Below are 571,969 nucleotides of genomic sequence, written 5' to 3' on the forward strand. Positions count from 1 at the left end.
AAAAAGTAGTGCCGGGCTGCAGGACTGAAATGGAGGAATTGAAAGACGAAAGCCAGGAAGCAGGAGAGTTTGAGAAAAGGAGAGAGGAAAGAAGAGACATGCAGCCAGACGAGGGCTTAGTGAGAGAGGCTGGGACAGAGAACAGGATGAGGAGGAAATAAGGCAAGGCAAGGCTAGGCCAAAGGACGTTTCTTTGATTTATATTTTCTACCACATTCATCTTGAGATGAGAGGAAAGCCATCAGACCATATGGATTAGGCCCAAACAAAAGCCCCGGCTACTTGAGACGCTTAGACTAAGCCTAAACCAGAAAGATCTCTCCATAAAGATGGTTTTTATACTGTACTTCCACAATCAGCTGGCAGTACAAAAGAACAAGCGGCAGACATACTTAGGCTGAGACATGGTGGTTTGGTGCAGAGACCATGCATATCATGGGAATATTTCAGCATTTCTGCTCTGGTTTTCAGTGTATTACACCAAAACACCCACCTGATGACATCATTTCAAGAGCAAAAGCAGCAATTTGCAGAATTCAGCTTCTTTGGGGAACTGAGCAATTGCTGAGCTGACAGCAAGTCCTGCTGGGTCCCTGTCACCTGCAGAGTGCCCGCATCCTCACTACGGTAGCGGGCATTGTGACAAAGGTTCTACGTCAGCTGGGTGTGGCAGCCGAGCGCCCGCTAGGGGAGGGGGAGCCTGTCAGCCCCGGGCCTGTCACTGCCTGCTGTCCCCCCTGTCACCAGCGAGGCCTCTGAAAAGTTTCCAAAACATGCCCAGACTTGGCTCCAAAGTGGCCAAAAGTCTCCAAGAGACAAGTCGGGAAGAAGGATATGGAAGAGAGGGAGAAAGCCAAGGGAGCAGGCCCAAGGGAGGCAAGAGAAAAAAGTAGTGCCGGGCTGCAGGACTGAAATGGAGGAATTGAAAGACGAAAGCCAGGAAGCAGGAGAGTTTGAGAAAAGGAGAGAGGAAAGAAGAGACATGCAGCCAGACGAGGGCTTAGTGAGAGAGGCTGGGACAGAGAACAGGATGAGAAGGAAATAAGGCAAGGCAAGGCTAGGCCAAAGGACGTTTCTTTGATTTATATTTTCTACCACATTCATCTTGAGATGAGAGGAAAGCCATCAGACGTTATGGATTAGGCCCAAACAAAAGCCCCGTCTACTTGAGAAGCTTAGACTAAGCCGAAACCAGAAAGATCTCTCCATAAAGATGGTTTTTATACTGTACTTCCACAATCAGCTGGAGTACAAAAGAACAAGCGGCAGACATACTTAGGCTGAGACATGGTGGTTTGGTGCAGAGACCATGCATATCATGGGAATATTTCAGCATTTCTGCTCTGGTTTTCAGTGTATTACACCAAAACACCCACCTGATGACATCATTTCAAGAGCAAAAGCAGCAATTTGCAGAATTCTGCTTCTTTGGGGAACTGAGCAATTGCTGAGCTGACAGCAAGTCCTGCTGGGTCCCTGTCACCTGCAGAGTGCCCGCATCCTCACCACGGTAGCGGGCATTGTGACAAAGGTTCTACGTAAGCTGGGTGTGGCAGCCGAGCGCCCGCTAGGGGAGGGGGAGCCTGTCAGCCCCGGGCCTGTCACTGCCTGCTGTCCCCCCTGTCACCAGCGAGGCCTCTGAAAAGTTTCCAAAACATGCCCAGACTTGGGTCCAAAGTGGCCAAAAGTCTCCAAGAGACAAGTCGGGAAGAAGGATATGGAAGAGAGGGAGAAAGCCAAGGGAGCAGGCCCAAGGGAGGCAAGAGAAAAAAGTAGTGCCGGGCTGCAGGACTGAAATGGAGGAATTGAAAGAGGAAAGCCAGGAAGCAGGAGAGTTTGAGAAAAGGAGAGAGGAAAGAAGAGACATGCAGCCAGACGAGGGCTTAGTGAGAGAGGCTGGGACAGAGAACAGGATGAGGAGGAAATAAGGCAAGGCAAGGCTAGGCCAAAGGACGTTTCTTTGATTTATATTTTCTACCACATTCATCTTGAGATGAGAGGAAAGCCATCAGACCATATGGATTAGGCCCAAACAAAAGCCCCGGCTACTTGAGACGCTTAGACTAAGCCTAAACCAGAAAGATCTCTCCATAAAGATGGTTTTTATACTGTACTTCCACAATCAGCTGGCAGTACAAAAGAACAAGCGGCAGACATACTTAGGCTGAGACATGGTGGTTTGGTGCAGAGACCATGCATATCATGGGAATATTTCAGCATTTCTGCTCTGGTTTTCAGTGTATTACACCAAAACACCCACCTGATGACATCATTTCAAGAGCAAAAGCAGCAATTTGCAGAATTCAGCTTCTTTGGGGAACTGAGCAATTGCTGAGCTGACAGCAAGTCCTGCTGGGTCCCTGTCACCTGCAGAGTGCCCGCATCCTCACTACGGTAGCGGGCATTGTGACAAAGGTTCTACGTCAGCTGGGTGTGGCAGCCGAGCGCCCGCTAGGGGAGGGGGAGCCTGTCAGCCCCGGGCCTGTCACTGCCTGCTGTCCCCCCTGTCACCAGCGAGGCCTCTGAAAAGTTTCCAAAACATGCCCAGACTTGGCTCCAAAGTGGCCAAAAGTCTCCAAGAGACAAGTCGGGAAGAAGGATATGGAAGAGAGGGAGAAAGCCAAGGGAGCAGGCCAAAGGGAGGGAAGAGAAAAAAGTAGTGCCGGGCTGCAGGACTGAAATGGAGGAATTGAAAGACGAAAGCCAGGAAGCAGGAGAGTTTGAGAAAAGGAGAGAGGAAAGAAGAGACATGCAGCCAGACGAGGGCTTAGTGAGAGAGGCTGGGACAGAGAACAGGATGAGAAGGAAATAAGGCAAGGCAAGGCTAGGCCAAAGGACGTTTCTTTGATTTATATTTTCTACCACATTCATCTTGAGATGAGAGGAAAGCCATCAGACCATATGGATTAGGCCCAAACAAAAGCCCCGGCTACTTGAGACGCTTAGACTAAGCCTAAACCAGAAAGATCTCTCCATAAAGATGGTTTTTATACTGTACTTCCACAATCAGCTGGCAGTAAAAAAGAACAAGCGGCAGACATACTTAGGCTGAGACATGGTGGTTTGGTGCAGAGACCATGCATATCATGGGAATATTTCAGCATTTCTGCTCTGGTTTTCAGTGTATTACACCAAAACACCCACCTGATGACATCATTTCAAGAGCAAAAGCAGCAATTTGCAGAATTCAGCTTCTTTGGGGAACTGAGCAATTGCTGAGCTGACAGCAAGTCCTGCTGGGTCCCTGTCACCTGCAGAGTGCCCGCATCCTCACCACGGTAGCGGGCATTGTGACAAAGGTTCTACGTAAGCTGGGTGTGGCAGCCGAGCGCCCGCTAGGGGAGGGGGAGCCTGTCAGCCCCGGGCCTGTCACTGCCTGCTGTCCCCCGTGTCACCAGCGAGGCCTCTGAAAAGTTTCCAAAACATGCCCAGACTTGGCTCCAAAGTGGCCAAAAGTCTCCAAGAGACAAGTCGGGAAGAAGGATATGGAAGAGAGGGAGAAAGCCAAGGGAGCAGGCCCAAGGGAGGCAAGAGAAAAAAGTAGTGCCGGGCTGCAGGACTGAAATGGAGGAATTGAAAGACGAAAGCCAGGAAGCAGGAGAGTTTGAGAAAAGGAGAGAGGAAAGAAGAGACATGCAGCCAGACGAGGGCTTAGTGAGAGAGGCTGGGACAGAGAACAGGATGAGGAGGAAATAAGGCAAGGCAAGGCTAGGCCAAAGGACGTTTCTTTGATTTATATTTTCTACCACATTCATCTTGAGATGAGAGGAAAGCCATCAGACCATATGGATTAGGCCCAAACAAAAGCCCCGGCTACTTGAGACGCTTAGACTAAGCCTAAACCAGAAAGATCTCTCCATAAAGATGGTTTTTATACTGTACTTCCACAATCAGCTGGCAGTACAAAAGAACAAGCGGCAGACATACTTAGGCTGAGACATGGTGGTTTGGTGCAGAGACCATGCATATCATGGGAATATTTCAGCATTTCTGCTCTGGTTTTCAGTGTATTACACCAAAACACCCACCTGATGACATCATTTCAAGAGCAAAAGCAGCAATTTGCAGAATTCAGCTTCTTTGGGGAACTGAGCAATTGCTGAGCTGACAGCAAGTCCTGCTGGGTCCCTGTCACCTGCAGAGTGCCCGCATCCTCACTACGGTAGCGGGCATTGTGACAAAGGTTCTACGTCAGCTGGGTGTGGCAGCCGAGCGCCCGCTAGGGGAGGGGGAGCCTGTCAGCCCCGGGCCTGTCACTGCCTGCTGTCCCCCCTGTCACCAGCGAGGCCTCTGAAAAGTTTCCAAAACATGCCCAGACTTGGGTCCAAAGTGGCCAAAAGTCTCCAAGAGACAAGTCGGGAAGAAGGATATGGAAGAGAGGGAGAAAGCCAAGGGAGCAGGCCAAAGGGAGGGAAGAGAAAAAAGTAGTGCCGGGCTGCAGGACTGAAATGGAGGAATTGAAAGACGAAAGCCAGGAAGCAGGAGAGTTTGAGAAAAGGAGAGAGGAAAGAAGAGACATGCAGCCAGACGAGGGCTTAGTGAGAGAGGCTGGGACAGAGAACAGGATGAGAAGGAAATAAGGCAAGGCAAGGCTAGGCCAAAGGACGTTTCTTTGATTTATATTTTCTACCACATTCATCTTGAGATGAGGAGGAAAGCCATCAGACCTTATGGATTAGGCCCAAACAAAAGCCCCGGCTACTTGAGACACTTAGACTAAGCCTAAACCAGAAAGATCTCTCCATAAAGATGGTTTTTATACTGTACTTCCACAATCAGCTGGTAGTACAAAAGAACAAGCGGCAGACATACTTAGGCTGAGACATGGTGGTTTGGTGCAGAGACCATGCATATCATGGGAATATTTCAGCATTTCTGCTCTGGTTTTCAGTGTATTACACCAAAACACCCACCTGATGACATCATTTCAAGAGCAAAAGCAGCAATTTGCAGAATTCAGCTTCTTTGGGGAACTGAGCAATTGCTGAGCTGACAGCAAGTCCTGCTGGGTCCCTGTCACCTGCAGAGTGCCCGCATCCTCACCACGGTAGCGGGCATTGTGACAAAGGTTCTACGTCAGCTGGGTGTGGCAGCCGAGCGCCCGCTAGGGGAGGGGGAGCCTGTCAGCCCCGGGCCTGTCACTGCCTGCTGTCCCCCCTGTCACCAGCGAGGCCTCTGAAAAGTTTCCAAAACATCCCCAGACTTGGGTGCAAAGTGGCCAAAAGTCTCCAAGAGACAAGTCGGGAAGAAGAATATGGAAGAGAGGGAGAAAGCCAAGGGAGCAGGCCAAAGGGAGGCAAGAGGAAAAAGTAGTGCCGGGCTGCAGGACTGAAATGGAGGAATTGAAAGACGAAAGCCAGGAAGCAGGAGAGTTTGAGAAAAGGAGAGAGGAAAGAAGAGACATGCAGCCAGACGAGGGCTTAGTGAGAGAGGCTGGGACAGAGAACAGGACGAGAAGGAAATAAGGCAAGGCAAGGCAAGGCTAGGCCAAAGGACGTTTCTTTGATTTATATTTTCTACCACATTCATCTTGAGATGAGGAGGAAAGCCATCAGACCTTATGGATTAGGCCCAAACAAAAGCCCCGGCTACTTGAGACACTTAGACTAAGCCTAAACCAGAAAGATCTCTCCATAAAGATGGTTTTTATACTGTACTTCCACAATCAGCTGGCAGTACAAAAGAACATGCGGCAGACATACTTAGGCTGAGACATGGTGGTTTGGTGCAGAGACCATGCATATCATGGGAATATTTCAGCATTTCTGCTCTGGTTTTCAGTGTATTACACCAAAACACCCACCTGATGACATCATTTCAAGAGCAAAAGCAGCAATTTGCAGAATTCAGCTTCTTTGGGGAACTGAGCAATTGCTGAGCTGACAGCAAGTCCTGCTGGGTCCCTGTCACCCGCAGAGTGCCCGCATCCTCACCACGGTAGCGGGCATTGTGACAAAGGTTCTACGTAAGCTGGGTGTGGCAGCCGAGCGCCCGCTAGGGGAGGGGGAGCCTGTCAGCCCCGGGCCTGTCACTGCCTGCTGTCCCCCCTGTCACCAGCGAGGCCTCTGAAAAGTTTCCAAAACATGCCCAGACTTGGCTCCAAAGTGGCCAAAAGTCTCCAAGAGACAAGTCGGGAAGAAGGATATGGAAGAGAGGGAGAAAGCCAAGGGAGCAGGCCCAAGGGAGGCAAGAGAAAAAAGTAGTGCCGGGCTGCAGGACTGAAATGGAGGAATTGAAAGACGAAAGCCAGGAAGCAGGAGAGTTTGAGAAAAGGAGAGAGGAAAGAAGAGACATGCAGCCAGACGAGGGCTTAGTGAGAGAGGCTGGGACAGAGAACAGGATGAGGAGGAAATAAGGCAAGGCAAGGCTAGGCCAAAGGACGTTTCTTTGATTTATATTTTCTACCACATTCATCTTGAGATGAGAGGAAAGCCATCAGACCATATGGATTAGGCCCAAACAAAAGCCCCGGCTACTTGAGACGCTTAGACTAAGCCTAAACCAGAAAGATCTCTCCATAAAGATGGTTTTTATACTGTACTTCCACAATCAGCTGGCAGTACAAAAGAACAAGCGGCAGACATACTTAGGCTGAGACATGGTGGTTTGGTGCAGAGACCATGCATATCATGGGAATATTTCAGCATTTCTGCTCTGGTTTTCAGTGTATTACACCAAAACACCCACCTGATGACATCATTTCAAGAGCAAAAGCAGCAATTTGCAGAATTCAGCTTCTTTGGGGAACTGAGCAATTGCTGAGCTGACAGCAAGTCCTGCTGGGTCCCTGTCACCTGCAGAGTGCCCGCATCCTCACTACGGTAGCGGGCATTGTGACAAAGGTTCTACGTCAGCTGGGTGTGGCAGCCGAGCGCCCGCTAGGGGAGGGGGAGCCTGTCAGCCCCGGGCCTGTCACTGCCTGCTGTCCCCCCTGTCACCAGCGAGGCCTCTGAAAAGTTTCCAAAACATGCCCAGACTTGGGTCCAAAGTGGCCAAAAGTCTCCAAGAGACAAGTCGGGAAGAAGGATATGGAAGAGAGGGAGAAAGCCAAGGGAGCAGGCCAAAGGGAGGGAAGAGAAAAAAGTAGTGCCGGGCTGCAGGACTGAAATGGAGGAATTGAAAGACGAAAGCCAGGAAGCAGGAGAGTTTGAGAAAAGGAGAGAGGAAAGAAGAGACATGCAGCCAGACGAGGGCTTAGTGAGAGAGGCTGGGACAGAGAACAGGATGAGAAGGAAATAAGGCAAGGCAAGGCTAGGCCAAAGGACGTTTCTTTGATTTATATTTTCTACCACATTCATCTTGAGATGAGGAGGAAAGCCATCAGACCTTATGGATTAGGCCCAAACAAAAGCCCCGGCTACTTGAGACACTTAGACTAAGCCTAAACCAGAAAGATCTCTCCATAAAGATGGTTTTTATACTGTACTTCCACAATCAGCTGGTAGTACAAAAGAACAAGCGGCAGACATACTTAGGCTGAGACATGGTGGTTTGGTGCAGAGACCATGCATATCATGGGAATATTTCAGCATTTCTGCTCTGGTTTTCAGTGTATTACACCAAAACACCCACCTGATGACATCATTTCAAGAGCAAAAGCAGCAATTTGCAGAATTCAGCTTCTTTGGGGAACTGAGCAATTGCTGAGCTGACAGCAAGTCCTGCTGGGTCCCTGTCACCTGCAGAGTGCCCGCATCCTCACCACGGTAGCGGGCATTGTGACAAAGGTTCTACGTCAGCTGGGTGTGGCAGCCGAGCGCCCGCTAGGGGAGGGGGAGCCTGTCAGCCCCGGGCCTGTCACTGCCTGCTGTCCCCCCTGTCACCAGCGAGGCCTCTGAAAAGTTTCCAAAACATCCCCAGACTTGGGTGCAAAGTGGCCAAAAGTCTCCAAGAGACAAGTCGGGAAGAAGAATATGGAAGAGAGGGAGAAAGCCAAGGGAGCAGGCCAAAGGGAGGCAAGAGGAAAAAGTAGTGCCGGGCTGCAGGACTGAAATGGAGGAATTGAAAGACGAAAGCCAGGAAGCAGGAGAGTTTGAGAAAAGGAGAGAGGAAAGAAGAGACATGCAGCCAGACGAGGGCTTAGTGAGAGAGGCTGGGACAGAGAACAGGACGAGAAGGAAATAAGGCAAGGCAAGGCAAGGCTAGGCCAAAGGACGTTTCTTTGATTTATATTTTCTACCACATTCATCTTGAGATGAGGAGGAAAGCCATCAGACCTTATGGATTAGGCCCAAACAAAAGCCCCGGCTACTTGAGACACTTAGACTAAGCCTAAACCAGAAAGATCTCTCCATAAAGATGGTTTTTATACTGTACTTCCACAATCAGCTGGCAGTACAAAAGAACATGCGGCAGACATACTTAGGCTGAGACATGGTGGTTTGGTGCAGAGACCATGCATATCATGGGAATATTTCAGCATTTCTGCTCTGGTTTTCAGTGTATTACACCAAAACACCCACCTGATGACATCATTTCAAGAGCAAAAGCAGCAATTTGCAGAATTCAGCTTCTTTGGGGAACTGAGCAATTGCTGAGCTGACAGCAAGTCCTGCTGGGTCCCTGTCACCCGCAGAGTGCCCGCATCCTCACCACGGTAGCGGGCATTGTGACAAAGGTTCTACGTAAGCTGGGTGTGGCAGCCGAGCGCCCGCTAGGGGAGGGGGAGCCTGTCAGCCCCGGGCCTGTCACTGCCTGCTGTCCCCCCTGTCACCAGCGAGGCCTCTGAAAAGTTTCCAAAACATGCCCAGACTTGGCTCCAAAGTGGCCAAAAGTCTCCAAGAGACAAGTCGGGAAGAAGGATATGGAAGAGAGGGAGAAAGCCAAGGGAGCAGGCCCAAGGGAGGCAAGAGAAAAAAGTAGTGCCGGGCTGCAGGACTGAAATGGAGGAATTGAAAGACGAAAGCCAGGAAGCAGGAGAGTTTGAGAAAAGGAGAGAGGAAAGAAGAGACATGCAGCCAGACGAGGGCTTAGTGAGAGAGGCTGGGACAGAGAACAGGATGAGAAGGAAATAAGGCAAGGCAAGGCTAGGCCAAAGGACGTTTCTTTGATTTATATTTTCTACCACATTCATCTTGAGATGAGAGGAAAGCCATCAGACGTTATGGATTAGGCCCAAACAAAAGCCCCGTCTACTTGAGAAGCTTAGACTAAGCCTAAACCAGAAAGATCTCTCCATAAAGATGGTTTTTATACTGTACTTCCACAATCAGCTGGCAGTACAAAAGAACAAGCGGCAGACATACTTAGGCTGAGACATGGTGGTTTGGTGCAGAGACCATGCATATCATGGGAATATTTCAGCATTTCTGCTCTGGTTTTCAGTGTATTACACCAAAACACCCACCTGATGACATCATTTCAAGAGCAAAAGCAGCAATTTGCAGAATTCAGCTTCTTTGGGGAACTGAGCAATTGCTGAGCTGACAGCAAGTCCTGCTGGGTCCCTGTCACCTGCAGAGTGCCCGCATCCTCACCACGGTAGCGGGCATTGTGACAAAGGTTCTACGTCAGCTGAGTGTGGCAGCCGAGCGCCCGCTAGGGGAGGGGGAGCCTGTCAGCCCCGGGCCTGTCACTGCCTGCTGTCCCCCCTGTCACCAGCGAGGCCTCTGAAAAGTTTCCAAAACATGCCCAGACTTGGGTCCAAAGTGGCCAAAAGTCTCCAAGAGACAAGTCGGGAAGAAGGATATGGAAGAGAGGGAGAAAGCCAAGGGAGCAGGCCCAAGGGAGGCAAGAGAAAAAAGTAGTGCCGGGCTGCAGGACTGAAATGGAGGAATTGAAAGACGAAAGCCAGGAAGCAGGAGAGTTTGAGAAAAGGAGAGAGGAAAGAAGAGACATGCAGCCAGACGAGGGGTTAGTGAGAGAGGCTGGGACAGAGAACAGGATGAGAAGGAAATAAGGCAAGGCAAGGCTAGGCCAAAGGACGTTTCTTTGATTTATATTTTCTACCACATTCATCTTGAGATGAGAGGAAAGCCATCAGACCATATGGATTAGGCCCAAACAAAAGCCCAGGCTACTTGAGACACTTAGACTAAGCCTAAACCAGAAAGATCTCTCCATAAAGATGGTTTTTATACTGTACTTCCACAATCAGCTGGCAGTACAAAAGAACAAGCGGCAGACATACTTAGGCTGAGACATGGTGGTTTGCTGCAGAGACCATGCATATCATGGGAATATTTCAGCATTTCTGCTCTGGTTTTCAGTGTATTACACCAAAACACCCACCTGATGATATCATTTCAAGAGCAAAAGCAGCAATTATCAGAGTTCAGCTTCTTTGGGGAACTGAGCAATTGCTGAGCTGACAGCAAGTCCTGCTGGGTCCCTGTCACCTGCAGAGTGCCCGCATCCTCACCACGGTAGCGGGCATTGTGACAAAGGTTCTACGTCAGCTGGGTGTGGCAGCCGAGCGCCCGCTAGGGGAGGGGGAGCCTGTCAGCCCCGGGCCTGTCACTGCCTGCTGTCCCCCCTGTCACCAGCGAAGCCTCTGAAAAGTTTCCAAAACATGCCCAGACTTGGGTGCAAAGTGGCCAAAAGTCTCCAAGAGACAAGTCGGGAAGAAGAATATGGAAGAGAGGGAGAAAGCCAAGGGAGCAGGCCAAAGGGAGGCAAGAGGAAAAAGTAGTGCCGGGCTGCAGGACTGAAATGGAGGAATTGAAAGACGAAAGCCAGGAAGCAGGAGAGTTTGAGAAAAGGAGAGAGGAAAGAAGAGACATGCAGCCAGACGAGGGCTTAGTGAGAGAGGCTGGGACAGAGAACAGGACGAGAAGGAAATAAGGCAAGGCAAGGCAAGGCTAGGCCAAAGGACGTTTCTTTGATTTATATTTTCTACCACATTCATCTTGAGATGAGAGGAAAGCCATCAGACCATATGGATTAGGCCCAAACAAAAGCCCCGGCTACTTGAGACGCTTAGACTAAGCCTAAACCAGAAAGATCTCTCCATAAAGATGGTTTTTATACTGTACTTCCACAATCAGCTGGCAGTACAAAAGAACAAGCGGCAGACATACTTAGGCTGAGACATGGTGGTTTGGTGCAGAGACCATGCATATCATGGGAATATTTCAGCATTTCTGCTCTGGTTTTCAGTGTATTACACCAAAACACCCACCTGATGACATCATTTCAAGAGCAAAAGCAGCAATTTGCAGAATTCAGCTTCTTTGGGGAACTGAGCAATTGCTGAGCTGACAGCAAGTCCTGCTGGGTCCCTGTCACCCGCAGAGTGCCCGCATCCTCACCACGGTAGCGGGCATTGTGACAAAGGTTCTACGTCAGCTGGGTGTGGCAGCCGAGCGCCCGCTAGGGGAGGGGGAGCCTGTCAGCCCCGGGCCTGTCACTGCCTGCTGTCCCCCCTGTCACCAGCGAGGCCTCTGAAAAGTTTCCAAAACATGCCCAGACTTGGCTCCAAAGTGGCCAAAAGTCTCCAAGAGACAAGTCGGGAAGAAGGATATGGAAGAGAGGGAGAAAGCCAAGGGAGCAGGCCCAAGGGAGGCAAGAGAAAAAAGTAGTGCCGGGCTGCAGGACTGAAATGGAGGAATTGAAAGACGAAAGCCAGGAAGCAGGAGAGTTTGAGAAAAGGAGAGAGGAAAGAAGAGACATGCAGCCAGACGAGGGCTTAGTGAGAGAGGCTGGGACAGAGAACAGGATGAGAAGGAAATAAGGCAAGGCAAGGCTAGGCCAAAGGACGTTTCTTTGATTTATATTTTCTACCACATTCATCTTGAGATGAGAGGAAAGCCATCAGACCATATGGATTAGGCCCAAACAAAAGCCCCGGCTACTTGAGACGCTTAGACTAAGCCTAAACCAGAAAGATCTCTCCATAAAGATGGTTTTTATACTGTACTTCCACAATCAGCTGGCAGTAAAAAAGAACAAGCGGCAGACATACTTAGGCTGAGACATGGTGGTTTGGTGCAGAGACCATGCATATCATGGGAATATTTCAGCATTTCTGCTCTGGTTTTCAGTGTATTACACCAAAACACCCACCTGATGACATCATTTCAAGAGCAAAAGCAGCAATTTGCAGAATTCAGCTTCTTTGGGGAACTGAGCAATTGCTGAGCTGACAGCAAGTCCTGCTGGGTCCCTGTCACCTGCAGAGTGCCCGCATCCTCACCACGGTAGCGGGCATTGTGACAAAGGTTCTACGTAAGCTGGGTGTGGCAGCCGAGCGCCCGCTAGGGGAGGGGGAGCCTGTCAGCCCCGGGCCTGTCACTGCCTGCTCTCCCCCGTGTCACCAGCGATGCCTCTGAAAAGTTTCCAAAACATGCCCAGACTTGGCTCCAAAGTGGCCAAAAGTCTCCAAGAGACAAGTCGGGAAGAAGGATATGGAAGAGAGGGAGAAAGCCAAGGGAGCAGGCCCAAGGGAGGCAAGAGAAAAAAGTAGTGCCGGGCTGCAGGACTGAAATGGAGGAATTGAAAGAGGAAAGCCAGGAAGCAGGAGAGTTTGAGAAAAGGAGAGAGGAAAGAAGAGACATGCAGCCAGACGAGGGCTTAGTGAGAGAGGCTGGGACAGAGAACAGGATGAGGAGGAAATAAGGCAAGGCAAGGCTAGGCCAAAGGACGTTTCTTTGATTTATATTTTCTACCACATTCATCTTGAGATGAGAGGAAAGCCATCAGACTATATGGATTAGGCCCAAACAAAAGCCCCGGCTACTTGAGACGCTTAGACTAAGCCTAAACCAGAAAGATCTCTCCATAAAGATGGTTTTTATACTGTACTTCCACAATCAGCTGGCAGTACAAAAGAACAAGCGGCAGACATACTTAGGCTGAGACATGGTGGTTTGGTGCAGAGACCATGCATATCATGGGAATATTTCAGCATTTCTGCTCTGGTTTTCAGTGTATTACACCAAAACACCCACCTGATGACATCATTTCAAGAGCAAAAGCAGCAATTTGCAGAATTCAGCTTCTTTGGGGAACTGAGCAATTGCTGAGCTGACAGCAAGTCCTGCTGGGTCCCTGTCACCTGCAGAGTGCCCGCATCCTCACTACGGTAGCGGGCATTGTGACAAAGGTTCTACGTCAGCTGGGTGTGGCAGCCGAGCGCCCGCTAGGGGAGGGGGAGCCTGTCAGCCCCGGGCCTGTCACTGCCTGCTGTCCCCCCTGTCACCAGCGAGGCCTCTGAAAAGTTTCCAAAACATGCCCAGACTTGGCTCCAAAGTGGCCAAAAGTCTCCAAGAGACAAGTCGGGAAGAAGGATATGGAAGAGAGGGAGAAAGCCAAGGGAGCAGGCCCAAGGGAGGCAAGAGAAAAAAGTAGTGCCGGGCTGCAGGACTGAAATGGAGGAATTGAAAGACGAAAGCCAGGAAGCAGGAGAGTTTGAGAAAAGGAGAGAGGAAAGAAGAGACATGCAGCCAGACGAGGGCTTAGTGAGAGAGGCTGGGACAGAGAACAGGATGAGAAGGAAATAAGGCAAGGCAAGGCTAGGCCAAAGGACGTTTCTTTGATTTATATTTTCTACCACATTCATCTTGAGATGAGAGGAAAGCCATCAGACCATATGGATTAGGCCCAAACAAAAGCCCCGGCTACTTGAGACGCTTAGACTAAGCCTAAACCAGAAAGATCTCTCCATAAAGATGGTTTTTATACTGTACTTCCACAATCAGCTGGCAGTACAAAAGAACAAGCGGCAGACATACTTAGGCTGAGACATGGTGGTTTGGTGCAGAGACCATGCATATCATGGGAATATTTCAGCATTTCTGCTCTGGTTTTCAGTGTATTACACCAAAACACCCACCTGATGACATCATTTCAAGAGCAAAAGCAGCAATTTGCAGAATTCAGCTTCTTTGGGGAACTGAGCAATTGCTGAGCTGACAGCAAGTCCTGCTGGGTCCTTGTCACCTGCAGAGTGCCCGCATCCTCACTACGGTAGCGGGCATTGTGACAAAGGTTCTACGTCAGCTGGGTGTGGCAGCCGAGCGCCCGCTAGGGGAGGGGGAGCCTGTCAGCCCCGGGCCTGTCACTGCCTGCTGTCCCCCCTGTCACCAGCGAGGCCTCTGAAAAGTTTCCAAAACATGCCCAGACTTGGGTCCAAAGTGGCCAAAAGTCTCCAAGAGACAAGTCGGGAAGAAGGATATGGAAGAGAGGGAGAAAGCCAAGGGAGCAGGCCCAAGGGAGGCAAGAGAAAAAAGTAGTGCCGGGCTGCAGGACTGAAATGGAGGAATTGAAAGACGAAAGCCAGGAAGCAGGAGAGTTTGAGAAAAGGAGAGAGGAAAGAAGAGACATGCAGCCAGACGAGGGCTTAGTGAGAGAGGCTGGGACAGAGAACAGGATGAGGAGGAAATAAGGCAAGGCAAGGCTAGGCCAAAGGACGTTTCTTTGATTTATATTTTCTACCACATTCATCTTGAGATGAGAGGAAAGCCATCAGACCATATGGATTAGGCCCAAACAAAAGCCCCGGCTACTTGAGACGCTTAGACTAAGCCTAAACCAGAAAGATCTCTCCATAAAGATGGTTTTTATACTGTACTTCCACAATCAGCTGGCAGTACAAAAGAACAAGCGGCAGACATACTTAGGCTGAGACATGGTGGTTTGGTGCAGAGACCATGCATATCATGGGAATATTTCAGCATTTCTGCTCTGGTTTTCAGTGTATTACACCAAAACACCCACCTGATGACATCATTTCAAGAGCAAAAGCAGCAATTTGCAGAATTCAGCTTCTTTGGGGAACTGAGCAATTGCTGAGCTGACAGCAAGTCCTGCTGGGTCCCTGTCACCTGCAGAGTGCCCGCATCCTCACTACGGTAGCGGGCATTGTGACAAAGGTTCTACGTCAGCTGGGTGTGGCAGCCGAGCGCCCGCTAGGGGAGGGGGAGCCTGTCAGCCCCGGGCCTGTCACTGCCTGCTGTCCCCCCTGTCACCAGCGAGGCCTCTGAAAAGTTTCCAAAACATGCCCAGACTTGGGTCCAAAGTGGCCAAAAGTCTCCAAGAGACAAGTCGGGAAGAAGGATATGGAAGAGAGGGAGAAAGCCAAGGGAGCAGGCCAAAGGGAGGGAAGAGAAAAAAGTAGTGCCGGGCTGCAGGACTGAAATGGAGGAATTGAAAGACGAAAGCCAGGAAGCAGGAGAGTTTGAGAAAAGGAGAGAGGAAAGAAGAGACATGCAGCCAGACGAGGGCTTAGTGAGAGAGGCTGGGACAGAGAACAGGATGAGAAGGAAATAAGGCAAGGCAAGGCTAGGCCAAAGGACGTTTCTTTGATTTATATTTTCTACCACATTCATCTTGAGATGAGGAGGAAAGCCATCAGACCTTATGGATTAGGCCCAAACAAAAGCCCCGGCTACTTGAGACACTTAGACTAAGCCTAAACCAGAAAGATCTCTCCATAAAGATGGTTTTTATACTGTACTTCCACAATCAGCTGGTAGTACAAAAGAACAAGCGGCAGACATACTTAGGCTGAGACATGGTGGTTTGGTGCAGAGACCATGCATATCATGGGAATATTTCAGCATTTCTGCTCTGGTTTTCAGTGTATTACACCAAAACACCCACCTGATGACATCATTTCAAGAGCAAAAGCAGCAATTTGCAGAATTCAGCTTCTTTGGGGAACTGAGCAATTGCTGAGCTGACAGCAAGTCCTGCTGGGTCCCTGTCACCCGCAGAGTGCCCGCATCCTCACCACGGTAGCGGGCATTGTGACAAAGGTTCTACGTAAGCTGGGTGTGGCAGCCGAGCGCCCGCTAGGGGAGGGGGAGCCTGTCAGCCCCGGGCCTGTCACTGCCTGCTGTCCCCCCTGTCACCAGCGAGGCCTCTGAAAAGTTTCCAAAACATGCCCAGACTTGGCTCCAAAGTGGCCAAAAGTCTCCAAGAGACAAGTCGGGAAGAAGGATATGGAAGAGAGGGAGAAAGCCAAGGGAGCAGGCCCAAGGGAGGCAAGAGAAAAAAGTAGTGCCAGGCTGCAGGACTGAAATGGAGGAATTGAAAGACGAAAGCCAGGAAGCAGGAGAGTTTGAGAAAAGGAGAGAGGAAAGAAGAGACATGCAGCCAGACGAGGGCTTAGTGAGAGAGGCTGGGACAGAGAACAGGATGAGAAGGAAATAAGGCAAGGCAAGGCTAGGCCAAAGGACGTTTCTTTGATTTATATTTTCTACCACATTCATCTTGAGATGAGAGGAAAGCCATCAGACGTTATGGATTAGGCCCAAACAAAAGCCCCGGCTACTTGAGAAGCTTAGACTAAGCCTAAACCAGAAAGATCTCTCCATAAAGATGGTTTTTATACTGTACTTCCACAATCAGCTGGCAGTACAAAAGAACAAGCGGCAGACATACTTAGGCTGAGACATGGTGGTTTGGTGCAGAGACCATGCATATCATGGGAATATTTCAGCATTTCTGCTCTGGTTTTCAGTGTATTACACCAAAACACCCACCTGATGACATCATTTCAAGAGCAAAAGCAGCAATTTGCAGAATTCAGCTTCTTTGGGGAACTGAGCAATTGCTGAGCTGACAGCAAGTCCTGCTGGGTCCCTGTCACCTGCAGAGTGCCCGCATCCTCACCACGGTAGCGGGCATTGTGACAAAGGTTCTACGTCAGCTGAGTGTGGCAGCCGAGCGCCCGCTAGGGGAGGGGGAGCCTGTCAGCCCCGGGCCTGTCACTGCCTGCTGTCCCCCCTGTCACCAGCAAGGCCTCTGAAAAGTTTCCAAAACATGCCCAGACTTGGGTCCAAAGTGGCCAAAAGTCTCCAAGAGACAAGTCGGGAAGAAGGATATGGAAGAGAGGGAGAAAGCCAAGGGAGCAGGCCCAAGGGAGGCAAGAGAAAAAAGTAGTGCCGGGCTGCAGGACTGAAATGGAGGAATTGAAAGACGAAAGCCAGGAAGCAGGAGAGTTTGAGAAAAGGAGAGAGGAAAGAAGAGACATGCAGCCAGACGAGGGGTTAGTGAGAGAGGCTGGGACAGAGAACAGGATGAGAAGGAAATAAGGCAAGGCAAGGCTAGGCCAAAGGACGTTTCTTTGATTTATATTTTCTACCACATTCATCTTGAGATGAGAGGAAAGCCATCAGACCATATGGATTAGGCCCAAACAAAAGCCCAGGCTACTTGAGACACTTAGACTAAGCCTAAACCAGAAAGATCTCTCCATAAAGATGGTTTTTATACTGTACTTCCACAATCAGCTGGCAGTACAAAAGAAAAAGCGGCAGACATACTTAGGCTGAGACATGGTGGTTTGGTGCAGAGACCATGCATATCATGGGAATATTTCAGCATTTCTGCTCTGGTTTTCAGTGTATTACACCAAAACACCCACCTGATGACATCATTTCAAGAGCAAAAGCAGCAATTTGCAGAATTCAGCTTCTTTGGGGAACTGAACAATTGCTGAGCTGACAGCAAGTCCTGCTGGGTCCCTGTCACCTGCAGAGTGCCCGCATCCTCACCACGGTAGCGGGCATTGTGACAAAGGTTCTACGTAAGCTGGGTGTGGCAGCCGAGCGCCCGCTAGGGGAGGGGGAGCCTGTCAGCCCCGGGCCTGTCACTGCCTGCTGTCCCCCGTGTCACCAGCGAGGCCTCTGAAAAGTTTCCAAAACATGCCCAGACTTGGCTCCAAAGTGGCCAAAAGTCTCCAAGAGACAAGTCGGGAAGAAGGATATGGAAGAGAGGGAGAAAGCCAAGGGAGCAGGCCCAAGGGAGGCAAGAGAAAAAAGTAGTGCCGGGCTGCAGGACTGAAATGGAGGAATTGAAAGACGAAAGCCAGGAAGCAGGAGAGTTTGAGAAAAGGAGAGAGGAAAGAAGAGACATGCAGCCAGACGAGGGCTTAGTGAGAGAGGCTGGGACAGAGAACAGGATGAGGAGGAAATAAGGCAAGGCAAGGCTAGGCCAAAGGACGTTTCTTTGATTTATATTTTCTACCACATTCATCTTGAGATGAGAGGAAAGCCATCAGACCATATGGATTAGGCCCAAACAAAAGCCCCGGCTACTTGAGACGCTTAGACTAAGCCTAAACCAGAAAGATCTCTCCATAAAGATGGTTTTTATACTGTACTTCCACAATCAGCTGGCAGTACAAAAGAACAAGCGGCAGACATACTTAGGCTGAGACATGGTGGTTTGGTGCAGAGACCATGCATATCATGGGAATATTTCAGCATTTCTGCTCTGGTTTTCAGTGTATTACACCAAAACACCCACCTGATGACATCATTTCAAGAGCAAAAGCAGCAATTTGCAGAATTCAGCTTCTTTGGAGAACTGAGCAATTGCTGAGCTGACAGCAAGTCCTGCTGGGTCCCTGTCACCTGCAGAGTGCCCGCATCCTCACCACGGTAGCGGGCATTGTGACAAAGGTTCTACGTCAGCTGGGTGTGGCAGCCGAGCGCCCGCTAGGGGAGGGGGAGCCTGTCAGCCCCGGGCCTGTCACTGCCTGCTGTCCCCCCTGTCACCAGCGAGGCCTCTGAAAAGTTTCCAAAACATCCCCAGACTTGGGTGCAAAGTGGCCAAAAGTCTCCAAGAGACAAGTCGGGAAGAAGAATATGGAAGAGAGGGAGAAAGCCAAGGGAGCAGGCCAAAGGGAGGCAAGAGGAAAAAGTAGTGCCGGGCTGCAGGACTGAAATGGAGGAATTGAAAGACGAAAGCCAGGAAGCAGGAGAGTTTGAGAAAAGGAAAGAGGAAAGAAGAGACATGCAGCCAGACGAGGGCTTAGAGAGAGAGGCTGGGACAGAGAACAGGACGAGAAGGAAATAAGGCAAGGCAAGGCAAGGCTAGGCCAAAGGACGTTTCTTTGATTTATATTTTCTACCACATTCATCTTGAGATGAGGAGGAAAGCCATCAGACCTTATGGATTAGGCCCAAACAAAAGCCCCGGCTACTTGAGACACTTAGACTAAGCCTAAACCAGAAAGATCTCTCCATAAAGATGGTTTTTATACTGTACTTCCACAATCAGCTGGTAGTACAAAAGAACAAGCGGCAGACATACTTAGGCTGAGACATTGTGGTTTGGTGCAGAGACCATGCATATCATGGGAATATTTCAGCATTTCTGCTCTGGTTTTCAGTGTATTACACCAAAACACCCACTTGATGACATCATTTCAAGAGCAAAAGCAGCAATTTGCAGAATTCAGCTTCTTTGGGGAACTGAGCAATTGCTGAGCTGACAGCAAGTCCTGCTGGGTCCCTGTCACCCGCAGAGTGCCCGCATCCTCACCACGGTAGCGGGCATTGTGACAAAGGTTCTACGTAAGCTGGGTGTGGCAGCCGAGCGCCCGCTAGGGGAGGGGGAGCCTGTCAGCCCCGGGCCTGTCACTGCCTGCTGTCCCCCCTGTCACCAGCGAGGCCTCTGAAAAGTTTCCAAAACATGCCCAGACTTGGCTCCAAAGTGGCCAAAAGTCTCCAAGAGACAAGTCGGGAAGAAGGATATGGAAGAGAGGGAGAAAGCCAAGGGAGCAGGCCCAAGGGAGGCAAGAGAAAAAAGTAGTGCCGGGCTGCAGGACTGAAATGGAGGAATTGAAAGACGAAAGCCAGGAAGCAGGAGAGTTTGAGAAAAGGAGAGAGGAAAGAAGAGACATGCAGCCAGACGAGGGCTTAGTGAGAGAGGCTGGGACAGAGAACAGGATGAGGAGGAAATAAGGCAAGGCAAGGCTAGGCCAAAGGACGTTTCTTTGATTTATATTTTCTACCACATTCATCTTGAGATGAGAGGAAAGCCATCAGACCATATGGATTAGGCCCAAACAAAAGCCCCGGCTACTTGAGACGCTTAGACTAAGCCTAAACCAGAAAGATCTCTCCATAAAGATGGTTTTTATACTGTACTTCCACAATCAGCTGGCAGTACAAAAGAACAAGCGGCAGACATACTTAGGCTGAGACATGGTGGTTTGGTGCAGAGACCATGCATATCATGGGAATATTTCAGCATTTCTGCTCTGGTTTTCAGTGTATTACACCAAAACACCCACCTGATGACATCATTTCAAGAGCAAAAGCAGCAATTTGCAGAATTCAGCTTCTTTGGGGAACTGAGCAATTGCTGAGCTGACAGCAAGTCCTGCTGGGTCCCTGTCACCTGCAGAGTGCCCGCATCCTCACCACGGTAGCGGGCATTGTGACAAAGGTTCTACGTCAGCTGGGTGTGGCAGCCGAGTGCCCGCTAGGGGAGGGGGAGCCTGTCAGCCCCGGGCCTGTCACTGCCTGCTGTCCCCCCTGTCACCAGCGAGGCCTCTGAAAAGTTTCCAAAACATGCCCAGACTTGGGTCCAAAGTGGCCAAAAGTCTCCAAGAGACAAGTCGGGAAGAAGGATATGGAAGAGAGGGAGAAAGCCAAGGGAGCAGGCCCAAGGGAGGCAAGAGAAAAAAGTAGTGCCGGGCTGCAGGACTGAAATGGAGGAATTGAAAGACGAAAGCCAGGAAGCAGGAGAGTTTGAGAAAAGGAGAGAGGAAAGAAGAGACATGCAGCCAGACGAGGGGTTAGTGAGAGAGGCTGGGACAGAGAACAGGATGAGAAGGAAATAAGGCAAGGCAAGGCTAGGCCAAAGGACGTTTCTTTGATTTATATTTTCTACCACATTCATCTTGAGATGAGAGGAAAGCCATCAGACCATATGGATTAGGCCCAAACAAAAGCCCAGGCTACTTGAGACACTTAGACTAAGCCTAAACCAGAAAGATCTCTCCATAAAGATGGTTTTTATACTGTACTTCCACAATCAGCTGGCAGTACAAAAGAACAAGCGGCAGACATACTTAGGCTGAGACATGGTGGTTTGGTGCAGAGACCATGCATATCATGGGAATATTTCAGCATTTCTGCTCTGGTTTTCAGTGTATTACACCAAAACACCCACCTGATGATATCATTTCAAGAGCAAAAGCAGCAATTATCAGAATTCAGCTTCTTTGGGGAACTTAGCAATTGCTGAGCTGACAGCAAGTCCTGCTGGGTCCCTGTCACCCGCAGAGTGCCCGCATCCTCACCACGGTAGTGGGCATTGTGACAAAGGTTCTACGTCAGCTGGGTGTGGCAGCCGAGCGCCCGCTAGGGGAGGGGGAGCCTGTCAGCCCCGGGCCTGTCACTGCCTGCTGTCCCCCCTGTCACCAGCGAAGCCTCTGAAAAGTTTCCAAAACATGCCCAGACTTGGGTGCAAAGTGGCCAAAAGTCTCCAAGAGACAAGTCGGGAAGAAGAATATGGAAGAGAGGGAGAAAGCCAAGGGAGCAGGCCAAAGGGAGGCAAGAGGAAAAAGTAGTGCCGGGCTGCAGGACTGAAATGGAGGAATTGAAAGACGAAAGACAGGAAGCAGAAGAGTTTGAGAAAAGGAGAGAGGAAAGAAGAGACATGCAGCCAGACGAGGGCTTAGTGAGAGAGGCTGGGACAGAGAACAGGACGAGAAGGAAATAAGGCAAGGCAAGGCAAGGCTAGGCCAAAGGACGTTTCTTTGATTTATATTTTCTACCACATTCATCTTGAGATGAGAGGAAAGCCATCAGACCATATGGATTAGGCCCAAACAAAAGCCCCGGCTACTTGAGACGCTTAGACTAAGCCAAAACCAGAAAGATCTCTCCATAAAGATGGTTTTTATACTGTACTTCCACAATCAGCTGGCAGTACAAAAGAACAAGCGGCAGACATACTTAGGCTGAGACATGGTGGTTTGATGCAGAGACCATGCATATCATGGGAATATTTCAGCATTTCTGCTCTGGTTTTCAGTGTATTACACCAAAACACCCACCTGATGACATCATTTCAAGAGCAAAAGCAGCAATTTGCAGAATTCAGCTTCTTTGGGGAACTGAGCAATTGCTGAGCTGACAGCAAGTCCTGCTGGGTCCCTGTCACCCGCAGAGTGCCCGCATCCTCACCACGGTAGCGGGCATTGTGACAAAGGTTCTACGTCAGCTGGGTGTGGCAGCCGAGCGCCCGCTAGGGGAGGGGGAGCCTGTCAGCCCCGGGCCTGTCACTGCCTGCTGTCCCCCGTGTCACCAGCGAGGCCTCTGAAAAGTTTCCAAAACATGCCCAGACTTGGCTCCAAAGTGGCCAAAAGTCTCCAAGAGACAAGTCGGGAAGAAGGATATGGAAGAGAGGGAGAAAGCCAAGGGAGCAGGCCCAAGGGAGGCAAGAGAAAAAAGTAGTGCCGGGCTGCAGGACTGAAATGGAGGAATTGAAAGAGGAAAGCCAGGAAGCAGGAGAGTTTGAGAAAAGGAGAGAGGAAAGAAGAGACATGCAGCCAGACGAGGGCTTAGTGAGAGAGGCTGGGACAGAGAACAGGATGAGAAGGAAATAAGGCAAGGCAAGGCTAGGCCAAAGGACGTTTCTTTGATTTATATTTTCTACCACATTCATCTTGAGATGAGAGGAAAGCCATCAGACCATATGGATTAGGCCCAAACAAAAGCCCCGGCTACTTGAGACGCTTAGACTAAGCCTAAACCAGAAAGATCTCTCCATAAAGATGGTTTTTATACTGTACTTCCACAATCAGCTGGCAGTAAAAAAGAACAAGCGGCAGACATACTTAGGCTGAGACATGGTGGTTTGGTGCAGAGACCATGCATATCATGGGAATATTTCAGCATTTCTGCTCTGGTTTTCAGTGTATTACACCAAAACACCCACCTGATGACATCATTTCAAGAGTAAAAGCAGCAATTTGCAGAATTCAGCTTCTTTGGGGAACTGAGCAATTGCTGATCTGACAGCAAGTCCTGCTGGGTCCCTGTCACCCGCAGAGTGCCCGCATCCTCACCACGGTAGCGGGCATTGTGACAAAGGTTCTACGTCAGCTGGGTGTGGCAGCCGAGCGCCCGCTAGGGGAGGGGGAGCCTGTCAGCCCCGGGCCTGTCACTGCCTGCTGTCCCCCCTGTCACCAGCGAGGCCTCTGAAAAGTTTCCAAAACATGCCCAGACTTGGGTCCAAAGTGGCCAAAAGTCTCCAAGAGACAAGTCGGGAAGAAGGATATGGAAGAGAGGGAGAAAGCCAAGGGAGCAGGCCCAAGGGAGGCAAGAGAAAAAAGTAGTGCCGGGCTGCAGGACTGAAATGGAGGAATTGAAAGACGAAAGCCAGGAAGCAGGAGAGTTTGAGAAAAGGAGAGAGGAAAGAAGAGACATGCAGCCAGACGAGGGCTTAGTGAGAGAGGCTGGGACAGAGAACAGGATGAGAAGGAAATAAGGCAAGGCAAGGCTAGGCCAAAGGACGTTTCTTTGATTTATATTTTCTACCACATTCATCTTGAGATGAGAGGAAAGCCATCAGACCATATGGATTAGGCCCAAACAAAAGCCCCGGCTACTTGAGACGCTTAGACTAAGCGTAAACCAGAAAGATCTCTTCATAAAGATGGTTTTTATACTGTACTTCCACAATCAGCTGGCAGTACAAAAGAACAAGCGGCAGACATACTTAGGCTGAGACATGGTGGTTTGGTGCAGAGACCATGCATATCATGGGAATATTTCAGCATTTCTGCTCTGGTTTTCAGTGTATTACACCAAAACACCCACCTGATGACATCATTTCAAGAGCAAAAGCAGCAATTTGCAGAATTCAGCTTCTTTGGGGAACTGAGCAATTGCTGAGCTGACAGCAAGTCCTGCTGGGTCCCTGTCACCCGCAGAGTGCCCGCATCCTCACCACGGTAGCGGGCATTGTGACAAAGGTTCTACGTCAGCTGGGTGTGGCAGCCGAGCGCCCGCTAGGGGAGGGGGAGCCTGTCAGCCCCGGGCCTGTCACTGCCTGCTGTCCCCCCTGTCACCAGCGAGGCCTCTGAAAAGTTTCCAAAACATGCCCAGACTTGGGTCCAAAGTGGCCAAAAGTCTCCAAGAGACAAGTCGGGAAGAAGGATATGGAAGAGAGGGAGAAAGCCAACGGAGCAGGCCCAAGGGAGGCAAGAGAAAAAAGTAGTGCCGGGCTGCAGGACTGAAATGGAGGAATTGAAAGACGAAAGCCAGGAAGCAGGAGAGTTTGAGAAAAGGAGAGAGGAAAGAAGAGACATGCAGCCAGACGAGGGGTTAGTGAGAGAGGCTGGGACAGAGAACAGGATGAGAAGGAAATAAGGCAAGGCAAGGCTAGTCCAAAGGACGTTTCTTTGATTTATATTTTCTACCACATTCATCTTGAGATGAGAGGAAAGCCGTCAGACCATATGGATTAGGCCCAAACAAAAGCCCCGGCTACTTGAGACACTTAGACTAAGCCTAAACCAGAAAGATATCTCCATAAAGATGGTTTTTATACTGTACTTCCACAATCAGCTGGCAGTACAAAAGAACAAGCGGCAGACATACTTAGGCTGAGACATGGTGGTTTGGTGCAGAGACCATGCATATCATGGGAATATTTCAGCATTTCTGCTCTGGTTTTCAGTGTATTACACCAAAACACCCACCTGATGACATCATTTCAAGAGCAAAAGCAGCAATTTGCAGAATTCAGCTTCTTTGGGGAACTGAGCAATTGCTGAGCTGACAGCAAGTCCTGCTGGGTCCCTGTCACCTGCAGAGTGCCCGCATCCTCAACACGGTAGCGGGCATTGTGACAAAGGTTCTACGTAAGCTGGGTGTGGCAGCCGAGCGCGCGCTAGGGGAGGGGGAGCCTGTCAGCCCCGGGCCTGTCACTGCCTGCTGTTCCCCGTGTCACCAGCGAGGCCTCTGAAAAGTTTCCAAAACATGCCCAGACTTGGCTCCAAAGTGGCCAAAAGTCTCCAAGAGACAAGTCGGGAAGAAGGATATGGAAGAGAGGGAGAAAGCCAAGGGAGCAGGCCCAAGGGAGGCAAGAGAAAAAAGTAGTGCCGGGCTGCAGGACTGAAATGGAGGAATTGAAAGACGAAAGCCAGGAAGCAGGAGAGTTTGAGAAAAGGAGAGAGGAAAGAAGAGACATGCAGCCAGACGAGGGCTTAGTGAGAGAGGCTGGGACAGAGAACAGGATGAGAAGGAAATAAGGCAAGGCAAGGCTAGGCCAAAGGACGTTTCTTTGATTTATATTTTCTACCACATTCATCTTGAGATGAGAGGAAAGCCATCAGACCATATGGATTAGGCCCAAACAAAAGCCCCGGCTACTTGAGACACTTAGACTAAGCCTAAACCAGAAAGATCTCTCCATAAAGATGGTTTTTATACTGTACTTCCACAATCAGCTGGCAGTACAAAAGAACAAGCGGCAGACATACTTAGGCTGAGACATGGTGGTTTGGTGCAGAGACCATGCATATCATGGGAATATTTCAGCATTTCTGCTCTGGTTTTCAGTGTATTACACCAAAACACCCACCTGATGACATCATTTCAAGAGCAAAAGCAGCAATTTGCAGAATTCAGCTTCTTTGGGGAACTGAGCAATTGCTGAGCTGACAGCAAGTCCTGCTGGGTCCCTGTCACCTGCAGAGTGCCCGCATCCTCACCACGGTAGCGGGCATTGTGACAAAGGTTCTACGTCAGCTGGGTGTGGCAGCCGACGCCCGCTAGGGGAGGGGGAGCCTGTCAGCCCCGGGCCTGTCACTGCCTGCTGTCCCCCCTGTCACCAGCGAGGCCTCTGAAAAGTTTCCAAAACATGCCCAGACTTGGGTCCAAAGTGGCCAAAAGTCTCCAAGAGACAAGTCGGGAAGAAGGATATGGAAGAGAGGGAGAAAGCCAAGGGAGCAGGCCCAAGGGAGGCAAGAGAAAAAAGTAGTGCCGGGCTGCAGGACTGAAATGGAGGAATTGAAAGACGAAAGCCAGGAAGCAGGAGAGTTTGAGAAAAGGAGAGAGGAAAGAAGAGACATGCAGCCAGACGAGGGCTTAGTGAGAGAGGCTGGGACAGAGAACAGGATGAGAAGGAAATAAGGCAAGGCAAGGCTAGGCCAAAGGACGTTTCTTTGATTTATATTTTCTACCACATTCATCTTGAGATGAGAGGAAAGCCATCAGACCATATGGATTAGGCCCAAACAAAAGCCCCAGCTACTTGAGACGCTTAGACTAAGCGTAAACCAGAAAGATCTCTTCATAAAGATGGTTTTTATACTGTACTTCCACAATCAGCTGGCAGTACAAAAGAACAAGCGGCAGACATACTTAGGCTGAGACATGGTGGTTTGGTGCAGAGACCATGCATATCATGGGAATATTTCAGCATTTCTGCTCTGGTTTTCAGTGTATTACACCAAAACACCCACCTGATGACATCATTTCAAGAGCAAAAGCAGCAATTTGCAGAATTCAGCTTCTTTGGGGAACTGAGCAATTGCTGAGCTGACAGCAAGTCCTGCTGGGTCCCTGTCACCCGCAGAGTGCCCGCATCCTCACCACGGTAGCGGGCATTGTGACAAAGGTTCTACGTCAGCTGGGTGTGGCAGCCGAGCGCCCGCTAGGGGAGGGGGAGCCTGTCAGCCCCGGGCCTGTCACTGCCTGCTGTCCCCCCTGTCACCAGCGAGGCCTCTGAAAAGTTTCCAAAACATGCCCAGACTTGGGTCCAAAGTGGCCAAAAGTCTCCAAGAGTCAAGTCGGGAAGAAGAATATGGAAGAGAGGGAGAAAGCCCAGGGAGCAGGCCAAAGGGAGGCAAGAGAAAAAAGTAGTGCCGGGCTGCAGGAAGGAAATGAAGGAATTGAAAGACGAAAGCCAGGAAGCAGGAGAGTTTGAGAAAAGGAGAGAGGAAAGAAGAGACATGCAGCCAGACGAGGGCTTAGTGAGAGAGGCTGGGACAGAGAACAGGACGAGAAGGAAATAAGGCAAGGCAAGGCAAGGCTAGGCCAAAGGACGTTTCTTTGATTTATATTTTCTACCACATTCATCTTGAGATGAGAGGAAAGCCATCAGACCATATGGATTAGGCCCAAACAAAAGCCCTGGCTACTTGAGACACTTAGACTAAGCCTAAACCAGAAAGATCTCTCCATAAAGATGGCTTTTATACTGTACTTCCACAATCAGCTGGCAGTACAAAAGAACAAGCGGCAGACATACTTAGGCTGAGACATGGTGGTTCGGTGCAGAGACCATGCATATCATGGGAATATTTCAGCATTTCTGCTCTGGTTTTCAGTGTATTACACTAAAACACCCACCTGATGACATCATTTCAAGAGCAAAAGCAGCAATTTGCAGAATTCAGCTTCTTTGGGGAACTGAGCAATTGCTGATCTGACAGCAAGTCCTGCTGGGTCCCTGTCACCCGCAGAGTGCCCGCATCCTCACCACGGTAGCGGGCATTGTGACAAAGGTTCTACGTCAGCTGGGTGTGGCAGCCGAGCGCCCGCTAGGGGAGGGGGAGCCTGTCAGCCCCGGGCCTGTCACTGCCTGCTGTCCCCCGTATCACCAGCGAGGCCTCTGAAAAGTTTCCAAAACATGCCCAGACTTGGCTCCAAAGTGGCCAAAAGTCTCCAAGAGACAAGTCGGGAAGAAGGATATGGAAGAGAGGGAGAAAGCCAAGGGAGCAGGCCAAAGGGAGGCAAGAGAAAAAAGTAGTGCCGGGCTGCAGGACTGAAATGGAGGAATTGAAAGACGAAAGCCAGGAAGCAGGAGAGTTTGAGAAAAGGAGAGAGGAAAGAAGAGACATGCAGCCAGACGAGGGCTTAGTGAGAGAGGCTGGGACAGAGAACAGGATGAGAAGGAAATAAGGCAAGGCAAGGCTAGGCCAAAGGACGTTTCTTTGATTTATATTTTCTACCACATTCATCTTGAGATGAGAGGAAAGCCATCAGACCATATGGATTAGGCCCAAACAAAAGCCCCGGCTACTTGAGACGCTTAGACTAAGCCTAAACCAGAAAGATCTCTCCATAAAGATGGTTTTTATACTGTACTTCCACAATCAGCTGGCAGTACAAAAGAACAAGCGGCAGACATACTTAGGCTGAGACATGGTGGTTTGGTGCAGAGACCATGCATATCATGGGAATATTTCAGCATTTCTGCTCTGGTTTTCAGTGTATTACACCAAAACACCCACCTGATGACATCATTTCAAGAGCAAAAGCAGCAATTTGCAGAATTCAGCTTCTTTGGGGAACTGAGCAATTGCTGAGCTGACAGCAAGTCCTGCTGGGTCCCTGTCACCTGCAGAGTGCCCGCATCCTCACCACGGTAGCGGGCATTGTGACAAAGGTTCTACGTCAGCTGGGTGTGGCAGCCGACGCCCGCTAGGGGAGGGGGAGCCTGTCAGCCCCGGGCCTGTCACTGCCTGCTGTCCCCCCTGTCACCAGCGAGGCCTCTGAAAAGTTTCCAAAACATGCCCAGACTTGGGTCCAAAGTGGCCAAAAGTCTCCAAGAGACAAGTCGGGAAGAAGGATATGGAAGAGAGGGAGAAAACCAAGGGAGCAGGCCAAAGGGAGGCAAGAGAAAAAAGTAGTGCCGGGCTGCAGGACTGAAATGGAGGAATTGAAAGACGAAAGCCAGGAAGCAGGAGAGTTTGAGAAAAGGAGAGAGGAAAGAAGAGACATGCAGCCAGACGAGGGCTTAGTGAGAGAGGCTGGGACAGAGAACAGGATGAGAAGGAAATAAGGCAAGGCAAGGCTAGGCCAAAGGACGTTTCTTTGATTTATATTTTCTACCACATTCATCTTGAGATGAGAGGAAAGCCATCAGACCTTATGGACTAGGCCCAAAAAAAAGCCCCGGCTACTTGAGACACTTAGACTAAGCCTAAACCAGAAAGATCTCTCCATAAAGATGGTTTTTATACTGTACTTCCACAATATTCTGTCAGTACAAAAGAACAAGCGGCAGACATACTTAGGCTGAGACATGGTGGTTTGGTGCAGAGACCATGCATATCATGGGAATATTTCAGCATTTCTGCTCTGGTTTTCAGTGTATTACACCAAAACACCCACCTGATGACATCATTTCAAGAGCAAAAGCAGCAATTTGCAGAATTCAGCTTCTTTGGGGAACTGAGCAATTGCTGATCTGACAGCAAGTCCTGCTGGGTCCCTGTCACCCGCAGAGTGCCCGCATCCTCACCACGGTAGCGGGCATTGTGACAAAGGTTCTACGTAAGCTGGGTGTGGCAGCCGAGCGCCCGCTAGGGGAGGGGGAGCCTGTCAGCCCCGGGCCTGTCACTGCCTGCTGTCCCCCGTGTCACCAGCGAGGCCTCTGAAAAGTTTCCAAAACATGCCCAGACTTGGCTCCAAAGTGGCCAAAAGTCTCCAAGAGACAAGTCGGGAAGAAGTATATGGAAGAGAGGGAGAAAGCCAAGGGAGCAGGCCAAAGAGAGGGAAGAGAAAAAAGTAGTGCCGGGCTGCAGGACTGAAATGGAGGAATTGAAAGACGAAAGCCAGGAAGCAGGAGAGTTTGAGAAAAGGAGAGAGGAAAGAAGAGACATGCAGCCAGACGAGGGCTTAGTGAGAGAGGCTGGGACAGAGAACAGGATGAGAAGGAAATAAGGCAAGGCAAGGCAAGGCTAGGCCAAAGGACATTTCTTTGATTTATATTTTCTACCACATTCATCTTGAGATGAGAGGAAAGCCATCAGACCATATGGATTAGGCCCAAACAAAAGCCCCGGCTACTTGAGACACTTAGACTAAGCCTAAACCAGAAAGATCTCTCCATAAAGATGGTTTTTATACTGTACTTCCACAATCAGCTGGCAGTACAAAAGAACAAGCGGCAGACATACTTAGGCTGAGACATGGTGGTTTGGTGCAGAGACCATGCATATCATGGGAATATTTCAGCATTTCTGCTCTGGTTTTCAGTGTATTACACCAAAACACCCACCTGATGACATCATTTCAAGAGCAAAAGCAGCAATTTGCAGAATTCAGCTTCTTTGGGGAACTGAGCAATTGCTGAGCTGACAGCAAGTCCTGCTGGGTCCCTGTAACCTGCAGAGTGCCCGCATCCTCACCACGGTAGCGGGCATTGTGACAAAGGTTCTACGTCAGCTGGGTGCGGCAGCCGAGCGCCCGCTAGGGGAGGGGGAGCCTGTCAGCCCCGGGCCTGTCACTGCCTGCTGTCCCCCGTATCACCAGCGAGGCCTCTGAAAAGTTTCCAAAACATCCCCAGACTTGGCTCCAAAGTGGCCAAAAGTCTCCAAGAGACAAGTCGGGAAGAAGGATATGGAAGAGAGGGAGAAAGCCAAGGGAGCAGGCCAAAGGGAGGCAAGAGAAAAAAGTAGTGCCGGGCTGCAGGACTGAAATGGAGGAATTGAAAGACGAAAGCCAGGAAGCAGGAGAGTTTGAGAAAAGGAGAGAGGAAAAAAGAGACATGCAGCCAGACGAGGGCTTAGTGAGAGAGACTGGGACAGAGAACAGGATGAGAAGGAAATAAGGCAAGGCAAGGCAAGGCTAGGCCAAAGGACGTTTCTTTGATTTATATTTTCTACCACATTCATCTTGAGATGAGGAGGAAAGCCATCAGACCTTATGGATTAGGCCCAAACAAAAGCCCCGGCTACTTGAGACACTTAGACTAAGCCTAAACCAGAAAGGTCTCTCCATAAAGATGGTTTTTATACTGTACTTCCACAATCAGCTGGCAGTACAAAAGAACAAGCGGCAGACATACTTAGGCTGAGACATGGTGGTTTGGTGCAGAGACCATGCATATCATGGGAATATTTCAGCATTTCTGCTCTGGTTTTCAGTGTATTACACCAAAACACCCACCTGATGACATCATTTCAAGAGCAAAAGCAGCAATTTGCAGAATTCAGCTTCTTTGGGGAACTGAGCAATTGCTGATCTGACAGCAAGTCCTGCTGGGTCCCTGTCACCCGCAGAGTGCCCGCATCCTCACCACGGTAGCGGGCATTGTGACAAAGGTTCTACATCAGCTGGGTGTGGCAGCCGAGCGCGCGCTAGGGGAGGGGGAGCCTGTCAGCCCCGGGCCTGTCACTGCCTGCTGTCCCCCCTGTCACCAGCGAGGCCTCTGAAAAGTTTCCAAAACATGCCCAGACTTGGGTCCAAAGTGGCCAAAAGTCTCCAAGAGACAAGTCGGGAAGAAGGATATGGAAGAGAGGGAGAAAGCCAAGGGAGCAGGCCCAAGGGAGGCAAGAGAAAAAAGTAGTGCCGGGCTGCAGGACTGAAATGGAGGAATTGAAAGACGAAAGCCAGGAAGCAGGAGAGTTTGAGAAAAGGAGAGAGGAAAGAAGAGACATGCAGCCAGACGAGGGCTTAGTGAGAGAGGCTGGGACAGAGAACAGGATGAGAAGGAAATAAGGCAAGGCAAGGCTAGGCCAAAGGACGTTTCTTTGATTTATATTTTCTACCACATTCATCTTGAGATGAGAGGAAAGCCATCAGACCATATGGATTAGGCCCAAACAAAAGCCCCGGCTACTTGAGACGCTTAGACTAAGCCTAAACCAGAAAGATCTCTCCATAAAGATGGTTTTTATACTGTACTTCCACAATCAGCTGGTAGTACAAAAGAACAAGCGGCAGACATACTTAGGCTGAGACATGGTGGTTTGGTGCAGAGACCATGCATATCATGGGAATATTTCAGCATTTCTGCTCTGCTTTTCAGTGTATTACACCAAAACACCCACCTGATGACATCATTTCAAGAGCAAAAGCAGCAATTTGCAGAATTCAGCTTCTTTGGGGAACTGAGCAATTGCTGAGCTGACAGCAAGTCCTGCTGGGTCCCTGTCACCTGCAGAGTGCCCGCATCCTCACCACGGTAGCGGGCATTGTGACAAAGGTTCTACGTCAGCTGAGTGTGGCAGCCGAGCACCCGCTAGGGGAGGGGGAGCCTGTCAGCCCCGGGCCTGTCACTGTCTGCTGTCCCCCCTGTCACCAGCGAGGCCTCTGAAAAGTTTCCAAAACATCCCCAGACTTGGGTGCAAAGTGGCCAAAAGTCTCCAAGAGACAAGTCGGGAAGAAGGATATGGAAGAGAGGGAGAAAGCCAAGGGAGCAGGCCCAAGGGAGGCAAGAGAAAAAAGTAGTGCCGGGCTGCAGGAATGAAATGGAGGAATTGAAAGACGAAAGCCAGGAAGCAGGAGAGTTTGAGAAAAGGAGAGAGGAAAGAAGAGACATGCAGCCAGACGAGGGGTTAGTGAGAGAGGCTGGGACAGAGAACAGGATGAGAAGGAAATAAGGCAAGGCAAGGCTAGGCCAAAGGACGTTTCTTTGATTTATATTTTCTACCACATTCATCTTGAGATGAGAGGAAAGCCATCAGACCATATGGATTAGGCCCAAACAAAAGCCCTGGCTACTTGAGACACTTAGACTAAGCCTAAACCAGAAAGATCTCTCCATAAAGATGGCTTTTATACTGTACTTCCACAATCAGCTGGCAGTACAAAAGAACAAGCGGCAGACATACTTAGGCTGAGACATGGTGGTTTGGTGCAGAGACCATGCATATCATGGGAATATTTCAGCATTTCTGCTCTGGTTTTCAGTGTATTACACCAAAACACCCACCTGATGACATCATTTCAAGAGCAAAAGCAGCAATTTGCAGAATTCTGCTTCTTTGGGGAACTGAGCAATTGCTGAGCTGACAGCAAGTCCTGCTGGGTCCCTGTCACCCGCAGAGTGCCCGCATCCTCACCACGGTAGCGGGCATTGTGACAAAGGTTCTACGTCAGCTGGGTGTGGCAGCCGAGCGCCCGCTAGGGGAGGGGGAGCCTGTCAGCCCCGGGCCTGTCACTGTCTGCTGTCCCCCCTGTCACCAGCGAGGCCTCTGAAAAGTTTCCAAAACATGCCCAGACTTGGGTCCAAAGTGGCCAAAAGTCTCCAAGAGACAAGTCGGGAAGAAGGATATGGAAGACAGGGAGAAAGCCAAGGGAGCAGGCCCAAGGGAGGCAAGAGGAAAAAGTAGTGCCGGGCTGCAGGACTGAAATGGAGGAATTGAAAGACGAAAGCCAGGAAGCAGGAGAGTTTGAGAAAAGGAGAGAGGAAAGAAGAGACATGCAGCCAGACGAGGGCTTAGTGAGAGAGGCTGGGACAGAGAACAGGATGAGGAGGAAATAAGGCAAGGCAAGGCTAGGCCAAAGGACGTTTCTTTGATTTATATTTTCTACCACATTCATCTTGAGATGAGAGGAAAGCCATCAGACCATATGGATTAGGCCCAAACAAAAGCCCCGGCTACTTGAGACGCTTAGACTAAGCCTAAACCAGAAAGATCTCTCCATAAAGATGGTTTTTATACTGTACTTCCACAATCAGCTGGCAGTACAAAAGAACAAGCGGCAGACATACTTAGGCTGAGACATGGTGGTTTGGTGCAGAGACCATGCATATCATGGGAATATTTCAGCATTTCTGCTCTGGTTTTCAGTGTATTACACCAAAACACCCACCTGATGACATCATTTCAAGAGCAAAAGCAGCAATTTGCAGAATTCAGCTTCTTTGGGGAACTGAGCAATTGCTGAGCTGACAGCAAGTCCTGCTGGGTCCCTGTCACCTGCAGAGTGCCCGCATCCTCACCACGGTAGCGGGCATTGTGACAAAGGTTCTACGTCAGCTGGGTGTGGCAGCCGACGCCCGCTAGGGGAGGGGGAGCCTGTCAGCCCCGGGCCTGTCACTGCCTGCTGTCCCCCCTGTCACCAGCGAGGCCTCTGAAAAGTTTCCAAAACATGCCCAGACTTGGGTCCAAAGTGGCCAAAAGTCTCCAAGAGACAAGTCGGGAAGAAGGATATGGAAGAGAGGGAGAAAGCCAAGGGAGCAGGCCAAAGGGAGGCAAGAGAAAAAAGTAGTGCCGGGCTGCAGGACTGAAATGGAGGAATTGAAAGACGAAAGCCAGGAAGCAGTAGAGTTTGAGAAAAGGAGAGAGGAAAGAAGAGACATGCAGCCAGACGAGGGCTTAGTGAGAGAGGCTGGGACAGAGAACAGGATGAGAAGGAAATAAGGCAAGGCAAGGCTAGGCCAAAGGACGTTTCTTTGATTTATATTTTCTACCACATTCATCTTGAGATGAGAGGAAAGCCATCAGACCTTATGGACTAGGCCCAAAAAAAAGCCCCGGCTACTTGAGACACTTAGACTAAGCCTAAACCAGAAAGATCTCTCCATAAAGATGGTTTTTATACTGTACTTCCACAATCAGCTGGCAGTACAAAAGAACAAGCGGCAGACATACTTAGGCTGAGACATGGTGGTTTGGTGCAGAGACCATGCATATCATGGGAATATTTCAGCATTTCTGCTCTGGTTTTCAGTGTATTACACCAAAACACCCACCTGATGACATCATTTCAAGAGCAAAAGCAGCAATTTGCAGAATTCAGCTTCTTTGGGGAACTGAGCAATTGCTGATCTGACAGCAAGTCCTGCTGGGTCCCTGTCACCCGCAGAGTGCCCGCATCCTCACCACGGTAGCGGGCATTGTGACAAAGGTTCTACGTAAGCTGGGTGTGGCAGCCGAGCGCCCGCTAGGGGAGGGGGAGCCTGTCAGCCCCGGGCCTGTCACTGCCTGCTGTCCCCCGTGTCACCAGCGAGGCCTCTGAAAAGTTTCCAAAACATGCCCAGACTTGGCTCCAAAGTGGCCAAAAGTCTCCAAGAGACAAGTCGGGAAGAAGGATATGGAAGAGAGGGAGAAAGCCAAGGGAGCAGGCCCAAGGGAGGGAAGAGAAAAAAGTAGTGCCGGGCTGCAGGACTGAAATGGAGGAATTGAAAGAGGAAAGCCAGGAAGCAGGAGAGTTTGAGAAAAGGAGAGAGGAAAGAAGAGACATGCAGCCAGACGAGGGCTTAGTGAGAGAGGCTGGGACAGAGAACAGGATGAGAAGGAAATAAGGCAAGGCAAGGCTAGGCCAAAGGACGTTTCTTTGATTTATATTTTCTACCACATTCATCTTGAGATGAGAGGAAAGCCATCAGACCATATGGATTAGGCCCAAACAAAAGCCCCGGCTACTTGAGACACTTAGACTAAGCCTAAACCAGAAAGATCTCTCCATAAAGATGGTTTTTATACTGTACTTCCACAATCAGCTGGCAGTACAAAAGAACAAGCGGCAGACATACTTAGGCTGAGACATGGTGGTTTGGTGCAGAGACCATGCATATCATGGGAATATTTCAGCATTTCTGCTCTGGTTTTCAGTGTATTACACCAAAACACCCACCTGATGACATCATTTCAAGAGCAAAAGCAGCAATTTGCAGAATTCAGCTTCTTTGGGGAACTGAGCAATTGCTGAGCTGACAGCAAGTCCTGCTGGGTCCCTGTCACCTGCAGAGTGCCCGCATCCTCACCACGGTAGCGGGCATTGTGACAAAGGTTCTACGTCAGCTGGGTGTGGCAGCCGAACGCCCGCTAGGGGAGGGGGAGCCTGTCAGCCCCGGGCCTGTCACTGCCTGCTGTCCCCCCTGTCACCAGCGAGGCCTCTGAAAAGTTTCCAAAACATGCCCAGACTTGGCTCCAAAGTGGCCAAAAGTCTCCAAGAGACAAGTCGGGAAGAAGAATATGGAAGAGAGGGAGAAAGCCAAGGGAGCAGGCCAAAGGGAGGCAAGAGGAAAAAGTAGTGCCGGGCTGCAGGAAGGAAATGGAGGAATTGAAAGACGAAAGCCAGGAAGCAGGAGAGTTTGAGAAAAGGAGAGAGGAAAGAAGAGACATGCAGCCAGACGAGGGCTTAGTGAGAGAGGCTGGGACAGAGAACAGGACGAGAAGGAAATAAGGCAAGGCAAGGCAAGGCTAGGCCAAAGGACGTTTCTTTGATTTATATTTTCTACCACATTCATCTCGAAATGAGGAGGAAAGCCATCAGACCTTATGGATTAGGCCCAAACAAAAGCCCCGGCTACTTGAGACACTTAGACTAAGCCTAAACCAGAAAGATCTCTCCATAAAGATGGTTTTTATACTGTACTTCCACAATCAGCTGGCAGTACAAAAGAACAAGCGGCAGACATACTTAGGCTGAGGCATGGTGGTTTGGTGCAGAGACCATGCATATCATGGGAATATTTCAGCATTTCTGCTCTGGTTTTCAGTGTATTACACCAAAACACCCACCTGATGACATCATTTCAAGAGCAAAAGCAGCAATTTGCAGAATTCTGCTTCTTTGGGGAACTGAGCAATTGCTGAGCTGACAGCAAGTCCTGCTGGGTCCCTGTCACCTGCAGAGTGCCCGCATCCTCACCACGGTAGCGGGCATTGTGACAAAGGTTCTACGTCAGCTGGGTGTGGCAGCCGAGCGCCCGCTAGGGGAGGGGGAGCCTGTCAGCCCCGGGCCTGTCACTGCCTGCTGTCCCCCCTGTCACCAGCGAGGCCTCTGAAAAGTTTCCAAAACATGCCCAGACTTGGCTCCAAAGTGGCCAAAAGTCTCCAAGAGACAAGTCGGGAAGAAGGATATGGAAGAGAGGGAGAAAGCCAAGGGAGCAGGCCCAAGGGAGGCAAGAGAAAAAAGTAGTGCCGGGCTGCAGGACTGAAATGGAGGAATTGAAAGAGGAAAGCCAGGAAGCAGGAGAGTTTGAGAAAAGGAGAGAGGAAAGAAGAGACATGCAGCCAGACGAGGGCTTAGTGAGAGAGGCTGGGACAGAGAACAGGATGAGAAGGAAATAAGGCAAGGCAAGGCTAGGCCAAAGGACGTTTCTTTGATTTATATTTTCTACCACATTCATCTTGAGATGAGAGGAAAGCCATCAGACCATATGGATTAGGCCCAAACAAAAGCCCCGGCTACTTGAGACACTTAGACTAAGCCTAAACCAGAAAGATCTCTCCATAAAGATGGTTTTTATACTGTACTTCCACAATCAGCTGGCAGTACAAAAGAACAAGCGGCAGACATACTTAGGCTGAGACATGGTGGTTTGGTGCAGAGACCATGCATATCATGGGAATATTTCAGCATTTCTGCTCTGGTTTTCAGTGTATTACACCAAAACACCCACCTGATGACATCATTTCAAGAGCAAAAGCAGCAATTTGCAGAATTCAGCTTCTTTGGGGAACTGAGCAATTGCTGAGCTGACAGCAAGTCCTGCTGGGTCCCTGTCACCTGCAGAGTGCCCGCATCCTCACCACGGTAGCGGGCATTGTGACAAAGGTTCTACGTCAGCTGGGTGTGGCAGCCGAGCGCCCGCTAGGGGAGGGGGAGCCTGTCAGCCCCGGGCCTGTCACTGCCTGCTGTCCCCCCTGTCACCAGCGAGGCCTCTGAAAAGTTTCCAAAACATGCCCAGACTTGGCTCCAAAGTGGCCAAAAGTCTCCAAGAGACAAGTCGGGAAGAAGAATATGGAAGAGAGGGAGAAAGCCAAGGGAGCAGGCCAAAGGGAGGCAAGAGGAAAAAGTAGTGCCGGGCTGCAGGAAGGAAATGGAGGAATTGAAAGACGAAAGCCAGGAAGCAGGAGAGTTTGAGAAAAGGAGAGAGGAAAGAAGAGACATGCAGCCAGACGAGGGCTTAGTGAGAGAGGCTGGGACAGAGAACAGGACGAGAAGGTAATAAGGCAAGGCAAGGCAAGGCTAGGCCAAAGGACGTTTCTTTGATTTATATTTTCTACCACATTCATCTTGAGATGAGGAGGAAAGCCATCAGACCTTATGGATTAGGCCCAAACAAAAGCCCCGGCTACTTGAGACACTTAGACTAAGCCTAAACCAGAAAGATCTCTCCATAAAGATGGTTTTTATACTGTACTTCCACAATCAGCTGGCAGTACAAAAGAACAAGCGGCAGACATACTTAGGCTGAGACATGGTGGTTTGGTGCAGAGACCATGCATATCATGGGAATATTTCAGCATTTCTGCTCTGGTTTTCAGTGTATTACACCAAAACACCCACCTGATGACATCATTTCAAGAGCAAAAGCAGCAATTTGCAGAATTCAGCTTCTTTGGGGAACTGAGCAATTGCTGAGCTGACAGCAAGTCCTGCTGGGTCCCTGTCACCTGCAGAGTGCCCGCATCCTCACCACGGTAGCGGGCATTGTGACAAAGGTTCTACGTCAGCTGGGTGTGGCAGCCGAGCGCCCGCTAGGGGAGGGGGAGCCTGTCAGCCCCGGGCCTGTCACTGCCTGCTGTCCCCCCTGTCACCAGCGAGGCCTCTGAAAAGTTTCCAAAACATGCCCAGACTTGGCTCCAAAGTGGCCAAAAGTCTCCAAGAGACAAGTCGGGAAGAAGAATATGGAAGAGAGGGAGAAAGCCAAGGGAGCAGGCCAAAGGGAGGCAAGAGGAAAAAGTAGTGCCGGGCTGCAGGAAGGAAATGGAGGAATTGAAAGACGAAAGCCAGGAAGCAGGAGAGTTTGAGAAAAGGAGAGAGGAAAGAAGAGACATGCAGCCAGACGAGGGCTTAGTGACAGAGGCTGGGACAGAGAACAGGACGAGAAGGAAATAATGCAAGGCCAGGCAGGCTAGGCCAAAGGACGTTTCTTTGATTTATATTTTCTACCACATTGATCTTGAGATGAGGAGGAAAGCCATCAGACCTTATGGATTAGGCCCAAACAAAAGCCCCGGCTACTTGAGACACTTAGACTAAGCCTAAACCAGAAAGATCTCTCCATAAAGATGGTTTTTATACTGTACTTCCACAATCAGCTGGCAGTACAAAAGAACAAGCGGCAGACATACTTAGGCTGAGACATGGTGGTTTGGTGCAGAGACCATGCATATCATGGGAATATTTCAGCATTTCTGCTCTGGTTTTCAGTGTATTACACCAAAACACCCACCTGATGACATCATTTCAAGAGCAAAAGCAGCAATTTGCAGAATTCAGCTTCTTTGGGGAACTGAGCAATTGCTGATCTGACAGCAAGTCCTGCTGGGTCCCTGTCACCCGCAGAGTGCCCGCATCCTCACCACGGTAGCGGGCATTGTGACAAAGGTTCTATGTAAGCTGGGTGTGGCAGCCGAGCGCCCGCTAGGGGAGGGGGAGCCTGTCAGCCCCGGGCCTGTCACTGCCTGCTGTCCCCCGTGTCACCAGCGAGGCCTCTGAAAAGTTTCCAAAACATGCCCAGACTTGGGTCCAAAGTGGCCAAAAGTCTCCAAGAGACAAGTCGGGAAGAAGGATATGGAAGAGAGGGAGAAAGCCAAGGGAGCAGGCCCAAGGGAGGCAAGAGAAAAAAGTAGTGCCGGGCTGCAGGACTGAAATGGAGGAATTGAAAGACGAAAGCCAGGAAGCAGGAGAGTTTGAGAAAAGGAGAGAGGAAAGAAGAGACATGCAGCCAGACGAGGGCTTAGTGAGAGAGGCTGGGACAGAGAACAGGATGAGAAGGAAATAAGGCAAGGCAAGGCTAGGCCAAAGGACGTTTCTTTGATTTATATTTTCTACCACATTCATCTTGAGATGAGAGGAAAGCCATCAGACCATATGGATTAGGCCCAAACAAAAGCCCCGGCTACTTGAGACGCTTAGACTAAGCCTAAACCAGAAAGATCTCTCCATAAAGATGGTTTTTATACTGTACTTCCACAATCAGCTGGCAGTACAAAAGAACAAGCGGCAGACATACTTAGGCTGAGGCATGGTGGTTTGGTGCAGAGGCCATGCATATCATGGGAATATTTCAGCATTTCTGCTCTGGTTTTCAGTGTATTACACCAAAACACCCACCTGATGACATCATTTCAAGAGCAAAAGCAGCAATTTGCAGAATTCAGCTTCTTTGGGGAACTGAGCAATTGCTGAGCTAACAGCAAGTCCTGCTGGGTCCCTGTCACCCGCAGAGTGCCCGCATCCTCACCACGGTAGCGGGCATTGTGACAAAGGTTCTACGTCAGCTGGGTGTGGCAGCCGAGCGCCCACTAGGGGAGGGGGAGCCTGTCAGCCCCGGGCCTGTCACTGCCTGCTGTCCCCCCTGTCACCAGCGAGGCCTCTGAAAAGTTTCCAAAACATGCCCAGACTTGGCTCCAAAGTGGCCAAAAGTCTCCAAGAGACAAGTCGGGAAGAAGAATATGGAAGAGAGGGAGAAAGCCAAGGGAGCAGGCCAAAGGGAGGCAAGAGGAAAAAGTAGTGCCGGGCTGCAGGAAGGAAATGGAGGAATTGAAAGACGAAAGCCAGGAAGCAGGAGAGTTTGAGAAAAGGAGAGAGGAAAGAAGAGACATGCAGCCAGACGAGGGCTTAGTGAGAGAGGCTGGGACAGAGAACAGGACGAGAAGGTAATAAGGCAAGGCAAGGCAAGGCTAGGCCAAAGGACGTTTCTTTGATTTATATTTTCTACCACATTCATCTTGAGATGAGGAGGAAAGCCATCAGACCTTATGGATTAGGCCCAAACAAAAGCCCCGGCTACTTGAGACGCTTAGACTAAGCCTAAACCAGAAAGATCTCTCCATAAAGATGGTTTTTATACTGTACTTCCACAATCAGCTGGCAGTACAAAAGAACAAGCGGCAGACATACTTAGGCTGAGACATGGTGGTTTGGTGCAGAGACCATGCATATCATGGGAATATTTCAGCATTTCTGCTCTGGTTTTCAGTGTATTACACCAAAACACCCACCTGATGACATCATTTCAAGAGCAAAAGCAGCAATTTGCAGAATTCAGCTTCTTTGGGGAACTGAGCAATTGCTGAGCTGACAGCAAGTCCTGCTGGGTCCCTGTCACCTGCAGAGTGCCCGCATCCTCACCACGGTAGCGGGCATTGTGACAAAGGTTCTACGTCAGCTGGGTGTGGCAGCCGAGCGCCCGCTAGGGGAGGGGGAGCCTGTCAGCCCCGGGCCTGTCACTGCCTGCTGTCCCCCCTGTCACCAGCGAGGCCTCTGAAAAGTTTCCAAAACATGCCCAGACTTGGCTCCAAAGTGGCCAAAAGTCTCCAAGAGACAAGTCGGGAAGAAGAATATGGAAGAGAGGGAGAAAGCCAAGGGAGCAGGCCAAAGGGAGGCAAGAGGAAAAAGTAGTGCCGGGCTGCAGGAAGGAAATGGAGGAATTGAAAGACGAAAGCCAGGAAGCAGGAGAGTTTGAGAAAAGGAGAGAGGAAAGAAGAGACATGCAGCCAGACGAGGGCTTAGTGAGAGAGGCTGGGACAGAGAACAGGACGAGAAGGAAATAAGGCAAGGCAAGGCAAGGCTAGGCCAAAGGACGTTTCTTTGATTTATATTTTCTACCACATTGATCTTGAGATGAGGAGGAAAGCCATCAGACCTTATGGATTAGGCCCAAACAAAAGCCCCGGCTACTTGAGACACTTAGACTAAGCCTAAACCAGAAAGATCTCTCCATAAAGATGGTTTTTATACTGTACTTCCACAATCAGCTGGCAGTACAAAAGAACAAGCGGCAGACATACTTAGGCTGAGACATGGTGGTTTGGTGCAGAGACCATGCATATCATGGGAATATTTCAGCATTTCTGCTCTGGTTTTCAGTGTATTACACCAAAACACCCACCTGATGACATCATTTCAAGAGCAAAAGCAGCAATTTGCAGAATTCAGCTTCTTTGGGGAACTGAGCAATTGCTGATCTGACAGCAAGTCCTGCTGGGTCCCTGTCACCCGCAGAGTGCCCGCATCCTCACCACGGTAGCGGGCATTGTGACAAAGGTTCTATGTAAGCTGGGTGTGGCAGCCGAGCGCCCGCTAGGGGAGGGGGAGCCTGTCAGCCCCGGGCCTGTCACTGCCTGCTGTCCCCCCTGTCACCAGCGAGGCCTCTGAAAAGTTTCCAAAACATGCCCAGACTTGGGTCCAAAGTGGCCAAAAGTCTCCAAGAGACAAGTCGGGAAGAAGGATATGGAAGAGAGGGAGAAAGCCAAGGGAGCAGGCCCAAGGGAGGCAAGAGAAAAAAGTAGTGCCGGGCTGCAGGACTGAAATGGAGGAATTGAAAGACGAAAGCCAGGAAGCAGGAGAGTTTGAGAAAAGGAGAGAGGAAAGAAGAGACATGCAGCCAGACGAGGGCTTAGTGAGAGAGGCTGGGACAGAGAACAGGATGAGAAGGAAATAAGGCAAGGCAAGGCTAGGCCAAAGGACGTTTCTTTGATTTATATTTTCTACCACATTCATCTTGAGATGAGAGGAAAGCCATCAGACCATATGGATTAGGCCCAAACAAAAGCCCCGGCTACTTGAGACGCTTAGACTAAGCCTAAACCAGAAAGATCTCTCCATAAAGATGGTTTTTATACTGTACTTCCACAATCAGCTGGCAGTACAAAAGAACAAGCGGCAGACATACTTAGGCTGAGGCATGGTGGTTTGGTGCAGAGACCATGCATATCATGGGAATATTTCAGCATTTCTGCTCTGGTTTTCAGTGTATTACACCAAAACACCCACCTGATGACATCATTTCAAGAGCAAAAGCAGCAATTTGCAGAATTCAGCTTCTTTGGGGAACTGAGCAATTGCTGAGCTAACAGCAAGTCCTGCTGGGTCCCTGTCACCTGCAGAGTGCCCGCATCCTCACCACGGTAGCGGGCATTGTGACAAAGGTTCTACGTCAGCTGGGTGTGGCAGCCGAGCGCCCGCTAGGGGAGGGGGAGCCTGTCAGCCCCGGGCCTGTCACTGCCTGCTGTCCCCCGTGTCACCAGCGAGGCCTCTGAAAAGTTTCCAAAACATGCCCAGACTTGGCTCCAAAGTGGCCAAAAGTCTCCAAGAGACAAGTCGGGAAGAAGGATATAGAAGAGAGGGAGAAAGCCAAGGGAGCAGGCCCAAAGGAGGGAAGAGAAAAAAGTAGTGCCGGGCTGCAGGACTGAAATGGAGGAATTGAAAGAGGAAAGCCAGGAAGCAGGAGAGTTTGAGAAAAGGAGAGAGGAAAGAAGAGACTTGCAGCCAGACGAGGGCTTAGTGAGAGAGGCTGGGACAGAGAACAGGACGAGAAGGTAATAAGGCAAGGCAAGGCAAGGCTAGGCCAAAGGACGTTTCTTTGATTTATATTTTCTACCACATTCATCTTGAGATGAGGAGGAAAGCCATCAGACCTTATGGATTAGGCCCAAACAAAAGCCCCGGCTACTTGAGACACTTAGACTAAGCCTAAACCAGAAAGATCTCTCCATAAAGATGGTTTTTATACTGTACTTCCACAATCAGCTGGCAGTACAAAAGAACAAGCGGCAGACATACTTAGGCTGAGACATGGTGGTTTGGTGCAGAGACCATGCATATCATGGGAATATTTCAGCATTTCTGCTCTGGTTTTCAGTGTATTACACCAAAACACCCACCTGATGACATCATTTCAAGAGCAAAAGCAGCAATTTGCAGAATTCAGCTTCTTTGGGGAACTGAGCAATTGCTGAGCTGACAGCAAGTCCTGCTGGGTCCCTGTCACCTGCAGAGTGCCCGCATCCTCACCACGGTAGCGGGCATTGTGACAAAGGTTCTACGTCAGCTGGGTGTGGCAGCCGAGCGCCCGCTAGGGGAGGGGGAGCCTGTCAGCCCCGGGCCTGTCACTGCCTGCTGTCCCCCCTGTCACCAGCGAGGCCTCTGAAAAGTTTCCAAAACATGCCCAGACTTGGCTCCAAAGTGGCCAAAAGTCTCCAAGAGACAAGTCGGGAAGAAGAATATGGAAGAGAGGGAGAAAGCCAAGGGAGCAGGCCAAAGGGAGGCAAGAGGAAAAAGTAGTGCCGGGCTGCAGGAAGGAAATGGAGGAATTGAAAGACGAAAGCCAGGAAGCAGGAGAGTTTGAGAAAAGGAGAGAGGAAAGAAGAGACATGCAGCCAGACGAGGGCTTAGTGACAGAGGCTGGGACAGAGAACAGGACGAGAAGGAAATAAGGCAAGGCAAGGCAGGCTAGGCCAAAGGACGTTTCTTTGATTTATATTTTCTACCACATTGATCTTGAGATGAGGAGGAAAGCCATCAGACCTTATGGATTAGGCCCAAACAAAAGCCCCGGCTACTTGAGACACTTAGACTAAGCCTAAACCAGAAAGATCTCTCCATAAAGATGGTTTTTATACTGTACTTCCACAATCAGCTGGCAGTACAAAAGAACAAGCGGCAGACATACTTAGGCTGAGACATGGTGGTTTGGTGCAGAGACCATGCATATCATGGGAATATTTCAGCATTTCTGCTCTGGTTTTCAGTGTATTACACCAAAACACCCACCTGATGACATCATTTCAAGAGCAAAAGCAGCAATTTGCAGAATTCAGCTTCTTTGGGGAACTGAGCAATTGCTGATCTGACAGCAAGTCCTGCTGGGTCCCTGTCACCCGCAGAGTGCCCGCATCCTCACCACGGTAGCGGGCATTGTGACAAAGGTTCTATGTAAGCTGGGTGTGGCAGCCGAGCGCCCGCTAGGGGAGGGGGAGCCTGTCAGCCCCGGGCCTGTCACTGCCTGCTGTCCCCCGTGTCACCAGCGAGGCCTCTGAAAAGTTTCCAAAACATGCCCAGACTTGGGTCCAAAGTGGCCAAAAGTCTCCAAGAGACAAGTCGGGAAGAAGGATATGGAAGAGAGGGAGAAAGCCAAGGGAGCAGGCCCAAGGGAGGCAAGAGAAAAAAGTAGTGCCGGGCTGCAGGACTGAAATGGAGGAATTGAAAGACGAAAGCCAGGAAGCAGGAGAGTTTGAGAAAAGGAGAGAGGAAAGAAGAGACATGCAGCCAGACGAGGGCTTAGTGAGAGAGGCTGGGACAGAGAACAGGATGAGAAGGAAATAAGGCAAGGCAAGGCTAGGCCAAAGGACGTTTCTTTGATTTATATTTTCTACCACATTCATCTTGAGATGAGAGGAAAGCCATCAGACCATATGGATTAGGCCCAAACAAAAGCCCCGGCTACTTGAGACGCTTAGACTAAGCCTAAACCAGAAAGATCTCTCCATAAAGATGGTTTTTATACTGTACTTCCACAATCAGCTGGCAGTACAAAAGAACAAGCGGCAGACATACTTAGGCTGAGGCATGGTGGTTTGGTGCAGAGGCCATGCATATCATGGGAATATTTCAGCATTTCTGCTCTGGTTTTCAGTGTATTACACCAAAACACCCACCTGATGACATCATTTCAAGAGCAAAAGCAGCAATTTGCAGAATTCAGCTTCTTTGGGGAACTGAGCAATTGCTGAGCTAACAGCAAGTCCTGCTGGGTCCCTGTCACCCGCAGAGTGCCCGCATCCTCACCACGGTAGCGGGCATTGTGACAAAGGTTCTACGTCAGCTGGGTGTGGCAGCCGAGCGCCCACTAGGGGAGGGGGAGCCTGTCAGCCCCGGGCCTGTCACTGCCTGCTGTCCCCCCTGTCACCAGCGAGGCCTCTGAAAAGTTTCCAAAACATGCCCAGACTTGGCTCCAAAGTGGCCAAAAGTCTCCAAGAGACAAGTCGGGAAGAAGAATATGGAAGAGAGGGAGAAAGCCAAGGGAGCAGGCCAAAGGGAGGCAAGAGGAAAAAGTAGTGCCGGGCTGCAGGAAGGAAATGGAGGAATTGAAAGACGAAAGCCAGGAAGCAGGAGAGTTTGAGAAAAGGAGAGAGGAAAGAAGAGACATGCAGCCAGACGAGGGCTTAGTGAGAGAGGCTGGGACAGAGAACAGGACGAGAAGGTAATAAGGCAAGGCAAGGCAAGGCTAGGCCAAAGGACGTTTCTTTGATTTATATTTTCTACCACATTCATCTTGAGATGAGGAGGAAAGCCATCAGACCTTATGGATTAGGCCCAAACAAAAGCCCCGGCTACTTGAGACGCTTAGACTAAGCCTAAACCAGAAAGATCTCTCCATAAAGATGGTTTTTATACTGTACTTCCACAATCAGCTGGCAGTACAAAAGAACAAGCGGCAGACATACTTAGGCTGAGACATGGTGGTTTGGTGCAGAGACCATGCATATCATGGGAATATTTCAGCATTTCTGCTCTGGTTTTCAGTGTATTACACCAAAACACCCACCTGATGACATCATTTCAAGAGCAAAAGCAGCAATTTGCAGAATTCAGCTTCTTTGGGGAACTGAGCAATTGCTGAGCTGACAGCAAGTCCTGCTGGGTCCCTGTCACCTGCAGAGTGCCCGCATCCTCACCACGGTAGCGGGCATTGTGACAAAGGTTCTACGTCAGCTGGGTGTGGCAGCCGAGCGCCCGCTAGGGGAGGGGGAGCCTGTCAGCCCCGGGCCTGTCACTGCCTGCTGTCCCCCCTGTCACCAGCGAGGCCTCTGAAAAGTTTCCAAAACATGCCCAGACTTGGCTCCAAAGTGGCCAAAAGTCTCCAAGAGACAAGTCGGGAAGAAGAATATGGAAGAGAGGGAGAAAGCCAAGGGAGCAGGCCAAAGGGAGGCAAGAGGAAAAAGTAGTGCCGGGCTGCAGGAAGGAAATGGAGGAATTGAAAGACGAAAGCCAGGAAGCAGGAGAGTTTGAGAAAAGGAGAGAGGAAAGAAGAGACATGCAGCCAGACGAGGGCTTAGTGAGAGAGGCTGGGACAGAGAACAGGACGAGAAGGAAATAAGGCAAGGCAAGGCAAGGCTAGGCCAAAGGACGTTTCTTTGATTTATATTTTCTACCACATTGATCTTGAGATGAGGAGGAAAGCCATCAGACCTTATGGATTAGGCCCAAACAAAAGCCCCGGCTACTTGAGACACTTAGACTAAGCCTAAACCAGAAAGATCTCTCCATAAAGATGGTTTTTATACTGTACTTCCACAATCAGCTGGCAGTACAAAAGAACAAGCGGCAGACATACTTAGGCTGAGACATGGTGGTTTGGTGCAGAGACCATGCATATCATGGGAATATTTCAGCATTTCTGCTCTGGTTTTCAGTGTATTACACCAAAACACCCACCTGATGACATCATTTCAAGAGCAAAAGCAGCAATTTGCAGAATTCAGCTTCTTTGGGGAACTGAGCAATTGCTGATCTGACAGCAAGTCCTGCTGGGTCCCTGTCACCCGCAGAGTGCCCGCATCCTCACCACGGTAGCGGGCATTGTGACAAAGGTTCTATGTAAGCTGGGTGTGGCAGCCGAGCGCCCGCTAGGGGAGGGGGAGCCTGTCAGCCCCGGGCCTGTCACTGCCTGCTGTCCCCCCTGTCACCAGCGAGGCCTCTGAAAAGTTTCCAAAACATGCCCAGACTTGGGTCCAAAGTGGCCAAAAGTCTCCAAGAGACAAGTCGGGAAGAAGGATATGGAAGAGAGGGAGAAAGCCAAGGGAGCAGGCCCAAGGGAGGCAAGAGAAAAAAGTAGTGCCGGGCTGCAGGACTGAAATGGAGGAATTGAAAGACGAAAGCCAGGAAGCAGGAGAGTTTGAGAAAAGGAGAGAGGAAAGAAGAGACATGCAGCCAGACGAGGGCTTAGTGAGAGAGGCTGGGACAGAGAACAGGATGAGAAGGAAATAAGGCAAGGCAAGGCTAGGCCAAAGGACGTTTCTTTGATTTATATTTTCTACCACATTCATCTTGAGATGAGAGGAAAGCCATCAGACCATATGGATTAGGCCCAAACAAAAGCCCCGGCTACTTGAGACGCTTAGACTAAGCCTAAACCAGAAAGATCTCTCCATAAAGATGGTTTTTATACTGTACTTCCACAATCAGCTGGCAGTACAAAAGAACAAGCGGCAGACATACTTAGGCTGAGGCATGGTGGTTTGGTGCAGAGACCATGCATATCATGGGAATATTTCAGCATTTCTGCTCTGGTTTTCAGTGTATTACACCAAAACACCCACCTGATGACATCATTTCAAGAGCAAAAGCAGCAATTTGCAGAATTCAGCTTCTTTGGGGAACTGAGCAATTGCTGAGCTAACAGCAAGTCCTGCTGGGTCCCTGTCACCTGCAGAGTGCCCGCATCCTCACCACGGTAGCGGGCATTGTGACAAAGGTTCTACGTCAGCTGGGTGTGGCAGCCGAGCGCCCGCTAGGGGAGGGGGAGCCTGTCAGCCCCGGGCCTGTCACTGCCTGCTGTCCCCCGTGTCACCAGCGAGGCCTCTGAAAAGTTTCCAAAACATGCCCAGACTTGGCTCCAAAGTGGCCAAAAGTCTCCAAGAGACAAGTCGGGAAGAAGGATATAGAAGAGAGGGAGAAAGCCAAGGGAGCAGGCCCAAAGGAGGGAAGAGAAAAAAGTAGTGCCGGGCTGCAGGACTGAAATGGAGGAATTGAAAGAGGAAAGCCAGGAAGCAGGAGAGTTTGAGAAAAGGAGAGAGGAAAGAAGAGACTTGCAGCCAGACGAGGGCTTAGTGAGAGAGGCTGGGACAGAGAACAGGACGAGAAGGTAATAAGGCAAGGCAAGGCAAGGCTAGGCCAAAGGACGTTTCTTTGATTTATATTTTCTACCACATTCATCTTGAGATGAGGAGGAAAGCCATCAGACCTTATGGATTAGGCCCAAACAAAAGCCCCGGCTACTTGAGACACTTAGACTAAGCCTAAACCAGAAAGATCTCTCCATAAAGATGGTTTTTATACTGTACTTCCACAATCAGCTGGCAGTACAAAAGAACAAGCGGCAGACATACTTAGGCTGAGACATGGTGGTTTGGTGCAGAGACCATGCATATCATGGGAATATTTCAGCATTTCTGCTCTGGTTTTCAGTGTATTACACCAAAACACCCACCTGATGACATCATTTCAAGAGCAAAAGCAGCAATTTGCAGAATTCAGCTTCTTTGGGGAACTGAGCAATTGCTGAGCTGACAGCAAGTCCTGCTGGGTCCCTGTCACCTGCAGAGTGCCCGCATCCTCACCACGGTAGCGGGCATTGTGACAAAGGTTCTACGTCAGCTGGGTGTGGCAGCCGAGCGCCCGCTAGGGGAGGGGGAGCCTGTCAGCCCCGGGCCTGTCACTGCCTGCTGTCCCCCCTGTCACCAGCGAGGCCTCTGAAAAGTTTCCAAAACATGCCCAGACTTGGCTCCAAAGTGGCCAAAAGTCTCCAAGAGACAAGTCGGGAAGAAGAATATGGAAGAGAGGGAGAAAGCCAAGGGAGCAGGCCAAAGGGAGGCAAGAGGAAAAAGTAGTGCCGGGCTGCAGGAAGGAAATGGAGGAATTGAAAGACGAAAGCCAGGAAGCAGGAGAGTTTGAGAAAAGGAGAGAGGAAAGAAGAGACATGCAGCCAGACGAGGGCTTAGTGAGAGAGGCTGGGACAGAGAACAGGACGAGAAGGAAATAAGGCAAGGCAAGGCAAGGCTAGGCCAAAGGACGTTTCTTTGATTTATATTTTCTACCACATTGATCTTGAGATGAGGAGGAAAGCCATCAGACCTTATGGATTAGGCCCAAACAAAAGCCCCGGCTACTTGAGACACTTAGACTAAGCCTAAACCAGAAAGATCTCTCCATAAAGATGGTTTTTATACTGTACTTCCACAATCAGCTGGCAGTACAAAAGAACAAGCGGCAGACATACTTAGGCTGAGACATGGTGGTTTGGTGCAGAGACCATGCATATCATGGGAATATTTCAGCATTTCTGCTCTGGTTTTCAGTGTATTACACCAAAACACCCACCTGATGACATCATTTCAAGAGCAAAAGCAGCAATTTGCAGAATTCAGCTTCTTTGGGGAACTGAGCAATTGCTGATCTGACAGCAAGTCCTGCTGGGTCCCTGTCACCCGCAGAGTGCCCGCATCCTCACCACGGTAGCGGGCATTGTGACAAAGGTTCTATGTAAGCTGGGTGTGGCAGCCGAGCGCCCGCTAGGGGAGGGGGAGCCTGTCAGCCCCGGGCCTGTCACTGCCTGCTGTCCCCCGTGTCACCAGCGAGGCCTCTGAAAAGTTTCCAAAACATGCCCAGACTTGGGTCCAAAGTGGCCAAAAGTCTCCAAGAGACAAGTCGGGAAGAAGGATATGGAAGAGAGGGAGAAAGCCAAGGGAGCAGGCCCAAGGGAGGCAAGAGAAAAAAGTAGTGCCGGGCTGCAGGACTGAAATGGAGGAATTGAAAGACGAAAGCCAGGAAGCAGGAGAGTTTGAGAAAAGGAGAGAGGAAAGAAGAGACATGCAGCCAGACGAGGGCTTAGTGAGAGAGGCTGGGACAGAGAACAGGATGAGAAGGAAATAAGGCAAGGCAAGGCTAGGCCAAAGGACGTTTCTTTGATTTATATTTTCTACCACATTCATCTTGAGATGAGAGGAAAGCCATCAGACCATATGGATTAGGCCCAAACAAAAGCCCCGGCTACTTGAGACGCTTAGACTAAGCCTAAACCAGAAAGATCTCTCCATAAAGATGGTTTTTATACTGTACTTCCACAATCAGCTGGCAGTACAAAAGAACAAGCGGCAGACATACTTAGGCTGAGGCATGGTGGTTTGGTGCAGAGACCATGCATATCATGGGAATATTTCAGCATTTCTGCTCTCGTTTTCAGTGTATTACACCAAAACACCCACCTGATGACATCATTTCAAGAGCAAAAGCAGCAATTTGCAGAATTCAGCTTCTTTGGGGAACTGAGCAATTGCTGAGCTAACAGCAAGTCCTGCTGGGTCCCTGTCACCTGCAGAGTGCCCGCATCCTCACCACGGTAGCGGGCATTGTGACAAAGGTTCTACGTCAGCTGGGTGTGGCAGCCGAGCGCCCGCTAGGGGAGGGGGAGCCTGTCAGCCCCGGGCCTGTCACTGCCTGCTGTCCCCCGTGTCACCAGCGAGGCCTCTGAAAAGTTTCCAAAACATGCCCAGACTTGGCTCCAAAGTGGCCAAAAGTCTCCAAGAGACAAGTCGGGAAGAAGGATATAGAAGAGAGGGAGAAAGCCAAGGGAGCAGGCCCAAAGGAGGGAAGAGAAAAAAGTAGTGCCGGGCTGCAGGACTGAAATGGAGGAATTGAAAGAGGAAAGCCAGGAAGCAGGAGAGTTTGAGAAAAGGAGAGAGGAAAGAAGAGACATGCAGCCAGACGAGGGGTTAGTGAGAGAGGCTGGGACAGAGAACAGGACGAGAAGGAAATAAGGCAAGGCAAGGCAAGGCTAGGCCAAAGGACGTTTCTTTGATTTATATTTTCTACCACATTCATCTTGAGATGAGGAGGAAAGCCATCAGACCTTATGGATTAGGCCCAAACAAAAGCCCCGGCTACTTGAGACACTTAGACTAAGCCTAAACCAGAAAGATCTCTCCATAAAGATGGTTTTTATACTGTACTTCCACAATCAGCTGGCAGTACAAAAGAACAAGCGGCAGACATACTTAGGCTGAGACATGGTGGTTTGGTGCAGAGACCATGCATATCATGGGAATATTTCAGCATTTCTGCTCTGGTTTTCAGTGTATTACACCAAAACACCCACCTGATGACATCATTTCAAGAGCAAAAGCAGCAATTTGCAGAATTCAGCTTCTTTGGGGAACTGAGCAATTGCTGAGCTGACAGCAAGTCCTGCTGGGTCCCTGTCACCTGCAGAGTGCCCGCATCCTCACCACGGTAGCGGGCATTGTGACAAAGGTTCTACGTCAGCTGGGTGTGGCAGCCGAGCGCCCGCTAGGGGAGGGGGAGCCTGTCAGCCCCGGGCCTGTCACTGCCTGCTGTCCCCCCTGTCACCAGCGAGGCCTCTGAAAAGTTTCCAAAACATGCCCAGACTTGGCTCCAAAGTGGCCAAAAGTCTCCAAGAGACAAGTCGGGAAGAAGAATATGGAAGAGAGGGAGAAAGCCAAGGGAGCAGGCCAAAGGGAGGCAAGAGGAAAAAGTAGTGCCGGGCTGCAGGAAGGAAATGGAGGAATTGAAAGACGAAAGCCAGGAAGCAGGAGAGTTTGAGAAAAGGAGAGAGGAAAGAAGAGACATGCAGCCAGACGAGGGCTTAGTGAGAGAGGCTGGGACAGAGAACAGGACGAGAAGGAAATAAGGCAAGGCAAGGCAAGGCTAGGCCAAAGGACGTTTCTTTGATTTATATTTTCTACCACATTGATCTTGAGATGAGGAGGAAAGCCATCAGACCTTATGGATTAGGCCCAAACAAAAGCCCCGGCTACTTGAGACACTTAGACTAAGCCTAAACCAGAAAGATCTCTCCATAAAGATGGTTTTTATACTGTACTTCCACAATCAGCTGGCAGTACAAAAGAACAAGCGGCAGACATACTTAGGCTGAGACATGGTGGTTTGGTGCAGAGACCATGCATATCATGGGAATATTTCAGCATTTCTGCTCTGGTTTTCAGTGTATTACACCAAAACACCCACCTGATGACATCATTTCAAGAGCAAAAGCAGCAATTTGCAGAATTCAGCTTCTTTGGGGAACTGAGCAATTGCTGATCTGACAGCAAGTCCTGCTGGGTCCCTGTCACCCGCAGAGTGCCCGCATCCTCACCACGGTAGCGGGCATTGTGACAAAGGTTCTACGTAAGCTGGGTGTGGCAGCCGAGCGCCCGCTAGGGGAGGGGGAGCCTGTCAGCCCCGGGCCTGTCACTGCCTGCTGTCCCCCGTGTCACCAGCGAGGCCTCTGAAAAGTTTCCAAAACATGCCCAGACTTGGGTCCAAAGTGGCCAAAAGTCTCCAAGAGACAAGTCGGGAAGAAGGATATGGAAGAGAGGGAGAAAGCCAAGGGAGCAGGCCCAAGGGAGGCAAGAGAAAAAAGTAGTGCCGGGCTGCAGGACTGAAATGGAGGAATTGAAAGACGAAAGCCAGGAAGCAGGAGAGTTTGAGAAAAGGAGAGAGGAAAGAAGAGACATGCAGCCAGACGAGGGCTTAGTGAGAGAGGCTGGGACAGAGAACAGGATGAGAAGGAAATAAGGCAAGGCAAGGCTAGGCCAAAGGACGTTTCTTTGATTTATATTTTCTACCACATTCATCTTGAGATGAGAGGAAAGCCATCAGACCATATGGATTAGGCCCAAACAAAAGCCCCGGCTACTTGAGACGCTTAGACTAAGCCTAAACCAGAAAGATCTCTCCATAAAGATGGTTTTTATACTGTACTTCCACAATCAGCTGGCAGTACAAAAGAACAAGCGGCAGACATACTTAGGCTGAGGCATGGTGGTTTGGTGCAGAGACCATGCATATCATGGGAATATTTCAGCATTTCTGCTCTGGTTTTCAGTGTATTACACCAAAACACCCACCTGATGACATCATTTCAAGAGCAAAAGCAGCAATTTGCAGAATTCAGCTTCTTTGGGGAACTGAGCAATTGCTGAGCTAACAGCAAGTCCTGCTGGGTCCCTGTCACCTGCAGAGTGCCCGCATCCTCACCACGGTAGCGGGCATTGTGACAAAGGTTCTACGTCAGCTGGGTGTGGCAGCCGAGCGCCCGCTAGGGGAGGGGGAGCCTGTCAGCCCCGGGCCTGTCACTGCCTGCTGTCCCCCGTGTCACCAGCGAGGCCTCTGAAAAGTTTCCAAAACATGCCCAGACTTGGCTCCAAAGTGGCCAAAAGTCTCCAAGAGACAAGTCGGGAAGAAGGATATAGAAGAGAGGGAGAAAGCCAAGGGAGCAGGCCCAAAGGAGGGAAGAGAAAAAAGTAGTGCCGGGCTGCAGGACTGAAATGGAGGAATTGAAAGACGAAAGCCAGGAAGCAGGAGAGTTTGAGAAAAGGAGAGAGGAAAGAAGAGACATGCAGCCAGACGAGGGGTTAGTGAGAGAGGCTGGGACAGAGAACAGGATGAGAAGGAAATAAGGCAAGGCAAGGCAAGGCTAGGCCAAAGGACGTTTCTTTGATTTATATTTTCTACCACATTCATCTTGAGATGAGGAGGAAAGCCATCAGACCTTATGGATTAGGCCCAAACAAAAGCCCCGGCTACTTGAGACACTTAGACTAAGCCTAAACCAGAAAGATCTCTCCATAAAGATGGTTTTTATACTGTACTTCCACAATGAACTGGCAGTACAAAAGAACAAGCGGCAGACATACTTAGGCTGAGACATGGTGGTTTGGTGCAGAGACCATGCATATCATGGGAATATTTCAGCATTTCTGCTCTGGTTTTCAGTGTATTACACCAAAACACCCACCTGATGACATCATTTCAAGAGCAAAAGCAGCAATTTGCAGAATTCAGCTTCTTTGGGGAACTGAGCAATTGCTGATCTGACAGCAAGTCCTGCTGGGTCCCTGTCACCTGCAGAGTGCCCGCATCCTCACCACGGTAGCGGGCATTGTGACAAAGGTTCTACGTCAGCTGGGTGTGGCAGCTGAGCGCCCGCTAGGGGAGGGGGAGCCTGTCAGCCCCGGGCCTGTCACTGCCTGCTGTCCCCCCTGTCACCAGCGAGGCCTCTGAAAAGTTTCCAAAACATGCCCAGACTTGGCTCCAAAGTGGCCAAAAGTCTCCAAGAGACAAGTCGGGAAGAAGAATATGGAAGAGAGGGAGAAAGCCAAGGGAGCAGGCCAAAGGGAGGCAAGAGGAAAAAGTAGTGCCGGGCTGCAGGAAGGAAATGGAGGAATTGAAAGACGAAAGCCAGGAAGCAGGAGAGTTTGAGAAAAGGAGAGAGGAAAGAAGAGACATGCAGCCAGACGAGGGCTTAGTGAGAGAGGCTGGGACAGAGAACAGGACGAGAAGGAAATAAGGCAAGGCAAGGCAAGGCTAGGCCAAAGGACGTTTCTTTGATTTATATTTTCTACCACATTCATCTTGAGATGAGGAGGAAAGCCATCAGACCTTATGGATTAGGCCCAAACAAAAGCCCCGGCTACTTGAGACACTTAGACTAAGCCTAAACCAGAAAGATCTCTCCATAAAGATGGTTTTTATACTGTACTTCCACAATCAGCTGGTAGTACAAAAGAACAAGCGGCAGACATACTTAGGCTGAGACATGGTGGTTTGGTGCAGAGACCATGCATATCATGGGAATATTTCAGCATTTCTGCTCTGGTTTTCAGTGTATTACACCAAAACACCCACCTGATGACATCATTTCAAGAGCAAAAGCAGCAATTTGCAGAATTCAGCTTCTTTGGGGAACTGAGCAATTGCTGATCTGACAGCAAGTCCTGCTGGGTCCCTGTCACCCGCAGAGTGCCCGCATCCTCACCACGGTAGCGGGCATTGTGACAAAGGTTCTACGTAAGCTGGGTGTGGCAGCCGAGCGCCCGCTAGGGGAGGGGGAGCCTGTCAGCCCCGGGCCTGTCACTGCCTGCTGTCCCCCGTGTCACCAGCGAGGCCTCTGAAAAGTTTCCAAAACATGCCCAGACTTGGCTCCAAAGTGGCCAAAAGTCTCCAAGAGACAAGTCGGGAAGAAGGATATGGAAGAGAGGGAGAAAGCCAAGGGAGCAGGCCCAAGGGAGGCAAGAGAAAAAAGTAGTGCCGGGCTGCAGGACTGAAATGGAGGAATTGAAAGACGAAAGCCAGGAAGCAGGAGAGTTTGAGAAAAGGAGAGAGGAAAGAAGAGACATGCAGCCAGACGAGGGCTTAGTGAGAGAGGCTGGGACAGAGAACAGGATGAGAAGGAAATAAGGCAAGGCAAGGCTAGGCCAAAGGACGTTTCTTTGATTTATATTTTCTACCACATTCATCTTGAGATGAGAGGAAAGCCATCAGACCATATGGATTAGGCCCAAACAAAAGCCCCGGCTACTTGAGACGCTTAGACTAAGCCTAAACCAGAAAGATCTCTCCATAAAGATGGTTTTTATACTGTACTTCCACAATCAGCTGGCAGTACAAAAGAACAAGCGGCAGACATACTTAGGCTGAGGCATGGTGGTTTGGTGCAGAGACCATGCATATCATGGGAATATTTCAGCATTTCTGCTCTGGTTTTCAGTGTATTACACCAAAACACCCACCTGATGACATCATTTCAAGAGCAAAAGCAGCAATTTGCAGAATTCAGCTTCTTTGGGGAACTGAGCAATTGCTGAGCTAACAGCAAGTCCTGCTGGGTCCCTGTCACCTGCAGAGTGCCCGCATCCTCACCACGGTAGCGGGCATTGTGACAAAGGTTCTACGTCAGCTGGGTGTGGCAGCCGAGCGCCCGCTAGGGGAGGGGGAGCCTGTCAGCCCCGGGCCTGTCACTGCCTGCTGTCCCCCGTGTCACCAGCGAGGCCTCTGAAAAGTTTCCAAAACATCCCCAGACTTGGCTCCAAAGTGGCCAAAAGTCTCCAAGAGACAAGTCGGGAAGAAGGATATAGAAGAGAGGGAGAAAGCCAAGGGAGCAGGCCCAAGGGAGGGAAGAGAAAAAAGTAGTGCCGGGCTGCAGGACTGAAATGGAGGAATTGAAAGAGGAAAGCCAGGAAGCAGGAGAGTTTGAGAAAAGGAGAGAGGAAAGAAGAGACATGCAGCCAGACGAGGGGTTAGTGAGAGAGGCTGGGACAGAGAACAGGATGAGAAGGAAATAAGGCAAGGCAAGGCTAGGCCAAAGGACGTTTCTTTGATTTATATTTTCTACCACATTCATCTTGAGATGAGAGGAAAGCCATCAGACCATATGGATTAGGCCCAAACAAAAGCCCCGGCTACTTGAGACGCTTAGACTAAGCCTAAACCAGAAAGATCTCTCCATAAAGATGGTTTTTATACTGTACTTCCACAATCAGCTGGCAGTACAAAAGAACAAGTGGCAGACATACTTAGGCTGAGACATGGTGGTTTGGTGCAGAGACCATGCATATCATGGGAATATTTCAGCATTTCTGCTCTGGTTTTCAGTGTATTACACCAAAACACCCACCTGATGACATCATTTCAAGAGCAAAAGCAGCAATTTGCAGAATTCAGCTTCTTTGGGGAACTGAGCAATTGCTGAGCTGACAGCAAGTCCTGCTGGGTCCCTGTCACCCGCAGAGTGCCCGCATCCTCACCACGGTAGCGGGCATTGTGACAAAGGTTCTACGTCAGCTGGGTGTGGCAGCCGAGCGCCCGCTAGGGGAGGGGGAGCCTGTCAGCCCCGGGCCTGTCACTGCCTGCTGTCCCCCCTGTCACCAGCGAGGCCTCTGAAAAGTTTCCAAAACATGCCCAGACTTGGCTCCAAAGTGGCCAAAAGTCTCCAAGAGACAAGTCGGGAAGAAGAATATGGAAGAGAGGGAGAAAGCCAAGGGAGCAGGCCAAAGGGAGGCAAGAGGAAAAAGTAGTGCCGGGCTGCAGGAAGGAAATGGAGGAATTGAAAGAGGAAAGCCAGGAAGCAGGAGAGTTTGAGAAAAGGAGAGAGGAAAGAAGAGACATGCAGCCAGACGAGGGCTTAGTGAGAGAGGCTGGGACAGAGAACAGGACGAGAAGGAAATAAGGCAAGGCAAGGCAAGGCTAGGCCAAAGGACGTTTCTTTGATTTATATTTTCTACCACATTCATCTTGAGATGAGGAGGAAAGCCATCAGACCTTATGGATTAGGCCCAAACAAAAGCCCCGGCTACTTGAGACACTTAGACTAAGCCTAAACCAGAAAGATCTCTCCATAAAGATGGTTTTTATATTGTACTTCCACAATCAGCTGGTAGTACAAAAGAACAAGCGGCAGACATACTTAGGCTGAGACATGGTGGTTTGGTGCAGAGACCATGCATATCATGGGAATATTTCAGCATTTCTGCTCTGGTTTTCAGTGTATTACACCAAAACACCCACCTGATGACATCATTTCAAGAGCAAAAGCAGCAATTTGCAGAATTCAGCTTCTTTGGGGAACTGAGCAATTGCTGAGCTGACAGCAAGTCCTGCTGGGTCCCTGTCACCTGCAGAGTGCCCGCATCCTCACCACGGTAGCGGACATTGTGACAAAGGTTCTACGTAAGCTGGGTGTGGCAGCCGAGCGCCCGCTAGGGGAGGGGGAGCCTGTCAGCCCCGGGCCTGTCACTGCCTGCTGTCCCCCCTGTCACCAGTGAGGCCTCTGAAAAGTTTCCAAAACATGCCCAGACTTGGGTCCAAAGTGGCCAAAAGTCTCCAAGAGACAAGTCGGGAAGAAGGATATGGAAGAGAGGGAGAAAGCCAAGGGAGCAGGCCCAAGGGAGGGAAGAGAAAAAAGTAGTGCCGGGCTGCAGGACTGAAATGGAGGAATTGAAAGACGAAAGCCAGGAAGCAGGAGAGTTTGAGAAAAGGAGAGAGGAAAGAAGAGACATGCAGCCAGACGAGGGGTTAGTGAGAGAGGCTGGGACAGAGAACAGGATGAGAAGGAAATAAGGCAAGGCAAGGCTAGGCCAAAGGACGTTTCTTTGATTTATATTTTCTACCACATTCATCTTGAGATGAGAGGAAAGCCATCAGACCGTATGGATTAGGCCCAAACAAAAGCCCCGGCTACTTGAGACACTTAGACTAAGCCTAAACCAGAAAGATCTCTCCATAAAGATGGTTTTTATACTGTACTTCCACAATCAGCTGGCAGTACAAAAGAACAAGCGGCAGACATACTTAGGCTGAGACATGGTGGTTTGGTGCAGAGACCATGCATATCATGGGAATATTTCAGCATTTCTGCTCTGGTTTTCAGTGTATTACACCAAAACACCCACCTGATGACATCATTTCAAGAGCAAAAGCAGCAATTTGCAGAATTCAGCTTCTTTGGGGAACTGAGCAATTGCTGAGCTGACAGCAAGTCCTGCTGGGTCCCTGTCACCTGCAGAGTGCCCGCATCCTCCCCACGGTAGCGGGCATTGTGACAAAGGTTCTACGTCAGCTGGGTGTGGCAGCCGAGCGCCCGCTAGGGGAGGGGGAGCCTGTCAGCCCCGGGCCTGTCACTGCCTGCTGTCCCCCGTGTCACCAGCGAGGCCTCTGAAAAGTTTCCAAAACATGCCCAGACTTGGCTCCAAAGTGGCCAAAAGTCTCCAAGAGACAAGTCGGGAAGAAGGATATGGAAGAGAGGGAGAAAGCCAAGGGAGCAGGCCCAAGGGAGGCAAGAGAAAAAAGTAGTGCCGGGCTGCAGGACTGAAATGGAGGAATTGAAAGACGAAAGCCAGGAAGCAGGAGAGTTTGAGAAAAGGAGAGAGGAAAGAAGAGACATGCAGCCAGACGAGGGCTTAGTGAGAGAGGCTGGGACAGAGAACAGGACGAGAAGGAAATAAGGCAAGGCAAGGCAAGGCTAGGCCAAAGGACGTTTCTTTGATTTATATTTTCTACCACATTCATCTTGAGATGAGGAGGAAAGCCATCAGACCTTATGGACTAGGCCCAAACAAAAGCCCCGGATACTTGAGACACTTAGACTAAGCCTAAACCACAAAGATCTTACCATAAAGATGGTTTTTATACTGTACATCCACAATCAGCTGGTAGTACAAAAGAACAAGCGGCAGACTTACTTAGGCTGAGACATGGTGGTTTGGTGCAGAGACCATGCATATCATGGGAATATTTCAGCATTTCTGCTCTGGTTTTCAGTGTATTACACCAAAACACCCACCTGATGACATCATTTCAAGAGCAAAAGCAGCAATTTGCAGAATTCAGCTTCTTTGGGGAACTGAGCAATTGCTGATCTGACAGCAAGTCCTGCTGGGTCCCTGTCACCCGCAGAGTGCCCGCATCCTCACCACGGTAGTGGGCATTGTGACAAAGGTTCTACGTAAGCTGGGTGTGGCAGCCGAGCGCCCGCTAGGGGAGGGGGAGCCTGTCAGCCCCGGGCCTGTCATTGCCTGCTATCCCCCGTGTCACCAGCGAGGCCTCTGAAAAGTTTCCAAAACATGCCCAGACTTGGCTCCAAAGTGGCCAAAAGTCTCCAAGAGACAAGTCGGGAAGAAGGATATGGAAGAGAGGGAGAAAGCCAAGGGAGCAGGCCAAAGAGAGGGAAGAGAAAAAAGTAGTGCCGGGCTGCAGGACTGAAATGGAGGAATTGAAAGACGAAAGCCAGGAAGCAGGAGAGTTTGAGAAAAGGAGAGAGGAAAGAAGAGACATGCAGCCAGACGAGGGCTTAGTGAGAGAGGCTGGGACAGAGAACAGGATGAGAAGGAAATAAGGCAAGCCAAGGCTAGGCCAAAGGACGTTTCTTTGATTTATATTTTCTACCACATTGATCTTGAGATGAGAGGAAAGCCATCAGACCATATGGATTAGGCCCAAACAAAAGCCCCGGCTACTTGAGACACTTAGACTAAGCCTAAACCAGAAAGATCTCTCCATAAAGATGGTTTTTATACTGTACTTCCACAATCAGCTGGCAGTACAAAAGAACAAGCGGCAGACATACTTAGGCTGAGACATGGTGGTTTGGTGCAGAGACCATGCATATCATGGGAATATTTCAGCATTTCTGCTCTGGTTTTCAGTGTATTACACCAAAACACCCACCTGATGACATCATTTCAAGAGCAAAAGCAGCAATTTGCAGAATTCAGCTTCTTTGGGGAACTGAGCAATTGCTGAGCTGACAGCAAGTCCTGCTGGGTCCCTGTCACCTGCAGAGTGCCCGCATCCTCACCACGGTAGCGGGCATTGTGACAAAGGTTCTACGTCAGCTGGGTGTGGCAGCCGAGCGCCCGCTAGGGGAGGGGGAGCCTGTCAGCCCCGGGCCTGTCACTGCCTGCTGTCCCCCCTGTCACCAGCGAGGCCTCTGAAAAGTTTCCAAAACATCCCCAGACTTGGGTGCAAAGTGGCCAAAAGTCTCCAAGAGACAAGTCGGGAAGAAGAATATGGAAGAGAGGGAGAAAGCCAAGGGAGCAGGCCAAAGGGAGGCAAGAGGAAAAAGTAGTGCCGGGCTGCAGGAAGGAAATGGAGGAATTGAAAGAGGAAAGCCAGGAAGCAGGAGAGTTTGAGAAAAGGAGAGAGGAAAGAAGAGACATGCAGCCAGACGAGGGCTTAGTGAGAGAGGCTGGGACAGAGAACAGGACGAGAAGGAAATAAGGCAAGGCAAGGCAAGGCTAGGCCAAAGGATGTTTCTTTGATTTATATTTTCTACCACATTGATCTTGAGATGAGGAGGAAAGCCATCAGACCTTATGGATTAGGCCCAAACAAAAGCCCCGGCTACTTGAGACACTTAGACTAAGCCTAAACCAGAAAGATCTCTCCATAAAGATGGTTTTTATACTGTACTTCCACAATCAGCTGGCAGTACAAAAGAACAAGCGGCAGACATACTTAGGCTGAGACATGGTGGTTTGGTGCAGAGACCATGCATATCATGGGAATATTTCAGCATTTCTGCTCTGGTTTTCAGTGTATTACACCAAAACACCCACCTGATGACATCATTTCAAGAGCAAAAGCAGCAATTTGCAGAATTCAGCTTCTTTGGGGAACTGAGCAATTGCTGAGCTGACAGCAAGTCCTGCTGGGTCCCTGTCACCCGCAGAGTGCCCGCATCCTCACCACGGTAGCGGGCATTGTGACAAAGGTTCTACGTAAGCTGGGTGTGGCAGCCGAGCGCCCGCTAGGGGAGGGGGAGCCTGTCAGCCCCGGGCCTGTCACTGCCTGCTGTCCCCCCGTGTCACCAGCGAGGCCTCTGAAAAGTTTCCAAAACATGCCCAGACTTGGGTCCAAAGTGGCCAAAAGTCTCCAAGAGACAAGTCGGGAAGAAGGATATGGAAGAGAGGGAGAAAGCCAAGGGAGCAGGCCCAAGGGAGGCAAGAGAAAAAAGTAGTGCCGGGCTGCAGGACTGAAATGGAGGAATTGAAAGACGAAAGCCAGGAAGCAGGAGAGTTTGAGAAAAGGAGAGAGGAAAGAAGAGACATGCAGCCAGACGAGGGCTTAGTGAGAGAGGCTGGGACAGAGAACAGGATGAGAAGGAAATAAGGCAAGGCAAGGCTAGGCCAAAGGACGTTTCTTTGATTTATATTTTCTACCACATTCATCTTGAGATGAGAGGAAAGCCATCAGACCATATGGATTAGGCCCAAACAAAAGCCCCGGCTACTTGAGACGCTTAGACTAAGCCTAAACCAGAAAGATCTCTCCATAAAGATGGTTTTTATACTGTACTTCCACAATCAGCTGGCAGTACAAAAGAACAAGCGGCAGACATACTTAGGCTGAGACATGGTGGTTTGGTGCAGAGACCATGCATATCATGGGAATATTTCAGCATTTCTGCTCTGGTTTTCAGTGTATTACACCAAAACACCCACCTGATGACATCATTTCAAGAGCAAAAGCAGCAATTTGCAGAATTCAGCTTCTTTGGGGAACTGAGCAATTGCTGATCTGACAGCAAGTCCTGCTGGGTCCCTGTCACCTGCAGAGTGCCCGCATCCTCACCACGGTAGCAGGCATTGTGACAAAGGTTCTACGTCAGCTGGGTGTGGCAGCCGAGCGCCCGCTAGGGGAGGGGGAGCCTGTCAGCCCCGGGCCTGTCACTGCCTGCTGTCCCCCCTGTCACCAGCGAGGCCTCTGAAAAGTTTCCAAAACATGCCCAGACTTGGCTCCAAAGTGGCCAAAAGTCTCCAAGAGACAAGTCGGGAAGAAGGATATGGAAGAGAGGGAGAAAGCCAAGGGAGCAGGCCCAAGGGAGGGAAGAGAAAAAAGTAGTGCCGGGCTGCAGGACTGAAATGGAGGAATAGAAAGACGAAAGCCAGGAAGCAGGAGAGTTTGAGAAAAGGAGAGAGGAAAGAAGAGACATGCAGCCAGACGAGGGCTTAGTGAGAGAGGCTGGGACAGAGAACAGGATGAGAAGGAAATAAGGCAAGGCAAGGCTAGGCCAAAGGACGTTTCTTTGATTTATATTTTCTACCACATTCATCTTGAGATGAGAGGAAAGCCATCAGACCATATGGATTAGGCCCAAACAAAAGCCCCGGCTACTTGAGACGCTTAGACTAAGCCTAAACCAGAAAGATCTCTCCATAAAGATGGTTTTTATACTGTACTTCCACAATCAGCTGGCAGTACAAAAGAACAAGCGGCAGACATACTTAGGCTGAGACATGGTGGTTTGGTGCAGAGACCATGCATATCATGGGAATATTTCAGCATTTCTGCTCTGGTTTTCAGTGTATTACACCAAAACACCCACCTGATGACATCATTTCAAGAGCAAAAGCAGCAATTTGCAGAATTCAGCTTCTTTGGGGAACTGAGCAATTGCTGATCTGACAGCAAGTCCTGCTGGGTCCCTGTCACCTGCAGAGTGCCCGCATCCTCACCACGGTAGCAGGCATTGTGACAAAGGTTCTACGTCAGCTGGGTGTGGCAGCCGAGCGCCCGCTAGGGGAGGGGGAGCCTGTCAGCCCCGGGCCTGTCACTGCCTGCTGTCCCCCCTGTCACCAGCGAGGCCTCTGAAAAGTTTCCAAAACATGCCCAGACTTGGGTCCAAAGTGGCCAAAAGTCTCCAAGAGACAAGTCGGGAAGAAGGATATGGAAGAGAGGGAGAAAGCCAAGGGAGCAGGCCCAAGGGAGGCAAGAGAAAAAAGTAGTGCCGGGCTGCAGGACTGAAATGGAGGAATTGAAAGACGAAAGCCAGGAAGCAGGAGAGTTTGAGAAAAGGAGAGAGGAAAGAAGAGACATGCAGCCAGACGAGGGCTTAGTGAGAGAGGCTGGGACAGAGAACAGGACGAGAAGGAAATAAGGCAAGGCAAGGCAAGGCTAGGCCAAAGGACGTTTCTTTGATTTATATTTTCTACCACATTCATCTTGAGATGAGAGGAAAGCCATCAGACCATATGGATTAGGCCCAAACAAAAGCCCCGGCTACTTGAGACACTTAGACTAAGCCTAAACCAGAAAGATCTCTCCATAAAGATGGTTTTTATACTGTACTTCCACAATCAGCTGGTAGTACAAAAGAACAAGCGGCAGACATACTTAGGCTGAGACATGGTGGTTTGGTGCAGAGACCATGCATATCATGGGAATATTTCAGCATTTCTGCTCTGGTTTTCAGTGTATTACACCAAAACACCCACCTGATGACATCATTTCAAGAGCAAAAGCAGCAATTTGCAGAATTCAGCTTCTTTGGGGAACTGAGCAATTGCTGATCTGACAGCAAGTCCTGCTGGGTCCCTGTCACCCGCAGAGTGCCCGCATCCTCACCACGGTAGCGGGCATTGTGACAAAGGTTCTACGTCAGCTGGGTGTGGCAGCCGAGCGCCCGCTAGGGGAGGGGGAGCCTGTCAGCCCCGGGCCTGTAACTGCCTGCTGTTCCCCGTGTCACCAGCGAGGCCTCTGAAAAGTTTCCAAAACATGCCCAGACTTGGCTCCAAAGTGGCCAAAAGTCTCCAAGAGACAAGTCGGGAAGAAGGATATGGAAGAGAGGGAGAAAGCCAAGGGAGCAGGCCCAAGGGAGGGAAGAGAAAAAAGTAGTGCCGGGCTGCAGGACTGAAATGGAGGAATTGAAAGACGAAAGCCAGGAAGCAGGAGAGTTTGAGAAAAGGAGAGAGGAAAGAAGAGACATGCAGCCAGACGAGGGCTTAGTGAGAGAGGCTGGGACAGAGAACAGGATGAGAAGGAAATAAGGCAAGGCAAGGCTAGGCCAAAGGACGTTTCTTTGATTTATATTTTCTACCACATTCATCTTGAGATGAGAGGAAAGCCATCAGACCATATGGATTAGGCCCAAACAAAAGCCTCGGCTACTTGAGACGCTTAGACTAAGCCTAAACCAGAAAGATCTCTCCATAAAGATGGTTTTTATACTGTACTTCCACAATCAGCTGGCAGTACAAAAGAACAAGCGGCAGACATACTTAGGCTGAGACATGGTGGTTTGGTGCAGAGACCATGCATATCATGGGAATATTTCAGCATTTCTGCTCTGGTTTTCAGTGTATTACACCAAAACACCCACCTGATGACATCATTTCAAGAGCAAAAGCAGCAATTTGCAGAATTCAGCTTCTTTGGGGAACTGAGCAATTGCTGAGCTGACAGCAAGTCCTGCTGGGTCCCTGTCACCTGCAGAGTGCCCGCATCCTCACCACGGTAGCAGGCATTGTGACAAAGGTTCTACGTCAGCTGGGTGTGGCAGCCGAGCGCCCGCTAGGGGAGGGGGAGCCTGTCAGCCCCGGGCCTGTCACTGCCTGCTGTCCCCCCTGTCACCAGCGAGGCCTCTGAAAAGTTTCCAAAACATGCCCAGACTTGGCTCCAAAGTGGCCAAAAGTCTCCAAGAGACAAGTCGGGAAGAAGGATATGGAAGAGAGGGAGAAAGCCAAGGGAGCAGGCCCAAGGGAGGGAAGAGAAAAAAGTAGTGCCGGGCTGCAGGACTGAAATGGAGGAATAGAAAGACGAAAGCCAGGAAGCAGGAGAGTTTGAGAAAAGGAGAGAGGAAAGAAGAGACATGCAGCCAGACGAGGGCTTAGTGAGGGAGGCTGGGACAGAGAACAGGATGAGAAGGAAATAACGCAAGGCAAGGCTAGGCCAAAGGACGTTTCTTTGATTTATATTTTCTACCACATTCATCTTGAGATGAGAGGAAAGCCATCAGACCATATGGATTAGGCCCAAACAAAAGCCCCGGCTACTTGAGACGCTTAGACTAAGCCTAAACCAGAAAGATCTCTCCATAAAGATGGTTTTTATACTGTACTTCCACAATCAGCTGGCAGTACAAAAGAACAAGCGGCAGACATACTTAGGCTGAGACATGATGGTTTGGTGCAGAGACCATGCATATCATGGGAATATTTCAGCATTTCTGCTCTGGTTTTCAGTGTATTACACCAAAACACCCACCTGATGACATCATTTCACGAGCAAAAGCAGCAATTTGCAGAATTCAGCTTCTTTGGGGAACTGAGCAATTGCTGAGCTGACAGCAAGTCCTGCTGGGTCCCTGTCACCTGCAGAGTGCCCGCATCCTCACCACGGTAGCGGGCATTGTGACAAAGGTTCTACGTCAGCTGGGTGTGGCAGCCGAGCGCCCGCTAGGGGAGGGGGAGCCTGTCAGCCCCGGGCCTGTCACTGCCTGCTGTCCCCCGTGTCACCAGCGAGGCCTCTGAAAAGTTTCCAAAACATGCCCAGACTTGGGTCCAAAGTGGCCAAAAGTCTCCAAGAGACAAGTCGGGAAGAAGGATATGGAAGAGAGGGAGAAAGCCAAGGGAGCAGGCCAAAGGGAGGCAAGAGAAAAAAGTAGTGCCGGGCTGCAGGACTGAAATGGAGGAATTGAAAGACGAAAGCCAGGAAGCAGGAGAGTTTGAGAAAAGGAGAGAGGAAAGAAGAGACATGCAGCCAGACGAGGGCTTAGTGAGAGAGGCTGGGACAGAGAACAGGATGAGAAGGAAATAAGGCAAGGCAAGGCTAGGCCAAAGGACGTTTCTTTGATTTATATTTTCTACCACATTCATCTTGAGATGAGAGGAAAGCCATCAGACCATATGGATTAGGCCCAAACAAAAGCCCCGGCTACTTGAGACGCTTAGACTAAGCCTAAACCAGAAAGATCTCTCCATAAAGATGGTTTTTATACTGTACTTCCACAATCAGCTGGCAGTACAAAAGAACAAGCGGCAGACATACTTAGGCTGAGACATGGTGGTTTGGTGCAGAGACCATGCATATCATGGGAATATTTCAGCATTTCTGCTCTGGTTTTCAGTGTATTACACCAAAACACCCACCTGATGACATCATTTCAAGAGCAAAAGCAGCAATTTGCAGAATTCAGCTTCTTTGGGGAACTGAGCAATTGCTGAGCTGACAGCAAGTCCTGCTGGGTCCCTGTCACCTGCAGAGTGCCCGCATCCTCACCACGGTAGCGGGCATTGTGACAAAGGTTCTACGTCAGCTGGGTGTGGCAGCCGAGCGCCCGCTAGGGGAGGGGGAGCCTGTCAGCCCCGGGCCTGTCACTGCCTGCTGTCCCCCCTGTCACCAGCCAGGCCTCTGAAAAGTTTCCAAAACATGCCCAGACTTGGGTCCAAAGTGGCCAAAAGTCTCCAAGAGACAAGTCGGGAAGAAGGATATGGAAGAGAGGGAGAAAGCCAAGGGAGCAGGCCAAAGGGAGGCAAGAGAAAAAAGTAGTGCCAGGCTGCAGGACTGAAATGGAGGAATTGAAAGACGAAAGCCAGGAAGCAGGAGAGTTTGAGAAAAGGAGAGAGGAAAGAAGAGACATGCAGCCAGACGAGGGCTTAGTGAGAGAGGCTGGGACAGAGAACAGGATGAGAAGGAAATAAGGCAAGGCAAGGCTAGGCCAAAGGACGTTTCTTTGATTTATATTTTCTACCACATTCATCTTGAGATGAGAGGAAAGCCATCAAACCATATGGATTAGGCCCAAACAAAAGCCCCGGCTACTTGAGACACTTAGACTAAGCCTAAACCAGAAAGATCTCTCCATAAAGATGGTTTTTATACTGTACTTCCACAATCAGCTGGTAGTACAAAAGAACAAGCGGCAGATATACTTAGGCTGAGACATGGTGGTTTGGTGCAGAGACCATGCATATCATGGGAATATTTCAGCATTTCTGCTCTGGTTTTCAGTGTATTACACCAAAACACCCACCTGATGACATCATTTCAAGAGCAAAAGCAGCAATTTGCAGAATTCAGCTTCTTTGAGGAACTGAGCAATTGCTGATCTGACAGCAAGTCCTGCTGGGTCCCTGTCACCCGCAGAGTGCCCGCATCCTCACCACGGTAGCGGGCATTGTGACAAAGGTTCTACGTCAGCTGGGTGTGGCAGCCGAGCGCCCGCTAGGGGAGGGGGAGCCTGTCAGCCCCGGGCCTGTCACTGCCTGCTGTCCCCCCTGTCACCAGCGAGGCCTCTGAAAAGTTTCCAAAACATGCCCAGACTTGGCTCCAAAGTGGCCAAAAGTCTCCAAGAGACAAGTCGGGAAGAAGGATATGGAAGAGAGGGAGAAAGCCAAGGGAGCAGGCCCAAGGGAGGGAAGAGAAAAAAGTAGTGCTGGGCTGCAGGACTGAAATGGAGGAATTGAAAGACGAAAGCCAGGAAGCAGGAGAGTTTGAGAAAAGGAGAGAGGAAAGAAGAGACATGCAGCCAGACGAGGGCTTAGTGAGAGAGGCTGGGACAGAGAACAGGATGAGAAGGAAATAAGGCAAGGCAAGGCTAGGCCAAAGGACGTTTCTTTGATTTATATTTTCTACCACATTCATCTTGAGATGAGAGGAAAGCCATCAGACCATATGGATTAGGCCCAAACAAAAGCCCCGGCTACTTGAGACGCTTAGACTAAGCCTAAACCAGAAAGATCTCTCCATAAAGATGGTTTTTATACTGTACTTCCACAATCAGCTGGCAGTACAAAAGAACAAGCGGCAGACATACTTAGGCTGAGACATGGTGGTTTGGTGCAGAGACCATGCATATCATGGGAATATTTCAGCATTTCTGCTCTGGTTTTCAGTGTATTACACCAAAACACCCACCTGATGACATCATTTCAAGAGCAAAAGCAGCAATTTGCAGAATTCAGCTTCTTTGGGGAACTGAGCAATTGCTGAGCTGACAGCAAGTCCTGCTGGGTCCCTGTCACCTGCAGAGTGCCCGCATCCTCACCACGGTAGCGGGCATTGTGACAAAGGTTCTACGTCAGCTGGGTGTGGCAGCCGAGCGCCCGCTAGGGGAGGGGGAGCCTGTCAGCCCCGGGCCTGTCACTGCCTGCTGTCCCCCCTGTCACCAGCCAGGCCTCTGAAAAGTTTCCAAAACATGCCCAGACTTGGGTCCAAAGTGGCCAAAAGTCTCCAAGAGACAAGTCGGGAAGAAGGATATGGAAGAGAGGGAGAAAGCCAAGGGAGCAGGCCAAAGGGAGGCAAGAGAAAAAAGTAGTGCCAGGCTGCAGGACTGAAATGGAGGAATTGAAAGACGAAAGCCAGGAAGCAGGAGAGTTTGAGAAAAGGAGAGAGGAAAGAAGAGACATGCAGCCAGACGAGGGCTTAGTGAGAGAGGCTGGGACAGAGAACAGGATGAGAAGGAAATAAGGCAAGGCAAGGCTAGGCCAAAGGACGTTTCTTTGATTTATATTTTCTACCACATTCATCTTGAGATGAGAGGAAAGCCATCAAACCATATGGATTAGGCCCAAACAAAAGCCCCGGCTACTTGAGACACTTAGACTAAGCCTAAACCAGAAAGATCTCTCCATAAAGATGGTTTTTATACTGTACTTCCACAATCAGCTGGTAGTACAAAAGAACAAGCGGCAGATATACTTAGGCTGAGACATGGTGGTTTGGTGCAGAGACCATGCATATCATGGGAATATTTCAGCATTTCTGCTCTGGTTTTCAGTGTATTACACCAAAACACCCACCTGATGACATCATTTCAAGAGCAAAAGCAGCAATTTGCAGAATTCAGCTTCTTTGGGGAACTGAGCAATTGCTGATCTGACAGCAAGTCCTGCTGGGTCCCTGTCACCCGCAGAGTGCCCGCATCCTCACCACGGTAGCGGGCATTGTGACAAAGGTTCTACGTCAGCTGGGTGTGGCAGCCGAGCGCCCGCTAGGGGAGGGGGAGCCTGTCAGAACCGGGCCTGTCACTGCCTGCTGTCCCCCCTGTCACCAGCGAGGCCTCTGAAAAGTTTCCAAAACATGCCCAGACTTGGCTCCAAAGTGGCCAAAAGTCTCCAAGAGACAAGTCGGGAAGAAGGATATGGAAGAGAGGGAGAAAGCCAAGGGAGCAGGCCCAAGGGAGGGAAGAGAAAAAAGTAGTGCTGGGCTGCAGGACTGAAATGGAGGAATTGAAAGACGAAAGCCAGGAAGCAGGAGAGTTTGAGAAAAGGAGAGAGGAAAGAAGAGACATGCAGCCAGACGAGGGCTTAGTGAGAGAGGCTGGGACAGAGAACAGGATGAGAAGGAAATAAGGCAAGGCAAGGCTAGGCCAAAGGACGTTTCTTTGATTTATATTTTCTACCACATTCATCTTGAGATGAGAGGAAAGCCATCAGACGTTATGGATTAGGCCCAAACAAAAGCCCCGGCTACTTGAGACGCTTAGACTAAGCCTAAACCAGAAAGATCTCTCCATAAAGATGGTTTTTATACTGTACTTCCACAATCAGCTGGCAGTACAAAAGAACAAGCGGCAGACATACTTAGGCTGAGACATGGTGGTTTGGTGCAGAGACCATGCATATCATGGGAATATTTCAGCATTTCTGCTCTGGTTTTCAGTGTATTACACCAAAACACCCACCTGATGACATCATTTCAAGAGCAAAAGCAGCAATTTGCAGAATTCAGCTTCTTTGGGGAACTGAGCAATTGCTGAGCTGACAGCAAGTCCTGCTGGGTCCCTGTCACCCGCAGAGTGCCCGCATCCTCACCACGGTAGCGGGCACTGTGACAAGGGTTCTACGTCAGCTGGGTGTGGCAGCCGAGCGCCCGCTAGGGGAGGGGGAGCCTGTCAGCCCCGGGCCTGTCACTGCCTGCTGTCCCCCGTGTCACCAGCGAGGCCTCTGAAAAGTTTCCAAAACATGCCCAGACTTGGCTCCAAAGTGGCCAAAAGTCTCCAAGAGACAAGTCGGGAAGAAGGATATGGAAGAGAGGGAGAAAGCCAAGGGAGCAGGCCCAAGGGAGGCAAGAGAAAAAAGTAGTGCCGGGCTGCAGGACTGAAATGGAGGAATTGAAAGACGAAAGCCAGGAAGCAGGAGAGTTTGAGAAAAGGAGAGAGGAAAGAAGAGACATGCAGCCAGACAAGGGCTTAGTGAGAGAGGCTGGGACAGAGAACAGGATGAGAAGGAAATAAGGCAAGGCAAGGCTAGGCCAAAGGACGTTTCTTTGATTTATATTTTCTACCACATTCATCTTGAGATGAGAGGAAAGCCATCAGACCATATGGATTAGGCCCAAACAAAAGCCCCGGCTACTTGAGACGCTTAGACTAAGCCTAAACCAGAAAGATCTCTCCATAAAGATGGTTTTTATACTGTACTTCCACAATCAGCTGGCAGTACAAAAGAACAAGCGGCAGACATACTTAGGCTGAGACATGGTGGTTTGGTGCAGAGACCATGCATATCATGGGAATATTTCAGCATTTCTGCTCTGGTTTTCAGTGTATTACAGCAAAACACCCACCTGATGACATCATTTCAAGAGCAAAAGCAGCAATTTGCAGAATTCAGCTTCTTTGGGGAACTGAGCAATTGCTGAGCTGACAGCAAGTCCTGCTGGGTCCCTGTCACCTGCAGAGTGCCCGCATCCTCACCACGGTAGCGGGCATTGTGACAAAGGTTCTACGTCAGCTGGGTGTGGCAGCCGAGCGCCCGCTAGGGGAGGGGGAGCCTGTCAGCCCCGGGCCTGTCACTGCCTGCTGTCCCCCGTGTCACCAGCGAGGCCTCTGAAAAGTTTCCGAAACATGCCCAGACTTGGCTCCAAAGTGGCCAAAAGTCTCCAAGAGACAAGTCGGGAAGAAGGATATGGAAGAGAGGGAGAAAGCCAAGGGAGCAGGCCAAAGGGAGGGAAGAGAAAAAAGTAGTGCCGGGCTGCAGGACTGAAATGGAGGAATTGAAAGACGAAAGCCAGGAAGCAGGAGAGTTTGAGAAAAGGAGAGAGGAAAGAAGAGACATGCAGCCAGACGAGGGGTTAGTAAGAGAGGCTGGGACAGAGAACAGGATGAGAAGGAAATAAGGCAAGGCAAGGCTAGGCCAAAGGACGTTTCTTTGATTTATATTTTCTACCACATTCATCTTGAGATGAATGGAAAGCCATCAGACCATATGGATTAGGCCCAAACAAAAGCCCCGGCTACTTGAGACGCTTAGACTAAGCCTAAACCAGAAAGATCTCTCCATAAAGATGGTTTTTATACTGTACTTCCACAATCAGCTGGCAGTACAAAAGAACAAGCGGCAGACATACTTAGGCTGAGACATGGTGGTTTGGTGCAGAGACCATGCATATCATGGGAATATTTCAGCATTTCTGCTCTGGTTTTCAGTGTATTACAGCAAAACACCCACCTGATGACATCATTTCAAGAGCAAAAGCAGCAATTTGCAGAATTCAGCTTCTTTGGGGAACTGAGCAATTGCTGAGCTGACAGCAAGTCCTGCTGGGTCCCTGTCACCTGCAGAGTGCCCGCATCCTCACCACGGTAGCGGGCATTGTGACAAAGGTTCTACGTCAGCTGGGTGTGGCAGCCGAGCGCCCGCTAGGGGAGGGGGAGCCTGTCAGCCCCGGGCCTGTCACTGCCTGCTGTCCCCCGTGTCACCAGCGAGGCCTCTGAAAAGTTTCCGAAACATGCCCAGACTTGGCTCCAAAGTGGCCAAAAGTCTCCAAGAGACAAGTCGGGAAGAAGGATATGGAAGAGAGGGAGAAAGCCAAGGGAGCAGGCCAAAGGGAGGCAAGAGAAAAAAGTAGTGCCAGGCTGCAGGACTGAAATGGAATAATTGAAAGACGAAAGCCAGGAAGCAGGAGAGTTTGAGAAAAGGAGAGAGGAAAGAAGAGACATGCAGCCAGACGAGGGCTTAGTGAGAGAGGCTGGGACAGAGAACAGGATGAGAAGGAAATAAGGCAAGGCAAGGCTAGGCCAAAGGACGTTTCTTTGATTTATATTTTCTACCACATTCATCTTGAGATGAGAGGAAAGCCATCAAACCATATGGATTAGGCCCAAACAAAAGCCCCGGCTACTTGAGACACTTAGACTAAGCCTAAACCAGAAAGATCTCTCCATAAAGATGGTTTTTATACTGTACTTCCACAATCAGCTGGTAGTACAAAAGAACAAGCGGCAGATATACTTAGGCTGAGACATGGTGGTTTGGTGCAGAGACCATGCATATCATGGGAATATTTCAGCATTTCTGCTCTGGTTTTCAGTGTATTACACCAAAACACCCACCTGATGACATCATTTCAAGAGCAAAAGCAGCAATTTGCAGAATTCAGCTTCTTTGGGGAACTGAGCAATTGCTGATCTGACAGCAAGTCCTGCTGGGTCCCTGTCACCCGCAGAGTGCCCGCATCCTCACCACGGTAGCGGGCATTGTGACAAAGGTTCTACGTCAGCTGGGTGTGGCAGCCGAGCGCCCGCTAGGGGAGGGGGAGCCTGTCAGAACCGGGCCTGTCACTGCCTGCTGTCCCCCCTGTCACCAGCGAGGCCTCTGAAAAGTTTCCAAAACATGCCCAGACTTGGCTCCAAAGTGGCCAAAAGTCTCCAAGAGACAAGTCGGGAAGAAGGATATGGAAGAGAGGGAGAAAGCCAAGGGAGCAGGCCCAAGGGAGGGAAGAGAAAAAAGTAGTGCTGGGCTGCAGGACTGAAATGGAGGAATTGAAAGACGAAAGCCAGGAAGCAGGAGAGTTTGAGAAAAGGAGAGAGGAAAGAAGAGACATGCAGCCAGACGAGGGCTTAGTGAGAGAGGCTGGGACAGAGAACAGGATGAGAAGGAAATAAGGCAAGGCAAGGCTAGGCCAAAGGACGTTTCTTTGATTTATATTTTCTACCACATTCATCTTGAGATGAGAGGAAAGCCATCAGACGTTATGGATTAGGCCCAAACAAAAGCCCCGGCTACTTGAGACGCTTAGACTAAGCCTAAACCAGAAAGATCTCTCCATAAAGATGGTTTTTATACTGTACTTCCACAATCAGCTGGCAGTACAAAAGAACAAGCGGCAGACATACTTAGGCTGAGACATGGTGGTTTGGTGCAGAGACCATGCATATCATGGGAATATTTCAGCATTTCTGCTCTGGTTTTCAGTGTATTACACCAAAACACCCACCTGATGACATCATTTCAAGAGCAAAAGCAGCAATTTTCAGAATTCAGCTTCTTTGGGGAACTGAGCAATTGCTGAGCTGACAGCAAGTCCTGCTGGGTCCCTGTCACCCGCAGAGTGCCCGCATCCTCACCACGGTAGCGGGCACTGTGACAAGGGTTCTACGTCAGCTGGGTGTGGCAGCCGAGCGCCCGCTAGGGGAGGGGGAGCCTGTCAGCCCCGGGCCTGTCACTGCCTGCTGTCCCCCGTGTCACCAGCGAGGCCTCTGAAAAGTTTCCAAAACATGCCCAGACTTGGCTCCAAAGTGGCCAAAAGTCTCCAAGAGACAAGTCGGGAAGAAGGATATGGAAGAGAGGGAGAAAGCCAAGGGAGCAGGCCCAAGGGAGGCAAGAGAAAAAAGTAGTGCCGGGCTGCAGGACTGAAATGGAGGAATTGAAAGACGAAAGCCAGGAAGCAGGAGAGTTTGAGAAAAGGAGAGAGGAAAGAAGAGACATGCAGCCAGACAAGGGCTTAGTGAGAGAGGCTGGGACAGAGAACAGGATGAGAAGGAAATAAGGCAAGGCAAGGCTAGGCCAAAGGACGTTTCTTTGATTTATATTTTCTACCACATTCATCTTGAGATGAGAGGAAAGCCATCAGACCATATGGATTAGGCCCAAACAAAAGCCCCGGCTACTTGAGACGCTTAGACTAAGCCTAAACCAGAAAGATCTCTCCATAAAGATGGTTTTTATACTGTACTTCCACAATCAGCTGGCAGTACAAAAGAACAAGCGGCAGACATACTTAGGCTGAGACATGGTGGTTTGGTGCAGAGACCATGCATATCATGGGAATATTTCAGCATTTCTGCTCTGGTTTTCAGTGTATTACAGCAAAACACCCACCTGATGACATCATTTCAAGAGCAAAAGCAGCAATTTGCAGAATTCAGCTTCTTTGGGGAACTGAGCAATTGCTGAGCTGACAGCAAGTCCTGCTGGGTCCCTGTCACCTGCAGAGTGCCCGCATCCTCACCACGGTAGCGGGCATTGTGACAAAGGTTCTACGTCAGCTGGGTGTGGCAGCCGAGCGCCCGCTAGGGGAGGGGGAGCCTGTCAGCCCCGGGCCTGTCACTGCCTGCTGTCCCCCGTGTCACCAGCGAGGCCTCTGAAAAGTTTCCGAAACATGCCCAGACTTGGCTCCAAAGTGGCCAAAAGTCTCCAAGAGACAAGTCGGGAAGAAGGATATGGAAGAGAGGGAGAAAGCCAAGGGAGCAGGCCAAAGGGAGGGAAGAGAAAAAAGTAGTGCCGGGCTGCAGGACTGAAATGGAGGAATTGAAAGACGAAAGCCAGGAAGCAGGAGAGTTTGAGAAAAGGAGAGAGGAAAGAAGAGACATGCAGCCAGACGAGGGGTTAGTAAGAGAGGCTGGGACAGAGAACAGGATGAGAAGGAAATAAGGCAAGGCAAGGCTAGGCCAAAGGACGTTTCTTTGATTTATATTTTCTACCACATTCATCTTGAGATGAATGGAAAGCCATCAGACCATATGGATTAGGCCCAAACAAAAGCCCCGGCTACTTGAGACGCTTAGACTAAGCCTAAACCAGAAAGATCTCTCCATAAAGATGGTTTTTATACTGTACTTCCACAATCAGCTGGCAGTACAAAAGAACAAGCGGCAGACATACTTAGGCTGAGACATGGTGGTTTGGTGCAGAGACCATGCATATCATCGGAATATTTCAGCATTTCTGCTCTGGTTTTCAGTGTATTACAGCAAAACACCCACCTGATGACATCATTTCAAGAGCAAAAGCAGCAATTTGCAGAATTCAGCTTCTTTGGGGAACTGAGCAATTGCTGAGCTGACAGCAAGTCCTGCTGGGTCCCTGTCACCTGCAGAGTGCCCGCATCCTCACCACGGTAGCGGGCATTGTGACAAAGGTTCTACGTCAGCTGGGTGTGGCAGCCGAGCGCCCGCTAGGGGAGGGGGAGCCTGTCAGCCCCGGGCCTGTCACTGCCTGCTGTCCCCCGTGTCACCAGCGAGGCCTCTGAAAAGTTTCCGAAACATGCCCAGACTTGGCTCCAAAGTGGCCAAAAGTCTCCAAGAGACAAGTCGGGAAGAAGGATATGGAAGAGAGGGAGAAAGCCAAGGGAGCAGGCCAAAGGGAGGGAAGAGAAAAAAGTAGTGCCGGGCTGCAGGACTGAAATGGAGGAATTGAAAGACGAAAGCCAGGAAGCAGGAGAGTTTGAGAAAAGGAGAGAGGAAAGAAGAGACATGCAGCCAGACGAGGGGTTAGTAAGAGAGGCTGGGACAGAGAACAGGATGAGAAGGAAATAAGGCAAGGCAAGGCTAGGCCAAAGGACGTTTCTTTGATTTATATTTTCTACCACATTCATCTTGAGATGAGAGGAAAGCCATCAGACCTTATGGACTAGGCCCAAACAAAAGCCCCGGCTACTTGAGACACTTAGACTAAGCCTAAACCAGAAAGATCTCTCCATAAAGATGGTTTTTATACTGTACTTCCACAATCAGCTGGCAGTACAAAAGAACAAGCGGCAGACATACTTAGGCTGAGACATGGTGGTTTGGTGCAGAGACCATGCATATCATGGGAATATTTCAGCATTTCTGCTCTGGTTTTCAGTGTATTACACCAAAACACCCACCTGATGACATCATTTCAAGAGCAAAGCAGCAATTTGCAAAATTCAACTTCTTTGGGGAACTGAGCAATTGCTGAGCTGACAGCAAGTCCTGCTGGGTCCCTGTCACCTGCAGAGTGCCCGCATCCTCACCACGGTAGCGGGCATTGTGACAAAGGTTCTACGTCAGCTGGGTGTGGCAGCCGAGCGCCCGCTAGGGGAGGGGGAGCCTGTCAGCCCCGGGCCTGTCACTGCCTGCTGTCCCCCGTGTCACCAGCGAGGCCTCTGAAAAGTTTCCAAAACATGCCCAGACTTGGGTCCAAAGTGGCCAAAAGTCTCCAAGAGACAAGTCGGGAAGAAGGATATGGAAGAGAGGGAGAAAGCCAAGGGAGCAGGCCAAAGGGAGGCAAGAGGAAAAAGTAGTGCCAGGCTGCAGGACTGATATGGAGGAAATGAAAGACGAAAGCCAGGAAGCAGGAGAGTTTGAGAAAAGGAGAGAGGAAAGAAGAGACATGCAGCCAGACGAGGGCTTAGTGAGAGAGGCTGGGACAGAGAACAGGATGAGAAGGAAATAAGGCAAGGCAAGGCAAGGCAAGGCTAGGCCAAACGAGGTTTCCTTGATTTATATTTTCTACCACATTCATCTTGAGATGAGGAGGAAAGCCATCAGACGTTATGGATTAGGCCCAAACAAAAGCCCCGGCTACTTGAGACACTTAGACTAAGTCTAAACCACAAAGATTTACCATAAAGATGGTTTTTATACTGTACTTTCACAATCAGCTGGCAGTACAAAAGAACAAGCGGCAGATGTACTTAGGCTGAGTCATGGTGGTTTGGTGCAGAGACCATGCATATCATGGGAATATTTCAGCATTTCTGCTCTGGTTTTCAGTGTATTACACCAAAACACCCACCTGATGACATCATTTCAAGAGCAAAGCAGCAATTTGCAAAATTCAACTTCTTTGGTGAACTGAGCAATTGCTGAGCTGACAGCAAGTCCTGCTGGGTCCCTGTCACCTGCAGAGTGCCCGCATCCTCACCACGGTAGCGGGCATTGTGACAAAGGTTCTATGTCAGCTGGGTGTGGCAGCCGAGCGCCCGCTAGGGGAGGGGGAGCCTGTCAGCCCCGGGCCTGTCACTGCCTGCTGTCCCCCCTGTCACCAGCGAGGCCTCTGAAAAGTTTCCAAACCATCCCCAGACTTGGCTCCAAAGTGGCCAAAAGTCTCCAAGAGACAAGTCGGGAAGAAGGATATGGAAGAGAGGGAGAAAGCCAAGGGAGCAGGCCCAAGGGAGGCAAGAGGAAAAACTACTGAGGGGCTGCAGGAATGAAATGGAGGAATTGAAAGAGGAAAGCCAGGAAGCAGGAGAGTTTGAGAAAAGGAGAGAGGAAAGAAGAGACATGCAGCCAGACGAGGGCTTAGTGAGAGAGGCTGGGACAGAGAACAGGACGAGAAGGAAATAAGGCAAGGCAAGGCAAGGCTAGGCCAAAGGACGTTTCTTTGATTTATATTTTCTACCACATTCATCTTGAGATGAGAAGGAAAGCCATCAGACCTTATGGATTAGGCCCAAACAAAAGCCCCGGCTACTTGAGACACTTAGACTAAGCCTAAACCAGAAAGATCTCTCCATAAAGATGGTTTTTATACTGTACTTCCACAATCAGCTGGCAGTACAAAAGAACAAGCGGCAGACATACTTAGGCTGAGACATGGTGGTTTGGTGCAGAGACCATGCATATCATGGGAATATTTGAGCATTTCTGCTCTGGTTTTCAGTGTATTACACCAAAACACCCACCTGATGACATCATTTCAAGAGCAAAAGCAGCAATTTGCAGAATTCAACTTCTTTGGGGAACTGAGGAATTGCTGAGCTGACAGCAAGTCCTGCTGGGTCCCTGTCACCTGCAGAGTGCCCGCATCCTCACCACGGTAGCGGGCATTGTGACAAAGGTTCTATGTCAGCTGGGTGTGGCAGCCGAGCGCCCGCTAGGGGAGGGGGAGCCTGTCAGCCCCGGGCCTGTCACTGCCTGCTGTCCCCCGTGTCACCAGCGAGGCCTCTGAAAAGTTTCCAAACCATCCCCAGACTTGGCTCCAAAGTGGCCAAAAGTCTCCAAGAGACAAGTCGGGAAGAAGGATATGGAAGAGAGGGAGAAAGCCAAGGGAGCAGGCCAAAGGGAGGCAAGAGAAAAAAGTAGTGCCGGGCTGCAGGACTGAAATGGAGGAATTGAAAGAGGAAAGCCAGGAAGCAGGAGAGTTTGAGAAAAGGAGAGAGGAAAGAAGAGACATGCAGCCAGACGAGGGCTTAGTGAGAGAGGCTGGGACAGAGAACAGGATGAGAAGGAAATAAGGCAAGGCAAGGCAAGGCTAGGCCAAAGGACGTTTCTTTGATTTATATTTTCTACCACATTCATCTTGAGATGAGAAGGAAAGCCATCAGACCTTATGGATTAGGCCCAAACAAAAGCCCCGGCTACTTGAGACACTTAGACTAAGCCTAAACCAGAAAGATCTCTCCATAAAGATTGTTTTTATACTGTACTTCCACAATCAGCTGGCAGTACAAAAGAACAAGCGGCAGACATACTTAGGCTGAGACATGGTGGTTTGGTGCAGAGACCATGCATATCATGGGAATATTTCAGCATTTCTGCTCTGGTTTTCAGTGTATTACACCAAAACACCCACCTGATGACATCATTTCAAGAGCAAAAGCAGCAATTTGCAGAATTCAGCTTCTTTGGGGAACTGAGCAATTGCTGAGCTGACAGCAAGTCCTGCTGGGTCCCTGTCACCTGCAGAGTGCCCGCATCCTCACCACGGTAGCGGGCATTGTGACAAAGGATCTACGTCAGCTGGGTGTGGCAGCCGAGCGCCCGCTAGGGGAGGGGGAGCCTGTCAGCCCCGGGCCTGTCACTGCCTGCTGTCCCCCCTGTCACCAGCGAGGCCTCTGAAAAGTTTCCAAACCATCCCCAGACTTGGCTCCAAAGTGGCCAAAAGTCTCCAAGAGACAAGTCGGGAAGAAGGATATGGAAGACAGGGAGAAAGCCAAGGGAGCAGGCCCAAGGGAGGCAAGAGGAAAAACTACTGAGGGGCTGCAGGAATGAAATGGAGGAATTGAAAGAGGAAAGCCAGGAAGCAGGAGAGTTTGAGAAAAGGAGAGAGGAAAGAAGAGACATGCAGCCAGACGAGGGCTTAGTGAGAGAGGCTGGGACAGAGAACAGGACGAGAAGGAAATAAGGCAAGGCAAGGCAAGGCTAGGCCAAAGGACGTTTCTTTGATTTATATTTTCTACCACATTCATCTTGAGATGAGAGGAAAGCCATCAGACCTTATGGATTAGGCCCAAACAAAAGCCCCGGCTACTTGAGACACTTAGACTAAGCCTAAACCAGAAAGATCTCTCCATAAAGATGTTTTTTATACTGTACTTCCACAATCAGCTGGCAGTACAAAAGAACAAGCGGCAGACATACTTAGGCTGAGACATGGTGGTTTGGTGCAGAGACCATGCATATCATGGGAATATTTGAGCATTTCTGCTCTGGTTTTCAGTGTATTACACCAAAACACCCACCTGATGACATCATTTCAAGAGCAAAAGCAGCAATTTGCAGAATTCAGCTTCTTTGGGGAACTGAGCAATTGCTGAGCTGACAGCAAGTCCTGCTGGGTCCCTGTCACCTCCAGAGTGCCCGCATCCTCACCACGGTAGCGGGCATTGTGACAAAGGTTCTACGTCAGCTGGGTGTGGCAGCCGAGCGCCCGCTAGGGGAGGGGGAGCCTGTCAGCCCCGGGCCTGTCACTGCCTGCTGTCCCTCCTGTCACCAGCGAGGCCTCTGAAAAGTTTCCAAAACATCCCCAGACTTGGCTCCAAAGTGGCCAAAAGTCTCCAAGAGACAAGTCGGGAAGAAGGATATGGAAGAGAGGGAGAAAGCCAAGGGAGCAGGCCAAAGGGAGGCAAGAGAAAAAAGTAGTGCCGGGCTGCAGGACTGAAATGGAGGAATTGAAAGAGGAAAGCCAGGAAGCAGGAGAGTTTGAGAAAAGGAGAGAGGAAAGAAGAGACATGCAGCCAGACGAGGGCTTAGTGAGAGAGGCTGGGACAGAGAACAAGATGAGAAGGAAATAAGGCAAGGCAAGGCAAGGCAAGGTTAGGCCAAACAAGGTTTCCTTGATTTATATTTTCTACCACATTCATCTTGAGATGAGGAGGAAAGCCATCAGACCTTATGGATTAGGCCCAAACAAAAGCCCCGGCTACTTGAGACACTTAGACTAAGTCTAAACCACAAAGATCTTACCATAAAGATGGTTTTTATACTGTACTTTCACAATCAGCTGGCAGTACAAAAGAACAAGCGGCAGATGTACTTAGGCTGAGTCATGGTGGTTTGGAGCAGAGACCATGCATATCATGGGAATATTTGAGCATTTCTGCTCTGGTTTTCAGTGTATTACACCAAAACACCCACCTGATGACATCATTTCAAGAGCAAAGCAGCAATTTGCAAAATTCAACTTCTTTGGGAAACTGAGGAATTGCTGAGCTGACAGCAAGTCCTCCTGGGTCCCTGTCACCTGCAGAGTGCCCGCATCCTCACCACAGTAGCGGGCATTGTGACAAAGGTTCTATGTCAGCTGGGTATGGCAGCCGAGCGCCCGCTAGGGGAGGGGGAACCTGTCAGCCCCGGGCCTGTCACTACCTGCTGTCCCCCGTGTCACCAGCGAGGCCTCTGAAAAGTTTCCAAAACATCCCCAGACTTGGCTCCAAAGTGGCCAAAAGTCTGCAAGAGACAAGTCGGGAAGAAGGATATGGAAGAGAGGGAGAAAGCCAAGGGAGCAGGCCAAAGGGAGGCAAGAGAAAAAAGTAGTGCCGGGCTGCAGGACTGAAATGGAGGAATTGAAAGAGGAAAGCCAGGAAGCAGGAGAGTTTGAGAAAAGGAGAGAGGAAAGAAGAGACATGCAGCCAGACGAGGGCTTAGTGAGAGAGGCTGGGACAGAGAACAGGATGAGAAGGAAATAAGGCAAGGCAAGGCAAGGCAAGGCTAGGCCAAAAAACGTTTCTTTGATTTATATTTTCTACCACATTCATCTTGAGATGAGAGGAAAGCCATCAGACCCAGTTCCTGGGATCAGCTGCCTGAAGCCAGCTCGACCGGAGTGCGAGCGAAATCTCGACGCTACAGAGGTGGGTGAGGGTAAAGAAAGGGGTTTCAGGTCGCGTTTTCGTTTTCGATTTCGCTATCCGGAAGCCCCCGGCAGCCGTTGCGGAGGCGGCTGACGTGGCGTGGGCGTTACCACGGTGACGCAGGAGATTTAAAAGCGGCTGTAACTCGAGACGAGCACTCAGTTCCTGGGATCAGCTGCCTGAAGCCAGCTCGACCGGAGTGCGAGCGAAATCTCGACGCTACAGAGGTGGGTGAGGGTAAAGAAAGGGGTTTCAGGTCGCGTTTTCGTTTTCGATTTCGCTACCCGGAAGCCCCCGGCAGCCGTTGCGGAGGCGGCTGACGTGGCGTGGGCGTTACCACGGTGACGGTGGTTACGCCCCCTCCACTTTGCCTTGAAAAAGCCTGTGGGAGGGCAGCGACGCGTCGCTGCCCACCAGGTGCTGGGAGGTGAGCCAGCCTGTGAGGCAGGAGGGTGCTACCCACGCTCTGCCGCAGCAACGACGGTGGTAGCTCGTGCAGTGGGGTGCAGAGGTTCTGTTCCCCCTTGCTGTTAGACCTCTCACCTGTTGCTGGTGACACAGACTGGGGCGTGGCAGTGCAGGTAGGCTGGACACAACCAGCTCTTTTAGGTGAGTTTGTTGGGGGTTTCATTTCGTTTGGGTGGTCTTTTTTATTTGTTTGTTTGTTTTTAAATAAAGGCAGTAATGGTTTCTAGAAAAAGGAAAGCTGTTGCTGCTGCTGATACAAAGAGTGTGTCTACACAGGAGGTGTCTACACAGACACTACCCTCCAAGAAGGATGCAGCCACCCAGGGTTCTGGCTGTGCAGAGTGTCTGTGCCTGGCATTGGTACCAGAGGATGGTGTGGGAGGCACCTGTGTACGATGCGAGCAGGTCAATGACTTACTGTGCCTAGTGGCAGAGCTCAAGGAAGAGGTGGAGAGACTAAGGAGCATTAGGGAAAGTGAAGTGGAAATTGACTGGTGGAGTCAAACCCTCTTGGCTCCTAAGGGTGTGCAACCAGAGATGGTGAAGCCCCATCCTTCCTGCCATAAGGCGGATGGAGCAGAACTAGCTGATGAGGGGGAATGGAAACGGGTCCCTGATCGGAGAGGCAAAAGAGCACTCTCTCGAACACCATCACCACCCTTGGTGCCCTTAACAAATAGATACGAGGCCCTGGACCCAGAAAGTCCATCAGAGAACAGCCAAGAAGATCTGCCTGGAGAGCCTCCTAGACAGACCTCATTTACAAAAAGAATTACAACCGCAACTATAAGGAAAAAACAAAGAAGGGTGGTTGTAGTCGGCGACTCCCTTCTGAGGGGAACAGAGGGCCCTATATGTCGCCCAGACCCACCCCACAGGGAGGTCTGCTGCCTTCCTGGGGCCAGGGTGAGGGATATCAATAGAAGACTGCCGGAGCTAATTCAGCCCACAGATTATTATCCCCTGTTAGTAGTCCAAGCTGGCAGTGAGGACATTAACAGAAGAAGTATCAGGGCAATTAAAAAAGACTTTAAAGCACTGGGTCAGTCAGTTCATGGGACAGGAGCACAGGTGATATTTGCCTCAGTTCCTGTGCTATCCGGAATGGATGAGGAGGCAAATAAAGAGAGAAACAGAAAAGCCCATCTCATTAACAGATGGCTAAAGGATTGGTGCCACCATAAAAATTTTGGTTTTTTTGACCATGGGGCAAACTCCATGGTACCTAGTCTCATGAAATCAGATGGGCTTCATCCCTCTGGGAAGAGCAAGAGGACTATAGCCCATAAGTTGGCAGCACTGATCAAGAGGGCTTTAAACTAGGTTTGAAGGGGGAAGGGATTGAAACTGGGCTCTCCAAAGATCAGCCTAAGGACAAAAAGCCTGAATTAAGAGTGAAATCAGCAACCCACTTGAAGTGCATGTACACTAATGCACGCAGTATGGGCAACAAACAAGAGGAGCTGGAAGCCATCGTGCAGCAGGAAAGCTATGACATAGTTGCCATCACAGAAACGTGGTGGGATGACTCGTATGACTGGAGTGCTGCTATGGGTGGCTACAGGCTCTTCAGAAAAGACAGGCAGGGCAGGAGAGGTGGAGGGGTGGCTTTATATGTTAGAGAGTCTCTTGACTCTGTTAAACTTGAGGTCAGTAGTGACAAGGTTGAGTGCCTGTGGACCAGAATCAGGGGCAAGTCCGACAAGGCTGATGTCCTTGTGGGTGTCTGTTATAGACCACCCGACCAGGATGATGAAGGAGATGAATTATTCTACAAGCAGCTGGCAGATGTCTCAAAATCGACAGCCCTTGTTCTTGTGGGGGACTTTAACCTGTCAGATATCTGCTGGGAGCTCAATACTGCACAGAAGAGGCAGTCTAGGAATTTCCTAGAGTGTATAGAGGACAATTTCCTTCATCAGCTGGTAAATGAGCCTACCCGGGGTAAGGCCTTGCTAGACCTACTGTTTACAAACAAAGAAGGGCTGGTGGGAGATGTAGTGGTTGGCGACCGTCTGGGGCATAGCAACCACGAAATAATAGAATTTTCAATAGTTAGAGATGCAAGGAGAGCCACCAATAAAACCTCTACACTGGACTTCCGGAGGGCAGATTTTTGCCTATTCAGAAGTCTAGTTCAGAGCATACCCTGGGAAACAATGCTTAAAAACAAGGGGGCCCAGGAGGGTTGGACATACTTCAAGCGGGAGGTTTTGAGGGCACAGGATCAGGCTATACCAGTGCGCCGAAAGGCTAGCCGACAGGGAAGACAACCGGCTTGGCTAAACAGGGAGATTTTGAAGGAAATCAGAAATAAAAAGAGAGTTTACAGACTGTGGAAAAAAGGGCTGGCTACCTATGAAGAATTTAGGAAAATAGCTAGATCGTGCAGGAAAAAAATCAGGGAAACAAAAGTGCAGTTTGAAGTTAATTTGGCCAATTCTGTTAGGGATAATAAAAAGTCCTTCTTTAAATATGTTAATAACAAAAGGAGGGGCAAGGAAAACCTCCATTCTCTACTGGACTTTGAGGGAAATATAGTTAACAAAGATGAGGAGAAAGCTGAGGTACTTAATACCTACTTTGCCTCAATATTTACCAGTCAAACAGATGGCCCTCAGGATAACTGGCCTCTGGAGATGGTTGACAGGAATAGGAAGCCAAATAGTCCCCTTGTATTCCAAGAGGAAATAGTTGGTGGCTTACTGAGCCATCTGGATCCTCATAAGTCTATGGGACCAGACGGGATCCATCCTAGGGTGATGAGGGAGCTAGCAGAAGAGCTCGCCAAGCCGCTCTCCATCATCTTCCAACAGTCTTGGCTCACTGGGGAGGTCCCAAATGATTGGAAACTGGCAAATGTTACCCCAATCCACAAAAAGGGCTGCAAAGCTGACCCTGGCAACTACAGGCCTGTCAGCCTGACCTCGGTGCCTGGCAGGGTGATGGAGCAGATCATCCTGAATGCAATCACACAGCACCTCCAGGATGGACCAGGGATCAGACCCAGCCAGCATGGGTTTAGGAGGGGCAGGTCCTGTCTGACCAACCTGATTTCCTTTTATGATCAGGTGACCCACCTAGTGGATGAGGGGAAAGCTGTAGATGTGATCTATCTAGACTTCAGCAAAGCCTTTGACACTGTCTCCCATAATATACTCCTTCAAAAGCTGATAGCCCATGGCTTGGACAAGTGCACTCTCTGCTGGGTTAAGAACTGGCTGGAGGGCCGGGCCCAGAGAGTGCTGGTAAATGGGGCTGCATCTAGCTGGCGGCCAGTCACTAGTGGTGTCCCCCAGGGGTCAGTGTTGGGTCCAGTCCTGTTTAACATCTTTATTGATGATTTAGATGAGGGGATTGAGACCACCATCAGCAAATTTGCTGATGACACCAAGTTGGGGGGCAGTGTTGACCTGCTGGAAGGCAGGAGGGCTCTGCAAAGAGATCTGGATAGACTGGAAAAATGGGCTGATTCCAATGGGATGAAGTTCAACAAGGCCAAGTGCCGGGTCCTGCACTTTGGCCACAACAACCCCCTTCAGCGCTACAGGCTGGGCACAGAGTGGCTGGAGAGCAGCCAGACAGAAAGGGACCTGGGGGTACTGATTGACAGCAAGCTCAACATGAGCCAACAGTGTGCCCAGGTGGCCAAGAAGGCCAATGGTATCCTGGCCTGTATCAAAAATAGTGTGGTCAGCAGGACAAGGGAAGTGATCCTTCCCCTGTACTCTGCATTGGTGAGGCCACACCTGGAGTATTGTGTTCAGTTCTGGGCCCCTCAGTTCAGGAAAGATATTGAGGTGCTGGAGCGGGTCCAGAGAAGAGCAACAAGACTGGTGAAGGGACTTGAGCACATGACCTATGGTGAGAGGCTGAGGGAGCTGGGGTTGTTCAGCCTGGAGAAGAGGAGGCTTAGAGGTGACCTCATTGCTCTCTATAACTACCTGAAGGGAAGTTATAGTCAGGTGGGAACTGGTCTCTTCTCCCAGGCAGTTAGCAATAGGACAAGGGGACATGGGCTTAAACTCTGCCAGGGGAAGTTTAGGCTGGATATTAGGAAGAAGTTCTTTACGGAAAGAGTGATCAGGCATTGGAATGGCCTGCCTAGGGAGGTGGTGGACTCACCGTCCCTGGAGGTTTTTAAACTGAGATTGGACATGGCTCTTAGTGCCATGATCTAGTAAATGGGCTGAAGTTGGACCAAGGGTTGGACTTGATGATCTCTGAGGTCTTTTCCAACCTAGCCAATTCTGTGATTCTGTGATTCTGTGATTAGGCCCAAACAAAAGACCCGGCTACTTGAGACACTTAGACTAAGCCTAAACCAGAAAGATCTCTCCATAAAGATGGTTTTTATACTGTACTTCCACAATCAGCTGGCAGTACAAAAGAACAAGCGGCAGACATACTTAGGCTGAGACATGGTGGTTTGGTGCAGAAACCATGCATATCATGGGAATATTTGAGCATTTCTGCTCTGGTTTTCAGTGTATTACACCAAAACACCCACCTGATGACATCATTTCAAGAGCAAAAGCAGCAATTTGCAGAATTCAACTTCTTTGGGGAACTGAGCAATTGCTGAGCTGACAGCAAGTCCTGCTGGGTCCCTGTCACCTGCAGAGTGCCCGCATCCTCACCACGGTAGCGGGCACTGTGACAAAGGATCTATGTCAGCTGGGTGTGGCAGCCGAGCGCCCGCTAGGGGAGGGGGAGCCTGTCAGCCCCGGGCCTGTCACTGCCTGCTGTCCCCCGTGTCACCAGCGAGGCCTCTGAAAAGTTTCCAAAACATGCCCAGACATGGGTCCAAAGTGGCCAAAAGTCTCCAAGAGACAAGTCGGGAAGAAGGATATGGAAGAGAGGGAGAAAGCCAAGGGAGCAGGCCAAAGGGAGGCAAGAGAAAAAAGTAGTGCCGGGCTGCAGGACTGAAATGGAGGAATTGAAAGAGGAAAGCCAGGAAGCAGGAGAGTTTGAGAGAAGGAGAGAGGAAAGAAGAGACATGCAGCCAGACGAGGGCTTAGTGAGAGAGGCTGGGACAGAGAACAGGATGAGAAGGAAATAAGGCAAGGCAAGGCTAGGCCAAAGGACGTTTCTTTGATTTATATTTCCTACCACATTCATCTTGAGATGAGAGGAAAGCCATCAGACCATATGGATTAGGCCCAAACAAAAGCCCCGGCTACTTGAGACACTTAGACTAAGCCTAAACCAGAAAGATCTCTCCATAAAGATGGTTTTTATACTGTACTTCCACAATCAGATGGCAGTACAAAAGAACAAGCGGCAGACATACTTAGGCTGAGACATGGTGGTTTGGTGCAGAGACCATGCTTATCATGGGAATATTTCAGCATTTCTGCTCTGGTTTTCAGTGTATTACACCAAAACACCCACCTGATGACATCATTTCAAGAGCAAAAGCAGCAATTTGCAGAATTCAGCTTCTTTGGGGAACTGAGCAATTGCTGAGCTGACAGCAAGTCCTGCTGGGTCCCTGTCACCTGAAGAGTGCCCGCATCCTCACCACGGTAGCGGGCATTGTGACAAAGGTTCTACGTCAGCTGGGTGTGGCAGCGGAGCGCCCGCTAGGGGAGGGGGAGCCTATCAGCCCCGGGCCTGTCACTGCCTGCTGTCCCCCCTGTCACCAGCGAGGCCTCTGAAAAGTTTCCAAAACATGCCCAGACTTGGGTCCAAAGTGGCCAAAAGTCTCCAAGAGACAAGTCGGGAAGAAGGATATGGAAGAGAGGGAGAAAGCCAAGGGAGCAGGCCAAAGGGAGGCAAGAGGAAAAAGTAGTGCCAGGCTGCAGGAATGAAATGGAGGAATTGAAAGATGAAAGCCAGGAAGCAGGAGAGTTTGAGAAAAGGAGAGAGGAAAGAAGAGACATGCAGCCAGACGAGGTCTTAGTGAGAGAGGCTGGGACAGAGAACAGGATGAGAAGGAAATAAGGCAAGGCAAGGCTAGGCCAAAGGACGTTTCTTTGATTTATATTTTCTACCACATTCATCTTGAGATGAGAGGAAAGCCATCAGACGTTATGGATTAGGCCCAAACAAAAGCCCCGGCTACTTGAGACGCTTAGACTAAGCCTAAACCAGAAAGATCTCTCCATAAAGATGGTTTTTATACTGTACTTCCACAATCAGCTGGCAGTACAAAAGAACAAGCGGCAGACATACTTAGGCTGAGACATGGTGGTTTGGTGCAGAGACCATGCATATCATGGGAATATTTCAGCATTTCTGCTCTGGTTTTCAGTGTATTACACCAAAACACCCACCTGATGACATCATTTCAAGAGCAAAAGCAGCAATTTGCAGAATTCAGCTTCTTTGGGGAACTGAGCAATTGCTGAGCTGACAGCAAGTCCTGCTGGGTCCCTGTCACCTGCAGAGTGCCCGCATCCTCACCACGGTAGCGGGCATTGTGACAAAGGTTCTATGTCAGCTGGGTGTGGCAGCCGAGCGCCCGCTAGGGGAGGGGGAGCCTGTCAGCCCCGGGCCTGTCACTGCCTGCTGTCCCCCGTGTCACCAGCGAGGCCTCTGAAAAGTTTCCAAAACATGCCCAGACTTGGCTCCAAAGTGGCCAAAAGTCTCCAAGAGACAAGTCGGGAAGAAGGATATGGAAGAGAGGGAGAAAGCCAAGGGAGCAGGCCAAAGGGAGGCAAGAGAAAAAAGTAGTGCCGGGCTGTAGGACTGAAATGGAGGAATTGAAAGAGGAAAGCCAGGAAGCAGGAGAGTTTGAGAAAAGGAGAGAGGAAAGAAGAGACATGCAGCCAGACGAGGGCTTAGTGAGAGAGGCTGGGACAGAGAACAGGATGAGAAGGAAATAAGGCAAGGCAAGCCAAGGCTAGGCCAAACGAGGTTTCCTTGATTTATATTTTCTACCACATTCATCTTGAGATGAGGAGGAAAGCCATCAGACCTTATGGATTAGGCCCAAACAAAAGCCCCGGCTACTTGAGACACTTAGACTAAGCCTAAACCAGAAAGATCTCTCCATAAAGATGGTTTATATACTGTACTTCCACAATCAGCTGGCAGTACAAAAGAACAAGCGGCAGACATACTTAGGCTGAGACATGGTGGTTTGGTGCAGAGACCATGCTTATCATGGGAATATTTCAGCATTTCTGCTCTGGTTTTCAGTGTATTACACCAAAACACCCACCTGATGACATCATTTCAAGAGCAAAAGCAGCAATTTGCAGAATTCAGCTTCTTTGGGGAACTGAGCAATTGCTGAGCTGACAGCAAGTCCTGCTGGGTCCCTGTCACCTGCAGAGTGCCCGCATCCTCACCACGGTAGCGGTTATTGTGACAAAGGTTCTATGTCAGCTGGGTGTGGCAGCGGAGCGCCCGCTAGGGGAGGGGGAGCCTGTCAGCCCCGGGCCTGTCACTGCCTGCTGTCGCCCGTGTCACCAGCGAGGCCTCTGAAAAGTTTCCAAAACATGCCCAGACTTGGGTCCAAAGTGGCCAAAAGTCTCCAAGAGACAAGTCGGGAAGAAGGATATGGAAGAGAGGGAGAAAGCCAAGGGAGCAGGCCCAAGGGAGGCAAGAGGAAAAACTAGTGAGGGGCTGCAGGAATGAAATGGAGGAATTGAAAGACGAAAGCCAGGAAGCAGGAGAGTTTGAGAAAAGGAGAGAGGAAAGAAGAGACATGCAGCCAGACGAGGGCTTAGTGAGAGAGGCTGGGACAGAGAACAGGATGAGAAGGAAATAAGGCAAGGCAAGGCAAGGCTAGGCCAAAGGACGTTTCCTTGATTTATATTTTCTACCACATTCATCTTGAGATGAGGAGGAAAGCCATCAGACCTTATGGATTAGGCCCAAACAAAAGCCCCGGCTACTTGAGACACTTAGACTAAGTCTAAACCACAAAGATCTTACCATAAAGATGGTTTTTATACTGTACTTTCACAATCAGCTGGCAGTACAAAAGAACAAGCGGCAGATGTACTTAGGCTGAGTCATGGTGGTTTGGAGCAGAGACCATGTATATCATGGGAATATTTCAGCATTTCTGCTCTGGTTTTCAGTGTATTACACCAAAACACCCACCTGATGACATCATTTCAAGAGCAAAGCAGCAATTTGCAAAATTCAACTTCTTTGGGAAACTGAGCAATTGCTGAGCTGACAGCAAGTCCTGCTGGGTCCCTGTCACCTGCAGAGTGCCCGCATCCTCACCACAGTAGCAGGCATTGTAACAAAGGTTCTATGTCAGCTGGGTATGGCAGCCGAGCGCCCGCTAGGGGAGGGGGAACCTGTCAGCCCCGGGCCTGTCACTGCCTGCTGTCCCCCGTGTCACCAGCGAGGCCTCTGAAAAGTTTCCAAAACATGCCCAGACTTGGGTCCAAAGTGGCCAAAAGTCTCCAAGAGACAAGTCGGGAAGAAGGATATGGAAGAGAGGGAGAAAGCCAAGGGAGCAGGCCAAAGGGAGGCAAGAGGAAAAACTACTGAGGGGCTGCAGGAATGAAATGGAGGAATTGAAAGAGGAAAGCCAGGAAGCAGGAGATTTTGAGAAAAGGAGAGAGGAAAGAAGAGACATGCAGCCAGACGAGGGCTTAGTGAGAGAGGCTGGGACAGAGAACAGGATGAGAAGGAAATAAGGCAAGGCAAGGCAAGGCTAGGCCAAAGGACGTTTCTTTGATTTATATTTTCTACCACATTCATCTTGAGATGAGAGGAAAGCCATCAGACGTTATGGATTAGGCCCAAACAAAAGCCCCGGCTACTTGAGACACTTAGACTAAGCCTAAACCAGAAAGATCTCTCCATAAAGATGGTTTTTATACTGTACTTCCACAATCAGCTGGCAGTACAAAAGAACAAGCGGCAGACATACTTAGGCTGAGACATGGTGGTTTGGTGCAGAGACCATGCATATCATGGGAATATTTCAGCATTTCTGCTCTGGTTTTCAGTGTATTACACCAAAACACCCACCTGATGACATCATTTCAAGAGCAAAAGCAGCAATTTGCAGAATTCAGCTTCTTTGGGGAACTGAGCAATTGCTGAGCTGACAGCAAGTCCTGCTGGGTCCCTGTCACCTGCAGAGTGCCCGCATCCTCACCACGGTAGCGGTTATTGTGACAAAGGTTCTATGTCAGCTGGGTGTGGCAGCCGAGCGCCCGCTAGGGGAGGGGGAGCCTGTCAGCCCCGGGCCTGTCACTGCCTGCTGTCCCCCCTGTCACCAGCGAGGCCTCTGAAAAGTTTCCAAAACATCCCCAGACTTGGCTCCAAAGTGGCCAAAAGTCTCCAAGAGTCAAGTCGGGAAGAAGGATATGGAAGAGAGGGAGAAAGCCAAGGGAGCAGGCCCAAGGGAGGCAAGAGGAAAAACTACTGAGGGGCTGCAGGAATGAAATGGAGGAATTGAAAGAGGAAAGCCAGGAAGCAGGAGAGTTTGAGAAAAGGAGAGAGGAAAGAAGAGACATGCAGCCAGACGAGGGGTTAGTGAGAGAGGCTGGGACAGAGAACAGGATGAGAAGGAAATAAGGCAAGGCAAGGCAAGGCTAGGCCAAAGGACGTTTCTTTGATTTATATTTTCTACCACATTCATCTTGACATGAGAGGAAAGCCATCAGACGTTATGGATTAGGCCCAAACAAAAGCCCCGGCTACTTGAGACACTTAGACTAAGCTTAAACCAGAAAGATCTCTCCATAAAGATGGTTTTTATACTGTACTTCCACAATCAGCTGGCAGTACAAAAGAACAAGCGGCAGACATACTTAGGCTGAGACATGGTGGTTTGGTGCAGAGACCATGCATATCATGGGAATATTTCAGCATTTCTGCTCTGGTTTTCAGTGTATTACACCAAAACACCCACCTGATGACATCATTTCAAGAGCAAAAGCAGCAATTTGCAGAATTCAGCTTCTTTGGGGAACTGAGCAATTGCTGAGCTGACAGCAAGTCCTGCTGGGTCCCTGTCACCTGCAGAGTGCCCGCATCCTCACCACGGTAGCGGGCATTGTGACAAAGGTTCTACGTCAGCTGGGTGTGGCAGCCGAGCGCCCGCTAGGGGAGGGGGAGCCTGTCAGCCCCGGGCCTGTCACTGCCTGCTGTCCCCCCTGTCACCAGCCAGGCCTCTGAAAAGTTTCCAAAACATGCCCAGACTTGGGTCCAAAGTGGCCAAAAGTCTCCAAGAGACAAGTCGGGAAGAAGGATATGGAAGGGAGGGAGAAAGCCAAGGGAGCAGGCCAAAGGGAGGCAAGAGAAAAAAGTAGTGCCAGGCTGCAGGACTGAAATGGAGGAATTGAAAGACGAAAGCCAGGAAGCAGGAGAGTTTGAGAAAAGGAGAGAGGAAAGAAGAGACATGCAGCCAGACGAGGGCTTAGTGAGAGAGGCTGGGACAGAGAACAGGATGAGAAGGATATAAGGCAAGGCAAGGCTAGGCCAAAGGACGTTTCTTTGATTTATATTTTCTACCACATTCATCTTGAGATGAGGAGGAAAGCCATCAGACCTTATGGATTAGGCCCAAACAAAAGCCCCGGCTACTTGAGACACTTAGACTAAGTCTAAACCACAAAGATCTTACCATAAAGATGGTTTTTATACTGTACTTTCACAATCAGCTGGCAGTACAAAAGAACAAGCGGCAGATGTACTTAGGCTGAGTCATGGTGGTTTGGAGCAGAGACCATGTATATCATGGGAATATTTCAGCATTTCTGCTCTGGTTTTCAGTGTATTACACCAAAACACCCACCTGATGACATCATTTCAAGAGCAAAGCAGCAATTTGCAAAATTCAACTTCTCTGGGAAACTGAGCAATTGCTGAGCTGACAGCAAGTCCTGCTGGGTCCCTGTCACCTGCAGAGTGCCCGCATCCTCACCACAGTAGCAGGCATTGTAACAAAGGTTCTATGTCAGCTGGGTATGGCAGCCGAGCGCCCGCTAGGGGAGGGGGAACCTGTCAGCCCCGGGCCTGTCACTGCCTGCTGTCCCCCGTGTCACCAGCGAGGCCTCTGAAAAGTTTCCAAAACATGCCCAGACTTGGGTCCAAAGTGGCCAAAAGTCTCCAAGAGACAAGTCGGGAAGAAGGATATGGAAGAGAGGGAGAAAGCCAAGGGAGCAGGCCAAAGGGAGGCAAGAGGAAAAACTACTGAGGGGCTGCAGGAATGAAATGGAGGAATTGAAAGAGGAAAGCCAGGAAGCAGGAGATTTTGAGAAAAGGAGAGAGGAAAGAAGAGACATGCAGCCAGACGAGGGCTTAGTGAGAGAGGCTGGGACAGAGAACAGGATGAGAAGGAAATAAGGCAAGGCAAGGCAAGGCTAGGCCAAAGGACGTTTCTTTGATTTATATTTTCTACCACATTCATCTTGAGATGAGAGGAAAGCCATCAGACGTTATGGATTAGGCCCAAACAAAAGCCCCGGCTACTTGAGACACTTAGACTAAGCCTAAACCAGAAAGATCTCTCCATAAAGATGGTTTTTATACTGTACTTCCACAATCAGCTGGCAGTACAAAAGAACAAGAGGCAGACATACTTAGGCTGAGACATGGTGGTTTGGTGCAGAGACCATGCTTATCATGGGAATATTTCAGCATTTCTGCTCTGGTTTTCAGTGTATTACACCAAAACACCCACCTGATGACATCATTTCAAGAGCAAAAGCAGCAGTTTGCAGAATTCAGCTTCTTTGGGGAACTGAGCAATTGCTGAGCTGACAGCAAGTCCTGCTGGGTCCCTGTCACCTGCAGAGTGCCCGCATCCTCAGCACGGTAGCGGTTATTGTGACAAAGGTTCTATGTCAGCTGGGTGTGGCAGCCGAGCGCCCGCTAGGGGAGGGGGAGCCTGTCAGCCCCGGGCCTGTCACTGCCTGCTGTCCCCCCCTGTCACCAGCGAGGCCTCTGAAAAGTTTCCAAAACATGCCCAGACTTGGGTCCAAAGTGGCCAAAAGTCTCCAAGAGTCAAGTCGGGAAGAAGGATATGGAAGAGAGGGAGAAAGCCAAGGGAGCAGGCCCAAGGGAGGCAAGAGGAAAAACTACTGAGGGGCTGCAGGAATGAAATGGAGGAATTGAAAGAGGAAAGCCAGGAAGCAGGAGAGTTTGAGAAAAGGAGAGAGGAAAGAAGAGACATGCAGCCAGACGAGGGGTTAGTGAGAGAGGCTGGGACAGAGAACAGGATGAGAAGGAAATAAGGCAAGGCAAGGCAAGGCTAGGCCAAAGGACGTTTCTTTGATTTATATTTTCTACCACATTCATCTTGACATGAGAGGAAAGCCATCAGACGTTATGGATTAGGCCCAAACAAAAGCCCCGGCTACTTGAGACACTTAGACTAAGCTTAAACCAGAAAGATCTCTCCATAAAGATGGTTTTTATACTGTACTTCCACAATCAGCTGGCAGTACAAAAGAACAAGCGGCAGACATACTTAGGCTGAGACATGGTGGTTTGGTGCAGAGACCATGCACATCATGGGAATATTTCAGCATTTCTGCTCTGGTTTTCAGTGTATTACACCAAAACACCCACCTGATGACATCATTTCAAGAGCAAAAGCAGCAATTTGCAGAATTCAGCTTCTTTGGGGAACTGAGCAATTGCTGAGCTGACAGCAAGTCCTGCTGGGTCCCTGTCACCTGCAGAGTGCCCGCATCCTCACCACGGTAGCGGGCATTGTGACAAAGGTTCTATGTCAGCTGGGTGTGGCAGCGGAGCGCCCGCTAGGGGAGGGGGAGCCTGTCAGCCCCGGGCCTGTCACTGCCTGCTGTCCCCCGTGTCACCAGCGAGGCCTCTGAAAAGTTTCCAAAACATGCCCAGACTTGGCTCCAAAGTGGCCAAAAGTCTCCAAGAGACAAGTCGGGAAGAAGGATATGGAAGAGAGGGAGAAAGCCAAGGGAGCAGGCCAAAGGGAGGCAAGAGGAAAAAGTAGTGCCGGGCTGCAGGAATGAAATGGAGTAATTGAAAGACGAAAGCCAGGAAGCAGGAGAGTTTGAGAAAAGGAGAGAGGAAAGAAGAGACATGCAGCCAGACGAGGGCTTAGTGAGAGAGGCTGGGACAGAGAACAGGATGAGAAGGAAATAAGGCAAGGCAAGCCAAGGCTAGGCCAAACGAGGTTTCCTTGATTTATATTTTCTACCACATTCATCTTGAGATGAGGAGGAAAGCCATCAGACCTTATGGATTAGGCCCAAACAAAAGCCCCGGCTACTTGAGACACTTAGACTAAGCCTAAACCAGAAAGATCTCTCCATAAAGATGGTTTTTATACTGTACTTCCACAATCAGCTGGCAGTACAAAAGAACAAGCGGCAGACATACTTAGGCTGAGACATGGTGGTTTGGTGCAGAGACCATGCTTATCATAGGAATATTTCAGCATTTCTGCTCTGGTTTTCAGTGTATTACACCAAAACACCCACCTGATGACATCATTTCAAGAGCAAAAGCAGCAATTTGCAGAATTCAGCTTCTTTGGGGAACTGAGCAATTGCTGAGCTGACAGCAAGTCCTGCTGGGTCCCTGTCACCTGCAGAGTGCCCGCATCCTCACCATGGTAGCGGTTATTGTGACAAAGGTTCTATGTCAGCTGGGTGTGGCAGCCGAGCGCCCGCTAGGGGAGGGGGAGCCTGTCAGCCCCGGGCCTGTCACTGCCTGCTGTCCCCCGTGTCACCAGCGAGGCCTCTGAAAAGTTTCCAAAACGTGCCCAGACTTGGCTCCAAAGTGGCCAAAAGTCTCCAAGAGTCAAGTCGGGAAGAAGGATATGGAAGAGAGGGAGAAAGCCAAGGGAGCAGGCCCAAGGGAGGCAAGAGGAAAAACTACTGAGGGGCTGCAGGAATGAAATGGAGGAATTGAAAGAGGAAAGCCAGGAAGCAGGAGAGTTTGAGAAAAGGAGAGAGGAAAGAAGAGACATGCAGCCAGACGAGGGCTTAGTGAGAGAGGCTGGGACAGAGAACAGGATGAGAAGGAAATAAGGCAAGGCAAGGCAAGGCTAGGCCAAAGGACGTTTCTTTGATTTATATTTTCTACCACATTCATCTTGACATGAGAGGAAAGCCATCAGACGTTATGGATTAGGCCCAAACAAAAGCCCCGGCTACTTGAGACACTTAGACTAAGCTTAAACCAGAAAGATCTCTCCATAAAGATGTTTTTTATACTGTACTTCCACAATCAGCTGGCAGTACAAAAGAACAAGCGGCAGACATACTTAGGCTGAGACATGGTGGTTTGGTGCAGAGACCATGCATATCATGGGAATATTTCAGCATTTCTGCTCTGGTTTTCAGTGTATTACACCAAAACACCCACCTGATGACATCATTTCAAGAGCAAAGCAGCAATTTGCAAAATTCAACTTCTTTGGGGAACTGAGCAATTGCTGAGCTGACAGCAAGTCCTGCTGGGTCCCTGTCACCTACAGAGTGCCCGCATTCTCACCACAGTAGCGGGCATTGTGACAAAGGTTCTATGTCAGCTGGGTGTGGCAGCCGAGCGCCCGCTAGGGGAGGGGGAGCCTGTCAGCCCCGGGCCTGTCACTGCCTGCTGTCCCCCCTGTCACCAGCGAGGCCTCTGAAAAGTTTCCAAAACATGCCCAGACTTGGCTCCAAAGTGGCCAAAAGTCTCCAAGAGACAAGTCGGGAAGAAGGTTATGGAAGAGAGGGAGAAAGCCAAGGGAGCAGGCCAAAGGGAGGCAAGAGGAAAAAGTAGTGCCGGGCTGCAGGACTGAAATGGAGGAATTGAAAGACGAAAGCCAGGAAGCAGGAGAGTTTGAGAAAAGGAGAGAGGAAAGAAGAGACATGCAGCCAGACGAGGGCTTAGTGAGAGAGGCTGGGACAGAGAACAGGATGAGAAGGAAATAAGGCAAGGCAAGGCAAGGCTAGGCCAAAGGACGTTTCTTTGATTTATATTTTCTACCACATTCATCTTGAGATGAGAGGAAAGCCATCAGACGTTATGGATTAGGCCCAAACAAAAGCCCCGGCTACTTGAGACACTTAGACTAAGCCTAAACCAGAAAGATCTCTCCATAAAGATGGTTTTTATACTGTACTTCCACAATCAGCTGGCAGTACAAAAGAACAAGAGGCAGACATACTTAGGCTGAGACATGGTGGTTTGGTGCAGAGACCATGCTTATCATGGGAATATTTCAGCATTTCTGCTCTGGTTTTCAGTGTATTACACCAAAACACCCACCTGATGACATTATTTCAAGAGCAAAAGCAGCAATTTGCAGAATTCAGCTTCTTTGGGGAACTGAGCAATTGCTGAGCTGACAGCAAGTCCTGCTGGGTCCCTGTCACCTGCAGAGTGCCCGCATCCTCACCACGGTAGCGGTTATTGTGACAAAGGTTCTATGTCAGCTGGGTGTGGCAGCGGAGCGCCCGCTAGGGGAGGGGGAGCCTGTCAGCCCCGGGCCTGTCACTGCCTGCTGTCCCCCCTGTCACCAGCGAGGCCTCTGAAAAGTTTCCAAAACATGCCCAGACTTGGCTCCAAAGTGGCCAAAAGTCTCCAAGAGTCAAGTCGGGAAGAAGGATATGGAAGAGAGGGAGAAAGCCAAGGGAGCAGGCCCAAGGGAGGCAAGAGGAAAAACTACTGAGGGGCTGCAGGAATGAAATGGAGGAATTGAAAGAGGAAAGCCAGGAAGCAGGAGAGTTTGAGAAAAGGAGAGAGGAAAGAAGAGACATGCAGCCAGACGAGGGCTTAGTGAGAGAGGCTGGGACAGAGAACAGGATGAGAAGGAAATAAGGCAAGGCAAGGCTAGGCCAAAGGACGTTTCTTTGATTTATATTTTCTACCACATTCATCTTGACATGAGAGGAAAGCCATCAGACGTTATGGATTAGGCCCAAACAAAAGCCCCGGCTACTTGAGACACTTAGACTAAGCTTAAACCAGAAAGATCTCTCCATAAAGATGGTTTTTATACTGTACTTCCACAATCAGCTGGCAGTACAAAAGAACAAGCGGCAGACATACTTAGGCTGAGACATGGTGGTTTGGTGCAGAGACCATGCATATCATGGGAATATTTCAGCATTTCTGCTCTGGTTTTCAGTGTATTACACCAAAACACCCACCTGATGACATCATTTCAAGAGCAAAGCAGCAATTTGCAAAATTCAACTTCTTTGGGGAACTGAGCAATTGCTGAGCTGACAGCAAGTCCTGCTGGGTCCCTGTCACCTACAGAGTGCCCGCATCCTCACCACAGTAGCGGGCATTGTGACAAAGGTTCTATGTCAGCTGGGTGTGGCAGCCGAGCGCCCGCTAGGGGAGGGGGAGCCTGTCAGCCCCGGGCCTGTCACTGCCTGCTGTCCCCCCTGTCACCAGCGAGGCCTCTGAAAAGTTTCCAAAACATGCCCAGACTTGGGTCCAAAGTGGCCAAAAGTCTCCAAGAGACAAGTCGGGAAGAAGGATATGGAAGAGAGGGAGAAAGCCAAGGGAGCAGGCCAAAGGGAGGCAAGAGGAAAAAGTAGTGCCGGGCTGCAGGACTGAAATGGAGGAATTGAAAGACGAAAGCCAGGAAGCAGGAGAGTTTGAGAAAAGGAGAGAGGAAAGAAGAGACATGCAGCCAGACGAGGGGTTAGTGAGAGAGGCTGGGACAGAGAACAGGATGAGAAGGAAATAAGGCAAGGCAAGGCAAGGCTAGGCCAAAGGACGTTTCTTTGATTTATATTTTCTACCACATTCATCTTGACATGAGAGGAAAGCCATCAGACGTTATGGATTAGGCCCAAACAAAAGCCCCGGCTACTTGAGACACTTAGACTAAGCCTAAACCAGAAAGATCTCTCCATAAAGATGGTTTTTATACTGTACTTCCACAATCAGCTGGCAGTACAAAAGAACAAGCGGCAGACATACTTAGGCTGAGACATGGTGGTTTGGTGCAGAGACCATGCTTATCATGGGAATATTTGAGCATTTCTGCTCTGGTTTTCAGTGTATTACACCAAAACACCCACCTGATGACATCATTTCAAGAGCAAAAGCAGCAATTTGCAGAATTCAGCTTCTTTGGGGAACTGAGCAATTGCTGAGCTGACAGCAAGTCCTGCTGGGTCCCTGTCACCTGCAGAGTGCCCGCATCCTCACCACGGTAGCGGGCATTGTGACAAAGGTTCTATGTCAGCTGGGTGTGGCAGCCGAGCGCCCGCCCTGGGAGGGGGAGCCTGTCAGCCCCGGGCCTGTCACTGCCTGCTGTCCCCCCTGTCACCAGCGAGGCCTCTGAAAAGTTTCCAAAACATGCCCAGACTTGGGTCCAAAGTGGCCAAAAGTCTCCAAGAGACAAGTCGGGAAGAAGGATATGGAAGAGAGGGAGAAAGCCAAGGGAGCAGGCCAAAGGGAGGCAAGAGAAAAAAGTAGTGCCGGGCTGCAGGACTGAAATGGAGGAATTGAAAGACGAAAGCCAGGAAGCAGGAGAGTTTGAGAAAAGGAGAGAGGAAAGAAGAGACATGCAGCCAGACGAGGGCTTAGTGAGAGAGGCTGGGACAGAGAACAGGATGAGAAGGAAATAAGGCAAGGCAAGGCAAGGCAAGGCTAGGCCAAACGAGGTTTCCCTGATTTATATTTTCTACCACATTCATCTTGAGATGAGGAGGAAAGCCATCAGACCTTATGGATTAGGCCCAAACAAAAGCCCCGGCTACTTGAGACACTTAGACTAAGCCTAAACCAGAAAGATCTTACCATAAAGATGGTTTTTATACTGTACTTCCACAATCAGCTGGCAGTACAAAAGAACAAGCGGCAGACATACTTAGGCTGAGACATGGTGGTTTGGTGCAGAGACCATGCACATCATGGGAATATTTCAGCATTTCTGCTCTGGTTTTCAGTGTATTACACCAAAACACCCACCTGATGACATCATTTCAAGAGCAAAAGCAGCAATTTGCAGAATTCAGCTTCTTTGGGGAACTGAGCAATTGCTGAGCTGACAGCAAGTCCTGCTGGGTCCCTGTCACCTGCAGAGTGCCCGCATCCTCCCCACGGTAGCGGGCATTGTGACAAAGGTTCTACGTCAGCTGGGTGTGGCAGCCGAGCGCCCGCTAGGGGAGGGGGAGCCTGTCAGCCCCGGGCCTGTCACTGCCTGCTGTCCCCCCTGTCACCAGCGAGGCCTCTGAAAAGTTTCCAAAACATGCCCAGACTTGGGTCCAAAGTGGCCAAAAGTCTCCAAGAGACAAGTCGGGAATAAGGATATGGAAGAGAGGGAGAAAGCCAAGGGAGCAGGCCAAAGGGAGGCAAGAGGAAAAAGTAGTGCCGGGCTGCAGGACTGAAATGGAGGAATTGAAAGAGGAAAGCCAGGAAGCAGGAGAGTTTGAGAAAAGGAGAGAGGAAAGAAGAGACATGCAGGCAGACGAGGGCTTAGTGAGAGAGGCTGGGACAGAGAACAGGATGAGAAGGAAATAAGGCAAGGCAAGGCAAGGCTAGGCCAAAGGACGTTTCTTTGATTTATATTTTCTACCACATTCATCTTGAGATGAGAGGAAAGCCATCAGACGTTATGGATTAGGCCCAAACAAAAGCCCCGGCTACTTGAGACACTTAGACTAAGCCTAAACCAGAAAGATCTCTCCATAAAGATGGTTTTTATACTGTACTTCCACAATCAGCTGGCAGTACAAAAGAACAAGCGGCAGACATACTTAGGCTGAGACATGGTGGTTTGGTGCAGAGACCATGCATATCATGGGAATATTTCAGCATTTCTGCTCTGGTTTTCAGTGTATTACACCAAAACACCCACCTGATGACATCATTTCAAGAGCAAAAGCAGCAATTTGCAGAATTCAGCTTCTTTGGGGAACTGAGCAATTGCTGAGCTGACAGCAAGTCCTGCTGGGTCCCTGTCACCTGCAGAGTGCCCGCATCCTCACCACGGTAGCGGGCATTGTGACAAAGGTTCTACGTCAGCTGGGTGTGGCAGCCGAGCGCCCGCTAGGGGAGGGGGAGCCTGTCAGCCCCGGGCCTGTCACTGCCTGCTGTCCCCCCTGTCACCAGCGAGGCCTCTGAAAAGTTTCCAAAACATGCCCAGACTTGGCTCCAAAGTGGCCAAAAGTCTCCAAGAGACAAGTCGGGAAGAAGGATATGGAAGAGAGGGAGAAAGCCAAGGGAGCAGGCCAAAGGGAGGCAAGAGAAAAAAGTAGTGCCGGGCTGCAGGACTGAAATGGAGGAATTGAAAGACGAAAGCCAGGAAGCAGGAGAGTTTGAGAAAAGGAGAGAGGAAAGAAGAGACATGCAGCCAGACGAGGGCTTAGTGAGAGAGGCTGGGACAGAGAACAGGATGAGAAGGAAATAAGGCAAGGCAAGGCAAGGCAAGGCTAGGCCAAACGAGGTTTCCCTGATTTATATTTTCTACCACATTCATCTTGAGATGAGGAGGAAAGCCATCAGACGCTATGGATTAGGCCCAAACAAAGGCCCCGGCTACTTGAGACACTTAGACTAAGCCTAAACCACAAAGATCTTACCATAAAGATGGTTTTTATACTGTACTTTCACAATCAGCTGGCAGTACAAAAGAACAAGCGGCAGATGTACTTAGGCTGAGTCATGGTGGTTTGGTGCAGAGACCATGCATATCATGGGAATATTTCAGCATTTTTGCTCTGGTTTTCAGTGTATTACACCAAAACACCCACCTGATGACATCATTTCAAGAGCAAAGCAGCAATTTGCAAAATTCAACTTCTTTGGGGAACTGAGCAATTGCTGAGCTGACAGCAAGTCCTGCTGGGTCCCTGTCACCTACAGAGCGCCCGCATCCTCACCACAGTAGCGAGCATTGTGACAAAGATTCTATGTCAGCTGGGTGTGGCAGCCGAGCGCTTGCTAGGGGATGGGGAGCCTGTCAGCCCCGGGCCTGTCACTGCCTGCTGTCCCCCGTGTCACCAGCGAGGCCTCTGAAAAGTTTCCAAAACATGCCCAGACTTGGGTCCGAAGTGGCCAAAAGTCTCCAAGAGACAAGTCGGGAAGAAGGATATGGAAGAGAGGGAGAAAGCCAAGGGAGCAGGCCAAAGGGAGGCAAGAGAAAAAAGTAGTGCCGGGCTGCAGGACTGAAATGGAGGAATTGAAAGACGAAAGCCAGGAAGCAGGAGAGTTTGAGAAAAGGAGAGAGGAAAGAAGAGACATGCAGGCAGACGAGGGCTTAGTGAGAGAGGCTGGGACAGAGAACAGGATGAGAAGGAAATAAGGCAAGGCAAGGCAAGGCTAGGCCAAAGGACGTTTCTTTGATTTATATTTTCTACCACATTAATCTTGAGATGAGAGGAAAGCCATCAGACGTTATGGATTAGGCCCAAACAAAAGCCCCGGCTACTTGAGACACTTAGACTAAGCCTAAACCAGAAAGATCTCTCCATAAAGATGGTTTTTATACTGTACTTCCACAATCAGCTGGCAGTACAAAAGAACAAGCGGCAGACATACTTAGGCTGAGACATGGTGGTTTGGTGCAGAGACCATGCATATCATGGGAATATTTCAGCATTTCTGCTCTGGTTTTCAGTGTATTACACCAAAACACCCACCTGATGACATCATTTCAAGAGCAAAAGCAGCAATTTGCAGAATTCAGCTTCTTTGGGGAACTGAGCAATTGCTGAGCTGACAGCAAGTCCTGCTGGGTCCCTGTCACCTGCAGAGTGCCCGCATCCTCACCACGGTAGCGGGCATTGTGACAAAGGTTCTATGTCAGCTGGGTGTGGCAGCCGAGCGCCCGCTAGGGGAGGGGGAGCCTGTCAGCCCCGGGCCTGTCACTGCCTGCTGTCCCCCCTGTCACCAGCGAGGCCTCTGAAAAGTTTCCAAAACATGCCCAGACTTGGCTCCAAAGTGGCCAAAAGTCTCCAAGAGACAAGTCGGGAAGAAGGATATGGAAGAGAGGGAGAAAGCCAAGGGAGCAGGCCCAAGGGAGGCAAGAGAAAAAAGTAGTGCCGGGCTGCAGGACTGAAATGGAGGAATTGAAAGACGAAAGCCAGGAAGCAGGAGAGTTTGAGAAAAGGAGAGAGGAAAGAAGAGACATGCAGCCAGACGAGGGCTTAGTGAGAGAGGCTGGGACAGAGAACAGGATGAGAAGGAAATAAGGCAAGGCAAGGCAAGGCAAGGCTAGGCCAAACGAGGTTTCCCTGATTTATATTTTCTACCACATTCATCTTGAGATGAGGAGGAAAGCCATCAGACGCTATGGATTAGGCCCAAACAAAGGCCCCGGCTACTTGAGACACTTAGACTAAGCCTAAACCACAAAGATCTTACCATAAAGATGGTTTTTATACTGTACTTTCACAATCAGCTGGCAGTACAAAAGAACAAGCGGCAGATGTACTTAGGCTGAGTCATGGTGGTTTGGTGCAGAGACCATGCATATCATGGGAATATTTCAGCATTTTTGCTCTGGTTTTCAGTGTATTACACCAAAACACCCACCTGATGACATCATTTCAAGAGCAAAGCAGCAATTTGCAAAATTCAACTTCTTTGGGGAACTGAGCAATTGCTGAGCTGACAGCAAGTCCTGCTGGGTCCCTGTCACCTACAGAGCGCCCGCATCCTCACCACAGTAGCGAGCATTGTGACAAAGATTCTATGTCAGCTGGGTGTGGCAGCCGAGCGCTTGCTAGGGGATGGGGAGCCTGTCAGCCCCGGGCCTGTCACTGCCTGCTGCCCCCCCTGTCACCAGCGAGGCCTCTGAAAAGTTTCCAAAACATGCCCAGACTTGGGTCCAAATTGGCCAAAAGTCTCCAAGAGACAAGTCGGGAAGAAGGATATGGAGGAGAGGGAGAAAGCCAAGGGAGCAGGCCAAAGTGAGGCAAGAGGAAAAAGTAGTGCCGAGCTGCAGGACTGAAATGGAGGAATTGAAAGACGAAAGCCAGGAAGCAGTAGAGTTTGAGAAAAGGAGAGAGGAAAGAAGAGACATGCAGCCAGACGAGGGCTTAGTGAGAGAGGCTGGGACAGAGAACAGGATGAGAAGGAAATAAGGCAAGGCAAGGCAAGGCTAGGCCAAAGGACATTTCTTTGATTTATATTTTCTACCACATTCATCTTGAGATGAGAGGAAAGCCATCAGACTATATGGATTAGGCCCAAACAAAAGCCCCGGCTACTTGAGACACTTAGACTAAGTCTAAACCACAAAGATCTTACCATAAAGATGGTTTTTATACTGTACTTTCACAATCAGCTGGCAGTACAAAAGAACAAGCTGCAGACATACTTAGGCTGAGACATGGTGGTTTGGTGCAGAGACCATGCATATCATGGGAATATTTCAGCATTTCTGCTCTGGTTTTCAGTGTATTACACCAAAACACCCACCTGATGACATCATTTCAAGAGCAAAGCAGCAATTTGCAAAATTCAACTTCTTTGGGGAACTGAGCAATTGCTGAGCTGACAACGAGTCCTGCTGGGTCCCTGTCACCTGCAGAGTGCCCGCATCCTCACCACAGTAGCGGGCTTTGTGACAAAGGTTCTATGTCAGCTGGGTGTGGCAGCCGAGCGCCCGCTAAAGGAGGGGGAGCCTGTCAGCCCTGGGCCTGTCACTGCCTGCTGTCACCCGTGTCACCAGCAAGGCCTCTGAAAAGTTTCCAAAACATGCCCAGACTTGGCTCCAAAGTGGCCAAAAGTCTCCAAGAGACAAGTCGGGAAGAAGGATATGGAAGAGAGGGAAAAAGCCAAGGGAGCAGGCCAAAGGGAGGCAAGAGAAAAAAGTAGTGCGGGGCTGTAGGACTGAAATGGAGGAATTGAAAGAGGAAAGCCAGGAAGCAGGAGAGTTTGAGAAAAGGAGAGAGGAAAGAAGAGACATGCAGCCAGACAAGGGGTTAGTGAGAGAGGCTGGGACAGAGAACAGGATGAGAAGGAAATAAGGCAAGGCAAGGCAAGGCAAGGCTAGGCCAAACGAGGTTTCCCTGATTTATATTTTCTACCTCATTCATCTTGAGATGAGGAGGAAAGCCATCAGACGTTATGGATTAGGCCCAAACAAAAGCCCCGGCTACTTGAGACACTTAGACTAAGCCTAAACCAGAAAGATCTCTCCATAAAGATGGTTTTTATACTGTACTTTCACAATCAGCTGGCAGTACAAAAGAACAAGCGGCAGATGTACTTAGGCTGAGTCATGGTGGTTTGGTGCAGAGACCATGCTTATCATGGGAATATTTCATCATTTCTGCTCTGGTTTTCAGTGTATTACACCAAAACACCCACCTGATGACATCATTTCAAGAGCAAAGCAGCAATTTGCAAAATTCAACTTCTTTGGGGAACTGAGCAATTGCTGAGCTGACAGCAAGTCCTGCTGGGTCCCTGTCACCTACAGAGTGCCCGCATCCTCACCACAGTAGCGGGCATTGTGACAAAGGTTCTATGTCAGCTGGGTGTGGCAGCCGAGCACCCGCTAGGGGAGGGGGAGCCTGTCAGCCCCGGGCCTGTCACTGCCTGCTGTCCCCCCTGTCACCAGCGAGGCCTCTGAAAAGTTTCCAAAACATGCCCAGACTTGGGTCCAAAGTGGCCAAAAGTCTCCAAGACACAAGTCGGGAAGAAGGATATGGAAGAGAGGGAGAAAGCCAAGGGAGCAGGCCAAAGGGAGGCAAGAGAAAAAAGTAGTGCCGGGCTGCAGGACTGAAATGGAGGAATTGAAAGACGAAAGCCAGGAAGCAGGAGAGTTTGAGAAAAGGAGAGAGGAAAGAAGAGACATGCAGGCAGACGAGGGCTTAGTGAGAGAGGCTGGGACAGAGAACAGGATGAGAAGGAAATAAGGCAAGGCAAGGCAAGGCTAGGCCAAAGGACGTTTCTTTGATTTATATTTTCTACCACATTCATCTTGAGATGAGAGGAAAGCCATCAGACCATATGGATTAGGCCCAAACAAAAGCCCCGGCTACTTGAGACACTTAGACTAAGCCTAAACCAGAAAGATCTCTCCATAAAGATGGTTTTTATACTGTACTTCCACAATCAGCTGGCAGTACAAAAGAACAAGCGGCAGACATACTTAGGCTGAGACATGGTGGTTTGGTGCAGAGACCATGCATATCATGGGAATATTTCAGCATTTCTGCTCTGGTTTTCAGTGTATTACACCAAAACACCCACCTGATGACATCATTTCAAGAGCAAAAGCAGCAATTTGCAGAATTCAGCTTCTTTGGGGAACTGAGCAATTGCTGAGCTGACAGCAAGTCCTGCTGGGTCCCTGTCACCTGCAGAGTGCCCGCATCCTCACCACGGTAGCGGTTATTGTGACAAAGGTTCTATGTCAGCTGGGTGTGGCAGCGGAGCGCCCGCTAGGGGAGGGGGAGCCTGTCAGCCCCGGGCCTGTCACTGCCTGCTGTCCCCCCTGTCACCAGCGAGGCCTCTGAAAAGTTTCCAAAACATGCCCAGACTTGGCTCCAAAGTGGCCAAAAGTCTCCAAGAGACAAGTCGGGAAGAAGGATATGGAAGAGAGGGAGAAAGCCAAGGGAGCAGGCCAAAGGGAGGCAAGAGAAAAAAGTAGTGCCGGGCTGCAGGACTGAAATGGAGGAATTGAAAGACGAAAGCCAGGAAGCAGGAGAGTTTGAGAAAAGGAGAGAGGAAAGAAGAGACATGCAGCCAGACGAGGGCTTAGTGAGAGAGGCTGGGACAGAGAACAGGATGAGAAGGAAATAAGGCAAGGCAAGGCAAGGCAAGGCTAGGCCAAACGAGGTTTCCCTGATTTATATTTTCTACCACATTCATCTTGAGATGAGGAGGAAAGCCATCAGACGCTATGGATTAGGCCCAAACAAAGGCCCCGGCTACTTGAGACACTTAGACTAAGCCTAAACCACAAAGATCTTACCATAAAGATGGTTTTTATACTGTACTTTCACAATCAGCTGGCAGTACAAAAGAACAAGCGGCAGATGTACTTAGGCTGAGTCATGGTGGTTTGGTGCAGAGACCATGCATATCATGGGAATATTTCAGCATTTTTGCTCTGGTTTTCAGTGTATTACACCAAAACACCCACCTGATGACATCATTTCAAGAGCAAAGCAGCAATTTGCAAAATTCAACTTCTTTGGGGAACTGAGCAATTGCTGAGCTGACAGCAAGTCCTGCTGGGTCCCTGTCACCTACAGAGCGCCCGCATCCTCACCACAGTAGCGAGCATTGTGACAAAGATTCTATGTCAGCTGGGTGTGGCAGCCGAGCGCTTGCTAGGGGATGGGGAGCCTGTCAGCCCCGGGCCTGTCACTGCCTGCTGCCCCCCCTGTCACCAGCGAGGCCTCTGAAAAGTTTCCAAAACATGCCCAGACTTGGGTCCAAATTGGCCAAAAGTCTCCAAGAGACAAGTCGGGAAGAAGGATATGGAGGAGAGGGAGAAAGCCAAGGGAGCAGGCCAAAGTGAGGCAAGAGGAAAAAGTAGTGCCGAGCTGCAGGACTGAAATGGAGGAATTGAAAGACGAAAGCCAGGAAGCAGTAGAGTTTGAGAAAAGGAGAGAGGAAAGAAGAGACATGCAGCCAGACGAGGGCTTAGTGAGAGAGGCTGGGACAGAGAACAGGATGAGAAGGAAATAAGGCAAGGCAAGGCAAGGCTAGGCCAAAGGACATTTCTTTGATTTATATTTTCTACCACATTCATCTTGAGATGAGAGGAAAGCCATCAGACTATATGGATTAGGCCCAAACAAAAGCCCCGGCTACTTGAGACACTTAGACTAAGTCTAAACCACAAAGATCTTACCATAAAGATGGTTTTTATACTGTACTTTCACAATCAGCTGGCAGTACAAAAGAACAAGCTGCAGACATACTTAGGCTGAGACATGGTGGTTTGGTGCAGAGACCATGCATATCATGGGAATATTTCAGCATTTCTGCTCTGGTTTTCAGTGTATTACACCAAAACACCCACCTGATGACATCATTTCAAGAGCAAAGCAGCAATTTGCAAAATTCAACTTCTTTGGGGAACTGAGCAATTGCTGAGCTGACAACGAGTCCTGCTGGGTCCCTGTCACCTGCAGAGTGCCCGCATCCTCACCACAGTAGCGGGCATTGTGACAAAGGTTCTATGTCAGCTGGGTGTGGCAGCCGAGCGCCCGCTAAAGGAGGGGGAGCCTGTCAGCCCCGGGCCTGTCACTGCCTGCTGTCACCCGTGTCACCAGCAAGGCCTCTGAAAAGTTTCCAAAACATGCCCAGACTTGGCTCCAAAGTGGCCAAAAGTCTCCAAGAGACAAGTCGGGAAGAAGGATATGGAAGAGAGGGAAAAAGCCAAGGGAGCAGGCCAAAGGGAGGCAAGAGAAAAAAGTAGTGCGGGGCTGCAGGACTGAAATGGAGGAATTGAAAGAGGAAAGCCAGGAAGCAGGAGAGTTTGAGAAAAGGAGAGAGGAAAGAAGAGACATGCAGCCAGACAAGGGGTTAGTGAGAGAGGCTGGGACAGAGAACAGGATGAGAAGGAAATAAGGCAAGGCAAGGCAAGGCAAGGCTAGGCCAAACGAGGTTTCCCTGATTTATATTTTCTACCACATTCATCTTGAGATGAGGAGGAAAGCCATCAGACGTTATGGATTAGGCCCAAACAAAAGCCCCGGCTACTTGAGACACTTAGACTAAGCCTAAACCACAAAGACCTTACCATAAAGATGGTTTTTATACTGTAGTTTCACAATCAGCTGGCAGTACAAAAGAACAAGCGGCAGATGTACTTAGGCTGAGTCATGGTGGTTTGGTGCAGAGACCATGCATATCATGGGAATATTTCAGCATTTCTGCTCTGGTTTTCAGTGTATTACACCAAAACACCCACCTGATGACATCATTTCAAGAGCAAAGCAGCAATCTGCAAAATTCAACTTCTTTGGGGAACTGAGCAATTGCTGAGCTGACAGCAAGTCCTGCTGGGTCCCTGTCACCTACAGAGTGCCCGCATCCTCACCACAGTAGCGGGCATTGTGACAAAGGTTCTATGTCAGCTGGGTGTGGCAGCCGAGCGCTTGCTAGGGGAGGGGGAGCCTGTCAGCCCCGGGCCTGTCACTGCCTGCTGTCCCCCCTGTCACCAGCGAGGCCTCTGAAAAGTTTCCAAAACATGCCCAGACTTGGGTCCAAAGTGGCCAAAAGTCTCCAAGAGACAAGTCGGGAAGAAGGATATGGAAGAGAGGGAGAAAGCCAAGGGAGCAGGCCAAAGGGAGGCAAGAGAAAAAAGTAGTGCCGGGCTGCTGGACTGAAATGGAGGAATTGAAAGACGAAAGCCAGGAAGCAGTAGAGTTTGAGAAAAGGAGAGAGGAAAGAAGAGACATGCAGCCAGACGAGGGCTTAGTGAGAGAGGCTGGGACAGAGAACAGGATGAGAAGGAAATAAGGCAAGGCAAGGCAAGGCTAGGCCAAAGGACGTTTCTTTGATTTATATTTTCTACCACATTCATCTTGAGATGAGAGGAAAGCCATCAGACCATATGGATTAGGCCCAAACAAAAGCCCCGGCTACTTGAGACACTTAGACTAAGTCTAAACCACAAAGATCTTACCATAAAGATGGTTTTTATACTGTACTTTCACAATCAGCTGGCAGTACAAAAGAACAAGCGGCAGACATACTTAGGCTGAGACATGGTGGTTTGGTGCAGAGACCATGCATATCATGGGAATATTTCAGCATTTCTGCTCTGGTTTTCAGTGTATTACACCAAAACACCCACCTGATGACATCATTTCAAGAGCAAAGCAGCAATTTGCAAAATTCAACTTCTTTGGGGAACTGAGCAATTGCTGAGCTGACAGCAAGTCCTGCTGGGTCCCTGTCACCTACAGAGTGCCCGCATCCTCACTACAGTAGCGGGCATTGTGACAAAGGTTCTATGTCAGCTGGGTGTGGCAGCCGAGCGCCCGCTAGGGGAGGGGGAGCCTGTCAGCCCCGGGCCTGTCACTGCCTGCTGCCCCCCCTGTCACCAGCGAGGCCTCTGAAAAGTTTCCAAAACATGCCCAGACTTGGCTCCAAAGTGGCCAAAAGTCTCCAAGAGACAAGTTGGGAAGAAGGATATGGAAGAGAGGGAGAAAGCCAAGGGAGCAGGCCTAAGGGAGGCAAGAGAAAAAAGTAGTGCGGGGCTGCAGGACTGAAATGGAGGAATTGAAAGACGAAAGCCAGGAAGCAGGAGAGTTTGAGAAAAGGAGAGAGGAAAGAAGAGACATGCAGCCAGACGAGGGGTTAGTGAGAGAGGCTGGGACAGAGAACAGGATGAGAAGGAAATAAGGCAAGGCAAGGCAAGGCAAGGCTAGGCCAAACGAGGTTTCCCTGATTTATATTTTCCACCACATTCATCTTGAGATGAGGAGGAAAGCCATCAGATCTTATGGATTAGGCCCAAACAAAAGCCCCGGCTACTTGAGACACTTAGACTAAGTCTAAACCACAAAGATCTTACCATAAAGATGGTTTTTATACTGTACTTTCACAATCAGCTGGCAGTACAAAAGAACAAGCGGCAGATGTACTTAGGCTGAGTCATGGTGGTTTGGTGCAGAGACCATGCATATCATGGGAATATTTCAGCATTTCTGCTCTGGTTTTCAGTGTATTACACCAAAACACCCACCTGATGACATCATTTCAAGAGCAAAGCAGCAATTTGCAAAATTCAACTTCTTTGGGGAACTGAGCAATTGCTGAGCTGACAGCAAGTCCTGCTGGGTCCCTGTCACCTCGAGAGTGCCCGCATCCTCACCACAGTAGCGGGCATTGTGACAAAGGTTCTATGTCAGCTGGGTGTGGCAGCCGAGCGCCCGCTAGGGGAGGGGGAGCCTGTCAGCCCCGGGCCTGTCACTGCCTGCTGTCCCCCCTGTCACCAGCGAGGCCTCTGAAAAGTTTCCAAAACATGCCCAGACTTGGGTCCAAAGTGGCCAAAAGTCTCCAAGAGACAAGTCGGGAAGAAGGATATGGAAGAGAGGGAGAAAGCCAAGGGAGCAGGCCAAAGGGAGGCAAGAGAAAAAAGTAGTGCCGGGCTGCAGGACTGAAATGGAGGAATTGAAAGACGAAAGCCAGGAAGCAGGAGAGTTTGAGAAAAGGAGAGAGGAAAGAAGAGACATGCAGCCAGACGAGGGCTTAGTGAGAGAGGCTGGGACAGAGAACAGGATGAGAAGGAAATAAGGCAAGGCAAGGCAAGGCTAGGCCAAAGGACGTTTCTTTGATTTATATTTTCTACCACATTCATCTTGAGATGAGAGGAAAGCCATCAGACCATTTGGATTAGGCCCAAACAAAAGCCCCGGCTACTTGAGACACTTAGACTAAGTCTAAACCACAAAGATCTTACCATAAAGATGGTTTTTATACTGTACTTTCACAATCAGCTGGCAGTACAAAAGAACAAGCGGCAGATGTACTTAGGCTGAGTCATGGTGGTTTGGTGCAGAGACCATGCATATCATGGGAATATTTCAGCATTTCTGCTCTGGTTTTCAGTGTATTACACCAAAACACCCACCTGATGACATCATTTCAAGAGCAAAGCAGCAATTTGCAAAATTCAACTTCTTTGGGGAACTGAGCAATTGCTGAGCTGACAGCAAGTCCTGCTGGGTCCCTGTCACCTACAGATTGCTTGCATCCTCACCACGGTAGCGGGCATTGTGACAAAGGTTCTATGTCAGCTGGGTGTGGCAGCCGAGCGCCCGCTAGGGGAGGGGGAGCCTGTCAGCCCCGGGCCTGTCACTGCCTGCTGTCCCCCCTGTCACCAGCGAGGCCTCTGAAAAGTTTCCAAAACATGCCCAGACTTGGGTCCAAAGTGGCCAAAAGTCTCCAAGAGACAAGTCGGGAAGAAGGATATGGAAGAGAGGGAGAAAGCCAAGGGAGCAGGCCAAAGGGAGGCAAGAGAAAAAAGTAGTGCCGGGCTGCAGGACTGAAATGGAGGAATTGAAAGACGAAAGCCAGGAAGCAGGAGAGTTTGAGAAAAGGAGAGAGGAAAGAAGAGACATGCAGCCAGACGAGGGCTTAGTGAGAGAGGCTGGGACAGAGAACAGGATGAGAAGGAAATAAGGCAAGGCAAGGCAAGGCTAGGCCAAAGGACGTTTCTTTGATTTATATTTTCCACCACATTCATCTTGAGATGAGAGGAAAGCCATCAGACCATATGGATTAGGCCCAAACAAAAGCCCCGGCTACTTGAGACACTTAGACTAAGCCTAAACCAGAAAGATCTCTCCATAAAGATGGTTTTTATACTGTACTTCCACAATCAGCTGGCAGTACAAAAGAACAAGCGGCAGACATACTTAGGCTGAGACATGGTGGTTTGGTGCAGAGACCATGCATATCATGGGAATATTTCAGCATTTCTGCTCTGGTTTTCAGTGTATTACACCAAAACACCCACCTGATGACATCATTTCAAGAGCAAAAGCAGCAATTTGCAGAATTCAGCTTCTTTGGGGAACTGAGCAATTGCTGAGCTGACAGCAAGTCCTGCTGGGTCCCTGTCACCTGCAGAGTGCCCGCATCCTCACCACGGTAGCGGGCATTATGACAAAGGTTCTACGTCAGCTGGGTGTGGCAGCCGAGCGCCCGCTAGGGGAGGGGGAGCCTGTCAGCCCCGGGCCTGTCACTGCCTGCTGTCCCCCGTGTCACCAGCGAGGCCTCTGAAAAGTTTCCAAAACATGCCCAGACTTGGCTCCAAAGTGGCCAAAAGTCTCCAAGAGACAAGTCGGGAAGAAGAATATGGAAGAGAGGGAGAAAGCCAAGGGAGCAGGCCAAAGGGAGGCAAGAGGAAAAAGTAGTGCCGGGCTGCAGGACTGAAATGGAGGAATTGAAAGACGAAAGCCAGGAAGCAGGAGAGTTTGAGAAAAGGAGAGAGGAAAGAAGAGACATGCAGCCAGACGAGGGCTTAGTGAGAGAGGCTGGGACAGAGAACAGGATGAGAAGGAAATAAGGCAAGGCAAGGCAAGGCTAGGCCAAACGAGGTTTCCCTGATTTATATTTTCTACCACAATCATCTTGAGATGAGGAGGAAAGCCATCAGACCTTATGGATTAGGCCCAAACAAAAGCCCCGGCTACTTGAGACACTTAGACTAAGTCTAAACCACAAAGATCTTACCATAAAGATGGTTTTTATACTGTACTTCCACAATCAGCTGGCAGTACAAAAGAACAAGCGGCAGATGTACTTAGGCTGAGTCATGGTGGTTTGGTGCAGAGACCATGCATATCATGGGAATATTTCAGCATTTCTGCTCTGGTTTTCAGTGTATTACACCAAAACACCCACCTGATGACATCATTTCAAGAGCAAAGCAGCAATTTGCAAAATTCAACTTCTTTGGGGAACTGAGCAATTGCTGAGCTGACAGCAAGTCCTGCTGGGTCCCTGTCACCTAGAGAGTGCCCGCATCCTCACCACAGTAGCGGGCATTGTGACAAAGGTTCTATGTCAGCTGGGTGTGGCAGCGGAGCGCCCGCTAGGGGAGGGGGAGCCTGTCAGCCCCAGGCCTGTCACTGCCTGCTGTCCCCCGTGTCACCAGCGAGGCCTCTGAAAAGTTTCCAAAACATGCCCAGACTTGGGTCCAAAGTGGCCAAAAGTCTCCAAGAGGCAAGTCGGGAAGAAGGATATGGAAGAGAGGGAGAAAGCCAAGGGAGCAGGTCAAAGGGAGGCAAGAGAAAAAAGTAGTGCCGGGCTGCAGGACTGAAATGGAGGAATTGAAAGACGAAAGCCAGGAAGCAGGAGAGTTTGAGAAAAGGAGAGAGGAAAGAAGAGACATGCAGCCAGACGTTGGCTTAGTGAGAGAGGCTGGGACAGAGAACAGGATGAGAAGGAAATAAGGCAAGGCAAGGCAAGGCTAGGCCAAAGGACGTTTCTTTGATTTATATTTTCTACCACATTCATCTTGAGATGAGAGGAAAGCCATCAGACGTTATGGATTAGGCCCCAACAAAAGCCCCGGCTACTTGAGACACTTAGACTAAGCCTAAACCAGAAAGATCTCTCCATAAAGATGGTTTTTATACTGTACTTCCACAATCAGCTGGCAGTACAAAAGAACAAGCGGCAGACATACTTAGGCTGAGACATGGTGGTTTGGTGCAGAGACCATGCTTATCATGGGAATATTTCAGCATTTCTGCTCTGGTTTTCAGTGCATTACACCAAAACACCCACCTGATGACATCATTTCAAGAGCAAAAGCAGCAATTTGCAGAATTCAGCTTCTTTGGGGAACTGAGCAATTGCTGAGCTGACAGCAAGTCCTGCTGGGTCCCTGTCACCTGCAGAGTGCCCGCATCCTCACCACGGTAGCGGGCATTGTGACAAAGGTTCTACGTCAGCTGGGTGTGGCAGCGGAGCGCCCGCTAGGGGAGGGGGAGCCTGTCAGCCCCGGGCCTGTCACTGCCTGCTGTCCCCCGTGTCACCAGCGAGGCCTCTGAAAAGTTTCCAAAACATGCCCAGACTTGGCTCCAAAGTGGCCAAAAGTCTCCAAGAGTCAAGTCGGGAAGAAGGATATGGAAGAGAGGGAGAAAGCCAAGGGAGCAGGCTAAAGGGAGGCAAGAGAAAAAAGTAGTGCCGGGCTGCAGGACTGAAATGGAGGAATTGAAAGACGAAAGCCAGGAAGCAGGAGAGTTTGAGAAAAGGAGAGAGGAAAGAAGAGACATGCAGCCAGACGAGGGGTTAGTGAGAGAGGCTGGGACAGAGAACAGGATGAGAAGGAAATAAGGCAAGGCAAGGCAAGGCAAGGCTAGGCCAAACGAGGTTTCCTTGATTTATATTTTCTACCACATTCATCTTGAGATGAGAAGGAAAGCCATCAGACCTTATGGATTAGGCCCAAACAAAAGCCCCGGCTACTTGAGACACTTAGACTAAGTCTAAACCACAAAGATCTTACCATAAAGATGGTTTTTATACTGTACTTCCACAATCAGCTGGCAGTACAAAAGAAAAAGCGGCAGATGTACTTAGGCTGAGTCATGGTGGTTTGGTGCAGAGACCAAGCATATCATGGGAATATTTCAGCATTTCTGCTCTGGTTTTCAGTGTATTACACCAAAACACCCACCTGATGACATCATTTCAAGAGCAAAGCAGCAATTTGCAAAATTCACCTTCTTTGGGGAACTGAGCAATTGCTGAGCTGACAGCAAGTCCTGCTGGGTCCCTGTCACCTGCAGAGTGCCCGCATCCTCACCACGGTAGCGGGCATTGTGACAAAGGTTCTATGTCAGCTGGGTGTGGCAGCCGAGCACCCGCTAGGGGAGGGGGAGCCTGTCAGCCCCGGGCCTGTCACTGCCTGCTGTCCCCCCTGTCACCAGAGAGGCCTCTGAAAAGTTTCCAAAACATGCCCAGACTTGGGTCCAAAGTGGCCAAAAGTCTCCAAGAGACAAGTTGGGAAGAAGGATATGGAAGAGAGGGAGAAAGCCAAGGGAGCAGGCCAAAGGGAGGCAAGAGAAAAAAGTAGTGCCGGGCTGCAGGACTGAAATGGAGGAATTGAAAGACGAAAGCCAGGAAGCAGGAGAGTTTGAGAAAAGGAGAGAGGAAAGAAGAGACATGCAGCCAGACGAGGGCTTAGTGAGAGAGGCTGGGACAGAGAACAGGATGAGAAGGAAATAAGGCAAGGCAAGGCAAGGCTAGGCCAAAGGACGTTTCTTTGATTTATATTTTCCACCACATTCATCTTGAGATGAGAGGAAAGCCATCAGACCATATGGATTAGGCCCAAACAAAAGCCCCGGCTACTTGAGACACTTAGACTAAGCCTAAACCAGAAAGATCTCTCCATAAAGATGGTTTTTATACTGTACTTCCACAATCAGCTGGCAGTACAAAAGAACAAGCGGCAGACATACTTAGGCTGAGGCATGGTGGTTTGGTGCAGAGACCATGCATATCATGGGAATATTTCAGCATTTCTGCTCTGGTTTTCAGTGTATTACACCAAAACACCCACCTGATGACATCATTTCAAGAGCAAAAGCAGCAATTTGCAGAATTCAGCTTCTTTGGGGAACTGAGCAATTGCTGAGCTGACAGCAAGTCCTGCTGGGTCCCTGTCACCTGCAGAGTGCCCGCATCCTCACCACGGTAGCGGGCATTATGACAAAGGTTCTACGTCAGCTGGGTGTGGCAGCCGAGCGCCCGCTAGGGGAGGGGGAGCCTGTCAGCCCCGGGCCTGTCACTGCCTGCTGTCCCCCGTGTCACCAGCGAGGCCTCTGAAAAGTTTCCAAAACATGCCCAGACTTGGCTCCAAAGTGGCCAAAAGTCTCCAAGAGACAAGTCGGGAAGAAGAATATGGAAGAGAGGGAGAAAGCCAAGGGAGCAGGCCAAAGGGAGGCAAGAGAAAAAAGTAGTGCCGGGCTGCAGGACTGCAACGGAGGAATTGAAAGACGAAAGCCAGGAAGCAGGAGAGTTTGAGAAAAGGAGAGAGGAAAGAAGAGACATGCAGCCAGACGAGGGGTTAGTGAGAGAGGCTGGGACAGAGAACAGGATGAGAAGGAAATAAGGCAAGGCAAGGCAAGGCAAGGCTAGGCCAAACGAGGTTTCCTTGATTTATATTTTCTACCACATTCATCTTGAGATGAGAAGGAAAGCCATCAGACCTTATGGATTAGGCCCAAACAAAAGCCCCGGCTACTTGAGACACTTAGACTAAGTCTAAACCACAAAGATCTTACCATAAAGATGGTTTTTATACTGTACTTCCACAATCAGCTGGCAGTACAAAAGAAAAAGCGGCAGATGTACTTAGGCTGAGTCATGGTGGTTTGGTGCAGAGACCAAGCATATCATGGGAATATTTCAGCATTTCTGCTCTGGTTTTCAGTGTATTACACCAAAACACCCACCTGATGACATCATTTCAAGAGCAAAGCAGCAATTTGCAAAATTCAACTTCTTTGGGGAACTGAGCAATTGCTGAGCGGACAGCAAGTCCTGCTGGGTCCCTGTCACCTGCAGAGTGCCCGCATCCTCACCACATTAGCGGGCATTGTGACAAAGGTTCTACGTCAGCTGGGTGTGGCAGCCGAGCGCCCGCTAGGGGAGGGGGAGCCTGTCAGCTCCGGGCCTGTCACTGCCTGCTGTCCCCCCTGTCACCAGCGAGGCCTCTGAAAAGTTTCCAAAACATCCCCAGACTTGGCTCCAAAGTGGTCAAAAGTCTCCAAGAGACAAGTCGGGAAGAAGGATATGGAAGAGAGGGAGAAAGCCAAGGGAGCAGGCCAAAGGGAGGCAAGAGAAAAAAGTAGTGCCGGGCTGCAGGACTGAAATGGAGGAATTGAAAGACGAAAGCCAGGAAGCAGGAGAGTTTGAGAAAAGGAGAGAGGAAAGAAGAGACATGCAGCCAGACGAGGGCTTAGTGAGAGAGGCTGGGACAGAGAACAGGATGAGAAGGAAATAAGGCAAGGCTAGGCCAAAAGAGGTTTCCTTGATTTATATTTTCTACCACATTCATCTTGAGATGAGCAGGAAAGCCATCAGACCTTATGGATTAGGCCCAAACAAAAGCCCCGGCTACTTGAGACACTTAGACTAAGCCTAAACCAGAAAGATCTCTCCATAAAGATGGTTTTTATACTGTACTTCCACAATCAGCTGGCAGTATAAAAGAACAAGCGGCAGACATACTTAGGCTGAGTCATGGTGGTTTGGTGCAGATACCATGCTTATCATGGGAATATTTCAGCATTTCTGCTCTGGTTTTCAGTGTATTACACCAAAACACCCACCTGATGACATCATTTCAAGAGCAAAAGCAGCAATTTGCAGAATTCAGCTTCTTTGGGGAACTGAGCAATTGCTGAGATGACAGCAAGTCCTGCTGGGTCCCTGTCACCTGCAGAGTGCCCGCATCCTCACCACGGTATCGGTTATTGTGACAAAGGTTCTATGTCAGCTGGGTGTGGCAGCGGAGCGCCCGCTAGGGGAGGGGGAGCCTATCAGCCCCGGGCCTGTCACTGCCTTCTGTCCCCCGTGTCACCAGCGAGGCCTCTGAAAAGTTTCCAAAACATGCCCAGACTTGGGTGCAAAGTGGCCAAAAGTCTCCAAGAGACAAGTCGGGAAGAAGGATATGGAAGAGAGGGAGAAAGCCAAGGGAGCAGGTCAAAGGGAGGCAAGAGGAAAAAGTAGTGCCGGGCTGCAGGACTGAAATGGAGGAATTGAAAGACGAAAGCCAGGAAGCAGGAGAGTTTGAGAAAAGGAGAGAGGAAAGAAGAGACATGCAGCCAGACGAGGGGTTAGTGAGAGAGGCTGGGACAGAGAACAAGATGAGAAGGAAATAAGGCAATGCAAGGCAATGCTAGGCCAAAGGACGTTTCTTTGATTTATATTTTCTACCACATTCATCTTGAGATGAGAGGAAAGCCATCAGACGTTATGGATTAGGCCCCAACAAAAGCCCCGGCTACTTGAGACACTTAGACTAAGCCTAAACCAGAAAGATCTCTCCATAAAGATGGTTTTTATACTGTACTTCCACAATCAGCTGGCAGTACAAAAGAACAAGCGGCAGACATACTTAGGCTGAGACATGGTGGTTTGGTGCAGAGACCATGCATATCATGGGAAGATTTCAGCATTTCTGCTCTGGTTTTCAGTGTATTACACCAAAACACCCACCTGATGACATCATTTCAAGAGCAAAGCAGCAATTTGCAAAATTCAGCTTCTTTGGGGAACTGAGCAATTGCTGATCTGACAGCAAGTCCTGCTGGGTCCCTGTCACCTGCAGAGTGCCCGCATCCTCACCACGGTAGCGGGCATTGTGACAAAGGTTCTACGTCAGCTGGGTGTGGCAGCCGAGCGCCCGCTAGGGGAGGGGGAGCCTGTCAGCCCCGGGCCTGTCACTGCCTGCTGTCCCCCCTGTCACCAGCGAGGCCTCTGAAAAGTTTCCAAAACATGCCCAGACTTGGCTCCAAAGTGGCCAAAAGTCTCCAAGAGACAAGTCGGGAAGAAGGATATGGAAGAGAGGGAGAAAGCCAAGGGAGCAGGCCCAAGGGAGGCAAGAGAAAAAAGTAGTACCGGGCTGCAGGACTGAAATGGAGGAATTGAAAGACGAAAGCCAGGAAGCAGGAGAGTTTGAGAAAAGGAGAGAGGAAAGAAGAGACATGCAGCCAGACGAGGGCTTAGTGAGAGAGGCTGGGACAGAGAACAGGATGAGAAGGAAATAAGGCAAGGCAAGGCTAGGCCAAAGGACGTTTCTTTGATTTATATTTTCTACCACATTCATCTTGAGATGAGAGGAAAGCCATCAGACCATATGGATTAGGCCCAAACAAAAGCCCCGGCTACTTGAGACACTTAGACTAAGCCTAAACCAGAAAGATCTCTCCATAAAGATGGTTTTTATACTGTACTTCCACAATCAGCTGGCAGTATAAAAGAACAAGCGGCAGACATACTTAGGCTGAGTCATGGTGGTTTGGTGCAGAGACCATGCTTATCATGGGAATATTTCAGCATTTCTGCTCTGGTTTTCAGTGTATTACACCAAAACACCCACCTGATGACATCATTTCAAGAGCAAAAGCAGCAATTTGCAGAATTCAGCTTCTTTGGGGAACTGAGCAATTGCTGAGCTGACAGCAAGTCCTGCTGGGTCCCTGTCACCTGCAGAGTGCCCGCATCCTCACCACGGTAGCGGTTATTGTGACAAAGGTTCTATGTCAGCTGGGTGTGGCAGCCGAGCGCCCGCTAGGGGAGGGGGAGCCTGTCAGCCCCGGGCCTGTCACTGCCTGCTGTCCCCCGTGTCACCAGCGAGGCCTCTGAAAAGTTTCCAAAACATCCCCAGACTTGGCTCCAAAGTGGCCAAAAGTCTCCAAGAGACAAGTCAGGAAAAGGATATGGAAGAGAGGGAGAAAGCCAAGGGAGCAGGCCAAAGGGAGGCAAGAGAAAAAAGTAGTGTCGGGCTGCAGGACTGAAATGGAGGAATTGAAAGACGAAAGCCAGGAAGCAGGAGAGTTTGAGAAAAGGAGAGAGGAAAGAAGAGACATGCAGCCAGACGAGGGCTTAGTGAGAGAGGCTGGGACAGAGAACAGGATGAGAAGGAAATAAGGCAAGGCAAGGCAAGGCAAGGCTAGGCCAAACGAGGTTTCCCTGATTTATATTTTCTACCACAATCATCTTGAGATGAGGAGGAAAGCCATCAGACCTTATGGATTAGGCCCAAACAAAAGCCCCGGCTACTTGAGACACTTAGACTAAGTCTAAACCACAAAGATCTTACCATAAAGATGGTTTTTATACTGTACTTTCACAATCAGCTGGCAGTACAAAAGAACAAGCGGCAGATGTACTTAGGCTGAGTCATGGTGGTTTGGTGCAGAGACCATGCATATCATGGGAATATTTCAGCATTTCTGCTCTGGTTTTCAGTGTATTACACCAAAACACCCACCTGATGACATCATTTCAAGAGCAAAAGCAGCAATTTGCAGAATTCAGCTTCTTTGGGGAACTGAGCAATTGCTGAGCTGACAGCAAGTCCTGCTGGGTCCCTGTCACCTGCAGAGTGCCCGCATCCTCACCACGGTAGCGGGCATTGTGACAAAGGTTCTATGTCAGCTGGGTGTGGCAGCTGAGCGCCCGCTAGGGGAGGGGGAGCCTGTCAGCCCCGGGCCTGTCACTGCCTGCTGTCCCCCGTGTCACCAGTGAGGCCTCTGAAAAACTTCCAAAACATGCCCAGACTTGGCTCCAAAGTGGCCAAAAGTCTCCAAGAGACAAGTCGGGAAAAGGATATGGAAGAGAGGGAGAAAGCCAAGGGAGCAGGCCAAAGGGAGGCAAGAGAAAAAAGTAGGGCCGGGCTGCAGGACTGAAATGGAGGAATTGAAAGACGAAAGCCAGGAAGCAGGAGAGTTTGAGAAAAGGAGAGAGGAAAGAAGAGACATGCAGCCAGACGAGGGCTTAGTGAGAGAGGCTGGGACAGAGAACAGGATGAGAAGGAAATAAGGCAAGGCAAGGCAAGGCTAGGCCAAAGGACGTTTCTTTGATTTATATTTTCTACCACATTCATCTTGAGATGAGAGGAAAGCCATCAGACCATATGGATTAGGCCCAAACAAAAGCCCCGGCTACTTGAGACACTTAGACTAAGTCTAAACCACAAAGATCTTACCCTAAAGATGGTTTTTATACTGTACTTTCACAATCAACTGGCAGTACAAAAGAACAAGCGGCAGACGTACTTAGGCTGAGTCATGGTGGATTGGTGCAGAGACCATGCATATCATGGGAATATTTCAGCATTTCTGCTCTGGTTTTCAGTGTATTACACCAAAACACCCACCTGATGACATCATTTCAAGAGCAAAGCAGCAATTTGCAGAATTCAGCTTCTTTGGGGAACTGAGCAATTGCTGAGCTGACAGCAAGTCCTGCTGGGTCCCTGTCACCTGCAGAGTGCCCGCATCCTCACCACGGTAGCGGGCATTGTGACAAAGGTTCTATGTCAGCTGGGTGTGGCAGCCGAGCGCCCGCTAGGGGAGGGGGAGCCTGTCAGCCCCGGGCCTGTCACTGCCTGCACTCCCCCTTGTCACCAGCGAGGCCTCTGAAAAGTTTCCAAAACATGCCCAGACTTGGCTCCAAAGTGGTCAAAAGTCTCCAAGAGACAAGTCGGGAAGAAGGATATGGAAGAGAGGGAGAAAGCCAAGGGAGCAGGCCAAAGGGAGGCAAGAGAAAAAAGTAGTGCCGGGCTGCAGGACTGAAATGGAGGAATTGAAAGAGGAAAGCCAGGAAGCAGGAGAGTTTGAGAAAAGGAGAGAGGAAAGAAGAGACATGCAGCCAGACGAGGGCTTAGTGAGAGAGGCTGGGACAGAGAACAGGATGAGAAGGAAATAAGGCAAGGCAAGGCAAGGCTAGGCCAAAGGACGTTTCTTTGATTTATATTTTCTACCACATTCATCTTGAGATGAGAGGAAAGCCATCAGACGTTATGGATTAGGCCCAAACAAAAGCCCCGGCTACTTGAGACACTTAGACTAAGTCTAAACCACAAAGATCTTACCCTAAAGATGGTTTTTATACTGTACTTTCACAATCAACTGGCAGTACAAAAGAACAAGCGGCAGACGTACTTAGGCTGAGTCATGGTGGATTGGTGCAGAGACCATGCATATCATGGGAATATTTCAGCATTTCTGCTCTGGTTTTCAGTGTATTACACCAAAACACCCACCTGATGACATCATTTCAAGAGCAAAGCAGCAATTTGCAAAATTCAACTTCTTTGAGGAACTGAGCAATTGCTGAGCGGACAGCAAGTCCTGCTGGGTCCCTGTCACCTGCAGAGTGCCCGCATCCTCACCACGGTAGCGGGCATTGTGACAAAGGTTCTATGTCAGCTGGGTGTGGCAGCCGAGCGCCCGCTAGAGGAGGGGGAGCCTGTCAGCCCCGGGCCTGTCACTGCCTGATGTCCCCCCTGTCACCAGCGAGGCCTCTGAAAAGTTGCCAAAACATGCCCAGACTTGGCTCCAAAGTGGCCAAAAGTCTCCAAGAGACAAGTCGGGAAGAAGGATATGGAAGAGAGGGAGAAAGCCAAGGGAGCAGGCCAAAGGGAGGCAAGAGAAAAAAGTAGTGCCGGGCTGCAGGACTGAAATGGAGGAATTGAAAGACGAAAGCCAGGAAGCAGGAGAGTTTGAGAAAAGGAGAGAGGAAAGAAGAGACATGCAGCCAGACGAGGGCTTAGTGAGAGAGGCTGGGACAGAGAACAGGATGAGAAGGAAATAAGGCAAGGCAAGGCAAGGCAAGGCTAGGCCAAACGAGGTTTCCCTGATTTATATTTTCTACCACAATCATCTTGAGATGAGGAGGAAAGCCATCAGACCTTATGGATTAGGCCCAAACAAAAGCCCCGGCTACTTGAGACACTTAGACTAAGTCTAAACCACAAAGATCTTACCATAAAGATGGTTTTTATACTGTACTTTCACAATCAGCTGGCAGTACAAAAGAACAAGCGGCAGATGTACTTAGGCTGAGTCATGGTGGTTTGGTGCAGAGACCATGCATATCATGGGAATATTTCAGCATTTCTGCTCTGGTTTTCAGTGTATTACACCAAAACACCCACCTGATGACATCATTTCAAGAGCAAAAGCAGCAATTTGCAGAATTCAGCTTCTTTGGGGAACTGAGCAATTGCTGAGCTGACAGCAAGTCCTGCTGGGTCCCTGTCACCTGCAGAGTGCCCGCATCCTCACCACGGTAGCGGGCATTGTGACAAAGGTTCTATGTCAGCTGGGTGTGGCAGCTGAGCGCCCGCTAGGGGAGGGGGAGCCTGTCAGCCCCGGGCCTGTCACTGCCTGCTGTCCCCCGTGTCACCAGTGAGGCCTCTGAAAAACTTCCAAAACATGCCCAGACTTGGCTCCAAAGTGGCCAAAAGTCTCCAAGAGACAAGTCGGGAAAAGGATATGGAAGAGAGGGAGAAAGCCAAGGGAGCAGGCCAAAGGGAGGCAAGAGAAAAAAGTAGTGCCGGGCTGCAGGACTGAAATGGAGGAATTGAAAGACGAAAGCCAGGAAGCAGGAGAGTTTGAGAAAAGGAGAGAGGAAAGAAGAGACATGCAGCCAGACGAGGGCTTAGTGAGAGAGGCTGGGACAGAGAACAGGATGAGAAGGAAATAAGGCAAGGCAAGGCAAGGCTAGGCCAAAGGACGTTTCTTTGATTTATATTTTCTACCACATTCATCTTGAGATGAGAGGAAAGCCATCAGACCATATGGATTAGGCCCAAACAAAAGCCCCGGCTACTTGAGACACTTAGACTAAGTCTAAACCACAAAGATCTTACCCTAAAGATGGTTTTTATACTGTACTTTCACAATCAACTGGCAGTACAAAAGAACAAGCGGCAGACGTACTTAGGCTGAGTCATGGTGGATTGGTGCAGAGACCATGCATATCATGGGAATATTTCAGCATTTCTGCTCTGGTTTTCAGTGTATTACACCAAAACACCCACCTGATGACATCATTTCAAGAGCAAAGCAGCAATTTGCAGAATTCAGCTTCTTTGGGGAACTGAGCAATTGCTGAGCTGACAGCAAGTCCTGCTGGGTCCCTGTCACCTGCAGAGTGCCCGCATCCTCACCACGGTAGCGGGCATTGTGACAAAGGTTCTATGTCAGCTGGGTGTGGCAGCCGAGCGCCCGCTAGGGGAGGGGGAGCCTGTCAGCCCCGGGCCTGTCACTGCCTGCACTCCCCCTTGTCACCAGCGAGGCCTCTGAAAAGTTTCCAAAACATGCCCAGACTTGGCTCCAAAGTGGTCAAAAGTCTCCAAGAGACAAGTCGGGAAGAAGGATATGGAAGAGAGGGAGAAAGCCAAGGGAGCAGGCCAAAGGGAGGCAAGAGAAAAAAGTAGTGCCGGGCTGCAGGACTGAAATGGAGGAATTGAAAGAGGAAAGCCAGGAAGCAGGAGAGTTTGAGAAAAGGAGAGAGGAAAGAAGAGACATGCAGCCAGACGAGGGCTTAGTGAGAGAGGCTGGGACAGAGAACAGGATGAGAAGGAAATAAGGCAAGGCAAGGCAAGGCTAGGCCAAAGGACGTTTCTTTGATTTATATTTTCTACCACATTCATCTTGAGATGAGAGGAAAGCCATCAGACGTTATGGATTAGGCCCAAACAAAAGCCCCGGCTACTTGAGACACTTAGACTAAGTCTAAACCACAAAGATCTTACCCTAAAGATGGTTTTTATACTGTACTTTCACAATCAACTGGCAGTACAAAAGAACAAGCGGCAGACGTACTTAGGCTGAGTCATGGTGGATTGGTGCAGAGACCATGCATATCATGGGAAGATTTCAGCATTTCTGCTCTGGTTTTCAGTGTATTACACCAAAACACCCACCTGATGACATCATTTCAAGAGCAAAGCAGCAATTTGCAAAATTCAACTTCTTTGAGGAACTGAGCAATTGCTGAGCGGACAGCAAGTCCTGCTGGGTCCCTGTCACCTGCAGAGTGCCCGCATCCTCACCACGGTAGCGGGCATTGTGACAAAGGTTCTATGTCAGCTGGGTGTGGCAGCCGAGCGCCCGCTAGGGGAGGGGGAGCCTGTCAGCCCCGGGCCTGTCACTGCCTGATGTCCCCCCTGTCACCAGCGAGGCCTATGAAAATTTGCCAAAACATGCCCAGACTTGGCTCCAAAGTGGCCAAAAGTCTCCAAGAGACAAGTCGGGAAGAAGGATATGGAAGAGAGGGAGAAAGCCAAGGGAGCAGGCCAAAGGGAGGCAAGAGAAAAAAGTAGTGCCGGGCTGCAGGACTGAAATGGAGGAATTGAAAGACGAAAGCCAGGAAGCAGGAGAGTTTGAGAAAAGGAGAGAGGAAAGAAGAGACATGCAGCCAGACGAGGGCTTAGTGAGAGAGGCTGGGACAGAGAACAGGATGAGAAGGAAATAAGGCAAGGCAAGGCAAGGCTAGGCCAAAGGACGTTTCTTTGATTTATATTTTCTACCACATTCATCTTGAGATGAGAGGAAAGCCATCAGACGTTATGGATTAGGCCCAAACAAAAGCCCCGGCTACTTGAGACACTTAGACTAAGCCTAAACCAGAAAGATCTCTCCATAAAGATGGTTTTTATACTGTACTTCCACAATCAGCTGGCAGTATAAAAGAACAAGCGGCAGACATACTTAGGCTGAGTCATGGTAGTTTGGTGCAGAGACCATGCTTATCATGGGAATATTTCAGCATTTCTGCTCTGGTTTTCAGTGTATTACACCAAAACACCCACCTGATGAAATCATTTCAAGAGCAAAAGCAGCAATTTGCAGAATTCAGCTTCTTTGGGGAACTGAGCAATTGCTGAGCTGACAGCAAGTCCTGCTGGGTCCCTGTCACCTGCAGAGTGCCCGCATCCTCACCACGGTAGCGGTTATTGTGACAAAGGTTCTATGTCAGCTGGGTGTGGCAGCTGAGCGCCCGCTAGGGGAGGGGGAGCCTGTCAGCCCCGGGCCTGTCACTGCCTGCTGTCCCCCGTGTCACCAGCGAGGCCTCTGAAAAGTTTCCAAAACATGCCCAGACTTGGGTCCAAAGTGGCCAAAAGTCTCCAAGAGACAAGTCGGGAAAAGGATATGGAAGAGAGGGAGAAAGCCAAGGGAGCAGGCCAAAGGGAGGCAAGAGAAAAAAGTAGTGCCGGGCTGCAGGACTGAAATGGAGGAATTGAAAGACGAAAGCCAGGAAGCAGGAGAGTTTGAGAAAAGGAGAGAGGAAAGAAGAGACATGCAGGCAGACGAGGGCTTAGTGAGAGAGGCTGGGACAGAGAACAGGATGAGAAGGAAATAAGGCAAGGCAAGGCAAGGCAAGGCTAGGCCAAAAGAGGTTTCCTTGATTTATATTTTCTACCACATTCATCTTGAGATGAGCAGGAAAGCCATCAGACCTTATGGATTAGGCCCAAACAAAAGCCCCGGCTACTTGAGACACTTAGACTAAGTCTAAACCACAAAGATCTTACCCTAAAGATGGTTTTTATACTGTACTTTCACAATCAACTGGCAGTACAAAAGAACAAGCGGCAGATGTACTTAGGCTGAGTCATGGTAAATTGGTGCAGAGACCATGCATATCATGGGAATATTTCAGCATTTCTGCTCTGGTTTTCAGTGTATTACACCTAAACACCCACCTGATGACATCATTTCAAGAGCAAAGCAGCAATTTGCAGAATTCAGCTTCTTTGGGGAACTGAGCAATTGCTGAGCTGACAGCAAGTCCTGCTGGGTCCCTGTCACCTGCAGAGTGCCCGCATCCTCACCACGGTAGCGGGCATTGTGACAAAGGTTCTATGTCAGCTGGGTGTGGCAGCCGAGCGCCCGCTAGGGGAGGGGGAGCCTGTCAGCCCCGGGCCTGTCACTGCCTGCACTCCCCCTTGTCACCAGCGAGGCCTCTGAAAAGTTTCCAAAACATCCCCAGACTTGGGTCCAAAGTGGCCAAAAGTCTCCAAGAGACAAGTCGGGAAGAAGGATATGGAAGAGAGGGAGAAAGCCAAGGGAGCAGGCCAAAGGGAGGCAAGAGGAAAAAGTAGTGCCGGGCTGCAGGACTGAAATGGAGGAATTGAAAGAGGAAAGCCAGGAAGCAGGAGAGTTTGAGAAAAGGAGAGAGGAAAGAAGAGACATGCAGCCAGACGAGGGCTTAGTGAGAGAGGCTGGGACAGAGAACAGGATGAGAAGGAAATAAGGCAAGGCAAGGCAAGGCTAGGCCAAAGGACGTTTCTTTGATTTATATTTTCTACCACATTCATCTTGAGATGAGAGGAAAGCCATCAGACGTTATGGATTAGGCCCAAACAAAAGCCCCGGCTACTTGAGACACTTAGACTAAGTCTAAACCACAAAGATCTTACCCTAAAGATGGTTTTTATACTGTACTTTCACAATCAACTGGCAGTACAAAAGAACAAGCGGCAGACATACTTAGGCTGAGTCATGGTGGTTTGGTGCAGAGACCATGCTTATCATGGGAATAGTTCAGCATTTCTGCTCTGGTTTTCAGTGTATTACACCAAAACACCCACCTGATGAAATCATTTCAAGAGCAAAAGCAGCAATTTGCAGAATTCAGCTTCTTTGGGGAACTGAGCAATTGCTGAGCTGACAGCAAGTCCTGCTGGGTCCCTGTCACCTGCAGAGTGCCCGCATCCTCACCACGGTAGCGGTTATTGTGACAAAGGTTCTATGTCAGCTGGGTGTGGCAGCTGAGCGCCCGCTAGGGGAGGGGGAGCCTGTCAGCCCCGGGCCTGTCACTGCCTGCTGTCCCCCGTGTCACCAGCGAGGCCTGTGAAAAGTTTCCAAAACATGCCCAGACTTGGGTCCAAAGTGGCCAAAAGTCTCCAAGAGACAAGTCGGGAAAAGGATATGGAAGAGAGGGAGAAAGCCAAGGGAGCAGGCCAAAGGGAGGCAAGAGAAAAAAGTAGTGCCGGGCTGCAGGACTGAAATGGAGGAATTGAAAGACGAAAGCCAGGAAGCAGGAGAGTTTGAGAAAAGGAGAGAGGAAAGAAGAGACATGCAGGCAGACGAGGGCTTAGTGAGAGAGGCTGGGACAGAGAACAGGATGAGAAGGAAATAAGGCAAGGCAAGGCAAGGCAAGGCTAGGCCAAAAGAGGTTTCCTTGATTTATATTTTCTACCACATTCATCTTGAGATGAGCAGGAAAGCCATCAGACCTTATGGATTAGGCCCAAACAAAAGCCCCGGCTACTTGAGACACTTAGACTAAGTCTAAACCACAAAGATCTTACCCTAAAGATGGTTTTTATACTGTACTTTCACAATCAACTGGCAGTACAAAAGAACAAGCGGCAGATGTACTTAGGCTGAGTTATGGTGGATTGGTGCAGAGACCATGCATATCATGGGAAGATTTCAGCATTTCTGCTCTGGTTTTCAGTGTATTACACCAAAACACCCACCTGATGACATCATTTCAAGAGCAAAGCAGCAATTTGCAGAATTCAGCTTCTTTGGGGAACTGAGCAATTGCTGAGCTGACAGCAAGTCCTGCTGGGTCCCTGTCACCTGCAGAGTGCCCGCATCCTCACCACGGTAGCGGGCATTGTGACAAAGGTTCTATGTCAGCTGGGTGTGGCAGCCGAGCGCCCGCTAGGGGAGGGGGAGCCTGTCAGCCCCGGGCCTGTCACTGCCTGCACTCCCCCTTGTCACCAGCGAGGCCTCTGAAAAGTTTCCAAAACATGCCCAGACTTGGCTCCAAAGTGGTCAAAAGTCTCCAAGAGACAAGTCGGGAAGAAGGATATGGAAGAGAGGGAGAAAGCCAAGGGAGCAGGCCCAAGGGAGGCAAGAGAAAAAAGTAGTGCCGGGCTGCAGGACTGAAATGGAGGAATTGAAAGACGAAAGCCAGGAAGCAGGAGAGTTTGAGAAAAGGAGAGAGGAAAGAAGAGACATGCAGCCAGACGAGGGCTTAGTGAGAGAGGCTGGGACAGAGAACAGGATGAGAAGGAAATAAGGCAAGGCAAGGCAAGGCTAGGCCAAAGGACGTTTCTTTGATTTATATTTTCTACCACATTCATCTTGAGATGAGAGGAAAGCCATCAGACCTTATGGATTAGGCCCAAACAAAAGCCCCGGCTACTTGAGACACTTAGACTAAGTCTAAACCACAAAGATCTTACCCTAAAGATGGTTTTTATACTGTACTTTCACAATCAACTGGCAGTACAAAAGAACAAGCGGCAGATGTACTTAGGCTGAGTCATGGTGGATTGGTGCAGAGACCATGCATATCATGGGAAGATTTCAGCATTTCTGCTCTGGTTTTCAGTGTATTACACCAAAACACCCACCTGATGACATCATTTCAAGAGCAAAGCAGCAATTTGCAGAATTCAGCTTCTTTGGGGAACTGAGCAATTGCTGAGCTGACAGCAAGTCCTGCTGGGTCCCTGTCACCTGCAGAGTGCCCGCATCCTCACCACGGTAGCGGGCATTGTGACAAAGGTTCTATGTCAGCTGGGTGTGGCAGCCTAGCGCCCGCTAGGGGAGGGGGAGCCTGTCAGCCCCGGGCCTGTCACTGCCTGCACTCCCCCTTGTCACCAGCGAGGCCTCTGAAAAGTTTCCAAAACATCCCCAGACTTGGCTCCAAAGTGGTCAAAAGTCTCCAAGAGACAAGTCGGGAAGAAGGATATGGAAGAGAGGGAGAAAGCCAAGGGAGCAGGCCAAAGGGAGGCAAGAGGAAAAAGTAGTGCCGGGCTGCAGGACTGAAATGGAGGAATTGAAAGAGGAAAGCCAGGAAGCAGGAGAGTTTGAGAAAAGGAGAGAGGAAAGAAGAGACATGCAGCCAGACGAGGGCTTAGTGAGAGAGGCTGGGACAGAGAACAGGATGAGAAGGAAATAAGGCAAGGCAAGGCAAGGCTAGGCCAAAGGACGTTTCTTTGATTTATATTTTCTACCACATTCATCTTGAGATGAGAGGAAAGCCATCAGACGTTATGGATTAGGCCCAAACAAAAGCCCCGGCTACTTGAGACACTTAGACTAAGTCTAAACCACAAAGATCTTACCCTGAAGATGGTTTTTATACTGTACTTTCACAATCAGCTGGAAGTACAAAAGAACAAGCGGCAGATGTACTTAGGCTGAGTCATGGTGGATTGGTGCAGAGACCATGCATATCATGGGAAGATTTCAGCATTTCTGCTCTGGTTTTCAGTGTATTACACCAAAACACCCACCTGATGACATCATTTCAAGAGCAAAGCAGCAATTTGCAGAATTCAGCTTCTTTGGGGAACTGAGCAATTGCTGAGCTGACAGCAAGTCCTGCTGGGTCCCTGTCACCTGCAGAGTGCCCGCATCCTCACCACGGTAGCGGGCATTGTGACAAAGGTTCTATGTCAGCTGGGTGTGGCAGCCTAGCGCCCGCTAGGGGAGGGGGAGCCTGTCAGCCCCGGGCCTGTCACTGCCTGCACTCCCCCTTGTCACCAGCGAGGCCTCTGAAAAGTTTCCAAAACATCCCCAGACTTGGCTCCAAAGTGGTCAAAAGTCTCCAAGAGACAAGTCGGGAAGAAGGATATGGAAGAGAGGGAGAAAGCCAAGGGAGCAGGCCAAAGGGAGGCAAGAGGAAAAAGTAGTGCCGGGCTGCAGGACTGAAATGGAGGAATTGAAAGAGGAAAGCCAGGAAGCAGGAGAGTTTGAGAAAAGGAGAGAGGAAAGAAGAGACATGCAGCCAGACGAGGGCTTAGTGAGAGAGGCTGGGACAGAGAACAGGATGAGAAGGAAATAAGGCAAGGCAAGGCAAGGCTAGGCCAAAGGACGTTTCTTTGATTTATATTTTCTACCACATTCATCTTGAGATGAGAGGAAAGCCATCAGACGTTATGGATTAGGCCCAAACAAAAGCCCCGGCTACTTGAGACACTTAGACTAAGTCTAAACCACAAAGATCTTACCCTAAAGATGGTTTTTATACTGTACTTTCACAATCAACTGGCAGTACAAAAGAACAAGCGGCAGATGTACTTAGGCTGAGTCATGGTGGATTGGTGCAGAGACCATGCATATCATGGGAAGATTTCAGCATTTCTGCTCTGGTTTTCAGTGTATTACACCAAAACACCCACCTGATGACATCATTTCAAGAGCAAAGCAGCAATTTGCAGAATTCAGCTTCTTTGGGGAACTGAGCAATTGCTGAGCTGACAGCAAGTCCTGCTGGGTCCCTGTCACCTGCAGAGTGCCCGCATCCTCACCACGGTAGCGGGCATTGTGACAAAGGTTCTATGTCAGCTGGGTGTGGCAGCCGAGCGCCCGCTAGGGGAGGGGGAGCCTGTCAGCCCCGGGCCTGTCACTGCCTGCACTCCCCCTTGTCACCAGCGAGGCCTCTGAAAAGTTTCCAAAACATCCCCAGACTTGGCTCCAAAGTGGTCAAAAGTCTCCAAGAGACAAGTCGGGAAGAAGGATATGGAAGAGAGGGAGAAAGCCAAGGGAGCAGGCCAAAGGGAGGCAAGAGGAAAAAGTAGTGCCGGGCTGCAGGACTGAAATGGAGGAATTGAAAGAGGAAAGCCAGGAAGCAGGAGAGTTTGAGAAAAGGAGAGAGGAAAGAAGAGACATGCAGCCAGACGAGGGCTTAGTGAGAGAGGCTGGGACAGAGAACAGGATGAGAAGGAAATAAGGCAAGGCAAGGCAAGGCTAGGCCAAAGGACGTTTCTTTGATTTATATTTTCTACCACATTCATCTTGAGATGAGAGGAAAGCCATCAGACGTTATGGATTAGGCCCAAACAAAAGCCCCGGCTACTTGAGACACTTAGACTAAGTCTAAACCACAAAGATCTTACCCTAAAGATGGTTTTTATACTGTACTTTCACAATCAACTGGCAGTACAAAAGAACAAGCGGCAGATGTACTTAGGCTGAGTCATGGTGGATTGGTGCAGAGACCATGCATATCATGGGAAGATTTCAGCATTTCTGCTCTGGTTTTCAGTGTATTACACCAAAACACCCACCTGATGACATCATTTCAAGAGCAAAGCAGCAATTTGCAGAATTCAGCTTCTTTGGGGAACTGAGCAATTGCTGAGCTGACAGCAAGTCCTGCTGGGTCCCTGTCACCTGCAGAGTGCCCGCATCCTCACCACGGTAGCGGGCATTGTGACAAAGGTTCTATGTCAGCTGGGTGTGGCAGCCGAGCGCCCGCTAGGGGAGGGGGAGCCTGTCAGCCCCGGGCCTGTCACTGCCTGCACTCCCCCTTGTCACCAGCGAGGCCTCTGAAAAGTTTCCAAAACATCCCCAGACTTGGCTCCAAAGTGGTCAAAAGTCTCCAAGAGACAAGTCGGGAAGAAGGATATGGAAGAGAGGGAGAAAGCCAAGGGAGCAGGCCAAAGGGAGGCAAGAGGAAAAAGTAGTGCCGGGCTGCAGGACTGAAATGGAGGAATTGAAAGAGGAAAGCCAGGAAGCAGGAGAGTTTGAGAAAAGGAGAGAGGAAAGAAGAGACATGCAGCCAGACGAGGGCTTAGTGAGAGAGGCTGGGACAGAGAACAGGATGAGAAGGAAATAAGGCAAGGCAAGGCAAGGCTAGGCCAAAGGACGTTTCTTTGATTTATATTTTCTACCACATTCATCTTGAGATGAGAGGAAAGCCATCAGACGTTATGGATTAGGCCCAAACAAAAGCCCCGGCTACTTGAGACACTTAGACTAAGTCTAAACCACAAAGATCTTACCCTGAAGATGGTTTTTATACTGTACTTTCACAATCAGCTGGAAGTACAAAAGAACAAGCGGCAGATGTACTTAGGCTGAGTCATGGTGGATTGGTGCAGAGACCATGCATATCATGGGAAGATTTCAGCATTTCTGCTCTGGTTTTCAGTGTATTACACCAAAACACCCACCTGATGACATCATTTCAAGAGCAAAGCAGCAATTTGCAGAATTCAGCTTCTTTGGGGAACTGAGCAATTGCTGAGCTGACAGCAAGTCCTGCTGGGTCCCTGTCACCTGCAGAGTGCCCGCATCCTCACCACGGTAGCGGGCATTGTGACAAAGGTTCTATGTCAGCTGGGTGTGGCAGCCTAGCGCCCGCTAGGGGAGGGGGAGCCTGTCAGCCCCGGGCCTGTCACTGCCTGCACTCCCCCTTGTCACCAGCGAGGCCTCTGAAAAGTTTCCAAAACATCCCCAGACTTGGCTCCAAAGTGGTCAAAAGTCTCCAAGAGACAAGTCGGGAAGAAGGATATGGAAGAGAGGGAGAAAGCCAAGGGAGCAGGCCAAAGGGAGGCAAGAGGAAAAAGTAGTGCCGGGCTGCAGGACTGAAATGGAGGAATTGAAAGAGGAAAGCCAGGAAGCAGGAGAGTTTGAGAAAAGGAGAGAGGAAAGAAGAGACATGCAGCCAGACGAGGGCTTAGTGAGAGAGGCTGGGACAGAGAACAGGATGAGAAGGAAATAAGGCAAGGCAAGGCAAGGCTAGGCCAAAGGACGTTTCTTTGATTTATATTTTCTACCACATTCATCTTGAGATGAGAGGAAAGCCATCAGACGTTATGGATTAGGCCCAAACAAAAGCCCCGGCTACTTGAGACACTTAGACTAAGTCTAAACCACAAAGATCTTACCCTAAAGATGGTTTTTATACTGTACTTTCACAATCAACTGGCAGTACAAAAGAACAAGCGGCAGATGTACTTAGGCTGAGTCATGGTGGATTGGTGCAGAGACCATGCATATCATGGGAAGATTTCAGCATTTCTGCTCTGGTTTTCAGTGTATTACACCAAAACACCCACCTGATGACATCATTTCAAGAGCAAAGCAGCAATTTGCAGAATTCAGCTTCTTTGGGGAACTGAGCAATTGCTGAGCTGACAGCAAGTCCTGCTGGGTCCCTGTCACCTGCAGAGTGCCCGCATCCTCACCACGGTAGCGGGCATTGTGACAAAGGTTCTATGTCAGCTGGGTGTGGCAGCCGAGCGCCCGCTAGGGGAGGGGGAGCCTGTCAGCCCCGGGCCTGTCACTGCCTGCACTCCCCCTTGTCACCAGCGAGGCCTCTGAAAAGTTTCCAAAACATCCCCAGACTTGGCTCCAAAGTGGTCAAAAGTCTCCAAGAGACAAGTCGGGAAGAAGGATATGGAAGAGAGGGAGAAAGCCAAGGGAGCAGGCCAAAGGGAGGCAAGAGGAAAAAGTAGTGCCGGGCTGCAGGACTGAAATGGAGGAATTGAAAGAGGAAAGCCAGGAAGCAGGAGAGTTTGAGAAAAGGAGAGAGGAAAGAAGAGACATGCAGCCAGACGAGGGCTTAGTGAGAGAGGCTGGGACAGAGAACAGGATGAGAAGGAAATAAGGCAAGGCAAGGCAAGGCTAGGCCAAAGGACGTTTCTTTGATTTATATTTTCTACCACATTCATCTTGAGATGAGAGGAAAGCCATCAGACGTTATGGATTAGGCCCAAACAAAAGCCCCGGCTACTTGAGACACTTAGACTAAGTCTAAACCACAAAGATCTTACCCTAAAGATGGTTTTTATACTGTACTTTCACAATCAACTGGCAGTACAAAAGAACAAGCGGCAGATGTACTTAGGCTGAGTCATGGTGGATTGGTGCAGAGACCATGCATATCATGGGAAGATTTCAGCATTTCTGCTCTGGTTTTCAGTGTATTACACCAAAACACCCACCTGATGACATCATTTCAAGAGCAAAGCAGCAATTTGCAGAATTCAGCTTCTTTGGGGAACTGAGCAATTGCTGAGCTGACAGCAAGTCCTGCTGGGTCCCTGTCACCTGCAGAGTGCCCGCATCCTCACCACGGTAGCGGGCATTGTGACAAAGGTTCTATGTCAGCTGGGTGTGGCAGCCGAGCGCCCGCTAGGGGAGGGGGAGCCTGTCAGCCCCGGGCCTGTCACTGCCTGCACTCCCCCTTGTCACCAGCGAGGCCTCTGAAAAGTTTCCAAAACATCCCCAGACTTGGCTCCAAAGTGGTCAAAAGTCTCCAAGAGACAAGTCGGGAAGAAGGATATGGAAGAGAGGGAGAAAGCCAAGGGAGCAGGCCAAAGGGAGGCAAGAGGAAAAAGTAGTGCCGGGCTGCAGGACTGAAATGGAGGAATTGAAAGAGGAAAGCCAGGAAGCAGGAGAGTTTGAGAAAAGGAGAGAGGAAAGAAGAGACATGCAGCCAGACGAGGGCTTAGTGAGAGAGGCTGGGACAGAGAACAGGATGAGAAGGAAATAAGGCAAGGCAAGGCAAGGCTAGGCCAAAGGACGTTTCTTTGATTTATATTTTCTACCACATTCATCTTGAGATGAGAGGAAAGCCATCAGACGTTATGGATTAGGCCCAAACAAAAGCCCCGGCTACTTGAGACACTTAGACTAAGTCTAAACCACAAAGATCTTACCCTAAAGATGGTTTTTATACTGTACTTTCACAATCAACTGGCAGTACAAAAGAACAAGCGGCAGATGTACTTAGGCTGAGTCATGGTGGATTGGTGCAGAGACCATGCATATCATGGGAAGATTTCAGCATTTCTGCTCTGGTTTTCAGTGTATTACACCAAAACACCCACCTGATGACATCATTTCAAGAGCAAAGCAGCAATTTGCAGAATTCAGCTTCTTTGGGGAACTGAGCAATTGCTGAGCTGACAGCAAGTCCTGCTGGGTCCCTGTCACCTGCAGAGTGCCCGCATCCTCACCACGGTAGCGGGCATTGTGACAAAGGTTCTATGTCAGCTGGGTGTGGCAGCCGAGCGCCCGCTAGGGGAGGGGGAGCCTGTCAGCCCCGGGCCTGTCACTGCCTGCACTCCCCCTTGTCACCAGCGAGGCCTCTGAAAAGTTTCCAAAACATCCCCAGACTTGGCTCCAAAGTGGTCAAAAGTCTCCAAGAGACAAGTCGGGAAGAAGGATATGGAAGAGAGGGAGAAAGCCAAGGGAGCAGGCCAAAGGGAGGCAAGAGGAAAAAGTAGTGCCGGGCTGCAGGACTGAAATGGAGGAATTGAAAGAGGAAAGCCAGGAAGCAGGAGAGTTTGAGAAAAGGAGAGAGGAAAGAAGAGACATGCAGCCAGACGAGGGCTTAGTGAGAGAGGCTGGGACAGAGAACAGGATGAGAAGGAAATAAGGCAAGGCAAGGCAAGGCTAGGCCAAAGGACGTTTCTTTGATTTATATTTTCTACCACATTCATCTTGAGATGAGAGGAAAGCCATCAGACGTTATGGATTAGGCCCAAACAAAAGCCCCGGCTACTTGAGACACTTAGACTAAGTCTAAACCACAAAGATCTTACCCTAAAGATGGTTTTTATACTGTACTTTCACAATCAACTGGCAGTACAAAAGAACAAGCGGCAGATGTACTTAGGCTGAGTCATGGTGGATTGGTGCAGAGACCATGCATATCATGGGAAGATTTCAGCATTTCTGCTCTGGTTTTCAGTGTATTACACCAAAACACCCACCTGATGACATCATTTCAAGAGCAAAGCAGCAATTTGCAGAATTCAGCTTCTTTGGGGAACTGAGCAATTGCTGAGCTGACAGCAAGTCCTGCTGGGTCCCTGTCACCTGCAGAGTGCCCGCATCCTCACCACGGTAGCGGGCATTGTGACAAAGGTTCTATGTCAGCTGGGTGTGGCAGCCTAGCGCCCGCTAGGGGAGGGGGAGCCTGTCAGCCCCGGGCCTGTCACTGCCTGCACTCCCCCTTGTCACCAGCGAGGCCTCTGAAAAGTTTCCAAAACATCCCCAGACTTGGCTCCAAAGTGGTCAAAAGTCTCCAAGAGACAAGTCGGGAAGAAGGATATGGAAGAGAGGGAGAAAGCCAAGGGAGCAGGCCAAAGGGAGGCAAGAGGAAAAAGTAGTGCCGGGCTGCAGGACTGAAATGGAGGAATTGAAAGAGGAAAGCCAGGAAGCAGGAGAGTTTGAGAAAAGGAGAGAGGAAAGAAGAGACATGCAGCCAGACGAGGGCTTAGTGAGAGAGGCTGGGACAGAGAACAGGATGAGAAGGAAATAAGGCAAGGCAAGGCAAGGCTAGGCCAAAGGACGTTTCTTTGATTTATATTTTCTACCACATTCATCTTGAGATGAGAGGAAAGCCATCAGACGTTATGGATTAGGCCCAAACAAAAGCCCCGGCTACTTGAGACACTTAGACTAAGTCTAAACCACAAAGATCTTACCCTGAAGATGGTTTTTATACTGTACTTTCACAATCAGCTGGAAGTACAAAAGAACAAGCGGCAGATGTACTTAGGCTGAGTCATGGTGGATTGGTGCAGAGACCATGCATATCATGGGAAGATTTCAGCATTTCTGCTCTGGTTTTCAGTGTATTACACCAAAACACCCACCTGATGACATCATTTCAAGAGCAAAGCAGCAATTTGCAGAATTCAGCTTCTTTGGGGAACTGAGCAATTGCTGAGCTGACAGCAAGTCCTGCTGGGTCCCTGTCACCTGCAGAGTGCCCGCATCCTCACCACGGTAGCGGGCATTGTGACAAAGGTTCTATGTCAGCTGGGTGTGGCAGCCTAGCGCCCGCTAGGGGAGGGGGAGCCTGTCAGCCCCGGGCCTGTCACTGCCTGCACTCCCCCTTGTCACCAGCGAGGCCTCTGAAAAGTTTCCAAAACATCCCCAGACTTGGCTCCAAAGTGGTCAAAAGTCTCCAAGAGACAAGTCGGGAAGAAGGATATGGAAGAGAGGGAGAAAGCCAAGGGAGCAGGCCAAAGGGAGGCAAGAGGAAAAAGTAGTGCCGGGCTGCAGGACTGAAATGGAGGAATTGAAAGAGGAAAGCCAGGAAGCAGGAGAGTTTGAGAAAAGGAGAGAGGAAAGAAGAGACATGCAGCCAGACGAGGGCTTAGTGAGAGAGGCTGGGACAGAGAACAGGATGAGAAGGAAATAAGGCAAGGCAAGGCAAGGCTAGGCCAAAGGACGTTTCTTTGATTTATATTTTCTACCACATTCATCTTGAGATGAGAGGAAAGCCATCAGACGTTATGGATTAGGCCCAAACAAAAGCCCCGGCTACTTGAGACACTTAGACTAAGTCTAAACCACAAAGATCTTACCCTAAAGATGGTTTTTATACTGTACTTTCACAATCAACTGGCAGTACAAAAGAACAAGCGGCAGATGTACTTAGGCTGAGTCATGGTGGATTGGTGCAGAGACCATGCATATCATGGGAAGATTTCAGCATTTCTGCTCTGGTTTTCAGTGTATTACACCAAAACACCCACCTGATGACATCATTTCAAGAGCAAAGCAGCAATTTGCAGAATTCAGCTTCTTTGGGGAACTGAGCAATTGCTGAGCTGACAGCAAGTCCTGCTGGGTCCCTGTCACCTGCAGAGTGCCCGCATCCTCACCACGGTAGCGGGCATTGTGACAAAGGTTCTATGTCAGCTGGGTGTGGCAGCCGAGCGCCCGCTAGGGGAGGGGGAGCCTGTCAGCCCCGGGCCTGTCACTGCCTGCACTCCCCCTTGTCACCAGCGAGGCCTCTGAAAAGTTTCCAAAACATCCCCAGACTTGGCTCCAAAGTGGTCAAAAGTCTCCAAGAGACAAGTCGGGAAGAAGGATATGGAAGAGAGGGAGAAAGCCAAGGGAGCAGGCCAAAGGGAGGCAAGAGGAAAAAGTAGTGCCGGGCTGCAGGACTGAAATGGAGGAATTGAAAGAGGAAAGCCAGGAAGCAGGAGAGTTTGAGAAAAGGAGAGAGGAAAGAAGAGACATGCAGCCAGACGAGGGCTTAGTGAGAGAGGCTGGGACAGAGAACAGGATGAGAAGGAAATAAGGCAAGGCAAGGCAAGGCTAGGCCAAAGGACGTTTCTTTGATTTATATTTTCTACCACATTCATCTTGAGATGAGAGGAAAGCCATCAGACGTTATGGATTAGGCCCAAACAAAAGCCCCGGCTACTTGAGACACTTAGACTAAGTCTAAACCACAAAGATCTTACCCTAAAGATGGTTTTTATACTGTACTTTCACAATCAACTGGCAGTACAAAAGAACAAGCGGCAGATGTACTTAGGCTGAGTCATGGTGGATTGGTGCAGAGACCATGCATATCATGGGAAGATTTCAGCATTTCTGCTCTGGTTTTCAGTGTATTACACCAAAACACCCACCTGATGACATCATTTCAAGAGCAAAGCAGCAATTTGCAGAATTCAGCTTCTTTGGGGAACTGAGCAATTGCTGAGCTGACAGCAAGTCCTGCTGGGTCCCTGTCACCTGCAGAGTGCCCGCATCCTCACCACGGTAGCGGGCATTGTGACAAAGGTTCTATGTCAGCTGGGTGTGGCAGCCGAGCGCCCGCTAGGGGAGGGGGAGCCTGTCAGCCCCGGGCCTGTCACTGCCTGCACTCCCCCTTGTCACCAGCGAGGCCTCTGAAAAGTTGCCAAAACATCCCCAGACTTGGCTCCAAAGTGGTCAAAAGTCTCCAAGAGACAAGTCGGGAAGAAGGATATGGAAGAGAGGGAGAAAGCCAAGGGAGCAGGCCAAAGGGAGGCAAGAGAAAAAAGTAGTGCCGGGCTGCAGGACTGAAATGGAGGAATTGAAAGACGAAAGCCAGGAAGCAGGAGAGTTTGAGAAAAGGAGAGAGGAAAGAAGAGACATGCAGCCAGACGAGGGCTTAGTGAGAGAGGCTGGGACAGAGAACAGGATGAGAAGGAAATAAGGCAAGGCAAGGCTAGGCCAAAGGACATTTCTTTGATTTATATTTTCTACCACATTCATCTTGAGATGAGAGGAAAGCCATCAGACCATATGGATTAGGCCCAAACAAAAGCCCCGGCTACTTGAGACACTTAGACTAAGCCTAAACCAGAAAGATCTCTCCATAAAGATGGTTTTTATACTGTACTTCCACAAGCAGCTGGCAGTACAAAAGAACAAGCGGCAGACATACTTAGGCTGAGACATGGTGGTTTGGTGCAGAGACCATGCATATCATGGGAATATTTCAGCATTTCTGCTCTGGTTTTCAGTGTATTACACCAAAACACCCACCTGATGACATCATTTCAAGAGCAAAAGCAGCAATTTGCAGAATTCAGCTTCTTTGGGGAACTGAGCAATTGCTGAGCTGACAGCAAGTCCTGCTGGGTCCCTGTCACCTGCAGAGTGCCCGCATCCTCACCACGGTAGCGGGCATTGTGACAAAGGTTCTACGTCAGCTGGGTGTGGCAGCCGAGCGCTCGCTAGGGGAGGGGGAGCCTGTCAGCCCCGGGCCTGTCACTGCCTGCTGTCCCCCGTGTCACCAGCGAGGCCTCTGAAAAGTTTCCAAAACATGCCCAGACTTGGGTCCAAAGTGGCCAAAAGTCTCCAAGAGACAAGTCGGGAAGAAGGATATGGAAGAGAGGGAGAAAGCCAAGGGAGCAGGCCAAAGGGAGGCAAGAGGAAAAAGTAGTGCCGGGCTGCAGGACTGAAATGGAGGAATTGAAAGACGAAAGCCAGGAAGCAGGAGAGTTTGAGAAAAGGAGAGAGGAAAGAAGAGACATGCAGCCAGACGAGGGCTTAGTGAGAGAGGCTGGGACAGAGAACAGGATGAGAAGGAAATAAGGCAAGGCAAGGCAAGGCTAGGCCAAAGGACGTTTCTTTGATTTATATTTTCTACCACATTCATCTTGAGATGAGAGGAAAGCCATCAGACCATATGGATTAGGCCCAAACAAAAGCCCCGGCTACTTGAGACACTTAGACTAAGCCTAAACCAGAAAGATCTCTCCATAAAGATGGTTTTTATACTGTACTTCCACAATCAGCTGGCAGTACAAAAGAACAAGCGGCAGACATACTTAGGCTGAGACATGGTGGTTTGGTGCAGAGACCATGCATATCATGGGAATATTTCAGCATTTCTGCTCTGGTTTTCAGTGTATTACACCAAAACACCCACCTGATGACATCATTTCAAGAGCAAAAGCAGCAATTTGCAGAATTCAGCTTCTTTGGGGAACTGAGCAATTGCTGAGCTGACAGCAAGTCCTGCTGGGTCCCTGTCACCTGCAGAGTGCCCGCATCCTCACCACAGTAGCGGGCATTGTGACAAAGGTTCTACGTCAGCTGGGTGTGGCAGCCGAGCGCCCGCTAGGGGAGGGGGAGCCTGTCAGCCCCGGGCCTGTCACTGCCTGCTGTCCCCCGTGTCACCAGCGAGGCCTCTGAAAAGTTTCCAAAACATCCCCAGACTTGGCTCCAAAGTGGCCAAAAGTCTCCAAGAGACAAGTCGGGAAGAAGGATATGGAAGAGAGGGAGAAAGCCAAGGGAGCAGGCCAAAGGGAGGCAAGAGAAAAAAGTAGGGCCGGGCTGCAGGACTGAAATGGAGGAATTGAAAGAGGAAAGCCAGGAAGCAGGAGAGTTTGAGAAAAGGAGAGAGGAAAGAAGAGACATGCAGCCAGACGAGGGCTTAGTGAGAGAGGCTGGGACAGAGAACAGGATGAGAAGGAAATAAGGCAAGGCAAGGCTAGGCCAAAGGACGTTTCTTTGATTTATATTTTCTACCACATTCATCTTGAGATGAGAGGAAAGCCATCAGACCATATGGATTAGGCCCAAACAAAAGCCCCGGCTACTTGAGACACTTAGACTAAGCCTAAACCAGAAAGATCTCTCCATAAAGATGGTTTTTATACTGTACTTCCACAATCAGCTGGCAGTACAAAAGAACAAGCGGCAGACATACTTAGGCTGAGACATGGTGGTTTGGTGCAGAGACCATGCATATCATGGGAATATTTCAGCATTTCTGCTCTGGTTTTCAGTGTATTACACCAAAACACCCACCTGATGACATCATTTCAAGAGCAAAAGCAGCAATTTGCAGAATTCAGCTTCTTTGGGGAACTGAGCAATTGCTGAGCTGACAGCAAGTCCTGCTGGGTCCCTGTCACCTGCAGAGTGCCCGCATCCTCCCCACGGTAGCGGGCATTGTGACAAAGGTTCTACGTCAGCTGGGTGTGGCAGCCGAGCGCCCGCTAGGGGAGGGGGAGCCTGTCAGCCCCGGGCCTGTCACTGCCTGCTGTCCCCCGTGTCACCAGCGAGGCCTCTGAAAAGTTTCCAAAACATGCCCAGACTTGGCTCCAAAGTGGTCAAAAGTCTCCAAGAGACAAGTCGGGAAGAAGGATATGGAAGAGAGGGAGAAAGCCAAGGGAGCAGGCCCAAGGGAGGCAAGAGAAAAAAGTAGTGCCGGGCTGCAGGACTGAAATGGAGGAATTGAAAGACGAAAGCCAGGAAGCAGGAGAGTTTGAGAAAAGGAGAGAGGAAAGAAGAGACATGCAGCCAGACGAGGGCTTAGTGAGAGAGGCTGGGACAGAGAACAGGATGAGAAGGAAATAAGGCAAGGCAAGGCTAGGCCAAAGGACGTTTCTTTGATTTATATTTTCTACCACATTCATCTTGAGATGAGAGGAAAGCCATCAGACCATATGGATTAGGCCCAAACAAAAGCCCCGGCTACTTGAGACACTTAGACTAAGCCTAAACCAGAAAGATCTCTCCATAAAGATGGTTTTTATACTGTACTTCCACAATCAGCTGGCAGTACAAAAGAACAAGCGGCAGACATACTTAGGCTGAGACATGGTGGTTTGGTGCAGAGACCATGCATATCATGGGAATATTTCAGCATTTCTGCTCTGGTTTTCAGTGTATTACACCAAAACACCCACCTGATGACATCATTTCAAGAGCAAAAGCAGCAATTTGCAGAATTCAGCTTCTTTGGGGAACTGAGCAATTGCTGAGCTGACAGCAAGTCCTGCTGGGTCCCTGTCACCTGCAGAGTGCCCGCATCCTCACCACGGTAGCGGGCATTGTGACAAAGGTTCTACGTCAGCTGGGTGTGGCAGCCGAGCGCCCGCTAGGGGAGGGGGAGCCTGTCAGCCCCGGGCCTGTCACTGCCTGCTGTCCCCCGTGTCACCAGCGAGGCCTCTGAAAAGTTTCCAAAACATGCCCAGACTTGGGTCCAAAGTGGCCAAAAGTCTCCAAGAGACAAGTCGGGAAGAAGGATATGGAAGAGAGGGAGAAAGCCAAGGGAGCAGGCCGAAGGGAGGCAAGAGAAAAAAGTAGTGCCGGGCTGCAGGACTGAAATGGAGGAATTGAAAGACGTAGGCCAGGAAGCAGGAGAGTTTGAGAAAAGGAGAGAGGAAAGAAGAGACATGCAGCCAGACGAGGGCTTAGTGAGAGAGGCTGGGACAGAGAACAGGATGAGAAGGAAATAAGGCAAGGCAAGGCTAGGCCAAAGGACGTTTCTTTGATTTATATTTTCTACCACATTCATCTTGAGATGAGAGGAAAGCCATCAGACCATATGGATTAGGCCCAAACAAAAGCCCCGGCTACTTGAGACACTTAGACTAAGCCTAAACCAGAAAGATCTCTCCATAAAGATGGTTTTTATACTGTACTTCCACAATCAGCTGGCAGTACAAAAGAACAAGTGGCAGACATACTTAGACTGAGTCATGGTGGTTTGGTGCAGAGACCATGCATATCATGGGAATATTTCAGCATTTCTGCTCTGGTTTTCAGTGTATTACACCAAAACACCCACCTGATGACATCATTTCAAGAGTAAAAGCAGCAATTTGCAGAATTCAGCTTCTTTGGGGAACTGAGCAATTGCTGAGCTGACAGCAAGTCCTGCTGGGTCCCTGTCACCTGCAGAGTGCCCGCATCCTCACCACGGTAGCGGGCATTGTGACAAAGGTTCTACGTCAGCTGGGTGTGGCAGCCGAGCGCCCGCTAGGGGAGGGGGAGCCTGTCAGCCCCGGGCCTGTCACTGCCTGCTGTCCCCCGTGTCACCAGCGAGGCCTCTGAAAAGTTTCCAAAACATGCCCAGACTTGGCTCCAAAGTGGCCAAAAGTCTCCAAGAGACAAGTCGGGAAGAAGGATATGGAAGAGAGGGAGAAAGCCAAGGGAGCAGGCCCAAGGGAGGCAAGAGAAAAAAGTAGTGCCGGGCTGCAGGACTGAAATGGAGGAATTGAAAGACGAAAGCCAGGAAGCAGGAGAGTTTGAGAAAAGGAGAGAGGAAAGAAGAGACATGCAGCCAGACGAGGGCTTAGTGAGAGAGGCTGGGACAGAGAACAGAATGAGAAGGAAATAAGGCAAGGCAAGGCTAGGCCAAAGGACGTTTCTTTGATTTATATTTTCTACCACATTCATCTTGAGATGAGAGGAAAGCCATCAGACCATATGGATTAGGCCCAAACAAAAGCCCCGGCTACTTGAGACACTAAGACTAAGCCTAAACCAGAAAGATCTCTCCATAAAGATGGTTTTTATACTGTACTTCCACAATCAGCTGGCAGTACAAAAGAACAAGCGGCAGACATACTTAGGCTGAGACATGGTGGTTTGGTGCAGAGACCATGCATATCATGGGAATATTTCAGCATTTCTGCTCTGGTTTTCAGTGTATTACACCAAAACACCCACCTGATGACATCATTTCAAGAGCAAAAGCAGCAATTTGCAGAATTCAGCTTCTTTGGGGAACTGAGCAATTGCTGAGCTGACAGCAAGTCCTGCTGGGTCCCTGTCACCTGCAGAGTGCCCGCATCCTCACCACGGTAGCGGGCATTGTGACAAAGGTTCTACGTCAGCTGGGTGTGGCAGCCGAGCGCCCGCTAGGGGAGGGGGAGCCTGTCAGCCCCGGGCCTGTCACTGCCTGCTGTCCCCCGTGTCACCAGCGAGGCCTCTGAAAAGTTTCCAAAACATGCCCAGACTTGGCTCCAAAGTGGCCAAAAGTCTCCAAGAGACAAGTCGGGAAGAAGGATATGGAAGAGAGGGAGAAAGCCAAGGGAGAAGGCCAAAGGGAGGCAAGAGAAAAAAGTAGGGCCGGGCTGCAGGACTGAAATGGAGGAATTGAAAGACGAAAGCCAGGAAGCAGGAGAGTTTGAGAAAAGGAGAGAGGAAAGAAGAGACATGCAGCCAGACGAGGGCTTAGTGAGAGAGGCTGGGACAGAGAACAGGATGAGAAGGAAATAAGGCAAGGCAAGGCTAGGCCAAAGGACGTTTCTTTGATTTATATTTTCTACCACATTCATCTTGAGATGAGAGGAAAGCCATCAGACCATATGGATTAGGCCCAAACAAAAGCCCCGGCTACTTGAGACACTTAGACTAAGCCTAAACCAGAAAGATCTCTCCATAAAGATGGTTTTTATACTGTACTTCCACAATCGGCTGGCAGTACAAAAGAACAAGCGGCAGACATACTTAGGCTGAGACATGGTGGTTTGGTGCAGAGACCATGCATATCATGGGAATATTTCAGCATTTCTGCTCTGGTTTTCAGTGTATTACACCAAAACACCCACCTGATGACATCATTTCAAGAGCAAAAGCAGCAATTTGCAGAATTCAGCTTCTTTGGGGAACTGAGCAATTGCTGAGCTGACAGCAAGTCCTGCTGGGTCCCTGTCACCTGCAGAGTGCCCGCATCCTCACCACGGTAGCGGGCATTGTGACAAAGGTTCTACGTCAGCTGGGTGTGGCAGCCGAGCGCCCGCTAGGGGAGGGGGAGCCTGTCAGCCCCGGGCCTGTCACTGCCTGCTGTCCCCCGTGTCACCAGTGAGGCCTCTGAAAAGTTTCCAAAACATGCCCAGACTTGGGTCCAAAGTGGCCAAAAGTCTCCAAGAGACAAGTCGGGAAGAAGGATATGGAAGAGAGGGAGAAAGCCAAGGGAGCAGGCCAAAGGGAGGCAAGAGAAAAAAGTAGTGCCGGGCTGCAGGACTGAAATGGAGGAATTGAAAGACGAAAGCCAGGAAGCAGGAGAGTTTGAGAAAAGGAGAGAGGAAAGAAGAGACATGCAGCCAGACGAGGGCTTAGTGAGAGAGGCTGGGACAGAGAACAGAATGAGAAGGAAATAAGGCAAGGCAAGGCAAGGTAAGGCTAGGCCAAAGGACGTTTCTTTGATTTATATTTTCTACCACATTCATCTTGAGATGAGAGGAAAGCCATCAGACCTTATGGATTAGGCCCAAACAAAAGCCCCAGCTACTTGAGACACTTAGACTAAGCCTAAACCAGAAAGATCTCTCCATAAAGATGGTTTTTATACTGTACTTCCACAAGCAGCTGGCAGTACAAAAGAACAAGCGGCAGACATACTTAGGCTGAGACATGGTGGTTTGGTGCAGAGACCATGCATATCATGGGAATATTTCAGCATTTCTGCTCTGGTTTTCAGTGTATTACACCAAAACACCCACCTGATGACATCATTTCAAGAGCAAAAGCAGCAATTTGCAGAATTCAGCTTCTTTGGGGAACTGAGCAATTGCTGAGCTGACAGCAAGTCCTGCTGGGTCCCTGTCACCTGCAGAGTGCCCGCATCCTCACCATGGTAGCGGGCATTGTGACAAAGGTTCTACGTCAGCTGGGTGTGGCAGCCGAGCGCCCGCTAGGGGAGGGGGAGCCTGTCAGCCCCGGGCCTGTCACTGCCTGCTGTCCCCCGTGTCACCAGCGAGGCCTCTGAAAAGTTTCCAAAACATGCCCAGACTTGGGTCCAAAGTGGCCAAAAGTCTCCAAGAGACAAGTCGGGAAGAAGGATATGGAAGAGAGGGAGAAAGCCAAGGGAGCAGGCCCAAGGGAGGCAAGAGAAAAAAGTAGTGCCGGGCTGCAGGACTGAAATGGAGGAATTGAAAGACGAAAGCCAGGAAGCAGGAGAGTTTGAGAAAAGGAGAGAGGAAAGAAGAGACATGCAGCCAGACGAGGGCTTAGTGAGAGAGGCTGGGACAGAGAACAGGATGAGAAGGAAATAAGGCAAGGCAAGGCTAGGCCAAAGGACGTTTCTTTGATTTATATTTTCTACCACATTCATCTTGAGATGAGAGGAAAGCCATCAGACCATATGGATTAGGCCCAAACAAAAGCCCCGGCTACTTGAGACACTTAGACTAAGCCTAAACCAGAAAGATCTCTCCATAAAGATGGTTTTTATACTGTACTTCCACAATCAGCTGGCAGTACAAAAGAACAAGCGGCAGACATACTTAGGCTGAGACATGGTGGTTTGGTGCAGAGACCATGCATATCATGGGAATATTTCAGCATTTCTGCTCTGGTTTTCAGTGTATTACACCAAAACACCCACCTGATGACATCATTTCAAGAGCAAAAGCAGCAATTTGCAGAATTCAGCTTCTTTGGGGAACTGAGCAATTGCTGAGCTGACAGCAAGTCCTGCTGGGTCCCTGTCACCTGCAGAGTGCCCGCATCCTCACCACGGTAGCGGGCATTGTGACAAAGGTTCTACGTCAGCTGGGTGTGGCAGCCGAGCGCCCGCTAGGGGAGGGGGAGCCTGTCAGCCCCGGGCCTGTCACTGCCTGCTGTCCCCCGTGTCACCAGCGAGGCCTCTGAAAAGTTTCCAAAACATGCCCAGACTTGGGTCCAAAGTGGCCAAAAGTCTCCAAGAGACAAGTCGGGAAGAAGGATATGGAAGAGAGGGAGAAAGCCAAGGGAGCAGGCCCAAGGGAGGCAAGAGAAAAAAGTAGTGCCGGGCTGCAGGACTGAAATGGAGGAATTGAAAGACGAAAGCCAGGAAGCAGGAGAGTTTGAGAAAAGGAGAGAGGAAAGAAGAGACATGCAGCCAGACGAGGGCTTAGTGAGAGAGGCTGGGACAGAGAACAGGATGAGAAGGAAATAAGGCAAGGCAAGGCTAGGCCAAAGGACGTTTCTTTGATTTATATTTTCTACCACATTCATCTTGAGATGAGAGGAAAGCCATCAGACCATATGGATTAGGCCCAAACAAAAGCCCCGGCTACTTGAGACACTTAGACTAAGCCTAAACCAGAAAGATCTCTCCATAAAGATGGTTTTTATACTGTACTTCCACAATCAGCTGGCAGTACAAAAGAACAAGCGGCAGACATACTTAGGCTGAGACATGGTGGTTTGGTGCAGAGACCATGCATATCATGGGAATATTTCAGCATTTCTGCTCTGGTTTTCAGTGTATTACACCAAAACACCCACCTGATGACATCATTTCAAGAGCAAAAGCAGCAATTTGCAAAATTCAGCTTCTTTGGGGAACTGAGCAATTGCTGAGCTGACAGCAAGTCCTGCTGGGTCCCTGTCACCTGCAGAGTGCCCGCATCCTCACCACGGTAGCGGGCATTGTGACAAAGGTTCTACGTCAGCTGGGTGTGGCAGCCGAGCGCCCGCTAGGGGAGGGGGAGCCTGTCAGCCCCGGGCCTGTCACTGCCTGCTGTCCCCCGTGTCACCAGCGAGGCCTCTGAAAAGTTTCCAAAACATCCCCAGACTTGGGTCCAAAGTGGCCAAAAGTCTCCAAGAGACAAGTCGGGAAGAAGGATATGGAAGAGAGGGAGAAAGCCAAGGGAGCAGGCCGAAGGGAGGCAAGAGAAAAAAGTAGTGCCGGGCTGCAGGACTGAAATGGAGGAATTGAAAGACGAAAGCCAGGAAGCAGGAGAGTTTGAGAAAAGGAGAGAGGAAAGAAGAGACATGCAGCCAGACGAGGGCTTAGTGAGAGAGGCTGGGACAGAGAACAGGATGAGAAGGAAATAAGGCAAGGCAAGGCTAGGCCAAAGGACGTTTCTTTGATTTATATTTTCTACCACATTCATCTTGAGATGAGAGGAAAGCCATCAGACCATATGGATTAGGCCCAAACAAACGCCCCGGCTACTTGAGACACTAAGACTAAGCCTAAACCAGAAAGATCTCTCCATAAAGATGGTTTTTATACTGTACTTCCACAATCAGCTGGCAGTACAAAAGAACAAGCGGCAGACATACTTAGGCTGAGACATGGTGGTTTGGTGCAGAGACCATGCATATCATGGGAATATTTCAGCATTTCTGCTCTGGTTTTCAGTGTATTACACCAAAACACCCACCTGATGACATCATTTCAAGAGCAAAAGCAGCAATTTGCAGAATTCAGCTTCTTTGGGGAACTGAGCAATTGCTGAGCTGACAGCAAGTCCTGCTGGGTCCCTGTCACCTGCAGAGTGCCCGCATCCTCACCACGGTAGCGGGCATTGTGACAAAGGTTCTACGTCAGCTGGGTGTGGCAGCCGAGCGCCCGCTAGGGGAGAGGGAGCCTGTCAGCCCCGGGCCTGTCACTGCCTGCTGTCCCCCGTGTCACCAGCGAGGCCTCTGAAAAGTTTCCAAAACATGCCCAGACTTGGCTCCAAAGTGGCCAAAAGTCTCCAAGAGACAAGTCGGGAAGAAGGATATGGAAGAGAGGGAGAAAGCCAAGGGAGCAGGCCAAAGGGAGGCAAGAGAAAAAAGTAGGGCCGGGCTGCAGGACTGAAATGGAGGAATTGAAAGACGAAAGCCAGGAAGCAGGAGAGTTTGAGAAAAGGAGAGAGGAAAGAAGAGACATGCAGCCAGACGAGGGCTTAGTGAGAGAGGCTGGGACAGAGAACAGGATGAGAAGGAAATAAGGCAAGGCAAGGCTAGGCCAAAGGACGTTTCTTTGATTTATATTTTCTACCACATTCATCTTGAGATGAGAGGAAAGCCATCAGACCATATGGATTAGGCCCAAACAAAAGCCCCGGCTACTTGAGACACTTAGACTAAGCCTAAACCAGAAAGATCTCTCCATAAAGATGGTTTTTATACTGTACTTCCACAATCAGCTGGCAGTACAAACGAACAAGCGGCAGACATACTTAGGCTGAGACATGGTGGTTTGGTGCAGAGACCATGCATATCATGGGAATATTTCAGCATTTCTGCTCTGGTTTTCAGTGTATTACAGCAAAACACCCACCTGATGACATCATTTCAAGAGCAAAAGCAGCAATTTGCAGAATTCAGCTTCTTTGGGGAACTGAGCAATTGCTGAGCTGACAGCAAGTCCTGCTGGGTCCCTGTCACCTGCAGAGTGCCCGCATCCTCACCACGGTAGCGGGCATTGTGACAAAGGTTCTACGTCAGCTGGGTGTGGCAGCCGAGCGCCCGCTAGGGGAGGGGGAGCCTGTCAGCCCCGGGCCTGTCACTGCCTGCTGTCCCCCGTGTCACCAGCGAGGCCTCTGAAAAGTTTCCAAAACATGCCCAGACTTGGCTCCAAAGTGGCCAAAAGTCTCCAAGAGACAAGTCGGGAAGAAGGATATGGAAGAGAGGGAGAAAGCCAAGGGAGCAGGCCAAAGGGAGGCAAGAGAAAAAAGTAGTGCCGGGCTGCAGGACTGAAATGGAGGAATTGAAAGACGAAAGCCAGGAAGCAGGAGAGTTTGAGAAAAGGAGAGAGGAAAGAAGAGACATGCAGCCAGACGAGGGCTTAGTGAGAGAGGCTGGGACAGAGAACAGGATGAGAAGGAAATAAGGCAAGGCAAGGCTAGGCCAAAGGACGTTTCTTTGATTTATATTTTCTACCACATTCATCTTGAGATGAGAGGAAAGCCATCAGACCATATGGATTAGGCCCAAACAAAAGCCCCGGCTACTTGAGACACTTAGACTAAGCCTAAACCAGAAAGATCTCTCCATAAAGATGGTTTTTATACTGTACTTCCACAATCAGCTGGCAGTACAAAAGAACAAGCGGCAGACATACTTAGGCTGAGACATGGTGGTTTGGTGCAGAGACCATGCATATCATGGGAATATTTCAGCATTTCTGCTCTGGTTTTCAGTGTATTACACCAAAACACCCACCTGATGACATCATTTGAAGAGCAAAAGCAGCAATTTGCAGAATTCAGCTTCTTTGGGGAACTGAGCAATTGCTGAGCTGACAGCAAGTCCTGCTGGGTCCCTGTCACCTGCAGAGTGCCCGCATCCTCACCACGGTAGCGGGCATTGTGACAAAGGTTCTATGTCAGCTGGGTGTGGCAGCCGAGCGCCCGCTAGGGGAGGGGGAGCCTGTCAGCCCCGGGCCTGTCACTGCCTGCTGTCCCCCGTGTCACCAGCGAGGCCTCTGAAAAGTTTCCAAAACATGCCCAGACTTGGGTCCAAAGTGGCCAAAAGTCTCCAAGAGACAAGTCGGGAAGAAGGATATGGAAGAGAGGGAGAAAGCCAAGGGAGCAGGCCAAAGGGAGGCAAGAGAAAAAAGTAGTGCCGGGCTGCAGGACTGAAATGGAGGAATTGAAAGACGAAAGCCAGGAAGCAGGAGAGTTTGAGAAAAGGAGAGAGGAAAGAAGAGACATGCAGCCAGACGAGGGCTTAGTGAGAGAGGCTGGGACAGAGAACAGAATGAGAAGGAAATAAGGCAAGGCAAGGCTAGGCCAAAGGACGTTTCTTTGATTTATATTTTCTACCACATTCATCTTGAGATGAGAGGAAAGCCATCAGACCATATGGATTAGGCCCAAACAAAAGCCCCGGCTACTTGAGACACTAAGACTAAGCCTAAACCAGAAAGATCTCTCCATAAAGATGGTTTTTATACTGTACTTCCACAATCAGCTGGCAGTACAAAAGAACAAGCGGCAGACATACTTAGGCTGAGACATGGTGGTTTGGTGCAGAGACCATGCATATCATGGGAATATTTCAGCATTTCTGCTCTGGTTTTCAGTGTATTACACCAAAACACCCACCTGATGACATCATTTCAAGAGCAAAAGCAGCAATTTGCAGAATTCAGCTTCTTTGGGGAACTGAGCAATTGCTGAGCTGACAGCAAGTCCTGCTGGGTCCCTGTCACCTGCAGAGTGCCCGCATCCTCACCACGGTAGCGGGCATTGTGACAAAGGTTCTACGTCAGCTGGGTGTGGCAGCCGAGCGCCCGCTAGGGGAGGGGGAGCCTGTCAGCCCCGGGCCTGTCACTGCCTGCTGTCCCCCGTGTCACCAGCGAGGCCTGTGAAAAGTTTCCAAAACATGCCCAGACTTGGGTCCAAAGTGGCCAAAAGTCTCCAAGAGACAAGTCGGGAAGAAGGATATGGAAGAGAGGGAGAAAGCCAAGGGAGCAGGCCAAAGGGAGGCAAGAGAAAAAAGTAGGGCCGGGCTGCAGGACTGAAATGGAGGAATTGAAAGACGAAAGCCAGGAAGCAGGAGAGTTTGAGAAAAGGAGAGAGGAAAGAAGAGACATGCAGCCAGACGAGGGCTTAGTGAGAGAGGCTGGGACAGAGAACAGGATGAGAAGGAAATAAGGCAAGGCAAGGCTAGGCCAAAGGACGTTTCTTTGATTTATATTTTCTACCACATTCATCTTGAGATGAGAGGAAAGCCATCAGACCATATGGATTAGGCCCAAACAAAAGCCCCGGCTACTTGAGACACTTAGACTAAGCCTAAACCAGAAAGATCTCTCCATAAAGATGGTTTTTATACTGTACTTCCACAATCAGCTGGCAGTACAAAAGAACAAGCGGCAGACATACTTAGGCTGAGACATGGTGGTTTGGTGCAGAGACCATGCATATCATGGGAATATTTCAGCATTTCTGCTCTGGTTTTCAGTGTATTACACCAAAACACCCACCTGATGACATCATTTCAAGAGCAAAAGCAGCAATTTGCAGAATTCAGCTTCTTTGGGGAACTGAGCAATTGCTGAGCTGACAGCAAGTCCTGCTGGGTCCCTGTCACCTGCAGAGTGCCCGCATCCTCACCACGGTAGCGGGCATTGTGACAAAGGTTCTACGTCAGCTGGGTGTGGCAGCCGAGCGCCCGCTAGGGGAGGGGGAGCCTGTCAGCCCCGGGCCTGTCACTGCCTGCTGTCCCCCGTGTCACCAGCGAGGCCTCTGAAAAGTTTCCAAAACATGCCCAGACTTGGGTCCAAAGTGGCCAAAAGTCTCCAAGAGACAAGTCGGGAAGAAGGATATGGAAGAGAGGGAGAAAGCCAAGGGAGCAGGCCAAAGGGAGGCAAGAGAAAAAAGTAGTGCCGGGCTGCAGGACTGAAATGGAGGAATTGAAAGACGAAAGCCAGGAAGCAGGAGAGTTTGAGAAAAGGAGAGAGGAAAGAAGAGACATGCAGCCAGACGAGGGCTTAGTGAGAGAGGCTGGGACAGAGAACAGGATGAGAAGGAAATAAGGCAAGGCAAGGCTAGGCCAAAGGACGTTTCTTTGATTTATATTTTCTACCACATTCATCTTGAGATGAGAGGAAAGCCATCAGACCATATGGATTAGGCCCAAACAAAAGCCCCGGCTACTTGAGACACTTAGACTAAGCCTAAACCAGAAAGATCTCTCCATAAAGATGGTTTTTATACTGTACTTCCACAATCAGCTGGCAGTACAAAAGAACAAGCGGCAGACATACTTAGGCTGAGACATGGTGGTTTGGTGCAGAGACCATGCATATCATGGGAATATTTCAGCATTTCTGCTCTGGTTTTCAGTGTATTACACCAAAACACCCACCTGATGACATCATTTCAAGAGCAAAAGCAGCAATTTGCAGAATTCAGCTTCTTTGGGGAACTGAGCAATTGCTGAGCTGACAGCAAGTCCTGCTGGGTCCCTGTCACCTGCAGAGTGCCCGCATCCTCACCACGGTAGCGGGCATTGTGACAAAGGTTCTACGTCAGCTGGGTGTGGCAGCCGAGCGCCCGCTAGGGGAGGGGGAGCCTGTCAGCCCCGGGCCTCTCACTGCCTGCTGTCCCCCGTGTCACCAGCGAGGCCTCTGAAAAGTTTCCAAAACATGCCCAGACTTGGCTCCAAAGTGGCCAAAAGTCTCCAAGAGACAAGTCGGGAAGAAGGATATGGAAGAGAGGGAGAAAGCCAAGGGAGCAGGCCAAAGGGAGGCAAGAGAAAAAAGTAGGGCCGGGCTGCAGGACTGAAATGGAGGAATTGAAAGACGAAAGCCAGGAAGCAGGAGAGTTTGAGAAAAGGAGAGAGGAAAGAAGAGACATGCAGCCAGACGAGGGCTTAGTGAGAGAGGCTGGGACAGAGAACAGGATGAGAAGGAAATAAGGCAAGGCAAGGCTAGGCCAAAGGACGTTTCTTTGATTTATATTTTCTACCACATTCATCTTGAGATGAGAGGAAAGCCATCAGACCATATGGATTAGGCCCAAACAAAAGCCCCGGCTACTTGAGACACTTAGACTAAGCCTAAACCAGAAAGATCTCTCCATAAAGATGGTTTTTATACTGTACTTCCACAATCAGCTGGCAGTACAAAAGAACAAGCGGCAGACATACTTAGGCTGAGACATGGTGGTTTGGTGCAGAGACCATGCATATCATGGGAATATTTCAGCATTTCTGCTCTGGTTTTCAGTGTATTACACCAAAACACCCACCTGATGACATCATTTGAAGAGCAAAAGCAGCAATTTGCAGAATTCAGCTTCTTTGGGGAACTGAGCAATTGCTGAGCTGACAGCAAGTCCTGCTGGGTCCCTGTCACCTGCAGAGTGCCCGCATCCTCACCACGGTAGCGGGCATTGTGACAAAGGTTCTACGTCAGCTGGGTGTGGCAGCCGAGCGCCCGCTAGGGGAGGGGGAGCCTGTCAGCCCCGGGCCTGTCACTGCCTGCTGTCCCCCGTGTCACCAGCGAGGCCTCTGAAAAGTTTCCAAAACATGCCCAGACTTGGCTCCAAAGTGGCCAAAAGTCTCCAAGAGACAAGTCGGGAAGAAGGATATGGAAGAGAGGGAGAAAGCCAAGGGAGCAGGCCAAAGGGAGGCAAGAGAAAAAAGTAGGGCCGGGCTGCAGGACTGAAATGGAGGAATTGAAAGACGAAAGCCAGGAAGCAGGAGAGTTTGAGAAAAGGAGAGAGGAAAGAAGAGACATGCAGCCAGACGAGGGCTTAGTGAGAGAGGCTGGGACAGAGAACAGGATGAGAAGGAAATAAGGCAAGGCAAGGCTAGGCCAAAGGACGTTTCTTTGATTTATATTTTCTACCACATTCATCTTGAGATGAGAGGAAAGCCATCAGACCATATGGATTAGGCCCAAACAAAAGCCCCGGCTACTTGAGACACTTAGACTAAGCCTAAACCAGAAAGATCTCTCCATAAAGATGGTTTTTATACTGTACTTCCACAATCAGCTGGCAGTACAAAAGAACAAGCGGCAGACATACTTAGGCTGAGACATGGTGGTTTGGTGCAGAGACCATGCATATCATGGGAATATTTCAGCATTTCTGCTCTGGTTTTCAGTGTATTACACCAAAACACCCACCTGATGACATCATTTGAAGAGCAAAAGCAGCAATTTGCAGAATTCAGCTTCTTTGGGGAACTGAGCAATTGCTGAGCTGACAGCAAGTCCTGCTGGGTCCCTGTCACCTGCAGAGTGCCCGCATCCTCACCACGGTAGCGGGCATTGTGACAAAGGTTCTACGTCAGCTGGGTGTGGCAGCCGAGCGCCCGCTAGGGGAGGGGGAGCCTGTCAGCCCCGGGCCTGTCACTGCCTGCTGTCCCCCGTGTCACCAGCGAGGCCTCTGAAAAGTTTCCAAAACATGCCCAGACTTGGCTCCAAAGTGGCCAAAAGTCTCCAAGAGACAAGTCGGGAAGAAGGATATGGAAGAGAGGGAGAAAGCCAAGGGAGCAGGCCAAAGGGAGGCAAGAGAAAAAAGTAGGGCCGGGCTGCAGGACTGAAATGGAGGAATTGAAAGACGAAAGCCAGGAAGCAGGAGAGTTTGAGAAAAGGAGAGAGGAAAGAAGAGACATGCAGCCAGACGAGGGCTTAGTGAGAGAGGCTGGGACAGAGAACAGGATGAGAAGGAAATAAGGCAAGGCAAGGCTAGGCCAAAGGACGTTTCTTTGATTTATATTTTCTACCACATTCATCTTGAGATGAGAGGAAAGCCATCAGACCATATGGATTAGGCCCAAACAAAAGCCCCGGCTACTTGAGACACTTAGACTAAGCCTAAACCAGAAAGATCTCTCCATAAAGATGGTTTTTATACTGTACTTCCACAATCAGCTGGCAGTACAAAAGAACAAGCGGCAGACATACTTAGGCTGAGTCATGGTGGTTTGGTGCAGAGACCATGCATATCATGGGAATATTTCAGCATTTCTGCTCTGGTTTTCAGTGTATTACACCAAAACACCCACCTGATGACATCATTTCAAGAGCAAAAGCAGCAATTTGCAGAATTCAGCTTCTTTGGGGAACTGAGCAATTGCTGAGCTGACAGCAAGTCCTGCTGGGTCCCTGTCACCTGCAGAGTGCCCGCATCCTCACCACGGTAGCGGGCATTGTGACAAAGGTTCTACGTCAGCTGGGTGTGGCAGCCGAGCGCCCGCTAGGGGAGGGGGAGCTTGTCAGCCCCGGGCCTGTCACTGCCTGCTGTCCCCCGTGTCACCAGCGAGGCCTCTGAAAAGTTTCCAAAACATGCCCAGACTTGGCTCCAAAGTGGCCAAAAGTCTCCAAGAGACAAGTCGGGAAGAAGGATATGGAAGAGAGGGAGAAAGCCAAGGGAGCAGGCCAAAGGGAGGCAAGAGAAAAAAGTAGGGCCGGGCTGCAGGACTGAAATGGAGGAATTGAAAGACGAAAGCCAGGAAGCAGGAGAGTTTGAGAAAAGGAGAGAGGAAAGAAGAGACATGCAGCCAGACGAGGGCTTAGTGAGAGAGGCTGGGACAGAGAACAGGATGAGAAGGAAATAAGGCAAGGCAAGGCTAGGCCAAAGGACGTTTCTTTGATTTATATTTTCTACCACATTCATCTTGAGATGAGAGGAAAGCCATCAGACCATATGGATTAGGCCCAAACAAAAGCCCCGGCTACTTGAGACACTTAGACTAAGCCTAAACCAGAAAGATCTCTCCATAAAGATCGTTTTTATACTGTACTTCCACAATCAGCTGGCAGTACAAAAGAACAAGCGGCAGACATACTTAGGCTGAGACATGGTGGTTTGGTGCAGAGACCATGCATATCATGGGAATATTTCAGCATTTCTGCTCTGGTTTTCAGTGTATTACACCAAAACACCCACCTGATGACATCATTTGAAGAGCAAAAGCAGCAATTTGCAGAATTCAGCTTCTTTGGGGAACTGAGCAATTGCTGAGCTGACAGCAAGTCCTGCTGGGTCCCTGTCACCTGCAGAGTGCCCGCATCCTCACCACGGTAGCGGGCATTGTGACAAAGGTTCTACGTCAGCTGGGTGTGGCAGCCGAGCGCCCGCTAGGGGAGGGGGAGCCTGTCAGCCCCGGGCCTGTCACTGCCTGCTGTCCCCCCTGTCACATGCGAGGCCTCTGAGAAGTTTCAAAACATGCCCAGACTTGGGTCCAAAGTGGCCAAAAGTCTCCAAGAGACAAGTCGGGAAGAAGGATATGGAAGAGAGGGAGAAAGCCAAGGGAGCAGGCCAAAGGGAGGCAAGAGAAAAAAGTAGTGCCGGGCTGCAGGACTGAAATGGAGGAATTGAAAGACGAAAGCCAGGAAGCAGGAGAGTTTGAGAAAAGGAGAGAGGAAAGAAGAGACATGCAGCCAGACGAGGGCTTAGTGAGAGAGGCTGGGACAGAGAACAGGATGAGAAGGAAATAAGGCAAGGCAAGGCAAGGCTAGGCCAAAGGACGTTTCTTTGATTTATATTTTCTACCACATTCATCTTGAGATGAGAGGAAAGCCATCAGACCATATGGATTAGGCCCAAACAAAAGCCCCGGCTACTTGAGACACTTAGACTAAGCCTAAACCAGAAAGATCTCTCCATAAAGATGGTTTTTATACTGTACTTCCACAAGCAGCTGGCAGTACAAAAGAACAAGCGGCAGACATACTTAGGCTGAGACATGGTGGTTTGGTGCAGAGACCATGCATATCATGGGAATATTTCAGCATTTCTGCTCTGGTTTTCAGTGTATTACACCAAAACACACACCTGATGACATCATTTCAAGAGCAAAAGCAGCAATTTGCAGAATTCAGCTTCTTTGGGGAACTGAGCAATTGCTGAGCTGACAGCAAGTCCTGCTGGGTCCCTGTCACCTGCAGAGTGCCCGCATCCTCACCACGGTAGCGGGCATTGTGACAAAGGTTCTACGTCAGCTGGGTGTGGCAGCCGAGCGCCCGCTAGGGGAGGGGGAGCCTGTCAGCCCCGGGCCTCTCACTGCCTGCTGTCCCCCCTGTCACATGCGAAGCCTCTGAGAAGTTTCAAAACATCCCCAGACTTGGGTCCAAAGTGGCCAAAAGTCTCCAAGAGACAAGTCGGGAAGAAGGATATGGAAGAGAGGGAGAAAGCCAAGGGAGCAGGCCAAAGGGAGGCAAGAGAAAAAAGTAGGGCCGGGCTGCAGGACTGAAATGGAGGAATTGAAAGAGGAAAGCCAGGAAGCAGGAGAGTTTGAGAAAAGGAGAGAGGAAAGAAGAGACATGCAGCCAGACGAGGGCTTAGTGAGAGAGGCTGGGACAGAGAACAGGATGAGAAGGAAATAAGGCAAGGCAAGGCTAGGCCAAAGGACGTTTCTTTGATTTATATTTTCTACCACATTCATCTTGAGATGAGAGGAAAGCCATCAGACCATATGGATTAGGCCCAAACAAAAGCCCCGGCTACTTGAGACACTTAGACTAAGCCTAAACCAGAAAGATCTCTCCATAAAGATGGTTTTTATACTGTACTTCCACAATCAGCTGGCAGTACAAAAGAACAAGCGGCAGACATACTTAGGCTGAGACATGGTGGTTTGGTGCAGAGACCATGCATATCATGGGAATATTTCAGCATTTCTGCTCTGGTTTTCAGTGTATTACACCAAAACACCCACCTGATGACATCATTTAAAGAGCAAAAGCAGCAATTTGCAGAATTCAGCTTCTTTGGGGAACTGAGCAATTGCTGAGCTGACAGCAAGTCCTGCTGGGTCCCTGTCACCTGCAGAGTGCCCGCATCCTCACCACGGTAGCGGTTATTGTGACAAAGGTTCTACGTCAGCTGGGTGTGGCAGCCGAGCGCCCGCTAGGGGAGGGGGAGCCTGTCAGCCCCGGGCCTCTCACTGCCTGCTGTCCCCCGTGTCACCAGCGAGGCCTCTGAAAAGTTTCCAAAACATGCCCAGACTTGGGTCCAAAGTGGCCAAAAGTCTCCAAGAGACAAGTCGGGAAGAAGGATATGGAAGAGAGGGAGAAAGCCAAGGGAGCAGGCCAAAGGGAGGCAAGAGAAAAAAGTAGTGCCGGGCTGCAGGACTGAAATGGAGGAATTGAAAGACGAAAGCCAGGAAGCAGGAGAGTTTGAGAAAAGGAGAGAGGAAAGAAGAGACATGCAGCCAGACGAGGGCTTAGTGAGAGAGGCTGGGACAGAGAACAGGATGAGAAGGAAATAAGGCAAGGCAAGGCTAGGCCAAAGGACGTTTCTTTGATTTATATTTTCTACCACATTCATCTTGAGATGAGAGGAAAGCCATCAGACCATATGGATTAGGCCCAAACAAAAGCCCCGGCTACTTGAGACACTAAGACTAAGCCTAAACCAGAAAGATCTCTCCATAAAGATGGTTTTTATACTGTACTTCCACAATCAGCTGGCAGTACAAAAGAACAAGCGGCAGACATACTTAGGCTGAGACATGGTGGTTTGGTGCAGAGACCATGCATATCATGGGAATATTTCAGCATTTCTGCTCTGGTTTTCAGTGTATTACACCAAAACACCCACCTGATGACATCATTTCAAGAGCAAAAGCAGCAATTTGCAGAATTCAGCTTCTTTGGGGAACTGAGCAATTGCTGAGCTGACAGCAAGTCCTGCTGGGTCCCTGTCACCTGCAGAGTGCCCGCATCCTCACCACGGTAGCGGGCATTGTGACAAAGGTTCTACGTCAGCTGGGTGTGGCAGCCGAGCGCCCGCTAGGGGAGGGGGAGCCTGTCAGCCCCGGGCCTGTCACTGCCTGCTGTCCCCCGTGTCACCAGCGAGGCCTCTGAAAAGTTTCCAAAACATGCCCAGACTTGGCTCCAAAGTGGCCAAAAGTCTCCAAGAGACAAGTCGGGAAGAAGGATATGGAAGAGAGGGAGAAAGCCAAGGGAGCAGGCCAAAGGGAGGCAAGAGAAAAAAGTAGGGCCGGGCTGCAGGACTGAAATGGAGGAATTGAAAGACGAAAGCCAGGAAGCAGGAGAGTTTGAGAAAAGGAGAGAGGAAAGAAGAGACATGCAGCCAGACGAGGGCTTAGTGAGAGAGGCTGGGACAGAGAACAGGATGAGAAGGAAATAAGGCAAGGCAAGGCTAGGCCAAAGGACGTTTCTTTGATTTATATTTTCTACCACATTCATCTTGAGATGAGAGGAAAGCCATCAGACCATATGGATTAGGCCCAAACAAAAGCCCCGGCTACTTGAGACACTTAGACTAAGCCTAAACCAGAAAGATCTCTCCATAAAGATGGTTTTTATACTGTACTTCCACAATCAGCTGGCAGTACAAAAGAACAAGCGGCAGACATACTTAGGCTGAGACATGGTGGTTTGGTGCAGAGACCATGCATATCATGGGAATATTTCAGCATTTCTGCTCTGGTTTTCAGTGTATTACACCAAAACACCCACCTGATGACATCATTTGAAGAGCAAAAGCAGCAATTTGCAGAATTCAGCTTCTTTGGGGAACTGAGCAATTGCTGAGCTGACAGCAAGTCCTGCTGGGTCCCTGTCACCTGCAGAGTGCCCGCATCCTCACCACGGTAGCGGGCATTGTGACAAAGGTTCTACGTCAGCTGGGTGTGGCAGCCGAGCGCCCGCTAGGGGAGGGGGAGCCTGTCAGCCCCGGGCCTGTCACTGCCTGCTGTCCCCCGTGTCACCAGCGAGGCCTCTGAAAAGTTTCCAAAACATGCCCAGACTTGGGTCCAAAGTGGCCAAAAGTCTCCAAGAGACAAGTCGGGAAGAAGGATATGGAAGAGAGGGAGAAAGCCAAGGGAGCAGGCCAAAGGGAGGCAAGAGAAAAAAGTAGTGCCGGGCTGCAGGACTGAAATGGAGGAATTGAAAGACGAAAGCCAGGAAGCAGGAGAGTTTGAGAAAAGGAGAGAGGAAAGAAGAGACATGCAGCCAGACGAGGGCTTAGTGAGAGAGGCTGGGACAGAGAACAGGATGAGAAGGAAATAAGGCAAGGCAAGGCTAGGCCAAAGGACGTTTCTTTGATTTATATTTTCTACCACATTCATCTTGAGATGAGAGGAAAGCCATCAGACGTTATGGATTAGGCCCAAACAAAAGCCCCGGCTACTTGAGACACTTAGACTAAGCCTAAACCAGAAAGATCTCTCCATAAAGATGGTTTTTATACTGTACTTCCACAATCAGCTGGCAGTACAAAAGAACAAGCGGCAGACATACTTAGGCTGAGACATGGTGGTTTGGTGCAGAGACCATGCATATCATGGGAATATTTCAGCATTTCTGCTCTGGTTTTCAGTGTATTACACCAAAACACCCACCTGATGACATCATTTCAAGAGCAAAAGCAGCAATTTGCAGAATTCAGCTTCTTTGGGGAACTGAGCAATTGCTGAGCTGACAGCAAGTCCTGCTGGGTCCCTGTCACCTGCAGAGTGCCCGCATCCTCACCACGGTAGCGGGCATTGTGACAAAGGTTCTATGTCAGCTGGGTGTGGCAGCCGAGCGCCCGCTAGGGGAGGGGGAGCCTGTCAGCCCCGGGCCTGTCACTGCCTGCTGTCCCCCGTGTCACCAGCGAGGCCTCTGAAAAGTTTCCAAAACATGCCCAGACTTGGCTCCAAAGTGGCCAAAAGTCTCCAAGAGACAAGTCGGGAAGAAGGATATGGAAGAGAGAGAGAAAGCCAAGGGAGCAGGCCAAAGGGAGGCAAGAGAAAAAAGTAGGGCCGGGCTGCAGGACTGAAATGGAGGAATTGAAAGACGAAAGCCAGGAAGCAGGAGAGTTTGAGAAAAGGAGAGAGGAAAGAAGAGACATGCAGCCAGACGAGGGCTTAGTGAGAGAGGCTGGGACAGAGAACAGGATGAGAAGGAAATAAGGCAAGGCAAGGCTAGGCCAAAGGACGTTTCTTTGATTTATATTTTCTACCACATTCATCTTGAGATGAGAGGAAAGCCATCAGACCATATGGATTAGGCCCAAACAAAAGCCCCGGCTACTTGAGACACTTAGACTAAGCCTAAACCAGAAAGATCTCTCCATAAAGATGGTTTTTATACTGTACTTCCACAATCAGCTGGCAGTACAAAAGAACAAGCGGCAGACATACTTAGGCTGAGACATGGTGGTTTGGTGCAGAGACCATGCATATCATGGGAATATTTCAGCATTTCTGCTCTGGTTTTCAGTGTATTACACCAAAACACCCACCTGATGACATCATTTAAAGAGCAAAAGCAGCAATTTGCAGAATTCAGCTTCTTTGGGGAACTGAGCAATTGCTGAGCTGACAGCAAGTCCTGCTGGGTCCCTGTCACCTGCAGAGTGCCCGCATCCTCACCACGGTAGCGGGCATTGTGACAAAGGTTCTACGTCAGCTGGGTGTGGCAGCCGAGCGCCCGCTAGGGGAGGGGGAGCCTGTCAGCCCCGGGCCTGTCACTGCCTGCTGTCCCCCGTGTCACCAGCGAGGCCTCTGAAAAGTTTCCAAAACATGCCCAGACTTGGCTCCAAAGTGGCCAAAAGTCTCCAAGAGACAAGTCGGGAAGAAGGATATGGAAGAGAGGGAGAAAGCCAAGGGAGCAGGCCAAAGGGAGGCAAGAGAAAAAAGTAGGGCCGGGCTGCAGGACTGAAATGGAGGAATTGAAAGACGAAAGCCAGGAAGCAGGAGAGTTTGAGAAAAGGAGAGAGGAAAGAAGAGACATGCAGCCAGACGAGGGCTTAGTGAGAGAGGCTGGGACAGAGAACAGGATGAGAAGGAAATAAGGCAAGGCAAGGCTAGGCCAAAGGACGTTTCTTTGATTTATATTTTCTACCACATTCATCTTGAGATGAGAGGAAAGCCATCAGACCATATGGATTAGGCCCAAACAAAAGCCCCGGCTACTTGAGACACTTAGACTAAGCCTAAACCAGAAAGATCTCTCCATAAAGATGGTTTTTATACTGTACTTCCACAATCAGCTGGCAGTACAAAAGAACAAGCGGCAGACATACTTAGGCTGAGACATGGTGGTTTGGTGCAGAGACCATGCATATCATGGGAATATTTCAGCATTTCTGCTCTGGTTTTCAGTGTATTACACCAAAACACCCACCTGATGACATCATTTCAAGAGCAAAAGCAGCAATTTGCAGAATTCAGCTTCTTTGGGGAACTGAGCAATTGCTGAGCTGACAGCAAGTCCTGCTGGGTCCCTGTCACCTGCAGAGTGCCCGCATCCTCACCACGGTAGCGGGCATTGTGACAAAGGTTCTACGTCAGCTGGGTGTGGCAGCCGAGCGCCCGCTAGGGGAGGGGGAGCCTGTCAGCCCCGGGCCTGTCACTGCCTGCTGTCCCCCGTGTCACCAGCGAGGCCTCTGAAAAGTTTCCAAAACATGCCCAGACTTGGCTCCAAAGTGGCCAAAAGTCTCCAAGAGACAAGTCGGGAAGAAGGATATGGAAGAGAGGGAGAAAGCCAAGGGAGCAGGCCAAAGGGAGGCAAGAGAAAAAAGTAGGGCCGGGCTGCAGGACTGAAATGGAGGAATTGAAAGACGAAAGCCAGGAAGCAGGAGAGTTTGAGAAAAGGAGAGAGGAAAGAAGAGACATGCAGCCAGACGAGGGCTTAGTGAGAGAGGCTGGGACAGAGAACAGGATGAGAAGGAAATAAGGCAAGGCAAGGCTAGGCCAAAGGACGTTTCTTTGATTTATATTTTCTACCACATTCATCTTGAGATGAGAGGAAAGCCATCAGACGTTATGGATTAGGCCCAAACAAAAGCCCCGGCTACTTGAGACACTTAGACTAAGCCTAAACCAGAAAGATCTCTCCATAAAGATGGTTTTTATACTGTACTTCCACAATCAGCTGGCAGTACAAAAGAACAAGCGGCAGACATACTTAGGCTGAGACATGGTGGTTTGGTGCAGAGACCATGCATATCATGGGAATATTTCAGCATTTCTGCTCTGGTTTTCAGTGTATTACACCAAAACACCCACCTGATGACATCATTTAAAGAGCAAAAGCAGCAATTTGCAGAATTCAGCTTCTTTGGGGAACTGAGCAATTGCTGAGCTGACAGCAAGTCCTGCTGGGTCCCTGTCACCTGCAGAGTGCCCGCATCCTCACCACGGTAGCGGGCATTGTGACAAAGGTTCTACGTCAGCTGGGTGTGGCAGCCGAGCGCCCGCTAGGGGAGGGGGAGCCTGTCAGCCCCGGGCCTGTCACTGCCTGCTGTCCCCCGTGTCACCAGCGAGGCCTCTGAAAAGTTTCCAAAACATGCCCAGACTTGGCTCCAAAGTGGCCAAAAGTCTCCAAGAGACAAGTCGGGAAGAAGGATATGGAAGAGAGGGAGAAAGCCAAGGGAGCAGGCCAAAGGGAGGCAAGAGAAAAAAGTAGGGCCGGGCTGCAGGACTGAAATGGAGGAATTGAAAGACGAAAGCCAGGAAGCAGGAGAGTTTGAGAAAAGGAGAGAGGAAAGAAGAGACATGCAGCCAGACGAGGGCTTAGTGAGAGAGGCTGGGACAGAGAACAGGATGAGAAGGAAATAAGGCAAGGCAAGGCTAGGCCAAAGGACGTTTCTTTGATTTATATTTTCTACCACATTCATCTTGAGATGAGAGGAAAGCCATCAGACCATATGGATTAGGCCCAAACAAAAGCCCCGGCTACTTGAGACACTTAGACTAAGCCTAAACCAGAAAGATCTCTCCATAAAGATGGTTTTTATACTGTACTTCCACAATCAGCTGGCAGTACAAAAGAACAAGCGGCAGACATACTTAGGCTGAGTCATGGTGGTTTGGTGCAGAGACCATGCATATCATGGGAATATTTCAGCATTTCTGCTCTGGTTTTCAGTGTATTACACCAAAACACCCACCTGATGACATCATTTCAAGAGCAAAAGCAGCAATTTGCAGAATTCAGCTTCTTTGGGGAACTGAGCAATTGCTGAGCTGACAGCAAGTCCTGCTGGGTCCCTGTCACCTGCAGAGTGCCCGCATCCTCACCACGGTAGCGGGCATTGTGACAAAGGTTCTACGTCAGCTGGGTGTGGCAGCCGAGCGCCCGCTAGGGGAGGGGGAGCCTGTCAGCCCCGGGCCTGTCACTGCCTGCTGCCCCCCGTGTCACCAGCGAGGCCTCTGAAAAGTTTCCAAAACATGCCCAGACTTGGCTCCAAAGTGGCCAAAAGTCTCCAAGAGACAAGTCGGGAAGAAGGATATGGAAGAGAGGGAGAAAGCCAAGGGAGCAGGCCAAAGGGAGGCAAGAGAAAAAAGTAGGGCCGGGCTGCAGGACTGAAATGGAGGAATTGAAAGACGAAAGCCAGGAAGCAGGAGAGTTTGAGAAAAGGAGAGAGGAAAGAAGAGACATGCAGCCAGACGAGGGCTTAGTGAGAGAGGCTGGGACAGAGAACAGGATGAGAAGGAAATAAGGCAAGGCAAGGCTAGGCCAAAGGACGTTTCTTTGATTTATATTTTCTACCACATTCATCTTGAGATGAGAGGAAAGCCATCAGACCATATGGATTAGGCCCAAACAAAAGCCCCGGCTACTTGAGACACTTAGACTAAGCCTAAACCAGAAAGATCTCTCCATAAAGATGGTTTTTATACTGTACTTCCACAATCAGCTGGCAGTACAAAAGAACAAGCGGCAGACATACTTAGGCTGAGACATGGTGGTTTGGTGCAGAGACCATGCATATCATGGGAATATTTCAGCATTTCTGCTCTGGTTTTCAGTGTATTACACCAAAACACCCACCTGATGACATCATTTGAAGAGCAAAAGCAGCAATTTGCAGAATTCAGCTTCTTTGGGGAACTGAGCAATTGCTGAGCTGACAGCAAGTCCTGCTGGGTCCCTGTCACCTGCAGAGTGCCCGCATCCTCACCACGGTAGCGGGCATTGTGACAAAGGTTCTACGTCAGCTGGGTGTGGCAGCCGAGCGCCCGCTAGGGGAGGGGGAGCCTGTCAGCCCCGGGCCTGTCACTGCCTGCTGTCCCCCCTGTCACATGCGAGGCCTCTGAGAAGTTTCAAAACATGCCCAGACTTGGGTCCAAAGTGGCCAAAAGTCTCCAAGAGACAAGTCGGGAAGAAGGATATGGAAGAGAGGGAGAAAGCCAAGGGAGCAGGCCAAAGGGAGGCAAGAGAAAAAAGTAGTGCCGGGCTGCAGGACTGAAATGGAGGAATTGAAAGACGAAAGCCAGGAAGCAGGAGAGTTTGAGAAAAGGAGAGAGGAAAGAAGAGACATGCAGCCAGACGAGGGCTTAGTGAGAGAGGCTGGGACAGAGAACAGGATGAGAAGGAAATAAGGCAAGGCAAGGCAAGGCTAGGCCAAAGGACGTTTCTTTGATTTATATTTTCTACCACATTCATCTTGAGATGAGAGGAAAGCCATCAGACCATATGGATTAGGCCCAAACAAAAGCCCCGGCTACTTGAGACACTTAGACTAAGCCTAAACCAGAAAGATCTCTCCATAAAGATGGTTTTTATACTGTACTTCCACAAGCAGCTGGCAGTACAAAAGAACAAGCGGCAGACATACTTAGGCTGAGACATGGTGGTTTGGTGCAGAGACCATGCATATCATGGGAATATTTCAGCATTTCTGCTCTGGTTTTCAGTGTATTACACCAAAACACACACCTGATGACATCATTTCAAGAGCAAAAGCAGCAATTTGCAGAATTCAGCTTCTTTGGGGAACTGAGCAATTGCTGAGCTGACAGCAAGTCCTGCTGGGTCCCTGTCACCTGCAGAGTGCCCGCATCCTCACCACGGTAGCGGGCATTGTGACAAAGGTTCTACGTCAGCTGGGTGTGGCAGCCGAGCGCCCGCTAGGGGAGGGGGAGCCTGTCAGCCCCGGGCCTCTCACTGCCTGCTGTCCCCCCTGTCACATGCGAAGCCTCTGAGAACTTTCAAAACATCCCCAGACTTGGGTCCAAAGTGGCCAAAAGTCTCCAAGAGACAAGTCGGGAAGAAGGATATGGAAGAGAGGGAGAAAGCCAAGGGAGCAGGCCAAAGGGAGGCAAGAGAAAAAAGTAGTGCCGGGCTGCAGGACTGAAATGGAGGAATTGAAAGAGGAAAGCCAGGAAGCAGGAGAGTTTGAGAAAAGGAGAGAGGAAAGAAGAGACATGCAGCCAGACGAGGGCTTAGTGAGAGAGGCTGGGACAGAGAACAGGATGAGAAGGAAATAAGGCAAGGCAAGGCTAGGCCAAAGGACGTTTCTTTGATTTATATTTTCTACCACATTCATCTTGAGATGAGAGGAAAGCCATCAGACCATATGGATTAGGCCCAAACAAAAGCCCCGGCTACTTGAGACACTTAGACTAAGCCTAAACCAGAAAGATCTCTCCATAAAGATGGTTTTTATACTGTACTTCCACAATCAGCTGGCAGTACAAAAGAACAAGCGGCAGACATACTTAGGCTGAGACATGGTGGTTTGGTGCAGAGACCATGCATATCATGGGAATATTTCAGCATTTCTGCTCTGGTTTTCAGTGTATTACACCAAAACACCCACCTGATGACATCATTTCAAGAGCAAAAGCAGCAATTTGCAGAATTCAGCTTCTTTGGGGAACTGAGCAATTGCTGAGCTGACAGCAAGTCCTGCTGGGTCCCTGTCACCTGCAGAGTGCCCGCATCCTCACCACGGTAGCGGGCATTGTGACAAAGGTTCTACGTCAGCTGGGTGTGGCAGCCGAGCGCCCGCTAGGGGAGGGGGAGCCTGTCAGCCCCGGGCCTCTCACTGCCTGCTGTCCCCCGTGTCACCAGCGAGGCCTCTGAAAAGTTTCCAAAACATGCCCAGACTTGGGTCCAAAGTGGCCAAAAGTCTCCAAGAGACAAGTCGGGAAGAAGGATATGGAAGAGAGGGAGAAAGCCAAGGGAGCAGGCCAAAGGGAGGCAAGAGAAAAAAGTAGTGCCGGGCTGCAGGACTGAAATGGAGGAATTGAAAGACGAAAGCCAGGAAGCAGGAGAGTTTGAGAAAAGGAGAGAGGAAAGAAGAGACATGCAGCCAGACGAGGGCTTAGTGAGAGAGGCTGGGACAGAGAACAGGATGAGAAGGAAATAAGGCAAGGCAAGGCTAGGCCAAAGGACGTTTCTTTGATTTATATTTTCTACCACATTCATCTTGAGATGAGAGGAAAGCCATCAGACCATATGGATTAGGCCCAAACAAAAGCCCCGGCTACTTGAGACACTTAGACTAAGCCTAAACCAGAAAGATCTCTCCATAAAGATGGTTTTTATACTGTACTTCCACAATCAGCTGGCAGTACAAAAGAACAAGCGGCAGACATACTTAGGCTGAGACATGGTGGTTTGGTGCAGAGACCATGCATATCATGGGAATATTTCAGCATTTCTGCTCTGGTTTTCAGTGTATTACACCAAAACACCCACCTGATGACATCATTTCAAGAGCAAAAGCAGCAATTTGCAGAATTCAGCTTCTTTGGGGAACTGAGCAATTGCTGAGCTGACAGCAAGTCCTGCTGGGTCCCTGTCACCTGCAGAGTGCCCGCATCCTCACCACGGTAGCGGGCATTGTGACAAAGGTTCTATGTCAGCTGGGTGTGGCAGCCGAGCGCCCGCTAGGGGAGGGGGAGCCTGTCAGCCCCGGGCCTGTCACTGCCTGCTGTCCCCCGTGTCACCAGCGAGGCCTCTGAAAAGTTTCCAAAACATGCCCAGACTTGGGTCCAAAGTGGCCAAAAGTCTCCAAGAGACAAGTCGGGAAGAAGGATATGGAAGAGAGGGAGAAAGCCAAGGGAGCAGGCCAAAGGGAGGCAAGAGAAAAAAGTAGTGCCGGGCTGCAGGACTGAAATGGAGGAATTGAAAGACGAAAGCCAGGAAGCAGGAGAGTTTGAGAAAAGGAGAGAGGAAAGAAGAGACATGCAGCCAGACGAGGGCTTAGTGAGAGAGGCTGGGACAGAGAACAGGATGAGAAGGAAATAAGGCAAGGCAAGGCTAGGCCAAAGGACGTTTCTTTGATTTATATTTTCTACCACATTCATCTTGAGATGAGAGGAAAGCCATCAGACCATATGGATTAGGCCCAAACAAAAGCCCCGGCTACTTGAGACACTAAGACTAAGCCTAAACCAGAAAGATCTCTCCATAAAGATGGTTTTTATACTGTACTTCCACAATCAGCTGGCAGTACAAAAGAACAAGCGGCAGACATACTTAGGCTGAGACATGGTGGTTTGGTGCAGAGACCATGCATATCATGGGAATATTTCAGCATTTCTGCTCTGGTTTTCAGTGTATTACACCAAAACACCCACCTGATGACATCATTTCAAGAGCAAAAGCAGCAATTTGCAGAATTCAGCTTCTTTGGGGAACTGAGCAATTGCTGAGCTGACAGCAAGTCCTGCTGGGTCCCTGTCACCTGCAGAGTGCCCGCATCCTCACCACGGTAGCGGGCATTGTGACAAAGGTTCTACGTCAGCTGGGTGTGGCAGCCGAGCGCCCGCTAGGGGAGGGGGAGCCTGTCAGCCCCGGGCCTGTCACTGCCTGCTGTCCCCCGTGTCACCAGCGAGGCCTCTGAAAAGTTTCCAAAACATGCCCAGACTTGGCTCCAAAGTGGCCAAAAGTCTCCAAGAGACAAGTCGGGAAGAAGGATATGGAAGAGAGGGAGAAAGCCAAGGGAGCAGGCCAAAGGGAGGCAAGAGAAAAAAGTAGGGCCGGGCTGCAGGACTGAAATGGAGGAATTGAAAGACGAAAGCCAGGAAGCAGGAGAGTTTGAGAAAAGGAGAGAGGAAAGAAGAGACATGCAGCCAGACGAGGGCTTAGTGAGAGAGGCTGGGACAGAGAACAGGATGAGAAGGAAATAAGGCAAGGCAAGGCTAGGCCAAAGGACGTTTCTTTGATTTATATTTTCTACCACATTCATCTTGAGATGAGAGGAAAGCCATCAGACCATATGGATTAGGCCCAAACAAAAGCCCCGGCTACTTGAGACACTTAGACTAAGCCTAAACCAGAAAGATCTCTCCATAAAGATGGTTTTTATACTGTACTTCCACAATCAGCTGGCAGTACAAAAGAACAAGCGGCAGACATACTTAGGCTGAGACATGGTGGTTTGGTGCAGAGACCATGCATATCATGGGACTATTTCAGCATTTCTGCTCTGGTTTTCAGTGTATTACACCAAAACACCCACCTGATGACATCATTTGAAGAGCAAAAGCAGCAATTTGCAGAATTCAGCTTCTTTGGGGAACTGAGCAATTGCTGAGCTGACAGCAAGTCCTGCTGGGTCCCTGTCACCTGCAGAGTGCCCGCATCCTCACCACGGTAGCGGGCATTGTGACAAAGGTTCTACGTCAGCTGGGTGTGGCAGCCGAGCGCCCGCTAGGGGAGGGGGAGCCTGTCAGCCCCGGGCCTGTCACTGCCTGCTGTCCCCCGTGTCACCAGCGAGGCCTCTGAAAAGTTTCCAAAACATGCCCAGACTTGGCTCCAAAGTGGCCAAAAGTCTCCAAGAGACAAGTCGGGAAGAAGGATATGGAAGAGAGGGAGAAAGCCAAGGGAGCAGGCCAAAGGGAGGCAAGAGAAAAAAGTAGGGCCGGGCTGCAGGACTGAAATGGAGGAATTGAAAGACGAAAGCCAGGAAGCAGGAGAGTTTGAGAAAAGGAGAGAGGAAAGAAGAGACATGCAGCCAGACGAGGGCTTAGTGAGAGAGGCTGGGACAGAGAACAGGATGAGAAGGAAATAAGGCAAGGCAAGGCTAGGCCAAAGGACGTTTCTTTGATTTATATTTTCTACCACATTCATCTTGAGATGAGAGGAAAGCCATCAGACCATATGGATTAGGCCCAAACAAAAGCCCCGGCTACTTGAGACACTTAGACTAAGCCTAAACCAGAAAGATCTCTCCATAAAGATGGTTTTTATACTGTACTTCCACAATCAGCTGGCAGTACAAAAGAACAAGCGGCAGACATACTTAGGCTGAGTCATGGTGGTTTGGTGCAGAGACCATGCATATCATGGGAATATTTCAGCATTTCTGCTCTGGTTTTCAGTGTATTGCACCAAAACACCCACCTGATGACATCATTTCAAGAGCAAAAGCAGCAATTTGCAGAATTCAGCTTCTTTGGGGAACTGAGCAATTGCTGAGCTGACAGCAAGTCCTGCTGGGTCCCTGTCACCTGCAGAGTGCCCGCATCCTCACCACGGTAGCGGGCATTGTGACAAAGGTTCTACGTCAGCTGGGTGTGGCAGCCGAGCGCCCGCTAGGGGAGGGGGAGCCTGTCAGCCCCGGGCCTGTCGCTGCCTGCTGTCCCCCCTGTCACCAGCGAGGCCTCTGAAAAGTTTCCAAAACATGCCCAGACTTGGGTCCAAAGTGGCCAAAAGTCTCCAAGAGACAAGTCGGGAAGAAGGATATGGAAGAGAGGGAGAAAGCCAAGGGAGCAGGCCAAAGGGAGGCAAGAGAAAAAAGTAGGGCCGGGCTGCAGGACTGAAATGGAGGAATTGAAAGACGAAAGCCAGGAAGCAGGAGAGTTTGAGAAAAGGAGAGAGGAAAGAAGAGACATGCAGCCAGACGAGGGCTTAGTGAGAGAGGCTGGGACAGAGAACAGGATGAGAAGGAAATAAGGCAAGGCAAGGCTAGGCCAAAGGACGTTTCTTTGATTTATATTTTCTACCACATTCATCTTGAGATGAGAGGAAAGCCATCAGACCATATGGATTAGGCCCAAACAAAAGCCCCGGCTACTTGAGACACTTAGACTAAGCCTAAACCAGAAAGATCTCTCCATAAAGATGGTTTTTATACTGTACTTCCACAATCAGCTGGCAGTACAAAAGAACAAGCGGCAGACATACTTAGGCTGAGACATGGTGGTTTGGTGCAGAGACCATGCATATCATGGGAATATTTCAGCATTTCTGCTCTGGTTTTCAGTGTATTACACCAAAACACCCACCTGATGACATCATTTGAAGAGCAAAAGCAGCAATTTGCAGAATTCAGCTTCTTTGGGGAACTGAGCAATTGCTGAGCTGACAGCAAGTCCTGCTGGGTCCCTGTCACCTGCAGAGTGCCCGCATCCTCACCACGGTAGCGGGCATTGTGACAAAGGTTCTACGTCAGCTGGGTGTGGCAGCCGAGCGCCCGCTAGGGGAGGGGGAGCCTGTCAGCCCCGGGCCTGTCGCTGCCTGCTGTCCCCCCTGTCACCAGCGAGGCCTCTGAAAAGTTTCCAAAACATGCCCAGACTTGGGTCCAAAGTGGCCAAAAGTCTCCAAGAGACAAGTCGGGAAGAAGGATATGGAAGAGAGGGAGAAAGCCAAGGGAGCAGGCCAAAGGGAGGCAAGAGAAAAAAGTAGTGCCGGGCTGCAGGACTGAAATGGAGGAATTGAAAGACGAAAGCCAGGAAGCAGGAGAGTTTGAGAAAAGGAGAGAGGAAAGAAGAGACATGCAGCCAGACGAGGGCTTAGTGAGAGAGGCTGGGACAGAGAACAGGATGAGAAGGAAATAAGGCAAGGCAAGGCTAGGCCAAAGGACGTTTCTTTGATTTATATTTTCTACCACATTCATCTTGAGATGAGAGGAAAGCCATCAGACGTTATGGATTAGGCCCAAACAAAAGCCCCGGCTACTTGAGACACTTAGACTAAGCCTAAACCAGAAAGATCTCTCCATAAAAATGGTTTTTATACTGTACTTCCACAAGCAGCTGGCAGTACAAAAGAACAAGCGGCAGACATACTTAGGCTGAGACATGGTGGTTTGGTGCAGAGACCATGCATATCATGGGAATATTTCAGCATTTCTGCTCTGGTTTTCAGTGTATTACACCAAAACACCCACCTGATGACATCATTTCAAGAGCAAAAGCAGCAATTTGCAGAATTCAGCTTCTTTGGGGAACTGAGCAATTGCTGAGCTGACAGCAAGTCCTGCTGGGTCCCTGTCACCTGCACAGTGCCCGCATCCTCACCACGGTAGCGGGCATTGTGACAAAGGTTCTACGTCAGCTGGGTGTGGCAGCCGAGCGCCCGCTAGGGGAGGGGGAGCCTGTCAGCCCCGGGCCTGTCGCTGCCTGCTGTCCCCCCTGTCACCAGCGAGGCCTCTGAAAAGTTTCCAAAACATGCCCAGACTTGGGTCCAAAGTGGCCAAAAGTCTCCAAGAGACAAGTCGGGAAGAAGGATATGGAAGAGAGGGAGAAAGCCAAGGGAGCAGGCCAAAGGGAGGCAAGAGAAAAAAGTAGGGCCGGGCTGCAGGACTGAAATGGAGGAATTGAAAGACGAAAGCCAGGAAGCAGGAGAGTTTGAGAAAAGGAGAGAGGAAAGAAGAGACATGCAGCCAGACGAGGGCTTAGTGAGAGAGGCTGGGACAGAGAACAGGATGAGAAGGAAATAAGGCAAGGCAAGGCTAGGCCAAAGGACGTTTCTTTGATTTATATTTTCTACCACATTCATCTTGAGATGAGAGGAAAGCCATCAGACCATATGGATTAGGCCCAAACAAAAGCCCCGGCTACTTGAGACACTTAGACTAAGCCTAAACCAGAAAGATCTCTCCATAAAGATGGTTTTTATACTGTACTTCCACAATCAGCTGGCAGTACAAAAGAACAAGCGGCAGACATACTTAGGCTGAGACATGGTGGTTTGGTGCAGAGACCATGCATATCATGGGAATATTTCAGCATTTCTGCTCTGGTTTTCAGTGTATTACACCAAAACACCCACCTGATGACATCATTTGAAGAGCAAAAGCAGCAATTTGCAGAATTCAGCTTCTTTGGGGAACTGAGCAATTGCTGAGCTGACAGCAAGTCCTGCTGGGTCCCTGTCACCTGCAGAGTGCCCGCATCCTCACCACGGTAGCGGGCATTGTGACAAAGGTTCTACGTCAGCTGGGTGTGGCAGCCGAGCGCCCGCTAGGGGAGGGGGAGCCTGTCAGCCCCGGGCCTGTCGCTGCCTGCTGTCCCCCCTGTCACCAGCGAGGCCTCTGAAAAGTTTCCAAAACATGCCCAGACTTGGGTCCAAAGTGGCCAAAAGTCTCCAAGAGACAAGTCGGGAAGAAGGATATGGAAGAGAGGGAGAAAGCCAAGGGAGCAGGCCAAAGGGAGGCAAGAGAAAAAAGTAGGGCCGGGCTGCAGGACTGAAATGGAGGAATTGAAAGACGAAAGCCAGGAAGCAGGAGAGTTTGAGAAAAGGAGAGAGGAAAGAAGAGACATGCAGCCAGACGAGGGCTTAGTGAGAGAGGCTGGGACAGAGAACAGGATGAGAAGGAAATAAGGCAAGGCAAGGCTAGGCCAAAGGACGTTTCTTTGATTTATATTTTCTACCACATTCATCTTGAGATGAGAGGAAAGCCATCAGACCATATGGATTAGGCCCAAACAAAAGCCCCGGCTACTTGAGACACTTAGACTAAGCCTAAACCAGAAAGATCTCTCCATAAAGATGGTTTTTATACTGTACTTCCACAAGCAGCTGGCAGTACAAAAGAACAAGCGGCAGACATACTTAGGCTGAGACATGGTGGTTTGGTGCAGAGACCATGCATATCATGGGAATATTTCAGCATTTCTGCTCTGGTTTTCAGTGTATTACACCAAAACACCCACCTGATGACATCATTTCAAGAGCAAAAGCAGCAATTTGCAGAATTCAGCTTCTTTGGGGAACTGAGCAATTGCTGAGCTGACAGCAAGTCCTGCTGGGTCCCTGTCACCTGCAGAGTGCCCGCATCCTCACCACGGTAGCGGGCATTGTGACAAAGGTTCTACGTCAGCTGGGTGTGGCAGCCGAGCGCCCGCTAGGGGAGGGGGAGCCTGTCAGCCCCGGGCCTGTCACTGCCTGCTGTCCCCCGTGTCACCAGCGAGGCCTCTGAAAAGTTTCCAAAACATGCCCAGACTTGGCTCCAAAGTGGCCAAAAGTCTCCAAGAGACAAGTCGGGAAGAAGGATATGGAAGAGAGGGAGAAAGCCAAGGGAGCAGGCCAAAGGGAGGCAAGAGAAAAAAGTAGGGCCGGGCTGCAGGACTGAAATGGAGGAATTGAAAGACGAAAGCCAGGAAGCAGGAGAGTTTGAGAAAAGGAGAGAGGAAAGAAGAGACATGCAGCCAGACGAGGGCTTAGTGAGAGAGGCTGGGACAGAGAACAGGATGAGAAGGAAATAAGGCAAGGCAAGGCTAGGCCAAAGGACGTTTCTTTGATTTATATTTTCTACCACATTCATCTTGAGATGAGAGGAAAGCCATCAGACCATATGGATTAGGCCCAAACAAAAGCCCCGGCTACTTGAGACACTTAGACTAAGCCTAAACCAGAAAGATCTCTCCATAAAGATGGTTTTTATACTGTACTTCCACAATCAGCTGGCAGTACAAAAGAACAAGCGGCAGACATACTTAGGCTGAGACATGGTGGTTTGGTGCAGAGACCATGCATATCATGGGAATATTTCAGCATTTCTGCTCTGGTTTTCAGTGTATTACACCAAAACACCCACCTGATGACATCATTTGAAGAGCAAAAGCAGCAATTTGCAGAATTCAGCTTCTTTGGGGAACTGAGCAATTGCTGAGCTGACAGCAAGTCCTGCTGGGTCCCTGTCACCTGCAGAGTGCCCGCATCCTCACCACGGTAGCGGGCATTGTGACAAAGGTTCTACGTCAGCTGGGTGTGGCAGCCGAGCGCCCGCTAGGGGAGGGGGAGCCTGTCAGCCCCGGGCCTGTCGCTGCCTGCTGTCCCCCCTGTCACCAGCGAGGCCTCTGAAAAGTTTCCAAAACATGCCCAGACTTGGGTCCAAAGTGGCCAAAAGTCTCCAAGAGACAAGTCGGGAAGAAGGATATGGAAGAGAGGGAGAAAGCCAAGGGAGCAGGCCAAAGGGAGGCAAGAGAAAAAAGTAGTGCCGGGCTGCAGGACTGAAATGGAGGAATTGAAAGACGAAAGCCAGGAAGCAGGAGAGTTTGAGAAAAGGAGAGAGGAAAGAAGAGACATGCAGCCAGACGAGGGCTTAGTGAGAGAGGCTGGGACAGAGAACAGGATGAGAAGGAAATAAGGCAAGGCAAGGCTAGGCCAAAGGACGTTTCTTTGATTTATATTTTCTACCACATTCATCTTGAGATGAGAGGAAAGCCATCAGACGTTATGGATTAGGCCCAAACAAAAGCCCCGGCTACTTGAGACACTTAGACTAAGCCTAAACCAGAAAGATCTCTCCATAAAGATGGTTTTTATACTGTACTTCCACAAGCAGCTGGCAGTACAAAAGAACAAGCGGCAGACATACTTAGGCTGAGACATGGTGGTTTGGTGCAGAGACCATGCATATCATGGGAATATTTCAGCATTTCTGCTCTGGTTTTCAGTGTATTACACCAAAACACCCACCTGATGACATCATTTCAAGAGCAAAAGCAGCAATTTGCAGAATTCAGCTTCTTTGGGGAACTGAGCAATTGCTGAGCTGACAGCAAGTCCTGCTGGGTCCCTGTCACCTGCAGAGTGCCCGCATCCTCACCACGGTAGCGGGCATTGTGACAAAGGTTCTACGTCAGCTGGGTGTGGCAGCCGAGCGCCCGCTAGGGGAGGGGGAGCCTGTCAGCCCCGGGCCTGTCACTGCCTGCTGTCCCCCGTGTCACCAGCGAGGCCTCTGAAAAGTTTCCAAAACATGCCCAGACTTGGCTCCAAAGTGGCCAAAAGTCTCCAAGAGACAAGTCGGGAAGAAGGATATGGAAGAGAGGGAGAAAGCCAAGGGAGCAGGCCAAAGGGAGGCAAGAGAAAAAAGTAGGGCCGGGCTGCAGGACTGAAATGGAGGAATTGAAAGACGAAAGCCAGGAAGCAGGAGAGTTTGAGAAAAGGAGAGAGGAAAGAAGAGACATGCAGCCAGACGAGGGCTTAGTGAGAGAGGCTGGGACAGAGAACAGGATGAGAAGGAAATAAGGCAAGGCAAGGCTAGGCCAAAGGACGTTTCTTTGATTTATATTTTCTACCACATTCATCTTGAGATGAGAGGAAAGCCATCAGACCATATGGATTAGGCCCAAACAAAAGCCCCGGCTACTTGAGACACTTAGACTAAGCCTAAACCAGAAAGATCTCTCCATAAAGATGGTTTTTATACTGTACTTCCACAATCAGCTGGCAGTACAAAAGAACAAGCGGCAGACATACTTAGGCTGAGACATGGTGGTTTGGTGCAGAGACCATGCATATCATGGGAATATTTCAGCATTTCTGCTCTGGTTTTCAGTGTATTACACCAAAACACCCACCTGATGACATCATTTCAAGAGCAAAAGCAGCAATTTGCAGAATTCAGCTTCTTTGGGGAACTGAGCAATTGCTGAGCTGACAGCAAGTCCTGCTGGGTCCCTGTCACCTGCAGAGTGCCCGCATCCTCACCACGGTAGCGGGCATTGTGACAAAGGTTCTACGTCAGCTGGGTGTGGCAGCCGAGCGCCCGCTAGGGGAGGGGGAGCCTGTCAGCCCCGGGCCTGTCGCTGCCTGCTGTCCCCCCTGTCACCAGCGAGGCCTCTGAAAAGTTTCCAAAACATGCCCAGACTTGGGTCCAAAGTGGCCAAAAGTCTCCAAGAGACAAGTCGGGAAGAAGGATATGGAAGAGAGGGAGAAAGCCAAGGGAGCAGGCCAAAGGGAGGCAAGAGAAAAAAGTAGGGCCGGGCTGCAGGACTGAAATGGAGGAATTGAAAGACGAAAGCCAGGAAGCAGGAGAGTTTGAGAAAAGGAGAGAGGAAAGAAGAGACATGCAGCCAGACGAGGGCTTAGTGAGAGAGGCTGGGACAGAGAACAGGATGAGAAGGAAATAAGGCAAGGCAAGGCTAGGCCAAAGGACGTTTCTTTGATTTATATTTTCTACCACATTCATCTTGAGATGAGAGGAAAGCCATCAGACGTTATGGATTAGGCCCAAACAAAAGCCCCGGCTACTTGAGACACTTAGACTAAGCCTAAACCAGAAAGATCTCTCCATAAAGATGGTTTTTATACTGTACTTCCACAAGCAGCTGGCAGTACAAAAGAACAAGCGGCAGACATACTTAGGCTGAGACATGGTGGTTTGGTGCAGAGACCATGCGTATCATGGGAATATATCAGCATTTCTGCTCTGGTTTTCAGTGTATTACACCAAAACACCCACCTGATGACATCATTTGAAGAGCAAAAGCAGCAATTTGCAGAATTCAGCTTCTTTGGGGAACTGAGCAATTGCTGAGCTGACAGCAAGTCCTGCTGGGTCCCTGTCACCTGCAGAGTGCCCGCATCCTCACCACGGTAGCGGGCATTGTGACAAAGGTTCTACGTCAGCTGGGTGTGGCAGCCGAGCGCCCGCTAGGGGAGGGGGAGCCTGTCAGCCCCGGGCCTCTCACTGCCTGCTGTCCCCCCTGTCACATGCGAAGCCTCTGAGAAGTTTCAAAACATCCCCAGACTTGGGTCCAAAGTGGCCAAAAGTCTCCAAGAGACAAGTCGGGAAGAAGGATATGGAAGAGAGGGAGAAAGCCAAGGGAGCAGGCCAAAGGGAGGCAAGAGAAAAAAGTAGTGCCGGGCTGCAGGACTGAAATGGAGGAATTGAAAGACGAAAGCCAGGAAGCAGGAGAGTTTGAGAAAAGGAGAGAGGAAAGAAGAGACATGCAGCCAGACGAGGGCTTAGTGAGAGAGGCTGGGACAGAGAACAGGATGAGAAGGAAATAAGGCAAGGCAAGGCTAGGCCAAAGGACGTTTCTTTGATTTATATTTTCTACCACATTCATCTTGAGATGAGAGGAAAGCCATCAGACGTTATGGATTAGGCCCAAACAAAAGCCCCGGCTACTTGAGACACTTAGACTAAGCCTAAACCAGAAAGATCTCTCCATAAAGATGGTTTTTATACTGTACTTCCACAAGCAGCTGGCAGTACAAAAGAACAAGCGGCAGACATACTTAGGCTGAGACATGGTGGTTTGGTGCAGAGACCATGCGTATCATGGGAATATATCAGCATTTCTGCTCTGGTTTTCAGTGTATTACACCAAAACACCCACCTGATGACATCATTTGAAGAGCAAAAGCAGCAATTTGCAGAATTCAGCTTCTTTGGGGAACTGAGCAATTGCTGAGCTGACAGCAAGTCCTGCTGGGTCCCTGTCACCTGCAGAGTGCCCGCATCCTCACCACGGTAGCGGGCATTGTGACAAAGGTTCTACGTCAGCTGGGTGTGGCAGCCGAGCGCCCGCTAGGGGAGGGGGAGCCTGTCAGCCCCGGGCCTCTCACTGCCTGCTGTCCCCCCTGTCACATGCGAAGCCTCTGAGAAGTTTCAAAACATCCCCAGACTTGGGTCCAAAGTGGCCAAAAGTCTCCAAGAGACAAGTCGGGAAGAAGGATATGGAAGAGAGGGAGAAAGCCAAGGGAGCAGGCCAAAGGGAGGCAAGAGAAAAAAGTAGTGCCGGGCTGCAGGACTGAAATGGAGGAATTGAAAGACGAAAGCCAGGAAGCAGGAGAGTTTGAGAAAAGGAGAGAGGAAAGAAGAGACATGCAGCCAGACGAGGGCTTAGTGAGAGAGGCTGGGACAGAGAACAGGATGAGAAGGAAATAAGGCAAGGCAAGGCTAGGCCAAAGGACGTTTCTTTGATTTATATTTTCTACCACATTCATCTTGAGATGAGAGGAAAGCCATCAGACCATATGGATTAGGCCCAAACAAAAGCCCCGGCTACTTGAGACACTTAGACTAAGCCTAAACCAGAAAGATCTCTCCATAAAGATGGTTTTTATACTGTACTTCCACAATCAGCTGGCAGTACAAAAGAACAAGCGGCAGACATACTTAGGCTGAGACATGGTGGTTTGGTGCAGAGACCATGCATATCATGGGAATATTTCAGCATTTCTGCTCTGGTTTTCAGTGTATTACACCAAAACACCCACCTGATGACATCATTTCAAGAGCAAAAGCAGCAATTTGCAGAATTCAGCTTCTTTGGGGAACTGAGCAATTGCTGAGCTGACAGCAAGTCCTGCTGGGTCCCTGTCACCCGCAGAGTGCCCGCATCCTCACCACGGTAGCGGGCATTGTGACAAAGGTTCTACGTCAGCTGGGTGTGGCAGCCGAGCGTTCGCTAGGGGAGGGGGAGCCTGTCAGCCCCGGGCCTGTCACTGCCTGCTGTCCCCCGTGTCACCAGCGAGGCCTCTGAAAAGTTTCCAAAACATGCCCAGACTTGGCTCCAAAGTGGCCAAAAGTCTCCAAGAGACAAGTCGGGAAGAAGGATATGGAAGAGAGGGAGAAAGCCAAGGGAGCAGGCCAAAGGGAGGCAAGAGAAAAAAGTAGTGCCGGGCTGCAGGACTGAAATGGAGGAATTGAAAGACGAAAGCCAGGAAGCAGGAGAGTTTGAGAAAAGGAGAGAGGAAAGAAGAGACATGCAGCCAGACGAGGGCTTAGTGAGAGAGGCTGGGACAGAGAACAGGATGAGAAGGAAATAAGGCAAGGCAAGGCTAGGCCAAAGGACGTTTCTTTGATTTATATTTTCTACCACATTCATCTTGAGATGAGAGGAAAGCCATCAGACGTTATGGATTAGGCCCAAACAAAAGCCCCGGCTACTTGAGACACTTAGACTAAGCCTAAACCAGAAAGATCTCTCCATAAAGATGGTTTTTATACTGTACTTCCACAAGCAGCTGGCAGTACAAAAGAACAAGCGGCAGACATACTTAGGCTGAGACATGGTGGTTTGGTGCAGAGACCATGCATATCATGGGAATATTTCAGCATTTCTGCTCTGGTTTTCAGTGTATTACACCAAAACACCCACCTGATGACATCATTTGAAGAGCAAAAGCAGCAATTTGCAGAATTCAGCTTCTTTGGGGAACTGAGCAATTGCTGAGCTGACAGCAAGTCCTGCTGGGTCCCTGTCACCTGCAGAGTGCCCGCATCCTCACCACGGTAGCGGGCATTGTGACAAAGGTTCTACGTCAGCTGGGTGTGGCAGCCGAGCGCCCGCTAGGGGAGGGGGAGCCTGTCAGCCCCGGGCCTGTCACTGCCTGCTGTCCCCCGTGTCACCAGCGAGGCCTCTGAAAAGTTTCCAAAACATGCCCAGACTTGGCTCCAAAGTGGCCAAAAGTCTCCAAGAGACAAGTCGGGAAGAAGGATATGGAAGAGAGGGAGAAAGCCAAGGGAGCAGGCCCAAGGGAGGCAAGAGAAAAAAGTAGGGCCGGGCTGCAGGACTGAAATGGAGGAATTGAAAGACGAAAGCCAGGAAGCAGGAGAGTTTGAGAAAAGGAGAGAGGAAAGAAGAGACATGCAGCCAGACGAGGGCTTAGTGAGAGAGGCTGGGACAGAGAACAGGATGAGAAGGAAATAAGGCAAGGCAAGGCTAGGCCAAAGGACGTTTCTTTGATTTATATTTTCTACCACATTCATCTTGAGATGAGAGGAAAGCCATCAGACCATATGGATTAGGCCCAAACAAAAGCCCCGGCTACTTGAGACACTTAGACTAAGCCTAAACCAGAAAGATCTCTCCATAAAGATGGTTTTTATACTGTACTTCCACAATCAGCTGGCAGTACAAAAGAACAAGCGGCAGACATACTTAGGCTGAGACATGGTGGTTTGGTGCAGAGACCATGCATATCATGGGAATATTTCAGCATTTCTGCTCTGGTTTTCAGTGTATTACACCAAAACACCCACCTGATGACATCATTTGAAGAGCAAAAGCAGCAATTTGCAGAATTCAGCTTCTTTGGGGAACTGAGCAATTGCTGAGCTGACAGCAAGTCCTGCTGGGTCCCTGTCACCTGCAGAGTGCCCGCATCCTCACCACGGTAGCGGGCATTGTGACAAAGGTTCTACGTCAGCTGGGTGTGGCAGCCGAGCGCCCGCTAGGGGAGGGGGAGCCTGTCAGCCCCGGGCCTGTCACTGCCTGCTGTCCCCCCTGTCACCAGCGAGGCCTCTGAAAAGTTTCCAAAACATGCCCAGACTTGGGTCCAAAGTGGCCAAAAGTCTCCAAGAGACAAGTCGGGAAGAAGGATATGGAAGAGAGGGAGAAAGCCAAGGGAGCAGGCCAAAGGGAGGCAAGAGAAAAAAGTAGTGCCGGGCTGCAGGACTGAAATGGAGGAATTGAAAGACGAAAGCCAGGAAGCAGGAGAGTTTGAGAAAAGGAGAGAGGAAAGAAGAGACATGCAGCCAGACGAGGGCTTAGTGAGAGAGGCTGGGACAGAGAACAGGATGAGAAGGAAATAAGGCAAGGCAAGGCTAGGCCAAAGGACGTTTCTTTGATTTATATTTTCTACCACATTCATCTTGAGATGAGAGGAAAGCCATCAGACGTTATGGATTAGGCCCAAACAAAAGCCCCGGCTACTTGAGACACTTAGACTAAGCCTAAACCAGAAAGATCTCTCCATAAAGATGGTTTTTATACTGTACTTCCACAAGCAGCTGGCAGTACAAAAGAACAAGCGGCAGACATACTTAGGCTGAGACATGGTGGTTTGGTGCAGAGACCATGCGTATCATGGGAATATTTCAGCATTTCTGCTCTGGTTTTCAGTGTATTACACCAAAACACCCACCTGATGACATCATTTGAAGAGCAAAAGCAGCAATTTGCAGAATTCAGCTTCTTTGGGGAACTGAGCAATTGCTGAGCTGACAGCAAGTCCTGCTGGGTCCCTGTCACCTGCAGAGTGCCCGCATCCTCACCACGGTAGCGGGCATTGTGACAAAGGTTCTACGTCAGCTGGGTGTGGCAGCCGAGCGCCCGCTAGGGGAGGGGGAGCCTGTCAGCCCCGGGCCTCTCACTGCCTGCTGTCCCCCCTGTCACATGCGAAGCCTCTGAGAAGTTTCAAAACATCCCCAGACTTGGGTCCAAAGTGGCCAAAAGTCTCCAAGAGACAAGTCGGGAAGAAGGATATGGAAGAGAGGGAGAAAGCCAAGGGAGCAGGCCAAAGGGAGGCAAGAGAAAAAAGTAGTGCCGGGCTGCAGGACTGAAATGGAGGAATTGAAAGACGAAAGCCAGGAAGCAGGAGAGTTTGAGAAAAGGAGAGAGGAAAGAAGAGACATGCAGCCAGACGAGGGCTTAGTGAGAGAGGCTGGGACAGAGAACAGGATGAGAAGGAAATAAGGCAAGGCAAGGCTAGGCCAAAGGACGTTTCTTTGATTTATATTTTCTACCACATTCATCTTGAGATGAGAGGAAAGCCATCAGACCATATGGATTAGGCCCAAACAAAAGCCCCGGCTACTTGAGACACTTAGACTAAGCCTAAACCAGAAAGATCTCTCCATAAAGATGGTTTTTATACTGTACTTCCACAATCAGCTGGCAGTACAAAAGAACAAGCGGCAGACATACTTAGGCTGAGACATGGTGGTTTGGTGCAGAGACCATGCATATCATGGGAATATTTCAGCATTTCTGCTCTGGTTTTCAGTGTATTACACCAAAACACCCACCTGATGACATCATTTCAAGAGCAAAAGCAGCAATTTGCAGAATTCAGCTTCTTTGGGGAACTGAGCAATTGCTGAGCTGACAGCAAGTCCTGCTGGGTCCCTGTCACCCGCAGAGTGCCCGCATCCTCACCACGGTAGCGGGCATTGTGACAAAGGTTCTACGTCAGCTGGGTGTGGCAGCCGAGCGCCCGCTAGGGGAGGGGGAGCCTGTCAGCCCCGGGCCTGTCACTGCCTGCTGTCCCCCGTGTCACCAGCGAGGCCTCTGAAAAGTTTCCAAAACATGCCCAGACTTGGGTCCAAAGTGGCCAAAAGTCTCCAAGAGACAAGTCGGGAAGAAGGATATGGAAGAGAGGGAGAAAGCCAAGGGAGCAGGCCAAAGGGAGGCAAGAGAAAAAAGTAGTGCCGGGCTGCAGGACTGAAATGGAGGAATTGAAAGACGAAAGCCAGGAAGCAGGAGAGTTTGAGAAAAGGAGAGAGGAAAGAAGAGACATGCAGCCAGACGAGGGCTTAGTGAGAGAGGCTGGGACAGAGAACAGGATGAGAAGGAAATAAGGCAAGGCAAGGCAAGGCCAGGCCAAAGGACGTTTCTTTGATTTATATTTTCTACCACATTCATCTTGAGATGAGAGGAAAGCCATCAGACCATATGGATTAGGCCCAAACAAAAGCCCCGGCTACTTGAGACACTTAGACTAAGCCTAAACCAGAAAGATCTCTCCATAAAGATGTTTTTTATACTGTACTTCCACAATCAGCTGGCAGTACAAAAGAACAAGCGGCAGACATATTTAGGCTGAGACATGGTGGTTTGGTGCAGAGACCATGCATATCATGGGAATATTTCAGCATTTCTGCTCTGGTTTTCAGTGTATTACACCAAAACACCCACCTGATGACATCATTTCAAGAGCAAAAGCAGCAATTTGCAGAATTCAGCTTCTTTGGGGAACTGAGCAATTGCTGAGCTGACAGCAAGTCCTGCTGGGTCCCTGTCACCTGCAGAGTGCCCGCATCCTCACCACGGTAGCGGGCATTGTGACAAAGGTTCTACATCAGCTGGGTGTGGCAGCCGAGCGCCCGCTAGGGGAGGGGGAGCCTGTCAGCCCCGGGCCTGTCACTGCCTGCTGTCCCCCGTGTCACCAGCGAGGCCTCTGAAAAGTTTCCAAAACATGCCCAGACTTGTGTCCAAAGTGGCCAAAAGTCTCCAAGAGACAAGTCGGGAAGAAGGATATGGAAGAGAGGGAGAAAGCCAAGGGAGCAGGCCCAAGGGAGGCAAGAGAAAAAAGTAGTGCCGGGCTGCAGGACTGAAATGGAGGAATTGAAAGACGAAAGCCAGGAAGCAGGAGAGTTTGAGAAAAGGAGAGAGGAAAGAAGAGACATGCAGCCAGACGAGGGCTTAGTGAGAGAGGCTGGGACAGAGAACAGGATGAGAAGGAAATAAGGCAAGGCAAGGCTAGGCCAAAGGACGTTTCTTTGATTTATATTTTCTACCACATTCATCTTGAGATGAGAGGAAAGCCATCAGACGTTATGGATTAGGCCCAAACAAAAGCCCCGGCTACTTGAGACACTTAGACTAAGCCTAAACCAGAAAGATCTCTCCATAAAGATGGTTTTTATACTGTACTTCCACAATCAGCTGGCAGTACAAAAGAACAAGCGGCAGACATACTTAGGCTGAGACATGGTGGTTTGGTGCAGAGACCATGCATATCATGGGAATATTTCAGCATTTCTGCTCTGGTTTTCAGTGTATTACACCAAAACACCCACCTGATGACATCATTTCAAGAGCAAAAGCAGCAATTTGCAGAATTCAGCTTCTTTGGGGAACTGAGCAATTGCTGAGCTGACAGCAAGTCCTGCTGGGTCCCTGTCACCTGCAGAGTGCCCGCATCCTCACCACGGTAGCGGGCATTGTGACAAAGGTTCTACGTCAGCTGGGTGTGGCAGCCGAGCGCCCGCTAGGGGAGGGGGAGCCTGTCAGCCCCGGGCCTGTCACTGCCTGCTGTCCCCCCTGTCACATGCGAGGCCTCTGAGAAGTTTCAAAACATCCCCAGACTTGGGTCCAAAGTGGCCAAAAGTCTCCAAGAGACAAGTCGGGAAGAAGGATATGGAAGAGAGGGAGAAAGCCAAGGGAGCAGGCCCAAGGGAGGCAAGAGAAAAAAGTAGTGCCGGGCTGCAGGACTGAAATGGAGGAATTGAAAGAGGAAAGCCAGGAAGCAGGAGAGTTTGAGAAAAGGAGAGAGGAAAGAAGAGACATGCAGCCAGACGAGGGCTTAGTGAGAGAGGCTGGGACAGAGAACACGATGAGAAGGAAATAAGGCAAGGCAAGGCAAGGCTAGGCCAAAGGACGTTTCTTTGATTTATATTTTCTACCACATTCATCTTGAGATGAGAGGAAAGCCATCAGACCATATGGATTAGGCCCAAACAAAAGCCCCGGCTACTTGAGACACTTAGACTAAGCCTAAACCAGAAAGATCTCTCCATAAAGATGGTTTTTATACTGTACTTCCACAAGCAGCTGGCAGTACAAAAGAACAAGCGGCAGACATACTTAGGCTGAGACATGGTGGTTTGGTGCAGAGACCATGCATATCATGGGAATATTTCAGCATTTCTGCTCTGGTTTTCAGTGTATTACACCAAAACACCCACCTGATGACATCATTTGAAGAGCAAAAGCAGCAATTTGCAGAATTCAGCTTCTTTGGGGAACTGAGCAATTGCTGAGCTGACAGCAAGTCCTGCTGGGTCCCTGTCACCTGCAGAGTGCCCGCATCCTCACCACGGTAGCGGGCATTGTGACAAAGGTTCTATGTCAGCTGGGTGTGGCAGCCGAGCGCCCGCTAGGGGAGGGGGAGCCTGTCAGCCCCGGGCCTGTCACTGCCTGCTGTCCCCCGTGTCACCAGCGAGGCCTCTGAAAAGTTTCCAAAACATGCCCAGACTTGGGTCCAAAGTGGCCAAAAGTCTCCAAGAGACAAGTCGGGAAGAAGGATATGGAAGAGAGGGAGAAAGCCAAGGGAGCAGGCCAAAGGGAGGCAAGAGGAAAAAGTAGTGCCGGGCTGCAGGACTGACATGGAGGAATTGAAAGACGAAAGCCAGGAAGCAGGAGAGTTTGAGAAAAGGAGAGAGGAAAGAGGAGACATGCTGCCAGACGAGGGGTTAGTGAGAGAGGCTGGGACAGAGAACAGGATGAGAAGGAAATAAGGCAAGGCAAGGCAAGGCAAGGCTAGGCCAAAGGACGTTTCTTTGATTTATATTTTCTACCACATTCATCTTGAGATGAGAGGAAAGCCATCAGACGTTATGGATTAGGCCCAAACAAAAGCCCCGGCTACTTGAGACACTTAGACTAAGCCTAAACCAGAAAGATCTCTCCATAAAGATGGTTTTTATACTGTACTTCCACAATATTCTGTCAGTACAAAAGAACAAGCGGCAGACATACTTAGGCTGAGACATGGTGGTTTGGTGCAGAGACCATGCATATCATGGGAATATTTCAGCATTTCTGCTCTGGTTTTCAGTGTATTACACCAAAACACCCACCTGATGACATCATTTCAAGAGCAAAAGCAGCAATTTGCAGAATTCAGCTTCTTTGGGGAACTGAGCAATTGCTGAGCTGACAGCAAGTCCTGCTGGGTCCCTGTCACCCGCAGAGTGCCCGCATCCTCACCACGGTAGCGGGCATTGTGACAAAGGTTCTACGTTAGCTGGGTGTGGCAGCCGAGCGCCCGCTAGGGGAGGGGGAGCCTGTCAGCCCCGGGCCTGTCACTGCCTGCTGTCCCCCGTGTCACCAGCGAGGCCTCTGAAAAGTTTCCAAAACATGCCCAGACTTGGGTCCAAAGTGGCCAAAAGTCTCCAAGAGACAAGTCGGGAAGAAGGATATGGAAGAGAGGGAGAAAGCCAAGGGAGCAGGCCAAAGGGAGGCAAGAGAAAAAAGTAGTGCCGGGCTGCAGGACTGAAATGGAGGAATTGAAAGAGGAAAGCCAGGAAGCAGGAGAGTTTGAGAAAAGGAGAGAGGAAAGAAGAGATATGCAGCCAGACGAGGGCTTAGTGAGAGAGGCTGGGACAGAGAACAGGATGAGAAGGAAATAAGGCAAGGCAAGGCAAGGCTAGGCCAAAGGACGTTTCTTTGATTTATATTTTCTACCACATTCATCTTGAGATGAGAGGAAAGCCATCAGACCATATGGATTAGGCCCAAACAAAAGCCCCGGCTACTTGAGACACTTAGACTAAGCCTAAACCAGAAAGATCTCTCCATAAAGATGGTTTTTATACTGTACTTCCACAATCAGCTGGCAGTACAAAAGAACAAGCGGCAGACATACTTAGGCTGAGACATGGTGGTTTGGTGCAGAGACCATGCATATCATGGGAATATTTCAGCATTTCTGCTCTGGTTTTCAGTGTATTACACCAAAACACCCACCTGATGACATCATTTCAAGAGCAAAAGCAGCAATTTGCAGAATTCAGCTTCTTTGGGGAACTGAGCAATTGCTGAGCTGACAGCAAGTCCTGCTGGGTCCCTGTCACCTGCAGAGTGCCTGCATCCTCACCACGGTAGCGGGCATTGTGACAAAGGTTCTATGTCAGCTGGGTGTGGCAGCCGAGCGCCCGCTAGGGGAGGGGGAGCCTGTCAGCCCCGGGCCTGTCACTGCCTGCTGTCCCCCGTGTCACCAGCGAGGCCTCTGAAAAGTTTCCAAAACATGCCCAGACTTGTGTCCAAAGTGGCCAAAAGTCTCCAAGAGACAAGTCGGGAAGAAGGATATGGAAGAGAGGGAGAAAGCCAAGGGAGCAGGCCAAAGGGAGGCAAGAGGAAAAAGTAGTGCCGGGCTGCAGGACTGACATGGAGGAATTGAAAGACGAAAGCCAGGAAGCAGGAGAGTTTGAGAAAAGGAGAGAGGAAAGAAGAGACATGCAGCCAGACGAGGGGTTAGTGAGAGAGGCTGGGACAGAGAACAGGATGAGAATGAAATAAGGCAAGGCAAGGCAAGGCAAGGCTAGGCCAAAGGACGTTTCTTTGATTTATATTTTCTACCACATTCATCTTGAGATGAGAGGAAAGCCATCAGACCATATGGATTAGGCCCAAACAAAAGCCCCGGCTACTTGAGACACTTAGACTAAGCCTAAACCAGAAAGATCTCTCCATAAAGATGGTTTTTATACTGTACTTCCACAATCAGCTGGCAGTACAAAAGAACAAGCGGCAGACATACTTAGGCTGAGGCATGGTGGTTTGGTGCAGAGACCATGCATATCATGGGAATATTTCAGCATTTCTGCTCTGGTTTTCAAGTGTATTACACCAAAACACCCACCTGATGACATCATTTGAAGAGCAAAAGCAGCAATTTGCAGAATTCAGCTTCTTTGGAGAACTGAGCAATTGCTGAGCTGACAGCAAGTCCTGCTGGGTCCCTGTCACCTGCAGAGTGCCCGCATCCTCACCACGGTAGCGGGCATTGTGACAAAGGTTCTACGTCAGCTGGGTGTGGCAGCCGAGCGCCCGCTAGGGGAGGGGGAGCCTGTCAGCCCCGGGCCTGTCACTGCCTGCTGTCCCCCATGTCACCAGCGAGGCCTCTGAAAAGTTTCCAAAACATGCCCAGACTTGGGTCCAAAGTGGCCAAAAGTCTCCAAGAGACAAGTCGGGAAGGAGGATATGGAAGAGAGGGAGAAAGCCAAGGGAGCAGGCCAAAGGGAGGCAAGAGAAAAAAGTAGTGCCGGGCTGCAGGACTGAAATGGAGGAATTGAAAGACGAAAGCCAGGAAGCAGGAGAGTTTGAGAAAAGGAGAGAGGAAAGAAGAGACATGCAGCCAGACGAGGGCTTAGTGAGAGAGGCTGGGACAGAGAACAGGATGAGAAGGAAATAAGGCAAGGCAAGGCTAGGCCAAAGGACGTTTCTTTGATTTATATTTTCTACCACATTCATCTTGAGATGAGAGGAAAGCCATCAGACCATATGGACTAGGCCCAAACAAAAGCCCCGGCTACTTGAGACACTTAGACTAAGCCTAAACCAGAAAGATCTCTCCATAAAGATGGTTTTTATACTGTACTTCCACAATCAGCTGGCAGTACAAAAGAACAAGCGGCAGACATACTTAGGCTGAGACATGGTGGTTTGGTGCAGAGACCATGCATATCATGGGAATATTTCAGCATTTCTGCTCTGGTTTTCAGTGTATTACACCAAAACACCCACCTGATGACATCATTTCAAGAGCAAAAGCAGCAATTTGCAGAATTCAGCTTCTTTGGGGAACTGAGCAATTGCTGAGCTGACAGCAAGTCCTGCTGGGTCCCTGTCACCTGCAGAGTGCCCGGATCCTCACCACGGTAGCGGGCATTGTGACAAAGGTTCTACGTCAGCTGGGTGTGGCAGCCGAGCGCCCGCTAGGGGAGGGGGAGCCTGTCAGCCCCGGGCCTGTCACTGCCTGCTGTCCCCCGTGTCACCAGCGAGGCCTCTGAAAAGTTTCCAAAACATGCCCAGACTTGTGTCCAAAGTGGCCAAAAGTCTCCAAGAGACAAGTCGGGAAGAAGGATATGGAAGAGAGGGAGAAAGCCAAGGGAGCAGGCCAAAGGGAGGCAAGAGAAAAAAGTAGTGCCGGGCTGCAGGACTGAAATGGAGGAATTGAAAGACGAAAGCCAGGAAGCAGGAGAGTTTGAGAAAAGGAGAGAGGAAAGAAGAGACATGCAGCCAGACGAGGGCTTAGTGAGAGAGGCTGGGACAGAGAACAGGATGAGAAGGAAATAAGGCAAGGCAAGGCTAGGCCAAAGGACGTTTCTTTGATTTATATTTTCTACCACATTCATCTTGAGATGAGAGGAAAGCCATCAGACGTTATGGATTAGGCCCAAACAAAAGCCCCGGCTACTTGAGACACTTAGACTAAGCCTAAACCAGAAAGATCTCTCCATAAAGATGGTTTTTATACTGTACTTCCACAATCAGCTGGCAGTACAAAAGAACAAGCGGCAGACATACTTAGGCTGAGGCATGGTGGTTTGGTGCAGAGACCATGCATATCATGGGAATATTTCAGCATTTCTGCTCTGGTTTTCAAGTGTATTACACCAAAACACCCACCTGATGACATCATTTCAAGAGCAAAAGCAGCAATTTGCAGAATTCAGCTTCTTTGGGGAACTGAGCAATTGCTGAGCTGACAGCAAGTCCTGCTGGGTCCCTGTCACCTGCAGAGTGCCCGCATCCTCACCACGGTAGCGGGCATTGTGACAAAGGTTCTACGTCAGCTGGGTGTGGCAGCCGAGCGCCCGCTAGGGGAGGGGGAGCCTGTCAGCCCCGGGCCTGTCACTGCCTGCTGTCCCCCATGTCACCAGCGAGGCCTCTGAAAAGTTTCCAAAACATGCCCAGACTTGGGTCCAAAGTGGCCAAAAGTCTCCAAGAGACAAGTCGGGAAGGAGGATATGGAAGAGAGGGAGAAAGCCAAGGGAGCAGGCCAAAGGGAGGCAAGAGAAAAAAGTAGTGCCGGGCTGCAGGACTGAAATGGAGGAATTGAAAGACGAAAGCCAGGAAGCAGGAGAGTTTGAGAAAAGGAGAGAGGAAAGAAGAGACATGCAGCCAGACGAGGGCTTAGTGAGAGAGGCTGGGACAGAGAACAGGATGAGAAGGAAATAAGGCAAGGCAAGGCTAGGCCAAAGGACGTTTCTTTGATTTATATTTTCTACCACATTCATCTTGAGATGAGAGGAAAGCCATCAGACCATATGGACTAGGCCCAAACAAAAGCCCCGGCTACTTGAGACACTTAGACTAAGCCTAAACCAGAAAGATCTCTCCATAAAGATGGTTTTTATACTGTACTTCCACAATCAGCTGGCAGTACAAAAGAACAAGCGGCAGACATACTTAGGCTGAGACATGGTGGTTTGGTGCAGAGACCATGCATATCATGGGAATATTTCAGCATTTCTGCTCTGGTTTTCAGTGTATTACACCAAAACACCCACCTGATGACATCATTTCAAGAGCAAAAGCAGCAATTTGCAGAATTCAGCTTCTTTGGGGAACTGAGCAATTGCTGAGCTGACAGCAAGTCCTGCTGGGTCCCTGTCACCTGCAGAGTGCCCGCATCCTCACCACGGTAGCGGGCATTGTGACAAAGGTTCTACGTCAGCTGGGTGTGGCAGCCGAGCGCCCGCTAGGGGAGGGGGAGCCTGTCAGCCCTGGGCCTGTCACTGCCTGCTGTCCCCCCTGTCACCAGCGAGGCCTCTGAAAAGTTTCCAAAACATGCCCAGACTTGTGTCCAAAGTGGCCAAAAGTCTCCAAGAGACAAGTCGGGAAGAAGGATATGGAAGAGAGGGAGAAAGCCAAGGGAGCAGGCCAAAGGGAGGCAAGAGAAAAAAGTAGTGCCGGGCTGCAGGACTGAAATGGAGGAATTGAAAGATGAAAGCCAGGAAGCAGGAGAGTTTGAGAAAAGGAGAGAGGAAAGAAGAGACATGCAGCCAGACGAGGGCTTAGTGAGAGAGGCTGGGACAGAGAACAGGATGAGAAGGAAATAAGGCAAGGCAAGGCTAGGCCAAAGGACGTTTCTTTGATTTATATTTTCTACCACATTCATCTTGAGATGAGAGGAAAGCCATCAGACGTTATGGATTAGGCCCAAACAAAAGCCCCGGCTACTTGAGACACTTAGACTAAGCCTAAACCAGAAAGATCTCTCCATAAAGATGGTTTTTATACTGTACTTCCACAATATTCTGTCAGTACAAAAGAACAAGCGGCAGACATACTTAGGCTGAGACATGGTGGTTTGGTGCAGAGACCATGCATATCATGGGAATATTTCAGCATTTCTGCTCTGGTTTTCAGTGTATTACACCAAAACACACACCTGATGACATCATTTCAAGAGCAAAAGCAGCAATTTGCAGAATTCAGCTTCTTTGGGGAACTGAGCAATTGCTGAGCTGACAGCAAGTCCTGCTGGGTCCCTGTCACCTGCAGAGTGCCCGCATCCTCACCACGGTAGCGGGCATTGTGACAAAGGTTCTATGTCAGCTGGGTGTGGCAGCCGAGCGCCCGCTAGGGGAGGGGGAGCCTGTCAGCCCCGGGCCTGTCACTGCCTGCTGTCCCCCGTGTCACCAGCGAGGCCTCTGAAAAGTTTCCAAAACATGCCCAGACTTGTGTCCAAAGTGGCCAAAAGTCTCCAAGAGACAATTCGGGAAGAAGGATATGGAAGAGAGGGAGAAAGCCAAGGGAGCAGGCCAAAGGGAGGCAAGAGGAAAAAGTAGTGCCGGGCTGCAGGACTGACATGGAGGAATTGAAAGACGAAAGCCAGGAAGCAGGAGAGTTTGAGAAAAGGAGAGAGGAAAGAAGAGACATGCAGCCAGACGAGGGGTTAGTGAGAGAGGCTGGGACAGAGAACAGGATGACAATGAAATAAGGCAAGGCAAGGCAAGGCAAGGCTAGGCCAAAGGACGTTTCTTTGATTTATATTTTCTACCACATTCATCTTGAGATGAGAGGAAAGCCATCAGACCATATGGATTAGGCCCAAACAAAAGCCCCGGCTACTTGAGACACTTAGACTAAGCCTAAACCAGAAAGATCTCTCCATAAAGATGGTTTTTATACTGTACTTCCACAATCAGCTGGCAGTACAAAAGAACAAGCGGCAGACATACTTAGGCTGAGGCATGGTGGTTTGGTGCAGATTCCATGCATATCATGGGAATATTTCAGCATTTCTGCTCTGGTTTTCAGTGTATTACACCAAAACACCCACCTGATGACATCATTTCAAGAGCAAAAGCAGCAATTTGCAGAATTCAGCTTCTTTGGGGAACTGAGCAATTGCTGAGCTGACAGCAAGTCCTGCTGGGTCCCTGTCACCTGCAGAGTGCCCGCATCCTCACCACGGTAGCGGGCATTGTGACAAAGGTTCTACGTCAGCTGGGTGTGGCAGCCGAGCGCCCGCTAGGGGAGGGGGAGCCTGTCAGCCCCGGGCCTGTCACTGCCTGCTGTCCCCCCTGTCACCAGCGAGGCCTCTGAAAAGTTTCCAAAACATGCCCAGACTTGGGTCCAAAGTGGCCAAAAGTCTCCAAGAGACAAGTCGGGAAGAAGGATATGGAAGAGAGGGAGAAAGCCAAGGGAGCAGGCCCAAGGGAGGCAAGAGAAAAAAGTAGTGCCGGGCTGCAGGACTGAAATGGAGGAATTGAAAGATGAAAGCCAGGAAGCAGGAGAGTTTGAGAAAAGGAGAGAGGAAAGAAGAGACATGCAGCCAGACGAGGGCTTAGTGAGAGAGGCTGGGACAGAGAACAGGATGAGAAGGAAATAAGGCAAGGCAAGGCTAGGCCAAAGGACGTTTCTTTGATTTATATTTTCTACCACATTCATCTTGAGATGAGAGGAAAGCCATCAGACCTTATGGACTAGGCCCAAACAAAAGCCCCGGCTACTTGAGACACTTAGACTAAGCCTAAACCAGAAAGATCTCTCCATAAAGATGGTTTTTATACTGTACTTCCACAATATTCTGTCAGTACAAAAGAACAAGCGGCAGACATACTTAGGCTGAGACATGGTGGTTTGGTGCAGAGACCATGCATATCATGGGAATATTTCAGCATTTCTGCTCTGGTTTTCAGTGTATTACACCAAAACACCCACCTGATGACATCATTTCAAGAGCAAAAGCAGCAATTTGCAGAATTCAGCTTCTTTGGGGAACAGAGCAATTGCTGAGCTGACAGCAAGTCCTGCTGGGTCCCTGTCACCCGCAGAGTGCCCGCATCCTCACCACGGTAGCGGGCATTGTGACAAAGGTTCTATGTCAGCTGGGTGTGGCAGCCGAGCGCCCGCTAGGGGAGGGGGACCCTGTCAGCCCCGGGCCTGTCACTGCCTGCTGTCCCCCGTGTCACCAGCGAGGCCTCTGAAAAGTTTCCAAAACATGCCCAGACTTGGGTCCAAAGTGGCCAAAAGTCTCCAAGAGACAAGTCGGGAAGAAGGATATGGAAGAGAGGGAGAAAGCCAAGGGAGCAGGCCAAAGAGAGGGAAGAGAAAAAAGTAGTGCCGGGCTGCAGGACTGAAATGGAGGAATTGAAAGAGGAAAGCCAGGAAGCAGGAGAGTTTGAGAAAAGGAGAGAGGAAAGAAGAGACATGCAGCCAGACGAGGGCTTAGTGAGAGAGGCTGGGACAGAGAACAGGATGAGAAGGAAATAAGGCAAGGCAAGGCTAGGCCAAAGGACGTTTCTTTGATTTATATTTTCTACCACATTCATCTTGAGATGAGAGGAAAGCCATCAGACCATATGGATTAGGCCCAAACAAAAGCCCCGGCTACTTGAGACACTTAGACTAAGCCTAAACCAGAAAGATCTCTCCATAAAGATGGTTTTTATACTGTACTTCCACAATCAGCTGGCAGTACAAAAGAACAAGCGGCAGACATACTTAGGCTGAGGCATGGTGGTTTGGTGCAGAGACCATGCATATCATGGGAATATTTCAGCATTTCTGCTCTGGTTTTCAGTGTATTACACCAAAACACCCACCTGATGACATCATTTCAAGAGCAAAAGCAGCAATTTGCAGAATTCAGCTTCTTTGGGGAACTGAGCAATTGCTGAGCTGACAGCAAGTCCTGCTGGGTCCCTGTCACCTGCAGAGTGCCCGCATCCTCACCACGGTAGCGGGCATTGTGACAAAGGTTCTACGTCAGCTGGGTGTGGCAGCCGAGCGCCCGCTAGGGGAGGGGGAGCCTGTCAGCCCCGGGCCTGTCACTGCCTGCTGTCCCCCGTGTCACCAGCGAGGCCTCTGAAAAGTTTCCAAAACATCCCCAGACTTGGGTCCAAAGTGGCCAAAAGTCTCCAAGAGACAAGTCGGGAAGGAGGATATGGAAGAGAGGGAGAAAGCCAAGGGAGCAGGCCCAAGGGAGGCAAGAGAAAAAAGTAGTGCCGGGCTGCAGGACTGAAATGGAGGAATTGAAAGATGAAAGCCAGGAAGCAGGAGAGTTTGAGAAAAGGAGAGAGGAAAGAAGAGACATGCAGCCAGACGAGGGCTTAGTGAGAGAGGCTGGGACAGAGAACAGGATGAGAAGGAAATAAGGCAAGGCAAGGCTAGGCCAAAGGACGTTTCTTTGATTTATATTTTCTACCACATTCATCTTGAGATGAGAGGAAAGCCATCAGACCTTATGGACTAGGCCCAAACAAAAGCCCCGGCTACTTGAGACACTTAGACTAAGCCTAAACCAGAAAGATCTCTCCATAAAGATGGTTTTTATACTGTACTTCCACAATATTCTGGCAGTACAAAAGAACAAGCGGCAGACATACTTAGGCTGAGTCATGGTGGTTTGGTGCAGAGACCATGCATATCATGGGAATATTTCAGCATTTCTGCTCTGGTTTTCAGTGTATTACACCAAAACACCCACCTGATGACATCATTTCAAGAGCAAAAGCAGCAATTTGCAGAATTCAGCTTCTTTGGGGAACTGAGCAATTGCTGAGCTGACAGCAAGTCCTGCTGGGTCCCTGTCACCCGCAGAGTGCCCGCATCCTCACCACGGTAGCGGGCATTGTGACAAAGGTTCTATGTCAGCTGGGTGTGGCAGCCGAGCGCCCGCTAGGGGAGGGGGAGCCTGTCAGCCCCGGGCCTGTCACTGCCTGCTGTCCCCCGTGTCACCAGCGAGGCCTCTGAAAAGTTTCCAAAACATGCCCAGACTTGGGTCCAAAGTGGCCAAAAGTCTCCAAGAGACAAGTCGGGAAGAAGGATATGGAAGAGAGGGAGAAAGCCAAGGGAGCAGGCCAAAGAGAGGGAAGAGAAAAAAGTAGTGCCGGGCTGCAGGACTGAAATGGAGGAATTGAAAGACGAAAGCCAGGAAGCAGGAGAGTTTGAGAAAAGGAGAGAGGAAAGAAGAGACATGCAGCCAGACGAGGGCTTAGTGAGAGAGGCTGGGACAGAGAACAGGATGAGAAGGAAATAAGGCAAGGCAAGGCTAGGCCAAAGGACGTTTCTTTGATTTATATTTTCTACCACATTCATCTTGAGATGAGAGGAAAGCCATCAGACCATATGGATTAGGCCCAAACAAAAGCCCCGGCTACTTGAGACACTTAGACTAAGCCTAAACCAGAAAGATCTCTCCATAAAGATGGTTTTTATACTGTACTTCCACAATCAGCTGGCAGTACAAAAGAACAAGCGGCAGACATACTTAGGCTGAGACATGGTGGTTTGGTGCAGAGACCATGCGTATCATGGGAATATTTCAGCATTTCTGCTCTGGTTTTCAGTGTATTACACCAAAACACCCACCTGATGACATCATTTGAAGAGCAAAAGCAGCAATTTGCAGAATTCAGCTTCTTTGGGGAACTGAGCAATTGCTGAGCTGACAGCAAGTCCTGCTGGGTCCCTGTCACCTGCAGAGTGCCCGCATCCTCACCACGGTAGCGGGCATTGTGACAAAGGTTCTACGTCAGCTGGGTGTGGCAGCCGAGCGCCCGCTAGGGGAGGGGGAGCCTGTCAGCCCCGGGCCTGTCACTGCCTGCTGTCCCCCGTGTCACCAGCGAGGCCTCTGAAAAGTTTCCAAAACATGCCCAGACTTGGGTCCAAAGTGGCCAAAAGTCTCCAAGAGACAAGTCGGGAAGGAGGATATGGAAGAGAGGGAGAAAGCCAAGGGAGCAGGCCCAAGGGAGGCAAGAGAAAAAAGTAGTGCCGGGCTGCAGGACTGAAATGGAGGAATTGAAAGACGAAAGCCAGGAAGCAGGAGAGTTTGAGAAAAGGAGAGAGGAAAGAAGAGACATGCAGCCAGACGAGGGCTTAGTGAGAGAGGCTGGGACAGAGAACAGGATGAGAAGGAAATAAGGCAAGGCAAGGCTAGGCCAAAGGACGTTTCTTTGATTTATATTTTCTACCACATTCATCTTGAGATGAGAGGAAAGCCATCAGACCATATGGATTAGGCCCAAACAAAAGCCCCGGCTACTTGAGACACTTAGACTAAGCCTAAACCAGAAAGATCTCTCCATAAAGATGGTTTTTATACTGTACTTCCACAATCAGCTGGCAGTACAAAAGAACAAGCGGCAGACATACTTAGGCTGAGGCATGGTGGTTTGGTGCAGAGACCATGCATATCATGAGAATATTTCAGCATTTCTGCTCTGGTTTTCAGTGTATTACACCAAAACACCCACCTGATGACATCATTTCAAGAGCAAAAGCAGCAATTTGCAGAATTCAGCTTCTTTGGGGAACTGAGCAATTGCTGAGCTGACAGCAAGTCCTGCTGGGTCCCTGTCACCTGCAGAGTGCCCGCATCCTCACCACGGTAGCGGGCATTGTGACAAAGGTTCTACGTCAGCTGGGTGTGGCAGCCGAGCGCCCGCTAGGGGAGGGGGAGCCTGTCAGCCCCGGGCCTGTCACTGCCTGCTGTCCCCCGTGTCACCAGCGAGGCCTCTGAAAAGTTTCCAAAACATCCCCAGACTTGGGTCCAAAGTGGCCAAAAGTCTCCAAGAGACAAGTCGGGAAGAAGGATATGGAAGAGAGGGAGAAAGCCAAGGGAGCAGGCCAAAGGGAGGCAAGAGAAAAAAGTAGGGCCGGGCTGCAGGACTGAAATGAAGGAATTGAAAGACGAAAGCCAGGAAGCAGGAGAGTTTGAGAAAAGGAGAGAGGAAAGAAGAGACATGCAGCCAGACGAGGGCTTAGTGAGAGAGGCTGGGACAGAGAACAGGATGAGAAGGAAATAAGGCAAGGCAAGGCTAGGCCAAAGGACGTTTCTTTGATTTATATTTTCTACCACATTCATCTTGAGATGAGAGGAAAGCCATCAGACCATATGGATTAGGCCCAAACAAAAGCCCCGGCTACTTGAGACACTTAGACTAAGCCTAAACCAGAAAGATCTCTCCATAAAGATGGTTTTTATACTGTACTTCCACAATCAGCTGGCAGTACAAAAGAACAAGCGGCAGACATACTTAGGCTGAGACATGGTGGTTTGGTGCAGAGACCATGCATATCATGGGAATATTTCAGCATTTCTGCTCTGGTTTTCAGTGTATTACACCAAAACACCCACCTGATGACATCATTTCAAGAGCAAAAGCAGCAATTTGCAGAATTCAGCTTCTTTGGGGAACTGAGCAATTGCTGAGCTGACAGCAAGTCCTGCTGGGTCCCTGTCACCTGCAGAGTGCCCGCATCCTCACCACGGTAGCGGGCATTGTGACAAAGGTTCTACGTCAGCTGGGTGTGGCAGCCGAGCGCCCGCTAGGGGAGGGGGAGCCTGTCAGCCCCGGGCCTGTCACTGCCTGCTGTCCCCCGTGTCACCAGCGAGGCCTCTGAAAAGTTTCCAAAACATGCCCAGACTTGGGTCCAAAGTGGCCAAAAGTCTCCAAGAGACAAGTCGGGAAGAAGGATATGGAAGAGAGGGAGAAAGCCAAGGGAGCAGGCCCAAGGGAGGCAAGAGAAAAAAGTAGTGCCGGGCTGCAGGACTGAAATGGAGGAATTGAAAGACGAAAGCCAGGAAGCAGGAGAGTTTGAGAAAAGGAGAGAGGAAAGAAGAGACATGCAGCCAGACGAGGGCTTAGTGAGAGAGGCTGGGACAGAGAACAGGATGAGAAGGAAATAAGGCAAGGCAAGGCTAGGCCAAAGGACGTTTCTTTGATTTATATTTTCTACCACATTCATCTTGAGATGAGAGGAAAGCCATCAGACCATATGGATTAGGCCCAAACAAAAGCCCCGGCTACTTGAGACACTTAGACTAAGCCTAAACCAGAAAGATCTCTCCATAAAGATGGTTTTTATACTGTACTTCCACAATCAGCTGGCAGTACAAAAGAACAAGCGGCAGACATACTTAGGCTGAGACATGGTGGTTTGGTGCAGAGACCATGCGTATCATGGGAATATTTCAGCATTTCTGCTCTGGTTTTCAGTGTATTACACCAAAACACCCACCTGATGACATCATTTCAAGAGCAAAAGCAGCAATTTCCAGAATTCAGCTTCTTTGGGGAACTGAGCAATTGCTGAGCTGACAGCAAGTCCTGCTGGGTCCCTGTCACCTGCAGAGTGCCCGCATCCTCACCACGGTAGCGGGCATTGTGACAAAGGTTCTACGTCAGCTGGGTGTGGCAGCCGAGCGCCCGCTAGGGGAGGGGGAGCCTGTCAGCCCCGGGCCTGTCACTGCCTGCTGTCCCCCGTGTCACCAGCGAGGCCTCTGAAAAGTTTCCAAAACATGCCCAGACTTGGGTCCAAAGTGGCCAAAAGTCTCCAAGAGACAAGTCGGGAAGAAGGATATGGAAGAGAGGGAGAAAGCCAAGGGAGCAGGCCCAAGGGAGGCAAGAGAAAAAAGTAGTGCCGGGCTGCAGGACTGAAATGGAGGAATTGAAAGACGAAAGCCAGGAAGCAGGAGAGTTTGAGAAAAGGAGAGAGGAAAGAAGAGACATGCAGCCAGACGAGGGCTTAGTGAGAGAGGCTGGGACAGAGAACAGGATGAGAAGGAAATAAGGCAAGGCAAGGCTAGGCCAAAGGACGTTTCTTTGATTTATATTTTCTACCACATTCATCTTGAGATGAGAGGAAAGCCATCAGACCATATGGATTAGGCCCAAACAAAAGCCCCGGCTACTTGAGACACTTAGACTAAGCCTAAACCAGAAAGATCTCTCCATAAAGATGGTTTTTATACTGTACTTCCACAATCAGCTGGCAGTACAAAAGAACAAGCGGCAGACATACTTACGCTGAGACATGGTGGTTTGGTGCAGAGACCATGCATATCATGGGAATATTTCAGCATTTCTGCTCTGGTTTTCAGTGTATTACACCAAAACACCCACCTGATGACATCATTTCAAGAGCAAAAGCAGCAATTTGCAGAATTCAGCTTCTTTGGGGAACTGAGCAATTGCTGAGCTGACAGCAAGTCCTGCTGGGTCCCTGTCACCTGCAGAGTGCCCGCATCCTCACCACGGTAGCGGGCATTGTGACAAAGGTTCTACGTCAGCTGGGTGTGGCAGCCGAGCGCCCGCTAGGGGAGGGGGAGCCTGTCAGCCCCGGGCCTGTCACTGCCTGCTGTCCCCCGTGTCACCAGCGAGGCCTCTGAAAAGTTTCCAAAACATGCCCAGACTTGGGTCCAAAGTGGCCAAAAGTCTCCAAGAGACAAGTCGGGAAGAAGGATATGGAAGAGAGGGAGAAAGCCAAGGGAGCAGGCCCAAGGGAGGCAAGAGAAAAAAGTAGTGCCGGGCTGCAGGACTGAAATGGAGGAATTGAAAGACGAAAGCCAGGAAGCAGGAGAGTTTGAGAAAAGGAGAGAGGAAAGAAGAGACATGCAGCCAGACGAGGGCTTAGTGAGAGAGGCTGGGACAGAGAACAGGATGAGAAGGAAATAAGGCAAGGCAAGGCTAGGCCAAAGGACGTTTCTTTGATTTATATTTTCTACCACATTCATCTTGAGATGAGAGGAAAGCCATCAGACCTTATGGACTAGGCCCAAACAAAAGCCCCGGCTACTTGAGACACTTAGACTAAGCCTAAACCAGAAAGATCTCTCCATAAAGATGGTTTTTATACTGTACTTCCACAATCAGCTGGCAGTACAAAAGAACAAGCGGCAGACATACTTAGGCTGAGACATGGTGGTTTGGTGCAGAGACCATGCATATCATGGGAATATTTCAGCATTTCTGCTCTGGTTTTCAGTGTATTACACCAAAACACCCACCTGATGACATCATTTCAAGAGCAAAAGCAGCAATTTGCAGAATTCAGCTTCTTTGGGGAACTGAGCAATTGCTGAGCTGACAGCAAGTCCTGCTGGGTCCCTGTCACCTGCAGAGTGCCCGCATCCTCACCACGGTAGCGGGCATTGTGACAAAGGTTCTACGTCAGCTGGGTGTGGCAGCCGAGCGCCCGCTAGGGGAGGGGGAGCCTGTCAGCCCCGGGCCTGGCACTGCCTGCTGTCCCCCCGTGTCACCAGCGAGGCCTCTGAAAAGTTTCCAAAACATCCCCAGACTTCGGTCCAAAGTGGCCAAAAGTCTCCAAGAGACAAGTCGGGAAGAAGGATATGGAAGAGAGGGAGAAAGCCAAGGGAGCAGGCCCAAGGGAGGCAAGAGAAAAAAGTAGTGCCGGGCTGCAGGACTGAAATGGAGGAATTGAAAGACGAAATCCAGGAAGCAGGAGAGTTTGAGAAAAGGAGAGAGGAAAGAAGAGACATGCAGCCAGACGAGGGCTTAGTGAGAGAGGCTGGGACAGAGAACAGGATGAGAAGGAAATAAGGCAAGGCAAGGCTAGGCCAAAGGACGTTTCTTTGATTTATATTTTCTACCACATTCATCTTGAGATGAGAGGAAAGCCATCAGACCATATGGATTAGGCCCATCAAAAGCCCCGGCTACTTGAGACACTTAGACTAAGCCTAAACCAGAAAGATCTCTCCATAAAGATGGTTTTTATACTGTACTTCCACAATCAGCTGGCAGTACAAAATAACAAGCGGCAGACATACTTAGGCTGAGACATGGTGGTTTGGTGCAGAGACCATGCATATCATGGGAATATTTCAGCATTTCTGCTCTGGTTTTCAGTGTATTACACCAAAACACACACCTGATGACATCATTTCAAGAGCAAAAGCAGCAATTTGCAGAATTCAGCTTCTTTGGGGAACTGAGCAATTGCTGAGCTGACAGCAAGTCCTGCCGGGTCCCTGTCACCTGCAGAGTGCCCGCATCCTCACCACGGTAGCGGGCATTGTGACAAAGGTTCTACGTCAGCTGGGTGTGGCAGCCGAGCGCCCGCTAGGGGAGGGGGAGCCTGTCAGCCCCGGGCCTGTCACTGCCTGCTGTCCCCCGTGTCACCAGCGAGGCCTCTGAAAAGTTTCCAAAACATGCCCAGACTTGTGTCCAAAGTGGCCAAAAGTCTCCAAGAGACAAGTCGGGAAGAAGGATATGGAAGAGAGGGAGAAAGCCAAGGGAGCAGGCCCAAGGGAGGCAAGAGAAAAAAGTAGTGCCGGGCTGCAGGATTGAAATGGAGGAATTGAAAGACGAAAGCCAGGAAGCAGGAGAGTTTGAGAAAAGGAGAGAGGAAAGAAGAGACATGCAGCCAGACGAGGGCTTAGTGAGAGAGGCTGGGACAGAGAACAGGATGAGAAGGAAATAAGGCAAGGCAAGGCTAGGCCAAAGGACGTTTCTTTGATTTATATTTTCTACCACATTCATCTTGAGATGAGAGGAAAGCCATCAGACCATATGGATTAGGCCCAAACAAAAGCCCCGGCTACTTGAGACACTTAGACTAAGCCTAAACCAGAAAGATCTCTCCATAAAGATGGTTTTTATACTGTACTTCCACAATCAGCTGGCAGTACAAAAGAACAAGCGGCAGACATACTTAGGCTGAGACATGGTGGTTTGGTGCAGAGACCATGCATATCATGGGAATATTTCAGCATTTCTGCTCTGGTTTTCAGTGTATTACACCAAAACACCCACCTGATGACATCATTTCAAGAGCAAAAGCAGCAATTTGCAGAATTCAGCTTCTTTGGGGAACTGAGCAATTGCTGAGCTGACAGCAAGTCCTGCTGGGTCCCTGTCACCTGCAGAGTGCCCGCATCCTCACCACGGTAGCGGGCATTGTGACAAAGGTTCTACGTCAGCTGGGTGTGGCAGCGGAGCGCCCGCTAGGGGAGGGGGAGCCTGTCAGCCCCGGGCCTGTCACTGCCTGCTGTCCCCCGTGTCACCAGCGAGGCCTCTGAAAAGTTTCCAAACATGCCCAGACTTGGGTCCAAAGTGGCCAAAAGTCTCCAAGAGACAAGTCGGGAAGAAGGATATGGAAGAGAGGGAGAAAGCCAAGGGAGCAGGCCCAAGGGAGGCAAGAGAAAAAAGTAGTGCCGGGCTGCAGGACTGAAATGGAGGAATTGAAAGACGAAAGCCAGGAAGCAGGAGAGTTTGAGAAAAGGAGAGAGGAAAGAAGAGACATGCAGCCAGACGAGGGCTTAGTGAGAGAGGCTGGGACAGAGAACAGGATGAGAAGGAAATAAGGCAAGGCAAGGCTAGGCCAAAGGACGTTTCTTTGATTTATATTTTCTACCACATTCATCTTGAGATGAGAGGAAAGCCATCAGACCATATGGATTAGGCCCAAACAAAAGCCCCGGCTACTTGAGACACTTAGACTAAGCCTAAACCAGAAAGATCTCTCCATAAAGATGGTTTTTATACTGTACTTCCACAAGCAGCTGGCAGTACAAAAGAACAAGCGGCAGACATACTTAGGCTGAGACATGGTGGTTTGGTGCAGAGACCATGCATATCATGGGAATATTTCAGCATTTCTGCTCTGGTTTTCAGTGTATTACACCAAAACACCCACCTGATGACATCATTTCAAGAGCAAAAGCAGCAATTTGCAGAATTCAGCTTCTTTGGGGAACTGAGCAATTGCTGAGCTGACAGCAAGTCCTGCTGGGTCCCTGTCACCTGCAGAGTGCCCGCATCCTCACCACGGTAGCGGGCATTGTGACAAAGGTTCTACGTCAGCTGGGTGTGGCAGCCGAGCGCCCGCTAGGGGAGGGGGAGCCTGTCAGCCCCGGGCCTGGCACTGCCTGCTGTCCCCCCTGTCACCAGCGAGGCCTCTGAAAAGTTTCCAAAACATCCCCAGACTTCGGTCCAAAGTGGCCAAAAGTCTCCAAGAGACAAGTCGGGAAGAAGGATATGGAAGAGAGGGAGAAAGCCAAGGGAGCAGGCCCAAGGGAGGCAAGAGAAAAAAGTAGTGCCGGGCTGCAGGACTGAAATGGAGGAATTGAAAGACGAAAGCCAGGAAGCAGGAGAGTTTGAGAAAAGGAGAGAGGAAAGAAGAGACATGCAGCCAGACGAGGGCTTAGTGAGAGAGGCTGGGACAGAGAACAGGATGAGAAGGAAATAAGGCAAGGCAAGGCTAGGCCAAAGGACGTTTCTTTGATTTATATTTTCTACCACATTCATCTTGAGATGAGAGGAAAGCCATCAGACCATATGGATTAGGCCCAAACAAAAGCCCCGGCTACTTGAGACACTTAGACTAAGCCTAAACCAGAAAGATCTCTCCATAAAGATGGTTTTTATACTGTACTTCCACAATCAGCTGGCAGTACAAAAGAACAAGCGGCAGACATACTTAGGCTGAGACATGGTGGTTTGGTGCAGAGACCATGCATATCATGGGAATATTTCAGCATTTCTGCTCTGGTTTTCAGTGTATTACACCAAAACACCCACCTGATGACATCATTTCAAGAGCAAAAGCAGCAATTTGCAGAATTCAGCTTCTTTGGGGAACTGAGCAATTGCTGAGCTGACAGCAAGTCCTGCTGGGTCCCTGTCACCTGCAGAGTGCCCGCATCCTCACCACGGTAGCGGGCATTGTGACAAAGGTTCTACGTCAGCTGGGTGTGGCAGCCGAGCGCCCGCTAGGGGAGGGGGAGCCTGTCAGCCCCGGGCCTGGCACTGCCTGCTGTCCCCCCTGTCACCAGCGAGGCCTCTGAAAAGTTTCCAAAACATCCCCAGACTTCGGTCCAAAGTGGCCAAAAGTCTCCAAGAGACAAGTCGGGAAGAAGGATATGGAAGAGAGGGAGAAAGCCAAGGGAGCAGGCCCAAGGGAGGCAAGAGAAAAAAGTAGTGCCGGGCTGCAGGACTGAAATGGAGGAATTGAAAGACGAAAGCCAGGAAGCAGGAGAGTTTGAGAAAAGGAGAGAGGAAAGAAGAGACATGCAGCCAGACGAGGGCTTAGTGAGAGAGGCTGGGACAGAGAACAGGATGAGAAGGAAATAAGGCAAGGCAAGGCTAGGCCAAAGGACGTTTCTTTGATTTATATTTTCTACCACATTCATCTTGAGATGAGAGGAAAGCCATCAGACCTTATGGACTAGGCCCAAACAAAAGCCCCGGCTACTTGAGACACTTAGACTAAGCCTAAACCAGAAAGATCTCTCCATAAAGATGGTTTTTATACTGTACTTCCACAATATTCTGTCAGTACAAAAGAACAAGCGGCAGACATACTTAGGCTGAGACATGGTGGTTTGGTGCAGAGACCATGCATATCATGGGAATATTTCAGCATTTCTGCTCTGGTTTTCAGTGTATTACACCAAAACACCCACCTGATGACATCATTTCAAGAGCAAAAGCAGCAATTTGCAGAATTCAGCTTCTTTGGGGAACTGTGCAATTGCTGAGCTGACAGCAAGTCCTGCTGGGTCCCTGTCACCTGCAGAGTGCCCGCATCCTCACCACGGTAGCGGGCATTGTGACAAAGGTTCTATGTCAGCTGGGTGTGGCAGCCGAGCGCCCGCTAGGGGAGGGGGAGCCTGTCAGCCCTGGGCCTGTCACTGCCTGCACTCCCCCTTGTCACCAGCGAGGCCTCTGAAAAGTTTCCAAAACATGCCCAGACTTGGCTCCAAAGTGGTCAAAAGTCTCCAAGAGACAAGTCGGGAAGAAGGATATGGAAGAGAGGGAGAAAGCCAAGGGAGCAGGCCAAAGGGAGGCAAGAGAAAAAAGTAGTGCCGGGCTGCAGGACTGAAATGGAGGAATTGAAAGATGAAAGCCAGGAAGCAGGAGAGTTTGAGAAAAGGAGAGAGGAAAGAAGAGACATGCAGCCAGACGAGGGCTTAGTGAGAGAGGCTGGGACAGAGAACAGGATGAGAAGGAAATAAGGCAAGGCAAGGCTAGGCCAAAGGACGTTTCTTTGATTTATATTTTCTACCACATTCATCTTGAGATGAGAGGAAAGCCATCAGACCTTATGGACTAGGCCCAAACAAAAGCCCCGGCTACTTGAGACACTTAGACTAAGCCTAAACCAGAAAGATCTCTCCATAAAGATGGTTTTTATACTGTACTTCCACAATCAGCTGGCAGTACAAAAGAACAAGCGGCAGACATACTTAGGCTGAGACATGGTGGTTTGGTGCAGAGACCATGCATATCATGGGAATATTTCAGCATTTCTGCTCTGGTTTTCAGTGTATTACACCAAAACACCCACCTGATGACATCATTTCAAGAGCAAAAGCAGCAATTTGCAGAATTCAGCTTCTTTGGGGAACTGAGCAATTGCTGAGCTGACAGCAAGTCCTGCTGGGTCCCTGTCACCCGCAGAGTGCCCGCATCCTCACCACGGTAGCGGGCATTGTGACAAAGGTTCTATGTCAGCTGGGTGTGGCAGCGGAGCGCCCGCTAGGGGAGGGGGAGCCTGTCAGCCCCGGGCCTGTCACTGCCTGCTGTCCCCCGTGTCACCAGCGAGGCCTCTGAAAAGTTTCCAAAACATGCCCAGACTTGGGTCCAAAGTGGCCAAAAGTCTCCAAGAGACAAGTCGGGAAGAAGGATATGGAAGAGAGGGAGAAAGCCAAGGGAGCAGGCCAAAGAGAGGGAAGAGAAAAAAGTAGTGCCGGGCTGCAGGACTGAAATGGAGGAATTGAAAGACGAAAGCCAGGAAGCAGGAGAGTTTGAGAAAAGGAGAGAGGAAAGAAGAGACATGCAGCCAGACGAGGGCTTAGTGAGAGAGGCTGGGACAGAGAACAGGATGAGAAGGAAATAAGGCAAGGCAAGGCTAGGCCAAAGGACGTTTCTTTGATTTATATTTTCTACCACATTCATCTTGAGATGAGAGGAAAGCCATCAGACCATATGGATTAGGCCCAAACAAAAGCCCCGGCTACTTGAGACACTTAGACTAAGCCTAAACCAGAAAGATCTCTCCATAAAGATGGTTTTTATACTGTACTTCCACAATCAGCTGGCAGTACAAAAGAACAAGCGGCAGACATACTTAGGCTGAGGCATGGTGGTTTGGTGCAGAGACCATGCATATCATGGGAATATTTCAGCATTTCTGCTCTGGTTTTCAGTGTATTACACCAAAACACCCACCTGATGACATCATTTCAAGAGCAAAAGCAGCAATTTGCAGAATTCAGCTTCTTTGGGGAACTGAGCAATTGCTGAGCTGACAGCAAGTCCTGCTGGGTCCCTGTCACCTGCAGAGTGCCCGCATCCTCACCACGGTAGCGGGCATTGTGACAAAGGTTCTACGTCAGCTGGGTGTGGCAGCCGAGCGCCCGCTAGGGGAGGGGGAGCCTGTCAGCCCCGGGCCTGTCACTGCCTGCTGTCCCCCCTGTCACCAGCGAGGCCTCTGAAAAGTTTCCAAAACATGCCCAGACTTGGGTCCAAAGTGGCCAAAAGTCTCCAAGAGACAAGTCGGGAAGAAGGATATGGAAGAGAGGGAGAAAGCCAAGGGAGCAGGCCCAAGGGAGGCAAGAGAAAAAAGTAGTGCCGGGCTGCAGGACTGAAATGGAGGAATTGAAAGATGAAAGCCAGGAAGCAGGAGAGTTTGAGAAAAGGAGAGAGGAAAGAAGAGACATGCAGCCAGACGAGGGCTTAGTGAGAGAGGCTGGGACAGAGAACAGGATGAGAAGGAAATAAGGCAAGGCAAGGCTAGGCCAAAGGACGTTTCTTTGATTTATATTTTCTACCACATTCATCTTGAGATGAGAGGAAAGCCATCAGACCATATGGATTAGGCCCAAACAAAAGCCCCGGCTACTTGAGACACTTAGACTAAGCCTAAACCAGAAAGATCTCTCCATAAAGATGGTTTTTATACTGTACTTCCACAATCAGCTGGCAGTACAAAAGAACAAGCGGCAGACATACTTAGGCTGAGACATGGTGGTTTGGTGCAGAGACCATGCGTATCATGGGAATATTTCAGCATTTCTGCTCTGGTTTTCAGTGTATTACACCAAAACACCCACCTGATGACATCATTTCAAGAGCAAAAGCAGCAATTTGCAGAATTCAGCTTCTTTGGGGAACTGAGCAATTGCTGAGCTGACAGCAAGTCCTGCTGGGTCCCTGTCACCTGCAGAGTGCCCGCATCCTCACCACGGTAGCGGGCATTGTGACAAAGGTTCTACGTCAGCTGGGTGTGGCAGCCGAGCGCCCGCTAGGGGAAAAGGAGCCTGTCAGCCCCGGGCCTGTCACTGCCTGCTGTCCCCCGTGTCACCAGCGAGGCCTCTGAAAAGTTTCCAAAACATGCCCAGACTTGGGTCCAAAGTGGCCAAAAGTCTCCAAGAGACAAGTCGGGAAGAAGGATATGGAAGAGAGGGAGAAAGCCAAGGGAGCAGGCCCAAGGGAGGCAAGAGAAAAAAGTAGTGCCGGGCTGCAGGACTGAAATGGAGGAATTGAAAGACGAAAGCCAGGAAGCAGGAGAGTTTGAGAAAAGGAGAGAGGAAAGAAGAGACATGCAGCCAGACGAGGGCTTAGTGAGAGAGGCTGGGACAGAGAACAGGATGAGAAGGAAATAAGGCAAGGCAAGGCTAGGCCAAAGGACGTTTCTTTGATTTATATTTTCTACCACATTCATCTTGAGATGAGAGGAAAGCCATCAGACCATATGGATTAGGCCCAAACAAAAGCCCCGGCTACTTGAGACACTTAGACTAAGCCTAAACCAGAAAGATCTCTCCATAAAGATGGTTTTTATACTGTACTTCCACAATCAGCTGGCAGTACAAAAGAACAAGCGGCAGACATACTTAGGCTGAGACATGGTGGTTTGGTGCAGAGACCATGCATATCATGGGAATATTTCAGCATTTCTGCTCTGGTTTTCAGTGTATTACACCAAAACACCCACCTGATGACATCATTTCAAGAGCAAAAGCAGCAATTTGCAGAATTCAGCTTCTTTGGGGAACTGAGCAATTGCTGAGCTGACAGCAAGTCCTGCTGGGTCCCTGTCACCTGCAGAGTGCCCGCATCCTCACCACGGTAGCGGGCATTGTGACAAAGGTTCTACGTCAGCTGGGTGTGGCAGCCGAGCGCCCGCTAGGGGAGGGGGAGCCTGTCAGCCCCGGGCCTGTCACTGCCTGCTGTCCCCCCTGTCACCAGCGAGGCCTCTGAAAAGTTTCCAAAACATGCCCAGACTTGGCTCCAAAGTGGCCAAAAGTCTCCAAGAGACAAGTCGGGAAGAAGGATATGGAAGAGAGGGAGAAAGCCAAGGGAGCAGGCCCAAGGGAGGCAAGAGAAAAAAGTAGTGCCGGGCTGCAGGACTGAAATGGAGGAATTGAAAGACGAAAGCCAGGAAGCAGGAGAGTTTGAGAAAAGGAGAGAGGAAAGAAGAGACATGCAGCCAGACGAGGGCTTAGTGAGAGAGGCTGGGACAGAGAACAGGATGAGAAGGAAATAAGGCAAGGCAAGGCTAGGCCAAAGGACGTTTCTTTGATTTATATTTTCTACCACATTCATCTTGAGATGAGAGGAAAGCCATCAGACCATATGGATTAGGCCCAAACAAAAGCCCCGGCTACTTGAGACACTTAGACTAAGCCTAAACCAGAAAGATCTCTCCATAAAGATGGTTTTTATACTGTACTTCCACAATCAGCTGGCAGTACAAAAGAACAAGCGGCAGACATACTTAGGCTGAGACATGGTGGTTTGGTGCAGAGACCATGCATATCATGGGAATATTTCAGCATTTCTGCTCTGGTTTTCAGTGTATTACACCAAAACACCCACCTGATGACATCATTTCAAGAGCAAAAGCAGCAATTTGCAGAATTCAGCTTCTTTGGGGAACTGAGCAATTGCTGAGCTGACAGCAAGTCCTGCTGGGTCCCTGTCACCTGCAGAGTGCCCGCATCCTCACCACGGTAGCGGGCATTGTGACAAAGGTTCTACGTCAGCTGGGTGTGGCAGCGGAGCGCCCGCTAGGGGAGGGGGAGCCTGTCAGCCCCGGGCCTGTCACTGCCTGCTGTCCCCCGTGTCACCAGCGAGGCCTCTGAAAAGTTTCCAAAACATCCCCAGACTTGGGTCCAAAGTGGCCAAAAGTCTCCAAGAGACAAGTCGGGAAGAAGGATATGGAAGAGAGGGAGAAAGCCAAGGGAGCAGGCCCAAGGGAGGCAAGAGAAAAAAGTAGTGCCGGGCTGCAGGACTGAAATGGAGGAATTGAAAGACGAAAGCCAGGAAGCAGGAGAGTTTGAGAAAAGGAGAGAGGAAAGAAGAGACATGCAGCCAGACGAGGGCTTAGTGAGAGAGGCTGGGACAGAGAACAGGATGAGAAGGAAATAAGGCAAGGCAAGGCTAGGCCAAAGGACGTTTCTTTGATTTATATTTTCTACCACATTCATCTTGAGATGAGAGGAAAGCCATCAGACCATATGGATTAGGCCCAAACAAAAGCCCCGGCTACTTGAGACACTTAGACTAAGCCTAAACCAGAAAGATCTCTCCATAAAGATGGTTTTTATACTGTACTTCCACAATCAGCTGGCAGTACAAAAGAACAAGCGGCAGACATACTTAGGCTGAGACATGGTGGTTTGGTGCAGAGACCATGCATATCATGGGAATATTTCAGCATTTCTGCTCTGGTTTTCAGTGTATTACACCAAAACACCCACCTGATGACATCATTTCAAGAGCAAAAGCAGCAATTTGCAGAATTCAGCTTCTTTGGGGAACTGAGCAATTGCTGAGCTGACAGCAAGTCCTGCTGGGTCCCTGTCACCTGCAGAGTGCCCGCATCCTCACCACGGTAGCGGGCATTGTGACAAAGGTTCTACGTCCGCTGGGTGTGGCAGCCGAGCGCCCGCTAGGGGAGGGGGAGCCTGTCAGCCCCGGGCCTGTCACTGCCTGCTGTCCCCCGTGTCACCAGCGAGGCCTCTGAAAAGTTTCCAAAACATGCCCAGACTTGGGTCCAAAGTGGCCAAAAGTCTCCAAGAGACAAGTCGGGAAGAAGGATATGGAAGAGAGGGAGAAAGCCAAGGGAGCAGGCCCAAGGGAGGCAAGAGAAAAAAGTAGTGCCGGGCTGCAGGACTGAAATGGAGGAATTGAAAGACGAAAGCCAGGAAGCAGGAGAGTTTGAGAAAAGGAGAGAGGAAAGAAGAGACATGCAGCCAGACGAGGGCTTAGTGAGAGAGGCTGGGACAGAGAACAGGATGAGAAGGAAATAAGGCAAGGCAAGGCTAGGCCAAAGGACGTTTCTTTGATTTATATTTTCTACCACATTCATCTTGAGATGAGAGGAAAGCCATCAGACCATATGGATTAGGCCCAAACAAAAGCCCCGGCTACTTGAGACACTTAGACTAAGCCTAAACCAGAAAGATCTCTCCATAAAGATGGTTTTTATACTGTACTTCCACAATCAGCTGGCAGTACAAAAGAACAAGCGGCAGACATACTTAGGCTGAGACATGGTGGTTTGGTGCAGAGACCATGCATATCATGGGAATATTTCAGCATTTCTGCTCTGGTTTTCAGTGTATTACACCAAAACACCCACCTGATGACATCATTTCAAGAGCAAAAGCAGCAATTTGCAGAATTCAGCTTCTTTGGGGAACTGAGCAATTGCTGAGCTGACAGCAAGTCCTGCTGGGTCCCTGTCACCTGCAGAGTGCCCGCATCCTCACCACGGTAGCGGGCATTGTGACAAAGGTTCTACGTCAGCTGGGTGTGGCAGCGGAGCGCCCGCTAGGGGAGGGGGAGCCTGTCAGCCCCGGGCCTGTCACTGCCTGCTGTCCCCCGTGTCACCAGCGAGGCCTCTGAAAAGTTTCCAAAACATGCCCAGACTTGGGTCCAAAGTGGCCAAAAGTCTCCAAGAGACAAGTCGGGAAGAAGGATATGGAAGAGAGGGAGAAAGCCAAGGGAGCAGGCCCAAGGGAGGCAAGAGAAAAAAGTAGTGCCGGGCTGCAGGACTGAAATGGAGGAATTGAAAGACGAAAGCCAGGAAGCAGGAGAGTTTGAGAAAAGGAGAGAGGAAAGAAGAGACATGCAGCCAGACGAGGGCTTAGTGAGAGAGGCTGGGACAGAGAACAGGATGAGAAGGAAATAAGGCAAGGCAAGGCTAGGCCAAAGGACGTTTCTTTGATTTATATTTTCTACCACATTCATCTTGAGATGAGAGGAAAGCCATCAGACCATATGGATTAGGCCCAAACAAAAGCCCCGGCTACTTGAGACACTTAGACTAAGCCTAAACCAGAAAGATCTCTCCATAAAGATGGTTTTTATACTGTACTTCCACAATCAGCTGGCAGTACAAAAGAACAAGCGGCAGACATACTTAGGCTGAGACATGGTGGTTTGGTGCAGAGACCATGCATATCATGGGAATATTTCAGCATTTCTGCTCTGGTTTTCAGTGTATTACACCAAAACACCCACCTGATGACATCATTTCAAGAGCAAAAGCAGCAATTTGCAGAATTCAGCTTCTTTGGGGAACTGAGCAATTGCTGAGCTGACAGCAAGTCCTGCTGGGTCCCTGTCACCTGCAGAGTGCCCGCATCCTCACCACGGTAGCGGGCATTGTGACAAAGGTTCTACGTCAGCTGGGTGTGGCAGCCGAGCGCCCGCTAGGGGAGGGGGAGCCTGTCAGCCCCGGGCCTGGCACTGCCTGCTGTCCCCCCGTGTCACCAGCGAGGCCTCTGAAAAGTTTCCAAAACATCCCCAGACTTCGGTCCAAAGTGGCCAAAAGTCTCCAAGAGACAAGTCGGGAAGAAGGATATGGAAGAGAGGGAGAAAGCCAAGGGAGCAGGCCCAAGGGAGGCAAGAGAAAAAAGTAGTGCCGGGCTGCAGGACTGAAATGGAGGAATTGAAAGACGAAAGCCAGGAAGCAGGAGAGTTTGAGAAAAGGAGAGAGGAAAGAAGAGACATGCAGCCAGACGAGGGCTTAGTGAGAGAGGCTGGGACAGAGAACAGGATGAGAAGGAAATAAGGCAAGGCAAGGCTAGGCCAAAGGACGTTTCTTTGATTTATATTTTCTACCACATTCATCTTGAGATGAGAGGAAAGCCATCAGACCATATGGATTAGGCCCAAACAAAAGCCCCGGCTACTTGAGACACTTAGACTAAGCCTAAACCAGAAAGATCTCTCCATAAAGATGGTTTTTATACTGTACTTCCACAATCAGCTGGCAGTACAAAATAACAAGCGGCAGACATACTTAGGCTGAGACATGGTGGTTTGGTGCAGAGACCATGCATATCATGGGAATATTTCAGCATTTCTGCTCTGGTTTTCAGTGTATTACACCAAAACACACACCTGATGACATCATTTCAAGAGCAAAAGCAGCAATTTGCAGAATTCAGCTTCTTTGGGGAACTGAGCAATTGCTGAGCTGACAGCAAGTCCTGCCGGGTCCCTGTCACCTGCAGAGTGCCCGCATCCTCACCACGGTAGCGGGCATTGTGACAAAGGTTCTACGTCAGCTGGGTGTGGCAGCCGAGCGCCCGCTAGGGGAGGGGGAGCCTGTCAGCCCCGGGCCTGTCACTGCCTGCTGTCCCCCGTGTCACCAGCGAGGCCTCTGAAAAGTTTCCAAAACATGCCCAGACTTGTGTCCAAAGTGGCCAAAAGTCTCCAAGAGACAAGTCGGGAAGAAGGATATGGAAGAGAGGGAGAAAGCCAAGGGAGCAGGCCCAAGGGAGGCAAGAGAAAAAAGTAGTGCCGGGCTGCAGGACTGAAATGGAGGAATTGAAAGACGAAAGCCAGGAAGCAGGAGAGTTTGAGAAAAGGAGAGAGGAAAGAAGAGACATGCAGCCAGACGAGGGCTTAGTGAGAGAGGCTGGGACAGAGAACAGGATGAGAAGGAAATAAGGCAAGGCAAGGCTAGGCCAAAGGACGTTTCTTTGATTTATATTTTCTACCACATTCATCTTGAGATGAGAGGAAAGCCATCAGACCATATGGATTAGGCCCAAACAAAAGCCCCGGCTACTTGAGACACTTAGACTAAGCCTAAACCAGAAAGATCTCTCCATAAAGATGGTTTTTATACTGTACTTCCACAATCAGCTGGCAGTACAAAAGAACAAGCGGCAGACATACTTAGGCTGAGACATGGTGGTTTGGTGCAGAGACCATGCATATCATGGGAATATTTCAGCATTTCTTCTCTGGTTTTCAGTGTATTACACCAAAACACCCACCTGATGACATCATTTCAAGAGCAAAAGCAGCAATTTGCAGAATTCAGCTTCTTTGGGGAACTGAGCAATTGCTGAGCTGACAGCAAGTCCTGCTGGGTCCCTGTCACCTGCAGAGTGCCCGCATCCTCACCACGGTAGCGGGCATTGTGACAAAGGTTCTACGTCAGCTGGGTGTGGCAGCCGAGCGCCCGCTAGGGGAGGGGGAGCCTGTCAGCCCCGGGCCTGGCACTGCCTGCTGTCCCCCCTGTCACCAGCGAGGCCTCTGAAAAGTTTCCAAAACATCCCCAGACTTCGGTCCAAAGTGGCCAAAAGTCTCCAAGAGACAAGTCGGGAAGAAGGATATGGAAGAGAGGGAGAAAGCCAAGGGAGCAGGCCCAAGGGAGGCAAGAGAAAAAAGTAGTGCCGGGCTGCAGGACTGAAATGGAGGAATTGAAAGACGAAAGCCAGGAAGCAGGAGAGTTTGAGAAAAGGAGAGAGGAAAGAAGAGACATGCAGCCAGACGAGGGCTTAGTGAGAGAGGCTGGGACAGAGAACAGGATGAGAAGGAAATAAGGCAAGGCAAGGCTAGGCCAAAGGACGTTTCTTTGATTTATATTTTCTACCACATTCATCTTGAGATGAGAGGAAAGCCATCAGACCATATGGATTAGGCCCAAACAAAAGCCCCGGCTACTTGAGACACTTAGACTAAGCCTAAACCAGAAAGATCTCTCCATAAAGATGGTTTTTATACTGTACTTCCACAATCAGCTGGCAGTACAAAATAACAAGCGGCAGACATACTTAGGCTGAGACATGGTGGTTTGGTGCAGAGACCATGCATATCATGGGAATATTTCAGCATTTCTGCTCTGGTTTTCAGTGTATTACACCAAAACACACACCTGATGACATCATTTCAAGAGCAAAAGCAGCAATTTGCAGAATTCAGCTTCTTTGGGGAACTGAGCAATTGCTGAGCTGACAGCAAGTCCTGCCGGGTCCCTGTCACCTGCAGAGTGCCCGCATCCTCACCACGGTAGCGGGCATTGTGACAAAGGTTCTACGTCAGCTGGGTGTGGCAGCCGAGCGCCCGCTAGGGGAGGGGGAGCCTGTCAGCCCCGGGCCTGTCACTGCCTGCTGTCCCCCGTGTCACCAGCGAGGCCTCTGAAAAGTTTCCAAAACATGCCCAGACTTGTGTCCAAAGTGGCCAAAAGTCTCCAAGAGACAAGTCGGGAAGAAGGATATGGAAGAGAGGGAGAAAGCCAAGGGAGCAGGCCCAAGGGAGGCAAGAGAAAAAAGTAGTGCCGGGCTGCAGGATTGAAATGGAGGAATTGAAAGACGAAAGCCAGGAAGCAGGAGAGTTTGAGAAAAGGAGAGAGGAAAGAAGAGACATGCAGCCAGACGAGGGCTTAGTGAGAGAGGCTGGGACAGAGAACAGGATGAGAAGGAAATAAGGCAAGGCAAGGCTAGGCCAAAGGACGTTTCTTTGATTTATATTTTCTACCACATTCATCTTGAGATGAGAGGAAAGCCATCAGACCATATGGATTAGGCCCAAACAAAAGCCCCGGCTACTTGAGACACTTAGACTAAGCCTAAACCAGAAAGATCTCTCCATAAAGATGGTTTTTATACTGTACTTCCACAATCAGCTGGCAGTACAAAAGAACAAGCGGCAGACATACTTAGGCTGAGACATGGTGGTTTGGTGCAGAGACCATGCATATCATGGGAATATTTCAGCATTTCTGCTCTGGTTTTCAGTGTATTACACCAAAACACCCACCTGATGACATCATTTCAAGAGCAAAAGCAGCAATTTGCAGAATTCAGCTTCTTTGGGGAACTGAGCAATTGCTGAGCTGACAGCAAGTCCTGCTGGGTCCCTGTCACCTGCAGAGTGCCCGCATCCTCACCACGGTAGCGGGCATTGTGACAAAGGTTCTACGTCAGCTGGGTGTGGCAGCCGAGCGCCCGCTAGGGGAGGGGGAGCCTGTCAGCCCCGGGCCTGTCACTGCCTGCTGTCCCCCGTGTCACCAGCGAGGCCTCTGAAAAGTTTCCAAAACATGCCCAGACTTGTGTCCAAAGTGGCCAAAAGTCTCCAAGAGACAAGTCGGGAAGAAGGATATGGAAGAGAGGGAGAAAGCCAAGGGAGCAGGCCCAAGGGAGGCAAGAGAAAAAAGTAGTGCCGGGCTGCAGGACTGAAATGGAGGAATTGAAAGACGAAAGCCAGGAAGCAGGAGAGTTTGAGAAAAGGAGAGAGGAAAGAAGAGACATGCAGCCAGACGAGGGCTTAGTGAGAGAGGCTGGGACAGAGAACAGGATGAGAAGGAAATAAGGCAAGGCAAGGCTAGGCCAAAGGACGTTTCTTTGATTTATATTTTCTACCACATTCATCTTGAGATGAGAGGAAAGCCATCAGACCATATGGATTAGGCCCAAACAAAAGCCCCGGCTACTTGAGACACTTAGACTAAGCCTAAACCAGAAAGATCTCTCCATAAAGATGGTTTTTATACTGTACTTCCACAATCAGCTGGCAGTACAAAAGAACAAGCGGCAGACATACTTAGGCTGAGACATGGTGGTTTGGTGCAGAGACCATGCATATCATGGGAATATTTCAGCATTTCTTCTCTGGTTTTCAGTGTATTACACCAAAACACCCACCTGATGACATCATTTCAAGAGCAAAAGCAGCAATTTGCAGAATTCAGCTTCTTTGGGGAACTGAGCAATTGCTGAGCTGACAGCAAGTCCTGCTGGGTCCCTGTCACCTGCAGAGTGCCCGCATCCTCACCACGGTAGCGGGCATTGTGACAAAGGTTCTACGTCAGCTGGGTGTGGCAGCCGAGCGCCCGCTAGGGGAGGGGGAGCCTGTCAGCCCCGGGCCTGGCACTGCCTGCTGTCCCCCCTGTCACCAGCGAGGCCTCTGAAAAGTTTCCAAAACATCCCCAGACTTCGGTCCAAAGTGGCCAAAAGTCTCCAAGAGACAAGTCGGGAAGAAGGATATGGAAGAGAGGGAGAAAGCCAAGGGAGCAGGCCCAAGGGAGGCAAGAGAAAAAAGTAGTGCCGGGCTGCAGGACTGAAATGGAGGAATTGAAAGACGAAAGCCAGGAAGCAGGAGAGTTTGAGAAAAGGAGAGAGGAAAGAAGAGACATGCAGCCAGACGAGGGCTTAGTGAGAGAGGCTGGGACAGAGAACAGGATGAGAAGGAAATAAGGCAAGGCAAGGCTAGGCCAAAGGACGTTTCTTTGATTTATATTTTCTACCACATTCATCTTGAGATGAGAGGAAAGCCATCAGACCTTATGGACTAGGCCCAAACAAAAGCCCCGGCTACTTGAGACACTTAGACTAAGCCTAAACCAGAAAGATCTCTCCATAAAGATGGTTTTTATACTGTACTTCCACAATATTCTGTCAGTACAAAAGAACAAGCGGCAGACATACTTAGGCTGAGACATGGTGGTTTGGTGCAGAGACCATGCATATCATGGGAATATTTCAGCATTTCTGCTCTGGTTTTCAGTGTATTACACCAAAACACCCACCTGATGACATCATTTCAAGAGCAAAAGCAGCAATTTGCAGAATTCAGCTTCTTTGGGGAACTGTGCAATTGCTGAGCTGACAGCAAGTCCTGCTGGGTCCCTGTCACCTGCAGAGTGCCCGCATCCTCACCACGGTAGCGGGCATTGTGACAAAGGTTCTATGTCAGCTGGGTGTGGCAGCCGAGCGCCCGCTAGGGGAGGGGGAGCCTGTCAGCCCTGGGCCTGTCACTGCCTGCACTCCCCCTTGTCACCAGCGAGGCCTCTGAAAAGTTTCCAAAACATGCCCAGACTTGGCTCCAAAGTGGTCAAAAGTCTCCAAGAGACAAGTCGGGAAGAAGGATATGGAAGAGAGGGAGAAAGCCAAGGGAGCAGGCCAAAGGGAGGCAAGAGAAAAAAGTAGTGCCGGGCTGCAGGACTGAAATGGAGGAATTGAAAGATGAAAGCCAGGAAGCAGGAGAGTTTGAGAAAAGGAGAGAGGAAAGAAGAGACATGCAGCCAGACGAGGGCTTAGTGAGAGAGGCTGGGACAGAGAACAGGATGAGAAGGAAATAAGGCAAGTAAAGGCTAGGCCAAAGGACGTTTCTTTGATTTATATTTTCTACCACATTCATCTTGAGATGAGAGGAAAGCCATCAGACCTTATGGACTAGGCCCAAACAAAAGCCCCGGCTACTTGAGACACTTAGACTAAGCCTAAACCAGAAAGATCTCTCCATAAAGATGGTTTTTATACTGTACTTCCACAATCAGCTGGCAGTACAAAAGAACAAGCGGCAGACATACTTAGGCTGAGACATGGTGGTTTGGTGCAGAGACCATGCATATCATGGGAATATTTCAGCATTTCTGCTCTGGTTTTCAGTGTATTACACCAAAACACCCACCTGATGACATCATTTCAAGAGCAAAAGCAGCAATTTGCAGAATTCAGCTTCTTTGGGGAACTGAGCAATTGCTGAGCTGACAGCAAGTCCTGCTGGGTCCCTGTCACCCGCAGAGTGCCCGCATCCTCACCACGGTAGCGGGCATTGTGACAAAGGTTCTATGTCAGCTGGGTGTGGCAGCGGAGCGCCCGCTAGGGGAGGGGGAGCCTGTCAGCCCCGGGCCTGTCACTGCCTGCTGTCCCCCGTGTCACCAGCGAGGCCTCTGAAAAGTTTCCAAAACATGCCCAGACTTGTGTCCAAAGTGGCCAAAAGTCTCCAAGAGACAAGTCGGGAAGAAGGATATGGAAGAGAGGGAGAAAGCCAAGGGAGCAGGCCCAAGGGAGGCAAGAGAAAAAAGTAGTGCCGGGCTGCAGGACTGAAATGGAGGAATTGAAAGACGAAAGCCAGGAAGCAGGAGAGTTTGAGAAAAGGAGAGAGGAAAGAAGAGACATGCAGCCAGACGAGGGCTTAGTGAGAGAGGCTGGGACAGAGAACAGGATGAGAAGGAAATAAGGCAAGGCAAGGCTAGGCCAAAGGACGTTTCTTTGATTTATATTTTCTACCACATTCATCTTGAGATGAGAGGAAAGCCATCAGACCATATGGATTAGGCCCAAACAAAAGCCCCGGCTACTTGAGACACTTAGACTAAGCCTAAACCAGAAAGATCTCTCCATAAAGATGGTTTTTATACTGTACTTCCACAATCAGCTGGCAGTACAAAAGAACAAGCGGCAGACATACTTAGGCTGAGGCATGGTGGTTTGGTGCAGAGACCATGCATATCATGGGAATATTTCAGCATTTCTGCTCTGGTTTTCAGTGTATTACACCAAAACACCCACCTGATGACATCATTTCAAGAGCAAAAGCAGCAATTTGCAGAATTCAGCTTCTTTGGGGAACTGAGCAATTGCTGAGCTGACAGCAAGTCCTGCTGGGTCCCTGTCACCTGCAGAGTGCCCGCATCCTCACCACGGTAGCGGGCATTGTGACAAAGGTTCTACGTCAGCTGGGTGTGGCAGCCGAGCGCCCGCTAGGGGAAAAGGAGCCTGTCAGCCCCGGGCCTGTCACTGCCTGCTGTCCCCCGTGTCACCAGCGAGGCCTCTGAAAAGTTTCCAAAACATGCCCAGACTTGTGTCCAAAGTGGCCAAAAGTCTCCAAGAGACAAGTCGGGAAGAAGGATATGGAAGAGAGGGAGAAAGCCAAGGGAGCAGGCCCAAGGGAGGCAAGAGAAAAAAGTAGTGCCGGGCTGCAGGACTGAAATGGAGGAATTGAAAGATGAAAGCCAGGAAGCAGGAGAGTTTGAGAAAAGGAGAGAGGAAAGAAGAGACATGCAGCCAGACGAGGGCTTAGTGAGAGAGGCTGGGACAGAGAACAGGATGAGAAGGAAATAAGGCAAGGCAAGGCTAGGCCAAAGGACGTTTCTTTGATTTATATTTTCTACCACATTCATCTTGAGATGAGAGGAAAGCCATCAGACCATATGGATTAGGCCCAAACAAAAGCCCCGGCTACTTGAGACACTTAGACTAAGCCTAAACCAGAAAGATCTCTCCATAAAGATGGTTTTTATACTGTACTTCCACAATCAGCTGGCAGTACAAAAGAACAAGCGGCAGACATACTTAGGCTGAGACATGGTGGTTTGGTGCAGAGACCATGCGTATCATGGGACTATTTCAGCATTTCTGCTCTGGTTTTCAGTGTATTACACCAAAACACCCACCTGATGACATCATTTCAAGAGCAAAAGCAGCAATTTGCAGAATTCAGCTTCTTTGGGGAACTGAGCAATTGCTGAGCTGACAGCAAGTCCTGCTGGGTCCCTGTCACCTGCAGAGTGCCCGCATCCTCACCACGGTAGCGGGCATTGTGACAAAGGTTCTACGTCAGCTGGGTGTGGCAGCCGAGCGCCCGCTAGGGGAAAAGGAGCCTGTCAGCCCCGGGCCTGTCACTGCCTGCTGTCCCCCGTGTCACCAGCGAGGCCTCTGAAAAGTTTCCAAAACATGCCCAGACTTGGGTCCAAAGTGGCCAAAAGTCTCCAAGAGACAAGTCGGGAAGAAGGATATGGAAGAGAGGGAGAAAGCCAAGGGAGCAGGCCCAAGGGAGGCAAGAGAAAAAAGTAGTGCCGGGCTGCAGGACTGAAATGGAGGAATTGAAAGACGAAAGCCAGGAAGCAGGAGAGTTTGAGAAAAGGAGAGAGGAAAGAAGAGACATGCAGCCAGACGAGGGCTTAGTGAGAGAGGCTGGGACAGAGAACAGGATGAGAAGGAAATAAGGCAAGGCAAGGCTAGGCCAAAGGACGTTTCTTTGATTTATATTTTCTACCACATTCATCTTGAGATGAGAGGAAAGCCATCAGACCTTATGGACTAGGCCCAAACAAAAGCCCCGGCTACTTGAGACACTTAGACTAAGCCTAAACCAGAAAGATCTCTCCATAAAGATGGTTTTTATACTGTACTTCCACAATCAGCTGGCAGTACAAAAGAACAAGCGGCAGACATACTTAGGCTGAGACATGGTGGTTTGGTGCAGAGACCATGCATATCATGGGAATATTTCAGCATTTCTGCTCTGGTTTTCAGTGTATTACACCAAAACACCCACCTGATGACATCATTTCAAGAGCAAAAGCAGCAATTTGCAGAATTCAGCTTCTTTGGGGAACTGAGCAATTGCTGAGCTGACAGCAAGTCCTGCTGGGTCCCTGTCACCTGCAGAGTGCCCGCATCCTCACCACGGTAGCGGGCATTGTGACAAAGGTTCTACGTCAGCTGGGTGTGGCAGCCGAGCGCCCGCTAGGGGAGGGGGAGCCTGTCAGCCCCGGGCCTGTCACTGCCTGCTGTCCCCCGTGTCACCAGCGAGGCCTCTGAAAAGTTTCCAAAACATCCCCAGACTTGGGTCCAAAGTGGCCAAAAGTCTCCAAGAGACAAGTCGGGAAGAAGGATATGGAAGAGAGGGAGAAAGCCAAGGGAGCAGGCCAAAGGGAGGCAAGAGAAAAAAGTAGTGCCGGGCTGCAGGACTGAAATAGAGGAATTGAAAGACGAAAGCCAGGAAGCAGGAGAGTTTGAGAAAAGGAGAGAGGAAAGAAGAGACATGCAGCCAGACGAGGGCTTAGTGAGAGAGGCTGGGACAGAGAACAGGATGAGAAGGAAATAAGGCAAGGCAAGGCTAGGCCAAAGGACGTTTCTTTGATTTATATTTTCTACCACATTCATCTTGAGATGAGAGGAAAGCCATCAGACCATATGGATTAGGCCCAAACAAAAGCCCCGGCTACTTGAGACACTTAGACTAAGCCTAAACCAGAAAGATCTCTCCATAAAGATGGTTTTTATACTGTACTTCCACAATCAGCTGGCAGTACAAAAGAACAAGCGGCAGACATACTTAGGCTGAGACATGGTGGTTTGGTGCAGAGACCATGCATATCATGGGAATATTTCAGCATTTCTGCTCTGGTTTTCAGTGTATTACACCAAAACACCCACCTGATGACATCATTTCAAGAGCAAAAGCAGCAATTTGCAGAATTCAGCTTCTTTGGGGAACTGAGCAATTGCTGAGCTGACAGCAAGTCCTGCTGGGTCCCTGTCACCTGCAGAGTGCCCGCATCCTCACCACGGTAGCGGGCATTGTGACAAAGGTTCTACGTCAGCTGGGTGTGGCAGCCGAGCGCCCGCTAGGGGAGGGGGAGCCTGTCAGCCCCGGGCCTGTCACTGCCTGCTGTCCCCCGTGTCACCAGCGAGGCCTCTGAAAAGTTTCCAAAACATCCCCAGACTTGGGTCCAAAGTGGCCAAAAGTCTCCAAGAGACAAGTCGGGAAGAAGGATATGGAAGAGAGGGAGAAAGCCAAGGGAGCAGGCCCAAGGGAGGCAAGAGAAAAAAGTAGTGCCGGGCTGCAGGACTGAAATGGAGGAATTGAAAGACGAAAGCCAGGAAGCAGGAGAGTTTGAGAAAAGGAGAGAGGAAAGAAGAGACATGCAGCCAGACGAGGGCTTAGTGAGAGAGGCTGGGACAGAGAACAGGATGAGAAGGAAATAAGGCAAGGCAAGGCTAGGCCAAAGGACGTTTCTTTGATTTATATTTTCTACCACATTCATCTTGAGATGAGAGGAAAGCCATCAGACCATATGGATTAGGCCCAAACAAAAGCCCCGGCTACTTGAGACACTTAGACTAAGCCTAAACCAGAAAGATCTCTCCATAAAGATGGTTTTTATACTGTACTTCCACAATCAGCTGGCAGTACAAAAGAACAAGCGGCAGACATACTTAGGCTGAGACATGGTGGTTTGGTGCAGAGACCATGCATATCATGGGAATATTTCAGCATTTCTGCTCTGGTTTTCAGTGTATTACACCAAAACACCCACCTGATGACATCATTTCAAGAGCAAAAGCAGCAATTTGCAGAATTCAGCTTCTTTGGGGAACTGAGCAATTGCTGAGCTGACAGCAAGTCCTGCTGGGTCCCTGTCACCTGCAGAGTGCCCGCATCCTCACCACGGTAGCGGGCATTGTGACAAAGGTTCTACGTCAGCTGGGTGTGGCAGCGGAACGCCCGCTAGGGGAGGGGGAGCCTGTCAGCCCCGGGCCTGTCACTGCCTGCTGTCCCCCGTGTCACCAGCGAGGCCTCTGAAAAGTTTCCAAAACATGCCCAGACTTGGCTCCAAAGTGGCCAAAAGTCTCCAAGAGACAAGTCGGGAAGAAGGATATGGAAGAGAGGGAGAAAGCCAAGGGAGCAGGCCCAAGGGAGGCAAGAGAAAAAAGTAGTGCCGGGCTGCAGGACTGAAATGGAGGAATTGAAAGACGAAAGCCAGGAAGCAGGAGAGTTTGAGAAAAGGAGAGAGGAAAGAAGAGACATGCAGCCAGACGAGGGCTTAGTGAGAGAGGCTGGGACAGAGAACAGGATGAGAAGGAAATAAGGCAAGGCAAGGCTAGGCCAAAGGACGTTTCTTTGATTTATATTTTCTACCACATTCATCTTGAGATGAGAGGAAAGCCATCAGACCATATGGATTAGGCCCAAACAAAAGCCCCGGCTACTTGAGACACTTAGACTAAGCCTAAACCAGAAAGATCTCTCCATAAAGATGGTTTTTATACTGTACTTCCACAATCAGCTGGCAGTACAAAAGAACAAGCGGCAGACATACTTAGGCTGAGACATGGTGGTTTGGTGCAGAGACCATGCATATCATGGGAATATTTCAGCATTTCTGCTCTGGTTTTCAGTGTATTACACCAAAACACCCACCTGATGACATCATTTCAAGAGCAAAAGCAGCAATTTGCAGAATTCAGCTTCTTTGGGGAACTGAGCAATTGCTGAGCTGACAGCAAGTCCTGCTGGGTCCCTGTCACCTGCAGAGTGCCCGCATCCTCACCACGGTAGCGGGCATTGTGACAAAGGTTCTACGTCAGCTGGGTGTGGCAGCCGAGCGCCCGCTAGGGGAGGGGGAGCCTGTCAGCCCCGGGCCTGTCACTGCCTGCTGTCCCCCGTGTCACCAGCGAGTCCTCTGAAAAGTTTCCAAAACATCCCCAGACTTGGGTCCAAAGTGGCCAAAAGTCTCCAAGAGACAAGTCGGGAAGAAGGATATGGAAGAGAGGGAGAAAGCCAAGGGAGCAGGCCAAAGGGAGGCAAGAGAAAAAAGTAGTGCCGGGCTGCAGGACTGAAATGGAGGAATTGAAAGACGAAAGCCAGGAAGCAGGAGAGTTTGAGAAAAGGAGAGAGGAAAGAAGAGACATGCAGCCAGACGAGGGCTTAGTGAGAGAGGCTGGGACAGAGAACAGGATGAGAAGGAAATAAGGCAAGGCAAGGCTAGGCCAAAGGACGTTTCTTTGATTTATATTTTCTACCACATTCATCTTGAGATGAGAGGAAAGCCATCAGACCATATGGATTAGGCCCAAACAAAAGCCCCGGCTACTTGAGACACTTAGACTAAGCCTAAACCAGAAAGATCTCTCCATAAAGATGGTTTTTATACTGTACTTCCACAATCAGCTGGCAGTACAAAAGAACAAGCGGCAGACATACTTAGGCTGAGACATGGTGGTTTGGTGCAGAGACCATGCATATCATGGGAATATTTCAGCATTTCTGCTCTGGTTTTCAGTGTATTACACCAAAACACCCACCTGATGACATCATTTCAAGAGCAAAAGCAGCAATTTGCAGAATTCAGCTTCTTTGGGGAACTGAGCAATTGCTGAGCTGACAGCAAGTCCTGCTGGGTCCCTGTCACCTGCAGAGTGCCCGCATCCTCACCACGGTAGCGGGCATTGTGACAAAGGTTCTACGTCAGCTGGGTGTGGCAGCCGAGCGCCCGCTAGGGGAGGGGGAGCCTGTCAGCCCCGGGCCTGTCACTGCCTGCTGTCCCCCGTGTCACCAGCGAGGCCTCTGAAAAGTTTCCAAAACATGCCCAGACTTGGGTCCAAAGTGGCCAAAAGTCTCCAAGAGACAAGTCGGGAAGAAGGATATGGAAGAGAGGGAGAAAGCCAAGGGAGCAGGCCCAAGGGAGGCAAGAGAAAAAAGTAGTGCCGGGCTGCAGGACTGAAATGGAGGAATTGAAAGACGAAAGCCAGGAAGCAGGAGAGTTTGAGAAAAGGAGAGAGGAAAGAAGAGACATGCAGCCAGACGAGGGCTTAGTGAGAGAGGCTGGGACAGAGAACAGGATGAGAAGGAAATAAGGCAAGGCAAGGCTAGGCCAAAGGACGTTTCTTTGATTTATATTTTCTACCACATTCATCTTGAGATGAGAGGAAAGCCATCAGACCATATGGATTAGGCCCAAACAAAAGCCCCGGCTACTTGAGACACTTAGACTAAGCCTAAACCAGAAAGATCTCTCCATAAAGATGGTTTTTATACTGTACTTCCACAATCAGCTGGCAGTACAAAAGAACAAGCGGCAGACATACTTAGGCTGAGACATGGTGGTTTGGTGCAGAGACCATGCATATCATGGGAATATTTCAGCATTTCTGCTCTGGTTTTCAGTGTATTACACCAAAACACCCACCTGATGACATCATTTCAAGAGCAAAAGCAGCAATTTGCAGAATTCAGCTTCTTTGGGGAACTGAGCAATTGCTGAGCTGACAGCAAGTCCTGCTGGGTCCCTGTCACCTGCAGAGTGCCCGCATCCTCACCACGGTAGCGGGCATTGTGACAAAGGTTCTACGTCAGCTGGGTGTGGCAGCCGAGCGCCCGCTAGGGGAGGGGGAGCCTGTCAGCCCCGGGCCTGTCACTGCCTGCTGTCCCCCGTGTTACCAGCGAGGCCTCTGAAAAGTTTCCAAAACATGCCCAGACTTGGGTCCAAAGTGGCCAAAAGTCTCCAAGAGACAAGTCGGGAAGAAGGATATGGAAGAGAGGGAGAAAGCCAAGGGAGCAGGCCCAAGGGAGGCAAGAGAAAAAAGTAGTGCCGGGCTGCAGGACTGAAATGGAGGAATTGAAAGACGAAAGCCAGGAAGCAGGAGAGTTTGAGAAAAGGAGAGAGGAAAGAAGAGACATGCAGCCAGACGAGGGCTTAGTGAGAGAGGCTGGGACAGAGAACAGGATGAGAAGGAAATAAGGCAAGGCAAGGCTAGGCCAAAGGACGTTTCTTTGATTTATATTTTCTACCACATTCATCTTGAGATGAGAGGAAAGCCATCAGACCATATGGATTAGGCCCAAACAAAAGCCCCGGCTACTTGAGACACTTAGACTAAGCCTAAACCAGAAAGATCTCTCCATAAAGATGGTTTTTATACTGTACTTCCACAATCAGCTGGCAGTACAAAAGAACAAGCGGCAGACATACTTAGGCTGAGACATGGTGGTTTGGTGCAGAGACCATGCATATCATGGGAATATTTCAGCATTTCTGCTCTGGTTTTCAGTGTATTACACCAAAACACCCACCTGATGACATCATTTCAAGAGCAAAAGCAGCAATTTGCAGAATTCAGCTTCTTTGGGGAACTGAGCAATTGCTGAGCTGACAGCAAGTCCTGCTGGGTCCCTGTCACCTGCAGAGTGCCCGCATCCTCACCACGGTAGCGGGCATTGTGACAAAGGTTCTACGTCAGCTGGGTGTGGCAGCCGAGCGCCCGCTAGGGGAGGGGGAGCCTGTCAGCCCCGGGCCTGTCACTGCCTGCTGTCCCCCGTGTCACCAGCGAGGCCTCTGAAAAGTTTCCAAAACATGCCCAGACTTGTGTCCAAAGTGGCCAAAAGTCTCCAAGAGACAAGTCGGGAAGAAGGATATGGAAGAGAGGGAGAAAGCCAAGGGAGCAGGCCCAAGGGAGGCAAGAGAAAAAAGTAGTGCCGGGCTGCAGGACTGAAATGGAGGAATTGAAAGACGAAAGCCAGGAAGCAGGAGAGTTTGAGAAAAGGAGAGAGGAAAGAAGAGACATGCAGCCAGACGAGGGCTTAGTGAGAGAGGCTGGGACAGAGAACAGGATGAGAAGGAAATAAGGCAAGGCAAGGCTAGGCCAAAGGACGTTTCTTTGATTTATATTTTCTACCACATTCATCTTGAGATGAGAGGAAAGCCATCAGACCATATGGATTAGGCCCAAACAAAAGCCCCGGCTACTTGAGACACTTAGACTAAGCCTAAACCAGAAAGATCTCTCCATAAAGATGGTTTTTATACTGTACTTCCACAATCAGCTGGCAGTACAAAAGAACAAGCGGCAGACATACTTAGGCTGAGACATGGTGGTTTGGTGCAGAGACCATGCATATCATGGGAATATTTCAGCATTTCTGCTCTGGTTTTCAGTGTATTACACCAAAACACCCACCTGATGACATCATTTCAAGAGCAAAAGCAGCAATTTGCAGAATTCAGCTTCTTTGGGGAACTGAGCAATTGCTGAGCTGACAGCAAGTCCTGCTGGGTCCCTGTCACCTGCAGAGTGCCCGCATCCTCACCACGGTAGCGGGCATTGTGACAAAGGTTCTACGTCAGCTGGGTGTGGCAGCCGAGCGCCCGCTAGGGGAGGGGGAGCCTGTCAGCCCCGGGCCTGTCACTGCCTGCTGTCCCCCCTGTCACCAGCGAGGCCTCTGAAAAGTTTCCAAAACATGCCCAGACTTGGGTCCAAAGTGGCCAAAAGTCTCCAAGAGACAAGTCGGGAAGAAGGATATGGAAGAGAGGGAGAAAGCCAAGGGAGCAGGCCCAAGGGAGGCAAGAGAAAAAAGTAGTGCCGGGCTGCAGGACTGAAATGGAGGAATTGAAAGACGAAAGCCAGGAAGCAGGAGAGTTTGAGAAAAGGAGAGAGGAAAGAAGAGACATGCAGCCAGACGAGGGCTTAGTGAGAGAGGCTGGGACAGAGAACAGGATGAGAAGGAAATAAGGCAAGGCAAGGCTAGGCCAAAGGACGTTTCTTTGATTTATATTTTCTACCACATTCATCTTGAGATGAGAGGAAAGCCATCAGACGTTATGGACTAGGCCCAAACAAAAGCCCCGGCTACTTGAGACACTTAGACTAAGCCTAAACCAGAAAGATCTCTCCATAAAGATGGTTTTTATACTGTACTTCCACAATCAGCTGGCAGTACAAAAGAACAAGCGGCAGACATACTTAGGCTGAGACATGGTGGTTTGGTGCAGAGACCATGCATATCATGGGAATATTTCAGCATTTCTGCTCTGGTTTTCAGTGTATTACACCAAAACACCCACCTGATGACATCATTTCAAGAGCAAAAGCAGCAATTTGCAGAATTCAGCTTCTTTGGGGAACTGAGCAATTGCTGAGCTGACAGCAAGTCCTGCTGGGTCCCTGTCACCTGCAGAGTGCCCGCATCCTCACCACGGTAGCGGGCATTGTGACAAAGGTTCTACGTCAGCTGGGTGTGGCAGCCGAGCGCCCGCTAGGGGAGGGGGAGCCTGTCAGCCCCGGGCCTGTCACTGCCTGCTGTCCCCCCTGTCACCAGCGAGGCCTCTGAAAAGTTTCCAAAACATGCCCAGACTTGGGTCCAAAGTGGCCAAAAGTCTCCAAGAGACAAGTCGGGAAGAAGGATATGGAAGAGAGGGAGAAAGCCAAGGGAGCAGGCCAAAGGGAGGCAAGAGAAAAAAGTAGTGCCGGGCTGCAGGACTGAAATGGAGGAATTGAAAGACGAAAGCCAGGAAGCAGGAGAGTTTGAGAAAAGGAGAGAGGAAAGAAGAGACATGCAGCCAGACGAGGGCTTAGTGAGAGAGGCTGGGACAGAGAACAGGATGAGAAGGAAATAAGGCAAGGCAAGGCTAGGCCAAAGGACGTTTCTTTGATTTATATTTTCTACCACATTCATCTTGAGATGAGGAGGAAAGCCATCAGACCTTATGGACTAGGCCCAAACAAAAGCCCCGGCTACTTGAGACACTTAGAATAAGCCTAAACCAGAAAGATCTCTCCATAAAGATGGTTTATATACTGTACTTCCACAATATTCTGTCAGTACAAAAGAACAAGCGGCAGACATACTTAGAATGAGACATGGTGGTTTGGTGCAGAGACCATGCATATCATGGGAATATTTCAGCATTTCTGCTCTGGTTTTCAATGTATTACACCAAAACACCCACCTGATGACATCATTTCAAGAGCAAAGCAGCAATTTGCAAAATTCAGCTTCTTTGGGGAACTGAGCAATTGCTGAGCTGACAGCAAGTCCTGCTGGGTCCCTGTCACCTGCAGAGTGCCCGCATCCTCACCACGGTAGCGGGCATTGTGACAAAGGTTCTACGTCCGCTGGGTGTGGCAGCCGAGCGCCCGCTAGGGGAGGGGGAGCCTGTCAGCCCCGGGCCTGTCACTGCCTGCTGTCCCCCCTGTCACCAGCGAGGCCTCTGAAAAGTTTCCAAAACATGCCCAGACTTGGGTCCAAAGTGGCCAAAAGTCTCCAAGAGACAAGTCGGGAAGAAGGATATGGAAGAGAGGGAGAAAGCCAAGGGAGCAGGCCCAAGGGAGGCAAGAGAAAAAAGTAGTGCCGGGCTGCAGGACTGAAATGGAGGAATTGAAAGACGAAAGCCAGGAAGCAGGAGAGTTTGAGAAAAGGAGAGAGGAAAGAAGAGACATGCAGCCAGACGAGGGCTTAGTGAGAGAGGCTGGGACAGAGAACAGGATGAGAAGGAAATAAGGCAAGGCAAGGCTAGGCCAAAGGACGTTTCTTTGATTTATATTTTCTACCACATTCATCTTGAGATGAGAGGAAAGCCATCAGACCATATGGATTAGGCCCAAACAAAAGCCCCGGCTACTTGAGACACTTAGACTAAGCCTAAACCAGAAAGATCTCTCCATAAAGATGGTTTTTATACTGTACTTCCACAATCAGCTGGCAGTACAAAAGAACAAGCGGCAGACATACTTAGGCTGAGACATGGTGGTTTGGTGCAGAGACCATGCATATCATGGGAATATTTCAGCATTTCTGCTCTGGTTTTCAGTGTATTACACCAAAACACCCACCTGATGACATCATTTCAAGAGCAAAAGCAGCAATTTGCAGAATTCAGCTTCTTTGGGGAACTGAGCAATTGCTGAGCTGACAGCAAGTCCTGCTGGGTCCCTGTCACCTGCAGAGTGCCCGCATCCTCACCACGGTAGCGGGCATTGTGACAAAGGTTCTACGTCAGCTGGGTGTGGCAGCCGAGCGCCCGCTAGGGGAGGGGGAGCCTGTCAGCCCCGGGCCTGTCACTGCCTGCTGTCCCCCGTGTCACCAGCGAGGCCTCTGAAAAGTTTCCAAAACATGCCCAGACTTGGGTCCAAAGTGGCCAAAAGTCTCCAAGAGACAAGTCGGGAAGAAGGATATGGAAGAGAGGGAGAAAGCCAAGGGAGCAGGCCCAAGGGAGGCAAGAGAAAAAAGTAGTGCCGGGCTGCAGGATTGAAATGGAGGAATTGAAAGACGAAAGCCAGGAAGCAGGAGAGTTTGAGAAAAGGAGAGAGGAAAGAAGAGACATGCAGCCAGACGAGGGCTTAGTGAGAGAGGCTGGGACAGAGAACAGGATGAGAAGGAAATAAGGCAAGGCAAGGCTAGGCCAAAGGACGTTTCTTTGATTTATATTTTCTACCACATTCATCTTGAGATGAGAGGAAAGCCATCAGACCATATGGATTAGGCCCAAACAAAAGCCCCGGCTACTTGAGACACTTAGACTAAGCCTAAACCAGAAAGATCTCTCCATAAAGATGGTTTTTATACTGTACTTCCACAATCAGCTGGCAGTACAAAAGAACAAGCGGCAGACATACTTAGGCTGAGACATGGTGGTTTGGTGCAGAGACCATGCATATCATGGGAATATTTCAGCATTTCTGCTCTGGTTTTCAGTGTATTACACCAAAACACCCACCTGATGACATCATTTCAAGAGCAAAAGCAGCAATTTGCAGAATTCAGCTTCTTTGGGGAACTGAGCAATTGCTGAGCTGACAGCAAGTCCTGCTGGGTCCCTGTCACCTGCAGAGTGCCCGCATCCTCACCACGGTAGCGGGCATTGTGACAAAGGTTCTACGTCAGCTGGGTGTGGCAGCCGAGCGCCCGCTAGGGGAGGGGGAGCCTGTCAGCCCCGGGCCTGTCACTGCCTGCTGTCCCCCGTGTCACCAGCGAGGCCTCTGAAAAGTTTCCAAAACATGCCCAGACTTGGGTCCAAAGTGGCCAAAAGTCTCCAAGAGACAAGTCGGGAAGAAGGATATGGAAGAGAGGGAGAAAGCCAAGGGAGCAGGCCCAAGGGAGGCAAGAGAAAAAAGTAGTGCCGGGCTGCAGGACTGAAATGGAGGAATTGAAAGACGAAAGCCAGGAAGCAGGAGAGTTTGAGAAAAGGAGAGAGGAAAGAAGAGACATGCAGCCAGACGAGGGCTTAGTGAGAGAGGCTGGGACAGAGAACAGGATGAGAAGGAAATAAGGCAAGGCAAGGCTAGGCCAAAGGACGTTTCTTTGATTTATATTTTCTACCACATTCATCTTGAGATGAGAGGAAAGCCATCAGACCATATGGATTAGGCCCAAACAAAAGCCCCGGCTACTTGAGACACTTAGACTAAGCCTAAACCAGAAAGATCTCTCCATAAAGATGGTTTTTATACTGTACTTCCACAATCAGCTGGCAGTACAAAAGAACAAGCGGCAGACATACTTAGGCTGAGACATGGTGGTTTGGTGCAGAGACCATGCATATCATGGGAATATTTCAGCATTTCTGCTCTGGTTTTCAGTGTATTACACCAAAACACCCACCTGATGACATCATTTCAAGAGCAAAAGCAGCAATTTGCAGAATTCAGCTTCTTTGGGGAACTGAGCAATTGCTGAGCTGACAGCAAGTCCTGCTGGGTCCCTGTCACCTGCAGAGTGCCCGCATCCTCACCACGGTAGCGGGCATTGTGACAAAGGTTCTACGTCAGCTGGGTGTGGCAGCCGAGCGCCCGCTAGGGGAGGGGGAGCCTGTCAGCCCCGGGCCTGTCACTGCCTGCTGTCCCCCCTGTCACCAGCGAGGCCTCTGAAAAGTTTCCAAAACATGCCCAGACTTGGGTCCAAAGTGGCCAAAAGTCTCCAAGAGACAAGTCGGGAAGAAGGATATGGAAGAGAGGGAGAAAGCCAAGGGAGCAGGCCCAAGGGAGGCAAGAGAAAAAAGTAGTGCCGGGCTGCAGGACTGAAATGGAGGAATTGAAAGACGAAAGCCAGGAAGCAGGAGAGTTTGAGAAAAGGAGAGAGGAAAGAAGAGACATGCAGCCAGACGAGGGCTTAGTGAGAGAGGCTGGGACAGAGAACAGGATGAGAAGGAAATAAGGCAAGGCAAGGCTAGGCCAAAGGACGTTTCTTTGATTTATATTTTCTACCACATTCATCTTGAGATGAGAGGAAAGCCATCAGACGTTATGGACTAGGCCCAAACAAAAGCCCCGGCTACTTGAGACACTTAGAATAAGCCTAAACCAGAAAGATCTCTCCATAAAGATGGTTTTTATACTGTACTTCCACAATCAGCTGGCAGTACAAAAGAACAAGCGGCAGACATACTTAGGCTGAGACATGGTGGTTTGGTGCAGAGACCATGCATATCATGGGAATATTTCAGCATTTCTGCTCTGGTTTTCAGTGTATTACACCAAAACACCCACCTGATGACATCATTTCAAGAGCAAAAGCAGCAATTTGCAGAATTCAGCTTCTTTGGGGAACTGAGCAATTGCTGAGCTGACAGCAAGTCCTGCTGGGTCCCTGTCACCTGCAGAGTGCCCGCATCCTCACCACGGTAGCGGGCATTGTGACAAAGGTTCTACGTCAGCTGGGTGTGGCAGCCGAGCGCCCGCTAGGGGAGGGGGAGCCTGTCAGCCCCGGGCCTGTCACTGCCTGCTGTCCCCCGTGTCACCAGCGAGGCCTCTGAAAAGTTTCCAAAACATGCCCAGACTTGGGTCCAAAGTGGCCAAAAGTCTCCAAGAGACAAGTCGGGAAGAAGGATATGGAAGAGAGGGAGAAAGCCAAGGGAGCAGGCCAAAGGGAGGCAAGAGAAAAAAGTAGTGCCGGGCTGCAGGACTGAAATGGAGGAATTGAAAGACGAAAGCCAGGAAGCAGGAGAGTTTGAGAAAAGGAGAGAGGAAAGAAGAGACATGCAGCCAGACGAGGGCTTAGTGAGAGAGGCTGGGACAGAGAACAGGATGAGAAGGAAATAAGGCAAGGCAAGGCTAGGCCAAAGGACGTTTCTTTGATTTATATTTTCTACCACATTCATCTTGAGATGAGGAGGAAAGCCATCAGACCTTATGGACTAGGCCCAAACAAAAGCCCCGGCTACTTGAGACACTTAGACTAAGCCTAAACCAGAAAGATCTCTCCATAAAGATGGTTTTTATACTGTACTTCCACAATATTCTGTCAGTACAAAAGAACAAGCGGCAGACATACTTAGAATGAGACATGGTGGTTTGGTGCAGAGACCATGCATATCATGGGAATATTTCAGCATTTCTGCTCTGGTTTTCAATGTATTACACCAAAACACCCACCTGATGACATCATTTCAAGAGCAAAGCAGCAATTTGCAAAATTCAGCTTCTCTGGGGAACTGAGCAATTGCTGAGCTGACAGCAAGTCCTGCTGGGTCCCTGTCACCTGCAGAGTGCCCGCATCCTCACCACGGTAGCGGGCATTGTGACAAAGGTTCTACGTCCGCTGGGTGTGGCAGCCGAGCGCCCGCTAGGGGAGGGGGAGCCTGTCAGCCCCGGGCCTGTCACTGCCTGCTGTCCCCCCTGTCACCAGCGAGGCCTCTGAAAAGTTTCCAAAACATGCCCAGACTTGGGTCCAAAGTGGCCAAAAGTCTCCAAGAGACAAGTCGGGAAGAAGGATATGGAAGAGAGGGAGAAAGCCAAGGGAGCAGGCCCAAGGGAGGCAAGAGAAAAAAGTAGTGCCGGGCTGCAGGACTGAAATGGAGGAATTGAAAGACGAAAGCCAGGAAGCAGGAGAGTTTGAGAAAAGGAGAGAGGAAAGAAGAGACATGCAGCCAGACGAGGGCTTAGTGAGAGAGGCTGGGACAGAGAACAGGATGAGAAGGAAATAAGGCAAGGCAAGGCTAGGCCAAAGGACGTTTCTTTGATTTATATTTTCTACCACATTCATCTTGAGATGAGAGGAAAGCCATCAGACCATATGGATTAGGCCCAAACAAAAGCCCCGGCTACTTGAGACACTTAGACTAAGCCTAAACCAGAAAGATCTCTCCATAAAGATGGTTTTTATACTGTACTTCCACAATCAGCTGGCAGTACAAAAGAACAAGCGGCAGACATACTTAGGCTGAGACATGGTGGTTTGGTGCAGAGACCATGCATATCATGGGAATATTTCAGCATTTCTGCTCTGGTTTTCAGTGTATTACACCAAAACACCCACCTGATGACATCATTTCAAGAGCAAAAGCAGCAATTTGCAGAATTCAGCTTCTTTGGGGAACTGAGCAATTGCTGAGCTGACAGCAAGTCCTGCTGGGTCCCTGTCACCTGCAGAGTGCCCGCATCCTCACCACGGTAGCGGGCATTGTGACAAAGGTTCTACGTCAGCTGGGTGTGGCAGCCGAGCGCCCGCTAGGGGAGGGGGAGCCTGTCAGCCCCGGGCCTGTCACTGCCTGCTGTCCCCCGTGTCACCAGCGAGGCCTCTGAAAAGTTTCCAAAACATGCCCAGACTTGGGTCCAAAGTGGCCAAAAGTCTCCAAGAGACAAGTCGGGAAGAAGGATATGGAAGAGAGGGAGAAAGCCAAGGGAGCAGGCCCAAGGGAGGCAAGAGAAAAAAGTAGTGCCGGGCTGCAGGACTGAAATGGAGGAATTGAAAGACGAAAGCCAGGAAGCAGGAGAGTTTGAGAAAAGGAGAGAGGAAAGAAGAGACATGCAGCCAGACGAGGGCTTAGTGAGAGAGGCTGGGACAGAGAACAGGATGAGAAGGAAATAAGGCAAGGCAAGGCTAGGCCAAAGGACGTTTCTTTGATTTATATTTTCTACCACATTCATCTTGAGATGAGAGGAAAGCCATCAGACCATATGGATTAGGCCCAAACAAAAGCCCCGGCTACTTGAGACACTTAGACTAAGCCTAAACCAGAAAGATCTCTCCATAAAGATGGTTTTTATACTGTACTTCCACAATCAGCTGGCAGTACAAAAGAACAAGCGGCAGACATACTTAGGCTGAGACATGGTGGTTTGGTGCAGAGACCATGCATATCATGGGAATATTTCAGCATTTCTGCTCTGGTTTTCAGTGTATTACACCAAAACACCCACCTGATGACATCATTTCAAGAGCAAAAGCAGCAATTTGCAGAATTCAGCTTCTTTGGGGAACTGAGCAATTGCTGAGCTGACAGCAAGTCCTGCTGGGTCCCTGTCACCTGCAGAGTGCCCGCATCCTCACCACGGTAGCGGGCATTGTGACAAAGGTTCTACGTCAGCTGGGTGTGGCAGCGGAGCGCCCGCTAGGGGAGGGCGAGCCTGTCAGCCCCGGGCCTGTCACTGCCTGCTGTCCCCCGTGTCACCAGCGAGGCCTCTGAAAAGTTTCCAAAACATGCCCAGACTTGGGTCCAAAGTGGCCAAAAGTCTCCAAGAGACAAGTCGGGAAGAAGGATATGGAAGAGAGGGAGAAAGCCAAGGGAGCAGGCCCAAGGGAGGCAAGAGAAAAAAGTAGTGCCGGGCTGCAGGACTGAAATGGAGGAATTGAAAGACGAAAGCCAGGAAGCAGGAGAGTTTGAGAAAAGGAGAGAGGAAAGAAGAGACATGCAGCCAGACGAGGGCTTAGTGAGAGAGGCTGGGACAGAGAACAGGATGAGAAGGAAATAAGGCAAGGCAAGGCTAGGCCAAAGGACGTTTCTTTGATTTATATTTTCTACCACATTCATCTTGAGATGAGAGGAAAGCCATCAGACCATATGGATTAGGCCCAAACAAAAGCCCCGGCTACTTGAGACACTTAGACTAAGCCTAAACCAGAAAGATCTCTCCATAAAGATGGTTTTTATACTGTACTTCCACAATCAGCTGGCAGTACAAAAGAACAAGCGGCAGACATACTTAGGCTGAGACATGGTGGTTTGGTGCAGAGACCATGCATATCATGGGAATATTTCAGCATTTCTGCTCTGGTTTTCAGTGTATTACACCAAAACACACACCTGATGACATCATTTCAAGAGCAAAAGCAGCAATTTGCAGAATTCAGCTTCTTTGGGGAACTGAGCAATTGCTGAGCTGACAGCAAGTCCTGCTGGGTCCCTGTCACCTGCAGAGTGCCCGCATCCTCACCACGGTAGCGGGCATTGTGACAAAGGTTCTACGTCAGCTGGGTGTGGCAGCCGAGTGCCCGCTAGGGGAGGGGGAGCCTGTCAGCCCCGGGCCTGTCACTGCCTGCTGTCCCCCGTGTCACCAGCGAGGCCTCTGAAAAGTTTCCAAAACATGCCCAGACTTGGGTCCAAAGTGGCCAAAAGTCTCCAAGAGACAAGTCGGGAAGAAGGATATGGAAGAGAGGGAGAAAGCCAAGGGAGCAGGCCCAAGGGAGGCAAGAGAAAAAAGTAGTGCCGGGCTGCAGGACTGAAATGGAGGAATTGAAAGATGAAAGCCAGGAAGCAGGAGAGTTTGAGAAAAGGAGAGAGGAAAGAAGAGACATGCAGCCAGACGAGGGCTTAGTGAGAGAGGCTGGGACAGAGAACAGGATGAGAAGGAAATAAGGCAAGGCAAGGCTAGGCCAAAGGACGTTTCTTTGATTTATATTTTCTACCACATTCATCTTGAGATGAGAGGAAAGCCATCAGACCATATGGATTAGGCCCAAACAAAAGCCCCGGCTACTTGAGACACTTAGACTAAGCCTAAACCAGAAAGATCTCTCCATAAAGATGGTTTTTATACTGTACTTCCACAATCAGCTGGCAGTACAAAAGAACAAGCGGCAGACATACTTAGGCTGAGACATGGTGGTTTGGTGCAGAGACCATGCGTATCATGGGAATATTTCAGCATTTCTGCTCTGGTTTTCAGTGTATTACACCAAAACACCCACCTGATGACATCATTTCAAGAGCAAAAGCAGCAATTTGCAGAATTCAGCTTCTTTGGGGAACTGAGCAATTGCTGAGCTGACAGCAAGTCCTGCTGGGTCCCTGTCACCTGCAGAGTGCCCGCATCCTCACCACGGTAGCGGGCATTGTGACAAAGGTTCTACGTCAGCTGGGTGTGGCAGCCGAGCGCCCGCTAGGGGAGGGGGAGCCTGTCAGCCCCGGGCCTGTCACTGCCTGCTGTCCCCCGTGTCACCAGCGAGGCCTCTGAAAAGTTTCCAAAACATGCCCAGACTTGGGTCCAAAGTGGCCAAAAGTCTCCAAGAGACAAGTCGGGAAGAAGGATATGGAAGAGAGGGAGAAAGCCAAGGGAGCAGGCCCAAGGGAGGCAAGAGAAAAAAGTAGTGCCGGGCTGCAGGACTGAAATGGAGGAATTGAAAGACGAAAGCCAGGAAGCAGGAGAGTTTGAGAAAAGGAGAGAGGAAAGAAGAGACATGCAGCCAGACGAGGGCTTAGTGAGAGAGGCTGGGACAGAGAACAGGATGAGAAGGAAATAAGGCAAGGCAAGGCTAGGCCAAAGGACGTTTCTTTGATTTATATTTTCTACCACATTCATCTTGAGATGAGAGGAAAGCCATCAGACCATATGGATTAGGCCCAAACAAAAGCCCCGGCTACTTGAGACACTTAGACTAAGCCTAAACCAGAAAGATCTCTCCATAAAGATGGTTTTTATACTGTACTTCCACAATCAGCTGGCAGTACAAAAGAACAAGCGGCAGACATACTTAGGCTGAGACATGGTGGTTTGGTGCAGAGACCATGCATATCATGGGAATATTTCAGCATTTCTGCTCTGGTTTTCAGTGTATTACACCAAAACACCCACCTGATGACATCATTTCAAGAGCAAAAGCAGCAATTTGCAGAATTCAGCTTCTTTGGGGAACTGAGCAATTGCTGAGCTGACAGCAAGTCCTGCTGGGTCCCTGTCACCTGCAGAGTGCCCGCATCCTCACCACGGTAGCGGGCATTGTGACAAAGGTTCTACGTCAGCTGGGTGTGGCAGCCGAGCGCCCGCTAGGGGAGGGGGAGCCTGTCAGCCCCGGGCCTGTCACTGCCTGCTGTCCCCCGTGTCACCAGCGAGTCCTCTGAAAAGTTTCCAAAACATCCCCAGACTTGGGTCCAAAGTGGCCAAAAGTCTCCAAGAGACAAGTCGGGAAGAAGGATATGGAAGAGAGGGAGAAAGCCAAGGGAGCAGGCCAAAGGGAGGCAAGAGAAAAAAGTAGTGCCGGGCTGCAGGACTGAAATAGAGGAATTGAAAGACGAAAGCCAGGAAGCAGGAGAGTTTGAGAAAAGGAGAGAGGAAAGAAGAGACATGCAGCCAGACGAGGGCTTAGTGAGAGAGGCTGGGACAGAGAACAGGATGAGAAGGAAATAAGGCAAGGCAAGGCTAGGCCAAAGGACGTTTCTTTGATTTATATTTTCTACCACATTCATCTTGAGATGAGAGGAAAGCCATCAGACGTTATGGACTAGGCCCAAACAAAAGCCCCGGCTACTTGAGACACTTAGACTAAGCCTAAACCAGAAAGATCTCTCCATAAAGATGGTTTTTATACTGTACTTCCACAATCAGCTGGCAGTACAAAAGAACAAGCGGCAGACATACTTAGGCTGAGACATGGTGGTTTGGTGCAGAGACCATGCATATCATGGGAATATTTCAGCATTTCTGCTCTGGTTTTCAGTGTATTACACCAAAACACCCACCTGATGACATCATTTCAAGAGCAAAAGCAGCAATTTGCAGAATTCAGCTTCTTTGGGGAACTGAGCAATTGCTGAGCTGACAGCAAGTCCTGCTGGGTCCCTGTCACCTGCAGAGTGCCCGCATCCTCACCACGGTAGCGGGCATTGTGACAAAGGTTCTACGTCAGCTGGGTGTGGCAGCCGAGCGCCCGCTAGGGGAGGGGGAGCCTGTCAGCCCCGGGCCTGTCACTGCCTGCTGTCCCCCGTGTCACCAGCGAGGCCTCTGAAAAGTTTCCAAAACATGCCCAGACTTGGGTCCAAAGTGGCCAAAAGTCTCCAAGAGACAAGTCGGGAAGAAGGATATGGAAGAGAGGGAGAAAGCCAAGGGAGCAGGCCCAAGGGAGGCAAGAGAAAAAAGTAGTGCCGGGCTGCAGGACTGAAATGGAGGAATTGAAAGACGAAAGCCAGGAAGCAGGAGAGTTTGAGAAAAGGAGAGAGGAAAGAAGAGACATGCAGCCAGACGAGGGCTTAGTGAGAGAGGCTGGGACAGAGAACAGGATGAGAAGGAAATAAGGCAAGGCAAGGCTAGGCCAAAGGACGTTTCTTTGATTTATATTTTCTACCACATTCATCTTGAGATGAGAGGAAAGCCATCAGACCATATGGATTAGGCCCAAACAAAAGCCCCGGCTACTTGAGACACTTAGACTAAGCCTAAACCAGAAAGATCTCTCCATAAAGATGGTTTTTATACTGTACTTCCACAATCAGCTGGCAGTACAAAAGAACAAGCGGCAGACATACTTAGGCTGAGACATGGTGGTTTGGTGCAGAGACCATGCATATCATGGGAATATTTCAGCATTTCTGCTCTGGTTTTCAGTGTATTACACCAAAACACCCACCTGATGACATCATTTCAAGAGCAAAAGCAGCAATTTGCAGAATTCAGCTTCTTTGGGGAACTGAGCAATTGCTGAGCTGACAGCAAGTCCTGCTGGGTCCCTGTCACCTGCAGAGTGCCCGCATCCTCACCACGGTAGCGGGCATTGTGACAAAGGTTCTACGTCAGCTGGGTGTGGCAGCCGAGCGCCCGCTAGGGGAGGGGGAGCCTGTCAGCCCCGGGCCTGTCACTGCCTGCTGTCCCCCGTGTCACCAGCGAGGCCTCTGAAAAGTTTCCAAAACATGCCCAGACTTGTGTCCAAAGTGGCCAAAAGTCTCCAAGAGACAAGTCGGGAAGAAGGATATGGAAGAGAGGGAGAAAGCCAAGGGAGCAGGCCCAAGGGAGGCAAGAGAAAAAAGTAGTGCCGGGCTGCAGGATTGAAATGGAGGAATTGAAAGACGAAAGCCAGGAAGCAGGAGAGTTTGAGAAAAATAGAGAGGGGAAAGAAGAGACATGCAGCCAGACGAGGGCTTAGTGAGAGAGGCTGGGACAGAGAACAGGATGAGAAGGAAATAAGGCAAGGCAAGGCTAGGCCAAAGGACGTTTCTTTGATTTATATTTTCTACCACATTCATCTTGAGATGAGAGGAAAGCCATCAGACCATATGGATTAGGCCCAAACAAAAGCCCCGGCTACTTGAGACACTTAGACTAAGCCTAAACCAGAAAGATCTCTCCATAAAGATGGTTTTTATACTGTACTTCCACAATCAGCTGGCAGTACAAAAGAACAAGCGGCAGACATACTTAGGCTGAGACATGGTGGTTTGGTGCAGAGACCATGCATATCATGGGAATATTTCAGCATTTCTGCTCTGGTTTTCAGTGTATTACACCAAAACACCCACCTGATGACATCATTTCAAGAGCAAAAGCAGCAATTTGCAGAATTCAGCTTCTTTGGGGAACTGAGCAATTGCTGAGCTGACAGCAAGTCCTGCTGGGTCCCTGTCACCTGCAGAGTGCCCGCATCCTCACCACGGTAGCGGGCATTGTGACAAAGGTTCTACGTCAGCTGGGTGTGGCAGCCGAGCGCCCGCTAGGGGAGGGGGAGCCTGTCAGCCCCGGGCCTGTCACTGCCTGCTGTCCCCCCTGTCACCAGCGAGGCCTCTGAAAAGTTTCCAAAACATGCCCAGACTTGTGTCCAAAGTGGCCAAAAGTCTCCAAGAGACAAGTCGGGAAGAAGGATATGGAAGAGAGGGAGAAAGCCAAGGGAGCAGGCCCAAGGGAGGCAAGAGAAAAAAGTAGTGCCGGGCTGCAGGACTGAAATGGAGGAATTGAAAGACGAAAGCCAGGAAGCAGGAGAGTTTGAGAAAAGGAGAGAGGAAAGAAGAGACATGCAGCCAGACGAGGGCTTAGTGAGAGAGGCTGGGACAGAGAACAGGATGAGAAGGAAATAAGGCAAGGCAAGGCTAGGCCAAAGGACGTTTCTTTGATTTATATTTTCTACCACATTCATCTTGAGATGAGAGGAAAGCCATCAGACCATATGGATTAGGCCCAAACAAAAGCCCCGGCTACTTGAGACACTTAGACTAAGCCTAAACCAGAAAGATCTCTCCATAAAGATGGTTTTTATACTGTACTTCCACAATCAGCTGGCAGTACAAAAGAACAAGCGGCAGACATACTTAGGCTGAGACATGGTGGTTTGGTGCAGAGACCATGCATATCATGGGAATATTTCAGCATTTCTGCTCTGGTTTTCAGTGTATTACACCAAAACACCCACCTGATGACATCATTTCAAGAGCAAAAGCAGCAATTTGCAGAATTCAGCTTCTTTGGGGAACTGAGCAATTGCTGAGCTGACAGCAAGTCCTGCTGGGTCCCTGTCACCTGCAGAGTGCCCGCATCCTCACCACGGTAGCGGGCATTGTGACAAAGGTTCTACGTCAGCTGGGTGTGGCAGCCGAGCGCCCGCTAGGGGAGGGGGAGCCTGTCAGCCCCGGGCCTGTCACTGCCTGCTGTCCCCCGTGTCACCAGCGAGGCCTCTGAAAAGTTTCCAAAACATGCCCAGACTTGGGTCCAAAGTGGCCAAAAGTCTCCAAGAGACAAGTCGGGAAGAAGGATATGGAAGAGAGGGAGAAAGCCAAGGGAGCAGGCCCAAGGGAGGCAAGAGAAAAAAGTAGTGCCGGGCTGCAGGACTGAAATGGAGGAATTGAAAGACGAAAGCCAGGAAGCAGGAGAGTTTGAGAAAAGGAGAGAGGAAAGAAGAGACATGCAGCCAGACGAGGGCTTAGTGAGAGAGGCTGGGACAGAGAACAGGATGAGAAGGAAATAAGGCAAGGCAAGGCTAGGCCAAAGGACGTTTCTTTGATTTATATTTTCTACCACATTCATCTTGAGATGAGAGGAAAGCCATCAGACCATATGGATTAGGCCCAAACAAAAGCCCCGGCTACTTGAGACACTTAGACTAAGCCTAAACCAGAAAGATCTCTCCATAAAGATGGTTTTTATACTGTACTTCCACAATCAGCTGGCAGTACAAAAGAACAAGCGGCAGACATACTTAGGCTGAGACATGGTGGTTTGGTGCAGAGACCATGCATATCATGGGAATATTTCAGCATTTCTGCTCTGGTTTTCAGTGTATTACACCAAAACACCCACCTGATGACATCATTTCAAGAGCAAAAGCAGCAATTTGCAGAATTCAGCTTCTTTGGGGAACTGAGCAATTGCTGAGCTGACAGCAAGTCCTGCTGGGTCCCTGTCACCTGCAGAGTGCCCGCATCCTCACCACGGTAGCGGGCATTGTGACAAAGGTTCTACGTCAGCTGGGTGTGGCAGCGGAGCGCCCGCTAGGGGAGGGGGAGCCTGTCAGCCCCGGGCCTGTCACTGCCTGCTGTCCCCCGTGTCACCAGCGAGGCCTCTGAAAAGTTTCCAAAACATGCCCAGACTTGTGTCCAAAGTGGCCAAAAGTCTCCAAGAGACAAGTCGGGAAGAAGGATATGGAAGAGAGGGAGAAAGCCAAGGGAGCAGGCCCAAGGGAGGCAAGAGAAAAAAGTAGTGCCGGGCTGCAGGACTGAAATGGAGGAATTGAAAGACGAAAGCCAGGAAGCAGGAGAGTTTGAGAAAAGGAGAGAGGAAAGAAGAGACATGCAGCCAGACGAGGGCTTAGTGAGAGAGGCTGGGACAGAGAACAGGATGAGAAGGAAATAAGGCAAGGCAAGGCTAGGCCAAAGGACGTTTCTTTGATTTATATTTTCTACCACATTCATCTTGAGATGAGAGGAAAGCCATCAGACGTTATGGACTAGGCCCAAACAAAAGCCCCGGCTACTTGAGACACTTAGACTAAGCCTAAACCAGAAAGATCTCTCCATAAAGATGGTTTTTATACTGTACTTCCACAATCAGCTGGCAGTACAAAAGAACAAGCGGCAGACATACTTAGGCTGAGACATGGTGGTTTGGTGCAGAGACCATGCATATCATGGGAATATTTCAGCATTTCTGCTCTGGTTTTCAGTGTATTACACCAAAACACCCACCTGATGACATCATTTCAAGAGCAAAAGCAGCAATTTGCAGAATTCAGCTTCTTTGGGGAACTGAGCAATTGCTGAGCTGACAGCAAGTCCTGCTGGGTCCCTGTCACCTGCAGAGTGCCCGCATCCTCACCACGGTAGCGGGCATTGTGACAAAGGTTCTACGTCAGCTGGGTGTGGCAGCGGAGCGCCCGCTAGGGGAGGGGGAGCCTGTCAGCCCCGGGCCTGTCACTGCCTGCTGTCCCCCGTGTCACCAGCGAGGCCTCTGAAAAGTTTCCAAAACATGCCCAGACTTGGGTCCAAAGTGGCCAAAAGTCTCCAAGAGACAAGTCGGGAAGAAGGATATGGAAGAGAGGGAGAAAGCCAAGGGAGCAGGCCCAAGGGAGGCAAGAGAAAAAAGTAGTGCCGGGCTGCAGGACTGAAATGGAGGAATTGAAAGACGAAAGCCAGGAAGCAGGAGAGTTTGAGAAAAGGAGAGAGGAAAGAAGAGACATGCAGCCAGACGAGGGCTTAGTGAGAGAGGCTGGGACAGAGAACAGGATGAGAAGGAAATAAGGCAAGGCAAGGCTAGGCCAAAGGACGTTTCTTTGATTTATATTTTCTACCACATTCATCTTGAGATGAGAGGAAAGCCATCAGACGTTATGGACTAGGCCCAAACAAAAGCCCCGGCTACTTGAGACACTTAGACTAAGCCTAAACCAGAAAGATCTCTCCATAAAGATGGTTTTTATACTGTACTTCCACAATCAGCTGGCAGTACAAAAGAACAAGCGGCAGACATACTTAGGCTGAGACATGGTGGTTTGGTGCAGAGACCATGCATATCATGGGAATATTTCAGCATTTCTGCTCTGGTTTTCAGTGTATTACACCAAAACACCCACCTGATGACATCATTTCAAGAGCAAAAGCAGCAATTTGCAGAATTCAGCTTCTTTGGGGAACTGAGCAATTGCTGAGCTGACAGCAAGTCCTGCTGGGTCCCTGTCACCTGCAGAGTGCCCGCATCCTCACCACGGTAGCGGGCATTGTGACAAAGGTTCTACGTCAGCTGGGTGTGGCAGCCGAGCGCCCGCTAGGGGAGGGGGAGCCTGTCAGCCCCGGGCCTGTCACTGCCTGCTGTCCCCCGTGTCACCAGCGAGGCCTCTGAAAAGTTTCCAAAACATGCCCAGACTTGTGTCCAAAGTGGCCAAAAGTCTCCAAGAGACAAGTCGGGAAGAAGGATATGGAAGAGAGGGAGAAAGCCAAGGGAGCAGGCCCAAGGGAGGCAAGAGAAAAAAGTAGTGCCGGGCTGCAGGACTGAAATGGAGGAATTGAAAGACGAAAGCCAGGAAGCAGGAGAGTTTGAGAAAAGGAGAGAGGAAAGAAGAGACATGCAGCCAGACGAGGGCTTAGTGAGAGAGGCTGGGACAGAGAACAGGATGAGAAGGAAATAAGGCAAGGCAAGGCTAGGCCAAAGGACGTTTCTTTGATTTATATTTTCTACCACATTCATCTTGAGATGAGAGGAAAGCCATCAGACCATATGGATTAGGCCCAAACAAAAGCCCCGGCTACTTGAGACACTTAGACTAAGCCTAAACCAGAAAGATCTCTCCATAAAGATGGTTTTTATACTGTACTTCCACAATCAGCTGGCAGTACAAAAGAACAAGCGGCAGACATACTTAGGCTGAGACATGGTGGTTTGGTGCAGAGACCATGCATATCATGGGAATATTTCAGCATTTCTGCTCTGGTTTTCAGTGTATTACACCAAAACACCCACCTGATGACATCATTTCAAGAGCAAAAGCAGCAATTTGCAGAATTCAGCTTCTTTGGGGAACTGAGCAATTGCTGAGCTGACAGCAAGTCCTGCTGGGTCCCTGTCACCTGCAGAGTGCCCGCATCCTCACCACGGTAGCGGGCATTGTGACAAAGGTTCTACGTCAGCTGGGTGTGGCAGCCGAGCGCCCGCTAGGGGAGGGGGAGCCTGTCAGCCCCGGGCCTGTCACTGCCTGCTGTCCCCCCTGTCACCAGCGAGGCCTCTGAAAAGTTTCCAAAACATGCCCAGACTTGTGTCCAAAGTGGCCAAAAGTCTCCAAGAGACAAGTCGGGAAGAAGGATATGGAAGAGAGGGAGAAAGCCAAGGGAGCAGGCCCAAGGGAGGCAAGAGAAAAAAGTAGTGCCGGGCTGCAGGATTGAAATGGAGGAATTGAAAGACGAAAGCCAGGAAGCAGGAGAGTTTGAGAAAAGGAGAGAGGAAAGAAGAGACATGCAGCCAGACGAGGGCTTAGTGAGAGAGGCTGGGACAGAGAACAGGATGAGAAGGAAATAAGGCAAGGCAAGGCTAGGCCAAAGGACGTTTCTTTGATTTATATTTTCTACCACATTCATCTTGAGATGAGAGGAAAGCCATCAGACGTTATGGACTAGGCCCAAACAAAAGCCCCGGCTACTTGAGACACTTAGACTAAGCCTAAACCAGAAAGATCTCTCCATAAAGATGGTTTTTATACTGTACTTCCACAATCAGCTGGCAGTACAAAAGAACAAGCGGCAGACATACTTAGGCTGAGACATGGTGGTTTGGTGCAGAGACCATGCATATCATGGGAATATTTCAGCATTTCTGCTCTGGTTTTCAGTGTATTACACCAAAACACCCACCTGATGACATCATTTCAAGAGCAAAAGCAGCAATTTGCAGAATTCAGCTTCTTTGGGGAACTGAGCAATTGCTGAGCTGACAGCAAGTCCTGCTGGGTCCCTGTCACCTGCAGAGTGCCCGCATCCTCACCACGGTAGCGGGCATTGTGACAAAGGTTCTACGTCAGCTGGGTGTGGCAGCCGAGCGCCCGCTAGGGGAGGGGGAGCCTGTCAGCCCCGGGCCTGTCACTGCCTGCTGTCCCCCGTGTTACCAGCGAGGCCTCTGAAAAGTTTCCAAAACATGCCCAGACTTGTGTCCAAAGTGGCCAAAAGTCTCCAAGAGACAAGTCGGGAAGAAGGATATGGAAGAGAGGGAGAAAGCCAAGGGAGCAGGCCCAAGGGAGGCAAGAGAAAAAAGTAGTGCCGGGCTGCAGGACTGAAATGGAGGAATTGAAAGACGAAAGCCAGGAAGCAGGAGAGTTTGAGAAAAGGAGAGAGGAAAGAAGAGACATGCAGCCAGACGAGGGCTTAGTGAGAGAGGCTGGGACAGAGAACAGGATGAGAAGGAAATAAGGCAAGGCAAGGCTAGGCCAAAGGACGTTTCTTTGATTTATATTTTCTACCACATTCATCTTGAGATGAGAGGAAAGCCATCAGACGTTATGGACTAGGCCCAAACAAAAGCCCCGGCTACTTGAGACACTTAGACTAAGCCTAAACCAGAAAGATCTCTCCATAAAGATGGTTTTTATACTGTACTTCCACAATCAGCTGGCAGTACAAAAGAACAAGCGGCAGACATACTTAGGCTGAGACATGGTGGTTTGGTGCAGAGACCATGCATATCATGGGAATATTTCAGCATTTCTGCTCTGGTTTTCAGTGTATTACACCAAAACACCCACCTGATGACATCATTTCAAGAGCAAAAGCAGCAATTTGCAGAATTCAGCTTCTTTGGGGAACTGAGCAATTGCTGAGCTGACAGCAAGTCCTGCTGGGTCCCTGTCACCTGCAGAGTGCCCGCATCCTCACCACGGTAGCGGGCATTGTGACAAAGGTTCTACGTCAGCTGGGTGTGGCAGCGGAGCGCCCGCTAGGGGAGGGGGAGCCTGTCAGCCCCGGGCCTGTCACTGCCTGCTGTCCCCCGTGTCACCAGCGAGGCCTCTGAAAAGTTTCCAAAACATGCCCAGACTTGGGTCCAAAGTGGCCAAAAGTCTCCAAGAGACAAGTCGGGAAGAAGGATATGGAAGAGAGGGAGAAAGCCAAGGGAGCAGGCCCAAGGGAGGCAAGAGAAAAAAGTAGTGCCGGGCTGCAGGACTGAAATGGAGGAATTGAAAGACGAAAGCCAGGAAGCAGGAGAGTTTGAGAAAAGGAGAGAGGAAAGAAGAGACATGCAGCCAGACGAGGGCTTAGTGAGAGAGGCTGGGACAGAGAACAGGATGAGAAGGAAATAAGGCAAGGCAAGGCTAGGCCAAAGGACGTTTCTTTGATTTATATTTTCTACCACATTCATCTTGAGATGAGAGGAAAGCCATCAGACCATATGGATTAGGCCCAAACAAAAGCCCCGGCTACTTGAGACACTTAGACTAAGCCTAAACCAGAAAGATCTCTCCATAAAGATGGTTTTTATACTGTACTTCCACAATCAGCTGGCAGTACAAAAGAACAAGCGGCAGACATACTTAGGCTGAGACATGGTGGTTTGGTGCAGAGACCATGCATATCATGGGAATATTTCAGCATTTCTGCTCTGGTTTTCAGTGTATTACACCAAAACACCCACCTGATGACATCATTTCAAGAGCAAAAGCAGCAATTTGCAGAATTCAGCTTCTTTGGGGAACTGAGCAATTGCTGAGCTGACAGCAAGTCCTGCTGGGTCCCTGTCACCTGCAGAGTGCCCGCATCCTCACCACGGTAGCGGGCATTGTGACAAAGGTTCTACGTCAGCTGGGTGTGGCAGCCGAGCGCCCGCTAGGGGAGGGGGAGCCTGTCAGCCCCGGGCCTGTCACTGCCTGCTGTCCCCCGTGTCACCAGCGAGGCCTCTGAAAAGTTTCCAAAACATGCCCAGACTTGTGTCCAAAGTGGCCAAAAGTCTCCAAGAGACAAGTCGGGAAGAAGGATATGGAAGAGAGGGAGAAAGCCAAGGGAGCAGGCCCAAGGGAGGCAAGAGAAAAAAGTAGTGCCGGGCTGCAGGACTGAAATGGAGGAATTGAAAGACGAAAGCCAGGAAGCAGGAGAGTTTGAGAAAAGGAGAGAGGAAAGAAGAGACATGCAGCCAGACGAGGGCTTAGTGAGAGAGGCTGGGACAGAGAACAGGATGAGAAGGAAATAAGGCAAGGCAAGGCTAGGCCAAAGGACGTTTCTTTGATTTATATTTTCTACCACATTCATCTTGAGATGAGAGGAAAGCCATCAGACCATATGGATTAGGCCCAAACAAAAGCCCCGGCTACTTGAGACACTAAGACTAAGCCTAAACCAGAAAGATCTCTCCATAAAGATGGTTTTTATACTGTACTTCCACAATCAGCTGGCAGTACAAAAGAACAAGCGGCAGACATACTTAGGCTGAGACATGGTGGTTTGGTGCAGAGACCATGCATATCATGGGAATATTTCAGCATTTCTGCTCTGGTTTTCAGTGTATTACACCAAAACACCCACCTGATGACATCATTTCAAGAGCAAAAGCAGCAATTTGCAGAATTCAGCTTCTTTGGGGAACTGAGCAATTGCTGAGCTGACAGCAAGTCCTGCTGGGTCCCTGTCACCTGCAGAGTGCCCGCATCCTCACCACGGTAGCGGGCATTGTGACAAAGGTTCTACGTCAGCTGGGTGTGGCAGCCGAGCGCCCGCTAGGGGAGGGGGAGCCTGTCAGCCCCGGGCCTGTCACTGCCTGCTGTCCCCCCTGTCACCAGCGAGGCCTCTGAAAAGTTTCCAAAACATGCCCAGACTTGTGTCCAAAGTGGCCAAAAGTCTCCAAGAGACAAGTCGGGAAGAAGGATATGGAAGAGAGGGAGAAAGCCAAGGGAGCAGGCCCAAGGGAGGCAAGAGAAAAAAGTAGTGCCGGGCTGCAGGACTGAAATGGAGGAATTGAAAGACGAAAGCCAGGAAGCAGGAGAGTTTGAGAAAAGGAGAGAGGAAAGAAGAGACATGCAGCCAGACGAGGGCTTAGTGAGAGAGGCTGGGACAGAGAACAGGATGAGAAGGAAATAAGGCAAGGCAAGGCTAGGCCAAAGGACGTTTCTTTGATTTATATTTTCTACCACATTCATCTTGAGATGAGAGGAAAGCCATCAGACGTTATGGACTAGGCCCAAACAAAAGCCCCGGCTACTTGAGACACTTAGACTAAGCCTAAACCAGAAAGATCTCTCCATAAAGATGGTTTTTATACTGTACTTCCACAATCAGCTGGCAGTACAAAAGAACAAGCGGCAGACATACTTAGGCTGAGACATGGTGGTTTGGTGCAGAGACCATGCATATCATGGGAATATTTCAGCATTTCTGCTCTGGTTTTCAGTGTATTACACCAAAACACCCACCTGATGACATCATTTCAAGAGCAAAAGCAGCAATTTGCAGAATTCAGCTTCTTTGGGGAACTGAGCAATTGCTGAGCTGACAGCAAGTCCTGCTGGGTCCCTGTCACCTGCAGAGTGCCCGCATCCTCACCACGGTAGCGGGCATTGTGACAAAGGTTCTACGTCAGCTGGGTGTGGCAGCGGAGCGCCCGCTAGGGGAGGGGGAGCCTGTCAGCCCCGGGCCTGTCACTGCCTGCTGTCCCCCGTGTCACCAGCGAGGCCTCTGAAAAGTTTCCAAAACATGCCCAGACTTGGGTCCAAAGTGGCCAAAAGTCTCCAAGAGACAAGTCGGGAAGAAGGATATGGAAGAGAGGGAGAAAGCCAAGGGAGCAGGCCCAAGGGAGGCAAGAGAAAAAAGTAGTGCCGGGCTGCAGGACTGAAATGGAGGAATTGAAAGACGAAAGCCAGGAAGCAGGAGAGTTTGAGAAAAGGAGAGAGGAAAGAAGAGACATGCAGCCAGACGAGGGCTTAGTGAGAGAGGCTGGGACAGAGAACAGGATGAGAAGGAAATAAGGCAAGGCAAGGCTAGGCCAAAGGACGTTTCTTTGATTTATATTTTCTACCACATTCATCTTGAGATGAGAGGAAAGCCATCAGACCATATGGATTAGGCCCAAACAAAAGCCCCGGCTACTTGAGACACTTAGACTAAGCCTAAACCAGAAAGATCTCTCCATAAAGATGGTTTTTATACTGTACTTCCACAATCAGCTGGCAGTACAAAAGAACAAGCGGCAGACATACTTAGGCTGAGACATGGTGGTTTGGTGCAGAGACCATGCATATCATGGGAATATTTCAGCATTTCTGCTCTGGTTTTCAGTGTATTACACCAAAACACCCACCTGATGACATCATTTCAAGAGCAAAAGCAGCAATTTGCAGAATTCAGCTTCTTTGGGGAACTGAGCAATTGCTGAGCTGACAGCAAGTCCTGCTGGGTCCCTGTCACCTGCAGAGTGCCCGCATCCTCACCACGGTAGCGGGCATTGTGACAAAAGTTCTACGTCAGCTGGGTGTGGCAGCCGAGCGCCCGCTAGGGGAGGGGGAGCCTGTCAGCCCCGGGCCTGTCACTGCCTGCTGTCCCCCCTGTCACCAGCGAGGCCTCTGAAAAGTTTCCAAAACATGCCCAGACTTGTGTCCAAAGTGGCCAAAAGTCTCCAAGAGACAAGTCGGGAAGAAGGATATGGAAGAGAGGGAGAAAGCCAAGGGAGCAGGCCCAAGGGAGGCAAGAGAAAAAAGTAGTGCCGGGCTGCAGGATTGAAATGGAGGAATTGAAAGACGAAAGCCAGGAAGCAGGAGAGTTTGAGAAAAGGAGAGAGGAAAGAAGAGACATGCAGCCAGACGAGGGCTTAGTGAGAGAGGCTGGGACAGAGAACAGGATGAGAAGGAAATAAGGCAAGGCAAGGCTAGGCCAAAGGACGTTTCTTTGATTTATATTTTCTACCACATTCATCTTGAGATGAGAGGAAAGCCATCAGACGTTATGGACTAGGCCCAAACAAAAGCCCCGGCTACTTGAGACACTTAGACTAAGCCTAAACCAGAAAGATCTCTCCATAAAGATGGTTTTTATACTGTACTTCCACAATATTCTGTCAGTACAAAAGAACAAGCGGCAGACATACTTAGGCTGAGACATGGTGGTTTGGTGCAGAGACCATGCATATCATGGGAATATTTCAGCATTTCTGCTCTGGTTTTCAATGTATTACACCAAAACACCCACCTGATGACATCATTTCAAGAGCAAAGCAGCAATTTGCAAAATTCAACTTCTTTGGGGAACTGAGCAATTGCTGAGCTGACAGCAAGTCCTGCTGGGTCCCTGTCACCTGCAGAGTGCCCGCATCCTCACCACGGTAGCGGGCATTGTGACAAAGGTTCTACGTCCGCTGGGTGTGGCAGCCGAGCGCCCGCTAGGGGAGGGGGAGCCTGTCAGCCCCGGGCCTGTCACTGCCTGCTGTCCCCCCTGTCACCAGCGAGGCCTCTGAAAAGTTTCCAAAACATGCCCAGACTTGGGTCCAAAGTGGCCAAAAGTCTCCAAGAGACAAGTCGGGAAGAAGGATATGGAAGAGAGGGAGAAAGCCAAGGGAGCAGGCCCAAGGGAGGCAAGAGAAAAAAGTAGTGCCGGGCTGCAGGACTGAAATGGAGGAATTGAAAGACGAAAGCCAGGAAGCAGGAGAGTTTGAGAAAAGGAGAGAGGAAAGAAGAGACATGCAGCCAGACGAGGGCTTAGTGAGAGAGGCTGGGACAGAGAACAGGATGAGAAGGAAATAAGGCAAGGCAAGGCTAGGCCAAAGGACGTTTCTTTGATTTATATTTTCTACCACATTCATCTTGAGATGAGAGGAAAGCCATCAGACGTTATGGACTAGGCCCAAACAAAAGCCCCGGCTACTTGAGACACTTAGACTAAGCCTAAACCAGAAAGATCTCTCCATAAAGATGGTTTTTATACTGTACTTCCACAATCAGCTGGCAGTACAAAAGAACAAGCGGCAGACATACTTAGGCTGAGACATGGTGGTTTGGTGCAGAGACCATGCATATCATGGGAATATTTCAGCATTTCTGCTCTGGTTTTCAGTGTATTACACCAAAACACCCACCTGATGACATCATTTCAAGAGCAAAAGCAGCAATTTGCAGAATTCAGCTTCTTTGGGGAACTGAGCAATTGCTGAGCTGACAGCAAGTCCTGCTGGGTCCCTGTCACCTGCAGAGTGCCCGCATCCTCACCACGGTAGCGGGCATTGTGACAAAGGTTCTACGTCAGCTGGGTGTGGCAGCCGAGCGCCCGCTAGGGGAGGGGGAGCCTGTCAGCCCCGGGCCTGTCACTGCCTGCTGTCCCCCGTGTCACCAGCGAGGCCTCTGAAAAGTTTCCAAAACATGCCCAGACTTGGGTCCAAAGTGGCCAAAAGTCTCCAAGAGACAAGTCGGGAAGAAGGATATGGAAGAGAGGGAGAAAGCCAAGGGAGCAGGCCAAAGGGAGGCAAGAGAAAAAAGTAGTGCCGGGCTGCAGGACTGAAATGGAGGAATTGAAAGACGAAAGCCAGGAAGCAGGAGAGTTTGAGAAAAGGAGAGAGGAAAGAAGAGACATGCAGCCAGACGAGGGCTTAGTGAGAGAGGCTGGGACAGAGAACAGGATGAGAAGGAAATAAGGCAAGGCAAGGCTAGGCCAAAGGACGTTTCTTTGATTTATATTTTCTACCACATTCATCTTGAGATGAGGAGGAAAGCCATCAGACCTTATGGACTAGGCCCAAACAAAAGCCCCGGCTACTTGAGACACTTAGAATAAGCCTAAACCAGAAAGATCTCTCCATAAAGATGGTTTATATACTGTACTTCCACAATATTCTGTCAGTACAAAAGAACAAGCGGCAGACATACTTAGAATGAGACATGGTGGTTTGGTGCAGAGACCATGCATATCATGGGAATATTTCAGCATTTCTGCTCTGGTTTTCAATGTATTACACCAAAACACCCACCTGATGACATCATTTCAAGAGCAAAGCAGCAATTTGCAAAATTCAACTTCTTTGGGGAACTGAGCAATTGCTGAGCTGACAGCAAGTCCTGCTGGGTCCCTGTCACCTGCAGAGTGCCCGCATCCTCACCACGGTAGCGGGCATTGTGACAAAGGTTCTACGTCCGCTTGGTGTGGCAGCCGAGCGCCCGCTAGGGGAGGGGGAGCCTGTCAGCCCCGGGCCTGTCACTGCCTGCTGTCCCCCCTGTCACCAGCGAGGCCTCTGAAAAGTTTCCAAAACATGCCCAGACTTGGGTCCAAAGTGGCCAAAAGTCTCCAAGAGACAAGTCGGGAAGAAGGATATGGAAGAGAGGGAGAAAGCCAAGGGAGCAGGCCCAAGGGAGGCAAGAGAAAAAAGTAGTGCCGGGCTGCAGGACTGAAATGGAGGAATTGAAAGACGAAAGCCAGGAAGCAGGAGAGTTTGAGAAAAGGAGAGAGGAAAGAAGAGACATGCAGCCAGACGAGGGCTTAGTGAGAGAGGCTGGGACAGAGAACAGGATGAGAAGGAAATAAGGCAAGGCAAGGCTAGGCCAAAGGACGTTTCTTTGATTTATATTTTCTACCACATTCATCTTGAGATGAGAGGAAAGCCATCAGACCATATGGATTAGGCCCAAACAAAAGCCCCGGCTACTTGAGACACTTAGACTAAGCCTAAACCAGAAAGATCTCTCCATAAAGATGGTTTTTATACTGTACTTCCACAATCAGCTGGCAGTACAAAAGAACAAGCGGCAGACATACTTAGGCTGAGACATGGTGGTTTGGTGCAGAGACCATGCATATCATGGGAATATTTCAGCATTTCTGCTCTGGTTTTCAGTGTATTACACCAAAACACCCACCTGATGACATCATTTCAAGAGCAAAAGCAGCAATTTGCAGAATTCAGCTTCTTTGGGGAACTGAGCAATTGCTGAGCTGACAGCAAGTCCTGCTGGGTCCCTGTCACCTGCAGAGTGCCCGCATCCTCACCACGGTAGCGGGCATTGTGACAAAGGTTCTATGTCAGCTGGGTGTGGCAGCGGAGCGCCCGCTAGGGGAGGGGGAGCCTGTCAGCCCCGGGCCTGTCACTGCCTGCTGTCCCCCGTGTCACCAGCGAGGCCTCTGAAAAGTTTCCAAAACATCCCCAGACTTGGGTCCAAAGTGGCCAAAAGTCTCCAAGAGACAAGTCGGGAAGAAGGATATGGAAGAGAGGGAGAAAGCCAAGGGAGCAGGCCAAAGGGAGGCAAGAGAAAAAAGTAGTGCCGGGCTGCAGGACTGAAATGGAGGAATTGAAAGACGAAAGCCAGGAAGCAGGAGAGTTTGAGAAAAGGAGAGAGGAAAGAAGAGACATGCAGCCAGACGAGGGCTTAGTGAGAGAGGCTGGGACAGAGAACAGGATGAGAAGGAAATAAGGCAAGGCAAGGCTAGGCCAAAGGACGTTTCTTTGATTTATATTTTCTACCACATTCATCTTGAGATGAGAGGAAAGCCATCAGACCATATGGATTAGGCCCAAACAAAAGCCCCGGCTACTTGAGACACTAAGACTAAGCCTAAACCAGAAAGATCTCTCCATAAAGATGGTTTTTATACTGTACTTCCACAATCAGCTGGCAGTACAAAAGAACAAGCGGCAGACATACTTAGGCTGAGACATGGTGGTTTGGTGCAGAGACCATGCATATCATGGGAATATTTCAGCATTTCTGCTCTGGTTTTCAGTGTATTACACCAAAACACCCACCTGATGACATCATTTCAAGAGCAAAAGCAGCAATTTGCAGAATTCAGCTTCTTTGGGGAACTGAGCAATTGCTGAGCTGACAGCAAGTCCTGCTGGGTCCCTGTCACCTGCAGAGTGCCCGCATCCTCACCACGGTAGCGGGCATTGTGACAAAAGTTCTACGTCAGCTGGGTGTGGCAGCCGAGCGCCCGCTAGGGGAGGGGGAGCCTGTCAGCCCCGGGCCTGTCACTGCCTGCTGTCCCCCCTGTCACCAGCGAGGCCTCTGAAAAGTTTCCAAAACATGCCCAGACTTGTGTCCAAAGTGGCCAAAAGTCTCCAAGAGACAAGTCGGGAAGAAGGATATGGAAGAGAGGGAGAAAGCCAAGGGAGCAGGCCCAAGGGAGGCAAGAGAAAAAAGTAGTGCCGGGCTGCAGGATTGAAATGGAGGAATTGAAAGACGAAAGCCAGGAAGCAGGAGAGTTTGAGAAAAGGAGAGAGGAAAGAAGAGACATGCAGCCAGACGAGGGCTTAGTGAGAGAGGCTGGGACAGAGAACAGGATGAGAAGGAAATAAGGCAAGGCAAGGCTAGGCCAAAGGACGTTTCTTTGATTTATATTTTCTACCACATTCATCTTGAGATGAGAGGAAAGCCATCAGACGTTATGGACTAGGCCCAAACAAAAGCCCCGGCTACTTGAGACACTTAGACTAAGCCTAAACCAGAAAGATCTCTCCATAAAGATGGTTTTTATACTGTACTTCCACAATCAGCTGGCAGTACAAAAGAACAAGCGGCAGACATACTTAGGCTGAGACATGGTGGTTTGGTGCAGAGACCATGCATATCATGGGAATATTTCAGCATTTCTGCTCTGGTTTTCAGTGTATTACACCAAAACACCCACCTGATGACATCATTTCAAGAGCAAAAGCAGCAATTTGCAGAATTCAGCTTCTTTGGGGAACTGAGCAATTGCTGAGCTGACAGCAAGTCCTGCTGGGTCCCTGTCACCTGCAGAGTGCCCGGATCCTCACCACGGTAGCGGGCATTGTGACAAAGGTTCTACGTCAGCTGGGTGTGGCAGCCGAGCGCCCGCTAGGGGAGGGGGAGCCTGTCAGCCCCGGGCCTGTCACTGCCTGCTGTCCCCCGTGTCACCAGCGAGGCCTCTGAAAAGTTTCCAAAACATGCCCAGACTTGGGTCCAAAGTGGCCAAAAGTCTCCAAGAGACAAGTCGGGAAGAAGGATATGGAAGAGAGGGAGAAAGCCAAGGGAGCAGGCCAAAGGGAGGCAAGAGAAAAAAGTAGTGCCGGGCTGCAGGACTGAAATGGAGGAATTGAAAGACGAAAGCCAGGAAGCAGGAGAGTTTGAGAAAAGGAGAGAGGAAAGAAGAGACATGCAGCCAGACGAGGGCTTAGTGAGAGAGGCTGGGACAGAGAACAGGATGAGAAGGAAATAAGGCAAGGCAAGGCTAGGCCAAAGGACGTTTCTTTGATTTATATTTTCTACCACATTCATCTTGAGATGAGGAGGAAAGCCATCAGACCTTATGGACTAGGCCCAAACAAAAGCCCCGGCTACTTGAGACACTTAGAATAAGCCTAAACCAGAAAGATCTCTCCATAAAGATGGTTTATATACTGTACTTCCACAATATTCTGTCAGTACAAAAGAACAAGCGGCAGACATACTTAGGCTGAGACATGGTGGTTTGGTGCAGAGACCATGCATATCATGGGAATATTTCAGCATTTCTGCTCTGGTTTTCAATGTATTACACCAAAACACCCACCTGATGACATCATTTCAAGAGCAAAGCAGCAATTTGCAAAATTCAACTTCTTTGGGGAACTGAGCAATTGCTGAGCTGACAGCAAGTCCTGCTGGGTCCCTGTCACCTGCAGAGTGCCCGCATCCTCACCACGGTAGCGGGCATTGTGACAAAGGTTCTACGTCCGCTGGGTGTGGCAGCCGAGCGCCCGCTAGGGGAGGGGGAGCCTGTCAGCCCCGGGCCTGTCACTGCCTGCTGTCCCCCCTGTCACCAGCGAGGCCTCTGAAAAGTTTCCAAAACATGCCCAGACTTGGGTCCAAAGTGGCCAAAAGTCTCCAAGAGACAAGTCGGGAAGAAGGATATGGAAGAGAGGGAGAAAGCCAAGGGAGCAGGCCCAAGGGAGGCAAGAGAAAAAAGTAGTGCCGGGCTGCAGGACTGAAATGGAGGAATTGAAAGACGAAAGCCAGGAAGCAGGAGAGTTTGAGAAAAGGAGAGAGGAAAGAAGAGACATGCAGCCAGACGAGGGCTTAGTGAGAGAGGCTGGGACAGAGAACAGGATGAGAAGGAAATAAGGCAAGGCAAGGCTAGGCCAAAGGACGTTTCTTTGATTTATATTTTCTACCACATTCATCTTGAGATGAGAGGAAAGCCATCAGACCATATGGATTAGGCCCAAACAAAAGCCCCGGCTACTTGAGACACTTAGACTAAGCCTAAACCAGAAAGATCTCTCCATAAAGATGGTTTTTATACTGTACTTCCACAATCAGCTGGCAGTACAAAAGAACAAGCGGCAGACATACTTAGGCTGAGACATGGTGGTTTGGTGCAGAGACCATGCATATCATGGGAATATTTCAGCATTTCTGCTCTGGTTTTCAGTGTATTACACCAAAACACCCACCTGATGACATCATTTCAAGAGCAAAAGCAGCAATTTGCAGAATTCAGCTTCTTTGGGGAACTGAGCAATTGCTGAGCTGACAGCAAGTCCTGCTGGGTCCCTGTCACCTGCAGAGTGCCCGCATCCTCACCACGGTAGCGGGCATTGTGACAAAGGTTCTATGTCAGCTGGGTGTGGCAGCCGAGCGCCCGCTAGGGGAGGGGGAGCCTGTCAGCCCCGGGCCTGTCACTGCCTGCTGTCCCCCGTGTCACCAGCGAGGCCTCTGAAAAGTTTCCAAAACATCCCCAGACTTGGGTCCAAAGTGGCCAAAAGTCTCCAAGAGACAAGTCGGGAAGAAGGATATGGAAGAGAGGGAGAAAGCCAAGGGAGCAGGCCAAAGGGAGGCAAGAGAAAAAAGTAGTGCCGGGCTGCAGGACTGAAATGGAGGAATTGAAAGACGAAAGCCAGGAAGCAGGAGAGTTTGAGAAAAGGAGAGAGGAAAGAAGAGACATGCAGCCAGACGAGGGCTTAGTGAGAGAGGCTGGGACAGAGAACAGGATGAGAAGGAAATAAGGCAAGGCAAGGCTAGGCCAAAGGACGTTTCTTTGATTTATATTTTCTACCACATTCATCTTGAGATGAGAGGAAAGCCATCAGACCATATGGATTAGGCCCAAACAAAAGCCCCGGCTACTTGAGACACTAAGACTAAGCCTAAACCAGAAAGATCTCTCCATAAAGATGGTTTTTATACTGTACTTCCACAATCAGCTGGCAGTACAAAAGAACAAGCGGCAGACATACTTAGGCTGAGACATGGTGGTTTGGTGCAGAGACCATGCATATCATGGGAATATTTCAGCATTTCTGCTCTGGTTTTCAGTGTATTACACCAAAACACCCACCTGATGACATCATTTCAAGAGCAAAAGCAGCAATTTGCAGAATTCAGCTTCTTTGGGGAACTGAGCAATTGCTGAGCTGACAGCAAGTCCTGCTGGGTCCCTGTCACCTGCAGAGTGCCCGCATCCTCACCACGGTAGCGGGCATTGTGACAAAGGTTCTACGTCAGCTGGGTGTGGCAGCCGAGCGCCCGCTAGGGGAGGGGGAGCCTGTCAGCCCCGGGCCTGTCACTGCCTGCTGTCCCCCGTGTCACCAGCGAGGCCTCTGAAAAGTTTCCAAAACATGCCCAGACTTGGGTCCAAAGTGGCCAAAAGTCTCCAAGAGACAAGTCGGGAAGAAGGATATGGAAGAGAGGGAGAAAGCCAAGGGAGCAGGCCAAAGGGAGGCAAGAGAAAAAAGTAGTGCCGGGCTGCAGGACTGAAATGGAGGAATTGAAAGACGAAAGCCAGGAAGCAGGAGAGTTTGAGAAAAGGAGAGAGGAAAGAAGAGACATGCAGCCAGACGAGGGCTTAGTGAGAGAGGCTGGGACAGAGAACAGGATGAGAAGGAAATAAGGCAAGGCAAGGCTAGGCCAAAGGACGTTTCTTTGATTTATATTTTCTACCACATTCATCTTGAGATGAGGAGGAAAGCCATCAGACCTTATGGACTAGGCCCAAACAAAAGCCCCGGCTACTTGAGACACTTAGAATAAGCCTAAACCAGAAAGATCTCTCCATAAAGATGGTTTATATACTGTACTTCCACAATATTCTGTCAGTACAAAAGAACAAGCGGCAGACATACTTAGAATGAGACATGGTGGTTTGGTGCAGAGACCATGCATATCATGGGAATATTTCAGCATTTCTGCTCTGGTTTTCAATGTATTACACCAAAACACCCACCTGATGACATCATTTCAAGAGCAAAGCAGCAATTTGCAAAATTCAACTTCTTTGGGGAACTGAGCAATTGCTGAGCTGACAGCAAGTCCTGCTGGGTCCCTGTCACCTGCAGAGTGCCCGCATCCTCACCACGGTAGCGGGCATTGTGACAAAGGTTCTACGTCCGCTGGGTGTGGCAGCCGAGCGCCCGCTAGGGGAGGGGGAGCCTGTCAGCCCCGGGCCTGTCACTGCCTGCTGTCCCCCCTGTCACCAGCGAGGCCTCTGAAAAGTTTCCAAAACATGCCCAGACTTGGGTCCAAAGTGGCCAAAAGTCTCCAAGAGACAAGTCGGGAAGAAGGATATGGAAGAGAGGGAGAAAGCCAAGGGAGCAGGCCCAAGGGAGGCAAGAGAAAAAAGTAGTGCCGGGCTGCAGGACTGAAATGGAGGAATTGAAAGACGAAAGCCAGGAAGCAGGAGAGTTTGAGAAAAGGAGAGAGGAAAGAAGAGACATGCAGCCAGACGAGGGCTTAGTGAGAGAGGCTGGGACAGAGAACAGGATGAGAAGGAAATAAGGCAAGGCAAGGCTAGGCCAAAGGACGTTTCTTTGATTTATATTTTCTACCACATTCATCTTGAGATGAGAGGAAAGCCATCAGACCATATGGATTAGGCCCAAACAAAAGCCCCGGCTACTTGAGACACTTAGACTAAGCCTAAACCAGAAAGATCTCTCCATAAAGATGGTTTTTATACTGTACTTCCACAATCAGCTGGCAGTACAAAAGAACAAGCGGCAGACATACTTAGGCTGAGACATGGTGGTTTGGTGCAGAGACCATGCATATCATGGGAATATTTCAGCATTTCTGCTCTGGTTTTCAGTGTATTACACCAAAACACCCACCTGATGACATCATTTCAAGAGCAAAAGCAGCAATTTGCAGAATTCAGCTTCTTTGGGGAACTGAGCAATTGCTGAGCTGACAGCAAGTCCTGCTGGGTCCCTGTCACCTGCAGAGTGCCCGCATCCTCACCACGGTAGCGGGCATTGTGACAAAGGTTCTATGTCAGCTGGGTGTGGCAGCCGAGCGCCCGCTAGGGGAGGGGGAGCCTGTCAGCCCCGGGCCTGTCACTGCCTGCTGTCCCCCGTGTCACCAGCGAGGCCTCTGAAAAGTTTCCAAAACATCCCCAGACTTGGGTCCAAAGTGGCCAAAAGTCTCCAAGAGACAAGTCGGGAAGAAGGATATGGAAGAGAGGGAGAAAGCCAAGGGAGCAGGCCAAAGGGAGGCAAGAGAAAAAAGTAGTGCCGGGCTGCAGGACTGAAATGGAGGAATTGAAAGACGAAAGCCAGGAAGCAGGAGAGTTTGAGAAAAGGAGAGAGGAAAGAAGAGACATGCAGCCAGACGAGGGCTTAGTGAGAGAGGCTGGGACAGAGAACAGGATGAGAAGGAAATAAGGCAAGGCAAGGCTAGGCCAAAGGACGTTTCTTTGATTTATATTTTCTACCACATTCATCTTGAGATGAGAGGAAAGCCATCAGACCATATGGATTAGGCCCAAACAAAAGCCCCGGCTACTTGAGACACTAAGACTAAGCCTAAACCAGAAAGATCTCTCCATAAAGATGGTTTTTATACTGTACTTCCACAATCAGCTGGCAGTACAAAAGAACAAGCGGCAGACATACTTAGGCTGAGACATGGTGGTTTGGTGCAGAGACCATGCATATCATGGGAATATTTCAGCATTTCTGCTCTGGTTTTCAGTGTATTACACCAAAACACCCACCTGATGACATCATTTCAAGAGCAAAAGCAGCAATTTGCAGAATTCAGCTTCTTTGGGGAACTGAGCAATTGCTGAGCTGACAGCAAGTCCTGCTGGGTCCCTGTCACCTGCAGAGTGCCCGCATCCTCACCACGGTAGCGGGCATTGTGACAAAGGTTCTACGTCAGCTGGGTGTGGCAGCCGAGCGCCCGCTAGGGGAGGGGGAGCCTGTCAGCCCCGGGCCTGTCACTGCCTGCTGTCCCCCGTGTCACCAGCGAGGCCTCTGAAAAGTTTCCAAAACATGCCCAGACTTGGGTCCAAAGTGGCCAAAAGTCTCCAAGAGACAAGTCGGGAAGAAGGATATGGAAGAGAGGGAGAAAGCCAAGGGAGCAGGCCAAAGGGAGGCAAGAGAAAAAAGTAGTGCCGGGCTGCAGGACTGAAATGGAGGAATTGAAAGACGAAAGCCAGGAAGCAGGAGAGTTTGAGAAAAGGAGAGAGGAAAGAAGAGACATGCAGCCAGACGAGGGCTTAGTGAGAGAGGCTGGGACAGAGAACAGGATGAGAAGGAAATAAGGCAAGGCAAGGCTAGGCCAAAGGACGTTTCTTTGATTTATATTTTCTACCACATTCATCTTGAGATGAGGAGGAAAGCCATCAGACCTTATGGACTAGGCCCAAACAAAAGCCCCGGCTACTTGAGACACTTAGAATAAGCCTAAACCAGAAAGATCTCTCCATAAAGATGGTTTATATACTGTACTTCCACAATATTCTGTCAGTACAAAAGAACAAGCGGCAGACATACTTAGAATGAGACATGGTGGTTTGGTGCAGAGACCATGCATATCATGGGAATATTTCAGCATTTCTGCTCTGGTTTTCAATGTATTACACCAAAACACCCACCTGATGACATCATTTCAAGAGCAAAGCAGCAATTTGCAAAATTCAACTTCTTTGGGGAACTGAGCAATTGCTGAGCTGACAGCAAGTCCTGCTGGGTCCCTGTCACCTGCAGAGTGCCCGCATCCTCACCACGGTAGCGGGCATTGTGACAAAGGTTCTACGTCCGCTGGGTGTGGCAGCCGAGCGCCCGCTAGGGGAGGGGGAGCCTGTCAGCCCCGGGCCTGTCACTGCCTGCTGTCCCCCGTGTCACCAGCGAGGCCTCTGAAAAGTTTCCAAAACATGCCCAGACTTGGGTCCAAAGTGGCCAAAAGTCTCCAAGAGACAAGTCGGGAAGAAGGATATGGAAGAGAGGGAGAAAGCCAAGGGAGCAGGCCCAAGGGAGGCAAGAGAAAAAAGTAGTGCCGGGCTGCAGGACTGAAATGGAGGAATTGAAAGACGAAAGCCAGGAAGCAGGAGAGTTTGAGAAAAGGAGAGAGGAAAGAAGAGACATGCAGCCAGACGAGGGCTTAGTGAGAGAGGCTGGGACAGAGAACAGGATGAGAAGGAAATAAGGCAAGGCAAGGCTAGGCCAAAGGACGTTTCTTTGATTTATATTTTCTACCACATTCATCTTGAGATGAGAGGAAAGCCATCAGACCATATGGATTAGGCCCAAACAAAAGCCCCGGCTACTTGAGACACTTAGACTAAGCCTAAACCAGAAAGATCTCTCCATAAAGATGGTTTTTATACTGTACTTCCACAATCAGCTGGCAGTACAAAAGAACAAGCGGCAGACATACTTAGGCTGAGACATGGTGGTTTGGTGCAGAGACCATGCATATCATGGGAATATTTCAGCATTTCTGCTCTGGTTTTCAGTGTATTACACCAAAACACCCACCTGATGACATCATTTCAAGAGCAAAAGCAGCAATTTGCAGAATTCAGCTTCTTTGGGGAACTGAGCAATTGCTGAGCTGACAGCAAGTCCTGCTGGGTCCCTGTCACCTGCAGAGTGCCCGCATCCTCACCACGGTAGCGGGCATTGTGACAAAGGTTCTACGTCCGCTGGGTGTGGCAGCCGAGCGCCCGCTAGGGGAGGGGGAGCCTGTCAGCCCCGGGCCTGTCACTGCCTGCTGTCCCCCGTGTCACCAGCGAGGCCTCTGAAAAGTTTCCAAAACATGCCCAGACTTGGGTCCAAAGTGGCCAAAAGTCTCCAAGAGACAAGTCGGGAAGAAGGATATGGAAGAGAGGGAGAAAGCCAAGGGAGCAGGCCCAAGGGAGGCAAGAGAAAAAAGTAGTGCCGGGCTGCAGGACTGAAATGGAGGAATTGAAAGACGAAAGCCAGGAAGCAGGAGAGTTTGAGAAAAGGAGAGAGGAAAGAAGAGACATGCAGCCAGACGAGGGCTTAGTGAGAGAGGCTGGGACAGAGAACAGGATGAGAAGGAAATAAGGCAAGGCAAGGCTAGGCCAAAGGACGTTTCTTTGATTTATATTTTCTACCACATTCATCTTGAGATGAGAGGAAAGCCATCAGACCATATGGATTAGGCCCAAACAAAAGCCCCGGCTACTTGAGACACTTAGACTAAGCCTAAACCAGAAAGATCTCTCCATAAAGATGGTTTTTATACTGTACTTCCACAATCAGCTGGCAGTACAAAAGAACAAGCGGCAGACATACTTAGGCTGAGACATGGTGGTTTGGTGCAGAGACCATGCATATCATGGGAATATTTCAGCATTTCTGCTCTGGTTTTCAGTGTATTACACCAAAACACCCACCTGATGACATCATTTCAAGAGCAAAAGCAGCAATTTGCAGAATTCAGCTTCTTTGGGGAACTGAGCAATTGCTGAGCTGACAGCAAGTCCTGCTGGGTCCCTGTCACCTGCAGAGTGCCCGCATCCTCACCACGGTAGCGGGCATTGTGACAAAGGTTCTACGTCAGCTGGGTGTGGCAGCAGAGCGCCCGCTAGGGGAGGGGGAGCCTGTCAGCCCCGGGCCTGTCACTGCCTGCTGTCCCCCGTGTCACCAGCGAGTCCTCTGAAAAGTTTCCAAAACATGCCCAGACTTGGGTCCAAAGTGGCCAAAAGTCTCCAAGAGACAAGTCGGGAAGAAGGATATGGAAGAGAGGGAGAAAGCCAAGGGAGCAGGCCCAAGGGAGGCAAGAGAAAAAAGTAGTGCCGGGCTGCAGGACTGAAATGGAGGAATTGAAAGACGAAAGCCAGGAAGCAGGAGAGTTTGAGAAAAGGAGAGAGGAAAGAAGAGACATGCAGCCAGACGAGGGCTTAGTGAGAGAGGCTGGGACAGAGAACAGGATGAGAAGGAAATAAGGCAAGGCAAGGCTAGGCCAAAGGACGTTTCTTTGATTTATATTTTCTACCACATTCATCTTGAGATGAGAGGAAAGCCATCAGACCATATGGATTAGGCCCAAACAAAAGCCCCGGCTACTTGAGACACTTAGACTAAGCCTAAACCAGAAAGATCTCTCCATAAAGATGGTTTTTATACTGTACTTCCACAATCAGCTGGCAGTACAAAAGAACAAGCGGCAGACATACTTAGGCTGAGACATGGTGGTTTGGTGCAGAGACCATGCATATCATGGGAATATTTCAGCATTTCTGCTCTGGTTTTCAGTGTATTACACCAAAACACCCACCTGATGACATCATTTCAAGAGCAAAAGCAGCAATTTGCAGAATTCAGCTTCTTTGGGGAACTGAGCAATTGCTGAGCTGACAGCAAGTCCTGCTGGGTCCCTGTCACCTGCAGAGTGCCCGCATCCTCACCACGGTAGCGGGCATTGTGACAAAGGTTCTACGTCAGCTGGGTGTGGCAGCCGAGCGCCCGCTAGGGGAGGGGGAGCCTGTCAGCCCCGGGCCTGTCACTGCCTGCTGTCCCCCGTGTCACCAGCGAGGCCTCTGAAAAGTTTCCAAAACATGCCCAGACTTGGGTCCAAAGTGGCCAAAAGTCTCCAAGAGACAAGTCGGGAAGAAGGATATGGAAGAGAGGGAGAAAGCCAAGGGAGCAGGCCCAAGGGAGGCAAGAGAAAAAAGTAGTGCCGGGCTGCAGGACTGAAATGGAGGAATTGAAAGACGAAAGCCAGGAAGCAGGAGAGTTTGAGAAAAGGAGAGAGGAAAGAAGAGACATGCAGCCAGACGAGGGCTTAGTGAGAGAGGCTGGGACAGAGAACAGGATGAGAAGGAAATAAGGCAAGGCAAGGCTAGGCCAAAGGACGTTTCTTTGATTTATATTTTCTACCACATTCATCTTGAGATGAGAGGAAAGCCATCAGACCATATGGATTAGGCCCAAACAAAAGCCCCGGCTACTTGAGACACTTAGACTAAGCCTAAACCAGAAAGATCTCTCCATAAAGATGGTTTTTATACTGTACTTCCACAATCAGCTGGCAGTACAAAAGAACAAGCGGCAGACATACTTAGGCTGAGACATGGTGGTTTGGTGCAGAGACCATGCATATCATGGGAATATTTCAGCATTTCTGCTCTGGTTTTCAGTGTATTACACCAAAACACCCACCTGATGACATCATTTCAAGAGCAAAAGCAGCAATTTGCAGAATTCAGCTTCTTTGGGGAACTGAGCAATTGCTGAGCTGACAGCAAGTCCTGCTGGGTCCCTGTCACCTGCAGAGTGCCCGCATCCTCACCACGGTAGCGGGCATTGTGACAAAGGTTCTACGTCAGCTGGGTGTGGCAGCCGAGCGCCCGCTAGGGGAGGGGGAGCCTGTCAGCCCCGGGCCTGTCACTGCCTGCTGTCCCCCGTGTCACCAGCGAGTCCTCTGAAAAGTTTCCAAAACATCCCCAGACTTGGGTCCAAAGTGGCCAAAAGTCTCCAAGAGACAAGTCGGGAAGAAGGATATGGAAGAGAGGGAGAAAGCCAAGGGAGCAGGCCCAAGGGAGGCAAGAGAAAAAAGTAGTGCCGGGCTGCAGGACTGAAATGGAGGAATTGAAAGACGAAAGCCAGGAAGCAGGAGAGTTTGAGAAAAGGAGAGAGGAAAGAAGAGACATGCAGCCAGACGAGGGCTTAGTGAGAGAGGCTGGGACAGAGAACAGGATGAGAAGGAAATAAGGCAAGGCAAGGCTAGGCCAAAGGACGTTTCTTTGATTTATATTTTCTACCACATTCATCTTGAGATGAGAGGAAAGCCATCAGACCATATGGATTAGGCCCAAACAAAAGCCCCGGCTACTTGAGACACTTAGACTAAGCCTAAACCAGAAAGATCTCTCCATAAAGATGGTTTTTATACTGTACTTCCACAATCAGCTGGCAGTACAAAAGAACAAGCGGCAGACATACTTAGGCTGAGACATGGTGGTTTGGTGCAGAGACCATGCATATCATGGGAATATTTCAGCATTTCTGCTCTGGTTTTCAGTGTATTACACCAAAACACCCACCTGATGACATCATTTCAAGAGCAAAAGCAGCAATTTGCAGAATTCAGCTTCTTTGGGGAACTGAGCAATTGCTGAGCTGACAGCAAGTCCTGCTGGGTCCCTGTCACCTGCAGAGTGCCCGCATCCTCACCACGGTAGCGGGCATTGTGACAAAGGTTCTACGTCCGCTGGGTGTGGCAGCCGAGCGCCCGCTAGGGGAGGGGGAGCCTGTCAGCCCCGGGCCTGTCACTGCCTGCTGTCCCCCGTGTCACCAGCGAGGCCTCTGAAAAGTTTCCAAAACATGCCCAGACTTGGGTCCAAAGTGGCCAAAAGTCTCCAAGAGACAAGTCGGGAAGAAGGATATGGAAGAGAGGGAGAAAGCCAAGGGAGCAGGCCCAAGGGAGGCAAGAGAAAAAAGTAGTGCCGGGCTGCAGGACTGAAATGGAGGAATTGAAAGACGAAAGCCAGGAAGCAGGAGAGTTTGAGAAAAGGAGAGAGGGAAGAAGAGACATGCAGCCAGACGAGGGCTTAGTGAGAGAGGCTGGGACAGAGAACAGGATGAGAAGGAAATAAGGCAAGGCAAGGCTAGGCCAAAGGACGTTTCTTTGATTTATATTTTCTACCACATTCATCTTGAGATGAGAGGAAAGCCATCAGACCATATGGATTAGGCCCAAACAAAAGCCCCGGCTACTTGAGACACTTAGACTAAGCCTAAACCAGAAAGATCTCTCCATAAAGATGGTTTTTATACTGTACTTCCACAATCAGCTGGCAGTACAAAAGAACAAGCGGCAGACATACTTAGGCTGAGACATGGTGGTTTGGTGCAGAGACCATGCATATCATGGGAATATTTCAGCATTTCTGCTCTGGTTTTCAGTGTATTACACCAAAACACCCACCTGATGACATCATTTCAAGAGCAAAAGCAGCAATTTGCAGAATTCAGCTTCTTTGGGGAACTGAGCAATTGCTGAGCTGACAGCAAGTCCTGCTGGGTCCCTGTCACCTGCAGAGTGCCCGCATCCTCACCACGGTAGCGGGCATTGTGACAAAGGTTCTACGTCCGCTGGGTGTGGCAGCCGAGCGCCCGCTAGGGGAGGGGGAGCCTGTCAGCCCCGGGCCTGTCACTGCCTGCTGTCCCCCGTGTCACCAGCGAGGCCTCTGAAAAGTTTCCAAAACATGCCCAGACTTGGGTCCAAAGTGGCCAAAAGTCTCCAAGAGACAAGTCGGGAAGAAGGATATGGAAGAGAGGGAGAAAGCCAAGGGAGCAGGCCCAAGGGAGGCAAGAGAAAAAAGTAGTGCCGGGCTGCAGGACTGAAATGGAGGAATTGAAAGACGAAAGCCAGGAAGCAGGAGAGTTTGAGAAAAGGAGAGAGGAAAGAAGAGACATGCAGCCAGACGAGGGCTTAGTGAGAGAGGCTGGGACAGAGAACAGGATGAGAAGGAAATAAGGCAAGGCAAGGCTAGGCCAAAGGACGTTTCTTTGATTTATATTTTCTACCACATTCATCTTGAGATGAGAGGAAAGCCATCAGACCATATGGATTAGGCCCAAACAAAAGCCCCGGCTACTTGAGACACTTAGACTAAGCCTAAACCAGAAAGATCTCTCCATAAAGATGGTTTTTATACTGTACTTCCACAATCAGCTGGCAGTACAAAAGAACAAGCGGCAGACATACTTAGGCTGAGACATGGTGGTTTGGTGCAGAGACCATGCGTATCATGGGAATATTTCAGCATTTCTGCTCTGGTTTTCAGTGTATTACACCAAAACACCCACCTGATGACATCATTTCAAGAGCAAAAGCAGCAATTTGCAGAATTCAGCTTCTTTGGGGAACTGAGCAATTGCTGAGCTGACAGCAAGTCCTGCTGGGTCCCTGTCACCTGCAGAGTGCCCGCATCCTCACCACGGTAGCGGGCATTGTGACAAAGGTTCTACGTCAGCTGGGTGTGGCAGCCGAGCGCCTGCTAGGGGAGGGGGAGCCTGTCAGCCCCGGGCCTGTCACTGCCTGCTGTCCCCCCTGTCACCAGCGAGGCCTCTGAAAAGTTTCCAAAACATGCCCAGACTTGGGTCCAAAGTGGCCAAAAGTCTCCAAGAGACAAGTCGGGAAGAAGGATATGGAAGAGAGGGAGAAAGCCAAGGGAGCAGGCCCAAGGGAGGCAAGAGAAAAAAGTAGTGCCGGGCTGCAGGACTGAAATGGAGGAATTGAAAGACGAAAGCCAGGAAGCAGGAGAGTTTGAGAAAAGGAGAGAGGAAAGAAGAGACATGCAGCCAGACGAGGGCTTAGTGAGAGAGGCTGGGACAGAGAACAGGATGAGAAGGAAATAAGGCAAGGCAAGGCTAGGCCAAAGGACGTTTCTTTGATTTATATTTTCTACCACATTCATCTTGAGATGAGAGGAAAGCCATCAGACCATATGGATTAGGCCCAAACAAAAGCCCCGGCTACTTGAGACACTTAGACTAAGCCTAAACCAGAAAGATCTCTCCATAAAGATGGTTTTTATACTGTACTTCCACAATCAGCTGGCAGTACAAAAGAACAAGCGGCAGACATACTTAGGCTGAGACATGGTGGTTTGGTGCAGAGACCATGCATATCATGGGAATATTTCAGCATTTCTGCTCTGGTTTTCAGTGTATTACACCAAAACACCCACCTGATGACATCATTTGAAGAGCAAAAGCAGCAATTTGCAGAATTCAGCTTCTTTGGGGAACTGAGCAATTGCTGAGCTGACAGCAAGTCCTGCTGGGTCCCTGTCACCTGCAGAGTGCCCGCATCCTCACCACGGTAGCGGGCATTGTGACAAAGGTTCTACGTCCGCTGGGTGTGGCAGCCGAGCGCCCGCTAGGGGAGGGGGAGCCTGTCAGCCCCGGGCCTGTCACTGCCTGCTGTCCCCCGTGTCACCAGCGAGGCCTCTGAAAAGTTTCCAAAACATGCCCAGACTTGGGTCCAAAGTGGCCAAAAGTCTCCAAGAGACAAGTCGGGAAGAAGGATATGGAAGAGAGGGAGAAAGCCAAGGGAGCAGGCCCAAGGGAGGCAAGAGAAAAAAGTAGTGCCGGGCTGCAGGACTGAAATGGAGGAATTGAAAGACGAAAGCCAGGAAGCAGGAGAGTTTGAGAAAAGGAGAGAGGAAAGAAGAGACATGCAGCCAGACGAGGGCTTAGTGAGAGAGGCTGGGACAGAGAACAGGATGAGAAGGAAATAAGGCAAGGCAAGGCTAGGCCAAAGGACGTTTCTTTGATTTATATTTTCTACCACATTCATCTTGAGATGAGAGGAAAGCCATCAGACCATATGGATTAGGCCCAAACAAAAGCCCCGGCTACTTGAGACACTTAGACTAAGCCTAAACCAGAAAGATCTCTCCATAAAGATGGTTTTTATACTGTACTTCCACAATCAGCTGGCAGTACAAAAGAACAAGCGGCAGACATACTTAGGCTGAGACATGGTGGTTTGGTGCAGAGACCATGCATATCATGGGAATATTTCAGCATTTCTGCTCTGGTTTTCAGTGTATTACACCAAAACACCCACCTGATGACATCATTTCAAGAGCAAAAGCAGCAATTTGCAGAATTCAGCTTCTTTGGGGAACTGAGCAATTGCTGAGCTGACAGCAAGTCCTGCTGGGTCCCTGTCACCTGCAGAGTGCCCGCATCCTCACCACGGTAGCGGGCATTGTGACAAAGGTTCTACGTCAGCTGGGTGTGGCAGCCGAGCGCCCGCTAGGGGAGGGGGAGCCTGTCAGCCCCGGGCCTGTCACTGCCTGCTGTCCCCCCTGTCACCAGCGAGGCCTCTGAAAAGTTTCCAAAACATGCCCAGACTTGGGTCCAAAGTGGCCAAAAGTCTCCAAGAGACAAGTCGGGAAGAAGGATATGGAAGAGAGGGAGAAAGCCAAGGGAGCAGGCCCAAGGGAGGCAAGAGAAAAAAGTAGTGCCGGGCTGCAGGACTGAAATGGAGGAATTGAAAGACGAAAGCCAGGAAGCAGGAGAGTTTGAGAAAAGGAGAGAGGAAAGAAGAGACATGCAGCCAGACGAGGGCTTAGTGAGAGAGGCTGGGACAGAGAACAGGATGAGAAGGAAATAAGGCAAGGCAAGGCTAGGCCAAAGGACGTTTCTTTGATTTATATTTTCTACCACATTCATCTTGAGATGAGAGGAAAGCCATCAGACCATATGGATTAGGCCCAAACAAAAGCCCCGGCTACTTGAGACACTTAGACAAGCCTAAACCAGAAAGATCTCTCCATAAAGATGGTTTTTATACTGTACTTCCACAATCAGCTGGCAGTACAAAAGAACAAGCGGCAGACATACTTAGGCTGAGACATGGTGGTTTGGTGCAGAGACCATGCGTATCATGGGAATATTTCAGCATTTCTGCTCTGGTTTTCAGTGTATTACACCAAAACACCCACCTGATGACATCATTTCAAGAGCAAAAGCAGCAATTTGCAGAATTCAGCTTCTTTGGGGAACTGAGCAATTGCTGAGCTGACAGCAAGTCCTGCTGGGTCCCTGTCACCTGCAGAGTGCCCGCATCCTCACCACGGTAGCGGGCATTGTGACAAAGGTTCTACGTCAGCTGGGTGTGGCAGCGGAGCGCCCGCTAGGGGAGGGGGAGCCTGTCAGCCCCGGGCCTGTCACTGCCTGCTGTCCCCCGTGTCACCAGCGAGGCCTCTGAAAAGTTTCCAAAACATGCCCAGACTTGGGTCCAAAGTGGCCAAAAGTCTCCAAGAGACAAGTCGGGAAGAAGGATATGGAAGAGAGGGAGAAAGCCAAGGGAGCAGGCCAAAGGGAGGCAAGAGAAAAAAGTAGTGCCGGGCTGCAGGACTGAAATGGAGGAATTGAAAGACGAAAGCCAGGAAGCAGGAGAGTTTGAGAAAAGGAGAGAGGAAAGAAGAGACATGCAGCCAGACGAGGGCTTAGTGAGAGAGGCTGGGACAGAGAACAGGATGAGAAGGAAATAAGGCAAGGCAAGGCTAGGCCAAAGGACGTTTCTTTGATTTATATTTTCTACCACATTCATCTTGAGATGAGAGGAAAGCCATCAGACCTTATGGATTAGGCCCAAACAAAAGCCCCGGCTACTTGAGACACTTAGACTAAGCCTAAACCAGAAAGATCTCTCCATAAAGATGGTTTTTATACTGTACTTCCACAATCAGCTGGCAGTACAAAAGAACAAGCGGCAGACATACTTAGGCTGAGACATGGTGGTTTGGTGCAGAGACCATGCATATCATGGGAATATTTCAGCATTTCTGCTCTGGTTTTCAGTGTATTACACCAAAACACCCACCTGATGACATCATTTCAAGAGCAAAAGCAGCAATTTGCAGAATTCAGCTTCTTTGGGGAACTGAGCAATTGCTGAGCTGACAGCAAGTCCTGCTGGGTCCCTGTCACCTGCAGAGTGCCCGCATCCTCACCACGGTAGCGGGCATTGTGACAAAGGTTCTACGTCAGCTGGGTGTGGCAGCGGAGCGCCCGCTAGGGGAGGGGGAGCCTGTCAGCCCCGGGCCTGTCACTGCCTGCTGTCCCCCGTGTCACCAGCGAGGCCTCTGAAAAGTTTCCAAAACATGCCCAGACTTGGGTCCAAAGTGGCCAAAAGTCTCCAAGAGACAAGTCGGGAAGAAGGATATGGAAGAGAGGGAGAAAGCCAAGGGAGCAGGCCCAAGGGAGGCAAGAGAAAAAAGTAGTGCCGGGCTGCAGGACTGAAATGGAGGAATTGAAAGACGAAAGCCAGGAAGCAGGAGAGTTTGAGAAAAGGAGAGAGGAAAGAAGAGACATGCAGCCAGACGAGGGCTTAGTGAGAGAGGCTGGGACAGAGAACAGGATGAGAAGGAAATAAGGCAAGGCAAGGCTAGGCCAAAGGACGTTTCTTTGATTTATATTTTCTACCACATTCATCTTGAGATGAGAGGAAAGCCATCAGACCATATGGATTAGGCCCAAACAAAAGCCCCGGCTACTTGAGACACTTAGACTAAGCCTAAACCAGAAAGATCTCTCCATAAAGATGGTTTTTATACTGTACTTCCACAATCAGCTGGCAGTACAAAAGAACAAGCGGCAGACATACTTAGGCTGAGACATGGTGGTTTGGTGCAGAGACCATGCATATCATGGGAATATTTCAGCATTTCTGCTCTGGTTTTCAGTGTATTACACCAAAACACCCACCTGATGACATCATTTCAAGAGCAAAAGCAGCAATTTGCAGAATTCAGCTTCTTTGGGGAACTGAGCAATTGCTGAGCTGACAGCAAGTCCTGCTGGGTCCCTGTCACCTGCAGAGTGCCCGCATCCTCACCACGGTAGCGGGCATTGTGACAAAGGTTCTACGTCAGCTGGGTGTGGCAGCGGAGCGCCCGCTAGGGGAGGGGGAGCCTGTCAGCCCCGGGCCTGTCACTGCCTGCTGTCCCCCGTGTCACCAGCGAGGCCTCTGAAAAGTTTCCAAAACATGCCCAGACTTGGGTCCAAAGTGGCCAAAAGTCTCCAAGAGACAAGTCGGGAAGAAGGATATGGAAGAGAGGGAGAAAGCCAAGGGAGCAGGCCCAAGGGAGGCAAGAGAAAAAAGTAGTGCCGGGCTGCAGGACTGAAATGGAGGAATTGAAAGACGAAAGCCAGGAAGCAGGAGAGTTTGAGAAAAGGAGAGAGGAAAGAAGAGACATGCAGCCAGACGAGGGCTTAGTGAGAGAGGCTGGGACAGAGAACAGGATGAGAAGGAAATAAGGCAAGGCAAGGCTAGGCCAAAGGACGTTTCTTTGATTTATATTTTCTACCACATTCATCTTGAGATGAGAGGAAAGCCATCAGACCATATGGATTAGGCCCAAACAAAAGCCCCGGCTACTTGAGACACTTAGACTAAGCCTAAACCAGAAAGATCTCTCCATAAAGATGGTTTTTATACTGTACTTCCACAATCAGCTGGCAGTACAAAAGAACAAGCGGCAGACATACTTAGGCTGAGACATGGTGGTTTGGTGCAGAGACCATGCATATCATGGGAATATTTCAGCATTTCTGCTCTGGTTTTCAGTGTATTACACCAAAACACCCACCTGATGACATCATTTCAAGAGCAAAAGCAGCAATTTGCAGAATTCAGCTTCTTTGGGGAACTGAGCAATTGCTGAGCTGACAGCAAGTCCTGCTGGGTCCCTGTCACCTGCAGAGTGCCCGCATCCTCACCACGGTAGCGGGCATTGTGACAAAGGTTCTACGTCAGCTGGGTGTGGCAGCCGAGCGCCCGCTAGGGGAGGGGGAGCCTGTCAGCCCCGGGCCTGTCACTGCCTGCTGTCCCCCGTGTCACCAGCGAGTCCTCTGAAAAGTTTCCAAAACATCCCCAGACTTGGGTCCAAAGTGGCCAAAAGTCTCCAAGAGACAAGTCGGGAAGAAGGATATGGAAGAGAGGGAGAAAGCCAAGGGAGCAGGCCCAAGGGAGGCAAGAGAAAAAAGTAGTGCCGGGCTGCAGGACTGAAATGGAGGAATTGAAAGACGAAAGCCAGGAAGCAGGAGAGTTTGAGAAAAGGAGAGAGGAAAGAAGAGACATGCAGCCAGACGAGGGCTTAGTGAGAGAGGCTGGGACAGAGAACAGGATGAGAAGGAAATAAGGCAAGGCAAGGCTAGGCCAAAGGACGTTTCTTTGATTTATATTTTCTACCACATTCATCTTGAGATGAGAGGAAAGCCATCAGACCATATGGATTAGGCCCAAACAAAAGCCCCGGCTACTTGAGACACTTAGACTAAGCCTAAACCAGAAAGATCTCTCCATAAAGATGGTTTTTATACTGTACTTCCACAATCAGCTGGCAGTACAAAAGAACAAGCGGCAGACATACTTAGGCTGAGACATGGTGGTTTGGTGCAGAGACCATGCATATCATGGGAATATTTCAGCATTTCTGCTCTGGTTTTCAGTGTATTACACCAAAACACCCACCTGATGACATCATTTCAAGAGCAAAAGCAGCAATTTGCAGAATTCAGCTTCTTTGGGGAACTGAGCAATTGCTGAGCTGACAGCAAGTCCTGCTGGGTCCCTGTCACCTGCAGAGTGCCCGCATCCTCACCACGGTAGCGGGCATTGTGACAAAGGTTCTACGTCCGCTGGGTGTGGCAGCCGAGCGCCCGCTAGGGGAGGGGGAGCCTGTCAGCCCCGGGCCTGTCACTGCCTGCTGTCCCCCGTGTCACCAGCGAGGCCTCTGAAAAGTTTCCAAAACATGCCCAGACTTGGGTCCAAAGTGGCCAAAAGTCTCCAAGAGACAAGTCGGGAAGAAGGATATGGAAGAGAGGGAGAAAGCCAAGGGAGCAGGCCCAAGGGAGGCAAGAGAAAAAAGTAGTGCCGGGCTGCAGGACTGAAATGGAGGAATTGAAAGACGAAAGCCAGGAAGCAGGAGAGTTTGAGAAAAGGAGAGAGGAAAGAAGAGACATGCAGCCAGACGAGGGCTTAGTGAGAGAGGCTGGGACAGAGAACAGGATGAGAAGGAAATAAGGCAAGGCAAGGCTAGGCCAAAGGACGTTTCTTTGATTTATATTTTCTACCACATTCATCTTGAGATGAGAGGAAAGCCATCAGACCATATGGATTAGGCCCAAACAAAAGCCCCGGCTACTTGAGACACTTAGACTAAGCCTAAACCAGAAAGATCTCTCCATAAAGATGGTTTTTATACTGTACTTCCACAATCAGCTGGCAGTACAAAAGAACAAGCGGCAGACATACTTAGGCTGAGACATGGTGGTTTGGTGCAGAGACCATGCGTATCATGGGAATATTTCAGCATTTCTGCTCTGGTTTTCAGTGTATTACACCAAAACACCCACCTGATGACATCATTTCAAGAGCAAAAGCAGCAATTTGCAGAATTCAGCTTCTTTGGGGAACTGAGCAATTGCTGAGCTGACAGCAAGTCCTGCTGGGTCCCTGTCACCTGCAGAGTGCCCGCATCCTCACCACGGTAGCGGGCATTGTGACAAAGGTTCTACGTCAGCTGGGTGTGGCAGCCGAGCGCCTGCTAGGGGAGGGGGAGCCTGTCAGCCCCGGGCCTGTCACTGCCTGCTGTCCCCCCTGTCAGCAGCGAGGCCTCTGAAAAGTTTCCAAAACATGCCCAGACTTGGGTCCAAAGTGGCCAAAAGTCTCCAAGAGACAAGTCGGGAAGAAGGATATGGAAGAGAGGGAGAAAGCCAAGGGAGCAGGCCCAAGGGAGGCAAGAGAAAAAAGTAGTGCCGGGCTGCAGGACTGAAATGGAGGAATTGAAAGACGAAAGCCAGGAAGCAGGAGAGTTTGAGAAAAGGAGAGAGGAAAGAAGAGACATGCAGCCAGACGAGGGCTTAGTGAGAGAGGCTGGGACAGAGAACAGGATGAGAAGGAAATAAGGCAAGGCAAGGCTAGGCCAAAGGACGTTTCTTTGATTTATATTTTCTACCACATTCATCTTGAGATGAGAGGAAAGCCATCAGACCATATGGATTAGGCCCAAACAAAAGCCCCGGCTACTTGAGACACTTAGACTAAGCCTAAACCAGAAAGATCTCTCCATAAAGATGGTTTTTATACTGTACTTCCACAATCAGCTGGCAGTACAAAAGAACAAGCGGCAGACATACTTAGGCTGAGACATGGTGGTTTGGTGCAGAGACCATGCATATCATGGGAATATTTCAGCATTTCTGCTCTGGTTTTCAGTGTATTACACCAAAACACCCACCTGATGACATCATTTCAAGAGCAAAAGCAGCAATTTGCAGAATTCAGCTTCTTTGGGGAACTGAGCAATTGCTGAGCTGACAGCAAGTCCTGCTGGGTCCCTGTCACCTGCAGAGTGCCCGCATCCTCACCACGGTAGCGGGCATTGTGACAAAGGTTCTACGTCAGCTGGGTGTGGCAGCGGAGCGCCCGCTAGGGGAGGGGGAGCCTGTCAGCCCCGGGCCTGTCACTGCCTGCTGTCCCCCGTGTCACCAGCGAGGCCTCTGAAAAGTTTCCAAAACATGCCCAGACTTGGGTCCAAAGTGGCCAAAAGTCTCCAAGAGACAAGTCGGGAAGAAGGATATGGAAGAGAGGGAGAAAGCCAAGGGAGCAGGCCCAAGGGAGGCAAGAGAAAAAAGTAGTGCCGGGCTGCAGGACTGAAATGGAGGAATTGAAAGACGAAAGCCAGGAAGCAGGAGAGTTTGAGAAAAGGAGAGAGGAAAGAAGAGACATGCAGCCAGACGAGGGCTTAGTGAGAGAGGCTGGGACAGAGAACAGGATGAGAAGGAAATAAGGCAAGGCAAGGCTAGGCCAAAGGACGTTTCTTTGATTTATATTTTCTACCACATTCATCTTGAGATGAGAGGAAAGCCATCAGACCATATGGATTAGGCCCAAACAAAAGCCCCGGCTACTTGAGACACTTAGACTAAGCCTAAACCAGAAAGATCTCTCCATAAAGATGGTTTTTATACTGTACTTCCACAATCAGCTGGCAGTACAAAAGAACAAGCGGCAGACATACTTAGGCTGAGACATGGTGGTTTGGTGCAGAGACCATGCATATCATGGGAATATTTCAGCATTTCTGCTCTGGTTTTCAGTGTATTACACCAAAACACCCACCTGATGACATCATTTCAAGAGCAAAAGCAGCAATTTGCAGAATTCAGCTTCTTTGGGGAACTGAGCAATTGCTGAGCTGACAGCAAGTCCTGCTGGGTCCCTGTCACCTGCAGAGTGCCCGCATCCTCACCACGGTAGCGGGCATTGTGACAAAGGTTCTACGTCAGCTGGGTGTGGCAGCCGAGCGCCCGCTAGGGGAGGGGGAGCCTGTCAGACCCGGGCCTGTCACTGCCTGCTGTCCCCCCTGTCACCAGCGAGGCCTCTGAAAAGTTTCCAAAACATGCCCAGACTTGGGTCCAAAGTGGCCAAAAGTCTCCAAGAGACAAGTCGGGAAGAAGGATATGGAAGAGAGGGAGAAAGCCAAGGGAGCAGGCCCAAGGGAGGCAAGAGAAAAAAGTAGTGCCGGGCTGCAGGACTGAAATGGAGGAATTGAAAGACGAAAGCCAGGAAGCAGGAGAGTTTGAGAAAAGGAGAGAGGAAAGAAGAGACATGCAGCCAGACGAGGGCTTAGTGAGAGAGGCTGGGACAGAGAACAGGATGAGAAGGAAATAAGGCAAGGCAAGGCTAGGCCAAAGGACGTTTCTTTGATTTATATTTTCTACCACATTCATCTTGAGATGAGAGGAAAGCCATCAGACGTTATGGACTAGGCCCAAACAAAAGCCCCGGCTACTTGAGACACTTAGACTAAGCCTAAACCAGAAAGATCTCTCCATAAAGATGGTTTTTATACTGTACTTCCACAATCAGCTGGCAGTACAAAAGAACAAGCGGCAGACATACTTAGGCTGAGACATGGTGGTTTGGTGCAGAGACCATGCATATCATGGGAATATTTCAGCATTTCTGCTCTGGTTTTCAGTGTATTACACCAAAACACCCACCTGATGACATCATTTCAAGAGCAAAAGCAGCAATTTGCAGAATTCAGCTTCTTTGGGGAACTGAGCAATTGCTGAGCTGACAGCAAGTCCTGCTGGGTCCCTGTCACCTGCAGAGTGCCCGCATCCTCACCACGGTAGCGGGCATTGTGACAAAGGTTCTACGTCAGCTGGGTGTGGCAGCCGAGCGCCCGCTAGGGGAGGGGGAGCCTGTCAGCCCCGGGCCTGTCACTGCCTGCTGTCCCCCGTGTCACCAGCGAGGCCTCTGAAAAGTTTCCAAAACATGCCCAGACTTGTGTCCAAAGTGGCCAAAAGTCTCCAAGAGACAAGTCGGGAAGAAGGATATGGAAGAGAGGGAGAAAGCCAAGGGAGCAGGCCCAAGGGAGGCAAGAGAAAAAAGTAGTGCCGGGCTGCAGGATTGAAATGGAGGAATTGAAAGACGAAAGCCAGGAAGCAGGAGAGTTTGAGAAAAGGAGAGAGGAAAGAAGAGACATGCAGCCAGACGAGGGCTTAGTGAGAGAGGCTGGGACAGAGAACAGGATGAGAAGGAAATAAGGCAAGGCAAGGCTAGGCCAAAGGACGTTTCTTTGATTTATATTTTCTACCACATTCATCTTGAGATGAGAGGAAAGCCATCAGACCATATGGATTAGGCCCAAACAAAAGCCCCGGCTACTTGAGACACTTAGACTAAGCCTAAACCAGAAAGATCTCTCCATAAAGATGGTTTTTATACTGTACTTCCACAATCAGCTGGCAGTACAAAAGAACAAGCGGCAGACATACTTAGGCTGAGACATGGTGGTTTGGTGCAGAGACCATGCATATCATGGGAATATTTCAGCATTTCTGCTCTGGTTTTCAGTGTATTACACCAAAACACCCACCTGATGACATCATTTCAAGAGCAAAAGCAGCAATTTGCAGAATTCAGCTTCTTTGGGGAACTGAGCAATTGCTGAGCTGACAGCAAGTCCTGCTGGGTCCCTGTCACCTGCAGAGTGCCCGCATCCTCACCACGGTAGCGGGCATTGTGACAAAGGTTCTACGTCAGCTGGGTGTGGCAGCCGAGCGCCCGCTAGGGGAGGGGGAGCCTGTCAGCCCCGGGCCTGTCACTGCCTGCTGTCCCCCCTGTCACCAGCGAGGCCTCTGAAAAGTTTCCAAAACATGCCCAGACTTGGGTCCAAAGTGGCCAAAAGTCTCCAAGAGACAAGTCGGGAAGAAGGATATGGAAGAGAGGGAGAAAGCCAAGGGAGCAGGCCAAAGGGAGGCAAGAGAAAAAAGTAGTGCCGGGCTGCAGGACTGAAATGGAGGAATTGAAAGAGGAAAGCCAGGAAGCAGGAGAGTTTGAGAAAAGGAGAGAGGAAAGAAGAGACATGCAGCCAGACGAGGGCTTAGTGAGAGAGGCTGGGACAGAGAACAGGATGAGAAGGAAATAAGGCAAGGCAAGGCTAGGCCAAAGGACGTTTCTTTGATTTATATTTTCTACCACATTCATCTTGAGATGAGAGGAAAGCCATCAGACCATATGGATTAGGCCCAAACAAAAGCCCCGGCTACTTGAGACACTTAGACTAAGCCTAAACCAGAAAGATCTCTCCATAAAGATGGTTTTTATACTGTACTTCCACAATCAGCTGGCAGTACAAAAGAACAAGCGGCAGACATACTTAGGCTGAGACATGGTGGTTTGGTGCAGAGACCATGCATATCATGGGAATATTTCAGCATTTCTGCTCTGGTTTTCAGTGTATTACACCAAAACACCCACCTGATGACATCATTTCAAGAGCAAAAGCAGCAATTTGCAGAATTCAGCTTCTTTGGGGAACTGAGCAATTGCTGAGCTGACAGCAAGTCCTGCTGGGTCCCTGTCACCTGCAGAGTGCCCGCATCCTCACCACGGTAGCGGGCATTGTGACAAAGGTTCTACGTCAGCTGGGTGTGGCAGCCGAGCGCCCGCTAGGGGAGGGGGAGCCTGTCAGACCCGGGCCTGTCACTGCCTGCTGTCCCCCGTGTCACCAGCGAGGCCTCTGAAAAGTTTCCAAAACATGCCCAGACTTGTGTCCAAAGTGGCCAAAAGTCTCCAAGAGACAAGTCGGGAAGAAGGATATGGAAGAGAGGGAGAAAGCCAAGGGAGCAGGCCCAAGGGAGGCAAGAGAAAAAAGTAGTGCCGGGCTGCAGGACTGAAATGGAGGAATTGAAAGACGAAAGCCAGGAAGCAGGAGAGTTTGAGAAAAGGAGAGAGGAAAGAAGAGACATGCAGCCAGACGAGGGCTTAGTGAGAGAGGCTGGGACAGAGAACAGGATGAGAAGGAAATAAGGCAAGGCAAGGCTAGGCCAAAGGACGTTTCTTTGATTTATATTTTCTACCACATTCATCTTGAGATGAGAGGAAAGCCATCAGACCTTATGGACTAGGCCCAAACAAAAGCCCCGGCTACTTGAGACACTTAGAATAAGCCTAAACCAGAAAGATCTCTCCATAAAGATGGTTTATATACTGTACTTCCACAATATTCTGTCAGTACAAAAGAACAAGCGGCAGACATACTTAGAATGAGACATGGTGGTTTGGTGCAGAGACCATGCATATCATGGGAATATTTCAGCATTTCTGCTCTGGTTTTCAATGTATTACACCAAAACACCCACCTGATGACATCATTTCAAGAGCAAAGCAGCAATTTGCAAAATTCAACTTCTTTGGGGAACTGAGCAATTGCTGAGCTGACAGCAAGTCCTGCTGGGTCCCTGTCACCTGCAGAGTGCCCGCATCCTCACCACGGTAGCGGGCATTGTGACAAAGGTTCTACGTCCGCTGGGTGTGGCAGCCGAGCGCCCGCTAGGGGAGGGGGAGCCTGTCAGCCGCGGGCCTGTCACTGCCTGCTGTCCCCCCTGTCACCAGCGAGGCCTCTGAAAAGTTTCCAAAACATGCCCAGACTTGGGTCCAAAGTGGCCAAAAGTCTCCAAGAGACAAGTCGGGAAGAAGGATATGGAAGAGAGGGAGAAAGCCAAGGGAGCAGGCCCAAGGGAGGCAAGAGAAAAAAGTAGTGCCGGGCTGCAGGACTGAAATGGAGGAATTGAAAGACGAAAGCCAGGAAGCAGGAGAGTTTGAGAAAAGGAGAGAGGAAAGAAGAGACATGCAGCCAGACGAGGGCTTAGTGAGAGAGGCTGGGACAGAGAACAGGATGAGAAGGAAATAAGGCAAGGCAAGGCTAGGCCAAAGGACGTTTCTTTGATTTATATTTTCTACCACATTCATCTTGAGATGAGAGGAAAGCCATCAGACCATATGGATTAGGCCCAAACAAAAGCCCCGGCTACTTGAGACACTTAGACTAAGCCTAAACCAGAAAGATCTCTCCATAAAGATGGTTTTTATACTGTACTTCCACAATCAGCTGGCAGTACAAAAGAACAAGCGGCAGACATACTTAGGCTGAGACATGGTGGTTTGGTGCAGAGACCATGCGTATCATGGGAATATTTCAGCATTTCTGCTCTGGTTTTCAGTGTATTACACCAAAACACCCACCTGATGACATCATTTCAAGAGCAAAAGCAGCAATTTGCAGAATTCAGCTTCTTTGGGGAACTGAGCAATTGCTGAGCTGACAGCAAGTCCTGCTGGGTCCCTGTCACCTGCAGAGTGCCCGCATCCTCACCACGGTAGCGGGCATTGTGACAAAGGTTCTACGTCAGCTGGGTGTGGCAGCCGAGCGCCCGCTAGGGGAGGGGGAGCCTGTCAGCCCCGGGCCTGTCACTGCCTGCTGTCCCCCGTGTCACCAGCGAGGCCTCTGAAAAGTTTCCAAAACATGCCCAGACTTGGGTCCAAAGTGGCCAAAAGTCTCCAAGAGACAAGTCGGGAAGAAGGATATGGAAGAGAGGGAGAAAGCCAAGGGAGCAGGCCCAAGGGAGGCAAGAGAAAAAAGTAGTGCCGGGCTGCAGGACTGAAATGGAGGAATTGAAAGACGAAAGCCAGGAAGCAGGAGAGTTTGAGAAAAGGAGAGAGGAAAGAAGAGACATGCAGCCAGACGAGGGCTTAGTGAGAGAGGCTGGGACAGAGAACAGGATGAGAAGGAAATAAGGCAAGGCAAGGCTAGGCCAAAGGACGTTTCTTTGATTTATATTTTCTACCACATTCATCTTGAGATGAGAGGAAAGCCATCAGACCATATGGATTAGGCCCAAACAAAAGCCCCGGCTACTTGAGACACTTAGACTAAGCCTAAACCAGAAAGATCTCTCCATAAAGATGGTTTTTATACTGTACTTCCACAATCAGCTGGCAGTACAAAAGAACAAGCGGCAGACATACTTAGGCTGAGACATGGTGGTTTGGTGCAGAGACCATGCATATCATGGGAATATTTCAGCATTTCTGCTCTGGTTTTCAGTGTATTACACCAAAACACCCACCTGATGACATCATTTCAAGAGCAAAAGCAGCAATTTGCAGAATTCAGCTTCTTTGGGGAACTGAGCAATTGCTGAGCTGACAGCAAGTCCTGCTGGGTCCCTGTCACCTGCAGAGTGCCCGCATCCTCACCACGGTAGCGGGCATTGTGACAAAGGTTCTACGTCAGCTGGGTGTGGCAGCGGAGCGCCCGCTAGGGGAGGGGGAGCCTGTCAGCCCCGGGCCTGTCACTGCCTGCTGTCCCCCGTGTCACCAGCGAGGCCTCTGAAAAGTTTCCAAAACATGCCCAGACTTGGGTCCAAAGTGGCCAAAAGTCTCCAAGAGACAAGTCGGGAAGAAGGATATGGAAGAGAGGGAGAAAGCCAAGGGAGCAGGCCCAAGGGAGGCAAGAGAAAAAAGTAGTGCCGGGCTGCAGGACTGAAATGGAGGAATTGAAAGACGAAAGCCAGGAAGCAGGAGAGTTTGAGAAAAGGAGAGAGGAAAGAAGAGACATGCAGCCAGACGAGGGCTTAGTGAGAGAGGCTGGGACAGAGAACAGGATGAGAAGGAAATAAGGCAAGGCAAGGCTAGGCCAAAGGACGTTTCTTTGATTTATATTTTCTACCACATTCATCTTGAGATGAGAGGAAAGCCATCAGACCATATGGATTAGGCCCAAACAAAAGCCCCGGCTACTTGAGACACTTAGACTAAGCCTAAACCAGAAAGATCTCTCCATAAAGATGGTTTTTATACTGTACTTCCACAATCAGCTGGCAGTACAAAAGAACAAGCGGCAGACATACTTAGGCTGAGACATGGTGGTTTGGTGCAGAGACCATGCGTATCATGGGAATATTTCAGCATTTCTGCTCTGGTTTTCAGTGTATTACACCAAAACACCCACCTGATGACATCATTTCAAGAGCAAAAGCAGCAATTTGCAGAATTCAGCTTCTTTGGGGAACTGAGCAATTGCTGAGCTGACAGCAAGTCCTGCTGGGTCCCTGTCACCTGCAGAGTGCCCGGATCCTCACCACGGTAGCGGGCATTGTGACAAAGGTTCTACGTCAGCTGGGTGTGGCAGCCGAGCGCCCGCTAGGGGAGGGGGAGCCTGTCAGCCCCGGGCCTGTCACTGCCTGCTGTCCCCCGTGTCACCAGCGAGGCCTCTGAAAAGTTTCCAAAACATGCCCAGACTTGTGTCCAAAGTGGCCAAAAGTCTCCAAGAGACAAGTCGGGAAGAAGGATATGGAAGAGAGGGAGAAAGCCAAGGGAGCAGGCCCAAGGGAGGCAAGAGAAAAAAGTAGTGCCGGGCTGCAGGACTGAAATGGAGGAATTGAAAGACGAAAGCCAGGAAGCAGGAGAGTTTGAGAAAAGGAGAGAGGAAAGAAGAGACATGCAGCCAGACGAGGGCTTAGTGAGAGAGGCTGGGACAGAGAACAGGATGAGAAGGAAATAAGGCAAGGCAAGGCTAGGCCAAAGGACGTTTCTTTGATTTATATTTTCTACCACATTCATCTTGAGATGAGAGGAAAGCCATCAGACCATATGGATTAGGCCCAAACAAAAGCCCCGGCTACTTGAGACACTTAGACTAAGCCTAAACCAGAAAGATCTCTCCATAAAGATGGTTTTTATACTGTACTTCCACAATCAGCTGGCAGTACAAAAGAACAAGCGGCAGACATACTTAGGCTGAGACATGGTGGTTTGGTGCAGAGACCATGCATATCATGGGAATATTTCAGCATTTCTGCTCTGGTTTTCAGTGTATTACACCAAAACACCCACCTGATGACATCATTTCAAGAGCAAAAGCAGCAATTTGCAGAATTCAGCTTCTTTTGGGAACTGAGCAATTGCTGAGCTGACAGCAAGTCCTGCTGGGTCCCTGTCACCTGCAGAGTGCCCGCATCCTCACCACGGTAGCGGGCATTGTGACAAAGGTTCTACGTCAGCTGGGTGTGGCAGCCGAGCGCCCGCTAGGGGAGGGGGAGCCTGTCAGCCCCGGGCCTGTCACTGCCTGCTGTCCCCCCTGTCACCAGCGAGGCCTCTGAAAAGTTTCCAAAACATGCCCAGACTTGGGTCCAAAGTGGCCAAAAGTCTCCAAGAGACAAGTCGGGAAGAAGGATATGGAAGAGAGGGAGAAAGCCAAGGGAGCAGGCCCAAGGGAGGCAAGAGAAAAAAGTAGTGCCGGGCTGCAGGACTGAAATGGAGGAATTGAAAGACGAAAGCCAGGAAGCAGGAGAGTTTGAGAAAAGGAGAGAGGAAAGAAGAGACATGCAGCCAGACGAGGGCTTAGTGAGAGAGGCTGGGACAGAGAACAGGATGAGAAGGAAATAAGGCAAGGCAAGGCTAGGCCAAAGGACGTTTCTTTGATTTATATTTTCTACCACATTCATCTTGAGATGAGAGGAAAGCCATCAGACGTTATGGACTAGGCCCAAACAAAAGCCCCGGCTACTTGAGACACTTAGGCTAAGCCTAAACCAGAAAGATCTCTCCATAAAGATGGTTTTTATACTGTACTTCCACAATCAGCTGGCAGTACAAAAGAACAAGCGGCAGACATACTTAGGCTGAGACATGGTGGTTTGGTGCAGAGACCATGCATATCATGGGAATATTTCAGCATTTCTGCTCTGGTTTTCAGTGTATTACACCAAAACACCCACCTGATGACATCATTTCAAGAGCAAAAGCAGCAATTTGCAGAATTCAGCTTCTTTGGGGAACTGAGCAATTGCTGAGCTGACAGCAAGTCCTGCTGGGTCCCTGTCACCTGCAGAGTGCCCGCATCCTCACCACGGTAGCGGGCATTGTGACAAAGGTTCTACGTCAGCTGGGTGTGGCAGCGGAGCACCCGCTAGGGGAGGGGGAGCCTGTCAGCCCCGGGCCTGTCACTGCCTGCTGTCCCCCGTGTCACCAGCGAGGCCTCTGAAAAGTTTCCAAAACATGCCCAGACTTGGGTCCAAAGTGGCCAAAAGTCTCCAAGAGACAAGTCGGGAAGAAGGATATGGAAGAGAGGGAGAAAGCCAAGGGAGCAGGCCAAAGGGAGGCAAGAGAAAAAAGTAGTGCCGGGCTGCAGGACTGAAATGGAGGAATTGAAAGACGAAAGCCAGGAAGCAGGAGAGTTTGAGAAAAGGAGAGAGGAAAGAAGAGACATGCAGCCAGACGAGGGCTTAGTGAGAGAGGCTGGGACAGAGAACAGGATGAGAAGGAAATAAGGCAAGGCAAGGCTAGGCCAAAGGACGTTTCTTTGATTTATATTTTCTACCACATTCATCTTGAGATGAGGAGGAAAGCCATCAGACCTTATGGACTAGGCCCAAACAAAAGCCCCGGCTACTTGAGACACTTAGAATAAGCCTAAACCAGAAAGATCTCTCCATAAAGATGGTTTATATACTGTACTTCCACAATATTCTGTCAGTACAAAAGAACAAGCGGCAGACATACTTAGGCTGAGACATGGTGGTTTGGTGCAGAGACCATGCATATCATGGGAATATTTCAGCATTTCTGCTCTGGTTTTCAGTGTATTACACCAAAACACCCACCTGATGACATCATTTCAAGAGCAAAGCAGCAATTTGCAAAATTCAACTTCTTTGGGGAACTGAGCAATTGCTGAGCTGACAGCAAGTCCTGCTGGGTCCCTGTCACCTGCAGAGTGCCCGCATCCTCACCACGGTAGCGGGCATTGTGACAAAGGTTCTACGTCCGCTGGGTGTGGCAGCCGAGCGCCCGCTAGGGGAGGGGGAGGCTGTCAGCCCCGGGCCTGTCACTGCCTGCTGTCCCCCCTGTCACCAGCGAGGCCTCTGAAAAGTTTCCAAAACATGCCCAGACTTGGGTCCAAAGTGGCCAAAAGTCTCCAAGAGACAAGTCGGGAAGAAGGATATGGAAGAGAGGGAGAAAGCCAAGGGAGCAGGCCCAAGGGAGGCAAGAGAAAAAAGTAGTGCCGGGCTGCAGGACTGAAATGGAGGAATTGAAAGACGAAAGCCAGGAAGCAGGAGAGTTTGAGAAAAGGAGAGAGGAAAGAAGAGACATGCAGCCAGACGAGGGCTTAGTGAGAGAGGCTGGGACAGAGAACAGGATGAGAAGGAAATAAGGCAAGGCAAGGCTAGGCCAAAGGACGTTTCTTTGATTTATATTTTCTACCACATTCATCTTGAGATGAGAGTTAAGCCATCAGACCATATGGATTAGGCCCAAACAAAAGCCCCGGCTACTTGAGACACTTAGACTAAGCCTAAACCAGAAAGATCTCTCCATAAAGATGGTTTTTATACTGTACTTCCACAATCAGCTGGCAGTACAAAAGAACAAGCGGCAGACATACTTAGGCTGAGACATGGTGGTTTGGTGCAGAGACCATGCGTATCATGGGAATATTTCAGCATTTCTGCTCTGGTTTTCAGTGTATTACACCAAAACACCCACCTGATGACATCATTTCAAGAGCAAAAGCAGCAATTTGCAGAATTCAGCTTCTTTGGGGAACTGAGCAATTGCTGAGCTGACAGCAAGTCCTGCTGGGTCCCTGTCACCTGCAGAGTGCCCGCATCCTCACCACGGTAGCGGGCATTGTGACAAAGGTTCTACGTCAGCTGGGTGTGGCAGCGGAGCGCCCGCTAGGGGAGGGGGAGCCTGTCAGCCCCGGGCCTGTCACTGCCTGCTGTCCCCCGTGTCACCAGCGAGGCCTCTGAAAAGTTTCCAAAACATGCCCAGACTTGGGTCCAAAGTGGCCAAAAGTCTCCAAGAGACAAGTCGGGAAGAAGGATATGGAAGAGAGGGAGAAAGCCAAGGGAGCAGGCCCAAGGGAGGCAAGAGAAAAAAGTAGTGCCGGGCTGCAGGACTGAAATGGAGGAATTGAAAGACGAAAGCCAGGAAGCAGGAGAGTTTGAGAAAAGGAGAGAGGAAAGAAGAGACATGCAGCCAGACGAGGGCTTAGTGAGAGAGGCTGGGACAGAGAACAGGATGAGAAGGAAATAAGGCAAGGCAAGGCTAGGCCAAAGGACGTTTCTTTGATTTATATTTTCTACCACATTCATCTTGAGATGAGGAGGAAAGCCATCAGACCTTATGGACTAGGCCCAAACAAAAGCCCCGGCTACTTGAGACACTTAGAATAAGCCTAAACCAGAAAGATCTCTCCATAAAGATGGTTTATATACTGTACTTCCACAATATTCTGTCAGTACAAAAGAACAAGCGGCAGACATACTTAGGCTGAGACATGGTGGTTTGGTGCAGAGACCATGCATATCATGGGAATATTTCAGCATTTCTGCTCTGGTTTTCAGTGTATTACACCAAAACACCCACCTGATGACATCATTTCAAGAGCAAAGCAGCAATTTGCAAAATTCAACTTCTTTGGGGAACTGAGCAATTGCTGAGCTGACAGCAAGTCCTGCTGGGTCCCTGTCACCTGCAGAGTGCCCGCATCCTCACCACGGTAGCGGGCATTGTGACAAAGGTTCTACGTCCGCTGGGTGTGGCAGCCGAGCGCCCGCTAGGGGAGGGGGAGCCTGTCAGCCCCGGGCCTGTCACTGCCTGCTGTCCCCCCTGTCACCAGCGAGGCCTCTGAAAAGTTTCCAAAACATGCCCAGACTTGGGTCCAAAGTGGCCAAAAGTCTCCAAGAGACAAGTCGGGAAGAAGGATATGGAAGAGAGGGAGAAAGCCAAGGGAGCAGGCCCAAGGGAGGCAAGAGAAAAAAGTAGTGCCGGGCTGCAGGACTGAAATGGAGGAATTGAAAGACGAAAGCCAGGAAGCAGGAGAGTTTGAGAAAAGGAGAGAGGAAAGAAGAGACATGCAGCCAGACGAGGGCTTAGTGAGAGAGGCTGGGACAGAGAACAGGATGAGAAGGAAATAAGGCAAGGCAAGGCTAGGCCAAAGGACGTTTCTTTGATTTATATTTTCTACCACATTCATCTTGAGATGAGAGGAAAGCCATCAGACCATATGGATTAGGCCCAAACAAAAGCCCCGGCTACTTGAGACACTTAGACTAAGCCTAAACCAGAAAGATCTCTCCATAAAGATGGTTTTTATACTGTACTTCCACAATCAGCTGGCAGTACAAAAGAACAAGCGGCAGACATACTTAGGCTGAGACATGGTGGTTTGGTGCAGAGACCATGCGTATCATGGGAATATTTCAGCATTTCTGCTCTGGTTTTCAGTGTATTACACCAAAACACCCACCTGATGACATCATTTCAAGAGCAAAAGCAGCAATTTGCAGAATTCAGCTTCTTTGGGGAACTGAGCAATTGCTGAGCTGACAGCAAGTCCTGCTGGGTCCCTGTCACCTGCAGAGTGCCCGCATCCTCACCACGGTAGCGGGCATTGTGACAAAGGTTCTACGTCAGCTGGGTGTGGCAGCGGAGCGCCCGCTAGGGGAGGGGGAGCCTGTCAGCCCCGGGCCTGTCACTGCCTGCTGTCCCCCGTGTCACCAGCGAGGCCTCTGAAAAGTTTCCAAAACATGCCCAGACTTGGGTCCAAAGTGGCCAAAAGTCTCCAAGAGACAAGTCGGGAAGAAGGATATGGAAGAGAGGGAGAAAGCCAAGGGAGCAGGCCCAAGGGAGGCAAGAGAAAAAAGTAGTGCCGGGCTGCAGGACTGAAATGGAGGAATTGAAAGACGAAAGCCAGGAAGCAGGAGAGTTTGAGAAAAGGAGAGAGGAAAGAAGAGACATGCAGCCAGACGAGGGCTTAGTGAGAGAGGCTGGGACAGAGAACAGGATGAGAAGGAAATAAGGCAAGGCAAGGCTAGGCCAAAGGACGTTTCTTTGATTTATATTTTCTACCACATTCATCTTGAGATGAGAGGAAAGCCATCAGACCATATGGATTAGGCCCAAACAAAAGCCCCGGCTACTTGAGACACTTAGACTAAGCCTAAACCAGAAAGATCTCTCCATAAAGATGGTTTTTATACTGTACTTCCACAATCAGCTGGCAGTACAAAAGAACAAGCGGCAGACATACTTAGGCTGAGACATGGTGGTTTGGTGCAGAGACCATGCATATCATGGGAATATTTCAGCATTTCTGCTCTGGTTTTCAGTGTATTACACCAAAACACACACCTGATGACATCATTTCAAGAGCAAAAGCAGCAATTTGCAGAATTCAGCTTCTTTGGGGAACTGAGCAATTGCTGAGCTGACAGCAAGTCCTGCTGGGTCCCTGTCACCTGCAGAGTGCCCGCATCCTCACCACGGTAGCGGGCATTGTGACAAAGGTTCTACGTCAGCTGGGTGTGGCAGCCGAGCGCCCGCTAGGGGAGGGGGAGCCTGTCAGCCCCGGGCCTGTCACTGCCTGCTGTCCCCCGTGTCACCAGCGAGGCCTCTGAAAAGTTTCCAAAACATGCCCAGACTTGGGTCCAAAGTGGCCAAAAGTCTCCAAGAGACAAGTCGGGAAGAAGGATATGGAAGAGAGGGAGAAAGCCAAGGGAGCAGGCCCAAGGGAGGCAAGAGAAAAAAGTAGTGCCGGGCTGCAGGACTGAAATGGAGGAATTGAAAGACGAAAGCCAGGAAGCAGGAGAGTTTGAGAAAAGGAGAGAGGAAAGAAGAGACATGCAGCCAGACGAGGGCTTAGTGAGAGAGGCTGGGACAGAGAACAGGATGAGAAGGAAATAAGGCAAGGCAAGGCTAGGCCAAAGGACGTTTCTTTGATTTATATTTTCTACCACATTCATCTTGAGATGAGAGGAAAGCCATCAGACCATATGGATTAGGCCCAAACAAAAGCCCCGGCTACTTGAGACACTTAGACTAAGCCTAAACCAGAAAGATCTCTCCATAAAGATGGTTTTTATACTGTACTTCCACAATCAGCTGGCAGTACAAAAGAACAAGCGGCAGACATACTTAGGCTGAGACATGGTGGTTTGGTGCAGAGACCATGCATATCATGGGAATATTTCAGCATTTCTGCTCTGGTTTTCAGTGTATTACACCAAAACACCCACCTGATGACATCATTTCAAGAGCAAAAGCAGCAATTTGCAGAATTCAGCTTCTTTGGGGAACTGAGCAATTGCTGAGCTGACAGCAAGTCCTGCTGGGTCCCTGTCACCTGCAGAGTGCCCGCATCCTCACCACGGTAGCGGGCATTGTGACAAAGGTTCTACGTCAGCTGGGTGTGGCAGCCGAGCGCCCGCTAGGGGAGGGGGAGCCTGTCAGCCCCGGGCCTGTCACTGCCTGCTGTCCCCCCTGTCACCAGCGAGGCCTCTGAAAAGTTTCCAAAACATGCCCAGACTTGGGTCCAAAGTGGCCAAAAGTCTCCAAGAGACAAGTCGGGAAGAAGGATATGGAAGAGAGGGAGAAAGCCAAGGGAGCAGGCCCAAGGGAGGCAAGAGAAAAAAGTAGTGCCGGGCTGCAGGACTGAAATGGAGGAATTGAAAGACGAAAGCCAGGAAGCAGGAGAGTTTGAGAAAAGGAGAGAGGAAAGAAGAGACATGCAGCCAGACGAGGGCTTAGTGAGAGAGGCTGGGACAGAGAACAGGATGAGAAGGAAATAAGGCAAGGCAAGGCTAGGCCAAAGGACGTTTCTTTGATTTATATTTTCTACCACATTCATCTTGAGATGAGAGGAAAGCCATCAGACCATATGGATTAGGCCCAAACAAAAGCCCCGGCTACTTGAGACACTTAGACTAAGCCTAAACCAGAAAGATCTCTCCATAAAGATGGTTTTTATACTGTACTTCCACAATCAGCTGGCAGTACAAAAGAACAAGCGGCAGACATACTTAGGCTGAGACATGGTGGTTTGGTGCAGAGACCATGCGTATCATGGGAATATTTCAGCATTTCTGCTCTGGTTTTCAGTGTATTACACCAAAACACCCACCTGATGACATCATTTCAAGAGCAAAAGCAGCAATTTGCAGAATTCAGCTTCTTTGGGGAACTGAGCAATTGCTGAGCTGACAGCAAGTCCTGCTGGGTCCCTGTCACCTGCAGAGTGCCCGCATCCTCACCACGGTAGCGGGCATTGTGACAAAGGTTCTACGTCAGCTGGGTGTGGCAGCCGAGCGCCCGCTAGGGGAGGGGGAGCCTGTCAGCCCCGGGCCTGTCACTGCCTGCTGTCCCCCCTGTCACCAGCGAGGCCTCTGAAAAGTTTCCAAAACATGCCCAGACTTGGGTCCAAAGTGGCCAAAAGTCTCCAAGAGACAAGTCGGGAAGAAGGATATGGAAGAGAGGGAGAAAGCCAAGGGAGCAGGCCAAAGGGAGGCAAGAGAAAAAAGTAGTGCCGGGCTGCAGGACTGAAATGGAGGAATTGAAAGACGAAAGCCAGGAAGCAGGAGAGTTTGAGAAAAGGAGAGAGGAAAGAAGAGACATGCAGCCAGACGAGGGCTTAGTGAGAGAGGCTGGGACAGAGAACAGGATGAGAAGGAAATAAGGCAAGGCAAGGCTAGGCCAAAGGACGTTTCTTTGATTTATATTTTCTACCACATTCATCTTGAGATGAGAGGAAAGCCATCAGACCATATGGATTAGGCCCAAACAAAAGCCCCGGCTACTTGAGACACTTAGACTAAGCCTAAACCAGAAAGATCTCTCCATAAAGATGGTTTTTATACTGTACTTCCACAATCAGCTGGCAGTACAAAAGAACAAGCGGCAGACATACTTAGGCTGAGACATGGTGGTTTGGTGCAGAGACCATGCATATCATGGGAATATTTCAGCATTTCTGCTCTGGTTTTCAGTGTATTACACCAAAACACCCACCTGATGACATCATTTCAAGAGCAAAAGCAGCAATTTGCAGAATTCAGCTTCTTTGGGGAACTGAGCAATTGCTGAGCTGACAGCAAGTCCTGCTGGGTCCCTGTCACCTGCAGAGTGCCCGCATCCTCACCACGGTAGCGGGCATTGTGACAAAGGTTCTACGTCAGCTGGGTGTGGCAGCCGAGCGCCCGCTAGGGGAGGGGGAGCCTGTCAGCCGCGGGCCTGTCACTGCCTGCTGTCCCCCCTGTCACCAGCGAGGCCTCTGAAAAGTTTCCAAAACATGCCCAGACTTGGGTCCAAAGTGGCCAAAAGTCTCCAAGAGACAAGTCGGGAAGAAGGATATGGAAGAGAGGGAGAAAGCCAAGGGAGCAGGCCCAAGGGAGGCAAGAGAAAAAAGTAGTGCCGGGCTGCAGGACTGAAATGGAGGAATTGAAAGACGAAAGCCAGGAAGCAGGAGAGTTTGAGAAAAGGAGAGAGGAAAGAAGAGACATGCAGCCAGACGAGGGCTTAGTGAGAGAGGCTGGGACAGAGAACAGGATGAGAAGGAAATAAGGCAAGGCAAGGCTAGGCCAAAGGACGTTTCTTTGATTTATATTTTGTACCACATTCATCTTGAGATGAGGAGGAAAGCCATCAGACCATATGGATTAGGCCCAAACAAAAGCCCCGGCTACTTGAGACACTTAGACTAAGCCTAAACCAGAAAGATCTCTCCATAAAGATGGTTTTTATACTGTACTTCCACAATCAGCTGGCAGTACAAAAGAACAAGCGGCAGACATACTTAGGCTGAGACATGGTGGTTTGGTGCAGAGACCATGCATATCATGGGAATATTTCAGCATTTCTGCTCTGGTTTTCAGTGTATTACACCAAAACACCCACCTGATGACATCATTTCAAGAGCAAAAGCAGCAATTTGCAGAATTCAGCTTCTTTGGGGAACTGAGCAATTGCTGAGCTGACAGCAAGTCCTGCTGGGTCCCTGTCACCTGCAGAGTGCCCGGATCCTCACCACGGTAGCGGGCATTGTGACAAAGGTTCTACGTCAGCTGGGTGTGGCAGCCGAGCGCCCGCCAGGGGAGGGGAACCTGTCAGCCCCGGGCCTGTCACTGCCTGCTGTCCCCCCTGTCACCAGCGAGGCCTCTGAAAAGTTTCCAAAACATGCCCAGACTTGGGTCCAAAGTGGCCAAAAGTCTCCAAGAGACAAGTCGGGAAGAAGGATATGGAAGAGAGGGAGAAAGCCAAGGGAGCAGGCCCAAGGGAGGCAAGAGAAAAAAGTAGTGCCGGGCTGCAGGACTGAAATGGAGGAATTGAAAGACGAAAGCCAGGAAGCAGGAGAGTTTGAGAAAAGGAGAGAGGAAAGAAGAGACATGCAGCCAGACGAGGGCTTAGTGAGAGAGGCTGGGACAGAGAACAGGATGAGAAGGAAATAAGGCAAGGCAAGGCTAGGCCAAAGGACGTTTCTTTGATTTATATTTTGTACCACATTCATCTTGAGATGAGGAGGAAAGCCATCAGACCATATGGATTAGGCCCAAACAAAAGCCCCGGCTACTTGAGACACTTAGACTAAGCCTAAACCAGAAAGATCTCTCCATAAAGATGGTTTTTATACTGTACTTCCACAATCAGCTGGCAGTACAAAAGAACAAGCGGCAGACATACTTAGGCTGAGACATGGTGGTTTGGTGCAGAGACCATGCATATCATGGGAATATTTCAGCATTTCTGCTCTGGTTTTCAGTGTATTACACCAAAACACCCACCTGATGACATCATTTCAAGAGCAAAAGCAGCAATTTGCAGAATTCAGCTTCTTTGGGGAACTGAGCAATTGCTGAGCTGACAGCAAGTCCTGCTGGGTCCCTGTCACCTGCAGAGTGCCCGGATCCTCACCACGGTAGCGGGCATTGTGACAAAGGTTCTACGTCAGCTGGGTGTGGCAGCCGAGCGCCCGCTAGGGGAGGGGGAGCCTGTCAGCCCCGGGCCTGTCACTGCCTGCTGTCCCCCGTGTCACCAGCGAGGCTTCTGAAAAGTTTCCAAAACATCCCCAGACTTGGGTCCAAAGTGGCCAAAAGTCTCCAAGAGACAAGTCGGGAAGAAGGATATGGAAGAGAGGGAGAAAGCCAAGGGAGCAGGCCCAAGGGAGGCAAGAGAAAAAAGTAGTGCCGGGCTGCAGGACTGAAATGGAGGAATTGAAAGACGAAAGCCAGGAAGCAGGAGAGTTTGAGAAAAGGAGAGAGGAAAGAAGAGACATGCAGCCAGACGAGGGCTTAGTGAGAGAGGCTGGGACAGAGAACAGGATGAGAAGGAAATAAGGCAAGGCAAGGCTAGGCCAAAGGACGTTTCTTTGATTTATATTTTCTACCACATTCATCTTGAGATGAGGAGGAAAGCCATCAGACCTTATGGACTAGGCCCAAACAAAAGCCCCGGCTACTTGAGACACTTAGAATAAGCCTAAACCAGAAAGATCTCTCCATAAAGATGGTTTATATACTGTACTTCCACAATATTCTGTCAGTACAAAAGAACAAGCGGCAGACATACTTAGGCTGAGACATGGTGGTTTGGTGCAGAGACCATGCATATCATGGGAATATTTCAGCATTTCTGCTCTGGTTTTCAATGTATTACACCAAAACACCCACCTGATGACATCATTTCAAGAGCAAAGCAGCAATTTGCAAAATTCAACTTCTTTGGGGAACTGAGCAATTGCTGAGCTGACAGCAAGTCCTGCTGGGTCCCTGTCACCTGCAGAGTGCCCGCATCCTCACCACGGTAGCGGGCATTGTGACAAAGGTTCTACGTCAGCTGGGTGTGGCAGCCGAGCGCCCGCTAGGGGAGGGGGAGCCTGTCAGCCCCGGGCCTGTCACTGCCTGCTGTCCCCCCTGTCACCAGCGAGGCCTCTGAAAAGTTTCCAAAACATGCCCAGACTTGGGTCCAAAGTGGCCAAAAGTCTCCAAGAGACAAGTCGGGAAGAAGGATATGGAAGAGAGGGAGAAAGCCAAGGGAGCAGGCCAAAGGGAGGCAAGAGAAAAAAGTAGTGCCGGGCTGCAGGACTGAAATGGAGGAATTGAAAGACGAAAGCCAGGAAGCAGGAGAGTTTGAGAAAAGGAGAGAGGAAAGAAGAGACATGCAGCCAGACGAGGGCTTAGTGAGAGAGGCTGGGACAGAGAACAGGATGAGAAGGAAATAAGGCAAGGCAAGGCTAGGCCAAAGGACGTTTCTTTGATTTATATTTTCTACCACATTCATCTTGCGATGAGAGGAAAGCCATCAGACCATATGGATTAGGCCCAAACAAAAGCCCCGGCTACTTGAGACACTTAGAATAAGCCTAAACCAGAAAGATCTCTCCATAAAGATGGTTTTTATACTGTACTTCCACAATATTCTGTCAGTACAAAAGAACAAGCGGCAGACATACTTAGGCTGAGACATGGTGGTTTGGTGCAGAGACCATGCATATCATGGGAATATTTCAGCATTTCTGCTCTGGTTTTCAGTGTATTACACCAAAACACCCACCTGATGACATCATTTCAAGAGCAAAAGCAGCAATTTGCAAAATTCAACTTCTTTGGGGAACTGAGCAATTGCTGAGCTGACAGCAAGTCCTGCTGGGTCCCTGTCACCTGCAGAGTGCCCGCATCCTCACCACGGTAGCGGGCATTGTGACAAAGGTTCTATGTCAGCTGGGTGTGGCAGCCGAGCGCCCGCTAGGGGAGGGGGAGCCTGTCAGCCCCGGGCCTGTCACTGCCTGCTGTCCCCCGTGTCACCAGCGAGGCCTCTGAAAAGTTTCCAAAACATGCCCAGACTTGGGTCCAAAGTGGCCAAAAGTCTCCAAGAGACAAGTCGGGAAGAAGGATATGGAAGAGAGGGAGAAAGCCAAGGGAGCAGGCCAAAGGGAGGCAAGAGGAAAAAGTAGTGCCGGGCTGCAGGACTGAAATGGAGGAATTGAAAGACGAAAGCCAGGAAGCAGGAGAGTTTGAGAAAAGGAGAGAGGAAAGAAGAGACATGCAGCCAGACGAGGGGTTAGTGAGAGAGGCTGGGACAGAGAACAGGATGAGAAGGAAATAAGGCAAGGCAAGGCAAGGCTAGGCCAAAGGATGTTTCTTTGATTTATATTTTCTACCACATTCATCTTGAGATGAGAGGAAAGCCATCACACGTTATGGATTAGGCCCAAACAAAAGCCCCGGCTACTTGAGACACTTAGAATAAGCCTAAACCAGAAAGATCTCTCCATAAAGATGGTTTTTATACTGTACTTCCACAATATTCTGTCAGTACAAAAGAACAAGCGGCAGACATACTTAGGCTGAGACATGGTGGTTTGGTGCAGAGACCATGCATATCATGGGAATATTTCAGCATTTCTGCTCTGGTTTTCAGTGTATTACACCAAAACACCCACCTGATGACATCATTTCAAGAGCAAAAGCAGCAATTTGCAGAATTCAGCTTCTTTGGGGAACTGAGCAATTGCTGAGCTGACAGCAAGTCCTGCTGGGTCCCTGTCACCTGCAGAGTGCCCGCATCCTCACCACGGTAGCGGGCATTGTGACAAAGGTTCTACGTCAGCTGGGTGTGGCAGCCGAGCGCCCGCTAGAGGAGGGGGAGCCTGTCAGCCCCGGGCCTGTCACTGCCTGCTGTCCCCCCTGTCACCAGCGAGGCCTCTGAAAAGTTTCCAAAACATCCCCAGACTTGGGTCCAAAGTGGCCAAAAGTCTCCAAGAGACAAGTCGGGAAGAAGGATATGGAAGAGAGGGAGAAAGCCAAGGGAGCAGGCCCAAGGGAGGCAAGAGAAAAAAGTAGTGCCGGGCTGCAGGACTGAAATGGAGGAATTGAAAGACGAAAGCCAGGAAGCAGGAGAGTTTGAGAAAAGGAGAGAGGAAAGAAGAGACATGCAGCCAGACGAGGGCTTAGTGAGAGAGGCTGGGACAGAGAACAGGATGAGAAGGAAATAAGGCAAGGCAAGGCAAGGCTAGGCCAAAGGACGTTTCTTTGATTTATATTTTCTACCACATTCATCTTGAGATGAGAGGAAAGCCATCAGACGTTATGGATTAGGCCCAAACAAAAGCCCCGGCTACTTGAGACACTTAGACTAAGCCTAAACCAGAAAGATCTCTCCATAAAGATGGTTTTTATACTGTACTTCCACAATCAGCTGGCAGTACAAAAGAACAAGCGGCAGACATACTTAGGCTGAGACATGGTGGTTTGGTGCAGAGACCATGCATATCATGGGAATATTTCAGCATTTCTGCTCTGGTTTTCAGTGTATTACACCAAAACACCCACCTGATGACATCATTTCAAGAGCAAAAGCAGCAATTTGCAGAATTCAGCTTCTTTGGGGAACTGAGCAATTGCTGAGCTGATAGCAAGTCCTGCTGGGTCCCTGTCACCTGCAGAGTGCCCGCATCCTCACCACGGTAGCGGGCATTGTGACAAAGGTTCTACGTCAGCTGGGTGTGGCAGCCGAGCGCCCGCCAGGGGAGGGGGAGCCTGTCAGCCCCGGGCCTGTCACTGCCTGCTGTCCCCCCTGTCACCAGCGAGGCCTCTGAAAAGTTTCCAAAACATGCCCAGACTTGGGTCCAAAGTGGCCAAAAGTCTCCAAGAGACAAGTCGGGAAGAAGGATATGGAAGAGAGGGAGAAAGCCAAGGGAGCAGGCCCAAGGGAGGCAAGAGAAAAAAGTAGTGCCGGGCTGCAGGACTGAAATGGAGGAATTGAAAGACGAAAGCCAGGAAGCAGGAGAGTTTGAGAAAAGGAGAGAGGAAAGAAGAGACATGCAGCCAGACGAGGGCTTAGTGAGAGAGGCTGGGACAGAGAACAGGATGAGAAGGAAATAAGGCAAGGCAAGGCTAGGCCAAAGGACGTTTCTTTGATTTATATTTTCTACCACATTCATCTTGAGATGAGAGGAAAGCCATCAGACCATATGGATTAGGCCCAAACAAAAGCCCCGGCTACTTGAGACACTTAGACTAAGCCTAAACCAGAAAGATCTCTCCATAAAGATGGTTTTTATACTGTACTTCCACAATCAGCTGGCAGTACAAAAGAACAAGCGGCAGACATACTTAGGCTGAGACATGGTGGTTTGGTGCAGAGACCATGCGTATCATGGGAATATTTCAGCATTTCTGCTCTGGTTTTCAGTGTATTACACCAAAACACCCACCTGATGACATCATTTCAAGAGCAAAAGCAGCAATTTGCAGAATTCAGCTTCTTTGGGGAACTGAGCAATTGCTGAGCTGACAGCAAGTCCTGCTGGGTCCCTGTCACCTGCAGAGTGCCCGCATCCTCACCACGGTAGCGGGCATTGTGACAAAGGTTCTACGTCAGCTGGGTGTGGCAGCCGAGCGCCCGCTAGGGGAGGGGGAGCCTGTCAGCCCCGGGCCTGTCACTGCCTGCTGTCCCCCCTGTCACCAGCGAGGCCTCTGAAAAGTTTCCAAAACATGCCCAGACTTGTGTCCAAAGTGGCCAAAAGTCTCCAAGAGACAAGTCGGGAAGAAGGATATGGAAGAGAGGGAGAAAGCCAAGGGAGCAGGCCCAAGGGAGGCAAGAGGAAAAAGTAGTGCCGGGCTGCAGGACTGAAATGGAGGAATTGAAAGACGAAAGCCAGGAAGCAGGAGAGTTTGAGAAAAGGAGAGAGGAAAGAAGAGACATGCAGCCAGACGAGGGCTTAGTGAGAGAGGCTGGGACAGAGAACAGGATGAGAAGGAAATAAGGCAAGGCAAGGCTAGGCCAAAGGACGTTTCTTTGATTTATATTTTCTACCACATTCATCTTGAGATGAGAGGAAAGCCATCAGACCATATGGATTAGGCCCAAACAAAAGCCCCGGCTACTTGAGACACTTAGACTAAGCCTAAACCAGAAAGATCTCTCCATAAAGATGGTTTTTATACTGTACTTCCACAATCAGCTGGCAGTACAAAAGAACAAGCGGCAGACATACTTAGGCTGAGACATGGTGGTTTGGTGCAGAGACCATGCGTATCATGGGAATATTTCAGCATTTCTGCTCTGGTTTTCAGTGTATTACACCAAAACACCCACCTGATGACATCATTTCAAGAGCAAAAGCAGCAATTTGCAGAATTCAGCTTCTTTGGGGAACTGAGCAATTGCTGAGCTGACAGCAAGTCCTGCTGGGTCCCTGTCACCTGCAGAGTGCCCGCATCCTCACCACGGTAGCGGGCATTGTGACAAAGGTTCTACGTCAGCTGGGTGTGGCAGCCGAGCGCCCGCTAGGGGAGGGGGAGCCTGTCAGCCCCGGGCCTGTCACTGCCTGCTGTCCCCCGTGTCACCAGCGAGGGCTCTGAAAAGTTTCCAAAACATGCCCAGACTTGGGTCCAAAGTGGCCAAAAGTCTCCAAGAGACAAGTCGGGAAGAAGGATATGGAAGAGAGGGAGAAAGCCAAGGGAGCAGGCCCAAGGGAGGCAAGAGAAAAAAGTAGTGCCGGGCTGCAGGACTGAAATGGAGGAATTGAAAGACGAAAGCCAGGAAGCAGGAGAGTTTGAGAAAAGGAGAGAGGAAAGAAGAGACATGCAGCCAGACGAGGGCTTAGTGAGAGAGGCTGGGACAGAGAACAGGATGAGAAGGAAATAAGGCAAGGCAAGGCTAGGCCAAAGGACGTTTCTTTGATTTATATTTTCTACCACATTCATCTTGAGATGAGAGGAAAGCCATCAGACCATATGGATTAGGCCCAAACAAAAGCCCCGGCTACTTGAGACACTTAGACTAAGCCTAAACCAGAAAGATCTCTCCATAAAGATGGTTTTTATACTGTACTTCCACAATCAGCTGGCAGTACAAAAGAACAAGCGGCAGACATACTTAGGCTGAGACATGGTGGTTTGGTGCAGAGACCATGCGTATCATGGGAATATTTCAGCATTTCTGCTCTGGTTTTCAGTGTATTACACCAAAACACCCACCTGATGACATCATTTCAAGAGCAAAAGCAGCAATTTGCAGAATTCAGCTTCTTTGGGGAACTGAGCAATTGCTGAGCTGACAGCAAGTCCTGCTGGGTCCCTGTCACCTGCAGAGTGCCCGCATCCTCACCACGGTAGCGGGCATTGTGACAAAGGTTCTACGTCAGCTGGGTGTGGCAGCCGAGCGCCCGCTAGGGGAGGGGGAGCCTGTCAGCCCCGGGCCTGTCACTGCCTGCTGTCCCCCCTGTCACCAGCGAGGCCTCTGAAAAGTTTCCAAAACATGCCCAGACTTGGGTCCAAAGTGGCCAAAAGTCTCCAAGAGACAAGTCGGGAAGAAGGATATGGAAGAGAGGGAGAAAGCCAAGGGAGCAGGCCCAAGGGAGGCAAGAGAAAAAAGTAGTGCCGGGCTGCAGGACTGAAATGGAGGAATTGAAAGACGAAAGCCAGGAAGCAGGAGAGTTTGAGAAAAGGAGAGAGGAAAGAAGAGACATGCAGCCAGACGAGGGCTTAGTGAGAGAGGCTGGGACAGAGAACAGGATGAGAAGGAAATAAGGCAAGGCAAGGCTAGGCCAAAGGACGTTTCTTTGATTTATATTTTCTACCACATTCATCTTGAGATGAGAGGAAAGCCATCAGACCATATGGATTAGGCCCAAACAAAAGCCCCGGCTACTTGAGACACTTAGACTAAGCCTAAACCAGAAAGATCTCTCCATAAAGATGGTTTTTATACTGTACTTCCACAATCAGCTGGCAGTACAAAAGAACAAGCGGCAGACATACTTAGGCTGAGACATGGTGGTTTGGTGCAGAGACCATGCGTATCATGGGAATATTTCAGCATTTCTGCTCTGGTTTTCAGTGTATTACACCAAAACACCCACCTGATGACATCATTTCAAGAGCAAAAGCAGCAATTTGCAGAATTCAGCTTCTTTGGGGAACTGAGCAATTGCTGAGCTGACAGCAAGTCCTGCTGGGTCCCTGTCACCTGCAGAGTGCCCGCATCCTCACCACGGTAGCGGGCATTGTGACAAAGGTTCTACGTCAGCTGGGTGTGGCAGCCGAGCGCCCGCTAGGGGAGGGGGAGCCTGTCAGCCCCGGGCCTGTCACTGCCTGCTGTCCCCCGTGTCACCAGCGAGGGCTCTGAAAAGTTTCCAAAACATGCCCAGACTTGGGTCCAAAGTGGCCAAAAGTCTCCAAGAGACAAGTCGGGAAGAAGGATATGGAAGAGAGGGAGAAAGCCAAGGGAGCAGGCCCAAGGGAGGCAAGAGAAAAAAGTAGTGCCGGGCTGCAGGACTGAAATGGAGGAATTGAAAGACGAAAGCCAGGAAGCAGGAGAGTTTGAGAAAAGGAGAGAGGAAAGAAGAGACATGCAGCCAGACGAGGGCTTAGTGAGAGAGGCTGGGACAGAGAACAGGATGAGAAGGAAATAAGGCAAGGCAAGGCTAGGCCAAAGGACGTTTCTTTGATTTATATTTTCTACCACATTCATCTTGAGATGAGAGGAAAGCCATCAGACCATATGGATTAGGCCCAAACAAAAGCCCCGGCTACTTGAGACACTTAGACTAAGCCTAAACCAGAAAGATCTCTCCATAAAGATGGTTTTTATACTGTACTTCCACAATCAGCTGGCAGTACAAAAGAACAAGCGGCAGACATACTTAGGCTGAGACATGGTGGTTTGGTGCAGAGACCATGCGTATCATGGGAATATTTCAGCATTTCTGCTCTGGTTTTCAGTGTATTACACCAAAACACCCACCTGATGACATCATTTCAAGAGCAAAAGCAGCAATTTGCAGAATTCAGCTTCTTTGGGGAACTGAGCAATTGCTGAGCTGACAGCAAGTCCTGCTGGGTCCCTGTCACCTGCAGAGTGCCCGCATCCTCCCCACGGTAGCGGGCATTGTGACAAAGGTTCTACGTCAGCTGGGTGTGGCAGCCGAGCGCCCGCTAGGGGAGGGGGAGCCTGTCAGCCCCGGGCCTGTCACTGCCTGCTGTCCCCCCTGTCACCAGCGAGGCCTCTGAAAAGTTTCCAAAACATGCCCAGACTTGGGTCCAAAGTGGCCAAAAGTCTCCAAGAGACAAGTCGGGAAGAAGGATATGGAAGAGAGGGAGAAAGCCAAGGGAGCAGGCCCAAGGGAGGCAAGAGAAAAAAGTAGTGCCGGGCTGCAGGACTGAAATGGAGGAATTGAAAGACGAAAGCCAGGAAGCAGGAGAGTTTGAGAAAAGGAGAGAGGAAAGAAGAGACATGCAGCCAGACGAGGGCTTAGTGAGAGAGGCTGGGACAGAGAACAGGATGAGAAGGAAATAAGGCAAGGCAAGGCTAGGCCAAAGGACGTTTCTTTGATTTATATTTTCTACCACATTCATCTTGAGATGAGAGGAAAGCCATCAGACCATATGGATTAGGCCCAAACAAAAGCCCCGGCTACTTGAGACACTTAGACTAAGCCTAAACCAGAAAGATCTCTCCATAAAGATGGTTTTTATACTGTACTTCCACAATCAGCTGGCAGTACAAAAGAACAAGCGGCAGACATACTTAGGCTGAGACATGGTGGTTTGGTGCAGAGACCATGCATATCATGGGAATATTTCAGCATTTCTGCTCTGGTTTTCAGTGTATTACACCAAAACACCCACCTGATGACATCATTTCAAGAGCAAAAGCAGCAATTTGCAGAATTCAGCTTCTTTGGGGAACTGAGCAATTGCTGAGCTGACAGCAAGTCCTGCTGGGTCCCTGTCACCTGCAGAGTGCCCGCATCCTCACCACGGTAGCGGGCATTGTGACAAAGGTTCTACGTCAGCTGGGTGTGGCAGCCGAGCGCCCGCTAGGGGAGGGGGAGCCTGTCAGCCCCGGGCCTGTCACTGCCTGCTGTCCCCCGTGTCACCAGCGAGGCCTCTGAAAAGTTTCCAAAACATGCCCAGACTTGGGTCCAAAGTGGCCAAAAGTCTCCAAGAGACAAGTCGGGAAGAAGGATATGGAAGAGAGGGAGAAAGCCAAGGGAGCAGGCCCAAGGGAGGCAAGAGAAAAAAGTAGTGCCGGGCTGCAGGACTGAAATGGAGGAATTGAAAGACGAAAGCCAGGAAGCAGGAGAGTTTGAGAAAAGGAGAGAGGAAAGAAGAGACATGCAGCCAGACGAGGGCTTAGTGAGAGAGGCTGGGACAGAGAACAGGATGAGAAGGAAATAAGGCAAGGCAAGGCTAGGCCAAAGGACGTTTCTTTGATTTATATTTTCTACCACATTCATCTTGAGATGAGAGGAAAGCCATCAGACCATATGGATTAGGCCCAAACAAAAGCCCCGGCTACTTGAGACACTTAGACTAAGCCTAAACCAGAAAGATCTCTCCATAAAGATGGTTTTTATACTGTACTTCCACAATCAGCTGGCAGTACAAAAGAACAAGCGGCAGACATACTTAGGCTGAGACATGGTGGTTTGGTGCAGAGACCATGCATATCATGGGAATATTTCAGCATTTCTGCTCTGGTTTTCAGTGTATTACACCAAAACACCCACCTGATGACATCATTTCAAGAGCAAAAGCAGCAATTTGCAGAATTCAGCTTCTTTGGGGAACTGAGCAATTGCTGAGCTGACAGCAAGTCCTGCTGGGTCCCTGTCACCTGCAGAGTGCCCGCATCCTCACCACGGTAGCGGGCATTGTGACAAAGGTTCTACGTCAGCTGGGTGTGGCAGCCGAGCGCCCGCTAGGGGAGGGGGAGCCTGTCAGCCGCGGGCCTGTCACTGCCTGCTGTCCCCCCTGTCACCAGCGAGGCCTCTGAAAAGTTTCCAAAACATGCCCAGACTTGGGTCCAAAGTGGCCAAAAGTCTCCAAGAGACAAGTCGGGAAGAAGGATATGGAAGAGAGGGAGAAAGCCAAGGGAGCAGGCCCAAGGGAGGCAAGAGAAAAAAGTAGTGCCGGGCTGCAGGACTGAAATGGAGGAATTGAAAGACGAAAGCCAGGAAGCAGGAGAGTTTGAGAAAAGGAGAGAGGAAAGAAGAGACATGCAGCCAGACGAGGGCTTAGTGAGAGAGGCTGGGACAGAGAACAGGATGAGAAGGAAATAAGGCAAGGCAAGGCTAGGCCAAAGGACGTTTCTTTGATTTATATTTTGTACCACATTCATCTTGAGATGAGGAGGAAAGCCATCAGACCATATGGATTAGGCCCAAACAAAAGCCCCGGCTACTTGAGACACTTAGACTAAGCCTAAACCAGAAAGATCTCTCCATAAAGATGGTTTTTATACTGTACTTCCACAATCAGCTGGCAGTACAAAAGAACAAGCGGCAGACATACTTAGGCTGAGACATGGTGGTTTGGTGCAGAGACCATGCATATCATGGGAATATTTCAGCATTTCTGCTCTGGTTTTCAGTGTATTACACCAAAACACCCACCTGATGACATCATTTCAAGAGCAAAAGCAGCAATTTGCAGAATTCAGCTTCTTTGGGGAACTGAGCAATTGCTGAGCTGACAGCAAGTCCTGCTGGGTCCCTGTCACCTGCAGAGTGCCCGCATCCTCACCACGGTAGCGGGCATTGTGACAAAGGTTCTACGTCAGCTGGGTGTGGCAGCCGAGCGCCCGCTAGGGGAGGGGGAGCCTGTCAGCCCCGGGCCTGTCACTGCCTGCTGTCCCCCGTGTCACCAGCGAGGCCTCTGAAAAGTTTCCAAAACATGCCCAGACTTGGCTCCAAAGTGGCCAAAAGTCTCCAAGAGACATGTCGGGAAGAAGGATATGGAAGAGAGGGAGAAAGCCAAGGGAGCAGGCCCAAGGGAGGCAAGAGAAAAAAGTAGTGCCGGGCTGCAGGACTGAAATGGAGGAATTGAAAGACGAAAGCCAGGAAGCAGGAGAGTTTGAGAAAAGGAGAGAGGAAAGAAGAGACATGCAGCCAGACGAGGGCTTAGTGAGAGAGGCTGGGACAGAGAACAGGATGAGAAGGAAATAAGGCAAGGCAAGGCTAGGCCAAAGGACGTTTCTTTGATTTATATTTTCTACCACATTCATCTTGAGATGAGAGGAAAGCCATCAGACCATATGGATTAGGCCCAAACAAAAGCCCCGGCTACTTGAGACACTTAGACTAAGCCTAAACCAGAAAGATCTCTCCATAAAGATGGTTTTTATACTGTACTTCCACAATCAGCTGGCAGTACAAAAGAACAAGCGGCAGACATACTTAGGCTGAGACATGGTGGTTTGGTGCAGAGACCATGCATATCATGGGAATATTTCAGCATTTCTGCTCTGGTTTTCAGTGTATTACACCAAAACACCCACCTGATGACATCATTTCAAGAGCAAAAGCAGCAATTTGCAGAATTCAGCTTCTTTGGGGAACTGAGCAATTGCTGAGCTGACAGCAAGTCCTGCTGGGTCCCTGTCACCTGCAGAGTGCCCGCATCCTCACCACGGTAGCGGGCATTGTGACAAAGGTTCTACGTCAGCTGGGTGTGGCAGCCGAGCGCCCGCTAGGGGAGGGGGAGCCTGTCAGCCGCGGGCCTGTCACTGCCTGCTGTCCCCCCTGTCACCAGCGAGGCCTCTGAAAAGTTTCCAAAACATGCCCAGACTTGGGTCCAAAGTGGCCAAAAGTCTCCAAGAGACAAGTCGGGAAGAAGGATATGGAAGAGAGGGAGAAAGCCAAGGGAGCAGGCCCAAGGGAGGCAAGAGAAAAAAGTAGTGCCGGGCTGCAGGACTGAAATGGAGGAATTGAAAGACGAAAGCCAGGAAGCAGGAGAGTTTGAGAAAAGGAGAGAGGAAAGAAGAGACATGCAGCCAGACGAGGGCTTAGTGAGAGAGGCTGGGACAGAGAACAGGATGAGAAGGAAATAAGGCAAGGCAAGGCTAGGCCAAAGGACGTTTCTTTGATTTATATTTTGTACCACATTCATCTTGAGATGAGGAGGAAAGCCATCAGACCATATGGATTAGGCCCAAACAAAAGCCCCGGCTACTTGAGACACTTAGACTAAGCCTAAACCAGAAAGATCTCTCCATAAAGATGGTTTTTATACTGTACTTCCACAATCAGCTGGCAGTACAAAAGAACAAGCGGCAGACATACTTAGGCTGAGACATGGTGGTTTGGTGCAGAGACCATGCATATCATGGGAATATTTCAGCATTTCTGCTCTGGTTTTCAGTGTATTACACCAAAACACCCACCTGATGACATCATTTCAAGAGCAAAAGCAGCAATTTGCAGAATTCAGCTTCTTTGGGGAACTGAGCAATTGCTGAGCTGACAGCAAGTCCTGCTGGGTCCCTGTCACCTGCAGAGTGCCCGCATCCTCACCACGGTAGCGGGCATTGTGACAAAGGTTCTACGTCAGCTGGGTGTGGCAGCCGAGCGCCCGCTAGGGGAGGGGGAGCCTGTCAGCCCCGGGCCTGTCACTGCCTGCTGTCCCCCGTGTCACCAGCGAGGCCTCTGAAAAGTTTCCAAAACATGCCCAGACTTGGGTCCAAAGTGGCCAAAAGTCTCCAAGAGACAAGTCAGGAAGAAGGATATGGAAGAGAGGGAGAAAGCCAAGGGAGCAGGCCCAAGGGAGGCAAGAGAAAAAAGTAGTGCCGGGCTGCAGGACTGAAATGGAGGAATTGAAAGACGAAAGCCAGGAAGCAGGAGAGTTTGAGAAAAGGAGAGAGGAAAGAAGAGACATGCAGCCAGACGAGGGCTTAGTGAGAGAGGCTGGGACAGAGAACAGGATGAGAAGGAAATAAGGCAAGGCAAGGCTAGGCCAAAGGACGTTTCTTTGATTTATATTTTCTACCACATTCATCTTGAGATGAGGAGGAAAGCCATCAGACCTTATGGACTAGGCCCAAACAAAAGCCCCGGCTACTTGAGACACTTAGACTAAGCCTAAACCAGAAAGATCTCTCCATAAAGATGGTTTATATACTGTACTTCCACAATCAGCTGGCAGTACAAAAGAACAAGCGGCAGACATACTTAGGCTGAGACATGGTGGTTTGGTGCAGAGACCATGCATATCATGGGAATATTTCAGCATTTCTGCTCTGGTTTTCAGTGTATTACACCAAAACACCCACCTGATGACATCATTTCAAGAGCAAAAGCAGCAATTTGCAGAATTCAGCTTCTTTGGGGAACTGAGCAATTGCTGAGCTGACAGCAAGTCCTGCTGGGTCCCTGTCACCTGCAGAGTGCCCGCATCCTCACCACGGTAGCGGGCATTGTGACAAAGGTTCTACGTCAGCTGGGTGTGGCAGCCGAGCGCCCGCTAGGGGAGGGGGAGCCTGTCAGCCGCGGGCCTGTCACTGCCTGCTGTCCCCCCTGTCACCAGCGAGGCCTCTGAAAAGTTTCCAAAACGTGCCCAGACTTGGGTCCAAAGTGGCCAAAAGTCTCCAAGAGACAAGTCGGGAAGAAGGATATGGAAGAGAGGGAGAAAGCCAAGGGAGCAGGCCCAAGGGAGGCAAGAGAAAAAAGTAGTGCCGGGCTGCAGGACTGAAATGGAGGAATTGAAAGACGAAAGCCAGGAAGCAGGAGAGTTTGAGAAAAGGAGAGAGGAAAGAAGAGACATGCAGCCAGACGAGGGCTTAGTGAGAGAGGCTGGGACAGAGAACAGGATGAGAAGGAAATAAGGCAAGGCAAGGCTAGGCCAAAGGACGTTTCTTTGATTTATATTTTGTACCACATTCATCTTGAGATGAGGAGGAAAGCCATCAGACCATATGGATTAGGCCCAAACAAAAGCCCCGGCTACTTGAGACACTTAGACTAAGCCTAAACCAGAAAGATCTCTCCATAAAGATGGTTTTTATACTGTACTTCCACAATCAGCTGGCAGTACAAAAGAACAAGCGGCAGACATACTTAGGCTGAGACATGGTGGTTTGGTGCAGAGACCATGCATATCATGGGAATATTTCAGCATTTCTGCTCTGGTTTTCAGTGTATTACACCAAAACACCCACCTGATGACATCATTTCAAGAGCAAAAGCAGCAATTTGCAGAATTCAGCTTCTTTGGGGAACTGAGCAATTGCTGAGCTGACAGCAAGTCCTGCTGGGTCCCTGTCACCTGCAGAGTGCCCGGATCCTCACCACGGTAGCGGGCATTGTGACAAAGGTTCTACGTCAGCTGGGTGTGGCAGCCGAGCGCCCGCTAGGGGAGGGGGAGCCTGTCAGCCCCGGGCCTGTCACTGCCTGCTGTCCCCCGTGTCACCAGCGAGGCTTCTGAAAAGTTTCCAAAACATGCCCAGACTTGGGTCCAAAGTGGCCAAAAGTCTCCAAGAGACAAGTCGGGAAGAAGGATATGGAAGAGAGGGAGAAAGCCAAGGGAGCAGGCCCAAGGGAGGCAAGAGAAAAAAGTAGTGCCGGGCTGCAGGACTGAAATGGAGGAATTGAAAGACGAAAGCCAGGAAGCAGGAGAGTTTGAGAAAAGGAGAGAGGAAAGAAGAGACATGCAGCCAGACGAGGGCTTAGTGAGAGAGGCTGGGACAGAGAACAGGATGAGAAGGAAATAAGGCAAGGCAAGGCTAGGCCAAAGGACGTTTCTTTGATTTATATTTTCTACCACATTCATCTTGAGATGAGGAGGAAAGCCATCAGACCTTATGGACTAGGCCCAAACAAAAGCCCCGGCTACTTGAGACACTTAGAATAAGCCTAAACCAGAAAGATCTCTCCATAAAGATGGTTTATATACTGTACTTCCACAATATTCTGTCAGTACAAAAGAACAAGCGGCAGACATACTTAGGCTGAGACATGGTGGTTTGGTGCAGAGACCATGCATATCATGGGAATATTTCAGCATTTCTGCTCTGGTTTTCAGTGTATTACACCAAAACACCCACCTGATGACATCATTTCAAGAGCAAAGCAGCAATTTGCAAAATTCAACTTCTTTGGGGAACTGAGCAATTGCTGAGCTGACAGCAAGTCCTGCTGGGTCCCTGTCACCTGCAGAGTGCCCGCATCCTCACCACGGTAGCGGGCATTGTGACAAAGGTTCTACGTCAGCTGGGTGTGGCAGCCGAGCGCCCGCTAGGGGAGGGGGAGCCTGTCAGCCCCGGGCCTGTCACTGCCTGCTGTCCCCCCTGTCACCAGCGAGGCCTCTGAAAAGTTTCCAAAACGTGCCCAGACTTGGGTCCAAAGTGGCCAAAAGTCTCCAAGAGACAAGTCGGGAAGAAGGATATGGAAGAGAGGGAGAAAGCCAAGGGAGCAGGCCAAAGGGAGGCAAGAGAAAAAAGTAGTGCCGGGCTGCAGGACTGAAATGGAGGAATTGAAAGACGAAAGCCAGGAAGCAGGAGAGTTTGAGAAAAGGAGAGAGGAAAGAAGAGACATGCAGCCAGACGAGGGCTTAGTGAGAGAGGCTGGGACAGAGAACAGGATGAGAAGGAAATAAGGCAAGGCAAGGCTAGGCCAAAGGACGTTTCTTTGATTTATATTTTCTACCACATTCATCTTGCGATGAGAGGAAAGCCATCAGACCATATGGATTAGGCCCAAACAAAAGCCCCGGCTACTTGAGACACTTAGACTAAGCCTAAACCAGAAAGATCTCTCCATAAAGATGGTTTTTATACTGTACTTCCACAATATTCTGTCAGTACAAAAGAACAAGCGGCAGACATACTTAGGCTGAGACATGGTGGTTTGGTGCAGAGACCATGCATATCATGGGAATATTTCAGCATTTCTGCTCTGGTTTTCAGTGTATTACACCAAAACACCCACCTGATGACATCATTTCAAGAGCAAAAGCAGCAATTTGCAAAATTCAACTTCTTTGGGGAACTGAGCAATTGCTGAGCTGACAGCAAGTCCTGCTGGGTCCCTGTCACCTGCAGAGTGCCCGCATCCTCACCACGGTAGCGGGCATTGTGACAAAGGTTCTATGTCAGCTGGGTGTGGCAGCCGAGCGCCCGCTAGGGGAGAAGGAGCCTGTCAGCCCCGGGCCTGTCACTGCCTGCTGTCCCCCCTGTCACCAGCGAGGCCTCTGAAAAGTTTCCAAAACATGCCCAGACTTGGGTCCAAAGTGGCCAAAAGTCTCCAAGAGACAAGTCGGGAAGAAGGATATGGAAGAGAGGGAGAAAGCCAAGGGAGCAGGCCAAAGGGAGGCAAGAGGAAAAAGTAGTGCCGGGCTGCAGGACTGAAATGGAGGAATTGAAAGACGAAAGCCAGGAAGCAGGAGAGTTTGAGAAAAGGAGAGAGGAAAGAAGAGACATGCAGCCAGACGAGGGGTTAGTGAGAGAGGCTGGGACAGAGAACAGGATGAGAAGGAAATAAGGCAAGGCAAGGCTAGGCCAAAGGATGTTTCTTTGATTTATATTTTCTACCACATTCATCTTGAGATGAGAGGAAAGCCATCACACGTTATGGATTAGGCCCAAACAAAAGCCCCGGCTACTTGAGACACTTAGACTAAGCCTAAACCAGAAAGATCTCTCCATAAAGATGGTTTTTATACTGTACTTCCACAATATTCTGTCAGTACAAAAGAACAAGCGGCAGACATACTTAGGCTGAGACATGGTGGTTTGGTGCAGAGACCATGCATATCATGGGAATATTTCAGCATTTCTGCTCTGGTTTTCAGTGTATTACACCAAAACACCCACCTGATGACATCATTTCAAGAGCAAATCAGCAATTTGCAGAATTCAACTTCTTTGGGGAACTGAGCAATTGCTGAGCTGACAGCAAGTCCTGCTGGGTCCCTGTCACCTGCAGAGTGCCCGCATCCTCACCACGGTAGCGGGCATTGTGACAAAGGTTCTACGTCAGCTGGGTGTGGCAGCCGAGCGCCCGCTAGAGGAGGGGGAGCCTGTCAGCCCCGGGCCTGTCACTGCCTGCTGTCCCCCCTGTCACCAGCGAGGCCTCTGAAAAGTTTCCAAAACATGCCCAGACTTGGGTCCAAAGTGGCCAAAAGTCTCCAAGAGACAAGTCGGGAAGAAGGATATGGAAGAGAGGGAGAAAGCCAAGGGAGCAGGCCAAAGGGAGGCAAGAGAAAAAAGTAGTGCCGGGCTGCAGGACTGAAATGGAGGAATTGAAAGACGAAAGCCAGGAAGCAGGAGAGTTTGAGAAAAGGAGAGAGGAAAGAAGAGACATGCAGCCAGACGAGGGCTTAGTGAGAGAGGCTGGGACAGAGAACAGGATGAGAAGGAAATAAGGCAAGGCAAGGCAAGGCTAGGCCAAAGGACGTTTCTTTGATTTATATTTTCTACCACATTCATCTTGAGATGAGAGGAAAGCCATCAGACCATATGGATTAGGCCCAAACAAAAGCCCCGGCTACTTGAGACACTTAGACTAAGCCTAAACCAGAAAGATCTCTCCATAAAGATGGTTTTTATACTGTACTTCCACAATCAGCTGGCAGTACAAAAGAACAAGCGGCAGACATACTTAGGCTGAGACATGGTGGTTTGGTGCAGAGACCATGCATATCATGGGAATATTTCAGCATTTCTGCTCTGGTTTTCAGTGTATTACACCAAAACACCCACCTGATGACATCATTTCAAGAGCAAAAGCAGCAATTTGCAGAATTCAGCTTCTTTGGGGAACTGAGCAATTGCTGAGCTGATAGCAAGTCCTGCTGGGTCCCTGTCAGCTGCAGAGTGCCCGCATCCTCCCCACGGTAGCGGGCATTGTGACAAAGGTTCTACGTCAGCTGGGTGTGGCAGCCGAGCGCCCGCTAGGGGAGGGGGAGCCTGTCAGCCCCGGGCCTGTCACTGCCTGCTGTCCCCCGTGTCACCAGCGAGGCCTCTGAAAAGTTTCCAAAACATGCCCAGACTTGGCTCCAAAGTGGCCAAAAGTCTCCAAGAGACAAGTCGGGAAGAAGGATATGGAAGAGAGGGAGAAAGCCAAGGGAGCAGGCCAAAGGGAGGCAAGAGAAAAGAGTAGTGCCGGGCTGCAGGACTGAAATGGAGGAATTGAAAGACGAAAGCCAGGAAGCAGGAGAGTTTGAGAAAAGGAGAGAGGAAAGAAGAGACATGCAGCCAGACGAGGGCTTAGTGAGAGAGGCTGGGACAGAGAACAGGATGAGAAGGAAATAAGGCAAGGCAAGGCTAGGCCAAAGGACGTTTCTTTGATTTATATTTTCTACCACATTCATCTTGAGATGAGAGGAAAGCCATCAGACGTTATGGATTAGGCCCAAACAAAAGCCCCGGCTACTTGAGACACTTAGACTAAGCCTAAACCACAAAGATCTCTCCATAAAGATGGTTTTTATACTGTACTTCCACAATCAGCTGGCAGTACAAAAGAACAAGCGGCAGACATACTTAGGCTGAGACATGGTGGTTTGGTGCAGAGACCATGCATATCATGGGAATATTTCAGCATTTCTGCTCTGGTTTTCACTGTATTACACCAAAACACCCACCTGATGACATCATTTCAAGAGCAAAAGCAGCAATTTGCAGAATTCAGCTTCTTTGGGGAACTGAGCAATTGCTGAGCTGACAGCAAGTCCTGCTGGGTCCCTGTCACCTGCAGAGTGCCCGCATCCTCACCACGGTAGCGGGCATTGTGACAAAGGTTCTACGTCAGCTGGGTGTGGCAGCCGAGCGCCCGCTAGGGGAGAAGGAGCCTGTCAGCCCCGGGCCTGTCACTGCCTGCTGTCCCCCCTGTCACCAGCGAGGCCTCTGAAAAGTTTCCAAAACATGCCCAGACTTGGGTCCAAAGTGGCCAAAAGTCTCCAAGAGACAAGTCGGGAAGAAGGATATGGAAGAGAGGGAGAAAGCCAAGGGAGCAGGCCAAAGGGAGGCAAGAGGAAAAAGTAGTGCCGGGCTGCAGGACTGAAATGGAGGAATTGAAAGACGAAAGCCAGGAAGCAGGAGAGTTTGAGAAAAGGAGAGAGGAAAGAAGAGACATGCAGCCAGACGAGGGGTTAGTGAGAGAGGCTGGGACAGAGAACAGGATGAGAAGGAAATAAGGCAAGGCAAGGCTAGGCCAAAGGATGTTTCTTTGATTTATATTTTCTACCACATTCATCTTGAGATGAGAGGAAAGCCATCACACGTTATGGATTAGGCCCAAACAAAAGCCCCGGCTACTTGAGACACTTAGACTAAGCCTAAACCAGAAAGATCTCTCCATAAAGATGGTTTTTATACTGTACTTCCACAATATTCTGTCAGTACAAAAGAACAAGCGGCAGACATACTTAGGCTGAGACATGGTGGTTTGGTGCAGAGACCATGCATATCATGGGAATATTTCAGCATTTCTGCTCTGGTTTTCAGTGTATTACACCAAAACACCCACCTGATGACATCATTTCAAGAGCAAATCAGCAATTTGCAGAATTCAACTTCTTTGGGGAACTGAGCAATTGCTGAGCTGACAGCAAGTCCTGCTGGGTCCCTGTCACCTGCAGAGTGCCCGCATCCTCACCACGGTAGCGGGCATTGTGACAAAGGTTCTACGTCAGCTGGGTGTGGCAGCCGAGCGCCCGCTAGAGGAGGGGGAGCCTGTCAGCCCCGGGCCTGTCACTGCCTGCTGTCCCCCCTGTCACCAGCGAGGCCTCTGAAAAGTTTCCAAAACATGCCCAGACTTGGGTCCAAAGTGGCCAAAAGTCTCCAAGAGACAAGTCGGGAAGAAGGATATGGAAGAGAGGGAGAAAGCCAAGGGAGCAGGCCAAAGGGAGGCAAGAGAAAAAAGTAGTGCCGGGCTGCAGGACTGAAATGGAGGAATTGAAAGACGAAAGCCAGGAAGCAGGAGAGTTTGAGAAAAGGAGAGAGGAAAGAAGAGACATGCAGCCAGACGAGGGCTTAGTGAGAGAGGCTGGGACAGAGAACAGGATGAGAAGGAAATAAGGCAAGGCAAGGCAAGGCTAGGCCAAAGGACGTTTCTTTGATTTATATTTTCTACCACATTCATCTTGAGATGAGAGGAAAGCCATCAGACCATATGGATTAGGCCCAAACAAAAGCCCCGGCTACTTGAGACACTTAGACTAAGCCTAAACCAGAAAGATCTCTCCATAAAGATGGTTTTTATACTGTACTTCCACAATCAGCTGGCAGTACAAAAGAACAAGCGGCAGACATACTTAGGCTGAGACATGGTGGTTTGGTGCAGAGACCATGCATATCATGGGAATATTTCAGCATTTCTGCTCTGGTTTTCAGTGTATTACACCAAAACACCCACCTGATGACATCATTTCAAGAGCAAAAGCAGCAATTTGCAGAATTCAGCTTCTTTGGGGAACTGAGCAATTGCTGAGCTGATAGCAAGTCCTGCTGGGTCCCTGTCAGCTGCAGAGTGCCCGCATCCTCCCCACGGTAGCGGGCATTGTGACAAAGGTTCTACGTCAGCTGGGTGTGGCAGCCGAGCGCCCGCTAGGGGAGGGGGAGCCTGTCAGCCCCGGGCCTGTCACTGCCTGCTGTCCCCCGTGTCACCAGCGAGGCCTCTGAAAAGTTTCCAAAACATGCCCAGACTTGGCTCCAAAGTGGCCAAAAGTCTCCAAGAGACAAGTCGGGAAGAAGGATATGGAAGAGAGGGAGAAAGCCAAGGGAGCAGGCCAAAGGGAGGCAAGAGAAAAGAGTAGTGCCGGGCTGCAGGACTGAAATGGAGGAATTGAAAGACGAAAGCCAGGAAGCAGGAGAGTTTGAGAAAAGGAGAGAGGAAAGAAGAGACATGCAGCCAGACGAGGGCTTAGTGAGAGAGGCTGGGACAGAGAACAGGATGAGAAGGAAATAAGGCAAGGCAAGGCTAGGCCAAAGGACGTTTCTTTGATTTATATTTTCTACCACATTCATCTTGAGATGAGAGGAAAGCCATCAGACGTTATGGATTAGGCCCAAACAAAAGCCCCGGCTACTTGAGACACTTAGACTAAGCCTAAACCACAAAGATCTCTCCATAAAGATGGTTTTTATACTGTACTTCCACAATCAGCTGGCAGTACAAAAGAACAAGCGGCAGACATACTTAGGCTGAGACATGGTGGTTTGGTGCAGAGACCATGCATATCATGGGAATATTTCAGCATTTCTGCTCTGGTTTTCACTGTATTACACCAAAACACCCACCTGATGACATCATTTCAAGAGCAAAAGCAGCAATTTGCAGAATTCAGCTTCTTTGGGGAACTGAGCAATTGCTGAGCTGACAGCAAGTCCTGCTGGGTCCCTGTCACCTGCAGAGTGCCCGCATCCTCACCACGGTAGCGGGCATTGTGACAAAGGTTCTACGTCAGCTGGGTGTGGCAGCCGAGCGCCCGCTAGGGGAGAAGGAGCCTGTCAGCCCCGGGCCTGTCACTGCCTGCTGTCCCCCCTGTCACCAGCGAGGCCTCTGAAAAGTTTCCAAAACATGCCCAGACTTGGGTCCAAAGTGGCCAAAAGTCTCCAAGAGACAAGTCGGGAAGAAGGATATGGAAGAGAGGGAGAAAGCCAAGGGAGCAGGCCAAAGGGAGGCAAGAGGAAAAAGTAGTGCCGGGCTGCAGGACTGAAATGGAGGAATTGAAAGACGAAAGCCAGGAAGCAGGAGAGTTTGAGAAAAGGAGAGAGGAAAGAAGAGACATGCAGCCAGACGAGGGGTTAGTGAGAGAGGCTGGGACAGAGAACAGGATGAGAAGGAAATAAGGCAAGGCAAGGCTAGGCCAAAGGATGTTTCTTTGATTTATATTTTCTACCACATTCATCTTGAGATGAGAGGAAAGCCATCACACGTTATGGATTAGGCCCAAACAAAAGCCCCGGCTACTTGAGACACTTAGAATAAGCCTAAACCAGAAAGATCTCTCCATAAAGATGGTTTTTATACTGTACTTCCACAATATTCTGTCAGTACAAAAGAACAAGCGGCAGACGTACTTAGGCTGAGACATGGTGGTTTGGTGCAGAGACCATGCATATCATGGGAATATTTCAGCATTTCTGCTCTGGTTTTCAGTGTATTACACCAAAACACCCACCTGATGACATCATTTCAAGAGCAAAAGCAGCAATTTGCAGAATTCAGCTTCTTTGGGGAACTGAGCAATTGCTGAGCTGATAGCAAGTCCTGCTGGGTCCCTGTCACCTGCAGAGTGCCCGCATCCTCACCACGGTAGCGGGCATTGTGACAAAGGTTCTACGTCAGCTGGGTGTGGCAGCCGAGCGCCCGCTAGGGGAGGGGGAGCCTGTCAGCCCCGGGCCTGTCACTGCCTGCTGTCCCCCGTGTCACCAGCGAGGCCTCTGAAAAGTTTCCAAAACATGCCCAGACTTGGGTCCAAAGTGGCCAAAAGTCTCCAAGAGACAAGTCGGGAAGAAGGATATGGAAGAGAGGGAGAAAGCCAAGGGAGCAGGCCAAAGGGAGGCAAGAGAAAAGAGTAGTGCCGGGCTGCAGGACTGAAATGGAGGAATTGAAAGACGAAAGCCAGGAAGCAGGAGAGTTTGAGAAAAGGAGAGAGGAAAGAAGAGACATGCAGCCAGACGAGGGCTTAGTGAGAGAGGCTGGGACAGAGAACAGGATGAGAAGGAAATAAGGCAAGGCAAGGCAAGGCTAGGCCAAAGGACGTTTCTTTGATTTATATTTTCTACCACATTCATCTTGAGATGAGAGGAAAGCCATCAGACCATATGGATTAGGCCCAAACAAAAGCCCCGGCTACTTGAGACACTTAGACTAAGCCTAAACCAGAAAGATCTCTCCATAAAGATGGTTTTTATACTGTACTTCCACAATCAGCTGGCAGTACAAAAGAACAAGCGGCAGACATACTTAGGCTGAGACATGGTGGTTTGGTGCAGAGACCATGCATATCATGGGAATATTTCAGCATTTCTGCTCTGGTTTTCAGTGTATTACACCAAAACACCCACCTGATGACATCATTTCAAGAGCAAAAGCAGCAATTTGCAGAATTCAGCTTCTTTGGGGAACTGAGCAATTGCTGAGCTGACAGCAAGTCCTGCTGGGTCCCTGTCACCTGCAGAGTGCCCGCATCCTCACCACGGTAGCGGGCATTGTGACAAAGGTTCTACGTCAGCTGGGTGTGGCAGCCGAGCGCCCGCTAGGGGAGAAGGAGCCTGTCAGCCCCGGGCCTGTCACTGCCTGCTGTCCCCCCTGTCACCAGCGAGGCCTCTGAAAAGTTTCCAAAACATGCCCAGACTTGGGTCCAAAGTGGCCAAAAGTCTCCAAGAGACAAGTCGGGAAGAAGGATATGGAAGAGAGGGAGAAAGCCAAGGGAGCAGGCCAAAGGGAGGCAAGAGGAAAAAGTAGTGCCGGGCTGCAGGACTGAAATGGAGGAATTGAAAGACGAAAGCCAGGAAGCAGGAGAGTTTGAGAAAAGGAGAGAGGAAAGAAGAGACATGCAGCCAGACGAGGGGTTAGTGAGAGAGGCTGGGACAGAGAACAGGATGAGAAGGAAATAAGGCAAGGCAAGGCTAGGCCAAAGGATGTTTCTTTGATTTATATTTTCTACCACATTCATCTTGAGATGAGAGGAAAGCCATCACACGTTATGGATTAGGCCCAAACAAAAGCCCCGGCTACTTGAGACACTTAGAATAAGCCTAAACCAGAAAGATCTCTCCATAAAGATGGTTTTTATACTGTACTTCCACAATATTCTGTCAGTACAAAAGAACAAGCGGCAGACATACTTAGGCTGAGACATGGTGGTTTGGTGCAGAGACCATGCATATCATGGGAATATTTCAGCATTTCTGCTCTGGTTTTCAGTGTATTACACCAAAACACCCACCTGATGACATCATTTCAAGAGCAAAAGCAGCAATTTGCAGAATTCAGCTTCTTTGGGGAACTGAGCAATTGCTGAGCTGATAGCAAGTCCTGCTGGGTCCCTGTCACCTGCAGAGTGCCCGCATCCTCACCACGGTAGCGGGCATTGTGACAAAGGTTCTACGTCAGCTGGGTGTGGCAGCCGAGCGCCCGCTAGGGGAGGGGGAGCCTGTCAGCCCCGGGCCTGTCACTGCCTGCTGTCCCCCGTGTCACCAGCGAGGCCTCTGAAAAGTTTCCAAAACATGCCCAGACTTGGGTCCAAAGTGGCCAAAAGTCTCCAAGAGACAAGTCGGGAAGAAGGATATGGAAGAGAGGGAGAAAGCCAAGGGAGCAGGCCAAAGGGAGGCAAGAGAAAAGAGTAGTGCCGGGCTGCAGGACTGAAATGGAGGAATTGAAAGACGAAAGCCAGGAAGCAGGAGAGTTTGAGAAAAGGAGAGAGGAAAGAAGAGACATGCAGCCAGACGAGGGCTTAGTGAGAGAGGCTGGGACAGAGAACAGGATGAGAAGGAAATAAGGCAAGGCAAGGCTAGGCCAAAGGACGTTTCTTTGATTTATATTTTCTACCACATTCATCTTGAGATGAGAGGAAAGCCATCAGACCATATGGATTAGGCCCAAACAAAAGCCCCGGCTACTTGAGACACTTAGACTAAGCCTAAACCAGAAAGATCTCTCCATAAAGATGGTTTTTATACTGTACTTCCACAATCAGCTGGCAGTACAAAAGAACAAGCGGCAGACATACTTAGACTAAGACATGGTGGTTTGGTGCAGAGACCATGCATATCATGGGAATATTTCAGCATTTCTGCTCTGGTTTTCAGTGTATTACACCAAAACACCCACCTGATGACATCATTTCAAGAGCAAAAGCAGCAATTTGCAGAATTCAGCTTCTTTGGGGAACTGAGCAATTGCTGAGCTGACAGCAAGTCCTGCTGGGTCCCTGTCACCTGCAGAGTGCCCGCATCCTCACCACAGTAGCGGGCATTGTGACAAAGGTTCTACGTCAGCTGGGTGTGGCAGCCGAGCGCCCGCTAGGGGAGGGGGAGCCTGTCAGCCCCGGGCCTGTCACTGCCTGCTGTCCCCCGTGTCACCAGCGAGGCCTCTGACAAGTTTCCAAAACATGCCCAGACTTGTGTCCAAAGTGGCCAAAAGTCTCCAAGAGACAAGTCGGGAAGAAGGATATGGAAGAGAGGGAGAAAGCCAAGGGAGCAGGCCCAAGGGAGGCAAGAGAAAAAAGTAGTGCCGGGCTGCAGGACTGAAATGGAGGAATTGAAAGACGAAAGCCAGGAAGCAGGAGAGTTTGAGAAAAGGAGAGAGGAAAGAAGAGACATGCAGCCAGACGAGGGGTTAGTGAGAGAGGCTGGGACAGAGAACAGGGTGAGAAGGAAATAAGGCAAGGCAAGGCTAGGCCAAAGGACGTTTCTTTGATTTATATTTTCTACCACATTCATCTTGAGATGAGAGGAAAGCCATCAGACCATATGGATTAGGCCCAAACAAAAGCCCCGGCTACTTGAGACACTTAGACTAAGCCTAAACCAGAAAGATCTCTCCATAAAGATGGTTTTTATACTGTACTTCCACAATCAGCTGGCAGTACAAAAGAACAAGCGGCAGACATACTTAGGCTGAGACATGGTGGTTTGGTGCAGAGACCATGCATATCATGGGAATATTTCAGCATTTCTGCTCTGGTTTTCAGTGTATTACACCAAAACACCCACCTGATGACATCATTTCAAGAGCAAAAGCAGCAATTTGCAGAATTCAGCTTCTTTGGGGAACTGAGCAATTGCTGAGCTGACAGCAAGTCCTGCTGGGTCCCTGTCACCTGCAGAGTGCCCGCATCCTCACCACGGTAGCGGGCATTGTGACAAAGGTTCTACGTCAGCTGGGTGTGGCAGCCGAGCGCCCGCTAGGGGAGGGGGAGCCTGTCAGCCCCGGGCCTGTCACTGCCTGCTGTCCCCCGTGTCACCAGCGAGGCCTCTGAAAAGTTTCCAAAACATGCCCAGACTTGTGTCCAAAGTGGCCAAAAGTCTCCAAGAGACAAGTCGGGAAGAAGGATATGGAAGAGAGGGAGAAAGCCAAGGGAGCAGGCCCAAGGGAGGCAAGAGAAAAAAGTAGTGCCGGGCTGCAGGACTGAAATGGAGGAATTGAAAGACGAAAGCCAGGAAGCAGGAGAGTTTGAGAAAAGGAGAGAGGAAAGAAGAGACATGCAGCCAGACGAGGGCTTAGTGAGAGAGGCTGGGACAGAGAACAGGATGAGAAGGAAATAAGGCAAGGCAAGGCTAGGCCAAAGGACGTTTCTTTGATTTATATTTTCTACCACATTCATCTTGAGATGAGAGGAAAGCCATCAGACCATATGGATTAGGCCCAAACAAAAGCCCCGGCTACTTGAGACACTTAGACTAAGCCTAAACCAGAAAGATCTCTCCATAAAGATGGTTTTTATACTGTACTTCCACAATCAGCTGGCAGTACAAAAGAACAAGCGGCAGACATACTTAGGCTGAGACATGGTGGTTTGGTGCAGAGACCATGCATATCATGGGAAGATTTCAGCATTTCTGCTCTGGTTTTCAGTGTATTACACCAAAACACCCACCTGATGACATCATTTCAAGAGCAAAAGCAGCAATTTGCAGAATTCAGCTTCTTTGGGGAACTGAGCAATTGCTGAGCTGACAGCAAGTCCTGCTGGGTCCCTGTCACCTGCAGAGTGCCCGCATCCTCACCACGGTAGCGGGCATTGTGACAAAGGTTCTACGTCAGCTGGGTGTGGCAGCCGAGCACCCGCTAGGGGAGGGGGAGCCTGTCAGCCCCGGGCCTGTCACTGCCTGCTGTCCCCCGTGTCACCAGCGAGGCCTCTGAAAAGTTTCCAAGACATGCCCAGACTTGGGTCCAAAGTGGCCAAAAGTCTCCAAGAGACAAGTCGGGAAGAAGGATATGGAAGAGAGGGAGAAAGCCAAGGGAGCAGGCCAAAGGGAGGCAAGAGAAAAGAGTAGTGCCGGGCTGCAGGACTGAAATGGAGGAATTGAAAGACGAAAGCCAGGAAGCAGGAGAGTTTGAGAAAAGGAGAGAGGAAAGAAGAGACATGCAGCCAGACGAGGGCTTAGTGAGAGAGGCTGGGACAGAGAACAGGATGAGAAGGAAATAAGGCAAGGCAAGGCTAGGCCAAAGGACGTTTCTTTGATTTATATTTTCTACCACATTCATCTTGAGATGAGAGGAAAGCCATCAGACCTTATGGACTAGGCCCAAACAAAAGCCCCGGCTACTTGAGACACTTAGACTAAGCCTAAACCAGAAAGATCTCTCCATAAAGATGGTTTTTATACTGTACTTCCACAATCAGCTGGCAGTACAAAAGAACAAGCGGCAGACATACTTAGGCTGAGACATGGTGGTTTGGTGCAGAGACCATGCATATCATGGGAATATTTCAGCATTTCTGCTCTGGTTTTCAGTGTATTACACCAAAACACCCACCTGATGACATCATTTCAAGAGCAAAAGCAGCAATTTGCAGAATTCAGCTTCTTTGGGGAACTGAGCAATTGCTGAGCTGACAGCAAGTCCTGCTGGGTCCCTGTCACCTGCAGAGTGCCCGCATCCTCACCACAGTAGCGGGCATTGTGACAAAGGTTCTACGTCAGCTGGGTGTGGCAGCCGAGCGCCCGCTAGGGGAGGGGGAGCCTGTCAGCCCCGGGCCTGTCACTGCCTGCTGTCCCCCGTGTCACCAGCGAGGCCTCTGAAAAGTTTCCAAAACATGCCCAGACTTGGGTCCAAAGTGGCCAAAAGTCTCCAAGAGACAAGTCGGGAAGAAGGATATGGAAGAGAGGGAGAAAGCCAAGGGAGCAGGCCCAAGGGAGGCAAGAGAAAAAAGTAGTGCCGGGCTGCAGGACTGAAATGGAGGAATTGAAAGACGAAAGCCAGGAAGCAGGAGAGTTTGAGAAAAGGAGAGAGGAAAGAAGAGACATGCAGCCAGACGAGGGCTTAGTGAGAGAGCCTGGGACAGAGAACAGGATGAGAAGGAAATAAGGCAAGGCAAGGCTAGGCCAAAGGACGTTTCTTTGATTTATATTTTCTACCACATTCATCTTGAGATGAGAGGAAAGCCATCAGACCATATGGATTAGGCCCAAACAAAAGCCCCGGCTACTTGAGACACTTAGACTAAGCCTAAACCAGAAAGATCTCTCCATAAAGATGGTTTTTATACTGTACTTCCACAATCAGCTGGCAGTACAAAAGAACAAGCGGCAGACATACTTAGGCTGAGACATGGTGGTTTGGTGCAGAGACCATGCATATCATGGGAAGATTTCAGCATTTCTGCTCTGGTTTTCAGTGTATTACACCAAAACACCCACCTGATGACATCATTTCAAGAGCAAAAGCAGCAATTTGCAGAATTCAGCTTCTTTGGGGAACTGAGCAATTGCTGAGCTGACAGCAAGTCCTGCTGGGTCCCTGTCACCTGCAGAGTGCCCGCATCCTCACCACGGTAGCGGGCATTGTGACAAAGGTTCTACATCAGCTGGGTGTGGCAGCCGAGCGCCCGCTAGGGGAGGGGGAGCCTGTCAGCCCCGGGCCTGTCACTGCCTGCTGTCCCCCGTGTCACCAGCGAGGCCTCTGAAAAGTTTCCAAAACATGCCCAGACTTCGGTCCAAAGTGGCCAAAAGTCTCCAAGAGACAAGTCGGGAAGAAGGATATGGAAGAGAGGGAGAAAGCCAAGGGAGCAGGCCCAAGGGAGGCAAGAGAAAAAAGTAGTGCCGGGCTGCAGGACTGAAATGGAGGAATTGAAAGACGAAAGCCAGGAAGCAGGAGAGTTTGAGAAAAGGAGAGAGGAAAGAAGAGACATGCAGCCAGACGAGGGCTTAGTGAGAGAGGCTGGGACAGAGAACAGGATGAGAAGGAAATAAGGCAAGGCAAGGCTAGGCCAAAGGACGTTTCTTTGATTTATATTTTCTACCACATTCATCTTGAGATGAGAGGAAAGCCATCAGACCTTATGGACTAGGCCCAAACAAAAGCCCCGGCTACTTGAGACACTTAGACTAAGCCTAAACCAGAAAGATCTCTCCATAAAGATGGTTTTTATACTGTACTTCCACAATCAGCTGGCAGTACAAAAGAACAAGCGGCAGACATACTTAGGCTGAGACATGGTGGTTTGGTGCAGAGACCATGCATATCATGGGAATATTTCAGCATTTCTGCTCTGGTTTTCAGTGTATTACACCAAAACACCCACCTGATGACATCATTTCAAGAGCAAAAGCAGCAATTTGCAGAATTCAGCTTCTTTGGGGAACTGAGCAATTGCTGAGCTGACAGCAAGTCCTGCTGGGTCCCTGTCACCTGCAGAGTGCCCGCATCCTCACCACAGTAGCGGGCATTGTGACAAAGGTTCTACGTCAGCGGGGTGTGGCAGCCGAGCGCCCGCTAGGGGAGGGGGAGCCTGTCAGCCCCGGGCCTGTCACTGCCTGCTGTCCCCCGTGTCACCAGCGAGGCCTCTGAAAAGTTTCCAAAACATGCCCAGACTTGGCTCCAAAGTGGCCAAAAGTCTCCAAGAGACAAGTCGGGAAGAAGGATATGGAAGAGAGGGAGAAAGCCAAGGGAGCAGGCCCAAGGGAGGCAAGAGAAAAAAGTAGTGCCGGGCTGCAGGACTGAAATGGAGGAATTGAAAGACGAAAGCCAGGAAGCAGGAGAGTTTGAGAAAAGGAGAGAGGAAAGAAGAGACATGCAGCCAGGCAAGGGGTTAGTGAGAGAGGCTGGGACAGAGAACAGGATGAGAAGGAAATAAGGCAAGGCAAGGCTAGGCCAAAGGACGTTTCTTTGATTTATATTTTCTACCACATTCATCTTGAGATGAGAGGAAAGCCATCAGACCATATGGATTAGGCCCAAACAAAAGCCCCGGCTACTTGAGACACTTAGACTAAGCCTAAACCAGAAAGATCTCTCCATAAAGATGGTTTTTATACTGTACTTCCACAATCAGCTGGCAGTACAAAAGAACAAGCGGCAGACATACTTAGGCTGAGACATGGTGGTTTGGTGCAGAGACCATGCATATCATGGGAATATTTCAGCATTTCTGCTCTGGTTTTCAGTGTATTACACCAAAACACCCACCTGATGACATCATTTCAAGAGCAAAAGCAGCAATTTGCAGAATTCAGCTTCTTTGGGGAACTGAGCAATTGCTGAGCTGACAGCAAGTCCTGCTGGGTCCCTGTCACCTGCAGAGTGCCCGCATCCTCACCACGGTAGCGGGCATTGTGACAAAGGTTCTACGTCAGCTGGGTGTGGCAGCCGAGCGCCCGCTAGGGGAGGGGGAGCCTGTCAGCCCCGGGCCTGTCACTGCCTGCTGTCCCCCGTGTCACCAGCGAGGCCTCTGAAAAGTTTCCAAAACATGCCCAGACTTGTGTCCAAAGTGGCCAAAAGTCTCCAAGAGACAAGTCGGGAAGAAGGATATGGAAGAGAGGGAGAAAGCCAAGGGAGCAGGCCCAAGGGAGGCAAGAGAAAAAAGTAGTGCCGGGCTGCAGGACTGAAATGGAGGAATTGAAAGACGAAAGCCAGGAAGCAGGAGAGTTTGAGAAAAGGAGAGAGGAAAGAAGAGACATGCAGCCAGACGAGGGCTTAGTGAGAGAGGCTGGGACAGAGAACAGGATGAGAAGGAAATAAGGCAAGGCAAGGCTAGGCCAAAGGACGTTTCTTTGATTTATATTTTCTACCACATTCATCTTGAGATGAGAGGAAAGCCATCAGACGTTATGGATTAGGCCCAAACAAAAGCCCCGGCTACTTGAGACACTTAGACTAAGCCTAAACCAGAAAGATCTCTCCATAAAGATGGTTTTTATACTGTACTTCCACAATCAGCTGGCAGTACAAAAGAACAAGCGGCAGACATACTTAGGCTGAGACATGGTGGTTTGGTGCAGAGACCATGCATATCATGGGAATATTTCAGCATTTCTGCTCTGGTTTTCAGTGTATTACACCAAAACACCCACCTGATGACATCATTTCAAGAGCAAAAGCAGCAATTTGCAGAATTCAGCTTCTTTGGGGAACTGAGCAATTGCTGAGCTGACAGCAAGTCCTGCTGGGTCCCTGTCACCTGCAGAGTGCCCGCATCCTCACCACGGTAGCAGGCATTGTGACAAAGGTTCTACGTCAGCTGGGTGTGGCAGCCGAGCGCCCGCTAGGGGAGGGGGAGCCTGTCAGCCCCGGGCCTGTCACTGCCTGCTGTCCCCCGTGTCACCAGCGAGGCCTCTGAAAAGTTTCCAAAACATGCCCAGACTTGTGTCCAAAGTGGCCAAAAGTCTCCAAGAGACAAGTCGGGAAGAAGGATATGGAAGAGAGGGAGAAAGCCAAGGGAGCAGGCCCAAGGGAGGCAAGAGAAAAAATTAGTGCCGGGCTGCAGGACTGAAATGGAGGAATTGAAAGACGAAAGCCAGGAAGCAGGAGAGTTTGAGAAAAGGAGAGAGGAAAGAAGAGACATGCAGCCAGACGAGGGCTTAGTGAGAGAGGCTGGGACAGAGAACAGGATGAGAAGGAAATAAGGCAAGGCAAGGCTAGGCCAAAGGACGTTTCTTTGATTTATATTTTCTACCACATTCATCTTGAGATGAGAGGAAAGCCATCAGACCATATGGATTAGGCCCAAACAAAAGCCCCGGCTACTTGAGACACTTAGACTAAGCCTAAACCAGAAAGATCTCTCCATAAAGATGGTTTTTATACTGTACTTCCACAATCAGCTGGCAGTACAAAAGAACAAGCGGCAGACATACTTAGGCTGAGACATGGTGGTTTGGTGCAGAGACCATGCATATCATGGGAATATTTCAGCATTTCTGCTCTGGTTTTCAGTGTATTACACCAAAACACCCACCTGATGACATCATTTCAAGAGCAAAAGCAGCAATTTGCAGAATTCAGCTTCTTTGGGGAACTGAGCAATTGCTGAGCTGACAGCAAGTCCTGCTGGGTCCCTGTCACCTGCAGAGTGCCCGCATCCTCACCACGGTAGAGGGCATTGTGACAAAGGTTCTACGTCAGCTGGGTGTGGCAGCCGAGCGCCCGCTAGGGGAGGGGGAGCCTGTCAGCCCCGGGCCTGTCACTGCCTGCTGTCCCCCGTGTCACCAGCGAGGCCTCTGAAAAGTTTCCAAAACATGCCCAGACTTGTGTCCAAAGTGGCCAAAAGTCTCCAAGAGACAAGTCGGGAAGAAGGATATGGAAGAGAGGGAGAAAGCCAAGGGAGCAGGCCCAAGGGAGGCAAGAGAAAAAAGTAGTGCCGGGCTGCAGGACTGAAATGGAGGAATTGAAAGACGAAAGCCAGGAAGCAGGAGAGTTTGAGAAAAGGAGAGAGGAAAGAAGAGACATGCAGCCAGACGAGGGCTTAGTGAGAGAGGCTGGGACAGAGAACAGGATGAGAAGGAAATAAGGCAAGGCAAGGCTAGGCCAAAGGACGTTTCTTTGATTTATTTTCTACCACATTCATCTTGAGATGAGAGGAAAGCCATCAGACCATATGGATTAGGCCCAAACAAAAGCCCCGGCTACTTGAGACACTTAGACTAAGCCTAAACCAGAAAGATCTCTCCATAAAGATGGTTTTTATACTGTACTTCCACAATCAGCTGGCAGTACAAAAGAACAAGCGGCAGACATACTTAGACTGAGACATGGTGGTTTGGTGCAGAGACCATGCATATCATGGGAATATTTCAGCATTTCTGCTCTGGTTTTCAGTGTATTACACCAAAACACCCACCTGATGACATCATTTCAAGAGCAAAAGCAGCAATTTGCAGAATTCAGCTTCTTTGGGGAACTGAGCAATTGCTGAGCTGACAGCAAGTCCTGCTGGGTCCCTGTCACCTGCAGAGTGCCCGCATCCTCACCACGGTAGCGGGCATTGTGACAAAGGTTCTACGTCAGCTGGGTGTGGCAGCCGAGCGCCCGCTAGGGGAGGGGGAGCCTGTCAGCCCCGGGCCTGTCACTGCCTGCTGTCCCCCGTGTCACCAGCGAGGCCTCTGAAAAGTTTCCAAAACATGCCCAGACTTGGGTCCAAAGTGGCCAAAAGTCTCCAAGAGACAAGTCGGGAAGAAGGATATGGAAGAGAGGGAGAAAGCCAAGGGAGCAGGCCCAAGGGAGGCAAGAGAAAAAAGTAGTGCCGGGCTGCAGGACTGAAATGGAGGAATTGAAAGACGAAAGCCAGGAAGCAGGAGAGTTTGAGAAAAGGAGAGAGGAAAGAAGAGACATGCAGCCAGACGAGGGCTTAGTGAGAGAGGCTGGGACAGAGAACAGGATGAGAAGGAAATAAGGCAAGGCAAGGCTAGGCCAAAGGACGTTTCTTTGATTTATATTTTCTACCACATTCATCTTGAGATGAGGAGGAAAGCCATCAGACCTTATGGACTAGGCCCAAACAAAAGCCCCGGCTACTTGAGACACTTAGACTAAGCCTAAACCAGAACGATCTCTCCATAAAGATGGTTTTTATACTGTACTTCCACAATCAGCTGGCAGTACAAAAGAACAAGCGGCAGACATACTTAGGCTGAGACATGGTGGTTTGGTGCAGAGACCATGCATATCATGGGAATATTTCAGCATTTCTGCTCTGGTTTTCAGTGTATTACACCAAAACACCCACCTGATGACATCATTTCAAGAGCAAAGCAGCAATTTGCAGAATTCAACTTCTTTGGGGAACTGAGCAATTGCTGAGCTGACAGCAAGTCCTGCTGGGTCCCTGTCACCTGCAGAGTGCCCGCATCCTCACCACGGTAGCGGGCATTGTGACAAAGGATCTATGTCAGCTGGGTGTGGCAGCCGAGCGCCCGCTAGGGGAGGGGGAGCCTGTCAGCCCCGGGCCTGTCACTGCCTGCTGTCCCCCGTGTCACCAGCGAGGCCTCTGAAAAGTTTCCAAAACATGCCCAGACTTGGGTCCAAAGTGGCCAAAAGTCTCCAAGAGACATGTCAGGAAGAAGGATATGGAAGAGAGGGAGAAAGCCAAGGGAGCAGGCCAAAGGGAGGCAAGAGGAAAAAGTAGTGCCGGGCTGCAGGACTGAAATGGAGGAATTGAAAGACGAAAGCCAGGAAGCAGGAGAGTTTGAGAAAAGGAGAGAGGAAAGAAGAGACATGCAGCCAGACGAGGGGTTAGTGAGAGAGGCTGGGACAGAGAACAGGATGAGAAGGAAATAAGGCAAGGCAAGGCAAGGCTAGGCCAAAGGATGTTTCTTTGATTTATATTTTCTACCACATTCATCTTGCAATGAGAGGAAAGCCATCAGACCATATGGATTAGGCCCAAACAAAAGCCCCGGCTACTTGAGACACTTAGACTAAGCCTAAACCAGAAAGATCTCTCCATAAAGATGGTTTTTATACTGTACTTCCACAATCAGCTGGCAGTACAAAAGAACAAGCGGCAGACATACTTAGGCTGAGACATGGTGGTTTGGTGCAGAGACCATGCATATCATGGGAATATTTCAGCATTTCTGCTCTGGTTTTCAGTGTATTACACCAAAACACCCACCTGATGACATCATTTCAAGAGCAAAAGCAGCAATTTGCAGAATTCAGCTTCTTTGGGGAACTGAGCAATTGCTGAGCTGACAGCAAGTCCTGCTGGGTCCCTGTCACCTGCAGAGTGCCCGCATCCTCACCACGGTAGCGGGCATTGTGACAAAGGTTCTACGTCAGCTGGGTGTGGCAGCCGAGCGCCCGCTAGGGGAGGGGGAGCCTGTCAGCCCCGGGCCTGTCACTGCCTGCTGTCCCCCCTGTCACCAGCGAGGCCTCTGAAAAGTTTCCAAAACATGCCCAGACTTGGGTCCAAAGTGGCCAAAAGTCTCCAAGAGACAAGTCGGGAAGAAGGATATGGAAGAGAGGGAGAAAGCCAAGGGAGCAGGCCCAAGGGAGGCAAGAGAAAAAAGTAGTGCCGGGCTGCAGGACTGAAATGGAGGAATTGAAAGACGAAAGCCAGGAAGCAGGAGAGTTTGAGAAAAGGAGAGAGGAAAGAAGAGACATGCAGCCAGACGAGGGGTTAGTGAGAGAGGCTGGGACAGAGAACAGGATGAGAAGGAAATAAGGCAAGGCAAGGCTAGGCCAAAGGACGTTTCTTTGATTTATATTTTCTACCACATTCATCTTGAGATGAGAGGAAAGCCATCAGACCATATGGATTAGGCCCAAACAAAAGCCCCGGCTACTTGAGACACTTAGACTAAGCCTAAACCAGAAAGATCTCTCCATAAAGATGGTTTTTATACTGTACTTCCACAATCAGCTGGCAGTACAAAAGAACAAGCGGCAGACATACTTAGACTGAGACATGGTGGTTTGGTGCAGAGTCCATGCATATCATGGGAATATTTCAGCATTTCTGCTCTGGTTTTCAGTGTATTACACCAAAACACCCACCTGATGACATCATTTCAAGAGCAAAAGCAGCAATTTGCAGAATTCAGCTTCTTTGGGGAACTGAGCAATTGCTGAGCTGACAGCAAGTCCTGCTGGGTCCCTGTCACCTGCAGAGTGCCCGCATCCTCACCACGGTAGCGGGCATTGTGACAAAGGTTCTACGTCAGCTGGGTGTGGCAGCCGAGCGCCCGCTAGGGGAGGGGGAGCCTGTCAGCCCCGGGCCTGTCACTGCCTGCTGTCCCCCCTGTCACCAGCGAGGCCTCTGAAAAATTTCCAAAACATCCCCAGACTTGTGTCCAAAGTGGCCAAAAGTCTCCAAGAGACAAGTCGGGAAGAAGGATATGGAAGAGAGGGAGAAAGCCAAGGGAGCAGGCCAAAGGGAGGCAAGAGAAAAAAGTAGTGCCAGGCTGCAGGACTGAAATGGAGGAATTGAAAGACGAAAGCCAGGAAGCAGGAGAGTTTGAGAAAAGGAGAGAGGAAAGAAGAGACATGCAGCCAGACGAGGGCTTAGTGAGAGAGGCTGGGACAGAGAACAGGATGAGAAGGAAATAAGGCAAGGCAAGGCTAGGCCAAAGGACGTTTCTTTGATTTATATTTTCTACCACATTCATCTTGAGATGAGGAGGAAAGCCATCAGACCTTATGGACTAGGCCCAAACAAAAGCCCCGGCTACTTGAGACACTTAGACTAAGCCTAAACCAGAAAGATCTCTCCATAAAGATGGTTTTTATACTGTACTTCCACAATCAGCTGGCAGTACAAAAGAACAAGCGGCAGACATACTTAGGCTGAGACATGGTGGTTTGGTGCAGAGACCATGCATATCATGGGAATATTTCAGCATTTCTGCTCTGGTTTTCAGTGTATTACACCAAAACACCCACCTGATGACATCATTTCAAGAGCAAAGCAGCAATTTGCAGAATTCAACTTCTTTGGGGAATTGAGCAATTGCTGAGCTGACAGCAAGTCCTGCTGGGTCCCTGTCACCTGCAGAGTGCCCGCATCCTCACCACGGTAGCGGGCATTGTGACAAAGGATCTATGTCAGCTGGGTGTGGCAGCCGAGCGCCCGCTAGGGGAGGGGGAGCCTGTCAGCCCCGGGCCTGTCACTGCCTGCTGTCCCCCGTGTCACCAGCGAGGCCTCTGAAAAGTTTCCAAAACATGCCCAGACTTGGCTCCAAAGTGGCCAAAAGTCTCCAAGAGACATGTCGGGAAGAAGGATATGGAAGAGAGGGAGAAAGCCAAGGGAGCAGGCCAAAGGGAGGCAAGAGGAAAAAGTAGTGCCGGGCTGCAGGACTGAAATGGAGGAATTGAAAGACGAAAGCCAGGAAGCAGGAGAGTTTGAGAAAAGGAGAGAGGAAAGAAGAGACATGCAGCCAGACGAGGGCTTAGTGAGAGAGGCTGGGACAGAGAACAGGATGAGAAGGAAATAAGGCAAGGCAAGGCTAGGCCAAAGGACGTTTCTTTGATTTATATTTTCTACCACATTCATCTTGAGATGAGAGGAAAGCCATCAGACCATATGGATTAGGCCCAAACAAAAGCCCCGGCTACTTGAGACACTTAGACTAAGCCTAAACCAGAAAGATCTCTCCATAAAGATGGTTTTTATACTGTACTTCCACAATCAGCTGGCAGTACAAAAGAACAAGCGGCAGACATACTTAGGCTGAGACATGGTGGTTTGGTGCAGAGACCATGCATATCATGGGAATATTTCAGCATTTCTGCTCTGGTTTTCAGTGTATTACACCAAAACACCCACCTGATGACATCATTTCAAGAGCAAAGCAGCAATTTGCAGAATTCAACTTCTTTGGGGAACTGAGCAATTGCTGAGCTGACAGCAAGTCCTGCTGGGTCCCTGTCACCTGCAGAGTGCCCGCATCCTCACCACGGTAGCGGGCATTGTGACAAAGGATCTATGTCAGCTGGGTGTGGCAGCCGAGCGCCCGCTAGGGGAGGGGGAGCCTGTCAGCCCCGGGCCTGTCACTGCCTGCTGTCCCCCGTGTCACCAGCGAGGCCTCTGAAAAGTTTCCAAAACATGCCCAGACTTGGCTCCAAAGTGGCCAAAAGTCTCCAAGAGACATGTCGGGAAGAAGGATATGGAAGAGAGGGAGAAAGCCAAGGGAGCAGGCCAAAGGGAGGCAAGAGGAAAAAGTAGTGCCGGGCTGCAGGACTGAAATGGAGGAATTGAAAGACGAAAGCCAGGAAGCAGGAGAGTTTGAGAAAAGGAGAGAGGAAAGAAGAGACATGCAGCCAGACGAGGGCTTAGTGAGAGAGGCTGGGACAGAGAACAGGATGAGAAGGAAATAAGGCAAGGCAAGGCTAGGCCAAAGGACGTTTCTTTGATTTATATTTTCTACCACATTCATCTTGAGATGAGAGGAAAGCCATCAGACCATATGGATTAGGCCCAAACAAAAGCCCCGGCTACTTGAGACACTTAGACTAAGCCTAAACCAGAAAGATCTCTCCATAAAGATGGTTTTTATACTGTACTTCCACAATCAGCTGGCAGTACAAAAGAACAAGCGGCAGACATACTTAGGCTGAGACATGGTGGTTTGGTGCAGAGACCATGCATATCATGGGAATATTTCAGCATTTCTGCTCTGGTTTTCAGTGTATTACACCAAAACACCCACCTGATGACATCATTTCAAGAGCAAAAGCAGCAATTTGCAGAATTCAGCTTCTTTGGGGAACTGAGCAATTGCTGAGCTGACAGCAAGTCCTGCTGGGTCCCTGTCACCTGCAGAGTGCCCGCATCCTCACCACGGTAGCGGGCATTGTGACAAAGGTTCTACGTCAGCTGGGTGTGGCAGCCGAGCGCCCGCTAGGGGAGGGGGAGCCTGTCAGCCCCGGGCCTGTCACTGCCTGCTGTCCCCCGTGTCACCAGCGAGGCCTCTGAAAAGTTTCCAAAACATGCCCAGACTTGGGTCCAAAGTGGCCAAAAGTCTCCAAGAGACAAGTCGGGAAGAAGGATATGGAAGAGAGGGAGAAAGCCAAGGGAGCAGGCCCAAGGGAGGCAAGAGAAAAAAGTAGTGCCGGGCTGCAGGACTGAAATGGAGGAATTGAAAGACGAAAGCCAGGAAGCAGGAGAGTTTGAGAAAAGGAGAGAGGAAAGAAGAGACATGCAGCCAGACGAGGGGTTAGTGAGAGAGGCTGGGACAGAGAACAGGATGAGAAGGAAATAAGGCAAGGCAAGGCTAGGCTAGGCCAAAGGACGTTTCTTTGATTTATATTTTCTACCACATTCATCTTGCGATGAGAGGAAAGCCATCAGACCATATGGATTAGGCCCAAACAAAAGCCCCGGCTACTTGAGACACTTAGACTAAGCCTAAACCAGAAAGATCTCTCCATAAAGATGGTTTTTATACTGTACTTCCACAATCAGCTGGCAGTACAAAAGAACAAGCGGCAGACATACTTAGGCTGAGACATGGTGGTTTGGTGCAGAGACCATGCTTATCATGGGAATATTTCAGCATTTCTGCTCTGGATTTCAGTGTATTACACCAAAACACCCACCTGATGACATCATTTCAAGAGCAAAAGCAGCAATTTGCAGAATTCAGCTTCTTTGGGGAACTGAGCAATTGCTGAGCTGACAGCAAGTCCTGCTGGGTCCCTGTCACCTGCAGAGTGCCCGCATCCTCACCACGGTAGCGGGCATTGTGACAAAGGTTCTACGTCAGCTGGGTGTGGCAGCCGAGCGCCCGCTAGGGGAGGGGGAGCCTGTCAGCCCCGGGCCTGTCACTGCCTGCTGTCCCCCGTGTCACCAGCGAGGCCTCTGAAAAGTTTCCAAAACATGCCCAGACTTGGCTCCAAAGTGGCCAAAAGTCTCCAAGAGACATGTCGGGAAGAAGGATATGGAAGAGAGGGAGAAAGCCAAGGGAGCAGGCCCAAGGGAGGCAAGAGGAAAAAGTAGTGCCGGGCTGCAGGACTGAAATGGAGGAATTGAAAGACGAAAGCCAGGAAGCAGGAGAGTTTGAGAAAAGGAGAGAGGAAAGAAGAGACATGCAGCCAGACGAGGGCTTAGTGAGAGAGGCTGGGACAGAGAACAGGATGAGAAGGAAATAAGGCAAGGCAAGGCTAGGCCAAAGGACGTTTCTTTGATTTATATTTTCTACCACATTCATCTTGAGATGAGAGGAAAGCCATCAGACCATATGGATTAGGCCCAAACAAAAGCCCCGGCTACTTGAGACACTTAGACTAAGCCTAAACCAGAAAGATCTCTCCATAAAGATGGTTTTTATACTGTACTTCCACAATCAGCTGGCAGTACAAAAGAACAAGCGGCAGACATACTTAGGCTGAGACATGGTGGTTTGGTGCAGAGACCATGCATATCATGGGAATATTTCAGCATTTCTGCTCTGGTTTTCAGTGTATTACACCAAAACACCCACCTGATGACATCATTTCAAGAGCAAAAGCAGCAATTTGCAGAATTCAGCTTCTTTGGGGAACTGAGCAATTGCTGAGCTGACAGCAAGTCCTGCTGGGTCCCTGTCACCTGCAGAGTGCCCGCATCCTCACCACGGTAGCGGGCATTGTGACAAAGGTTCTACGTCAGCTGGGTGTGGCAGCCGAGCGCCCGCTAGGGGAGGGGGAGCCTGTCAGCCCCGGGCCTGTCACTGCCTGCTGTCCCCCGTGTCACCAGCGAGGCCTCTGAAAAGTTTCCAAAACATGCCCAGACTTGGGTCCAAAGTGGCCAAAAGTCTCCAAGAGACAAGTCGGGAAGAAGGATATGGAAGAGAGGGAGAAAGCCAAGGGAGCAGGCCCAAGGGAGGCAAGAGAAAAAAGTAGTGCCGGGCTGCAGGACTGAAATGGAGGAATTGAAAGACGAAAGCCATGAAGCAGGAGAGTTTGAGAAAAGGAGAGAGGAAAGAAGAGACATGCAGCCAGACGAGGGCTTAGTGAGAGAGGCTGGGACAGAGAACAGGATGAGAAGGAAATAAGGCAAGGCAAGGCAAGGCTAGGCCAAAGGACGTTTCTTTGATTTATATTTTCTACCACATTCATCTTGAGATGAGAGGAAAGCCATCAGACGTTATGGATTAGGCCCAAACAAAAGCCCCGGCTACTTGAGACACTTAGACTAAGCCTAAACCAGAAAGATCTCTCCATAAAGATGGTTTTTATACTGTACTTCCACAATCAGCTGGCAGTACAAAAGAACAAGCGGCAGACATACTTAGGCTGAGACATGGTGGTTTGGTGCAGAGACCATGCATATCATGGGAATATTTCAGCATTTCTGCTCTGGTTTTCAGTGTATTACACCAAAACACCTACCTGATGACATCATTTCAAGAGCAAAAGCAGCAATTTGCAGAATTCAGCTTCTTTGGGGAACTGAGCAATTGCTGAGCTGACAGCAAGTCCTGCTGGGTCCCTGTCACCTGCAGAGTGCCCGCATCCTCACCACGGTAGCGGGCATTGTGACAAAGGTTCTACGTCAGCTGGGTGTGGCAGCCGAGCGCCCGCTAGGGGAGGGGGAGCCTGTCAGCCCCGGGCCTGTCACTGCCTGCTGTCCCCCGTGTCACCAGCGAGGCCTCTGAAAAGTTTCCAAAACATGCCCAGACTTGGGTCCAAAGTGGCCAAAAGTCTCCAAGAGACAAGTCGGGAAGAAGGATATGGAAGAGAGGGAGAAAGCCAAGGGAGCAGGCCAAAGGGAGGCAAGAGAAAAAAGTAGGGCCGGGCTGCAGGACTGAAATGGAGGAATTGAAAGACGAAAGCCAGGAAGCAGGAGAGTTTGAGAAAAGGAGAGAGGAAAGAAGAGACATGCAGCCAGACGAGGGCTTAGTGAGAGAGGCTGGGACAGAGAACAGGATGAGAAGGAAATAAGGCAAGGCAAGGCTAGGCCAAAGGACGTTTCTTTGATTTATATTTTCTACCACATTCATCTTGAGATGAGAGGAAAGCCATCAGACGTTATGGATTAGGCCCAAACAAAAGCCCCGGCTACTTGAGACACTTAGACTAAGCCTAAACCAGAAAGATCTCTCCATAAAGATGGTTTTTATACTGTACTTCCACAATCAGCTGGCAGTACAAAAGAACAAGCGGCAGACATACTTAGGCTGAGACATGGTGGTTTGGTGCAGAGACCATGCATATCATGGGAATATTTCAGCATTTCTGCTCTGGTTTTCAGTGTATTACACCAAAACACCCACCTGATGACATCATTTCAAGAGCAAAAGCAGCAATTTGCAGAATTCAGCTTCTTTGGGGAACTGAGCAATTGCTGAGCTGACAGCAAGTCCTGCTGGGTCCCTGTCACCTGCAGAGTGCCCGCATCCTCACCACGGTAGCAGGCATTGTGACAAAGGTTCTACGTCAGCTGGGTGTGGCAGCCGAGCGCCCGCTAGGGGAGGGGGAGCCTGTCAGCCCCGGGCCTGTCACTGCCTGCTGTCCCCCGTGTCACCAGCGAGGCCTCTGAAAAGTTTCCAAAACATGCCCAGACTTGTGTCCAAAGTGGCCAAAAGTCTCCAAGAGACAAGTCGGGAAGAAGGATATGGAAGAGAGGGAGAAAGCCAAGGGAGCAGGCCCAAGGGAGGCAAGAGAAAAAAGTAGTGCCGGGCTGCAGGACTGAAATGGAGGAATTGAAAGACGAAAGCCAGGAAGCAGGAGAGTTTGAGAAAAGGAGAGAGGAAAGAAGAGACATGCAGCCAGACGAGGGCTTAGTGAGAGAGGCTGGGACAGAGAACAGGATGAGAAGGAAATAAGGCAAGGCAAGGCTAGGCCAAAGGACGTTTCTTTGATTTATATTTTCTACCACATTCATCTTGAGATGAGAGGAAAGTCATCAGACCTTATGGACTAGGCCCAAACAAAAGCCCCGGCTACTTGAGACACTTAGACTAAGCCTAAACCAGAAAGATCTCTCCATAAAGATGGTTTTTATACTGTACTTCCACAATATTCTGTCAGTACAAAAGAACAAGCGGCAGACATACTTAGGCTGAGACATGGTGGTTTGGTGCAGAGACCATGCATATCATGGGAATATTTCAGCATTTCTGCTCTGGTTTTCAGTGTATTACACCAAAACACCCACCTGATGACATCATTTCAAGAGCAAAAGCAGCAATTTGCAGAATTCAGCTTCTTTGGGGAACTGAGCAATTGCTGAGCTGACAGCAAGTCCTGCTGGGTCCCTGTCACCTGCAGAGTGCCCGCATCCTCCCCACGGTAGCGGGCATTGTGACAAAGGTTCTACGTCAGCTGGGTGTGGCAGCCGAGCGCCCGCTAGGGGAGGGGGAGCCTGTCAGCCCCGGGCCTGTCACTGCCTGCTGTCCCCCGTGTCACCAGCGAGGCCTCTGAAAAGTTTCCAAAACATGCCCAGACTTGTGTCCAAAGTGGCCAAAAGTCTCCAAGAGACAAGTCGGGAAGAAGGATATGGAAGAGAGGGAGAAAGCCAAGGGAGCAGGCCCAAGGGAGGCAAGAGAAAAAAGTAGTGCCGGGCTGCAGGACTGAAATGGAGGAATTGAAAGACGAAAGCCAGGAAGCAGGAGAGTTTGAGAAAAGGAGAGAGGAAAGAAGAGACATGCAGCCAGACGAGGGCTTAGTGAGAGAGGCTGGGACAGAGAACAGGATGAGAAGGAAATAAGGCAAGGCAAGGCTAGGCCAAAGGACGTTTCTTTGATTTATATTTTCTACCACATTCATCTTGAGATGAGAGGAAAGCCATCAGACCATATGGATTAGGCCCAAACAAAAGCCCCGGCTACTTGAGACACTTAGACTAAGCCTAAACCAGAAAGATCTCTCCATAAAGATGGTTTTTATACTGTACTTCCACAATCAGCTGGCAGTACAAAAGAACAAGCGGCAGACATACTTAGGCTGAGACATGGTGGTTTGGTGCAGAGACCATGCATATCATGGGAATATTTCAGCATTTCTGCTCTGGTTTTCAGTGTATTACACCAAAACACCCACCTGATGACATCATTTCAAGAGCAAAAGCAGCAATTTGCAGAATTCAGCTTCTTTGGGGAACTGAGCAATTGCTGAGCTGACAGCAAGTCCTGCTGGGTCCCTGTCACCTGCAGAGTGCCCGCATCCTCACCACGGTAGCGGGCATTGTGACAAAGGTTCTACGTCAGCTGGGTGTGGCAGCCGAGCGCCCGCTAGGGGAGGGGGAGCCTGTCAGCCCCGGGCCTGTCACTGCCTGCTGTCCCCCGTGTCACCAGCGAGGCCTCTGAAAAGTTTCCAAAACATGCCCAGACTTGTGTCCAAAGTGGCCAAAAGTCTCCAAGAGACAAGTCGGGAAGAAGGATATGGAAGAGAGGGAGAAAGCCAAGGGAGCAGGCCCAAGGGAGGCAAGAGAAAAAAGTAGTGCCGGGCTGCAGGACTGAAATGGAGGAATTGAAAGACGAAAGCCAGGAAGCAGGAGAGTTTGAGAAAAGGAGAGAGGAAAGAAGAGACATGCAGCCAGACGAGGGCTTAGTGAGAGAGGCTGGGACAGAGAACAGGATGAGAAGGAAATAAGGCAAGGCAAGGCTAGGCCAAAGGACGTTTCTTTGATTTATATTTTCTACCACATTCATCTTGAGATGAGAGGAAAGCCATCAGACGTTATGGATTAGGCCCAAACAAAAGCCCCGGCTACTTGAGACACTTAGACTAAGCCTAAACCAGAAAGATCTCTCCATAAAGATGGTTTTTATACTGTACTTCCACAATCAGCTGGCAGTACAAAAGAACAAGCGGCAGACATACTTAGGCTGAGACATGGTGGTTTGGTGCAGAGACCATGCATATCATGGGAATATTTCAGCATTTCTGCTCTGGTTTTCAGTGTATTACACCAAAACACCCACCTGATGACATCATTTCAAGAGCAAAAGCAGCAATTTGCAGAATTCAGCTTCTTTGGGGAACTGAGCAATTGCTGAGCTGACAGCAAGTCCTGCTGGGTCCCTGTCACCTGCAGAGTGCCCGCATCCTCACCACGGTAGCAGGCATTGTGACAAAGGTTCTACGTCAGCTGGGTGTGGCAGCCGAGCGCCCGCTAGGGGAGGGGGAGCCTGTCAGCCCCGGGCCTGTCACTGCCTGCTGTCCCCCGTGTCACCAGCGAGGCCTCTGAAAAGTTTCCAAAACATGCCCAGACTTGTGTCCAAAGTGGCCAAAAGTCTCCAAGAGACAAGTCGGGAAGAAGGATATGGAAGAGAGGGAGAAAGCCAAGGGAGCAGGCCCAAGGGAGGCAAGAGAAAAAAGTAGTGCCGGGCTGCAGGACTGAAATGGAGGAATTGAAAGACGAAAGCCAGGAAGCAGGAGAGTTTGAGAAAAGGAGAGAGGAAAGAAGAGACATGCAGCCAGACGAGGGCTTAGTGAGAGAGGCTGGGACAGAGAACAGGATGAGAAGGAAATAAGGCAAGGCAAGGCTAGGCCAAAGGACGTTTCTTTGATTTATATTTTCTACCACGTTCATCTTGAGATGAGAGGAAAGTCATCAGACCTTATGGACTAGGCCCAAACAAAAGCCCCGGCTACTTGAGACACTTAGACTAAGCCTAAACCAGAAAGATCTCTCCATAAAGATGGTTTTTATACTGTACTTCCACAATATTCTGTCAGTACAAAAGAACAAGCGGCAGACATACTTAGGCTGAGACATGGTGGTTTGGTGCAGAGACCATGCATATCATGGGAATATTTCAGCATTTCTGCTCTGGTTTTCAGTGTATTACACCAAAACACCCACCTGATGACATCATTTCAAGAGCAAAAGCAGCAATTTGCAGAATTCAGCTTCTTTGGGGAACTGAGCAATTGCTGAGCTGACAGCAAGTCCTGCTGGGTCCCTGTCACCTGCAGAGTGCCCGCATCCTCACCACGGTAGCGGGCATTGTGACAAAGGTTCTACGTCAGCTGGGTGTGGCAGCCGAGCGCCCGCTAGGGGAGGGGGAGCCTGTCAGCCCCGGGCCTGTCACTGCCTGCTGTCCCCCGTGTCACCAGCGAGGCCTCTGAAAATTTTCCAAAACATGCCCAGACTTGGCTCCAAAGTGGCCAAAAGTCTCCAAGAGACAAGTCGGGAAGAAGGATATGGAAGAGAGGGAGAAAGCCAAGGGAGCAGGCCCAAGGGAGGCAAGAGAAAAAAGTAGTGCCGGGCTGCAGGACTGAAATGGAGGAATTGAAAGACGAAAGCCAGGAAGCAGGAGAGTTTGAGAAAAGGAGAGAGGAAAGAAGAGACATGCAGCCAGACGAGGGCTTAGTGAGAGAGGCTGGGACAGAGAACAGGATGAGAAGGAAATAAGGCAAGGCAAGGCTAGGCCAAAGGACGTTTCTTTGATTTATATTTTCTACCACATTCATCTTGAGATGAGAGGAAAGCCATCAGACGTTATGGATTAGGCCCAAACAAAAGCCCCGGCTACTTGAGACACTTAGACTAAGCCTAAACCAGAAAGATCTCTCCATAAAGATGGTTTTTATACTGTACTTCCACAATCAGCTGGCAGTACAAAAGAACAAGCGGCAGACATACTTAGGCTGAGACATGGTGGTTTGGTGCAGAGACCATGCATATCATGGGAAGATTTCAGCATTTCTGCTCTGGTTTTCAGTGTATTACACCAAAACACCCACCTGATGACATCATTTCAAGAGCAAAAGCAGCAATTTGCAGAATTCAGCTTCTTTGGGGAACTGAGCAATTGCTGAGCTGACAGCAAGTCCTGCTGGGTCCCTGTCACCTGCAGAGTGCCCGCATCCTCACCACGGTAGCGGGCATTGTGACAAAGGTTCTACGTCAGCTGGGTGTGGCAGCCGAGCGCCCGCTAGGGGAGGGGGAGCCTGTCAGCCCCGGGCCTGTCACTGCCTGCTGTCCCCCGTGTCACCAGCGAGGCCTCTGAAAATTTTCCAAAACATGCCCAGACTTGGCTCCAAAGTGGCCAAAAGTCTCCAAGAGACAAGTCGGGAAGAAGGATATGGAAGAGAGGGAGAAAGCCAAGGGAGCAGGCCCAAGGGAGGCAAGAGAAAAAAGTAGTGCCGGGCTGCAGGACTGAAATGGAGGAATTGAAAGACGAAAGCCAGGAAGCAGGAGAGTTTGAGAAAAGGAGAGAGGAAAGAAGAGACATGCAGCCAGACGAGGGCTTAGTGAGAGAGGCTGGGACAGAGAACAGGATGAGAAGGAAATAAGGCAAGGCAAGGCTAGGCCAAAGGACGTTTCTTTGATTTATATTTTCTACCACATTCATCTTGAGATGAGAGGAAAGCCATCAGACCATATGGATTAGGCCCAAACAAAAGCCCCGGCTACTTGAGACACTTAGACTAAGCCTAAACCAGAAAGATCTCTCCATAAAGATGGTTTTTATACTGTACTTCCACAATCAGCTGGCAGTACAAAAGAACAAGCGGCAGACATACTTAGGCTGAGACATGGTGGTTTGGTGCAGAGACCATGCATATCATGGGAAGATTTCAGCATTTCTGCTCTGGTTTTCAGTGTATTACACCAAAACACCCACCTGATGACATCATTTCAAGAGCAAAAGCAGCAATTTGCAGAATTCAGCTTCTTTGGGGAACTGAGCAATTGCTGAGCTGACAGCAAGTCCTGCTGGGTCCCTGTCACCCGCAGAGTGCCCGCATCCTCACCACGGTAGCGGGCATTGTGACAAAGGTTCTACGTCAGCTGGGTGTGGCAGCCGAGCGCCCGCTAGGGGAGGGGGAGCCTGTCAGCCCCGGGCCTGTCACTGCCTGCTGTCCCCCGTGTCACCAGCGAGGCCTCTGAAAAGTTTCCAAAACATGCCCAGACTTGGGTCCAAAGTGGCCAAAAGTCTCCAAGAGACAAGTCGGGAAGAAGGATATGGAAGAGAGGGAGAAAGCCAAGGGAGCAGGCCAAAGGGAGGCAAGAGAAAAAAGTAGTGCCGGGCTGCAGGACTGAAATGGAGGAATTGAAAGACGAAAGCCAGGAAGCAGGAGAGTTTGAGAAAAGGAGAGAGGAAAGAAGAGACATGCAGCCAGACGAGGGCTTAGTGAGAGAGGCTGGGACAGAGAACAGGATGAGAAGGAAATAAGGCAAGGCAAGGCTAGGCTAGGCCAAAGGACGTTTCTTTGATTTATATTTTCTACCACATTCATCTTGAGATGAGAGGAAAGCCATCAGACCATATGGATTAGGCCCAAACAAAAGCCCCGGCTACTTGAGACACTTAGACTAAGCCTAAACCAGAAAGATCTCTCCATAAAGATGGTTTTTATACTGTACTTCCACAATCAGCTGGCAGTACAAAAGAACAAGCGGCAGACATACTTAGGCTGAGACATGGTGGTTTGGTGCAGAGACCATGCTTATCATGGGAATATTTCAGCATTTCTGCTCTGGTTTTCAGTGTATTACACCAAAACACCCACCTGATGACATCATTTCAAGAGCAAAAGCAGCAATTGGCAGAATTCAGCTTCTTTGGGGAACTGAGCAATTGCTGAGCTGACAGCAAGTCCTGCTGGGTCCCTGTCACCTGCAGAGTGCCCGCATCCTCACCACGGTAGCGGGCATTGTGACAAAGGTTCTACGTCAGCTGGGTGTGGCAGCCGAGCGCCCGCTAGGGGAGGGGGAGCCTGTCAGCCCCGGGCCTGTCACTGCCTGCTGTCCCCCGTGTCACCAGCGAGGCCTCTGAAAATTTTCCAAAACATGCCCAGACTTGGCTCCAAAGTGGCCAAAAGTCTCCAAGAGACAAGTCGGGAAGAAGGATATGGAAGAGAGGGAGAAAGCCAAGGGAGCAGGCCCAAGGGAGGCAAGAGAAAAAAGTAGTGCCGGGCTGCAGGACTGAAATGGAGGAATTGAAAGACGAAAGCCAGGAAGCAGGAGAGTTTGAGAAAAGGAGAGAGGAAAGAAGAGACATGCAGCCAGACGAGGGCTTAGTGAGAGAGGCTGGGACAGAGAACAGGATGAGAAGGAAATAAGGCAAGGCAAGGCTAGGCCAAAGGACGTTTCTTTGATTTATATTTTCTACCACATTCATCTTGAGATGAGAGGAAAGCCATCAGACCATATGGATTAGGCCCAAACAAAAGCCCCGGCTACTTGAGACACTTAGACTAAGCCTAAACCAGAAAGATCTCTCCATAAAGATGGTTTTTATACTGTACTTCCACAATCAGCTGGCAGTACAAAAGAACAAGCGGCAGACATACTTAGGCTGAGACATGGTGGTTTGGTGCAGAGACCATGCATATCATGGGAAGATTTCAGCATTTCTGCTCTGGTTTTCAGTGTATTACACCAAAACACCCACCTGATGACATCATTTCAAGAGCAAAAGCAGCAATTTGCAGAATTCAGCTTCTTTGGGGAACTGAGCAATTGCTGAGCTGACAGCAAGTCCTGCTGGGTCCCTGTCACCCGCAGAGTGCCCGCATCCTCACCACGGTAGCGGGCATTGTGACAAAGGTTCTACGTCAGCTGGGTGTGGCAGCCGAGCGCCCGCTAGGGGAGGGGGAGCCTGTCAGCCCCGGGCCTGTCACTGCCTGCTGTCCCCCGTGTCACCAGCGAGGCCTCTGAAAAGTTTCCAAAACATGCCCAGACTTGGGTCCAAAGTGGCCAAAAGTCTCCAAGAGACAAGTCGGGAAGAAGGATATGGAAGAGAGGGAGAAAGCCAAGGGAGCAGGCCAAAGGGAGGCAAGAGGAAAAAGTAGTGCCGGGCTGCAGGACTGAAATGGAGGAATTGAAAGACGAAAGCCAGGAAGCAGGAGAGTTTGAGAAAAGGAGAGAGGAAAGAAGAGACATGCAGCCAGACGAGGGCTTAGTGAGAGAGGCTGGGACAGAGAACAGGATGAGAAGGAAATAAGGCAAGGCAAGGCTAGGCTAGGCCAAAGGACGTTTCTTTGATTTATATTTTCTACCACATTCATCTTGAGATGAGAGGAAAGCCATCAGACGTTATGGATTAGGCCCAAACAAAAGCCCCGGCTACTTGAGACACTTAGACTAAGCCTAAACCAGAAAGATCTCTCCATAAATATGGTTTTTATACTGTACTTCCACAATCAGCTGGCAGTACAAAAGAACAAGCGGCAGACATACTTAGGCTGAGACATGGTGGTTTGGTGCAGAGACCATGCATATCATGGGAATATTTCAGCATTTCTGCTCTGGTTTTCAGTGTATTACACCAAAACACCCACCTGATGACATCATTTCAAGAGCAAAAGCAGCAATTTGCAGAATTCAGCTTCTTTGGGGAACTGAGCAATTGCTGAGCTGACAGCAAGTCCTGCTGGGTCCCTGTCACCTGCAGAGTGCCCGCATCCTCACCACGGTAGCGGGCATTGTGACAAAGGTTCTACGTCAGCTGGGTGTGGCAGCCGAGCGCCCGCTAGAGGAGGGGGAGCCTGTCAGCCCCGGGCCTGTCACTGCCTGCTGTCCCCCCTGTCACCAGCGAGGCCTCTGAAAAGTTTCCAAAACATGCCCAGACTTGGGTCCAAAGTGGCCAAAAGTCTCCAAGAGACAAGTCGGGAAGAAGGATATGGAAGAGAGGGAGAAAGCCAAGGGAGCAGGCCAAAGGGAGGCAAGAGAAAAAAGTAGTGCCGGGCTGCAGGACTGAAATGGAGGAATTGAAAGACGAAAGCCAGGAAGCAGGAGAGTTTGAGAAAAGGAGAGAGGAAAGAAGAGACATGCAGCCAGACGAGGGCTTAGTGAGAGAGGCTGGGACAGAGAACAGGATGAGAAGGAAATAAGGCAAGGCAAGGCAAGGCTAGGCCAAAGGACGTTTCTTTGATTTATATTTTCTACCACATTCATCTTGAGATGAGAGGAAAGCCATCAGACGTTATGGATTAGGCCCAAACAAAAGCCCCGGCTACTTGAGACACTTAGACTAAGCCTAAACCAGAAAGATCTCTCCATAAAGATGGTTTTTATACTGTACTTCCACAATCAGCTGGCAGTACAAAAGAACAAGCGGCAGACATACTTAGGCTGAGACATGGTGGTTTGGTGCAGAGACCATGCATATCATGGGAATATTTCAGCATTTCTGCTCTGGTTTTCAGTGTATTACACCAAAACACCCACCTGATGACATCATTTCAAGAGCAAAAGCAGCAGTTTGCAGAATTCAGCTTCTTTGGGGAACTGAGCAATTGCTGAGCTGACAGCAAGTCCTGCTGGGTCCCTGTCACCTGCAGAGTGCCCGCATCCTCACCACGGTAGCGGGCATTGTGACAAAGGTTCTACGTCAGCTGGGTGTGGCAGCCGAGCGCCCGCTAGGGGAGGGGGAGCCTGTCAGCCCCGGGCCTGTCACTCCTGCTGTCCCCCCTGTCACCAGCGAGGCCTCTGAAAAGTTTCCAAAACATCCCCAGACTTGGGTCCAAAGTGGCCAAAAGTCTCCAAGAGACATGTCGGGAAGAAGGATATGGAAGAGAGGGAGAAAGCCAAGGGAGCAGGCCAAAGGGAGGCAAGAGAAAAAAGTAGTGCCGGGCTGCAGGACTGAAATGGAGGAATTGAAAGACGAAAGCCAGGAAGCAGGAGAGTTAGAGAAAAGGAGAGAGAAAAGAAGAGACATGCAGCCAGACGAGGGGTTAGTGAGAGAGGCTGGGACAGAGAACAGGATGAGAAGGAAATAAGGCAAGGCAAGGCAAGGCAAGGATAGGCCAAAGGACGTTTCTTTGATTTATATTTTCTACCACATTCATCTTGAGATGAGGAGGAAAGCCATCAGACCTTATGGATTAGGCCCCAACAAAAGCCCCGGCTACTTGAGACACTTAGACTAAGCCTAAACCAGAAAGATCTCTCCATAAAGATGGTTTTTATACTGTACTTCCACAATCAGCTGGCAGTACAAAAGAACAAGCGGCAGACATACTTAGGCTGAGACATGGTGGTTTGGTGCAGAGACCATGCATATCATGGGAATATTTCAGCATTTCTGCTCTGGTTTTCAGTGTATTACACCAAAACACCCACCTGATGACATCATTTCAAGAGCAAAAGCAGCAATTTGCAGAATTCAGCTTCTTTGGGGAACTGAGCAATTGCTGAGCTGACAGCAAGTCCTGCTGGGTCCCTGTCACCTGCAGAGTGCCCGCATCCTCACCACGGTAGCGGGCATTGTGACAAAGGTTCTACGTCAGCTGGGTGTGGCAGCCGAGCGCCCGCTAGGGGAGGGGGAGCCTGTCAGCCCCGGGCCTGTCACTGCCTGCTGTCCCCCGTGTCACCAGCGAGGCCTCTGAAAAGTTTCCAAAACATCCCCAGACTTGGGTCCAAAGTGGCCAAAAGTCTCCAAGAGACAAGTCGGGAAGAAGGATATGGAAGAGAGGGAGAAAGCCAAGGGAGCAGGCCAAAGGGAGGCAAGAGAAAAAAGTAGTGCCGGGCTGCAGGACTGAAATGGAGGAATTGAAAGACGAAAGCCATGAAGCAGGAGAGTTAGAGAAAAGGAGAGAGGAAAGAAGAGACATGCAGCCAGACGAGGGCTTAGTGAGAGAGGCTGGGACAGAGAACAGGATGAGAAGGAAATAAGGCAAAGCAAGGCTAGGCCAAAGGACGTTTCTTTGATTTATATTTTCTACCACAATCACCTGGAGATGAGAGGAAAGCCATCAGACCATATGGATTAGGCCCAAACAAAAGCCCCGGCTACTTGAGACACTTAAACTAAGCCTAAACCAGAAAGATCTCTCCATAAAGATGGTTTTTATACTGTACTTCCACAATATTCTTTCAGTACAAAAGAACAAGCGGCAGACATACTTAGGCTGAGACATGGTGGTTTGGTGCAGAGACCATGCATATCATGGGAATATTTCAGCATTTCTGCTCTGGTTTTCAGTGTATTACACCAAAACACCCACCTGATGACATCATTTCAAGAGCAAAAGCAGCAATTTGCAGCATTCAGCTTCTTTGGGGAACTGAGCAATTGCTGAGCTGACAGCAAGTCCTGCTGGGTCCCTGTCACCTGCAGAGTGCCCGCATCCTCACCACGGTAGCGGGCATTGTGACAAAGGTTCTACGTCAGCTGGGTGTGGCAGCCGAGCGCCCGCTAGGGGAGGGGGAGCCTGTCAGCCCCGGGCCTGTCACTGCCTGCTGTCCCCCGTGTCACCAGCGAGGCCTCTGAAAAGTTTCCAAAACATGCCCAGACTTGGGTCCAAAGTGGCCAAAAGTCTCCAAGAGACAAGTCGGGAAGAAGGATATGGAAGAGAGGGAGAAAGCCAAGGGAGCAGGCCAAAGGGAGGCAAGAGAAAAAAGTAGTGCCGGGCTGCAGGACTGAAATGGAGGAATTGAAAGATGAAAGCCAGGAAGCAGGAGAGTTTGAGAAAAGGAGAGAGGAAAGAAGAGACATGCAGCCAGACGAGGGCTTAGTGAGAGAGGCTGGGACAGAGAACAGGATGAGAAGGAAATAAGGCAAGGCAAGGCAAGGCAAGGATAGGCCAAAGGACGTTTCTTTGATTTATATTTTCTACCACATTCATCTTGAGATGAGGAGGAAAGCCATCAGACCTTATGGATTAGGCCCAAACAAAAGCCCCGGCTACTTGAGACACTTAGACTAAACCTAAACCAGAAAGATCTGTCCATAAAGATGGTTTTTATACTGTACTTCCACAATCAGCTGGCAGTACAAAAGAACAAGCGGCAGACATACTTAGGCTGAGACATGGTGGTTTGGTGCAGAGACCATGCATATCATGGGAATATTTCAGCATTTCTGCTCTGGTTTTCAGTGTATTACACCAAAACACCCACCTGATGACATCATTTCAAGAGCAAAAGCAGCAATTTGCAGAATTCAGCTTCTTTGGGGAACTGAGCAATTGCTGAGCTGACAGCAAGTCCTGCTGGGTCCCTGTCACCTGCAGAGTGCCCGCATCCTCACCACGGTAGCGGGCATTGTGACAAAGGTTCTACGTCAGCTGGGTGTGGCAGCCGAGCGCCCGCTAGGGGAGGGGGAGCCTGTCAGCCCCGGGCCTGTCACTGCCTGCTGTCCCCCCTGTCACCAGCGAGGCCTCTGAAAAGTTTCCAAAACATGCCCAGACTTGGGTCCAAAGTGGCCAAAAGTCTCCAAGAGACAAGTCGGGAAGAAGGATATGGAAGAGAGGGAGAAAGCCAAGGGAGCAGGCCCAAGGGAGGCAAGAGAAAAAAGTAGTGCCGGGCTGCAGGACTGAAATGGAGGAATTGAAAGACGAAAGCCAGGAAGCAGGAGAGTTTGAGAAAAGGAGAGAGGAAAGAAGAGACATGCAGCCAGACGAGGGGTTAGTGAGAGAGGCTGGGACAGAGAACAGGATGAGAAGGAAATAAGGCAAGGCAAGGCAAGGCTAGGCCAAAGGACGTTTCTTTGATTTATATTTTCTACCACAATCACCTGGAGATGAGAGGAAAGCCATCAGACCATATGGATTAGGCCCCAACAAAAGCCCCGGCTACTTGAGACACTTAGACTAAGCCTAAACCAGAAAGATCTCTCCATAAAGATGGTTTTTATACTGTACTTCCACAATCAGCTGGCAGTACAAAAGAACAAGCGGCAGACATACTTAGGCTGAGACATGGTGGTTTGGTGCAGAGACCATGCATATCATGGGGATATTTCAGCATTTCTGCTCTGGTTTTCAGTGTATTACACCAAAACACCCACCTGATGACATCATTTCAAGAGCAAAAGCAGCAATTTGCAGCATTCAGCTTCTTTGGGGAACTGAGCAATTGCTGAGCTGACAGCAAGTCCTGCTGGGTCCCTGTCACCTGCAGAGTGCCCGCATCCTCACCACGGTAGCGGGCATTGTGACAAAGGTTCTACGTCAGCTGGGTGTGGCAGCCGAGCGCCCGCTAGGGGAGGGGGAGCCTGTCAGCCCCGGGCCTGTCACTCCTGCTGTCCCCCGTGTCACCAGCGAGGCCTCTGAAAAGTTTCCAAAACATCCCCAGACTTGGGTCCAAAGTGGCCAAAAGTCTCCAAGAGACATGTCGGGAAGAAGGATATGGAAGAGAGGGAGAAAGCCAAGGGAGCAGGCCAAAGGGAGGCAAGAGGAAAAAGTAGTGCCGGGCTGCAGGACTGAAATGGAGGAATTGAAAGACGAAAGCCAGGAAGCAGGAGAGTTAGAGAAAAGGAGAGAGGAAAGAAGAGACATGCAGCCAGACGAGGGCTTAGTGAGAGAGGCTGGGACAGAGAACAGGATGAGAAGGACATAAGGCAAGGCAAGGCAAGGCAAGGATAGGCCAAAGGACGTTTCTTTGATTTATATTTTCTACCACATTCATCTTGAGATGAGGAGGAAAGCCATCAGACCTTATGGATTAGGCCCCAACAAAAGCCCCGGCTACTTGAGACACTTAGACTAAGCCTAAACCAGAAAGATCTCTCCATAAAGATGGTTTTTATACTGTACTTCCACAATCAGCTGGCAGTACAAAAGAACAAGCGGCAGACATACTTAGGCTGAGACATGGTGGTTTGGTGCAGAGACCATGCATATCATGGGAATATTTCAGCATTTCTGCTCTGGTTTTCAGTGTATTACACCAAAACACCCACCTGATGACATCATTTCAAGAGCAAAAGCAGCAATTTGCAGAATTCAGCTTCTTTGGGGAACTGAGCAATTGCTGAGCTGACAGCAAGTCCTGCTGGGTCCCTGTCACCTGCAGAGTGCCCGCATCCTCACCACGGTAGCGGGCATTGTGACAAAGGTTCTACGTCAGCTGGGTGTGGCAGCCGAGCGCCCGCTAGGGGATGGGGAGCCTGTCAGCCCCGGGCCTGTCACTGCCTGCTGTCCCCCGTGTCACCAGCGAGGCCTCTGAAAAGTTTCCAAAACATCCCCAGACTTGGGTCCAAAGTGGCCAAAAGTCTCCAAGAGACAAGTCGGGAAGAAGGATATGGAAGAGAGGGAGAAAGCCAAGGGAGCAGGCCAAAGGGAGGCAAGAGAAAAAAGTAGTGCCGGGCTGCAGGACTGAAATGGAGGAATTGAAAGACGAAAGCCATGAAGCAGGAGAGTTTGAGAAAAGGAGAGAGGAAAGAAGAGACATGCAGCCAGACGAGGGCTTAGTGAGAGAGGCTGGGACAGAGAACAGGATGAGAAGGAAATAAGGCAAGGCAAGGCTAGGCCAAAGGACGTTTCTTTGATTTATATTTTCTACCACAATCACCTGGAGATGAGAGGAAAGCCATCAGACCATATGGATTAGGCCCAAACAAAAGCCCCGGCTACTTGAGACACTTAAACTAAGCCTAAACCAGAAAGATCTCTCCATAAACATGGTTTTTATACTGTACTTCCACAATATTCTTTCAGTACAAAAGAACAAGCGGCAGACATACTTAGGCTGAGACATGGTGGTTTGGTGCAGAGACCATGCATATCATGGGAATATTTCAGCATTTCTGCTCTGGTTTTCAGTGTATTACACCAAAACACCCACCTGATGACATCATTTCAAGAGCAAAAGCAGCAATTTGCAGAATTCAGCTTCTTTGGGGAACTGAGCAATTGCTGAGCTGACAGCAAGTCCTGCTGGGTCCCTGTCACCTGCAGAGTGCCCGCATCCTCACCACGGTAGCGGGCATTGTGACAAAGGTTCTACGTCAGCTGGGTGTGGCAGCCGAGCGCCCGCTAGGGGAGGGGGAGCCTGTCAGCCCCGGGCCTGTCACTGCCTGCTGTCCCCCCTGTCACCAGCGAGGCCTCTGAAAAGTTTCCAAAACATGCCCAGACTTGGGTCCAAAGTGGCCAAAAGTCTCCAAGAGACAAGTCGGGAAGAAGGATATGGAAGAGAGGGAGAAAGCCAAGGGAGCAGGCCCAAGGGAGGCAAGAGAAAAAAGTAGTGCCGGGCTGCAGGACTGAAATGGAGGAATTGAAAGACGAAAGCCAGGAAGCAGGAGAGTTTGAGAAAAGGAGAGAGGAAAGAAGAGACATGCAGCCAGACGAGGGGTTAGTGAGAGAGGCTGGGACAGAGAACAGGATGAGAAGGAAATAAGGCAAGGCAAGGCAAGGCTAGGCCAAAGGACGTTTCTTTGATTTATATTTTCTACCACAATCACCTGGAGATGAGAGGAAAGCCATCAGACCATATGGATTAGGCCCCAACAAAAGCCCCGGCTACTTGAGACACTTAGACTAAGCCTAAACCAGAAAGATCTCTCCATAAAGATGGTTTTTATACTGTACTTCCACAATCAGCTGGCAGTACAAAAGAACAAGCGGCAGACATACTTAGGCTGAGACATGGTGGTTTGGTGCAGAGACCATGCATATCATGGGGATATTTCAGCATTTCTGCTCTGGTTTTCAGTGTATTACACCAAAACACCCACCTGATGACATCATTTCAAGAGCAAAAGCAGCAATTTGCAGCATTCAGCTTCTTTGGGGAACTGAGCAATTGCTGAGCTGACAGCAAGTCCTGCTGGGTCCCTGTCACCTGCAGAGTGCCCGCATCCTCACCACGGTAGCGGGCATTGTGACAAAGGTTCTACGTCAGCTGGGTGTGGCAGCCGAGCGCCCGCTAGGGGAGGGGGAGCCTGTCAGCCCCGGGCCTGTCACTCCTGCTGTCCCCCGTGTCACCAGCGAGGCCTCTGAAAAGTTTCCAAAACATCCCCAGACTTGGGTCCAAAGTGGCCAAAAGTCTCCAAGAGACATGTCGGGAAGAAGGATATGGAAGAGAGGGAGAAAGCCAAGGGAGCAGGCCAAAGGGAGGCAAGAGGAAAAAGTAGTGCCGGGCTGCAGGACTGAAATGGAGGAATTGAAAGACGAAAGCCAGGAAGCAGGAGAGTTAGAGAAAAGGAGAGAGGAAAGAAGAGACATGCAGCCAGACGAGGGCTTAGTGAGAGAGGCTGGGACAGAGAACAGGATGAGAAGGACATAAGGCAAGGCAAGGCAAGGCAAGGATAGGCCAAAGGACGTTTCTTTGATTTATATTTTCTACCACATTCATCTTGAGATGAGGAGGAAAGCCATCAGACCTTATGGATTAGGCCCCAACAAAAGCCCCGGCTACTTGAGACACTTAGACTAAGCCTAAACCAGAAAGATCTCTCCATAAAGATGGTTTTTATACTGTACTTCCACAATCAGCTGGCAGTACAAAAGAACAAGCGGCAGACATACTTAGGCTGAGACATGGTGGTTTGGTGCAGAGACCATGCATATCATGGGAATATTTCAGCATTTCTGCTCTGGTTTTCAGTGTATTACACCAAAACACCCACCTGATGACATCATTTCAAGAGCAAAAGCAGCAATTTGCAGAATTCAGCTTCTTTGGGGAACTGAGCAATTGCTGAGCTGACAGCAAGTCCTGCTGGGTCCCTGTCACCTGCAGAGTGCCCGCATCCTCACCACGGTAGCGGGCATTGTGACAAAGGTTCTACGTCAGCTGGGTGTGGCAGCCGAGCGCCCGCTAGGGGATGGGGAGCCTGTCAGCCCCGGGCCTGTCACTGCCTGCTGTCCCCCGTGTCACCAGCGAGGCCTCTGAAAAGTTTCCAAAACATCCCCAGACTTGGGTCCAAAGTGGCCAAAAGTCTCCAAGAGACAAGTCGGGAAGAAGGATATGGAAGAGAGGGAGAAAGCCAAGGGAGCAGGCCAAAGGGAGGCAAGAGAAAAAAGTAGTGCCGGGCTGCAGGACTGAAATGGAGGAATTGAAAGACGAAAGCCATGAAGCAGGAGAGTTAGAGAAAAGGAGAGAGGAAAGAAGAGACATGCAGCCAGACGAGGGCTTAGTGAGAGAGGCTGGGACAGAGAACAGGATGAGAAGGAAATAAGGCAAGGCAAGGCTAGGCCAAAGGACGTTTCTTTGATTTATATTTTCTACCACAATCACCTGGAGATGAGAGGAAAGCCATCAGACCATATGGATTAGGCCCAAACAAAAGCCCCGGCTACTTGAGACACTTAAACTAAGCCTAAACCAGAAAGATCTCTCCATAAAGATGGTTTTTATACTGTACTTCCACAATATTCTTTCAGTACAAAAGAACAAGCGGCAGACATACTTAGGCTGAGACATGGTGGTTTGGTGCAGAGACCATGCATATCATGGGAATATTTCAGCATTTCTGCTCTGGTTTTCAGTGTATTACACCAAAACACCCACCTGATGACATCATTTCAAGAGCAAAAGCAGCAATTTGCAGAATTCAGCTTCTTTGGGGAACTGAGCAATTGCTGAGCTGACAGCAAGTCCTGCTGGGTCCCTGTCACCTGCAGAGTGCCCGCATCCTCACCACGGTAGCGGGCATTGTGACAAAGGTTCTACGTCAGCTGGGTGTGGCAGCCGAGCGCCCGCTAGGGGAGGGGGAGCATGTCAGCCCCGGGCCTGTCACTCCTGCTGTCCCCCCTGTCACCAGCGAGGCCTCTGAAAATTTTCCAAAACATGCCCAGACTTGGGTCCAAAGTGGCCAAAAGTCTCCAAGAGACAAGTCGGGAAGAAGGATATGGAAGAGAGGGAGAAAGCCAAGGGAGCAGGCCCAAGGGAGGCAAGAGAAAAAAGTAGTGCCGGGCTGCAGGACTGAAATGGAGGAATTGAAAGACGAAAGCCATGAAGCAGGAGAGTTTGAGAAAAGGAGAGAGGAAAGAAGAGACATGCAGCCAGACGAGGGCTTAGTGAGAGAGGCTGGGACAGAGAACAGGATGAGAATGAAATAAGGCAAGGCAAGGCAAGGCTAGGCCAAAGGACGTTTCTTTGATTTATATTTTCTACCACATTCATCTTGAGATGAGAGGAAAGCCATCAGACCATATGGATTAGGCCCAAACAAAAGCCCCGGCTACTTGAGACACTTAGACTAAGCCTAAACCAGAAAGATCTCTCCATAAAGATGGTTTTTATACTGTACTTCCACAATCAGCTGGCAGTACAAAAGAACAAGCGGCAGACATACTTAGGCTGAGACATGGTGGTTTGGTGCAGAGACCATGCATATCATGGGAATATTTCAGCATTTCTGCTCTGGTTTTCAGTGTATTACACCAAAACACCCACCTGATGACATCATTTCAAGAGCAAAAGCAGCAATTTGCAGAATTCAGCTTCTTTGGGGAACTGAGCAATTGCTGAGCTGACAGCAAGTCCTGCTGGGTCCCTGTCACCTGCAGAGTGCCCGCATCCTCACCACGGTAGCGGGCATTGTGACAAAGGTTCTACGTCAGCTGGGTGTGGCAGCCGAGCGCCCGCTAGGGGAGGGGGAGCCTGTCAGCCCCGGGCCTGTCACTCCTGCTGTCCCCCCTGTCACCAGCGAGGCCTCTGAAAAGTTTCCAAAACATCCCCAGACTTGGGTCCAAAGTGGCCAAAAGTCTCCAAGAGACATGTCGGGAAGAAGGATATGGAAGAGAGGGAGAAAGCCAAGGGAGCAGGCCAAAGGGAGGCAAGAGGAAAAAGTAGTGCCGGGCTGCAGGACTGAAATGGAGGAATTGAAAGACGAAAGCCAGGAAGCAGGAGAGTTTGAGAAAAGGAGAGAGAAAAGAAGAGACATGCAGCCAGACGAGGGGTTAGTGAGAGAGGCTGGGACAGAGAACAGGATGAGAAGGAAATAAGGCAAGGCAAGGCAAGGCAAGGATAGGCCAAAGGACGTTTCTTTGATTTATATTTTCTACCACATTCATCTTGAGATGAGGAGGAAAGCCATCAGACCTTATGGATTAGGCCCAAACAAAAGCCCCGGCTACTTGAGACACTTAGACTAAACCTAAACCAGAAAGATCTGTCCATAAAGATGGTTTTTATACTGTACTTCCACAATCAGCTGGCAGTACAAAAGAACAAGCGGCAGACATACTTAGGCTGAGACATGGTGGTTTGGTGCAGAGACCATGCATATCATGGGAATATTTCAGCATTTCTGCTCTGGTTTTCAGTGTATTACACCAAAACACCCACCTGATGACATCATTTCAAGAGCAAAAGCAGCAATTTGCAGAATTCAGCTTCTTTGGGGAACTGAGCAATTGCTGAGCTGACAGCAAGTCCTGCTGGGTCCCTGTCACCTGCAGAGTGCCCGCATCCTCACCACGGTAGCGGGCATTGTGACAAAGGTTCTACGTCAGCTGGGTGTGGCAGCCGAGCGCCCGCTAGGGGAGGGGGAGCCTGTCAGCCCCAGGCCTGTCACTGCCTGCTGTCCCCCCTGTCACCAGCGAGGCCTCTGAAAAGTTTCCAAAACATGCCCAGACTTGGCTCCAAAGTGGCCAAAAGTCTCCAAGAGACAAGTCGGGAAGAAGGATATGGAAGAGAGGGAGAAAGCCAAGGGAGCAGGCCCAAGGGAGGCAAGAGAAAAAAGTAGTGCCGGGCTGCAGGACTGAAATGGAGGAATTGAAAGACGAAAGCCAGGAAGCAGGAGAGTTTGAGAAAAGGAGAGAGGAAAGAAGAGACATGCAGCCAGACGAGGGGTTAGTGAGAGAGGCTGGGACAGAGAACAGGATGAGAAGGAAATAAGGCAAGGCAAGGCAAGGCAAGGATAGGCCAAAGGACGTTTCTTTGATTTATATTTTCTACCACATTCATCTTGAGATGAGAGGAAAGCCATCAGACGTTATGGATTAGGCCCAAACAAAAGCCCCGGCTACTTGAGACACTTAGACTAAGCCTAAACCAGAAAGATCTCTCCATAAAGATGGTTTTTATACTGTACTTCCACAATCAGCTGGCAGTACAAAAGAACAAGCGGCAGACATACTTAGGCTGAGACATGGTGGTTTGGTGCAGAGACCATGCATATCATGGGAATATTTCAGCATTTCTGCTCTGGTTTTCAGTGTATTACACCAAAACACCTACCTGATGACATCATTTCAAGAGCAAAAGCAGCAATTTGCAGAATTCAGCTTCTTTGGGGAACTGAGCAATTGCTGAGCTGACAGCAAGTCCTGCTGGGTCCCTGTCACCTGCAGAGTGCCCGCATCCTCACCACGGTAGCGGGCATTGTGACAAAGGTTCTACGTCAGCTGGGTGTGGCAGCCGAGCGCTCGCTAGGGGAGGGGGAGCCTGTCAGCCCCGGGCCTGTCACTGCCTGCTGTCCCCCGTGTCACCAGCGAGGCCTCTGAAAATTTTCCAAAACATGCCCAGACTTGGCTCCAAAGTGGCCAAAAGTCTCCAAGAGACAAGTCGGGAAGAAGGATATGGAAGAGAGGGAGAAAGCCAAGGGAGCAGGCCCAAGGGAGGCAAGAGAAAAAAGTAGTGCCGGGCTGCAGGACTGAAATGGAGGAATTGAAAGACGAAAGCCAGGAAGCAGGAGAGTTTGAGAAAAGGAGAGAGGAAAGAAGAGACATGCAGCCAGACGAGGGCTTAGTGAGAGAGGCTGGGACAGAGAACAGGATGAGAAGGAAATAAGGCAAGGCAAGGCTAGGCCAAAGGACGTTTCTTTGATTTATATTTTCTACCACATTCATCTTGAGATGAGAGGAAAGCCATCACACGTTATGGATTAGGCCCAAACAAAAGCCCCGGCTACTTGAGACACTTAGACTAAGCCTAAACCAGAAAGATCTCTCCATAAAGATGGTTTTTATACTGTACTTCCACAATCAGCTGGCAGTACAAAAGAACAAGCGGCAGACATACTTAGGCTGAGACATGGTGGTTTGGTGCAGAGACCATGCATATCATGGGAATATTTCAGCATTTCTGCTCTGGTTTTCAGTGTATTACACCAAAACACCCACCTGATGACATCATTTCAATAGCAAAAGCAGCAATTTCTAGAATTCAGCTTCTTTGGGGAACTGAGCAATTGCTGAGCTGACAGCAAGTCCTGCTGGGTCCCTGTCACCTGCAGAGTGCCCGCATCCTCACCACGGTAGCGGGCATTGTGACAAAGGTTCTACGTCAGCTGGGTGTGGCAGCCGAGCGCCCGCTAGGGGAGGGGGAGCCTGTCAGCCCCGGGCCTGTCACTGCCTGCTGTCCCCCGTGTCACCAGCGAGGCCTCTGAAAAGTTTCCAAAACATGCCCAGACTTGGGTCCAAAGTGGCCAAAAGTCTCCAAGAGACAAGTCGGGAAGAAGGATATGGAAGAGAGGGAGAAAGCCAAGGGAGCAGGCCCAAGGGAGGCAAGAGAAAAAAGTAGTGCCGGGCTGCAGGACTGAAATGGAGGAATTGAAAGACGAAAGCCAGGAAGCAGGGGAGTTTGAGAAAAGGAGAGAGGAAAGAAGAGACATGCAGCCAGACGAGGGCTTAGTGAGAGAGGCTGGGACAGAGAACAGGATGAGAAGGAAATAAGGCAAGGCAAGGCTAGGCCAAAGGACGTTTCTTTGATTTATATTTTCTACCACATTCATCTTGAGATGAGAGGAAAGCCATCAGACCATATGGATTAGGCCCAAACAAAAGCCCCGGCTACTTGAGACACTTAGACTAAGCCTAAACCAGAAAGATCTCTCCATAAAGATGGTTTTTATACTGTACTTCCACAATCAGCTGGCAGTACAAAAGAACAAGCGGCAGACATACTTAGGCTGAGACATGGTGGTTTGGTGCAGAGACCATGCATATCATGGGAAGATTTCAGCATTTCTGCTCTGGTTTTCAGTGTATTACACCAAAACACCCACCTGATGACATCATTTCAAGAGCAAAAGCAGCAATTTGCAGAATTCAGCTTCTTTGGGGAACTGAGCAATTGCTGAGCTGACAGCAAGTCCTGCTGGGTCCCTGTCACCTGCAGAGTGCCCGCATCCTCACCACGGTAGCGGGCATTGTGACAAAGGTTCTACGTCAGCTGGGTGTGGCAGCCGAGCGCCCGCTAGGGGAGGGGGAGCCTGTCAGCCCCGGGCCTGTCACTGCCTGCTATCCCCCGTGTCACCAGCGAGGCCTCTGAAAAGTTTCCAAAACATGCCCAGACTTGGGTCCAAAGTGGCCAAAAGTCTCCAAGAGACAAGTCGGGAAGAAGGATATGGAAGAGAGGGAGAAAGCCAAGGGAGCAGGCCCAAGGGAGGCAAGAGAAAAAAGTAGTGCCGGGCTGCAGGACTGAAATGGAGGAATTGAAAGACGAAAGCCAGGAAGCAGGAGAGTTTGAGAAAAGGAGAGAGGAAAGAAGAGACATGCAGCCAGATGAGGGGTTAGTGAGAGAGGCTGGGACAGAGAACAGGATGAGAAGGAAATAAGGCAAGGCAAGGCTAGGCCAAAGGACGTTTCTTTGATTTATATTTTCTACCACAATCACCTGGAGATGAGAGGAAAGCCATCAGACCATATGGATTAGGCCCCAACAAAAGCCCCGGCTACTTGAGACACTTAGACTAAGCCTAAACCAGAAAGATCTCTCCATAAAGATGGTTTTTATACTGTACTTCCACAATCAGCTGGCAGTACAAAAGAACAAGCGGCAGACATACTTAGGCTGAGACATGGTGGTTTGGTGCAGAGACCATGCATATCATGGGAATATTTCAGCATTTCTGCTCTGGTTTTCAGTGTATTACACCAAAACACCCACCTGATGACATCATTTCAAGAGCAAAAGCAGCAATTTGCAGAATTCAGCTTCTTTGGGGAACTGAGCAATTGCTGAGCTGACAGCAAGTCCTGCTGGGTCCCTGTCACCTGCAGAGTGCCCGCATCCTCACCACGGTAGCGGGCATTGTGACAAAGGTTCTACGTCAGCTGGGTGTGGCAGCCGAGCGCCCGCTAGGAGAGGGGGAGCCTGTCAGCCCCGGGCCTGTCACTCCTGCTGTCCCCCCTGTCACCAGCGAGGCCTCTGAAAAGTTTCCAAAACATCCCCAGACTTGGGTCCAAAGTGGCCAAAAGTCTCCAAGAGACATGTCGGGAAGAAGGATATGGAAGAGAGGGAGAAAGCCAAGGGAGCAGGCCAAAGGGAGGCAAGAGGAAAAAGTAGTGCCGGGCTGCAGGACTGAAATGGAGGAATTGAAAGACGAAAGCCAGGAAGCAGGAGAGTTTGAGAAAAGGAGAGAGGAAAGAAGAGACATGCAGCCAGACGAGGGGTTAGTGAGAGAGGCTGGGACAGAGAACAGGATGAGAAGGAAATAAGGCAAGGCAAGGCAAGGCAAGGATAGGCCAAAGGACGTTTCTTTGATTTATATTTTCTACCACATTCATCTTGAGATGAGGAGGAAAGCCATCAGACCTTATGGATTAGGCCCAAACAAAAGCCCCGGCTACTTGAGACACTTAGACTAAACCTAAACCAGAAAGATCTGTCCATAAAGATGGTTTTTATACTGTACTTCCACAATCAGCTGGCAGTACAAAAGAACAAGCGGCAGACATACTTAGGCTGAGACATGGTGGTTTGGTGCAGAGACCATGCATATCATGGGAATATTTCAGCATTTCTGCTCTGGTTTTCAGTGTATTACACCAAAACACCCACCTGATGACATCATTTCAAGAGCAAAAGCAGCAATTTGCAGAATTCAGCTTCTTTGGGGAACTGAGCAATTGCTGAGCTGACAGCAAGTCCTGCTGGGTCCCTGTCACCTGCAGAGTGCCCGCATCCTCACCACGGTAGCGGGCATTGTTGCAAAGGTTCTACGTCAGCTGGGTGTGGCAGCCGAGCGCCCGCTAGGGGAGGGGGAGCCTGTCAGCCCCGGGCCTGTCACTGCCTGCTGTCCCCCCTGTCACCAGCGAGGCCTCTGAAAAGTTTCCAAAACATGCCCAGACTTGGGTCCAAAGTGGCCAAAAGTCTCCAAGAGACAAGTCGGGAAGAAGGATATGGAAGAGAGGGAGAAAGCCAAGGGAGCAGGCCCAAGGGAGGCAAGAGAAAAAAGTAGTGCCGGGCTGCAGGACTGAAATGGAGGAATTGAAAGACGAAAGCCAGGAAGCAGGAGAGTTTGAGAAAAGGAGAGAGGAAAGAAGAGACATGCAGCCAGACGAGGGCTTAGTGAGAGAGGCTGGGACAGAGAACAGGATGAGAATGAAATAAGGCAAGGCAAGGCAAGGCAAGGATAGGCCAAAGGACGTTTCTTTGATTTATATTTTCTACCACATTCATCTTGAGATGAGGAGGAAAGCCATCAGACCTTATGGATTAGGCCCAAACAAAAGCCCCGGCTACTTGAGACACTTAGACTAAACCTAAACCAGAAAGATCTGTCCATAAAGATGGTTTTTATACTGTACTTCCACAATCAGCTGGCAGTACAAAAGAACAAGCGGCAGACATACTTAGGCTGAGACATGGTGGTTTGGTGCAGAGACCATGCATATCATGGGAATATTTCAGCATTTCTGCTCTGGTTTTCAGTGTATTACACCAAAACACCCACCTGATGACATCATTTCAAGAGCAAAAGCAGCAATTTGCAGAATTCAGCTTCTTTGGGGAACTGAGCAATTGCTGAGCTGACAGCAAGTCCTGCTGGGTCCCTGTCACCTGCAGAGTGCCCGCATCCTCACCACGGTAGCGGGCATTGTGACAAAGGTTCTACGTCAGCTGGGTGTGGCAGCCGAGCACCCGCTAGGGGAGGGGGAGCCTGTCAGCCCCGGGCCTGTCACTGCCTGCTGTCCCCCGTGTCACCAGCGAGGCCTCTGAAAAGTTTCCAAAACATCCCCAGACTTGGGTCCAAAGTGGCCAAAAGTCTCCAAGAGACATGTCGGGAAGAAGGATATGGAAGAGAGGGAGAAAGCCAAGGGAGCAGGCCAAAGGGAGGCAAGAGGAAAAAGTAGTGCCGGGCTGCAGGACTGAAATGGAGGAATTGAAAGACGAAAGCCAGGAAGCAGGAGAGTTTGAGAAAAGGAGAGAGGAAAGAAGAGACATGCAGCCAGACGAGGGGTTAGTGAGAGAGGCTGGGACAGAGAACAGGATGAGAAGGAAATAAGGCAAGGCAAGGCAAGGCAAGGATAGGCCAAAGGACGTTTCTTTGATTTATATTTTCTACCACATTCATCTTGAGATGAGGAGGAAAGCCATCAGACCTTATGGATTAGGCCCAAACAAAAGCCCCGGCTACTTGAGACACTTAGACTAAACCTAAACCAGAAAGATCTGTCCATAAAGATGGTTTTTATACTGTACTTCCACAATCAGCTGGCAGTACAAAAGAACAAGCGGCAGACATACTTAGGCTGAGACATGGTGGTTTGGTGCAGAGACCATGCATATCATGGGAATATTTCAGCATTTCTGCTCTGGTTTTCAGTGTATTACACCAAAACACCCACCTGATGACATCATTTCAAGAGCAAAAGCAGCAATTTGCAGAATTCAGCTTCTTTGGGGAACTGAGCAATTGCTGAGCTGACAGCAAGTCCTGCTGGGTCCCTGTCACCTGCAGAGTGCCCGCATCCTCACCACGGTAGCGGGCATTGTGACAAAGGTTCTACGTCAGCTGGGTGTGGCAGCCGAGCGCCCGCTAGGGGAGGGGGAGCCTGTCAGCCCCGGGCCTGTCACTGCCTGCTGTCCCCCCTGTCACCAGCGAGGCCTCTGAAAAGTTTCCAAAACATGCCCAGACTTGGCTCCAAAGTGGCCAAAAGTCTCCAAGAGACAAGTCGGGAAGAAGGATATGGAAGAGAGGGAGAAAGCCAAGGGAGCAGGCCCAAGGGAGGCAAGAGAAAAAAGTAGTGCCGGGCTGCAGGACTGAAATGGAGGAATTGAAAGACGAAAGCCAGGAAGCAGGAGAGTTTGAGAAAAGGAGAGAGGAAAGAAGAGACATGCAGCCAGACGAGGGCTTAGTGAGAGAGGCTGGGACAGAGGACAGGACGAGAAGGAAATAAGGCAAGGCAAGGCTAGGCCAAAGGACGTTTCTTTGATTTATATTTTCTACCACATTCATCTTGAGATGAGGAGGAAAGCCATCAGACCTTATGGATTAGGCCCAACCAAAAGCCCCGGCTACTTGAGACACTTAGACTAAGCCTAAACCAGAAAGATCTCTCCATAAAGATGGTTTTTATACTGTACTTCCACAATCACCTGGCAGTACAAAAGAACAAGCGGCAGACATACTTAGGCTGAGACATGGTGTTTTGGTGCAGAGACCATGCATATCATGGGAATATTTCAGCATTTCTGCTCTGGTTTTCAGTGTATTACACCAAAACACCCACCTGATGACATCATTTCAAGAGCAAAAGCAGCAATTTGCAGAATTCAGCTTCTTTGGGGAACTGAGCAATTGCTGAGCTGACAGCAAGTCCTGCTGGGTCCCTGTCACCTGCAGAGTGCCCGCATCCTCACCACGGTAGCGGGCATTGTTGCAAAGGTTCTACGTCAGCTGGGTGTGGCAGCCGAGCGCCCGCTAGGGGAGGGGGAGCCTGTCAGCCCCGGGCCTGTCACTGCCTGCTGTCCCCCGTGTCACCAGCGAGGCCTCTGAAAAGTTTCCAAAACATGCCCAGACTTGGGTCCAAAGTGGCCAAAAGTCTCCAAGAGACAAGTCGGGAAGAAGGATATGGAAGAGAGGGAGAAAGCCAAGGGAGCAGGCCCAAGGGAGGCAAGAGAAAAAAGTAGTGCCGGGCTGCAGGACTGAAATGGAGGAATTGAAAGACGAAAGCCAGGAAGCAGGAGAGTTTGAGAAAAGGAGAGAGGAAAGAAGAGACATGCAGCCAGACGAGGGCTTAGTGAGAGAGGCTGGGACAGAGAACAGGATGAGAATGAAATAAGGCAAGGCAAGGCAAGGCTAGGCCAAAGGACGTTTCTTTGATTTATATTTTCTACCACATTCATCTTGAGATGAGAGGAAAGCCATCAGACCTTATGGATTAGGCCCCAACAAAAGCCCCGGCTACTTGAGACACTTAGACTAAGCCTAAACCAGAAAGATCTCTCCATAAAGATGGTTTTTATACTGTACTTCCACAATCAGCTGGCAGTACAAAAGAACAAGCGGCAGACATACTTAGGCTGAGACATGGTGGTTTGGTGCAGAGACCATGCATATCATGGGAATATTTCAGCATTTCTGCTCTGGTTTTCAGTGTATTACACCAAAACACCCACCTGATGACATCATTTCAAGAGCAAAAGCAGCAATTTGCAGATTTCAGCTTCTTTGGGGAACTGAGCAATTGCTGAGCTGACAGCAAGTCCTGCTGGGTCCCTGTCACCTGCAGAGTGCCCGCATCCTCACCACGGTAGCGGGCATTGTGACAAAGGTTCTACGTCAGCTGGGTGTGGCAGCCGAGCGCCCGCTAGGGGAGGGGGAGCCTGTCAGCCCCGGGCCTGTCACTGCCTGCTGTCCCCCGTGTCACCAGCGAGGCCTCTGAAAAGTTTCCAAAACATCCCCAGACTTGGGTCCAAAGTGGCCAAAAGTCTCCAAGAGACAAGTCGGGAAGAAGGATATGGAAGAGAGGGAGAAAGCCAAGGGAGCAGGCCAAAGGGAGGCAAGAGAAAAAAGTAGTGCCGGGCTGCAGGACTGAAATGGAGGAATTGAAAGACGAAAGCCATGAAGCAGGAGAGTTAGAGAAAAGGAGAGAGGAAAGAAGAGACATGCAGCCAGACGAGGGCTTAGTGAGAGAGGCTGGGACAGAGAACAGGATGAGAAGGAAATAAGGCAAGGCAAGGCTAGGCCAAAGGACGTTTCTTTGATTTATATTTTCTGCCACATTCATCTTCAGATGAGGAGGAAAGCCATCAGACGTTATGGATTAGGCCCAAACAAAAGCCCCGGCTACCTGAGACACTTAGACTAAGCCTAAACCAGAAAGATCTCTCCATAAAGATGGTTTTTATACTGTACTTTCACAATCACCTGGCAGTACAAAAGAACAAGCGGCAGACATACTTAGGCTGAGACATGGTGTTTTGGTGCAGAGACCATGCATATCATGGGAATATTTCAGCATTTCTGCTCTGGTTTTCAGTGTATTACACCAAAACACCCACCTGATGACATCATTTCAAGAGCAAAAGCAGCAATTTGCAGAATTCAGCTTCTTTGGGGAACTGAGCAATTGCTGAGCTGACAGCAAGTCCTGCTGGGTCCCTGTCACCTGCAGAGTGCCCGCATCCTCACCACGGTAACGGGCATTGTTGCAAAGGTTCTACGTCAGCTGGGTGTGGCAGCCGAGCGCCCGCTAGGGGAGGGGGAGCCTGTCAGCCCCGGGCCTGTCACTGCCTGCTGTCCCCCGTGTCACCAGCGAGGCCTCTGAAAAGTTTCCAAAACATGCCCAGACTTGGGTCCAAAGTGGCCAAAAGTCTCCAAGAGACAAGTCGGGAAGAAGGATATGGAAGAGAGGGAGAAAGCCAAGGGAGCAGGCCCAAGGGAGGCAAGAGAAAAAAGTAGTGCCGGGCTGCAGGACTGAAATGGAGGAATTGAAAGACGAAAGCCAGGAAGCAGGAGAGTTTGAGAAAAGGAGAGAGGAAAGAAGAGACATGCAGCCAGACGAGGGCTTAGTGAGAGAGGCTGGGACAGAGAACAGGATGAGAATGAAATAAGGCAAGGCAAGGCAAGGCTAGGCCAAAGGACGTTTCTTTGATTTATATTTTCTACCACATTCATCTTGAGATGAGAGGAAAGCCATCAGACCTTATGGATTAGGCCCCAACAAAAGCCCCGGCTACTTGAGACACTTAGACTAAGCCTAAACCAGAAAGATCTCTCCATAAAGATGGTTTTTATACTGTACTTCCACAATCAGCTGGCAGTACAAAAGAACAAGCGGCAGACATACTTAGGCTGAGACATGGTGGTTTGGTGCAGAGACCATGCATATCATGGGAATATTTCAGCATTTCTGCTCTGGTTTTCAGTGTATTACACCAAAACACCCACCTGATGACATCATTTCAAGAGCAAAAGCAGCAATTTGCAGATTTCAGCTTCTTTGGGGAACTGAGCAATTGCTGAGCTGACAGCAAGTCCTGCTGGGTCCCTGTCACCTGCAGAGTGCCCGCATCCTCACCACGGTAGCGGGCATTGTGACAAAGGTTCTACGTCAGCTGGGTGTGGCAGCCGAGCGCCCGCTAGGGGAGGGGGAGCCTGTCAGCCCCGGGCCTGTCACTGCCTGCTGTCCCCCGTGTCACCAGCGAGGCCTCTGAAAAGTTTCCAAAACATCCCCAGACTTGGGTCCAAAGTGGCCAAAAGTCTCCAAGAGACAAGTCGGGAAGAAGGATATGGAAGAGAGGGAGAAAGCCAAGGGAGCAGGCCAAAGGGAGGCAAGAGAAAAAAGTAGTGCCGGGCTGCAGGACTGAAATGGAGGAATTGAAAGACGAAAGCCATGAAGCAGGAGAGTTAGAGAAAAGGAGAGAGGAAAGAAGAGACATGCAGCCAGACGAGGGCTTAGTGAGAGAGGCTGGGACAGAGAACAGGATGAGAAGGAAATAAGGCAAGGCAAGGCTAGGCCAAAGGACGTTTCTTTGATTTATATTTTCTGCCACATTCATCTTCAGATGAGGAGGAAAGCCATCAGACGTTATGGATTAGGCCCAAACAAAAGCCCCGGCTACCTGAGACACTTAGACTAAGCCTAAACCAGAAAGATCTCTCCATAAAGATGGTTTTTATACTGTACTTTCACAATCACCTGGCAGTACAAAAGAACAAGCGGCAGACATACTTAGGCTGAGACATGGTGTTTTGGTGCAGAGACCATGCATATCATGGGAATATTTCAGCATTTCTGCTCTGGTTTTCAGTGTATTACACCAAAACACCCACCTGATGACATCATTTCAAGAGCAAAAGCAGCAATTTGCAGAATTCAGCTTCTTTGGGGAACTGAGCAATTGCTGAGCTGACAGCAAGTCCTGCTGGGTCCCTGTCACCTGCAGAGTGCCCGCATCCTCACCACGGTAACGGGCATTGTTGCAAAGGTTCTACGTCAGCTGGGTGTGGCAGCCGAGCGCCCGCTAGGGGAGGGGGAGCCTGTCAGCCCCGGGCCTGTCACTGCCTGCTGTCCCCCGTGTCACCAGCGAGGCCTCTGAAAAGTTTCCAAAACATGCCCAGACTTGGGTCCAAAGTGGCCAAAAGTCTCCAAGAGACAAGTCGGGAAGAAGGATATGGAAGAGAGGGAGAAAGCCAAGGGAGCAGGCCCAAGGGAGGCAAGAGAAAAAAGTAGTGCCGGGCTGCAGGACTGAAATGGAGGAATTGAAAGACGAAAGCCAGGAAGCAGGAGAGTTTGAGAAAAGGAGAGAGGAAAGAAGAGACATGCAGCCAGACGAGGGCTTAGTGAGAGAGGCTGGGACAGAGAACAGGATGAGAATGAAATAAGGCAAGGCAAGGCAAGGCTAGGCCAAAGGACGTTTCTTTGATTTATATTTTCTACCACATTCATCTTGAGATGAGAGGAAAGCCATCAGACCTTATGGATTAGGCCCCAACAAAAGCCCCGGCTACTTGAGACACTTAGACTAAGCCTAAACCAGAAAGATCTCTCCATAAAGATGGTTTTTATACTGTACTTCCACAATCAGCTGGCAGTACAAAAGAACAAGCGGCAGACATACTTAGGCTGAGACATGGTGGTTTGGTGCAGAGACCATGCATATCATGGGAATATTTCAGCATTTCTGCTCTGGTTTTCAGTGTATTACACCAAAACACCCACCTGATGACATCATTTCAAGAGCAAAAGCAGCAATTTGCAGATTTCAGCTTCTTTGGGGAACTGAGCAATTGCTGAGCTGACAGCAAGTCCTGCTGGGTCCCTGTCACCTGCAGAGTGCCCGCATCCTCACCACGGTAGCGGGCATTGTGACAAAGGTTCTACGTCAGCTGGGTGTGGCAGCCGAGCGCCCGCTAGGGGAGGGGGAGCCTGTCAGCCCCGGGCCTGTCACTGCCTGCTGTCCCCCGTGTCACCAGCGAGGCCTCTGAAAAGTTTCCAAAACATGCCCAGACTTGGGTCCAAAGTGGCCAAAAGTCTCCAAGAGACAAGTCGGGAAGAAGGATATGGAAGAGAGGGAGAAAGCCAAGGGAGCAGGCCAAAGGGAGGCAAGAGAAAAAAGTAGTGCCGGGCTGCAGGACTGAAATGGAGGAATTGAAAGACGAAAGCCATGAAGCAGGAGAGTTAGAGAAAAGGAGAGAGGAAAGAAGAGACATGCAGCCAGACGAGGGCTTAGTGAGAGAGGCTGGGACAGAGAACAGGATGAGAAGGAAATAAGGCAAGGCAAGGCTAGGCCAAAGGACGTTTCTTTGATTTATATTTTCTGCCACATTCATCTTCAGATGAGGAGGAAAGCCATCAGACGTTATGGATTAGGCCCAAACAAAAGCCCCGGCTACCTGAGACACTTAGACTAAGCCTAAACCAGAAAGATCTCTCCATAAAGATGGTTTTTATACTGTACTTTCACAATCAACTGGCATTACAAAAGAACAAGCGGCAGATGTACTTAGGCTGAGACATGGTGGTTTGGTGCAGAGACCATGCATATCATGGGAATATTTCAGCATTTCTGCTCTGGTTTTCAGTGTATTACACCAAAACACCCACCTGATGACATCATTTCAAGAGCAAAGCAGCAATTTGCAAAATTCAACTTCTTTGGGGAACTGAGCAATTGCTGAGCTGACAGCAAGTCCTGCTGGGTCCCTGTCACCTGCAGAGTGCCCGCATCCTCACCACGGTAGCGGGCATTGTGACAAAGGTTCTATGTCAGCTGGGTGTGGCAGCCGAGCGCCCGCTAGGGGAGGGGGAGCCTGTCAGCCCCGGGCCTGTCACTGCCTGCTGTCCCCCCTGTCACCAGCAAGGCCTCTGAAAAGTTTCCAAAACATGCTCAGACTTGGGTCCAAAGTGGCCAAAAGTCTCCAAGAGACAAGTCGGGAAGAAGGATATGGAAGAGAGGGAGAAAGCCAAGGGAGCAGGCCCAAGGGAGGCAAGAGAAAAAAGTAGTGCCGGGCTGCAGGACTGAAATGGAGGAATTGAAAGACGAAAGCCAGGAAGCAGGAGAGTTTGAGAAAAGGAGAGAGGAAAGAAGAGACATGCAGCCAGACGAGGGCTTAGTGAGAGAGGCTGGGACAGAGAACAGGATGAGAAGGAAATAAGGCAAGGCAAGGCAAGGCTAGGCCAAAGGATGTTTCTTTGATTTATATTTTCTACCACATTCATCTTGAGATGAGAGGAAAGCCATCAGACGTTATGGATTAGGCCCAAACAAAAGCCCCGGCTACTTGAGACACTTAGACTAAGCCTAAACCAGAAAGATCTCTCCATAAAGATGGTTTTTATACTGTACTTCCACAATCACCTGGGAGTACAAAAGAACAAGCGGCAGATGTACTTAGGCTGAGACATGGTGGTTTGGTGCAGAGACCATGCATATCATGGGAATATTTCAGCATTTCTGCTCTGGTTTTCAGTGTATTACACCAAAACACCCACCTGATGACATCATTTCAAGAGCAAAAGCAGCAATTTGCAGAATTCAGCTTCTTTGGGGAACTGAGCAATTGCTGAGCTGACAGCAAGTCCTGCTGGGTCCCTGTCACCTGCAGAGTGCCCGCATCCTCACCACGGTAGCGGGCATTGTGACAAAGGTTCTACGTCAGCTGGGTGTGGCAGCCGAGCGCCCGCTAGGGGAGGGGGAGCCTGTCAGCCCCGGGCCTGTCACTGCCTGCTGTCCCCCGTGTCACCAGCGAGGCCTCTGAAAAGTTTCCAAAACATGCCCAGACTTGTGTCCAAAGTGGACAAAAGTCTCCAAGAGACAAGTCGGGAAGAAGGATATGGAAGAGAGGGAGAAAGCCAAGGGAGCAGGCCAAAGGGAGGCAAGAGAAAAAAGTAGTGCCGGGCTGCAGGACTGAAATGGAGGAATTGAAAGACGAAAGCCAGGAAGTAGGAGAGTTAGAGAAAAGGAGAGAGCAAAGAAGAGACATGCAGCCAGACGAGGGCTTAGTGAGAGAGGCTGGGACAGAGAACAGGATGAGAAGGAAATAAGGCAAGGCAAGGCAAGGCAGGCCAAAGGATGTTTCTTTGATTTATATTTTCTACCACATTCATCTTGCGATGACAGGAAAGCCATCAGACGTTATGGATTAGGCCCAAACAAAAGCCCCGGCTACTTGAGACACTTAGACTAAGCCTAAACCAGAAAGACCTCTCCATAAAGATGGTTTTTATACTGTACTTTCACAATCAACTGGCATTACAAAAGAACAAGCGGCAGATGTACTTAGGCTGAGTCATGGTGGTTTGGTGCAGAGACCATGCATATCATGGGAATATTTCAGCATTTCTGCTCTGGTTTTCAGTGTATTACACCAAAACACCCACCTGATGACATCATTTCAAGAGCAAAGCAGCAATTTGCAAAATTCAACTTCTTTGGGGAACTGAGCAATTGCTGAGCTGACAGCAAGTCCTGCTGGGTCCCTGTCACCTGCAGAGTGCCCGCATCCTCACCACGGTAGCGGGCATTGTGACAAAGGTTCTATGTCAGCTGGGTGTGGCAGCCGAGCGCCCGCTAGGGGAGGGGGAGCCTGTCAGCCCCGGGCCTGTCACTGCCTGCTGTCCCCCGTGTCACCAGCGAGGCCTCTGAAAAGTTTCCAAAACATGCCCAGACTTGGGTCCAAAGTGGCCAAAAGTCTCCAAGAGACAAGTCGGGAAGAAGGATATGGAAGAGAGGGAGAAAGCCAAGGGAGCAGGCCCAAGGGAGGCAAGAGAAAAAAGTAGTGCCGGGCTGCAGGACTGAAATGGAGGAATTGAAAGACGAAAGCCAGGAAGCAGGAGAGTTTGAGAAAAGGAGAGAGGAAAGAAGAGACATGCAGCCAGACGAGGGCTTAGTGAGAGAGGCTGGGACAGAGAACAGGATGAGAAGGAAATAAGGCAAGGCAAGGCAAGGCTAGGCCAAAGGATGTTTCTTTGATTTATATTTTCTACCACATTCATCTTGAGATGAGAGGAAAGCCATCAGACGTTATGGATTAGGCCCAAACAAAAGCCCCGGCTACTTGAGACACTTAGACTAAGCCTAAACCAGAAAGATCTCTCCATAAAGATGGTTTTTATACTGTACTTCCACAATCACCTGGGAGTACAAAAGAACAAGCGGCAGATGTACTTAGGCTGAGACATGGTGGTTTGGTGCAGAGACCATGCATATCATGGGAATATTTCAGCATTTCTGCTCTGGTTTTCAGTGTATTACACCAAAACACCCACCTGATGACATCATTTCAAGAGCAAAAGCAGCAATTTGCAGAATTCAGCTTCTTTGGGGAACTGAGCAATTGCTGAGCTGACAGCAAGTCCTGCTGGGTCCCTGTCACCTGCAGAGTGCCCGCATCCTCACCACGGTAGCGGGCATTGTGACAAAGGTTCTACGTCAGCTGGGTGTGGCAGCCGAGCGCCCGCTAGGGGAGGGGGAGCCTGTCAGCCCCGGGCCTGTCACTGCCTGCTGTCCCCCGTGTCACCAGCGAGGCCTCTGAAAAGTTTCCAAAACATGCCCAGACTTGTGTCCAAAGTGGACAAAAGTCTCCAAGAGACAAGTCGGGAAGAAGGATATGGAAGAGAGGGAGAAAGCCAAGGGAGCAGGCCAAAGGGAGGCAAGAGAAAAAAGTAGTGCCGGGCTGCAGGACTGAAATGGAGGAATTGAAAGACGAAAGCCAGGAAGTAGGAGAGTTAGAGAAAAGGAGAGAGCAAAGAAGAGACATGAAGCCAGACGAGGGCTTAGTGAGAGAGGCTGGGACAGAGAACAGGATGAGAAGGAAATAAGGCAAGGCAAGGCAAGGCAGGCCAAAGGATGTTTCTTTGATTTATATTTTCTACCACATTCATCTTGCGATGACAGGAAAGCCATCAGACGTTATGGATTAGGCCCAAACAAAAGCCCCGGCTACTTGAGACACTTAGACTAAGCCTAAACCAGAAAGACCTCTCCATAAAGATGGTTTTTATACTGTACTTTCACAATCAACTGGCATTACAAAAGAACAAGCGGCAGATGTACTTAGGCTGAGTCATGGTGGTTTGGTGCAGAGACCATGCATATCATGGGAATATTTCAGCATTTCTGCTCTGGTTTTCAGTGTATTACAGCAAAACACCCACCTGATGACATCATTTCAAGAGCAAAGCAGCAATTTGCAAAATTCAACTTCTTTGGGGAACTGAGCAATTGCTGAGCTGACAGCAAGTCCTGCTGGGTCCCTGTCACCTGCAGAGTGCCCGCATCCTCACCACGGTAGCGGGCATTGTGACAAAGGTTCTATGTCAGCTGGGTGTGGCAGCCGAGCGCCCGCTAGGGGAGGGGGAGCCTGTCAGCCCCGGGCCTGTCACTGCCTGCTGTCCCCCGTGTCACCAGCGAGGCCTCTGAAAAGTTTCCAAAACATGCCCAGACTTGGGTCCAAAGTGGCCAAAAGTCTCCAAGAGACAAGTCGGGAAGAAGGATATGGAAGAGAGGGAGAAAGCCAAGGGAGCAGGCCCAAGGGAGGCAAGAGAAAAAAGTAGTGCCGGGCTGCAGGACTGAAATGGAGGAATTGAAAGACGAAAGCCAGGAAGCAGGAGAGTTTGAGAAAAGGAGAGAGGAAAGAAGAGACATGCAGCCAGACGAGGGCTTAGTGAGAGAGGCTGGGACAGAGAACAGGATGAGAAGGAAATAAGGCAAGGCAAGGCAAGGCTAGGCCAAAGGATGTTTCTTTGATTTATATTTTCTACCACATTCATCTTGAGATGAGAGGAAAGCCATCAGACCATATGGATTAGGCCCAAACAAAAGCCCCGGCTACTTGAGACACTTAGACTAAGCCTAAACCAGAAAGATCTCTCCATAAAGATGGTTTTTATACTGTACTTCCACAATCACCTGGCAGTACAAAAGAACAAGCGGCAGATGTACTTAGGCTGAGACATGGTGGTTTGGTGCAGAGACCATGCATATCATGGGAATATTTCAGCATTTCTGCTCTGGTTTTCAGTGTATTACACCAAAACACCCACCTGATGACATCATTTCAAGAGCAAAAGCAGCAATTTGCAGAATTCAGCTTCTTTGGGGAACTGAGCAATTGCTGAGCTGACAGCAAGTCCTGCTGGGTCCCTGTCACCTGCAGAGTGCCCGCATCCTCACCACGGTAGCGGGCATTGTGACAAAGGTTCTACGTCAGCTGGGTGTGGCAGCCGAGCGCCCGCTAGGGGAGGGGGAGCCTGTCAGCCCCGGGCCTGTCACTGCCTACTGTCCCCCGTGTCACCAGCGAGGCCTCTGAAAAGTTTCCAAAACATGCCCAGACTTGGGTCCAAAGTGGCCAAAAGTCTCCAAGAGACAAGTCAGGAAGAAGGATATGGAAGAGAGGGAGAAAGCCAAGGGAGCAGGCCAAAGGGAGGCAAGAGAAAAAAGTAGTGCCGGGCTGCAGGACTGAAATGGAGGAATTGAAAGACGAAAGCCAGGAAGCAGGAGAGTTTGAGAAAAGGAGAGAGGAAAGAAGAGACATGCAGCCAGACGAGGGGTTAGTGAGAGAGGCTGGGACAGAGAACAGGATGAGAAGGAAATAAGGCAAGGCAAGGCTAGGCCAAAGGACGTTTCTTTGATTTATATTTTCTACCACATTCATCTTCAGATGAGGAGGAAAGCCATCAGACGTTATGGATTAGGCCCAAACAAAAGCCCCGGCTACCTGAGACACTTAGACTAAGCCTAAACCAGAAAGATCTCTCCATAAAGATGATTTTTATACTGTACTTTCACAATCAACTGGCATTACAAAAGAACAAGCGGCAGATGTACTTAGGCTGAGTCATGGTGTTTTGGTGCAGAGACCATGCATATCATGGGAATATTTCAGCATTTCTGCTCTGGTTTTCAGTGTATTACACCAAAACACCCACCTGATGACATCATTTCAAGAGCAAAGCAGCAATTTGCAAAATTCAACTTCTTTGGGGAACTGAGCAATTGCTGAGCTGACAGCAAGTCCTGCTGGGTCCCTGTCACCTGCAGAGTGCCCGCATCCTCACCACGGTAGCGGGCATTGTGACAAAGGTTCTATGTCAGCTGGGTGTGGCAGCCGAGCGCCCGCTAGGGGAGGGGGAGCCTGTCAGCCCCGGGCCTGTCACTGCCTGCTGTCCCCCCTGTCACCAGCAAGGCCTCTGAAAAGTTTCCAAAACATGCTCAGACTTGGGTCCAAAGTGGCCAAAAGTCTCCAAGAGACAAGTCGGGAAGAAGGATATGGAAGAGAGGGAGAAAGCCAAGGGAGCAGGCCCAAGGGAGGCAAGAGAAAAAAGTAGTGCCGGGCTGCGGGACTGAAATGGAGGAATTGAAAGACGAAAGCCAGGAAGCAGGAGAGTTTGAGAAAAGGAGAGAGGAAAGAAGAGACATGCAGCCAGACGAGGGCTTAGTGAGAGAGCCTGGGACAGAGAACAGGATGAGAAGGAAATAAGGCAAGGCAAGGCAAGGCTAGGCCAAAGGATGTTTCTTTGATTTATATTTTCTACCACATTCATCTTGAGATGAGAGGAAAGCCATCAGACGTTATGGATTAGGCCCAAACAAAAGCCCCGGCTACTTGAGACACTTAGACTAAGCCTAAACCAGAAAGACCTCTCCATAAAGATGGTTTTTATACTGTACTTTCACAATCAACTGGCATTACAAAAGAACAAGCGGCAGATGTACTTAGGTTGAGTCATGGTGGTTTGGTGCAGAGACCATGCATATCATGGGAATATTTCAGCATTTCTGCTCTGGTTTTCAGTGTATTACACCAAAACACCCACCTGATGACATCATTTCAAGAGCAAAGCAGCAATTTGCAAAATTCAACTTCTTTGGGGAACTGAGCAATTGCTGAGCTGACAGCAAGTCCTGCTGGGTCCCTGTCACCTGCAGAGTGCCCGCATCCTCACCACGGTAGCGGGCATTGTGACAAAGGTTCTATGTCAGCTGGGTGTGGCAGCCGAGCGCCCGCTAGGGGAGGGGGAGCCTGTCAGCCCCGGGCCTGTCACTGCCTGCTGTCCCCCGTGTCACCAGCGAGGCCTCTGAAAAGTTTCCAAAACATGCCCAGACTTGGGTCCAAAGTGGCCAAAAGTCTCCAAGAGACAAGTCGGGAAGAAGGATATGGAAGAGAGGGAGAAAGCCAAGGGAGCAGGCCCAAGGGAGGCAAGAGAAAAAAGTAGTGCCGGGCTGCAGGACTGAAATGGAGGAATTGAAAGACGAAAGCCAGGAAGCAGGAGAGTTTGAGAAAAGGAGAGAGGAAAGAAGAGACATGCAGCCAGACGAGGGCTTAGTGAGAGAGGCTGGGACAGAGAACAGGATGAGAAGGAAATAAGGCAAGGCAAGGCAAGGCTAGGCCAAAGGATGTTTCTTTGATTTATATTTTCTACCACATTCATCTTGAGATGAGAGGAAAGCCATCAGACGTTATGGATTAGGCCCAAACAAAAGCCCCGGCTACTTGAGACACTTAGACTAAGCCTAAACCAGAAAGATCTCTCCATAAAGATGGTTTTTATACTGTACTTCCACAATCACCTGGCAGTACAAAAGAACAAGCGGCAGATGTACTTAGGCTGAGACATGGTGGTTTAGTGCAGAGACCATGCATATCATGGGAATAATTCAGCATTTCTGCTCTGGTTTTCAGTGTATTACACCAAAACACCCACCTGATGACATCATTTCAAGAGCAAAAGCAGCAATTTGCAGAATTCAGCTTCTTTGGGGAACTGAGCAATTGCTGAGCTGACAGCAAGTCCTGCTGGGTCCCTGTCACCTGCAGAGTGCCCGCATCCTCACCACGGTAGCGGGCATTGTGACAAAGGTTCTACGTCAGCTGGGTGTGGCAGCCGAGCGCCCGCTAGGGGAGGGGGAGCCTGTCAGCCCCGGGCCTGTCACTGCCTACTGTCCCCCGTGTCACCAGCGAGGCCTCTGAAAAGTTTCCAAAACATGCCCAGACTTGGGTCCAAAGTGGCCAAAAGTCTCCAAGAGACAAGTCAGGAAGAAGGATATGGAAGAGAGGGAGAAAGCCAAGGGAGCAGGCCAAAGGGAGGCAAGAGAAAAAAGTAGTGCCGGGCTGCAGGACTGAAATGGAGGAATTGAAAGACGAAAGCCAGGAAGCAGGAGAGTTTGAGAAAAGGAGAGAGGAAAGAAGAGACATGCAGCCAGACGAGGGCTTAGTGAGAGAGGCTGGGACAGAGAACAGGATGAGAAGGAAATAAGGCAAGGCAAGGCAAGGCTAGGCCAAAGGACGTTTCTTTGATTTATATTTTCTACCACATTCATCTTGAGATGAGAGGAAAGCCATCAGACCATATGGATTAGGCCCAAACAAAAGCCCCGGCTACTTGACACACTTAGACTAAGCCTAAACCAGAAAGATCTCTCCATAAAGATGGTTTTTATACTGTACTTTCACAATCAACTGGCATTACAAAAGAACAAGCGGCAGATGTACTTAGGCTGAGTCATGGTGGTTTGGTGCAGAGACCATGCATATCATGGGAATATTTCAGCATTTCTGCTCTGGTTTTCAGTGTATTACACCAAAACACCCACCTGATGACATCATTTCAAGAGCAAAGCAGCAATTTGCAAAATTCAACTTCTTTAGGGAACTGAGCAATTGCTGAGCTGACAGCAAGTCCTGCTGGGTCCCTGTCACCTGCAGAGTGCCCGCATCCTCACCACGGTAGCGGGCATTGTGACAAAGGTTCTATGTCAGCTGGGTGTGGCAGCCGAGCGCCCGCTAGGGGAGGGGGAGCCTGTCAGCCCCGGGCCTGTCACTGCCTGCTGTCCCCCCTGTCACCAGCGAGGCCTCTGAAAAGTTTCCAAAACATGCCCAGACTTGGGTCCAAAGTGGCCAAAAGTCTCCAAGAGACAAGTCGGGAAGAAGGATATGGAAGAGAGGGAGAAAGCCAAGGGAGCAGGCCCAAGGGAGGCAAGAGAAAAAAGTAGTGCCGGGCTGCAGGGCTGAAATGGAGGAATTGAAAGACGAAAGCCAGGAAGCAGGAGAGTTTGAGAAAAGGAGAGAGGAAAGAAGAGACATGCAGCCAGACGAGGGCTTAGTGAGAGAGGCTGGGACAGAGAACAGGATGAGAAGGAAATAAGGCAAGGCAAGGCAAGGCTAGGCCAAAGGATGTTTCTTTGATTTATATTTTCTACCACATTCATCTTGAGATGAGAGGAAAGCCATCAGACGTTATGGATTAGGCCCAAACAAAAGCCCCGGCTACTTGAGACACTTAGACTAAGCCTAAACCAGAAAGATCTCTCCATAAAGATGGTTTTTATACTGTACTTCCACAATCACCTGGGAGTACAAAAGAACAAGCGGCAGATGTACTTAGGCTGAGACATGGTGGTTTGGTGCAGAGACCATGCATATCATGGGAATATTTCAGCATTTCTGCTCTGGTTTTCAGTGTATTACACCAAAACACCCACCTGATGACATCATTTCAAGAGCAAAAGCAGCAATTTGCAGAATTCAGCTTCTTTGGGGAACTGAGCAATTGCTGAGCTGACAGCAAGTCCTGCTGGGTCCCTGTCACCTGCAGAGTGCCCGCATCCTCACCACGGTAGCGGGCATTGTGACAAAGGTTCTACGTCAGCTGGGTGTGGCAGCCGAGCGCCCGCTAGGGGAGGGGGAGCCTGTCAGCCCCGGGCCTGTCACTGCCTGCTGTCCCCCGTGTCACCAGCGAGGCCTCTGAAAAGTTTCCAAAACATGCCCAGACTTGTGTCCAAAGTGGAAAAAAGTCTCCAAGAGACAAGTCGGGAAGAAGGATATGGAAGAGAGGGAGAAAGCCAAGGGAGCAGGCCAAAGGGAGGCAAGAGAAAAAAGTAGTGCCGGGCTGCAGGACTGAAATGGAGGAATTGAAAGACGAAAGCCAGGAAGTAGGAGAGTTAGAGAAAAGGAGAGAGGAAAGAAGAGACATGCAGCCAGACGAGGGCTTAGTGAGAGAGGCTGGGACAGAGAACAGGATGAGAAGGAAATAAGGCAAGGCAAGGCAAGGCAGGCCAAAGGATGTTTCTTTGATTTATATTTTCTACCACATTCATCTTGCGATGACAGGAAAGCCATCAGACGTTATGGATTAGGCCCAAACAAAAGCCCCGGCTACTTGAGACACTTAGACTAAGCCTAAACCAGAAAGACCTCTCCATAAAGATGGTTTTTATACTGTACTTTCACAATCAACTGGCATTACAAAAGAACAAGCGGCAGATGTACTTAGGCTGAGTCATGGTGGTTTGGTGCAGAGACCATGCATATCATGGGAATATTTCAGCATTTCTGCTCTGGTTTTCAGTGTATTACACCAAAACACCCACCTGATGACATCATTTCAAGAGCAAAAGCAGCAATTTGCAGAATTCAACTTCTTTGGGGAACTGAGCAATTGCTGAGCTGACAGCAAGTCCTGCTGGGTCCCTGTCACCTGCAGAGTGCCCGCATCCTCACCACGGTAGCGGGCATTGTGACAAAGGTTCTATGTCAGCTGGGTGTGGCAGCCGAGCGCCCGCTAGGGGAGGGGGAGCCTGTCAGCCCCGGGCCTGTCACTGCCTGCTGTCCCCCGTGTCACCAGCGAGGCCTCTGAAAAGTTTCCAAAACATGCCCAGACTTGGGTCCAAAGTGGCCAAAAGTCTCCAAGAGACAAGTCAGGAAGAAGGATATGGAAGAGAGGGAGAAAGCCAAGGGAGCAGGCCAAAGGGAGGCAAGAGAAAAAAGTAGTGCCGGGCTGCAGGACTGAAATGGAGGAATTGAAAGACGAAAGCCAGGAAGCAGGAGAGTTTGAGAAAAGGAGAGAGGAAAGAAGAGACATGCAGCCAGACGAGGGCTTAGTGAGAGAGGCTGGGACAGAGAACAGGATGAGAAGGAAATAAGGCAAGGCAAGGCAAGGCTAGGCCAAAGGACGTTTCTTTGATTTATATTTTCTACCACATTCATCTTGAGATGAGAGGAAAGCCATCAGACCATATGGATTAGGCCCAAACAAAAGCCCCGGCTACTTGAGACACTTAGACTAAGCCTAAACCAGAAAGATCTCTCCATAAAGATGGTTTTTATACTGTACTTTCACAATCAACTGGCATTACAAAAGAACAAGCGGCAGATGTACTTAGGCTGAGTCATGGTGGTTTGGTGCAGAGACCATGCATATCATGGGAATATTTCAGCATTTCTGCTCTGGTTTTCAGTGTATTACACCAAAACACCCACCTGATGACATCATTTCAAGAGCAAAGCAGCAATTTGCAAAATTCAACTTCTTTAGGGAACTGAGCAATTGCTGAGCTGACAGCAAGTCCTGCTGGGTCCCTGTCACCTGCAGAGTGCCCGCATCCTCACCACGGTAGCGGGCATTGTGACAAAGGTTCTATGTCAGCTGGGTGTGGCAGCCGAGCGTCCGCTAGGGGAGGGGGAGCCTGTCAGCCCCGGGCCTGTCACTGCCTGCTGTCCCCCCTGTCACCAGCGAGGCCTCTGAAAAGTTTCCAAAACATGCCCAGACTTGGGTCCAAAGTGGCCAAAAGTCTCCAAGAGACAAGTCGGGAAGAAGGATATGGAAGAGAGGGAGAAAGCCAAGGGAGCAGGCCCAAGGGAGGCAAGAGAAAAAAGTAGTGCCGGGCTGCAGGACTGAAATGGAGGAATTGAAAGACGAAAGCCAGGAAGCAGGAGAGTTTGAGAAAAGGAGAGAGGAAAGAAGAGACATGCAGCCAGACGAGGGCTTAGTGAGAGAGGCTGGGACAGAGAACAGGATGAGAAGGAAATAAGGCAAGGCAAGGCAAGGCTAGGCCAAAGGATGTTTCTTTGATTTATATTTTCTACCACATTCATCTTGAGATGAGAGGAAAGCCATCAGACGTTATGGATTAGGCCCAAACAAAAGCCCCGGCTACTTGAGACACTTAGACTAAGCCTAAACCAGAAAGATCTCTCCATAAAGATGGTTTTTATACTGTACTTCCACAATCACCTGGCAGTACAAAAGAACAAGCGGCAGATGTACTTAGGCTGAGACATGGTGGTTTAGTGCAGAGACCATGCATATCATGGGAATATTTCAGCATTTCTGCTCTGGTTTTCAGTGTATTACACCAAAACACCCACCTGATGACATCATTTCAAGAGCAAAAGCAGCAATTTGCAGAATTCAGCTTCTTTGGGGAACTGAGCAATTGCTGAGCTGACAGCAAGTCCTGCTGGGTCCCTGTCACCTGCAGAGTGCCCGCATCCTCACCACGGTAGCGGGCATTGTGACAAAGGTTCTACGTCAGCTGGGTGTGGCAGCCGAGCGCCCGCTAGGGGAGGGGGAGCCTGTCAGCCCCGGGCCTGTCACTGCCTACTGTCCCCCGTGTCACCAGCGAGGCCTCTGAAAAGTTTCCAAAACATGCCCAGACTTGGGTCCAAAGTGGCCAAAAGTCTCCAAGAGACAAGTCAGGAAGAAGGATATGGAAGAGAGGGAGAAAGCCAAGGGAGCAGGCCAAAGGGAGGCAAGAGAAAAAAGTAGTGCCGGGCTGCAGGACTGAAATGGAGGAATTGAAAGACGAAAGCCAGGAAGCAGGAGAGTTTGAGAAAAGGAGAGAGGAAAGAAGAGACATGCAGCCAGACGAGGGCTTAGTGAGAGAGGCTGGGACAGAGAACAGGATGAGAAGGAAATAAGGCAAGGCAAGGCAAGGCTAGGCCAAAGGACGTTTCTTTGATTTATATTTTCTACCACATTCATCTTGAGATGAGAGGAAAGCCATCAGACCATATGGATTAGGCCCAAACAAAAGCCCCGGCTACTTGACACACTTAGACTAAGCCTAAACCAGAAAGATCTCTCCATAAAGATGGTTTTTATACTGTACTTTCACAATCAACTGGCATTACAAAAGAACAAGCGGCAGATGTACTTAGGCTGAGTCATGGTGGTTTGGTGCAGAGACCATGCATATCATGGGAATATTTCAGCATTTCTGCTCTGGTTTTCAGTGTATTACACCAAAACACCCACCTGATGACATCATTTCAAGAGCAAAGCAGCAATTTGCAAAATTCAACTTCTTTAGGGAACTGAGCAATTGCTGAGCTGACAGCAAGTCCTGCTGGGTCCCTGTCACCTGCAGAGTGCCCGCATCCTCACCACGGTAGCGGGCATTGTGACAAAGGTTCTATGTCAGCTGGGTGTGGCAGCCGAGCGCCCGCTAGGGGAGGGGGAGCCTGTCAGCCCCGGGCCTGTCACTGCCTGCTGTCCCCCGTGTCACCAGCGAGGCCTCTGAAAAGTTTCCAAAACATGCCCAGACTTGGGTCCAAAGTGGCCAAAAGTCTCCAAGAGACAAGTCGGGAAGAAGGATATGGAAGAGAGGGAGAAAGCCAAGGGAGCAGGCCCAAGGGAGGCAAGAGAAAAAAGTAGTGCCGGGCTGCAGGACTGAAATGGAGGAATTGAAAGACGAAAGCCAGGAAGCAGGAGAGTTTGAGAAAAGGAGAGAGGAAAGAAGAGACATGCAGCCAGACGAGGGCTTAGTGAGAGAGGCTGGGACAGAGAACAGGATGAGAAGGAAATAAGGCAAGGCAAGGCAAGGCTAGGCCAAAGGATGTTTCTTTGATTAATATTTTCTACCACATTCATCTTGAGATGAGAGGAAAGCCATCAGACGTTATGGATTAGGCCCAAACAAAAGCCCCGGCTACTTGAGACACTTAGACTAAGCCTAAACCAGAAAGATCTCTCCATAAAGATGGTTTTTATACTGTACTTCCACAATCACCTGGGAGTACAAAAGAACAAGCGGCAGATGTACTTAGGCTGAGACATGGTGGTTTGGTGCAGAGACCATGCATATCATGGGAATATTTCAGCATTTCTGCTCTGGTTTTCAGTGTATTACACCAAAACACCCACCTGATGACATCATTTCAAGAGCAAAAGCAGCAATTTGCAGAATTCAGCTTCTTTGGGGAACTGAGCAATTGCTGAGCTGACAGCAAGTCCTGCTGGGTCCCTGTCACCTGCAGAGTGCCCGCATCCTCACCACGGTAGCGGGCATTGTGACAAAGGTTCTACGTCAGCTGGGTGTGGCAGCCGAGCGCCCGCTAGGGGAGGGGGAGCCTGTCAGCCCCGGGCCTGTCACTGCCTGCTGTCCCCCGTGTCACCAGCGAGGCCTCTGAAAAGTTTCCAAAACATGCCCAGACTTGTGTCCAAAGTGGAAAAAAGTCTCCAAGAGACAAGTCGGGAAGAAGGATATGGAAGAGAGGGAGAAAGCCAAGGGAGCAGGCCAAAGGGAGGCAAGAGAAAAAAGTAGTGCCGGGCTGCAGGACTGAAATGGAGGAATTGAAAGACGAAAGCCAGGAAGTAGGAGAGTTAGAGAAAAGGAGAGAGGAAAGAAGAGACATGCAGCCAGACGAGGGCTTAGTGAGAGAGGCTGGGACAGAGAACAGGATGAGAAGGAAATAAGGCAAGGCAAGGCAAGGCAGGCCAAAGGATGTTTCTTTGATTTATATTTTCTACCACATTCATCTTGCGATGACAGGAAAGCCATCAGACGTTATGGATTAGGCCCAAACAAAAGCCCCGGCTACTTGAGACACTTAGACTAAGCCTAAACCAGAAAGACCTCTCCATAAAGATGGTTTTTATACTGTACTTTCACAATCAACTGGCATTACAAAAGAACAAGCGGCAGATGTACTTAGGCTGAGTCATGGTGGTTTGGTGCAGAGACCATGCATATCATGGGAATATTTCAGCATTTCTGCTCTGGTTTTCAGTGTATTACACCAAAACACCCACCTGATGACATCATTTCAAGAGCAAAAGCAGCAATTTGCAGAATTCAACTTCTTTGGGGAACTGAGCAATTGCTGAGCTGACAGCAAGTCCTGCTGGGTCCCTGTCACCTGCAGAGTGCCCGCATCCTCACCACGGTAGCGGGCATTGTGACAAAGGTTCTATGTCAGCTGGGTGTGGCAGCCGAGCGCCCGCTAGGGGAGGGGGAGCCTGTCAGCCCCGGGCCTGTCACTGCCTGCTGTCCCCCGTGTCACCAGCGAGGCCTCTGAAAAGTTTCCAAAACATGCCCAGACTTGGGTCCAAAGTGGCCAAAAGTCTCCAAGAGACAAGTCAGGAAGAAGGATATGGAAGAGAGGGAGAAAGCCAAGGGAGCAGGCCAAAGGGAGGCAAGAGAAAAAAGTAGTGCCGGGCTGCAGGACTGAAATGGAGGAATTGAAAGACGAAAGCCAGGAAGCAGGAGAGTTTGAGAAAAGGAGAGAGGAAAGAAGAGACATGCAGCCAGACGAGGGCTTAGTGAGAGAGGCTGGGACAGAGAACAGGATGAGAAGGAAATAAGGCAAGGCAAGGCAAGGCTAGGCCAAAGGACGTTTCTTTGATTTATATTTTCTACCACATTCATCTTGACGTGAGAGGAAAGCCATCAGACCATATGGATTAGGCCCAAACAAAAGCCCCGGCTACTTGAGACACTTAGACTAAGCCTAAACCAGAAAGATCTCTCCATAAAGATGTTTTTTATACTGTACTTCCACAATCAGCTGGCAGTACAAAAGAACAAGCGGCACACATACTTAGGCTGAGACATGGTGGTTTGGTGCAGAGACCATGCATATCATGGGAATATTTCAGCATTTCTGCTCTGGTTTTCAGTGTATTACACCAAAACACCCACCTGATGACATCATTTCAAGAGCAAAAGCAGCAATTTGCAGAATTCAGCTTCTTTGGGGAACTGAGCAATTGCTGAGCTGACAGCAAGTCCTGCTGGGTCCCTGTCACCTGCAGAGTGCCCGCATCCTCACCACGGTAGCGGGCATTGTGACAAAGGTTCTACGTCAGCTGGGTGTGGCAGCCGAGCGCCCGCTAGGGGAGGGGGAGCCTGTCAGCCCCGGGCCTGTCACTGCCTGCTGTCCCCCGTGTCACCAGCGAGGCCTCTGAAAAGTTTCCAAAACATGCCCAGACTTGGGTCCAAAGTGGCCAAAAGTCTCCAAGAGACAAGTCGGGAAGAAGGATATGGAAGAGAGGGAGAAAGCCAAGGGAGCAGGCCCAAGGGAGGCAAGAGAAAAAAGTAGTGCCGGGCTGCAGGACTGAAATGGAGGAATTGAAAGACGAAAGCCAGGAAGCAGGAGAGTTTGAGAAAAGGAGAGAGGAAAGAAGAGACATGCAGCCAGACGAGGGCTTAGTGAGAGAGGCTGGGACAGAGAACAGGATGAGAAGGAAATAAGGCAAGGCAAGGCAAGGCTAGGCCAAAGGATGTTTCTTTGATTTATATTTTCTACCACATTCATCTTGCGATGAGAGGAAAGCCATCAGACGTTATGGATTAGGCCCAAACAAAAGCCCCGGCTACTTGAGACACTTAGACTAAGCCTAAACCAGAAAGATCTCTCCATAAAGATGTTTTTTATACTGTACTTCCACAATCAGCTGGCAGTACAAAAGAACAAGCGGCACACATACTTAGGCTGAGACATGGTGGTTTGGTGCAGAGACCATGCATATCATGGGAATATTTCAGCATTTCTGCTCTGGTTTTCAGTGTATTACACCAAAACACCCACCTGATGACATCATTTCAAGAGCAAAAGCAGCAATTTGCAGAATTCAGCTTCTTTGGGGAACTGAGCAATTGCTGAGCTGACAGCAAGTCCTGCTGGGTCCCTGTCACCTGCAGAGTGCCCGCATCCTCACCACGGTAGCGGGCATTGTGACAAAGGTTCTACGTCAGCTGGGTGTGGCAGCCGAGCGCCCGCTAGGGGAGGGGGAGCCTGTCAGCCCCGGGCCTGTCACTGCCTGCTGTCCCCCGTGTCACCAGCGAGGCCTCTGAAAAGTTTCCAAAACATGCCCAGACTTGGGTCCAAAGTGGCCAAAAGTCTCCAAGAGACAAGTCGGGAAGAAGGATATGGAAGAGAGGGAGAAAGCCAAGGGAGCAGGCCCAAGGGAGGCAAGAGAAAAAAGTAGTGCCGGGCTGCAGGACTGAAATGGAGGAATTGAAAGACGAAAGCCAGGAAGCAGGAGAGTTTGAGAAAAGGAGAGAGGAAAGAAGAGACATGCAGCCAGACGAGGGCTTAGTGAGAGAGGCTGGGACAGAGAACAGGATGAGAAGGAAATAAGGCAAGGCAAGGCTAGGCTAGGCCAAAGGATGTTTCTTTGATTTATATTTTCTACCACATTCATCTTGCGATGAGAGGAAAGCCATCAGACGTTATGGATTAGGCCCAAACAAAAGCCCCGGCTACTTGAGACACTTAGACTAAGCCTAAACCAGAAAGATCTCTCCATAAATATGGTTTTTATACTGTACTTCCACAATCAGCTGGCAGTACAAAAGAACAAGCGGCAGACATACTTAGGCTGAGACATGGTGGTTTGGTGCAGAGACCATGCATATCATGGGAATATTTCAGCATTTCTGCTCTGGTTTTCAGTGTATTACACCAAAACACCCACCTGATGACATCATTTCAAGAGCAAAAGCAGCAATTTGCAGAATTCAGCTTCTTTGGGGAACTGAGCAATTGCTGAGCTGACAGCAAGTCCTGCTGGGTCCCTGTCACCTGCAGAGTGCCCGCATCCTCACCACGGTAGCGGGCATTGTGACAAAGGTTCTACGTCAGCTGGGTGTGGCAGCCGAGCGCCCGCTAGGGGAGGGGGAGCCTGTCAGCCCCGGGCCTGTCACTGCCTGCTGTCCCCCGTGTCACCAGCGAGGCCTCTGAAAAGTTTCCAAAACATGCCCAGACTTGTGTCCAAAGTGGACAAAAGTCTCCAAGAGACAAGTCGGGAAGAAGGATATGGAAGAGAGGGAGAAAGCCAAGGGAGCAGGCCAAAGGGAGGCAAGAGAAAAAAGTAGTGCCGGGCTGCAGGACTGAAATGGAGGAATTGAAAGACGAAAGCCAGGAAGTAGGAGAGTTAGAGAAAAGGAGAGAGCAAAGAAGAGACATGAAGCCAGACGAGGGCTTAGTGAGAGAGGCTGGGACAGAGAACAGGATGAGAAGGAAATAAGGCAAGGCAAGGCAAGGCAGGCCAAAGGATGTTTCTTTGATTTATATTTTCTACCACATTCATCTTGCGATGACAGGAAAGCCATCAGACGTTATGGATTAGGCCCAAACAAAAGCCCCGGCTACTTGAGACACTTAGACTAAGCCTAAACCAGAAAGATCTCTCCATAAAGATGGTTTTTATACTGTACTTCCACAATCACCTGGCAGTACAAAAGAACAAGCGGCAGATGTACTTAGGCTGAGACATGGTGGTTTGGTGCAGAGACCATGCATATCATGGGAATATTTCAGCATTTCTGCTCTGGTTTTCAGTGTATTACACCAAAACACCCACCTGATGACATCATTTCAAGAGCAAAAGCAGCAATTTGCAGAATTCAGCTTCTTTGGGGAACTGAGCAATTGCTGAGCTGACAGCAAGTCCTGCTGGGTCCCTGTCACCTGCAGAGTGCCCGCATCCTCACCACGGTAGCGGGCATTGTGACAAAGGTTCTACGTCAGCTGGGTGTGGCAGCCGAGCGCCCGCTAGGGGAGGGGGAGCCTGTCAGCCCCGGGCCTGTCACTGCCTACTGTCCCCCGTGTCACCAGCGAGGCCTCTGAAAAGTTTCCAAAACATGCCCAGACTTGGGTCCAAAGTGGCCAAAAGTCTCCAAGAGACAAGTCAGGAAGAAGGATATGGAAGAGAGGGAGAAAGCCAAGGGAGCAGGCCAAAGGGAGGCAAGAGAAAAAAGTAGTGCCGGGCTGCAGGACTGAAATGGAGGAATTGAAAGACGAAAGCCAGGAAGCAGGAGAGTTTGAGAAAAGGAGAGAGGAAAGAAGAGACATGCAGCCAGACGAGGGCTTAGTGAGAGAGGCTGGGACAGAGAACAGGATGAGAAGGAAATAAGGCAAGGCAAGCAAAGGCTAGGCCAAAGGACGTTTCTTTGATTTATATTTTCTACCACATTCATCTTGAGATGAGAGGAAAGCCATCAGACCATATGGATTAGGCCCAAACAAAAGCCCCGGCTACTTGAGACACTTAGACTAAGCCTAAACCAGAAAGATCTCTCCATAAAGATGGTTTTTATACTGTACTTTCACAATCAACTGGCATTACAAAAGAACAAGCGGCAGATGTACTTAGGCTGAGTCATGGTGGTTTGGTGCAGAGACCATGCATATCATGGGAATATTTCAGCATTTCTGCTCTGGTTTTCAGTGTATTACACCAAAACACCCACCTGATGACATCATTTCAAGAGCAAAGCAGCAATTTGCAAAATTCAACTTCTTTAGGGAACTGAGCAATTGCTGAGCTGACAGCAAGTCCTGCTGGGTCCCTGTCACCTGCAGAGTGCCCGCATCCTCACCACGGTAGCGGGCATTGTGACAAAGGTTCTACGTCAGCTGGGTGTGGCAGCCGAGCGCCCGCTAGGGGAGGGGGAGCCTGTCAGCCCCGGGCCTGTCACTGCCTGCTGTCCCCCGTGTCACCAGCGAGGCCTCTGAAAAGTTTCCAAAACATGCCCAGACTTGGGTCCAAAGTGGCCAAAAGTCTCCAAGAGACAAGTCGGGAAGAAGGATATGGAAGAGAGGGAGAAAGCCAAGGGAGCAGGCCCAAGGGAGGCAAGAGAAAAAAGTAGTGCCGGGCTGCAGGACTGAAATGGAGGAATTGAAAGACGAAAGCCAGGAAGCAGGAGAGTTTGAGAAAAGGAGAGAGGAAAGAAGAGACATGCAGCCAGACGAGGGCTTAGTGAGAGAGGCTGGGACAGAGAACAGGATGAGAAGGAAATAAGGCAAGGCAAGGCAAGGCAAGGCTAGGCCAAAGGATGTTACTTTGATTTATATTTTCTACCACATTCATCTTGAGATGAGAGGAAAGCCATCAGACGTTATGGATTAGGCCCAAACAAAAGCCCCGGCTACTTGAGACACTTAGACTAAGCCTAAACCAGAAAGATCTCTCCATAAAGATGGTTTTTATACTGTACTTCCACAATCACCTGGCAGTACAAAAGAACAAGCGGCAGATGTACTTAGGCTGAGACATGGTGGTTTAGTGCAGAGACCATGCATATCATGGGAATATTTCAGCATTTCTGCTCTGGTTTTCAGTGTATTACACCAAAACACCCACCTGATGACATCATTTCAAGAGCAAAAGCAGCAATTTGCAGAATTCAGCTTCTTTGGGGAACTGAGCAATTGCTGAGCTGACAGCAAGTCCTGCTGGGTCCCTGTCACCTGCAGAGTGCCCGCATCCTCACCACGGTAGCGGGCATTGTGACAAAGGTTCTACGTCAGCTGGGTGTGGCAGCCGAGCGCCCGCTAGGGGAGGGGGAGCCTGTCAGCCCCGGGCCTGTCACTGCCTACTGTCCCCCGTGTCACCAGCGAGGCCTCTGAAAAGTTTCCAAAACATGCCCAGACTTGGGTCCAAAGTGGCCAAAAGTCTCCAAGAGACAAGTCAGGAAGAAGGATATGGAAGAGAGGGAGAAAGCCAAGGGAGCAGGCCAAAGGGAGGCAAGAGAAAAAAGTAGTGCCGGGCTGCAGGACTGAAATGGAGGAATTGAAAGACGAAAGCCAGGAAGCAGGAGAGTTTGAGAAAAGGAGAGAGGAAAGAAGAGACATGCAGCCAGACGAGGGCTTAGTGAGAGAGGCTGGGACAGAGAACAGGATGAGAAGGAAATAAGGCAAGGCAAGGCAAGGCTAGGCCAAAGGACGTTTCTTTGATTTATATTTTCTACCACATTCATCTTGAGATGAGAGGAAAGCCATCAGACCATATGGATTAGGCCCAAACAAAAGCCCCGGCTACTTGACACACTTAGACTAAGCCTAAACCAGAAAGATCTCTCCATAAAGATGGTTTTTATACTGTACTTTCACAATCAACTGGCATTACAAAAGAACAAGCGGCAGATGTACTTAGGCTGAGTCATGGTGGTTTGGTGCAGAGACCATGCATATCATGGGAATATTTCAGCATTTCTGCTCTGGTTTTCAGTGTATTACACCAAAACACCCACCTGATGACATCATTTCAAGAGCAAAGCAGCAATTTGCAAAATTCAACTTCTTTAGGGAACTGAGCAATTGCTGAGCTGACAGCAAGTCCTGCTGGGTCCCTGTCACCTGCAGAGTGCCCGCATCCTCACCACGGTAGCGGGCATTGTGACAAAGGTTCTATGTCAGCTGGGTGTGGCAGCCGAGCGCCCGCTAGGGGAGGGGGAGCCTGTCAGCCCCGGGCCTGTCACTGCCAGCTGTCCCCCCTGTCACCAGCGAGGCCTCTGAAAAGTTTCCAAAACATGCCCAGACTTGGGTCCAAAGTGGCCAAAAGTCTCCAAGAGACAAGTCGGGAAGAAGGATATGGAAGAGAGGGAGAAAGCCAAGGGAGCAGGCCCAAGGGAGGCAAGAGAAAAAAGTAGTGCCGGGCTGCAGGACTGAAATGGAGGAATTGAAAGACGAAAGCCAGGAAGCAGGAGAGTTTGAGAAAAGGAGAGAGGAAAGAAGAGACATGCAGCCAGACGAGGGCTTAGTGAGAGAGGCTGGGACAGAGAACAGGATGAGAAGGAAATAAGGCAAGGCAAGGCAAGGCTAGGCCAAAGGATGTTTCTTTGATTTATATTTTCTACCACATTCATCTTGAGATGAGAGGAAAGCCATCAGACGTTATGGATTAGGCCCAAACAAAAGCCCCGGCTACTTGAGACACTTAGACTAAGCCTAAACCAGAAAGATCTCTCCATAAAGATGGTTTTTATACTGTACTTCCACAATCACCTGGGAGTACAAAAGAACAAGCGGCAGATGTACTTAGGCTGAGACATGGTGGTTTGGTGCAGAGACCATGCATATCATGGGAATATTTCAGCATTTCTGCTCTGGTTTTCAGTGTATTACACCAAAACACCCACCTGATGACATCATTTCAAGAGCAAAAGCAGCAATTTGCAGAATTCAGCTTCTTTGGGGAACTGAGCAATTGCTGAGCTGACAGCAAGTCCTGCTGGGTCCCTGTCACCTGCAGAGTGCCCGCATCCTCACCACGGTAGCGGGCATTGTGACAAAGGTTCTACGTCAGCTGGGTGTGGCAGCCGAGCGCCCGCTAGGGGAGGGGGAGCCTGTCAGCCCCGGGCCTGTCACTGCCTGCTGTCCCCCGTGTCACCAGCGAGGCCTCTGAAAAGTTTCCAAAACATGCCCAGACTTGTGTCCAAAGTGGACAAAAGTCTCCAAGAGACAAGTCGGGAAGAAGGATATGGAAGAGAGGGAGAAAGCCAAGGGAGCAGGCCAAAGGGAGGCAAGAGAAAAAAGTAGTGCCGGGCTGCAGGACTGAAATGGAGGAATTGAAAGACGAAAGCCAGGAAGCAGGAGAGTTTGAGAAAAGGAGAGAGGAAAGAAGAGACATGCAGCCAGACGAGGGCTTAGTGAGAGAGGCTGGGACAGAGAACAGGATGAGAAGGAAATAAGGCAAGGCAAGGCAAGGCTAGGCCAAAGGACGTTTCTTTGATTTATATTTTCTACCACATTCATCTTGAGATGAGAGGAAAGCCATCAGACCATATGGATTAGGCCCAAACAAAAGCCCCGGCTACTTGAGACACTTAGACTAAGCCTAAACCAGAAAGATCTCTCCATAAAGATGGTTTTTATACTGTACTTTCACAATCAACTGGCATTACAAAAGAACAAGCGGCAGATGTACTTAGGCTGAGTCATGGTGGTTTGGTGCAGAGACCATGCATATCATGGGAATATTTCAGCATTTCTGCTCTGGTTTTCAGTGTATTACACCAAAACACCCACCTGATGACATCATTTCAAGAGCAAAGCAGCAATTTGCAAAATTCAACTTCTTTAGGGAACTGAGCAATTGCTGAGCTGACAGCAAGTCCTGCTGGGTCCCTGTCACCTGCAGAGTGCCCGCATCCTCACCACGGTAGCGGGCATTGTGACAAAGGTTCTATGTCAGCTGGGTGTGGAAGCCGAGCGTCCGCTAGGGGAGGGGGAGCCTGTCAGCCCCGGGCCTGTCACTGCCTGCTGTCCCCCCTGTCACCAGCGAGGCCTCTGAAAAGTTTCCAAAACATGCCCAGACTTGGGTCCAACGTGGCCAAAAGTCTCCAAGAGACAAGTCGGGAAGAAGGATATGGAAGAGAGGGAGAAAGCCAAGGGAGCAGGCCCAAGGGAGGCAAGAGAAAAAAGTAGTGCCGGGCTGCAGGACTGAAATGGAGGAATTGAAAGACGAAAGCCAGGAAGCAGGAGAGTTTGAGAAAAGGAGAGAGGAAAGAAGAGACATGCAGCCAGACGAGGGCTTAGTGAGAGAGGCTGGGACAGAGAACAGGATGAGAAGGAAATAAGGCAAGGCAAGGCAAGGCTAGGCCAAAGGATGTTTCTTTGATTTATATTTTCTACCACATTCATCTTGAGATGAGAGGAAAGCCATCAGACGTTATGGATTAGGCCCAAACAAAAGCCCCGGCTACTTGAGACACTTAGACTAAGCCTAAACCAGAAAGATCTCTCCATAAAGATGGTTTTTATACTGTACTTCCACAATCACCTGGGAGTACAAAAGAACAAGCGGCAGATGTACTTAGGCTGAGACATGGTGGTTTGGTGCAGAGACCATGCATATCATGGGAATATTTCAGCATTTCTGCTCTGGTTTTCAGTGTATTACACCAAAACACCCACCTGATGACATCATTTCAAGAGCAAAAGCAGCAATTTGCAGAATTCAGCTTCTTTGGGGAACTGAGCAATTGCTGAGCTGACAGCAAGTCCTGCTGGATCCCTGTCACCTGCAGAGTGCCCGCATCCTCACCACGGTAGCGGGCATTGTGACAAAGGTTCTATGTCAGCTGGGTGTGGCAGCCGAGCGCCCGCTAGGGGAGGGGGAGCCTGTCAGCCCCGGGCCTGTCACTGCCTGCTGTCCCCCGTGTCACTAGCGAGGCCTCTGAAAAGTTTCCAAAACATGCCCAGACTTGGGTCCAAAGTGGCCAAAAGTCTCCAAGAGACAAGTCAGGAAGAAGGATATGGAAGAGAGGGAGAAAGCCAAGGGAGCAGGCCAAAGGGAGGCAAGAGAAAAAAGTAGTGCCGGGCTGCAGGACTGAAATGGAGGAATTGAAAGACGAAAGCCAGGAAGCAGGAGAGTTTGAGAAAAGGAGAGAGGAAAGAAGAGACATGCAGCCAGACGAGGGCTTAGTGAGAGAGGCTGGGACAGAGAACAGGATGAGAAGGAAATAAGGCAAGGCAAGGCAAGGCTAGGCCAAAGGACGTTTCTTTGATTTATATTTTCTACCACATTCATCTTGAGATGAGAGGAAAGCCATCAGACCATATGGATTAGGCCCAAACAAAAGCCCCGGCTACTTGAGACACTTAGACTAAGCCTAAACCAGAAAGATCTCTCCATAAAGATGGTTTTTATACTGTACTTTCACAATCAACTGGCATTACAAAAGAACAAGCGGCAGATGTACTTAGGCTGAGTCATGGTGGTTTGGTGCAGAGACCATGCATATCATGGGAATATTTCAGCATTTCTGCTCTGGTTTTCAGTGTATTACACCAAAACACCCACCTGATGACATCATTTCAAGAGCAAAGCAGCAATTTGCAAAATTCAACTTCTTTAGGGAACTGAGCAATTGCAGAGCTGACAGCAAGTCCTGCTGGGTCCCTGTCACCTGCAGAGTGCCCGCATCCTCACCACGGTAGCGGGCATTGTGACAAAGGTTCTATGTCAGCTGGGTGTGGCAGCCGAGCGTCCGCTAGGGGAGGGGGAGCCTGTCAGCCCCGGGCCTGTCACTGCCTGCTGTCCCCCCTGTCACCAGCGAGGCCTCTGAAAAGTTTCCAAAACATGCCCAGACTTGGGTCCAAAGTGGCCAAAAGTCTCCAAGAGACAAGTCGGGAAGAAGGATATGGAAGAGAGGGAGAAAGCCAAGGGAGCAGGCCCAAGGGAGGCAAGAGAAAAAAGTAGTGCCGGGCTGCAGGACTGAAATGGAGGAATTGAAAGACGAAAGCCAGGAAGCAGGAGAGTTTGAGAAAAGGAGAGAGGAAAGAAGAGACATGCAGCCAGACGAGGGCTTAGTGAGAGAGGCTGGGACAGAGAACAGGATGAGAAGGAAATAAGGCAAGGCAAGGCAAGGCAGGCCAAAGGATGTTTCTTTGATTTATATTTTCTACCACATTCATCTTGCGATGACAGGAAAGCCATCAGACGTTATGGATTAGGCCCAAACAAAAGCCCCGGCTACTTGAGACACTTAGACTAAGCCTAAACCAGAAAGACCTCTCCATAAAGATGGTTTTTATACTGTACTTTCACAATCAACTGGCATTACAAAAGAACAAGCGGCAGATGTACTTAGGCTGAGTCATGGTGGTTTGGTGCAGAGACCATGCATATCATGGGAATATTTCAGCATTTCTGCTCTGGTTTTCAGTGTATTACACCAAAACACCCACCTGATGACATCATTTCAAGAGCAAAAGCAGCAATTTGCAGAATTCAACTTCTTTGGGGAACTGAGCAATTGCTGAGCTGACAGCAAGTCCTGCTGGGTCCCTGTCACCTGCAGAGTGCCCGCATCCTCACCACGGTAGCGGGCATTGTGACAAAGGTTCTATGTCAGCTGGGTGTGGCAGCCGAGCGCCCGCTAGGGGAGGGGGAGCCTGTCAGCCCCGGGCCTGTCACTGCCTGCTGTCCCCCGTGTCACCAGCGAGGCCTCTGAAAAGTTTCCAAAACATGCCCAGACTTGGGTCCAAAGTGGCCAAAAGTCTCCAAGAGACAAGTCGGGAAGAAGGATATGGAAGAGAGGGAGAAAGCCAAGGGAGCAGGCCCAAGGGAGGCAAGAGAAAAAAGTAGTGCCGGGCTGCAGGACTGAAATGGAGGAATTGAAAGACGAAAGCCAGGAAGCAGGAGAGTTTGAGAAAAGGAGAGAGGAAAGAAGAGACATGCAGCCAGACGAGGGCTTAGTGAGAGAGGCTGGGACAGAGAACAGGATGAGAAGGAAATAAGGCAAGGCAAGGCAAGGCTAGGCCAAAGGATGTTTCTTTGATTTATATTTTCTACCACATTCATCTTGAGATGAGAGGAAAGCCATCAGACGTTATGGATTAGGCCCAAACAAAAGCCCCGGCTACTTGAGACACTTAGACTAAGCCTAAACCAGAAAGATCTCTCCATAAAGATGGTTTTTATACTGTACTTCCACAATCACCTGGCAGTACAAAAGAACAAGCGGCAGATGTACTTAGGCTGAGACATGGTGGTTTGGTGCAGAGACCATGCATATCATGGGAATATTTCAGCATTTCTGCTCTGGTTTTCAGTGTATTACACCAAAACACCCACCTGATGACATCATTTCAAGAGCAAAAGCAGCAATTTGCAGAATTCAGCTTCTTTGGAAAACTGAGCAATTGCTGAGCTGACAGCAAGTCCTGCTGGGTCCCTGTCACCTGCAGAGTGCCCGCATCCTCACCACGGTAGCGGGCATTGTGACAAAGGTTCTACGTCAGCTGGGTGTGGCAGCCGAGCGCCCGCTAGGGGAGGGGGAGCCTGTCAGCCCCGGGCCTGTCACTGCCTACTGTCCCCCGTGTCACCAGCGAGGCCTCTGAAAAGTTTCCAAAACATGCCCAGACTTGGGTCCAAAGTGGCCAAAAGTCTCCAAGAGACAAGTCAGGAAGAAGGATATGGAAGAGAGGGAGAAAGCCAAGGGAGCAGGCCAAAGGGAGGCAAGAGAAAAAAGTAGTGCCGGGCTGCAGGACTGAAATGGAGGAATTGAAAGACGAAAGCCAGGAAGCAGGAGAGTTTGAGAAAAGGAGAGAGGAAAGAAGAGACATGCAGCCAGACGAGGGCTTAGTGAGAGAGGCTGGGACAGAGAACAGGATGAGAAGGAAATAAGGCAAGGCAAGGCAAGGCTAGGCCAAAGGATGTTTCTTTGATTTATATTTTCTACCACATTCATCTTGAGATGAGAGGAAAGCCATCAGACCATATGGATTAGGCCCAAACAAAAGCCCCGGCTACTTGAGACACTTAGACTAAGCCTAAACCAGAAAGATCTCTCCATAAAGATGGTTTTTATACTGTACTTTCACAATCAACTGGCATTACAAAAGAACAAGCGGCAGATGTACTTAGGCTGAGTCATGGTGGTTTGGTGCAGAGACCATGCATATCATGGGAATATTTCAGCATTTCTGCTCTGGTTTTCAGTGTATTACACCAAAACACCCACCTGATGACATCATTTCAAGAGCAAAGCAGCAATTTGCAAAATTCAACTTCTTTAGGGAACTGAGCAATTGCTGAGCTGACAGCAAGTCCTGCTGGGTCCCTGTCACCTGCAGAGTGCCCGCATCCTCACCACGGTAGCGGGCATTGTGACAAAGGTTCTATGTCAGCTGGGTGTGGCAGCCGAGCGTCCGCTAGGGGAGGGGGAGCCTGTCAGCCCCGGGCCTGTCACTGCCTGCTGTCCCCCCTGTCACCAGCGAGGCCTCTGAAAAGTTTCCAAAACATGCCCAGACTTGGGTCCAAAGTGGCCAAAAGTCTCCAAGAGACAAGTCGGGAAGAAGGATATGGAAGAGAGGGAGAAAGCCAAGGGAGCAGGCCCAAGGGAGGCAAGAGAAAAAAGTAGTGCCGGGCTGCAGGACTGAAATGGAGGAATTGAAAGACGAAAGCCAGGAAGCAGGAGAGTTTGAGAAAAGGAGAGAGGAAAGAAGAGACATGCAGCCAGACGAGGGCTTAGTGAGAGAGGCTGGGACAGAGAACAGGATGAGAAGGAAATAAGGCAAGGCAAGGCAAGGCAAGGCTAGGCCAAACGAGGTTTCCTTGATTTATATTTTCTACCACATTCATCTTGACGTGAGAGGAAAGCCATCAGACCATATGGATTAGGCCCAAACAAAAGCCCCGGCTACTTGAGACACTTAGACTAAGCCTAAACCAGAAAGATCTCTCCATAAAGATGTTTTTTATACTGTACTTCCACAATCAGCTGGCAGTACAAAAGAACAAGCGGCACACATACTTAGGCTGAGACATGGTGGTTTGGTGCAGAGACCATGCATATCATGGGAATATTTCAGCATTTCTGCTCTGGTTTTCAGTGTATTACACCAAAACACCCACCTGATGACATCATTTCAAGAGCAAAAGCAGCAATTTGCAGAATTCAGCTTCTTTGGGGAACTGAGCAATTGCTGAGCTGACAGCAAGTCCTGCTGGGTCCCTGTCACCTGCAGAGTGCCCGCATCCTCACCACGGTAGCGGGCATTGTGACAAAGGTTCTACGTCAGCTGGGTGTGGCAGCGGAGCGCCCGCTAGGGGAGGGGGAGCCTGTCAGCCCCGGGCCTGTCACTGCCTGCTGTCCCCCGTGTCACCAGCGAGGCCTCTGAAAAGTTTCCAAAACATGCCCAGACTTGGGTCCAAAGTGGCCAAAAGTCTCCAAGAGACAAGTCGGGAAGAAGGATATGGAAGAGAGGGAGAAAGCCAAGGGAGCAGGCCCAAGGGAGGCAAGAGAAAAAAGTAGTGCCGGGCTGCAGGACTGAAATGGAGGAATTGAAAGACGAAAGCCAGGAAGCAGGAGAGTTAGAGAAAAGGAGAGAGGAAAGAAGAGACATGCAGCCAGACGAGGGCTTAGTGAGAGAGGCTGGGACAGAGAACAGGATGAGAAGGAAATAAGGCAAGGCAAGGCAAGGCTAGGCCAAAGGATGTTTCTTTGATTTATATTTTCTACCACATTCATCTTGCGATGAGAGGAAAGCCATCAGACGTTATGGATTAGGCCCAAACATAAGCCCCGGCTACTTGAGACACTTAGACTAAGCCTAAACCAGAAAGATCTCTCCATAAAGATGGTTTTTATACTGTACTTCCACAATCAGCTGGCAGTACAAAAGAACAAGCGGCAGACATACTTAGGCTGAGACATGGTGGTTTGGTGCAGAGACCATGCATATCATGGGAATATTTCAGCATTTCTGCTCTGGTTTTCAGTGTATTACACCAAAACACCCACCTGATGACATCATTTCAAGAGCAAAAGCAGCAATTTGCAGAATTCAGCTTCTTTGGGGAACTGAGCAATTGCTGAGCTGACAGCAAGTCCTGCTGGGTCCCTGTCACCTGCAGAGTGCCCGCATCCTCACCACGGTAGCGGGCATTGTGACAAATGTTCTACGTCAGCTGGGTGTGGCAGCCGAGCGCCCGCTAGGGGAGGGGGAGCCTGTCAGCCCCGGGCCTGTCACTGCCTGCTGTCCCCCCTGTCACCAGCGAGGCCTCTGAAAAGTTTCCAAAACATCCCCAGACTTGGGTCCAAAGTGGCCAAAAGTCTCCAAGAGACAAGTCGGGAAGAAAGATATGGAAGAGAGGGAGAAAGCCAAGGGAGCAGGCCAAAGGGAGGCAAGAAAAAAAAGTAGTGCCGGGCTGCAGGACTGAAATGGAGGAATTGAAAGACGAAAGCCAGGAAGCAGGAGAGTTTGAGAAAAGGAGAGAGGAAAGAAGAGACATGCAGCCAGACGAGGGCTTAGTGAGAGAGGCTGGGACAGAGAACAGGATGAGAAGGAAATAAGGCAAGGCAAGGCAAGGCAAGGCTAGGCCAAATGAGGTTTCCTTGATTTATATTTTCTACCACATTCATATCGAGATGAGGAGGAAAGCCATCAGACCTTATGGATTAGGCCCAAACAAAAACCCCGGATACTTGAGACACTTAGACTAAGCCTAAACCAGAAAGATCTCTCCATAAAGATGGTTTTTATACTCTACTTCCACAATCAGCTGGCAGTACAAAAGAACAAGCGGCAGACATACTTAGGCTGAGTCATGGTGGTTTGGTGCAGAGACCATGCATATCATGGGAATATTTCAGCATTTCTGCTCTGGTTTTCAGTGTATTACACCAAAACACCCACCTGATGACATCATTTCAAGAGCAAAAGCAGCAATTTGCAGAATTCAGCTTCTTTGGGGAACTGAGCAATTGCTGAGCTGACAGCAAGTCCTGCTGGGTCCCTGTCACCTGCAGAGTGCCCGCATCCTCCCCACGGTAGCGGGCATTGTGACAAAGGTTCTATGTCAGCTGGGTGTGGCAGCCGAGCGCCCGCTAGGGGAGGGGGAGCCTGTCAGCCCAGGGCCTGTCACTGCCTGCTGTCCCCCCTGTCACCAGCGAGGCCTCTGAAAAGTTTCCAAAACATGCCCAGACTTGGGTCCAATGTGGCCAAAAGTCTCCAAGAGACAAGTCGGGAAGAAGGATATGGAAGAGAGGGAGAAAGCCAAGGGAGCAGGCCCAAGGGAGGCAAGAGGAAAAAGTAGTGCGGGGCTGCAGGAATGAAATGGAGGAATTGAAAGACGAAAGCCAGGAAGCAGGAGAGTTTGAGAAAATGAGAGAGGAAAGAAGAGACATGCAGCCAGACGAGGGCTTAGTGAGAGAGGCTGGGACAGAGAACAGGATGAGAAGGAAATAAGGCAAGGCAAGGCTAGGCCAAAGGACGTTTCTTTGATTTATATTTTCTACCACATTCATCTTGAGATGAGAGGAAAGCCATGAGACCTTATGGACTAGGCCCAAACAAAAGCCCCGGCTACTTGAGACACTTAGACTAAGTCTAAACCACAAAGATCTTACCATAAAGATGGTTTTTATACTGTACTTTCACAATCAGCTGGCAGTACAAAAGAACAAGCGGCAGATGTACTTAGGCTGAGTCATGGTGGTTTGGTGCAGAGACCATGCATATCATGGGAATATTTCAGCATTTCTGCTCTGGTTTTCAGTGTATTACACCAAAACACCCACCTGATGACATCATTTCAAGAGCAAAGCAGCAATTTGCAGAATTCAGCTTCTTTGGGGAACTGAGCAATTGCTGAGCTGACAGCAAGTCCTGCTGGGTCCCTGTCACCTGCAGAGTGCCCGCATCCTCACCACGGTAGCGGGCATTGTGACAAAGGTTCTATGTCAGCTGGGTGTGGCATCCGAGCGCCCGCTAGGGGAGGGGGAGCCTGTCAGCCCTGGTCCTGTCACTGCCTGCTGTCCCCCCTGTCACCAGCGAGGCCTCTGAAAAGTTTCCAAAACATGCTCAGACTTGGGTACAAAGTGGCCAAAAGTCTCCAAGAGACAAGTCGGGAAAAGGTTATGGAAGAGAGGGAGAAAGCCAAGGGAGCAGGCCAAAGGGAGGCAAGAGAAAAAAGTAGTGCCGGGCTACAGGACTGAAATGGAGGAATTGAAAGAGGAAAGCCAGGAAGCAGGAGAGTTTGAGAAAAGGAGAGAGGAAAGAAGAGACATGCAGCCAGCCGAGGGCTTAGTGAGAGAGGCTGGGACAGAGAACAGGATGAGAAGGAAATAAGGCAAGGCAAGGCAAGGCTAGGCCAAAGGACGTTTCTTTGATTTATATTTTCTACCACATTCATCTTGAGATGAGAGGAAAGCCATCAGACCATATGGATTAGGCCCAAACAAAAGCCCCGGCTACTTGAGACACTTAGACTAAGCCTAAACCAGAAAGATCTCTCCATAAAGATGGTTTTTATACTGTACTTCCACAATCAGCTGGCAGTACAAAAGAACAAGCGGCAGACATACTTAGGCTGAGACATGGTGGTTTGGTGCAGAGACCATGCTTATCATGGGAATATTTCAGCATTTCTGCTCTGGTTTTCAGTGTATTACACCAAAACACCCACCTGATGACATCATTTCAAGAGCAAAAGCAGCAATTTGCAGAATTCAGCTTCTTTGGGGAACTGAGCAATTGCTGAGCTGACAGCAAGTCCTGCTGGGTCCCTGTCACCTGCAGAGTGCCCTCATCCTAACCACGGTAGCGGGCATTGTGACAAAGGTTCTACGTCAGCTGGGTGTGGCAGCGGAGCGCCCGCTAGGGGAGGGGGAGCCTGTCAGCCCCGGGCCTGTCACTGCCTGCTGTCCCCCGTGTCACCAGCGAGGCCTCTGAAAAGTTTCCAAAACATGCCCAGACTTGGGTCCAAAGTGGCCAAAAATCTCCAAGAGACAAGTCGGGAAGAAGGATATGGAAGAGAGGGAGAAAGCCAAGGGAGCAGGCCAAAGGGAGGCAAGAGGAAAAAGTAGTGCCGGGCTGCAGGAATGAAATGGAGGAATTGAAAGACGAAAGCCAGGAAGCAGGAGAGTTTGAGAAAAGGAGAGAGGAAAGAAGAGACATGCAGCCAGACGAGGGCTTAGTGAGAGATGCTGGGACAGAGAACAGGATGAGAAGGAAATAAGGCAAGGCAAGGCAAGGCAAGGCTAGGCCAAAGGACGTTTCTTTGATTTATATTTTCTACCACATTCATCTTGAGATGAGAGGAAAGCCATCAGACCATATGGATTAGGCCCAAACAAAAGCCCCGGCTACTTGAGACACTTAGACTAAGCCTAAACCAGAAATATCTCTCCATAAAGATGTTTTTTATACTGTACTTCTACAATCAGCTGGCAGTACAAAAGAACAAGCGGCAGACGTACTTAGGCTGAGTCATGGTGGTTTGGTGCAGAGAGCATGCATATCATGGGAATATTTCAGCATTTCTGCTCTGGTTTTCAGTGTATTACACCAAAACACCCACCTGATGACATCATTTCAAGAGCAAAAGCAGCAATTTGCAGAATTCAGCTTCTTTGGGGAACTGAGCAATTGCTGAGCTGACAGCAAGTCCTGCTGGATCCCTGTCACCTGCAGAGTGCCCGCATCCTCCCCACGGTAGCGGGCATTGTGACAAAGGTTCTATGTCAGCTGGGTGTGGCAGCTGAGCGCCCGCTGGGGAGGGGGAGCCTGTCAGCCCCGGGCCTGTCACTGCCTGCTGTCCCCCGTGTCACCAGTGAGGCCTCTGAAAAGTTTCCAAAACATGCTCAGACTTGGGTCCAAAGTGGCCAAAAGTCTCCAAGAGACAAGTCGGGAAGAAGATTGTGGAAGAGAGGGAGAAAGCCAAGGGAGCAGGCCAAAGGGAGGCAAGAGGAAAAAGTAGTGCCGGGCTGCAGGACTGAAATGGAGGAATTGAAAGAGGAAAGCCAGGAAGCAGGAGAGTTTGAGAAAAGGAGAGAGGAAAGAAGAGACATGCAGCCAGACGAGGGCTTAGTGAGAGATGCTGGGACAGAGAACAGGATGAGAAGGAAATAAGGCAAGGCAAGGCAAGGCTAGGCCAAAGGACGTTTCTTTGATTTATATTTTCTACCACATTCATCTTGAGATGAGAGGAAAGCCATCAGACGTTATGGATTAGGCCCAAACAAAAGCCCCGGCTACTTGAGACACTTAGACTAAGCCTAAACCAGAAATATCTCTCCATAAAGATGTTTTTTATACTGTACTTCTACAATCAGCTGGCAGTACAAAAGAACAAGCGGCAGACGTACTTAGGCTGAGTCATGGTGGTTTGGTGCAGAGACCATGCATATCATGGGAATATTTCAGCATTTCTGCTCTGGTTTTCAGTGTATTACACCAAAACACCCACCTGATGACATCATTTCAAGAGCAAAAGCAGCAATTTGCAGAATTCAGCTTCTTTGGGGAACTGAGCAATTGCTGAGCTGACAGCAAGTCCTGCTGGGTCCCTGTCACCTGCAGAGTGCCCGTATCCTCAACACGGTAGCGCGCATTGTGACAAAGGTTCTATGTCAGCTGGGTGTGGCAGCCGAGCGCCCGCTAGGGGAGGGGGAGCCTGTCAGCCCCGGGCCTGTCACTGCCTGCTGTCCCCCGTGTCACCAGCGAGGCCTCTGAAAAGTTACCAAAACATTCCCAGACTTGGATCCAAAGTGGCCAAAAGTCTCCAAGAGACAAGTCGGGAAGAAGGATATGGAAGAGAGGGAGAAAGCCAAGGGAGCAGGCCAAAGGGAGGCAAGAGAAAAAAGTAGTGCCGGGCTGCAGGACTGAAATGGAGGAATTGAAAGAGGAAAGCCAGGAAGCAGGAGAGTTTGAGAAAAGGAGAGAGGAAAGAAGAGACATGCAGCCAGACGAGGGCTTAGTGAGAGAGGCTGAGACAGAGAACAGGATGAGAAGGAAATAAGGCAAGGCAAGGCAAGGCTAGGCCAAAGGACGTTTCTTTGATTAATATTTTCTACCACATTCATCTTGAGATGAGAGGAAAGCCATCAGACCATATGGATTAGGCCCAAACAAAAGCCCCGGCTACTTGAGACACTTAGACTAAGCCTAAACCAGAAAGATCTCTCCATAAAGATGGTTTTTATACTGTACTTCCACAATCAGCTGGCAGTACAAAAGAACAAGCGGCAGACATACTTAGGCTGAGACATGGTGGTTTGGTGCAGAGACCATGCATATCATGGGAATATTTCAGCATTTCTGCTCTGGTTTTCAGTGTATTACACCAAAACACCCACCTGATGACATCATTTCAAGAGCAAAAGCAGCAATTTGCAGAATTCAGCTTCTTTGGGGAACTGAGCAATTGCTGAGCTGACAGCAAGTCCTGCTGGGTCCCTGTCACCTGCAGAGTGCCCGCATCCTCCCCACGGTAGCGGGCATTGTGACAAAGGTTCTACGTCAGCTGGGTGTGGCAGCCGAGCGCCCGTTAGGGGAGGGGGAGCCTGTCAGCCCCGGGCCTGTCACTGCCTGCTGTCCCCCGTGTCACCAGCGAGGCCTCTGAAAAGTTTCCAAAACATGCCCAGACTTGGGTCCAAAGTGGCCAAAAGTCTCCAAGAGACAAGTCGGGAAGAAGGATATGGAAGAGAGGGAGAAAGCCAAGGGAGCAGGCCCAAGGGAGGCAAGAGGAAAAACTAGTGAGGGGCTGCAGGAATGAAATGGAGGAATTGAAAGACGAAAGCCAGGAAGCAGGAGAGTTTGAGAAAAGGAGAGAGGAAAGAAGAGACATGCAGCCAGACGAGGGCTTAGTGAGAGAGGCTGGGACAGAGAACAGGATGAGAAGGAAATAAGGCAAGGCAAGGCAAGGCTAGGCCAAAGGACGTTTCTTTGATTTATATTTTCTACCACATTCATCTTGAGATGAGAGGAAAGCCATCAGACCATATGGATTAGGCCCAAACAAAAGCCCCGGCTACTTGAGACACTTAGACTAAGCCTAAACCAGAAAGATCTCTCCATAAAGATGGTTTTTATACTGTACTTTCACAATCAGCTGACAGTACAAAAGAACAAGCGGCATATGTACTTAGGCTGAGTCATGGTGGTTTGGTGCAGAGACCATGCTTATCATGGGAATATTTCAGCATTTCTGCTCTGGTTTTCAGTGTATTACACCAAAACACCCACCTGATGACATCATTTCAAGAGCAAAAGCAGCAATTTGCAGAATTCAGCTTCTTTGGGGAACTGAGCAATTGCTGAGCTGACAGCAAGTCCTGCTGGGTCCCTGTCACCTGCAGAGTGCCTGCATCCTCCCCACGGTAGCGGGCATTGTGACAAAGGTTCTATTTCAGCTGGGTGTGGCAGCGGAGTGCACGCTAGGGGAGGGGGAGCCTGTCAGCCCCGGGCCTGTCACTGCCTGCTGTCCCCCGTGTCACCAGCGAGGCCTCTGAAAAGTTTCCAAAACATGCCCAGACTTGGGTCCAAAGTGGCCAAAAGTCTCCAAGAGGCAAGTCGGGAAGAAGGATATGGAAGAGAGGGAGAAAGCCAAGGGAGCAGGCCAAAGGGAGGCAAGAGGAAAAAGTAGTGCCGGGCTGCAGGACTGAAATGGAGGAATTGAAAGACGAAAGCCAGGAAGCAGGAGAGTTTGAGAAAAGGAGAGAGGAAAGAAGAGACATGCAGCCAGACGAGGGCTTAGTGAGAGAGGCTGGGACAGAGAACAGAATGAGAAGGAAATAAGGCAAGGCAAGGCAAGGCTAGGCCAAACGAATTTCCCTGATTTATATTTCCTACCACATTCATCTTGAGATGAGGAGGAAAGCCATCAGACCTTATGGATTAGGCCCAAACAAAAGCCCCGGCTACTTGAGACACTTAGACTAAGTCTAAACCACAAAGATCTTACCATAAAGATGGTTTTTATACTGTACTTTCACAATCAGCTGGCAGTACAAAAGAACAAGCGGCAGATGTACTTAGGCTGAGTCATGGTGGTTTGGTGCAGAGACCATGCATATCATGGGAATATTTCAGCATTTCTGCTCTGGTTTTCAGTGTATTACACCAAAACACCCACCTGATGACATCATTTCAAGAGCAAAGCAGCAATTTGCAAAATTCAACTTCTTTGGGGAACTGAGCAATTGCTGAGCTGACAGCAAGTCCTGCTGGGTCCCTGTCACCTGCAGAGTGCCCGCATCCTCACCACAGTAGCGGGCATTGTGACAAAGGTTCTATGTCAGCTGGGTGTGGCAGCCGAGCGCCCGCTAGGGGAGGGGGAGCCTGTCAGACCCGGGCCTGTCACTGCCTGCTGTCCCCCGTGTCACCAGCGAGGCCTCTGAAAAGTTTCCAAAACATGCCCAGACTTGGGTCCAAAGTGGCCAAAAGTCTCCAAGAGACAAGTCGGGAAGAAGATTGTGGAAGAGAGGGAGAAAGCCAAGGGAGCAGGCCAAAGGGAGGCAAGAGAAAAAAGTAGTGCCGGGCTGCAGGACTGAAATGGAGGAATTGAAAGACGAAAGCCAGGAAGCAGGAGAGTTAGAGAAAAGGAGAGAGGAAAGAAGAGACATGCAGCCAGACGAGGGCTTAGTGAGAGAGGCTGGGACAGAGAACAGGATGAGAAGGAAATAAGGCAAGGCAAGGCAAGGCTAGGCCAAAGGACGTTTCTTTGATTTATATTTTCTACCACATTCATCTTGAGATGAGGAGGAAAGCCATCAGACCATATGGATTAGGCCCAAACAAAAGCCCCGGCTACTTGAGACACTTAGACTAAGCCTAAACCAGAAAGATCTCTCCATAAAGATGGTTTTTATACTGTACTTTCACAATCAGCTGACAGTACAAAAGAACAAGCGGCATATGTACTTAGGCTGAGTCATGGTGGTTTGGTGCAGAGACCATGCTTATCATGAGAATATTTCAGCATTTCTGCTCTGGTTTTCAGTGTATTACACCAAAACACCCACCTGATGACATCATTTCAAGAGCAAAAGCAGCAATTTGCAGAATTCAGCTTCTTTGGGTAACTGAGCAATTGCTGAGCTGACAGCAAGTCCTGCTGGGTCCCTGTCACCTGCAGAGTGCCCGCATCCTCCCCACGGTAGCGGGCATTGTGACAAAGGTTCTATTTCAGCTGGGTGTGGCAGCGAAGCGCACGCTAGGGGAGGGGGAGCCTGTCAGCCCCGGGCCTGTCACTGCCTGCTGTCCCCCGTGTCACCAGCGAGGCCTCTGAAAAGTTTCCAAAACATGCCCAGACTTGGGTCCAAAGTGGCCAAAAGTCTCCAAGAGGCAAGTCGGGAAGAAGGATATGGAAGAGAGGGAGAAAGCCAAGGGAGCAGGCCCAAGGGAGGCAAGAGAAAAAAGTAGTGCCGGGCTGCAGGACTGAAATGGAGGAATTGAAAGACGAAAGCCATGAAGCAGGAGAGTTTGAGAAAAGGAGAGAGGAAAGAAGAGACATGCAGCCAGACGAGGGCTTAGTGAGAGAGGCTGGGACAGAGAACAGGATGAGAAGGAAATAAGGCAAGGCAAGGCAAGGCTAGGCCAAAGGACGTTTCTTTGATTAATATTTTCTACCACATTCATCTTGAGATGAGAGGAAAGCCATCAGACCATATGGATTAGGCCCAAACAAAAGCCCCGGCTACTTGAGACACTTAGACTAAGCCTAAACCAGAAAGATCTCTCCATAAAGATGGTTTTTATACTGTACTTCCACAATCAGCTGGCAGTACAAAAGAACAAGCGGCAGACATACTTAGGCTGAGACATGGTGGTTTGGTGCAGAGACCATGCATATCATGGGAATATTTCAGCATTTCTGCTCTGGTTTTCAGTGTATTACACCAAAACACCCACCTGATGACATCATTTCAAGAGCAAAAGCAGCAATTTGCAGAATTCAGCTTCTTTGGGGAACTGAGCAATTGCTGAGCTGACAGCAAGTCCTGCTGGGTCCCTGTCACCTGCAGAGTGCCTGCATCCTCCCCACGGTAGCGGGCATTGTGACAAAGGTTCTATTTCAGCTGGGTGTGGCAGCGGAGTGCACGCTAGGGGAGGGGGAGCCTGTCAGCCCCGGGCCTGTCACTGCCTGCTGTCCCCCGTGTCACCAGCGAGGCCTCTGAAAAGTTTCCAAAACATGCCCAGACTTGGGTCCAAAGTGGCCAAAAGTCTCCAAGAGGCAAGTCGGGAAGAAGGATATGGAAGAGAGGGAGAAAGCCAAGGGAGCAGGCCAAAGGGAGGCAAGAGGAAAAAGTAGTGCCGGGCTGCAGGACTGAAATGGAGGAATTGAAAGACGAAAGCCAGGAAGCAGGAGAGTTTGAGAAAAGGAGAGAGGAAAGAAGAGACATGCAGCCAGACGAGGGCTTAGTGAGAGAGGCTGGGACAGAGAACAGGATGAGAAGGAAATAAGGCAAGGCAAGGCAAGGCTAGGCCAAACGAATTTCCCTGATTTATATTTCCTACCACATTCATCTTGAGATGAGGAGGAAAGCCATCAGACCTTATGGATTAGGCCCAAACAAAAGCCCCGGCTACTTGAGACACTTAGACTAAGTCTAAACCACAAAGATCTTACCATAAAGATGGTTTTTATAGTGTACTTTCACAATCAGCTGGCAGTACAAAAGAACAAGCGGCAGATGTACTTAGGCTGAGTCATGGTGGTTTGGTGCAGAGACCATGCATATCATGGGAATATTTCAGCATTTCTGCTCTGGTTTTCAGTGTATTACACCAAAACACCCACCTGATGACATCATTTCAAGAGCAAAGCAGCAATTTGCAAAATTCAACTTCTTTGGGGAACTGAGCAATTGCTGAGCTGACAGCAAGTCCTGCTGGGTCCCTGTCACCTGCAGAGTGCCCGCATCCTCACCACAGTAGCGGGCATTGTGACAAAGGTTCTATGTCAGCTGGGTGTGGCAGCCGAGCGCCCGCTAGGGAAGGGGGAGCCTGTCAGACCCGGGCCTGTCACTGCCTGCTGTCCCCCGTGTCACCAGCGAGGCCTCTGAAAAGTTTCCAAAACATGCCCAGACTTGGGTCCAAAGTGGCCAAAAGTCTCCAAGAGGCAAGTCGGGAAGAAGGATATGGAAGAGAGGGAGAAAGCCAAGGGAGCAGGCCCAAGGGAGGCAAGAGAAAAAAGTAGTGCCGGGCTGCAGGACTGAAATGGAGGAATTGAAAGACGAAAGCCAGGAAGCAGGAGAGTTTGAGAAAAGGAGAGAGGAAAGAAGAGACATGCAGCCAGACGAGGGCTTAGTGAGAGAGGCTGGGACAGAGAACAGGATGAGAAGGAAATAAGGCAAGGCAAGGCAAGGCTAGGCCAAAGGACGTTTCTTTGATTAATATTTTCTACCACATTCATCTTGAGATGAGAGGAAAGCCATCAGACCATATGGATTAGGCCCAAACAAAAGCCCCGGCTACTTGAGACACTTAGACTAAGCCTAAACCAGAAAGATCTCTCCATAAAGATGGTTTTTATACTGTACTTCCACAATCAGCTGGCAGTACAAAAGAACAAGCGGCAGACATACTTAGGCTGAGACATGGTGGTTTGGTGCAGAGACCATGCATATCATGGGAATATTTCAGCATTTCTGCTCTGGTTTTCAGTGTATTACACCAAAACACCCACCTGATGACATCATTTCAAGAGCAAAAGCAGCAATTTGCAGAATTCAGCTTCTTTGGGGAACTGAGCAATTGCTGAGCTGACAGCAAGTCCTGCTGGGTCCCTGTCACCTGCAGAGTGCCTGCATCCTCCCCACGGTAGCGGGCATTGTGACAAAGGTTCTATTTCAGCTGGGTGTGGCAGCGGAGCGCACGCTAGGGGAGGGGGAGCCTGTCAGCCCCGGGCCTGTCACTGCCTGCTGTCTCCCGTGTCACCAGCGAGGCCTCTGAAAAGTTTCCAAAACATGCCCAGACTTGGGTCCAAAGTGGCCAAAAGTCTCCAAGAGGCAAGTCGGGAAGAAGGATATGGAAGAGAGGGAGAAAGCCAAGGGAGCAGGCCCAAGGGAGGCAAGAGGAAAAAGTAGTGCCGGGCTGCAGGACTGAAATGGAGGAATTGAAAGACGAAAGCCAGGAAGCAGGAGAGTTTGAGAAAAGGAGAGAGGAAAGAAGAGACATGCAGCCAGACGAGGGCTTAGTGAGAGAGGCTGGGACAGAGAACAGGATGAGAAGGAAATAAGGCAAGGCAAGGCAAGGCAAGGCTAGGCCAAACGAATTTCCCTGATTTATATTTCCTACCACATTCATCTTGAGATGAGGAGGAAAGCCATCAGACCTTATGGATTAGGCCCAAACAAAAGCCCCGGCTACTTGAGACACTTAGACTAAGTCTAAACCACAAAGATCTTACCATAAAGGTGGTTTTTATACTGTACTTTCACAATCAGCTGGCAGTACAAAAGAACAAGCGGCAGATGTACTTAGGCTGAGTCATGGTGGTTTGGTGCAGAGACCATGCATATCATGGGAATATTTCAGCATTTCTGCTCTGGTTTTCAGTGTATTACACCAAAACACCCACCTGATGACATCATTTCAAGAGCAAAGCAGCAATTTGCAAAATTCAACTTCTTTGGGGAACTGAGCAATTGCTGAGCTGACAGCAAGTCCTGCTGGGTCCCTGTCACCTGCAGAGTGCCCGCATCCTCACCACAGTAGCGGGCATTGTGACAAAGGTTCTATGTCAGCTGGGTGTGGCAGCCGAGCGCCCGCTAGGGGAGGGGGAGCCTGTCAGACCCGGGCCTGTCACTGCCTGCTGTCCCCCGTGTCACCAGCGAGGCCTCTGAAAAGTTTCCAAAACATGCCCAGACTTGGGTCCAAAGTGGCCAAAAGTCTCCAAGAGACAAGTCGGGAAGAAGATTGTGGAAGAGAGGGAGAAAGCCAAGGGAGCAGGCCAAAGGGAGGCAAGAGAAAAAAGTAGTGCCGGGCTGCAGGACTGAAATGGAGGAATTGAAAGACGAAAGCCAGGAAGCAGGAGAGTTTGAGAAAAGGAGAGAGGAAAGAAGAGACATGCAGCCAGACGAGGGCTTAGTGAGAGAGGCTGGGACAGAGAACAGGATGAGAAGGAAATAAGGCAAGGCAAGGCAAGGCTAGGCCAAAGGACGTTTCTTTGATTTATATTTTCTACCACATTCATCTTTAGATGAGAGGAAAGCCATCAGACCATATGGATTAGGCCCAAACAAAAGCCCCGGCTACTTGAGACACTTAGACTAAGCCTAAACCAGAAAGATCTCTCCATAAAGATGGTTTTTATACTATACTTCCACAATCAGCTGGCAGTACAAAAGAACAAGCGGCAGACATACTTAGGCTGAGACATGGTGGTTTGGTGCAGAGACCATGCATATCATGGGAATATTTCAGCATTTCTGCTCTGGTTTTCAGTGTATTACACCAAAACACCCACCTGATGACATCATTTCAAGAGCAAAAGCAGCAATTTGCAGAATTCAGCTTCTTTGGGGAACTGAGCAATTGCTGAGCTGACAGCAAGTCCTGCTGGATCCCTGTCACCTGCAGAGTGCCCGCATCCTCACCACGGTAGCGGGCATTGTGACAAAGGTTCTACGTCAGCTGGGTGTGGCAGCCGAGCGCCCGCTGGGGAGGGGGAGCCTGTCAGCCCCGGGCCTGTCACTGCCTGCTGTCCCCCGTGTCACCAGTGAGGCCTCTGAAAAGTTTCCAAAACATGCTCAGACTTGACTCCAAAGTGGCCAAAAGTCTCCAAGAGACAAGTCGGGAAGAAGATTGTGGAAGAGAGGGAGAAAGCCAAGGGAGCAGGCCAAAGGGAGGCAAGAGAAAAAAGTAGGGCCGGGCTGCAGGAATGAAATGGAGGAATTGAAAGAGGAAAGCCAGGAAGCAGGAGAGTTTGAGAAAAGGAGAGAGGAAAGAAGAGACATGCAGCCAGACGAGGGCTTAGTGAGAGAGGCTGGGACAGAGAACAGGATGAGAAGGAAATAAGGCAAGGCAAGGCAAGGCTAGGCCAAAGGACGTTTCTTTGATTTATATTTTCTACCACATTCATCTTGAGATGAGAGGAAAGCCATCAGACCATATGGATTAGGCCCAAACAAAAGCCCCGGCTACTTGAGACACTTAGACTAAGCCTAAACCAGAAAGATCTCTCCATAAAGATGGTTTTTATACTGTACTTCCACAATCAGCTGGCAGTACAAAAGAACAAGCGGCAGACATACTTAGGCTGAGACATGGTGGTTTGGTGCAGAGACCATGCTTATCATGGGAATATTTCAGCATTTCTGCTCTGGTTTTCAGTGTATTACACCAAAACACCCACCTGATGACATCATTTCAAGAGCAAAAGCAGCAATTTGCAGAATTCAGCTTCTTTGGGGAACTGAGCAATTGCTGAGCTGACAGCAAGTCCTGCTGGGTCCCTGTCACCTGCAGAGTGCCCGCATCCTCCCCACGGTAGCGGGCATTGTGACAAAGGTTCTATTTCAGCTGGGTGTGGCAGCGGAGCGCACGCTAGGGGAGGGGGAGCCTGTCAGCCCCGGGCCTGTCACTGCCTGCTGTCCCCCGTGTCACCAGCGAGGCCTCTGAAAAGTTTCCAAAACATGCCCAGACTTGGGTCCAAAGTGGCCAAAAGTCTCCAAGAGGCAAGTCGGGAAGAAGGATATGGAAGAGAGGGAGAAAGCCAAGGGAGCAGGCCCAAGGGAGGCAAGAGGAAAAACTAGTGAGGGGCTGCAGGACTGAAATGGAGGAATTGAAAGAGGAAAGCCAGGAAGCAGGAGAGTTTGAGAAAAGGAGAGAGGAAAGAAGAGACATGCAGCCAGACGAGGGCTTAGTGAGAGAGGCTGGGACAGAGAACAGGATGAGAAGGAAATAAGGCAAGGCAAGGCAAGGCTAGGCCAAACGAGTTTTCCCTGACTTATATTTTCTACCACATTCATCTTGAGATGAGGAGGAAAGCCATCAGACCTTATGGATTAGGCCCAAACAAAAGCCCCGGCTACTTGAGACACTTAGACTAAGCCTAAACCAGAAAGATCTCTCCATAAAGATGGTTTTTATACTGTACTTTCACAATCAACTGGCATTACAAAAGAACAAGCGGCAGATGTACTTAGGCTGAGTCATGGTGGTTTGGTGCAGAGACCATGCATATCATGGGAATATTTCAGCATTTCTGCTCTGGTTTTCAGTGTATTACACCAAAACACCCACCTGATGACATCATTTCAAGAGCAAAGCAGCAATTTGCAAAATTCAACTTCTTTGGGGAACTGAGCAATTGCTGAGCTGACAGCAAGTCCTGCTGGGTCCCTGTCACCTGCAGAGTGCCCGCATCCTCACCACGGTAGCGGGCATTGTGACAAAGGTTCTACGTCAGCTGGGTGTGGCAGACGAGCGCCCGCTAGGGGAGGGGGAGCCTGTCAGCCCCGGGCCTGTCACTGCCTGCTGTCCCCCGTGTCACCAGCGAGGCCTCTGAAAAGTTTCCAAAACATGCCCAGACTTGGGTCCAAAGTGGCCAAAAGTCTCCAAGAGACAAGTCGGGAAGAAGGATATGGAAGAGAGGGAGAAAGCCAAGGGAGCAGGCCCAAGGGAGGCAAGAGAAAAAAGTAGTGCCGGGCTGCAGGACTGAAATGGAGGAATTGAAAGACGAAAGCCAGGAAGCAGGAGAGTTTGAGAAAAGGAGAGAGGAAAGAAGAGACATGCAGCCAGACGAGGGCTTAGTGAGAGAGGCTGGGACAGAGAACAGGATGAGAAGGAAATAAGGCAAGGCAAGGCAAGGCTAGGCCAAAGGATGTTTCTTTGATTTATATTTTCTACCACATTCATCTTGAGATGAGAGGAAAGCCATCAGACGTTATGGATTAGGCCCAAACAAAAGCCCCGGCTACTTGAGACACTTAGACTAAGCCTAAACCAGAAAGATCTCTCCATAAAGATGGTTTTTATACTGTACTTCCACAATCACCTGGCAGTACAAAAGAACAAGCGGCAGATGTACTTAGGCTGAGACATGGTGGTTTGGTGCAGAGACCATGCATATCATGGGAATATTTCAGCATTTCTGCTCTGGTTTTCAGTGTATTACACCAAAACACCCACCTGATGACATAATTTCAAGAGCAAAAGCAGCAATTTGCAGAATTCAGCTTCTTTGGGGAACTGAGCAATTGCTGAGCTGACAGCAAGTCCTGCTGGGTCCCTGTCACCTGCAGAGTGCCCGCATCCTCACCACGGTAGCGGGCATTGTGACAAAGGTTCTACGTCAGCTGGGTGTGGCAGCCGAGCGCCCGCTAGGGGAGGGGGAGCCTGTCAGCCCCGGGCCTGTCACTGCCTACTGTCCCCCGTGTCACCAGCGAGGCCTCTGAAAAGTTTCCAAAACATGCCCAGACTTGGGTCCAAAGTGGCCAAAAGTCTCCAAGAGACAAGTCAGGAAGAAGGATATGGAAGAGAGGGAGAAAGCCAAGGGAGCAGGCCAAAGGGAGGCAAGAGAAAAAAGTAGTGCCGGGCTGCAGGACTGAAATGGAGGAATTGAAAGACGAAAGCCAGGAAGCAGGAGAGTTTGAGAAAAGGAGAGAGGAAAGAAGAGACATGCAGCCAGACGAGGGCTTAGTGAGAGAGGCTGGGACAGAGAACAGGATGAGAAGGAAATAAGGCAAGGCAAGGCAAGGCAAGGCTAGGCCAAACGAGGTTTCCTTGATTTATATTTTCTACCACATTCATCTTGACATGAGAGGAAAGCCATCAGACCATATGGATTAGGCCCAAAAAAAAGCCCCGGCTACTTGAGACACTTAGACTAAGCCTAAACCAGAAAGATCTCTCCATAAAGATGGTTTTTATACTGTACTTCCACAATCAGCTGGCAGTACAAAAGAACAAGCGGCAGATGTACTTAGGCTGAGTCATGGTGGTTTGGTGCAGAGACCATGCATATCATGGGAATATTTCAGCATTTCTGCTCTGGTTTTCAGTGTATTACACCAAAACACCCACCTGATGACATCATTTCAAGAGCAAAAGCAGCAATTTGCAGAATTCAGCTTCTTTGGGGAACTGAGCAATTGCTGAGCTGACAGCAAGTCCTGCTGGGTCCCTGTCACCTGCAGAGTGCCCGCATCCTCACCACGGTAGCGGGCATTGTGACAAAGGTTCTACGTCAGCTGGGTGTGGCAGCCGAGCGCCCGCTAGGGGAGGGGGAGCCTGTCAGCCCCGGGCCTGTCACTGCCTGCTGTCCCCCCTGTCACCAGCGAGGCCTCTGAAAAGTTTCCAAAACATGCCCAGACTTGGGTCCAAAGTGGCCAAAAGTCTCCAAGAGACAAGTCGGGAAGAAGGATATGGAAGAGAGGGAGAAAGCCAAGGGAGCAGGCCCAAGGGAGGCAAGAGGAAAAACTAGTGAGGGGCTGCAGGAATGAAATGGAGGAATTGAAAGACGAAAGCCAGGAAGCAGGAGAGTTTGAGAAAAGGAGAGAGGAAAGAAGAGACATGCAGCCAGACGAGGGCTTAGTGAGAGAGGCTGGGACAGAGAACAGGATGAGAAGGAAATAAGGCAAGGCAAGGCAAGGCTAGGCCAAAGGACGTTTCTTTGATTTATATTTTCTACCACATTCATCTTGAGATGAGAGGAAAGCCATCAGACCATATGGATTAGGCCCGAACAAAAGCCCCGGCTACTTGAGACACTTAGACTAAGCCTAAACCAGAAAGATCTCTCCATAAAGATGGTTTTTATACTGTACTTTCACAATCAACTGGCATTACAAAAGAACAAGCGGCAGATGTACTTAGGCTGAGTCATGGTGGTTTGGTGCAGAGACCATGCATATCATGGGAATATTTCAGCATTTCTGCTCTGGTTTTCAGTGTATTACACCAAAACACCCACCTGATGACATCATTTCAAGAGCAAAGCAGCAATTTGCAAAATTCAACTTCTTTAGGGAACTGAGCAATTGCTGAGCTGACAGCAAGTCCTGCTGGGTCCCTGTCACCTGCAGAGTGCCCGCATCCTCACCACGGTAGCGGGCATTGTGACAAAGGTTCTACGTCAGCTGGGTGTGGCAGCCGAGCGTCCGCTAGGGGAGGGGGAGCCTGTCAGCCCCGGGCCTGTCACTGCCTGCTGTCCCCCCTGTCACCAGCGAGGCCTCTGAAAAGTTTCCAAAACATGCCCAGACTTGGGTCCAAAGTGGCCAAAAGTCTCCAAGAGACAAGTCGGGAAGAAGGATATGGAAGAGAGGGAGAAAGCCAAGGGAGCAGGCCCAAGGGAGGCAAGAGAAAAAAGTAGTGCCGGGCTGCAGGACTGAAATGGAGGAATTGAAAGACGAAAGCCAGGAAGCAGGAGAGTTAGAGAAAAGGAGAGAGGAAAGAAGAGACATGCAGCCAGACGAGGGCTTAGTGAGAGAGGCTGGGACAGAGAACAGGATGAGAAGGAAATAAGGCAAGGCAAGGCAAGGCAAGGCTAGGCCAAACGAGGTTTCCTTGATTTATATTTTCTACCACATTCATCTTGACGTGAGAGGAAAGCCATCAGACCATATGGATTAGGCCCAAACAAAAGCCCCGGCTACTTGAGACACTTAGACTAAGCCTAAACCAGAAAGATCTCTCCATAAAGATGTTTTTTATACTGTACTTCCACAATCAGCTGGCAGTACAAAAGAACAAGCGGCACACATACTTAGGCTGAGACATGGTGGTTTGGTGCAGAGACCATGCATATCATGGGAATATTTCAGCATTTCTGCTCTGGTTTTCAGTGTATTACACCAAAACACCCACCTGATGACATCATTTCAAGAGCAAAAGCAGCAATTTGCAGAATTCAGCTTCTTTGGGGAACTGAGCAATTGCTGAGCTGACAGCAAGTCCTGCTGGGTCCCTGTCACCTGCAGAGTGCCCGCATCCTCACCACGGTAGCGGGCATTGTGACAAAGGTTCTACGTCAGCTGGGTGTGGCAGCCGAGCGCCCGCTAGGGGAGGGGGAGCCTGTCAGCCCCGGGCCTGTCACTGCCTGCTGTCCCCCGTGTCACCAGCGAGGCCTCTGAAAAGTTTCCAAAACATGCCCAGACTTGGGTCCAAAGTGGCCAAAAGTCTCCAAGAGACAAGTCGGGAAGAAGGATATGGAAGAGAGGGAGAAAGCCAAGGGAGCAGGCCCAAGGGAGGCAAGAGAAAAAAGTAGTGCCGGGCTGCAGGACTGAAATGGAGGAATTGAAAGACGAAAGCCAGGAAGCAGGAGAGTTAGAGAAAAGGAGAGAGGAAAGAAGAGACATGCAGCCAGACGAGGGCTTAGTGAGAGAGGCTGGGACAGAGAACAAGATGAGAAGGAAATAAGGCAAGGCAAGGCTAGGCCAAAGGACGTTTCTTTGATTTATATTTTCTACCACATTCATCTTCAGATGAGAGGAAAGCCATCAGACCTTATGGATTAGGCCCAAACAAAAGCCCCGACTACTTGAGACACTTAGACTAAGCCTAAACCAGAAAGATCTCTCCATAAAGATGGTTTTTATACTGTACTTCCACAATCAGCTGGCAGTACAAAAGAACAAGCGGCAGACATACTTAGGCTGACACATGGTGGTTTGGTGCAGAGACCATGCATATCATGGGAATATTTCAGCATTTCTGCTCTGGTTTTCAGTGTATTACACCAAAACACCCACCTGATGACATCATTTCAAGAGCAAAGCAGCAATTTGCAAAATTCAACTTCTTTGGGGAACTGAGCAATTGCTGAGCTGACAGTAAGTCCTGCTGGGTCCCTGTCACCTGCAGAGTGCCCGCATCCTCACCACAGTAGCGGGCATTGTGACAAAGGTTCTACGTCAGCTGGGTGTGGCAGCCGAGCGCCCGCTAGGGGAGGGAGAGCCGGTCAGCCCCGGGCCTGTCACTGCCTGCTGTCCCCCCTGTCACCAGCGAGGCCTCTGAAAAGTTTCCAAAACATGCCCAGACTTGGGTCGAAAGTGGCCAAAAGTCTCCAAGAGACAAGTCGGGAAGAAGGATATGGAAGAGAGGGAGAAAGCCAAGGGAGCAGGCCAAAGGGAGGCAAGAGAAAAAAGTAGTGCCGGGCTGCAGGACTGAAATGGAGGAATTGAAAGACGAAAGCCAGGAAGCAGGAGAGTTTGAGAAAAGGAGAGAGGAAAGAAGAGACATGCAGCCAGACGAGGGCTTAGTGAGAGAGGCTGGGACAGAGAACAGGATGAGAAGGAAATAAGGCAAGGCAAGGCAAGGCAAGGCTAGGCCAAACGAGGTTTCCTTGATTTATATTTTCTACCACATTCATATCGAGATGAGGAGGAAAGCCATCAGACCTTATGGATTAGGCCCAAACAAAAACCCCGGCTACTTGAGACACTTAGACTAAGCCTAAACCAGAAAGATCTCTCCATAAAGATGGTTTTTATACTGTACTTCCACAATCAGCTGGCAGTACAAAAGAACAAGCGGCAGACATACTTAGGCTGAGACATGGTGGTTTGGTGCAGAGACCATGCATATCATGGGAATATTTCAGCATTTCTGCTCTGGTTTTCAGTGTATTACACCAAAACACCCACCTGATGACATCATTTCAAGAGCAAAAGCAGCAATTTGCAGAATTCAGCTTCTTTGGGGAACTGAGCAATTGCTGAGCTGACAGCAAGTCCTGCTGGGTCCCTGTCACCTGCAGAGTGCCCGCATCCTCACCACGGTAGCGGGCATTGTGACAAAGGTTCTACGTCAGCTGGGTGTGGTAGCCGAGCGCCCGCTAGGGGAGGGGGAGCCTGTCAGCCCTGGGCCTGTCACTGCCTGCTGTCCCCCCTGTCACCAGCGAGGCCTCTGAAAAGTTTCCAAAACATGCCCAGACTTGGGTCCAAAGTGGCCAAAAGTCTCCAAGAGACAAGTCGGGAAGAAGGATATGGAAGAGAGGGAGAAAGCCAAGGGAGCAGGCCCAAGGGAGGCAAGAGAAAAAAGTAGTGCCGGGCTGCAGGACTGAAATGGAGGAATTGAAAGACGAAAGCCAGGAAGCAGGAGAGTTAGAGAAAAGGAGAGACGAAAGAAGAGACATGCAGCCAGACGAGGGCTTAGTGAGAGAGGCTGGGACAGAGAACAGGATGAGAAGTAAATAAGGCAAGGCAAGGCAAGGCAAGGCTAGGCCAAAGGACGTTTCTTTGATTTATATTTTCTACCACATTCATCTTGAGATGAGAGGAAAGCCATGAGACCTTATGGACTAGGCCCAAACAAAAGCCCCGGCTACTTGAGACACTTAGACTAAGCCTAAACCACAAAGATCTCTCCATAAAGATGGTTTTTATACTGTACTTTCACAATCAGCTGGCAGTACAAAAGAACAAGCGGCAGATGTACTTAGGCTGAGTCATGGTGGTTTGGTGCAGAGACCATGCATATCATGGGAATATTTCAGCATTTCTGCTCTGGTTTTCAGTGTATTACACCAAAACACCCACCTGATGACATCATTTCAAGAGCAAAAGCAGCAATTTGCAGAATTCAGCTTCTTTGGGGAACTGAGCAATTGCTGAGCTGACAGCAAGTCCTGCTGGATCCCTGTCACCTGCAGAGTGCCCGCATCCTCCCCACGGTAGCGGACATTGTGACAAAGGTTCTATGTCAGCTGGGTGTGGCAGCCGAGCGCCCGCTGGGGATGGGGAGCCTGTCAGCTCCGGGCCTGTCACTGCCTGCTGTCCCCCGTGTCACCAGTGAGGCCTCTGAAAAGTTTCCAAAACATGCTCAGACTTGACACCAAAGTGGCCAAAAGTCTCCAAGAGACAAGTCGGGAAGAAGATTGTGGGAGAGAGGGAGAAAGCCAAGGGAGCAGGCCAAAGGGAGGCAAGAGGAAAAACTACTGAGGGGCTGCAGGACTGAAATGGAGGAATTGAAAGAGGAAAGCCAGGAAGCAGGAGAGTTTGAGAAAAGGAGAGAGGAAAGAAGAGACATGCAGCCAGACGAGGGCTTAGTGAGAGATGCTGGGACAGAGAACAGGAGGAGAAGGAAATAAGGCAAGGCAAGGCAAGGCAAGGCTAGGCCAAAGGACGTTTCTTTGATTTATATTTTCTACCACATTCATCTTGAGATGAGAGGAAAGCCATCAGACGTTATGGATTAGGCCCAAACAAAAGCCCCGGCTACTTGAGACACTTAGACTAAGCCTAAACCAGAAATATCTCTCCATAAAGATGTTTTTTATACTGTACTTCTACAATCAGCTGGCAGTACAAAAGAACAAGCGGCAGACGTACTTAGGCTGAGTCATGGCGGTTTGGTGCAGAGACCATGCATATCATGGGAATATTTCAGCATTTCTGCTCTGGTTTTCAGTGTATTACACCAAAACACCCACCTGATGACATCATTTCAAGAGCAAAAGCAGCAATTTGCAGAATTCAGCTTCTTTGGGGAACTGAGCAATTGCTGAGCTGACAGCAAGTCCTGCTGGATCCCTGTCACCTGCAGAGTGCCCGCATCCTCACCACGGTAGCGGGCATTGTGACAAAGGTTCTACGTCAGCTGGGTGTGGCAGCCGAGCGCCCGCTGGGGAGGGGGAGCCTGTCAGCCCCGGGCCTGTCACTGCCTGCTGTCCCCCGTGTCACCAGTGAGGCCTCTGAAAAGTTTCCAAAACATGCTCAGACTTGACTCCAAAGTGGCCAAAAGTCTCCAAGAGACAAGTCGGGAAGAAGATTGTGGAAGAGAGGGAGAAAGCCAAGGGAGCAGGCCAAAGGGAGGCAAGAGGAAAAAGTAGTGCCGGGCTGCAGGAATGAAATGGAGGAATTGAAAGACGAAAGCCAGGAAGCAGGAGAGTTTGAGAAAAGGAGAGAGGAAAGAAGAGACATGCAGCCAGACGAGGGCTTAGTGAGAGAGGCTGGGACAGAGAACAGGATGAGAAGGAAATAAGGCAAGGCAAGGCAAGGCTAGGCCAAAGGACGTTTCTTTGATTTATATTTTCTACCACATTCATCTTGAGATGAGAGGAAAGCCATCAGACCATATGGATTAGGCCCAAACAAAAGCCCCGGCTACTTGAGACACTTAGACTAAGCCTAAACCAGAAAGATCTCTCCATAAAGATGGTTTTTATACTGTACTTCCACAATCAGCTGGCAGTACAAAAGAACAAGCGGCAGACATACTTAGGCTGAGACATGGTGGTTTGGTGCAGAGACCATGCTTGTCATGGGAATATTTCAGCATTTCTGCTCTGGTTTTCAGTGTATTACACCAAAACACCCACCTGATGACATCATTTCAAGAGCAAAAGCAGCAATTTGCAGAATTCAGCTTCTTTGGGGAACTGAGCAATTGCTGAGCTGACAGCAAGTCCTGCTGGGTCCCTGTCACCTGCAGAGTGCCCGCATCCTCCCCACAGTAGCGGGCATTGTGACAAAGGTTCTATGTCAGCTGGGTGTGGCAGCGGAGCGCCCGCTAGGGGAGGGGGAGCCTGTCAGCCCCGGGCCTGTCACTGCCTGCTGTCCCCCCTGTCACCAGCGAGGCCTCTGAAAAGTTTCCAAAACATGCCCAGACTTGGGTCCAAAGTGGCCAAAAGTCTCCAAGAGGCAAGTCGGGAAGAAGGATATGGAAGAGAGGGAGAAACCAAGGGAGCAGGCCCAAGGGAGGCAAGAGGAAAAACTAGTGAGGGGCTGCAGGACTGAAATGGAGGAATTGAAAGACGAAAGCCAGGAAGCAGGAGAGTTTGAGAAAAGGAGAGAGGAAAGAAGAGACATGCAGCCAGACGAGGGCTTAGTGAGAGAGGCTGGGACAGAGAACAGGATGAGAAGGAAATAAGGCAAGGCAAGGCAAGGCAAGGCTAGGCCAAACGAGTTTTCCCTGATTTATATTTTCTACCACATTCATCTTGAGATGAGGAGGAAAGCCATCAGACCTTACGGATTAGGCCCAAACAAAAGCCCCGGCTACTTGAGACACTTAGACTAAGTCTAAACCACAAAGATCTTACCATAAAGATGGTTTTTTTACTGTACTTTCACAATCAGCTGGCAGTACAAAAGAACAAGCGGCAGACATACTTAGGCTGAGTCATGGTGGTTTGGTGCAGAGACCATGCATATCATGGGAATATTTCAGCATTTCTGCTCTGGTTTTCAGTGTATTACACCAAAACACCCACCTGATGACATCATTTCAAGAGCAAAGCAGCAATTTGCAAAATTCAACTTCTTTGGGGAACTGAGCAATTGCTGAGCTGACAGCAAGTCCTGCTGGGTCCCTGTCACCTGCAGAGTGCCCGCATCCTCACCACAGTAGCGGGCATTGTGACAAAGGTTCTATGTCAGCTGGGTGTGGCAGCCGAGCGCCCGCTAGGGGAGGGGGAGCCTGTCAGCCCCGGGCCTGTCACTGCCTGCTGTCCCCCGTGTCACCAGCGAGGCCTCTGAAAAGTTTCCAAAACATGCCCAGACTCGGGTCCAAAGTGGCCAAAAGTCTCCAAGAGACAAGTTGGGAAGAAGGATATGGAAGAGAGGGAGAAAGCCAAGGGAGCAGGCCAAAGGGAGGCAAGAGAAAAAAGTAGTGCGGGGCTGCAGGACTGAAATGGAGGAATTGAAAGACGAAAGCCAGGAAGCAGGAGAGTTTGAGAAAAGGAGAGAGGAAAGAAGAGACATGCAGCCAGACGAGGGCTTAGTGAGAGAGGCTGGGACAGAGAACAGGATGAGAAGGAAATAAGGCAAGGCAAGGCAAGGCTAGGCCAAAGGACGTTTCTTTGATTTATATTTTCTACCACATTCATCTTGAGATGAGAGGAAAGCCATCAGACGTTATGGATTAGGCCCAAACAAAAGCCCCGGCTACTTGAGACACTTAGACTAAGCCTAAACCAGAAAGATCTCTCCATAAAGATGGTTTTTATACTGTACTTCCACAATCAGCTGGCAGTACAAAAGAACAAGCGGCAGACATACTTAGACTGAGACATGGTGGTTTGGTGCAGAGACCATGCATATCATGGGAATATTTCAGCATTTCTGCTCTGGTTTTCAGTGTATTACACCAAAACACCCACCTGATGACATCATTTCAAGAGCAAAAGCAGCAATTTGCAGAATTCAGCTTCTTTGGGGAACTGAGCAATTGCTGAGCTGACAGCAAGTCCTGCTGGATCCCTGTCACCTGCAGAGTGCCCGCATCCTCACCACGGTAGCGGGCATTGTGACAAAGGTTCTACGTCAGCTGGGTGTGGCAGCCGAGCGCCCGCTGGGGAGGGGGAGCCTGTCAGCCCCGGGCCTGTCACTGCCTGCTGTCCCCCGTGTCACCAGTGAGGCTTCTGAAAAGTTTCCAAAACATGCTCAGACTTGACTCCAAAGTGGCCAAAAGTCTCCAAGAGACAAGTCGGGAAGAAGATTGTGGAAGAGAGGGAGAAAGCCAAGGGAGCAGGCCAAAGGGAGGCAAGAGGAAAAAGTAGTGCCGGGCTGCAGGAATGAAATGGAGGAATTGAAAGACGAAAGCCAGGAAGCAGGAGAGTTTGAGAAAAGGAGAGAGGAAAGAAGAGACATGCAGCCAGACGAGGGCTTAGTGAGAGAGGCTGGGACAGAGAACAGGATGAGAAGGAAATAAGGCAAGGCAAGGCAAGGCTAGGCCAAAGGACGTTTCTTTGATTTATATTTTCTACCACATTCATCTTGAGATGAGAGGAAAGCCATCAGACGTTATGGATTAGGCCCAAACAAAAGCCCCGGCTACTTGAGACACTTAGACTAAGCCTAAACCAGAAAGATCTCTCCATAAAGATGGTTTTTATACTCTACTTCCACAATCAGCTGGCAGTACAAAAGAACAAGCGGCAGACATACTTAGGCTGAGACATGGTGGTTTGGTGCAGAGACCATGCTTATCATGGGAATATTTCAGCATTTCTGCTCTGGTTTTCAGTGTATTACACCAAAACACCCACCTGATGACATCATTTCAAGAGCAAAAGCAGCAATTTGCAGAATTCAGCTTCTTTGGGGAACTGAGCAATTGCTGAGCTGACAGCAAGTCCTGCTGGGTCCCTGTCACCTGCAGAGTGCCTGCATCCTCACCACGGTAGCGGGCATTGTGACCAAGGTTCTATGTCAGCTGGGTGTGGCAGCGGAGCGCCCGCTAGGGGAGGGGGAGCCTGTCAGCCCCGGGCCTGTCACTGCCTGCTGTCCCCCCTGTCACCAGCGAGGCCTCTGAAAAGTTTCCAAAACATGCCCAGACTTGGGTCCAAAGTGGCCAAAAGTCTCCAAGAGGCAAGTCGGGAAGAAGGATATGGAAGAGAGGGAGAAACCAAGGGAGCAGGCCCAAGGGAGGCAAGAGGAAAAACTAGTGAGGGGCTGCAGGACTGAAATGGAGGAATTGAAAGACGAAAGCCAGGAAGCAGGAGAGTTTGAGAAAAGGAGAGAGGAAAGAAGAGACATGCAGCCAGACGAGGGCTTAGTGAGAGAGGCTGGGACAGACAACAGGATGAGAAGGAAATAAGGCAAGGCAAGGCAAGGCAAGGCTAGGCCAAACGAGTTTTCCCTGATTTATATTTTCTACCACATTCATCTTGAGATGAGGAGGAAAGCCATCAGACCTTACGGATTAGGCCCAAACAAAAGCCCCGGCTACTTGAGACACTTAGACTAAGTCTAAACCACAAAGATCTTACCATAAAGATGGTTTTTTTACTGTACTTTCACAATCAGCTGGCAGTACAAAAGAACAAGCGGCAGACATACTTAGGCTGAGTCATGGTGGTTTGGTGCAGAGACCATGCATATCATGGGAATATTTCAGCATTTCTGCTCTGGTTTTCAGTGTATTACACCAAAACACCCACCTGATGACATCATTTCAAGAGCAAAGCAGCAATTTGCAAAATTCAACTTCTTTGGGGAACTGAGCAATTGCTGAGCTGACAGCAAGTCCTGCTGGGTCCCTGTCACCTGCAGAGTGCCCGCATCCTCACCACAGTAGCGGGCATTGTGACAAAGGTTCTATGTCAGCTGGGTGTGGCAGCCGAGCGCCCGCTAGGGGAGGGGGAGCCTGTCAGCCCCGGGCCTGTCACTGCCTGCTGTCCCCCGTGTCACCAGCGAGGCCTCTGAAAAGTTTCCAAAACATGCCCAGACTTGGGTCCAAAGTGGCCAAAAGTCTCCAAGAGACAAGTCGGGAAGAAGGATATGGAAGAGAGGGAGAAAGCCAAGGGAGCAGGCCCAAGGGAGGCAAGAGAAAAAAGTAGTGCCGGGCTGCAGGACTGAAATGGAGGAATTGAAAGACGAAAGCCAGGAAGCAGGAGAGTTTGAGAAAAGGAGAGAGGAAAGAAGAGACATGCAGCCAGACGAGGGCTTAGTGAGAGAGGCTGGGACAGAGAACAGGATGAGAAGGAAATAAGGCAAGGCAAGGCAAGGCTAGGCCAAAGGACGTTTCTTTGATTTATATTTTCTACCACATTCATCTTGAGATGAGAGGAAAGCCATCAGACGTTATGGATTAGGCCCAAACAAAAGCCCCGGCTACTTGAGACACTTAGACTAAGCCTAAACCAGAAAGATCTCTCCATAAAGATGGTTTTTATACTGTACTTCCACAATCAGCTGGCAGTACAAAAGAACAAGCGGCAGACATACTTAGGCTGAGACATGGTGGTTTGGTGCAGAGACCATGCATATCATGGGAATATTTCAGCATTTCTGCTCTGGTTTTCAGTGTATTACACCAAAACACCCACCTGATGACATCATTTCAAGAGCAAAAGCAGCAATTTGCAGAATTCAGCTTCTTTGGGGAACTGAGCAATTGCTGAGCTGACAGCAAGTCCTGCTGGATCCCTGTCACCTGCAGAGTGCCCGCATCCTCACCACGGTAGCGGGCATTGTGACAAAGGTTCTACGTCAGCTGGGTGTGGCAGCCGAGCGCCCGCTGGGGAGGGGGAGCTTGTCAGCCCCGGGCCTGTCACTGCCTGCTGTCCCCCGTGTCACCAGTGAGGCTTCTGAAAAGTTTCCAAAACATGCTCAGACTTGACTCCAAAGTGGCCAAAAGTCTCCAAGAGACAAGTCGGGAAGAAGATTGTGGAAGAGAGGGAGAAAGCCAAGGGAGCAGGCCAAAGGGAGGCAAGAGGAAAAAGTAGTGCCGGGCTGCAGGAATGAAATGGAGGAATTGAAAGACGAAAGCCAGGAAGCAGGAGAGTTTGAGAAAAGGAGAGAGGAAAGAAGAGACATGCAGCCAGACGAGGGCTTAGTGAGAGAGGCTGGGACAGAGAACAGGATGAGAAGGAAATAAGGCAAGGCAAGGCAAGGCTAGGCCAAAGGACGTTTCTTTGATTTATATTTTCTACCACATTCATCTTGAGATGAGAGGAAAGCCATCAGACGTTATGGATTAGGCCCAAACAAAAGCCCCGGCTACTTGAGACACTTAGACTAAGCCTAAACCAGAAAGATCTCTCCATAAAGATGGTTTTTATACTCTACTTCCACAATCAGCTGGCAGTACAAAAGAACAAGCGGCAGACATACTTAGGCTGAGACATGGTGGTTTGGTGCAGAGACCATGCTTATCATGGGAATATTTCAGCATTTCTGCTCTGGTTTTCAGTGTATTACACCAAAACACCCACCTGATGACATCATTTCAAGAGCAAAAGCAGCAATTTGCAGAATTCAGCTTCTTTGGGGAACTGAGCAATTGCTGAGCTGACAGCAAGTCCTGCTGGGTCCCTGTCACCTGCAGAGTGCCTGCATCCTCACCACGGTAGCGGGCATTGTGACCAAGGTTCTATGTCAGCTGGGTGTGGCAGCCGAGCGCCCGCTAGGGGAGGGGGAGCCTGTCAGCCCCGGGCCTGTCACTGCCTGCTGTCCCCCCTGTCACCAGCGAGGCCTCTGAAAAGTTTCCAAAACATGCCCAGACTTGGGTCCAAAGTGGCCAAAAGTCTCCAAGAGACAAGTCGGGAAGAAGGATATGGAAGAGAGGGAGAAAGCCAAGGGAGCAGGCCAAAGGGAGGCAAGAGGAAAAAGTAGTGCCGGGCTGCAGAAATGAAATGGAGGAATTGAAAGACGAAAGCCAGGAAGCAGGAGAGTTTGAGAAAAGGAGAGAGGAAAGAAGAGACATGCAGCCAGACGAGGGCTTAGTGAGAGAGGCTGGGACAGAGAACAGGATGAGAAGGAAATAAGGCAAGGCAAGGCAAGGCTAGGCCAAAGGACGTTTCTTTGATTTATATTTTCTACCACATTCATCTTGAGATGAGAGGAAAGCCATCAGACGTTATGGATTAGGCCCAAACAAAAGCCCCGGCTACTTGAGACACTTAGACTAAGCCTAAACCAGAAAGATCTCTCCATAAAGATGGTTTTTATACTGTACTTCCACAATCAGCTGGCAGTACAAAAGAACAAGCGGCAGACATACTTAGGCTGAGACATGGTGGTTTGCTGCAGAGACCATGCTTATCATGGGAATATTTCAGCATTTCTGCTCTGGTTTTCAGTGTATTACACCAAAACACCCACCTGATGACATCATTTCAAGAGCAAAAGCAGCAATTTGCAGAATTCAGCTTCTTTGGGGAACTGAGAAATTGCTGAGCTGACACCAAGTCCTGCTGTGTCCCTGTCACCCGCAGAGTGCCCGCATCCTCACCACGGTAGCGGGCATTGTGACAAAGGTTCTATGTCAGCTGGGTGTGGCAGCCAAGCGCCCGCTAGGGGAGGGGGAGCCTGTCAGCCCCGGGCCTGTCACTGCCTGCTGTCCCCCCTGTCACCAGCGAGGCCTCTGAAAAGTTTCCAAAACATGCCCAGACTTGGGTCCAAAGTGGCCAAAAGTCTCCAAGAGGCAAGTCGGGAAGAAGGATATGGAAGAGAGGGAGAAAGCCAAGGGAGCAGGCCCAAGGGAGGCAAGAGGAAAAACTAGTGAGGGGCTGCAGGAATGAAATGGAGGAATTGAAAGACGAAAGCCAGGAAGCAGGAGAGTTTGAGAAAAGGAGAGAGGAAAGAAGAGACATGCAGCCAGACGAGGGCTTAGTGAGAGAGGCTGGGACAGAGAACAGGATGAGAAGGAAATAAGGCAAGGCAAGGCAAGGCAAGGCTAGGCCAAACGAGTTTTCCCTGATTTATATTTTCTACCACATTCATCTTGAGATGAGGAGGAAAGCCATCAGACCTTATGGATTAGGCCCAAACAAAAGCCCCAGCAACTTGAGACACTTAGACTAAGTCTAAACCACAAAGATCTTACCATAAAGATGTTTTTTATACTGTGCTTCCACAATCAGCTGGCAGTACAAAAGAACAAGCGGCAGACGTACTTAGGCTGAGTCATGGTGGTCTGGTGCAGAGACCATGCATATCATGGGAATATTTCAGCATTTCTGCTCTGGTTTTCAGTGTATTACACCAAAACACCCACCTGATGACATCAGTTCAGGAGCAAAGAAGCAATTTGCAAAATTCAACTTCTTTGGGGAACTGAGCAATTGCTGAGCTGACAGCAAGTCCTGCTGGGTCCCTGTCACCTGCAGAGTGCCCGCATCCTCACCACGGTAGCGGGCATTGTGACAAAAGTTCTATGTCAGCTGGGTGTGGCAGCCGAGCGCCTGCTAGGGGAGGGGGAGCCTGTCAGCCCCGGGCCTGTCACTGCCTGCTGTCCCCCCTGTCACCAGCGAGGCCTCTGAAAAGTTTCCAAAACATGCCCAGACTTGGCTCCAAAGTGGCCAAAAGTCTCCAAGAGACAAGTCGGGAAGAAAGATGTGGAAGAGAGGGAGAAAGCCAAGGGAGCAGGCCAAAGGGAGGCAAGAGAAAAAAGTAGTGCCGGGCTGCAGGAATGAAATGGAGGAATTGAAAGACGAAAGCCAGGAAGCAGGAGAGTTTGAGAAAAGGAGAGAGGAAAGAAGAGACATGCAGCCAGACGAGGGGTTAGTGAGAGAGGCTGGGACAGAGAACAGGATGAGAAGGAAATAAGGCAAGGCAAGGCAAGGCTAGGCCAAAGGATGTTTCTTTGATTTATATTTTCTACCACATTCATCTTGAGATGAGAGGAAAGCCATGAGACCATATGGATTAGGCCCAAATAAAAGCCCCGGCTACTTGAGACACTTAGACTAAGCCTAAACCAGAAAGATCTCTCCATAAAGATGGTTTTTATACTGTACTTCCACAATCAGCTGGCAGTACAAAAGAACAAGCGGCAGACATACTTAGGCTGAGACATGGTGGTTTGGTGCAGAGACCATGCTTGTCATGGGAATATTTCAGCATTTCTGCTCTGGTTTTCAGTGTATTACACCAAAACACCCACCTGATGACATCATTTCAAGAGCAAAAGCAGCAATTTGCAGAATTCAGCTTCTTTGGGGAACTGAGCAATTGCTGAGCTGACAGCAAGTCCTGCTGGGTCCCTGTCACCTGCAGAGTGCCCGCATCCTCACCACGGTAGCGGTTATTGTGACAAAGGTTCTATGTCAGCTGGGTGTGGCAGCCGAGCGCCCGCTAGGGGAGGGGGAGCCTGTCAGCCCCGGGCCTGTCACTGCCTGCTGTCCCCCGTGTCACCAGCGAGGCCTCTGAAAAGTTTCCAAAACATGCCCAGACTTGGGTCCAAAGTGGCCAAAAGTCTCCAAGAGACAAGTCGGGAAGAAGGATATGGAAGAGAGGGAGAAAGCCAAGGGAGCAGGCCCAAGGGAGGCAAGAGGAAAAACTAGTGAGGGGCTGCAGGAATGAAATGGAGGAATTGAAAGACGAAAGCCAGGAAGCAGGAGAGTTTGAGAAAAGGAGAGAGGAAAGAAGAGACATGCAGCCAGACGAGGGCTTAGTGAGAGAGGCTGGGACAGAGAACAGGATGAGAAGGAAATAAGGCAAGGCAAGGCAAGGCAAGGCTAGGCCAAACGAGTTTTCCCTGATTTATATTTTCTACCACATTCATCTTGAGATGAGGAGGAAAGCCATCAGACCTTATGGATTAGGCCCAAACAAAAGCCCCAGCAACTTGAGACACTTAGACTAAGTCTAAACCACAAAGATCTTACCATAAAGATGTTTTTTATACTGTGCTTCCACAATCAGCTGGCAGTACAAAAGAACAAGCGGCAGACGTACTTAGGCTGAGTCATGGTGGTCTGGTGCAGAGACCATGCATATCATGGGAATATTTCAGCATTTCTGCTCTGGTTTTCAGTGTATTACACCAAAACACCCACCTGATGACATCAGTTCAGGAGCAAAGCAGCAATTTGCAAAATTCAACTTCTTTGGGGAACTGAGCAATTGCTGAGCTGACAGCAAGTCCTGCTGGGTCCCTGTCACCTGCAGAGTGCCCGCATCCTCACCACGGTAGCGGGCATTGTGACAAAAGTTCTATGTCAGCTGGGTGTGGCAGCCGAGCGCCTGCTAGTGGAGGGGGAGCCTGTCAGCCCCGGGCCTGTCACTGCCTGCTGTCCCCCCTGTCACCAGCGAGGCCTCTGAAAAGTTTCCAAAACATGCCCAGACTTGGCTCCAAAGTGGCCAAAAGTCTCCAAGAGACAAGTCGGGAAGAAAGATGTGGAAGAGAGGAAGAAAGCCAAGGGAGCAGGCCCAAGGGAGGCAAGAGGAAAAAGTAGTGCCGGGCTGCAGGAATGAAATGGAGGAATTGAAAGACGAAAGCCAGGAAGCAGGAGAGTTTGAGAAAAGGAGAGAGGAAAGAAGAGACATGCAGCCAGACGAGGGGTTAGTGAGAGAGGCTGGGACAGAGAACAGGATGAGAAGGAAATAAGGCAAGGCAAGGCAAGGCTAGGCCAAAGGATGTTTCTTTGATTTATATTTTCTACCACATTAATCTTGAGATGAGAGGAAAGCCATGAGACCATATGGATTAGGCCCAAATAAAAGCCCCGGCTACTTGAGACACTTAGACTAAGCCTAAACCAGAAAGATCTCTCCATAAAGATGGTTTTTATACTGTACTTCCACAATCAGCTGGCAGTACAAAAGAACAAGCGGCAGACATACTTAGGCTGAGTCATGGTGGTTTGGTGCAGAGACCATGCTTGTCATGGGAATATTTCAGCATTTCTGCTCTGGTTTTCAGTGTATTACACCAAAACACCCACCTGATGACATCATTTCAAGAGCAAAAGCAGCAATTTGCAGAATTCAGCTTCTTTGGGGAACTGAGCAATTGCTGAGCTGACAGCAAGTCCTGCTGGGTCCCTGTCACCTGCAGAGTGCCCGCATCCTCCCCACAGTAGCGGGCATTGTGACAAAGGTTCTATGTCAGCTGGGTGTGGCAGCGGAGCGCCCGCTAGGGGAGGGGGAGCCTGTCAGCCCCGGGCCTGTCACTGCCTGCTGTCCCCCCTGTCACCAGCGAGGCCTCTGAAAAGTTTCCAAAACATGCCCAGACTTGGGTCCAAAGTGGCCAAAAGTCTCCAAGAGGCAAGTCGGGAAGAAGGATATGGAAGAGAGGGAGAAACCAAGGGAGCAGGCCAAAGGGAGGCAAGAGGAAAAACTAGTGCCGGGCTGCAGGACTGAAATGGAGGAATTGAAAGACGAAAGCCAGGAAGCAGGAGAGTTTGAGAAAAGGAGAGAGGAAAGAAGAGACATGCAGCCAGACGAGGGCTTAGTGAGAGAGGCTGGGACAGAGAACAGGATGAGAAGGAAATAAGGCAAGGCAAGGGAAGGCAAGGCTAGGCCAAACGAGGTTTCCTTGATTTATATTTTCTACCACATTCATCTTGAGATGAGAAGGAAAGCCATCAGACCTTATGGATTAGGCCCAAACAAAAGCCCCAGCTACTTGAGACACTTAGACTAAGTCTAAACCACAAAGATCTTACCGTAAAGATGGTTTTTATACTGTACTTTCACAATCAGCTGGCAGTACAAAAGAACAAGCGGCAGATGTACTTAGGCTGAGACATGGTGGTTTGGTGCAGAGACCATGCATATCATGGGAATATTTCAGCATTTCTGCTCTGGTTTTCAGTGTATTACACCAAAACACCCACCTGATGACATCATTTCAAGAGCAAAAGCAGCAATTTGCAGAATTCAGCTTCTTTGGGGAACTGAGCAATTGCTGAGCTGACAGCAAGTCCTGCTGGGTCCCTGTCACCTGCAGAGTGCCCGCATCCTCACCACGGTAGCGGGCATTGTGACAAAGGTTCTACGTCAGCTGGGTGTGGCAGCAGAGCGCCCGCTAGGGGAGGGTGAGCCTGTCAGCCCCGGGCCTGTCACTGCCTGCTGTCCCCCCTGTCACCAGCGAGGCCTCTGAAAAGTTTCCAAAACATGCCCAGACTTGGGTCCAAAGTGGCCAAAAGTCTCCAAGAGACAAGTCGGGAAGAAGGATATGGAAGAGAGGGAGAAAGCCAAGGGAGCAGGCCAAAGGGAGGCAAGAGAAAAAAGTAGTGCCGGGCTGCAGGACTGAAATGGAGGAATTGAAAGACGAAAGCCAGGAAGCAGGAGAGTTTGAGAAAAGGAGAGAGGAAAGAAGAGACATGCAGCCAGACGAGGGCTTAGTGAGAGAGGCTGGGACAGAGAACAGGATGAGAAGGAAATAAGGCAAGGCAAGGCTAGGCCAAAGGACGTTTCTTTGATTTATATTTTCTACCACATTCATCTTGAGATGAGAGGAAAGCCATCAGACCATATGGATTAGGCCCAAACAAAAGCCCCGGCTACTTGAGACACTTAGACTAAGCCTAAACCAGAAAGATCTCTCCATAAAGATGGTTTTTATACTGTACTTCCACAATCAGCTGGCAGTACAAAAGAACAAGCGGCAGACATACTTAGGCTGAGACATGGTGGTTTGGTGCAGAGACCATGCATATCATGGGAATATTTCAGCATTTCTGCTCTGGTTTTCAGTGTATTACACCAAAACACACACCTGATGACATCATTTCAAGAGCAAAAGCAGCAATTTGCAGAATTCAGCTTCTTTGGGGAACTGAGCAATTGCTGAGCTGACAGCAAGTCCTGCTGGGTCCCTGTCACCTGCAGAGTGCCCGCATCCTCACCACGGTAGCGGGCATTGTGACAAAGGTTCTACGTCAGCTGGGTGTGGCAGCCGAGCGCCCGCTAGGGGAGGGGGAGCCTGTCAGCCCCGGGCCTGTCACTGCCTGCTGTCCCCCGTGTCACCAGCGAGGCCTCTGAAAAGTTTCCAAAACATGCCCAGACTTGGGTCCAAAGTGGCCAAAAGTCTCCAAGAGACAAGTCGGGAAGAAGGATATGGAAGAGAGGGAGAAAGCCAAGGGAGCAGGCCAAAGGGAGGCAAGAGGAAAAAGTAGTGCCGGGCTGCAGGACTGAAATGGAGGAATTGAAAGACGAAAGCCAGGAAGCAGGAGAGTTTGAGAAAAGGAGAGAGGAAAGAAGAGACATGCAGCCAGACGAGGGCTTAGTGAGAGAGGCTGGGACAGAGAACAGGATGAGAAGGAAATAAGGCAAGGCAAGGCTAGGCCAAAGGACGTTTCTTTGATTTATATTTTCTACCACATTCATCTTGAGATGAGAGGAAAGCCATCAGACCATATGGATTAGGCCCAAACAAAAGCCCCGGCTACTTGAGACACTTAGACTAAGCCTAAACCACAAAGATCTTACCATAAAGATGGTTTTTATACTGTACTTTCACAATCAGCTGGCAGTACAAAAGAACAAGCGGCAGATGTACTTAGGCTGAGTCATGGTGGTTTGGTGCAGAGACCATGCATATCATGGGAATATTTCAGCATTTCTGCTCTGGTTTTCAGTGTATTACACCAAAACACCCACCTGATGACATCATTTCAAGAGCAAAAGCAGCAATTTGCAGAATTCAGCTTCTTTGGGGAACTGAGCAATTGCTGAGCTGACAGCAAGTCCTGCTGGGTCCCTGTCACCTGCAGAGTGCCCGCATCCTCACCACGGTAGCGGGCATTGTGACAAAGGTTCTACGTCAGCTGGGTGTGGCAGCCGAGCGCTCGCTAGGGGAGGGGAAGCATGTCAGCCCCGGGCCTGTCACTGCCTGCTGTCCCCCGTGTCACCAGCGAGGCCTCTGAAAAGTTTCCAAAACATGCCCAGACTTGGGTCCAAAGTGGCCAAAAGTCTCCAAGAGACAAGTCGGGAAGAAGGATATGGAAGAGAGGGAGAAAGCCAAGGGAGCAGGCCCAAGGGAGGCAAGAGAAAAAAGTAGTGCCGGGCTGCAGGACTGAAATGGAGGAATTGAAAGACGAAAGCCAGGAAGCAGGAGAGTTTGAGAAAAGGAGAGAGGAAAGAAGAGACATGCAGCCAGACGAGGGCTTAGTGAGAGAGGCTGGGACAGAGAACAGGATGAGAAGGAAATAAGGCAAGGCAAGGCAAGGCAAGGCTAGGCCAAACGAGGTTTCCTTGATTTATATTTTCTACCACATTCATCTTGAGATGAGGAGGAAAGCCATCAGACCTTATGGATTAGGCCCAAACAAAAGCCCCGGCTACTTGAGACACTTAGACTAAGTCTAAACCACAAAGATCTTAACATAAAGATGGTTTTTATACTGTACTTTCACAATCAGCTGGCAGTACAAAAGAACAAGTGGCAGATGTACTTAGGCTGAGACATGGTGGTTTGGTGCAGAGACCATGCATATCATGGGAATATTTCAGCATTTCTGCTCTGGTTTTCAGTGTAGTACACCAAAACACCCACCTGATGACATCATTTCAAGAGCAAAGCAGCAATTTGCAAAATTCAACTTCTTTGGGGAACTGAGCAATTGCTGAGCTGACAGCAAGTCCTGCTGGGTCCCTGTCACCTGCAGAGTGCCCGCATCCTCACCACAGTAGCGGGCATTGTGACAAAGGTTCTATGTCAGCTGGGTGTGGCAGCCGAGCGCCCGCTAGGGGAGGGGGAGCCTGTCAGCCCCGGGCCTGTCACTGCCTGCTGTCCCCCCTGTCACCAGCGAGGCCTCTGAAAAGTTTCCAAAACATGCCCAGACTTGGGTCCAATGTGGCCAAAAGTCCCCAAGAGACAAGTCGGGAAGAAGGATATGGAACAGAGGGAGAAAGCCAAGGGAGCAGGCCCAAGGGAGGCAAGAGGAAAAACTAGTGAGGGGCTGCAGGAATGAAATGGAGGAATTGAAAGACGAAAGCCAGGAAGCAGGAGAGTTTGAGAAAAGGAGAGAGGAAAGAAGAGACATGCAGCCAGACGAGGGCTTAGTGAGAGAGGCTGGGACAGAGAACAGGATGAGAAGGAAATAAGGCAAGGCAAGGCTAGGCCAAAGGACGTTTCTTTGATTTATATTTTCTACCACATTCATCTTGAGATGAGAGGAAAGCCATGAGACCTTATGGACTATGCCCAAACAAAAGCCCCGGCTACTTGAGACACTTAGACTAAGCCTAAACCACAAAGATCTCTCCATAAAGATGGTTTTTATACTGTACTTCCACAATCAGCTGGCAGTACAAAAGAACAAGCGGCAGACATACTTAGGCTGAGTCATGGTGGTTTGGTGCAGAGACCATGCATATCATGGGAATATTTCAGCATTTCTGCTCTGGTTTTCAGTGTATTACACCAAAACACCCACCTGATGACATCATTTCAAGAGCAAAGCAGCAATTTGCAAAATTCAACTTCTTTGGGGAACTGAGCAATTGCTGAGCTGACAGCAAGTCCTGCTGGGTCCCTGTCACCTGCAGAGTGCCCGCATCCTCACCACGGTAGCGGGCATTGTGACAAAGGTTCTATGTCAGCTGGGTGTGGCAGCCGAGCGCCCGCTAGGAGAGGGAGAGCCGGTCAGCCCCGGGCCTGTCACTGCCTGCTGTCCCCCCTGTCACCAGCGAGGCCTCTGAAAAGTTTCCAAAACATGCCCAGACTTGGGTCCAAAGTGGCCAAAAGTCTCCAAGAGACAAGTCGGGAAGAAGGATATGGAAGAGAGGGAGAAAGCCAAGGGAGCAGGCCCAAGGGAGGCAAGAGAAAAAAGTAGTGCCGGGCTGCAGGACTGAAATGGAGGAATTGAAAGACGAAAGCCAGGAAGCAGGAGAGTTTGAGAAAAGGAGAGAGGAAAGAAGAGACATGCAGCCAGACGAGGGGTTAGTGAGAGAGGCTGGGACAGAGAACAGGATGAGAAGGAAATAAGGCAAGGCAAGGCAAGGCAAGGCTAGGCCAAACGAGGTTTCCTTGATTTATATTTTCTACCACATTCATATCGAGATGAGGAGGAAAGCCATCAGACCTTATGGATTAGGCCCAAAAAAAAACCCCGGCTACTTGAGACACTTAGACTAAGCCTAAACCAGAAAGATCTCTCCATAAAGATGGTTTTTATACTGTACTTCCACAATCAGCTGGCAGTACAAAAGAACAAGCGGCAGACATACTTAGGCTGAGTCATGGTGGTTTGGTGCAGAGACCATGCATATCATGGGAATATTTCAGCATTTCTGCTCTGGTTTTCAGTGCATTACACCAAAACACCCACCTGATGACATCATTTCAAGAGCAAAAGCAGCAATTTGCAGAATTCAGCTTCTTTGGGGAACTGAGCAATTGCTGAGCTGACAGCAAGTCCTGCTGGGTCCCTGTCACCTGCAGAGTGCCCGCATCCTCACCACGGTAGCGGGCATTGTGACAAAGGTTCTACGTCAGCTGGGTGTGGCAGCCGAGCGCTCGCTAGGGGAGGGGAAGCCTGTCAGCCCCGGGCCTGTCACTGCCTGCTGTCCCCCGTGTCACCAGCGAGGCCTCTGAAAAGTTTCCAAAACATGCCCAGACTTGTGTCCAAAGTGGCCAAAAGTCTCCAAGAGACAAGTCGGGAAGAAGGATATGGAAGAGAGGGAGAAAGCCAAGGGAGCAGGCCCAAGGGAGGCAAGAGAAAAAAGTAGTGCCGGGCTGCAGGACTGAAATGGAGGAATTGAAAGACGAAAGCCAGGAAGCAGGAGAGTTTGAGAAAAGGAGAGAGGGAAGAAGAGACATGCAGCCAGAGGAGGGCTTAGTGAGAGAGGCTGGGACAGAGAACAGGATGAGAAGGAAATAAGGCAAGGCAAGGCAAGGCAAGGCTAGGCCAAACGAGGTTTCCTTGATTTATATTTTCTACCACATTCATCTTGAGATGAGGAGGAAAGCCATCAGACCTTATGGATTAGGCCCAAACAAAAACCCCGGCTACTTGAGACACTTAGACTAAGCCTAAACCAGAAAGATCTCTCCATAAAGATGATTTTTATACTGTACTTCCACAATCAGCTGGCAGTACAAAAGAACAAGCGGCAGACATACTTAGGCTGAATCATGGTGGTTTGGTGCAGAGACCATGCATATCATGGGAATATTTCATCATTTCTGCTCTGGTTTTCAGTGTATTACACCAAAACACCCACCTGATGACATCATTTCAAGAGCAAAGCAGCAATTTGCAGAATTCAACTTCTTTGGGGAACTGAGCAATTGCTGAGCTGACAGCAAGTCCTGCTGGGTCCCTGTCACCTGCAGAGTGCCCGCATCCTCACCACGGTAGCGGGCATTGTGACAAAGGTTCTATGTCAGCTGGGTGTGGCAGCGGAGCGCCCGCTAGGGGAGGGGGAGCCTGTTAGCCCCGGGCCTGTCACTGCCTGCTGTCCCCCGTGTCACCAGCGAGGCCTCTGAAAAGTTTCCAAAACATGCCCAGACTTGGGTCCAAAGTGGCCAAAAGTCTCCAAGAGACAAGTCGGGAAGAAGGATATGGAAGAGAGGGAGAAAGCCAAGGGAGCAGGCCAAAGGGAGGCAAGAGGAAAAAGTAGTGCCGGGCTGCAGGAATGAAATGGAGGAATTGAAAGACGAAAGCCAGGAAGCAGGAGAGTTTGAGAAAAGGAGAGAGGAAAGAAGAGACATGCAGCCAGACGAGGGCTTAGTGAGAGAGGCTGGGACAGAGAACAGGATGAGAAGGAAATAAGGCAAGGCAAGGCTAGGCCAAAGGACGTTTCTTTGATTTATATTTTCTACCACATTCATCTTGAGATGAGAGGAAAGCCATCAGACCATATGGATTAGGCCCAAACAAAAGCCCCGGCTACTTGAGACACTTAGACTAAGCCTAAACCACAAAGATCTTACCATAAAGATGGTTTTTATACTGTACTTTCACAATCAGCTGGCAGTACAAAAGAACAAGCGGCAGATGTACTTAGGCTGAGTCATGGTGGTTTGGTGCAGAGACCATGCATATCATGGGAATATTTCAGCATTTCTGCTCTGGTTTTCAGTGTATTACACCAAAACACCCACCTGATGACATCATTTCAAGAGCAAAAGCAGCAATTTGCAGAATTCAGCTTCTTTGGGGAACTGAGCAATTGCTGAGCTGACAGCAAGTCCTGCTGGGTCCCTGTCACCTGCAGAGTGCCCGCATCCTCACCACGGTAGCGGGCATTGTGACAAAGGTTCTACGTCAGCTGGGTGTGGCAGCCGAGCGCTCGCTAGGGGAGGGGAAGCATGTCAGCCCCGGGCCTGTCACTGCCTGCTGTCCCCCGTGTCACCAGCGAGGCCTCTGAAAAGTTTCCAAAACATGCCCAGACTTGGGTCCAAAGTGGCCAAAAGTCTCCAAGAGACAAGTCGGGAAGAAGGATATGGAAGAGAGGGAGAAAGCCAAGGGAGCAGGCCCAAGGGAGGCAAGAGAAAAAAGTAGTGCCGGGCTGCAGGACTGAAATGGAGGAATTGAAAGACGAAAGCCAGGAAGCAGGAGAGTTTGAGAAAAGGAGAGAGGAAAGAAGAGACATGCAGCCAGACGAGGGCTTAGTGAGAGAGGCTGGGACAGAGAACAGGATGAGAAGGAAATAAGGCAAGGCAAGGCAAGGCAAGGCTAGGCCAAACGAGGTTTCCTTGATTTATATTTTCTACCACATTCATCTTGAGATGAGGAGGAAAGCCATCAGACCTTATGGATTAGGCCCAAACAAAAGCCCCGGCTACTTGAGACACTTAGACTAAGTCTAAACCACAAAGATCTTAACATAAAGATGGTTTTTATACTGTACTTTCACAATCAGCTGGCAGTACAAAAGAACAAGTGGCAGATGTACTTAGGCTGAGACATGGTGGTTTGGTGCAGAGACCATGCATATCATGGGAATATTTCAGCATTTCTGCTCTGGTTTTCAGTGTAGTACACCAAAACACCCACCTGATGACATCATTTCAAGAGCAAAGCAGCAATTTGCAAAATTCAACTTCTTTGGGGAACTGAGCAATTGCTGAGCTGACAGCAAGTCCTGCTGGGTCCCTGTCACCTGCAGAGTGCCCGCATCCTCACCACGGTAGCGGGCATTGTGACAAAGGTTCTATGTCAGCTGGGTGTGGCAGCCGAGCGCCCGCTAGGGGAGGGGGAGCCTGTCAGCCCCGGGCCTGTCACTGCCTGCTGTCCCCCCTGTCACCAGCGAGGCCTCTGAAAAGTTTCCAAAACATGCCCAGACTTGGGTCCAATGTGGCCAAAAGTCCCCAAGAGACAAGTCGGGAAGAAGGATATGGAACAGAGGGAGAAAGCCAAGGGAGCAGGCCCAAGGGAGGCAAGAGGAAAAACTAGTGAGGGGCTGCAGGAATGAAATGGAGGAATTGAAAGACGAAAGCCAGGAAGCAGGAGAGTTTGAGAAAAGGAGAGAGGAAAGAAGAGACATGCAGCCAGACGAGGGCTTAGTGAGAGAGGCTGGGACAGAGAACAGGATGAGAAGGAAATAAGGCAAGGCAAGGCTAGGCCAAAGGACGTTTCTTTGATTTATATTTTCTACCACATTCATCTTGAGATGAGAGGAAAGCCATGAGACCTTATGGACTATGCCCAAACAAAAGCCCCGGCTACTTGAGACACTTAGACTAAGCCTAAACCACAAAGATCTCTCCATAAAGATGGTTTTTATACTGTACTTCCACAATCAGCTGGCAGTACAAAAGAACAAGCGGCAGACATACTTAGGCTGAGTCATGGTGGTTTGGTGCAGAGACCATGCATATCATGGGAATATTTCATCATTTCTGCTCTGGTTTTCAGTGTATTACACCAAAACACCCACCTGATGACATCATTTCAAGAGCAAAGCAGCAATTTGCAAAATTCAACTTCTTTGGGGAACTGAGCAATTGCTGAGCTGACAGCAAGTCCTGCTGGGTCCCTGTCACCTGCAGAGTGCCCGCATCCTCACCACGGTAGCGGGCATTGTGACAAAGGTTCTATGTCAGCTGGGTGTGGCAGCCGAGCGCCCGCTAGGAGAGGGAGAGCCGGTCAGCCCCGGGCCTGTCACTGCCTGCTGTCCCCCCTGTCACCAGCGAGGCCTCTGAAAAGTTTCCAAAACATGCCCAGACTTGGGTCCAAAGTGGCCAAAAGTCTCCAAGAGACAAGTCGGGAAGAAGGATATGGAAGAGAGGGAGAAAGCCAAGGGAGCAGGCCCAAGGGAGGCAAGAGAAAAAAGTAGTGCCGGGCTGCAGGACTGAAATGGAGGAATTGAAAGACGAAAGCCAGGAAGCAGGAGAGTTTGAGAAAAGGAGAGAGGAAAGAAGAGACATGCAGCCAGACGAGGGGTTAGTGAGAGAGGCTGGGACAGAGAACAGGATGAGAAGGAAATAAGGCAAGGCAAGGCAAGGCAAGGCTAGGCCAAACGAGGTTTCCTTGATTTATATTTTCTACCACATTCATATCGAGATGAGGAGGAAAGCCATCAGACCTTATGGATTAGGCCCAAAAAAAAACCCCGGCTACTTGAGACACTTAGACTAAGCCTAAACCAGAAAGATCTCTCCATAAAGATGGTTTTTATACTGTACTTCCACAATCAGCTGGCAGTACAAAAGAACAAGCGGCAGACATACTTAGGCTGAGTCATGGTGGTTTGGTGCAGAGACCATGCATATCATGGGAATATTTCAGCATTTCTGCTCTGGTTTTCAGTGCATTACACCAAAACACCCACCTGATGACATCATTTCAAGAGCAAAAGCAGCAATTTGCAGAATTCAGCTTCTTTGGGGAACTGAGCAATTGCTGAGCTGACAGCAAGTCCTGCTGGGTCCCTGTCACCTGCAGAGTGCCCGCATCCTCACCACGGTAGCGGGCATTGTGACAAAGGTTCTACGTCAGCTGGGTGTGGCAGCCGAGCGCTCGCTAGGGGAGGGGAAGCCTGTCAGCCCCGGGCCTGTCACTGCCTGCTGTCCCCCGTGTCACCAGCGAGGCCTCTGAAAAGTTTCCAAAACATGCCCAGACTTGTGTCCAAAGTGGCCAAAAGTCTCCAAGAGACAAGTCGGGAAGAAGGATATGGAAGAGAGGGAGAAAGCCAAGGGAGCAGGCCCAAGGGAGGCAAGAGAAAAAAGTAGTGCCGGGCTGCAGGACTGAAATGGAGGAATTGAAAGACGAAAGCCAGGAAGCAGGAGAGTTTGAGAAAAGGAGAGAGGGAAGAAGAGACATGCAGCCAGAGGAGGGCTTAGTGAGAGAGGCTGGGACAGAGAACAGGATGAGAAGGAAATAAGGCAAGGCAAGGCAAGGCAAGGCTAGGCCAAACGAGGTTTCCTTGATTTATATTTTCTACCACATTCATCTTGAGATGAGGAGGAAAGCCATCAGACCTTATGGATTAGGCCCAAACAAAAACCCCGGCTACTTGAGACACTTAGACTAAGCCTAAACCAGAAAGATCTCTCCATAAAGATGGTTTTTATACTGTACTTCCACAATCAGCTGGCAGTACAAAAGAACAAGCGGCAGACATACTTAGGCTGAATCATGGTGGTTTGGTGCAGAGACCATGCATATCATGGGAATATTTCATCATTTCTGCTCTGGTTTTCAGTGTATTACACCAAAACACCCACCTGATGACATCATTTCAAGAGCAAAGCAGCAATTTGCAGAATTCAACTTCTTTGGGGAACTGAGCAATTGCTGAGCTGACAGCAAGTCCTGTTGGGTCCCTGTCACCTGCAGAGTGCCCGCATCCTCACCACGGTAGCGGGCATTGTGACAAAGGTTCTATGTCAGCTGGGTGTGGCAGCGGAGCGCCCGCTAGGGGAGGGGGAGCCTGTCAGCCCCGGGCCTGTCACTGCCTGCTGTCCCCCCTGTCACCAGCGAGGCCTCTGAAAAGTTTCCAAAACATGCCCAGACTTGGGTCCAATGTGGCCAAAAGTCTCCAAGAGACAAGTCGGGAAGAAGGATATGGAACAGAGGGAGAAAGCCAAGGGAGCAGGCCCAAGGGAGGCAAGAGGAAAAGCTAGTGAGGGGCTGCAGGAATGAAATGGAGGAATTGAAAGACGAAAGCCAGGAAGCAGGAGAGTTTGAGAAAAGGGGAGAGGAAAGAAGAGACATGCAGCCAGACGAGGGCTTAGTGAGAGAGGCTGGGACAGAGAACAGGATGAGAAGGAAATAAGGCAAGGCAAGGCTAGGCCAAAGGACGTTTCTTTGATTTATATTTTCTACCACATTCATCTTGAGATGAGAGGAAAGCCATGAGACCTTATGGACTATGCCCAAACAAAAGCCCCGGCTACTTGAGACACTTAGACTAAGCCTAAACCACAAAGATCTCTCCATAAAGATGGTTTTTATACTGTACTTCCACAATCAGCTGGCAGTACAAAAGAACAAGCGGCAGACATACTTAGGCTGAGTCATGGTGGTTTGGTGCAGAGACCATGCATATCATGGGAATATTTCATCATTTCTGCTCTGGTTTTCAGTGCATTACACCAAAACACCCACCTGATGACATCATTTCAAGAGCAAAGCAGCAATTTGCAAAATTCAACTTCTTTGGGGAACTGAGCAATTGCTGAGCTGACAGCAAGTCCTGCTGGGTCCCTGTCACCTGCAGAGTGCCCGCATCCTCACCACGGTAGCGGGCATTGTGACAAAGGTTCTATGTCAGCTGGGTGTGGCAGCCGAGCGCCCGCTAGGGGAGGGAGAGCCGGTCAGCCCCGGGCCTGTCACTGCCTGCTGTCCCCCCTGTCACCAGCGAGGCCTCTGAAAAGTTTCCAAAACATGCCCAGAGTTGGGTCCAAAGTGGCCAAAAGTCTCCAAGAGACAAGTCGGGAAGAAGGATATGGAAGAGAGGGAGAAAGCCAAGGGAGCAGGCCCAAGGGAGGCAAGAGAAAAAAGTAGTGCCGGGCTGCAGGACTGAAATGGAGGAATTGAAAGACGAAAGCCAGGAAGCAGGAGAGTTTGAGAAAAGGAGAGAGGAAAGAAGAGACATGCAGCCAGACGAGGGGTTAGTGAGAGAGGCTGGGACAGAGAACAGGATGAGAAGGAAATAAGGCAAGGCAAGGCAACGCAAGGCTAGGCCAAAGGACGTTTCCTTGATTTATATTTTCTACCACATTCATATCGAGATGAGGAGGAAAGCCATCAGACCTTATGGATTAGGCCCAAAAAAAAACCCCGGCTACTTGAGACACTTAGACTAAGCCTAAACCAGAAAGATCTCTCCATAAAGATGGTTTTTATACTGTACTTCCACAATCAGCTGGCAGTACAAAAGAACAAGCGGCAGACATACTTAGGCTGAATCATGGTGGTTTGGTGCAGAGACCATGCATATCATGGGAATATTTCATCATTTCTGCTCTGGTTTTCAGTGTATTACACCAAAACACCCACCTGATGACATCATTTCAAGAGCAAAGCAGCAATTTGCAGAATTCAACTTCTTTGGGGAACTGAGCAATTGCTGAGCTGACAGCAAGTCCTGCTGGGTCCCTGTCACCTGCAGAGTGCCCGCATCCTCACCACGGTAGCGGGCATTGTGACAAAGGTTCTACGTCAGCTGGGTGTGGCAGCCGAGCGCTCGCTAGGGGAGGGGAAGCCTGTCAGCCCCGGGCCTGTCACTGCCTGCTGTCCCCCGTGTCACCAGCGAGGCCTCTGAAAAGTTTCCTAAAACATGCCCAGACTTGTGTCCAAAGTGGCCAAAAGTCTCCAAGAGACAAGTCGGGAAGAAGGATATGGAAGAGAGGGAGAAAGCCAAGGGAGCAGGCCCAAGGGAGGCAAGAGAAAAAAGTAGTGCCGGGCTGCAGGACTGAAATGGAGGAATTGAAAGACGAAAGCCAGGAAGCAGGAGAGTTTGAGAAAAGGAGAGAGGGAAGAAGAGACATGCAGCCAGAGGAGGGCTTAGTGAGAGAGGCTGGGACAGAGAACAGGATGAGAAGGAAATAAGGCAAGGCAAGGCAAGGCAAGGCTAGGCCAAAGGACGTTTCTTTGATTTATATTTTCTACCACATTCATCTTGAGATGAGAGGAAAGCCATGAGACCTTATGGACTAGGCCCAAACAAAAGCCCCGGCTACTTGAGACACTTAGACTAAGCCTAAACCACAAAGATCTCTCCATAAAGATGGTTTTTATACTGTACTTCCACAATCAGCTGGCAGTACAAAAGAACAAGCGGCAGACATACTTAGGCTGAGTCATGGTGGTTTGGTGCAGAGACCATGCATATCATGGGAATATTTCAGCATTTCTGCTCTGGTTTTCAGTGTATTACACCAAAACACCCACCTGATGACATCATTTCAAGAGCAAAAGCAGCAATTTGCAGAATTCAGCTTCTTTGGGGAACTGAGCAATTGCTGAGCTGACAGCAAGTCCTGCTGGGTCCCTGTCACCTGCAGAGTGCCCGCATCCTCACCACGGTAGCGGGCATTGTGACAAAGGTTCTATGTCAGCTGGGTGTGGCAGCGGAGCGCCCGCTAGGGGAGGGGGAGCCTGTCAGCCCCGGGCCTGTCACTGCCTGCTGTCCCCCCTGTCACCAGCGAGGCCTCTGAAAAGTTTCCAAAACATGCCCAGACTTGGGTCCAAAGTGGCCAAAAGTCTCCAAGAGACAAGTCGGGAAGAAGGATATGGAAGAGACGGAGAAAGCCAAGGGAGCAGGCCCAAGGGAGGCAAGAGAAAAAAGTAGTGCCGGGCTGCAGGAATGAAATGGAGGAATTGAAAGACGAAAGCCAGGAAGCAGGAGAGTTTGAGAAAAGGAGAGAGGGAAGAAGAGACATGCAGCCAGACGAGGGGTTAGTGAGAGAGGCTGGGACAGAGAACAGGATGAGAAGGAAATAAGGCAAGGCAAGGCAAGGCAATGCTAGGCCAAAGGACGTTTCTTTGATTTATATTTTCTACCACATTCATCTTGAGATGAGAGGAAAGCCATCAGACCATATGGATTAGGCCCAAACAAAAGCCCCGGCTACTTGAGACACTTAGTCTAAGCCTAAACCAGAAAGATCTCTCCATAAAGATGGTTTTTATACTGTACTTCCACAATCAGCTGGCAGTACAAAACAACAAGCGGCAGACATACTTAGGCTGAGACATGGTGGTTTGCTGCAGAGACCATGCATATCATGGGAATATTTCAGCATTTCTGCTCTGGTTTTCAGTGTATTACACCAAAACACCCACCTGATGACATCATTTCAAGAGCAAAAGCAGCAATTTGCAGAATTCAGCTTCTTTGGGGAACTGAGCAATTGCTGAGCTGACAGCAAGTCCTGCTGGGTCCCTGTCACCTGCAGAGTGCCCGCATCCTCACCACGGTAGCGGGCATTGTGACAAAGGTTCTATGTCAGCTGGGTGTGGCAGCCGAGCGCCCGCTAGGGGAGGGGGAGCCTGTCAGCCCCGGGCCTGTCACTGCCTGCTGTCCCCCCTGTCACCAGCGAGGCCTCTGAAAAGTTTCCAAAACATGCCCAGACTTGGGTCCAAAGTGGCCAAAAGTCTCCAAGAGACAAGTCGGGAAGAAGGATATGGAAGAGAGGGAGAAAGCCAAGGGAGCAGGCCAAAGGGAGGCAAGAGAAAACAGTAGTACCGGGCTGCAGGACTGAAATGGAGGAATTGAAAGATGAAAGCCAGGAAGCAGGAGAGTTTGAGAAAAGGAGAGAGGAAAGAAGAGACATGCAGCCAGACGAGGGCTTAGTGAGAGAGGCTGGGACAGAGAACAGGATGAGAAGGAAATAAGGCAAGGCAAGGCAGGCAAGGCTAGGCCAAAGGACGTTTCTTTGATTTATATTTTCTACCACATTCATCTTGAGATGAGAGGAAAGCCATCAGACCATATGGATTAGGCCCAAATAAAAGCCCCGGCTACTTGAGACACTTAGACTAAGCCTAAACCACAAAGATCTCTCCATAAAGATGGTTTTTATACTGTATTTTCACAATCAGCTGGCAGTACAAAAGAACAAGCGGCAGACATACTTAGGCTGAGACATGGTGGTTTGGTGCAGAGACCATGCATATCATGGGAATATTTCAGCATTTCTGCTCTGGTTTTCAGTGTATTACACCAAAACACCCACCTGATGACATCATTTCAAGAGCAAAGCAGCAATTTGCAGAATTCAGCTTCTTTGGGGAACTGAGCAATTGCTGAGCTGACAGCAAGTCCTGCTGGGTCCCTGTCACCTGCAGAGTGCCCGCATCCTCACCACGGTAGCGGGCATTGTGACAAAGGTTCTATGTCAGCTGAGTCTGGCAGCCGATCGCCCGCTAGGGGAGGGGGAGCCTGTCAGACCCGGGCCTGTCACTGCCTGCTGTCCCCCGTGTCACCAGCGAGGCCTCTGAAAAGTTTCCAAAACATGCCCAGACTTGGCTCCAAAGTGGCCAAAAGTCTCCAAGAGACAAGTCGGGAAGAAGGATATGGAAGAGAGGGAGAAAGCCAAGGGAGCAGGCCCAAGGGAGGCAAGAGAAAAAAGTAGTGCCGGGCTGCAGGACTGAAATGGAGGAATTGAAAGACGAAAGCCAGGAAGCAGGAGAGTTTGAGAAAAGGAGAGAGGAAAGAAGAGACATGCAGCCAGACGAGGGCTTAGTGAGAGAGGCTGGGACAGAGAACAGGATGAGAAGGAAATAAGGCAAGGCAAGGCAAGGCAAGGCTAGGCCAAAGGACGTTTCTTTGATTTATATTTTCTACCACATTCATCTTGAGATGAGAGGAAAGCCATCAGACCATATGGATTAGGCCCAAACAAAAGCCCCGGCTACTTGAGACACTTAGACTAAGGCTAAACCAGAAAGATCTCTCCATAAAGATGGTTTTTATACTGTACTTCCACAATCTTCTGTCAGTACAAAAGAACAAGCGGCAGACATACTTAGGATGAGACATGGTGGTTTGGTGCAGAGACCATGCATATCATGGGAATATTTCAGCATTTCTGCTCTGGTTTTCAGTGTATTACACCAAAACACCCACCTGATGACATCATTTCAAGAGCAAAAGCAGCAATTTGCAGAATTCAGCTTCTTTGGGGAACTGAGCAATTGCTGAGCTGACAGCAAGTCCTGCTGGGTCCCTGTCACCTGCTGAGTGCCCGCATCCTCACCACGGTAGCGGGCATTGTGACAAAGGTTCTATGTCAGCTGGGTGTGGCAGCCGAGCGCCCGCTAGGGGAGGGGGAGCCTGTCAGCCCCGGGCCTGTCACTGCCTGCTGTCCCCCCTGTCACCAGCGAGGCCTCTGAAAAGTTTCCAAAACATGCCCAGACTTGGGTCTAATGTGGCCAAAAGTCTCCAAGAGACAAGTCGGGAAGAAGGATATGGAAGAGAGGGAGAAAGCCAAGGGAGCAGGCCAAAGGGAGGCAAGAAGAAAAAGTAGTGCGGGGCTGCAGGACTGAAATGGAGGAATTGAAAGACGAAAGCCAGGAAGCAGGAGAGTTTGAGAAAAGGAGAGAGGAAAGAAGAGACATGCAGCCAGACGAGGGCTTAGTGAGAGAGGCTGGGACAGAGAACAGGATGAGAAGGAAATAAGGCAAGGCAAGGCTAGGCCAAAGGACGTTTCTTTGATTTATATTTTCTACCACATTCATCTGGAGATGAGAGGAAAGCCATCAGACCTTATGGACTAGGCCCAAACAAAAGCCCCGGCTACTTGAGACACTTAGACTAAGCGTAAACCACAAAGATCTCTCCATAAAGATGGTTTTTATACTGTACTTCCACAATCAGCTGGCAGTACAAAAGAACAAGCGGCAGACACACCTAGGCTGAGTCATGGTGGTTTGGTGCAGAGACCATGCATATCATGGGAATATTTCAGCATTTCTGCTCTGGTTTTCAGTCTATTACACAAAAACACCCACCTGATGACATCATTTCAAGAGCAAAAGCAGCAATTTGCAGAATTCAGCTTCTTTGGGGAACTGAGCAATTGCTGAGCTGACAGCAAGTCCTGCTGGGTCCCTGTCACCTGCAGAGTGCCCGCATCCTCACCACGGTAGCGGGCATTGTGACAAAGGTTCTATGTCAGCTGGGTGTGGCAGCCGAGCGCCCACTAGGGGAGGGGGAGCCTGTCAGCCCCGGGCCTGTCACTGCCTGCTGTCCCCCCTGTCACCAGCGAGGCCTCTGAAAATTTTCCAAAACATCCCCAGATTTGGCTCCAAAGTGGCCAAAAGTCTCCAAGAGACAAGTCGGGAAGAAGAATATGGAAGAGAGGGAGAAAGCCAAGGGAGCAGGCCAAAGGGAGGCAAGAGGAAAAAGTAGAGCCGGGCTGCAGGAATGAAATGGAGGAATTGAAAGACGAAAGCCAGGAAGCAGGAGAGTTTGAGAAAAGGAGAGAGGAAAGAAGAGACATGCAGCCAGACGAGGGCTTAGTGAGAGAGGATGGGACAGAGAACAGGATGAGAAGGAAATAAGGCAAGGCAAGGCAAGGCAAGGCTAGGCCAAACGAGGTTTCCTTGATTTATATTTTCTACCACATTCATCTTGAGATGAGGAGGAAAGCCATCTAATGTTATGGATTAGGCCCAAACAAAAGCCCCGGCTACTTGAGACACTTAGACTAAGCCTAAACCAGAAAGATCTCTCCATAAAGATGTTTTTTATACTATACTTCCACAATCAGCTGGCAGTACAAAAGAACAAGCGGCAGACATACTTAGGATGAGACATGGTGGTTTGGTGCAGAGACCATGCATATCATGAAAATATTTCAGCATTTCTGCTCTGGTTTTCAGTGTATTACACCAAAACACCCACCTGATGACATCATTTCAAGAGCAAAAGCAGCAATTTGCAGAATTCAGCTTCTTTGGGGAACTGAGCAATTGTTGAGCTGACAGCAAGTCCTGCTGGGTCCCTGTCACCTGCAGAGTGCCCGCATCCTCACCACGGTAGCGGGCATTGTGACAAAGGTTCTATGTCAGCTGGGTGTGGCAGCCAAGCGCCCACTAGGGGAGGGGGAGCCTGTCAGCCCCGGGCCTGTCACTGCCTGCTGTCCCCCGTGTCACCAGCGAGGCCTCTGAAAAGTTTCCAAAACATGCCCAGATTTGGCTCCAAAGTGGCCAAAAGTCTCCAAGAGACAAGTCGGGAAGAAGAATATGGAAGAGAGGGAGAAAGCCAAGGGAGCAGGCCAAAGGGAGGCAAGAGGAAAAAGTAGTGCCGGGCTGCAGGAATGAAATGGAGGAATTGAAAGACGAAAGCCAGGAAGCAGGAGAGTTTGAGAAAAGGAGAGAGGAAAGAAGAGACATGCAGCCAGACGAGGGCTTAGTGAGAGAGGCTGGGACAGAGAACAGGATGAGAAGGAAATAAGGCAAGGCAAGGCAAGGCAAGGCTAGGCCAAACGAGGTTTCCTTGATTTATATTTTCTACCACATTCATCTTGAGATGAGGAGAAAAGCCATCAGACCTTATGGATTAGGCCCAAACAAAAGCCCCGGCTACTTGAGACACTTAGACTAAGTCTAAACCACAAAGATCTCTCCATAAAGATGGTTTTTATACTGTACTTTCACAATCAGCTGGCAGTACAAAAGAACAAGCGGCAGATGGACCTAGGCTGAGTCATGGTGGTTTGGTGCAGAGACCATGCATACCATGGGAATATTTCAGCATTTCTGCTCTGGTTTTCAGTGTATTACACCAAAACACCCACCTGATGACATCATTTCAAGAGCAAAGCAGCAATTTGCAAAATTCAACTTCTTTGGGGAACTGAGCAATTGCTGAGCTGACAGCAAGTCCTGCTGGGTCCCTGTCACCTGCAGAGTGCCCGCATCCTCACCACGGTAGCGGGCATTGTGACAAAGGTTCTATGTCAGCTGGGTGTGGCAGCCGAGCGCCCGCTAGAGGAGGGGGAGCCTGTCAGCCCCGGGCCTGTCACTGCCTGCTGTCCCCCCTGTCACCAGCGAGGCCTCTGAAAAGTTTCCAAAACATGCCCAGACTTGGGTCCAATGTGGCCAAAAGTCTCCAAGAGACAAGTCGGGAAGAAGGATATGGAAGAGAGGGAGAAAGCCAAGGGAGCAGGCCCAAGGGAGGCAAGAGGAAAAACTAGTGCCGGGCTGCAGGACTGAAATGGAGGAATTGAAAGACGAAAGCCAGGAAGCAGGAGAGTTTGAGAAAAGGAGAGAGGAAAGAAGAGACATGCAGCCAGACGAGGGCTTAGTGAGAGAGGCTGGGACAGAGAACAGGATGAGAAGGAAATAAGGCAAGGCAAGGCTAGGCCAAAGGATGTTTCTTTCATTTATATTTTCTACCACATTCATCTTGAGATGAGAGGAAAGGCATCAGACGTTATGGATTAGGCCCAAACAAAAGCCCCGGCTACTTGAGACACTTAGACTAAGCCTAAACCACAAAGATCTCTCCATAAAGATGTTTTTTATACTGTACTTCCACAATCAGCTGGCAGTACAAAAGAAGAAGCGGCAGACATACTTAGGATGAGACATGGTGGTTTGGTGCAGAGACCATGCATATCATGGGAATATTTCAGCATTTCTGCTCTGGTTTTCAGTGTATTACACCAAAACACCCACCTGATGACATCATTTCAAGAGCAAAAGCAGCAATTTGCAGAATTCAGCTTCTTTTGGGAACTGAGCAATTGCTGAGCTGACAGCAAGTCCTGCTGGGTCCCTGTCACCTGCAGAGTGCCCGCATCCTCACCACGGTAGCGGGCATTGTGACAAAGGTTCTATGTCAGCTGGGTGTGGCAGCCGAGCGCCCGCTAGGGGAGGGGGAGCCTGTCAACCCCGGGCCTGTCACTGCCTGCTGTCCCCCCTGTCACCAGCGAGGCCTCTGAAAAGTTTCCAAAACATCCCCAGACTTGGCTCTAAAGTGGCCAAAAGTCTCCAAGAGTCAAGTCGGGAAGAAGAATATGGAAGAGAGGGAGAAAGCCAAGGGAGCAGGCCCAAGGGAGGCAAGAGGAAAAAGTAGTGCCGGGCTGCAGGACTGAAATGGAGGAATTGAAAGACGAAAGCCAGGAAGCAGGAGAGTTTGAGGAAAGGAGAGAGGAAAGAAGAGACATGCAGCCAGTCGAGGGCTTAGTGAGAGAGGCTGGGACAGAGAGCAGGATGAGAAGGAAATAAGGCAAGGCAAGGCAAGGCTGGGCTAGGCCAAACGGGGTTTCCTTGATTTATATTTTCTACCACATTCATCTTGAGATGAGGAGGAAAGCCATCAGACCTTATGGATTAGGCCCAAACAAAAGCCCCGGCTACTTGAGACACTTAGACTAAGCCTAAACCAGAAAGATCTCTCCATAAAGATGGTTTATATACTGTACTTCCACAATCAGCTGGCAGTACAAAAGAACAAGCGGCAGATGTACTTAGGCTGAGTCATGGTGATTTGGTGCAGAGACCATGCATATCATGGGAATATTTCAGCATTTCTGCTCTGGTTTTCAGTGTATTACACCAAAACACCCACCTGATGACATCATTTCAAGAGCAAAAGCAGCAATTTGCAGAATTCAGCTTCTTTGGGGAACTGAGCAATTGCTGAGCTGACAGCAAGTCCTGCTGGGTCCCTGTCACCTGCAGAGTGCCCGCATCCTCACCACGGTAGCGGGCATTGTGACAAAGGTTCTACGTCAGCTGGGTGTGGCAGTCGAGCGCTCGCTAGGGGAGGAGCAGCCTGTCAGCCCCGGGCCTGTCACTGCCTGCTGTCCCCCGTGTCACCAGCGAGGCCTCTGAAAATTTTCCAAAACATGCCCAGACTTGTGTCCAAAGTGGCCAAAAGTCTCCAAGAGACAAGTCGGGAAGAAGGATATGGAAGAGAGGGAGAAAGCCAAGGGAGCAGGCCCAAGGGAGGCAAGAGAAAAAAGTAGTGCCGGGCTGCAGGACTGAAATGGAGGAATTGAAAGAGGAAAGCCAGGAAGCAGGAGAGTTTGAGAAAAGGAGAGAGGAAAGAAGAGACATGCAGCCAGACGAGGGCTTAGTGAGAGAGGCTGGGACAGAGAACAGGATGAGAAGGAAATAAGGCAAGGCAAGGCAAGGCAAGGCTAGGCCAAACGAGGTTTCCTTGATTTATATTTTCTACCACATTCATCTTGAGATGAGGAGGAAAGCCATCAGACCTTATGGATTAGGCCCAAACAAAAGCCCCGGCTACTTGAGACACTTAGACTAAGTCTAAACCACAAAGATCTCTCCATAAAGATGGTTTTTATACTGTACTTTCACAATCAGCTGGCAGTACAGAAGAACAAGCGGCAGATGGACTTAGGCTGAGTCATGGTGGTTTGGTGCAGAGACCATGCATACCATGGGAATATTTCAGCATTTCTGCTCTGGTTTTCAGTGTATTACACCAAAACACCCACCTGATGACATCATTTCAAGAGCAAAGCAGCAATTTGCAAAATTCAACTTCTTTGGGGAACTGAGCAATTGCTGAGCTGACAGCAAGTCCTGCTGGGTCCCTGTCACCTGCAGAGTGCCCGCATCCTCACCACGGTAGCGGGCATTGTGACAAAGGTTCTATGTCAGCTGGGTGTGGCAGTCGAGCGCCCGCTAGGGGAGGGGGAGCCTGTCAGCCCCGGGCCTGTCACTGCCTGCTGTCCCCCCTGTCACCAGCGAGGCCTCTGAAAAGTTTCCAAAACATGCCCAGACTTGGCTCCAAAGTGGCCAAATGTCTCCAAGAGACAAGTCGGGAAGAAGGATATGGAAGAGAGGGAGAAAGCCAAGGGAGCAGGCCCAAGGGAGGCAAGAGAAAAAAGTAGTGCCGGGCTGCAGGACTGAAATGGAGGAATTGAAAGACGAAAGCCAGGAAGCAGGAGAGTTTGAGAAAAGGAGAGAGGAAAGAAGAGACATGCAGCCAGACGAGGGCTTAGTGAGAGAGGCTGGGACAGAGAACAGGATGAGAAGGAAATAAGGCAAGGCAAGGCTAGGCCAAAGGACGTTTCTTTGATTTATATCTTCTACCACATTCATCTTGAGATGAGAGGAAAGCCATCAGATGTTATGGATTAGGGCCAAACAAAAGCCCCGGCTACTTGAGACACTTAGACTAAGCCTAAACCACAAAGATCTCTCCATAAAGATGGTTTTTATACTGTACTTCCACAATCAGCTGGCAGTACAAAAGAACAAGCGGCAGACATACTTAGGCTGAGTCATGGTGGTTTGGTGCAGAGACCATGCATATCATAGGAATATTTCAGCATTTCTGCTCTGGTTTTCAGTGCATTACACCAAAACACCTACCTGATGACATCATTTCAAGAGCAAAAGCAGCAATTTGCAGAATTCGGCTTCTTTGGGGAACTGAGCAATTGCTGAGCTGACAGCAAGTCCTGCTGGGTCCCTGTCACCTGCAGAGTGCCCGCATCCTCACCACGGTAGCGGGCATTGTGACAAAGGTTCTACGTCAGCTGGGTGTGGCAGCCGAGCGCCCGCTAGGGGAGGGGGAGCCTGTCAGCCCCGGGCCTGTCACTGCCTGCTGTCCCCCGTGTCACCAGCGAGGCCTCTGAAATTTTCCAAAACATGCCCAGACTTGGGTCCAAAGTGGCCAAAAGTCTCCAAGAGACAAGTCGGGAAGAAGGATATGGAAGAGAGGGAGAAAGCCAAGGGAGCAGGCCCAAGGGAGGCAAGAGGAAAAACTAGTGCCGGGCTGCAGGACTGAAATGGAGGAATTGAAAGACGAAAGCCAGGAAGCAGGAGAGTTTGAGAAAAGGAGAGAGGAAAGAAGAGACATGCAGCCAGACGAGGATTTAGTGAGAGAGGCTGGGACAGAGAACAGGATGAGAAGGAAATAAGGCAAGGCAAGGCAAGGCAAGGCTAGGCCAAACGAGGTTTCCTTGATTTATATTTTCTACCACATTCATCTTGAGATGAGAGGAAAGCCATCAGACGTTATGGATTAGGCCCAAACAAAAGCCCCAGCTACTTGAGACACTTAGACTAAGCCTAAACCACAAAGATCTCTCCATAAAGATGTTTTTTATACTGTACTTCCACAATCAGCTGGCAGTACAAAAGAAGAAGCGGCAGACATACTTAGGCTGAGACATGGTGATTTGGTGCAGAGACCATGCTTATCATGGGAATAATTCAGCATTTCTGCTCTGGTTTTCAGTGTATTACACCAAAACACCCACCTGATGACATCATTTCAAGAGCAAAAGCAGCAATTTGCAGAATTCAGCTTCTTTTGGGAACTGAGCAATTGCTGAGCTGACAGCAAGTCCTGCTGGGTCCCTGTCACCTGCAGAGTGCCCGCATCCTCACCACGGTAGCGGGCATTGTGACAAAGGTTCTATGTCAGCTGGGTGTGGCAGCCGAGCGCCCGCTAGGGGAGGGGGAGCCTGTCAACCCCGGGCCTGTCACTGCCTGCTGTCCCCCCTGTCACCAGCGAGGCCTCTGAAAAGTTTCCAAAACATCCCCAGACTTGTGTCCAAAGTGGCCAAAAGTCTCCAAGAGTCAAGTCGGGAAGAAGAATATGGAAGAGAGGGAGAAAGCCAAGGGAGCAGGCCCAAGGGAGGCAAGAGGAAAAAGTAGTGCCGGGCTGCAGGACTGAAATGGAGGAATTGAAAGACGAAAGCCAGGAAGCAGGAGAGTTTGAGGAAAGGAGAGAGGAAAGAAGAGACATGCAGCCAGTCGAGGGCTTAGTGAGAGAGGCTGGGACAGAGAGCAGGATGAGAAGGAAATAAGGCAAGGCAAGGCAAGGCTGGGCTAGGCCAAACGGGGTTTCCTTGATTTATATTTTCTACCACATTCATCTTGAGATGAGGAGGAAAGCCATCAGACCTTATGGATTAGGCCCAAACAAAAGCCCCGGCTACTTGAGACACTTAGACTAAGCCTAAACCAGAAAGATCTCTCCATAAAGATGGTTTATATACTGTACTTCCACAATCAGCTGGCAGTACAAAAGAACAAGCGGCAGATGTACATAGGCAGAGTCATGGTGGTTTGGTGCAGAGACCATGCATATCATGGGAATATTTCAGCATTTCTGCTCTGGTTTTCAGTGTATTACACCAAAACACCCACCTGATGACATCATTTCAAGAGCAAAAGCAGCAATTTGCAGGATTCAGCTTCTTTGGGGAACTGAGCAATTGCTGAGCTGACAGCAAGTCCTGCTGGGTCCCTGTCACCTGCAGAGTGCCCGCATCCTCACCACGGTAGCGGGCATTGTGACAAAGGTTCTACGTCAGCTGGGTGTGGCAGTCGAGCGCTCGCTAGGGGAGGAGCAGCCTGTCAGCCCCGGGCCTGTCACTGCCTGCTGTCCCCCGTGTCACCAGCGAGGCCTCTGAAAATTTTCCAAAACATGCCCAGACTTGTGTCCAAAGTGGCCAAAAGTCTCCAAGAGACAAGTCGGGAAGAAGGATATGGAAGAGAGGGAGAAAGCCAAGGGAGCAGGCCCAAGGGAGGCAAGAGAAAAAAGTAGTGCCGGGCTGCAGGACTGAAATGGAGGAATTGAAAGAGGAAAGCCAGGAAGCAGGAGAGTTTGAGAAAAGGAGAGAGGAAAGAAGAGACATGCAGCCAGACGAGGGCTTAGTGAGAGAGGCTGGGACAGAGAACAGGATGAGAAGGAAATAAGGCAAGGCAAGGCAAGGCAAGGCTAGGCCAAACGAGGTTTCCTTGATTTATATTTTCTACCACATTCATCTTGAGATGAGGAGGAAAGCCATCAGACCTTATGGATTAGGCCCAAACAAAAGCCCCGGCTACTTGAGACACTTAGACTAAGTCTAAACCACAAAGATCTCTCCATAAAGATGGTTTTTATACTGTACTTTCACAATCAGCTGGCAGTACAGAAGAACAAGCGGCAGATGGACTTAGGCTGAGTCATGGTGGTTTGGTGCAGAGACCATGCATACCATGGGAATATTTCAGCATTTCTGCTCTGGTTTTCAGTGTATTACACCAAAACACCCACCTGATGACATCATTTCAAGAGCAAAGCAGCAATTTGCAAAATTCAACTTCTTTGGGGAACTGAGCAATTGCTGAGCTGACAGCAAGTCCTGCTGGGTCCCTGTCACATGCAGAGTGCCCGCATCCTCACCACGGTAGCGGGCATTGTGACAAAGGTTCTATGTCAGCTGGGTGTGGCAGTCGAGCGCCCGCTAGGGGAGGGGGAGCCTGTCAGCCCCGGGCCTGTCACTGCCTGCTGTCCCCCCTGTCACCAGCGAGGCCTCTGAAAAGTTTCCAAAACATGCCCAGACTTGGCTCCAAAGTGGCCAAAAGTCTCCAAGAGACAAGTCGGGAAGAAGGATATGGAAGAGAGGGAGAAAGCCAAGGGAGCAGGCCCAAGGGAGGCAAGAGAAAAAAGTAGTGCCGGGCTGCAGGACTGAAATGGAGGAATTGAAAGACGAAAGCCAGGAAGCAGGAGAGTTTGAGAAAAGGAGAGAGGAAAGAAGAGACATGCAGCCAGACGAGGGCTTAGTGAGAGAGGCTGGGACAGAGAACAGGATGAGAAGGAAATAAGGCAAGGCAAGGCTAGGCCAAAGGACGTTTCTTTGATTTATATCTTCTACCACATTCATCTTGAGATGAGAGGAAAGCCATCAGATGTTATGGATTAGGCCCAAACAAAAGCCCCGGCTACTTGAGACACTTAGACTAAGCCTAAACCACAAAGATCTCTCCATAAAGATGGTTTTTATACTGTACTTCCACAATCAGCTGGCAGTACAAAAGAACAAGCGGCAGACATACTTAGGCTGAGTCATGGTGGTTTGGTGCAGAGACCATGCATATCATAGGAATATTTCAGCATTTCTGCTCTGGTTTTCAGTGCATTACACCAAAACACCTACCTGATGACATCATTTCAAGAGCAAAAGCAGCAATTTGCAGAATTCGGCTTCTTTGGGGAACTGAGCAATTGCTGAGCTGACAGCAAGTCCTGCTGGGTCCCTGTCACCTGCAGAGTGCCCGCATCCTCACCACGGTAGCGGGCATTGTGACAAAGGTTCTATGTCAGCTGGGTGTGGCAGCCGAGCGCCCGCTAGGGGAGGGGGAGCCTGTCAACCCCGGGCCTGTCACTGCCTGCTGTCCCCCCTGTCACCAGCGAGGCCTCTGAAAAGTTTCCAAAACATCCCCAGACTTGTGTCCAAAGTGGCCAAAAGTCTCCAAGAGACAAGTCGGGAAGAAGGATATGGAAGAGAGGGAGAAAGCCAAGGGAGCAGGCCCAAGGGAGTCAAGAGGAAACACTAGTGAGGGGCTGCAGGACTGAAATGGAGGAATTGAAAGACGAAAGCCAGGAAGCACTAGAGTTTGAGAAAAGGAGAGGGGAAAGAAGAGACATGCAGCCAGACGAGGGGTTAGTGAGAGAGGCTGGGACAGAGAACAGGATGAAAAGGAAATAAGGCAAGGCAAGGCAAGGCAAGGCTAGGCCAAAGGACGTTTCTTTGATTTATATTTTCTGCCACATTCATCTTGAGATGAAAGGAAAGCCATCATACGTTATGGATTAGGCCCAAACAAAAGCCCCGGCTACTTGAGACACTTACACTAAGCCTAAACCACAAAGATCTCTCCATAAAGATGTTTTTTATACTGTACTTCCACAATCAGCTGGCAGTACAAAAGAACAAGCGGCAGACATACTTAGGCTGAGACATGGTGGTTTGGTGCAGAGACCATGCATATCATGGGAATATTTCAGCATTTCTGCTCTGGTTTTCAGTGTATTACACCAAAACACCCACCTGATGACATCATTTCAAGAGCAAAGCAGCAATTTGCAAAATTCAACTTCTTTGGGGAACTGAGCAATTGCTGAGCTGACAGCAAGTCCTGCTGGGTCCCTGTCACATGCAGAGTGCCCGCATCCTCACCACGGTAGCGGGCATTGTGACAAAGGTTCTATGTCAGCTGGGTGTGGCAGCCGAGCGCCCACTAGGGGAGGGGGAGCCTGTCAGCCCCGGGCCTGTCACTGCCTGCTGTCCCCCCTGTCACCAGCGAGGCCTCTGAAAAGTTTCCAAAACATGCCCAGACTTGGGTCCAAAGTGGCCAAAAGTCTCCAAGAGACAAGTCGGGAAGAAGGATATGGAAGAGAGGGAGAAAGCCAAGGGAGCAGGCCCAAGGGAGACAAGAGGAAAAAGTAGTGCCGGGCTGCAGGACTGAAATGGAGGAATTGAAAGACGAAAGCCAGGAAGCAGGAGAGTTTGAGAAAAGGAGAGAGGAAAGAAGAGACATGCAGCCAGACGAGGGCTTAGTGAGAGAGGCTGGGACAGAGAACAGGATGAGAAGGAAATAAGGCAAGGCAAGGCAAGGCTAGGCCAAAGGACGTTTCTTTGATTTATATTTTCTGCCACATTCATCTTGAGATGAGAGGAAAGCCATCATACGTTATGGATTAGGCCCAAACAAAAGCCCCGGCTACTTGAGACAGTTAGACTAAGCCTAAACCAGAAAGATCTCTCCATAAAGATGGTTTTTATACTGTACTTCCACAATCAGCTGGCAGTACAAAAGAACAAGCGGCAGACATACTTAGGCTGAGTCATGGTGGTTTGGTGCAGAGACCATGCATATCGTGGGCATATTTCCAAGACCTTATGGATTCTATGTCAGCTGGGTGTGGCAGTCGAGGTTCTATGTCAGCTGGGTGTGGCAGTCGAGCGCCCACTAGGGGAGGGGGAGCCTGTCAGCCCCGGGCCTGTCACTGCCTGCTGTCCCCCCTGTCACCAGCGAGGCCTCTGAAAAGTTTCCAAAACATCCCCAGATTTGGCTCCAAAGTGGCCAAAAGTCTCCAAGAGACAAGTCGGGAAGAAGAATATGGAAGAGAGGGAGAAAGCCAAGGGAGCAGGCCAAAGGGAGGCAAGAGGAAAAAGTAGTGCCGGGCTGCAGGAATGAAATGGAGGAATTGAAAGACGAAAGCCAGGAAGCAGGAGAGTTTGAGAAAAGGAGAGAGGAAAGAAGAGACATGCAGTCAGACGAGGGCTTAGTGAGAGAGGCTGGGACAGAGAACAGGATGAGAAGGAAATAAGGCAAGGCAAGGCTAGGCCAAAGGACGTTTCTTTGATTTATATCTTCTACCACATTCATCTTGAGATGAGAGGAAAGCCATCAGATGTTATGGATTAGGCCCAAACAAAAGCCCCGGCTACTTGAGACACTTAGACTAAGCCTAAACCACAAAGATCTCTCCATAAAGATGGTTTTTATACTGTACTTCCACAATCAGCTGGCAGTACAAAAGAACAAGCGGCAGACATACTTAGGCTGAGTCATGGTGGTTTGGTGCAGAGACCATGCATATCATAGGAATATTTCAGCATTTCTGCTCTGGTTTTCAGTGCATTACACCAAAACACCCACCTGATGACATCATTTCAAGAGCAAAAGCAGCAATTTGCAGAATTCAGCTTCTTTGGGGAACTGAGCAATTGCTGAGCTGACAGCAAGTCCTGCTGGGTCCCTGTCACCTGCAGAGTGCCCGCATCCTCACCACGGTAGCGGGCATTGTGACAAAGGTTCTACGTCAGCTGGGTGTGGCAGCCGAGCGCCCGCTAGGGGAGGGGGAGCCTGTCAGCCCCGGACCTGTCACTGCCTGCTGTCCCCCCTGTCACCAGCGAGGCCTCTGAAAAGTTTCCAAAACATGCCCAGACTTGGGTCCAACGTGCCCAAAAGTCTCCAAGAGACAAGTCGGGAAGAAGGATATGGAAGAGAGGGAGAAAGCCAAGGGAGCAGGCCCAAGGGAGGCAAGAGAAAAAAGTAGTGCCGGGCTGCAGGACTGAAATGGAGGAATTGAAAGACGAAAGCCAGGAAGCAGGAGAGTTTGAGAAAAGGAGAGAGGAAAGAAGAGACATGCAGCCAGACGAGGGCTTAGTGAGAGAGGCTGGGACAGAGAACAGGATGAGAAGGAAATAAGGCAAGGCAAGGCAAGGCAAGGCTAGGCCAAAGGACGTTTCTTTGATTTATATTTTCTACCACATTCATCTTGAGATGAGAGGAAAGCCATCAGACGTTATGGATTAGGCCCAAACAAAAGCCCCGGCTACTTGAGACACTTAGACTAAGCCTAAACCACAAAGATCTCTCCATAAAGATGTTTTTTATACTGTACTTCCACAATCAGCTGGCAGTACAAAAGAACAAGCGGCAGACATACTTAGGATGAGACATGGTGGTTTAGTGCAGAGACCATGCATATCATGAAAATATTTCAGCATTTCTGCTCTGGTTTTCAGTGTATTACAACAAAACACCCACCTGATGACATCATTTCAAGAGCAAAAGCAGCAATTTGCAGAATTCAGCTTCTTTGGGGAACTGAGAAATTGTTGAGCTGACAGCAAGTCCTGCTGGGTCCCTGTCACCTGCAGAGTGCCCGCATCCTCACCACGGTAGCGGGCATTGTGACAAAGGTTCTATGTCAGCTGGGTGTGGCAGTCGAGCGCCCACTAGGGGAGGGGGAGCCTGTCAGCCCCGGGCCTGTCACTGCCTGCTGTCCCCCCTGTCACCAGCGAGGCCTCTGAAAAGTTTCCAAAACATCCCCAGATTTGGCTCCAAAGTGGCCAAAAGTCTCCAAGAGACAAGTCGGGAAGAAGAATATGGAAGAGAGGGAGAAAGCCAAGGGAGCAGGCCAAAGGGAGGCAAGAGGAAAAAGTAGTGCCGGGCTGCAGGAATGAAATGGAGGAATTGAAAGACGAAAGCCAGGAAGCAGGAGAGTTTGAGAAAAGGAGAGAGGAAAGAAGAGACATGCAGTCAGACGAGGGCTTAGTGAGAGAGGCTGGGACAGAGAACAGGATGAGAAGGAAATAAGGCAAGGCAAGGCTAGGCCAAAGGACGTTTCTTTGATTTATATCTTCTACCACATTCATCTTGAGATGAGAGGAAAGCCATCAGATGTTATGGATTAGGCCCAAACAAAAGCCCCGGCTACTTGAGACACTTAGACTAAGCCTAAACCACAAAGATCTCTCCATAAAGATGGTTTTTATACTGTACTTCCACAATCAGCTGGCAGTACAAAAGAACAAGCGGCAGACATACTTAGGCTGAGTCATGGTGGTTTGGTGCAGAGACCATGCATATCATAGGAATATTTCAGCATTTCTGCTCTGGTTTTCAGTGCATTACACCAAAACACCCACCTGATGACATCATTTCAAGAGCAAAAGCAGCAATTTGCAGAATTCAGCTTCTTTGGGGAACTGAGCAATTGCTGAGCTGACAGCAAGTCCTGCTGGGTCCCTGTCACCTGCAGAGTGCCCGCATCCTCACCACGGTAGCGGGCATTGTGACAAAGGTTCTACGTCAGCTGGGTGTGGCAGCCGAGCGCCCGCTAGGGGAGGGGGAGCCTGTCAGCCCCGGGCCTGTCACTGCCTGCTGTCCCCCGTGTCACCAGCGAGGCCTCTGAAAAGTTTCCAAAACATGCCCAGACTTGGCTCCAAAGTGGCCAAAAGTCTCCAAGAGACAAGTCGGGAAGAAGGATATGGAAGAGAGGGAGAAAGCCAAGGGAGCAGGCCCAAGGGAAGCAAGAGAAAAAAGTAGTGCCGGGCTGCAGGACTGAAATGGAGGAATTGAAAGACGAAAGCCAGGAAGCAGGAGAGTTTGAGAAAAGGAGAGAGGAAAGAAGAGACATGCAGCCAGACGAGGGCTTAGTGAGAGAGGCTGGGACAGAGAACAGGATGAGAAGGAAATAAGGCAAGGCAAGGCAAGGCAAGGCTAGGCCAAAGGACGTTTCTTTGATTTATATTTTCTACCACATTCATCTTGAGATGAGAGGAAAGCCATCAGACCATATGGATTAGGCCCAAACAAAAGCCCCGGCTACTTGAGACACTTAGACTAAGCCTAAACCACAAAGATCTCTCCATAAAGATGTTTTTTATACTATACTTCCACAATCAGCTGGCAGTACAAAAGAACAAGCGGCAGACATACTTAGGATGAGACATGGTGGTTTAGTGCAGAGACCATGCATATCATGAAAATATTTCAGCATTTCTGCTCTGGTTTTCAGTGTATTACACCAAAACACCCACCTGATGACATCATTTCAAGAGCAAAGCAGCAATTTGCAAAATTCAACTTCTTTGGGGAACTGAGCAATTGCTGAGCTGACAGCAAGTCCTGCTGGGTCCCTGTCACCTGCAGAGTGCCCGCATCCTCACCACGGTAGCGGGCATTGTGACAAAGGTTCTATGTCAGCTGGGTGTGGCAGCCGAGCGCCCGCTAGGGGAGGGGGAGCCTGTCAGCCCCGGACCTGTCACTGCCTGCTGTCCCCCCTGTCACCAGCGAGGCCTCTGAAAAGTTTCCAAAACATGCCCAGACTTGGGTCGAAAGTGGCCAAAAGTCTCCAAGAGACAAGTCGGGAAGAAGGATATGGAAGAGAGGGAGAAAGCCAAGGGAGCAGGCCCAAGGGAGGCAAGAGAAAAAAGTAGTGCCGGGCTGCAGGACTGAAATGGAGGAATTGAAAGAGGAAAGCCAGGAAGCAGGAGAGTTTGAGAAAAGGAGAGAGGAAAGAAGAGACATGCAGCCAGACGAGGGCTTAGTGAGAGAGGCTGGGACAGAGAACAGGATGAGAAGGAAATAAGGCAAGGCAAGGCAAGGCAAGGCTAGGCCAAAGGACGTTTCTTTGATTTATATTTTCTACCACATTCATCTTGAGATGAGAGGAAAGCCATCAGACCATATGGATTAGGCCCAAACAAAAGCCCCGGCTACTTGAGACACTTAGACTAAGCCTAAACCACAAAGATCTCTCCATAAAGATGTTTTTTATACTATACTTCCACAATCAGCTGGCAGTACAAAAGAACAAGCGGCAGACATACTTAGGATGAGACATGGTGGTTTAGTGCAGAGACCATGCATATCATGAAAATATTTCAGCATTTCTGCTCTGGTTTTCAGTGTATTACAACAAAACACCCACCTGATGACATCATTTCAAGAGCAAAAGCAGCAATTTGCAGAATTCAGCTTCTTTGGGGAACTGAGAAATTGTTGAGCTGACAGCAAGTCCTGCTGGGTCCCTGTCACCTGCAGAGTGCCCGCATCCTCACCACGGTAGCGGGCATTGTGACAAAGGTTCTATGTCAGCTGGGTGTGGCAGTCGAGCGCCCACTAGGGGAGGGGGAGCCTGTCAGCCCCGGGCCTGTCACTGCCTGCTGTCCCCCCTGTCACCAGCGAGGCCTCTGAAAAGTTTCCAAAACATCCCCAGATTTGGCTCCAAAGTGGCCAAAAGTCTCCAAGAGACAAGTCGGGAAGAAGAATATGGAAGAGAGGGAGAAAGCCAAGGGAGCAGGCCAAAGGGAGGCAAGAGGAAAAAGTAGTGCCGGGCTGCAGGAATGAAATGGAGGAATTGAAAGACGAAAGCCAGGAAGCAGGAGAGTTTGAGAAAAGGAGAGAGGAAAGAAGAGACATGCAGTCAGACGAGGGCTTAGTGAGAGAGGCTGGGACAGAGAACAGGATGAGAAGGAAATAAGGCAAGGCAAGGCTAGGCCAAAGGACGTTTCTTTGATTTATATCTTCTACCACATTCATCTTGAGATGAGAGGAAAGCCATCAGATGTTATGGATTAGGCCCAAACAAAAGCCCCGGCTACTTGAGACACTTAGACTAAGCCTAAACCACAAAGATCTCTCCATAAAGATGGTTTTTATACTGTACTTCCACAATCAGCTGGCAGTACAAAAGAACAAGCGGCAGACATACTTAGGCTGAGTCATGGTGGTTTGGTGCAGAGACCATGCATATCATAGGAATATTTCAGCATTTCTGCTCTGGTTTTCAGTGCATTACACCAAAACACCCACCTGATGACATCATTTCAAGAGCAAAAGCAGCAATTTGCAGAATTCAGCTTCTTTGGGGAACTGAGCAATTGCTGAGCTGACAGCAAGTCCTGCTGGGTCCCTGTCACCTGCAGAGTGCCCGCATCCTCACCACGGTAGCGGGCATTGTGACAAAGGTTCTACGTCAGCTGGGTGTGGCAGCCGAGCGCCCGCTAGGGGAGGGGGAGCCTGTCAGCCCCGGGCCTGTCACTGCCTGCTGTCCCCCCTGTCACCAGCGAGGCCTCTGAAAAGTTTCCAAAACATGCCCAGACTTGGGTCGAAAGTGGCCAAAAGTCTCCAAGAGACAAGTCGGGAAGAAGGATATGGAAGAGAGGGAGAAAGCCAAGGGAGCAGGCCCAAGGGAGGCAAGAGAAAAAAGTAGTGCCGGGCTGCAGGACTGAAATGGAGGAATTGAAAGACGAAAGCCAGGAAGCAGGAGAGTTTGAGAAAAGGAGAGAGGAAAGAAGAGACATGCAGCCAGACGAGGGCTTAGTGAGAGAGGCTGGGACAGAGAACAGGATGAGAAGGAAATAAGGCAAGGCAAGGCAAGGCAAGGCTAGGCCAAACGAGGTTTCCTTGATTTGTATTTTCTACCACATTCATCTTGAGATGAGGAGGAAAGCCATCAGACCATATGGATTAGGCCCAAACAAAAGCCCCGGCTACTTGAGACACTTAGACTAAGCCTAAACCACAAAGATCTCTCCATAAAGATGTTTTTTATACTATACTTCCACAATCAGCTGGCAGTACAAAAGAACAAGCGGCAGACATACTTAGGATGAGACATGCTGGTTTAGTGCAGAGACCATGCATATCATGAAAATATTTCAGCATTTCTGCTCTGGTTTTCAGTGTATTACACCAAAACACCCACCTGATGACATCATTTCAAGAGCAAAAGCAGCAATTTGCAGAATTCAGCTTCTTTGGGGAACTGAGCAATTGCTGAGCTGACAGCAAGTCCTGCTGGGTCCCTGTCACCTGCAGAGTGCCCGCATCCTCACCACGGTAGCGGGCATTGTGACAAAGGTTCTATGTCAGCTGGGTGTGGCAGCCGAGCGCCCGCTAGGGGAGGGGGAGCCTGTCAGCCCCGGGCCTGTCACTGCCTGCTGTCCCCCCTGTCACCAGCGAGGCCTCTGAAAAGTTTCCAAAACATCCCCAGATTTGGCTCCAAAGTGGCCAAAAGTCTCCAAGAGACAAGTCGGGAAGAAGAATATGGAAGAGAGGGAGAAAGCCAAGGGAGCAGGCCAAAGGGAGGCAAGAGGAAAAAGTAGTGCCGGGCTGCAGGAATGAAATGGAGGAATTGAAAGACGAAAGCCAGGAAGCAGGAGAGTTTGAGAAAAGGAGAGAGGAAAGAAGAGACATGCAGCCAGACGAGGATTTAGTGAGAGAGGCTGGGACAGAGAACAGGATGAGAAGGAAATAAGGCAAGGCAAGGCAAGGCAAGGCTAGGCCAAACGAGGTTTCCTTGATTTATATTTTCTACCACATTCATCTTGAGATGAGAGGAAAGCCATCAGACGTTATGGATTAGGCCCAAACAAAAGCCCCAGCTACTTGAGACACTTAGACTAAGCCTAAACCACAAAGATCTCTCCATAAAGATGTTTTTTATACTGTACTTCCACAATCAGCTGGCAGTACAAAAGAAGAAGCGGCAGACATACTTAGGCTGAGACATGGTGGTTTGGTGCAGAGACCATGCTTATCATGGGAATATTTCAGCATTTCTGCTCTGGTTTTCAGTGTATTACACCAAAACACCCACCTGATGACATCATTTCAAGAGCAAAGCAGCAATTTGCAAAATTCAACTTCTTTGGGGAACTGAGCAATTGCTGAGCTGACAGCAAGTCCTGCTGGGTCCCTGTCACCTGCAGAGTGCCCGCATCCTCACCACGGTAGCGGGCATTGTGACAAAGGTTCTATGTCAGCTGGGTGTGGTAGCCGAGCGCCCGCTAGAGGAGGGGGAGCCTGTCAGCCCCGGGCCTGTCACTGCCTACTGTCCCCCCTGTCACCAGCGAGGCCTCTGAAAAGTTTCCAAAACATGCCCAGACTTGGGTCCAACGTGCCCAAAAGTCTCCAAGAGACAAGTCGGGAAGAAGGATATGGAAGAGAGGGAGAAAGCCAAGGGAGCAGGCCCAAGGGAGGCAAGAGGAAAAAGTAGTGCCGGGCTGCAGTACTGAAATGGAGGAATTGAAAGACGAAAGCCAGGAAGCAGGAGAGTTTGAGAAAAGGAGAGAGGAAAGAAGAGACATGCAGCCAGACGAGGATTTAGTGAGAGAGGCTGGGACAGAGAACAGGATGAGAAGGAAATAAGGCAAGGCAAGGCTAGGCCAAAGGACGTTTCTTTGATTTATATTTTCTACCACATTCATCTTGAGATGAGAGGAAAGCCATCAGACCATATGGATTAGGCCCAAACAAAAGCCCCGGCTACTTGAGACACTTAGACTAAGCCTAAACCACAAAGATCTCTCCATAAAGATGTTTTTTATACTGTACTTCCACAATCAGCTGGCAGTACAAAAGAACAAGCGGCAGACATACTTAGGATGAGACATGGTGGTTTGGTGCAGAGACCATGCATATCATGGGAATATTTCAGCATTTCTGCTCTGGTTTTCAGTGTATTACACCAAAACACCCACCTGATGACATCATTTCAAGAGCAAAAGCAGCAATTTGCAGAATTCAGCTTCTTTTGGGAACTGAGCAATTGCTGAGCTGACAGCAAGTCCTGCTGGGTCCCTGTCACCTGCAGAGTGCCCGCATCCTCAACACGGTAGCGGGCATTGTGACAAAGGTTCTATGTCAGCTGGGTGTGGCAGCCGAGCGCCCGCTAGGGGAGGGGGAGCCTGTCAACCCCGGGCCTGTCACTGCCTGCTGTCCCCCCTGTCACCAGCGAGGCCTCTGAAAAGTTTCCAAAACATCCCCAGACTTGGCTCTAAAGTGGCCAAAAGTCTCCAAGAGACAAGTCGGGAAGAAGGATATGGAAGAGAGGGAGAAAGCCAAGGGAGCAGGCCAAAGGGAGGCAAGAGGAAAAAGTAGTGCCGGGCTGCAGGACTGAAATGGAGGAATTGAAAGAGGAAAGCCAGGAAGCAGGAGAGTTTGAGAAAAGGAGAGAGGAAAGAAGAGACATGCAGCCAGTCGAGGGCTTAGTGAGAGAGGCTGGGACAGAGAGCAGGATGAGAAGGAAATAAGGCAAGGCAAGGCAAGGCTGGGCTAGGCCAAACGGGGTTTCCTTGATTTATATTTTCTACCACATTCATCTTGAGATGAGGAGGAAAGCCATGAGACCTTATGGATTAGGCCCAAACAAAAGCCCCGGCTACTTGAGACACTTAGACTAAGTCTAAACCACAAAGATCTCTCCATAAAGATGGTTTATATACTGTACTTCCACAATCAGCTGGCAGTACAAAAGAACAAGCGGCAGATGTACTTAGGCAGAGTCATGGTGGTTTGGTGCAGAGACCATGCATATCATGGGAATATTTCAGCACTTCTGCTTTGGTATTCAGTGTATTACACCAAAACACCCACCTGATGACATCATTTCAAGAGCAAAGCAGCAATTTGCAAAATTCAACTTCTTTGGGGCACTGAGCAATTGCTGAGCTGACAGCAAGTCCTGCTGGGTCCCTGTCACCTGCAGAGTGCCCGCATCCTCACCACGGTAGCGGGCATTGTGACAAAGGTTCTATGTCAGCTGGGTGTGGCAGCCGAGCGCCCGCTAGGGGAGGGGGAGCCTGTCAGCCTCGGGCATGTCACTGCCTGCTGTCCCCCCTGTCACCAGCGAGGCCTCTGAAAAGTTTCCAAAACATCCCCAGATTTGGCTCCAAAGTGGCCAAAAGTCTCCAAGAGACAAGTCGGGAAGAAGGATATGGAAGAGAGGGAGAAAGCCAAGGGAGCAGGCCCAAGGGAGGCAAGAGGAAAAAGTAGTGCCGGGCTACAGGAATGAAATGGAGGAATTGAAAGACGAAAGCCAGGAAGCAGGAGAGTTTGAGAAAAGGACAGAGGAAAGAAGATACATGCAGCCAGACGAGGGCTTAGTGAGAGAGGCTGGGACAGAGAACAGGATGAGAAGGAAATAAGGCAAGGCAAGGCAAGGCTAGGCCAAACGAGGTTTCCTTGATTTATATTTTCTACCACATTCATCTTGAGATGAGAGGAAAGCCATCAGACGTTATGGATTAGGCCCAAACAAAAGCCCCGGCTACTTGAGACACTTAGACTAAGCCTAAACCACAAAGATCTCTCCATAAAGATGGTTTTTATACTGTACTTCCACAATCAGCTGGCAGTACAAAAGAACAAGCGGCAGACATACTTAGGCTGAGTCATGGTGGTTTGGTGCAGAGACCATGCATATCATGGGACTATTTCAGCATTTCTGCTCTGGTTTTCAGTGTATTACACCAAAACACCCACCTGATGACATCATTTCAAGAGCAAAAGCAGCAATTTGCAGAATTCAGCTTCTTTGGGGAACTGAGCAATTGCTGAGCTGACAGCAAGTCCTGCTGGGTCCCTGTCACCTGCAGAGTGCCCGCATCCTCACCACGGTAGCGGGCATTGTGACAAAGGTTCTACGTCAGCTGGGTGTGGCAGCCGAGCGCTAGCTAGGGGAGGGGAAGCCTGTCAGATCCCTGGCCTTTCACTGCCTGCTGTCCCCCGTGTCACCAGCGAGGCCTCTGAAAAGTTTCCAAAACATGCCCAGACTTGGCTCCAAATTGGCCAAAATTCTCCAAGAGACAAGTCGGGAAGAAGGATATGGAAGAGAGGGAGAAAGCCAAGGGAGCAGGCCCAAGGGAGGCAAGAGAAAAAAGTAGTGCCGGGCTGCAGGACTGAAATGGAGGAATTGAAAGACGAAAGCCAGGAAGCAGGAGAGTTTGAGAAAAGGAGAGAGGAAAGAAGAGACATGCAGCCAGACGAGGGCTTAGTGAGAGAGGCTGGGACAGAGAACAGGATGAGAAGGAAATAAGGCAAGGCAAGGCAAGGCAATGCTAGGCCAAACGAGGTTTCCTTGATTTCTATTTTCTACCACATTCATCTTGAGATGAGAGGAAAGCCATCAGACGTTATGGATTAGGCCCAAACAAAAGCCCCAGCTACTTGAGACACTTAGACTAAGCCTAAACCACAAAGATCTCTCCATAAAGATGGTTTTTATACTGTACTTCCACAATCAGCTGGCAGTACAAAAGAACAAGCGGCAGACATACTTAGGCTGAGACATGGTGGTTTGGTGCAGAGACCATGCTTATCATGGGAATATTTCAGCATTTCTGCTCTGGTTTTCAGTGTATTACACCAAAACACCCACCTGATGACATCATTTCAAGAGCAAAAGCAACAATTTGCAGAATTCAGCTTCTTTGGGGAACTGAGCAATTGCTGAGCTGACAGCAAGTCCTGCTGGGTCCCTGTCACCTGCAGAGTGCCCGCATCCTCACCACGGTAGCGGGCATTGTGACAAAGGTTCTATGTCAGCTGGGTGTGGCAGCCGAGCGCCCGCTAGGGGAGGGGGAGCCTGTCAGCCCCGGGCCTGTCACTGCCTGCTGTCCCCCCTGTCACCAGCGAGGCCTCTGAAAAGTTTCCAAAACATCCCCAGACTTGGCTCCAAAGCGGCCAAAAGTCTCCAAGAGACAAGTCGGGAAGAAGAATATGGAAGAGAGGGAGAAAGCCAAGGGAGCAGGCCAAAGGGAGGCAAGAAGAAAAAGTAGTGCCGGGCTGCAGGACTGATATGGAGGAATTGAAAGACGAAAGCCAGGAAGCAGGAGAGTTTGAGAAAAGGAGAGAGGAAAGAAGAGACATGCAGCCGGACGAGGGGTTAGTGAGAGAGGCTGGGACAGAGAACAGGATGAGAAGGAAATAAGGCAAGGCAAGGCAAGGCAAGGATAGGCCAAACGAGGTTTCCTTGATTTATATTTTCTACCACATTCATCTTGAGATGAGGAGGAAAGCCATCAGACCTTATGGATTAGGCCCAAACAAAAGCCCCGGCTACTTGAGACACTTAGACTAAGCCTAAACCACAAAGATCTCTCCATAAAGATGGTTTTTATACTGTACTTTCACAATCAGCTGGCAGTACAAAAGAACAAGCGGCAGATGGACTTAGGATGAGTCATGGTGGTTTGGTGCAGAGACCATGCATATCATGGGAATATTTCAGCATTTCTGCTCTGGTTTTCAGTGTATTACACCAAAACACCCACCTGATGACATCATTTCAAGAGCAAAGCAGCAATTTGCAAAATTCAACTTCTTTGGGGAACTGAGCAATTGCTGAGCTGACAGCAAGTCCTGCTGGGTCCCTGTCACCTGCAGAGTGCCCGCATCCTCACCACAGTAGCGGGCATTGTGACAAAGGTTCTATGCCAGCTGGGTGTGGCAGCGGAGCGCTCGCTAGGGGAGGGGGAGCCTGTCAGCCCCGGGCCTGTCACTGCCTGCTGTCCCCCCTGTCACCAGCGAGGCCTCTGAAAAGTTTCCAAAACATCCCCAGACTTGGCTCCAAAGTGGCCAAAAGTCTCCAAGAGACAAGTCGGGAAGAAGGATATGGAAGAGAGGGAGAAAGCCAAGGGAGCAGGCCCAAGGGAGGCAAGAGGAAAAAGAAGTGCCGGGCTGCAGGACTGAAATGGAGGAATTGAAAGACGAAAGCCAGGAAGCAGGAGAGTTTGAGAAAAGGAGAGAGGAAAGAAGAGACATGCAGCCATATGAGGGCTTAGTGAGAGAGGCTGGGACAGAGAACAGGATGAGAAGGAAATAAGGCAAGGCAAGGCAAGGCTAGGCCAAAGGACGTTTCTTTGATTTATATTTTCTACCACATTCATCTTGAGAGGAGGAGGAAAGCCATCAGACCTTATGGATTAGGCCCAAACAAAAGCCCCGGCTACTTGAGACACTTAGACTAAGCCTAAACCACAAAGGTCTTTACCATAAAGATGGTTTTTATACTGTACTTCCACAATCAGCTGGCAGTACAAAAGAACAAGCGGCAGACATACTTAGGCTGAGACATGGTGGTTTGGTGCAGAGACCATGCATATCATGGGAATATTTCAGCATTTCTGCTCTGGTTTTCAGTGTATTACACCAAAACACCCACCTGATGACATCATTTCAAGAGCAAAAGCAGCAATTTGCAGAATTCAGCTTCTTTGGGGAACTGAGCAATTGCTGAGTTGACAGCAAGTCCTGCTGGGTCCCTGTCACCTGCAGAGTGCCCGCATCCTACCCACGGTAGCGGGCATTGTGACAAAGGTTCTATGTCAGCTGGGTGTGGCAGCCGAGGGCCCGCTAGGGGAGGGGGAGCCTGTCAGCCCCGGGCCTGTCACTGCCTGCTGTCCCCCCTGTCACCAGCGAGGCCTCTGAAAAGTTTACAAAACATCCCCAGATTTGGCTCCAAAGTAGCCAAAAGTCTCCAAGAGACAAGTCGGGAAGAAGGATATGGAAGAGAGGGAAAAAGCCAAGGGAGCAAGCCAAAGGGAGGGAAGAGGAAAAAGTAGTGCGGGGCTGCAGGACTGAAATGGAGGAATTGAAAGACAAAAGCCTTGAAGCAGGAGAGTTTGAGAAAAGGAGACAGGAAAGAAGAGACATGCAGCCAGACGAGGGCTTAGTGAGAGAGGCTGGGACAGAGAACAGGATGAGAAGGAAATAAGGCAAGGCAAGGCAAGGCTAGGCCAAAGGACGTTTCTTTGATTTATATTTTCTACCACATTCATCTTGAGATGAGGAGGAAAGCCATCAGACGTTATGGATTAGGCCCAAACAAAAGCCCCGGCTACTTGAGACACTTAGACTAAGCCTAAACCACAAAGATCTCTCCATAAAGATGGTTTTTATACTGTACTTTCACAATCAGCTGGCAGTACAAAAGAATAAGCGGAAGATGTACTTAGGCTGAGTCATGGTGGTTTCGTACAGAGACCATGCATATCATGGGACTATTTCAGCATTTCTGCTCTGGTTTTCAGTGTATTACACCAAAACACCCACCTGATGACATCATTTCAAGAGCAAAAGCAGCAATTTGCAGAATTCAGCTTCTTTGGGGAACTGAGCAATTGCTGAGCTGACAGCAAGTCCTGCTGGGTCCCTGTCACCTGCAGAGTGCCCACATCCTCCCCACGGTAGCGGGCATTGTGACAAAGGTTCTATGTCAGCTGGGTGTGGCAGCCGAGCGCCCGCTAGGGGAGGGGGAGCCTGTCAGCCCCGGGCCTGTCACTGCCTGCTGTCCCCCCTGTCACCAGCGAGGCCTCTGAAAAGTTTCCAAAACATCCCCAGACTTGGCTCCAAAGTAGCCAAAAGTCTCCAAGAGACAAGTCGGGAAGAAGGATATGGAAGAGAGGGAGAAAGCCAAGGGAGCAAGCCAAAGGGAGGCAAGAGGAAAAAGTAGTGCGGGGCTGCAGGACTGAAATGGAGGAATTGAAAGACGAAAGCCAGGAAGCAGGAGAGTTTGAGAAAAGGAGAGAGGAAAGAAGAGACATGCAGCCAGACGAGGGGTTAGTGAGAGAGGCTGGGACAGAGAACAGGATGAGAAGGAAATAAGGCAAGGCAAGGCAAGGCTAGGCCAAAGGATGTTTCTTTGATTTACATTTTCTACCACATTCATCTTGAGAGGAGGAGGAAAGCCATCAGACCTTATGGATTAGGCCCAAACAAAAGCCCCGGCTACTTGAGACACTTAGACTAAGCCTAAACCAGAAAGATCTCTCCATAAAGATGGTTTTTATACTGTACTTCCACAATCAGCTGGCAGTACAAAAGAATAAGCGGCAGATGTACTTAGGCAGAGTCATGGTGGTTTGGTGCAGAGACCATGCATATCATGGGACTATTTCAGCATTTCTGCTCTGGTTTTCAGTGTATTACACCAAAACACCCACCTGATGACATCATTTCAAGAGCAAAAGCAGCAATTTGCAGAATTCAGCTTCTTTGGGGAACTGAGCAATTGCTGAGCTGACAGCAAGTCCTGCTGGGTCCCTGTCACCTGCAGAGTGCCCGCATCCTCACCACGGTAGCGGGCATTGTGACAAAGGTTCTGTGTCAGCTGGGTGTGGCAGCCGAGCGCCCGCTAGGGGAGGGGGAGCCTGTCAGCCCCGGGCCTGTCACTGCCTGCTGTCCCCCCTGTCACCAGCGAGGCCTCTGAAAAGTTTCCAAAACATCCCCAGACTTGGCTCCAAAGTGGCCAAAAGTCTCCAAGAGACAAGTCGGGAAGAAGGATATGGAAGAGAGGGAGAAAGCCAAGGGAGCAAGCCAAAGGGAGGCAAGAGAAAAAAGTAGTGCGGGGCTGCAGGACTGAAATGGAGGAATTGAAAGACGAAAGCCAGGAAGCAGGAGAGTTTGAGAAAAGGAGAGAGGAAAGAAGAGACATGCAGCCAGACGAGGGGTTAGTGAGAGAGGCTGGGACAGAGAGCAGGATGAGAAGGAAATAAGGCAAGGCAAGGCAAGGCTAGGCCAAAGGATGTTTCTTTGATTTATATTTTCTACCACATTCATCTTGAGATGAGGAGGAAAGCCATCAGACCTTATGGATTAGGCCCAAACAAAAGCCCCGGCTACTTGAGACACTTAGACTAAGCCTAAACCAGAAAGATCTCTCCATAAAGATGGTTTTTATACTGTACTTCCACAATCTTCTGTCAGTACAGAAGAAGAAGCGGCAGATGTACTTAGGCTGAGTCATGGTGGTTTGGTGCAGAGACCATGCATATCATGGGACTATTTCAGCATTTCTGCTCTGGTTTTCAGTGTATTACACCAAAACACCCACCTGATGACATCATTTCAAAAGCAAAAGCAGCAATTTGCAGAATTCAACTTCTTTGGGGAACTGAGCAATTGCTGAGCTGACAGCAAGTCCTGCTGGGTCCCTGTCACCTGCAGAGTGCCCGCATCCTCACCACGGTAGCGGGCATTGTGACAAAGGTTCTATGTCAGCTGGGTGTGGCAGCCGAGCGCCCGCTAGGGGAGGGGGAGCCTGTCAGCCCCGGGCCTGTCACTGCCTGCTGTCCCCCCTGTCACCAGCGAGGCCTCTGAAAAGTTTCCAAAACATCCCCAGACTTGGCTCCAAAGTGGCCAAAAGTCTCCAAGAGACAAGTCGGGAAGAAGGATATGGAACAGAGGGAGAAAGCCAAGGGAGCAGGCCCAAGGGAGGCAAGAGGAAAAAGTAGTGCCGGGCTGCAGGACTGAAATGGAGGAATTGAAAGACGAAAGCCAGGAAGCAGGAGAGTTTGAGAAAAGGAGAGAGGAAAGAAGAGACATGCAGCCAGACGAGGGCTTAGTGAGAGAGGCTGGGACAGAGAACAGGATGAGAAGGAAATAAGGCAAGGCAAGGCAAGGCTAGGCCAAAGGACGTTTCTTTGATTTATATTTTCTACCACATTCATCTTGAGAGGAGGAGGAAAGCCATCAGACCTTATGGATTAGGCCCAAACAAAAGCCCCGGCTACTTGAGACACTTAGACTAAGCCTAAACCACAAAGGGCTTTACCATAAAGATGGTTTTTATACTGTACTTCCACAATCTTCTGTCAGTACAAAAGAACAAGCGGCAGACATACTTAGGCTGAGACATGGTGGTTTGGTGCAGAGACCATGCATATCATGGGAATATTTCAGCATTTCTGCTCTGGTTTTCAGTGTATTACACCAAAACACCCACCTGATGACATCATTTCAAGAGCAAAAGCAGCAATTTGCAGAATTCAGCTTCTTTGGGGAACTGAGCAATTGCTGAGCTGACAGCAAGTCCTGCTGGGTCCCTGTCACCTGCAGAGTGCCCGCATCCTCACCACGGTAGCGGGCATTGTGACAAAAGTTCTATGTCAGCTGGGTGTGGCAGCCGAGCGCCCGCTAGGGGAGGGGGAGCCTGTCAGCCCCGGGCCTGTCACTGCCTGCTGTCCCCCCTGTCACCAGCGAGGCCTCTGAAAAGTTTCCAAAACATCCCCAGACTTGGCTCCCAAGTGGCCAAAAGTCTCCAAGAGACAAGTCGGGAAGAAGGATATGGAACAGAGGGAGAAAGCCAAGGGAGCAGGCCCAAGGGAGGCAAGAGGAAAAAGTAGTGCCGGGCTGCAGGACTGAAATGGAGGAATTGAAAGACGAAAGCCAGGAAGCAGGAGAGTTTGAGAAAAGGAGAGAGGAAAGAAGAGACATGCAGCGAGACGAGGGGTTAGTGAGAGAGGCTGGGACAGAGAACAGGATGAGAAGGAAATAAGGCAAGGCAAGGCAAGGCTAGGCCAAAGGACGTTTCTTTGATTTATATTTTCTACCACATTCATCTTGAGAGGAGGAGGAAAGCCATCAGACCTTATGGATTAGGCCCAAACAAAAGCCCCGGCTACTTGAGACACTTAGACTAAGCCTAAACCACAAAGGGCTTTACCATAAAGATGGTTTTTATACTGTACTTCCACAATCTTCTGTCAGTACAAAAGAACAAGCGGCAGACATACTTAGGCTGAGACATGGTGGTTTGGTGCAGAGACCATGCATATCATGGGAATATTTCAGCATTTCTGCTCTGGTTTTCAGTGTATTACACCAAAACACCCACCTGATGACATCATTTCAAGAGCAAAAGCAGCAATTTGCAGAATTCAGCTTCTTTGGGGAACTGAGCAATTGCTGAGCTGACAGCAAGTCCTGCTGGGTCCCTGTCACCTGCAGAGTGCCCGCATCCTCACCACGGTAGCGGGCATTGTGACAAAAGTTCTATGTCAGCTGGGTGTGGCAGCCGAGCGCCCGCTAGGGGAGGGGGAGCCTGTCAGCCCCGGGCCTGTCACTGCCTGCTGTCCCCCCTGTCACCAGCGAGGCCTCTGAAAAGTTTCCAAAACATCCCCAGACTTGGCTCCCAAGTGGCCAAAAGTCTCCAAGAGACAAGTCGGGAAGAAGGATATGGAACAGAGGGAGAAAGCCAAGGGAGCAGGCCCAAGGGAGGCAAGAGGAAAAAGTAGTGCCGGGCTGCAGGACTGAAATGGAGGAATTGAAAGACGAAAGCCAGGAAGCAGGAGAGTTTGAGAAAAGGAGAGAGGAAAGAAGAGACATGCAGCGAGACGAGGGGTTAGTGAGAGAGGCTGGGACAGAGAACAGGATGAGAAGGAAATAAGGCAAGGCAAGGCAAGGCTAGGCCAAAGGACGTTTCTTTGATTTATATTTTCTACCACATTCATCTTGAGAGGAGGAGGAAAGCCATCAGACCTTATGGATTAGGCCCAAACAAAAGCCCCGGCTACTTGAGACACTTAGACTAAGCCTAAACCACAAAGGGCTTTACCATAAAGATGGTTTTTATACTGTACTTCCACAATCTTCTGTCAGTACAAAAGAACAAGCGGCAGACATACTTAGGCTGAGACATGGTGGTTTGGTGCAGAGACCATGCATATCATGGGAATATTTCAGCATTTCTGCTCTGGTTTTCAGTGTATTACACCAAAACACCCACCTGATGACATCATTTCAAGAGCAAAAGCAGCAATTTGCAGAATTCAGCTTCTTTGGGGAACTGAGCAATTGCTGAGCTGACAGCAAGTCCTGCTGGGTCCCTGTCACCTGCAGAGTGCCCGCATCCTCACCACGGTAGCGGGCATTGTGACAAAAGTTCTATGTCAGCTGGGTGTGGCAGCCGAGCGCCCGCTAGGGGAGGGGGAGCCTGTCAGCCCCGGGCCTGTCACTGCCTGCTGTCCCCCCTGTCACCAGCGAGGCCTCTGAAAAGTTTCCAAAACATCCCCAGACTTGGCTCCCAAGTGGCCAAAAGTCTCCAAGACACAAGTCGGGAAGAAGGATATGGAACAGAGGGAGAAAGCCAAGGGAGCAGGCCCAAGGGAGGAAAGAGGAAAAAGTAGTGCCGGGCTGCAGGACTGAAATGGAGGAATTGAAAGACGAAAGCCAGGAAGCAGGACAATTTGAGAAAAGGAGAGAGGAAAGAAGAGACATGCAACCAGACGAGGGCTTAGTGAGAGAGGCTGGGACAGAGAACAGGATGAGAAGGAAATAAGGCAAGGCAAGGCAAGGCTAGGCCAAAGGACGTTTCTTTGATTTATATTTTCTACCACATTCATCTTCAGAGGAGGAGGAAAGCCATCAGACGTTATGGATTAGGCCCAAACAAAAGCCCCGGCTACTTGAGACACTTAGACTAAGCCTAAACCACAAAGATCTCTCCATAAAGATGGTTTTTATACTGTACTTTCACAATCAGCTGGCAGTACAAAAGAATAAGCGGAAGATGTACTTAGGCTGAGTCATGGTGGTTTGGTGCAGAGACCATGCATATCATGGGACTATTTCAGCATTTCTGCTCTGGTTTTCAGTGTATTACACCAAAACACCCACCTGATGACATCATTTCAAGAGCAAAAGCAGCAATTTGCAGAATTCAGCTTCTTTGGGGAACTGAGCAATTGCTGAGCTGACAGCAAGTCCTGCTGGGTCCCTGTCACCTGCAGAGTGCCCGCATCCTCACCACGGTAGCGGGCATTGTGACAAAGGTTCTATGTCAGCTGGGTGTGGCAGCCGAGCGCCCGCTAGGGGAGGGGGAGCCTGTCAGCCCCGGGCCTGTCACTGCCTGCTGTCCCCCCTGTCACCAGCGAGGCCTCTGAAAAGTTTCCAAAACATCCCCAGACTTGGCTCCAAAGTGGCCAAAAGTCTCCAAGAGACAAGTCGGGAAGAAGGATATGGAACAGAGGGAGAAAGCCAAGGGAGCAGGCCCAAGGGAGGCAAGAGGAAAAAGTAGTGCCGGGCTGCAGGACTGAAATGGAGGAATTGAAAGACGAAAGCCAGGAAGCAGGAGAGTTTGAGAAAAGGAGAGAGGAAAGAAGAGACATGCAGCCAGACGAGGGGTTAGTGAGAGAGGCTGGGACAGAGAACAGGATGAGAAGGAAATAAGGCAAGGCAAGGCTAGGCTAGGCCAAAGGACGTTTCTTTGATTTATATTTTCTACCACATTCATCTTGAGATGAGAGGAAAGCCATCAGACGTTATGGATTAGGCCCAAACAAAAGCCCCGGCTACTTGAGACACTTAGACTAAGCCTAAACCACAAAGATCTCTCCATAAAGATGGTTTTTATACTGTACTTCCACAATCAGCTGGCAGTACAAAAGAACAAGCGGCAGACATACTTAGGCTGAGACATGGTGGTTTGGTGCAGAGACCATGCATATCATGGGAATATTTCAGCATTTCTGCTCTGGTTTTCAGTGTATTACACCAAAACACCCACCTGATGACAGCATTTCAAGAGCAAAAGCAGCAATGTGCAGAATTCAGCTTCTTTGGGGAACTGAGCAATTGCTGAGCTGACAGCAAGTCCTGCTGGGTCCCTGTCACCTGCAGAGTGCCCGCATCCTCACCACGGTAGCGGGCATTGTGACAAAGGTTCTACGTCAGCTGGGTGTGGCAGCCGAGCGCCCGCTAGGGGAGGGGGAGCCTGTCAGCCCCGGGCCTGTCACTGCCTGCTGTCCCCCCTGTCACCAGCGAGGCCTCTGAAGAGCTTCCAAAACATGCCCAGACTTGGCTCCAAAGTGGCCAAAAGTCTCCAAGAGACAAGTCGGGAAGAAGGATATGGAAGAGAGGGAGAAAGCCAAGGGAGCAGGCCCAAGGGAGGCAAGAGAAAAAAGTAGTGCCGGGCTGCAGGACTGAAATGGAGGAATTGAAAGACGAAAGCCAGGAAGCAGGAGAGTTTGAGAAAAGGAGAGAGGAAAGAAGAGACATGCAGCCAGACGAGGGTTTAGTGAGAGAGGCTGGGACAGAGAACAGGATGAGAAGGAAATAAGGCAAGGCAAGGCAAGGCAAGGCTAGGCCAAACGAGGTTTCCTTGATTTATATTTTCTACCACATTCATCTTGAGATGAGAGGAAAGCCATCAGACGTTATGGATTAGGCCCAAACAAAAGCCCCGGCTACTTGAGACACTTAGACTAAGCCTAAACCACAAAGATCTCTCCATAAAGATGGTTTTTATACTGTACTTCCACAATCAGCTGGCAGTACAAAAGAACAAGCGGCAGACATACTTAGGCTGAGACATGGTGGTTTGGTGCAGAGACCATGCATATCATGGGAATATTTCAGCATTTCTGCTCTGGTTTTCACTGTATTACACCAAAACACCCACCTGATGACATCATTTCAAGAGCAAAAGCAGCAATTTGCAGAATTCAGCTTCTTTGGGGAACTGAGCAATTGCTGAGCTGACAGCAAGTCCTGCTGGGTCCCTGTCACCTGCAGAGTGCCCGCATCCTCACCACGGTAGTGGGCATTGTGACAAAAGTTCTATGTCAGCTGGGTGTGGCAGCCGAGCGCCCGCTAGTGGAGGGGGAGCCTGTCAGCCCCGGGCCTGCCACTGCCTGCTGTCCCCCCTGTCACCAGCGAGGCCTCTGAAAAGTTTCCAAAACATGCCCAGACTTGGGTCCAAAGTGGCCAAAAGTCTCCAAGAGACAAGTCGGGAAGAAGAATATGGAAGAGAGGGAGAAAGCCAAGGGAGCAGGCCAAAGGGAGGCAAGAGGAAAAAGTAGTGCCGGGCTGCAGGACTGAAATGGAGGAATTGAAAGACGAAAGCCAGGAAGCAGGAGAGTTTGAGAAAAGGAGAGAGGAAAGAAGAGACATGCAGCCAGACGAGGGGTTAGTGAGAGAGGCTGGGACAGAGAACAGGATGAGAAGGAAATAAGGCAAGGCAAGGCAAGGCTAGGCCAAACGAGGTTTCCTTGATTTATATTTTCTACCACATTCATCTTGAGATGAGGAGGAAAGCCATCAGACCTTATGGATTAGGCCCAAACAAAAGCCCCGGCTACTTGAGACACTTAGACTAAGCCTAAACCAGAAAGATCTCTCCATAAAGATGGTTTTTATACTGTACTTCCACAATCAGCTGGCAGTACAAAAGAACAAGCGGCAGATGTACTTAGGCTGAGTCATGGTGGTTTGGTGCAGAGACCATGCATACCATGGGAATATTTCAGCATTTCTGCTCTGGTTTTCAGTGTATTACACCAAAACACCCACCTGATGACATCATTTCAAGAGCAAAGCAGCAATTTGCAAAATTCAACTTCTTTGGGGAACTGAGCAATTGCTGAGCTGACAGCAAGTCCTGCTGGGTCCCTGTCACCTGCAGAGTGCCCGCGTCCTCACCACAGTAGCGGGCATTGTGACAAAGGTTCTATGTCAGCTGGGTGTGGCAGCCGAGCGCCCGCTAGGGGAGGGGGAGCCTGTCAGCCCCGGGCCTGTCACTGCCTGCTGTCCCCCCTGTCACCAGCGAGGCCTCTGAAAAGTTTCCAAAACATGCCCAGACTTGGGTCCAAAGTGGCCAAAAGTCTCCAAGAGACAAGTCGGGAAGAAGAATATGGAAGAGAGGGAGAAAGCCAAGGGAGCAGGCCAAAGGGAGGCAAGAGGAAAAAGTAGTGCCGGGCTGCAGGACTGAAATGGAGGAATTGAAAGACGAAAGCCAGGAAGCAGGAGAGTTTGAGAAAAGGAGAGAGGAAAGAAGAGACATGCAGCCAGACGAGGGGTTAGTGAGAGAGGCTGGGACAGAGAACAGGATGAGAAGGAAATAAGGCAAGGCAAGGCAAGGCAAGGCTAGGCCAAACGAGGTTTCCTTGATTTATATTTTCTACCACATTCATCTTGAGATGAGGAGGAAAGCCATCAGACCTTATGGATTAGGCCCAAACAAAAGCCCCGGCTACTTGAGACACTTAGACTAAGCCTAAACCAGAAAGATCTCTCCATAAAGATGGTTTTTATACTGTACTTCCACAATCAGCTGGCAGTATAAAAGAACAAGCGGCAGATGTACTTAGGCTGAGTCATGGTGGTTTGGTGCAGAGACCATGCATACCATGGGAATATTTCAGCATTTCTGCTCTGGTTTTCAGTGTATTACACCAAAACACCCACCTGATGACATCATTTCAAGAGCAAAGCAGCAATTTGCAAAATTCAACTTCTTTGGGGAACTGAGCAATTGCTGAGCTGACAGCAAGTCCTGCTGGGTCCCTGTCACCTGCAGAGTGCCCGCATCCTCACCACAGTAGCGGGCACTGTGACAAAGGTTCTATGTCAGCTGGGTGTGGCAGCCGAGCGCCCGCTAGGGGAGGGGAAGCCTGCCAGCCCCGGGCCTGTCACTGCCTGCTGTCCCCCCTGTCACCAGCGAGGCCTCTGAAAAGTTTCCAAAACATGCCCAGACTTGGCTCCAAAGTGGCCAAAAGTCTCCAAGAGACAAGTCGGGAAGAAGGATATGGAAGAGAGGGAGAAAGCCAAGGGAGCAGGCCCAAGGGAGGCAAGAGAAAAAAGTAGTGCCGGGCTGCAGGACTGAAATGGAGGAATTGAAAGACGAAAGCCAGGAAGCAGGAGAGTTTGAGAAAAGGAGAGAGGAAAGAAGAGACATGCAGCCAGACGAGGGGTTAGTGAGAGAGGCTGGGACAGAGAACAGGATGAGAAGGAAATAAGGCAAGGCAAGGCAAGGCAAGGCTAGGCCAAACGAGGTTTCTTTGATTTATATTTTCTACCACATTCATCTTGAGATGAGAGGAAAGCCATCAGACATTATGGATTAGGCCCAAACAAAAGCCCCGGCTACTTGAGACACTTAGACTAAGCCTAAACCACAAAGATCTCTCCATAAAGATGGTTTTTATACTGTACTTCCACAATCAGCTGGCAGTACAAAAGAACAAGCGGCAGACATACTTAGGCTGAGACATGGTGGTTTGGTGCAGAGACCATGCATATCATGGGAATATTTCAGCATTTCTGCTCTGGTTTTCAGTGTATTACACCAAAACACCCACCTGATGACATCATTTTAAGAGTAAAAGTAGCAATTTGCAGAATTCAGCTTCTTTGGGGAACTGAGCAATTGCTGAGCTGACAGCAAGTCCTGCTGGGTCCCTGTCACCTGCAGAATGCCCGCATCCTCACCACGGTAGCGGGCATTGTGACAAAGGTTCTACGTCAGCTGGGTGTGGCAGCCGAGCGCCCGCTAGGGGAGGGGGAGCCTGTCAGCCCCGGGCCTGTCACTGCCTGCTGTCCCCCCTGTCACCAGCGAGGCCTCTGAAAAGTTTCCAAAACATCCCCAGACTTGGGTCCAAAGTGGCCAAAAGTCTCCAAGAGACAAGTCGGGAAGAAGGATATGGAAGAGAGGGAGAAAGCCAAGGGAGCAGACCAAAGGGAGGCAAGAGGAAAAAGTAGTGCCGGGCTACAGGAACGAAATGGAAGAATTGAAAGACGAAAGCCAGGAAGCAGGAGAGTTTGAGAAAAGGAGAGAGGAAAGAAGAGACATGCAGCCAGACGAGGGCTTAGTGAGAGAGGCTGGGACAGAGAACAGGATGAGAAGGAAATAAGGCAAGGCAAGGCAAGGCAAGGCTAGGCCAAACGAGGTTTCTTTGATTTATATTTTCTACCACATTCATCTTGAGATGAGGAGGAAAGCCATCAGACCTTATGGATTAGGCCCAAACAAAAGCCCCGGCTACTTGAGACACTTAGACTAAGCCTAAACCACAAAGATATCCCCATAAAGATGGTTTTTATACTGTACTTCCACAATCAGCTGGCAGTACAAAAGAACGAGCCGCAGACATACTTAGGCTGAGTCATGGTGGTTTGGTGCAGAGACCATGCATATCATGGGAATATTTCAGCATTTCTGCTCTGGTTTTCAGTGTATTACACCAAAACACCCACCTGATGACGTCATTTCAAGAGCAAAAGCAGCAATTTGCAAAATTCAACTTCTTTGGGGAACTGAGCAATTGCTGAGCTGACAGCAAGTCCTGCTGGGTCCCTGTCACCTGCAGAGTGCCCGCATCCTCACCACAGTAGCGGGCACTGTGACAAAGGTTCTATGTCAGCTGGGTGTAGCAGCCGAGCGCCCGCTAGGGGAGGGGAAGCCTGCCAGCCCCGGGCCTGTCACTGCCTGCTGTCCCCCCTGTCACCAGCGAGGCCTCTGAAAAGTTTCCAAAACATCCCCAGACTTGGGTCCAAAGTGGCCAAAAGTCTCCAAGAGACAAGTCGGGAAGAAGGATATGGAAGAGAGGGAGAAAGCCAAGGGAGCAGGCCCAAGGGAGGCAAGAGAAAAAAGTAGTGCCGGGCTGCAGGACTGAAATGGAGGAATTGAAAGACGAAAGCCAGGAAGCAGGAGAGTTTGAGAAAAGGAGAGAGGAAAGAAGAGACATGCAGCCAGACGAGGGCTTAGTGAGAGAGGCTGGGACAGAGAACAGGATGAGAAGGAAATAAGGCAAGGCAAGGCAAGGCAAGGCTAGGCCAAACGAGGTTTCCTTGATTTATATTTTCTACCACATTCATCTTGAGATGAGAGGAAAGCCATCAGACCTTATGGACTAGGCCCAAACAAAAGCCCCGGCTACTTGAGACACTTAGACTAAGCGTAAACCACAAAGATCTCTCCATAAAGATGGTTTTTATACTGTACTTCCACAATCAGCTGGCAGTACAAAAGAACAAGCGGCAGACATACTTAGGCTGAGTCATGGTGGTTTGGTGCAGAGACCATGCATATCATGGGAATATTTCAGCATTTCTGCTCTGGTTTTCAGTGTATTACACCAAAACACCCACCTGATGACGTCATTTCAAGAGCAAAAGCAGCAATTTGCAGAATTCAGCTTCTTTGGGGAACTGAGCAATTGCTGAGCTGACAGCAAGTCCTGCTGGGTCCCTGTCACCTGCAGAGTGCCCGCATCCTCACCACGGTAGCGGGGATTGTGACAAAGGTTCTACGTCAGCTGGGTGCGGCAGCCGAGCGCCCGCTAGGGGAGGGGGAGCCTGTCAGCCCCGGGCCTGTCACTGCCTGCTGTCCCCCGTGTCACCAGCGAGGCCTCTGAAAAGTTTCCAAAGCATGCCCAGACTTGGCTCCAAAGTGGCCAAAATTCTCCAAGAGACAAGTCGGGAAGAAGGATATGGAAGAGAGGGAGAAAGCCAAGGGAGCAGGCCCAAGGGAGGCAAGAGAAAAAAGTAGTGCCGGGCTGCAGGACTGAAATGGAGGAATTGAAAGACGAAAGCCAGGAAGCAGGAGAGTTTGAGAAAAGGAGAGAGGAAAGAAGAGACATGCAGCCAGACGAGGGCTTAGTGAGAGAGGCTGGGACAGAGAACAGGATGAGAAGGAAATAAGGCCAGGTAAGGCAAGGCAAGGCTAGGACAAACGAGGTTTCCTTGATTTATATTTCCTACCACATTCATCTTGAGATGAGAGGAAAGCCATCAGACGTTACGGATTACGCCCAAACAAAAGCCCCGGCTACTTGAGACACTTAGACTAAGCCTAAACCACAAAGATCTCTCCATAAAGCTCGTTTTTATACTGTACTTCCACAATCAGCTGGCAGTACAAAAGAACAAGCGGCAGACATACTTAGGCTGAGACATGGTGGTTTGCTGCAGAGACCATGCATATCATGGGAATATTTCAGCATTTCTGCTCTGGTTTTCAGTGTATTACACCAAAACACCCACCTGATGACATCATTTCAAGAGCAAAAGCAGCAATTTGCAGAATTCAGCTTCTTTGGGGAACTGAGCAATTGCTGAGCTGACAGCAAGTCCTGCTGGGTCCCTGTCACCTGCAGAGTGCCCGCATCCTCACCACGGTAGCGGGCATTGTGACAAAGGTTCTATGTCAGCTGGGTGTGGCAGCCGAGCGCCCGCTAGGGGAGGGGGAGCCTGTCAGCCCCGGGCCTGTCGCTGCCTGCTGTCCCCCCTGTCACCAGCGAGGCCTCTGAAAAGTTTCCAAAACATCCCCAGACTTGGCTCCAAAGTGGCCAAAAGTCTCCAAGAGACAAGTCGGGAAGAAGGATATGGAAGAGAGGGAGAAAGCCAAGGGAGCAGCCCAAAGGGAGGCAAGAGGAAAAAGTAGTGCGGGGCTGCAGGACTGAAATGGAGGAATTGAAAGACGAAAGCCAGGAAGCAGGAGAGTTTGAGAAAAGGAGAGAGGAAAGAAGAGACATGCAGCCAGACGAGGGCTTAGTGAGAGAGGCTGGGACAGAGAACAGGATGAGAAGGAAATAAGGCAAGGCAAGGCAAGGCTAGGCCAAAGGACGTTTCTTTGATTTATATTTTCTACCACATTCATCTTGAGATGAGAGGAAAGCCATCAGACATTATGGATTAGGCCCAAACAAAAGCCCCGGCTACTTGAGACACTTAGACTAAGCCTAAACCACAAAGATCTCTCCATAAAGATGGTTTTTATACTGTACTTCCACAATCTGCTGGCAGTACAAAAGAACAAGCGGCAGACATACTTAGGCTGAGACATGGTGGTTTGGTGCAGAGACCATGCATATCATGGGAATATTTCAGCATTTCTGCTCTGGTTTTCAGTGTATTACACCAAAACACCCACCTGATGACATCATTTCAAGAGCAAAGCAGCAATTTGCAAAATTCAACTTCTTTGGGGAACTGAGCAATTGCTGAGCTGACAGCAAGTCCTGCTGGGTCCCTGTCACCTGCAGAATGCCCGCATCCTCACCACGGTAGCGGGCATTGTGACAAAGGTTCTATGTCAGCTGGGTGTGGCAGCCGAGCGCCCGCTAGGGGAGGGGGAGCCTGTCAGCCCCGGGCCTGTCACTGCCTGCTGTCCCCCCTGTCACCAGCGAGGCCTCTGAAAAGTTTCCAAAACATCCCCAGACTTGGGTCCAAAGTGGCCAAAAGTCTCCAAGAGACAAGTCGGGAAGAAGGATATGGAAGAGAGGGAGAAAGCCAAGGGAGCAGACCAAAGGGAGGCAAGAGGAAAAAGTAGTGCCGGGCTACAGGAACGAAATGGAAGAATTGAAAGACGAAAGCCAGGAAGCAGGAGAGTTTGAGAAAAGGAGAGAGGAAAGAAGAGACATGCAGCCAGACGAGGGCTTAGTGAGAGAGGCTGGGACAGAGAACAGGATGAGAAGGAAATAAGGCAAGGCAAGGCAAGGCAAGGCTAGGCCAAACGAGGTTTCTTTGATTTATATTTTCTACCACATTCATCTTGAGATGAGGAGGAAAGCCATCAGACCTTATGGATTAGGCCCAAACAAAAGCCCCGGCTACTTGAGACACTTAGACTAAGCCTAAACCACAAAGATATCCCCATAAAGATGGTTTTTATACTGTACTTCCACAATCAGCTGGCAGTACAAAAGAACAAGCCGCAGACATACTTAGGCTGAGTCATGGTGGTTTGGTGCAGAGACCATGCATATCATGGGAATATTTCAGCATTTCTGCTCTGGTTTTCAGTGTATTACACCAAAACACCCACCTGATGACATCATTTCAAGAGCAAAAGCAGCAATTTGCAGAATTCAGCTTCTTTGGGGAACTGAGCAATTGCTGAGCTGACAGCAAGTCCTGCTGGGTCCCTGTCACCTGCAGAGTGCCCGCATCCTCACCACGGTAGCGGGCACTGTGACAAAGGTTCTATGTCAGCTGGGTGTGGCAGCCGAGCGCCCGCTAGGGGAGGAGGAGCCTGTCAGCCCCGGGCCTGTCACTGCCTGCTGTCCCCCCTGTCACCAGCGAGGCCTCTGAAAAGTTTCCAAAACATGCCCAGACTTGGGTCCAAAGTGGCCAAAAGTCTCCAAGAGACAAGTCGGGAAGAAGGATATGGAAGAGAGGGAGAAAGCCAAGGGAGCAGGCCCAAGGGAGGCAAGAGAAAAAAGTAGTGCCGGGCTGCAGGACTGAAATGGAGGAATTGAAAGACGAAAGCCAGGAAGCAGGAGAGTTTGAGAAAAGGAGAGAGGAAAGAAGAGACATGCAGCCAGACGAGGATTTAGTGAGAGAGGCTGGGACAGAGAACAGGATGAGAAGGAAATAAGGCAAGGCAAGGCAAGGCAAGGCAAGGGAAGGCTAGGCGAAACGAGGTTTCCTTGATTTATATTTTCTACCACATTCATCTTGAGATGAGAGGAAAGCCATCAGACGTTATGGATTAGGCCCAAACAAAAGCCCCGGCTACTTGAGACACTTAGACTAAGCCTAAACCACAAAGATCTCTCCATAAAGATGGTTTTTATACTGTACTTCCACAATCAGCTGGCAGTACAAAAGAACAAGCGGCAGACATACTTAGGCTGAGACATGGTGGTTTGCTGCAGAGACCATGCATATCATGGGAATATTTCAGCATTTCTGCTCTGGTTTTCAGTGTATTACACCAAAACACCCACCTGATGACATCATTTCAAGAGCAAAAGCAGCAATTTGCAGAATTCAGCTTCTTTGGGGAACTGAGCAATTGCTGAGCTGACAGCAAGTCCTGCTGGGTCCCTGTCACCTGCAGAGTGCCCGCATCCTCACCACGGTAGCGGGCATTGTGACAAAGGTTCTATGTCAGCTGGGTGTGGCAGCCGAGCGCCCGCTAGGGGAGGGGGAGCCTGTCAGCCCCGGGCCTGTCACTGCCTGCTGTCCCCCGTGTCACCAGCGAGGCCTCTGAAAAGTTTCCAAAACATGCCCAGACTTGGGTCCAAAGTGGCCAAAAGTCTCCAAGAGACAAGTCGGGAAGAAGGATATGGAAGAGAGGGAGAAAGCCAAGGGAGCAGGCCCAAGAGAGGCAAGAGAAAAAAGTAGTGCCGGGCTGCAGGACTGAAATGGAGGAATTGAAAGACGAAAGCCAGGAAGCAGGAGAGTTTGAGAAAAGGAGAGAGGAAAGAAGAGACATGCAGCCAGACGAGGATTTAGTGAGAGAGGCTGGGACAGAGAACAGGATGAGAAGGAAATAAGGCAAGGCAAGGCAAGGCAAGGCTAGGCCAAGCGAGGTTTCCTTGATTTATATTTTCTACCACATTCATCTTGAGATGAGAGGAAAGCCATCAGACGTTATGGATTAGGCCCAAACAAAAGCCCCGGCTACTTGAGACACTTAGACTAAGCCTAAACCACAAAGATCTCTCCATAAAGATGGTTTTTATACTGTACTTCCACAATCAGCTGGCAGTACAAAAGAACAAGCGGCAGATGTACTTAGGCTGAGTCATGGTGGTTTGGTGCAGAGACCATGCATATCATGGGAATATTTCAGCATTTCTGCTCTGGTTTTCAGTGTATTACACCAAAACACCCACCGGATGACATCATTTCAAGAGCAAAGCAGCAATTTGAAAAATTCAACTTCTTTGGAGAACTGAGCAATTGCTGAGCTGACAGCAAGTCCTGCTGGGTCCCTGTCACCTGCAGAATGCCCGCATCCTCACCACGGTAGCGGGCATTGTGACAAAGGTTCTATGTCAGCTGGGTGTGGCAGCCGAGCGCCCGCTAGGGGAGGGGGAGCCTGTCAGCCCCGCGCCTGTCACTGCCTGCTGTCCCCCCTGTCACCAGCGAGGCCTCTGAAAAGTTTCCAAAACATCCCCAGACTTGGGTGCAAAGTGGCCAAAAGTCTCCAAGAGACAAGTCGGGAAGAAGAATATGGAAGAGAGGGAGAAAGCCAAGGGAGCAGGACAAAGGGAGGCAAGAGGAAAAAGTAGTGCCGGGCTGCAGGAATGAAATGGAGGAATTGAAAGACGAAAGCCAGGAAGCAGGAGAGTTTGAGAAAAGGAGAGAGGAAAGAAGAGACATGCAGCCAGACGAGGGCTTAGTGAGAGAGGCTGGGACAGAGAACAGGATGAGAAGGAAATAAGGCAAGGCAAGGCAAGGCTAGGCCAAAGGACGTTTCTTTGATTTATATTTTCTACCACATTCATCTTGAGATGAGAGGAAAGCCATCAGACCTTATGGACTAGGCCCAAACAAAAGCCCCGGCTACTTGAGACACTTAGACTAAGCCTAAACCACAAAGATATCCCCATAAAGATGGTTTTTATACTGTACTTCCACAATCAGCTGGCAGTACAAAAGAACAAGCGGCAGACATACTTAGGCTGAGTCATGGTGGTTTGGTGCAGAGACCATGCATATCATGGGAATATTTCAGCATTTCTGCTCTGGTTTTCAGTGTATTACACCAAAACACCCACCTGATGACATCATTTCAAGAGCAAAAGCAGCAATTTGCAGAATTCAGCTTCTTTGGGGAACTGAGCAATTGCTGAGCTGACAGCAAGTCCTGCTGGGTCCCTGTCACCTGCAGAGTGCCCGCATCCTCACCACGGTAGCGGGCATTGTGACAAAGGTTCTACGTCAGCTGGGTGTGGCAGCCTAGCGCTCGCTAGGGGAGGGGAAGCCTGTCAGCCCCGGGCCTGTCACTGCCTGCTGTCCCCCCTGTCACCAGCGAGGCCTCTGAAAAGTTTCCAAAACATGCCCAGACTTGGGTCCAAAGTGGCCAAAAGTCTCCAAGAGACAAGTCGGGAAGAAGAATATGGAAGAGAGGGAGAAAGCCAAGGGAGCAGGCCAAAGGGAGGCAAGAGGAAAAAGTAGTGCCGGGCTGCAGGACTGAAATGGAGGAATTGAAAGACGAAAGCCAGGAAGCAGGAGAGTTTGAGAAAAGGAGAGAGGAAAGAAGAGACATGCAGCCAGACGAGGGCTTAGTGAGAGAGGCTGGGACAGAGAACAGGATGAGAAGGAAATAAGGCAAGGCAAGGCAAGGCTAGGCCAAAGGACGTTTCTTTGATTTATATTTTCTACCACATTCATCTTGAGATGAGGAGGAAAGCCATCAGACGTTATGGATTAGGCCCAAACAAAAGCCCCGGCTACTTGAGACACTTAGACTAAGTCTAAACCACAAAGATCTTACCATAAAGATGGTTTTTATACTGTACTTTCACAATCAGCTGGCAGTACAAAAGAACAAGCGGCAGATGTACTTAGGCTGAGTCATGGTGGTTTGGTGCAGAGACCATGCATACCATGGGAATATTTCAGCATTTCTGCTCTGGTTTTCAGTGTATTACACCAAAACACCCACCTGATGACATCATTTCAAGAGCAAAGCAGCAATTTGCAAAATTCAACTTCTTTGGGGAACTGAGCAATTGCTGAGCTAACAGCAAGTCCTGCTGGGTCCCTGTCACCTGCAGAGTGCCCGCATCCTCACCACAGTAGCGGGCATTGTGACAAAGGTTCTATGTCAGCTGGGTGTGGCAGCCGAGCGCCCGCTAGGGGAGGGGGAGCCTGTCAGCCCCGGGCCTGTCACTGCCTGCTGTCCCCCCTGTCACCAGCGAGGCCTCTGAAAAGTTTCCAAAACATGCCCAGACTTGGCTCCAAAGTGGCCAAAAGTCTCCAAGAGACAAGTCGGGAAGAAGGATATGGAAGAGAGGGAGAAAGCCAAGGGAGCAGGCCCAAGGGAGGCAAGAGAAAAAAGTAGTGCCGGGCTGCAGGACTGAAATGGAGGAATTGAAAGACGAAAGCCAGGAAGCAGGAGAGTTTGAGAAAAGGAGAGAGGAAAGAAGAGACATGCAGCCAGACGAGGGCTTAGTGAGAGAGGCTGGGACAGAGAACAGGATGAGAAGGAAATAAGGCAAGGCAAGGCTAGGCCAAAGGACGTTTCTTTGATTTATATTTTCTACCACATTCATCTTGAGATGAGAGGAAAGCCATCAGACCTTATGGAATAGGCCCAAACAAAAGCCCCGGCTACTTGAGACACTTAGACTAAGCCTAAACCAGAAAGATCTCTCCATAAAGATGGTTTTTATACTGTACTTCCACAATCAGCTGGCAGTACAAAAGAACAAGCGGCAGACATACTTAGGCTGAGTCATGGTGGTTTGCTGCAGAGACCATGCATATCATGGGAATATTTCAGCATTTCTGCTCTGGTTTTCAGTGTATTACACCAAAACACCCACCTGATGATATCATTTCAAGAGCAAAAACAGCAATTTGCAGAATTCAGCTTCTTTGGGGAACTGAGCAATTGCTGAGCTGACAGTAAGTCCTGCTGGGTCCCTGTCACCTGCAGAGTGCCCGCATCCTCCCCACGGTAGCGGGCATTGTGACAAAGGTTCTATGTCAGCTGGGTGTGGCAGCCGAGCGCCCGCTAGGGGAGGGTGAGCCTGTCAGCCCGGGGCCTGTCACTGCCTGCTGTCCCCCCTGTCACCAGCGAGGACTCTGAAAAGTTTCCAAAACATCCCCAGATTTGGCTCCAAAGTGGCCAAAAGTCTCCAAGAGACAAGTCGGGAAGAAGAATATGGAAGAGAGGGAGAAAACCAAGGGAGCAGGCCAAAGGGAGGCAAGAGGAAAAAGTAGTGCCGGGCTACAGGACTGAAATGGAGGAATTGAAAGACGAAAGCCAGGAAGCAGGAGAGTTTGAGAAAAGGAGAGAGGAAAGAAGAGACATGCAGCCAGACGAGGGCTTAGTGAGAGAGGCTGGGACAGAGAACAGGATGAGAAGGAAATAAGGCAAGGCAAGGCAAGGCTAGGCCAAAGGACGTTTCTTTGATTTATATTTTCTACCACATTCATCTTGAGATGAGGAGGAAAGCCATCAGACGTTATGGATTAGGCCCAAACAAAAGCCCCGGCTACTTGAGACACTTAGACTAAGCCTAAACCAGAAAGATCTCTCCATAAAGATGGTTTTTATACTGTACTTCCACAATCAGCTGGCAGTACAAAAGAACAAGCGGCAGACATACTTAGGCTGAGTCATGGTAGTTTGGTGCAGAGACCATGCATATCATGGGAATATTTCAGCATTTCTGCTCTGGTTTTCAGTGTATTACACCAAAACACCCACCTGATGACATCATTTCAAGAGCAAAAGCAGCAATTTGCAGAATTCAGCTTCTTTAGGGAACTGAGCAATTGCTGAGCTGACTGTAAGTCCTGCTGGGTCCCTGTCACCTGCAGAGTGCCCGCATCCTCACCACGGTAGCGGGCATTGTGACAAAGGTTCTATGTCAGCTGGGTGTGGCAGCCGAGCGCCCGCTAGGTGAGGGGGAGCCTGTCAGCCCCGGGCCTGTCACTGCCTGCTGTCCCCCCTGTCACCAGTGAGGCCTCTGAAAAGTTTCCAAAACATGCCCAGACTTGGGTCCAAAGTGGCCAAAAGTCTCCAAGAGACAAGTCGGGAAGAAGAATATGGAAGAGAGGGAGAAAGCCAAGGGAGCAGGCCAAAGGGAGGCAAGAAGAAAAAGTAGTGCCGGGCTGCAGGAATGAAATGGAGGAATTGAAAGACGAAAGCCAGGAAGCAGGAGAGTTTGAGAAAAGGAGAGAGGAAAGAAGAGACATGCAGCCAGACGAGGGCTTAGTGAGAGAGGCTGGGACAGAGAACAGGATGAGAAGGAAATAAGGCAAGGCAAGGCAAGGCTAGGCCAAAGGACGTTTCTTTGATTTATATTTTCTACCACATTCATCTTGAGATGAGGAGGAAAGCCATCAGACGTTATGGATTAGGCCCAAACAAAAGCCCCGGCTACTTGAGACACTTAGACTAAGCCTAAACCAGAAAGATCTCTCCATAAAGATGGTTTTTATACTGTACTTCCACAATCAGCTGGCAGTACAAAAGAACAAGCGGCAGACATACTTAGGCTGAGTCATGGTGGTTTGGTGCAGAGACCATGCATATCATGGGAATATTTCAGCATTTCTGCTCTGGTTTTCAGTGTATTACACCAAAACACCCACCTGATGACATCATTTCAAGAGCAAAAACAGCAATTTGCAGAATTCAGCTTCTTTGGGGAACTGAGCAATTGCTGAGCTGACAGTAAGTCCTGCTGGGTCCCTGTCACCTGCAGAGTGCCCGCATCCTCCCCACGGTAGCGGGCATTGTGACAAAGGTTCTATGTCAGCTGGGTGTGGCAGCCGAGTGCCCGCTAGGGGAGGGGGAGCCTGTCAGCCCCGGGCCTGTCACTGCCTGCTGTCCCCCCTGTCACCAGCGAGGACTCTGAAAAGTTTCCAAAACATCCCCAGATTTGGCTCCAAAGTGGCCAAAAGTCTCCAAGAGACAAGTCGGGAAGAAGAATATGGAAGAGAGGGAGAAAACCAAGGGAGCAGGCCAAAGGGAGGCAAGAGGAAAAAGTAGTGCCGGGCTACAGGACTGAAATGGAGGAATTGAAAGACGAAAGCCAGGAAGCAGGAGAGTTTGAGAAAAGGAGAGAGGAAAGAAGAGACATGCAGCCAGACGAGGGCTTAGTGAGAGAGGCTGGGACAGAGAACAGGATGAGAAGGAAATAAGGCAAGGCAAGGCAAGGCTAGGCGAAAGGACGTTTCTTTGATTTATATTTTCTACCACATTCATCTTGAGATGAGAGGAAAGCCATCAGACCTTATGGATTAGGCCCAAACAAAAGCCCCGGCTACTTGAGACACTTAGACTAAGCCTAAACCAGAAAGATCTCTCCATAAAGATGGTTTTTATACTGTACTTCCACAATCAGCTGGCAGTACAAAAGAACAAGCGGCAGACATACTTAGGCTGAGTCATGGTGGTTTGGTGCAGAGACCATGCATATCATGGGAATATTTCAGCATTTCTGCTCTGGTTTTCAGTGTATTACACCAAAACACCCACCTGATGACATCATTTCAAGAGCAAAAGCAGCAATTTGCAGAATTCAGCTTCTTTGGGGAACTGAGCAATTGCTGAGCTGACAGCAAGTCCTGCTGGGTCCCTGTCACCTGCAGAGTGCCCGCATCCTCACCACGGTAGCGGGCATTGTGACAAAGGTTCTATGTCAGCTGGGTGTGGCAGCCGAGCGCCCACTAGGGGAGGGGGAGCCTGTCAGCCCCGGGCCTGTCACTGCCTGCTGTCCCCCCTGTCACCAGTGAGGCCTCTGAAAAGTTTCCAAAACATGCCCAGACTTGGCTCCAAAGTGGCCAAAAGTCTCCAAGAGACAAGTCGGGAAGAAGAATATGGAAGACAGGGAGAAAGCCAAGGGAGCAGGCCAAAGGGAGGCAAGAGGAAAAAGTAGTGCCGGGCTGCAGGAATGAAATGGAGGAATTGAAAGACGAAAGCCAGGAAGCAGGAGAGTTTGAGAAAAGGAGAGAGGAAAGAAGAGACATGCAGCCAGACGAGGGCTTAGTGAGAGAGGCTGGGACAGAGAACAGGATGAGAAGGAAATAAGGCAAGGCAAGGCAAGGCTAGGCCAAAGGACGTTTCTTTGATTTATATTTTCTACCACATTCATCTTGAGATGAGGAGGAAAGCCATCAGACGTTATGGATTAGGCCCAAACAAAAGCCCCGGCTACTTGAGACACTTAGACTAAGCCTAAACCACAAAGATCTCTCCATAAAGATGGTTTTTATACTGTACTTCCACAATCAGCTGGCAGTACAAAAGAACAAGCGGCAGATGTACTTAGGCTGAGTCATGGTGGTTTGGTGCAGAGACCATGCATACCATGGGAATATTTCAGCATTTCTGCTCTGGTTTTCAGTGTATTACACCAAAACACCCACCTGATGACATCATTTCAAGAGCAAAGCAGCAATTTGCAAAATTCAACTTCTTTGGGGAACTGAGCAATTGCTGAGCTGACAGCAAGTCCTGCTGGGTCCCTGTCACCTGCAGAGTGCCCGCATCCTCACCACAGTAGCGGGCATTGTGACAAAGGTTCTATGTCAGCTGGGTGTGGCAGCCGAGCGCCCGCTAGGGGAGGGGGAGCCTGTCAGCCCCGGGCCTGTCACTGCCTGCTGTCCCCCCTGTCACCAGCGAGGCCTCTGAAAAGTTTCCAAAACATGCCCAGACTTGGGTCCAAAGTGGCCAAAAGTCTCCAAGAGACAAGTCGGGAAGAAGGATATGGAAGAGAGGGAGAAAGCCAAGGGAGCAGGCCCAAGGGAGGCAAGAGAAAAAAGTAGTGCCGGGCTGCAGGACTGAAATGGAGGAATTGAAAGACGAAAGCCAGGAAGCAGGAGAGTTTGAGAAAAGGAGAGAGGAAAGAAGAGACATGCAGCCAGACGAGGGGTTAGTGAGAGAGGCTGAGACAGAGAACAGGATGAGAAGGAAATAAGGCAAGGCAAGGCAAGGCTAGGCCAAAGGACGTTTCTTTGATTTATATTTTCTACCACATTCATCTTGAGATGAGAGGAAAGCCATCAGACCTTATGGATTAGGTCCAAACAAAAGCCCCGGCTACTTGAGACACTTAGACTAAGCCTAAACCACAAAGATCTCTCCATAAAGATGGTTTTTATACTGTACTTCCACAATCAGCTGGCAGTACAAAAGAACAAGCGGCAGACATACTTAGGCTGAGTCATGGTGGTTTGGTGCAGAGACCATGCATATCATGGGAATATTTCAGCATTTCTGCTCTGGTTTTCAGTGTATTACACCAAAACACCCACCTGATGACATCATTTCAAGAGCAAAAGCAGCAATTTGCAAAATTCAACTTCTTTGGGGAACTGAGCAATTGCTGAGCTGACAGCAAGTCCTGCTGGGTCCCTGTCACCTGCAGAGTGCCCGCATCCTCACCACGGTAGCGGGCATTGTGACAAAGGTTCTATGTCAGCTGGGTGTGGCAGCCGAGCGCCCACTAGGGGAGGGGGAGCCTGTCAGCCCCGGGCCTGTCACTGCCTGCTGTCCCCCCTGTCACCAGTGAGGCCTCTGAAAATTTTCCAAAACATGCCCAGACTTGGGTCCAAAGTGGCCAAAAGTCTCCAAGAGACAAGTCGGGAAGAAGGATATGGAAGAGAGGGAGAAAGCCAAGGGAGCAGGCCCAAGGGAGGCAAGAGAAAAAAGTAGTGCCGGGCTGCAGGACTGAAATGGAGGAATTGAAAGACGAAAGCCAGGAAGCAGGAGAGTTTGAGAAAAGGAGAGAGGAAAGAAGAGACATGCAGCCAGACGAGGGGTTAGTGAGAGAGGCTGAGACAGAGAACAGGATGAGAAGGAAATAAGGCAAGGCAAGGCAAGGCTAGGCCAAAGGACGTTTCTTTGATTTATATTTTCTACCACATTCATCTTGAGATGAGAGGAAAGCCATCAGACCTTATGGATTAGGCCCAAACAAAAGCCCCGGCTACTTGAGACACTTAGACTAAGCCTAAACCAGAAAGATCTCTCCATAAAGATGGTTTTTATACTGTACTTCCACAATCAGCTGGCAGTACAAAAGAACAAGCGGCAGACATACTTAGGCTGAGTCATGGTGGTTTGGTGCAGAGACCATGCATATCATGGGAATATTTCAGCATTTCTGCTCTGGTTTTCAGTGTATTACACCAAAACACCCACCTGATGACATCATTTCAAGAGCAAAAGCAGCAATTTGCAGAATTCAGCTTCTTTGGGGAACTGAGCAATTGCTGAGCTGACAGCAAGTCCTGCTGGGTCCCTGTCACCTGCAGAGTGCCCGCATCCTCACCACGGTAGCGGGCATTGTGACAAAGGTTCTATGTCAGCTGGGTGTGGCAGCCGAGCGCCCACTAGGGGAGGGGGAGCCTGTCAGCCCCGGGCCTGTCACTGCCTGCTGTCCCCCCTGTCACCAGTGAGGCCTCTGAAAAGTTCCCAAAACATGCCCAGACTTGGGTCCAAAGTGGCCAAAAGTCTCCAAGAGACAAGTCGGGAAGAGGAATATGGAAGAGAGGGAGAAAGCCAAGGGAGCAGGCCAAAGGGAGGCAAGAGGAAAAAGTAGTGCCGGGCTGCAGGAATGAAATGGAGGAATTGAAAGACGAAAGCCAGGAAGCAGGAGAGTTTGAGAAAAGGAGAGAGGAAAGAAGAGACATGCAGCCAGACGAGGGCTTAGTGAGAGAGGCTGGGACAGAGAACAGGATGAGAAGGAAATAAGGCAAGGCAAGGCATGGCTAGGCCAAAGGACGTTTCTTTGATTTATATTTTCTACCACATTCATCTTGAGATGAGAGGAAAGCCATCAGACCTTATGGACTAGGCCCAAACAAAAGCCCCGGCTACTTGAGACACTTAGACTAAGCCTAAACCACAAAGATCTCTCCATAAAGATGGTTTTTATACTGTACTTTCACAATCAGCTGGCAGTACAAAAGAACAAGCGGCAGATGTACTTAGGCTGAGTCATGGTGGTTTGGTGCAGAGACCATGCATACCATGGGAATATTTCAGCATTTCTGCTCTGGTTTTCAGTGTATTACACCAAAACACCCACCTGATGACATCATTTCAAGAGCAAAGCAGCAATTTGCAAAATTCAACTTCTTTGGGGAACTGAGCAATTGCTGAGCTGACAGCAAGTCCTGCTGGGTCCCTGTCACCTGCAGAGTGCCCGCATCCTCACCACAGTAGCGGGCATTGTGACAAAGGTTCTATGTCAGCTGGGTGTGGCAGCCGAGCACCCGCTAGGGGAGGGGGAGCCTGTCAGCCCCGGGCCTGTCACTGCCTGCTGTCCCCCCTGTCACCAGCGAGGCCTCTGAAAAGTTTCCAAAACATGCCCAGACTTGGGTCCAAAGTGGCCAAAAGTCTCCAAGAGACAAGTCGGGAAGAAGGATATGGAAGAGAGGGAGAAAGCCAAGGGAGCAGGCCCAAGGGAGGCAAGAGAAAAAAGTAGTGCCGGGCTGCAGGACTGAAATGGAGGAATTGAAAGACGAAAGCCAGGAAGCAGGAGAGTTTGAGAAAAGGAGAGAGGAAAGAAGAGACATGCAGCCAGACGAGGGCTTAGTGAGAGAGGCTGGGACAGAGAACAGGATGAGAAGGAAATAAGGCAAGGCAAGGCTAGGCCAAAGGACGTTTCTTTGATTTATATTTTCTACCACATTCATCTTGAGATGAGAGGAAAGCCATCAGACCTTATGGACTAGGCCCAAACAAAAGCCCCGGCTACTTGAGACACTTAGACTAAGCCTAAACCACAAAGATCTCTCCATAAAGATGGTTTTTATACTGTACTTCCACAATCAGCTGGCAGTACAAAAGAACAAGCGGCAGACATACTTAGGCTGAGTCATGGTGGTTTGGTGCAGAGACCATGCATATCATGGGAATATTTCAGCATTTCTGCTCTGGTTTTCAGTGTATTACACCAAAACACCCACCTGATGACATCATTTCAAGAGCAAAAGCAGCAATTTGCAGAATTCAGCTTCTTTGGGGAACTGAGCAATTGCTGAGCTGACTGTAAGTCCTGCTGGGTCCCTGTCACCTGCAGAGTGCCCGCATCCTCACCACGGTAGCGGGCATTGTGACAAAGGTTCTATGTCAGCTGGGTGTGGCAGCCGAGCGCCCGCTAAGGGAGGGGGAGCCTGTCAGCCCCGGGCCTGTCACTGCCTGCTGTCCCCCCTGTCACCAGTGAGGCCTCTGAAAAGTTTCCAAAACATGCCGAGACTTGGGTCCAAAGTGGCCAAAAGTCTCCAAGAGACAAGTCGGGAAGAAGAATATGGAACAGAGGGAGAAAGCCAAGGGAGCAGGCCAAAGGGAGGCAAGAGGAAAAAGTAGTGCCGGGCTGCAGGAATGAAATGGAGGAATTGAAAGACGAAAGCCAGGAAGCAGGAGAGTTTGAGAAAAGGAGAGAGGAAAGAAGAGACATGCAGCCAGACGAGGGCTTAGTGAGAGAGGCTGGGACAGAGAACAGGATGAGAAGGAAATAAGGCAAGGCAAGGGAAGGCTAGGCCAAAGGACGTTTCTTTGATTTATATTTTCTACCACATTCATCTTGAGATGAGGAGGAAAGCCATCAGACGTTATGGATTAGGCCCAAACAAAAGCCCCGGCTACTTGAGACACTTAGACTAAGCCTAAACCACAAAGATCTCTCCATAAAGATGGTTTTTATACTGTACTTCCACAATCAGCTGGCAGTACAAAAGAACAAGCGGCAGACATACTTAGGCTGAGTCATGGTGGTTTGGTGCAGAGACCATGCATATCATGGGAATATTTCAGCATTTCTGCTCTGGTTTTCAGTGTATTACACCAAAACACCCACCTGATGACATCATTTCAAGAGCAAAAGCAGCAATTTGCAGAATTCAGCTTCTTTGGGGAACTGAGCAATTGCTGAGCTGACAGCAAGTCCTGCTGGGTCCCTGTCACCTGCAGAGTGCCCGCATCCTCACCACGGTAGCGGGCATTGTGACAAAGGTTCTATGTCAGCTGGGTGTGGCAGCCGAGCGCCCACTAGGGGAGGGGGAGCCTGTCAGCCCCGGGCCTGTCACTGCCTGCTGTCCCCCCTGTCACCAGTGAGGCCTCTGAAAAGTTTCCAAAACATGCCCAGACTTGGGTCCAAAGTGGCCAAAAGTCTCCAAGAGACAAGTCGGGAAGAAGAATATGGAAGACAGGGAGAAAGCCAAGGGAGCAGGCCAAAGGGAGGCAAGAGGAAAAAGTAGTGCCGGGCTGCAGGAATGAAATGGAGGAATTGAAAGACGAAAGCCAGGAAGCAGGAGAGTTTGAGAAAAGGAGAGAGGAAAGAAGAGACATGCAGCCAGACGAGGGCTTAGTGAGAGAGGCTGGGACAGAGAACAGGATGAGAAGGAAATAAGGCAAGGCAAGGCATGGCTAGGCCAAAGGACGTTTCTTTGATTTATATTTTCTACCACATTCATCTTGAGATGAGAGGAAAGCCATCAGACCTTATGGACTAGGCCCAAACAAAAGCCCCGGCTACTTGAGACACTTAGACTAAGCCTAAACCACAAAGATCTCTCCATAAAGATGGTTTTTATACTGTACTTCCACAATCAGCTGGCAGTACAAAAGAACAAGCGGCAGACATACTTAGGCTGAGTCATGGTGGTTTGGTGCAGAGACCATGCATATCATGGGAATATTTCAGCATTTCTGCTCTGGTTTTCAGTGTATTACACCAAAACACCCACCTGATGACATCATTTCAAGAGCAAAGCAGCAATTTGCAAAATTCAACTTCTCTGAGGAACTGAGCAATTGCTGAGCTGACAGCAAGTCCTGCTGGGTCCCTGTCACCTGCAGAGTGCCCGCATCCTCACCACAGTAGCGGGCATTGTGACAAAGGTTCTATGTCAGCTGGGTGTGGCAGCCGACCGTCCGCTAGGGGAGGGGGAGCCTGTCAGCCCCGGGCCTGTCACTGCCTGCTGTCCCCCCTGTCACCAGCGAGGCCTCTGAAAAGTTTCCAAAACATCCCCAGACTTGGGTTCAAAGTGGCCAAAAGTCTCCAAGAGACAAGTCAGGAAGAAGGATATGGAACAGAGGGAGAAAGCCAAGGGAGCAGGCCAAAGGGAGGCAAGAGAAAAAAATAGTGTCGGGCTGCAGGACTGAAATGGAGGAATTGAAAGACGAAAGCCAGGAAGCAGGAGAGTTTGAGAAAAGGAGAGAGGAAAGAAGAGACATGCAGCCAGACGAGGGGTTAGTGAGAGAGGCTGGGACAGAGAACAGGATGAGAAGGAAATAAGGCAAGGCAAGGCAAGGCAAGGCTAGGCCAAACGAGGTTTCCTTGATTTATATTTTCTACCACATTCATCTTGAGATGAGGAGGAAAGCCATCAGACGTTATGGATTAGGCCCAAACAAAAGCCCCGGCTACTTGAGACACTTAGACTAAGCCTAAACCACAAAGATCTCTCCATAAAGATGGTTTTTATACTGTACTTTCACAATCAGCTGGCAGTACAAAAGAACAAGCGGCAGATGTACTTAGGCTGAGTCATGGTGGTTTGGTGCAGAGACCATGCATACCATGGGAATATTTCAGCATTTCTGCTCTGGTTTTCAGTGTATTACACCAAAACACCCACCTGATGACATCATTTCAAGAGCAAAGCAGCAATTTGCAAAATTCAACTTCTTTGGGGAACTGAGCAATTGCTGAGCTGACAGCAAGTCCTGCTGGGTCCCTGTCACCTGCAGAGTGCCCGCATCCTAACCACAGTAGCGGGCATTGTGACAAAGGTTCTATGTCAGCTGGGTGTGGCAGCCGAGCACCCGCTAGGGGAGGGGGAGCCTGTCAGCCCCGGGCCTGTCACTGCCTGCTGTCCCCCCTGTCACCAGCGAGGCCTCTGAAAAGTTTCCAAAACATGCCCAGACTTGGGTCCAAAGTGGCCAAAAGTCTCCAAGAGACAAGTCGGGAAGAAGGATATGGAAGAGAGGGAGAAAGCCAAGGGAGCAGGCCCAAGGGAGGCAAGAGAAAAAAGTAGTGCCGGGCTGCAGGACTGAAATGGAGGAATTGAAAGACGAAAGCCAGGAAGCAGGAGAGTTTGAGAAAAGGAGAGAGGAAAGAAGAGACATGCAGCCAGACGAGGGCTTAGTGAGAGAGGCTGGGACAGAGAACAGGATGAGAAGGAAATAAGGCAAGGCAAGGCTAGGCCAAAGGACGTTTCTTTGATTTATATTTTCTACCACATTCATCTTGAGATGAGAGGAAAGCCATCAGACCTTATGGATTAGGCCCAAACAAAAGCCCCGGCTACTTGAGACACTTAGACTAAGCCTAAACCAGAAAGATCTCTCCATAAAGATGGTTTTTATACTGTACTTCCACAATCAGCTGGCAGTACAAAAGAACAAGCGGCAGACATACTTAGGCTGAGTCATGGTGGTTTGGTGCAGAGACCATGCATATCATGGGAATATTTCAGCATTTCTGCTCTGGTTTTCAGTGTATTACACCAAAACACCCACCTGATGACATCATTTCAAGAGCAAAAACAGCAATTTGCAGAATTCAGCTTCTTTGGGGAACTGAGCAATTGCTGAGCTGACAGTAAGTCCTGCTGGGTCCCTGTCACCTGCAGAGTGCCCGCATCCTCCCCACGGTAGCGGGCATTGTGACAAAGGTTCTATGTCAGCTGGGTGTGGCAGCCGAGCGCCTGCTAGGGGAGGGGGAGCCTGTCAGCCCCGGGCCTGTCACTGCCTGCTGTCCCCCCTGTCACCAGCGAGGACTCTGAAAAGTTTCCAAAACATCCCCAGATTTGGCTCCAAGGTGGGCAAAAGTCTCCAAGAGACAAGTCGGGAAGAAGAATATGGAACAGAGGGAGAAAGCCAAGGGAGCAGGCCAAAGCGAGGCAAGAGGAAAAAGTAGTGCCGGGCTACAGGACTGAAATGGAGGAATTGAAAGACGAAAGCCAGGAAGCAGGAGAGTTTGAGAAAAGGAGAGAGGAAAGAAGAGACATGCAGCCAGACGAGGGCTTAGTGAGAGAGGCTGGGACAGAGAACAGGATGAGAAGGAAATAAGGCAAGGCAAGGCAAGGCTAGGCCAAAGGACGTTTCTTTGATTTATATTTTCTACCACATTCATCTTGAGATGAGAGGAAAGCCATCAGACCTTATGGATTAGGCCCAAACAAAAGCCCCGGCTACTTGAGACACTTAGACTAAGCCTAAACCAGAAAGATCTCTCCATAAAGATGGTTTTTATACTGTACTTCCACAATCAGCTGGCAGTACAAAAGAACAAGCGGCAGACATACTTAGGCTGAGTCATGGTGGTTTGGTGCAGAGACCATGCATATCATGGGAATATTTCAGCATTTCTGCTCTGGTTTTCAGTGTATTACACCAAAACACCCACCTGATGACATCATTTCAAGAGCAAAAGCAGCAATTTGCAGAATTCAGCTTCTTTGGGGAACTGAGCAATTGCTGAGCTGACAGCAAGTCCTGCTGGGTCCCTGTCACCTGCAGAGTGCCCGCATCCTCACCACGGTAGCGGGCATTGTGACAAAGGTTCTATGTCAGCTGGGTGTGGCAGCCGAGCGCCCACTAGGGGAGGGGGAGCCTGTCAGCCCCGGGCCTGTCACTGCCTGCTGTTTCCCCTGTCACCAGTGAGGCCTCTGAAAAGTTTCCAAAACATGCCCAGACTTGGGTCCAAAGTGGCCAAAAGTCTCCAAGAGACAAGTCGGGAAGAAGAATATGGAAGAGAGGGAGAAAGCCAAGGGAGCAGGCCAAAGGGAGGCAAGAGGAAAAAGTAGTGCCGGGCTGCAGGAATGAAATGGAGGAATTGAAAGACGAAAGCCAGGAAGCAGGAGAGTTTGAGAAAAGGAGAGAGGAAAGAAGAGACATGCAGCCAGACGAGGGCTTAGTGAGAGAGGCTGGGACAGAGAACAGGATGAGAAGGAAATAAGGCAAGGCAAGGCATGGCTAGGCCAAAGGACGTTTCTTTGATTTATATTTTCTACCACATTCATCTTGAGATGAGAGGAAAGCCATCAGACCTTATGGACTAGGCCCAAACAAAAGCCCCGGCTACTTGAGACACTTAGACTAAGCCTAAACCACAAAGATCTCTCCATAAAGATGGTTTTTATACTGTACTTCCACAATCAGCTGGCAGTACAAAAGAACAAGCGGCAGACATACTTAGGCTGAGTCATGGTGGTTTGGTGCAGAGACCATGCATATCATGGGAATATTTCAGCATTTCTGCTCTGGTTTTCAGTGTATTACACCAAAACACCCACCTGATGACATCATTTCAAGAGCAAAAGCAGCAATTTGCAGAATTCAGCTTCTTTGGGGAACTGAGCAATTGCTGAGCTGACAGCAAGTCCTGCTGGGTCCCTGTCACCTGCAGAGTGCCCGCATCCTCACCACGGTAGCGGGCATTGTGACAAAGGTTCTATGTCAGCTGGGTGTGGCAGCCGAGCGCCCACTAGGGGAGGGGGAGCCTGTCAGCCCCGGGCCTGTCACTGCCTGCTGTTTCCCCTGTCACCAGTGAGGCCTCTGAAAAGTTTCCAAAACATGCCCAGACTTGGGTCCAAAGTGGCCAAAAGTCTCCAAGAGACAAGTCGGGAAGAAGAATATGGAAGAGAGGGAGAAAGCCAAGGGAGCAGGCCAAAGGGAGGCAAGAGGAAAAAGTAGTGCCGGGCTGCAGGAATGAAATGGAGGAATTGAAAGACGAAAGCCAGGAAGCAGGAGAGTTTGAGAAAAGGAGAGAGGAAAGAAGAGACATGCAGCCAGACGAGGGCTTAGTGAGAGAGGCTGGGACAGAGAACAGGATGAGAAGGAAATAAGGCAAGGCAAGGCATGGCTAGGCCAAAGGACGTTTCTTTGATTTATATTTTCTACCACATTCATCTTGAGATGAGAGGAAAGCCATCAGACCTTATGGACTAGGCCCAAACAAAAGCCCCGGCTACTTGAGACACTTAGACTAAGCCTAAACCACAAAGATCTCTCCATAAAGATGGTTTTTATACTGTACTTCCACAATCAGCTGGCAGTACAAAAGAACAAGCGGCAGACATACTTAGGCTGAGTCATGGTGGTTTGGTGCAGAGACCATGCATATCATGGGAATATTTCAGCATTTCTGCTCTGGTTTTCAGTGTATTACACCAAAACACCCACCTGATGACATCATTTCAAGAGCAAAAGCAGCAATTTGCAGAATTCAGCTTCTTTGGGGAACTGAGCAATTGCTGAGCTGACAGCAAGTCCTGCTGGGTCCCTGTCACCTGCAGAGTGCCCGCATCCTCACCACGGTAGCGGGCATTGTGACAAAGGTTCTATGTCAGCTGGGTGTGGCAGCCGAGCGCCCACTAGGGGAGGGGGAGCCTGTCAGCCCCGGGCCTGTCACTGCCTGCTGTTTCCCCTGTCACCAGTGAGGCCTCTGAAAAGTTTCCAAAACATGCCCAGACTTGGGTCCAAAGTGGCCAAAAGTCTCCAAGAGACAAGTCGGGAAGAAGAATATGGAAGAGAGGGAGAAAGCCAAGGGAGCAGGCCAAAGGGAGGCAAGAGGAAAAAGTAGTGCCGGGCTGCAGGAATGAAATGGAGGAATTGAAAGACGAAAGCCAGGAAGCAGGAGAGTTTGAGAAAAGGAGAGAGGAAAGAAGAGACATGCAGCCAGACGAGGGCTTAGTGAGAGAGGCTGGGACAGAGAACAGGATGAGAAGGAAATAAGGCAAGGCAAGGCATGGCTAGGCCAAAGGACGTTTCTTTGATTTATATTTTCTACCACATTCATCTTGAGATGAGAGGAAAGCCATCAGACCTTATGGACTAGGCCCAAACAAAAGCCCCGGCTACTTGAGACACTTAGACTAAGCCTAAACCACAAAGATCTCTCCATAAAGATGGTTTTTATACTGTACTTCCACAATCAGCTGGCAGTACAAAAGAACAAGCGGCAGACATACTTAGGCTGAGTCATGGTGGTTTGGTGCAGAGACCATGCATATCATGGGAATATTTCAGCATTTCTGCTCTGGTTTTCAGTGTATTACACCAAAACACCCACCTGATGACATCATTTCAAGAGCAAAGCAGCAATTTGCAAAATTCAACTTCTCTGAGGAACTGAGCAATTGCTGAGCTGACAGCAAGTCCTGCTGGGTCCCTGTCACCTGCAGAGTGCCCGCATCCTCACCACAGTAGCGGGCATTGTGACAAAGGTTCTATGTCAGCTGGGTGTGGCAGCCGACCGTCCGCTAGGGGAGGGGGAGCCTGTCAGCCCCGGGCCTGTCACTGCCTGCTGTCCCCCCTGTCACCAGCGAGGCCTCTGAAAAGTTTCCAAAACATCCCCAGACTTGGGTTCAAAGTGGCCAAAAGTCTCCAAGAGACAAGTCAGGAAGAAGGATATGGAACAGAGGGAGAAAGCCAAGGGAGCAGGCCAAAGGGAGGCAAGAGAAAAAAATAGTGTCGGGCTGCAGGACTGAAATGGAGGAATTGAAAGACGAAAGCCAGGAAGCAGGAGAGTTTGAGAAAAGGAGAGAGGAAAGAAGAGACATGCAGCCAGACGAGGGCTTAGTGAGAGAGGCTGGGACAGAGAACAGGATGAGAAGGAAATAAGGCAAGGCAAGGCAAGGCAAGGCTAGGCCAAACGAGGTTTCCTTGATTTATATTTTCTACCACATTCATCTTGAGATGAGGAGGAAAGCCATCAGACGTTATGGATTAGGCCCAAACAAAAGCCCCGGCTACTTGAGACACTTAGACTAAGCCTAAACCACAAAGATCTCTCCATAAAGATGGTTTTTATACTGTACTTTCACAATCAGCTGGCAGTACAAAAGAACAAGCGGCAGATGTACTTAGGCTGAGTCATGGTGGTTTGGTGCAGAGACCATGCATACCATGGGAATATTTCAGCATTTCTGCTCTGGTTTTCAGTGTATTACACCAAAACACCCACCTGATGACATCATTTCAAGAGCAAAGCAGCAATTTGCAAAATTCAACTTCTTTGGGGAACTGAGCAATTGCTGAGCTGACAGCAAGTCCTGCTGGGTCCCTGTCACCTGCAGAGTGCCCGCATCCTCACCACAGTAGCGGGCATTGTGACAAAGGTTCTATGTCAGCTGGGTGTGGCAGCCGAGCACCCGCTAGGGGAGGGGGAGCCTGTCAGCCCCGGGCCTGTCACTGCCTGCTGTCCCCCCTGTCACCAGCGAGGCCTCTGAAAAGTTTCCAAAACATGCCCAGACTTGGGTCCAAAGTGGCCAAAAGTCTCCAAGAGACAAGTCGGGAAGAAGGATATGGAAGAGAGGGAGAAAGCCAAGGGAGCAGGCCAAAGGGAGGCAAGAGGAAAAAGTAGTGCCGGGCTGCAGGAATGAAATGGAGGAATTGAAAGACGAAAGCCAGGAAGCAGGAGAGTTTGAGAAAAGGAGAGAGGAAAGAAGAGACATGCAGCCAGACGAGGGCTTAGTGAGAGAGGCTGGGACAGAGAACAGGATGAGAAGGAAATAAGGCAAGGCAAGGCTAGGCCAAAGGACGTTTCTTTGATTTATATTTTCTACCACATTCATCTTGAGATGAGAGGAAAGCCATCAGACCTTATGGACTAGGCCCAAACAAAAGCCCCGGCTACTTGAGACACTTAGACTAAGCCTAAACCACAAAGATCTCTCCATAAAGATGGTTTTTATACTGTACTTCCACAATCAGCTGGCAGTACAAAAGAACAAGCGGCAGACATACTTAGGCTGAGTCATGGTGGTTTGGTGCAGAGACCATGCATATCATGGGAATATTTCAGCATTTCTGCTCTGGTTTTCAGTGTATTACACCAAAACACCCACCTGATGACATCATTTCAAGAGCAAAAACAGCAATTTGCAGAATTCAGCTTCTTTGGGGAACTGAGCAATTGCTGAGCTGACAGTAAGTCCTGCTGGGTCCCTGTCACCTGCAGAGTGCCCGCATCCTCCCCACGGTAGCGGGCATTGTGACAAAGGTTCTATGTCAGCTGGGTGTGGCAGCCGAGCGCCTGCTAGGGGAGGGGGAGCCTGTCAGCCCCGGGCCTGTCACTGCCTGCTGTCCCCCCTGTCACCAGCGAGGACTCTGAAAAGTTTCCAAAACATCCCCAGATTTGGCTCCAAGGTGGGCAAAAGTCTCCAAGAGACAAGTCGGGAAGAAGAATATGGAACAGAGGGAGAAAGCCAAGGGAGCAGGCCAAAGCGAGGCAAGAGGAAAAAGTAGTGCCGGGCTACAGGACTGAAATGGAGGAATTGAAAGACGAAAGCCAGGAAGCAGGAGAGTTTGAGAAAAGGAGAGAGGAAAGAAGAGACATGCAGCCAGACGAGGGCTTAGTGAGAGAGGCTGGGACAGAGAACAGGATGAGAAGGAAATAAGGCAAGGCAAGGCAAGGCTAGGCCAAAGGACGTTTCTTTGATTTATATTTTCTACCACATTCATCTTGAGATGAGAGGAAAGCCATCAGACCTTATGGATTAGGCCCAAACAAAAGCCCCGGCTACTTGAGACACTTAGACTAAGCCTAAACCAGAAAGATCTCTCCATAAAGATGGTTTTTATACTGTACTTCCACAATCAGCTGGCAGTACAAAAGAACAAGCGGCAGACATACTTAGGCTGAGTCATGGTGGTTTGGTGCAGAGACCATGCATATCATGGGAATATTTCAGCATTTCTGCTCTGGTTTTCAGTGTATTACACCAAAACACCCACCTGATGACATCATTTCAAGAGCAAAAGCAGCAATTTGCAGAATTCAGCTTCTTTGGGGAACTGAGCAATTGCTGAGCTGACAGCAAGTCCTGCTGGGTCCCTGTCACCTGCAGAGTGCCCGCATCCTCACCACGGTAGCGGGCATTGTGACAAAGGTTCTATGTCAGCTGGGTGTGGCAGCCGAGCGCCCACTAGGGGAGGGGGAGCCTGTCAGCCCCGGGCCTGTCACTGCCTGCTGTCCCCCCTGTCACCAGTGAGGCCTCTGAAAAGTTTCCAAAACATGCCCAGACTTGGGTCCAAAGTGGCCAAAAGTCTCCAAGAGACAAGTCGGGAAGAAGAATATGGAAGAGAGGGAGAAAGCCAAGGGAGCAGGCCAAAGGGAGGCAAGAGGAAAAAGTAGTGCCGGGCTGCAGGAATGAAATGGAGGAATTGAAAGACGAAAGCCAGGAAGCAGGAGAGTTTGAGAAAAGGAGAGAGGAAAGAAGAGACATGCAGCCAGACGAGGGCTTAGTGAGAGAGGCTGGGACAGAGAACAGGATGAGAAGGAAATAAGGCAAGGCAAGGCAAGGCTAGGCCAAAGGACGTTTCTTTGATTTATATTTTCTACCACATTCATCTTGAGATGAGGAGGAAAGCCATCAGACGTTATGGATTAGGCCCAAACAAAAGCCCCGGCTACTTGAGACACTTAGACTAAGCCTAAACCACAAAGATCTCTCCATAAAGATGGTTTTTATACTGTACTTCCACAATCAGCTGGCAGTACAAAAGAACAAGCGGCAGATGTACTTAGGCTGATTCATGGTAGTTTGGTGCAGAGACCATGCATACCATGGGAATATTTCAGCATTTCTGCTCTGGTTTTCAGTGTATTACACCAAAACACCCACCTGATGACATCATTTCAAGAGCAAAGCAGCAATTTGCAAAATTCAACTTCTTTGGGGAACTGAGCAATTGCTGAGCTGACAGCAAGTCCTGCTGGGTCCCTGTCACCTGCAGAGTGCCCGCATCCTCACCACAGTAGCGGGCATTGTGACAAAGGTTCTATGTCAGCTGGGTGTGGCAGCCGAGCGCCCGCTAGGGGAGGGGGAGCCTGTCAGCCCCGGGCCTGTCACTGCCTGCTGTCCCCCCTGTCACCAGCGAGGCCTCTGAAAAGTTTCCAAAACATGCCCAGACTTGGCTCCAAAGTGGCCAAAAGTCTCCAAGAGACAAGTCGGGAAGAAGGATATGGAAGAGAGGGAGAAAGCCAAGGGAGCAGGCCCAAGGGAGGCAAGAGAAAAAAGTAGTGCCGGGCTGCAGGACTGAAATGGAGGAATTGAAAGACGAAAGCCAGGAAGCAGGAGAGTTTGAGAAAAGGAGAGAGGAAAGAAGAGACATGCAGCCAGACGAGGGCTTAGTGAGAGAGGCTGAGACAGAGAACAGGATGAGAAGGAAATAAGGCAAGGCAAGGCAAGGCTAGGCCAAAGGACGTTTCTTTGATTTATATTTTCTACCACATTCATCTTGAGATGAGAGGAAAGCCATCAGACCTTATGGATTAGGCCCAAACAAAAGCCCCGGCTACTTGAGACACTTAGACTAAGCCTAAACCAGAAAGATCTCTCCATAAAGATGGTTTTTATACTGTACTTCCACAATCAGCTGGCAGTACAAAAGAACAAGCGGCAGACATACTTAGGCTGAGTCATGGTGGTTTGGTGCAGAGACCATGCATATCATGGGAATATTTCAGCATTTCTGCTCTGGTTTTCAGTGTATTACACCAAAACACCCACCTGATGACATCATTTCAAGAGCAAAAGCAGCAATTTGCAGAATTCAGCTTCTTTGGGGAACTGAGCAATTGCTGAGCTGACAGCAAGTCCTGCTGGGTCCCTGTCACCTGCAGAGTGCCCGCATCCTCACCACGGTAGCGGGCATTGTGACAAAGGTTCTATGTCAGCTGGGTGTGGCAGCCGAGCGCCCACTAGGGGAGGGGGAGCCTGTCAGCCCCGGGCCTGTCACTGCCTGCTGTCCCCCCTGTCACCAGTGAGGCCTCTGAAAAGTTTCCAAAACATGCCCAGACTTGGCTCCAAAGTGGCCAAAAGTCTCCAAGAGACAAGTCGGGAAGAAGAATATGGAAGAGAGGGAGAAAGCCAAGGGAGCAGGCCAAAGGGAGGCAAGAGGAAAAAGTAGTGCCGGGCTGCAGGAATGAAATGGAGGAATTGAAAGACGAAAGCCAGGAAGCAGGAGAGTTTGAGAAAAGGAGAGAGGAAAGAAGAGACATGCAGCCAGACGAGGGCTTAGTGAGAGAGGCTGGGACAGAGAACAGGATGAGAAGGAAATAAGGCAAGGCAAGGCAAGGCTAGGCCAAAGGACGTTTCTTTGATTTATATTTTCTACCACATTCATCTTGAGATGAGGAGGAAAGCCATCAGACGTTATGGATTAGGCCCAAACAAAAGCCCCGGCTACTTGAGACACTTAGACTAAGCCTAAACCACAAAGATCTCTCCATAAAGATGGTTTTTATACTGTACTTCCACAATCAGCTGGCAGTACAAAAGAACAAGCGGCAGATGTACTTAGGCTGAGTCATGGTGGTTTGGTGCAGAGACCATGCATACCATGGGAATATTTCAGCATTTCTGCTCTGGTTTTCAGTGTATTACACCAAAACACCCACCTGATGACATCATTTCAAGAGCAAAGCAGCAATTTGCAAAATTCAACTTCTTTGGGGAACTGAGCAATTGCTGAGCTGACAGCAAGTCCTGCTGGGTCCCTGTCACCTGCAGAGTGCCCGCATCCTCACCACAGTAGCGGGCATTGTGACAAAGGTTCTATGTCAGCTGGGTGTGGCAGCCGAGCGCCCGCTAGGGGAGGGGGAGCCTGTCAGCCCCGGGCCTGTCACTGCCTGCTGTCCCCCCTGTCACCAGCGAGGCCTCTGAAAAGTTTCCAAAACATGCCCAGACTTGGCTCCAAAGTGGCCAAAAGTCTCCAAGAGACAAGTCGGGAAGAAGGATATGGAAGAGAGGGAGAAAGCCAAGGGAGCAGGCCCAAGGGAGGCAAGAGAAAAAAGTAGTGCCGGGCTGCAGGACTGAAATGGAGGAATTGAAAGACGAAAGCCAGGAAGCAGGAGAGTTTGAGAAAAGGAGAGAGGAAAGAAGAGACATGCAGCCAGACGAGGGCTTAGTGAGAGAGGCTGAGACAGAGAACAGGATGAGAAGGAAATAAGGCAAGGCAAGGCAAGGCTAGGCCAAAGGACGTTTCTTTGATTTATATTTTCTACCACATTCATCTTGAGATGAGAGGAAAGCCATCAGACCTTATGGATTAGGCCCAAACAAAAGCCCCGGCTACTTGAGACACTTAGACTAAGCCTAAACCAGAAAGATCTCTCCATAAAGATGGTTTTTATACTGTACTTCCACAATCAGCTGGCAGTACAAAAGAACAAGCGGCAGACATACTTAGGCTGAGTCATGGTGGTTTGGTGCAGAGACCATGCATATCATGGGAATATTTCAGCATTTCTGCTCTGGTTTTCAGTGTATTACACCAAAACACCCACCTGATGACATCATTTCAAGAGCAAAAGCAGCAATTTGCAGAATTCAGCTTCTTTGGGGAACTGAGCAATTGCTGAGCTGACAGCAAGTCCTGCTGGGTCCCTGTCACCTGCAGAGTGCCCGCATCCTCACCACGGTAGCGGGCATTGTGACAAAGGTTCTATGTCAGCTGGGTGTGGCAGCCGAGCGCCCACTAGGGGAGGGGGAGCCTGTCAGCCCCGGGCCTGTCACTGCCTGCTGTCCCCCCTGTCACCAGTGAGGCCTCTGAAAAGTTTCCAAAACATGCCCAGACTTGGGTCCAAAGTGGCCAAAAGTCTCCAAGAGACAAGTCGGGAAGAAGAATATGGAAGAGAGGGAGAAAGCCAAGGGAGCAGGCCAAAGGGAGGCAAGAGGAAAAAGTAGTGCCGGGCTGCAGGAATGAAATGGAGGAATTGAAAGACGAAAGCCAGGAAGCAGGAGAGTTTGAGAAAAGGAGAGAGGAAAGAAGAGACATGCAGCCAGACGAGGGCTTAGTGAGAGAGGCTGGGACAGAGAACAGGATGAGAAGGAAATAAGGCAAGGCAAGGCAAGGCTAGGCCAAAGGACGTTTCTTTGATTTATATTTTCTACCACATTCATCTTGAGATGAGGAGGAAAGCCATCAGACGTTATGGATTAGGCCCAAACAAAAGCCCCGGCTACTTGAGACACTTAGACTAAGCCTAAACCACAAAGATCTCTCCATAAAGATGGTTTTTATACTGTACTTCCACAATCAGCTGGCAGTACAAAAGAACAAGCGGCAGATGTACTTAGGCTGAGTCATGGTGGTTTGGTGCAGAGACCATGCATACCATGGGAATATTTCAGCATTTCTGCTCTGGTTTTCAGTGTATTACACCAAAACACCCACCTGATGACATCATTTCAAGAGCAAAGCAGCAATTTGCAAAATTCAACTTCTTTGGGGAACTGAGCAATTGCTGAGCTGACAGCAAGTCCTGCTGGGTCCCTGTCACCTGCAGAGTGCCCGCATCCTCACCACAGTAGCGGGCATTGTGACAAAGGTTCTATGTCAGCTGGGTGTGGCAGCCGAGCGCCCGCTAGGGGAGGGGGAGCCTGTCAGCCCCGGGCCTGTCACTGCCTGCTGTCCCCCCTGTCACCAGCGAGGCCTCTGAAAAGTTTCCAAAACATGCCCAGACTTGGCTCCAAAGTGGCCAAAAGTCTCCAAGAGACAAGTCGGGAAGAAGGATATGGAAGAGAGGGAGAAAGCCAAGGGAGCAGGCCCAAGGGAGGCAAGAGAAAAAAGTAGTGCCGGGCTGCAGGACTGAAATGGAGGAATTGAAAGACGAAAGCCAGGAAGCAGGAGAGTTTGAGAAAAGGAGAGAGGAAAGAAGAGACATGCAGCCAGACGAGGGGTTAGTGAGAGAGGCTGAGACAGAGAACAGGATGAGAAGGAAATAAGGCAAGGCAAGGCAAGGCTAGGCCAAAGGACGTTTCTTTGATTTATATTTTCTACCACATTCATCTTGAGATGAGAGGAAAGCCATCAGACCTTATGGATTAGGCCCAAACAAAAGCCCCGGCTACTTGAGACACTTAGACTAAGCCTAAACCAGAAAGATCTCTCCATAAAGATGGTTTTTATACTGTACTTCCACAATCAGCTGGCAGTACAAAAGAACAAGCGGCAGACATACTTAGGCTGAGTCATGGTGGTTTGGTGCAGAGACCATGCATATCATGGGAATATTTCAGCATTTCTGCTCTGGTTTTCAGTGTATTACACCAAAACACCCACCTGATGACATCATTTCAAGAGCAAAAGCAGCAATTTGCAGAATTCAGCTTCTTTGGGGAACTGAGCAATTGCTGAGCTGACAGCAAGTCCTGCTGGGTCCCTGTCACCTGCAGAGTGCCCGCATCCTCACCACGGTAGCGGGCATTGTGACAAAGGTTCTATGTCAGCTGGGTGTGGCAGCCGAGCGCCCACTAGGGGAGGGGGAGCCTGTCAGCCCCGGGCCTGTCACTGCCTGCTGTCCCCCCTGTCACCAGTGAGGCCTCTGAAAAGTTTCCAAAACATGCCGAGACTTGGGTCCAAAGTGGCCAAAAGTCTCCAAGAGACAAGTCGGGAAGAAGAATATGGAAGAGAGGGAGAAAGCCAAGGGAGCAGGCCAAAGGGAGGCAAGAGGAAAAAGTAGTGCCGGGCTGCAGGAATGAAATGGAGGAATTGAAAGACGAAAGCCAGGAAGCAGGAGAGTTTGAGAAAAGGAGAGAGGAAAGAAGAGACATGCAGCCAGACGAGGGCTTAGTGAGAGAGGCTGGGACAGAGAACAGGATGAGAAGGAAATAAGGCAAGGCAAGGCAAGGCTAGGCCAAAGGACGTTTCTTTGATTTATATTTTCTACCACATTCATCTTGAGATGAGGAGGAAAGCCATCAGACCTTATGGACTAGGCCCAAACAAAAGCCCCGGCTACTTGAGACACTTAGACTAAGCCTAAACCACAAAGATCTCTCCATAAAGATGGTTTTTATACTGTACTTCCACAATCAGCTGGCAGTACAAAAGAACAAGCGGCAGATGTACTTAGGCTGAGTCATGGTGCTTTGGTGCAGAGACCATGCATATCATGGGAATATTTCAGCATTTCTGCTCTGGTTTTCAGTGTATTACACCAAAACACCCACCTGATGACATCATTTCAAGAGCAAAGCAGCAATTTGCAAAATTCAACTTCTTTGGGGAACTGAGCAATTGCTGAGCTGACAGCAAGTCCTGCTGGGTCCCTGTCACCTGCAGAGTGCCCGCATCCTCACCACAGTAGCGGGCATTGTGACAAAGGTTCTATGTCAGCTGGGTGTGGCAGCCGAGCGCCCGCTAGGGGAGGGGGAGCCTGTCAGCCCCGGGCCTGTCACTGCCTGCTGTCCCCCCTGTCACCAGCGAGGCCTCTGAAAAGTTTCCAAAACATGCCCAGACTTGGCTCCAAAGTGGCCAAAAGTCTCCAAGAGACAAGTCGGGAAGAAGGATATGGAAGAGAGGGAGAAAGCCAAGGGAGCAGGCCCAAGGGAGGCAAGAGAAAAAAGTAGTGCCGGGCTGAAGGACTGAAATGGAGGAATTGAAAGACGAAAGCCAGGAAGCAGGAGAGTTTGAGAAAAGGAGAGAGGAAAGAAGAGACATGCAGCCAGACGAGGGGTTAGTGAGAGAGGCTGAGACAGAGATCAGGATGAGAAGGAAATAAGGCAAGGCAAGGCAAGGCTAGGCCAAAGGACGTTTCTTTGATTTATATTTTCTACCACATTCATCTTGAGATGAGAGGAAAGCCATCAGACCTTATGGATTAGGCCCAAACAAAAGCCCCGGCTACTTGAGACACTTAGACTAAGCCTAAACCAGAAAGATCTCTCCATAAAGATGGTTTTTATACTGTACTTCCACAATCAGCTGGCAGTACAAAAGAACAAGCGGCAGACATACTTAGGCTGAGTCATGGTGGTTTGGTGCAGAGACCATGCATATCATGGGAATATTTCAGCATTTCTGCTCTGGTTTTCAGTGTATTACACCAAAACACCCACCTGATGACATCATTTCAAGAGCAAAAGCAGCAATTTGCAGAATTCAGCTTCTTTGGGGAACTGAGCAATTGCTGAGCTGACAGCAAGTCCTGCTGGGTCCCTGTCACCTGCAGAGTGCCCGCATCCTCACCACGGTAGCGGGCATTGTGACAAAGGTTCTATGTCAGCTGGGTGTGGCAGCCGAGCGCCCACTAGGGGAGGGGGAGCCTGTCAGCCCCGGGCCTGTCACTGCCTGCTGTCCCCCCTGTCACCAGTGAGGCCTCTGAAAAGTTTCCAAAACATGCCCAGACTTGGGTCCAAAGTGGCCAAAAGTCTCCAAGAGACAAGTCGGGAAGAAGAATATGGAAGAGAGGGAGAAAGCCAAGGGAGCAGGCCAAAGGGAGGCAAGAGGAAAAAGTAGTGCCGGGCTGCAGGAATGAAATGGAGGAATTGAAAGACGAAAGCCAGGAAGCAGGAGAGTTTGAGAAAAGGAGAGAGGAAAGAAGAGACATGCAGCCAGACGAGGGCTTAGTGAGAGAGGCTGGGACAGAGAACAGGATGAGAAGGAAATAAGGCAAGGCAAGGCAAGGCTAGGCCAAAGGACGTTTCTTTGATTTATATTTTCTACCACATTCATCTTGAGATGAGGAGGAAAGCCATCAGACGTTATGGATTAGGCCCAAACAAAAGCCCCGGCTACTTGAGACACTTAGACTAAGCCTAAACCACAAAGATCTCTCCATAAAGATGGTTTTTATACTGTACTTCCACAATCAGCTGGCAGTACAAAAGAACAAGCGGCAGATGTACTTAGGCTGAGTCATGGTGGTTTGGTGCAGAGACCATGCATATCATGGGAATATTTCAGCATTTCTGCTCTGGTTTTCAGTGTATTACACCAAAACACCCACCTGATGACATCATTTCAAGAGCAAAAACAGCAATTTGCAGAATTCAGCTTCTTTGGGGAACTGAGCAATTGCTGAGCTGACAGTAAGTCCTGCTGGGTCCCTGTCACCTGCAGAGTGTCCGCATCCTCCCCACGGTAGCGGGCATTGTGACAAAGGTTCTATGTCAGCTGGGTGTGGCAGCCGAGCGCCTGCTAGGGGAGGGGGAGCCTGTCAGCCCCGGGCCTGTCACTGCCTGCTGTCCCCCCTGTCACCAGCGAGGACTCTGAAAAGTTTCCAAAACATCCCCAGATTTGGCTCCAAAGTGGGCAAAAGTCTCCAAGAGACAAGTCGGGAAGAAGAATATGGAACAGAGGGAGAAAGCCAAGGGAGCAGGCCAAAGGGAGGCAAGAGGAAAAAGTAGTGCCGGGCTACAGGACTGAAATGGAGGAATTGAAAGACGAAAGCCAGGAAGCAGGAGAGTTTGAGAAAAGGAGAGAGGAAAGAAGAGACATGCAGCCAGACGAGGGCTTAGTGAGAGAGGCTGGGACAGAGAACAGGATGAGAAGGAAATAAGGCAAGGCAAGGCAAGGCTAGGCCAAAGGACGTTTCTTTGATTTATATTTTCTACCACATTCATCTTGAGATGAGAGGAAAGCCATCAGACCTTATGGATTAGGCCCAAACAAAAGCCCCGGCTACTTGAGACACTTAGACTAAGCCTAAACCAGAAAGATCTCTCCATAAAGATGGTTTTTATACTGTACTTCCACAATCAGCTGGCAGTACAAAAGAACAAGCGGCAGACATACTTAGGCTGAGTCATGGTGGTTTGGTGCAGAGACCATGCATATCATGGGAATATTTCAGCATTTCTGCTCTGGTTTTCAGTGTATTACACCAAAACACCCACCTGATGACATCATTTCAAGAGCAAAAGCAGCAATTTGCAGAATTCAGCTTCTTTGGGGAACTGAGCAATTGCTGAGCTGACAGCAAGTCCTGCTGGGTCCCTGTCACCTGCAGAGTGCCCGCATCCTCACCACGGTAGCGGGCATTGTGACAAAGGTTCTATGTCAGCTGGGTGTGGCAGCCGAGCGCCCACTAGGGGAGGGGGAGCCTGTCAGCCCCGGGCCTGTCACTGCCTGCTGTCCCCCCTGTCACCAGTGAGGCCTCTGAAAAGTTTCCAAAACATGCCCAGACTTGGGTCCAAAGTGGCCAAAAGTCTCCAAGAGACAAGTCGGGAAGAAGGATATGGAAGAGAGGGAGAAAGCCAAGGGAGCAGGCCAAAGGGAGGCAAGAGGAAAAAGTAGTGCCGGGCTGCAGGAATGAAATGGAGGAATTGAAAGACGAAAGCCAGGAAGCAGGAGAGTTTGAGAAAAGGAGAGAGGAAAGAAGAGACATGCAGCCAGACGAGGGCTTAGTGAGAGAGGCTGGGACAGAGAACAGGATGAGAAGGAAATAAGGCAAGGCAAGGCAAGGCTAGGCCAAAGGACGTTTCTTTGATTTATATTTTCTACCACATTCATCTTGAGATGAGGAGGAAAGCCATCAGACGTTATGGATTAGGCCCAAACAAAAGCCCCGGCTACTTGAGACACTTAGACTAAGCCTAAACCACAAAGATCTCTCCATAAAGATGGTTTTTATACTGTACTTCCACAATCAGCTGGCAGTACAAAAGAACAAGCGGCAGATGTACTTAGGATGATTCATGGTAGTTTGGTGCAGAGACCATGCATACCATGGGAATATTTCAGCATTTCTGCTCTGGTTTTCAGTGTATTACACCAAAACACCCACCTGATGACATCATTTCAAGAGCAAAGCAGCAATTTGCAAAATTCAACTTCTTTGGGGAACTGAGCAATTGCTGAGCTGACAGCAAGTCCTGCTGGGTCCCTGTCACCTGCAGAGTGCCCGCATCCTCACCACAGTAGCGGGCATTGTGACAAAGGTTCTATGTCAGCTGGGTGTGGCAGCCGAGCGCCCGCTAGGGGAGGGGGAGCCTGTCAGCCCCGGGCCTGTCACTGCCTGCTGTCCCCCCTGTCACCAGCGAGGCCTCTGAAAAGTTTCCAAAACTTGCCCAGACTTGGCTCCAAAGTGGCCAAAAGTCTCCAAGAGACAAGTCGGGAAGAAGGATATGGAAGAGAGGGAGAAAGCCAAGGGAGCAGGCCCAAGGGAGGCAAGAGAAAAAAGTAGTGCCGGGCTGCAGGACTGAAATGGAGGAATTGAAAGACGAAAGCCAGGAAGCAGGAGAGTTTGAGAAAAGGAGAGAGGAAAGAAGAGACATGCAGCCAGACGAGGGCTTAGTGAGAGAGGCTGAGACAGAGAACAGGATGAGAAGGAAATAAGGCAAGGCAAGGCAAGGCTAGGCCAAAGGACGTTTCTTTGATTTATATTTTCTACCACATTCATCTTGAGATGAGAGGAAAGCCATCAGACCTTATGGATTAGGCCCAAACAAAAGCCCCGGCTACTTGAGACACTTAGACTAAGCCTAAACCAGAAAGATCTCTCCATAAAGATGGTTTTTATACTGTACTTCCACAATCAGCTGGCAGTACAAAAGAACAAGCGGCAGACATACTTAGGCTGAGTCATGGTGGTTTGGTGCAGAGACCATGCATATCATGGGAATATTTCAGCATTTCTGCTCTGGTTTTCAGTGTATTACACCAAAACACCCACCTGATGACATCATTTCAAGAGCAAAAGCAGCAATTTGCAGAATTCAGCTTCTTTGGGGAACTGAGCAATTGCTGAGCTGACAGCAAGTCCTGCTGGGTCCCTGTCACCTGCAGAGTGCCCGCATCCTCACCACAGTAGCGGGCATTGTGACAAAGGTTCTATGTCAGCTGGGTGTGGCAGCCGAGCGCCCACTAGGGGAGGGGGAGCCTGTCAGCCCCGGGCCTGTCACTGCCTGCTGTCCCCCCTGTCACCAGTGAGGCCTCTGAAAAGTTTCCAAAACATGCCCAGACTTGGGTCCAAAGTGGCCAAAAGTCTCCAAGAGACAAGTCGGGAAGAAGAATATGGAAGAGAGGGAGAAAGCCAAGGGAGCAGGCCAAAGGGAGGCAAGAGGAAAAAGTAGTGCCGGGCTGCAGGAATGAAATGGAGGAATTGAAAGACGAAAGCCAGGAAGCAGGAGAGTTTGAGAAAAGGAGAGAGGAAAGAAGAGACATGCAGCCAGACGAGGGCTTAGTGAGAGAGGCTGGGACAGAGAACAGGATGAGAAGGAAATAAGGCAAGGCAAGGCAAGGCTAGGCCAAAGGACGTTTCTTTGATTTATATTTTCTACCACATTCATCTTGAGATGAGGAGGAAAGCCATCAGACGTTATGGATTAGGCCCAAACAAAAGCCCCGACTACTTGAGACACTTAGACTAAGCCTAAACCACAAAGATCTCTCCATAAAGATGGTTTTTATACTGTACTTCCACAATCAGCTGGCAGTACAAAAGAACAAGCGGCAGATGTACTTAGGCTGAGTCATGGTGGTTTGGTGCAGAGACCATGCATACCATGGGAATATTTCAGCATTTCTGCTCTGGTTTTCAGTGTATTACACCAAAACACCCACCTGATGACATCATTTCAAGAGCAAAGCAGCAATTTGCAAAATTCAACTTCTTTGGGGAACTGAGCAATTGCTGAGCTGACAGCAAGTCCTGCTGGGTCCCTGTCACCTGCAGAGTGCCCGCATCCTCACCACAGTAGCGGGCATTGTGACAAAGGTTCTATGTCAGCTGGGTGTGGCAGCCGAGCGCCCGCTAGGGGAGGGGGAGCCTGTCAGCCCCGGGCCTGTCACTGCCTGCTGTCCCCCCTGTCACCAGCGAGGCCTCTGAAAAGTTTCCAAAACATGCCCAGACTTGGGTCCAAAGTGGCCAAAAGTCTCCAAGAGACAAGTCGGGAAGAAGGATATGGAAGAGAGGGAGAAAGCCAAGGGAGCAGGCCCAAGGGAGGCAAGAGAAAAAAGTAGTGCCGGGCTGCAGGACTGAAATGGAGGAATTGAAAGACGAAAGCCAGGAAGCAGGAGAGTTTGAGAAAAGGAGAGAGGAAAGAAGAGACATGCAGCCAGACGAGGGGTTAGTGAGAGAGGCTGAGACAGAGAACAGGATGAGAAGGAAATAAGGTAAGGCAAGGCAAGGCTAGGCCAAAGGACGTTTCTTTGATTTATATTTTCTACCACATTCATCTTGAGATGAGAGGAAAGCCATCAGACCTTATGGATTAGGCCCAAACAAAAGCCCCGGCTACTTGAGACACTTAGACTAAGCCTAAACCAGAAAGATCTCTCAATAAAGATGGTTTTTATACTGTACTTCCACAATCAGCTGGCAGTACAAAAGAACAAGCGGCAGACATACTTAGGCTGAGTCATGGTGGTTTGGTGCAGAGACCATGCATATCATGGGAATATTTCAGCATTTCTGCTCTGGTTTTCAGTGTATTACACCAAAACACCCACCTGATGACATCATTTCAAGAGCAAAAGCAGCAATTTGCAGAATTCAGCTTCTTTGGGGAACTGAGCAATTGCTGAGCTGACAGCAAGTCCTGCTGGGTCCCTGTCACCTGCAGAGTGCCCGCATCCTCACCACGGTAGCGGGCATTGTGACAAAGGTTCTATGTCAGCTGGGTGTGGCAGCCGAGCGCCCACTAGGGGAGGGGGAGCCTGTCAGCCCCGGGCCTGTCACTGCCTGCTGTCCCCCCTGTCACCAGTGAGGCCTCTGAAAAGTTTCCAAAACATGCCCAGACTTGGGTCCAAAGTGGCCAAAAGTCTCCAAGAGACAAGTCGGGAAGAAGAATATGGAAGAGAGGGAGAAAGCCAAGGGAGCAGGCCAAAGGGAGGCAAGAGGAAAAAGTAGTGCCGGGCTGCAGGACTGAAATGGAGGAATTGAAAGACGAAAGCCAGGAAGCAGGAGAGTTTGAGAAAAGGAGAGAGGAAAGAAGAGACATGCAGCCAGACGAGGGCTTAGTGAGAGAGGCTGGGACAGAGAACAGGATGAGAAGGAAATAAGGCAAGGCAAGGCAAGGCTAGGCCAAAGGACGTTTCTTTGATTTATATTTTCTACCACATTCATCTTGAGATGAGGAGGAAAGCCATCAGACGTTATGGATTAGGCCCAAACAAAAGCCCCGGCTACTTGAGACACTTAGACTAAGCCTAAACCACAAAGATCTCTCCATAAAGATGGTTTTTATACTGTACTTCCACAATCAGCTGGCAGTACAAAAGAACAAGCGGCAGATGTACTTAGGCTGAGTCATGGTGGTTTGGTGCAGAGACCATGCATATCATGGGAATATTTCAGCATTTCTGCTCTGGTTTTCAGTGTATTACACCAAAACACCCACCTGATGACATCATTTCAAGAGCAAAGCAGCAATTTGCAAAATTCAACTTCTTTGGGGAACTGAGCAATTGCTGAGCTGACAGCAAGTCCTGCTGGGTCCCTGTCACCTGCAGAGTGCCCGCATCCTCACCACAGTAGCGGGCATTGTGACAAAGGTTCTATGTCAGCTGGGTGTGGCAGCCGAGCGCCCGCTAGGGGAGGGGGAGCCTGTCAGCCCCGGGCCTGTCACTGCCTGCTGTCCCCCCTGTCACCAGCGAGGCCTCTGAAAAGTTTCCAAAACATGCCCAGACTTGGCTCCAAAGTGGCCAAAAGTCTCCAAGAGACAAGTCGGGAAGAAGGATATGGAAGAGAGGGAGAAAGCCAAGGGAGCAGGCCCAAGGGAGGCAAGAGAAAAAAGTAGTGCCGGGCTGCAGGACTGAAATGGAGGAATTGAAAGACGAAAGCCAGGAAGCAGGAGAGTTTGAGAAAAGGAGAGAGGAAAGAAGAGACATGCAGCCAGACGAGGGGTTAGTGAGAGAGGCTGAGACAGAGAACAGGATGAGAAGGAAATAAGGCAAGGCAAGGCAAGGCTAGGCCAAAGGACGTTTCTTTGATTTATATTTTCTACCACATTCATCTTGAGATGAGAGGAAAGCCATCAGACCTTATGGATTAGGCCCAAACAAAAGCCCCGGCTACTTGAGACACTTAGACTAAGCCTAAACCAGAAAGATCTCTCCATAAAGATGGTTTTTATACTGTACTTCCACAATCAGCTGGCAGTACAAAAGAACAAGCGGCAGACATACTTAGGCTGAGTCATGGTGGTTTGGTGCAGAGACCATGCATATCATGGGAATATTTCAGCATTTCTGCTCTGGTTTTCAGTGTATTACACCAAAACACCCACCTGATGACATCATTTCAAGAGCAAAAGCAGCAATTTGCAGAATTCAGCTTCTTTGGGGAACTGAGCAATTGCTGAGCTGACAGCAAGTCCTGCTGGGTCCCTGTCACCTGCAGAGTGCCCGCATCCTCACCACGGTAGCGGGCATTGTGACAAAGGTTCTATGTCAGCTTGGTGTGGCAGCCGAGCGCCCACTAGGGGAGGGGGAGCCTGTCAGCCCCGGGCCTGTCACTGCCTGCTGTCCCCCCTGTCACCAGTGAGGCCTCTGAAAAGTTTCCAAAACATGCCCAGACTTGGGTCCAAAGTGGCCAAAAGTCTCCAAGAGACAAGTCGGGAAGAAGAATATGGAAGAGAGGGAGAAAGCCAAGGGAGCAGGCCAAAGGGAGGCAAGAGGAAAAAGTAGTGCCGGGCTGCAGGACTGAAATGGAGGAATTGAAAGACGAAAGCCAGGAAGCAGGAGAGTTTGAGAAAAGGAGAGAGGAAAGAAGAGACATGCAGCCAGACGAGGGCTTAGTGAGAGAGGCTGGGACAGAGAACAGGATGAGAAGGAAATAAGGCAAGGCAAGGCAAGGCTAGGCCAAAGGACGTTTCTTTGATTTATATTTTCTACCACATTCATCTTGAGATGAGGAGGAAAGCCATCAGACGTTATGGATTAGGCCCAAACAAAAGCCCCGGCTACTTGAGACACTTAGACTAAGCCTAAACCACAAAGATCTCTCCATAAAGATGGTTTTTATACTGTACTTCCACAATCAGCTGGCAGTACAAAAGAACAAGCGGCAGATGTACTTAGGCTGAGTCATGGTGGTTTGGTGCAGAGACCATGCATATCATGGGAATATTTCAGCATTTCTGCTCTGGTTTTCAGTGTATTACACCAAAACACCCACCTGATGACATCATTTCAAGAGCAAAGCAGCAATTTGCAAAATTCAACTTCTTTGGGGAACTGAGCAATTGCTGAGCTGACAGCAAGTCCTGCTGGGTCCCTGTCACCTGCAGAGTGCCCGCATCCTCACCACAGTAGCGGGCATTGTGACAAAGGTTCTATGTCAGCTGGGTGTGGCAGCCGAGCGCCCGCTAGGGGAGGGGGAGCCTGTCAGCCCCGGGCCTGTCACTGCCTGCTGTCCCCCCTGTCACCAGCGAGGCCTCTGAAAAGTTACCAAAACATGCCCAGACTTGGGTCCAAAGTGGCCAAAAGTCTCCAAGAGACAAGTCGGGAAGAAGGATATGGAAGAGAGGGAGAAAGCCAAGGGAGCAGGCCCAAGGGAGGCAAGAGAAAAAAGTAGTGCCGGGCTGCAGGACTGAAATGGAGGAATTGAAAGACGAAAGCCAGGAAGCAGGAGAGTTTGAGAAAAGGAGAGAAGAAAGAAGAGACATGCAGCCAGACGAGGGGTTAGTGAGAGAGGCTGAGACAGAGAACAGGATGAGAAGGAAATAAGGCAAGGCAAGGCAAGGCTAGGCCAAAGGACGTTTCTTTGATTTATATTTTCTACCACATTCATCTTGAGATGAGAGGAAAGCCATCAGACCTTATGGATTAGGCCCAAACAAAAGCCCCGGCTACTTGAGACACTTAGACTAAGCCTAAACCAGAAAGATCTCTCCATAAAGATGGTTTTTATACTGTACTTCCACAATCAGCTGGCAGTACAAAAGAACAAGCGGCAGACATACTTAGGCTGAGTCATGGTGGTTTGGTGCAGAGACCATGCATATCATGGGAATATTTCAGCATTTCTGCTCTGGTTTTCAGTGTATTACACCAAAACACCCACCTGATGACATCATTTCAAGAGCAAAAGCAGCAATTTGCAGAATTCAGCTTCTTTGGGGAACTGAGCAATTGCTGAGCTGACAGCAAGTCCTGCTGGGTCCCTGTCACCTGCAGAGTGCCCGCATCCTCACCACGGTAGCGGGCATTGTGACAAAGGTTCTATGTCAGCTGGGTGTGGCAGCCGAGCGCCCGCTAGGGGAGGGGGAGCCTGTCAGCCCCGGGCCTGTCACTGCCTGCTGTCCCCCCTGTCACCAGCGAGGCCTCTGAAAAGTTTCCAAAACATGCCCAGACTTGGCTCCAAAGTGGCCAAAAGTCTCCAAGAGACAAGTCGGGAAGAAGGATATGGAAGAGAGGGAGAAAGCCAAGGGAGCAGGCCCAAGGGAGGCAAGAGAAAAAAGTAGTGCCGGGCTGCAGGACTGAAATGGAGGAATTGAAAGACGAAAGCCAGGAAGCAGGAGAGTTTGAGAAAAGGAGAGAGGAAAGAAGAGACATGCAGCCAGACGAGGGCTTAGTGAGAGAGGCTGAGACAGAGAACAGGATGAGAAGGAAATAAGGCAAGGCAAGGCAAGGCTAGGCCAAAGGACGTTTCTTTGATTTATATTTTCTACCACATTCATCTTGAGATGAGAGGAAAGCCATCAGACCTTATGGATTAGGCCCAAACAAAAGCCCCGGCTACTTGAGACACTTAGACTAAGCCTAAACCAGAAAGATCTCTCCATAAAGATGGTTTTTATACTGTACTTCCACAATCAGCTGGCAGTACAAAAGAACAAGCGGCAGACATACTTAGGCTGAGTCATGGTGGTTTGGTGCAGAGACCATGCATATCATGGGAATATTTCAGCATTTCTGCTCTGGTTTTCAGTGTATTACACCAAAACACCCAGCTGATGACATCATTTCAAGAGCAAAAGCAGCAATTTGCAGAATTCAGCTTCTTTGGGGAACTGAGCAATTGCTGAGCTGACAGCAAGTCCTGCTGGGTCCCTGTCACCTGCAGAGTGCCCGCATCCTCACCACGGTAGCGGGCATTGTGACAAAGGTTCTATGTCAGCTGGGTGTGGCAGCCGAGCGCCCACTAGGGGAGGGGGAGCCTGTCAGCCCCGGGCCTGTCACTGCCTGCTGTCCCCCCTGTCACCAGTGAGGCCTCTGAAAAGTTTCCAAAACATGCCCAGACTTGGCTCCAAAGTGGCCAAAAGTCTCCAAGAGACAAGTCGGGAAGAAGAATATGGAAGAGAGGGAGAAAGCCAAGGGAGCAGGCCAAAGGGAGGCAAGAGGAAAAAGTAGTGCCGGGCTGCAGGAATGAAATGGAGGAATTGAAAGACGAAAGCCAGGAAGCAGGAGAGTTTGAGAAAAGGAGAGAGGAAAGAAGAGACATGCAGCCAGACGAGGGCTTAGTGAGAGAGGCTGGGACAGAGAACAGGATGAGAAGGAAATAAGGCAAGGCAAGGCAAGGCTAGGCCAAAGGACGTTTCTTTGATTTATATTTTCTACCACATTCATCTTGAGATGAGGAGGAAAGCCATCAGACGTTATGGATTAGGCCCAAACAAAAGCCCCGGCTACTTGAGACACTTAGACTAAGCCTAAACCACAAAGATCTCTCCATAAAGATGGTTTTTATACTGTACTTCCACAATCAGCTGGCAGTACAAAAGAACAAGCGGCAGATGTACTTAGGCTGAGTCATGGTGGTTTGGTGCAGAGACCATGCATACCATGGGAATATTTCAGCATTTCTGCTCTGGTTTTCAGTGTATTACACCAAAACACCCACCTGATGACATCATTTCAAGAGCAAAGCAGCAATTTGCAAAATTCAACTTCTTTGGGGAACTGAGCAATTGCTGAGCTGACAGCAAGTCCTGCTGGGTCCCTGTCACCTGCAGAGTGCCCGCATCCTCACCACAGTAGCGGGCATTGTGACAAAGGTTCTATGTCAGCTGGGTGTGGCAGCCGAGCGCCCGCTAGGGGAGGGGGAGCCTGTCAGCCCCGGGCCTGTCACTGCCTGCTGTCCCCCCTGTCACCAGCGAGGCCTCTGAAAAGTTTCCAAAACATGCCCAGACTTGGCTCCAAAGTGGCCAAAAGTCTCCAAGAGACAAGTCGGGAAGAAGGATATGGAAGAGAGGGAGAAAGCCAAGGGAGCAGGCCCAAGGGAGGCAAGAGAAAAAAGTAGTGCCGGGCTGCAGGACTGAAATGGAGGAATTGAAAGACGAAAGCCAGGAAGCAGGAGAGTTTGAGAAAAGGAGAGAGGAAAGAAGAGACATGCAGCCAGACGAGGGGTTAGTGAGAGAGGCTGAGACACAGAACAGGATGAGAAGGAAATAAGGCAAGGCAAGGCAAGGCTAGGCCAAAGGACGTTTCTTTGATTTATATTTTCTACCACATTCATCTTGAGATGAGAGGAAAGCCATCAGACCTTATGGACTAGGCCCAAACAAAAGCCCCGGCTACTTGAGACACTTAGACTAAGCCTAAACCACAAAGATCTCTCCATAAAGATGGTTTTTATACTGTACTTCCACAATCAGCTGGCAGTACAAAAGAACAAGCGGCAGACATACTTAGGCTGAGTCATGGTGGTTTGGTGCAGAGACCATGCATATCATGGGAATATTTCAGCATTTCTGCTCTGGTTTTCAGTGTATTACACCAAAACACCCACCTGATGACATCATTTCAAGAGCAAAAGCAGCAATTTGCAGAATTCAGCTTCTTTGGGGAACTGAGCAATTGCTGAGCTGACTGTAAGTCCTGCTGGGTCCCTGTCACCTGCAGAGTGCCCGCATCCTCACCACGGTAGCGGGCATTGTGACAAAGGTTCTATGTCATCTGGGTGTGGCAGCCGAGCGCCCACTAGGGGAGGGGGAGCCTGTCAGCCCCGGGCCTGTCACTGCCTGCTGTCCCCCCTGTCACCAGTGAGGCCTCTGAAAAGTTTCCAAAACATGCCCAGACTTGGGTCCAAAGTGGCCAAAAGTCTCCAAGAGACAAGTCGGGAAGAAGAATATGGAAGAGAGGGAGAAAGCCAAGGGAGCAGGCCAAAGGGAGGCAAGAGGAAAAAGTAGTGCCGGGCTGCAGGAATGAAATGGAGGAATTGAAAGACGAAAGCCAGGAAGCAGGAGAGTTTGAGAAAAGGAGAGAGGAAAGAAGAGACATGCAGCCAGACGAGGGCTTAGTGAGAGAGGCTGGGACAGAGAACAGGATGATAAGGAAATAAGGCAAGGCAAGGCTAGGCCAAAGGACGTTTCTTTGATTTATATTTTCTACCACATTCATCTTGAGATGAGAGGAAAGCCATCAGACCATATGGATTAGGCCCAAACAAAAGCCCCGGCTACTTGAGACACTTAGACTAAGCCTAAACCAGAAAGATCTCTCCATAAAGATGGTTTTTATACTGTACTTCCACAATCAGCTGGCAGTACAAAAGAACAAGCAGCAGACATACTTAGGCTGAGACATGGTGGTTTGGTGCAGAGACCATGCATATCATGGGAATATTTCAGCATTTCTGCTCTGGTTTTCAGTGTATTACACCAAAACACCCACCTGATGACATCATTTCAAGAGCAAAAGCAGCAATTTGCAGAATTCAGCTTCTTTGGGGAACTGAGCAATTGCTGAGCTGACAGCAAGTCCTGCTGGGTCCCTGTCACCTGCAGAGTGCCCGCATCCTCACCACGGTAGCGGGCATTGTGACAAAGGTTCTACGTCAGCTGGGTGTGGCAGCCGAGCGCCCGCTAGGGGAGGGGGAGCCTGTCAGCCCCGGGCCTGTCACTGCCTGCTGTCCCCCGTGTCACCAGCGAGGCCTCTGAAAAGTTTCCAAAACATGCCCAGACTTGGGTCCAAAGTGGCCAAAAGTCTCCAAGAGACAAGTCGGGAAGAAGGATATGGAAGAGAGGGAGAAAGCCAAGGGAGCAGGCCCAAGGGAAGCAAGAGAAAAAAGTAGTGCCGGGCTGCAGGACTGAAATGGAGGAATTGAAAGACGAAAGCCAGGAAGCAGGAGAGTTTGAGAAAAGGAGAGAGGAAAGAAGAGACATGCAGCCAGACGAGGGGTTAGTGAGAGAGGCTGGGACAGAGAACAGGATGAGAAGGAAATAAGGCAAGGCAAGGCTAGGCCAAAGGACGTTTCTTTGATTTATATTTTCTACCACATTCATCTTGAGATGAGAGGAAAGCCATCAGACCATATGGATTAGGCCCAAACAAAAGCCCCGGCTACTTGAGACACTTAGACTAAGCCTAAACCAGAAAGATCTCTCCATAAAGATGGTTTTTATACTGTACTTCCACAATCAGCTGGCAGTACAAAAGAACAAGCGGCAGACATACTTAGGCTGAGACATGGTGGTTTGGTGCAGAGACCATGCATATCATGGGAATATTTCAGCATTTCTGCTCTGGTTTTCAGTGTATTACACCAAAACACCCACCTGATGACATCATTTCAAGAGCAAAAGCAGCAATTTGCAGAATTCAGCTTCTTTGGGGAACTGAGCAGTTGCTGAGCTGACAGCAAGTCCTGCTGGGTCCCTGTCACCTGCAGAGTGCCCGGATCCTCACCACGGTAGCGGGCATTGTGACAAAGGTTCTACGTAAGCTGGGTGTGGCAGCCGAGCGCCCGCTAGGGGAGGGGGAGCCTGTCAGCCCCGGGCCTGTCACTGCCTGCTGTCCCCCGTGTCACCAGCGAGGCCTCTGAAAAGTTTCCAAAACATGCCCAGACTTGGCTCCAAAGTGGCCAAAAGTCTCCAAGAGACAAGTCGGGAAGAAGGATATGGAAGAGAGGGAGAAAGCCAAGGGAGCAGGCCCAAGGGAGGCAAGAGAAAAAAGTAGTGCCGGGCTGCAGGACTGAAATGGAGGAATTGAAAGACGAAAGCCAGGAAGCAGGAGAGTTTGAGAAAAGGAGAGAGGAAAGAAGAGACATGCAGCCAGACGAGGGCTTAGTGAGAGAGGCTGGGACAGAGAACAGGATGAGAAGGAAATAAGGCAAGGCAAGGCTAGGCCAAAGGACGTTTCTTTGATTTATATTTTCTACCACATTCATCTTGAGATGAGAGGAAAGCCATCAGACCATATGGATTAGGCCCAAACAAAAGCCCCGGCTACTTGAGACGCTTAGACTAAGCCTAAACCAGAAAGATCTCTCCATAAAGATGGTTTTTATACTGTACTTCCACAATCAGCTGGCAGTACAAAAGAACAAGCGGCAGACATACTTAGGCTGAGACATGGTGGTTTGGTGCAGAGACCATGCATATCATGGGAATATTTCAGCATTTCTGCTCTGGTTTTCAGTGTATTACACCAAAACACCCACCTGATGACATCATTTCAAGAGCAAAGCAGCAATTTGCAGAATTCAGCTTCTTTGGGGAACTGAGCAATTGCTGAGCTGACAGCAAGTCCTGCTGGGTCCCTGTCACCTGCAGAGTGCCCGCATCCTCACCACAGTAGCGGGCATTGTGACAAAGGTTCTATGTCAGCTGGGTGTGGCAGCCGAGCGCCCGCTAGGGGAGGGGGAGCCTGTCAGCCCCGGGCCTGTCACTGCCTGCTGTCCCCCCTGTCACCAGCGAGGCCTCTGAAAAGTTTCCAAAACATGCCCAGACTTGGCTCCAAAGTGGCCAAAAGTCTCCAAGAGACAAGTCGGGAAGAAGGATATGGAAGAGAGGGAGAAAGCCAAGGGAGCAGGCCCAAGGGAGGCAAGAGAAAAAAGTAGTGCCGGGCTGCAGGACTGAAATGGAGGAATTGAAAGACGAAAGCCAGGAAGCAGGAGAGTTTGAGAAAAGGAGAGAGGAAAGAAGAGACATGCAGCCAGACGAGGGGTTAGTGAGAGAGGCTGAGACACAGAACAGGATGAGAAGGAAATAAGGCAAGGCAAGGCAAGGCAAGGCCAAAGGACGTTTCTTTGATTTATATTTTCTACCACATTCATCTTGAGATGAGAGGAAAGCCATCAGACCTTATGGACTAGGCCCAAACAAAAGCCCCGGCTACTTGAGACACTTAGACTAAGCCTAAACCACAAAGATCTCTCCATAAAGATGGTTTTTATACTGTACTTCCACAATCAGCTGGCAGTACAAAAGAACAAGCGGCAGACATACTTAGGCTGAGTCATGGTGGTTTGGTGCAGAGACCATGCATATCATGGGAATATTTCAGCATTTCTGCTCTGGTTTTCAGTGTATTACACCAAAACACCCACCTGATGACATCATTTCAAGAGCAAAAGCAGCAATTTGCAGAATTCAGCTTCTTTGGGGAACTGAGCAATTGCTGAGCTGACTGTAAGTCCTGCTGGGTCCCTGTCACCTGCAGAGTGCCCGCATCCTCACCACGGTAGCGGGCATTGTGACAAAGGTTCTATGTCATCTGGGTGTGGCAGCCGAGCGCCCACTAGGGGAGGGGGAGCCTGTCAGCCCCGGGCCTGTCACTGCCTGCTGTCCCCCCTGTCACCAGTGAGGCCTCTGAAAAGTTTCCAAAACATGCCCAGACTTGGGTCCAAAGTGGCCAAAAGTCTCCAAGAGACAAGTCGGGAAGAAGAATATGGAAGAGAGGGAGAAAGCCAAGGGAGCAGGCCAAAGGGAGGCAAGAGGAAAAAGTAGTGCCGGGCTGCAGGAATGAAATGGAGGAATTGAAAGACGAAAGCCAGGAAGCAGGAGAGTTTGAGAAAAGGAGAGAGGAAAGAAGAGACATGCAGCCAGACGAGGGCTTAGTGAGAGAGGCTGGGACAGAGAACAGGATGATAAGGAAATAAGGCAAGGCAAGGCTAGGCCAAAGGACGTTTCTTTGATTTATATTTTCTACCACATTCATCTTGAGATGAGAGGAAAGCCATCAGACCATATGGATTAGGCCCAAACAAAAGCCCCGGCTACTTGAGACGCTTAGACTAAGCCTAAACCAGAAAGATCTCTCCATAAAGATGGTTTTTATACTGTACTTCCACAATCAGCTGGCAGTACAAAAGAACAAGCAGCAGACATACTTAGGCTGAGACATGGTGGTTTGGTGCAGAGACCATGCATATCATGGGAATATTTCAGCATTTCTGCTCTGGTTTTCAGTGTATTACACCAAAACACCCACCTGATGACATCATTTCAAGAGCAAAAGCAGCAATTTGCAGAATTCAGCTTCTTTGGGGAACTGAGCAATTGCTGAGCTGACAGCAAGTCCTGCTGGGTCCCTGTCACCTGCAGAGTGCCCGCATCCTCACCACGGTAGCGGGCATTGTGACAAAGGTTCTACGTCAGCTGGGTGTGGTAGCCGAGCGCCCGCTAGGGGAGGGGGAGCCTGTCAGCCCCGGGCCTGTCACTGCCTGCTGTCCCCCGTGTCACCAGTGAGGCCTCTGAAAAGTTTCCAAAACATGCCCAGACTTGGGTCCAAAGTGGCCAAAAGTCTCCAAGAGACAAGTCGGGAAGAAGGATATGGAAGAGAGGGAGAAAGCCAAGGGAGCAGGCCCAAGGGAAGCAAGAGAAAAAAGTAGTGCCGGGCTGCAGGACTGAAATGGAGGAATTGAAAGACGAAAGCCAGGAAGCAGGAGAGTTTGAGAAAAGGAGAGAGGAAAGAAGAGACATGCAGCCAGACGAGGGGTTAGTGAGAGAGGCTGGGACAGAGAACAGGATGAGAAGGAAATAAGGCAAGGCAAGGCTAGGCCAAAGGACGTTTCTTTGATTTATATTTTCTACCACATTCATCTTGAGATGAGAGGAAAGCCATCAGACCATATGGATTAGGCCCAAACAAAAGCCCCGGCTACTTGAGACACTTAGACTAAGCCTAAACCAGAAAGATCTCTCCATAAAGATGGTTTTTATACTGTACTTCCACAATCAGCTGGCAGTACAAAAGAACAAGCGGCAGACATACTTAGGCTGAGACATGGTGGTTTGGTGCAGAGACCATGCATATCATGGGAATATTTCAGCATTTCTGCTCTGGTTTTCAGTGTATTACACCAAAACACCCACCTGATGACATCATTTCAAGAGCAAAAGCAGCAATTTGCAGAATTCAGCTTCTTTGGGGAACTGAGCAGTTGCTGAGCTGACAGCAAGTCCTGCTGGGTCCCTGTCACCTGCAGAGTGCCCGGATCCTCACCACGGTAGCGGGCATTGTGACAAAGGTTCTACGTAAGCTGGGTGTGGCAGCCGAGCGCCCGCTAGGGGAGGGGGAGCCTGTCAGCCCCGGGCCTGTCACTGCCTGCTGTCCCCCGTGTCACCAGCGAGGCCTCTGAAAAGTTTCCAAAACATGCCCAGACTTGGCTCCAAAGTGGCCAAAAGTCTCCAAGAGACAAGTCGGGAAGAAGGATATGGAAGAGAGGGAGAAAGCCAAGGGAGCAGGCCCAAGGGAGGCAAGAGAAAAAAGTAGTGCCGGGCTGCAGGACTGAAATGGAGGAATTGAAAGACGAAAGCCAGGAAGCAGGAGAGTTTGAGAAAAGGAGAGAGGAAAGAAGAGACATGCAGCCAGACGAGGGCTTAGTGAGAGAGGCTGGGACAGAGAACAGGATGAGAAGGAAATAAGGCAAGGCAAGGCTAGGCCAAAGGACGTTTCTTTGATTTATATTTTCTACCACATTCATCTTGAGATGAGAGGAAAGCCATCAGACCATATGGATTAGGCCCAAACAAAAGCCCCGGCTACTTGAGACGCTTAGACTAAGCCTAAACCAGAAAGATCTCTCCATAAAGATGGTTTTTATACTGTACTTCCACAATCAGCTGGCAGTACAAAAGAACAAGCGGCAGACATACTTAGGCTGAGACATGGTGGTTTGGTGCAGAGACCATGCATATCATGGGAATATTTCAGCATTTCTGCTCTGGTTTTCAGTGTATTACACCAAAACACCCACCTGATGACATCATTTCAAGAGCAAAAGCAGCAATTTGCAGAATTCAGCTTCTTTGGGGAACTGAGCAATTGCTGAGCTGACAGCAAGTCCTGCTGGGTCCCTGTCACCTGCAGAGTGCCCGCATCCTCACCACGGTAGCGGGCATTGTGACAAAGGTTCTACGTCAGCTGGGTGTGGCAGCCGAGCGCCCGCTAGGGGAGGGGGAGCCTGTCAGCCCCGGGCCTGTCACTGCCTGCTGTCCCCCCTGTCACCAGCGAGGCCTCTGAAAAGTTTCCAAAACATGCCCAGACTTGGGTCCAAAGTGGCCAAAAGTCTCCAAGAGACAAGTCGGGAAGAAGGATATGGAAGAGAGGGAGAAAGCCAAGGGAGCAGGCCAAAGGGAGGGAAGAGAAAAAAGTAGTGCCGGGCTGCAGGACTGAAATGGAGGAATTGAAAGACGAAAGCCAGGAAGCAGGAGAGTTTGAGAAAAGGAGAGAGGAAAGAAGAGACATGCAGCCAGACGAGGGCTTAGTGAGAGAGGCTGGGACAGAGAACAGGATGAGAAGGAAATAAGGCAAGGCAAGGCTAGGCCAAAGGACGTTTCTTTGATTTATATTTTCTACCACATTCATCTTGAGATGAGAGGAAAGCCATCAGACCTTATGGACTAGGCCCAAACAAAAGCCCCGGCTACTTGAGACACTTAGACTAAGCCTAAACCACAAAGATCTCTCCATAAAGATGGTTTTTATACTGTACTTCCACAATCAGCTGGCAGTACAAAAGAACAAGCGGCAGACATACTTAGGCTGAGTCATGGTGGTTTGGTGCAGAGACCATGCATATCATGGGAATATTTCAGCATTTCTGCTCTGGTTTTCAGTGTATTACACCAAAACACCCACCTGATGACATCATTTCAAGAGCAAAAGCAGCAATTTGCAGAATTCAGCTTCTTTGGGGAACTGAGCAATTGCTGAGCTGACTGTAAGTCCTGCTGGGTCCCTGTCACCTGCAGAGTGCCCGCATCCTCACCACCGTAGCGGGCATTGTGACAAAGGTTCTATGTCAGCTGGGTGTGGCAGCCGAGCGCCCACTAGGGGAGGGGGAGCCTGTCAGCCCCGGGCCTGTCACTGCCTGCTGTCCCCCCTGTCACCAGTGAGGCCTCTGAAAAGTTTCCAAAACATGCCCAGACTTGGGTCCAAAGTGGCCAAAAGTCTCCAAGAGACAAGTCGGGAAGAAGAATATGGAAGAGAGGGAGAAAGCCAAGGGAGCAGGCCAAAGGGAGGCAAGAGGAAAAAGTAGTGCCGGGCTGCAGGAATGAAATGGAGGAATTGAAAGACGAAAGCCAGGAAGCAGGAGAGTTTGAGAAAAGGAGAGAGGAAAGAAGAGACATGCAGCCAGACGAGGGCTTAGTGAGAGAGGCTGGGACAGAGAACAGGATGATAAGGAAATAAGGCAAGGCAAGGCTAGGCCAAAGGACGTTTCTTTGATTTATATTTTCTACCACATTCATCTTGAGATGAGAGGAAAGCCATCAGACCATATGGATTAGGCCCAAACAAAAGCCCCGGCTACTTGAGACGCTTAGACTAAGCCTAAACCAGAAAGATCTCTCCATAAAGATGGTTTTTATACTGTACTTCCACAATCAGCTGGCAGTACAAAAGAACAAGCAGCAGACATACTTAGGCTGAGACATGGTGGTTTGGTGCAGAGACCATGCATATCATGGGAATATTTCAGCATTTCTGCTCTGGTTTTCAGTGTATTACACCAAAACACCCACCTGATGACATCATTTCAAGAGCAAAAGCAGCAATTTGCAGAATTCAGCTTCTTTGGGGAACTGAGCAATTGCTGAGCTGACAGCAAGTCCTGCTGGGTCCCTGTCACCTGCAGAGTGCCCGCATCCTCACCACGGTAGCGGGCATTGTGACAAAGGTTCTACGTCAGCTGGGTGTGGCAGCCGAGCGCCCGCTAGGGGAGGGGGAGCCTGTCAGCCCCGGGCCTGTCACTGCCTGCTGTCCCCCGTGTCACCAGCGAGGCCTCTGAAAAGTTTCCAAAACATGCCCAGACTTGGCTCCAAAGTGGCCAAAAGTCTCCAAGAGACAAGTCGGGAAGAAGGATATGGAAGAGAGGGAGAAAGCCAAGGGAGCAGGCCCAAGGGAGGCAAGAGAAAAAAGTAGTGCCGGGCTGCAGGACTGAAATGGAGGAATTGAAAGACGAAAGCCAGGAAGCAGGAGAGTTTGAGAAAAGGAGAGAGGAAAGAAGAGACATGCAGCCAGACGAGGGGTTAGTGAGAGAGGCTGGGACAGAGAACAGGATGAGAAGGAAATAAGGCAAGGCAAGGCTAGGCCAAAGGACGTTTCTTTGATTTATATTTTCTACCACATTCATCTTGAGATGAGAGGAAAGCCATCAGACCATATGGATTAGGCCCAAACAAAAGCCCCGGCTACTTGAGACACTTAGACTAAGCCTAAACCAGAAAGATCTCTCCATAAAGATGGTTTTTATACTGTACTTCCACAATCAGCTGGCAGTACAAAAGAACAAGCGGCAGACATACTTAGGCTGAGACATGGTGGTTTGGTGCAGAGACCATGCATATCATGGGAATATTTCAGCATTTCTGCTCTGGTTTTCAGTGTATTACACCAAAACACCCACCTGATGACATCATTTCAAGAGCAAAAGCAGCAATTTGCAGAATTCAGCTTCTTTGGGGAACTGAGCAGTTGCTGAGCTGACAGCAAGTCCTGCTGGGTCCCTGTCACCTGCAGAGTGCCCGGATCCTCACCACGGTAGCGGGCATTGTGACAAAGGTTCTACGTAAGCTGGGTGTGGCAGCCGAGCGCCCGCTAGGGGAGGGGGAGCCTGTCAGCCCCGGGCCTGTCACTGCCTGCTGTCCCCCGTGTCACCAGCGAGGCCTCTGAAAAGTTTCCAAAACATGCCCAGACTTGGCTCCAAAGTGGCCAAAAGTCTCCAAGAGACAAGTCGGGAAGAAGGATATGGAAGAGAGGGAGAAAGCCAAGGGAGCAGGCCCAAGGGAGGCAAGAGAAAAAAGTAGTGCCGGGCTGCAGGACTGAAATGGAGGAATTGAAAGACGAAAGCCAGGAAGCAGGAGAGTTTGAGAAAAGGAGAGAGGAAAGAAGAGACATGCAGCCAGACGAGGGCTTAGTGAGAGAGGCTGGGACAGAGAACAGGATGAGAAGGAAATAAGGCAAGGCAAGGCTAGGCCAAAGGACGTTTCTTTGATTTATATTTTCTACCACATTCATCTTGAGATGAGAGGAAAGCCATCAGACCATATGGATTAGGCCCAAACAAAAGCCCCGGCTACTTGAGACGCTTAGACTAAGCCTAAACCAGAAAGATCTCTCCATAAAGATGGTTTTTATACTGTACTTCCACAATCAGCTGGCAGTACAAAAGAACAAGCGGCAGACATACTTAGGCTGAGACATGGTGGTTTGGTGCAGAGACCATGCATATCATGGGAATATTTCAGCATTTCTGCTCTGGTTTTCAGTGTATTACACCAAAACACCCACCTGATGACATCATTTCAAGAGCAAAAGCAGCAATTTGCAGAATTCAGCTTCTTTGGGGAACTGAGCAATTGCTGAGCTGACAGCAAGTCCTGCTGGGTCCCTGTCACCTGCAGAGTGCCCGCATCCTCACCACGGTAGCGGGCATTGTGACAAAGGTTCTACGTCAGCTGGGTGTGGCAGCCGAGCGCCCGCTAGGGGAGGGGGAGCCTGTCAGCCCCGGGCCTGTCACTGCTTGCTGTCCCCCCTGTCACCAGCGAGGCCTCTGAAAAGTTTCCAAAACATTCCCAGACTTGGGTCCAAAGTGGCCAAAAGTCTCCAAGAGACAAGTCGGGAAGAAGGATATGGAAGAGAGGGAGAAAGCCAAGGGAGCAGGCCAAAGGGAGGCAAGAGAAAAAAGTAGTGCCGGGCTGCAGGACTGAAATGGAGGAATTGAAAGACGAAAGCCAGGAAGCAGGAGAGTTTGAGAAAAGGAGAGAGGAAAGAAGAGACATGCAGCCAGACGAGGGCTTAGTGAGAGAGGCTGGGACAGAGAACAGGATGAGAAGGAAATAAGGCAAGGCAAGGCTAGGCCAAAGGACGTTTCTTTGATTTATATTTTCTACCACATTCATCTTGAGATGAGAGGAAAGCCATCAGACGTTATGGACTAGGCCCAAACAAAATCCCCGGCTACTTGAGACGCTTAGACTAAGCCTAAACCAGAAAGATCTCTCCATAAAGATGGTTTTTATACTGTACTTCCACAATCAGCTGGCAGTACAAAAGAACAAGCGGCAGACATACTTAGGCTGAGTCATGGTGGTTTGGTGCAGAGACCATGCATATCATGGGAATATTTCAGCATTTCTGCTCTGGTTTTCAGTGTATTACACCAAAACACCCACCTGATGACATCATTTCAAGAGCAAAAGCAGCAATTTGCAGAATTCAGCTTCTTTGGGGAACTGAGCAATTGCTGAGCTGACAGCAAGTCCTGCTGGGTCCCTGTCACCTGCAGAGTGCCCGCATCCTCACCACGGTAGCGGGCATTGTGACAAAGGTTCTACGTCAGCTGGGTGTGGCAGCCGAGCGCCCGCTAGGGGAGGGGGAGCCTGTCAGCCCCGGGCCTGTCACTGCTGCTGTCCCCAGTGTCACCAGCGAGGCCTCTGAAAAGTTTCCAAAACATGCCCAGACTTGGCTCCAAAGTGGCCAAAAGTCTCCAAGAGACAAGTCGGGAAGAAGGATATGGAAGAGAGGGAGAAAGCCAAGGGAGCAGGCCCAAGGGAGGCAAGAGAAAAAAGTAGTGCCGGGCTATAGGACTGAAATGGAGGAATTGAAAGACGAAAGCCAGGAAGCAGGAGAGTTTGAGAAAAGGAGAGAGGAAAGAAGAGACATGCAGCCAGACGAGGGGTTAGTGAGAGAGGCTGGGACAGAGAACAGGATGAGAAGGAAATAAGGCAAGGCAAGGCTAGGCCAAAGGACTTTTCTTTGATTTATATTTTCTACCACATTCATCTTGAGATGAGAGGAAAGCCATCAGACCATATGGATTAGGCCCAAACAAAAGCCCCGGCTACTTGAGACGCTTAGACTAAGCCTAAACCAGAAAGATCTCTCCATAAAGATGGTTTTTATACTGTACTTCCACAATCAGCTGGCAGTACAAAAGAACAAGCGGCAGACATACTTAGGCTGAGACATGGTGGTTTGGTGCAGAGACCATGCATATCATGGGAATATTTCAGCATTTCTGCTCTGGTTTTCAGTGTATTACACCAAAACACCCACCTGATGACATCATTTCAAGAGCAAAAGCAGCAATTTGCAGAATTCAGCTTCTTTGGGGAACTGAGCAATTGCTGAGCTGACAGCAAGTCCTGCTGGGTCCCTGTCACCTGCAGAGTGCCCGCATCCTCACCACGGTAGCGGGCATTGTGACAAAGGTTCTACGTCAGCTGGGTGTGGCAGCCGAGCGCCCGCTAGGGGAGGGGGAGCCTGTCAGCCCCGGGCCTGTCACTGCCTGCTGTCCCCCCTGTCACCAGCGAGGCCTCTGAAAAGTTTCCAAAACATGCCCAGACTTGGGTCCAAAGTGGCCAAAAGTCTCCAAGAGACAAGTCGGGAAGAAGGATATGGAAGAGAGGGAGAAAGCCAAGGGAGCAGGCCAAAGGGAGGGAAGAGAAAAAAGTAGTGCCGGGCTGCAGGACTGAAATGGAGGAATTGAAAGACGAAAGCCAGGAAGCAGGAGAGTTTGAGAAAAGGAGAGAGGAAAGAAGAGACATGCAGCCAGACGAGGGCTTAGTGAGAGAGGCTGGGACAGAGAACAGGATGAGAAGGAAATAAGGCAAGGCAAGGCTAGGCCAAAGGACGTTTCTTTGATTTATATTTTCTACCACATTCATCTTGAGATGAGAGGAAAGCCATCAGACCATATGGATTAGGCCCAAACAAAAGCCCCGGCTACTTGAGACACTTAGACTAAGCCTAAACCAGAAAGATCTCTCCATAAAGATGGTTTTTATACTGTACTTCCACAATCAGCTGGCAGTACAAAAGAACAAGCGGCAGACATACTTAGGCTGAGACATGGTGGTTTGGTGCAGAGACCATGCATATCATGGGAATATTTCAGCATTTCTGCTCTGGTTTTCAGTGTATTACACCAAAACACCCACCTGATGACATCATTTCAAGAGCAAAAGCAGCAATTTGCAGAATTCAGCTTCTTTGGGGAACTGAGCAATTGCTGAGCTGACAGCAAGTCCTGCTGGGTCCCTGTCACCTGCAGAGTGCCCGCATCCTCACCACGGTAGCGGGCATTGTGACAAAGGTTCTACGTCAGCTGGGTGTGGCAGCCGAGCGCCCGCTAGGGGAGGGGGAGCCTGTCAGCCCCGGGCCTGTCACTGCCTGCTGTCCCCCGTGTCACCAGCGAGGCCTCTGAAAAGTTTCCAAAACATGCCCAGACTTGGGTCCAAAGTGTCCAAAAGTCTCCAAGAGACAAGTCGGGAAGAAGGATATGGAAGAGAGGGAGAAAGCCAAGGGAGCAGGCCAAAGGGAGGCAAGAGAAAAAAGTAGTGCCGGGCTGCAGGACTGAAATGGAGGAATTGAAAGACGAAAGCCAGGAAGCAGGAGAGTTTGAGAAAAGGAGAGAGGAAAGAAGAGACATGCAGCCAGACGAGGGCTTAGTGAGAGAGGCTGGGACAGAGAACAGGATGAGAAGGAAATAAGGCAAGGCAAGGCTAGGCCAAAGGACGTTTCTTTGATTTATATTTTCTACCACATTCATCTTGAGATGAGAGGAAAGCCATCAGACCATATGGATTAGGCCCAAACAAAAGCCCCGGCTACTCGAGACACTTAGACTAAGCCTAAACCAGAAAGATCTCTCCATAAAGATGGTTTTTATACTGTACTTCCACAATCAGCTGGCAGTACAAAAGAACAAGCGGCAGACATACTTAGGCTGAGACATGGTGGTTTGGTGCAGAGACCATGCATATCATGGGAATATTTCAGCATTTCTGCTCTGGTTTTCAGTGTATTACACCAAAACACCCACCTGATGACATCATTTCAAGAGCAAAAGCAGCAATTTGCAGAATTCAGCTTCTTTGGGGAACTGAGCAATTGCTGAGCTGACAGCAAGTCCTGCTGGGTCCCTGTCACCTGCAGAGTGCCCGCATCCTCACCACGGTAGCGGGCATTGTGACAAAGGTTCTACGTCAGCTGGGTGTGGCAGCCGAGCGCCCGCTAGGGGAGGGGGAGCCTGTCAGCCCCGGGCCTGTCACTGCCTGCTGTCCCCCCTGTCACCAGCGAGGCCTCTGAAAAGTTTCCAAAACATGCCCAGACTTGTGTCCAAAGTGGCCAAAAGTCTCCAAGAGACAAGTCGGGAAGAAGGATATGGAAGAGAGGGAGAAAGCCAAGGGAGCAGGCCCAAGGGAGGCAAGAGAAAAAAGTAGTGCCGGGCTGCAGGACTGAAATGGAGGAATTGAAAGACGAAAGCCAGGAAGCAGGAGAGTTTGAGAAAAGGAGAGAGGAAAGAAGAGACATGCAGCCAGACGAGGGCTTAGTGAGAGAGGCTGGGACAGAGAACAGGATGAGAAGGAAATAAGGCAAGGCAAGGCTAGGCCAAAGGACGTTTCTTTGATATATATTTTCTACCACATTCATCTTGAGATGAGAGGAAAGCCATCAGACCATATGGATTAGGCCCAAACAAAAGCCCCGGCTACTTGAGACACTTAGACTAAGCCTAAACCAGAAAGATCTCTCCATAAAGATGGTTTTTATACTGTACTTCCACAATCAGCTGGCAGTACAAAAGAACAAGCGGCAGACATACTTAGGCTGAGACATGGTGGTTTGGTGCAGAGACCATGCATATCATGGGAATATTTCAGCATTTCTGCTCTGGTTTTCAGTGTATTACACCAAAACACCCACCTGATGACATCATTTCAAGAGCAAAAGCAGCAATTTGCAGAATTCAGCTTCTTTGGGGAACTGAGCAATTGCTGAGCTGACAGCAAGTCCTGCTGGGTCCCTGTCACCTGCAGAGTGCCCGCATCCTCACCACGGTAGCGGGCATTGTGACAAAGGTTCTACGTCAGCTGGGTGTGGCAGCCGAGCGCCCGCTAGGGGAGGGGGAGCCTGTCAGCCCCAGGCCTGTCACTGCCTGCTGTCCCCCGTGTCACCAGCGAGGCCTCTGAAAAGTTTCCAAAACATCCCCAGACTTGGGTCCAAAGTGGCCAAAAGTCTCCAAGAGACAAGTCGGGAAGAAGGATATGGAAGAGAGGGAGAAAGCCAAGGGAGCAGGCCAAAGGGAGGCAAGAGAAAAAAGTAGTGCCGGGCTGCAGGACTGAAATGGAGGAATTGAAAGACGAAAGCCAGGAAGCAGGAGAGTTTGAGAAAAGGAGAGAGGAAAGAAGAGACATGCAGCCAGACGAGGGCTTAGTGAGAGAGGCTGGGACAGAGAACAGGATGAGAAGGAAATAAGGCAAGGCAAGGCTAGGCCAAAGGATGTTTCTTTGATTTATATTTTCTACCACATTCATCTTGAGATGAGAGGAAAGCCATCAGACCATATGGATTAGGCCCAAACAAAAGCCCCGGCTACTTGAGACACTTAGACTAAGCCTAAACCAGAAAGATCTCTCCATAAAGATGGTTTTTATACTGTACTTCCACAATCAGCTGGCAGTACAAAAGAACAAGCGGCAGACATACTTAGGCTGAGACATGGTGGTTTGGTGCAGAGACCATGCATATCATGGGAATATTTCAGCATTTCTGCTCTGGTTTTCAGTGTATTACACCAAAACACCCACCTGATGACATCATTTCAAGAGCAAAAGCAGCAATTTGCAGAATTCAGCTTCTTTGGAGAACTGAGCAATTGCTGAGCTGACAGCAAGTCCTGCTGGGTCCCTGTCACCTGCAGAGTGCCCGCATCCTCACCACGGTAGCGGGCATTGTGACAAAGGTTCTACGTCAGCTGGGTGTGGCAGCCGAGCGCCCGCTAGGGGAGGGGGAGCCTGTCAGCCCCGGGCCTGTCACTGCCTGCTGTCCCCCCTGTCACCAGCGAGGCCTCTGAAAAGTTTCCAAAACATGCCCAGACTTGGCTCCAAAGTGGCCAAAAGTCTCCAAGAGACAAGTCGGGAAGAAGGATATGGAAGAGAGGGAGAAAGCCAAGGGAGCAGGCCCAAGGGAGGCAAGAGAAAAAAGTAGTGCCGGGCTGCAGGACTGAAATGGAGGAATTGAAAGACGAAAGCCAGGAAGCAGGAGAGTTTGAGAAAAGGAGAGAGGAAAGAAGAGACATGCAGCCAGACGAGGGCTTAGTGAGAGAGGCTGGGACAGAGAACAGGATGAGAAGGAAATAAGGCAAGGCAAGGCTAGGCCAAAGGACGTTTATTTGATTTATATTTTCTACCACATTCATCTTGAGATGAGAGGAAAGCCATCAGACCATATGGATTAGGCCCAAACAAAAGCCCCGGCTACTTGAGACACTTAGACTAAGCCTAAACCAGAAAGATCTCTCCATAAAGATGTTTTTTATACTGTACTTCCACAATCAGCTGGCAGTACAAAAGAACAAGCGGCAGACATACGTAGGCTGAGACATGGTGGTTTGGTGCAGAGACCATGCATATCATGGGAATATTTCAGCATTTCTGCTCTGGTTTTCAGTGTATTACACCAAAACACCCACCTGATGACATCATTTCAAGAGCAAAAGCAGCAATTTGCAGAATTCAGCTTCTTTGGGGAACTGAGCAATTGCTGAGCTGACAGCAAGTCCTGCTGGGTCCCTGTCACCTGCAGAGTGCCCGCATCCTCACCACGGTAGCGGGCATTGTGACAAAGGTTCTACGTCAGCTGGGTGTGGCAGCCGAGCGCCCGCTAGGGGAGGGGGAGCCTGTCAGCCCCGGGCCTGTCACTGCCTGCTGTCCCCCGTGTCACCAGCGAGGCCTCTGAAAAGTTTCCAAAACATGCCCAGACTTGGGTCCAAAGTGGCCAAAAGTCTCCAAGAGACAAGTCGGGAAGAAGGATATGGAAGAGAGGGAGAAAGCCAAGGGAGCAGGCCAAAGGGAGGCAAGAGAAAAAAGTAGTGCCGGGCTGCAGGACTGAAATGGAGGAATTGAAAGACGAAAGCCAGGAAGCAGGAGAGTTTGAGAAAAGGAGAGAGGAAAGAAGAGACATGCAGCCAGATGAGGGCTTAGTGAGAGAGGCTGGGACAGAGAACAGGATGAGAAGGAAATAAGGCAAGGCAAGGCAAGGCTAGGCCAAAGGACGTTTCTTTGATTTATATTTTCTACCACATTCATCTTGAGATGAGAGGAAAGCCATCAGACCATATGGATTAGGCCCAAACAAAAGCCCCGGCTACTTGAGGCACTTAGACTAAGCCTAAACCAGAAAGATCTCTCCATAAAGATGGTTTTTATACTGTACTTCCACAATCAGCTGGCAGTACAAAAGAACAAGTGGCAGACATACTTAGACTGAGACATGGTGGTTTGGTGCAGAGACCATGCATATCATGGGAATATTTCAGCATTTCTGCTCTGGTTTTCAGTGTATTACACCAAAACACCCACCTGATGACATCATTTCAAGAGTAAAAGCAGCAATTTGCAGAATTCAGCTTCTTTGGGGAACTGAGCAATTGCTGAGCTGACAGCAAGTCCTGCTGGGTCCCTGTCACCTGCAGAGTGCCCGCATCCTCACCACGGTAGCGGGCATTGTGACAAAGGTTCTATGTCAGCTGGGTGTGGCAGCCGAGCGCCCGCTAGGGGAGGGGGAGCCTGTCAGCCCCGGGCCTGTCACTGCCTGCTGTCCCCCGTGTCACCAGCGAGGCCTCTGAAAAGTTTCCAAAACATGCCCAGACTTGGCTCCAAAGTGGCCAAAAGTCTCCAAGAGACAAGTCGGGAAGAAGGATATGGAAGAGAGGGAGAAAGCCAAGGGAGCAGGCCCAAGGGAGGCAAGAGAAAAAAGTAGTGCCGGGCTGCAGGACTGAAATGGAGGAATTGAAAGACGAAAGCCAGGAAGCAGGAGAGTTTGAGAAAAGGAGAGAGGAAAGAAGAGACATGCAGCCAGACGAGGGCTTAGTGAGAGAGGCTGGGACAGAGAACAGGATGAGAAGGAAATAAGGCAAGGCAAGGCTAGGCCAAAGGACGTTTCTTTGATTTATATTTTCTACCACATTCATCTTGAGATGAGAGGAAAGCCATCAGACCATATGGATTAGGCCCAAACAAAAGCCCCGGCTACTTGAGACACTTAGACTAAGCCTAAACCAGAAAGATCTCTCCATAAAGATGGTTTTTATACTGTACTTCCACAATCAGCTGGCAGTACAAAAGAACAAGCGGCAGACATACTTAGGCTGAGACATGGTGGTTTGGTGCAGAGACCATGCATATCATGGGAATATTTCAGCATTTCTGCTCTGGTTTTCAGTGTATTACACCAAAACACCCACCTGATGACATCATTTCAAGAGCAAAAGCAGCAATTTGCAGAATTCAGCTTCTTTGGGGAACTGAGCAATTGCTGAGCTGACAGCAAGTCCTGCTGGGTCCCTGTCACCTGCAGAGTGCCCGCATCCTCACCACGGTAGCGGGCATTGTGACAAAAGTTCTACGTCAGCTGGGTGTGGCAGCCGAGCGCCCGCTAGGGGAGGGGGAGCCTGTCAGCCCCGGGCCTGTCACTGCCTGCTGTCCCCCCTGTCACCAGCGAGGCCTCTGAAAAGTTTCCAAAACATGCCCAGACTTGGCTCCAAAGTGGCCAAAAGTCTCCAAGAGACAAGTCGGGAAGAAGGATATGGAAGAGAGGGAGAAAGCCAAGGGAGCAGGCCCAAGGGAGGCAAGAGAAAGAAGTAGTGCCGGGCTGCAGGACTGAAATGGAGGAATTGAAAGACGAAAGCCAGGAAGCAGGAGAGTTTGAGAAAAGGAGAGAGGAAAGAAGAGACATGCAGCCAGACGAGGGCTTAGTGAGAGAGGCTGGGACAGAGAACAGGATGAGAAGGAAATAAGGCAAGGCAAGGCTAGGCCAAAGGACGTTTCTTTGATTTATATTTTCTACCACATTCATCTTGAGATGAGAGGAAAGCCATCAGACCATATGGATTAGGCCCAAACAAAAGCCCCGGCTACTTGAGACACTTAGACTAAGCCTAAACCAGAAAGATCTCTCCATAAAGATGGTTTTTATACTGTACTTCCACAATCAGCTGGCAGTACAAAAGAACAAGCGGCAGACATACTTAGGCTGAGACATGGTGGTTTGGTGCAGAGACCATGCATATCATGGGAATATTTCAGCATTTCTGCTCTGGTTTTCAGTGTATTACACCAAAACACCCACCTGATGACATCATTTCAAGAGCAAAAGCAGCAATTTGCAGAATTCAGCTTCTTTGGGGAACTGAGCAATTGCTGAGCTGACAGCAAGTCCTGCTGGGTCCCTGTCACCTGCAGAGTGCCCGCATCCTCACCACGGTAGCGGGCATTGTGACAAAGGTTCTACGTCAGCTGGGTGTGGCAGCCGAGCGCCCGCTAGGGGAGGGGGAGCCTGTCAGCCCCGGGCCTGTCACTGCCTGCTGTCCCCCGTGTCACCAGCGAGGCCTCTGAAAAGTTTCCAAAACATGCCCAGACTTGGGTCCAAAGTGGCCAAAAGTCTCCAAGAGACAAGTCGGGAAGAAGGATATGGAAGAGAGGGAGAAAGCCAAGGGAGCAGGCCCAAGGGAGGCAAGAGAAAAAAGTAGTGCCGGGCTGCAGGACTGAAATGGAGGAATTGAAAGACGAAAGCCAGGAAGCAGGAGAGTTTGAGAAAAGGAGAGAGGAAAGAAGAGACATGCAGCCAGACGAGGGCTTAGTGAGAGAGGCTGGGACAGAGTACAGGATGAGAAGGAAATAAGGCAAGGCAAGGCTAGGCCAAAGGATGTTTCTTTGATTTATATTTTCTACCACATTCATCTTGAGATGAGAGGAAAGCCATCAGACCATATGGATTAGGCCCAAACAAAAGCCCCGGCTACTTGAGACACTTAGACTAAGCCTAAACCAGAAAGATCTCTCCATAAAGATGGTTTTTATACTGTACTTCCACAATCAGCTGGCAGTACAAAAGAACAAGCGGCAGACATACTTAGGCTGAGACATGGTGGTTTGGTGCAGAGACCATGCATATCATGGGAATATTTCAGCATTTCTGCTCTGGTTTTCAGTGTATTACACCAAAACACCCACCTGATGACATCATTTCAAGAGCAAAAGCAGCAATTTGCAGAATTCAGCTTCTTTGGGGAACTGAGCAATTGCTGAGCTGACAGCAAGTCCTGCTGGGTCCCTGTCACCTGCAGAGTGCCCGCATCCTCACCACGGTAGCGGGCATTGTGACAAAGGTTCTACGTCAGCTGGGTGTGGCAGCCGAGCGCCCGCTAGGGGAGGGGGAGCCTGTCAGCCCCGGGCCTGTCACTGCCTGCTGTCCCCCGTGTCACCAGCGAGGCCTCTGAAAAGTTTCCAAAACATGCCCAGACTTGGGTCCAAAGTGGCCAAAAGTCTCCAAGAGACAAGTCGGGAAGAAGGATATGGAAGAGAGGGAGAAAGCCAAGGGAGCAGGCCCAAGGGAGGCAAGAGAAAAAAGTAGTGCCGGGCTGCAGGACTGAAATGGAGGAATTGAAAGACGAAAGCCAGGAAGCAGGAGAGTTTGAGAAAAGGAGAGAGGAAAGAAGAGACATGCAGCCAGACGAGGGCTTAGTGAGAGAGGCTGGGACAGAGAACAGGATGAGAAGGAAATAAGGCAAGGCAAGGCTAGGCCAAAGGACGTTTATTTGATTTATATTTTCTACCACATTCATCTTGAGATGAGAGGAAAGCCATCAGACCATATGGATTAGGCCCAAACAAAAGCCCCGGCTACTTGAGACACTTAGACTAAGCCTAAACCAGAAAGATCTCTCCATAAAGATGGTTTTTATACTGTACTTCCACAATCAGCTGGCAGTACAAAAGAACAAGCGGCAGACATACTTAGGCTGAGACATGGTGGTTTGGTGCAGAGACCATGCATATCATGGGAATATTTCAGCATTTCTGCTCTGGTTTTCAGTGTATTACACCAAAACACCCACCTGATGACATCATTTCAAGAGCAAAAGCAGCAATTTGCAGAATTCAGCTTCTTTGGGGAACTGAGCAATTGCTGAGCTGACAGCAAGTCCTGCTGGGTCCCTGTCACCTGCAGAGTGCCCGCATCCTCACCACGGTAGCGGGCATTGTGACAAAGGATCTACGTCAGCTGGGTGTGGCAGCCGAGCGCCCGCTAGGGGAGGGGGAGCCTGTTCAGCCCCGGGCCTGTCACTGCCTGCTGTCCCCCCTGTCACCAGCGAGGCCTCTGAAAAGTTTCCAAAACATGCCCAGACTTGGGTCCAAAGTGGCCAAAAGTCTCCAAGAGACAAGTCGGGAAGAAGGATATGGAAGAGAGGGAGAAAGCCAAGGGAGCAGGCCCAAGGGAGGCAAGAGGAAAAAGTAGTGCCGGGCTGCAGGACTGAAATGGAGGAATTGAAAGACGAAAGCCAGGAAGCAGGAGAGTTTGAGAAAAGGAGAGAGGAAAGAAGAGACATGCAGCCAGACGAGGGCTTAGTGAGAGAGGCTGGGACAGAGAACAGGATGAGAAGGAAATAAGGCAAGGCAAGGCTAGGCCAAAGGACGTTTCTTTGATTTATATTTTCTACCACATTCATCTTGAGATGAGAGGAAAGCCATCAGACCATATGGATTAGGCCCAAACAAAAGCCCCGGCTACTCGAGACACTTAGACTAAGCCTAAACCAGAAAGATCTCTCCATAAAGATGGTTTTTATACTGTACTTCCACAATCAGCTGGCAGTACAAAAGAACAAGCGGCAGACATACTTAGGCTGAGACATGGTGGTTTGGTGCAGAGACCATGCATATCATGGGAAGATTTCAGCATTTCTGCTCTGGTTTTCAGTGTATTACACCAAAACACCCACCTGATGACATCATTTCAAGAGTAAAAGCAGCAATTTGCAGAATTCAGCTTCTTTGGGGAACTGAGCAATTGCTGAGCTGACAGCAAGTCCTGCTGGGTCCCTGTCACCTGCAGAGTGCCCGCATCGTCACCACGGTAGCGGGCATTGTGACAAAGGTTCTACGTCAGCTGGGTGTGGCAGCCGAGCGCCCGCTAGGGGAGGGGGAGCCTGTCAGCCCCGGGCCTGTCACTGCCTGCTGTCCCCCGTGTCACCAGCGAGGCCTCTGAAAAGTTTCCAAAACATGCCCCGACTTGGGTCCAAAGTGGCCAAAAGTCTCCAAGAGACAAGTCGGGAAGGAGGATATGGAAGAGAGGGAGAAAGCCAAGGGAGCAGGCCAAAGGGAGGCAAGAGAAAAAAGTAGTGCCGGACTGCAGGACTGAAATGGAGGAATTGAAAGACGAAAGCCAGGAAGCAGGAGAGTTTGAGAAAAGGAGAGAGGAAAGAAGAGACATGCAGCCAGACGAGGGCTTAGTGAGAGAGGCTGGGACAGAGAACAGGATGAGAAGGAAATAAGGCAAGGCAAGGCTAGGCCAAAGGACGTTTCTTTGATTTATATTTTCTACCACATTCATCTTGAGATGAGAGGAAAGCCATCAGACCATATGGATTAGGCCCAAACAAAAGCCCCGGCTACTTGAGACACTTAGACTAAGCCTAAACCAGAAAGATCTCTCCATAAAGATGGTTTTTATACTGTACTTCCACAATCAGCTGGCAGTACAAAAGAACAAGCGGCAGACATACTTAGGCTGAGACATGGTGGTTTGGTGCAGAGACCATGCATATCATGGGAATATTTCAGCATTTCTACTCTGGTTTTCAGTGTATTACACCAAAACACCCACCTGATGACATCATTTCAAGAGCAAAAGCAGCAATTTGCAGAATTCAGCTTCTTTGGGGAACTGAGCAATTGCTGAGCTGACAGCAAGTCCTGCTGGGTCCCTGTCACCTGCAGAGTGCCCGCATCGTCACCACGGTAGCGGGCATTGTGACAAAGGTTCTATGTCAGCTGGGTGTGGCAGCCGAGCGCCCGCTAGGGGAGGGGGAGCCTGTCAGCCCCGGGCCTGTCACTGCCTGCTGTCCCCCGTGTCACCAGCGAGGCCTCTGAAAAGTTTCCAAAACATGCCCAGACTTGGGTCCAAAGTGGCCAAAAGTCTCCAAGAGACAAGTCGGGAAGAAGGATATGGAAGAGAGGGAGAAAGCCAAGGGAGCAGGCCCAAGGGAGGCAAGAGAAAAAAGTAGTGCCGGGCTGCAGGACTGAAATGGAGGAATTGAAAGACGAAAGCCAGGAAGCAGGAGAGTTTGAAAAAGGAGAGAGGAAAGAAGAGACATGCAGCCAGACGAGGGCTTAGTGAGAGAGGCTGGGACAGAGAACAGGATGAGAAGGAAATAAGGCAAGGCAAGGCTAGGCCAAAGGACGTTTCTTTGATTTATATTTTCTACCACATTCATCTTGAGATGAGAGGAAAGCCATCAGACCATATGGATTAGGCCCAAACAAAAGCCCCGGCTACTTGAGACACTTAGACTAAGCCTAAACCAGAAAGATCTCTCCATAAAGATGGTTTTTATACTGCACTTCCACAATCAGCTGGCAGTACAAAAGAACAAGCGGCAGACATACTTAGGCTGAGACATGGTGGTTTGGTGCAGAGACCATGCATATCATGGGAATATTTCAGCATTTCTGCTCTGGTTTTCAGTGTATTACACCAAAACACCCACCTGATGACATCATTTCAAGAGCAAAAGCAGCAATTTGCAGAATTCAGCTTCTTTGGGGAACTGAGCAATTGCTGAGCTGACAGCAAGTCCTGCTGGGTCCCTGTCACCTGCAGAGTGCCCGCATCCTCACCACGGTAGCGGGCATTGTGACAAAGGTTCTACGTCAGCTGGGTGTGGCAGCCGAGCACCCGCTAGGGGAGGGGGAGCCTGTCAGCCCCGGGCCTGTCACTGCCTGCTGTCCCCCGTGTCACCAGCGAGGCCTCTGAAAAGTTTCCAAAACATGCCCAGACTTGTGTCCAAAGTGGCCAAAAGTCTCCAAGAGACAAGTCGGGAAGAAGGATATGGAAGAGAGGGAGAAAGCCAAGGGAGCAGGCCCAAGGGAGGCAAGAGAAAAAAGTAGTGCCGGGCTGCAGGACTGAAATGGAGGAATTGAAAGACGAAAGCCAGGAAGCAGGAGAATTTGAGAAAAGGAGAGAGGAAAGAAGAGACATGCAGCCAGACGAGGGCTTAGTGAGAGAGGCTGGGACAGAGAACAGGATGAGAAGGAAATAAGGCAAGGCAAGGCTAGGCCAAAGGACGTTTCTTTGATTTATATTTTCTACCACATTCATCTTGAGATGAGAGGAAAGCCATCAGACCATATGGATTAGGCTCAAACAAAAGCCCCGGCTACTTGAGACACTTAGACTAAGCCTAAACCAGAAAGATCTCTCCATAAAGATGGTTTTTATACTGTACTTCCACAATCAGCTGGCAGTACAAAAGAACAAGCGGCAGACATACTTAGACTGAGACATGGTGGTTTGGTGCAGAGACCATGCATATCATGGGAATATTTCAGCATTTCTGCTCTGGTTTTCAGTGTATTACACCAAAACACCCACCTGATGACATCATTTCAAGAGCAAAAGCAGCAATTTGCAGAATTCAGCTTCTTTGGGGAACTGAGCAATTGCTGAGCTGACAGCAAGTCCTGCTGGGTCCCTGTCACCTGCAGAGTGCCCGCATCCTCACCACGGTAGCGGGCATTGTGACAAAGGTTCTACGTCAGCTGGGTGTGGCAGCCGAGCGCCCGCTAGGGGAGGGGGAGCCTGTCAGCCCCGGGCCTGTCACTGCCTGCTGTCCCCCCTGTCACCAGCGAGGCCTCTGAAAAGTTTCCAAAACATGCCCAGACTTGTGTCCAAAGTGGCCAAAAGTCTCCAAGAGACAAGTCGGGAAGAAGGATATGGAAGAGAGGGAGAAAGCCAAGGGAGCAGGCCAAAGGGAGGCAAGAGAAAAAAGTAGTGCCGGGCTGCAGGACTGAAATGGAGGAATTGAAAGACGAAAGCCAGGAAGCAGGAGAGTTTGAGAAAAGGAGAGAGGAAAGAAGAGACATGCAGCCAGACGAGGGCTTAGTGAGAGAGGCTGGGACAGAGAACAGGATGAGAAGGAAATAAGGCAAGGCTAGGCCAAAGGACGTTTCTTTGATTTATATTTTCTACCACATTCATCTTGAGATGAGAGGAAAGCCATCAGACCATATGGATTAGGCCCAAACAAAAGCCCCGGCTACTTGAGACACTTAGACTAAGCCTAAACCAGAAAGATCTCTCCATAAAGATGGTTTTTATACTGTACTTCCACAATCAGCTGGCAGTACAAAAGAACAAGCGGCAGACATACTTAGGCTGAGACATGGTGGTTTGGTGCAGAGACCATGCATATCATGGGAATATTTCAGCATTTCTGCTCTGGTTTTCAGTGTATTACACCAAAACACCCACCTGATGACATCATTTCAAGAGCAAAAGCAGCAATTTGCAGAATTCAGCTTCTTTGGGGAACTGAGCAATTGCTGAGCTGACAGCAAGTCCTGCTGGGTCCCTGTCACCTGCAGAGTGCCCGCATCGTCACCACGGTAGCGGGCATTGTGACAAAGGATCTACGTCAGCTGGGTGTGGCAGCCGAGCGCCCGCTAGGGGAGGGGGAGCCTGTCAGCCCCGGGCCTGTCACTGCCTGCTGTCCCCCGTGTCACCAGCGAGGCCTCTGAAAAGTTTCCAAAACATCCCCAGACTTGGGTCCAAAGTGGCCAAAAGTCTCCAAGAGACAAGTCAGGAAGAAGGATATGGAAGAGAGGGAGAAAGCCAAGGGAGCAGGCCAAAGGGAGGCAAGAGAAAAAAGTAGTGCCGGGCTGCAGGACTGAAATGGAGGAATTGAAAGACGAAAGCCAGGAAGCAGGAGAGTTAGAGAAAAGGAGAGAGGAAAGAAGAGACATGCAGCCAGACGAGGGCTTAGTGAGAGAGGCTGGGACAGAGAACAGGATGAGAAGGAAATAAGGCAAGGCAAGGCTAGGCCAAAGGACGTTTCTTTGATTTATATTTTCTACCACATTCATCTTGAGATGAGAGGAAAGCCATCAGACCATATGGATTAGGCCCAAACAAAAGCCCCGGCTACTTGAGACACTTAGACTAAGCCTAAACCAGAAAGATCTCTCCATAAAGATGGTTTTTATACTGTACTTCCACAATCAGCTGGCAGTACAAAAGAACAAGCGGCAGACATACTTAGGCTGAGACATGGTGGTTTGGTGCAGAGACCATGCATATCATGGGAATATTTCAGCATTTCTGCTCTGGTTTTCAGTGTATTACACCAAAACACCCACCTGATGACATCATTTCAAGAGCAAAAGCAGCAATTTGCAGAATTCAGCTTCTTTGGGGAACTGAGCAATTGCTGAGCTGACAGCAAGTCCTGCTGGGTCCCTGTCACCTGCAGAGTGCCCGCATCCTCACCACGGTAGCGGGCATTGTGACAAAGGTTCTACGTCAGCTGGGTGTGGCAGCCGAGCGCCCGCTAGGGGAGGGGGAGCCTGTCAGCCCCGGGCCTGTCACTGCCTGCTGTCCCCCGTGTCACCAGCGAGGCCTCTGAAAAGTTTCCAAAACATCCCCAGACTTGGGTCCAAAGTGGCCAAAAGTCTCCAAGAGACAAGTCGGGAAGAAGGATATGGAAGAGAGGGAGAAAGCCAAGGGAGCAGGCCAAAGGGAGGCAAGAGAAAAAAGTAGTGCCGGGCTGCAGGACTGAAATGGAGGAATTGAAAGACGAAAGCCAGGAAGCAGGAGAGTTAGAGAAAAGGAGAGAGGAAAGAAGAGACATGCAGCCAGACGAGGGCTTAGTGAGAGAGGCTGGGACAGAGAACAGGATGAGAAGGAAATAAGGCAAGGCAAGGCTAGGCCAAAGGACGTTTCTTTGATTTATATTTTCTACCACATTCATCTTGAGATGAGAGGAAAGCCATCAGACCATATGGATTAGGCCCAAACAAAAGCCCCGGCTACTTGAGACACTTAGACTAAGCCTAAACCAGAAAGATCTCTCCATAAAGATGGTTTTTATACTGTACTTCCACAATCAGCTGGCAGTACAAAAGAACAAGCGGCAGACATACTTAGGCTGAGACATGGTGGTTTGGTGCAGAGACCATGCATATCATGGGAATATTTCAGCATTTCTGCTCTGGTTTTCAGTGTATTACACCAAAACACCCACCTGATGACATCATTTCAAGAGCAAAAGCAGCAATTTGCAGAATTCAGCTTCTTTGGGGAACTGAGCAATTGCTGAGCTGACAGCAAGTCCTGCTGGGTCCCTGTCACCTGCAGAGTGCCCGCATCCTCACCACGGTAGCGGGCATTGTGACAAAGGTTCTACGTCAGCTGGGTGTGGCAGCCGAGCGCCCGCTAGGGGAGGGGGAGCCTGTCAGCCCCGGGCCTGTCACTGCCTGCTGTCCCCCGTGTCACCAGCGAGGCCTCTGAAAAGTTTCCAAAACATCCCCAGACTTGGGTCCAAAGTGGCCAAAAGTCTCCAAGAGACAAGTCGGGAAGAAGGATATGGAAGAGAGGGAGAAAGCCAAGGGAGCAGGCCCAAGGGAGGCAAGAGAAAAAAGTAGTGCCGGGCTGCAGGACTGAAATGGAGGAATTGAAAGACGAAAGCCAGGAAGCAGGAGAGTTTGAGAAAAGGAGAGAGGAAAGAAGAGACATGCAGCCAGACGAGGGCTTAGTGAGAGAGGCTGGGACAGAGAACAGGATGAGAAGGAAATAAGGCAAGGCAAGGCTAGGCCAAAGGACGTTTCTTTGATTTATATTTTCTACCACATTCATCTTGAGATGAGAGGAAAGCCATCAGACTATATGGATTAGGCCCAAACAAAAGCCCCGGCTACTTGAGACACTTAGACTAAGCCTAAACCAGAAAGATCTCTCCATAAAGATGGTTTTTATACTGTACTTCCACAATCAGCTGGCAGTACAAAAGAACAAGCGGCAGACATACTTAGGCTGAGACATGGTGGTTTGGTGCAGAGACCATGCATATCATGGGAATATTTCAGCATTTCTGCTCTGGTTTTCAGTGTATTACACCAAAACACCCACCTGATGACATCATTTCAAGAGCAAAAGCAGCAATTTGCAGAATTCAGCTTCTTTGGGGAACTGAGCAATTGCTGAGCTGACAGCAAGTCCTGCTGGGTCCCTGTCACCTGCAGAGTGCCCGCATCCTCACCACGGTAGCGGGCATTGTGACAAAGGTTCTACGTCAGCTGGGTGTGGCAGCCGAGCACCCGCTAGGGGAGGGGGAGCCTGTCAGCCCCGGGCCTGTCACTGCCTGCTGTCCCCCGTGTCACCAGCGAGGCCTCTGAAAAGTTTCCAAAACATGCCCAGACTTGTGTCCAAAGTGGCCAAAAGTCTCCAAGAGACAAGTCGGGAAGAAGGATATGGAAGAGAGGGAGAAAGCCAAGGGAGCAGGCCCAAGGGAGGCAAGAGAAAAAAGTAGTGCCGGGCTGCAGGACTGAAATGGAGGAATTGAAAGACGAAAGCCAGGAAGCAGGAGAGTTTGAGAAAAGGAGAGAGGAAAGAAGAGACATGCAGCCAGACGAGGGCTTAGTGAGAGAGGCTGGGACAGAGAACAGGATGAGAAGGAAATAAGGCAAGGCAAGGCTAGGCCAAAGGACGTTTCTTTGATTTATATTTTCTACCACATTCATCTTGAGATGAGAGGAAAGCCATCAGACCATATGGATTAGGCCCAAACAAAAGCCCCGGCTACTTGAGACACTTAGACTAAGCCTAAACCAGAAAGATCTCTCCATAAAGATGGTTTTTATACTGTACTTCCACAATCAGCTGGCAGTACAAAAGAACAAGCGGCAGACATACTTAGACTGAGACATGGTGGTTTGGTGCAGAGACCATGCATATCATGGGAATATTTCAGCATTTCTGCTCTGGTTTTCAGTGTATTACACCAAAACACCCACCTGATGACATCATTTCAAGAGCAAAAGCAGCAATTTGCAGAATTCAGCTTCTTTGGGGAACTGAGCAATTGCTGAGCTGACAGCAAGTCCTGCTGGGTCCCTGTCACCTGCAGAGTGCCCGCATCCTCACCACGGTAGCGGGCATTGTGACAAAGGTTCTACGTCAGCTGGGTGTGGCAGCCGAGCGCCCGCTAGGGGAGGGGGAGCCTGTCAGCCCCGGGCCTGTCACTGCCTGCTGTCCCCCCTGTCACCAGCGAGGCCTCTGAAAAGTTTCCAAAACATCCCCAGACTTGTGTCCAAAGTGGCCAAAAGTCTCCAAGAGACAAGTCGGGAAGAAGGATATGGAAGAGAGGGAGAAAGCCAAGGGAGCAGGCCAAAGGGAGGCAAGAGAAAAAAGTAGTGCCGGGCTGCAGGACTGAAATGGAGGAATTGAAAGACGAAAGCCAGGAAGCAGGAGAGTTTGAGAAAAGGAGAGAGGAAAGAAGAGACATGCAGCCAGACGAGGGCTTAGTGAGAGAGGCTGGGACAGAGAACAGGATGAGAAGGAAATAAGGCAAGGCTAGGCCAAAGGACGTTTCTTTGATTTATATTTTCTACCACATTCATCTTGAGATGAGAGGAAAGCCATCAGACCATATGGATTAGGCCCAAACAAAAGCCCCGGCTACTTGAGACACTTAGACTAAGCCTAAACCAGAAAGATCTCTCCATAAAGATGGTTTTTATACTGTACTTCCACAATCAGCTGGCAGTACAAAAGAACAAGCGGCAGACATACTTAGGCTGAGACATGGTGGTTTGGTGCAGAGACCATGCATATCATGGGAATATTTCAGCATTTCTGCTCTGGTTTTCAGTGCATTACACCAAAACACCCACCTGATGACATCATTTCAAGAGCAAAAGCAGCAATTTGCAGAATTCAGCTTCTTTGGGGAACTGAGCAATTGCTGAGCTGACAGCAAGTCCTGCTGGGTCCCTGTCACCTGCAGAGTGCCCGCATCCTCACCACGGTAGCGGGCATTGTGTCAAAGGTTCTACGTCAGCTGGGTGTGGCAGCCGAGCGCCCGCTAGGGGAGGGGGAGCCTGTCAGCCCCGGGCCTGTCACTGCCTGCTGTCCCCCCTGTCACCAGCGAGGCCTCTGAAAAGTTTCCAAAACATGCCCAGACTTGGGTCCAAAGTGTCCAAAAGTCTCCAAGAGACAAGTCGGGAAGAAGGATATGGAAGAGAGGGAGAAAGCCAAGGGAGCAGGCCAAAGGGAGGCAAGAGAAAAAAGTAGTGCCGGGCTGCAGGACTGAAATGGAGGAATTGAAAGACGAAAGCCAGGAAGCAGGAGAGTTTGAGAAAAGGAGAGAGGAAAGAAGAGACATGCAGCCAGACGAGGGCTTAGTGAGAGAGGCTGGGACAGAGAACAGAATGAGAAGGAAATAAGGCAAGGCAAGGCTAGGCCAAAGGACGTTTCTTTGATTTATATTTTCTACCACAATCATCTTGAGATGAGAGGAAAGCCATCAGACCATATGGATTAGGCCCAAACAAAAGCCCCGGCTACTTGAGACACTTAGACTAAGCCTAAACCAGAAAGATCTCTCCATAAAGATGGTTTTTATACTGTACTTCCACAATCAGCTGGCAGTACAAAAGAACAAGCGGCAGACATACTTAGGCTGAGACATGGTGGTTTGGTGCAGAGACCATGCATATCATGGGAATATTTCAGCATTTCTGCTCTGGTTTTCAGTGTATTACACCAAAACACCCACCTGATGACATCATTTCAAGAGCAAAAGCAGCAATTTGCAGAATTCAGCTTCTTTGGGGAACTGAGCAATTGCTGAGCTGACAGCAAGTCCTGCTGGGTCCCTGTCACCTGCAGAGTGCCCGCATCCTCACCACGGTAGCGGGCATTGTGACAAAGGATCTACGTCAGCTGGGTGTGGCAGCCGAGCGCCCGCTAGGGGAGGGGGAGCCTGTCAGCCCCGGGCCTGTCACTGCCTGCTGTCCCCCGTGTCACCAGCGAGGCCTCTGAAAAGTTTCCAAAACATCCCCAGACTTGGGTCCAAAGTGGCCAAAAGTCTCCAAGAGACAAGTCAGGAAGAAGGATATGGAAGAGAGGGAGAAAGCCAAGGGAGCAGGCCAAAGGGAGGCAAGAGAAAAAAGTAGTGCCGGGCTGCAGGACTGAAATGGAGGAATTGAAAGACGAAAGCCAGGAAGCAGGAGAGTTAGAGAAAAGGAGAGAGGAAAGAAGAGACATGCAGCCAGACGAGGGCTTAGTGAGAGAGGCTGGGACAGAGAACAGGATGAGAAGGAAATAAGGCAAGGCAAGGCTAGGCCAAAGGACGTTTCTTTGATTTATATTTTCTACCACATTCATCTTGAGATGAGAGGAAAGCCATCAGACCATATGGATTAGGCCCAAACAAAAGCCCCGGCTACTTGAGACACTTAGACTAAGCCTAAACCAGAAAGATCTCTCCATAAAGATGGTTTTTATACTGTACTTCCACAATCAGCTGGCAGTACAAAAGAACAAGCGGCAGACATACTTAGGCTGAGACATGGTGGTTTGGTGCAGAGACCATGCATATCATGGGAATATTTCAGCATTTCTGCTCTGGTTTTCAGTGTATTACACCAAAACACCCACCTGATGACATCATTTCAAGAGCAAAAGCAGCAATTTGCAGAATTCAGCTTCTTTGGGGAACTGAGCAATTGCTGAGCTGACAGCAAGTCCTGCTGGGTCCCTGTCACCTGCAGAGTGCCCGCATCCTCACCACGGTAGCGGGCATTGTGACAAAGGTTCTACGTCAGCTGGGTGTGGCAGCCGAGCGCCCGCTAGGGGAGGGGGAGCCTGTCAGCCCCGGGCCTGTCACTGCCTGCTGTGCCCCGTGTCACCAGCGAGGCCTCTGAAAAGTTTCCAAAACATGCCCAGACTTGGGTCCAAAGTGGCCAAAAGTCTCCAAGAGACAAGTCGGGAAGAAGGATATGGAAGAGAGGGAGAAAGCCAAGGGAGCAGGCCAAAGGGAGGCAAGAGAAAAAAGTAGTGCCGGGCTGCAGGACTGAAATGGAGGAATTGAAAGACGAAAGCCAGGAAGCAGGAGAGTTTGAGAAAAGGAGAGAGGAAAGAAGAGACATGCAGCCAGACGAGGGCTTAGTGAGAGAGGCTGGGACAGAGAACAGGATGAGAAGGAAATAAGGCAAGGCAAGGCTAGGCCAAAGGACGTTTCTTTGATTTATATTTTCTACCACATTCATCTTGAGATGAGAGGAAAGCCATCAGACCATATGGATTAGGCCCAAACAAAAGCCCCGGCTACTTGAGACACTTAGACTAAGCCTAAACCAGAAAGATCTCTCCATAAAGATGGTTTTTATACTGTACTTCCACAATCAGCTGGCAGTACAAAAGAACAAGCGGCAGACATACTTAGGCTGAGACATGGTGGTTTGGTGCAGAGACCATGCATATCATGGGAATATTTCAGCATTTCTGCTCTGGTTTTCAGTGCATTACACCAAAACACCCACCTGATGACATCATTTCAAGAGCAAAAGCAGCAATTTGCAGAATTCAGCTTCTTTGGGGAACTGAGCAATTGCTGAGCTGACAGCAAGTCCTGCTGGGTCCCTGTCACCTGCAGAGTGCCCGCATCCTCACCACGGTAGCGGGCATTGTGACAAAGGTTCTACGTCAGCTGGGTGTGGCAGCCGAGCGCCCGCTAGGGGAGGGGGAGCCTGTCAGCCCCAGGCCTGTCACTGCCTGCTGTCCCCCGTGTCACCAGCGAGGCCTCTGAAAAGTTTCCAAAACATGCCCAGACTTGGGTCCAAAGTGTCCAAAAGTCTCCAAGAGACAAGTCGGGAAGAAGGATATGGAAGAGAGGGAGAAAGCCAAGGGAGCAGGCCCAAGGGAGGCAAGAGAAAAAAGTAGTGCCGGGCTGCAGGACTGAAATGGAGGAATTGAAAGACGAAAGCCAGGAAGCAGGAGAGTTTGAGAAAAGGAGAGAGGAAAGAAGAGACATGCAGCCAGACGAGGGCTTAGTGAGAGAGGCTGGGACAGAGAACAGGATGAGAAGGAAATAAGGCAAGGCAAGGCTAGGCCAAAGGACGTTTCTTTGATTTATATTTTCTACCACATTCATCTTGAGATGAGAGGAAAGCCATCAGACCATATGGATTAGGCCCAAACAAAAGCCCCGGCTACTTGAGACACTTAGACTAAGCCTAAACCAGAAAGATCTCTCCATAAAGATGGTTTTTATACTGTACTTCCACAATCAGCTGGCAGTACAAAAGAACAAGCGGCAGACATACTTAGGCTGAGACATGGTGGTTTGGTGCAGAGACCATGCATATCATGGGAATATTTCAGCATTTCTGCTCTGGTTTTCAGTGTATTACACCAAAACACACACCTGATGACATCATTTCAAGAGCAAAAGCAGCAATTTGCAGAATTCAGCTTCTTTGGGGAACTGAGCAATTGCTGAGCTGACAGCAAGTCCTGCTGGGTCCCTGTCACCTGCAGAGTGCCCGCATCCTCACCACGGTAGCGGGCATTGTGACAAAGGTTCTACGTCAGCTGGGTGTGGCAGCCGAGCGCCCGCTAGGGGAGGGAGAGCCTGTCAGCCCCGGGCCTGTCACTGCCTGCTGTCCCCCGTGTCACCAGCGAGGCCTCTGAAAAGTTTCCAAAACATGCCCAGACTTGGGTCCAAAGTGGCCAAAAGTCTCCAAGAGACAAGTCGGGAAGAAGGATATGGAAGAGAGGGAGAAAGCCAAGGGAGCAGGCCCAAGGGAGGCAAGAGAAAAAAGTAGTGCCGGGCTGCAGGACTGAAATGGAGGAATTGAAAGACGAAAGCCAGGAAGCAGGAGAGTTTGAGAAAAGGAGAGAGGAAAGAAGAGACATGCAGCCAGACGAGGGCTTAGTGAGAGAGGCTGGGACAGAGAACAGGATGAGAAGGAAATAAGGCAAGGCAAGGCTAGGCCAAAGGACGTTTCTTTGATTTATATTTTCTACCACATTCATCTTGAGATGAGAGGAAAGCCATCAGACTATATGGATTAGGCCCAAACAAAAGCCCCGGCTACTTGAGACACTTAGACTAAGCCTAAACCAGAAAGATCTCTCCATAAAGATGGTTTTTATACTGTACTTCCACAATCAGCTGGCAGTACAAAAGAACAAGCGGCAGACATACTTAGGCTGAGACATGGTGGTTTGGTGCAGAGACCATGCATATCATGGGAATATTTCAGCATTTCTGCTCTGGTTTTCAGTGTATTACACCAAAACACCCACCTGATGACATCATTTCAAGAGCAAAAGCAGCAATTTGCAGAATTCAGCTTCTTTGGGGAACTGAGCAATTGCTGAGCTGACAGCAAGTCCTGCTGGGTCCCTGTCACCTGCAGAGTGCCCGCATCCTCACCACGGTAGCGGGCATTGTGACAAAGGTTCTACGTCAGCTGGGTGTGGCAGCCGAGCACCCGCTAGGGGAGGGGGAGCCTGTCAGCCCCGGGCCTGTCACTGCCTGCTGTCCCCCGTGTCACCAGCGAGGCCTCTGAAAAGTTTCCAAAACATGCCCAGACTTGTGTCCAAAGTGGCCAAAAGTCTCCAAGAGACAAGTCGGGAAGAAGGATATGGAAGAGAGGGAGAAAGCCAAGGGAGCAGGCCCAAGGGAGGCAAGAGAAAAAAGTAGTGCCGGGCTGCAGGACTGAAATGGAGGAATTGAAAGACGAAAGCCAGGAAGCAGGAGAGTTTGAGAAAAGGAGAGAGGAAAGAAGAGACATGCAGCCAGACGAGGGCTTAGTGAGAGAGGCTGGGACAGAGAACAGGATGAGAAGGAAATAAGGCAAGGCAAGGCTAGGCCAAAGGACGTTTCTTTGATTTATATTTTCTACCACATTCATCTTGAGATGAGAGGAAAGCCATCAGACCATATGGATTAGGCCCAAACAAAAGCCCCGGCTACTTGAGACACTTAGACTAAGCCTAAACCAGAAAGATCTCTCCATAAAGATGGTTTTTATACTGTACTTCCACAATCAGCTGGCAGTACAAAAGAACAAGCGGCAGACATACTTAGACTGAGACATGGTGGTTTAGTGCAGAGACCATGCATATCATGGGAATATTTCAGCATTTCTGCTCTGGTTTTCAGTGTATTACACCAAAACACCCACCTGATGACATCATTTCAAGAGCAAAAGCAGCAATTTGCAGAATTCAGCTTCTTTGGGGAACTGAGCAATTGCTGAGCTGACAGCAAGTCCTGCTGGGTCCCTGTCACCTGCAGAGTGCCCGCATCCTCACCACGGTAGCGGGCATTGTGACAAAGGTTCTACGTCAGCTGGGTGTGGCAGCCGAGCGCCCGCTAGGGGAGGGGGAGCCTGTCAGCCCCGGGCCTGTCACTGCCTGCTGTCCCCCCTGTCACCAGCGAGGCCTCTGAAAAGTTTCCAAAACATGCCCAGACTTGTGTCCAAAGTGGCCAAAAGTCTCCAAGAGACAAGTCGGGAAGAAGGATATGGAAGAGAGGGAGAAAGCCAAGGGAGCAGGCCAAAGGGAGGCAAGAGAAAAAAGTAGTGCCGGGCTGCAGGACTGAAATGGAGGAATTGAAAGACGAAAGCCAGGAAGCAGGAGAGTTTGAGAAAAGGAGAGAGGAAAGAAGAGACATGCAGCCAGACGAGGGCTTAGTGAGAGAGGCTGGGACAGAGAACAGGATGAGAAGGAAATAAGGCAAGGCTAGGCCAAAGGACGTTTCTTTGATTTATATTTTCTACCACATTCATCTTGAGATGAGAGGAAAGCCATCAGACCATATGGATTAGGCCCAAACAAAAGCCCCGGCTACTTGAGACACTTAGACTAAGCCTAAACCAGAAAGATCTCTCCATAAAGATGGTTTTTATACTGTACTTCCACAATCAGCTGGCAGTACAAAAGAACAAGCGGCAGACATACTTAGGCTGAGACATGGTGGTTTGGTGCAGAGACCATGCATATCATGGGAATATTTCAGCATTTCTGCTCTGGTTTTCAGTGCATTACACCAAAACACCCACCTGATGACATCATTTCAAGAGCAAAAGCAGCAATTTGCAGAATTCAGCTTCTTTGGGGAACTGAGCAATTGCTGAGCTGACAGCAAGTCCTGCTGGGTCCCTGTCACCTGCAGAGTGCCCGCATCCTCACCACGGTAGCGGGCATTGTGACAAAGGTTCTACGTCAGCTGGGTGTGGCAGCCGAGCGCCCGCTAGGGGAGGGGGAGCCTGTCAGCCCCGGGCCTGTCACTGCCTGCTGTCCCCCGTGTCACCAGCGAGGCCTCTGAAAAGTTTCCAAAACATGCCCAGACTTGGGTCCAAAGTGTCCAAAAGTCTCCAAGAGACAAGTCGGGAAGAAGGATATGGAAGAGAGGGAGAAAGCCAAGGGAGCAGGCCAAAGGGAGGCAAGAGAAAAAAGTAGTGCCGGGCTGCAGGACTGAAATGGAGGAATTGAAAGACGAAAGCCAGGAAGCAGGAGAGTTTGAGAAAAGGAGAGAGGAAAGAAGAGACATGCAGCCAGACGAGGGCTTAGTGAGAGAGGCTGGGACAGAGAACAGGATGAGAAGGAAATAAGGCAAGGCAAGGCTAGGCCAAAGGACGTTTCTTTGATTTATATTTTCTACCACATTCATCTTGAGATGAGAGGAAAGCCATCAGACCTTATGGATTAGGCCCAAACAAAAGCCCCGGCTACTTGAGACACTTAGACTAAGCCTAAACCAGAAAGATCTCTCCATAAAGATGGTTTTTATACTGTACTTCCACAATCAGCTGGCAGTACAAAAGAACAAGCGGCAGACATACTTAGGCTGAGACATGGTGGTTTGGTGCAGAGACCATGCATATCATGGGAATATTTCAGCATTTCTGCTCTGGTTTTCAGTGTATTACACCAAAACACCCACCTGATGACATCATTTCAAGAGCAAAAGCAGCAATTTGCAGAATTCAGCTTCTTTGGGGAACTGAGCAATTGCTGAGCTGACAGCAAGTCCTGCTGGGTCCCTGTCACCTGCAGAGTGCCCGCATCCTCACCACGGTAGCGGGCATTGTGACAAAGGTTCTACGTCAGCTGGGTGTGGCAGCCGAGCACCCGCTAGGGGAGGGGGAGCCTGTCAGCCCCGGGCCTGTCACTGCCTGCTGTCCCCCGTGTCACCAGCGAGGCCTCTGAAAAGTTTCCAAAACATGCCCAGACTTGTGTCCAAAGTGGCCAAAAGTCTCCAAGAGACAAGTCGGGAAGAAGGATATGGAAGAGAGGGAGAAAGCCAAGGGAGCAGGCCCAAGGGAGGCAAGAGAAAAAAGTAGTGCCGGGCTGCAGGACTGAAATGGAGGAATTGAAAGACGAAAGCCAGGAAGCAGGAGAGTTTGAGAAAAGGAGAGAGGAAAGAAGAGACATGCAGCCAGACGAGGGCTTAGTGAGAGAGGCTGGGACAGAGAACAGGATGAGAAGGAAATAAGGCAAGGCAAGGCTAGGCCAAAGGACGTTTCTTTGATTTATATTTTCTACCACATTCATCTTGAGATGAGAGGAAAGCCATCAGACCATATGGATTAGGCCCAAACAAAAGCCCCGGCTACTTGAGACACTTAGACTAAGCCTAAACCAGAAAGATCTCTCCATAAAGATGGTTTTTATACTGTACTTCCACAATCAGCTGGCAGTACAAAAGAACAAGCGGCAGACATACTTAGGCTGAGACATGGTGGTTTGGTGCAGAGACCATGCATATCATGGGAATATTTCAGCATTTCTGCTCTGCTTTTCAGTGTATTACACCAAAACACCCACCTGATGACATCATTTCAAGAGCAAAAGCAGCAATTTGCAGAATTCAGCTTCTTTGGGGAACTGAGCAATTGCTGAGCTGACAGCAAGTCCTGCTGGGTCCCTGTCACCTGCAGAGTGCCCGCATCCTCACCACGGTAGCGGGCATTGTGACAAAGGTTCTACGTCAGCTGGGTGTGGCAGCCGAGCGCCCGCTAGGGGAGGGGGAGCCTGTCAGCCCCGGGCCTGTCACTGCCTGCTGTCCCCCGTGTCACCAGCGAGGCCTCTGAAAAGTTTCCAAAACATGCCCAGACTTGTGTCCAAAGTGGCCAAAAGTCTCCAAGAGACAAGTCGGGAAGAAGGATATGGAAGAGAGGGAGAAAGCCAAGGGAGCAGGCCCAAGGGAGGCAAGAGAAAAAAGTAGTGCCGGGCTGCAGGACTGAAATGGAGGAATTGAAAGACGAAAGCCAGGAAGCAGGAGAGTTTGAGAAAAGGAGAGAGGAAAGAAGAGACATGCAGCCAGACGAGGGCTTAGTGAGAGAGGCTGGGACAGAGAACAGGATGAGAAGGAAATAAGGCAAGGCAAGGCTAGGCCAAAGGACGTTTCTTTGATTTATATTTTCTACCACATTCATCTTGAGATGAGAGGAAAGCCATCAGACCATATGGATTAGGCCCAAACAAAAGCCCCGGCTACTTGAGACACTTAGACTAAGCCTAAACCAGAAAGATCTCTCCATAAAGATGGTTTTTATACTGTACTTCCACAATCAGCTGGCAGTACAAAAGAACAAGCGGCAGACATACTTAGACTGAGACATGGTGGTTTAGTGCAGAGACCATGCATATCATGGGAATATTTCAGCATTTCTGCTCTGGTTTTCAGTGTATTACACCAAAACACCCACCTGATGACATCATTTCAAGAGCAAAAGCAGCAATTTGCAGAATTCAGCTTCTTTGGGGAACTGAGCAATTGCTGAGCTGACAGCAAGTCCTGCTGGGTCCCTGTCACCTGCAGAGTGCCCGCATCCTCACCACGGTAGCGGGCATTGTGACAAAGGTTCTACGTCAGCTGGGTGTGGCAGCCGAGCGCCCGCTAGGGGAGGGGGAGCCTGTCAGCCCCGGGCCTGTCACTGCCTGCTGTCCCCCCTGTCACCAGCGAGGCCTCTGAAAAGTTTCCAAAACATGCCCAGACTTGTGTCCAAAGTGGCCAAAAGTCTCCAAGAGACAAGTCGGGAAGAAGGATATGGAAGAGAGGGAGAAAGCCAAGGGAGCAGGCCAAAGGGAGGCAAGAGAAAAAAGTAGTGCCGGGCTGCAGGACTGAAATGGAGGAATTGAAAGACGAAAGCCAGGAAGCAGGAGAGTTTGAGAAAAGGAGAGAGGAAAGAAGAGACATGCAGCCAGACGAGGGCTTAGTGAGAGAGGCTGGGACAGAGAACAGGATGAGAAGGAAATAAGGCAAGGCTAGGCCAAAGGACGTTTCTTTGATTTATATTTTCTACCACATTCATCTTGAGATGAGAGGAAAGCCATCAGACCATATGGATTAGGCCCAAACAAAAGCCCCGGCTACTTGAGACACTTAGACTAAGCCTAAACCAGAAAGATCTCTCCATAAAGATGGTTTTTATACTGTACTTCCACAATCAGCTGGCAGTACAAAAGAACAAGCGGCAGACATACTTAGGCTGAGACATGGTGGTTTGGTGCAGAGACCATGCATATCATGGGAATATTTCAGCATTTCTGCTCTGGTTTTCAGTGCATTACACCAAAACACCCACCTGATGACATCATTTCAAGAGCAAAAGCAGCAATTTGCAGAATTCAGCTTCTTTGGGGAACTGAGCAATTGCTGAGCTGACAGCAAGTCCTGCTGGGTCCCTGTCACCTGCAGAGTGCCCGCATCCTCACCACGGTAGCGGGCATTGTGACAAAGGTTCTACGTCAGCTGGGTGTGGCAGCCGAGCGCCCGCTAGGGGAGGGGGAGCCTGTCAGCCCCGGGCCTGTCACTGCCTGCTGTCCCCCGTGTCACCAGCGAGGCCTCTGAAAAGTTTCCAAAACATGCCCAGACTTGGGTCCAAAGTGTCCAAAAGTCTCCAAGAGACAAGTCGGGAAGAAGGATATGGAAGAGAGGGAGAAAGCCAAGGGAGCAGGCCAAAGGGAGGCAAGAGAAAAAAGTAGTGCCGGGCTGCAGGACTGAAATGGAGGAATTGAAAGACGAAAGCCAGGAAGCAGGAGAGTTTGAGAAAAGGAGAGAGGAAAGAAGAGACATGCAGCCAGACGAGGGCTTAGTGAGAGAGGCTGGGACAGAGAACAGGATGAGAAGGAAATAAGGCAAGGCAAGGCTAGGCCAAAGGACGTTTCTTTGATTTATATTTTCTACCACATTCATCTTGAGATGAGAGGAAAGCCATCAGACCTTATGGATTAGGCCCAAACAAAAGCCCCGGCTACTTGAGACACTTAGACTAAGCCTAAACCAGAAAGATCTCTCCATAAAGATGGTTTTTATACTGTACTTCCACAATCAGCTGGCAGTACAAAAGAACAAGCGGCAGACATACTTAGGCTGAGACATGGTGGTTTGGTGCAGAGACCATGCATATCATGGGAATATTTCAGCATTTCTGCTCTGGTTTTCAGTGTATTACACCAAAACACCCACCTGATGACATCATTTCAAGAGCAAAAGCAGCAATTTGCAGAATTCAGCTTCTTTGGGGAACTGAGCAATTGCTGAGCTGACAGCAAGTCCTGCTGGGTCCCTGTCACCTGCAGAGTGCCCGCATCCTCACCACGGTAGCGGGCATTGTGACAAAGGTTCTACGTCAGCTGGGTGTGGCAGCCGAGCGCCCGCTAGGGGAGGGGGAGCCTGTCAGCCCCGGGCCTGTCACTGCCTGCTGTCCCCCGTGTCACCAGCGAGGCCTCTGAAAAGTTTCCAAAACATGCCCAGACTTGTGTCCAAAGTGGCCAAAAGTCTCCAAGAGACAAGTCGGGAAGAAGGATATGGAAGAGAGGGAGAAAGCCAAGGGAGCAGGCCCAAGGGAGGCAAGAGAAAAAAGTAGTGCCGGGCTGCAGGACTGAAATGGAGGAATTGAAAGACGAAAGCCAGGAAGCAGGAGAGTTTGAGAAAAGGAGAGAGGAAAGAAGAGACATGCAGCCAGACGAGGGCTTAGTGAGAGAGGCTGGGACAGAGAACAGGATGAGAAGGAAATAAGGCAAGGCAAGGCTAGGCCAAAGGACGTTTCTTTGATTTATATTTTCTACCACATTCATCTTGAGATGAGAGGAAAGCCATCAGACCATATGGATTAGGCCCAAACAAAAGCCCCGGCTACTTGAGACACTTAGACTAAGCCTAAACCAGAAAGATCTCTCCATAAAGATGGTTTTTATACTGTACTTCCACAATCAGCTGGCAGTACAAAAGAACAAGCGGCAGACATACTTAGGCTGAGACATGGTGGTTTGGTGCAGAGACCATGCATATCATGGGAATATTTCAGCATTTCTGCTCTGCTTTTCAGTGTATTACACCAAAACACCCACCTGATGACATCATTTCAAGAGCAAAAGCAGCAATTTGCAGAATTCAGCTTCTTTGGGGAACTGAGCAATTGCTGAGCTGACAGCAAGTCCTGCTGGGTCCCTGTCACCTGCAGAGTGCCCGCATCCTCACCACGGTAGCGGGCATTGTGACAAAGGTTCTACGTCAGCTGGGTGTGGCAGCCGAGCGCCCGCTAGGGGAGGGGGAGCCTGTCAGCCCCGGGCCTGTCACTGCCTGCTGTCCCCCGTGTCACCAGCGAGGCCTCTGAAAAGTTTCCAAAACATGCCCAGACTTGGGTCCAAAGTGGCCAAAAGTCTCCAAGAGACAAGTCGGGAAGAAGGATATGGAAGAGAGGGAGAAAGCCAAGGGAGCAGGCCAAAGGGAGGCAAGAGAAAAAAGTAGTGCCGGGCTGCAGGACTGAAATGGAGGAATTGAAAGACGAAAGCCAGGAAGCAGGAGAGTTTGAGAAAAGGAGAGAGGAAAGAAGAGACATGCAGCCAGACGAGGGCTTAGTGAGAGAGGCTGGGACAGAGAACAGGATGAGAAGGAAATAAGGCAAGGCAAGGCTAGGCCAAAGGACGTTTCTTTGATTTATATTTTCTACCACATTCATCTTGAGATGAGAGGAAAGCCATCAGACCATATGGATTAGGCCCAAACAAAAGCCCCGGCTACTTGAGACACTTAGACTAAGCCTAAACCAGAAAGATCTCTCCATAAAGATGGTTTTTATACTGTACTTCCACAATCAGCTGGCAGTACAAAAGAACAAGCGGCAGACATACTTAGGCTGAGACATGGTGGTTTGGTGCAGAGACCATGCATATCATGGGAATATTTCAGCATTTCTGCTCTGGTTTTCAGTGTATTACACCAAAACACCCACCTGATGACATCATTTCAAGAGCAAAAGCAGCAATTTGCAGAATTCAGCTTCTTTGGGGAACTGAGCAATTGCTGAGCTGACAGCAAGTCCTGCTGGGTCCCTGTCACCTGCAGAGTGCCCGCATCCTCACCACGGTAGCGGGCACTGTGACAAAGGTTCTACGTCAGCTGGGTGTGGCAGCCGAGCGCCCGCTAGGGGAGGGGGAGCCTGTCAGCCCCGGGCCTGTCACTGCCTGCTGTCCCCCGTGTCACCAGCGAGGCCTCTGAAAAGTTTCCAAAGCATGCCCAGACTTGGCTCCAAAGTGGCCAAAAGTCTCCAAGAGACAAGTCGGGAAGAAGGATATGGAAGAGAGGGAGAAAGCCAAGGGAGCAGGCCCAAGGGAGGCAAGAGAAAAAAGTAGTGCCGGGCTGCAGGACTGAAATGGAGGAATTGAAAGACGAAAGCCAGGAAGCAGGAGAGTTTGAGAAAAGGAGAGAGGAAAGAAGAGACATGCAGCCAGACGAGGGCTTAGTGAGAGAGGCTGGGACAGAGAACAGGATGAGAAGGAAATAAGGCAAGGCAAGGCTAGGCCAAAGGACGTTTCTTTGATTTATATTTTCTACCACATTCATCTTGAGATGAGAGGAAAGCCATCAGACCATATGGATTAGGCCCAAACAAAAGCCCCGGCTACTTGAGACACTTAGACTAAGCCTAAACCAGAAAGATCTCTCCATAAAGATGGTTTTTATACTGTACTTCCACAATCAGCTGGCAGTACAAAAGAACAAGCGGCAGACATACTTAGGCTGAGACATGGTGGTTTGGTGCAGAGACCATGCATATCATGGGAATATTTCAGCATTTCTGCTCTGGTTTTCAGTGTATTACACCAAAACACCCACCTGATGACATCATTTCAAGAGCAAAAGCAGCAATTTGCAGAATTCAGCTTCTTTGGGGAACTGAGCAATTGCTGAGCTGACAGCAAGTCCTGCTGGGTCCCTGTCACCTGCAGAGTGCCCGCATCCTCACCACGGTAGCGGGCATTGTGACAAAGGTTCTACGTCAGCTGGGTGTGGCAGCCGAGCACCCGCTAGGGGAGGGGGAGCCTGTCAGCCCCGGGCCTGTCACTGCCTGCTGTCCCCCGTGTCACCAGCGAGGCCTCTGAAAAGTTTCCAAAACATGCCCAGACTTGGCTCCAAAGTGGCCAAAAGTCTCCAAGAGACAAGTCGGGAAGAAGGATATGGAAGAGAGGGAGAAAGCCAAGGGAGCAGGCCAAAGGGAGGCAAGAGAAAAAAGTAGTGCCGGGCTGCAGGACTGAAATGGAGGAATTGAAAGACGAAAGCCAGGAAGCAGGAGAGTTTGAGAAAAGGAGAGAGGAAAGAAGAGACATGCAGCCAGACGAGGGCTTAGTGAGAGAGGCTGGGACAGAGAACAGGATGAGAAGGAAATAAGGCAAGGCTAGGCCAAAGGACGTTTCTTTGATTTATATTTTCTACCACATTCATCTTGAGATGAGAGGAAAGCCATCAGACCATATGGATTAGGCCCAAACAAAAGCCCCGGCTACTTGAGACACTTAGACTAAGCCTAAACCAGAAAGATCTCTCCATAAAGATGGTTTTTATACTGTACTTCCACAATCAGCTGGCAGTACAAAAGAACAAGCGGCAGACATACTTAGGCTGAGACATGGTGGTTTGGTGCAGAGACCATGCATATCATGGGAATATTTCAGCATTTCTGCTCTGGTTTTCAGTGCATTACACCAAAACACCCACCTGATGACATCATTTCAAGAGCAAAAGCAGCAATTTGCAGAATTCAGCTTCTTTGGGGAACTGAGCAATTGCTGAGCTGACAGCAAGTCCTGCTGGGTCCCTGTCACCTGCAGAGTGCCCGCATCCTCACCACGGTAGCGGGCATTGTGACAAAGGTTCTACGTCAGCTGGGTGTGGCAGCCGAGCGCCCGCTAGGGGAGGGGGAGCCTGTCAGCCCCGGGCCTGTCACTGCCTGCTGTCCCCCGTGTCACCAGCGAGGCCTCTGAAAAGTTTCCAAAACATGCCCAGACTTGGGTCCAAAGTGTCCAAAAGTCTCCAAGAGACAAGTCGGGAAGAAGGATATGGAAGAGAGGGAGAAAGCCAAGGGAGCAGGCCAAAGGGAGGCAAGAGAAAAAAGTAGTGCCGGGCTGCAGGACTGAAATGGAGGAATTGAAAGACGAAAGCCAGGAAGCAGGAGAGTTTGAGAAAAGGAGAGAGGAAAGAAGAGACATGCAGCCAGACGAGGGCTTAGTGAGAGAGGCTGGGACAGAGAACAGGATGAGAAGGAAATAAGGCAAGGCAAGGCTAGGCCAAAGGACGTTTCTTTGATTTATATTTTCTACCACATTCATCTTGAGATGAGAGGAAAGCCATCAGACCTTATGGATTAGGCCCAAACAAAAGCCCCGGCTACTTGAGACACTTAGACTAAGCCTAAACCAGAAAGATCTCTCCATAAAGATGGTTTTTATACTGTACTTCCACAATCAGCTGGCAGTACAAAAGAACAAGCGGCAGACATACTTAGGCTGAGACATGGTGGTTTGGTGCAGAGACCATGCATATCATGGGAATATTTCAGCATTTCTGCTCTGGTTTTCAGTGTATTACACCAAAACACCCACCTGATGACATCATTTCAAGAGCAAAAGCAGCAATTTGCAGAATTCAGCTTCTTTGGGGAACTGAGCAATTGCTGAGCTGACAGCAAGTCCTGCTGGGTCCCTGTCACCTGCAGAGTGCCCGCATCCTCACCACGGTAGCGGGCATTGTGACAAAGGTTCTACGTCAGCTGGGTGTGGCAGCCGAGCACCCGCTAGGGGAGGGGGAGCCTGTCAGCCCCGGGCCTGTCACTGCCTGCTGTCCCCCGTGTCACCAGCGAGGCCTCTGAAAAGTTTCCAAAACATGCCCAGACTTGTGTCCAAAGTGGCCAAAAGTCTCCAAGAGACAAGTCGGGAAGAAGGATATGGAAGAGAGGGAGAAAGCCAAGGGAGCAGGCCCAAGGGAGGCAAGAGAAAAAAGTAGTGCCGGGCTGCAGGACTGAAATGGAGGAATTGAAAGACGAAAGCCAGGAAGCAGGAGAGTTTGAGAAAAGGAGAGAGGAAAGAAGAGACATGCAGCCAGACGAGGGCTTAGTGAGAGAGGCTGGGACAGAGAACAGAATGAGAAGGAAATAAGGCAAGGCAAGGCTAGGCCAAAGGACGTTTCTTTGATTTATATTTTCTACCACAATCATCTTGAGATGAGAGGAAAGCCATCAGACCATATGGATTAGGCCCAAACAAAAGCCCCGGCTACTTGAGACACTTAGACTAAGCCTAAACCAGAAAGATCTCTCCATAAAGATGGTTTTTATACTGTACTTCCACAATCAGCTGGCAGTACAAAAGAACAAGCGGCAGACATACTTAGGCTGAGACATGGTGGTTTGGTGCAGAGACCATGCATATCATGGGAATATTTCAGCATTTCTGCTCTGGTTTTCAGTGTATTACACCAAAACACCCACCTGATGACATCATTTCAAGAGCAAAAGCAGCAATTTGCAGAATTCAGCTTCTTTGGGGAACTGAGCAATTGCTGAGCTGACAGCAAGTCCTGCTGGGTCCCTGTCACCTGCAGAGTGCCCGCATCCTCACCACGGTAGCGGGCATTGTGACAAAGGATCTACGTCAGCTGGGTGTGGCAGCCGAGCGCCCGCTAGGGGAGGGGGAGCCTGTCAGCCCCGGGCCTGTCACTGCCTGCTGTCCCCCGTGTCACCAGCGAGGCCTCTGAAAAGTTTCCAAAACATCCCCAGACTTGGGTCCAAAGTGGCCAAAAGTCTCCAAGAGACAAGTCGGGAAGAAGGATATGGAAGAGAGGGAGAAAGCCAAGGGAGCAGGCCATAGGGAGGCAAGAGAAAAAAGTAGTGCCGGGCTGCAGGACTGAAATGGAGGAATTGAAAGACGAAAGCCAGGAAGCAGGAGAGTTAGAGAAAAGGAGAGAGGAAAGAAGAGACATGCAGCCAGACGAGGGCTTAGTGAGAGAGGCTGGGACAGAGAACAGGATGAGAAGGAAATAAGGCAAGGCAAGGCTAGGCCAAAGGACGTTTCTTTGATTTATATTTTCTACCACATTCATCTTGAGATGAGAGGAAAGCCATCAGACCATATGGATTAGGCCCAAACAAAAGCCCCGGCTACTTGAGACACTTAGACTAAGCCTAAACCAGAAAGATCTCTCCATAAAGATGGTTTTTATACTGTACTTCCACAATCAGCTGGCAGTACAAAAGAACAAGCGGCAGACATACTTAGGCTGAGACATGGTGGTTTGGTGCAGAGACCATGCATATCATGGGAATATTTCAGCATTTCTGCTCTGGTTTTCAGTGTATTACACCAAAACACCCACCTGATGACATCATTTCAAGAGCAAAAGCAGCAATTTGCAGAATTCAGCTTCTTTGGGGAACTGAGCAATTGCTGAGCTGACAGCAAGTCCTGCTGGGTCCCTGTCACCTGCAGAGTGCCCGCATCCTCACCACGGTAGCGGGCATTGTGACAAAGGTTCTACGTCAGCTGGGTGTGGCAGCCGAGCGCCCGCTAGGGGAGGGGGAGCCTGTCAGCCCCGGGCCTGTCACTGCCTGCTGTCCCCCGTGTCACCAGCGAGGCCTCTGAAAAGTTTCCAAAACATGCCCAGACTTGGGTCCAAAGTGGCCAAAAGTCTCCAAGAGACAAGTCGGGAAGAAGGATATGGAAGAGAGGGAGAAAGCCAAGGGAGCAGGCCCAAGGGAGGCAAGAGAAAAAAGTAGTGCCGGGCTGCAGGACTGAAATGGAGGAATTGAAAGACGAAAGCCAGGAAGCAGGAGAGTTTGAGAAAAGGAGAGAGGAAAGAAGAGACATGCAGCCAGACGAGGGCTTAGTGAGAGAGGCTGGGACAGAGAACAGGATGAGAAGGAAATAAGGCAAGGCAAGGCTAGGCCAAAGGACGTTTCTTTGATTTATATTTTCTACCACATTCATCTTGAGATGAGAGGAAAGCCATCAGACCATATGGATTAGGCCCAAACAAAAGCCCCGGCTACTTGAGACACTTAGACTAAGCCTAAACCAGAAAGATCTCTCCATAAAGATGGTTTTTATACTGTACTTCCACAATCAGCTGGCAGTACAAAAGAACAAGCGGCAGACATACTTAGACTGAGACATGGTGGTTTGGTGCAGAGACCATGCATATCATGGGAATATTTCAGCATTTCTGCTCTGGTTTTCAGTGTATTACACCAAAACACCCACCTGATGACATCATTTCAAGAGCAAAAGCAGCAATTTGCAGAATTCAGCTTCTTTGGGGAACTGAGCAATTGCTGAGCTGACAGCAAGTCCTGCTGGGTTCCTGTCACCTGCAGAGTGCCCGCATCCTCACCACGGTAGCGGGCACTGTGACAAAGGTTCTACATCAGCTGGGTGTGGCAGCCGAGCGCCCGCTAGGGGAGGGGGAGCCTGTCAGCCCCGGGCCTGTCACTGCCTGCTGTCCCCCGTGTCACCAGCGAGGCCTCTGAAAAGTTTCCAAAACATGCCCAGACTTGGCTCCAAAGTGGCCAAAAGTCTCCAAGAGACAAGTCGGGAAGAAGGATATGGAAGAGAGGGAGAAAGCCAAGGGAGCAGGCCAAAGGGAGGCAAGAGAAAAAAGTAGTGCTGGGCTGCAGGACTGAAATGGAGGAATTGAAAGACGAAAGCCAGGAAGCAGGAGAGTTTGAGAAAAGGAGAGAGGAAAGAAGAGACATGCAGCCAGACGAGGGCTTAGTGAGAGAGGCTGGGACAGAGAACAGGATGAGAAGGAAATAAGGCAAGGCAAGGCTAGGCCAAAGGACGTTTCTTTGATTTATATTTTCTACCACATTCATCTTGAGATGAGAGGAAAGCCATCAGACCATATGGATTAGGCCCAAACAAAAGCCCCGGCTACTTGAGACACTTAGACTAAGCCTAAACCAGAAAGATCTCTCCATAAAGATGGTTTTTATACTGTACTTCCACAATCAGCTGGCAGTACAAAAGAACAAGCGGCAGACATACTTAGACTGAGACATGGTGGTTTGGTGCAGAGACCATGCATATCATGGGAATATTTCAGCATTTCTGCTCTGGTTTTCAGTGTATTACACCAAAACACCCACCTGATGACATCATTTCAAGAGCAAAAGCAGCAATTTGCAGAATTCAGCTTCTTTGGGGAACTGAGCAATTGCTGAGCTGACAGCAAGTCCTGCTGGGTCCCTGTCACCTGCAGAGTGCCCGCATCCTCACCACGGTAGCGGGCATTGTGACAAAGGTTCTACGTCAGCTGGGTGTGGCAGCCGAGCGCCCGCTAGGGGAGGGGGAGCCTGTCAGCCCCGGGCCTGTCACTGCCTGCTGTCCCCCGTGTCACCAGCGAGGCCTCTGAAAAGTTTCCAAAACATGCCCAGACTTGGCTCCAAAGTGGCCAAAAGTCTCCAAGAGACAAGTCGGGAAGAAGGATATGGAAGAGAGGGAGAAAGCCAAGGGAGCAGGCCAAAGGGAGGCAAGAGAAAAAAGTAGTGCCGGGCTGCAGGACTGAAATGGAGGAATTGAAAGACGAAAGCCAGGAAGCAGGAGAGTTTGAGAAAAGGAGAGAGGAAAGAAGAGACATGCAGCCAGACGAGGGCTTAGTGAGAGAGGCTGGGACAGAGAACAGGATGAGAAGGAAATAAGGCAAGGCAAGGCTAGGCCAAAGGACGTTTCTTTGATTTATATTTTCTACCACATTCATCTTGAGATGAGAGGAAAGCCATCAGACCATATGGATTAGGCCCAAACAAAAGCCCCGGCTACTTGAGACACTTAGACTAAGCCTAAACCAGAAAGATCTCTCCATAAAGATGGTTTTTATACTGTACTTCCACAATCAGCTGGCAGTACAAAAGAACAAGCGGCAGACATACTTAGGCTGAGACATGGTGGTTTGGTGCAGAGACCATGCATATCATGGGAATATTTCAGCATTTCTGCTCTGGTTTTCAGTGTATTACAACAAAACACCCACCTGATGACATCATTTCAAGAGCAAAAGCAGCAATTTGCAGAATTCAGCTTCTTTGGGGAACTGAGCAATTGCTGAGCTGACAGCAAGTCCTGCTGGGTCCCTGTCACCTGCAGAGTGCCCGCATCCTCACCACGGTAGCGGGCATTGTGACAAAGGTTCTACGTCAGCTGGGTGTGGCAGCCGAGCGCCCGCTAGGGGAGGGGGAGCCTGTCAGCCCCGGGCCTGTCACTGCCTGCTGTCCCCCCTGTCACCAGCGAGGCCTCTGAAAAGTTTCCAAAACATGCCCAGACTTGTGTCCAAAGTGGCCAAAAGTCTCCAAGAGACAAGTCGGGAAGAAGGATATGGAAGAGAGGGAGAAAGCCAAGGGAGCAGGCCAAAGGGAGGCAAGAGAAAAAAGTAGTGCCGGGCTGCAGGACTCAAATGGAGGAATTGAAAGACGAAAGCCAGGAAGCAGGAGAGTTTGAGAAAAGGAGAGAGGAAAGAAGAGACATGCAGCCAGACGAGGGCTTAGTGAGAGAGGCTGGGACAGAGAACAGGATGAGAAGGAAATAAGGCAAGGCAAGGCTAGGCCAAAGGACGTTTCTTTGATTTATATTTTCTACCACATTCATCTTGAGATGAGAGGAAAGCCATCAGACCATATGGATTAGGCCCAAACAAAAGCCCCGGCTACTTGAGACACTTAGACTAAGCCTAAACCAGAAAGATCTCTCCATAAAGATGGTTTTTATACTGTACTTCCACAATCAGCTGGCAGTACAAAAGAACAAGCGGCAGACATACTTAGGCTGAGACATGGTGGTTTGGTGCAGAGACCATGCATATCATGGGAATATTTCAGCATTTCTGCTCTGGTTTTCAGTGTATTACAACAAAACACCCACCTGATGACATCATTTCAAGAGCAAAAGCAGCAATTTGCAGAATTCAGCTTCTTTGGGGAACTGAGCAATTGCTGAGCTGACAGCAAGTCCTGCTGGGTCCCTGTCACCTGCAGAGTGCCCGCATCCTCACCACGGTAGCGGGCATTGTGACAAAGGTTCTACGTCAGCTGGGTGTGGCAGCCGAGCGCCCGCTAGGGGAGGGGGAGCCTGTCAGCCACGGGCCTGTCACTGCCTGCTGTCCCCCCTGTCACCAGCGAGGCCTCTGAAAAGTTTCCAAAACATGCCCAGACTTGGGTCCAAAGTGGCCAAAAGTCTCCAAGAGACAAGTCGGGAAGAAGGATATGGAAGAGAGGGAGAAAGCCAAGGGAGCAGGCCAAAGGGAGGCAAGAGAAAAAAGTAGTGCCGGGCTGCAGGACTCAAATGGAGGAATTGAAAGACGAAAGCCAGGAAGCAGGAGAGTTTGAGAAAAGGAGAGAGGAAAGAAGAGACATGCAGCCAGACGAGGGCTTAGTGAGAGAGGCTGGGACAGAGAACAGGATGAGAAGGAAATAAGGCAAGGCAAGGCTAGGCCAAAGGACGTTTCTTTGATTTATATTTTCTACCACATTCATCTTGAGATGAGAGGAAAGCCATCAGACCATATGGATTAGGCCCAAACAAAAGCCCCGGCTACTTGAGACACTTAGACTAAGCCTAAACCAGAAAGATCTCTCCATAAAGATGGTTTTTATACTGTACTTCCACAATCAGCTGGCAGTACAAAAGAACAAGCGGCAGACATACGTAGGCTGAGACATGGTGGTTTGGTGCAGAGACCATGCATATCATGGGAATATTTCAGCATTTCTGCTCTGGTTTTCAGTGTATTACACCAAAACACCCACCTGATGACATCATTTCAAGAGCAAAAGCAGCAATTTGCAGAATTCAGCTTCTTTGGGGAACTGAGCAATTGCTGAGCTGACAGCAAGTCCTGCTGGGTCCCTGTCACCTGCAGAGTGCCCGCATCCTCACCACGGTAGCGGGCATTGTGACAAAGGATCTATGTCAGCTGGGTGTGGCAGCCGAGCGCCCGCTAGGGG

The sequence above is a fragment of the Patagioenas fasciata genome, chromosome 6 (genome assembly GCF_037038585.1).
Source record: "Patagioenas fasciata isolate bPatFas1 chromosome 6, bPatFas1.hap1, whole genome shotgun sequence".
Classification (NCBI taxonomy): Eukaryota; Metazoa; Chordata; class Aves; order Columbiformes; family Columbidae; genus Patagioenas; species Patagioenas fasciata.